Source organism: Topomyia yanbarensis, chromosome 1 (assembly GCF_030247195.1).
Source record: "Topomyia yanbarensis strain Yona2022 chromosome 1, ASM3024719v1, whole genome shotgun sequence".
Classification (NCBI taxonomy): Eukaryota; Metazoa; Arthropoda; class Insecta; order Diptera; family Culicidae; genus Topomyia; species Topomyia yanbarensis.
Genome location: NC_080670.1, coordinates 205,009,071 through 205,536,877, shown reverse-complemented (window position 1 = coordinate 205,536,877; position 527,807 = coordinate 205,009,071). Strand labels below are relative to the sequence as shown.

The 527,807-nt window shown below is 40.2% G+C and overlaps 10 protein-coding genes across 33 annotated transcripts; 4 read left to right on the top strand and 6 right to left on the bottom strand.

The window, feature by feature from the left end:
• Window positions 1–15,877: 15,877 nt before the first annotated feature.
• Window positions 15,878–73,469, bottom strand: LOC131689174 (cholecystokinin receptor type A-like). The gene is made up of 5 exons (XM_058974083.1): window positions 72,653–73,469; window positions 26,895–27,092; window positions 26,517–26,816; window positions 25,501–25,846; window positions 15,878–16,796 (listed from the first exon to the last, which is right to left on the bottom strand). The coding sequence occupies exons 1-5, from the start codon at window positions 73,119–73,121 to the stop codon at window positions 16,271–16,273; spliced, it is 1,839 nt and encodes a 612-aa protein (XP_058830066.1). The 5' UTR covers window positions 73,122–73,469; the 3' UTR covers window positions 15,878–16,270.
• Window positions 73,470–86,387: 12,918 nt separating this feature from the next.
• LOC131676480 (uncharacterized) lies at window positions 86,388–88,047 on the top strand. The gene is made up of 3 exons (XM_058955545.1): window positions 86,388–86,554; window positions 86,608–86,803; window positions 86,862–88,047. The coding sequence occupies exons 1-3, from the start codon at window positions 86,400–86,402 to the stop codon at window positions 87,942–87,944; spliced, it is 1,434 nt and encodes a 477-aa protein (XP_058811528.1). The 5' UTR covers window positions 86,388–86,399; the 3' UTR covers window positions 87,945–88,047.
• Window positions 88,048–114,774: 26,727 nt separating this feature from the next.
• Window positions 114,775–115,866, bottom strand: LOC131676479 (uncharacterized). Its single transcript, XM_058955544.1, has 2 exons — window positions 115,435–115,866; window positions 114,775–115,148 (listed from the first exon to the last, which is right to left on the bottom strand). Exons 1-2 carry the CDS (start codon window positions 115,770–115,772, stop codon window positions 114,827–114,829), a joined length of 660 nt encoding a protein of 219 aa, XP_058811527.1. The 5' UTR covers window positions 115,773–115,866; the 3' UTR covers window positions 114,775–114,826.
• Window positions 115,867–121,958: 6,092 nt separating this feature from the next.
• Window positions 121,959–316,125, bottom strand: LOC131689131 (uncharacterized). 10 transcript variants are annotated; one of them, XM_058974002.1, is made up of 12 exons: window positions 315,491–316,125; window positions 292,164–292,532; window positions 291,421–292,044; window positions 144,413–144,871; window positions 143,775–144,274; window positions 143,391–143,565; window positions 134,372–134,526; window positions 134,133–134,230; window positions 133,768–133,913; window positions 125,880–125,989; window positions 125,263–125,810; window positions 121,959–125,201 (listed from the first exon to the last, which is right to left on the bottom strand). In XM_058974002.1, exons 4-12 carry the CDS (start codon window positions 144,465–144,467, stop codon window positions 124,706–124,708), a joined length of 2,283 nt encoding a protein of 760 aa, XP_058829985.1. In that variant the 5' UTR covers window positions 144,468–144,871; window positions 291,421–292,044; window positions 292,164–292,532; window positions 315,491–316,125; the 3' UTR covers window positions 121,959–124,705. The 10 variants fall into 10 exon arrangements, with proteins under 10 accessions (XP_058829985.1, XP_058829995.1, XP_058830019.1 ...); XM_058974012.1 differs by having other exon boundaries at window positions 291,421–291,960; XM_058974036.1 differs by lacking the exon at window positions 315,491–316,125 and adding an exon at window positions 315,310–315,440.
• Window positions 316,126–332,168: 16,043 nt separating this feature from the next.
• Window positions 332,169–394,874, bottom strand: LOC131689095 (uncharacterized). Of its 9 annotated transcripts, none has more exons than XM_058973916.1 (6): window positions 394,558–394,874; window positions 382,334–382,954; window positions 343,780–344,350; window positions 334,570–334,703; window positions 333,160–334,513; window positions 332,169–333,102 (listed from the first exon to the last, which is right to left on the bottom strand). In XM_058973916.1, the coding sequence occupies exons 3-6, from the start codon at window positions 344,284–344,286 to the stop codon at window positions 332,455–332,457; spliced, it is 2,643 nt and encodes an 880-aa protein (XP_058829899.1). In that variant the 5' UTR covers window positions 344,287–344,350; window positions 382,334–382,954; window positions 394,558–394,874; the 3' UTR covers window positions 332,169–332,454. The 9 variants fall into 9 exon arrangements, with proteins under 9 accessions (XP_058829899.1, XP_058829890.1, XP_058829909.1 ...); XM_058973907.1 differs by having other exon boundaries at window positions 382,334–382,898; XM_058973926.1 differs by having other exon boundaries at window positions 382,334–382,866.
• A 20,898-nt stretch (window positions 394,875–415,772) lies between these two features.
• On the bottom strand, window positions 415,773–418,352 carry LOC131689087 (ER degradation-enhancing alpha-mannosidase-like protein 2). The gene is made up of 2 exons (XM_058973895.1): window positions 418,129–418,352; window positions 415,773–418,064 (listed from the first exon to the last, which is right to left on the bottom strand). The coding sequence occupies exons 1-2, from the start codon at window positions 418,245–418,247 to the stop codon at window positions 415,805–415,807; spliced, it is 2,379 nt and encodes a 792-aa protein (XP_058829878.1). The 5' UTR covers window positions 418,248–418,352; the 3' UTR covers window positions 415,773–415,804.
• Window positions 418,353–426,852: 8,500 nt separating this feature from the next.
• Window positions 426,853–428,030, top strand: LOC131689078 (small ribosomal subunit protein uS11). 2 transcript variants are annotated; one of them, XM_058973881.1, is made up of 3 exons: window positions 426,853–426,981; window positions 427,221–427,465; window positions 427,684–428,030. In XM_058973881.1, the coding sequence occupies exons 2-3, from the start codon at window positions 427,229–427,231 to the stop codon at window positions 427,900–427,902; spliced, it is 456 nt and encodes a 151-aa protein (XP_058829864.1). In that variant the 5' UTR covers window positions 426,853–426,981; window positions 427,221–427,228; the 3' UTR covers window positions 427,903–428,030. The 2 variants fall into 2 exon arrangements, with proteins under 2 accessions (XP_058829864.1, XP_058829858.1); XM_058973875.1 differs by having other exon boundaries at window positions 426,876–426,981; window positions 427,218–427,465.
• LOC131689070 (dynactin subunit 4) lies at window positions 428,022–429,838 on the bottom strand. Its single transcript, XM_058973863.1, has 3 exons — window positions 429,650–429,838; window positions 428,397–429,592; window positions 428,022–428,340 (listed from the first exon to the last, which is right to left on the bottom strand). The coding sequence occupies exons 1-3, from the start codon at window positions 429,776–429,778 to the stop codon at window positions 428,106–428,108; spliced, it is 1,560 nt and encodes a 519-aa protein (XP_058829846.1). The 5' UTR covers window positions 429,779–429,838; the 3' UTR covers window positions 428,022–428,105.
• Window positions 429,839–449,866: 20,028 nt separating this feature from the next.
• LOC131689065 (glucose-induced degradation protein 4 homolog) lies at window positions 449,867–453,081 on the top strand. Its single transcript, XM_058973849.1, has 5 exons — window positions 449,867–450,733; window positions 450,885–451,052; window positions 451,128–451,241; window positions 451,307–451,425; window positions 451,492–453,081. The coding sequence occupies exons 1-5, from the start codon at window positions 450,587–450,589 to the stop codon at window positions 451,553–451,555; spliced, it is 612 nt and encodes a 203-aa protein (XP_058829832.1). The 5' UTR covers window positions 449,867–450,586; the 3' UTR covers window positions 451,556–453,081.
• A 26,607-nt stretch (window positions 453,082–479,688) lies between these two features.
• On the top strand, window positions 479,689–527,385 carry LOC131689040 (uncharacterized). Of its 6 annotated transcripts, none has more exons than XM_058973838.1 (3): window positions 479,689–479,707; window positions 480,521–480,635; window positions 524,902–527,385. In XM_058973838.1, the coding sequence occupies exons 2-3, from the start codon at window positions 480,618–480,620 to the stop codon at window positions 526,585–526,587; spliced, it is 1,704 nt and encodes a 567-aa protein (XP_058829821.1). In that variant the 5' UTR covers window positions 479,689–479,707; window positions 480,521–480,617; the 3' UTR covers window positions 526,588–527,385. The 6 variants fall into 6 exon arrangements, with proteins under 6 accessions (XP_058829821.1, XP_058829793.1, XP_058829783.1 ...); XM_058973810.1 differs by lacking the exon at window positions 479,689–479,707 and adding an exon at window positions 479,718–479,853; XM_058973800.1 differs by lacking the exon at window positions 479,689–479,707 and adding an exon at window positions 479,733–479,884.
• The last annotated feature ends 422 nt before the right edge of the window (window positions 527,386–527,807 follow it).

The following is a 527,807-nucleotide window of genomic DNA, read 5'->3' as shown; positions in this document are numbered from 1 at the left end:
AACTCCAAGATCCCGGATCTATGTGCAGCTTTATTACGAAAAAGCTTGCAAATTCCCTGAATCTTCGTCACACTAAGGTTGATAACGACTGCTACGATCAAGTCGACCAAACTTGAGTTTCGGACCCTCAAGACACCAATAAATACTGGACCACTGTCAATCGAAGCCTGAGGCAAGCGCTGTAGAAGTTCTGGCGTCTAAAGGCTGTTGGGCCGTCTTCTGTGTATTCCGTTGAAAAAAACAGTGTGAAGAACTTGGTTTGCCACTCTTCTGCGATCTGCTAGTCATTCTTGGAGAATCCAGAACTATCGCCGAATGTCGTTTCATGTGCTTTGAGAAGCGAGTAGAGTCAGCAAGGTAGCATACAGTAAATTCGTGGATGAATACGTTCAAATGACGTACATAAAAATAGGTTGTGGATCCTATACTACTACCTCCCGTATCGGCCTGCGTGGAATCTCGAACAACAACGAAGGTCCGGTCGATTGCGGGGGCGTCGTGTTGAGGTCGTCTGAGCTCTCCGTCAACGATAAACAGCTCAGTGGAGCTGTCGTTCAGGAGGACCGACCTACTGTTGATTGTTATGAGATTCCGCACTCCGGTCCCATCGCAGCCGACATCGAGAAGATGTACCGGTAGATCCAGCTGTACTCCGAGGATCGTCCGAATAAACGTAGACTCTGGTATTTCAACCATGACCTACCATTTCGTACGGCTTGGCATCCGCCGCACCATTCCTGGTAACTCGCACTCTTCAACTGGTTGCGTAGGACGAAGACGAAAGGTACCCCACCAGCTGCTGAATTTTTACGTTGATGATTTGTGGCCGGGAGCTGACGATGTTCAATCCGTCTTCGCCAAGAAAACGACCATGCTTACAAAAGCTCTTTCCGCATTAAGAAGTGTACCTCAAATTCTTCCGAAGTTCCCCAAGAAGATCTTCAGGACGAAACAACTTCATGTCTACCCTAGAACTCGTGTTGGAGCCGAAGTCCAAGGCACTGCAAGGTCTAGTCGCCCTTACAGGTACCCGTTTTCGTTCATGTCATTCATAGTACAGACCCTCTAGGACTAGTTGGCTCGACAATCACATAGGACGCAGGAGATTCTCATAAGTGGGATCTTACTCTATCTTCGCATCTCCAAGGCGAATGAAAGGAGTTCCACGGTACGCTAGATGCAATATCCACAATCCGTATCCCAAAATTCTTGTCGCGAGTCAGGACAGAATCCCTTCTGCTCCACTTTTTCCTCCGATCCATCAGAGAAGGCATACGGAACACGCTACTACGTCCGGTCTGAATTCACCTCAGAGATATCCAAGGTAACTCCGTTAGCCACCAGCAAATCGCTTGCTCGCCTAGTTTTTGTACCGTTGTGTTTGTCGACAAGCCTGTACGAGAAGGTGATGAAGTCCCTTAAGACATCGTGCAAAGTTTTTTTCTGGGTTCGACGAGAGTTCTCTACCATCGCATCCGTCCCGTTAGAAAACGTTCGAGGCAAATCGGCTGTTCGCTATCCAAGTCACTACCAGATCTTGGACTTGGTAGCGCATCTTATATCCCGAGGTCTCAGTGCGGCCAATATCGTGAACCTCGAGTTTTGGTGGAATAGTCCGCAATGGTCAGATCAATGTCAGAAATCAAAGACAAGGTCGTCGTGATGTCAGTAGCTGTAGCTGAACCAGCTATCTCTGACTGACTGTTTAATCGATACTCCAGCTTTACAAAGCTTCGCCGTTCTATCGTGTACTATGTGCGATATATCGGACTATCGCCAAGAAGACCAAAACCGAGCCGTTTGAGTCTCTTTCCACATCCGATCTACGCGAGGCGGATCTAGCGTTTTACTACTATAGCCTAACGGGAGGTGTTCTCCAAGAAGCTCTCCAAAGTATTCCGACGTGATCCCCTTCCAGCGTTGTTAAAGTGGCTGAAAGCGGTTAGTGACGAAGACGGCGTCATTCGAGTCGGGGGGAGACTCAAAACCGCCGTAGTTTCGGAAGAAGTGAAGCACCCGTTATCCGTGTTGTCGTCTGTATCCGCAACGGACGCTAACAACGACGCTTTAGAAGTACTGGATCATTGGAAGACAATATCCACCAAGGTGCTGAAATCCGACCAGGGTAGATCCTCGACTAGTGTACCGAGACAGAAATCGCTTGGCGATGCATTCCACCTCGCGAAATGCACTGCAGCAGTCTTTAGGAGGCAGCCGTCAAGTCAACCTGATCGAGATGTTTCTGAATTCCAGGTCTAACCGCTATACCATCCGATCCGTCAGACGAGGAAGCTTTGAACCCAGATCATAGACTACAAACCTTTGCAGAGCCTTCGTTATGCGATGTACTAGACAACTGACAGTCCCTTTGGCGAAAGCGTATCCAAAGAATTCGGTCAAGATGGTATTCCGGCACGAATTTGGTCAAGATGGCAGTCACGGGTCACGGTGCAGCATCCTAGTGTGACCATTAAACCCGCACGAGTTGTGGTGATCAAGGATGACTGTCTGCCGTTGAAACAATGGCCACTCGGAAGAGTTACCCGGGTGCACTCGAACAAGGATGGGGTTAAGCGTGTTGACGCGCTGAAGACAACCACTTCAGTTTCCGGCCATTCGTGAAGCTAGCCTTGCATCCGGTAAACGCAGCATGCACCGTTAAATCTCAGTTCAGGGTACAAGAAGATTATGATGAATACAAATGAATGTGAAGTATCTGCTTAAAGGGGGCCGGAATGTTGAGGAGTTGCCATAATTTAGTGAACTTCCAGTTGAATTTTATACCCAGTAGCAAACAACCCTAGCGAAAAGTTCGCGAATACCCCGTTTGATAGCGTCAGAGTGTGTATCCGTAGCCACGAGTGTTATTTTTTTGATTTCTTAAAATTTAATGGAATCTAAATCCCCCAGTATCCATTGTTGACAGTTAAAAACAAATCCAAAATGGTGTGTCCGCAGTTTTCTTTTTCATCTAGTTTTGCTTGTCCCAACGGAAAATCGAACACGAAGAACTGTTGAAGGTTATGTATTTAAATGTAAATAAATAGTATGGTGAACTGAAAATTTAACAAACAATTTTGGGTATTTTTTTACAATCCTCATCTCCTTAAATTCGTTTTAATACTTTTGTTGTACACATTAATTCAATATTAATATATCAGCGTTCGGAGAAAATAGTAGGTTCTTATTAATAGAAGAAAACATGACTAACTTACACTTCAAACAAAATTTGTAATCAGCACCATACTTAAAATGATTATTGTCTATCTTTCCAGATAAATCCGAGCCTACGTGCTGCCAACACTGGATAAAAAAAAAACTCACCACGCTACCTACGCGAGCGTCCGAGCGATCAACTGTCATCGAGCTCGGAGCTCAAACAAGTAAGCTCTTCATCCCGGCGACCATCGTTTTTTGCCTGCTGTCATTTCACGATGACCGGGCATTCAGTTTAGATCCGGTTGCTGCGATGCGTGCTGATGCGTTGTTCACGTTCATTCTCGTCGCGTGTTCGTGTGTTGTGCGCTTTTTTGGCAACGAAGTAAATTGGTCTATCGTTTTGAAAGAAATACTGCGTTTATTTATCCCGATTGTTCTATTATTTAATTAAATCGTGTTGCTACCCTAATAAACTTCTTATGATCCAAGAGCCTAACGACCTGTTCAGGGTATAATCCAAACAATATGTGAAATCGTTGGATTATATGGGTTAAAGTTCGTGTATATTTTTTTTTATTAGGGTAGAGTGGCCTTTCCATGAAGAAATTACGAGTGCGGTTCCTGCTTGCTATTTTGTGTCAAAAGTGATCGTTTTGAAATTGGAAGAGAAGCCATGTAATCGATCGCTTTTCTAAAGGTCAATCAGTGCTGGCTTCGTTTGAAGGCGATGATAGTTTTCATTTCTAGTGCAAAAGTGATTGCGGAAGAGAAAGCTTGCTAGTAGAAAAGCAATTAGTGTTTTAGTGGCATCATTCATTAGTGTAGGTAGCTGTAGGAGCGAAGTTATCTTGATAATTATTCGCTCAGAAGAAAGGCGACTGCTGATTGTGGTACCAACGACTGGCAGTAGTTGGCGCTGCAATGGCGTGCTGTAAACAGCCAGCGACGACCCGGAAATAATTTACGGAAGGATTGTATTCGTTCGCTTCAAGGAACAAAAGGTTAGTACCGCAACAGAAGTGTAATTTTTTGGGAAGATTTAAGACAGAACCAGTTGAATGTTTTCGCCTTCACCATGACCACACCGCACGTCGACCGATTGTCGTAAAAGTCGGCACAATAAATCTTTGCTGGGGTTGTACGAACCAGTAGCAAACAATTTCGGTGAATTGCGGCCAAGATTGCTCTCCCGCCATCCCTCCGCGGACCATATGTAAACGTCAACCAAGTTTTTTTTCTTCTCCTTGACATATACACAATTTATCGTTGACCGGGAAGTAACAAGTTACAACCTTTTTTCCACGGATGAACTGTTCCTGGCGTTCAGTTCAGTACCGGGAAACATCAAAAGAGCAAAGGAGCGAACAAATTTTCTTTTACTTTCTTCATAAAACAAACTTCGCTGTGACTGGTTTTTGGGATGATGAAGGAAAAAACTCGGATTTTTATGGCACAAAAAACAAACAGACCTACAATTGATAGCTTAACGTAGAAGCGCGCAAGGGGGAGTAATCTACAAGTTGGGCATATGTCATCCGGGGTACATTAGACCTATTCAGGAAAAGATAACAAAAACTTGCCCGTTCGACTCCGAGGCTAATTTTTGTTAAAGTTCAACTAAAGTTCCTTAATTGATTTTTTCATTGCCGCAAGAGTTTTTTTTAACTTTTTCCCATGATTATTTCCAATTTTTTAATTATTTTTTAGTTCAAAGCTACAGCACTTGAGAAAATTCTATATGAATTTAAAGAGCCTTAAACAACAAGAAGTTACCAAAAAGGACGATTCATGAACCGGCTTTAAGCCGGCTTTAGCGTAGGGCGATTTTGGCACTGAAACACCCCCCGAAGTGAGAACTCATAGTTGCTCATCCGTACACCGACCGACCAACCGACCCATGTTCTGGTTGGACGCGGCAGTTCATTGGTCGTTGGTTATTCTTTTTTTTGTTTGTTGCTTTGTTGGCTGGAATCTGGATTGCGTTTTATTGTAGGGGAACTGGGAAAGGTAAATCGCAATCATAAATCCTGTCTCGGGCGTGATAGAAATCATATTAGGGAGAAAACTTTTTTTTCGGGGGGCTTGAATGGACAGGTGTGTATAAGGAGAAAATTACGTGATGAATTATAAGATGCCCAGCTTTACCGCCTCCATTTTTGTTTTCATTTTTTTTAGCATGAGTTTTTCGAACTTCATTGGGGTTTATAACCTTAACAATAGAGTTCTTTTGTGATGTTTTAGTCAGTCCTGCAAATTTTTGCATCTTCAAGCATCTTCAATATTTACTGCTCACAGATTACAAACATCCAAATGAAACATTTCAACGCTTATTCTACAATTAACACTAACGTCGTCAATGTGTCTACTTTCTGTAGGAAATTCCCTATTTTGTTTTGAAGCGTAGGGAAGTAGGGAACTTCAGTGAAGCGATTCCGACTTCAAGAACTTGAAACGAATCTCAGGCAAATCTCATCACATTCAACAAGTTTCAGAAAAATTGATAGATCTCTGCCAACTTCACTAAGGACTTGCGCACTTTCCTCCTTCAGGGCAGTCTAGTTCCGGGACAAAAGTTTTATTTGGTCTTTGCTGTCGCTAGCAAATTTAAGTTTTTTCACCGATAAATTCGCCCGGAAACTGATAATCTCGCAAGGAATGTGCAACTACGGACCTATAACTAAGTTTTTCGTCTCCAACAAAACGATAGCCTCGAAGCTGTATAAGCAAAACTGTCGAAGGAAATGTATACTATCTTTAATATAGCTTCACAATGATCCAGCAAAGGGTCACTATAGTCGAGAGATGCTACAATCAGGTGGATTGCATCAACATGGTTACCAATCCCCCAATCTCTCATGATTCCGTCCAATCGAACAATATTGGGCAACTGTCCACCACAAGTTAATGAAAACTGGAAAGCCTACACAGAACAATGCACAGATGGCTCGTTGTTATGAGAAAAATGCCCGATAAACTTGATCAGTTTAGTGTGCTGCAGATGACGGGAATTCCAAACAAAGTCCGCAAGCTAATTCGAACGTCGTTCGGAGGAGGTGGATGGCAGAAATTGATGATTGACGCCATTCCAAAATTCAAGATCGCGATTTGGGGCTACTAGAGAACACTTCACCAATGTGGGTATTATTTGAAAAATAGGAACAGTAGATGACAGAAATTGATGATTGACACCCTCTTGAAATCTAAGATGGTGACTTGCGGGAAAGTGCAACAAAACCCCTTAATGTGAACTAGATTACCAAATCAATCGCCCGAAATATTTGGATTTATGTGTCCGAATTCTAGAGCAAACTTTAAATTGGCAGTGAAAATTGTTTTCTAGGAAACCTGTTTTCCCCGATAAGTTAAAGCGACCTTAATAGCTCGGTTAACGGATTTATAGTGGGATACGATAAAGTGCTAATTATACAAATTTTTGTTGGATAGCTCCGATGCGTTGGTAGTAAACAACAATGCATCTTCGAGCGTAAATCGGATCGGGGCTACAAAAAGTGCCTTTAAGCAATGTAGAGTAACCTAAAACCTTAATATCCATTAATATAATTTTAATATCCATTAAAAAAAAATACTTAGTCTTTAGAACTCGGTGTAAAATCTAATGTCTAAGTCCTAGAAGCATTACTGGATATTTCTACGATTTCTAGACAAGTTTAAAGAGAACTATTTCAAGTTTTTGCAAAACTTTTGAACAAGAATGGGGAAGTCTCACGAGTTTTAAGAATGGCACAACTTACAAAAATCAAAAAATTATTATAAAATGGTAGACAGTGCATATTTTCCGAATTTTCAACCGTCTTCTCGTTCTTCATGGAAGTCTATATTAAGATACATTTTAGGCCTGTTCCCGGATGAAAGTTTTATCAGGCCACTGGACAGGATGATGCCTCTAGCAAATTCAACGTAGTTTTCATCGATAAAATCGCCCGGAAGCTTGGGATCCAGCAAGGAATTTGCAACTGCGGACTCAAAATGAAGCATTTCGTCACCAAAAATTCATTGGACTGGAAGCCGTTTAAGCAAAAATGCATTGAGAAATGTGTAGTACCTTGAATTACGACTCACTAAGGTCCAGATTTGGCAAGCTAGTATCGCGACAATAAAGTGGATTTCGTCGACATGGCTACCAATCCACCCAACCGTCCGTAGCTACGTTTCTATTGAGAATAATTATCAATCGAAAGTTGTAGAAAACTGTAAACGATTCAGGTTAATCCAGGGGACAAAACAAACGAATATTGTACTAGTGGAAACTCACTTAATGAAAGCGAATTCTTTTCTAATGATGGCTGCTTCATGATACATTGCCTCTCTCAGCAAAACTTTTTTTATACCACTGTCCTAGTGGTAGTGATGCAGAGTTTTTGAGACTTCGTGAGGAGTCATAGCTAACAGAAGGGAATTAAAACGTATGAAGGCGTCGGATATTCTAGAGCAGCAGTTCTCAACCTTTCCGCATCACGGACCCGCTCGTGGACCCTTGATGCTACGTGTTGAGAACCTTTTTCTAGGCAGTGTTGTTCACCACAACTTGAGAGTTAGCCCATTTACCTTCTCTCGCGTTATCGTTCACGTCTTGATCGGTACAGCTTTCATTATGTTCCGAGTCGGGAGTTCTTATTTGGTTCCCGCTCTTACAGGTCGCTGAAGTAAATCTGCCTTTATCGGCATTTATTGTGCTGGTTGTTGGTTTGGAGATACTATACCAATCGTTGGTATTTCGTCGTTGATACATGAAGTTAGTTTCGATTTAAAAAGCGCATCAGTTCTTGGTTGGTTAATTGATTGTTTTGTTGCAAACTGTTTCGTGATATTGGTTATAGTAGATCGATTTTTGGTAACAATGGTGGAGTTAGATAAAATTATAAGGAATCTAAAGTAAACGACAGCAATCGAAAATGTATCGGCACAAGTCTTCAAAAACGCTTAGTTATGGATGACGCTCTCCTGGATATAGAGTCTGATGTGTGGGGAAATTCAGCTGTCGTTCCACTTCCAAAAGTTTATAATAGAAGAAACGCGCTACTCCACTGACCAATCTATACGTTGTACCTTCCAGAAATGGGTTTTGCAGGTCGCTGCAAAGAAACAGCTGATGGAGTTGAATGAAACGATATTTTATTACTCGAGCAATCAGGTTTTGGAAAGCTTCAAACCTGCAATTCTCATGGTCAAATAGGGAAATGTGGAAAATACACCGTTGCAAAATTCCTCTTGTCCAAAGAAGCTTTCGAGGCGATACACCGAGCACAGTTGCTTGAAATATTGTATAAAATTGGGATCCGTGGCACAACACTGCAGTGGTTTAACAGATATTCGAATAATAGAAGGCAAAGGACCAAATTTGGTATTCCCCTCTCAAATCTTCGATAGAAAGATTTGGGTGTGCCGCAGGGTAGTGTGTTGGGTTTATTGTTGTTAATACTCTACATCAATGCAAGCAAGAGCTGTTTAAGCACTGGAGAGCTGAAATTATTGGCAGATGACTCCACATTGCATTGTCGATAAAATGGATTTGATTGCCACCAGTAGAAGTAAATGAAGCTTTACAGATCAAGTGATGGAACGGAATACAATATGCTGCAACTTGCTGTTGATAATAAAAAAGTCCGATAATGTTGATCAGTGCACGGCAGATGGCAACGGGAATTCCAAAGTTCGTGAGCTCATCCAAAAAACGTCGAGGAATGTAAATGACGAAAATTGATGATTGACGCCATTTTGAAATCGAAGGCGGCTTCTGGTTACAAAAAAAGTAAAATTTAGGCGTCATTTTAAAGGGGGTGATAAGTAGATGACGAAAATTGACGATTAACGTCATTTTAAAATCCTAAGTGGTGGTTTTGCGTTCATCATCAACCACTGGAATGCACCATTGTTGACGCCAACGGAACGATGGAAGTTTCCATGCTTTTATAGTCTCACAAAGACAGTTTGGATCTTTTACGAATTCACTTCAAGCTAATAACGTTGGTGCAGCTTTCTCCAAAAATCCTTGCATTACAGGGAAAAGCGTCGAAATTGCTGCCGGGACTGTTGAAGCCACAAAAAGCAAGAATGTAATCATATATTTATTGCTCTGGGCAGCCGGCTGCCGAGAATTTATGATAGCTGAAATTATGAAACAACTAATTTCGTAAGTCGAATATACGACCAATGACAAGCGCGCGGGATTTTATGCTAATTACTAGATCAATATTAGAGACAATAAGAACGAAAATAAACCAACTCAATTCATTACAACAATGTGCCCATAAAATGTAGCAAATACAACAAATAATGAAGGGATTCCTGGTTTAGTCCACTTTCACATTAATAATCAAGGTATAATATTTTAATACTCATGAAGAAATATGTTTAACATGACAAACTATAATATAATGCATGTACTACTCCAAAGTATACAAAAGTACTTAATACAATGAGAACAATTATTATAATTAATTGATGATTTAATAAACAAAAATAAAATGATAATAATACATTTGTTCTTCGTGCTGATAAGCTGCCGCAAATTGGTAACTGGTCTTCGATTCTCGCGAATAGGGATCTTTAGGGATATACGGGATATGGAAATTTTCTGATGCAGATTATTACTGTCATTTAATATCCTTTTCTTTTTCCTAAGCCCGAAACTATTGAAAAAACATTTTTTAGTTTGATTCCTTTTAGGACAATAACATATCCAAACCTATGAGACTAGTACGATTTTACAGGTTGCCTCATCAGATCAACTATAGTTGGCAGAACAAACTTGGGATTACAAGCTGCTAGCGGATTGTAAAAGTACCAGATCATACTGTATGGGGTACTCTCCCTGTTAACAATACGGCAAACAAACATGTTTGCAGATACGTCATTTAGTAGGACAACTGTCAATTTGTTAGTTGAATTTAATTTAGTTCATTTAAATTTAAAAATCAAAAAATAATAATTGAGGCTTAAAAACAATATTAATGTACTTTTTAGGACACCCGCATATTAAAAACGGCGACAATTTTTCCAAATTAAAGATCCCTATTGTCAATTCTTAATCCTACATGATTAAACAGTCATCATACCACTCAGACAAGACCATGCGTATTCCCTACGCACATTGAATACCATGCGGATTAGTTACCTAATTGGTCAAATGAACACTAAACAAACAAAGCAATTAGTTTGCTCAGTCCTTAGAAATGTCAGCTCAATTGGCATCAACCAATGAGTGACCTGATAATGTGTCTACTTTCTGTAAGAACCGTAAATCCTCATTTTGTTTTGATGCACATACATGCTACGATGAGAAAATTGTACTATTCTGTGAACTACAGGACAATTCTGTGAAACCGATTTGCGCATTAAGGGCACAAGACCTAACTTAAATTAGGTTTGATTTTTGTTGTTTAGAATTCATCTTGTCAGTATCTAGTATCAACTGCGTGTCTAAACTACTAGTACCCCAAATTAGCACTACATTATTAGACAAAAAAATTTAAACAGTTCACATGACACATGTGAACGCCTAAAGCAATTGGCTTGTCCCTAATGACACCTAGTTGGTGATAGTTACTGACGAGATGAATTCGAATTACAAAAATCAACGAGCTTTTCTGATAGGTCAAGGGGATAACCAATTTTCAGAAAGGGATACGTGATGATGAATATTCGGAAAGGGGTACATGTAATGAAAAAGTTTGAAACCCACTGTTCTAAGGGATTCCACGAACTTCATCAAATGCATACACGCTTCAAAGAAACCTTACGAACTTCAGAGATATCTTGAAAACCTCGACGAAACTCAGACTAGTAGTACCGTATTCAGGGAAGTACTTCAATTGTCAAATAAATCTCTATAAACTTCAGAAGTCCTATGCGAAGTTGATTCTACAAACTCAAGAGTGATTTAGATTGAAGAAAAATACCACAAACTTCAGAGAATATCTCCGCAGCGTAAGGAAGTCCGAAGTACTTTAGGCAATTTTTAGCCATTGGGGAGTTTATACGAACTCCAAATGTATTATACAGTGATGTTTTGTGAACTACAATATGAAAATATTACCTTAAGTGGATCTGCCATTTTGATAAAGCATTTGTTGGTAGTGCCTCTGGAATCATCTTTGCCAAAACAATAAACGAAGGCAATTATCAATACGCTCAGAAGCTCCTAGAGGAGTGGTATGAAAGAATTGCAGCAAGTTGAGAACTCTAGTAGAGGAGTGCCTCGAGCACGTTGAAAATTTGAGTCCATGGTTCTCTTGCTTGCTGATGCACTCGACAAGAAAACGCGACGGCATTAGGATTCCACCGGTAAACAATACTTTGTGCGTATGAAACTACCTTCAAATTTTTGAAGGAACATTCCTCATGGAGCGATGTGGGGCCCTAGTCTCACAGTCACGACATCCAATGACTAGAAGAAAATCCCTTCCAGTTACTAGGTGACGTGACTGTGAGAAAAGGGTCCGATGACTTCGAAGCCGTATAAGCAAAATCGTCGAGAGATGCATAATCTACCTTTCATCAGGGATCTCAATGGTCCAGTAAAGTGCCTCTACAACCGGGAGGTGCCACAGTACTACCACAACAATAGAGTGGAATTTTTCGACATGGCTATCAATCTTTTCAACTGTCCGTAATTTCATCTAATCTAAAAATATTGAGTTGAAAGTTGAAGAAAGCTGAAAAGACAGAGGCGGAATAAGTAGATGACGGAAATTGATGATTGACACCATTTCAAAAATTAAGATGGCGGTTTACGTTTACCACAAAACACTGGAAACCATTGTCAATATGAGTATCGCTTTAAGGGAAGAGTCAGTAGATGACGGAAATCGATAATTAACGTAATTTTGAAATTCCCGTAAAGTGCAATAAAACCCCCTTATGTAGACTACATTACTAAATTAATTCCCCTGAAATATTTGGTTTTATGTGTCCAGATTCGAGAATTATACTTTTTCCGAATAACAGGCAGAAGACATAGATGCTTACAGCGACCTTAGCGACCTCGGTTAACGGGTCACTTCGTGGGACAAGATACGGTGCAAATCGCACAAATCTTCGTTGGATAGCTTCGATGCGTTGTATATAATTTTGGCAGTAAACAACAGTTCATATTGGAGCATAGAGTGGATCAGGGCAACGCCAAATGCTTTTGAGCAATGTATGGTAACGAAGAGCTCAATAACTAGCAAAATAAGTCCTATGTCGTCAATTTAGATTCAGTCTGCGTCGGTTTTCGGTCGTAACCGGTTGCATTTTAACTATCGACTCGTGATTCATTGACTCGGGCCGAGACAATTCAGAAATTACAGAACATTTATCGGCTCTAGCTTGAACAAACTCATCCGAATTACAGATCGGATACTGGATCGCTTATAAGCACATACTTGTCTGCTGGGCATATACTCCTCAACCCAGAAAATACGCTTGTAGTCGGTAACTGTCTATTCCGATACCATGGCTTACTCCGAAGCAGGTGGTCATCAATGGAAGGTTCCCTACTTTTAAGGATCTACAAGAACAATTGGGATCTCTTACAAAACTGGATTCTAATTGGTAAATATTCCCCAAAAAAAATTAATTCTTGGTAAAAGCGTCGAATCTGCTATCGGGACTGTTGAAACAGCAAAATGCGAGAAGAACGGATCCCGCTCATATTAAAAACGAGGAAACAAAGTCAGGTCGAAAAGCTGCTAAACATTACCACTCCAATCGATAGATGGGAGTTTGCAATATAATTGCATCACGCGCCAAATATCAGGTATGACCAGTAGTAACGATGACACCAATTTTCAAGGATTTTCCAGAAAACGTTATGCTCTTTCTGTATGCGGACGATATAGCACTGCCAACTATGATACTGGTATCCGATTGGGCTACTAGTACACCCAAAACAAATCCTCTGGAGCGCAAATGCAGCTGTTTTTCCGCTTTCGAACTGTGAGCGAAAAGCACCTGAAATGATTCGTTAGTGTTCAACCGAACTCATGCACAATATCGAACCTCATAGTTACACAGTTCGGACATAGCTTGAATAACACATACAACCATCTCCCTGCTATATCCAATTCGGTCAGCCTGCGATCGCGGCTGTTATGTGTGAGAGAGCACGCACTTAGTATTTACAGCCGCAGCGGGAATAGCACCATAAATGTTTTATGAACGCGAGCGTTCCGAAATAGCCCCATGAAATCAGTTTTCGCAGATTCGGGAGAATTTCCATGGGAATATGTTGTGACATAAAATATGACTTGTAAACCGAGGCGTTATCTGATCTCCGTGTGTGTGAAGGATTATACAATCGACGTTTGACTCCACGATCTGGCTCCATATACGCCCGATAGGGTGGGATGTGGATTCATGTCACATTACGGAGGAGTGGTCGATATTAATTGATGATGGAAGAAGAATTTCTACCCCTGTATCCGGAAGGGAAAGGCGGATAGCTCACTACATTCCCTCCTTCAAAACATTGGAACATGATACTCACTTTACGCAGACTACATTATGCACCTATCGCAATCAGACTGTCACGTGCCAGTTTTGTCATAAATCTGCAGTCTGCACACTATGGAAAAACCTGTGCAGAAATACTCGAGAAAAAAGCATCAGCCACTACTAATGCAAACACCCGTTATCCAACACCTGTGGTTAAATCACAGGCTACTATCCAACTAGCGACGATTGTTAAACCACCAACAAATATCGAATCATCGACGACTACACGCAGCACTGTTGTAACAACAGAACCACTAAAGTGTATTCATACTACAAGAAGGATGGTTCCACGACCGTAGTCCGTAAGTCGAAGAAGCAAAACAAAACAATCATCTGTGTTCTTCAAGTTTAATACTCAAATATTGTCAGGCGAGCGCGAAAAAATAATCTCCACTTCCAGAGCTAAATTTCCTGTGGAGGATTCAATGGTCATAAATTAAACAGCCACACATCTGAAATCGGAAACGTTTATTGGTTATATCGACAAGACCGATGATGAACGAATTTATTCTATGTGATTTTAACGAAATGACAAATGCTTTGAAACAATTAATTTCTCGATAATTTTTATTGTATTGTCTTAGATTAGTTTTCATCAAAACAGATGAAGATGAAAAAGTGTTAACAGTCAACAATATGCTAAACGATAGAGATCCCAAGTTACTTCCTTGTGTTGCTTTACATTTTTTATGAATGTTTTGCAAAATTTAAATGCAGTGACTAACTATAGTTTATGTTCCTATGCTGTGAAACATGCTACAAAATTGTTTAAAAGAATGAATCTCTTCTTTTGCATTTTTCTCACATAGATCTTTTAATTTTAATAGAAGATTTTAGTAACCAATTCATCGTACCGGAAAGCGGCGCGTCGAAACTGGCAAGTGGCAGTCGATTAAAATACTAATCGCAAAAGTTCAGCCCCTTCGCTGACGCAGAAACTGCTTCAAACATTTTGATTGGCATTTCCAATCGATTACCTCTGCTTCGAAAGTAACATTTTCCTAACAGTAATAGCCGAGTTCAGCACCGGTAGTCGATAAACGAAGAAACTTTCCTTCCAGGAGAAACTGACACTTTCATCAATAAGAAATTGATAGTACAGTCTTGAGTCGCTGGTTGGATACTTTTTAACTAGATTGCTTTTTAGTTGGACCTGTGCTAGTTGGATCATTTTCCTCCATTTTTTAGTATCTGAATGCCAAAATGTTCATAATAATTATAGATGTGATCAGATACATTTACACTACTAGCGTCTCCTTTGGTAAATTTTTAACATTTATCGAACACAGATAGTGGTGTACCTAGCGAATAACTACTGTACAAACTCTTAATTTACAGCAAATTGACTTTGGTCAGAGCCGTTAAATTGTACAGTATACTCTCCACGCGCCTTGAAAATTCGAAACAGCTTTTCTTCTCCCAGTCCTCTGAAACCGTACCCAACTTTTCTTCCAAAGCAAAAAAACGGGAAAAAATACCGCACTGAATTCTAATGGATAAAACTTTCCTAACCACCAGCTCGCAGCAGGCTACTTTTCGCCAAAAAGAAAGCAAACAATCAGATTGCGGTGATATTTTACGCCAATATTGGCAAGTGCCACTTCTCCTGCCATCTTCACCTTGATGGCATGCTATCTGACCAGCACAAGAACGAACGAAAACAAGAAAAGTAGGCCGTAAAATCTGATTTGCAGCGTAAAGTCGACAAGCATCAAGATCAGCGAATCGGAAAAACAGGAAAAATTGATCATATATGTGTTTGTTATTATTGTTCGGTTTTCGAGCTGGAAGGACAACTCCTTGGAGCTCTCGTTTTTGGTACCAGTACCTACCGCCCTCCCATCCTTCTCGGTAGGGTGGGGTAATCGATTTCCGAGCAAAGTTTGAGGATTGTTTCGATTGGTTGAAGCTAGAGGAAATCTTCTTTCTCTACCGTAATCACGGGACTTTGTTTTTGCCGATTTTGATCCGGGATTTGCTGATTGATGTGATGAGATTCATATTTTTAGCCGAAGGGGTGAAGAAAATCGGTTTACCGAAGAAATGTTTTGCTCGATTGACGCGAGTGCGTACCGAGAATGTTTGGTATTTTGTCGTAGATTGAATTGTGTTTTCAACTTCTTTCGAAGGGTGGTTCCAAATTCCTACTTACCTTATTGACTCATGCTGGTTTCAAAAGAAATTGACGAAAATCAACGCAAAGATTAACATCTTCAGACACTGTTTTTGTAGTTATAATATATTTACATCTTAACAGCTTACATTTTTCAGAGAACAAAGAGTTCTTGTCATTCGATAGCCTACTGTTTTTGGCATCAGTAATTTCTTTTCTATCTTTAAACTTTCTTTTCTTACACTAAAGTAACTATTTATTGTTATTACATTCATACTTGATTCATCGAATCAATGAGAACATCCAACAACTGCTTGTTTTGACAGCTTCTAACAACCCCAACTTCCCCTTGTGCACCTGATCAACAAAAGAAAGCCAATGGCGATTGAATATTCCGACGGAACACGAAAGTTTCACTCTTTAATTGATTCACACTTGCTAATTGAGTAATTCTGTTACCAACGCAACCACCATTTCCCATGGCATCCTTTGACCCTCCAACTAGTGCTGCTGCTGCAGTCGGTTCTGCAAGACACCCATCGAAAGTGTCCTACCGTCACGTTGTTTTTGTTTACTACTTCTCAGCTCATCGTTGCTTAAAGCTCCAGCCCCGCCCGTCATTCCCCTCTCCAGCAGTGGTTTTTTATTCCGTTTACTGCTGCTGCTCCCACGGGTAACGTACATCGTACAGGTGGCACTATTCCGACGGTTCCTCACGCTGGCATTTCCTGTCATTTCACCACCGCCACCACCACGAAAGCATCGGAACAGATTCAGAAAAGCTTTCCGGAAGCCACCACTCATGAAGCAGTAGGTAATGGGATTACAGCACGAGGACGAGTAGGCTAGCAGCTGGAAGAAACTGATGGCCGTGTAGCCCAGATTGTGGTAAACCGTGCTGGGCCAGAACAGGGCCATCGTGTTGATCACGTACAGCGGTGTCCAGCAGAGGAAGAACTCCAGCACCACCACGAACAGCATTTTGATGATGCGCTTCTTGTTCATCAGGCTTTTCTCCATGTTGGACCTGCGGGGGTAGGAAATGCTGACACTTAACTAAGCGGACAATTCCGTTATAGAGATTAGAACCGTAATTAAAGCGTGGGGGTTAAGGAGAGGGATCTTTTCAGCGCCCATGGGGCGCCACGAAACCGAACATCAATTGGGTGTTTATCGGGAAAAGGACGGGGTTTCAATTTCAGTAATTATTTCTAAGAAATTGATGTGCTTCAGAAATGGAGGTGTAATGTGTTCAAATCCTTTTTGATCCTGTATAAAGTCCTTCCTCACATTCAGCAGTCGGAGCGTGGAACTACTAACCCCTGAAGCTTCGTTCTTTTTCCGTTTCGATATGCTTTCACCACCACAAGTAAGTGGAATTGAAAACGGGTTAATTAAACTGGAAAGTAGCGTGTAGAACTTTTGCTCACGTTGTTGACTTCAAAGTAAACTACTTTTCAGTGGAAGTGTTTGAAACATGTGACAAGTTAAAAGGATTAGATGTTTAGATACAATTTGTAGCTTATTACTGTTGCCATCAGAGTTAAAAATATTCGTACTCAGTTACCCTACTGAAAACGTCCGACATTCAATTCCATGCAAGTTTTCATTCGTTTTCGATTGTTGCACGAGACGAACAGACAACAACCAACCAAATACATCAAAGTAGGCTCTGGCACCGAGCATTCCAGCTAAAAAGTACTTAACCAACGAATCTTTATTTGATCGAAGCATTCTTGTATTAAATTTCAATTTGTGTACTTTCAGAAACTACTAAGCGGGCAATGGAAAGATTCACCCAAACGTAAAATCCAAACAAGAATGTAGACCACTGTTGCGTAGACGGGCGTAGAACTGAAGATGACTGCTGTTGAGGTTTGTAAAAATTAGGATAAATTATAGAATTTCTTCGAAAAATTGATGATATCATAGTGAGTGATCTACTTGGTGCCGCCGTTGGATACCAACCGTGAACGAGCTGATGTTGAATATCGAGGTATGTAAGAATTGTAATTAATTTTGGAATTTCTTCGATAATTTATGAATGTTATTTGATTTGTGAACTGGCGTAAGGTTCATTAAAACTTAGGTAAATTTTGGTGATGATTAGCTGAATCATTTGCAGGTTGTCAGTGTTCTACGGATAATGCCGCAGCTGGACCTGCCAGGCCGAATGTGTCTTGGTATAATGAAAAATGCTGATCAAAATTAAACCCTTGCTGAAATACTGATTAATTTGGTCTTTTCAGATCAAATTTCTTAGAAAACAACCATTCTTCACTCACTCTGCTTATTAACCTGTCCAATTTTTCTCCTTTTCCAAATATTCTTTCCTAAAAAAAAACACATTTCTGGAACGTTTTTTCGCATTTCGTATTCTATTCGTCTGTAACTTATTCAAATTGGCTATCAGTTGGGCGAAAAATCCAAACTGACGCCAAATTGCCGCCAAAAAGTTCACAATTTTCGGATCATGTCTCGGGTAGCCAAGCACAAGCTCTGGTTTGCTGAAGAGATACTGAATACGCCTGGAACTAAGCAATAAATAATAAAATAGATAATACTCCTGGCCAACCTCTGCGAGACGAACGCGCTTCTGCCATAAACAAAACACGGGAACCACGCAAGATGAGTCATTCAGAAGGCAACGTCTGAGCTGTAGAGACGGGTATACCATCACCGCTCTTCTCTAACCTACTAAAATTATTATTTGTTAGCACTTTAACCACCAGGGTCATTCGCCTATTTTTTGAAAATACATTTTATATTTCGAAGATACGAAAAATTACAATACACTAAAGATAAAAAAATACTGTACTGAGCGTGCTGCTTTGCGCTCCTCGTGCTAATTTTCTTTCTCGGTGGTGAATGGTCAGGTTTACCCTCTGCTGTTTTGCTGATCGTTCTGTCTACCTTTTAACTGGCTCATGTTTGCGTCCATGTCGTCGTCACTAGAGCTTTGATTTTCGCTGCAAGAAGTTTGTTAGTGTTCATGGTAGTGGATTAATTTTCTCTAGTTATTGGCCTGCCCAGGGTATGTGCATAGCGTTTTTTGTATGTTGTTAATTCCTAGAGATGCCTTCAAAAGTCAAGAATGAGGGTATAGGTTGGTTCAGCCGCATTCGCACCAATCGAACACCGTTGAGAATGCCGGGGAAAAGGTTTCTCCAAGAGTCACTGGTGATAGATTCCCCTTATACATACATGGGCATCAATCTTTCAATATAATCCGTACTCGTGCGCGGAGCCAGATCGTGTAGGTGAATTTCCCTAGGATCAGCGTCCATATACACGGGGATTTTGACGTTTTCGTATTCGATATCGTGTTGCATGTTTTTCTTCGCAACGAAGCATTCTGCTTCGGCTAAGGAGTTGAACGTTATTAGTACTACATGCCTCGTATGATGTAGCCGTATACGTGAGACTTCCGTGAGCGCAAGTTACATTTTAGCCTTGAGCAACTGTTCCACCTCGAGCACTGTAGGCCTAAGACAGGTCTGCGAAAACTCAATCGAGATTGTGTTTCCCGTAGTGGGTGAAATTTACTTAGTGATTCACTCGCAGTTTAGGGCAACCGTACTTGGAAGTTTACTTTACACGTACATGCTATAGCGTAGCGCGCGAGTTGTATTTTTTTGTTTACCGTCCACATGCTGTTTTTGGCTTCTGATCCACACCATAGGAGAAAGACTAGACCCCCTAGAAATCGCCAATCAGATCAGCGCACAATTCAAGCCTCCCTTGACCAACCAGGGGCTCTACTAGTACCTTACTACGAAGCGATGAGTCACTCTGTAAAAGCGTCAAAAAGCGTTGCCGGCCGACCTCACGGCTTCCCCCTAACATCTCGACTGGTATTTCATCTGAATTAAATCGACTCGGTTTCCCTATGTTAAGACATGTGCCACCCGACTGCAAAAATTGCATTAATGTAGGGGCCCTTCTCCGACGAGTGGAGAACCTCCAGGCGCTAACATCGTTTCCATCCCGAAAGCAAATCACAACAACCGCACGCCAAGCGACTCCTCTCGTGCCCAGCCAAAACAATGGAGAGGCTGGTAAACAGGAAACCATCTGGCGCAAGGGTATGCTTCGGGAACCACACAGATGGGTCATCAGGGGCACCATCGGACACTTCATCAGCGAATTCTTGAACCATCGTAGATTCAAGGTATACATCGGGCATTAGATGTATTCCGTGAGGTCAACGGAGTACTCCAAGCGTTTGTTCTAATCAGAATGAACTTCCTCTTTTCAGTCCTACCAAAATGGGTCTTTACAGTAGTGTACACAGACCACATTGTAATAATTACAACGGGGTAAATCGATAGCAATCGCAAGAACCATTGAAACCAATTCCATTCTGTCGGGTCATCGAAGTGCCATAAGTCACTTCTATAGCACAGATACAACGCTGGCTACCCTGGTTTCCGCTAATATTCCTTTCATGAAACTACTGAACTGGTTAGCATTCTAGCCCTTCTCTTCCACGGGAACGTACCTGTGATGCAAGACTCCTACCCAGCACCCCGGCAGAAGCAGCATGCGTGGAAGCCGGGAGCCTCCCCTACCACTGGGCGACAGGGTTATCCTGAAAAGTGAACTTGTATTCCAGGAGAGAACCTTCCTTCCGAATGCCGCTTGCTCTTCCAGCCTGAGTCGCTTTTCTTGACTTTCGGCCACTCCAGACCATCACACGTCTTCACCGCCTGGACCCCTCGTTCCTGCACGCTGTCCTCTCTGTTGCGGTTTCCTTCAGAACAACTTTTCTCAACTGGCTGTCTCTTGGGTTCCCTGTACTAGGTTTTAGTTCGGTTGGGGAAGGGTTTTGCAGAAGCTTGTTTTTTAAATGGGCATCACCTAGTTGGGGTTTTTGCTGACCGCCTGCTAGGTTGGCTAAAGCCTGTCGCGTTTAATTTAGTAATACCGCAGTTAAGATTCGGCTGTTCCGATTTAAGGTCGCTAACAACAATTAGCTACTTCACTGGCATACATTTATCTGAAAGAAGTGGTATAGATATTCGCAGGCTCCGTTAAAATTGCATCGTGGTATCTGAATACGATTCACGTCCGATGTAATACCCTTTTGAATTTCGTCACTGAATCAGTACCTAAGTTTCCGGAACCCTGGGCATACCGAGCAATCTTCCCAAATGAACATTGTACACAATGTTCGCTCTGGTTCTGTGCTCATATTAAACCCACACTTTGTGTAGACACTCAAACACGCTATTTCGTAACAAAAAACACGCCTGCACATCCGAACCCCATGTACGTACACGGTATGCGACAACATAGGTTCGTGGCATCAGTTTTCACTTTCTCACTTTCACCATCACTAGCGTTGACTCTTTTTTCCTTGTGCAAATCGGTTTCGTGTACGCACCCGGTGTACGTACACGGATGTTTGAACTAGAGTTTGCACCTCGTTCGCTTGGGTTCAACGTTCGAGGCGAACTTGTACACCGAGACGAAGCATGTTTGAGGTTGAATGCGTGCACGAAATTTTGTACACAGGTACAAACTTGTCGATGTTCATGGGAAGTCTGATTGGCGTTCTAAAACGAAGAGGTTGCTTAGAAGCTAAATCCTGCTTTGGGGTATCTTAGCATCTCCTCTATTGTAACGTTTGAAATTTTCATTTTTAACGATCTTTGCAGATGACATGCAAGGTGAATACTTGTAGATTATTCACAATGCATGTACAAAGTAGAGACAGTCAGGTTCGGGTATTTGGACCCGACCCGAATTCGACGGGTTTCGGATCGGCTTCGAGTTCTTTAAATTTAAGTTTCTCGGGATCAGGTCGGGTTTCGGGTTTTCAAATTTAAATTTTTCGGGTTCAGGTCAGGTTCGGGTTTTTCAAATTTAAAACTTTCGGATCCCGGTCAGGTTCGAATTTTAAATGAACCACACCCAATCATTTCTTGACGCTGTTTACGTCTACACACAACACCTAGTCTCGTTTTGTAGTAATTAACTTCACTTCGCGATACGAATGGATGATTCATCGTCGCTGTTGTGCTATCTTATGTCGAAGCATCTCTACTGACGCGCATACCGTACTAGCTAATGATGTGACTTCAAGAATGCGTCAGATAATCTTGATTGACACCCTTCAAGTTTGACCGTACCAACCAGTAACGCGGGTGACGTCGTGAGAACTGTCGAATACGATTTGCTAAGTGACATAGCTTAATTTAATACATGTAATAAATTAAACAAAACTATTCTTGCAGGAAAGCTTTTCGAAAAAAATTGGAAATTTTGGTTAAGTACGACGGACAAGGTTGTTTGAATCTGTCATCATTATGCCTTTTGTTTTGTCATGCGTTAGCCGCCGATTTGTCCTACTTTCTGGTTAAGATATCGACAATTTATAAGTTTCTAAGAACATAACATATTCGACGTTCAATAACAGTAAATATAAATGCGAATTCATCTCGCCAGCATTTCGTTTTGTCAGATTTAACTGGACACGTATGGTGCTACTTTAGGTTCGAGTGATTCTATAATTCTTAGATGAGCCTTGGATCCAGCTCGGGTGCCTAAAATTCAAAACCTGGTTGATACTGAACATTAACAAGTCTGGTTTAGATCGGGTTTCTCAATTTATAAATTTTCTGGTTCGGGTCGAGTTGAGGTTTTTTTTTAAATTTGAAAATAATCGGGTTCGAGTCGGGCTCGGGTTTTACAAAATTTTCATTCTGGGGTTCGGTTCTTCAATTTTAAATTGTTCAGGCTCGGGCCGGGTTCGGGTTTCTCAAATTTTAAAATTTCGGGCTCGGGTCGGGTTCGGGTTTTTTTAATTTTCTAGCTCTCCGGTACGGGTCGGGTTCGAGATCGGGTTCGAAAAAATTGAAAACCTGATCTCTAGTACAAAGGACGTGCTGGGAATTTCGATCTAAGTGTATAATGACAATCTGGTGGGATATTTTGCCTGTGTCGCTAGAAACGGGCGGGATTGAAGTAGAATGAACGTTAAATGAGTCAAAAGATCAAGTCCCGGAATAAGAAGAGAGTCCAATGATGTGCCATAAATTTTTCACTGTGGCATCCCAGACAAATCAGACCTCGTCGGTTTTTTTTTTATTTCTTTACGCGTCAATTCGTCTTGGATTGGCATCTAAAAATCAGTTTCCATAACTTGATAAGCGCTGCCTATTTCTATTTCGGTACCTGTCAAATCATTGAAGAGCTCTTTCACCATTCGACCCTTTTCTATCAATTTTCCCAAACATTCAAATTGTCGAAGAGCCAAAGAAGCTGTCCGGTAGCTTCAAGTTGCCATAACGCCGAAGGACTCCTGTTTTTAAGACCGATTATCAACTCTGTCGTAGCAAGGCTACCTTAAATACACCATCCCAAATGCGTTTCTAATGGCACATGCACCCACCATCAATCGTGAAATAATTTCAGCGCTTGAAAACATCGTAGTGCTGCGGTCCAGAACTTGAGACGCTGGTCCATAAGCCCGTCATCAGATGACCGACCCCTGTCCAGGAAGGATTCTCAGTATCAGCAGAATCCTAGCGCTAGCTACACAATGGTCCTGTACGCTATATATCGGCAGCGAAGCCTGTTGAAACAGGACACGACAATTACAAAACGAGCAATCGCCTTGGAAATAACACTGGCTATGAAAACAGATCAGGGATTCCCTCAAAGCGGAGTTCTGTCACCCTTACTTTGGTCATTAGATATAGACGAGCAATTCAAATCATTAACTGCAATGGGATACGAAGCGATTTACAGTGCGATGCTGGAAATCCAGCTATGATCTCAAATAGAAGGCAATTTGCATTTTCGAAGTGGTATAAACAGCAGAACTTGAACATAGATCCTTTTAAAGCTATTGCAATTCCAATTACTCGAAAAAAGCTATACAAGGGGCTTTAACGGCCACGTAGTTTGTGCGATTTTCGCTGAGTTTTCCAATAGGAACCATTTGATTTTCCAATTATCAAAATTTTGATTTGAGGCTAGCCGATTTTTTCAATCGAAATATTGACAAGCCTTTTCATTCTGGTAGACGATAAACTGAATTGAAATTTGCTTAGAAAATGAAAGACACCAAATATTAAAGTCAAATGTGATTATGGAAGCTGAAAATGTACTTTTTACATCGGAAACGGAACACCGCACAGATTCCAACTCATCCATGTTCTGGTTCGCTGTTTGCTTTCGAAAAAGAACGCATAAAAAGATTAACTGATTTGCATTTCCGATTTGAACCGGTGTTAGCTTTCTGGCAAGCTCAGACACGCATATTCCTTTTTCGTTCAGCTTCAGGAAGATAAACACAAACACAATCGCGCGCAGCAGACGGGCAACATGAATAAGTAACCCACCCGGATTGAAAGTTCCGCTCTCAAATTTTACGTTCTGAATTATGCACGCACGAAACGAGTGGATTTCCATGTTTCACGCGTGAATGTTAATTGATTTCGGATTTTGGTTCGAACCTCTAAACCCATCGAAGGTGGCTTTGCTGTCGTGGGTGTGTGTGTTTGCGTATGCCAAACGAACGTGTTTCGAAAACTGAACAGAGCCTGCTTGGATTTTCACTCCAGGATAGGGACCTGTGTACATCAGTCAGTCTCGGATGCGTACATTAAATTTCATTTTAGAATTGTCATTATCGTCACTGTGCGGTTTTTGAGGGATGATTTAAGACTGCTGCTAACACTAGAATTGAACCCAACCAAAACCGATAACGATAACGTCGATTTTCACCTAAATATACAAACCATAAAAGAGTTAAACTCAATCGTTCCCTGTAGGATTTTTAAATTACCTGCTTGAAAATGCAAATTACCAACGCTGAACTGAGCTGTAAAGCGATTAACGTGCCATAAATAAAGCAAAAAATTTGCAATCGCGAGAACTAACACCCGCGAGAAATTAATGTTCTATCTATAACCTGCACTTCCAACATTGATTGTACAAAGCTAAATAGCTTGCCATTTAATTAACTACTTAATGTAATGAACGTTTAATTGCAAATAATGTTTTATTGCATTTCCCAGAAAAGTCACTTTTCATAATTCATATTTTCCCTGCGGAGGTTAGATGGACGTTGTTTAATTTTATTAATTTTAATCATTCTGAATAACAAATATTAGTACTGCTGTGACGATATAAACGAGTCACTCCAATTGCATTTAACGTTGCACTATCAGAGTGGGTTCTGAGAGCGCAGTAGGTTGTGCTTTTAATTGAAGCAGTCCCCGAACATTTCTCCGTATTCCTTCATTCCGTGACCAGTCCGAATGAAAGGAAAACTACTGAAGCAAGCAATTCAGAGTGCAGGTTTTTGCATAGCATGAAAGCATTTCTTGGAATAATATTTTTCGTTTCGGCATACAGATGAGAGATGAACAGTCTGTTTGGTCGGTCGGAAAATTGGAAGGGATTAGCTGATGGGGAGTAGCTTCTTATTTATGCTAATTCGACGGCAGAGATTCTGAGATTCGAATAATTTAGTTATAAGCTCCTTATCACAAGCAAAATACAGAAAACAGTCAATCTGCTCGAGCTATCACGCTTCTCATCTTGACTTCTAACTTAAATCACGCTCCAAACTGTCAGCCCCTCGTCCAAACACAGGACGCAGGTACCACTCAGCAGCCTTAATTAAACTAATTAATGATGAAAAGGGACAAAAAAATTGAACGAACACTGCAAATCGCAAAACAGAAACAAATAGGTACTCAACATTAACAGCTTACTTTCTTAGGGCGGGATTTTTAGCCCGCATCGATTCTTTCCCATTAGAATCCACGCTGGTAGCAGAGCGGGCCCCAGGACTACTACCAGCACCGGTTGACGACGGGTAGCTTCGAAATGGTTCCGATAGCTGCTTCGTTGGCCACTGAATCGTTGTGCTCGATTGTTGTTGGCTCCAGCCGGAGCTGAACGACGATGTATTGATTTGCTTTCCTCCTGGCATATTATCTGGTACTGTCATCTGCTGCTTCGTTGCCGACAGTGTCTCCCGATGGCACTTGAGCGATGGACAGCGGACCCTTGTGCTGCCATTGGGCCGGATGTACACCTCCATGTACTGATCCGTTGCTGGGAGTGAGTGCGATGCGAAAGAAAAACAAAAAGAAGCAGTAAGTTCTCTGAACGTAATTCAATTTGCTTTACGGAGATAGACTGAGGTAATAGGCGAAGCAGGCTGTGAAACCGATCTAGGAGGGGTTGTTTGTTATTTGTTTCTCGTGACGATAGTAATTCGTTTTACTGGGTTCTCCGTCATAATCAAGGGTTTACTTTACACCGGGTTGGTGTTGTTTTCTGATTACGACGTGAGATAATGTTTCGATTCCGTATCTTTCGTTAATGCAGGGTGGCAAAATGACGTTAATCAGTGAAGAGAGAGATACCGTTCCTTGTTCTTGAGTTTTATTTTCAATCAGTACAATAATTGGATTTATTTTTTTACAGGTGTAGCAGATTGAAACGAGTATACCACGAGGTGATGCTGAATATTGAGGTATATAAAAGCTGGTAAATTATAGAATTTCTTCGAAAATTGATACACTGAATCGTAATGAGTGAACTGATTAGTGTAGCAGTTGGAAACAAGCCTGGAGCAAGCTGTTCAGGTATGTAAAAATAATGATAAATTATAGAATTTCTTCGAAACTTAATACATATTGTATGCTGTCCATAATAACTAAGGTAAGTTTTTGAAATTCGTTCCTCAGCACTTCACTGGCGAATCTATAATCGTACTTACCACGATTGTTGTTATTATTCTTCCGCTGGGACCACCGTTTACCCCGACCGCTGCCATCCAACACCTCGCTATCTCCTTCACCACCAGCCACAGTAGTACCGACCCTCTCCCGGCAAGATCCCGTCGTCTTCGAGTAGCGCCTGAAACTTTGCTGCATCCCACGGCACAGATTCCGTGTTATCAGCGAATACGTAACGCCCAGTATGACCAGCGGTAGCACCAACAGTATCACATCCAGAAACAAATTGTAGGCCCGTTCGTAGCTGCGCTCGAACCACAGTTCGCGGCACTTGTGATGGCCTGTATTGGAGAGATGAATTCAAAGTTTCAATAGAACTGCTATCAATTAACACTGTTACTAGCAGATGCCTGACTCACCCTGATTGGTCGGAATTAGCTTGCTGAGGGCGGCAATCGGCAGCATGAAGAACAAACTTCCGCACCAGATTAGCGCAATCAGACGGTAGGCGTGGCTTAGCGTTTGCCAGCGGCGCGATCTCAGCGGATGACAGATGGCGTAGTAGCGCTCCACTGAAATTATCACCAGTGTCCAGGCTGATACTGCCACCGAGGAAGCTGTCGAAAAAAAAGTGGGAAATTGTTGGTATAAATTTTGCATTATAATGAACGACAGTGGAATTAGTTATCGTTGTTTAGTATCTCTTATTTAATGTGTTTCGGTCTCCCTCGAACAATCATTTTGTATAAGCCTATATAAATATTCGGCGAAGAAAATTTTTCATCTGCTGAATCAGCTAAAAAGGTTGTTAGCTGAAGAACGGCGACATTAGTACTTATCATTACTCATTTATTCGACCCACTGCTGCTCTCGAAAAGGTTTCTTTTTCCCCCGGTTGGAAAAGGTCAGAACCAGTTCATTCTATCGTCTAATAGAGATGAGGGGATTTATTTAGTTTTGAAACGATTGTCGGGGCGGTAGACCGGTTCGTTAGTTATTTAAGCCTGGCAGCCGTCTATGTCAACTTTTCGTGAAAATCCAGCTCCCAAACCTGATCATTTGTATTGACTATCACGGGGATGCTGGGATGGATTTTGTTTTCTGCGAGCGTATCCGTTAAATGAACGTTAAGATGCTTGATTTGGGCCCGAATCGAACCTAATTCGAACGTTTATCCAATCAGTGCGTGCCAATCGAGTAGGTATATTGATTTACTGATGCTATTTGTTGGCGGTGGCAGCCATTAAATAAGTGTGTTTTCGTTTCAAAGCTGGAGGAATTCACAGATGCATAAACAATAAACTTGATTGCCTCATTCTTCTATTATTGAGTGATCATGGAAGTGGCCTGTTTCAAAATGTATGTGGATAACATGAGGTTATCTAAAGTCACGCTCACCTTGAATTCGAATTCTAGGACTTTTGAAATAACGATGGACATAATTCTGTTGAATACACCTTCGATTGTTTGCGAATTCATTCGACAGTATTGCAATCGGTCGATACGAGTTGTGGTCGGGGCCTGTTTTTTTATTTTTGGATAGCGATGGCACTGAATTGTATCCAATCATGTGCGACACTGTTACCTCCAAGAAACTTATTAAATATATTACCCAAGCGTCTCTTGGCAGAGTGTTTGCGAAATCGAATATCCAACAATTTGAATATTCCATGATTTCGTTAGTATTGTTTTGGTTTCGTAAGCGCCGAGCCGTGCCCCAAGGAGTGCTCATCGATGTTTCTCTCGTTAGCCCGTCAGCGAACCGGTGCCAGTAGCTGCCTTTCTTGGCTTTCATCCAACTCTTCATTCGCATTTCTAACATCGCGTACTGTTGGTAGCTTGTGGGTAGCTCTTTGTCCCGGAAGGTATTATAGGCAGCGGCCTTTTCCGCGTACACGTCTGAGCACTCTGTCCCTCCATGGGTTGGAAGACCGTCAACGTGAGTTTCTCGTACGATGAGTCTTCGAAGGAAACAATCGCTGATAGGAGAGGCCACTGTGCAGTCAACAGCATCAAAAATGTTTTTACTGCGGAAAGAAGGCTTATCAAGATGCTTTGAGGGTCAGCAATATTCAACGCTTTCAAAAAACAATATCAGAATTTGTTTAAGCCAGCGCGGGTTTCCTTTCCCTGGCTGAGACTTAGGAATGTTTGGGGTTTTGATGTCCCAGGAAGCGATGGAACTCCTTTTTTGAGCTCAGCTTTCCGAGACCAGGAGCTATTTGCGTCGGTTTTGCATCGGTACTTCCTTGAGCTGTTGTTTTGGAGGACATCAAAGAGACATCTGACCTGTACAACGAAGCTGGGTAGAGGAAATGTTCTTTTTCTATTCTTGGCGCAGCATAGGATGCTCTTTCCTGGTGGTCATGAGAGTCGCCTTCGCCAGTAGACAACCGATAAGAGTTTGAGTTGACATATGTCCTCTTCCAGTCAGCTGCGACTGATGCTAAAAGGTAACATTTGCAATCCAGTACACTCAGGTTTTGTTACGCGGGGGAAACAGGCCGCGTAAATTTATAAATCGCATAAAAAACCGCGTAAAAATACCACGCGCAAAAAAATCGCGTAAAAAACTAGAGTATATTCACTAGCTGAAGCACGTGGTCATCAGATCAGCGTAATTCGGACTTGAATCGGAGACAACTCCGTCAATTTCAACCCTAATGGCTGGTATATACACTCTGCACTCCTTCGTAAAGTCCCACAATATCATTTGCCTGCCGATTTTATTTCGACATCCATCACACCTTGTGGCGAGCCATTGGTAGGGGAAGTCATTTTCTGCATAGGCCTATTTCCCAGTGCATGTTGGTAAGAAAGACAACAATTGGGAACGTAATATAATAGCGGAACTTATCTTGGATAACGATATCCAAGCAGTTCACAAGAAACGAAACGCTGCTACTGCTGTGCTGGTTGAATAACGGCTAACGGAAAAAAAATGCCAATGCCTCGGACAGGCGGAGAACGCACAAGATAACCTTCATAACATTGCACTGCATGGACTGTCTCCAAGCCATCGACCTGTACCACCATTGCAAAGAAGCGAACGCCGAAGAGAATGGATACATAATAGCGATCAATAATAATAAACTAACAAGAACATTCGACCGTGAACAGTCTAGGATATCGCAGCGGATGAAGACGATAACACGATGCGTCAATAAGACCAGACAACGGTATTAAAATTCACTTGTTTCACTCTGTAACAACAATCTCCCCGGCTCAGTTATGCCAACGTGCTGTGCCATGTCAAATAAACACAAAAGAAAGAAACCGTGTTCCATGGTTTCAGCGTCAAGTCCGGTTTTATCGTTCCAAAGAATCTTCCAGAAAAGCAAATGTCGAAATTTTCCAGCTGATTTCCGATTTGACAAGCGATTTGTAGATGTGGAAAAACGGTTCAGTTCTTATTTCCTCGATCTGACGCCTTGTCACTATTTTCAGGTCTGTGGTAACTCGCGAATCTGACGTAAAAATAACTTGAAAATATAAGTATAGATGAGTTTAATAATTTCCGCTTCACTTGCTCCCGAAACATGGAAGATATTATCTTATTATCTTCTCACTTCACTTCTTTATCAAAGAGATTTTCTTTTAATCTCTGTTTTCAAATTATGGCAAATTATCCGATTTCTGTGAAACATCTGAAAAAAATCCAGCGACGGTGTGTATCACTTTCTAGCAGTTGGACTTTTGTGAGTAAAGGTAGAAGAGCCGCCCTTTGAGTCGATTTCAAATGATTGATTCTTTTTTGCCTCTCGTTTCTTCGAGATTTCAGATCATATCTCGCTTTATTTCATAACAAACAAAAAATGACAAATTACAGTAAAATATTGTAATCGTACAATCGAAACGTTAATGCAAACTTATATACTTATAGCTTCAACCAGTTGCCCCATTTTAGTTGCTCTCCGTGGTCGCCTATTAATGCCTGCTGCTGGTTGCAATATTCATTTGAATGTATTTACATGATGTGAATCTATCAAAGCAATAAAGCGAATTTTACCGGTTGTCCGACAGAAGCCTCGTGCGAGCAACTACCCATTGCGCGTGGAGACCTGTTTACGAGGCTGGGAAATATTTTTTTCCCTCACCAACTGCGTTTTGGGGGTCGTTCATTTCTATCTCGCTGTTGTACACCACCATGTCATCATCGTGATTAACTTCCATTAATTATCACAGGAATCTTCAAAAGAATCGTTTTGAGTTGAATTTCTATCAGCGATGTGTATGACTGAAGCTATGTCCAAAATTTTCACTTATCGTACCTAGAAAATCATCAAAATTTACGCTTATAGTTAAAGTATCGAACAAAGACCTGTGGTATCCGGCGAGCTGGAATCTCTCGAAGTATTTGGGCAAAGAATAGGACCACTGGGTACCTGCTATCATGTCGTAACAGGCAACTCAACAGGAGGCGTCCCTCAGTTGAGGTATCTCTTCGTGCCGAAGGCCTAGGTTGACTAAACGGATTTAAAAAAAATTGGCCGCGGTCGGTGTTTTATGGGCTTTGCCCTTTTTCTGGTTAACGAATTTCTATCGAAATGGATATTTAAAAAAAATGTACAAAAACGGTGTAAAACAAAATTTCGGGTTATCTGAACAATCAACTAACTTCGAGTATGAACGTACAGCACATCATTACAGTTCGGTTGTGGAAATACACAATAAATACTTCTGTTCTAACAATCTACCGTGATTTGTTTTGTTTCACGGAATCTTACGCGTTATTGGAATACACATGTAGATGATCGTTGCTTAAACATTTGGTCCATCCTCGATCGTTCTGGTCGGAAGCGAACGAGCGCAGTTTGCTGAAGACGCCACACTTCTACAATCAGTTTGACCATTTGACTTAGTCTTCATTTTATTACTTTCAAAGTTGCACAATTTTAAATGTTAGGGAAGACGTATCCGCCGGGGGATGCCAATCGCCCTAACATTGCCTTAGACTGACTAGTTTTTATGTTTATTTGGTGTTTGTTCGATCAACTAGGGAATTAATCCACGGGGCATTAGGTGTGCGTGGGAAGGACGTATGGTCTTGTCTAAGTGAAGTGATGGCTTCAGTCATGAATGAGGGTTGCGAATTAACCATTCGCGAAAAATTATTAAAATATAAGCAATACTCCTTATAGTCGGCTGTTCGGATTTGAAGTTGCTTATTAGGCCTATCGTATTTACACTACAAATGATAAATTTTCCAAATTCCTGGCAGCCGGCTGCCCAGAGCAATTATTACATGATAACGCTATACTTTCTAACAAATATCTCTTCGTTTTGGAACGTGTTCAATGGAAAATAAACAGAGAAAGAATGACCGGGAATGGTGACAATTTACCTCAAGCAGGAACCTGCGATCTCCCAATCTAACCACCCCAGTCCACACTTCAATATGCTTCTCCAAGTTGTATTCACCACAAAAGTTTGGCGGTGTCTGAGCTAGCTAATGGGAAGCAAACCGTGATAAGAATCTGAATAAAAATAGAATGCGAGTCGCTTCTGCCTGAGAAGGGACGGTGACGATTTGCTTATAAGAGGCATTGGGGTTAGATGGGTTCATTCAATTGTTCAATGGCGGGCTTTTTCTGACCGTTCTGTTTCAGAACATTTTAATTACTCGGCATGATAGCGACCGCAAAACGGTGAACGATGCTCTGCAACAAAGATCGACATGCGAAATAACAAAAAAAGCATGCTCTCAATTATTTCCCGTTCATTTATTCGACAAACATCACCGAAAGGTACATTCAGCAATTAAGCCCACCGAAAAGGTCTACCAGCGTACCGTTCGTTCCAACCCGACCAAATCATTCACGGATGCGGTTTTTTAAAACTTTGAAGTCTTTCGGAAAATGTTAATCCTATTTTTTTGCTGCACAAACATCAAACATGTAAATAAATTCGAAAAATTACAGATGGCTGGAAAAGGTAGGGTCTTTGCCGCCAACCACAACCCCATCCATCCGTCGACCCTGTCGGGGAGGGGGCTATAGAATGGGGCCCACCTACGCGACGAATGTGTGCATTGAATGTTTCGCTATTTGTCATGGCTAACCGCGATGACGATGAGGTGAGGAAAATGAAAGCGCTCCTGCACGCGAGCTTCTTTCACTGATGCTTTTTAGGTTTTGTTTTCTTTTATGATAAATGTGAACTGACAGCTGCTAGTCTACAGAAATTAAATTGAATATATGCGGTATTTCATTTGCGGTTTGTGAAGTAACTGAACGCTGCACGGGGCAATGCTCGGAACAAAGACGAAAGCTTTGTTCGTTTGGTTGAAAGGAATGGTGAATCGACGTCCGACGTTCCGAAGAAGCGGTTTATTAAAATGTACACCAACTCAAGGAATTGTATTCAATATGTCCAGTCCCAACCTAAAAGATATTAAATACTCCTGTGGAGATGCACGGTATTTTGTCGAATAATCAACCACTGGGTGAATGCATCAAATGAATCATGAAGTTTCTATACGAAAAGAGAAAGATGTATACGTTACAACCCTATAGTGAATTAGGTTTAAAAAGCTTAGTGAAAATTTATTGAATTATAACTTGCGCGTGTACATGCAAACCGCAGTAGGCTTTGTTTACTTCCTGTTGGCAACCACGCGTCGAAAACTTGGCATATGTCAATCAGATTTAGTATCATCTAGGCAAGCTTATATCTATTCAATCTGACAGCTGTCAACATGCCCTCAATTTTCTTCATCGCAGTCGCATGAAACTTTCAACTAGTGATTTCTTTGATATAGCCGCAATTCGAAGAACATCCTTAAAGAAACATATCCATGCTCATCGTATGTGCGCCAAACGCAAGACTCAAATCAAATTATCGTCATGATCCCAGCCAGTGCCACCCCGACCGACACGAGCAACAGTTATCCGACAGGGGGACTTACTGTCATCTTGTTGACAGCGTAACTTATCAAAAATTCAACAAACAACACATCATCAAACAGACATCATCACCTTCAATTTATTCCCTTTCGCGCGCGAGAGAGAGAGAGAGAGAGAGAACGCGCCCTGTCAAAATTCGTTGATTGAGCCGAAGCCTACTGTGGGGGAACGCTTTTCGGTTTCGCGTCCCGTCGTGTGTTGTCATTGGTGGTCGTCGCGATAAGACACAGTCGTGTGAACGTCGTATATCTTCATTATTTCCTTCGTTGTTTTTTATTGTTCCTTGGTCAATCATTCTAGATTAGTTGCGTGTGAGTGCCAGCAGGCATTACAGACCGCAACCGAACGCATTTCCAGTGTCTAGGTCTTCATCCTTTTTCCTGGGTCGTGATTGAAATGATGATGCCGTGGCCTACTGTCACTCGGAACGAAATTGAAAAATTATCTGTCTGTCCTCTGTCGGATAGTTGCTGCTTTTGACGTCTCTCCGGAGCATTCAACCTGAGCTTCATTTCGTAGAGGTTTTCCTACTGGGGTCGAATCTGTTACTTTAAGCGGATGATGTATGCTACTGCCACACACACTGAAGCAACGTTAGACGTCATTGCGGCTCCCGGTGGGCGGTCTGTCTGACCGGGTTGGAAACGGGGTCGGTTCATTATTCCGAGCCGGAGAAGAAATCTTGTCGACTTAATGATGTTGTATGTATTTATGTTATTCCTGAACTGATTGGTCGGTTTAATTACTCGAATTTACGATTTAGATTTGGCCCTGAGTTTTATGAGCCCAATCTTCAATGTTGATAAAACTTCAGCCATAAATGAATTTTGTATTGGTTGTATAATCGTTCTCTAAAAAAAAGGTCGACGAATGTCCTTTCGTTGGCAGATTTGTTGAATGTTATTATCAATGTCACAAAGAAAAGGAATAGTTTAACATGGGTCCAACTCAATTTTCTTTTCACATTAAACTAATCTAGTACACCTGAAAAGCGAATTTTGTCGCTGCTACCACATAAAAAAACTTAGTCAGCAGAGTTTTACCTTCCACAGAAAAAAAACCTGGGTGCTACATTCCGTCACGGAACTTAACCTTCTGTTCCTTTAGTGTAAGTGATTCAAGATAACTGCTAGACAAGTGCGGGAATAATCCTTCCTCATTAAGATTCGAACATACGATGAGCAGCTTATGAGACCAACGCACCTTACCCTCTGAACCGTCGGAACAGATTTTCTGAAAATTCCATCAAAGCGTAAAGTAAGTAAGCTTTACCTCGCTTCAAATCACATTTTACGCTGCAGCACCGAGTGCAAATTGAAAGTGAAAATTTTGTCTCCATAAACGTCAGTGGCATAAGCTGCTGGCCACCATTAGCATTGTTTCGTAAATTTGAAGGGTTGATACGTCCAATGAATGTTGAATCGAAGGACAAAAAATAGCTACGGCAAAAGCTTGCCACATCACATCGAGATGCTAAATAAAGGAAGTCAGTCAATTTTGCGACAGTTTAGTTTGCGCTGTGGTAGATAATGGAACTTCAGTTAAAATACAATTTCATAGAAAATTCAGAACAAGAGTTTTCCACCAATTTATTTTTGGCCAAGTTAAAAACAAAAGAAATACATATTTTATTTAAAAACTTCATATTTGGCAAGCAATTTGTAGAGCGACATAGACTAATTTTGCTACCTTTTCTGAAAGTAACTGTTTTTTATACCCTAATTCGGCGAGTTGGCCCTACACCGGAATTCGATTGGTAAGCAGTTCAATGAAAAGCAAGTCTCAAGAAGAGGATGTCCGGAAATACTTCGAAGCTAATGATGCCCCATCTTAAAGGATTATGAAAAGTATCCTGCAGGGCAAATGAGAGATTTTAGAAGTCGTCTTGGATAACTTCTTAATCTTTTAAGCTTCTCAAAAACACAAAATTTTGCACAAATATTATAACGATTATACAGTTATAGAAAGTCTGTTAAAAATGAGATGAATTTTAAGATCTGTTCTTTTATTTGGATACGACATTTAATTAGCGTGTGTCGAGCATAGTTAAGCATGTGTTCCTAACGACAAACTCATTGATGCAAAAGGTCAATTCTCTGAGCCGAATTCGAGACAAGACCTATGGAGAAAACCCAAAAAATGATGTCAAATTCATGCTCGAGGACACAGAAGCACGGTTTGAGAGGGAAGAATTTTTTCGTCCAGCTATTGGCTTGAAGACTTTTCACTCAACCACCAAGGACAACAGCATAAGTCGCGTCAGTGTTCGTTTTTCACAGGACTTCACGTAACATGATAATAATTCATAACGCACTGCTGAAACAAGTAGACAAATCTTATCCAGAAAACCATAGTTTAGAAGCGAACATCTTGCAAAAATCTATGGCTTATGAATTACTTTGTTCCACGAGCGAAGCAATTACGTGCAGTTTTATATTCTAGCTGTCTAAAGTATGGAGACGCTAAACATTCAACCACATTCTTTGGCGGGTCCTCTAGAGTGTCACTTTTCTCAATGACCACACCATCGATCTCAACTGCGCGTGCCGGTACATATACACAATCGTGTTGCCTGAGAAGGTTACTGCGATCAATCTCATTTGTCTGTGCAATGTCACTAACAATTTAAAATTTAATTTTTTTTTGGTTCAGTCTAAGAGATGGCGACAAGTCTCTCTGTCAGTTCTTGGAGCAGGGCATATCCCTATAGTTTAGTTTGGTTTAGAATCGTCCATTGAGCAGTTTTCCGCCTTCTGTGCGGGGCATCTCCCACATCGTATTTACCAGTGGCTAAACAATGATTTTTTATCTTTTCGGAAAATGCTTTCAGCGACGCTATATTTTTTCCCTGTTAGAGGGAGCGACGCTATAACTCCCAATAAGTTGAAATGAAACTTATGACACCACCATACCGTTTGCATAGCCTTTCCCTAGAGGTTTCATTGCAGTCTAAATCTGGCTGATTTCTTGTAGCTTGCTAGAGAAAGCGGTCATTCTTCTAGTTCAGCGTCAAATGTGGGCTGTTCCTTGTTGACAGCTCTACGCGCCGAAATATGGCTTTGAGCGAAAAAATAATAATGAAAAATCCAATGGTTAGGGGTACTATTGCCCAAGCATTCAATTCGATACATCGGGCAGCACCTCCGTCGAACAGGTTGTAAAAGTTTGAATTGCTTCGGTACGGAACCAAAAGATTGCTCATCGATGTTTCCTTCTTTACCCCAGGTACAGGTACTTTATCCAGAAAGGCATGACTGGGAGCCCAATGGGATATAAGTTTTCTTATTTTCCGCGAGTGAGTAGAATTGTTTGCAATTTTCACCGTTAAACAACCTCAGACTTCATCAAACTTTTCTCGGTGACCACACCGTCGATCTCAACTTCGTGAGCCGGTACGTAGACACGATAGTGCTCTTTTTTAGTTTATTCTTGTAAACCCTTGTAATCTGAGTTACGGGTGAATATTTTGCTAGATTCTTTGAGGTTTTCATAATAAGAAATGCTTTATTTATGGACCGGAAGCGAACCACGTGTGGCTCAGCAAAGTTCTGTGGGTATGGCTTTCATCATTTATCAAAATAAATTGGTTCACAGCGCCAAATCAATTCCTCGCACATGGAACGATGATGTTTTTTCCAAATTAAATTCTGGATATCTCACAAAGGAGGAAACTTAATTTGAATTGTATAATAAATATAAAACGTTTTGAACTACAATTATACAAGAGCGACAGAGCTCTTCTGTAGTGTGATAGATGGTGTGACTTATGTCTAGACCGAAAACAAACTAATACTGGGATCTAAATTGATTGTTTATGAGAGTGTACGGAAGACCAAGCAGTATTCGAAAAAAAATCCTCATCTGGCAAGCAATCAGCGGATATGGCAAAATAAGCCAGCCCTCCTCTATCCCATCTAGGATCGTCAACTAACAAACCTAAAACGACGAATGTCTCCAAAAGCGATTTCAGATCTCGCATTATTCCAAATCGTCTTAGACTGGCTCAAAAATTGTTTTTGTATGTTGTAATTCGGTCCTATATAAGGGCAATTCTTTCTGGTTTTAAAAAGTTGGATCTACCATTGCTTAAAACTATGACTTAAAAGATGACAGCGATATGATCATTTAGATCAGGAAAATAGCTTCAGTGAAGATAATAAACGGAAGCATAATTTTATTCACGAATTTGGTTATTGCTGTGGAGACAACAATTTTGATTCAAACCAAAGCACTTCGAACTAAGAAATATTTATTCCTACATCGGTGTAACACCGACAGTAACAGGGGTAGGAAAAGAGTGAGGAAAATAATGATTTGGAATGAAGATGCATTAAGGTTTAACTGAAAACGCCTCAATAAGCAGCCATCTTGCAAAACGAAAAGAACAGTTTTTTCTCACACCGTTGGGAATATCTTCATAAAAATGATTCAATGTATTCGGGACATTGGTACAGTATTAGTGATTGATTTTCATGAAAGTTTTTCCAACGGTTTGAGAAAAAACTCCTTTGTTACGTTTTCCAAGATGGCTATTTTTCCAAGCTTTCTTAGTTGAACCTTAATACTTTTTAAAAACCGGTAGATTAGCTTCAAGAGGATTCAGCATGCCCATATATCTCAAAAGCGAGCTGGCACCACAATATTCAGCGCTTAACCAAACAACATGCTTAATGTCGTGTCTACCTTTTTCACAAATACATAGATTGCTCTCAGAGAAACCATTACGTTAGAGATGTTCTTAGAACCTTCACTAGCTGGATCCAACCGGTATGATTTTCTCTGTGGTCTACTCGATGCTCAGTTTTACAATGGCCCTTGCAAATATAAAGCTTTAAAGCCACGCATTGAGATGCACTGCCACCCGTTAAGAACATAACCGCATGGAATCAAGTATTTTTACCTGTTGAACAAAGGGATATTGAAAAAGCAGGCATCCGCTTCCCATAGCAGATCCTCGCACGTTAAACTGTCATCGTTGACTACGCCATCAATCTCAACGTCCCCATCGGGTATGTAGATATGATCGTCCCGCCTAAGAAGCAAACAGCCAGCAGTATTATTTGCCTGTTTTGAACTTGGCTTTACGAATCTGATCTTTTTTTTGCGCGCCTTTGCGACGTCGGTCGGTTTAAAGGTTGAGTTTTGCTTGACCATGATGTCCAAGTATTTTTATTTCTAGATTTCTCTTCGATGTTTCGTCGATGTTGCTCCAGCGGATATTTTTAGACGATGGCCACTTTGAATAATGCGATTTTTCCTTTTTACTTCTACGATTTTAGTGTCAGCTTTTTTATTCTGCCTGTCTGCCAGATATTATATTAGAATTATAAGATTATAATTCATTAGGGTTACGTTTAGTTTCTTCTATGGTCCAAAAAATTCTCCAGTCATCCCAACAAATTTGTGTTTTATGTTCTGCTAGTTTGAAATTTATTCACCACTCAGTTTTCCGGTACACTGACCTCTGCCGTATCGGAAAAAAAACCTCAGGTCGATCACTATTCATTTTTGTTTTTAGTGATCGAGTGTCAAGTGTCAGTTCGGTAAGTGGTACAGTGCTGCCAGAAAAAATACCTTCATTTTATTTAATTTTTTATTTACTTACATGTGAATCCATTAATCTATTTTATGTTCAATGAAACAATATTTTCTTTCCATATTTACAGCATGAGTTGTTCCTCGTAGGTCATTCAACTGATTATTAAAGGATGATTTTTGAAATTTTTGTTTAGTTCACTGTACAGTAACATAGATCGCGTTAGCGTCAGCTACTAGAACCAAAACGTTTGACTTTTGTCGACTTTACTGATTCTATTAATCGATTAAGAGCTATGGTAATCGAATAATTTTTAATCGATTAATAACTGTTAGATAATCGAAGTATTCGATTAATTTGTCTCGATTATTGTGACGCTTCGTGCCACAAAAACAAATGGTTGTTTTTTAATAACACAATGGTAAATTTGACAGTTGCGAAACTTTCTAGTCGACCGACAACTTCTGCGCTGGTTTCGTTCGTACCTCGATGGAAGGCTACTTCAAATCAGCATTAAGGACTGTCTATCTGCATCATTCTTCGCTACATCCTGCATCCCGCAAGGAAGCCACCTCCGTCCAGTAATATTCCCCCTATACTGTAATGACATCAATATCAAATTACAAGGACACCGCCTTTCTTTCGTAGACGACATGATAATTTTTCGTCAAATACGGGATAAAACCGAGTTTCTTCAGAGTGAACTGGAGAGCTTTAGTAGGATTGGTGTGATCTAAACAGAATGGTTTTAAACCCGAGTAAATGTTCAATCGTTACGTTCACTGGTCAATTTGATTAACGGTATTAATACTGTATGCCTGACATGATGGAACCGGATAAAGGCGACATCCGTAAACCTACAAGGTAAAAAATTGTTCCCAAAATCGTAAATAAAGTGCGTTCTTATGTTACGAGAACAGGACCATGATCAAAAATCATAGGTTTTTTAATTAGGATCAATTTCCCTTCAGTAACACCTGCATAACGCTGCTATTCATGGAAATATTTTTTTGTTTTATGAACTTCAGTCACGGTTTTCGCCATGTCATTACCAAATCGATTTTCTGTACATGAACTAGTTAACAACTTTACGAACATTATTCATAAAATCAAAGGTTGATTCATGATGTTATTCATAGAATTAGAAACATTAGTTCGCAAAGTCAAAAAATTCTGGATATTTTCTCGTGAACTATTTCATGGAATTTTGAATTTTGTTCATGAATCCATTCAATCCTCGTAAACTGATTCATGATTCCTGATATATTAGTCACGATCCAATATTCGTGCTCGTGAAATAGTTCACAAAACCATCAAATACTACTAATGTATTCGTGAACTGGTTCATGATTCTTAATATATTATTCACGATCCATGCATGCTCGTGAAATAGTTCACAAGATCATGAAATATTTTTCATGTATTTGTGAACTGGTTCATGATAGTACAATAGTAATTCGTGCTTGTCCAACAGTTCACAAAATCATGAAATATTATACATATATTCGTGAACTAGTTCATGACTCCTAGTACATGATTTACGCTCTATTTTATGTGTTTGTAATATTTAGAACATATTTCTAATTATTTTCAATTTCATGCAACATGGTAATGGAATTTTCACGTGAACTGTTTCACAAAATTTGGGCTATTATTCGTGGAATCATTTTTGTTGCAGTTTTAGGTACGAGCATTTGATATATGAGAACTATTAGGACCTCGAACATATTTATTCATTTGATAAGGTTCAGTGTGATGTCTTGACAGAAAACGAAAAATACGTTAATCAGCACAAATCGTTTTCGTGATATAGATCACAGAATAAAACTGCTGATATCATGAACATGAGTCACAGTACTCCACATGTCAAACTCGGAGTTAAGCTCTAGAATAAAATATCACGATAACGTAAACAGAAATTACGAAAGTTGTGACCATGATCTTGAAATCATGAACATAAATCACCCAACTCGTGACAAAAATGTCAAAAATCGTAGCTAAGATCCTGACATCATGAACATAAGGCTTTACTCGTGACTCGATTATCACGACAACGTGAATATAAATTACGAAACTCATGATAAAATTCTTAAAATCATGAACATAAAGCACATTACTCATGATTAAAACATCAAAAATCTCGACTAAGATCCTGAGATCATGAATATGAATCACTCTACTCAAGACTAAAATATGACGAAATTTGGGACATATGACGAAATCATGAACATCGTTCGACTGTCGGTTGTGTATTCCCAAATTATGTACAAGCATGATAACAAAAGTTATTCATGTCCAGAGAACAACAACCAAACATTCGAATGTAATGCCGTGTCGAACTAGTTTTTTGAAAACACAAATAGTTTCCTGAATACGAGGCTTATTATTCATAATTTCCTGAAGTTGGTCACGATTTTCATAGACCGTTCAGTTCACGAAATCATAATCTTTTGTTCATGAATTTATGAATGGATTTTCCCCCTCCCCAAGGTTGAGGGGTTTGACGGTATTGCAAACATAATCAGGCATATTGCGTGCATCAGCACTAAAGAACAACTGCTTTAAGAGGGTTATTGCATTACGCCTCGATAGTGGTGCATCGAGGAGACCGAGAGAGCTTATACGTCTTTTTTATGTTCTATGCTTCTTCATACTCTGCATCTGCGCATACAAACGCCACCGGAAAGACATGATTTGATAGAGTAGGTCCGGCCAAGGTTACTCGCCTAATGATTTATAATTTTCCTTTCTCATGTTTTCACCGTGAAACAACCTCATACTTTAGCAGATCCTTGCCTATAATACTTTCCTCGGTAATCGAACAACATTGATGTCAACTTTATGAGCCGGTACGTAAACACGATAGTGTATTTTATCAATGTATTACTTTATTGTAATCTTGGTTACGGTTGGATAATGTGAAAATTATAAGAAATACATCATTTTTGGTCCGGAAATAGACACCATATGGCCCAACCGAGTTCTGTGGGTATAGGTTTCATCATTCATTTTGTCATCGGTTCACATTTTAATTCGAAATCAATTCCCCGCACAAAGAATGGAGGTTTTTCAGGATATCTTAAATAAATAATAGAAAAATAGTTTATAATTATATCTTCCCTTCTTTACAGCATGAGCTGTTGTTCGAAGATCATAAGAATAATTATTATATACCTTGTTCAAATATGGAACTTTGATTGTTTTGTTTGCCTTGCCGACTATATCGTGCAATAATCTTATCGTTGAAAAAAGTGATGAGCGAGCTAGGACCGGTGTGTGTCATTAGCAAGCAAACAAACAGCATTTTAATGAAAAGATTTTAATCAGTAAACAAATCATAAATCAACCTCCCCTGCTTCGTTGGATGGTGTTTACCGATTTAAATCAATTGCTACTCAAACAGGAGCCGTGCTGTAACTGGTGTAAATCGCATTCAGCCGTTCAGGTAACGAGCGTGCGATTGAATCGTACCTGGCATTAATGTAAGCAACAGGAGATGACTGTGGCAAAGTTACTGTTGACTTTTCTGAGTGGTGCAACTGGGTCTGAGAGGGTGGTGATTGTGTATTGCAAACAGACACAACGAGAGATGCTGATGTTTGCCGTGATGTCGTCACATGTGAATTGCTTTCAACGATTGATATTTACATTGCGTGGACGCGGAGCTTGGATGTAGATTATTTCACGTAACGTTTTCCTGAGGTGATGGGTAAATACGAAGCTATTTGCGTTCTTGTTAATCCGGTAAAGTGTCTGTAGACGTTGGCAAACGAACGTCGTTTAGGGAGAAGTGCTTTTCTCCGATAATAGATATAAATTCTCTTCTAAATGGATGGAGGAAAATCTATCTGGCGGCGTGAGAAATTTTTGATGTTCCACTTCACAATGATAATCAGGTACAGTTCAATGACACCCTGTTAGTGCAGCGACGCGTCCAAATCACAGACACAAATTTTCATCGCCAACTGAGATTTCGAACAAAAGCCGACTTGCATTAATCTAGGATAATTTGCGTTTTAAAAGTGTGCTTCATTTCAGACTAAAATAATGAACCAATTAGTTTCTGGCTCCATTGTAAGAGGATTTGAGTTGATTTAAAAAAATGTTGGTCACTTTTAAAGCAGTGTTTCGAGAACCAACAGCAAACCCGAATCAGATTCCGCTATTATTATTTCAGCATCTCACCGAATTTCTTACGAATGTTTTTGAAGTAAAACGAAAGCAAATCCAGCGAACCATTTTATACGTTTGCTTCGTTAAATTTCTCCCTGACTGCTCTCCGTTTTAAAGAACCGGTGCAATTCAGGGAATCTCAAAACAACAAGGCTAACAATGGATACCGAAGCTACAACCAACCTTCGGTACAGGTACAGATACGGATACCGACTATCAACGAACGAATCCTTTTCTTCTGTTTCTTTCGGAACAAGTGGGACTGCTTTTCAATCCAACTGAAAAAAAAAAAACACCAAACAATACGCTTTCCCGGTACAACTGACTGTACACCTTAGAATCATCAATCACTCCGGAACCGGTTCCTACCTAAACGCGAACGTCATTTCGAACAAATAAACTTAACCGGTTGAACTTTCGTACGTAGGACAAAAAAAAAATGACAAAGAATTTATTCATCTTTCAAATAAAAGCCGACTGATGGGTGGCGGCATTGTTTTGCGAAAGCACGGGGGCCGGTATGTTCGTTGGACGTTATAATCCAGCGATAAGAGTAAGTGTCAAGCAAACAGCTTCGGAGACGAAGCTCTACATGACTGATTATTATCCTGGCCTATTTGTGCGTCGTCAGTCAGTCACCCGTGTTTTTTTTTGAAAAGAAAATATTTTTCGTTTCGTTGCACACGCTGATGGGTTTGGATCGAAGTAGGCGCGAAATTAATGACTGCTTTATGTGCGTGTGTCGGGGGGATGCTTGCGTGTGTCGCGTGGCTGGATCAGCCGTAAATTGATGAGACTATTGTGATGCTGAATGTGTCCAAATTGAGTTCATCCTACGGCATAAAAGGGGATTAATCGTCAACTCGCAGCGAAGCTGGTTGGTGGAATGAGGGCAGACACAGAGAGTCAGAGAGAGAGCGAGAAAAAATTATGAGGGCTTTTGAGCACCCAGATGTCATTGGGTGCTGTAATCTCATTTATTACTCGGCGTCATCTGCGTAATTTTTTTTGATTATGCCGCTTCATGCCTTTTACAAACTTTGAAGTTGTATAGTTGTGCTCTTGAGATTAAATACGATATAAAAGCTTATCGGCATAAAGCAGAAACATCGGATTTTTTTAAACAAAAGGTTCCAGCGAAATTTTGAACAGTAGCTCTGATTACTCATTAACATCCTATAGTGATCCACTAGGCGTCTCCATTATTTACGTTGAGCAAAGTAGGCGCTTGGATCCTTTTTATATTCACAATAAACAGTCATTGAAATTGACAAAACACAAGACTTACTGAAGTTTCAACGCACCGGTATTACGCAACGTCAATTCCATTGATTACAATAACGTTACGACCAATTGAACCTAGAAAACAGAAACTTTTCTTTTCGAACCAGTTCACGTAACACGCCTTAATTCAACTGCCGGTCGAATTAGAGGGAACAATTTAGATGGGCCATCACACCCGATAACTGCTTAATGGATCCGACATACTCTGTAGCTGCCACAGCAGTGACGTCGTCGGCCGTTGCGGTGGTTTATTGTGTTTCTACGCATCCGAACTGGTGGATACGGCAGCGACGGCCTCCTTCGATTGTTATTCTGTGCCAAGCCAACAGCGTTGCCCGTCGTGATGGGTTCATCCCATATTCAATGACATAATGATCCCTTATATGACGGCAGACGGTGCAATGGCTGTCAAAAACAGCTATAAACCATAAATAACATCCGCTTTGATTTAACGACTAGCTTCTGGCTCCAACATGCTTCAAATAATATTAATTTTGATAATCGATAATCGACCGCCTGAATCGCAAATTTTCAAATAACTCAAAGTATTTTCAATATTCGATTGTTTCTTTGTTCCTGAAACGGATGCCAGGTCACTTTCTTATCCCATTCACAGTAGCAGCCCCCTCAATTAATATTTACCAAGCTAAAGAACAACTTGAACAAAGTTGGCCAGATTTTCGCGGTTGAATTTGAATCGTTCTGGAACTAAACGCTCGAATGAAGAACAAGCAACGAGACTGGTTGCGTAAGTTTATCAATCCCAGCAACCGGCGACCGGTTGTGGTTGGTTGCTGTGGTAAACTCTCCTCGTTCGGATTTCCTTTAGGAAAGTGAACCTCTTTTACCAAGCGTTTGGCATCATTAGGGGAAGATGGGGTAAATCAGGAAAAATATTTCTGACAATACAGAAAGATGTAAAATCCACGTGTAGTACGTTTCTTGAAAAATGTGTGGTGTCCTGATCTTACCCCACGTTCCTCCCCCACTGGTTGGTATTATAACGGGCAAGTTTCAATCGACTCATCGTCACCCGTTCTGAATACTAAACTAAATCGTCGACTAAGCATCGAGCTAGCAGCCAACCGGTGCCGTTAGCTAGAGCCGTGTGATGGGAAGTGGATTAATTTTGTTACATGACGAAGTCAATGCTGGAACCGGAAAGTGAAATAATACGCAACGAAATGATACGATGATGGAGGGAGGTGGGGATGGTGGGGGAAATTTGTTCAGCTCCTAGTTAAATTTTAAAGACAACAAGAGTAGTTGATTTGTTACTCGGAAAACATTACGTTGTTTTTATGTGACAGTTGTCAGATGAAAAAAAATGTTGTGAACAATAAAACAGGGAAGCAGTAAGAACAGGAAAAAGAAATCTTTAGAGAAGTGAAATAGTAAAGTAGTAAAAGTGTTAAACAATAAAAGGGAAAGAATAAAGCCTCAACAACGACAACATAAAAAAGTAAAAATCTAAGGGAGCGAAATAGTAGAAGAATAAATAAAAACAAGAATAAAGTAAAAGAGTAAACGAGTGAAGAGTAAAATAGTTGAAGAGTGACGAGTAAAGAGTAAATGAGTAACAAGTAAAAAGTAACGGAGTAAAGAGAAAATGAGTAAAGAACAAAAAGTAAAGAGTAAATGAGTAAAGCCTAATGGAGTAACGAATAAATGAGTACAAGGTAAATGAGTAAAGATTAAATCAGTAAAGAGTAAATGAGTAACGAGTACATGAAAAAAGAGTAAACGAGTGAAGAGTAAAATAGTAACAGAGTGATATAGTAAAAGAGTAAAGGAGTAAAAGAGTAAAAGAGTAAAGAAATAAAAGAGTAAAAGAGTAAAAAATAAGAGTAAAAGATTAAAAGAGTAAAAGAGTAAAAGAGTAAAAGAGTAAAAGAGTAAAAGAGTAAAAGAGTAAAGAAATAAAAGAGTAAAAGAGTAAAAAATAAGAGTAAAAGATTAAAAGAGTAAAAGAGTAAAAGAGTAAAAGAGTAAAAGAGTAAAAGAGTAAAAGAGTAAAAGAGTAAAAGAGTAAAAGAGTAAAAGAGTAAAAGAGTAAAAGAGTAAAAGAGTAAAAGAGTAAAAGAGTAAAAGAGTAAAAGAGTAAAAGAGTAAAAGAGTAAAAGAGTAAAAGAGTAAAAGAGTAAAAGAGTAAAAGAGTAAAAGAGTAAAAGAGTAAAAGAGTAAAAGAGTAAAAGAGTAAAAGAGTAAAAGAGTAAAAGAGTAAAAGAGTAAAAGAGTAAAAGAGTAAAAGAGTAAAAGAGTAAAAGAGTAAAAGAGTAAAAGAGTAAAAGAGTAAAAGAGTAAAAGAGTAAAAGAGTAAAAGAGTAAAAGAGTAAAAGAGTAAAAGAGTAAAAGAGTAAAAGAGTAAAAGAGTAAAAGAGTAAAAGAGTAAAAGAGTAAAAGAGTAAAAGAGTAAAAGAGTAAAAGAGTAAAAGAGTAAAAGAGTAAAAGAGTAAAAGAGTAAAAGAGTAAAAGAGTAAAAGAGTAAAAGAGTAAAAGAGTAAAAGAGTAAAAGTGTAAAAGAGTAAAAGAGTAAAAGAGTGAAAGAGTAAAAGAGTAAAAGAGTTAAAGAGTAAAAAAATAAAAGAGTAAAAGAGAAAAAGAGTAAAAGAGTAAAGGAGTAAAAGAGTAAAAGAGTAGAAGAATAAAAGAGTAAAAGGATAAAAGAGTAAAAGAGCAAAAGAGTAAAAGAGTAAAAGAGTAAAAGAGTAAAAGAGTAAAAGAGTAAAAGAGTAAAAGAGTAAAAGATTAAAAGAATAAAAAAGTAAAAACGTAAAATAGTAATTAAATAAAAGACTAAGAGTGAGAGTAAAAAAGTTTAAAATTCTAATAGTAAATCGGTAAAAGAGTGAAACAGAACAACAGTTGTACTTTAATTTGCTATTTATTATTAACAAACAGTGTAGTATACTAAAATAGAAAAATAATAAGTCAGTAAAGCAGTAAAACAGAAAAAATAGTAAATCGCAAAAAAGAAAACAGCAAATAATTTAAAGTAAAAGTTAAAATGTGAAAAGTAAAACATAAAAGGCAAAATGCTAGAAGTAAAAGCTATTATTAAAACGTAAAAATTGAAGTAAGTAGTTTAAACTAAAAATGCAAAAGGTAAAAAATTAAAATAAAATGAAATGAAAACGTGAAAAGGAAATAGTAAATCAATGGAGTCAAAATGAAAAGGTAGAAAACCGAAAGCATAAAGTATGAAAAAGTACGTAGAAAGTTTAAAGCAGATACAGTAACATCTCGATATAAAAAAAATGTCCCAGAATTATTTTAGTCATTCAGTAGGTGTATTTAACCTTTCTTTTTCAATTTTGCTGAATTTCTTCAGACTGGTATCCGGAGCAATAACTAAACTAAACTAGTTTCTAGTCAGCTTTTTTCAATAATTCTGAACTTTAATGTCTTAGCACCGCGTGCACTAAAAATAAACAGCTGACATCACTTTTTTCAATAAAAACGATTTGCGACGGTAATTAGCTAACTTTTTCCAGACTATTTGATAAAACACTGTACCTTGAAATTCGAAGGTGCCAATTTTTGCATTTTACATTAAAAATTCCTTAAATTTAAAGCGGTTTCAATATTTAGTTATTCGAAAACCACATTTAAAACTAGGAAACGATTTTTGGACTATCGAGAATCCAATACCTTAAACTTTACTCCACAACTTTGTGTGCACGACCAGATAACATGCTCCATGTCGTGATAACTATCCCCATAAGTGCAGAGACCCCATTCATCATCTTGAACCAAGGTTTCCTTGAATCCTTCGGGATAGTCGAGTGTTGCCAGCGCTCAAGCTTTCCATTGTTCCACAAGTTCTCCCACCATTCGAATGTTCTCTGGTGGGAAATACAGAAAAAAAAATCGTTGAATCTTCAGTAGGTCCTAAGTAGACGTCTTCTTGCGAGGCGCTGCCCACCTTAGCTAAGGAAGCTTCCTTCTCATTGCTGAGAATGAAGGCATGCGAGGGGACCCTAACTAAGGTAATCTCACGTCTCGGGAAGTGCGTTTAATTTTGATGATCTGGCAAGGAAATTGCAGCTGCGGGCTCAAAACCATGCTTTTACTCATTTGAAAACATGCCCCTCGAAATTAGGAAAATCCCCTTCCAAATTCCTCTCGATGATCGAAGAATTTCCCCTCGAATTTGAAAGAAGTGCCCTCGGAGTTCGGGGAAGGTCCCCGAAGAAACTGCTCCTGAGATGTACAGAAAAGCCTTTTTGAGACTTCGAGAATTTTTCCCTTGAAGATCGATGAAGTTCCCCTTAAAATTCTGAAAACTTCCACTCGAAGCTCGAAAAATTTCCCCTCAAAGTTCGAAGAAATTGCCCTCGATTTTCGGAGAACTTCCGCTCAAAACTCGAAGAATTTCTCCTCGACGTTCGAAAAAATTTCCCTTGAAGTTCGGAAAATTTCCCCCTGAGGTTCGAAGAATTTTCCCTCGACATTCGGAGAACTTCCGCTTAAAGTTCGAAGAAATTCCCTTCGAGATTCGAAAAAGTCCCCTCAAAGCTCGAAAAAATTTCCTTCGAAGCTCAAAGAATTTCTGCTTGATGTACACAGAATTTCCCCTCGAAGTTCGAAGAATTCCCGCTCAACGTCCGAAAAACTCCCCCTCGAAGTTCGAATAATTTCCTCTCAAACTTTTCGCGAAGAACTTCGTCTCAAAATTCGTAGAATATATCCTCGAAGTTCAAAAAATATCCCCCCAAGTTCGAAAAATTTCCCTCCTATGAAAGAAAAAAAATTCCCTTCGTAGTTCGAAGAATTTTCCCTCGAGGTTTGAAAAATTTCTCTTTGATGTTCAAAGAATTTCTCTTCGAAATTCGAAAAAGTCATCTCAAAGTTCGAAGAAATTTCATTCGAAGCTCAAAGAATTTCTGCTTGATGTACACAGAATTTCCCCTCGAAGTTCGAAAAATTCCCGCTCAGCATCCGAAAAAGTTCGAATAATTTCCACTCAAATTTTGCTCGAAAAACTTCGTCTCAAAATTCGTAGAATTTATCCTCGAAGTTCAAAGAAAATCCCCCCCCCCCCCAAGTTCGAAAAATTTCCCTCCGATGAAAGAAAAAAATTCCATTCGTAGTTCGTAGTTCGAAGAATTTTCCCTCGAAAAATTTCTCTTTGATGTTCAAAGAATTTCTCTTCGAAGTTCGAAAATTTTCTCTCGAAGTTCGAAGAAATTTCCTTCGAAGCGCAAAGAATTTCTGCTTGATGTACACAGAATTTCCCCTCGAAGTTCGAAAAATTCCCGCTCAACGTCCGAAAAACTCCCGCTCGAAGTTCGAATAATTTCCTCTCAAACTTTGCTCGAAAAACTTCGTCTCAAAATTCGTTGAATTTATCCTCGAAGTTCGAAAAATTTCCCTCCGATGAAAGAAAAAAAATCCTTTCGTACTTCGAAGAATTTTCCCTCGAGGTTTGAAAAATTTCTCTTTGATGTTCAAAGAATGTCTCTTCGAAGTTCGAAAATTTTCTCTCGAGTTTCGAAGCGATTCTCCTCGAAGTTCGACGAGTTCTCCTTTTATGCTCGAAAAATTTCCTCTAGAATTTCGAAAAGTTTCTCCTTCGAAATTCGAAGAATTCCTCGCCGAAGTTCGAAAAATTTCTTCTCAAGTTCGAAGCATTTCCTTTCAAAATTTAAAGGATTTGATTTTGAAATCCGAAAAAAAATTGCCCTCGAAAAGCTTCCTCCCAAATTTCCCCTCGGAGGTGCCAGAACCTCCTCACGAAGTTAGAAAATTCACGCGTCGAAGTTAGAAGAATTTCTACCTCAAATTCGAAAAAAAAATCCCCTCGGAGTTCAAAGAATTGGCCTTCAAAGTTCTCTTGGATGATCAAAAAATTTCCCTTTCGTAGTGCACCTCTAAGTTCAAAGAATTTCACCTCGAAATTCAAAATTATTTTATTGAAGTCCAAAAAAATTCCCTCAAAGCTATTTCAAAATTTGGGGATTCTTCTTCGAAATTCGAATAATTTCCCCTCGATGTTCAAAAAAATTCCCCTCGCAGCTCGAAGAATTTCCCCTCAGGGTTCAAATTTTTTTTCCTCGAAGCACGAATTGCTTCCTATGTAGTTTAAAGGACTTTCACTCAAACAATTTCCATTCGAGGTTCGAAAATTTCCCCTCAAAGTTCGGATGAACTGCTTTCAAAATTCGCAATATGTCCCCTCTAACGTTGAAAATTTTATCCTCAAATAACGACTAATTTCCCCTAGAAATCTGAAAAAGTTCCGCTCGAAGCGCAAAGGATTTCACCTTTAACTTCGAAAAACTTTCCCTTTCAACCTTCAATGTTCCAATAGTGTTCGTAAATGTTTTTTCGTAGTTCGGAGAACTTCCTCTCGAAATCCGATAAGGTCTCTTCGAAGTGTGGAGAATTTCCCCTCGAAGTTCGAAGAAATCTCCCTCAAGGATCGATAAATTTCCCCTTGCACTTCGAAGCTCCTTCCCTCTAAAGTTTGTAGAGCTTACGCTCAACATTCATTCATTTCTCTTCGAAGTTCGAAAATTTCTTCTCAAAGTTCGGAAGAAGTTCCCCTCAAAATTCGAACAATTTCCCTCCGAAGTTCGAAAACTTCCCCCCAAGTTCGAACATTTTCCCGTCGAAGTAACTGTCAACTTGAGTGAACACAGTAGTCATTTGGTGAAACTTATTTGATCAGAATTTGTGTAGTACTGATTTATCTTAAGGGGATGCGATAAAACCCAAATAAAATAGGATCATTTTTAAATGAACCATATACGGGGGTTTATAATTTATGGTTTATGTAAGATATGAAAGAAGAGAGCTAAGTTACTTAAAACACACCTGTGAAATAAAATTTCGTCAACCACTCTGTTGACTAGTAAACATATTAAACATTTTACTAAGATGCTCAAAAGTTTTGTTTTAAAAATTTGAGAAAATGTAGTTTTCATATCAAGCAACCCATGAATTCAACGTTCCAAAATTATTCGAATGCATCTTATTTGAACGATAAAAACTAGAAAATCATTTCTGAAGCACCATAATGAGATGTAAATCAATTCGTTTCAACGTTGAAAATAAATTTAGCTTGCCATAATTACTATTGAAACATTAATATACTGGTAAAGACAAAATACTTACTTTTGAGCCACCCTAATAAGTAGTAGTTTGTTTCTAAAAAATTTTTTAACCAAAACATGGAGTTCAGTCTACAAAAGTTTCTTGAACGAAAATTATCAATTTTCACAATAAAATAATTATTTTTGAGCCACCCTAATTTATAATGAAGGTTTTTTTAGCAAGTGTTAATATCAAAAACGAAAAAAACGCACGAAAATTAATAAACCAAATTTTTTTGAACATTTTCGATAAAATTGATATTTTTGAGACACCCTAAGGAATAGTAAATGTTTATTTTTGATATGTTTTAACATCAAAAACGAATTCAGCACACCATAAATATATAAACCGTCCTATTTGAACCGATATGGTAAAGTTTTGACTTTAGTCAACCATTTGTTCTAAGTCGTCCCACTGTGCTTCGAGGAGATGCTCCGTTCGCTTCAAACAGCTCCATATGAATGATAATGTAGAAACAAATCTGCAGCCAAACCTAAGTTTAAAACTTTTCACCATTTTAGTGTTCGGTTGGTGCACCATATTGACGACTCTGACCAATGTTTTTTTTAAAGCACAGCCTTTTCGTTAGTAATGCACGAAAAAGTTGTTTGAACCGTCACAAACCAGCCTGCTGAGTTTTGATCGGTTTCATTATTTTTAAACATCCTCGCAAACCGCAAACAACCAATCAAGCACAAGTCACAACAGCCAACTTGGCTATTGCTTGGTTCGCATCATTGCGTCAGTTTCACAGTTTGTGACGTTCTTCAACGGAGGAAGCAAAATGACGCAGGCAAGGAAATAAAAATGCAATAAAAAAGCTTTCAACGATGATTTGAGTAGTGTGCAGTTCGTTTCGATTCTGTCGTATGAGTAAAAGGATCTTTTTTTGAACGGAATTCAACTGCTTCGAAAAGGACGACTCGGTTCTGAGGTGAGTTCTGCCAGCGGTTTCTGGGAAGCAACAAGCTGCCTACTTATGTATATGAACGTCAGATTTTTATTTGTGAAGAAAAACATTCTTATGAACAACTTGAGTTAATCTGGGTGGCTTACCATGTTCCTTTCGTGACGGGACCCCATCTGGAGGAGTTTTTCTGCCGCGTTTCAAGATTTATGTCTCAAATCTCGGCAGGGGTTAGGTTGCTCAAAAAAAACGTAAATCTGTGCGTGTGTATGTCTACCGTTGTACATTGCTGGGAAACCGCACTCCTTCGCAAACACATATTTTACCCTCGTTAAATTTCCACCCGGGCTACTGCGATCGCTGGACGGTGAAAATTTTGCAACTGATTAAACAACTGGTTTTTAAAACTCACTCAGGTTAAATTCGCTAGCTTAAAGCACGTGTTTCATGGATTTTTTATTCCCTTTTTAAATGCAATCTGAAATATGTTAATTAAGATGTTTCACGAAATCGAAATAATTCAAAAACGAAAATGTCAAATGGGAAGCCATAATCTGTGTGAACAGTTGCACATGTGGCCAATAAGCTTCATTAAATTGCGGAATTCATTTTGCAACACTGCATCTGTATTTTGATATTAAAAATCCGCTCTTGTGCGACTACAACGCGCACATTATTTCGTGGCTTTGCCACACGTGGATGTTGTTCAGCTAGTTTTGTTGATTCAATATGCAAACGAGCATCAACACAGAAATTGAAAATTTGCCTCTTATTTCTGGCGCCGCGACAAAAAAAAACAAAAACATTAGCAGTGTCACGTTCAAAAGTAGATTTTCAAAACTTCGCTCATAATATTCAGCCTGCTGGGATTGAATGGTGGTTGGCGGTTCCACTCTTTTTTTTTTCGATGATCACAATTTACATTTTCAACAGTCTGTTGTTTCCTATTATTTTTGTTTCGTGTACCCACGATGCGCACTTGAATTTTAAATGAAAAAAGTTTCCGCTAAGAAGCGGGCCTGTCTTTGTGGGCCAAAATCTCAGCCTCTCGAAACGTACAATATTTACCTAATATTGAATCAGTACAGGAGTTTTGCTTCGCGCCAATCCACAGTTGCTGGGGTGACAGTTGATTTTTCTTTACCGGAAGACCGAAGAGAGTTTTCGGAATCAGAATTCAAGATTTTAATTAGCATGAAAATGGCGCACCCCCAGAACGCCACGGTTGAATTAAGCACACAAACAATCGAATTAATTGGTGCGGAAATTGTGCTGGTATAGGAGGCTGTGAGTTTTGTGTTTTCGCGGAATCACCCAGTAAGAATCGATCGCATTGAGGTGGAAGAAAGGAACCAATTATTTTTCATATTTGAAGCAACAATCACAAATACAAATTGAAAAATCTGATTTCTAGAACTGGCTCTGAGTTTATTCTAATTCTCCTTAAAGAGAAAATCCGTGTAAAGCATTTTGTGCATGAAGAGTACAATATCAAACTTCAGTATGAATTTTATCCGCAGCCAGTTGTTTGTTCGTGTTTGTTCAAGTAGTATTTTATTTTTAAAGATTTGGCGTCTATCTGGCGACCAAGGAATATTACATAATATCCCCGCTAGCTTTTTTCCAATTATTTCGATCTGTTCTGGAGGGAGGTTATTACATGCGACTTACTCTATGAAATTTTGAAGAGAAAATCGCAAATAATTTACGAGTTTTTCATAATTAAACAAATTCGTGCACTGCTTAAAGCTGTCACGGTCGCCATGTACCCTTTTAAATTTTTAAACTGTATTTATACACCATCTATACTTTTTGGCTGTCTCTTTTCCTTTCTTACGTAAAAAAAGGTGACTCGACTCACTGAACAACAAGATTAGTTAGGGACACGCTCCTGATACGCATCCGATTCCCAATAAGAAAGTTCTCTTCCTCTATAATCAAAACAGAACAAAAAACTACGCCTGGAGCAATTGCTCTTCAAAGTAACTCCAGTGCTGCCAAACGAACCACCGTCGATTAGTTACGCGAACAACTGATCAAGCAGTATCTAGTTAATTGGCGAAACGAAACGAAACGAAAAAAAATGAACATTACTCAAAGAGCGACGACTCCTTTTGATAAGGGTCAAATTGGCGAGCTTTTCTATTATACCACATTTCCAGTATACGGGATTTAAGCCACCTCCCGAGAAAAAGGTTGGACATGCTTCATCGTTTCTTCGTTTCTTTTTCTATCTTCCCGGTGTTCTGTGTAATCCCAGCTGTGGGAGATGTTTCGTTGCGGAAAATTGAATCTTTCTTTGGTGGGGCGGAAAAACGCTGGGTTCTGTTCCTCCGCGTTGTGGCTTTAGTGAAAAATGACACTTGTCATATCGCACCCCGCCAGCATCATAGTAGGCGAACGAAATCGAAAAGGTTTCCCGTTCTACTAGCTTGTAAGGAAGGTTGCGTTATGTGTGTATAAAAGTGTGTGAAACCGAGTCTGATCTGGTTCTTGACTCATTCCGTTTGTCCCAGCACAGGAAGTAATTATTTTAATGCTAAGATGAAATTCCCCAGCAAGAGGAGAATAAAATCTGTGGTGGGTTGAAAAAAGAGTGATATTAATTGAAATGGGATTTCCAAAAAGGGTTTTCTGGTTGACGGGCTACCGCAATCATCCGACGGATAATGAAAAACGATCGCTCGTTTCGCTGGTTTGTTGTTTCAATTTTGCCACGGGCCTGTTGCGAAATTTCGAATTTAACTATCAAGTATCCAAAATAGTGGGTGCATTTCCATCACAAATGGGTGGTAGAATCGACAAAGGAAATATTACACAGAACACCCATTGGCAGTTTTCTAATTACTTCGTACGGTTCTGCAGGGAGATTCTTTATGATTAACCGAAAACAGACCGAACAAAATCGATTTACGAAGCACCCTACCCTAGGTAGCCTTAAAATATATTTTATTGAAGAACTGTCATGTCACGGTCGCCATGTACTGTGTTGATTTGTAAGCTTTATTTATAAATTTTTTTATTGATTGTTGAATGTAGTACACCCAGGTTTTTTTTACGCGGTGGATACGTACCGCGTAAAAAATCCGCGTGATAAGCCGCGTTAATTGGATAATCCGCGCAAAAAACCGTGTTAATTCGGGGTAGGCGTAGCGTAGTTGGTAAATCGATTGCCTTGTACGCAGCGCACCTGGGAGTCCCGACCCCGCACATAGGGTTAGAAATTCTTCATAAGAGACTTTTCTAACTCGAAGAGGCGAATGACCTTAAGGTTAAAACTGCTATAATCGAAATGAAAAAAAAAAACGTGTTGATTCGAAAATCCGCTTGGAAAAACCCTCAGCAAAAGACAAAGATTTTTGGAAGTTTTTTTTTGCGCGGATTACTCCAAAATATTCCTTTTGAATGCATCAAACTTTTTTCTGAAAAAAATCCAAGTCCTTTTAAATACAATTCCGCGAATTTCACAATTAACACGGTTTTCGCAAAAAATATGAATGCAAAAGACTTCGAAGATTTACGGAAAGATGGAGGAGACGGGTCTGAAAGACTCCTTATGGCCCGCACCTCAACAATATGGCTATTTTCGGAATGGTCTTGACGTCGCCACTATGGATCTCGAAATGGCGTCAAAAGTCAATTTCTGGCACCTACTTGTCAAGACCATTCCAAAAATACTCATATTGATTGAGTTGACGAATTTCGCGCTAAATCGTATTCAGAGTTAGCAGCACCCTCTCAGATTTTATTGAAAATTTTTGTACATGAAGAATTTGTCACAAAAAGCTACTTTGTATACTTTGTACAAATATGACCTAGACTGTCTTTTGAAAAGGGCCAAGCTTTTTTACCAATTTTTTCAAATGGCTATAGTCTAAAAATGACAAATCATACAAAAATAAATTGTAGAAGTCGTTTTCACAAAATTAATAAAATTTTTGAATAAAAATATTGAAAAAATTCTTCATCGACTCCCACACTGAAAAAAATCGATTTTAAAAACTTAAAGTCGATTTACATAAAAAACCCATCTTTGATTCGGAAACATTTTTTTTTAAAGATATGTAATTATGTTCCCTGCCTACCGTCACAAATTCAAGTTGGGCACTTTCAAGGAAAAATAATTATTTTAAAAAAACTTCCTTGTCCAAACTGATTTTTTTTCTGTGTATTTTTATTCAGGGTCCATAGCCCAGAGACCAGAACCCAGAATCCCGAGGAGAGAACCCAGACTCCAGATTCCATAGCCCAGAGTTCAGAGTCCCGAGGAGAGAGACCAGAATACGGAGTCGCGAATCCTTAACCCAAAATACTGCTGAGCCGAGTCTCCAGAATCCAGAGTTCAGCGTCGAGAATCCAGAGTTCAGCGTCGAGAATGCAGAGTCCAGGGTCCATAGCACATCGATCAGAACCCAGAGTTCCGAAGACAGAGCTCAGAGTTCAGAGCCCAGAGTTCAGATGCCAGAGCTCAAAACCTAGAGTTCAGAGACCAGAAACCAGAATCTAGAGTCCTTATCCCAAAACACTGAGCCCAGAGTTCTCAGCACATAATCCAGAGCCCAAAGTCCAGTGCCCCTAACCCAAAATAGTGTGACCATAGTTTAGAGTCCAGATTCCAGAGCTCAGAGTCCAGAATTCAGAAATCAGATTCGATAATCCAGAGTTTAGATTCCATAGCCCAGCGACCAGAACCCAGAGTTTCGAGGAGAAGCCAGAGTCCACAGTTCATCCAAAGTCCAGAATCAAGACCCAGAGACCACAGTCTATCGTCCAGGAGTCCATAGCACAGAATCTCGAGACGAGAGCTCAGAATCCAGAGTTAGGAATGCAGAGTTCAGAGTACAGAGAACAGTGTCGAGAATCCTGGGTCCAGAGTCCAGAGTCCTCAACCCATGTTACTGTGGCCAGAGTCCTAAGCTCTGAGACCAGAACCTAGAGCCCGAAGTATTTAACCAAAAATAGTGAGGCAAGAGTTCAGACTCCAGTGCACAAAGCCCAGAACCCAGAGGCCAGAATCCAGAGTCCATAACACAGAATCTCGAGGTGAGAGTCCACAGTCCAGAACTCAGAGTGAAGAGTGCAGCATCCAGAGTTCAAAGTACAAAATACTGAGCCCAGTGTCCCGAGTTCAGAGCCCAGAGCACAGAGTCCCCAGTCCAGAGCACAGAGTCCAGAGACCAAGCTCCTCAACCCAAAATACTGAGCCCAGTGTCCCGAGTTCAGAGCTCAGAGTCCAGAGTACAGAGATCAGGCTCCTCAACCCAAAGCACAGAGCCCAGAATCCATAGTCCAGAGTCATCATCCCAAAATACTGAGCCCAGTGTCCCGAGTTCAGAGCTTAGAGTACAGAGCTCGGAGTCCAGAGACCAGAGTCCTCAACCCAAAATACTGAGCCCAGTATCCCGAGTTCAGAGCCCACAGTACAGAGCTCGGAGTCCAGAGACCAGAGTCCACAACCCAAAATACTGAGCCCTGTGTCCCGAGTTCAGAGCTCAGAGTCCAGAGTACAGAGATCAGGGTCCTCAACCCAAAGCACAGTGTCCAGAATCCATAGACCAGAATCTTCAACCCAAAATACTGAGTCCAGTGTCCCGAGTTCAGAGCCTAGAGTTCAGAGCACAGAACCCAGAATCCATAGTCCAGAGTCCTCATCCCAAAATACTGAGCCCAGTGTCCCGAGTTCAGAGCCCAGAGTTCAGAGCCCGAAGTCCAGAGTCCAGAGCACAGAGCCCAGCATCCATAAACCAGAGTCCTCAACCCAAAATACTGAGCCCAGTGTCCCGAGTTCAGAGCCTAGAGTACAGAGCTCGGAGTCCAGAGACCAGAGTCCTCAACCCAAAATACTGAGTCCAGTGTCCCGAGTTCAGAGCTCAGAGTCCAGAGTACAGAGATCAGGGTCCTCAATCCAAAGCACATAGTCCAGAATCCATAGACCAGAATCCTCAACCCAAAATACTGAGTCCAGTGGCCCGAGTTCAGAGCCCAGAGTACAGAGCTCGAAGTCCAGAGACCAGAGTCCTCAACCCAAAATACTGAGCCCTGTGTCCCGAGTTCAGAGCTCAGAGTCCAGAGTACAGAGATCAGGGTCCTCAACCCAAAGCAGAGTCCAGAATCCATAGACCAGAATCCTCAACCCAAAATACTGAATCCAGTGTCCCGAGTTCAGAGCCCAGTGTACAGAGCTCGGAGTCCAGAGACCAGAGTCCTCATCTCAAAATACTGAGCCCAGTGTCCCGAGTTCAGAGCCCAGAGTTCAGAGCCCGAAGTCCAGAGCACAGAGCCCAGAATCCAGAGACCAGAGTCCTCAACCCAAAATACTGAGCCCAGTGTCCTGATTTCAGAGCCCAGAGTTCAGAGCCCGGAGTCGAGTCCAGAGCACAGAGCCCTGAATCCAGAGGCTAGAATACAGAGTCCATAGCACAGAATCTCGAGGCGAGAGTCCAGAGTCCAGAACCCAGCTTGAAGAATACAGTATCCAGAGTTCAAAATACTGAGCCCAGTGTCCCGAGTTCAGAGCCCAGAGTACATAGCTCGAAGTCCAGAGACCAGAGTCCTCAACCCAAAATACTGAGCCCAGTGTCCCGAGTTCAGAGCCCAGAGTTCAGAGCACAGATCCCAGAATCCATAGTCCAGAGTCCTCATCCCAAAATACTGAGCCCAGTGTCCCGAGTTCAGAGCCCAGAGTTCAGAGCCCGAAGTCCAGAGCACAGAGCCCAGAATCCAGAGACCAGAGTACTGAACCCAAAATACTGAGCCCAGTGTCCCGAGTTCAGAGCCCAGAGTACATAGCTCGGAGTCCAGAGACCAGAGTCCTCAACCCAAATACTGAGTCCAGTGTCCCGAGTTCAGAGCCCAGAGTTCAGAGCACAGAACGCAGAATCCATAGTCCAGAGTCCTCATCCCAAAATACTGAGCCCAATGTCCCTAGTTCAAAGCCTAGAGTTCAGAGCCCGAAGTCCAGAGTCCAGAGCACAGAGCCCAGAATCCAGAGATCAGAGTCCTCAACCCAAAATACTGAGCCCAGTGTCCTGATTTCAGAGCCCAGAGTCCAGAGCACAGAGCCCAGAATCCAGAGACCAGAGTCCTCAACTCAAAAAAGATGGGTGGGTAATGTCTGCGACATAACCGGAGAGATGTAGAATACATAAGGAACACGTTCTTCAAATATGTTGATACTCATTGGAATTTTCGGACAAAAGGTGATTTGGGCGAGGAATATTTCAAATTATTCTTTACAAAAATGATGGTGGTCCTGAAAAGGTACCAGTTTTGTTGGCGTTGTTGGCCTTGGTGAGGGAGATGGCTAACGATGAAATTAATTGTTAGCATGAGGAAGTCGCGTAGTACTGGCCAATGGAAGAACAGATAATAATTGATTCCTGAAAATCAATTTTTCTTTATTCATGTAAATTATACATACTTACAAATCTAACAGAAGATTCCTGATCATATTTCTGAATCATTAGTGCGAACATTGTGTAATTTGGTTAAGTACAATGAAAGTTACAAACTTTCCAAACTCGACCTTCTGTTCCTTCAGAAATATTGAAATGGGGTGTCTATATTAAACCGTTAGTCGTGGTCACAATAAAAAAAGATGGGTGGGTAATGTCTGTCACATAACCAGAGCGTCGTGATTTCAATTCGAGACGTTAATTTAAATCTAATAATATTCAACAGAATCACGTTTGAATGGGAAATTTTCAAATAATTCTCTATGGTAATAATGGTGGTTCTGAAAAGAACCTTTGGTATCGGCGTTGGTGTTGATGGTGATGCGCTGGATCGTTGGATATTTTTGGCATGATAGTTACGTGCCTAGCGAACTGTTTTGTAGCCTCGAACAAAACGACAAGACTGGCTTCTTCGGGTACCATTACGGCTGAACTTTATAAACTTAGCTCGACTTTGAAATCCTGCACAATCTCACGAATCAGACACTAGTAGAGCCATTTTGTTTGCTACTAGCACGGAGCTGCACAAAAAAATCATATGCAGTTAGTTCACGGGGGCTGCCAAAAAGCTTGAATAGAAGCATGCGACTTCAACGTTTCTCTTAAACACATGCAACAACACATTCGTTTTGGTAATACTGATAATAACAGTAGAAAGGAATGGAAAAGCAGTGCACGAAACGAGCGAGAGGATAATTTAATTTTTTTTTCCATGTGCAAGCTACTTCTTTCCACACAACGTATTATGTTGCTTGTTGAAAATTTGCTACACACCTTAAAATGAAAGTTTCAGTTTAACTCTCGCTAGAACACAATTGATTGGTCCTGAAAAGAACCGTTGCTTTTATTGTAATTTACGCCCACTCCCACAAACCGACCAAGTAGGCATCACTGGCTTCATTACGGCTGAGTTTTGTAAGCGTAGCTCGACTTTGAAGTAATACACAACCTTACGAACCAGACGCTGGAATGTTAGCCAGCGGATTAGTTGCTCCGTTGCCCTTTAGTTGGGGCGAAATACTAGCATGGCGATAGTTCCTGATCGGTAGTTGGTTGCGATGGGCCACCAGTAGCTGGGGCACTTTTGCGGACCGTAATCATCGCCAACTGCTTTCCTCCGGTGGACTGGCTGCTTGCTAGTGCTTGAACGAATACGAATGATGAGAAAAACCAACCGACCAATATTCATATATGAAAACACGAGAAAGCACTACTATCGCTCTCCCGCTCGTTTTCGTGCCATTCCTGTGCCTTTCCTTTCCGTTCGGCTACCAATACTAGCATAACCAAAACGAATATTCTGTCTTTCCATCGCCTTCAATCTAGTGGCCAGTGCTAGCAAACTTGCATGTTCAGTTTTTCAATAACAACATTCCAACAATATTTTCAAAGAATGTTGCAGATTTGAAAAGAAGGAAGGAGAAGATTTTCGCAAATTTAAATTCTTTTGTCTTATTTGTTAGCGCTGATAAAGGCTATTTAGTTTTCTACTAGCATGGAGCTGCACAAACAAATCGATTTATGCAGTTAATCAACGGAGGCTGCCAAAAAGTTCGAATAAAAGCATGCGACTAGTGTACTTTGCACGTTCTATATTTTATCAATACTAGAGAGGAACAATAAAATAATTCAAATTGTTATAGCGACATGCAATTGTGGCAACACTGGCCATGAGATGGTGGGGGAACACGCACATTCGTTTTAGTTATGATGGTAGTAGCAGCAGAAAGGAATGGAAAAGCAGTGCACGAAAACGAGCGAGAGAGGATAATTTAAATTCTCTTTCTTTCTTTCCACACATCGTATTTCTTATATAGCTTTCTGAAAATTATTTGTTATACACCATAAAATGTAAATTTCAGTTTAACACTTATTAGAACACAATTAATTGGTCCTGTAAAGAACCGTTTATTGTTTTATTGCGGGAGCATAATTCAGACGCACTCCCCGCGGACACGGTGAGCCCGTTTAACTCTTATTAGAACACAGATTAGTTTCTCTGTTGCCCTTTAGTTGGGGCGAAATTCTTGCAGGGCGACAGTTCCTGATCGGGTTGCGATGAGTCACCAGTAGCTGGGGCACTTTTTCCGCCGTCGTCATCGCCAACTGCTTTCCTTCGGTGGACTGGCTGCTTGCTAGTGCTTGAACGAATACGAATGATGAGAAAAACCGACCGACAGATATTTATATAATCGCGCTAATATGCACTACTATCGCTTTCTCGCTCGTTCTCGTGCCGTGCATGAGCCTTTCCTTTCCGTCCGGCTTCTAATGGCCTAACCAAAGGAATATGCCGTCTTTCCCCCACCAACTGCTCTCGTCAAGCAACCCAATGCGAATAATCATAAAACAAACATGTAGTGGACCTATATATAAACTTTTCATTATTTTATTGCTCGGTTGGTCCACGATTTTGACGGCTCTGTGCGGAATGGGCTGAAAAATTTCACTTTTCCGAGTCGTTTTCGAAAGATTTTTCAAAACACATTTTTTTGTTATTAGTGCATGTTATACATACTTCAAATTTTAATACAGCATAGAGGAACATATTTGCAACAAATTGGCCTAAAAATCAAATCATTCTGTTTAGTATGATAAAAGTTATTAACGTTCAAAATCTGACGCGGCGCCGCAGCCGATATTTTGAAACGGGACCCCTATATTGAAACCTTAAATGTATTCTACATTAAAAATGAGCCCAGTGTCTCGAGTTCGGAGACCAGAATCCAGAGACCCGAGTGCAGAGCCTAAAGCTCAGATTTCAGATACCCCAGAGCCCATGCTTCAGAGTCGAGTGTGCATAATACAGAAATTCGAGGCCAACGCTAAGAGTCCATCATCCAGCGATGAGAGTAAAGAGTCCAGAATATAATGTTTAGTGTCCATAGTCCAGAGATCAGAACTCAGAGCCCTGGAGAGGAGAGCCAAGAGTCCAGAATCCTGAGTCCCGAGTGCAGATTCCAGAGTTCTGAGTCCGTACTTCAGAGTCTAGAGTTCGGATTCCAGAGTCAAGAATCAAGACCCCATTGACTATGGTACAAAGTGCAGAGTCGAGTGTTCACAGTCCAGAATCTTGCACAGTCACAATCGTTGCATATTTTGTAAAAAATAATACATTTTGATCATCTGGTACACGGGCGCTTGACGTGACTGCTTAGGTTTGGATCATTTAATGAAATAGTCGGATCTAAAAACTGTGTTCAACAGAGAATGACTTCAAAATAATGGGACTAAATGAATTCCGAAGGATTCACCAAAAGTTATAGTAGGGAAAAGTAAATCTTTTCTAAAACACGCTCGGTCTAAATTGGGGGGGGGGGGGAGGTTGAGTATTCCCTTTCCTTAAGAGAGTTCGTACTCGTTGTAGCAAAGGAATCTGTTTGAATCTACCGTCCCTTAGCAGAGCCCCTCAGGTAGGATCCGTCTCGGCAAACTACACCATCTCTTTCCACGTCATGGGCTGGGATATAGACACGGAACTTTGTGGTAAAGCGACTAACGCAAGCAATCAAGTTGGCTTGCTTCAGGCAAGCAATTGCAACATGCAATTGAGTCGAGGAGGGCCATATCCCTCGGAAGGTTCTGCTACTCCCGTCATTCAAGATTCATCATCTTGAGGATTATCATTGTGAGTTGTGAAAAAACAGTTGAAATGACCTATTTATACCTATCAGACAAAAAGCAATAGACAGTGCACTATTTCCACTAATGTGATCAGACGGCACATGATGCCAAACCATACTCAGAAAGAGCTACGTCCCAGTATCTCCAAATAAACAGCCAGCCCCATCAGTGAGGAAACGAGAGAAAGGGTAATGACCCCCAAGCCGTAGTTGGAGAAAGAAAAAAATGTTTCCCCTCTGCAATAGTTAGATTCCCACACGCGCAATGGTAAGCTGCGCTCACGAGATGCGACGGACAGCCACTAATATTGGATTTTTCAATTTTATTTGTTTCATGCTGAGTTCGAGATTATTTTAAAATTGTTACTAAATAATCTGTGAATCGTTTTTAGAACATTTTCAAATATTAGAAAAAAGGCCAGAATTTGGGAAAAAATGATTTGACAGGAGATTTGTACTTGCAGCTTAAATCGCAAAATGTTTACGACAATTGCAACCATGAATTAGAAAATTGATTGAAAATTGAACAAGTTTGAAACAATTTTAACACATTAGAAATTTAAAAATATATGTAGATCGCCGAATTTTGAAAATTGTATATAGATTGACCTCTCATTACTCTAAAAAAAAATAATCGGTTGACTAAAATGTTGGTAGTTCGCCAATCTTTTCTCTCGACCAATGCAGCAGTGGCTAACGTCTTAAGGTGGCTATTAATCTATTATGTAACTCAGAAAGAAAGTGCGTAACGTCACTTGTAGTTTCCAAAGGCAAACTTAAGGCGGGGTAATGCGTCGTTGACGTCTGTTTTTGGTTTGGTTTGGTTGCAACAATTGTTTTTTTCTGGATAAATTTCGTAAAAGATGGTAACATTTTGGGTAAAGAAAATATATTTATGAATGTTAATATTGTTGAATTGATAAATGTGGTCAAAGGATCATTGTATTGTCACGCGAAATTTAGAAACGACAGTCCAAATATGATACCCACACCACGGCCTTTTTGACGGTCATCATACTGAAAAACTCGTTGAAGCTAAGCGATCTTTAAAAAAATCACCTTCAAACGCCTAAGTGTCCGCCTTCTTATCACCCGGAATGGGGTAATGCGAAAGAACTCAGACTAAGCTAATCTGATATGATTTTTCAGATAAGGGTACTCAAGTACTCCCAGGAAACACGAGGAGTTCTTTCCATGTTACATCGAACGGATCGAACCTCCTTGGATAACGACGCTTGGTTCTGTGTATTCCAATCAAAGGTTAAATCAAATACACAAAAGAATACAAGACGAAACATTGTTTCTCTCGTGAATCCGTCGACGATCCGGTGCCAATAACCGTGTTTTTCAGCTTTCATCGAGTTTTTCCTTTGCATTTATAACGTCGTGTGTATTCGGAAAAAATAGGCGATCCGACGTTCAAACTGTCCTTATAGAATCTATTCGAGTGTAATTCTGAGTACTCTGTCCATCAAGGAGTGACAGACTGGCGCCCGGTACTCGGTGTCGAGAATCGAACCAGCTAAAACGTTGTACGCTTCTTGTTTTGATTCGATTGTTTCGGGTATAGTGCACGTGTAGCACTACCAATTAATGGGCCTACTAATTGCAGTAAGATAGATCGGTTATAATTGTGATGACAATCCCGTGGCATACCGTGGGAATTGAAATCTTCTAGAACCAGCTGAGATGCGATGTATATGGAAACAATGTCAATTAGTCTTAGCCTTTGATTCGGTACTGGTACTGAGCAGCAATTGAAAGAATATCATATTTCGATCCCCAATAACGCTCCCCAATAGTGTTTTCTCGGCCCTGGCGAATAAGGTTTAAATTGTGGATGATCTACGTCGGAAGTTAACCAGAATTTACACAAGTTTCTAAGGTATCCGAGATCAGGAGCCACTTGCTTCGGTTTTGTAACAGAAACCATCGAGGGACACTCAGGGAAGTTTAGGAGAGGAAATGATTTTCCTCTTTCGCAGATTAGAATATGCTTCCTTAATGGGATTGACAGAAAGTCTACACATATCATAGGACAATGCTCATCCTTGAAGAACAGCGTTTACAATCAAGTTCTCATTTTGCTTCCTTGTGTGATTTATTAACTGAGAATAACTGCGAAGGCAAAGCTACTATTCTATCACACAGTCTTTCCTTCAAAATTATTCTCGTTCTGTACAGTGAATAACAGTTAAGATGACCCATTAAGGGGGTGGGGTGTAAGGTATTTTTGGAAGGAAGAATATCGCACCCAAAAATTTTTTTTTTGACGATACAGAAAGTGAATTTTCAGGGTGCACCTCGAAAAGTCGTGGTGTGCACCATAACTTAAAATCTGCTGGATCAATCGTTTTGCAATTTTGCACAGTGCTTCACATCATTGCCGCGGTTAAAATTAACTTACTGAAAGAAAGCCTTTAGATATGGTACCTCATGCTCAATCATAGTTGAAATAAACCATATGCATTACTCAAGGAAATCACATGGGACCTCTGATCTTTAGTATATTTATCAACGAGCTCTGTAAATGTGTTATGTCTATCGCAAATTAAACGAATTTGTGCACCGCTGAAAGCTGTCCTGTCTCGGTCGCCATGTACTACATTTATAGTTCCCCCGGAAAACGCAACCGTAACATTCGGGAAGCAGTAGACTTTGATAATTCGTATATCAGGGACTTTGGAGGTAGAGAGCCTGCTTCGAGCTTTATCGTCTGTTCACTTCCGCCTTTTAAAGGACAAAATCATTTGCACGCGATTTTCTAATATTGTATGGTAGCTGGAATTTAAAAATCCACTCTCCCTCCCTCCTACGACTTTTCCTGTCAAATGCCACAATTTTATATTAAAATTCAAATTAAAATATTATCTGGTAATCGGACGGTGATATTTTGGATCAATTCTCGTTTTTCTCTCTATCAAACGATACCCATATTGATTATGGTTAGCTTAGTCCTGTCATAATTTTATAGAACATTTCATTTTAAAGTACCGGTATTCAGTAAAAATATTTTCGAAAGCAATCTCCACAGCCTTTTTAATTCAACTCATTTATTTGACAAAACTCATGGCTTAAGATGTAAAAAATAAAAATAGTGAGAGTCTGTCCGGTCCGGTAGGCGCGATTTATCATTGTGCGTGGAGATCTCTTTTCGCGGCAGTGAAATATTTGCTTCCTCACCAACTGTATCTAGGGGGTGATGCATACCCCGCTCGTTGTCGTAGACTTTTACTAGCTTGATATCCGCGATCAGGTGTTCTTCCAAACTTCTTCCTTCTACGGGCCGCGAGCGTCAACTCTCCGTTATTGGCAGTAGTTGGCGTGGCTTTTGCAGTTGTCACGATTGCATCAACAGCACCCACTATTTTGGCAACCGTATTGGAATATTGGAGACTAGTATGTCTTTCTGCAAATGGGCTTTCCTGAGCGGTTTCGGGGCAGGGTTGTCCGTAATCTGCCTTCTATTCACAGAACTGTTTATGTTTATGTTTATTACCTTCACCAACAAGCCCCTTGGTCCCAATGGTGGTTGCTTAAACTAATTACATTTTAAAATTGACAACATTTTCGCTTTTATAGCATTCCGCGTCCGGTTGAAGTCGAAGGCCGTCGCCACACTGTTAAAAATTCGTTGGAGTCCGGTTACAGCGCTCTGGCAACCATAGTTGGTTCTCCTGAACGGAACTCGCAGAAGGGAGTTATTACGTAGAGCTCGAACGCGGGCTTGAAGATCCAGGATTGTAGGGCAATCCACTCTGGCAGAGAGTAAGTCCGAGACGAACAGGGCTCGAGAGCAGTCCCTCCGAATGCTGAGTGTATCGAGGTGTATAAGCTGGCAACGGTTTTCATAGCTCGGCAGCTGAAATCTGTTTCGCCATGGGAGATGACGAAGGGCGAAGCGTATGAACCTGCGTTGGACAGCCTCGATTCTGTCAATCCCGTTCTGGTAGTACGGATTCCAAACAGCTGAACAATATTCTAACGTTGAGCGGACCAACGCGCAGTAAAGCGATTTAAGACAATATACGTCCCTGAAGTTTTTCGCTATTCGGAAGATGAACCCAAGCTGTCGTGATGCCTTATCCACGATGTATGACGTATGTGGTTTGAATGTTAATGCCGAATCCATGATGACTCCGAGATCTTTGATGTGAGAGTGTCTTGGAATGCTCGAGCCGAAGAAATGGTAGTTAAACTGAGTCGGTTGGCGTTTCCGCGTGAATGTAACGATTGAGCATTTGCTCGGGTTTAAAACCATTCTGTTTTGATCACACCACGTGCTAAAGCTGTCCAGATCCCTCTGAAGAAGCTCGGCATCGGTTTTATCCCGTATTTGTTGAAAAATTTTCATGTCGTCGGCGAAAGAAAGGCGGGGTCCTTGTAATGTGAAATTGACGTCATTAAAGTAGAGGAGGAATATTACTGGACCGAGATGGCTTCCTTGTGGTATGCCGGATTTAGCGAAGAATGGTGCAGATAGACAGTCCTTAATGCTGATTTGGAGTTGCCTTCCATCGAGGTAGGAACGAAACCAGCGCAGAAGTTGTCCATGAATGCCGAGTTTGTCCAGCTTCGCTATTGCGATATCATGGTTGATTTTGTCGAAGGCCGCAGATAGATCCATATAAATAGCATCGGTTTGCAATCCGTCAGCGAATCCATCCATTACATATGTTGTGAACGAGAGCAGGTTTGTCGTTGTCGATCGTTTAGGCATGAAACCGTGTTGGTCATCTGCAATGTAGTGTTTGCAGTGAAAGAAAAAAGGATCTAACACAACCAGCTCGAACAGTTTTGATACAGCACTTAAACACGAGATTCCCCGATAATTGTCAATGTTCGATTTGTTTCCTTTTTTATGAACTGGAAACATGTGCGCTGCTTTCCAGCAGGAAGGGAATGTACCAGTAGTGAGTGATAGCTCGAAGACTCGCCGAAGTGGTTCAAGAAGCCCGCTGATGCACTTTTTGACAAAAATCGAGGGAACACCATCTGGACCCGGGGAACAAGATGCTTTCAGTTTGGCATTTGCTGCAAGAATGGCAGCATTATCGACACAAATTCGGTTGATGGTTCGTCCTAGAGAAGGAGTTAAATTAGCGGCGGCAGCGACTTGTTGTGGTGGCAAGCGCTCGTTGGAAAAAACGCTTGAAAATTTGTCGGAGAACAGTTGGCAAATTTCCTTAGTGTCGGTGCCTAAAACTCCATTAAACGACATACAAGATGGCAAACCGGATTCCTTTCGCTGCTCGTTAACATACTTCCAGAACGACTTGGGCTTGGATTTCAGTTGACGCTCGACGTTTCGCTGGTGTCTAAAAAAGGCGCGTCTGCTTTGTTGTTTGTATTCGTGGTTGAGTTGAAAGTAGTGATTTCGTAATGCTTCGAGAATTTTTTAAATGCAGCTCGTTTGGCAGATTTTAAACGTCTTAGGACGGTTGATTGCCAGGGAGGGTGTTCATCGGTACTAATTGTTCGTTTTGGTACATGGCGGTCGATAAGGTAGTTAAGAATACTAGAAAACGTCATCGCTGCTTCGTTCGCGTCGTCATTGTTAATATTTTCGTCCCAGTTTATATCCAACAGCGTGCTAACGATGCTGTCGTAGTCAGCGTTTTTAAAATCGTAGACGATAGAGCTTGAGACGTCTTCAAAATTCACTCCTAAGTTACCAGCGAATACAAGATGTAGTGGGGGATGATGACGCACCTGCTTGACTAAAGGAGTCGGTGCAGTGCAGCAGTACGGAGCGCAGTCCCGGGCACTTACAAAGCAGAGGTCCAATGTACGTCCATTCTCGTTGGTGACATTATTAATTTGCCGAAGAGTTGCGCTGCTGTAGTTGTCCAAAATACAACTGGCATTGTTAATAAGCGCAGATTTTTCGATATCCAATCGTAGAAAACCATTACTTGCTTGGCACCACGTCAAGCCAGGTAAGTTGAAGTCGCCCAGTATAACGATATCATCAGACGGGGCGGCGATCGAGGCGATAAAAGAAACGGAGGAAAGATGTACATCGATCAGGCTGGAATCACGAATTCTGTCAGGTGGAAAATACACAACACACAGGAACAGATTGCGATCGGCAAGTTTCACTGATATCCAGACTTGCTCGGAGGTCGCCCACCGGTCATCGTTGATCACTCGGGCTTTTATACCACGCCGAACGGCGATAAGCACACCACCGCCTGATGTCTTGTGGCTGTTGAGGGCATTACGGTCACAGCGGTAGACATCGAATGTTGAACCAAAGACCTGGCGAGACAGAGTACGGTTGTCGAGCCACGTCTCGGTCAAGGCGATAACGTCGTAACAGCAACCCGTGGTCGCGAGCAAATAGCTGTCCGTTGATGAATTTAGGCCACCAACATTCTGGTAGTAAACCTCGACGTTGTTGGAGGACGGATCAGGTACAACAGAGAGCGAAGCCATGTTGCCGTGTAGGAAGATCGTTTCGTCAATCTCACGAACAATATCGGAACGGTTCACGGTCGCCTGGTCGACTGTGGTGAGGGATTCGAGGCATCCCGAATCAACTGCGTCGCGCCCCAAAATACGACTATCGTCGTCGTCGAGAGAAATGGTTGGCATCTGATAACAAGATGTCGGAGCAAAAGGCAAAAAACTGGAAGCGAAGAATATATCAGCGCTTGAAGTGTTCGGAACAGATGTATACTTGCCATTTGCGGCAGGTTGGAAGACCCTTTCACCCATCCCACACACAGGACCGGGACGACTGATGATCGCTGGCTGCAAGTGCTCGACTGTGCTTCCATAGTGCCAACTGCGGTGCGTCCCAGTATGCGTTGGAACCCGATGGCGGAATGCGGAGAGCAGGAACGGGGTGGTAGCAGCTTGCGGCGAGATTCGTACGATGAGCTAGAAGCGTGAATCGGTTCAACCGTTGTATCGTTACAATTTTTATTATACTTGCCGAGAAAGGCGGCTTGGAAGACCCTTTCCCCACCCACACATACAGGACCGGGACGACTGATGAACGCTGGCGGCAAGGGCTCGACTGTAGCGGGGGGATCGAGGGCTTCCATAGTACCAACTGCGTTGCATCCCAGTATGCGATCGGCATCGATACTCCTTCACAAGGGCGGTGTGGCTTGGTATAGTGGCATGGCCAATCGTTGCGGAGTCCTCTGCAGGACCATTGATGGGCCTGTATTTTCCAGGGTTGATGCTGGCCGAAAACTATGGGCGCTGCACTTCTTTAGACATTTTTTCGACAGTCTCTTTGCTAACGCTAGGATGAAAGCGCGAAAGATACATCCAGAGCAACGGCGCGGGAGGTGGAACCGTAAAAATGTTGCTATTATCGACTAGCTTTCGACTACCAACAAGAATATTGCTCGGATCAGGGCCATCCTCGCGACGGCGTTTCTGAGGTGGTCGAGAGGTACCGGAGTTTGGCCGGACTGGAGTAGCTGTTGAAACCTTTCTAGCCAGGCGCGAAATTTGCTGGTTATTTTTGGATAACTCGGCCTTTAGCTCAGCACAGACGTCATCCGTTTTCCCAGCGATAGCAGCGATAACACATCCAAGTGAAGAAACGGTGTCGCGAAAGCGAGCAAACTTCATCAGCTTGACACATTCATTGCACATCCAAAATAAGTTTGGGTTTTCCGCAAGTTTTTTCAAAAACGGCTTGTTAAGTTGTTTCCCACATTGCATATGTACCACATTTTTGCAAAAACCCATGCATTCAATAAAGTCGTCATCCGATTTGACGGTTTTCGCGCAGTGATCACATGCACTTGCCATAATGCGTGCCGATCTGAGAATGCGAACAATGAAATATAGATGGCGCTGCGGTCGGTGGAAAGTTTGGTGGTTAAGTCACAGAAGTTCACTCAATTACGTTCTTCGCTGATTTTTTCGCAACACAAAAGCAAACAGGAGACACTTTCACACTGCACAATAACAATGTTAAAAACAAAATACTGAGTCGATTAACACGACAAACAACGATAAAAACTTCACAAATCTCGTCAAAAAGTAAAAATAGTTGGAGCGATTTATGTAAACAACTAATCGGTAGGAATACACTGAACCAAAAAAAACTGTTACGCATAATTTTGTGTTTTCCCATTTTTTATTCTTATTTTATAATTGATCCATTAAATTTGTGTTTGTATCTTTATGTATACTTGTCTGATTTTTTTTATTAACGACTAAGAGTTAATTAATTTGCCTCTGAAATATGATTGGTTTTTCATGTATACTTAAGAGCTGCAGTATAACCTCACAAGTTCTTACAAATTTCCTATCTCCGACGCGAGTCTAAGGCCGCTTACAGGGTAGCGGCGAGAAGCTGAGCTGGAACTGCTATTGACATATGGATGCGAGATGCAAGAAACCTGCCTGCAGCAAATCAATTGGACATGTCACAGTAAAAGCAGGCGGTAGGTGCGGATCCGCTCGGTTTTCACTCTGATATCACACTACTTTTGTTCTGAAGACAGGCTATCCTCGGCAGCCGGCTGCCCAGAGTTAAAAGAAATAAAGAACTCAACAAGATCTTCACTTTTTAGAGTGACCGTGTACCTAAACAACCAGAAAAAAAATCTGTGCTTGTGTGGAGCGAATCCTACACATTTTACCCTTCTAAACCTCCCGCTCTAGCACACCTATGGAACATGCTGATGAGTCGTCGTCTTTCCGTTAAGTAGGTGAAGCATCGATCCCCTTCCACCGTATCCTTTACCCTACCACATGTATGCACGCCATGACACGGGGAATCATGATCAAATATAGTCACCATTCCCGATGGAGAAATTCTCTAAAGTAGTTCTCTGAACGTGCATAAAACTAGAACGCCACGAGCGAGATAGAATAAAATTTAACTTTTTCACACTTTCATTACATTGTATACTAATGCCACAATTTGCAACTTCCTAGTCTTTTTAACATAAAAAATTGATTCGACCTTTTTAAGCGAACAGACACTGAGCAGTAGACAGCGAAAAACAAATATCTTCTCCACGAATAAATTTTCTGGCGAAAAGATTGAATGCCTGTCTTGATTAATCTCACTGCGTGACGATCTCTGTGGCCGCTGTTGCATGGCCAGAATATTTCATTACGGCGCCACACGTCCCAGAATCGTTAATCAAATCACCCCGACGCCCAAGCATTCCAGCAGCAATCAGACCATCCATTCTTTTTCCCCGGGCAAACCTCACCTTGCAGATACGGCAGCAGCTTGCACATGACCTCCCCGAAGATGAAATCCCGCAGCAACATTCCCACCAGGGTGAACGGCATACAGAACACACCGAGAAACAGATCCGACACGGCCAGATTCAACAGGAACAGGTTGGTGATCGTTCGCATCCGTTTGTTCTGCACCAGCGTTAGGATGACGAGCGAGTTGCCTATCACAGCCAGCAGAAAGATAATGCTGTACAGTGGGATCTGGAAGCGACCCGTTTCCAACAGATAAGCCAGCATGGTGGTGGAGGAACTAACGGTGCCGCCGGGTGGAAGTTTCGCGGAGGTTTCATTTCCGAGCAGAGTTGCATTTTCGGCGAAAGCCATAACAAAGCTATTGTTTACTTCGCCGAACGGAGTCTGTTCCAGCATGGTTTCATTTGTGGTTTCGGTGGAGGGTGGCAGCATCCCTGCCGCTAAAAAAACTGATTCATCACTCATTTATCACAATTTGTTGCACCTTCACGGGAAATGGATTTCTTTTTGTCACACACTTCACTTCCGTTGGCACGGATGGCTTCTGTTAAGGGCCAAACGACGGGAACAGTAATCCAGGAATTCCTTCCCGGAAGGACGTGATTTCACAACCCATTTCACATATCCGGCACGGGCGGAAGGAATAATTTATACCATTTAGCACTACTGGGGGCTTTTCGCTCAGACGTCAACCACACAGGGAATCCAGCGCCTACTCCTGTATCCGTGGAATAAGTGCGGGTAGAACAGCGAAACACACGCGCGAACCGTCTACCGTTTTTGCGTCATCATTGCACGGCAGTCACTGGCAGACTGACTACCTACTTGGTTGATGGGTTTGTTTTGACGGCTAACGAGCGGGTTTTTTTTTGGTCTGTTCTGGTGGTTCGTTCGATTGCATGTGATTGCTAGTGTCGTAACTGGCCACCGTGAGGCGCTTGTGGGCAAGGTTTTGCTCTTATCATCAGCTGGTTTTGCCGTTGGAGCGCATGCTCGCTGTGAATGAGTGTGGAGTTGTGAGAAAAGGGGGGAGGAGGAAACTGTTGTGCTTTTCTCACGATTGCTCTTTTTTGGGAAGTAAGTCTTTAAGACTATAAGACCATAAGACTTCAACTCTGTATTTTTTGATTGGTTCGTGTGAATTAGGATTTGAGCTATTTAAATAAAATAAAATAAAAATATATCAAATTTGTCTCACACCTAATAATAATTTAACGTTTGGTTTTACCAAATAATTTCAGCAAGTTCGTCGAAATTTATATCAATTTTTTTCCCCCAACATTTGTATTATTGTGTTGTTTGTACCGCCTCACTGGATTATTATGAGTGAGGGAACGGTCGGATTAGGTTGTATACCTACTCGAAATAACTTCTGATGTCTATCGTACCGCTAACATATTGGCCCTTTTCTGGACAACCAATGTAGTCCAGTGAAAATCCAAGGAACCGCTGATTGGATATGAAATGGCAAAGTTACACACTAAGAACCGAATGTTTGCAGCGGCTTCACGCCGCAAACGTGGCAACGTGAAGGCAGAAGGTGAAGTTTTGGTAAGAACGAAGCTCGAAAATTCTACAAATCGACAGTATGAGGAAGAAAGCACCTCGACGATTTTAATTTATAACGTAAACATGATTGCCCGGAAAAGAATTACTTTGCTTTTCGAAAAATACACTTTTTTGAGTTCTATTCAAAATATCATTAATTTTCCTCGAAATCTTTCTATTTTGAAATCAATAAGCCGTATGATTTCAATGCTTGTAGTGATATTATTTGTTATTCTAATATGAATAACAAGGAAGTCTCTAGCACTCGTTGCTAAGAAGTTAGATTGGAGCACCATCTATGCGGAGAAGTTGAATACTAAATCTTGTGTTTAAAAGAAGTTTTGTGTATTTTCAATAGAAGATCTTGGATGTAAGCTTAAGGAGCTAATCATTTTGACTAGCTAGATTACATCTGTGGCCATCCGGCCAACGGGTACGAGAAAAACCCATACCAAAAAAACGCCCGAATTAACCAGGTTTGCGCCGGTACACATCAGATTTTTGGGATGAAAATTCAGCTAATAAAAGTTTCTAAATCTCAGCAATATAATTTCAACCATTTGACAGATTCTTTTGCTGAAAATTCAGCAATTGCTTTGTAAAAATGACAGCATAGTGATCAAATTTTCAGTAGGGTTGCATTACTGAAAAGTCGGCGATTGTGCTGTTAACTTGACAACTAAATTGCAGCATTTTCAGCGAAAAGAATCTGTCAAATAGTTGAATTTAAATTGCCGAGTTTTCAGCACTTTCATTTGCTGAATTTTCATCCCAGAATTTTGGTGTGTATTCTCGTGAAGGGGACATTCTGGGTATAGCTGACGTATTACCGTATTTCCTCCTCTTTCGCCTGTTCCGGTACATACGCTGTTTCAAGCCGCTCCTAAGGTGCTCTTCGGCTCATATTTTCGGTGAAGCTACATCTTTGTCGATGAAATAGATGTTGCAATTGTGGACGAAGCCGTGTGGTGTCCGGCGGGCTGAAATCTTTTTGCACTATTTCAACCAAGAATAGAACCTCTGGGAACTGCTCCCATGTCGTAAGAGGCGACTAACAACATGCTAGGAGTTCCTAGGCCGACGTTTTGCTCCGTACCGAAGACTTAATCTGGACGGACCTTAAGGTTTTCCATATTACCCTCTTTCCAGTCTGTATTTAGTGAATCACTGACATATACTCACCTTTTCTGATTCGCCTTTCTTGATTGTGTACCAACGTTTTAAGTTTCTTCTGGCGGTTGTATATTAGCCGTAAATGACGAAATCTAATTCTACACTAAGTAACAGAATATATTAATATACCGGCACTTCCACGCCAAGGTTTAACTTCCAAAGCTTTGGTTTAAAAACCGTTTTTAAAAAATGGAAACTTTCATGTAGGAAATTTATTGAATTGGCCTAAGATGGAGCTGTCGAATTTCACAAAAAGCTTTTTATGTTGCAAGTGATCTGTAGTTGTGTTAAATTAGGTATTTTTCTATTATATTTGGAACCGTCTACTGACAAATCTACATTTACGAATACCTCCAAAAGTGACTCCTTGAGGTCTCATGAAGGCCTGACACTAGCTTTATGATACTTTTGCTTTTCTAAACAGTAATAAAAATCTCAACATTCAAGAACTTCACTTTGTCAGAAAATGTAGGGCCATCGGAAGCTAAAACTTCGTAAAATCGCACTCCTGGTCCTTTTTTCAGTGCAGTACTCTACGTCACTCGTTCAAATTTGCACCGCTCTTATGGTAGTCGGTATTTGCTAGTATTACTGTTCTCCCATCCATTCTGGTAGTCAAACGGTGGGATAGCAAAATTCTTACAAGTTTCCTATCTCATGCCTCCACGCGAGTCTAAGTCTATTGATGATATTTGGTCCTTAGACCGCAGAATGAGAGGGTGCGAACAGAATGAGAGGGTGCGAACAGATCTAGTCGAGAAAACATTGCCGTAAAAATGAATAGTTGATCGGAAATTAGCCCCAATACGACTAATCTGACTAGTATCTATGAACACGGGTCAATACGTATTGAAAATTCGCCACGTCTGTTTTTATGAACCTAATTTAAAGCTCCGTTATTGCTAACAAGCCCGTGCATCAGGTTAACAATCCTTTATATTTCCCTTCAGTGTTCGGTATTATCGCTCGTATACTTGTATTCCACAAACAATCCGATATGGAAAATAAGAAATACTTTCCTTGATTTATAACATCTCTCGCTATTTTTGCCTGTATAATGTGTTATCACTCGGTAGTTTTCAAGCCAATAAATATATCGTAGAGAAGAAGTAGCGAATTCTGTCCAAATACTGTTGCAATAAATAGTGATCCGGCCCATTACGCGGATAAGATTAGCTTTTCTAGGCAATACTCCCACGGTCGGCCGTGTGGAGTTCAAATTGCTTTTGTTTAGGGAACATAGTATACTCTCGGTAGCCGGCTGCCCAGAGTTTAAAAATAACCAAAAACTAAACAAGATCATCTCTTTTTCGAGTGATCGTGCACTCGAAGACTAAACAACCAACTAATAAAACATGCTTTACAGGTCGCATCGTTTGCTTGGAGCGAATCCTAGACCTGATACCCTTCCAAACCACCAACTCCGCGACACCTATGGAAGAGTCTGATGAATCGTCGTCCTTCCGTTAAGTAGGTGGAGCATCAACACTTCCCGTCTACCTTATCCTTTATCCTTCCCCGTGAACGATGGAGATGGGGGCGGCCGGCAATGATGGCTATCATGCTGTTGAGGTTTTAATATGGGTCGGATTGGTATGAATTCCTACTTACCACTTCCTAAGCAACTCTTATTAGATAATCAGCAGTCAAACATGATGAAGTCAGTGTGCAATCCGCCAAAATCATCGTCACAACGCAACGCAACGCAACGCAACGCAAATAGATGTTGCAATTGTGGACGTAATAGATCCGACGATAGCTAGATCGAGTAAGCATCATACTCTGCGTGCTGTGCTTAGAAAAACGATGACCTTGATCTTACAAATCCGGCGAAGCAGATGACTTTGGAGTTTGCTGTCAGGCGGTGAAAATAGCCGTAAAAAGAGCGAGTAAAGGCGCTTTAACCTAGGCTTAGTTAGCCCGGGCAAGGTGTAAATACCTCTGTCCCATCCCAAAGGAGTGACATCAACCTTTTTAGCAAAGTCACTCCCAACGTTTTATTATAACCCCCTACAAACTGAAACGGTCGGTACGGTTGTCCTCGTTTCTTCCTCATTCAAGTTTCAAAACGATACGTTGATTGCATTGTTCATTAAATGATTAATTCAATTGCCGTATAATATTGGAACATCTTCAAACCCAACTCTGCACAGTAGGCCTGGCCGTTTTAATATTTGCGACATATTATAATATGCTTCAAATATTAATATTGACAAGAAAGACACTAAAGAATAACTGCAGTGTTTTCCAGGATGCTGTTCAATACTGGCTGTGTAAGGGTTAGAATAGAATAGAATAGAACAGAATAGAATAGAATAGAATAGAATAGAATAGAATAGAATAGAATAGAATAGAATAGAATAGAATAGAATAGAATAGAATAGAATAGAATAGAATAGAATAGAATAGAATAGAATAGAATAGAACAGAATAGAATAGAATAGAATAGAATAGAATAGAATAGAATAGAATAGAATAGTATAGAATAGAATGGAATGGAATGGAATGGAATGGAATGGAATGGAATGGAATGGAATGGAATGGAATGGAATGGAATGGAATGGAATGGAATGGAATGGAATGGAATGGAATGGAATGGAATGGAATGGAATGGAATGGAATGGAATGGAATGGAATGGAATGGAATGGAATGGAATGGAATGGAATGGAATGGAATGGAATGGAATGGAATGGAATGGAATGGAATGGAATGGAATGGAATGGAATGGAATGGAATGGAATGGAATGGAATGGAATGGAATGGAATGGAATGGAATGGAATGGAATGGAATGGAATGGAATGGAATGGAATGGAATGGAATGGAATGGAATGGAATGGAATGGAATGGAATGGAATGGAATGGAATGGAATGGAATGGAATGGAATGGAATGGAATGGAATGGAATGGAATGGAATGGAATGGAATGGAATGGAATGGAATGGAATGGAATGGAATGGAATGGAATGGAATGGAATGGAATGGAATGGAATGGAATGGAATGGAATGGAATGGAATGGAATGGAATGGAATGGAATGGAATGGAATGGAATGGAATGGAATGGAATGGAATGGAATGGAATGGAATGGAATGGAATGGAATGGAATGGAATGGAATGGAATGGAATGGAATGGAATGGAATGGAATGGAATGGAATGGAATGGAATGGAATGGAATGGAATGGAATGGAATGGAATGGAATGGAATGGAATGGAATGGAATGGAATGGAATGGAATGGAATGGAATGGAATGGAATGGAATGGAATGGAATGGAATGGAATGGAATGGAATGGAATGGAATGGAATGGAATGGAATGGAATGGAATGGAATGGAATGGAATGGAATGGAATGGAATGGAATGGAATGGAATGGAATGGAATGGAATGGAATGGAATGGAATGGAATGGAATGGAATGGAATGGAATGGAATGGAATGGAATGGAATGGAATGGAATGGAATGGAATGGAATGGAATGGAATGGAATGGAATGGAATGGAATGGAATGGAATGGAATGGAATGGAATGGAATGGAATGGAATGGAATGGAATGGAATGGAATGGAATGGAATGGAATGGAATGGAATGGAATGGAATGGAATGGAATGGAATGGAATGGAATGGAATGGAATGGAATGGAATGGAATGGAATGGAATGGAATGGAATGGAATGGAATGGAATGGAATGGAATGGAATGGAATGGAATGGAATGGAATGGAATGGAATGGAATGGAATGGAATGGAATGGAATGGAATGGAATGGAATGGAATGGAATGGAATGGAATGGAATGGAATGGAATGGAATGGAATGGAATGGAATGGAATGGAATGGAATGGAATGGAATGGAATGGAATGGAATGGAATGGAATGGAATGGAATGGAATGGAATGGAATGGAATGGAATGGAATGGAATGGAATGGAATGGAATGGAATGGAATGGAATGGAATGGAATGGAATGGAATGGAATGGAATGGAATGGAATGGAATGGAATGGAATGGAATGGAATGGAATGGAATGGAATGGAATGGAATGGAATGGAATGGAATGGAATGGAATGGAATGGAATGGAATGGAATGGAATGGAATGGAATGGAATGGAATGGAATGGAATGGAATGGAATGGAATGGAATGGAATGGAATGGAATGGAATGGAATGGAATGGAATGGAATGGAATGGAATGGAATGGAATGGAATGGAATGGAATGGAATGGAATGGAATGGAATGGAATGGAATGGAATGGAATGGAATGGAATGGAATGGAATGGAATGGAATGGAATGGAATGGAATGGAATGGAATGGAATGGAATGGAATGGAATGGAATGGAATGGAATGGAATGGAATGGAATGGAATGGAATGGAATGGAATGGAATGGAATGGAATGGAATGGAATGGAATGGAATGGAATGGAATGGAATGGAATGGAATGGAATGGAATGGAATGGAATGGAATGGAATGGAATGGAATGGAATGGAATGGAATGGAATGGAATGGAATGGAATGGAATGGAATGGAATGGAATGGAATGGAATGGAATGGAATGGAATGGAATGGAATGGAATGGAATGGAATGGAATGGAATGGAATGGAATGGAATGGAATGGAATGGAATGGAATGGAATGGAATGGAATGGAATGGAATGGAATGGAATGGAATGGAATGGAATGGAATGGAATGGAATGGAATGGAATGGAATGGAATGGAATGGAATGGAATGGAATGGAATGGAATGGAATGGAATGGAATGGAATGGAATGGAATGGAATGGAATGGAATGGAATGGAATGGAATGGAATGGAATGGAATGGAATGGAATGGAATGGAATGGAATGGAATGGAATGGAATGGAATGGAATGGAATGGAATGGAATGGAATGGAATGGAATGGAATGGAATGGAATGGAATGGAATGGAATGGAATGGAATGGAATGGAATGGAATGGAATGGAATGGAATGGAATGGAATGGAATGGAATGGAATGGAATGGAATGGAATGGAATGGAATGGAATGGAATGGAATGGAATGGAATGGAATGGAATGGAATGGAATGGAATGGAATGGAATGGAATGGAATGGAATGGAATGGAATGGAATGGAATGGAATGGAATGGAATGGAATGGAATGGAATGGAATGGAATGGAATGGAATGGAATGGAATGGAATGGAATGGAATGGAATGGAATGGAATGGAATGGAATGGAATGGAATGGAATGGAATGGAATGGAATGGAATGGAATGGAATGGAATGGAATGGAATGGAATGGAATGGAATGGAATGGAATGGAATGGAATGGAATGGAATGGAATGGAATGGAATGGAATGGAATGGAATGGAATGGAATGGAATGGAATGGAATGGAATGGAATGGAATGGAATGGAATGGAATGGAATGGAATGGAATGGAATGGAATGGAATGGAATGGAATGGAATGGAATGGAATGGAATGGAATGGAATGGAATGGAATGGAATGGAATGGAATGGAATGGAATGGAATGGAATGGAATGGAATGGAATGGAATGGAATGGAATGGAATGGAATGGAATGGAATGGAATGGAATGGAATGGAATGGAATGGAATGGAATGGAATGGAATGGAATGGAATGGAATGGAATGGAATGGAATGGAATGGAATGGAATGGAATGGAATGGAATGGAATGGAATGGAATGGAATGGAATGGAATGGAATGGAATGGAATGGAATGGAATGGAATGGAATGGAATGGAATGGAATGGAATGGAATGGAATGGAATGGAATGGAATGGAATGGAATGGAATGGAATGGAATGGAATGGAATGGAATGGAATGGAATGGAATGGAATGGAATGGAATGGAATGGAATGGAATGGAATGGAATGGAATGGAATGGAATGGAATGGAATGGAATGGAATGGAATGGAATGGAATGGAATGGAATGGAATGGAATGGAATGGAATGGAATGGAATGGAATGGAATGGAATGGAATGGAATGGAATGGAATGGAATGGAATGGAATGGAATGGAATGGAATGGAATGGAATGGAATGGAATGGAATGGAATGGAATGGAATGGAATGGAATGGAATGGAATGGAATGGAATGGAATGGAATGGAATGGAATGGAATGGAATGGAATGGAATGGAATGGAATGGAATGGAATGGAATGGAATGGAATGGAATGGAATGGAATGGAATGGAATGGAATGGAATGGAATGGAATGGAATGGAATGGAATGGAATGGAATGGAATGGAATGGAATGGAATGGAATGGAATGGAATGGAATGGAATGGAATGGAATGGAATGGAATGGAATGGAATGGAATGGAATGGAATGGAATGGAATGGAATGGAATGGAATGGAATGGAATGGAATGGAATGGAATGGAATGGAATGGAATGGAATGGAATGGAATGGAATGGAATGGAATGGAATGGAATGGAATGGAATGGAATGGAATGGAATGGAATGGAATGGAATGGAATGGAATGGAATGGAATGGAATGGAATGGAATGGAATGGAATGGAATGGAATGGAATGGAATGGAATGGAATGGAATGGAATGGAATGGAATGGAATGGAATGGAATGGAATGGAATGGAATGGAATGGAATGGAATGGAATGGAATGGAATGGAATGGAATGGAATGGAATGGAATGGAATGGAATGGAATGGAATGGAATGGAATGGAATGGAATGGAATGGAATGGAATGGAATGGAATGGAATGGAATGGAATGGAATGGAATGGAATGGAATAGGATAGAATATAATATAATATAATATAATATAATATAATATAATATAATATAATAGAATAAAATAGGCGGTGAAAACAGCCGTAAAAGATCAACGTACATTTCAACTCCATTTTCGTTCCATCTCAGGTCCGGCTTCGTTTAAGTTCGGGTCCATTTCCATTCCGATCCTTTTCCTGATTGTTTTTGATCCGTCTCGATCAGTTCTGGGTTATTTCCGTTCTATTTTAGATAACAATTTGGGACCTATCAGCTATACAAAAACAACAACTTCGCCTTTCGCGGATAGCAAGCCATATCACTGATGAACGATTGACGCACATTCGAAATTCACCAAGTATATCAGTACGAAATAACCTCTGCTGTCTGTCGAACCTTCAGCATATCGGTCTTTTGTCATTGCACGTAATCTATCTCCGCACGCGCGCAAAAATATTCCAATGAATGTTACCGGAGTTTTCAAGCAGGAAAATATACGATACCAAGATCGACCGTCGACTCTGAGCATTATCTGCTGATTGATGTTGTCAAAGAGTTTGCCAACAGGCGCGACTAATGAATCGAAGAACGACCATCTGGTGAAAGCAGCGTGACAGTGGTTAGTGCAATTGTCACATCAGTAAATCAACGAAAACGGCGTATTGGACGTGAAATGGCAAAGAGCAACCGACGTGTAGCTCCATGATAGGAGCCGAATGTTTGCAGCGGCTACACGTCACACACACATTGGTATTCGTGAAGGTCAGAAATCAAAATAAATTTAGTATGTTCTCTATGTTATTCGGAGGTTTGTAGCTGGTAGGAGGAAGCTGTGGTAAGAGCTTATTTATAAATCGTAGACCCGTTTATTCACATATTCACTTTTAATCCATAAAAACGCATTCAGTAACTTTTTGCATCTTCGGTGGAAAATTTAACTGATTTTAGCGATTTTGTATGCGATTATTCTGCCAGTTGGTGGATCAAATGGACAATTAACTGGCTCAAGTCCCAATCCTGTATTTAGTACCAAGAAGCTCAACTGCCAACCCAAGCCGTAACTTTTGGCACTGGATATCAACAGTCGCAACGATGCTCAATGACTCGAACACAAGTGTGAACTGTTTCGTATTAGTCCACTCCGACGAATCGGTCAGGAATTTGAAGTACAGCAGTACGGACACGCATAATAGTCAGCAGGACATGATTACACTCCTTCGAGTGAGAAAGATTGTGGAACATGTGATCCGAGAGACACTGAGGAATTGTTTACAATCTTGAGTGAACGTACATCTTTGATCGGTTCACGTTCCCTTTCAGTTCCATTTTTGTTTCAGATTATTTACGTTCCATGTCAAGCTCATTTCTGATACATTTCGGGATCTCGCAACGGGTCGTTTGGAAGTTTCAGAACGTTCGACCACAACCAGACATTCCTCAGCCTGCGAAAGTCTAAAGATCTAATCGGATCCCGATAGAAAACAAAAAACGAGTTGGCCAGCAATTCGAGACGGGGATACTCTGGAAGTACGATTGTTTCTAGTTCCCGGACAGCAACCAGATGGAAGTTTGTCGATTGTAGTGTTTGGAGAGGTTTATGCAAAACGACTTGCTCATCAGCTAGAGTGTGAGGAGACAGCTATCATACGAATACACAAAGTGGCCCGGAAGGAGTTCGACGGGTCGGTTCCCCAGCGTTCCTAATACTCGTTTAAGACTTTTTGGTGGTATCCAACGGAGAAAACAGATCTAAATAATGGGCAATTGTGTGTAAAAAATTCCCCTCAGAGGCAGAATTCGAACCTGCAACCCTTGGGACTCCGGACCAATACATATGGCCTTATGCTATCCCTGCTCTATGATGACGTCCCAGGAAGAACATAAGAATATCCCGTTGGCGAGAGTGATCATACCAATGCCTCTAGAAAAAGATCACACTCCACCGTAAGGGTTTGTGTATTGGGCCGGAGTCCCAAGGGTTGCAGGTTCGAATTTTGCTTCTGGGGCTGTTTTTTTCACATAATTGCTTTCGTTTAACTCACCATTTCGATCTGTTTGCTCCCGTTGGATACCACCAAAAAGTTAAATAAGGTATTGGCCCTTACATCCAAATCCAAAAAATGAATTAATTATACATGATACTTACATTTACGAGTGGTCATCAACATCAAGAAGCCATTCAAAATACGCATCTTCTGCGATGTTGCGGCCAAGGTAAATAGAGTCACGCTCAACATGATGGTGTTGAAAGGCCCGCTTAATACTTGGCTCGATGTATGTTCCTATGGATTCCAGGAGAAGCGGGTTGCTCTCTGCGCGAATCTGAAGGTGATATTTCACCAGATTCGGATTCGGCGAGAAGATCGACATGCGCACATGAGGATCCAACACAAGCACTCGGTGTGTATTTGAAGGACATTGCAACATTTGATGCCACTGATTTGAATGCTGAAGATCATTCGAAAGAGTATCCAGCAACGGTCGATGCTATTATCCGGAAGTTTTACTTGGATGATTACTTGGACAACGCTGACGCAACGTTGAAATTAGTCAAACGAGGTCAAATTGATCTACTCTGTCAGTGGTTTCCATTTGATGAACTGAAGTTCTCGCACGGGTCATATAGAGCGACGGTGTCACGAGAAAGTGTCTTCAGCTAGATAAGAACAGCTCTGCTAAACGCGTGTCTGGATGTACTGGAAGCCGGTCGAAGAAGAAGCGTACGGTTGATGAAGACTGAAAGTGGCTCGTATTTTTGTTTACGACAGCAAAATCCTATGGGCTCTGTATTTGTTCGAACCACTTTCGAACGAGTCTCGCATTCGTCGTAAACAAGAATAAGCGTGATTCAGTTCAATAAGCGAGCTAGTTCATTGCCTGTCAAGTGGGTGGGATCTTGTCCAAGGCGAGTACCACCATAGATTTGCTTATCGTCGGTACCTTTCTTCACTCTCCCGCTATTGTGCTACCACAAATAGTCTCTGCTGCTATCCTCCACCGGATTCTAGGCAGGTCAAATATGGCTCTCTTTGAAAAATACCCCCAACGTGAAAGAGGCATTGAAATTAAATCGCCTCCGAGACCATGTACCTCAATCCGACCATCTTCTTTTGGGCCAATGACAAACAATTTATAAATATTATGAAGATGTCAAGCACCCAAACGGAATGATATTCGGACGTTGGCAGGCAAATAGTACCGTTTGCTACAGTCGTTTCACGGAGGATACCCGCGTATACGTACCCGTACGTGAAGTTAAGATCGATGGTGTTGTCACTGATTTGACTTAATTTACTAAAATTCATCTAATACTTAATCTAAAAGTATCTAGAGTTTGTCTATTACTCGGGACCAGTTTTGTCACTGTTTTGATTTTGCTTTCACTATCTCCAAAATTTGTAAAAAAGCGTCGGAATTTTGTTTAAAAATTGCCTGTTATTTATCCAGAAAATTATTATTGCATCTAGTTTTTTTTCTAAATTCTAAATTGGTCTTTAGGATCGCTAAAAATTTATCACAATTTTTTAGAAAATTTGGGTTAACTTTCTGTCCTCGGCTCGATAGTACGGTGCATACATCCTATAGTCGTACAAAGTCAAGTATGAAGTGCATTACTTGTGTTAACATGTAATCGATTGATCTTAAATGATGTCCAGTTAGTACATCAATTTTAAAAAAATCGTAGCATGATAGCAATTTATATACAATTTGTCTAAAATGTGGATGCAATTTTTTTAATTCAGCTCATTTTATAATTTTTTTAAAACTTGAAAACCTATTCAAAGTTTGTCTGAAAACTATCTATTTTTTCTGAAATTTAAATGAAGCCTAAAATTATCTGTCAAAAGTTATATTAAATGGGTAGTTAAGTTTGTCCTTAATGCATCCATAATTTAAATATAATCTTTCAATAAATTGTACCTAACTTTTGAAAAAAAAAATGTATAAAATCATTTTAAAATGAGTGTATAATCGATCCATTTTCTTTAATTAACAAAATCCAAATTTTCATAAATGAGTTTAAAAATTTGTTCAACACTTATCTATAATTTTGTAAAAAAAAACGTGTCTAATATGTATTTGAAATTTGTTAGAAATTTGTTCAAAAAATATGTTTAAAATTTATCAAAAAATGTCTAAAATTCCTTAAATTATTAAGCTTTATAAATAAGTTGTCTGTGAGAGCACTACTTGGAGCACTATAAAAATCATCAACATCCAGTAGGCCATGCCATCTCCCACCTGTTCACGAACTGTCAAACATCAGGAAAAACCGCACGAAATGAACCACGAAGCTACCGTCAACCCGTTCGCACTGGAAGGAGACATTCTGCAAGCCAAGCACGATTCGGACCAATTCCATTTAAGTTTGGAGAATGCCCTTATCAATAGTCGCAATCTGCTACAATCGCAAATCGGAGAAAATGGTGACAATATGTAAACTTGTGTCTGAAATTCCTCATCAGATTCTAATATGAGATCATCATCAGGTTTGCGCTATTGATGCGTCTCGTTTCCCGGATCCTGTCGGAAAAATCCGAACACGCAGTAAATCTGTTCGAGGAATACTGCCGACTGGTTAAACAGGGTCACTACATCCACCCGGACTACAAACTAAGGGATGTGACAGGAGCGGAACGTGACCGGCAGGTCACGTTTTCCAAGAATCTCATTCGACAGGTTCGGGTAAGATTTCCGGTACAAACTTGTTAAACCAAGTAGTTAATACAAAACCGTATCACAGTCACTGGAAGAATGTCCCGACCTATCGGCAGCACCCACCGGTGAAGCAACCATCGCCCAGCTCTCCCTTCTATGGTCCCAAATCGGATTCGCACTTCCCCCTACGATGGATTATTTCATCGATCGTCAGCTGGAACGGATGCGTTGCCGTGAGCAAGTCAAACGCGTTCGTTTCTGGGGAGTCATTCATAACCTCAGCTCGGACTACTACATAATCGAACTGGAGCGGGACGATCTGGAAGCGCTCCGGCTGGAGCGGGAGATGAGCCGGGAAAAGGTGGTGCTGGCCGGGGACATTATTACTGGGCTGCTGCGATTCTGCATCTCCGATGATTCGATTGTATCCGATTGGTGTGGAGCGGAATCGATGGTGGCGGACATGTTGGATTTTATACTGGAAGATTCGATACCACCCAATACGGATGAGGATCTGGCTAGGGCCGTGGCTGTTCCGACGATGGATGTTCTCATTCGGGAGGCTGTTGACGTGGCACAGGAACCGGAGGTAGAACTTAGTGTTATGGGAAGTTTGGATGTGGTTTCCTGTAGTGCGACGATGGCTGATAGATCCGAGTTGAGTTTGGATGGGGTGAAATTTGCGGCGGCCAAGATGGTGCTGGAAGTTAAATTGAATGCGTTGAGATATTTTGTTTGTCGGGATCCGATCGGAGAGGATTGGGTGGAGCTACCTGGGGTGAATCTGGACAAAATTAAGGCTTCTTGTAACGTGAGGTCATATTTTAAGGGAGATCTGGCAACACCGATCAGGGGCAGCGTGGGACGAAAATTTCTTGAACGGGAACAGGACTATTTACGAGCGGTTCTAGCTCGAATTACTATGGATCAGGTTTCGAGAAGATCCGAGTCACTGCTGTTTTCAAAGCGTGACGTTTCGGTGTACTACAAGGAGACGGGTTTTCCAAGTGACTGGAGTGTGCGGGAGCTCAACGGGCGGCAACCGTTGCCGAGGATCGACTGGTATCGCTCCAACATTTGGCCAGGATCGTTTGCTTTCGATCTTGATCAGATTTACCATGGATGGGGGTTGGAGGAGAATGCAGTGTTTTGTCGGAAGGGGTACTAGTGTGGATTGGCTTTTCCGGGTACTGGTGCATCAAACGGAAAGATATTGTCTGATTTGGCGAACGACGGATAGCTTATTTATAATTAATTCATATGGAAGCAATCTAGAATGACATTTGGCATGTTGCCAAGATCATTGTTGTGTAGCTTAAAAACTAAATCCGGCTGAATATAAAAATAAATTGGACGATGTTAAGAAATAGTTGTATATCTGTTCTGATACAATGTGTGGAAGGGGGCGCTGCACAGTGGTCTACAACGGTTTTTGGCCAAAAGTATTAACCGCAAGAAATCGCCTTCTGGTCTTCTAGTGATTGAGCAAATCCCTTCTTTTGCAATTGACATATCAACTATTATTTCATCTATGTATTAGTGAAATCAGAAATTCACTTATAAATAAAAGATAATTGAAACCGAATTCTTTGGTGAAGTTTTAGAAAAAGGCATACCACGAAACTTTGCTGAAGACACTAGGATTCTCAATCTTATTGCGGTTCATTTAAATCCCCTACCGCATTACAATAGAACTGGATAAGTATGTTTTATACAAAAGAAAAGATTCTACCTCTGTTGCAGCAAGTTGCAGACAAGAGAGTTCGGCTGGCAGAGTAACGGCGAGTAGTAGAACTGGAACTGTCAATAGGATGCTAGTTGCCAAAAAACAGCTCACAGCACCTTTAATTTGCTGCGAGCTAGTTTCTCGCATATCAGTTCCAATTTCAGTTCAGCTTCTAGCTGGTAATTCGTTGGCAATCTTAGGTATGTGATATTACATGAGACTGGAAACACGGTTGCTGATCTGCACTTGTAAATCGATCTCATTTGATTTTCATTTGATTATTGAAATGAGCCTGGAGAAATCGTTTTTTTGGCCAATGATTCGAAAGCAAGGTTAGGATGACGAATACTAGGACTCGAAGGAGTCATCAACAAAAAAAATCAAAATTTCAAAACTGGATTACAATAATCATGAGAACAGCTCATGTTCAAAAGAAGACAATTTTCCGATAAAATTTATCCACTTTAATCACAGAGGATCCAAACTTAACGCTCGTCTGCCTCACGTCAGTTCCTTGCACTCAAACGGTAATCAATATCAGAAGCAATCATAAAATTTATCCTCTTTCAAGCATGAGCTGTTCTACATTGCAAAAAACCTTAATTCTGACTATCGTTCAAATTTTACGTCACGCGAAAAATAAAATTTGCTTCCGACTAAAATGTTATTTTAATATTTTCGACATTGTGAACATTTTCGTTCATTCTAAGGGACATTTAACCTTCCGGAAGTTCCGTTAATGGCTCCCCAAATAAGATGATTCTCAAGGATTTCGCTAGAGCAAGGTTAAGAATAAATTATGTCAAGGGATACTTATAACGATTCTCCTGAAAATGCAAATACTTGTGCTAAGCTTCGTTTAAAACAGGAACTTTAGATTGAACGAAATTGTGCATGAAGGGCCTAACATTAATGAAGACGCGAGACGAAGTACGAAAGGATATTCGAGAGTTGATATATGGCCAGGCCGTCAGAAAGGACAGAATCCCGGCCGTACTTCTAGAAGCCGGGTATAACTAACTGTTCTAAGCAATCAAGATGATCTGGGTGGAAGCAAAAATGCCTTCGTATTCGTTGAATGGCACATTATACCATATCGACCAAAAGTGCCACAAACTCATAGTAACTTTCGAGACGTAACGATCTTCTGTACTGCCTGCAACGTACCCTCTCTTGTTCTGTTTAGCAGACTGCACCCGTTGACTGACCCGCGCAACTTCGATATCGTGGCGCTGCAGGAACTTTGCTGGACGGGACAGAAGGTGTGGAAAAGCGGGCATCGAGCGGCTACCTTCTACCAGAGCTGTGGTACAACCAACGAGCTGGGAACCGGCTTCATAGTGCTGGGCAAGATGCGCCAACGTGTGATCGGGTGGCAGCCGATCAACGCAAGGATGTGCAAGTTGAGGATCAAAGGCCGTTTCTTCAACTACAGCATCATCAACGTGCACTGCCCACACGAAGGGAGACCCGACGACGAGAAAGAAGCGTTCTACATGCAGCTGGAGCAGACATACGACGGTTGCCCTCTGCGAGACGTGAAAATTGTCATCGGCGACATGAACGCACAGGTAGGAAGGGAGGCAATGTACAGACCGGTGATCGGGCCTAACAGCCTGCATTCCGTATCAAATGACAACGGCCAACGATGTGTGAACTTCGCAGCCTTCCGTGGAATGGTAGTCCGAAGCACCTTCTTCCCTCGCAAAGATATCCACAAAGTCACCTGGAGATCACCGGACCAAGTAACAAAAAATCAAATCGACCACGTTCTAATCGACGGTAGATTCTTCTCGGACATCACAAACGTCCGCACTTATCGCAGTGCGAATATAGATTCGGACCACCACCTGGTTGCAGTATGCTTGCGCTCAAAACTTTCGACAGTGCATAGCTCTCGTCGAAGCCGAACGCCGCGGCTAAACATCGAGCGGCTACAAGATGGCAGAGTGGCTCAAGAATACGCGCAGCAGTTGGAAGTGGCACTACCAACGGAAGAGCAGCTAGGCGCAGTTGCCCTTGAAGATGGCTGGAGAGATATCCGATCCGCCATAGGTAGCACCGCAGCCACTGCACTAGGTACGGTGGGCCCGGACCGAAGAAGCGACTGGTACGACGGCGAATGCGAGCAGTTAGTCGAAGAGAAGAATGCAGCATGGGCGAGAATGCTGCAATACCGCACGAGGGCGAACGAGGCGCTATATAAACAGGCACGGAACAGGCAGAACTCGGTTTTCCGGACCAAAAAGCGCCAGCAGGAAGACCGAGATCGCGAAGCGATGGAGCAGCTGTACCGCGCTAAAGACACACGGAAATTCTACGAGAAGTTGAATCGCTCGCGCAGGGGCCACGTACCACAGGCCGACATGTGCAGTGATACAAACGGGAATCTTCTCACGGACCAGTGTGAGATGATCCAGAGGTGGCGGCAGCACTACGAAGAACACCTGAACGGCGATGCAGCAGACGACGAGGATGGCACGGTAACGCACCTGGGAGCACGCGCGGAAGACATCACACTACCGGCTCCGGATCTCCAAGAAACCCAGGAGGAGATTAGCCGGCTCAAAAATAATAAAGCCGCTGGGGTTGACCAAATACCAAGCGAGCTACTAAAACACGGTGGCGAGCCACTGGCTAAAGCGCTGCACTGGGTGATTACCAAGATTTGGGAGGAGGAGATTTTACCGGAGGAGTGGATGGAAGGTGTCGTGTGTCCTATCTACAAAAAGGGCGACAAGCTGGATTGCTGTAATTACCGAGCAATCACCCTGCTGAACGCCGCCTACAAGGTACTCTCCCAAATACTATGCCGTCGGCTATCACCAATTGCAAGAGAGTTCGTGGGGCAGTACCAGGCGGGTTTCATGAGCGAACGATCTACCATGGACCAGGTGTTCGCTCTTCGTCAAGTACTGCAAAAACGCCGCGAGTACAATGTGCCCACACATCATTTGTTCATCGACTTCAAAGCCGCATACGACACTATCGATCGAGATCAGCTATGGCAGATTATGCACGAGTACGGATTCCCGGACAAACTGACGCGATTAGTGAAGGCGACGATGGATCGGGTGATGTGCGTAGTACGTGTCTCAGGGACGCTCTCGAGTCCCTTCGAATCACGCAGAGGGTTACGGCAAGGTGATGGTCTCTCGTGTCTGTTATTCAACATCGCGCTGGAAGGTGTAATAAGAAGAGCAGGGATCGACACGAGTGGTACGATTTTCACAAAGTCCGTTCAGCTACTTGGCTTCGCCGATGACGTTTATATTATTGCACGAAACCTTGAGAAGATGGAGGAAGCCTACATCAGACTGAAAAGAGAAGCCAAGCGCGTCGGACTTGCCATCAACACGTCGAAGTCAAAGTACATGATAGGAAGAGGTTCACGAGAAGAGAATGAGAACCGCCCGCTTCGAGTTTGCATCGGTGGCGACGAAATCGAGGTGGTTGAAGAGTTCGTGTACTTGGGCTCACTGGTGACTGCCGACAATGATACCAGCAGAGAGATTCGTAGACGCATCGTGGCAGGAAATCGTGCTTACTTTGGCCTCCGCAAGACACTTCGGTCGAACAGAATTCGCCGTCGTACGAAGTTGACCATCTACAAGACGCTGATTAGACCGGTAGTTCTCTACGGGCACGAGACCTGGACCATGCTCGTGGAGGACCAACGCGCACTTGGTATCTTCGAACGGAAAGTGCTGCGTACCATCTACGGTGGAGTGCAGATGGAAGACGGCACATGGAGACGGCGAATGAACCATGAGCTGCATCAGCTGTTGGGGGAGCCGCCCATCTGTCATACCGCGAAAATCGGACGACTACGGTGGGCCGGGCACGTAGCCAGAATGTCGGACAATAGCCCGATGAAAACGGTTCTCAATTGCAATCCGACCGGTACAAGAAGACGTGGCGCGCAGCGAGCACGATGGATCGACCAGGTGGAAGACGATTTGCGGACCCTTCGCAGACTGCGTGGCTGGCGACACGCGGCCATGGACCGAGTGGAATGGAGGAATCTTTTGTATACGGCACAGGCCACTTCGGCCTTAATCTGTTAATAAATAAATAAACCCGTTGACTGAAGCCTCTATAGGCGGGTTTAAAGAAGATCGATCAACGACAGATCAGGATCTTATTCTGCGACAAATTCTGGATAAATTCCCAGACTACAACTTGTGGACTCACCATCTGTTTATGTGGATTTCAAGGCGGCGTACGATTCAGTGCAATGGAATGAACTGTGGCAGATAAATCTTTCCAACAAAACTGATGAAGCTGATTCGTGCGACGTTGGATGGGTTTAAATCAAACGTCAAAATGCCGGAAAGACATCCGGCGTGTTGTTTCAAGCTCGCTAGCTATGGACTCTGGAAACCATATCTATAGCACAGTATTCCTGCGTGATTGGAACGTGTTCCACACTAGAAAACACGTTCCATGGCGACATGACCAGAAGCTATAGTGATGTGAACGAACTCACTCTATTCTAGCATTGAAAATTAAGCGTCAGATTCACGATCCGCGCGATCATTCAAAAACACACCAATATGCGAATAGACACACGGTTAGAAAATCGAATTTATACACGCGAAGCACACGAGACATACAAACGCCACACGTTAACATACAAACACTCGAGCCCTTCGCGATGATTCTTAAAAGCGAACAGGCATTCGGGATCATCCACGCACAACTACGGCCACATCTGCACCATATAATATCACAATCAGAATCAAGACCAGCTGCAATTGAACTTAAGCAGTGTTTTAGTGTGTGTGACATTTCCCGTCTCGTCTGCAATTGTAGTGAGTGAATTTGACAGGGAACCCTTCCGAGAACTAAGCTCCAATTGCCCAACCTTAAAAAAATATCAATAATTAATTTAAATTTAATTATTTTAACAATGTAGTTTTCTTCATCGGCTAATCTTCTGCACATTATCAACACCACATTACGGACATGATGGAGCTGTATATACTGAGATAATTTATTTTCGGTTGGATGGGAATAACCGAAAAGTAGTTATGTCCAAACATACTCTCCCGCCTTGGGGTAGTGTGGTTCAATCCATTGGCAACTGACATATCTTCTAAACTGGGTGCTCTCATTCAGTTTGACAGCGTCACAAGATAACTGCTTCAACAATTTCTGCTAATTATAGATGAACTTTTACTATACGAGCCATCCTTTTCACACATCACTTCATTGCCATCGTTTCCAAATTCCAGCTCTGAATTTCTGTACAAGCTGCCGTTTATCTAGTCGGTTTGTCAAGATCTCGGTCTGGATTTGACGTACTTCAGTTTCGGGAATAACGTTCATAGGATGACCGACCAGAAAAAGTCCGAGAGTCGGCGGTTCGTAGGTGTCGGGACTACCTGAAAAAGGATCGAGAGACCGGGTCGTCGTCAATTCTTCAAATGCAGTCGACGATGTTCCAAGTACAGCGATCAAGTGTTTCTTCACGCTGTTTACAGCAATCTCTCAAATTCCAGCACAATGTGGAGTTTATAGTTCTTTACGAATATCCACTTGATATCTAAATTTGACAGAAACCAGAAAGTAGCGCAGTATGCAGCCATCGATCAGCCTAACAAAATTTATACCATTATTAGACAAGCTCTCATTTGGATACCCACCTCGTGAAATGAAATGCCTTAGTGCAGCGTTGAACACGCTAGTAGACAAATCGCTAGCTACTTTGCGTTTATATTGTTTAACACAGCAATACAGCCAAACAACCCTACGTAGGTTTAACTTCACAAATGCTGGAAGCTTGGACTCTTAGAAGACCTGTGTGATTCATGTCGACGGGAGTGAAAGCTCAAGTTGTAATCACACGTGGCACAACGAAACTCTCCATCAGTAAAGTAGCTGATTTCCCGTTGAGTCTATAAGTAGGGGTTTGCCCGTTACTGGGGTTTCTATATGTACCTGCCCGGCCGACCCCAAATGACAGGGCGGTCTAGATGCATCTACCAAGAATTTTTCTATGCTATATTTAAGGGAGTTTTAGGGGATTTGCGTCAAACCGGCGCTAATCTATTTCGACAATAAATTAGTGTCGGTTTCTGATGAGGCGAAGCCGAAACGCAACTGAGTATGAAGAATTTCTCATTTCCGTATATAAACAATGTAAAGTAAACAAAAACAAAATGTATTTTATTCTCTGGCGGCCTTTCCAACCGGCCGGGACTACAACCACTATGTTCCCCGAAAAAGTTCCGTCGGCTGCGACAGTAGTGAGGGTGCCTCAATTCACCCTGCCTTGCTCTCCTTGACTGTTAGCTAGAGAGCTCGTTCGGCTTATCCTCCCCAGCGAGAACGGGATTGGTACCACTTGATCCTTTCCAGCTCCACACAAAAGCAGTCATTAAATCACAGTAGACACTACAGCGGGACACTTTTCTTCCGCGCACTTGTAGCGGTGCTGTTTATCAAAAAACGTCACGTCAAAATCTGACTTGCCTTTCTTATGGTCTCTAACGCACTGTCTAAACTAAGATGGCCGTCTCCTGTACAATTTTAACATTACCATTGAAGTCACCCATTGTTCCGCGTATTCAGCGCACTTCTCGATAGCAAAGGGAGAATTGTGGTCTATCTAACTCTATGTTATTTGTTCACAAACATGTAATAAATATTTCTAAATTCATGTGGACTTTTTTGTAGGAGACGAACCACTGCGACCAGTATTTAGATCTATTGTGGTATAACCTGGACCTGCAAAATCATTCACAAACAAAAACATAAATAAATTTTTACGCAAAGTGTGAACAATCCCAAGGAACAGTGGTGAGGATTATTTTGCAAAACAATACACTCTACGAAGTGAACAACACAGATTTGGGCATATTTCCACGTAAATATGAAAATTGCTACCCTTACAAGCCTTACGCAGCGGGCACAATAGTTAATAGTTCGCTGGACGGCTGTGCCATGTCCGACCATTTGGTATTGTTGGTTAACGGCAGCCGGTTCGGTCCTGCATGTAAATTTCTATGGCGTGTGATCTATGATCGGATGCTTAATTTCATACGAATAAAGTCCATGTTGGAGACGGCCTCCTACTCGTATTGTTCCAGCACAATCCAAAAAAGGGTGCAAGCAAGTGGTCTAAAGAGCAATTCCTCACCCTTCCGAATAAGTCCTAGTTTCTATTCGGATACGACATGCTGAGCCGGTTGTTCCAACTCAGCCTCGACTCAGTATAGATAGTGTAGTTCACTGCTACTTCATTAGGAGCGCCATACGCTCATCTTCCTCGATACAACACTGCCACCGACTTCCAGGCCTGTCCCGAACTCGACAACTATTTTATTAAACTCATTTTTAGCTGGTTTATCTTCCGTTATTCACTTAAATTCACTTTGACAATCAAACTGACAATAGTTGGAGATGTGTACAAATGCATTTACACTGCTAGCATCTCCTTTGGAGAATTTTTGACGTCTATAAGTCGTTCCAACTAGCGAATCAAATTCGTTAGTTGGACACCACTTGCACCCCTGGATCATTCTGCCTACGGAAACTAAAATAAAAAAATGGTATCATTCCCAAAGAGCTGCTGCTTCACAACAACGCCCAACAAAGTGTACTAGCTCCCATCACATACTTGAACACATACGCCGTTCCAAGAAGCTTATTCCAAGAAGCTTCTTTTCACAACATTTTGATAGATATACGAGCATACGGTCCTACATAATTCATTCGGCACGGCTCCGTGTGAACGTGACGTCAAAACCATTCCCGTCATGTCCCGTGACGCGGTTCTATCTATCACCTCCTCCTTGCCAACCGTGCCAGGAAGCTAGCTGTGGAATTCCCTCCTTTTTAACATATCACATTTGATAATAAATTTAGAATATTTATGGATCACGTTTTCCCGCTTCTGCCGGTCCGTTTGCCGGCTGCCACCATAAGAATGTTTGTTCGTGTGAGATCATTTTCCCATTTCCTAAGAAAGGGCACAGCCCTTCTGATTCCACATGATAATGGGAACAGAAACAGTGGCACTCCCGGGGTTCTAAAAATAAACATTCCCACCCCGTAGAAAAGGCATCCATCCCGTGACCTTTAAACCTGCGTAGTTTTCTCACATTGGCACGTAGATTCTTCCGCGTTACTTCTGGGAATGGACTCCAGCGCTAACATCTGGTGGGTAACATATTTACGCGAGATACGTGACTTTTGCTTAAGCGGAATCGAATTTTTGGAAGCCATACAAATGGACCTGGTGTTTTGAATGAAAATAAAACGAGAGTGGAATTTGTTTTTAACGTCAAAACAATACCTAAAATGACAAGGTTGACGTCATTACCCCGGTATGATTAGTCGCAAATAGGTAATAATTCATCCGTGAAGCGACGAAACGGCAAAAAAACGAAGCGACAGAAATAACGATGTCACGCGAAAGGTATAAAAACATTCAGTGAATGTTAAAAATTCCTGCTTCCGGGGTCGTCATTCAGGATAATTATTCATCACGGTTATATGAATCGGTTTACTGTCCCTTGGAAGCGGGAAATAAATTAACCGATGGAGACAATGTCATGACAAATTTGTTTAAATTTTAATCCAAGTAGCCATCGCTTTTCATCAAGCTAAATAACAGGAGCGAATAGCAGAAAGTGACAGTTCTTCGGTGCCTTCGTAATGCAGATAGATTGCAGGTAATCTAAAGGGATACCCGAAAAGATATGCAAATTGGCTCATTCGTAATAACATCTTATACCAACAGTAAAAGAATAAAAAAAGATGCACAACAGAACCCACACGTGATGGATTCCATTTCAAAGTAGTAGCAACCGGACTGGTGGATAAATCGTACTACTTTCCAAATGAGAAACTGGATTTGCATAATATTTCCCGTGAGTGATACATGTTCGGTGCTAGACACCGCAGAAAATCCAATCAAAGAAGGACCCTCTTAGATTTAATACTTTGATTGTACAATGTCAAATATATTTCCTGGCTTGGTTGTCTTTCTAGTCTAATACAGTCGTGATTCGCTGGTTGGAAACTTTTAAACTGGAACGCTCTTTAGTTGGACCTCCTCCGCTAGTTGGATCATTGTCCAACTAAAAAGCATCTGAATGTCAAAATCTTATGTCAAATTTACTTTGACAATCAATCTGACAATTATTAGAGATGTGAATGGATACAATTACACTACTAACAGCTCTTTTTGAGAGTTTTTGACATCTGTCAGTCGGTCCAACTCTAACGAATCAAATTCGTTAGTTGGACAGAGGTGTGGCCCAACCAGCGATTCACGATTGTAGAACAAAAGGGGGAAGACTAAATTTGAGCCCAATTCGCCATTAGAGAATAGCTCACCGCTCACCAGAATGACGCAGCATAAGATCCGTAGATTTAGCCTGCACCTAGAAAAAACAAATGTACCCCAAATATGGTTTTTCAAATCATTTTAAAATTGTGTACCGAAATTGCATTCATGAATGATATTGAGGTTACCCAACTCCGATGGAGTCTGACAGAGAATCGGGGAAAATCGCTCGTTCTCCATGCCAGGAGAAAGGTACTAACGACTCTTCCACAGCTCTGCGATCAACGTCAATGATCGTTCACGAAGCTCAGCAGCATTTCGGTTTCTTAACACACAAAAATCATATCACATTATTTTAAAGTGCAATGGGTGAATCCCATTGGATTAATGTCGAAGTTATTCTGACGGTTGAAGCTGACAATTTTGGTGCTATATCACATACAGCATTATCGGCCTAGTATGTTTCATTTCCACGAATCGTACACGCGCCATGAAATCCACAAACAGATGGCAAGTCCTCAAGGTGTATTCTGGAAAGTTTAAATTTATTCTGAGTTGATGGCAGAGTAAACATCTGCTCCGCCGTTGATCGCAGTCGAACAACGGGCGGAATGTGCTAAACAGAACACGGGAGAGTACCTTGTAGGCGAGATAAAGGGGATCCGTATGCCTCGTTAGTTATTACACTCGCGTTTATGGTCCTTTTATGGATAGAACAGAAGGCCATCCAACCAATCTTCCGCCCGAAATCATTCCGATCATGCAACTCCATCCATCCGATTTTTGGAAATTTCGACCAGAATTTCGTTTTTTTACAGCAGATTTACTATTTTTTGGCTATTAAATTCACACTTCGTCCAACGAGGATGCATCCACAGCTTGTCCATCATTCGGAATCCTTATTATATTTGTGCTTTCTCTACTCTCTCTTCATTCAATAACAACTCGGCGTGTTACTTCAATCTATCAGATATTGTTGTACGATCTGTCCACGCTTATTCGTTCCTAGCAACGTTTTTTCTTTGTGACCCACGAGTATCTTTTCGTCGTGCCAAGGTTTCTTACGCTGATGATTTTTTTCTCTGGGTTTTCCTATCGTTGCCTGTTCTGATGTGTAGCCGCTGCAAGCAGTCGGCTCCTAGCCCAGTCTTGCAGGTAACAAGAAAATGGTCAAAGTTGGTTTATTTTGACAGTAAATCTGACAATCATAAGAGATGTGAACAGATGCTGCTAACGTTCAGGGATACCAGTTATCTTTTTCAAATGTCTTCACATTTTATAAAAATGTCTTCATTTGTCTTCAACGGCCAGGATTCTGAATCGGTTATTGATTTTGAGCCAGAATTCTGCCAGAAATCAGTCAGATATCCGAATAAATTTGTCTTCAAAATGAAAAACACGTCTTCACAACATTTTATATGTCTTCAAAATGAAGACAAATCTACAAATCTGGCATCTCTGCTAACGTCTCCTTTAGAGAGTTTCTGACAACTGTCAGTCAGTGCAACTAGCGAATCGAATTGGTTAGGCTGTGCCCCAACCAGCGAATCACGACTGTATATGTAACACCTTGGATTGCATTTGGATGGTCAAGTAGGAGCTGATAGGTTTTATCGGACACATTCTAATCACATGCACTCCACCGGAGACCTTCGAAGAAGCTCCTCGAAGTATCTTTCTTAACGGTATTCACTGATAACGCTAGCAGCAGTACGCGGTGTAAGGTCATGTAGGCTTACTTCAATAGTGTCATCGTGTATATATGCTGGAATGCTGTATAAAATGTTATTAAACAATTTTCTAACGAATCGAGTATTGAAGAACTTACAACAAATCAATCCACTCTCAATTCAATTTTCTCCGACTAATTTGATGTAACTGGCAACTTTGCATACTCCATGTTCGAATCTTTTAATAATTCTAACAACAAAATTAATGTGTTCGGTGGCAGCTGCGGTTGTGTGTGATCTCACTTTGTCATCATATTCCAGGGATAGCATAGGAGGTAGCGCATTTGGCCGGAGTCTCAAAGGTTGTGGGTTCGAATACTGGCTCTAGGGGATTTTTTTTTTCGCACAATTGCTTTCGCTTCACTGTTTTCCCCGTCGGATACCACCAAAGAGTCTTAACAAAGTTTATGTTTTTGTTTTGATTGGTTCCTGCAGTTATGCTGCTGAAAATGTTTTGATTTAATCTCTTCGAGCACTGAATCTGTCAACGTGAATTTCGAGCAATTCAATTTTTTTCATGACACAGTTAAAATTATTCTCGGCCATTCCAAGCCATTCACAAGCAATATTGGCAATGACAATTTTCATCAATGCGTTCAGAATTATGAATTAAAAAAACGGGCTGAACCTTGCACGGAGTTTGAGTTGTCCACGGCAAGCTGCTGCGCGAGATTATTTATAAATCCACCATTTTTATTTAGTTTAACTTCCAACAAACTAAGAACGCGAACACTCTAGAGCTCACGCAAATATGTAAACAAAAAGCGATCCAGTGTTTAACCAAGTTTGAGCCCTTTCGAATTTATACACGCGGTCTCAAGCACGAACATATAAACGCTCGTTCCCACGCGGTCATGAAGTCTCCACGCCCATAACATCTGCACCGTACACCCAATATCACAATCAGAATCAAATGAGATTGGCCTTAAGCAGTGTTGCAGTGGGATGTGGGTGATCAAGTATCAAGCCTTTAAATCTAAAAAAATAATGGGAATTGATGATTGGATCAAGTGTTTTTGGGAGTAAAATTGTGTATGCCAGCCTCTTATACGTTTAAACAATTAATTTTCAAACTCGGAGGCTAAAAAAACGTAGATAAACTGACTGGGCTGTTAGGCAACCTGGGCAATGGTCATACCGGAGAGCAATTTGTTTAGCTTTTCGTCACTTCGAATGACCAGCTACAGATGACTGGGAATAATCCTGGTCTTCTTGTTATCACGGGCAGCGCTTCCTACCAGCTCAAGATATTCCATCGCAGCGGTCAGGTAGACGGGCGATCCGGTACCGAAACGCTCGGCGTGGTAACCCTTTTTCAGCAAACGGTGGATTCGACCGACAAGAAACTGGAGACCAACAACTGGAACTGAGTGGAATTTTGTGCTTTCCCTTCACCTGTTTCTCCTCTACCGCAACCTGGCTTAGCATTAGCCAATGTGTGCTGTAGCCAAGGATGCAAAATGTCTACCTTTTCTACGGCTGTAATATTTTTGCCTGCATTCTTTTTTCTCATACGACGCTGCTGACAACACAGGTCTGCCACCGTTCCAAATATTCGGGCAATAATGTCCATGTCGTCCGCGAAGCATACAAATTGGCCGGATTTCGTGTGGATCGTGCCCCGGCTGTTGAGCCCGGCTCGTCGCATCACACCTTCCAGAGCGATGTTGAATAGTAGACAGGAGAGTCCATCGCCTTGTCTCAGTCCCCGTCGAGATTCGAATGGTCTGGAAAGTTCACTCGAAATCCCTACGCTGTTTTGTACACCGTCCGTCGTTGCTTTGATCAGTCGAGTCAGCTTCCCGGGAAAGCTGTTTTCGTCCATGATTTTCCATAGCTCTACGCGGTTGATACTGTCGTATGCCGCCTTGAAGTCGATGAACAGGTGGTGCGTTGGGACATGGTATTCATGGCATTTCTGGAGGATTTGCCGTACGGTGAAGATCTGGTCCGTTGTCGATCGGCCATCGATGAAGCCGGCTTGATAACTTCCCATGAACTCATTTACTGTAGGTGATAGACGACGGAAGATGATCTGGTATAGCACGTCGTAGGCGGCATTCAAAATGGTGATCGGTCGGAAGTTCTCACACTCCAAATGGTCGCCTTTCTTGTGAATGGGGCAGATCACCCCTTGTTTCCACTCCTCCGGTAGCTGTTCGGTTTCCCAGATCCTGACTACTAACCGGTGCAGACAAGTGGCCAACTTTTCTGATGAGTTCTGTTCTTCTTGAGCTATTGGATGGCATCCTTAACTTCCCTCAACGTGGCAGTTGGTTCATTCCCGTCCTCAACTGCACTGACGTAGTTAAACCCCCCGTTGCGTTGGTCATCTGTACCTACATTCTCCTCGCCGCTCATATGCTGGTCGAAGTGCTGCTTCCACCGTTCGATCACCTCACGGTTGTCCGTCAGCAGGCTCCCGTCCTTATCCCTACATATTTCGGCTTGCGCCACGAAGCCTTTGCGGAATGCGTCACAAAGCCTTTGTGGAATGCGTTGATCTTCTAGTAGAACTTCCATTTCCTCGCACTCCGCTTCTTCCAGGCGGCGTTTATTATCCCGGAAGAGGCGTGTCTGCTGCCTCTGGTTCTGTTTGTATCGTTCCACATTCTGTCGGGTTCCATGTTGCAGCATGACCGCTCGCGCTGCATTCTTCTCCTCCAAAACCGCTCTGCACTCCTAGTTTAACAAATCTTTCCGTCGTCTGCGTTCCTCGTACCCGACAATGTCCTCAGCTACGTTGCTCATGGCTGCTTTTACTGTTCTCCAGCAGTCCTCTAGAGTGGCCACGTCGAGCTCTCCCTCTTCCGGCAACGCTGCCTCGAGGTACTGCGCGTATGCAGTGGCGACATCTGGCTGCTTCAGTCGCTCCAGATCGTACCGAGGCGGCCGTCTGTGCCGTACATGATTAATGACGGATAGTTTTGGGCGCAATTTAACCATCACCAGGTAGTGGTCAGAGTCGATGTTTGCGCCACGATAGGTCCTGACGTCGATAATGTCGGAGAAGTGCCGTCCATCGATCAGGACGTGGTCGATTTGCGATTCCGTCTAGCGGTGATCTCCAGGTGTAACGATAAGGGAGGCTGTGCTGGAAGAAGGTGCTACGAATGACCATGTTCTTGGAGGCGGGAAAGTTCCGCTGAACTTTCCAATCGTCGGTCTGAATTCCTCCTCCTGGCCTACCGGAGCGTTTAAGTCCCCAATGATGATCTTGACGTCGTGGCTTGGGCAGCGGTCGTATTCTTGTTCGAGCTGCGCGCAGAAACCGTTTTTGTCATCATCGGTGATTCCGGAGTGAGGGCTGTGCACGTTTATTATGCTGATGTTGAAGAAACGGCCCTTGATCCTCAACCTGCACATTCTTTCGCCGATCGGCCACCAACCGATCACGTGCCTTTGCATATCGCCCATCACAATAAAAGCTGTCCCTAGCTCATGTGTGTTGCAGCAGCTTTGATTTATGATATGATTACCTCTAAACGTACGCACCATGGATCCTGTCCAACACACCTCCTGCAGTGCTACGATTCTGAACCCGCGGTCCTTGAGAACATCGGCGAGTACGCGGGATCTATATTTAAAACTTTTCATCATTTATGTGTCCGGTTGATGCACCATATTGACGACGCATTCGAATGTCGAAATCTCATGTCAAACTGGCTTTGACAATCAATCTGACAATAATTAGAGATGTGAACAGATACATTTACACTACTGACATCTCCTTTGGACAGTTTCTGATATCTGTTAGTCAGCCCAACTAGTGAATCAAATTCATTAGTTGTACAGAGGTTATGGCCCAACCAGCGAATCACGACTGTATTCTAAACACGGAGTTCCTGATCCCAGCACGGCTCATCCATGCATAAGGACGAACACGAGTCCAAAATCAATTATCAACAATACATTATTTCCATCTGCTGGAAGCAGCGTCAATTTAGACAGAGGCAAAGTTTTTGTTTTAATTGTTTTCAATTCCGCTAAATTTATTCCATTCTAAGTTAACAAAAAACATTACCGAATTAAAAACTTCAACGAAGCGTGACTCCGTATATTTCCACCATTTCTATACCGAGAGTTTGCAGAGACGAGGAAAAAAAAACTTTTATCCATTCTTGAAACCACACGGAACGACAGAATGGCACCAAATCGATTGAAACAATCATCTCGTAAGGGAACCATCTTGAAGCAGAACATAATATTCCAAATTCCAATCACACAGCCAACTGTGGTGTGTGGCTTTCCGATTCGAATTCGAAACACATCGCATCGACAGTGACAGTCCGTTCAAGATGACTATTTTGAAGAGGTATTCCCATGACGCAAAACAAACTGCGCTGGAAATGGAACGTGGCAGTAAATAAAGTCACAAAAGTCGTTCAACATCCGTACCTTTGACCGGGTCGGGAAAAGTTTTTCGACCCTCTTGCTCTTTAATATAGCGGTGACATTTCTTCATTCTCGCTCACTTTGTTCGTCCGCGCTCCATGGCTCGTTGATTTTTACACTCTTCCTAATGATTGTGTACTTCAAAGAATGCCGGATATGGCATACCATAAATTATTAACAGTCATAAATTTGGTTAATAATTGTACCACGGGCAAAGCAGTTCTGATTCAGAATTGAAACAAAAAAATTAATCGTTCAAGATTTTGAGAACAACATCGCTGGGACCTGTGGTTTTCCCATCGACAGCTGCGTGTTTTCCGACGACAGAGAAACGAAATCTAATTAGCATCCAACCTCACATCGAAAATAATTGATACTACGTGACTCCAATCGTTGATTGTTTTTCCACTCATCCTACTGCCAGCCAGCCGGTCGAAAAACCAAAGTAGGCGGTTGGCCTGAAAAATAATCCAATTACATTTCCACAGCAACTTGGTCGGTTTTAATTTATTGGATGCGGAAACAAAATGTTTTCCTCTACGCTATCGGCAATTGTTGCCGTTGAGAGGTAAGTGTGTGAACGAGTAGAAAAGGATCCAGTTGGCATTTATGACATTTGCAAATCCTTTTCGATGTTAGCTCATTATGCAAATTGGTATCGAAACCAGCAGCTGCCTTTCAAACACTTCCAACTTTTCAACAAGCTCAAGAGGAATCATTTTGGTTTGAAGAAATACCGAACAACACCCGCACCTCTTTCCGAGCGTATTAATAATGTTATTTTTATCGTCTATTGTAGGAAAGCGTGTGTTGGCGAAAGTGGATGTGTAGCTTTTCGGATGACAACGTTGCCTGTACTCGGAATGGTCTGATGGAGATTCGTTAAAGGTTTGTATGCTCCGAATAAAACATACGATAGGAAATAGAAAATGTTGAGAAATTAATTAAACCTGAAACTTGTATCCGATGTCAGAAGAAATTCTGTTTGCGGTTGGACTAGTGCTCAGTGAAAAAAAACGAAATACAGAAACTCTGCATCGGTAAGAATGAAACACGTATGAAATGCCGAATGAAAGGTAGGTACCTTTTCCAACTTGAAGCGTTCTTCTAGTGAAATGAAAATTCTTCAATTCTAGCAACACAATTGCACATGAAGCTGCAAGGATGGCTCTTCGAACCGTAACGGCACATCACTAAGCCGAGATATCGAACGGAAAGGGAACGCACAAAATAGTTCATCATGTTATTTACATCTAAAATTTCCTTCATCATCACTCTCAGCATCAAGCCAGTACGGAGTCAACATCCGTTCGTAAGAAAAATATGGTAAGTAGATCATTCTCGAAAACGGTTTAATATTCGATTTACGGTGTTATCAGGTAACGATGATATGATCAGCAATTTATGCGAGATATACTATTATTCTTGCGTTTGAATTTCTGCTTTCCCAACACGTTTCGAAGTATGGCTTCTCCACCCGAACTAAGCGAAAGCAAATAAATTCTTTTTATTACGAAAAAGGTATTTGGGCTCATATTCACACAGACCCATAAATTTTGTGTTATTCCTTGTGTACCTACTTGCTTAGGCAAAGTACGTCACTATCCCCAGATTGCTGACTGACGATTATCTCGTGTCTTGGCTGAAGGTTGTCCAACTTGATTGCTTGAGAGAAATATGTTTATCTGTGTCCAATCTGTTGAGTTGAGTAAATCATTGGAATGAGGATGATAATTGTCGGCCTCGATCTGCTTAGAAAAGAATTAAAAATATTGGGCCCTATTCTCACAGTCACGGGGCTATTAATAATTCGCTGGTTGGATATTTAACCGCACTACTTTTTAGTTGGTCCTCCATTAGTTAGAGCATTGCCCAACAAAAGCAGACTCTGTCCAATTTATGAATTTGATTCACTAGTTGGACTAACTGACACATGTCAAAAATTCTCCAAAGGAGAGGTTGGTGATGTAAAGGCATCTGTTCACATCTCTCATTATTGTCAGACAGATTGTCAAAGTCAATTTGACGTGATATTTTTTGAGTTTAGTTGAACAATAATTGAACTAACGGAGGGCCAACTAAAAGCGGCTCAATTAAAAAGTAACCAATCAACGAATCACGAGACAATCAATCTACCAACTGTTAGAGATGTGAACAGGTGTATTTTTACTACTATTATCCCTGTTGGTCAGGATTGTACTTACTTAACGGAAGGCCACCATCTCAGGTTTCCTTTATGAGTACCACACACAAAATGAAATCATTGAAATGTTATTGATCTAGTATTTGCCACAGTGCAATTTTGTCCCTTTTGGGAGTAAATTTCCCACTCCACTACTCGCCGGAAAGTAAACCAAAATAAAGTCGCGGTCCACATTCCGTCGTAGAGCTTATCTTTCTGTTTCTGCGCTATTGACTCTTAGCGTAAATGATACTACCAAGCTAGTGTTACGATTCTACTGACCCTAAGAATATTTTATGAAACCAGTCCCCTACCCTCTAAACTGCCAGATCAGGAATGTTGCGACCTCATGAAGGAAATATATACTGACAACCAGGTTCGAAAAAGTCAACAAGTGAAAAACTGTTCAAACTTTTTCATCGTTCGCCTGAACAGAAAAACTTAAATGTTTTCCCATCCCCATAAAATATATCAGATTTGCTAGCACCAGTCTCTGCTTGGCATGAAACCAACTTTGCTCCAACACGTTTGTTTGAAGGGACTAACCTCACTTTTCAAGCAAACTCGATATTGAAATTCTCCTACATCGTACCGAGAAACGAGTTAAACTGGCACCTGAATAAATATCAGGTTCGCCATCCAACCACCCACACAAACAGGTTAAACAGAAGCGTTTTTTAAAAGAAATTGTCCACCATTTGAAACTGGATTCTCGAAAAAAACTACTACAGTCGCTGGTTGGTTACTTTTTAACTGGACCGCTTTTTAGTTCGGAGCTTCGCTGGTTGGTCTATTGTCTAACTAAAAAAAGCATCTGAATGTCAAAATCTCATGCCAAATTCACTTTCAAGTCAAACTGACAATAATTAGAGATGTGAGCAGATACATTTTCGGTCCAACCAGCGAATCACGACTGTATTTGTAAAAAAGGCTGTTCTCGACTGACGAGAACAAAATGATAGAATAATTTCAACGAGGCGAACAAAATCAGCGGCGAAGTTTTTCCACCGAGACTCCGGTACATACAAATGTGTGAACTAGCTCGACTGACTGTCAGTCTGCTACTACTGCTATAGCGAATGAAGCCTGGTGTCTGCCGCCTCCCTTGATGCGTCGGCCAAAGAGTCGCAGTGCTGATGTTTATCAGTGGTTTCGTATCCGGCCACCAGGATGTGCTCTGGTGGATGCGCGAGAGAAAGAGAAATTCAAACCGGTTGGATTTGTTAATGTATTAATGATTTTGTTTTGGAAATTGTGCTTAGAAGGCTGACTGACATAACTTTAACTAATGAGGAATTAAGGATCATTGATATTTTTTGGTTTTTTCTCGAAATTGTTATTAATTTTTATTAAATTTCACATCGAGTAACCAGTGAGCATGCGCAGCTTTTCCCGCCAAACAATATTCTCGTTTAAGAAAACTCTTCAGCATAGAGAGTATTTTTAAGGAGAAAAATGTGAGCAAGCTTCGCAGAGGGCATATTTGAACAAAATTGTACACCCAAATTAGCGTGAAATTTTGATTCAATCAAAATTGCCATCAGAGGTCATATTTATTTAATTTTTAAAGCCATGTTAAGAGCGGAAATTTTAAAATCATCAAAATGATTTTTACAATAAGAAAAAAGTAACGCCAGGTTCTTATTTTCCGCCACATTCTGCTACTGGGCCAGGGATTACAATTTAACCCACTGAACTAACAATCAACAAAAGTGAACTGCGTAATAGCATACGAATCGACAGATAGGAGACATCTTTTTATTTTGTATATCGAATGAAGTAGAATTTCAGTTAGTTTTTTATCGTGTACGTTCGGTGAGTGATTGTACGTTTTGCTCGTTTCTGCTGAACTCTATAACAGATAGAAGACTAAAGAAATGCGAAAACGGTTTTTTAAAGTGCAGAAAAAATGTTCAAAAACAATCTGAGCAGGAAAAAATATACAAAAACCAACAACTCATGGAAAGGGTTTGGGTAGTCGCCCAAATACAAGTACTCTTGCACGGAACCTGATTCCTCCCCGGCATTACCTTACGGCAAGAGGTTTTTTTATGTGTACAGTACACACTGCTATCCCACTAGTTCTTTCAGTAGAGTTACAGCATCCATCCTCGACACACTACCAGTTTTCGACCATCCAGACAACGTTGCAATTTCTGTATGCTAGTAGGAAAGCTAGCTGTGGGTCGAGAATTAGTGCTCTTCCCCAACGAAGACAATCTGCGCGGAAAACTACAAACTGTTTAAATTACTGAGCCCTTCGGTTCCCTTGAGCCATTTAGTACCCTTCCTCGTTGAGCTTCAGACTTGTTCGCGAACTACTCGGTCTAGTCCCGATGATGGATCTAGCCTACTCTGACGAAGAGTTCTCCCCGGCGAGAAAAGTACGAAAGAGAGCCAACCAGCCATGCGCCGAAGTCAGTTCGGCGATTCCGGTGGAGTAGAGCGTCTAGTTCGCTGGAGTCCCGGCGCGACTGGTTGTGTCTCGTCGCAGTCTACACAGTCTAGTTCCCAGCGGTGAATCTTACTGTACGCTGACGGAGAGTTCCCCGGCGAAAGAAGTTCTTCCGATACCGATTATTCTTTAGTTTCAGTACCACAACTTCTTGAGCCCTTTGGCTCCGTGTTCGGTGCCATTTAGCCCTTTAGTTCTCTTCTTGTGCTATTCAGCACTACTTCCCTGATGAGCCATTCAGATCCCCGACTTGTTCGCGAATTACTCGCTCTAGTCCCCGATGATGGACCAGACCTACTCCGACAAAGAGTTCCCCGGCGAGAGAAGCTCTACCGAAACCGAGCCATTCAGCTAGGTGCTGAGGTCAGTTCGGCGGTTCCGGCGAAGCAGTGCGTCCGGTTCACTGGTGCCCCGATGACCCGCGACTGGTGGTGTCTCGTCGTGGTCTACTCAGTTTAGTTCCCTGTGGTGAATCTAGCATACGCTGACAGGGAGTTCCCCGGCGAAAGAAGTTCGCCCTCTTTGGTTTTCGCTATATTTCTATCGGAATAACCGGTGGGGTACCGTGGTTGGTCTGGCGATTCCGGATGGAGCGTGGCGTCCGGCGTTTCGACGACTCATACTCGGTGCTCTGTTGCAGTCTACTCGACTAGTCCTAGGCGGTGAATCTATCTTATTCCTGCGGAGATTTCCCTGGCGGTGATTGCTCTCCCGAAACCGTTGCTCGATGTTCATCACGCCGCTTCCGCTGTAAGACGGTCATGATCTACAACTCTGTTAACTGCGTTCCACGTCTTTACGTCGCTTGTTGATGTCTGGTCCTTCCGTTTTAGGTAGCTCTCTGCACTTTGCTTCAAGCGGGCACATCTTTCTAGATTCGTGCGGATCCGGCACAATGGTGAAGTTGCGTACCCGAACCAATGAAGATACTTTCTGAAGCAGCCCTGGCCACGTCGACAGGTTTGGATGAGCCGGTAGGTCCAATTTCCTTTCTCCGCTTTTCTCCGTATCGTCCTATTCCTGCTGCCACGTCTCCATCGAATCGATTCTCATAATCTTCCTCACGCTTCTGACGTTTCATTGATTGTAGCTATCCTCCGGTAGGGTCTTGCAGATGGCGATCATCTGCGATAACGCATACTGCCTCCGGAGATATTATTCTGTACGCAATCGCAACTCGTACGACCACCAACCGGAACGTTCTGTTCAACTTTTCGCGGCGGTTCCGCTTGGTTTTGATGACGAAACACTAGATAATAGACTGACTTTTCGCAGGTGTAATCAACCTGGTTGTTGAAGCTCAACCGGTCGTCGAGTATCACTCCCAATTGCTTCAGTACACGCTGCTATCACGTACCCTTCGACGGTGATCTATATCCGCTGAACCCCCTTGCAGTTGCTGACCAACAACACATCCGACTTGTGGTAAGCTGTTGACAGCTTGACTCCATTCATCCAGCTCTCGATCGCATCTATGACACCTTCACTTCTTCAAGTGTCTCACTCATCACCATTAGTGACTCATCGTCCGCGAAGCGCACGATGTGCACTTTCCCGGACAGGCGCAGTGTTAAGACCCCATCGTACATCCCGCTCCAAAGAGTTGGACCAAGCGTGGAACCCTCAGAAACACCCGAATCGCATTGCCTTATGCCCTTCATTCGTCTCGTACAGCAGTTCGCTATTCTGAAAGTAGCTCTTCATAATCTGGCTCATTCTTCTGTGCAGCGCTGTAGCCTATACGAGGCTGGATGGCCCGGTGACTTCCCTGACTTTGGCAGCAACATCAGCTTCTGTACCTTCATCTAAATACTTCTGCAGTAGCATCCTGAACATGTCCGGATATGCCAGGATCGCAGCTTTCAGCGCGATCAGGTTGGTATTTCATCCGGACCCGGGGTTTTCTTTGATTTTGGTCGCATCGACGCTTCTTTGAGCTCTCCACTCGACTGTGTTAGCTCCTTCTTCTTCGCCGTACGGTAACGGTGACCAGGTAGTTGAATCGTGCTGCGGGAAAAGACCCTCAACGATTATCTTTAGCTTACCCGGACATATTTTAGCTGGTATCGACGGGCCCTCATTTTCGTCATGACGACTCAGTACACGTTCCAAAGGAATTGGCGTCTACTTCTCAGCACAGCAACTTATAGCAAACTGGCTTGCTAAGCCTGATCTTCCGTTTTAAAGCGTCCCTACCTTTTCGAAGCGTCGCTTGCGCTCTCTCACTCTCCGATCTTGTTCTCTGGGCCCGACCCAAACCCCCCCCTTTACTGCGCCGCTGTTCGCTAAGTTTCGAATTCTGTTTGCTGATCGTGAGGAAGCAATGTTGAGCTACGCAATACGAAATGGGATGGATTACAATGAGAAACCTCTCAACGTAACAGATTGCTTAAGAATATCCCTACAAGAAATCTTCTCCGAGCGGATAGTATCTGCTTGAAAAACTTCATCAGGATAAACTACAACCTTACCAAAATGCTGAGGTGTAATCCACCACCAGCGAGCAAGAATAAAGCATTTCGATTTCGTAACAGTTATATTTGATACTACCTTTAACGTCACTCGAAAGCAAGATACAAATCGTTTCCTTACTAGCCCTACTCTATACTGTACGCTATATTCCTCTAGCGATGCATAAATTCTACTCTATGTTAGTTTCCTCTTTCATCATAGGCAATGCTGAAACCCGAATGAATGACATAGAATGAAAATATTGAATTCTAACAAGCAATACGATTTTTAGTCCTCTATACCATGTATATGTGCCAAATAATCACGTTGAGATAGATGTCGTTATTTACCACAATGAATTTCGATTACGTAGTGAATTTTGGATGCAGTATTTGTATCTGTGTACTAAATGCAAACGATAGGGTCTTGCTGGACTATTATTCGCCAATAAACCACGATATAGTAAATGCGGTCAGAATCACGATACCTTAGTTGTATGAGATACCATTCAATGAACCATGGCTCCATTTTACACGCATTGTTTTCGTGGAACCAAAACTGGAATCTCTACTACAGCCAAGTTCTCTTGGTTTTACCGTTGGTTGCTGCAGCAGAATGAGTTCTTCGCGTCTAGCTAGGAGACGAGACGATGGCGAATTATCTACTAGATTCCAGAAGCTACTGCAGTGTATTTCTCACGGGCTCCCTGCTTCGCTGTCCTCAGCTCCTTTAAAATTAGCCGGGGAAGCGAGTGACTCCTTGGCGCTTAACTTTCCTTACCGGCGACTCGACTCAAATCGAAGCTCTCGAACCATGGACTGACGCTTTCGCGGAAATAAATTTCCGCACACTGAAACACGGGTTGGATTAACCCGATGTTACGCACAAAATTGTTTAAAGAAACAAGATAGATTTTGTGTTGTGCTTTGACCCAATTTGATATTTGCCAATCAACCCAGCTAACGAAATAAATTTATTGAACGGAGGTAGCCATCATGACTGCGTACAAATAAATATGTGAGATGAACCTTTTGTGCACGTAAGAAGAAATTCTAAATTGTGCAGAACTGCTCATGCTCATAAGAAGGACATACTTCCAACGGGACATCAATAACTATCGTAGAATAACTTCATTTAGCGCTGACACAAAATAAGTTGTTCGATCTGATCATTTTGGAGCCTCGTCAGGCCCACTGCCATTGGAACTCAAGTGATGAGATAGACGTGGCTTCCCATCTGGACGTTTGACAGCGACTAACCTTATGTGTCCAACATCCTACACCAACCCATTTGCTGATTGTGATAAAGTGCACCAAGAAATTTGAAATCAACAATAACTGTTTGTAGTTAGTTCGATCCTACCTCACCGGTCGAAAGATGAAGACTCACATTTACTTCAACGTCAAGAATACCCCAAGGTAGGCTCCAGGGACCGTTGATGTTTATACTGTACGTGAATGATGTTCCATCTCCTACTGAAAGCTCCTTCGCGAATGATCTCAACATATTTCGTTTGATTCGCTGAATTAAAGATGAAGACGTCACTCGTTTGATACGGTCAGCCTAGTCAACACCCTCGAGTGATTCTAGGGATCTTAAAAGTTCAACTGCGATTAGTTGGCTGGGAGAATTTTGACGAACCTTTTCTTGTGCTGCAATTTGATTCCGGGCACCCTTTATATCCCGCCAGATTACCATCGATACTTCGGTTGACAACAAATTTGCAGATCATGTATATGATCATTTTAGATGCCTTTTCCTTAAACTGGCGAAAAGCACATATTCACACTGCAGCCGAACACCTTCAGGGTCCTGATGCCGAACAGAAACTTTCTGGCATAGGACTCAATTGCATATACCGCCACTTGTAAGACTGACGGTGTAGAATCTGTGGACATGTTCTAGGTTTAACATTGCTGCCAAGGCAATCGTTGAGGTCGATTTTATTGCCCCTGGAATTGCTAGACAAGCCACTCTTTGTACTTTTGATAGTTTCAGGTAAGTCTTTTTGCGTTCCGTTTATGAGCCACCAATACCATTGAAGCATATACAACCATGTGTCTGATCAGTGATGTAGTGTGTCATCTTTGGTTCCAAGCATCACTTTCTCCCAAAAGAGACTGCGGTTAACCATTTTAAGAAATTTTAGTTCTGCAGAAAATTCGATAGCGTGATGATCGATAGAATATGTGGTTTTGTGGATATTGGCGCTAAGATTTTTTTAACCACTGTCATGTGACGTTCAGAGCAGCTTAAGTACTGTTCGAAACCGTGGATTTATCCCCATGCCCCTAACAGGGATACTAATGTCTTCTGCGTAACCCATAAACTTCGAATTCCAGACCTTCCAGTTCATTCAGGAGTTTGTCTACTACCAGGGACCACAAACGGGGTGACAGCACTCCACCTAGAAGATTGCTTCTAGTGGTTCTGATGATTTTAGTCTCACCATACAGCGACAGTCCGATAACACAATATTTCAGTAATCCGGAGTTCTAGCCACTTTGATTCAACAGTATGCAGAATCTATTCAAAGGCAGTAATGTCGAAGGGGTCCTCAAAAAAAAGTACAACGCATCCAATTGCACATGTAAGAAACAAGCGGAGTTTATCGTCATTAGAGGAAAAAAATAAAGTTGGGGCTCACTGCTGCAGCCTCCCCACGGATTGATGTTTACCAATTTTGTAGCTGGCAATTCGGTTAACAATAGGGATCTTTAATTTGGAAAAATGGTATCAGTTTTACATAGGTATTGATAGCGGGTGTCCTTACGAGTACACTCATATCATTCTTAAACTTTAATTATTCTTTTCTGATTTTTAAATTTATAAAATCCAAATTAAATTCATCCAACAAATTGACAGTTGTCCTACTAAATTAACCGGGACAGCACCCCACTCAGCATGATCTGGTACTTTTGCTATCCGCTAGCAGCCTGCCATCCCAAGTTTCATCTGCAAACTATGGTAGATCTGATAGGGCAACCTACAAAGTCGTGCAAGTCGCATGGGTTTGGATGTGTTATTGTCCTAAAAGGAAACCAACTAAAAAAATTTTTTTCAATAGTTTCGGGCCTAAAAATTGAAATAGGACTGAGATATTAACTCACAGTGCTAATCTGCATCAGAAAATGCCTTAGCTCGCACACCCCTGAAGATCCCTATTCCTCGTTTACAGCAGAACTAGCCACTCTCGTATCATCTTCCTACGTACCGTGCAAAAAAGCCTTAATCGGCTATGATCCTAATAAAAAATATGGGCTTTAGAAGTATCAACATCGCCAACTGGAACACTTCTTCAACGACGAACTAGCTAATGGAGCCTCACGATTTCCTTAATACCAAAGAAAAGGACAGCTTTCCTCACCGAGATACATATGAAACCGGATGTGAACATCTTCATATCATATTTATTAGCGTCTTGTAGTGGCTCGATCGAATCAGTACGGGAGGAGTAAGAGTGGCGGTTGCTGTGAGGCACAACATCGTATGCCGTCTGTTGCCGAACATCGAACTCCACTGCATCGAAGCAATCGGGGTCGAAGTTACTACGTCAGCTAAATTCCGGCATCATTCCGCAAATTTGGAGCGAGGTCCCTCACCTCAGAAATAGCAATAATTCGAAATTTGAACGTTTTAGGTTACAGGTCAGTTCATAAGTTAGTAGGAGGGAAATTTCAATAATTTTAACTCGACAATGTGTCTCACACCTTAAAAACCAAATTTTATAAATTTATAACTAGTCTAAAATATTTTAATTCTTAAAATTTCTTCAAAGTCTTACAAATGCATAGTTCCCCATGCCTAATCCTACTAGTCCCTCACTTCTCCCTCCTCCAACTCGCCATCGTCGGGAACCGTGACGGGTTCCGACTCGGTTTCCGATTTCCCCCAATGCCGGTGCCGCTGGTATCGCAGCTCATCCTGCTGATCCAGCTCGATGAGCTTCCGCGTGGAGGAATGAAAATTACGCACCACTTGCCGCTTGTTGTGCTGAATGATCGACGACATCGTGCGGCTCAGGAAACGTTTGTTGGTTTTCTTCAGTGGACACTGACGCCAACCGAGGGCGCCGACCTGGGATGCGCGTACCCGGTTGATGCGTACATCCCGGTGGATTTCGTCGATCGCGCGTCTAAGAAAATGGGAAATGAACGGTGGAATTGATGAGTTTATTCTCTCATAACCAAAATTCTATTTCATTTAATTTTTTTCTAGCCAATCCTAGGCATTTAAAATAACGGATTGCAAGTCTATCTGTAAAAGAAAATCGTCGTCTGCCAGACTAATTTTAAACGAAATCAGCATAATTTCGAACATTTCACAAGTACTAAAAAACCCTATTCTAGCAGAAATGTCTGAACAACCAAAGATTTACTACCGGCAAACATTCTCTTAACGTGTCATGTGTCAATACTCACTTGGTCAACTCTTCCGAACTCACGCCCGGTTGATCACTACCGGCTATTTTGACTGTACCCACGATCCGACCCGCCCCTACAGGCTGCGAACTATTAACGGTTCCTTGTAGTAATTTTCCAACGCTGATACTTCCCTGCTGTTGGCCACCGTTAACTGAAACCGTCTCGCTGGTGGATGGCTGTTGTACCACCGGCAACGCCGATGAGATCTGTGCCACCATTTGTGTTGGTAGGATGGTTGGAGTGGGAACCGGTGTAAATGCCACCACTGGAATCGCTGCTACTGTTGCCCCGGCTGGTTTAACCGTGCCCACGATTTTGCCCGGGGTCCAGTTCATTTCAAACGAAACGATTATTCAACTTTTTCGCGAAGACTACCGTTAATGTTGTTTTATTTTTGTTTACAAACATTCTTACAATAGTGTCAGTCATTTAATGAAGAGGGATGCGTTGAGAACTGTGAGCAGGGATGGCAGATGTGAAGATATGCGTGTTTAGAGTCTTCAGCAAGAAGAATTTTTCAAGAAAATATTCTTTTTCGATCTATGATGAAACAGTTTTGATGTAAAGCTGGTCAACATTCACCACACTTTTTTCGTAATGTTTGTTCTCTTTCTAATAATATCCCCTGTACTTATGTTAGATGTTTGAAGACAAATGATAACTCATTTCATGATACATATTTCGAAACACATCTGAAATTTCTATCTGGCCACTCTGGTGAGGCGGGTAAAATGCAAAAAAGCGTGTTTGTGTGCAAGCTTGTATGCGAGATATATGGCGCCTGAGAAGCCAAGTCGATGGACAAGAAATGGTGCTGGTGTATAAAGTATTCAATAGTTTTGCCTTTCTCAATAAATTTTTCCAAAGTGAAAGGAAACGAACTGCTTTTTATACTCTTATTTGTGTTGGTATGCTTACGGTCGAAATTTAGTACTGCAATCTCAAGGAGCTCGAGCCCTTGGTCGAGTGCGACACGGAATACCGTAATTGCGACAAGTTTAAACGTAAATAAATATTTCTAAGGCTACCCGAATAGAAATTCACAATATTTACCCTACAAACTTACTATCAACAAAATTTGCTTTGACTTGTTTTATTAATGATTGGCATGATCAAAATCGCAAATGTCTTTTAGATGTGAAAAGCTCATTGCGAATCTGAAGAGGATGAATTTTGTCCATGAACCCAAGAATATAATATTTTGGCGGCGGTTGGGCATAGCTGGTAAATCAATTGCCTTTTACGCAGCTCACCTGGGTTCGATTCCCAACCCCGCACATAGGGTTAGAAATTTTTCTGAAGAGATTTTTCTAATCCGAAAAGAGGCGAATGACCACAAGGTTAAAACCTCTAGAATCGAAACAAAAAAAAATATTTTGGCGCTAGAAAATAAAACGACTCAAAGGTGGAAAATTGTTGTACGGTTATATATGTCATTCATTCGTATCATGGCGTAAAGTTTATTAACCTTAACCATAAACCAATAAAAAGCGACTAGGTTTGGTGTATGGACGAAAAACAGCGACAATAAATCGTTGGCTTTGATTTGTTCGAATTTGAAAAACCCGACCGTTTTCAGTTACTATAAGGCATTGTTGAAAATCCTTACCAGTATCATATCATACCTTCAGAATGATGGCATTGCAGTCGTGTTGATTCGTTTCTTTTACGAATTCACATACATCGAATCATACTGATTAACTTCGACGTGCTACTCGAGATACAAGACATTTGTTTGCTGAAATAGAAAAACATTACTTAATTGAACTAACTCTAGCATTTTTTTCGAATTTACTCACATCACTCCACCACAAATATATATCCCATCTTTCACCATAGAAACTTGGCCTAAATTTGTTCACCTGCGTTGATGATTATCCCTTTTTCAGTACACTCTCAGTACACAGAAACATCAAACTGTTGTGCCATCAAACGAAGGGCGCGGTCTAATCTAAAGGGATCGAATTCACTCATTCTAAAATTGTAAAATGAGCCATCATTTTTTTTTAAACTCATCGTACGATTCCCTGCTTTATTATTTGTCTTTGGTTATACTTCTCGTTAGGATAAGATGGCGCTAATATTTCAATTTATTTTTTTTTTAATTTTTTTTTGGGGTTTGGAGTGAATTTATTCAACGTTCATGTACCGTGTGAAGCAACCATGCAAAATCGAGCTTTTTTCCAAGGACACCAAACAATCAGTTAGAAACAACAATGTAATATATTTTAATTGCAATGATTGCAAACACAGCTCACGTAGGTCATTCTAGGTCGACTTGCGTGCGTTGAGACATAGCAAAAAAATTGTTTTTGATTCTTAAAGTTCCCCTTCATATAGTGACAAATGTCAAAGTAAGCTCCAGTGTATAATTTCACATCGTTTGGACTACTTTAAACCACCGCTCACTTCACTTAAAGGTTTTGATATTGGCACTATGGGAAAATATGAGGACAAATATATTTAATGCTATGACTGTTGTAGTAGCACTAAGAAAATTATAGTTCATCTTTTTTTGAAAAAAAAAGATGGGTGGGTAATGTCAGAGACATAACCGGAGTGAAGTAGAATACACTTTAGACCGGTAAATTCTGCTCTGGAATAAGCAATTTCTATGCGATTTTGTCGTCTTTTGCACATTCATAGTTTATTTAAAGTATTTTTGGAATTATCAAGTTGACAATTTGCAACATTCTTTGAAAATATTGTTGAACTTTTATGAATGAAGGCACGCAAACGAGCGTTTAACCGTCGTCCTACTACCAGCATCAGAGAAGTAGCAGATCAGCATTTTTCGCTACATGGCCTGTACCAAACAGACCGCTCGTAAGTCCACCGGAGGAAAGGCTCCCCGCAAGCAGTTAGCAACAGCCCCCTGGCAACCCTATACTATCATATGGAGTTTGACAGCGACCGACATATATGGGGCGTTATAGCTATAAAGCCCCAAACAAAGAATTATGTTCGGCACTATGCTCGATATTCAAGCATTCCACACGACGTTTTGCATCTTGTGGGATGATTTAATATCATATCATTCAGAAAATCGACATTTTGTAACTTAATACAGCGTCTAATCATTCGGTTCAAAATCAATGTTTTGCCTTTCATGGCAGTGATGCTGGCTGTACAGAGACGTCGTCCTTGACAGGGGGCTGGTTGGCAACGAAGGCCGTGTAAAAGTGCCCCAGTCACGGTTGGCGTTAAGAAGCCTCATCGCTACCGAACAGAAACAGTCGCCCTGCGAAAAATTCACAGCTATCAGAAATCGAGCGGGCCTAAATTGTGACCCAAAATAAACCACAAACCAACAAGTTCTTTTCAGGACCAGCCAATTATAAAGTATTATTATTATAAATGAAATTTTCCATTGTCTTACAACCTCCCTCCCCCTTTCCACCCGGCTTGAATAACTATCAATCTTGATGATGCTGTGCGGCGGGGGCACTAGTTTTTATTATAGTGGAAAATTTGGGTTTGCGCGTTTTTCCCAACAGTTTTTTAGCTGTGCGTTTTCAAGGAAGTTGTAGTTGAATTCAAAATAAAATAGTTTATTTCTATTGTCAGAGATGGACCTTCCAACGAAAACTAGTCTGGCTCGCTCTGAATCGAATTGTATGGACCAACCACTGCTTTCACAAAATCTGTTATTTTCAGTAATTGAACATTCTACACAACTAGTCACAACTATTTCCAATCAGCGCAAAAATCGAAGATTTTCATTCAGTACAATAGCAGATTTTCACTTTTAGAAAAACAGGCAGCATTCTGGCCGAAAATTTTGAAACGGAGCACCTATATCGAAACGTTAGAAAACGTTCGATTTGTGTAAATTGAATCATTACACTAAACTGTCTATAAATCACAAATAACTTTTGATTTTGTGCCATTCTCGTGAAGGCGACGGTATTGTTCACAAGTGGCTCACTTACCATCCAACGCACTTGACAAGCTGATGCTTGTATTAACAAAACTTCAATTTCATTCTTTGTCGATAAATTGATGGCCTTGAAAAGGGCCTTTTGTTTGGGCAGTGTTCGAAATTTACTTGGTGCTGGTGTATATGGTAACAGTTTTGGTTTCATCGAAGACGGCGTGCTTGGCCAACTCTTCTGACAGCAGCAAACGGACGGCGGTTTGAATTTTGCGGGCGATGCTGCAAACGAACTGCTGTATGCTGATGCTGGAAACGAACTGAGCGTGAGCAACAGCATGCTGAGTTTTTATACCTGACTACAGCACAATGTAAGCTCGTCCTTTTTTGTGTTTTCCTCAATATGTGTTCTTCGTAGCTCCACACCTTTGTTGGACGACCACATATTTTTGATAAAGAACAAAATTGAAATTGTGCTTCCACTACGGAGATTATCGAACACTCAGGGTAAAGAGAGTATTGTAATACGGCACCTTGGTAAAATGTTTGAGAATTGAAACCTTTTTTGAATGCGCCTAGTAAAAATGTTTTCCACTTCACTCCAGTTTGTTTCTGACCATATTTGCAATTTGCGTACTGAAATAAATCATAATTTAGGGTTTAACATAAATTGCTCTCCAGGGAGAAACAGTCCATGAAACAGAAAATGCAAACTTATTCTTTGAAATGATTTTGGTGGCCCTGAAAAGGGCCTTTTTTATAATGATACAAGTGAGTTCTACCTTTTCAACTTTCAAATCCATACAAAGTGCGTCCCTGCCGCTTCAGAGTATAGACGACATTCATTGCCGTTTTGCGCTTGGCGTGTTCAGTGTAGGTCACGGCATCTCGGGTGACATTTTCCTGCACACCCTCAGCATTCGTAGATTAAATCGGAGATGCATTTTACACCACCACGACGAGCCAGACGCCGAATGGCGGATTTGGTGATTCCCTGCATTTTATCACGAAGAACCTTGCGATGACGCTTGGTACGGGAACGCAAACATGATACCGCTCATTGTACCGTCCGGATGAGCATGTTACTCGTGTGGTAAGCGAGCACCCACTGATACAAAACAAGCTCGCGTGACCTGTATATATAAAATTCCCGTATGTAATGAAACGCTTATATGCTCCTTTTTGACGGCTCTGCGTGGGATATGCTGGCAAATTGCGCATTTTCCTTGCTGTTTTCTGAAAATCCTTGTTTTGGTTTATTTATAGTAGTCGCAGTAATTCCGAAATTTAATACGAAATACGTGCACAAATTTCCGATCAGATAGTGCAAAAATATTGCGATTTCGTCCAGTAGAACGGAAGATATTCGCATTTCAAATCTGGGAAAATTTCTCAACTGAAATTTTAGAAACGGGACCCCATATTGAAACGTTAGAAGTATTCTACTTCAAAATTGTAAAAAAAATCTGAAATTACAGCAAAAGTTCTGAATATGGTAACCCTATCCGCGTAGCCTCGTAACGCAGAATAGGGCTGTATATCTGGCAACATTGAATTGGGCGGGCAAAGAATGAAATCGCTCATTTGTATGCAAGCTTGCACGAAATATTGCGCCAGAGGAAGCAACACGATATAATAGGTTTGTTCCAGTACATGGAAGTTACTCCCTGTTGCTCCGGAGCAAAAAATTCTTGCTCCTTTTCACTCCGGTTTTCCACCAGAAGAAGAAACAAGAGAAGAAGACAGTACAGGAACGAGTTTCTCCCTGTTTACTCCGGAGTACTTCCAGTTTCTCCTGGTACTGGAACAAACCTAATATATGAGGGGTTTACCACGTGGTTCTCGTGTATATGGCTTTACTTTTTAAATTCTAACGACATTCTGTCGGATAGAGATTTCTAATTTGAGAAAATAAAGAAAAGTGTCATAAAAAAATAAAACTATCATACTGTGTGAGTGTTCAGGCATTGCATTTATTTCTCGCGTGTTTTTTGAGAAGGGCCAATAAGTATGCAATCGTGATTCACTGGTTGGGCAGTTTTAACTGGACCGCTTTTTAGTTGGACCTTCACTAGTTGGACCATTGCTGAGCTAAAAACCAGCTGAATGTCAAATTCCGGTGTCAAATTCACTTTGACAATCAAACTGACAATAGTTAGAGATGTGAGCAGATACATTTTCGGTCCAACTAGCGAATGAATTTCGTTAGTTGGACAGAATCACGACTGTGCGGTCAAAATTTACTTTGAGAGGAAATTCTGAACAAACCATTAATCGGCGATTATTAATCAAATCAAATGAAGAAAGGGAAAACTTTTCTCTTTCATAAAATGATTACATTCATTCCAGACGAATTACGGTTTGTCCGGAATTTTCTCTCAAAGTAAATTTTGACAGCATGCTTATTGGCCGTTCTCAAAAAACACGCTAGATATCTCTTATTATTTTATTGAAATCTAATGGCGATTTCGCTTGAACCTGAAACTGAGTCAGGTTCTAACCCCAACTGCTGTCAGTTCATACATTTTGACAGCAGTTGGGGTTAGGAACTGACTCAGTTTCGCTTCAAACGAAAACCACATAACGTTCTACAAACATTAGATCCACAGTGTTTAGTTCTTTCCATAAAAGCCACCACCTTTTGCTTCGCAATCATTTTTTTTATTATTAAATATTTAGCAGTAAAAATTTACATGATTTTTTTCCATTGTGTCTTATTTACCTTAACCGTCGCTTACCGTTCCTAAACTTCAACGATTCCGTTACGGATGCATCCGGGCCATTTCGATCGTGTTTTTTGATTTATGTTACGTTTAAAATCTGTACAAATGTCATGGGGTTACAGGGTTTAAATCTTCGTTCACGAAATTTCAAACGTCTCGCTCGCATGTCCTTCGAAATAACATGTCTTTTTACTATGTTTGTGATTGTGACTGTGTGTTAATGTGAGAGTGTTTGTTTGTGATTTGGCAACGAACTTCGTATGATTTCGTATCATCACTTCCTTCTAACCGTTTTGATTGAATGCGTTTGCTTTTGCATCTTAGTGTCCTGTGATTGCCAGTGGGCGCGGAAGGGACTTGTTTTGTTTGATTTTGTTCTTTGTTGCTGGGCTTTGGTCCCCGATTTACAATTTTTTACTCGGATGGAGATACAGTCGTGATTCGCTGGTTGGACTAGTTAAAGATGTTAACTGATTTACTATACACTATTACCATCCCTTTTAGACACAGTTTTTGACATCTGTTAGTTGTTCCAACCGGCGAATTACGACTGCGGTTAATTTCATTTACGGCAACAACATAAACAATCAATTGAATTTTGTTAATCACAAATTGTATCTTATCATGCACGCTCGATAACAAGAACATTTTCCCAGCGAACAGAAAAAACTAGCTAAAACTGGTCGGTTTGGTATGTACCTTCTACCAAACAAACACGACCTCAGATACGAACGATTTTGCTTCTCGGGCATTTACTATTCCAGGTTATGTTTCGAAATTGGAACTACTATACATATACGACAACAAAACAAATGCAAATTTTCTTCCCAAATTTTTTTTTCTTCATCGATAACATGAACAAATTCAACTACAGTTTCACTATCAGAGCGTAAGAGGGCTTCTCTTCGTGTTCGGCTAAACGTTTGCTAATTTCACGCTCGCAAAAAGATAGGAAGGAAAGAGCGTGGGTAACAATTATATACAAATTAATTCCTATTCGCGTAAGTGGGTGGGTGGGTAAGAATGAAACAGAAAGATTAACTTTTCCATTCGAGGGATTTAAAACAAACAACAGAGTGCTCTCATCGCACAGACCACAGTTCCACGGGATTGGAGTCCTGTGGTATCTGTTAGCGCAGGAGGCAGTGTGCTAATTTAGTTGTGTATTTTCGACCGTCGAACTAAATTGTTTTGGTTCAGTGCACGGATTGAGTTCGGCCAAAGTATGTCATGACGTTGATGGAGGGGAAAAAATGACAGCGGTCCGGTCGGTTACGATCGTGATTTGTTGGTTGGATATTTTTTTGATTGTGTTTTCATCTGGACCATTGTTTCATTTCGATCCCGAAACTGAGTCGGCTTCCGACCCCAACTGCTGTAAGTTCATATATTTTGACAGTAATTGAGGTTAGAATCTAACTCAGTTTTGTTTGAAGAAAAAACCGCATAACAAACACGCGATAGTTTAAGATGTGAACAGATGCATTCTACACAATTAGCATCTCCTTTGGCAGCTTTTGACATCTATTACTCGTCCCAATCAGAGAACTTAATTCGTTATTTGGACAAAGGTAATGGTCCAACTAGCGAATCACGACTGTAGTGATTTTCAACTCAGTAGGCTGGTGTCAGGCTGACCGGACCCGTCAAAATTTTCCTGTTGAAAACAGACTTTTTGTGCAAAGCAAAAAGAAAAACAATTCAGTAGTAAACGATTCGTTTAGGTCTGTGCTTTGTTGATTACTATCAACAATCATCACAAAGAGATCGGCAATTAAATTTAAACGGCGGCTTTTCGTTATCGCGTTCAATTTATCTACCATATTGTGCAGTTCAATCAAATTGTTTGTCGCTTACCTCGTGTTTTTTTTTTTCCTGTGTATGTGTGTTGGTCATATCAAAGATAATTTCTGTGAAAGTTTACCAAATCAATTGATGCAGCTGATGTTCGCCATCAGGGGAGAACAAACTCGAAACAAAAAAAAATGAATTTTTACAACATATTCGAAAAGTTCAGATTATTTGTCAAACTCAACACCGATTATTTCCCCCCAGGAATCAAGCTACCGTAAATAAACTACCCAACTAAGAGCCAATGAAAATTCATGTCTATTAATCCAAACTTTTCCTACTTGTTTGAAAAGTCCTTCTCCCCCTTATTTATGGCCAGTCACTGACCATTTCCCAGCTGCAAATCTTCCGAAACAAGGATGACCAAACATGCAACAAATCAAGCTTAAAGTTACTAATTTTCCTATTTACAAGTCGGTTAGTTTCCCAACCCTTCTCAGCTGTCACTACAAGCTTCGTCCGGCATCTCACACCCCATTCCCCCTCCCCCGGGGTAGCTCGTAACCGCCCGACGTAAATGTGCTAAATTGGTCAACTACACTCTCTACCCTACCAGCCGGATACGGTTGCGCTCCTCTGTTTCCCGTCCTAAAACAACACTACCGTAAACAAAAACTTTCGAACCGAAACCATTTCTCATTCGGCGGCACCCCTGTCCGGTTTCGCTTGAACCCGAAAACCGTAAAAGCTATCACTTCCCAAACCACAATCCCCATCGTTTCCTCCCCCTTCCCATCGCTTCCGTTCCAGGAGCCGCCGCCGAGGAGGAGGAGCACGATGACAACGACGACGACACGGCAGACCAGGACGGCGCGGGGGGTCAATGCGATGAAGTCATGATTATAACATCCGGTGCGGACTTTCGGATGCAGCTGTTCGCCGGAATCGACTGCTCCAGATCCCGTTCCAGTACAATCTTCTGCTGCTGGGATTGACCACCGTGACCATGATGATGATGGTGATGATGCGAATGATGACCGGTACCTCCACCGGTGAGATCTCGTTCCGGCTCATCATCACCACCGGTGGTGCCGACACCGGTCGAAACTGCGAGTCCGGTTCCGCTGAGATCCTGCATTTCGAACTTGTTGCCGCGTTCGAGCGTGCGACCTCGCTCTCCACCGTCGTGATGGTGGTGATGATGATGATGATGATGTTTCACCTTCGGCGGCGGAGGCGTCACCGATGGCAGCTGTGCCGGGGGCAGCTGTCCCTGCGGGACCCCCGTTTCGTACCCGAACGTCGAAAATCGTATACTGTTCGGGTTCGGCGATTGAGTCACCTTGTTTTTAAATACCGGCTGGAAGAGCGATTCCCTAAAAAAAAATTGAAACGATTTAGGTTAGGTTTCTCCGTTAAAAACGGATAGTATCAAACCTCGTCTGGCAGGCCATATCGCACATCCCCGCATCCTTCAGACCCATCGCAACCCTCAGCGGATCGTCGTGATAGCTGCTCCGCAGAATGTCCTGTATCTCCTGACTGCGGCTGGGATCATTTTTCATATCTATCCTACTACTACTGCTAAACATATGACTACCAATTCCAGCGGAACCTGCCATGTGGCCACTTCCTCCTCCGCCGCTACCACCACTACCACCCCCACTGCCGCCCACCAGCGAGGGAGACAGCACCTCCCGATAGTAGCTATTAGCCGCATTCTCCAGTACGTTGATCGGTTCCTTATCGAACGCCGGCGGTGGAAACTTTGTAATATCCAAATCGACCGGCTTTTTGGTCGAATGCCGACCCAGTTCGTTCAGTTTGCTTTCCCGCGACTGCCGGATGTGCTCCCGGATAATCTTATGATCGCGGATGACCTTCCGTACGATCTTGATCACGAAGGCGATCACCATACCGCCGAAGATGAGACCAAAGACCACCATAATGATTGTCACGTGTTCCGATTGAGAGTGACCATGTTTCTGGAAGGGAGAATTTAGATTAGATTAGGATTGCTGACCGGAGTGAGTACTTGTGTTTTCATCGCTTACCTGACACTCGTCTTCGTCCCACCGGAATCGACAGTTGATTCGTCCGTTGCAGCGTAGATCGCCCGAAATGCAGGTGGCGTCCTCGCAGTCGTACTCGTCTTCGTCGCAGTCTTTGGAATGAGGGAAGGGAGATTTAAATTATTTAAAAATCATTGAAAATTCTTTGTGGAATTTGATAATTAATAGTTTTTCTTTTTCTCATTACAGGTTAGTCAAGTTCAGTCAAATTAGTTTTTCAGGTAAGTTTGTTGCCATCTTTGATTTATAAATAAAAACGAAATTCTAAAATACATCCGAATGAATTATATATTCAACTTGATTGCAGCTGAGTTAAACGAAATTTTAAATTGTGAATCATTACATCAGAGATGTGTTGGTTGAACACTAACTGGACCGCTGTTTAGATTGTCCAATTTAACAACAGGGTCGACGGAACACTTTCCAAGCGGGTAGCAAGATTCGGAGTGATTGGTGACGAACATTCAGAAATGGCGTGTGTAAGTGGAAATGAAAACTCCCGGATATCGGTGACTATTTGGAAATACACTTTGTTAACGGGCTGTGTGACCGACGGCTCAGCGAAAATGTGTTTGTTGATTGCTGATACTACAAATATTTCACAGCTAAGTACCAATTAATCCATTCTTTTAAATTTCGTTGCATTAATTTTTAGATCTCTCCGCTAAAACCTTCTTTTCGCGAGTATTGAAACCCGCATGATGGGATAGTTTCTCCGACGACCGACATCAACTCAGGCTCAATGGAGGTCGATTTGGATATTTCTCCGATGGCACAAATGATGCTGACCCCTGGATGGTCAACTTCCGGACCAAAGATAAGCCATTAAACATCATCGATATATGCGTGATCAAACTAAACAACACTCGGACGTGTACGAAGAAGTATCTTATCTACGTACCCACCCGGGTGGTAGAGATTGATGGTGTAGTCTTCGATAGGAATCTTACATGCGAAGTATGTGATTGGCTCTTTCAAGAACCCTTTGCTTCATTCAGGGAAAAATCTGGTTTGCAAGCAATTGCGTTCAGCAAAAATTGAGCATTATAAGAAAACTACTTTTTTCCATCAGCCTCATTTCGAGCCATTCACCGGATCTGCTCTTCCAACGTTTGTTTCTTAGGACGAGGCTCGTCTGTCTGTTCACTCTTTTGTGTCCCGGGACATGAACTGCTATATGTTGTAGAAATAAGGCACGGTGTGAAAAATTCGGAGAATCATGAAGTCTTCCTAAATATCAGACCCGCGCGCAGAAAATTCTCAAGGGAGGGGTTTCGATTTTAGTTTCTTATATAAGGAGGGTATACAAACTCGCAAAAGTTGACGATTTTTTCCGAGGTTCAGGAGGCTGAGTCTTGTGTCGATTCTGCTCAACAAATTGAGACAATGTCTGCTATCGAGAAGGAATCTTGATCAGACACCACAGCCCGTCTGCTGAATCATGGTAGTGTCGGATTCTTACTGTGCTGGTTTGTAGTAAGCCTATCGACTAAACCTAAACATCTTGTTCCTCCCAATCCTTATCCTTTCGGAGCCACTGTTAAGTATTACTTCCGGAGATACCGTGCTCTGGTTCTTTGTGTTAGCTGTTCGTGTTTTTTCCATTAATGCTGTTTCTTGCTTACTGTCCAGCCTTCGTGGTATAACTCAGATCGTCACCTGCCGAGACGCGATCCTATCCAGAGATGCCGAACATAACTACTTACATCTCTTTAGAACCATATTTCTTTTTGGCGGTACTCGTTCCTATTTATCTACTAGCTGGTGCTGAGAGTTTCAAGGCGGCGGAATTTCTCCGGATACCGATGCCCGTTTTCGTGAGCTGTTTAGTTCTCAGTCGTTCTGTGGAATGTCTCGAGACAATGATATCCCGATTTTCTCCACGTTTGTGTCGTTAAATCGTTCTTAGCTGTTGCTAGCTCGCTGATCGACCTTCGCTGTGTAACTGACCTTCTCACACCTGTTGTTAATATCGAAACAGGCCGAGACGTGAAACGATCCAGCGATGCTGACCAACTTGACTTACATTGTTTTACAGGCCCCCTCGCAGGGTTTCTTCAGAAACTTGTTTCAAGAATAACCGAACTCAAATTTGTGTATCAAAACGGCTCACAGTATTATTGTTTTTCAAGATCAGGAAGTTAAGAAATTTTCACAAGTAATTCAAAACTCTCATAGGAGGGATTTGAAGCCCCAAAACCCTCCCTTGCGCACGGGCCTGCTTTCTACTATTAAGAGACTCCTCATGATCTCTCTACATATCCCTGAAGTGCTAAATAGGGCTACACCACCCGCTACGGCCAATTTATTCCCTCTTCACTAAAGAGCGAGAGTCTGAGTCTGATCTCATTGCGGGTACATCTTCTAATGTGCGTATATTATTTTTTTCATTTTCTCTCCTAAGCTGCCTCGTAAAAGTCTCTTGAAGGATGCTATTACAAACCGAAGTAATTAGCAGGAATTTCCACATGAGACATCAACAACCCCAAGTGTCCTTACCTTTTAGTCCTGCATTTTATTGCTTAAAGCTTTAAAATTAAATTTAAAATCATTCACTAGGCCCGAGAAAACACTATGGAGGAGCGTTTTTGGAAATCCAAATTTGCTGTGCTTTCAATCGGATTAGCTTTTGCTCAGGTACCAGGTTGTCGCTTGTCAAGTCCGAGTCAAACACTAATTGGCGTTATTTCCATACACATTGCACCTCAGCTTGTTCTAGAAGACATCATCTTCCACGGTATGCCATGAAGTTCGCTTAACAAGAAATTCCTCTGGTGGAAGCGTTGATTCTCGAAACTGCAATTAAAGGTCAGATGAAACGTGTGCCCGGCGCGAACAACCGTGAACAGTCGTCTCCTACTTCGTGGTGAGAATTGTACGCGGAAAGATCCTATAAAAACTAATGTCGAGTCACCCGCCCGATTTTTTCTGAATGTCCACGACATTAGGAACGCAAATGAAAAACTTAATGAAAAACGTGGTTATTGGCACCGGTTCGTCGACGGATTAACGAGAGAAACATCGGCGACAACACAACACACTCCACCAAAAGACGTTTCTCGATGAAATGATAGTACTGTTTATAAACGCACAAATTTATCTGACAGCAAAGTTGCTCGCGCTAAGCATTGCAGTGTGCAGATGACGACAGCTATGCACCTATGACAGCAGTGTCGACGAGTTCCTGAGTGCTTTATCTGAAAGATCATGCCAGATTTCCTTAGTTTGAGTTCTTTCGCATTGCTCCATTCTGGGTAATGAGAAGGCGTACACTTAGGCACTGTAAGGTAAATTTTTACGAAAGAGCTTCAACGGGTTTTTCAGTATTTATTGACAGAGGACGCTCGAAATTGAGAAAATTCGATGGTTGGATGGCGGTCGTGACTTCATTCCGGCGATATCTCGGGTCATGCCCAATACGTTGAATGTACATCTCCGGCGTGCTGGGGTTGTGGTGAGCGGTCTCTGCGCTTGTGGTGACGGTTATCACGACATTAAACATGTTGTCTGGTCGTGCATTTAGAGTTCTAGCGCCAGATCTCCGTTGAATAGATTCTTTCGGCCCCGTGCCAGATCTCTCCCACATGCCACTTATACATATTGTGAAAAATCAAAATTTGGCTATCTCTTCTCATTTCGTTAATATGCTAACAGATACCTTGAAATCTGGTTCCTAAAGAGTAGTCAGCGGATCCAAGTTTGCCAGTCGGCCATTCGGTTCATGATGTCCTGACAGTGTTCTGCCGTTTGCCAAAAAGCTGCAAGTTTAATTTCTTCCTTTCCCTGCCATTGTTGTCCGTCCTCTCTTCAATTGTCCGTGATACGGTCTCTGCTACACTGATGTTGGAATCAGTCCCTCTTGTGTAGGTCTTTTGCCTTCCTTATAAAAACCTAATAGTGTTTTTCCTTGTTCCAATTGTTGATCTAATAATAGTTCTTGTAAAAGAAATTACAAATCGTATATTTAGTCTCGACTCAAATCTTCACCCCAAGCCGAAATCTTTTGAGGAACTACGTCAAGTTAATAAAATACTTCGCTTTCGTGACTATGGCAAGTGTCAAAGGGAAGACTGAAGACGTCGATGCAGAAATTATAAGGCTGCTCGGTAGGGAACTGACACAAGCAAGCTTCCCTTTGTGTCTTAAAATCGCATTCGACCCAGAGATAAATACAGCACTTAATCCGTCTGCATGGCCTTAAAGGATTCTTTTCCGAGAGTTTCAGTAACACCATCAGTGAAAATTTCGAGGAACATACTTGTGCACTCTAATAAAAGCGATGATTTAACCCCCAAACCTAATCGAGCTACATGCCGCCTCCTGCCTTCGCCCTGGTTATGTGGTCGGGGTTGGTGTAGAGTATTTCCAGGGTACTACAACCAAACTGCGTAGTTCTGTGGATTGTGCGCAAAAGGTTGCTGTGATCTTCCCATCGCAACTGTTTGGCTCCATGTACCATGTGTTTCGAGCCGATAGCTCCAGTACCAACAGTACAAAAGCTGCGGTGGAGTTTTAATTGCAGTATTGAACAAATTTAATAGTTTCGTCGACCCTGCTCCTACTACTGATTTTCTCTCGAAAAGCGGCGAAGAAACCATAAATGGTCATTGCTCTTGACGAGAGTGGCTCGTTTTTGCAGGACGGTTTCAGTCCAGTGTCGTCTGTAGGCTACCACTGTGTGAAACTCTGGGGATGTAATCGACCAACATACCCTGCAGATTTCTCCAGTATGGCGATCGAGACATGTACTCCGTACTACCTCTAGAAAGGTGTACAACGCCTTAATGCCCATAAAGTGACCCCGACACAATAAACAGGAGTGAAAGTGCAAGACCAAGGTGTAGTGCGGATCCTCAGCATCACCAAAATGGTCGGCAGTAGCCCGACGGACACCAGTCGTAGTCCTTTCACTGGTTCCAATCTCTCGAAGAGCATTTACCTCAGGCTTCTATCCACCAACATACGCCCTTCGTGTTGGGAGGCAACAGATCCGATCAACGGGATAACCAAATACAGATGTATGACCGCACAGACTGGGACGAATTTCGAAGACGAAATTTCCGAAGCCATTGAGTCAGACTTAGCATACTCCTCCGATCAGGTAATGGAAGTCTTCGAGCAGCTGAAAATAACATACCTTGAACTTAGTTGAAGGTATGAGATCGAAGGTTATCAGAGATCGCCGCGTGGCCCTAAGATCTCTGAGAGAACACCAGAGCACCACTAACGTTTTGCCAGAAACGCGGCTAGAAATGTCATCAAAGAAGTAAAAAAGAAGAGCTAGATCGCCTTTCTAGAGGGTTCGAGGGTAAACTGTAGAGGAAAATTAATGCCCTCCCTGGACATCGAGAGACAAGCCGGTTTCTCACTCGATGTCAACGGGAAACTGGCTAACCCGCGGTAAGTTGCTGAAGAACTCGGTAGACATTTCAGCCAACCTTCCTGTGATGTCTCCAGAAACGAGCTAGAACCATTTCCATCCGACACTGAACACAACCTGAACAGAGCATTTTAGGGTCATGAATTGACAGCAGCCTTCATAATTGCGCATGGACAATCTGCTGGACTTGGTGAGGTCTGGTAACCCTTACTGCGACACGCTCCACCACCTGGGAAACGCCAACGTCTTGGGGCCGATTCATCTCCGTCTTAGATTCAACAATATGTTCTAGCTCCATCACCGTAACCTGCGGATGGTCAGTGCTAGCCGAAGCTGAAAACAGTGGTCACTTTCCTATTGTAGTCTCTACAAACAATGTTTCGAATACGATTGCTCCAGACTGCAAAACCGCACCTCCCCAAAACCAGCCGAACACTGGTGGAATCCAGAAGTAGTGAACCTTTAAAAATTCTTCTATTGATGATCATGGATTGGAAAAGACCTTGGTGGACTGTGAAGACCACCGAGAAAGCCAAACGAAGCAGTTGGACTACTTTTCTAGACGGGATCGGTTCTGACTCGTCGATTGTGGATCTAAGGAGAAGAGTGAATGCCATACGTGGCAAAAGAAGACAAAACAGCCCTCCGTAATTGCAAGTGAAATCAGCAACGAATTTTGGCCTTCTTGCTGTCCTTAAAATGGCGAGGACCATAATATCCAATATCACATTCACGCCAAATGGAAACTAGGATTACAATAAGCTTTTCCTTTGACCGGGAACTAGCCACTGTGCTGAGTACATCACGCAGTAATTTAGCCGGCCTCGACAACGCTGGCAGACTTCTGTTACGGGATCTATCCCCGGTGTGTATACAAGCACAATTAGACGGTTTCAACAGGATCTGGAAAGGTGAACTTACCATCTGGAGAACCTCCAGAAACAAGATCGCATTCCGGAAGGGACTCGGTATACTCATTCGCTTTTTTTCTCTACGGGTTCCGAGGCCATGCAAAGACGGATCTCGCTAAATTCCTGCGATGGAATGAAGATTGGAAACGATTCCCCTCCAAAACATTCGACCAATCTTGCTATTGACGAGACTACAACACCTCGGATGAAAATTTATCCAGCCACCTCAGTCGGTCCTTTTGCAGTCTTTCTTCGGACCGATGGCAAACAATTGCATTTTTTATCAATCTCGCCATGACTGAAATTTCTAAGGTTCAGCCTGACAGTATAAGAGTTGCACTGTATAGTCTGATGCAGATAAATGAGATTGTTGTCAACGAGGAATTTACTAGGGATTACCGCGTCTACGTGCCGTCTCGCGATGTAGAGATAGCAGGCGTGATCTCCGATTCGAGTTTGAATGTATTTTTGGATAATGGTTTACCAGTCAGGTTGGTAGAAAGGATGATTTCAGACGCGTTAGGAAGAAAAGAAAAGATAGAATCTTTTTGCATCTAGTGGACGGCTGGAGTCCACGACACAAATTTTGATACTCAGCGTATGAAATTGTATATTGTGGATAGTCTGGATGTCGATGATCAGCTTCATATCTTCAGTATTGGGACAACTTATTGGTTTAAGCAATGCACATTCTATAGCCTCGCTAAAGCTGCGAGAAGGTCGATTAGCAGAACCGTTCGCTTCTAAAATCCGCTTTGAGTTGGGCTGTGTACGGCTACAACGACCTCCATGAACTGGTGTCTGAATTCTTCTCTGTGGATAGTATTGGTGTGGTGATTGCTCAAACGAACAAAAATCTCAAAAAATAAACGACACTTCATACTGATACTGACGAATCAAATCAAATTTTTCGATAGTTGTCTCATGCCTGGAAAAACAACAAAAGAGATATGCAAGCAAGTGGAAAAGAAGGGGAGTCAACCAAACTTCGATTTCATCAGCTTAATCAGAAATTCTTCTCTTTCGGGACGTCATACTTGACTAGATGTTTGCTCAGGAATACAAATCGTGTTCCCGTTTTCAGCAGCTAGCGTCAATCCGGCTATAAGTTATTATCGGATTCTGATCAGACGTATTCAAAACGTAAATTTCATAACTATTTAAAAAAAATGTTAGTTGGATAGAGCTGGTGGCTCAATCAATGTATCACAACTTTAAGTGAAGCCAAAAAATGTACTAAAGCAGATTTTTCTCTTTTTTTCATTACAGGTTAGTCAACTTTGGTAAAATTTGTCTTTTAAGGTAAGCAACGCTATTTGATATTTTTGGACAAAAACGAAAACCTAAAATATATCCGAATCATTAGTACATTTACAAAGAGGTCAGTTTGATTATCAAAGTGAATTTGACATGAGAATCTGACATTTTAGTTGGTGAAATTAACTATTTTTTCAATCTAACCAAAACTTCAATATTATCCAAATCAATATTTTCTCACAATTAAATCACATAGCTCTTACAAAGAAATATACCTTATTCAGTTATCACACCTTAAAACCCGCCAAACATCTATACTCACTTTCGGTGACGGGCTTCTCCCTAAATGCGGTGAACAGTATCGAGAAGGTGGAATTGATGGCAGCGGCCTCGGCGAAGAAGCGGATATGCAGCACGTTCGACTTGGACACCACCGAATCGGCAATCGAGCCGCAGAAATTTTTCAGTCTGCGGAAAAAAGAACGGCGAAAGGAAAAAAAAACTGTTGAGTAGAGGTCCGGTAACGTAGCAAATCCCTCGGCCTCGGGCCGAGTGTTAATTAGCACCGTTATCCTAGCCGCGGTAACAGACTAAATTATAGCCACGTATCCTGTCGACGGACGAAGAGATAACGAGCGATAGGATTTCCTGTGGGCGGCAGCGGAAGAGAGCTACCTCAACACTCACCTTGACGGCAGGTCGGTCCGTTCGGTAAACACGTCGACGAAATTACTCTCGCAATCGTTTGGCCTTTCCAGCTTGAATAAGATAAAGGATAGCTGAATCTGAAAGCGGAGAGAAAAAAAAGATTATTTTTGTCTATCAAGCAACGGAGAAACGAACGAGAAAAGTATAAAAAAAGGTGTTCCTCCCGGTTCTGCACTGTTCATTAGTCATCAACCGGTGTGACGGTCCAACGCACTGACCTTCCACCCGTCGGAGACGGTTATCACCCACATGCAGTCCAGGGACAGGCTGTGCTCGACGACGGTCTGCTGCTTTTCCCGGGGTACGTCCGTCCGGTTTACGAAGCCCTCCATGCCGGACACCTCGATGCGGCAACCCTCGTCATCGTAGATGGCTGTGAAAATATGTATGTAGAGCGAGGGAGAAAAAAGAGAGAGTGAGTGAGGTGAGGACAATGCACATTACGTACACACACACATAGAGAATAGAGCGGATGGACCCGGTCAACGAGCATGTGAAGAATTCATTTTTTTGCCGATTATTATTACCATTGCCAACATAATCTGCTTTTTATGTGCGCTTTGCTTGTCATTTGATAAAGAACTGATGGCGAGTTGGGGGAGGTCGGTATGACAACGGTCGTATGCTTCATATCAATTCTATTCTGTGACCGTAATGCGATCTAGTAGGTGATGCATTATATTGATATGCGCTGCTGCATTGGCATTTTGAATCAAATAGTTCTGCTGTGTTTACGTTTTTCAGCAACCATTCGCAGTAATTGATTTCTGGATTTTGATGTTTTTTTAATGGCATTTTCGTTTTTGACAGTGCACTTCACCGGTGTAGTCGGTGCTACACCCATTCAAACTTGGGTGTAATCAATCTATCTCTTTTTTGCACTACATGGTAAAAATGAAAATTTAATCAGTGGTTGTTTTTAATCTGTACACATCGTAGAAACCACCAGCCAAAACAGGCAGCGGTGCCAACTGAGTAACAAGCAATCTTAATGAAGATCGAATCGGTAGCAGTTTTGTCTGTTTGATGGTAGGGAATAAGAAACTCAAAGAGCATCTGCTCTCCATGTTACGAGCGGCTTCAAAACAGCGTCTGTCCCTGAACGGATGGCTGGACGGAAAAGCGACTTCATCACGAGACTAGTTATTCCAACCCTGATAAGGCGAAATGCCGAATCTTTATCCAGCAATTGTCTGTACCTGCGATTGTATGTTCGCATGGGTATTTCTCTGGTCGCGTATATTTCACGTCAAACATATGATTACGGCGTAAAAGCCAACTGTCAAATTTCACAGTTCATAGCACTCAATGAAAGAGAAAATTTTTCTCTTTTGTTGACTACCGACATCTGTGATTGGCGAGAAACTGTTTGTCCGGAATTTTCACTCAAAGTGAATTTTGACAGTTGGCTTTTTTGCCGTAATCATATGTTTGTCAAGACATATACGCGACCAGAGAAATACCCATGCGAACATACATACATCCAACATATTATTATCTATGTACACGGGGATCTTTGTTCCGGCCTTGCTACGCGTTGTTCTTTGCAATTTTACTGCGCACCCGAGAATAACTATGTAATATTCTTCGTGTAATGGATATCGAATAAAAGCGCTTGTTTCCTGTACTGGTGGCTTCAGTGTAACGATTTTTCGCTTCTGCTTTGGGATTAGAAGCAAGACTAGGCAAATGACGTTCCTGCGAAGAAGTCTTGTGCGATGGAGTATCGCGTATACGTACCTGCTCACAACGTTTAAATCGACGGTGTGGTCACCAATTCGATATGCGTGGATCTGCAGGAGCACGTGAAGATTTTGAATTGCAAGAAATTGCTCTGGACGGGGCAACATCATATGTAGTTTTACACTCTTACTGAGTGATCTTTGTCTAGTTTGCTTTGCTAAATTGTGTTCGTCTGTCTGTACGTCATTTTTTACCGCGGACTATAAGTTGTAATACATAAATTATTTCCGAACATTTTCTATAGCAAATTTCGCGAAATGAATTGCGGCTGAATGTTTACCACTGGCTCGATCAAATTTCAACGGTTTCACTGGCTTCGGTATCTTCAATCGGGACTTCTTGGCGACCTTCAAACTCTGGCGATTTTGTCTCAGTTTTCGTCGCAGGATTATTTGCCATGTGGTATAAGCATTGGATCATGGACATTTTTCCAGTACTAAATCTTAACGGGCAGCCTTCCGTTTAAGGCTGAATCGTTCACGACTTTCATTCTATTTCCTTCTTACATTTTCTGATTTGCTTCATTTCTTTCCTTTTCCTGTTTTACCTTTATCCCTTTTTTCTTGTTTTCCTTTGGTTCCTTTTTGACTTTTTTCCTCTTCCATTTTTCCCTCTTTCTTTTTTCTTCTTTTCTTGTTCCTTTTTGCTTTTTTTTTTTGGTTTTTGCCTTTCTAGCTTTTCCCCTTTGTTCTTTCCTGTTTTTCGCTTTTTGTTTTTTTAATTTCTTTCTTTTTTTTGTGTTTTTCTTTTTTCATGTTGTTTTTCCATGTTTTTTCTTTATCCCTTTATCTTTAATTTTTTAATTTTTCCTATTTTTCTTTCCTACCTTTTTCCTTCTGAGCTTTCCTTTTCTTTTTTTCTGTTTTCCTTTCTCTCTTTTTAATTTTTATCTTTTTTCGATTTTTCTTTCTTCCTTTTTCATTTCTATCTTTTTATTTCTTTCCTTTTTTGCTTTTTCTCTTTTTCCAATATTGCTTGTTTTCCTTATTTCCCTTTTTGACTTTTTCCCTCTTTCTTTTTTCTTCTTTCCTTTTTCTGTTTTTTCCTTTGTAGTTATTTCCCATACCTTTTCTGTTTTTTCTTTTTTATCCTTTTTTATTTTTCCCTTATCAATTTTTTTACATTTTTTCTTTTTTTTCTGTTTTTCCTTGCGAGCCTTTTTTTCTGTTTTTCTTTCTCTCTTTTTCAGTTTTATCTTTTTTTTTCTTCCTTTTTCATCTCTATCTTTTTTCTTTCTTTCCTTTTTTCATTTTTGCTTGTTTTTGCTTTTTCTTTTTTTTTTCTTTTGTCGCCTTTTTCCTTGTTTTTCGGTTTTCGCTTCTTTTCATTTGGGCTTTTTCAGATTTCCTTATTTTACTTTTTCCATTTTCGAATTGTTTTCTTTTACCATTTTTTAAAATTTTTTTTTCTCTTTTTCCAATATTGCTTGTTTTCCTTATTTCCCTTTTTGACTTTTTCCCTCTTTCGTTTTTCTTCTTTACTTTTTCTGTTTTACCTTTCTTCTACTTTTTCCTTTGTAGCTATTTCCCATATCTTGCCTATGTTTTTTTCTCCTTTTTAATTTTGCCCTTTTTATATTTTCCATTTTTTCTTTTTTTTACTTGTTTTCTTTTTTTTCTATTTTTTATTACACAAGGAAAAACCTTGTGAGCTTTTTTTTCTGTGCTTCTTTCTCTCTTTTTCATTTTTATCTTTTTTTTCTTCCTTTTTCATCTCCTACCTTTTTTCTTTCTTTCCTTTTTTTCATTTTGCCTGTTTTTGTTCCTTTCCTTTTCTTTTTTTCTTTCTTTTGTCGCCTTTTTCTTTGTTTTTCGGTTTTCACTTCTTTTCATTTGGGCTTTTTCAGATTTTCCTTATTTTACTTTCTCCATTTTCGAACTCTTCTACGATTCTTTTTAATTTTCCTTTTTTTCTTTTTGTCCTTTTTTCACTTTTTATCTTATTTCCAATATTCCTTTCTTTTTATCATTGGTTTCTTGTTTCCTTCCTTCTTTAGTTCTTTTTTCTTTATTTCTTTTGCTTTCCCGCTTCATTTTAAAACTTTTTTCTTCTTCTTTACCTATTTCCATTTTCCTCTTCTCTTTTTTTCCTGTTTCTCTTTCTTCCTCTTCTCCTGTTTCCTTTTTTCCTCTTCGTTTTTTCCTTTTTACCTTCCTTTATTTCTTTTTTACTGCTTAATTTTTTTCCCTTTTTGCATGTTAACCTTTTAGTTTTAACTTTCTGTGTCCTTTTCTCAATATTACCTTTTTCATTTTTTCTTGCTTTTTTTCTTTTTTGAATTTTTTTCATCTTCCTTTTACCACCATTTCTTTTTTTTCTTTGGTTTTTCCTTTCTAGCTTTTTTTCTTTCCTGTTTTTTCTTCTTTTTTCTGCTCTGTTTGTTTTTCACTTTTTATTTTTTTTCCATTTTTCCTTTTTCAGGTTTTTATTTTTCCCTTTATCTTTTTTTTTCTTCTTTTTTTCACATTTTTTATCTTTTTTCCTTGCCTACCTTTTCTCTTCTCAACTTTTTTTTGTTCTGTTTTCCTTTCTCTCTTTTTCATTTTTAACTTTTTATTTGGTTTTTCTTCCTTCCTTTTTCATTTCAATCTTGTTCCTTTCTTTTCTTTTTTGCTTTTTTCTTTTTTCCAACATTGCTTGTTTTCCTTCTTTTCCTTTTTGACTTTTTCCCCTCTTTCTGTTTTTTTCTTTCCTTTTTCTTTATTTCTTCTTTCCTTTCTCTTTTTTACCTTTTTCTGGTTTTTCCTTTCTAGCTGTTTCTCTTTTCTTTGTTTTTTTTTCTTTTTTCTCCTTTTTTGTTTTTTTTTCTTTTTTATATTTTTCCATTTTTTTAATGTTTTTCTTTTTTTACTAGTTTCCCTTTTTCTATTCTTTTTCGTTTGTTAGCAACTTACTTGTGGGCTCTTTTTTCTTCTTTTTTCTGTTTTTCTTTCTCTCTTTTTCATTTTTTTCTGTTTTTATTTCTTCCTTTTTCATCTCTATCTTTTTTCTTACCTTCTTTTTTTTTAATTTTTGCCTGTTTTTGTTCCTTTCCTTTTCTTTTTTTCTTTCTTCTTCTGACGCTTTTTTCCTTGGTTTGCGTTTTTTGCTTTTCATTTTGCCTTTTTCATATTTCCTTTTTTTTGCTTCCTCCTTTTTCTTGTTGAATTTTTTCCTTTTTTTCACTCTCTTTTTTCTTCTTTTCTTTTTCTATGGTTTTTTCTTTCAGCTTTTTGTTTTTTTTCTTCTTTTTTCTCCTTTGTTTGTTTTCCCTTTTTTAATTTTTTTCCATTTTTCTTTTTCTCATATTCTTTTTTCCCTTTATCATTTTTTATTTCTTTTCATTTTTTTTCTTGCCTACCTTTTTGTCTGAACTTTCTTTTTCTGTTTTCCTTTCTCTTTTTCTCATTTTCATCTTTTTAAAGGTTTTTCTTTCTTCCTTTTGCATTTCCATCTTTTTTATTTCTTTACTTTTGTTGCTTTTTCCTTTTTACCAACATTGCTTGTTTTCATTATGTTACTTTTTGACTTTTTTCCCTCATTCTGTTTTTTTCCTTTCTTTTTCTTTTTTGTTTTTTCCTTTTTTTACCTTTCTTCTGTTTTTTTTTCTTTCTAACTGTTTCCCTTTTTCTTTCCTGTTTTTTTTCTCTTTTTTCTCCTGTTTTTGTTTTCCTTTTTGATTTTTGTCCATTTTTTATTGTTTTTCTTTTTTTTCTTTTTTTACTTGTTTTCCTTTTTTCTATTGTTTGTCTTTTTTTGGCTTTTTACTTTTGAGCTCTCTTTTTCTTCTTTTTTCCGTTTTTCTTTCTCTTTTTCATTTTTATTTTTTGTTCTGTTTTTCTTTCTTCCTTTTTCATCTCTACCTTTTGTCTTTCCTTCTTTTTTTAATTTTTGCCTGTTTTTGTTCCTTTCTTTTTCTTTTTTTTTCTTCTGTCGCTTTTTTCCATGTTTTTCGTTTTTTGCTTTTTATTTTGCCTTTTTCAGATTTCCTTTTTTTGCTTCTTTCATTTTCGTTTTTTGTCTCTACCTATTTTTTTCGATTTTTTTGAATTTTTCCTTCCTTTATTCACTTTACACCTTATTTTCAATATTCGTTTTCCATTTTGCCTTGTTTTCTTGTTTCTTTTTTTTCCTTTCTGCCTTAGTTCTTTTTTTATTTCTTTTGCTTTCCCTCTTCATTTTTAAACTTTTTTCCTCCTTTTCACCTATTTCCATTTTCCCCTTTTCTCTTATTTCCCTTTCTTCCTCTTTTACTCTTCTCCTGTTTCCTTATTTCCTCTTCGTTTTTCCTTTTTCCTCCTTTCTTTTTGCCTTTCTACCTTTTTTACTGTTTAAGTTTTCCCATTTTTTTCCTTTTTCCTTTTTTCACCTTTTTCTTGCCTTTTTCTTTTTGCCTTTTCTCTTTTGTCCTTTTCCCCTTTTCTTTGCTTCCTTACTTTCATTTTATTTACCTTTACGGTTTTCTGCTTTTCCATTTTGCTTTTCTCTTTTTTTTCCTCTGTTCTCTATATCCTTTTTTCCATTCTTCCCTCTTTCTTTTTCCCTTTTTTCCATTTTCTTTTTTTCCTTTTTGCAATTTTCCGTTATTCCCGGTTTTCTTGTTTCTTTTTTTCTCTTTTAAATGCTCTTTTTTTCTTTTTTATGCTTTTCCATTTTTCTCCTTTTTCTTTTTTTTGTTTTTTTTCCTTTTATGCTTCTTATATTCATTCTATTTTCCTTTCTTTCTTTCTTTTTTTATTTTATTAACAAATTAAGGCCGAAGTGGCCTGTGCCGTATACAAAAGATTCCTCCATTCCACTCGGTCCATGGCCGCGCGTCGCCAGCCACGCAGTCTGCGAAGGGTCCGCAAATCGTCTTCCACCTGGTCGATCCATCGTGCTCGCTGCGCGCCACGTCTTCTTGTACCGGTCGGATTGCAATTGAGAACCGTTTTCACCGGGCTATTGTCCGACATTCTGGCTACGTGCCCGGCCCACCGTAGTCGTCCGATTTTCGCGGTATGACAGATGGGCGGCTCCCCCAACAGCTGATGCAACTCATGGTTCATTCGCCGTCTCCATGTGCCGTCTTCCATCTGCACTCCACCGTAGATGGTACGCAGCACTTTCCGTTCGAAGACACCAAGTGCGCGTTGGTCCTCCACAAGCATGGTCCAGGTCTCGTGCCCGTAGAGAACTACCGGTCTAATCAGCATCTTGTAGATGGTCAACTTCGCACGACGGCGAACTCTGTTCGACCGAAGTGTCTTGCGGAGGCCAAAGTAAGCACGATTTCCTGCCACGATGCGTCTACGAATCTCTCTGCTGGTATCATTGTCGGCGGTCACCAGTGAGCCCAAGTACACGAACTCTTCAACCACCTCGATTTCGTCGCCACCGATGCAAACTCGAAGCGGGCGGTTCTCATTCTCTTCTCGTGAACCTCTTCCTATCATGTACTTTGTCTTCGACGTGTTGATGGCAAGTCCGACGCGCTTGACTTCTCTTTTCAGTCTGATGTAGGCTTCCTCCATCTTCTCAAAGTTTCGTGCAATAATATCAACGTAATCGGCGAAGCCAAGTAGCTGAACGGACTTTGTGAAAATCGTACCACTCGTGTCGATCCCTGCTCTTCTTATTACACCTTCCAGCGCGATGTTGAATAACAGACACGAGAGACCATCACCTTGCCGTAACCCTCTGCGTGATTCGAAGGGACTCGAGAGCGTCCCTGAGACACGTACTACGCACATCACCCGATCCATCGTCGCCTTCACTAATCGCGTCAGTTTGTCCGGGAATCCGTACTCGTGCATAATCTGCCATAGCTGATCTCGATCGATAGTGTCGTATGTGGCTTTGAAGTCGATGAACAAATGATGTGTGGGCACATTGTACTCGCGGCATTTCTGCAGTACTTGGCGAAGAGCGAACACCTGGTCCGTGGTAGATCGTTCGCTCATGAAACCCGCCTGGTACTGCCCCACGAACTCTCTTGCAATTGGTGATAGTCGACGGCATAGTATTTGGGAGAGTACCTTGTAGGCGGCGTTCAGCAGGGTCATTGCTCGGTAATTACAGCAATCCAACTTGTCGCCCTTTTTGTAGACAGGACACACGACACCTTCCATCCACTCCTCCGGTAAAATCTCCTCCTCCCAAATCTTGGTAATCACCCAGTGCAGCGCTTTAGCCAGTGGCTCGCCACCGTGTTTTAGTAGCTCGCTTGGTATTTGGTCAACCCCAGCGGCTTTATTATTTTTGAGCCGGCTGATCTCCTCCTGGATTTCTTGGAGATCCGGAGCCGGTAGTGTAATGTCTTCCGCGCGTGCTCCCAGGTGCGTTACCGCGCCATCCTCGTCGTCTGCTGCATCGCCGTTCAGAGCCTTTCTTTCTGCTTTCCTTTTTACCTTCCTTCTTTTTTTCCTTTATGATTTTTTTTCTTGTTTAGGTACAAGGTTGTTTTTCGTCAGAATTGGTCAGCTTATGCAGGGCACCGATAGATGCGCATCTTCGGACTCAAGGAAAGCGGTCTCTTCACATGTGGCAATAGTTGTCACGACATCGAGCATGTTGTCTGAGCATGTGCCAAATCTTGTCTTAGTTAATAGATCCTCTTAGGGCCCTTTAAAGATCACCAAACGTTCCGGTTCGGAATATACTGACAATCCGCGCTCTTTCCCATATTTACTTCCAAAATGCTACCAATTTCCAATAGCTCTTCTTTCTTTTTCACAATCTTACAAGTCTTCTGTATCGCTGTGGCACTGTATCGAGACTAATCGATGGTTTGTAGCGAACTAAAGACGGGACGATACAGTTACGTCGCACATGCCGCCCAGCTCTGTTCCTAAATCGTCGACACTGTCGTCCTGCTACGCAATCTTCTTCTTGGGTCTATATACTGTCCATGATTGCACATTTGTCCCTTTTTATATAAGATTTCCTATAATTATGGGACTGATTTGCGATAATGGGCAGTATAGGCCTTTCGTTTCCCGGTCATGGCAGTCTGTCCTCTCGCTTCTATTATTGATAATGTCTTCTCCCAAGACTTTGGAAAAAAAAGAATTTGTTTTCCTTGCTTCAATTCGGTGGCGTGAGCATGGGAGTGGCGGTTGAACTTTAAAATCTGTGTATTGACAAGTCAAAGAAAAATTTTTAACCTTTAGTTTGAGTGTTTGATTGGTCAAATCGATCGATCTATCAGAACTTGAAATATACATACTTTCAGTTTCAAAAATCTAAACAAAAAGATTTGAACATCAAAAAAACCCTAAACTCAGAATCGAACCTCCCCCGCAATAAAATCACATCTAGAACACAACACCAGAAAACACGAGATTCTGTTCGGACGACCCGCTTCTATATTCACTACGCTCCGACACACCCGAATCATCACGTGCAAAGCAAACAACAAGCAAAGGTGCGCTTTCCATCCCACCCCCGAAAATGACACCCAAAACTAGACATGGTAAGTAGTAGGGGCCGAAAGACGCAACCGGCGAAGGGATCCCGCACTCAAATTCAACTCACATGACGTTGGCCTTGGCACGAAGTCGTAGATGACGACGAAACCGCTGTACTCGATGTTCTCGTCCGAGTGGAAGTGCAACCAGAGGAACCGATCCTTGGAGGTGATCATCGGCGGGTACGTCGTACCGCAGTACTTGCCGAGTAGCGTCGAAAAACCGTGGGCGCCGTCGCGAACCTGACGGACATGGGACAAAATAGTTTTAATTATACACACTTACAGCGAGAAACAGAAAAGAGACGATGCACATTTTGATGACACCGCGTCGCACGCGTCCCCGTCACCGTTTGAATGGCAAGCGGTCACGGTGACACGGTGCAAAATGTTGCATACAATCGCAGCTAGCTGCGAAATGACAGTGAAATCGTCGCCAAGGTTGCACTTACCTCAAGGTAGTCATATTTACAATCGTCCGACGGTTCGATGTGGAAATGATCCCGAAAGTCTAGCCGCACCAGCGATCCGACTTGAGCTTCCAGAACTACAACGCAGTCGCTATTATTTGGATAATTACCCGGATGTCCCGGGCTGTACAGCAGCTTCAAATCCGGATTGCCCATTATGAACGGTTCACAGTGGGGTAAAGCCGACGGTCCAGCGTACTCCGGAGGGACGGCCCGCTGAGGGCGAATGTCTTTTCGTGGGATAAAACTGACCTGACCATCCCGTTCGATGTTGATAATATCGGCGGCCGCATTCGGTGTGGGTTCCGTTGCTGTAGTAGGTGGCGCAGCCACCACCGCTGATTGCAGCAGTCCGAGCTGCGGTGGTTCCAGCGTTGAATGTTCGTTTTGATTTGCACCCGCAAGGCCAACTGTTGTCGCCTCACCACCAACCACAGGCCGGGGGATTGTGACCAGCAGTCCAAACAGAAGCGACGCTCCAGCTGTGGAATGAGCCGAAATTTAATTCGAAAGCGTTAAATCAACCGGCCTAATTGAGTTTATGGCTTAATGGGAAATTATGTAAAACTAAAACGGGCCGGACGGGAGACGAGACGGAGAAAAAGTTAGATTGAACCTACCTACGAGTACGTTGATTCCGACTAGAAGCACTGCTATAAATCCTCGGAGACTCATGTCTCTTAGCCTCCCTCGGATTGTCCCCACCGCCGCCGCTTTGGGCCACCTCTTTTCTCAGAAGCTACGCTAATCTGTCGTGTTTGTGTACGTTGTTGTCTTGTTGCTACCAAGTTCTTCTTCAAACCTGATCCAGTCGGGCGGTGGCAGCGTTTTTTTATTTTTACTCACTATCACGCTCGTTTGTGTGTTCACATCCGAAAGTGTTTCTTTCTGGTTCGCTTCTTTTCACCTGAACTCGGCGACGGCATTCGGTTCGACCCTGCGGCACGATTAGATTGAAATTTGTCCTGATTTTAACACCTTGTCCTGGCCTGGGGAGGGGTGCTATTTGCTGGACGTTTGTCCCGTTGGCCAAGTAAAGCAATCAAAGCAGGCAATGACGAGTACGACGACGAAGATTTCTGGGAAATAGAAAATAGAGATGGAAAATGAGATTAGATGGGCGGACAGCACTGGGCGAGATAGAGAAACCCAAGCAACATTTTTCCCAAAGGCTACTGCGTTCTCCCGCAGTGTTCGGTACGAGAAATGTAACGCGACAGGCGAAATTAGTGTGATAAATCAATTTCACTTCATCTTCAATCCTTCTCTTTCGCTCTTTCTATTACGTAAAGGCATCACATTTTCACACATACACAGTTGGGGCTGGTTTTGACTTCAACTAGAAAAGGGGGGTTTTGATTTCAATGAAGATTTATCATTCTGGTTGGGCGCTGGCGAAAATGTTTATTTGTTGACAAGCTAATAAATTTAAATCTGTGTCGAACGCGAAGAGAAATTAGCTGGTTTTTGCTACGAGGGGTGAAAATATAGCTATGAGTCAGCTGTTTTGATCGGGTTTCAATTCTGTAAATTAATTAGCTTTTACACGCAAACAAAATTGTTCGCATTCATATGATTTTCTACCAACGATAGAGGATGGTAGAGGATGATTCTGAAAATCTGAAATTGTGAACGAATTTAAACTTACGTGTACACCTTTACGGTGGTTAGGGTTTTTTGCACATATTTTTTTAGGCTTTACTTACGGGACATCATTGAGTGGCCATTATTCAACATATTCCGAGTTATTACTTGATGAATTAATTTCATTTCAAGTAACGTACGTTAAATGCGGTACAGGACTGTACTCTGAGCTAATGAATAACGATACACTTTTCTCATAATAATATTATTGAAGTTGTGCGATGTAAATGATCCATGCATATATGCAAAGTTAAATGATGCGTGATCCAGTACATGGAACAAAATGATGAATAAGACTTTTGTGGCCGTTTATGCCAGATTAAATATTTTTTTGATTTATTTTTCCACTTATATCGTTATTTTTTTAACTTTTTCATTTCTTCTATTTCATTATTTCTCTTCCTTTTCCTGTGGTTTCTTTACTTTTTCGTTTTAAATCTTTCATCTATTTTATCAACGACTGTGACTGAAGTTCACAAAACAAAAAGAAATTTTTTTCCGCCACTAAAAAAAGCGTGTTGCGGGCGTTACTAAAGAGAAATTCAACATAATTATAAAACATGATCTTTGGTCATGGTCCCGTTTTCGTGACGGAAAAAACGTGATTGTTCCAGATTTCATGGCACTTTATTCATGATTTTTGTAACAGTTTTTTTCGTGTACGGAAGGCGCGTGTTGTTTTGTTCCATTTTTCTATTTCTATTAATATTTTCTTTTTTGTTTGGCCTATTTTTATCGCATTGTATTTATTTTTTAAAATGATTTTTTTATTTTTTCAATTTTTTATTGCATTCATTTAAATTATTTGATTTTTACTATTTGTTTACTAGCATTTCTTTTCAAATTTCTTCTTTTTTCGTTTAAATTTCTATTCGTCTCCCCTGGGCTTGGGTGATGAGCCTAATGGGCGCGTACTCTTGCTTGGTCGATATGAGTGGGAGATTCGAGCGAGTGCTGGTTCATTGACCTCTGAATCTCACGACTAATAATCATTCGATCGAGTGTTTTGGCGGGCGGCTGATATGGATGTTTCTTCTTTCAAATGGGGGAACATGCTGGTTCGGTTGTTCGGGGACTCATTTGATCTTGAGCATAGTGATCGAGTCATTCGATTCGGATCGATGGACTGTCATCTATAAGAGATGATCAGACTGAAGGTGGGTGTTTTTATCTCTTAAATCGCTCTGTCGCTCTGACTCGTGAAGATGGCGAGTAACACTCGTTTATAACGAATCGGATTCGCTGGTTTCAGAAACAGAGATGACAATCTCTTATGGATGGAACCTTCTCTTAAACATACTGTTTGGCCACTAGTTAATGCTCGATCAACTAATAAACTGAAACACGTAGTTTTTGAAGAAATCCAATCCACGTGAACCACATCACCAAACACCTAAAAGTAGTTTAGATGCATGTAATATCTGTTTCTTTGTCGCTTTCGCAGGTTGATGGGATTGACGGTATTGTAAACATCATCAAGCCACAATAGATTCAATAGAGTTATCTAAATATAAGGACCTTCGCTTTTTTTTAGTTTCTATTTGCACCAAGTTCTACTACTAGAGGTTAATTAGTTCTCATGTTAATAATCCACCAATCATTATGACTACTCAGAATTTTTATTTATATCAGAAGTCCGCTTCAAGATGTTTATTACAATACGCCTCGATAGTGGTGTATCGAGGAGGCCGGGAGCGCTGATATGAACCTTTTTTCTGTTCTTTACCTTTCCTCTATTTACCCGCTCATAATCAACAATAAACCAGTAACAAATAGATAATTGAGAAAGGATGTGCTATGTGTGGTGGTTGGCTATTCAAGTATTAGTAGTGTTTGAAGTACTAATGTATATCTTTCATGTGATGATCATAACTTCAGCTGTATCTATCTAATCTATTACGTCTCTCATGTATTTGTAAATGCGGAAAAATCTGTTGAATCAGTAAAATTAGCCAAATTGGTAATAGTAAAATCTATGAAATTTTTAAAATCGGTAACTTGGAATATTGGTAAAATTTGTAAAATCGGATTAATTTGTAAAAACGGTCAAATTTGAAAAATCAGTTAAATTTGTAAAATCGGTAAAAATATTAAAACGGGTAAATTTAAAATATCGGTAAAACTTGCAAATCAGTAATGTTTGTAAAATCGGTTGAATTTGTGAAATCAGTTGAATTTGTAAAATCGGTAAAATTTGTAAAATCGGTAAAATTGGTAAAATCGGTAAAATTGGTTAAATTTGTAAAATCCGGTCAATTTGTAAAATCGGTTAAATTTGTAAAATCGGTAAAATTTGATTGAATTTTATAAATCGGTGAAATTTGTAAAATAGGTTAAATTTGTAAAATCGGTTAAAATGTTAAAACGAGTAAATTTAAAATATCGGTAAAATTTGCAAATCGGTAATATTTGTAAAATCGGTTAAAATCAGTAAAATTTTTAAAATCAGTAAAATTTTTAAAATCAGTAAAATTTTTAAAATCAGTAAAATTTTTAAAATCAGTAAAATTAGCAAAATCGGTAAAATTTGCAAAATCGGTAAAATTTGCAAAATCGGTAAAATTTGTAAAATCAGTAAAATATGTAAAATCGGTAAAATTTGTAAAATCGGTAACATTTGTAAAATCGGTAAAATTTGTAAAATCGGTAAAATTTGTAAATCGGTAAAATTTGTAAAATCTGTAAAATCGGTGAAATTTGCAAAATTGATTAAATTTTTTAAATCGGTAAAATTTGTAAAATAGGTTAAATTTGTAAAATCGGTTAAAATGTTAAAACGAGTAAATTTAAAATATCGGTAAAATTTGCAAATCGGTAAAATTTGTAAAATCGGTAAAAATCGGTAAAATTTTTAAAATCGGTCAAAATTTGGTTCGGTTGAATTTCTAAAATCGGTTAAATTTGTAAAATCGGTTAAATTTGTAAAATCGGTTAAATTTGTAAAATCGGTTAAATTTGTTAAATCGGTAAGATTTGCAAAATTGATTAAATTTTTTAAATCGGTATAATTTGTAAAATAGGTTAAATTTGTAAAATCGGTTAAAATGTTAAAACGAGTACATTTAAAATATCGGTAAAATTTGCAAATCGGTAATATTTGTAAAATCGGTAAAAAATTTAAAATCGGTCAAAATTTGGTTCGGTTGAATTTGTAAAATCGGTAAAATTTGTAAAATCAGTAAAATTTGTAAAATAAGTAAAATTTGTAAAATCAGTAAAATTTTTAAAATCAGTAAAATTTTTAAAATCAGAAAAAATTTAAAATCGGGAAATTTGTAAAATCGGTTAAATTTGAAAAATCGGTGAAAATGTTGAAGCGGGTAAATTTAAAATATCGGTAAATTAATAAGTAATATTAATAAGTAAAAGTTGTAAAATTTGTAAAATCGGTAAAATTTGTAAAATCGGTAAAATTTGTAAAAACGATAAAATTTACAAAATCGGTAAAATTTTTAAAATCGGTAGAATTGGTAAAATCGGTAAAATTTGTAAAATCGGTAAAAATTGTAAAATCGGTAAAATTTGTATAATTGGTAAAATTTGTAAAATCGGTAAAATTTGTAAAATCGGTTAAATTTGCAAAATCGGTAAAATTTGTAAAATTGGTTAAATTTTTTAAATGGGTAAAATTTGTAAAATCGGTTAAATTTGTAAAATCGGTTAAATTTGTAAACTGGTAAAATGTTTAAAATCGGTTAAATTTGTGAAATCGGTAAAAATGATAAAAGGGGTAAATTTAAAATATCGGTAATATTTGTAAAATCGGTTAAAATCGGTAAAATTTCTAAAATCGGTAAAAATTTGTAAAATCGGTAAAATTTGTAAAATCGGTTAAATTTGTGAAATCGATCAAATTTGTGAAATCGGTTATATTTGTAAAGTCGGTTAAATTTGTGAAATGGTTTAAATTTGTAAAATCGGTTAAATTTGTGAAATCGGTTAAATTTGTAAAGTCGGTTAAATTTGTAAAATCAGTTAAATTTGCAAAATCAGTTAAAATTGGCAAAAATGTTAAAACGGGTAAATTTAAAATATCGGTAAAATTTGTAAATCGGTAAAATTTGTAAAATCGGTTAAATTTGTGAAATCGGTCAAATTTGTGAAATCGGTTAAATTTGTAAAATCGGTAAAATTTGAAAAATCTGTTAAATTTGAAAAATCGGTTAAATTTGTAAAATCGGTTCAATTTGTTGTAATCTGTAAAGTTTATAAATTCGGTTTTATTTGTGAAATCGGTTAAATTTGTAAAATCGGTGAAATTCTTTAAATTTGTAAAATCGATGAAATCTGTAAAGTCAGCAAAATTTGGAATTCGGTTAAATTTATAAAATCGGTATAATTTGTAAAATCGTAATTTATAATATCGCTACCGGCTTCCCTGAATCTAATGAAACTTTGTTTTTTCTTCTCTAAAATAATCTAGACTGTCAACTATTCTTCAAAATCCATGAAAAGTTTGTGAGACATTGAAATAGATAAAACTTAAAAGCGGAAAAAAGGAAATTCAACACTAAAAAGTGAAGTTTGGAAAAAATAATAATTTTTTAAAGCAGCAGATTTAGAAGTTTTGGACAAATTAAAATCATATTGGACTTTGTACTGTTGATTTCTGACTTTTAGCTTTGGATTTTGCACTGTGGACTTTTGATATTTGGTCTACTCATTTTCTTATTTACTGCTCTGCTCATTCTCCTATACCCTTATTTACTCATGTACTTGATTGTTTATTTGCTCATTTGCTTCATTAGTTTTGCTCATTAGCTCATTCGTTCATTTACTCAACTGCACATCTACTCTGTTCATTTGCTCTGCTCATTCTCTCATTTGCTTCTTTTACTCATTTGCTCAGTTTTCCCGATGATTATTTGTTAATTTGCTTTACTCATTTGTTCAATTGCTTCTTCGCTCATTTGCTCATTTGTTCCCGCTGATTTGCTCTTTTGCTTCATTTGCCCGGCTCATTAATACGAATATTTCTTATAATTCAGTTGAATAGTAGATGATACAAATCATTGGAAGATGTAATTTCAAAATTCGATATGTTGTTGACATCCGGTAGAAAATAATTGACTCTTCAATATGGATACTTAAAATTTAAAAAAAACGGCGACGGTGATTCAGTTGCAAGTGAGGACTATTTCGCACCCTTGCGGGTCTGGATTCAATCCAATATTTGCACTATTTTTAATTCCAAGATGGTGACTTCCAGTGATACAATATTCCCTCTAAGCAGTAGATGACGAAAATCGATGTCTGACACCATATTAAAACCCGGTGGTTTCTAGTTGGGCATAGACATCTTAGCTTGACCGGCAGTCGCCATTTTCGTTTCTAAAATGGAAATTAGGCATACATTTTTGTCATCTATTCGTTAAACCTTTTTCCAGATTGTTCGATTTATAGATAATTTCGCTAAACCAGAATTCGCCATCGTGACTTAAAACTTACATTTTCTATAAATTTGTTCTTTCTCTCATTTGCCTTTTTATTACTCATTTGTTTCTTTGTTCATTTACTTATTTACTCAATTGCTCATCTGCTCAATTGCACTGGTTCATTTACCAATTACCTCACTTCCCATTATTTATTTTCATTTCTCATTTTTCAATTTCATTTTTCAAATCATGATTTTAGCACAGTCTTATAATCATAAGCCAACACCGCGGTTTGACGGAAGAAGGGGTCACGTTCCAGGGTTACGAAGTACCAAAAAAGGGGGCATTTTCGATAAAGTGTTTCATGTTCTCACTGGAAATAAAAATTTTAACATCGTAAATTGAACTCCGCACACGCTGTAAAATAAAAATTGAAATCATCCGTTTTTACGGTGGGTATCATAAAAACGAATGATTTCCATTATTTTCGTTCAACAAGTTCGCCACCTAACACCCCCACTAAGCAGATTTTTTCAACAAACTTTTACACAATTACGATTAAATCACATTGACTGGAGTCCGAAACTGCCAGGTGCACCCAGTACCGGGAAAAAGTGCGAAACAATAAGACACTCTGACGTAATCTCCTCGCCACCTTCGATCCGATTCTTTAGTCCGACCATTAGGCAAATTTCTCCAAACTTGCCGAGGTCGCCTGTTTAAGATAAAGACGACTCAGGAAACTTTGCATCGTGGCGGCATCGAAGGAGGCGGCGACGACGGGTGACGTACAATCAGGGTCACCACAGCTCATCTTTCGTCTCTGGAGGGGGTGACCCGATCGTCTATTCGTACTCACCATCTAAAACGGGAATGCCAGCAGCCATTGCTGATGCTTGAAAGAACTTTTCTCTGACTTTTCCTGTCACGCTCTGCCGGTTGATGATGACGCTTGACAATCGCCCCTTTTGGTGGTAGGTAGGGTGATGCTGAACATAAAGTTTTTCCACCTTTTTCTTCGTCTGCTTCTTTCGTTTGTGTGTTGTGTCTTGTTTACTGCGCCCAGGGTCTCTCCATAACAAGATATGAACTTCATCGAGTAAATGGATATCATTCGGGTTTCTCGGTCTCCATCTCTCTGTGTTGTTGGCCCCGGAAAGTTAACTTTCTCCATTAAACTTGTAAATGAGGAAAATGTTTTGCTGCTCAGCAGAGTCCCCCCCCAACTCCTCATGTAGATTGACTGTGGACAGTAATTTTTTTTCTCTTCTCAGATTATAGTGCCGATGTTGTTGTTGTTGTTTTTCTATGTTGGTCCAAGTAGGCCACCCAAACCGCAAAAACAACAGCCTCGAAAGAGGTACGGGAGGGTGGGATGCGGCGGACACGGCTATCCCAGGTTCATTCCTAATAGATAAAGTGACTCTTGGTGACAACAATGAGAAAAGCCCTTTTGGGGCCAAGTTTTTAAGTACTCTCATCACGGTGAATGTTCTAATCTTTTTGTTCGGTTTCAGTGACTCGGTAATATCTTTTTGGGGTTAAATTGATAGGGTGGGAGAGCAGACAAGGGCTCACTATGGTTATCTATAGCCTTAAAGCTTTTTGTTGTGCTTGGGGAGGAATTTTAGGCGTTATTTTCTGGGACATTAATTCAATTAGTTTTGATGTCGGCGAGCAGTGTCCCATTGTAAAACATCCTTAGTTCGGTGAGTTGGTAATATGTAATTTGGGACGCTTTATTTCTTTTAACTTTCAAATGCCCGGGGAAACGAACAGCCCATGAGCGTGAGCTTGTGCGACCACTCTTGGCTGCTACTCCGTTATCGATCTGAACTAGCTAAGGTTGCACAGGGAATCAGTAGATAGTTATGCTTGGGAATAGCGAACCATCTTTCAATGTGTCCAACTCCTTGTAATGTGTTTTATTGATCAATACCGGCGCCGGCCAGGCCCGAAGGTAGACCGCGGAAGGAAAGGGAAGGAATGTTAGTCCGATACTTGCTTTTGCTAGAGGCCGTATATACTACTGCGCACTCCACAAGTTCACGGGAGGAGGATATTTTTGTTAGTAAGAGTATAGAAGTTGGATCTACTTCTTCTTTACCGACGCCAGAGAAGTGACTTCACTATCTGGACTAGATATCGATCCACCAAACTCATGGACCGGGGACTAACGGCTTTACTTCCCTTCCGAAGGAAGACGAGGCCACAGATTTTTTCACCTCCGAAAAATCTCAACGAGCTCGGCTGGAATTTAACCCAGACCAACTGGAATGAGTGGCGGTCACGCTTACCACTCAACCACCGGCACCGTTTGAGCAAAGGAGCAAATAAGTAGATGAGAAATTTAGCAAAAGAGCAAAACAGTGGGAACAAATGACATGAAAGGAATAAATGAGCAGATGAGAAATTGCGCAAATGAGAAAACGAATAAATAAACAAAAATTTACAAAAGAACAAATCAGAGAGAACAAAGGACTAGATAAGAAAAGAGGAAAAAAGCAAATGAGAAAATGAACAGATGAGAGCAAAATCACAAATTAGCAAATGGGCATAGAAGCAATTAAGCAAATGAGTAAATAAGCAAATGAGCGGATGGGAAATTAAGCAAATGAGCGAATGCGAATTTTACCAAAAGTACAAAACAGTGGGAACAATAGGAAGAAAAGGAACAAACGAGCAAGTAAATAGAGCCAATGAGCAGACGAGCAATTGCGCAAATGGGGAAAAAGAGCCAAAGAACAAATGAGCAGATAAGCAAAGAAGGAATGTAGCAAATGAGCGGAGTAAATGCGTAGATGAGCAATTACACAAGAGAAAATCAACAAATGAGCGAATTAGTAAATACGCAAATTAGCAAAGGAACAAATGAGCAATTGAGTAAATAAGGATATGAGCAAAGAAACAAATGAGAAGATGAGCAAAGAAGCAATTGATCAAAAGAGTAAATCGACGGGAACAAATGATCAGATGAGCAAAGAATCAAATGAGTAAAAAGGTAAATGAGAGAATGAACTAATGAGCATATGAGTAAGTGAACAAATGAGCAAATAATCAACGGAACAGAGAATATGAGCAGATTGAAATGAGTAAATGAGCAATTAAGCAAATGATAAAATGTGCAAAGCAAATGAGCAACGGAACAAATGAGGAGCAGAGAAAATTAGCAAAAGAGCAAATCAACAGGAACAAACGAATAAGTGAACGGATGAGCAATGGAGCAGTTGGCGAATGAGAATCAGCGGAGCAAGTCAACAAATATGAGAAAATGAACGGAAATGAACAAATGGGCAATTAAACGAACGAGCAGAGCTAATGTAGAGGGAGAAAATGAGCAAAGGAACAAATGAGCAGATGAGTATTCTAGCAAAAGACCAAAACAGTGGGAACAAATGACTAAAGAAATAGAGCATATGAGCAATTGGGCAAACGAGAACAGGAACAAAAGAATAAGTAAGAAAACGAGCAAAGAAATAAATGAGCAAATGAGCAAAGAAGCAAATGAGCAGATGAGCGCAGCAATGGCACAGATTTGCGATTGTCCAAATGAGAAAATGAGCAAATGAGAAAATAAACAATAAAATAATCAAATTGGAAAAAGAGTAAATCAGCGGGAACAAATCAGAGGAAATGAACAAACGAGTAAATATGCACACAAACAGAGCAGATGGACAATTAAGCAAATGAGTAAATGAGCAGAGCTAAATAAGTGGGTACAAATGACATGAAAGGAATAAATAAGCAAATGAGCAATTGCGCAAACAAGAAAATGAGTAAATAAAAAAAATAACAGAAGAGCAAATCAAAGAGAACAAATCTAGAGAAAATTTTCAATAGGACGTAACTAACATTAAGAGCCTCTTTTTGTTTACTTTCTCTTTCGTTTATTACGACGTCATTACAACACTTTGCACTAATTTTCCAGTACATATCGAAAGCCGACGGGTTTTACTAGAATATTATGCAAAGAGTAGAGTAGTAAATGTTGAAATGGCCGAGTAATGAACAGAAGAGAAAGTCCCCAAAGAGAATCTCTCATTGTTACTTACGTCCTATTGAAAATTTTCTCTAGAAATGATCAGATAAGAAAAGAGCAAAAAGGCAAATGAACAAATGAGTAAATGAGAGGCAAATAACAAATGAGCAAATAAGCAAATGAGCAGATGAGAAATTAAGTGAATGGGTGAATGAGGAATTAAGCAAAGTAAATGAGTAAAACAAGCATATGAGCAAATAATCAGAACCAATAAAACGAATGAGCAAATAAGCAGAAGGGCAAAACAGTGGAGACAAATGGGTAAATGAGAGAATCAGCAAAGCAAACAAGCAAATGATTTAATAAACAAATCAGAGAATGAGCAAAGCAGATGAGCAACGGAACAATTGAGCAAATAAGAAATTGGCAAATGAGCGGAAATGAACAAATGAGTAGATGAGCAACTGAGCAGAGTAATTGAGCAAATGAGTAAGTGACGGTACAAATGAGCATAGATGCAATTAAGCAAATGAGAGAATGAGCCGAGTAAATGAGCAACTGGGTCAATGGGCAGAGAAGCAAATGAGTGGATAAGTAAATGAGACAATTGAAAAAATGACTAAATAGGCAAATGAAAGAATGAGCTGATCGTATGAGCAAATGAGCAGAGCAAATACTCAGATGAGCGATTGCGCACATGAGAAAATGAGCAAATGAATAAAAAAGAAAATTAGCAAAGAAAGAAATGAGTAGATGTGGAGATGAACAAATAAGCAATTGAAAGAATGAGTAATTAATCAAATGAGAGTAAGCAGAGCAAATCAACAAATGAACAGAGCAAATGGGGTACATAAGCAAATGAGGAAAAGTGGAAATCAGAGGAAACAACTGAGCCAATGTGTAAAGGAACAAGTGAGCAAAGAAGCAACTGAGTAAATAAGCAAATAAGAGAATGAGCAGAGCAGATGAGCAATTGGATAAATGAGCAGAGCAAATGAAGCAAATGAGCGGGAATGAGCAGATAAGTAATTGGGCAAAAGTGTAAATCAGCAGAGTGAATGAGTGGAAATGACCAAATAAGATATTGAAAGAAATTTGAATTCAAAATTGAAAATTTAAAAAAATAAGATGTCCTCAGTCCAAAGTAGAATATTTAAATTCCAACGTTCAAAGTTAAAAGTCCAAAAAACTAACATCAAATTCCCAATATTAAAAGTTCACAGTGCAAAATCCAAAGCTAAAAGCCAGAAATCAACAGTACAAAGTCCAATATGATTTTAAGTTGTCCAAAACCTACTAAATGTACTGCTTTAAAAAAATATATTTTTTTCCAAACTTCACTTTTTAGTGTTGAATTTCTTTTCTGGTGTTTTTTAAGTTTTATCTATTTTCTCATGTCCCACAAATTTTTCATAGATTTTGAAGAATCATTGACAGTCTAGATTATTTTAGAGAAGAAAAAACAAAGTTTCATTAGATTCAGAGAAGCCGGTAGCGATATTACAAATTATAGCGATTTTACCGATTTAAAAATTTAACCGAATTCCAAATTTTGCCGACTTTTCAGATTTTATCGATTTTACAAATTTAAAGAATTTTACAAATCTTACCGATTTTACAAATCTTACGGATTTTATAAACCTTACCGATTTTACAAATCTTGCCGATTTTATAAATCTTACCGATTCTACAATTCTCACGGATTTTACAAATTTAGCTGATTCCTAAATTAAGCCTATTTTACAAATTTAAACGATTTCACAAATTAAACCTGGAGGTGGGCGTAGCGTAGTTGGTAAATCGATTGCCCTGTACGCAGCGCACCTGGGTTCGAGTCCCGACCCCGCACATAGGGTTAGAAATTTTTCATAAGAGATTTTTCTAACCCGAAGAGGCGAATGACCTTAAGCTTAAAACCTCTGTAATCGAAAAAAAATAAACCGAATTTATAAACTTGACAGATTTCAACAAATTGTACCGATTTTACAAATTTAATCGATTTCACAAATATTAATCGATTTTAAAATTTTTACCGATTTACAAATTTTACCGATATTTTAAATTTACCCGCTTTAACATTTTCACCTATTTTACAAATTTAACCAATTTTACAAATTTTACTGATTTTACAAATTTTACCGATTTTACAAATTTAACTGATTTTACAAATTTTACCGATTTAAATTCAACCGATTTTACAAATTTTACCGATTTAACAAATTTTACCGATTTTACAAATTTTACCGATTTTACAAATTGTGCCGATTTTACAAATTTTACCGATTTTACAAATTTTACCAATTTTACAAATTTAACCGATTTTACAAATTTTACTGATTTAACAAATTTTACCGATTTAACAAATTTTACCGATTTTACAAATTTTACCGATTTTACAAATTTAACCAATTTTACAAATTTAGCCGATTTCACAAATTTGACCGATTTTACAAATTTTAGCGATTTCACTAATTTAACCGAGTTTACAAATTTTTCCGATTTACAAATTTTACCGATATTTTAAATTTACCCGTTTTAACATTTTTACCGATTTTACAAATTTAACTGATTTTTCAAATTTAACAGATTTTTGAAATTTAACCGGTTTTACAAATTTAACAAATTTTACAATTTTTACCGATACTTAATTTAATCCGTTTAACATTTTTTACCGATTTTACAAATTAAACTGATTTTACAAATTTTACCAATATTCCAAGTTACCGATTTTACAAATTTCATAGATTTTACCATTACCAAATTGGCCAATTTTACTCATTCAACAGATTTTTCCGCATTTACAAATTTTAACGATTTTTCTTTTGTTTCAAAATGTTACCGATTTTACAAATTTTACCGATATAAAAAATTTAATCGAATTCCAAATTTTGCGGATTTTACAGATTTCGTTGATTTTACAAATTTAAATAATTTTGGTAATTGGGAGCGATTTTTCAAATTTCATCGTATTTACCGATTTTTCAAATTTTAGCAAATTTAGCGAAATTTTATATCTCTTATAAAAATTTTAAATTAGATGCAAATAAATAAAATTTTTATCTATACAGTGAAGACCCAATTTTATCAGCTCGCCGTTTTATGACTTTGGAAAAATTATAATAAATAATCAGAAAGGTTTTGTGGGGCTACATCTATGCACTGTTGAAGAATATTTTAACTGCTTCGGTTAATTGAAAAGAAAGAGGGGAGTGGGCGTAGCGTATTGGTAAATCGATTGCCTTGTACGCAGCGCACCTGGGTTCGAGTCCCGACCCCGTACATAGGGTTAGAAATTTTTCCTAAGAGATTTTTCTAACCAGAGGTGGGTAAGAAAACCAACCGGTACGTACAGTCACTGGTATGGTGCTCAAATTCTCAACACGTCTAAACGAGCGATCCACATCGTGTGCGGTTTTGATTTCGTTCACACGGTAAACGAAATGACAACCTCGACCGAGTGTCGGTTTTGAAAACCAAACCGAGTCACTCAGCACCGTTTACATGTGTGCACGATTTTCAACTGGTGTTAATGTATTCTAAACAGCGGTATCGGTTCGGCTTTAGAAAACCGAACCTGGTTTTTTTTCTGTACGCGGTGCTTCGGTTGAAAGAAGAGGCAGTAAATTCATGTGCAGTGCTGCCGAATAAACAACTGAACAACTGAATTGAATAAGGTTAGTTGTTGAGAGTCGATGGGGCAATATCGAAATGTTAGGTTCTGGGCGATTGTTAACGTTTCACAATTGATGTTCTTTACCATATTAAAAACCAAGAAACGGACACGAAATTCAAAATGGCTACCTTTCTTGGCGAATAATCGTATGAAACCGATAAATGTAGATATGTTTGATTCGGGAAAGTCGTTGATGCTAGTGTAACAATGTTGAAATTGAAATTAATGACTTCAAAGAAATCAATAAAAACAATGAAATCAATGCGATCAATGCAATCAATGCGATCAATCATATCAATCAAATCATTGAAATTAATGCAATCAATACAATCAATTAAATCAATGAAAACAATGAAAGCTATGAAATCAATCAAATTGAAAACAATCAATCAAATCAATCAAATCAATCAAATCAATCAAATCAATCAAATCAATCAAATCAATCAAATCAATCAAATCAATCAAATCAATCAAATCAATCAAATCAATCAAATCAATCAAATCAATCAAATCAATCAAATCAATCAAATCAATCAAATCAATCAAATCAATCAAATCAATCAAATCAATCAAATCAATCAAATCAATCAAATCAATCAAATCAATCAAATCAATCAAATCAATCAAATCAATCAAATCAATCAAATCAATCAAATCAATCAAATCAATCAAATCAATCAAATCAATCAAATCAATCAAATCAATCAAATCAATCAAATCAATCAAATCAATCAAATCAATCAAATCAATCAAATCAATCAAATCAATCAAATCAATCAAATCAATCAAATCAATCAAATCAATCAAATCAATCAAATCAATCAAATCAATCAAATCAATCAAATCAATCAAATCAATCAAATCAATCAAATCAATCAAATCAATCAAATCAATCAAATCAATCAAATCAATCAAATCAATCAAATCAATCAAATCAATCAAATCAATCAAATCAATCAAATCAATCAAATCAATCAAATCAATCAAATCAATCAAATCAATCAAATCAATCAAATCAATCAAATCAATCAAATCAATCAAATCAATCAAATCAATCAAATCAATCAAATCAATCAAATCAATCAAATCAATCAAATCAATCAAATCAATCAAATCAATCAAATCAATCAAATCAATCAAATCAATCAAATCAATCAAATCAATCAAATCAATCAAATCAATCAAATCAATCAAATCAATCAAATCAATCAAATCAATCAAATCAATCAAATCAATCAAATCAATCAAATCAATCAAATCAATCAAATCAATCAAATCAATCAAATCAATCAAATCAATCAAATCAATCAAATCAATCAAATCAATCAAATCAATCAAATCAATCAAATCAATCAAATCAATCAAATCAATCAAATCAATCAAATCAATCAAATCAATCAAATCAATCAAATCAATCAAATCAATCAAATCAATCAAATCAATCAAATCAATCAAATCAATCAAATCAATCAAATCAATCAAATCAATCAAATCAATCAAATCAATCAAATCAATCAAATCAATCAATTTTCGATGTCTGCTGACCATATTATTTCAAATGACACCCATATTGATGGTGGTTCTCACTATTTTGTGGTAACCGGAAGTCGCCATCTTGGATTCCACATGACGCCAATGGTCAATTTTCGGTGATTGCTGACCATATCCTTTCAAAGTTCTCACTATTTTGTGGTAAACGGAAGTCGCCATCTTGGATTTTAAAATGGAGGTAATGGTCAATTTTCGGTGTCTGCTGACCTATACGGATCCAAAATCTGACGATTTCTGTTCACAAGTCCGAATAAGAAATATTCTGAACACCTGTTATGAACCTATGTATTATTTTCGTATCGCAAAAATGGGTTAATATTCTATACCATTCTTGCTCTGAAAATTTTGTCGAACAATTTTTGCGCTAAATGATATTTGACCCGCTTTACCTGAAGTTTTGATAAATATACCATTTCGGATCTAAGGGAATATTTTAACCCACTTTTGCTCTGAACAAAATTTTAATCCACTCTTGCTCTCAGTCTATCATATAAAATAGCGAAGGCTAATAAACTTCCTTTTACTTTCGATTTTTGGGCAGTTCCCCATACCAAACATACCCATATTGCAAAGTTCCTGATGATAAATCATCATGAAAATGCCGTAATATTGAGTTAAGGTAAGTCATTTATTTTCTTCCAAAACGACGAGGAACATTTTTGTTGTACATGGAAGATGTCTCAGAACAATTTTTCAATTACCGAAAAAATACCTGACATTATATCTAAAATAAATATGCACTGAATTTCTAATAAAAATGCTGGCAGCACTAGCATAGCCGATAAACATCAACCCGAATACACAACCGCAACACAGCCGAAGTTTGGTTTCGGTATTTTCGTGTTTCGTTCCATACTCGTGCACCGGTAAACGAAAATCAAAACCAAACCACGGTGCTGTGTAAACGAAACTCGGTTTGGTTTTCGTGTCTCGTTGAAACACAACCAGCGGTAAGACCGCACACGATGTAAAGGAAACACAAAATCGTGTGAAAATTTGGTTTACCGCACCGGTACTAAACCGGTTTTTTCCCACCTCTGTTTCTAACCCGAAGAGGCGTATGACCTTAAGATTAAAACCTCTATAATTGAAATAAAAAAAAATAAAAAGAAAGAAAAAACGTGTCCCTATTTTGTCAAATGGGCTGATGGAAACGGATCTTCGCTGTCTTGATAAAACACACAATAGTTGTAAAATTTCATATAATATCAAAAATACTTCTTTTTGAGCTTCTCAAAATAGCTTTCCTTTTGGGACAATCTATCGATTTGATCATTTCTAGTAGTTCAATGAAGACCTGTTTTTATCAGCTCCTTGGTGAATTTTAGGCTGATAAAATCGGGATGTAATCCATCTTCTGATCTCGCACAAAGCAGAAGCAAAAGATCGGCTGTAGACACCAGTGAAGCAAGCCAGCGTTTTGTTCTATATCAGTGCACAAACAATATTGTATCGTTGCCCCCGGCTGCGGAGTGAAATGAGTCTACCAAATGAAACAAAATTGCTCGTGCTACAGGATAACACGATTTCGATCGACTTTAATAAATCTCGTGTTAGACCCACAGTTCAGGAAGTGGAAAAATTAGTTAAAGTTAAAATAGAGTTGAATGTCCCTGAAGTTACGTACATTCAGCTACACCACGTCAAAAACTGTGTTTTGATCGCGTTTAGATTTTTAGCACTGGCAGAAAACTTCCGCGTGCATATGGAAAACGAGATGGTGGACGTGTGCGTATTCATGATTTGGCTCCGCGCACTAAGGAAGATTACATCAAAGAATCATGTCGCAATATGGAGAAATAGAATCTATTACGAATGGCACCTGAAGAAATTTTTTCACCGGAATTCCCAACGGCGTTCGTATTGTGAGGATGCGTGTGACTAAACCAATACCTTCTTACATGACTCTCGAATGCAAATCGCCGAGGGCAGCTGTAACCTATAAACAAACAACGCTAATTACATATCCCGAGAAGACCCAAACATGGGATAAGTTGGCACTGAGGCATTGCAAAAAACTTCGATTTGGCAATCAAACTGCAGCCGAGGCAAGCATACAAATGTTTTAATCCCTTTAAGAACATTGAGCTTGAAAATTTCCTCACCAGAATAGCGTGCTAAATCACACAATCTTCTTCTGATCGCAAAATATCTAATTTCGTTACACAGAAAATCATTTCCCCGGAATTGAGCTATTCTTACAATCCAATCCTACGCTGGGCCTTTTTCTCCATCACAAGCCAAGCAACTGACCGGTCGTAATTAGCGAGATCCGGACACACGGCATACCGAGAGGGAGGATGAGGACAAACCTCTTCCGCCACTTCTTTCACCAGCCCCCGAATCACCCGGAACAAAAGCCACCTTCAGATCAGTAAATATTTACCATCGCCTCCGAGCGCGCCACGCGCCTGTCGATTATTCTCTCGTGTACAAAATGAAACGCAATTATCCTCATCCTCATCATAGATAGCGCCAGCTTGGAAGTTGAAAAAACGGGGCCCTTTCAAAGAGCAGAACATCGAAACGAAGCAAGGGAACACTCCATCAGAGGGGAAGGTTCTTTCAACAAAGACGTTTCAATCACGGCTTGCTTCGACCGGGCGGGTCGGTCAAAGTTGCCAACTTTTTTCGTTCGTTCCTTCGTTCGCCTTCTATTTTAAGCTAAAGCAGCCAAATTGTTCCAAGTGGCGCAACCCAGGAGGGTGAAATAGCATTAAATTAGCTCTCAACAAAAAGAGCCAGTGCTGCTCAACAAGCCGGCGGCTGTGCAGAAGAACAACCAAATAAGACGAAGAAACCTATATTGTACATAAAGAAGAAGAACACCACTTGAGAATTGATATTCTATTCAAAGTGTGTCCGAGCAATTTTGCTGGAAAATTGTGCACATCGATGGGACAATGTTTTCGGCCATCCTCGTTCCTAAAGGTAGACTCAAGTCGTGTCGGTTTATGAAAATTTCACCTTTGAAAGAAGACCGGGAAGAGAGAGACATCGGTTGTTTTTTGGGGATTGCCGCCTTAAAGACGTGTACGAGTGAAGTGCCGATAGAAGGGGCTGGGGATAATTGGAAGGGAAGCTCTCTGGGGGTTGGGTGCCATCTGCAGAGTTTCTAGCGTACAGGTTGCCATTAACCACGGGTTGGCATACCGAGACCAGTACCGAAGCCTGCTTCGATTATGTCATTCTTATATTGGTCGGAGAACATCTGTGTGCTTGGGTTCATTGCCTCGTTCTATCGGGTCTGGTTGGTGGAGTGAGGAGGCGAAAAGTTTGTGGGGGCTTCGGAAAGGTGCTTTGCATCCGAAATGGCTGTGGTCGATTTGAACATTATAAATCGATTGAAATTACTGGAATTGCTTCGACCGGTTTTTGCGGCTACTAGGAGGATGGGGGAGGGGGAGTACTTAAACATTGAACCGTTCGAATTGAATTAATTATACAAATTATGCGCTGATAGTTATCGGAATCGCTTGGATAAAGATCCGTGCTCATCAATAATTTGATTCAATTCGAAATATACGCAATTTATCGCTTTTAATCGGTTTTGCAAATGCAATCATTTGTTCTCACTCTGATGCCTAAATACGGGGGCTTCCATTAAAATAGCGAAACTAATGGAGGCGCGTGGCAATTTACTTCGACTGTCGAATAAGTTCGGTTCGATCGCAGTTATCTATGAATTATTGAACTAGAAACCTGCCGTGCACAATTTTCTTTTTTTTTGTGACGCGAAGCCTACTATGATCGCTCTCACCGTTCGGTTAAAGCTGAATCATGAAAGCGATAATATTCGTTTTGTCACATTGCCGAACCCTTCGTCACCATAGTTTTTCGATACGTGGACGAAACACGCGACGATTTTTTTTATCACCTGGTTGGATGGAACTCTCATTATATGAAGCGTAAAAAATTGTACCGACATTCACCAGACCAGGTCGGCTAAGCCGACGGGTTGAAACTGATTTCGCTGGATGAGCTATAAATCACAAACACACGCACACTTCGCACGGGACAGGAAGGGTACCGACGGATCATAGAATTTAATAACAGCATTTTGCGTTCGGAATTCTCGCAGGAAACGGAAGAGTCAAAGTGATTTACCGAGCGAACTCGCAATCGAACAATAATCCAAACCGAGTAGGCTCTGAAAAGGTCCTTTTCGAGATTTAAAAAAATGGTTATGGCCGGATTTGAATAGCTTAACGTTTGAGCTGTCTTGTAAATTCGTGCATTTGGTTGATCCTAACGTTGGATTATTTAAAACATAAGCTAGATTCCAGTCTGAGAAGTGTTTAAAATTCAGTTGGCGCCCTGCCTCCTTTAAACGTCAGATTAATGTCAAATATTCGTCAGATCTAAATAACATGATTCCAGCTTTTGAAACAATTCTAAATCCCCCCAATGAAACAATACCTCTTTTCCTGGTAGTCAGACAGTCGTTTCTGCTTTGCCACTTGCCGATCACGTAATCGACCCTTCAAGCCACCCCCCGGCTACTGTTCATCACCCGTCATATTCATGTCAGACTGTGTTCATCTTAACGACCATCATTCCATGCATCATTTTTATCCGGGCTCGTGGTGGGGAAGGAGGCGGCGAAGAACGTGAACCGTCAGATGATGAATGCTTCAACACTTTACTTTTTAGTGCTTGAAAAAACGCTTTCACACACACACACACGCGCGCATGCAAGCACATCGTGACATAAATATCATTGTGTCATTTCCGCAATCTTCACGCATTTATGCTACGTGCGGTGAAAGGGAGGTGGAGAGGAGAATGGCATTCAACAGCTCATTGTCGTCTTATCGGTGCCGGTGGCGTTCCCAGTGTGGAGGGGAAACACCGCGTTGATGCACGATCAAAGTAGCCATTTCACCATGGCGACATTATTTGTGTATCCACGCGGTGGAATTTTCCGAGAAAAAAGTGAAGGAATTTCATTGTTTGCAATATCAATTTTCATTTTTCTTTGAACATACTTTTTAAATAATCATGACTTTGAAAAATGGAAAGATTTTGGAAAGATTATTTAAAATTTTTAAATTGTTCACTAGTCGACTGAACGTGTTTCAACTTCGTCTCATTAGTAACTGACAGGTCGATTTGGGTTCCAGCTAGACACATTCGATTTAGTGTCTTTCTGGCGGCCAAATTGGCATGTCAGCTACTGATGCTCAGGCCTTTCGTTTGACTATCTTTACAATATTATTAGAGAAAAGGGCCATTTGGCCGAATGGGCCATTTGCCCAAAAGGACATATATCCGAAGAAACCATTTGACCGAAAGGGCAATTTTGCGAAAACGACCAAAAGTGTCATTTGGTTGAAATGACTATTCGACCGAAACGGTTATTTAGCCGTAATGGTGATTTGGCCGAAAGAGCCAATTAGTCGAAACAGCCATTTGCTCGAAGTGGCCAATGACCCGAAAGAGCGATTTGGGCGAAGGAGCAATTCGACCGAAACAGTTATTTGGTCAAGCTGCCATTTGCCCGAAAAGACCATTTGTAGGAATTTGGTCGAAGAGGCTATTTGACCTAAAGGGTAATTAAATTTATGATGAAAACAGAAAATGTGGAAACAAGAAAACGTATAGACGTTTTTAAAAGCTGCGAAAAAAGAATTATCAGAAGACGTAGATTTGGTGGACTATAGATCATTGGATCATTTGATAAGTACCGCTCAGTTCATACAACGTAAACTAGGTTTGGATAATTCTTGGATACATAACCTAAATTGTGGTAGTAAGAATTATGTTTGTGGCGATATGCCGAACACAGCTGCTTGAGTTCGGATAGTTCGGGAATTACGCAGCTGATTTCCTGTTCATATTCGGCCGAGTATTCGGATTATGTGGTCTCAAGGACATTTAAAAGCACTACGCTTTGGAAAGCTACAGTTAAAGAGTTTGGAAGCGCAGGATATCAGACAAGACCGTTTCATACATCCAATAATGTACTAATCACTGCCTACATAATTGATGATAAAATTTATATTACAATTCCGGTATTCTACACTTTGACCGAAATATACATCCGATAAACCGACCAAATATTAAAATTTCTGCACACCTTCTACCAATAGTCGTTGTCGACTAATGGTAATTGTTTATGAAGATAAACATAGAAAAAATTGTCGTTGGACGTTCGTTAGAGCTAACACCTTCCATCTCCAGGGTTAATAATGTTCACGTGTATGGACAAAGATAAACAGCAGAAATTTTATTGATGCTGCGAATCGTCGACAGGCTTTCAGTGGTGATCTTACGTGACATCTCTTCGGTCAGTTTTCATGATAAAGAAGGACAAGTCTGTCTTTGCTGTGAGACATGTTGGTAGACTTGAGCGATTCGTAGTATGTTCGGCTCCTGCCAGCAGAAGACAAAAGATTAGTCCGTAAGATTTTAAGCCTGCTTCGAATAGCCCTGCTACTTCTAGTTTTTCGATCTGTTTATTTCACATCCTTGCTCTCATTTGAGTAATATGACTTTAAATTGTCATAACTTTCCCTAATTAGTAGATCTCTAGCTTATTATTCGATTTAGCAATTAAAATACTTAATCAGGGACATGGAAAGCAAAGGCGGGCAACGATGGCGGGGAAACTTGAAACTTTATGGCAAACATCAGCAATTGCAGCATCTGACCGCCAAGACCTTATCAATCTTTGAATCCTCGGGCGATCCTTCATCCTTCATCATATTTCTCATTTAAAATTTCTAAGAACGAACGAGAAAGTGTCGATAAATAAAAATAGGGGGATCAGAACGCTTGGGTATTGGATGGTCTACCTCGGGCCCGAAGGGAATCCTTTAACTGAGACCTAGCGTCACAATAAATGGTGCATACCCAGACAACGTGCTCGATGTCGTGATAGCCCTCGTCACGAGCGCACAGACTACTCTCTGCAAGCCCTATACGTCGCAAATGCACATCCAACATGTAGTGGTTGGACATAAGCCGGGACACTACACAAACAAAATCCCGACACTCATTCATCCCCCTAAACCAAGACCTTGCTCGGTAGCTTTGGAATAAGAGAATGTTACCACCATCCAAGTTGCCCGTTGCCCCACGAGGTTTGCCGACTGTTGCGTGTCCTCTGACGCCGAATACTGAAAAACTCATTGAAGGAAATTAGTCTACCGTAGGTGTCACTTTCTAATGCGCCCACCTTAACGAAAAAATCCGCTTCTTCGTTCGTTTCTTTAGGGACCATTCATAAATTACGTAACGCAAAAATTGCCCAAAATTGACACCCCCTCCCCCCCATGTAACAAATTGTCACAAATTTCTTCATCCCCCCTCCCCTGTTACGTAACAAATTCCCAGAAAATTTTTTTTTTCTTCGGTGAAAACATGTTACGTAACTCCCCCTCCCCCCTATGCCACAACATGTCACAACTTGTTGTACCCCCCCCCCCTAAAAGCGTTACGTAATTTATGAATGGACCCTTACCTTTGCGGAAGCCAAATTGTGTATCTGACAGCAAGATACTGGCTTCGGCCCAATTGTCGAACCGGAATAGGATCATTTTCTCGAACAATTTCCGGACGCGGAACAGAATATCAATCGGACGATACCAGTTATGATCGGAGGGTGGTTTTCCTTGTTGTGAGATAGTGATGACCTTCACTTGCCTCCAGTCATAAAGACCAATGGTAACGTCAAGGAACATGTTGAATAAATTTAACAAGCACCCCTTCTCAGAGTCAGCCAGATTATTGAGGCTTTGTTGTTGCTTGATAAGAGAGTAAGTGAGAACTCCGCCATTGAAAAAGGAGTTTCATTCATGGCGCACAGACCGGACAGATCTTCGCGAAAGCGAATATCCAGCGATTTGAAAATTACACATTCTCCTTGGTACTATTTCGGTTATGCATTCGTCGAGCCGTCCTCTAAAGAGTGCTCGTCGATGTTTCTCTCGTTATCCCGTCAACGAACCGGCGCCAATAGCTGAGTTTTTTTGGCGTTCATCAAGCTCTTCATTGTTTTCATTGTTTATTTTAACGTTGTGTTCCATCGTTCAGGAATATTTCATACTTGAAGAACTTCTCCGCAAACACGTCGTAGCACTCTTTGTTCCACCACGGGGTGATAGACGGTTCGCGGGTTTTCAAGCAACGGAATAAATCTAATGCGCTTACGCGATTCCGTTGTATCGGGATTTTTCCCGTGTTAAAAGCGGTCATGTTAAAATTGTCGCAAAGATCTTGGATTAAAGTTGATATGTTATCATAATGAAGACAACCCCATGCCGTACATTGGAAGTTAAAATCCACTAGGATTAGCTGCGGTATGGGTAGGCATTCAGAGAGGTTTCGGAAGCGTTCGGTGCCCTACCGAGACTCTAGGGGGGAGTGTAGATGGAAGCAATGCTAAGGCCTTTCCCTTTGGTTTGTATTTGTCAAGCGACAACTTCAATGCCTAGTATCGAAGGGGGAGCTTAATTCGATAGAAACAATAGAACTTTTAAATCTGCAAGTGTACTCCACCGCAGGGGTTTTCTGAGGCAGGCGAATGGTATTAAAATCGTGGAAGGTGAGATCATCATCGTAAGTTAGCCAAGTTTCACATTATGAAAATGCGTCGCATCTCACACTATTTACTCAAATCTTGAAAAAAACAATTTTCTAAGGGTATCATATATACTAGTAGGGGAATGACCCCGATTGTGGGCCAGTCCCGGTCATTGAACTACATTTTTGAAGGTGAACTTATTTTTGAAGGTGCACCTTTTGCTAGCGCTATGAAACTTTGCTAGACATACAAACGCCCACGCGATAAAAAGAACGCACACAGTGACATACAAACACTCGAGTCCTTCACGATAATTCACGCATACGTACGTCCATTATCTCCCAATGATTAAAACGGCTCAACGATTAAGTCAACGTGTTATTCCTTATAAATTTAAATTGGCGGCCTGATTGCGACGGACGAGTTTTGAAGAAACATCTCACACATTGACACCCATATTGATGATGTTTTCTACTGTTTTGTGGTGTTAACCACGATAATGGTTTCAAAAATGGCGTCAAACACCAATTTCCGTCTTCTGCTGACCACCCGGTTTACAATGACACAATTATTGATTATGGTTTTCACTGTTTTGTGGTAACCGGAAAAAATGGCGTCAAAAACCCTTATTTGATTCTATCCGGAACCGGTTCTGGAATGGTCATACTGAAGTTCAGGGAACTGTTGGAGTGTATGATTTGAAGATGTTCACATTTCGTATAAATCTATGAATCCAAAAAGCTGGTATGATAGAAAAGTATGTACATTTTCTAAGTTTATCCCGGAACAGTCTTCCGGTGGCCAAGATTGATCCAATTATGAAAATAGTCATATGCAGGTCAATTCTAAATAAATTACTTACATTTATGAGATGTTTCTTCAAAACTGGTCCGTTACAGCAACTTGGACGCCGGATATACCCTACGGGGATTTCGAATAATTCCGGAACCGGTCAACGGATTCCAACACTAATAGGGACACAGAAACTGGACCAAATTCCTAATCTTTTAAAGCCATTCAAATCGGTCAAAAATTGACGAAATGACAGCAAAACTAATATAAAATTTTCAGAAAAATTATAACCTGGTACCTGGTAAAGGTTAAAAGACCCACACGAATATGCAAATGACCACACGGCGATCAAACACGTCAACATACAAACGCTCATGCCTTTTGCGACCATCCACGCACACGGATAGTTTGGACCTGTGTATCCAGTGTATCGCCGTATACCCGTGTGAAACAATAGAGACGCTGCTGTGATTTTGCCTCTTAAAGACTTTTTGAACTTTCGTTAAATGAGTGAAACAAAAACGATTTTGTAATTTTGCTGCGCAAGGTTCTTCGCACCTTCTTTGGGTGCGCGAAATAAAAACACTTTTGCGCTAACTGATTAGTAACTGTAGAACGAGGAAAGAAAAATGCTCACATTTCTGTTTTATTATTCCCAGATTCATTTTTTAATTTTTATATTTTTTTTACATTTTAACGACACTCAATTAGCTAGAGATTACTGGGTAGGGAAAGTTATGAAAATTAAAGCCATAGTACTCAAGTGAGAGCAAGGATGTGAGGTATACAGATCGGAAAACTAGAAGTGGCAGGGTTATTAGAACAGGTTTAATATCTTACGGGCTTAACTTTTGTCTTCTGCTGATGAGGGTCGAGCTTAGGCAGCATAACTACGAATCACTCGAGTTCACTAGCATGCCACTTGGCATAGACAGACTTGTCCAGCTTTACCGTGGGAACCGACAAAAAGACTTTAATTTTATATATTTCTCATAATACCTGTCTCCCAATTTGTATTTTTTATGTTTCTACTTTGTGCCGGGCTCCAGACCCGTACATAAATGGAGATACACCTAATGGCGAAAAGGATGCCGAACAAAATTCGTTATCAAAGAATTCGATTCCCCGTTTGAACTCGGTCTACGCATAAGAGCCCAATCCCATCCCAGGAAAGCCCATAGGATTCCATGCGAGATATTCTAAGTATTCTTAAGATATCGAAGGACCTGACGGAGCTTAGGGTTCTGGATTTCAGTTTAAAGCAAACGAATGACATTACTGGAGACAATATTCCGTTTGTCGCGTCCACGTATCCGCACACTAAGTAGAGATAAATGGTGTATGGTTCGAGTTTAACATGCGTGATTTTTCCGTAGCATAGAGTTGGCAGTTTCAAAGACCCGTTGCTCTAGTCAGTAAATAAAACTACAAGGGGCAGCCCTATGGGGTTGCACGAACTGTAGACGTAGGATTATACTACTTAATGAAAAATATTTATTTTCTTAGTACTTAGTGTGTGGGAAAAAAACACCCGGACCGGTGAAGAAAAATCAAATTTTAGACAATATAATCATATCTCATGTGTAGAACAAGCTTTGTAGTTGCTCTCAAACAGATCCTAAATGTTCAAACACCCATGGATAACCCCAAGTTTGTGGATGTGTTTCGATGTCACAGGATTGTAAAATGGTTAATATTACGTCATGAAAATTCAATTCTTCCGTGACAATTTTTTTGCCTGCAAAATGACCTGTGTGTATGCAAAGCTCATGATTTGTTGGGATATTAGCATTGATCGAAAAATGCTTTCCAACGCTGCGCATTGCATACATACAGGACATTTTGCAGGTCACCAGAAGCTGTTCATTTTAACACCGCCAGATGTTCATTTTACCCACTCGCTATAAACATGTCTCATTTTTGGACATGTTTAGAAATCAAGAATCATGTTTGAAAAAATGTGTTTATGACGAAGTATTTTTACCAGATATGTACAAAACATGTCTAACAAGAAACATAAGGTGATTGTAATATCTCATTCACTTATTAGTTAGAAATTAATGACTTTGCTTAACGTGTTCATTTTACCGCCAGTTCCCCTACCTACCAACACATTGACGCCAAACATTGAACCCAAGCGTACAATGCAAAATGAGTCAACGCTGATGATGATGGGTAGAACGAAAGAGACAACTAGTACCACCACTATTAGCGCATTTCACCAAAATTCTACGCGGCCTTTCCCGATTGAAAGGAACGGCCGCGCTTAGCCCATCTGTCATAATATCGTGATTTTGCATAGCGAAGGGCTGAATGATAACACATAATTTTGTTCCAAAAAACAGCCCTGCGTTATGCAACACTTTGTGCAGGTTGATTATATCAGTTGCAAGTGGGGCCAAATTCACCAAGTTCCGTAAAATTCCTTTTAAATTACAGAATTGATAAAATTGCTTAGATGAGCTAAACTAATTAATCAAATCCTGTTTTAAAAACAGTCCTTGCGTTTAAACCAAAATGGGAAGCTTATTACTACCACTACATTACTTAATTTCAAGCGCAAATAGCAAATACATGTGCTAGTTAAACCAAAAATTTACTGGCAACATTACAGCGGCATTTAGGAAGCAGTTGGAGCGGTCGCCTGTTGGACGACACAGGGCAGCGTCCCTCCACAGCCAGTGTAACGGACTTCCAGCTCAGCTACACTGGTTGTAAAAAACAGAGCGCAGTGATCTGCTTCGCCAGCCGTTCAACAGGGAACTGAGCGTGTCTGGCCAAGTCCGTTCTTTAAATAGTCGATGATGACGTCATTCATAGAAGCGTTGCGCGCTAGGTATACCAATCCGTCGTACAGGGCTTGGGAAGCGCTATCTTCTGTGTGTTAATGCGCGATATTTTGACAAGGTTGTATATTATTTAATTTTTTAATGCTATGATATCAAAAATCTTTGGGTTTATCTATTGGAATCTATTCTTAGAAGTATTTCGGGGCGATTTGTGCAAAAAAATTGAAAATTTATCGTGAGATCGCTGAATTATATGCGTTTAAAATTGGACCACTTTTCGTTACATACCATTTTTGTAGAATTTGCAGAGTGCACCCCCATATCGAAAACAAAGACGTAGTCCTACGTCAAAAAATCCTCTGTCCATTCGGACTGGTATCGGCTAATTTTCACCTGGTCTGCTTTGCCAAATTACACCGTTTTAAACAAGGTGCCTTTTTTGTACCTCTGGATAGGAATAGCACTAAAATGCAGGCAATTGGAGCCACACAGCCGTCCATTGTTGCAATAAGGTGTCCGGTGTGGTATGTGCGAAGGGAATCATGGGATTAATTCTTGTAGTTGGAATGTTGAAAATTGTTAATACTGCGAGGAGAGTTCACATGAGCTCTCGACATGCCCTGCTTATAAACATCGAGAGAAGAAACTGAAGCGTTCTCTTAAGGGAGACTCTAGGCAATCTGTTGCAACAATGCTAAATAGAGCTACACCATCGACCATGACAGACTCTCATGTTTTTTTTTTGGGTCAGATTCAGGAAGAGTAAGTTTCGCGATTCTCGATCTTTTACTGTGTCTGAGCGCTATAGCAAGAGGAAGAACATTTCCACTCCTGAGATTGTCTGTGAAGACCAATATAAGGGTTCCATTAAGGGGTCACCAAATATATCAGATCTAAAAAGCGCTGTCTCCAATTTTGAGATTGAGCAAGCAGTTCCTATTGCCTCCAGGGATAACAAAATTCATCCTAGTGTTGGACTGATGAAATTCTTTCTGACATCGGGCACTTGAAATTTACATCAACATACCTGGTTGCCTCCCTCCCCTACCCCTACCTCTTCAATGGCAAAATTTAAACTGTCTGTCATCCTTTAGTTCTTTCTCTTCTAGGCGGTTGGCTAATTTCGCGAGAATTGTACGGATGCAACTTAGGTGCCTTATGAAATGGAAAACCTGAACCATTCGCCGTTCGCAGTGCAAGCTTTGTAGAATGTTGATCATAAGATATCATATCGTGGCATGCTGACATACTACTACGCGTCTACATGTCCGCTCACAAAGTTAAGATCGACGGTGTGGTCACCGATTCGAGTTTGTCGTTCAGGGTTTGTTTGTTTCGAGAGCCCCCCACTCCTCCCTACACAAAAGTGTGACTCTGACGATATTCATGTGGGGATATTTTTTACTGCTGCTAAAATCTTTAGGCAATTGATTTTGGAAAGGTTTAACCAATCCGCTCCTGGTCTTGTACATTTGAGATCGAACAAAGCGTTTTCAGCGCTTTTAGGAACACAAAAAATCCGAAGTGACCTTTCAACTAGATATTCAACTTAATGCAACAATGGCTGGGGTTGAGTTCGGTACTGGTAACTTTATTATACTGCATCGAGAAGACTTTAATTAACACGTTACGGCATGGGGTTGTAATCTGGATGATAATTGATTTAGCATATTCCATGATTTTCGCTACAACTTTAAGGAGGTGACCTGCTTGATTGTCCACATATTTGTCTACTTATGTTTCTATGAAACTAAGAAAACGTGCCAAAAAGTTTGCAATAATTTTCACTTTTTTCAAATTTGAAGTCTCTGCAGTAGAAATTTTTATGTTTTGCAACTAAACATGCGCATTATTTATTCTTTCTTCCACTTTACATTTGAGAAGAACGCCATTTGAATTAATCTGAATGGGACTGACAGGGCGACAAATGACATGACATACAAACGCACACGCGATCAAACACTGTAACATACGAACGCTCGAGCCCTTCGCGATAATACACAAAACATGCAATCGCGTGCATCACAACAACGCTTAAGAGTACGTAAACTTCTAATTTAGTTAATGCTGTAGCACTTATAATCTGATGAATGCGGTATCAAGCGCGATCAAACAAACGCACATTCCCACGCGATCGTGAGGTCCCTTCATCCTACTGAACCGTACACTCAATATTACAATCAGAATTCCGGTCCGCTGCAATTAGCCTGAAGCAGTGTTTTAGTGGCTGACATTTCCCGTCTCGTCTGCAATTGTAGTGAATAATTCTGACCCTTCCGAGAATCAAGCTCTACAGTCTCGAAGAAAGGAATAAATGTGTTTTGTTTAAAAATAAGTAATGATGACTTCAAAAAGTGATCAAAGTCGCCCCGGTTTATAATGCAAAGCCTGACAACATATCAAAGAACCGTTATTTCAATTCCTACAGCAAGGAATGCGAACATCTATAATGAGCGAGTTTTTAGACATAAGCCGAGGCTTGAACCAAGGTTTCTGTTGATACTTTCGGAATAATGAAATGTAGGCCTTGTCCAAGTTTTCCATTGGTCCATGATATTTGCCAGCTTTCTAAAGTTTCCTGGTTAGAAATATTGATAAAATCATTGAAAAAAATTCTTTCATAAATGAGATAAAGTACTCTACAGAAAATGCTTTCCAAGCTTTATCGAACGGAGAATTTCAATGGAGCTGATGCTGTCAATTATAATTTGTGGGCAAAGTGTCAAAGATCCTAAGAAAGCTCTTGAGTTACTCCCGCGCAATTAGTGTACAGGACATGGCAAAATATCTTGGGGACTCTCCTCACAGTAAATGACCTTTTCAGTATTCTTCATAATATTTATCCCCACATTTGCAAGATCGTGGTTTTTTTACACTGGTTTAACGTATGGTTCAGTTGTTTGTAGTTGAGGCGCGGTTCAAATAAGCAAACAGGTAGATGAAACCATCCAGTTAAGTCTCAGCAAAGATTTCACGACGCAGCGAAGGTTTCACAATACGAGTCTGAGCCAGTACTGTATTTTTGCTGTCCTTTATCATAGCTAATGCAATTGCTTGTATTTGAATATTTTCACTGACTAAAGTAAGCTATTTTCCAATCGACCAATTTCGTCCTTCAGCTGACTATCGTAATTGAGACCCAGTTGTTTGATCACGCCATCTATCTCCACGACACGAGTGGGGACGTAGATAAAGGTACTTTGTTGTCTATCCCAAGCAATTGTGTTCGCTTGCTTCATGCCATCAATTACAACGCGCAAGCAGCTAGATCTGACCTGGCTGATGTCGGACATGATCGAATAATAGACCGCATTGACACTAAACCACTTTTGGCTGGGCAACTTATCCGGTTCCTACTGGCCCGTTTAATAGTCGTTCTACTCGGAAGCAGCTGAAAGTTGGTGCGCGATTCATCACCGACAGGTTGTGGTACAGCTGGCTGAATGACACCCGTCCAGTAATTATGGTCAGATGTTGGTGGTTCCTGGAAGTCAACAACCTAGAGGTCGACGATCTGATCACAAAAGTGATACATCTTCAGAATCTTCCAGCGCCCACTGTGGCTCAAATGCTTGAAAAGGACAGGGAAACTCTCCCAACTGCAAACCTAGCGTCGGAGTGGAATCGTTTATCGTCAAATGCGGTTAAGGCTAATTTAGAGAATCTAGCTTGATCTCAGTGGCTAGAAAACCAGCATGATAGAATGGTGCAATTCATGTCAAAAAAGCTAAATACGTTAAATTGTTACAAGTTCCGTACAGTAGAGCAATATTGGGCGACAGTGAAGAGGAAACTGAAGATGAAGGGAGCAGTCACCAGCGACACTGGTCGGATGAAGAAATAGTGGAATCACCTAGCCAAAACCATGACCGAATAAGGCGTGTGGCAACAGATGCGAGACACAAGAATTTCTTCGAAATAACGATGAATGATTGGTTTCCGTGGTTGACAAAGCTGTCCATGTGCAACCTGAGAACCCATTATGCGATCATTCACCTCTAATACAGAACCCCTATCCCTACCTCCAGGTGGCGCTAGCTGGGGTACGAGCATCCTTAGTGAAAAAATCAAATAACTAACCCCGGTGAAATCTTTGGTTGTATACTGACAGGGAAGGGGGAAATGGAATAGAGTCTGTTTCATATTAGGAGCGGCTCTAAACAGCGTCTGTGCTGAAACGGGCGGCCGAAGAAAAAATGCTGTACCTTGTGTCAGCTATATCCAAGACGGCAACCTCATCCCGAGGCTAGGTGTAGCAGATTTGGTAAGACGATATTCCAAATAAAAGACCAAACAATCGCGGAAAATGTGATAGAAGACCAGCTAAAGTTATGCTCAGTAGAGAAACTGGAAGAGATCGTCGACTTTGGTGAAGACCCTACACTTGCTGGCTGTGTACTAGACTGTCTAGAAAAATTAAGATTTTTTGAAAACTATCGGGCCACCTCTAAGTCGATTCCTAGACCCATCAAGACTACTTGCTCCAAATTTGAAGCAAATTGAACAAGTCTAGTTACCTGACCAACGTGCCTGAAGGTTGTACGGTATTTTTCGACAATTTGCATGGAGAAAACCCACTATCTCGCATTTTCACCGCTAGGTGGCACGGTATGCATCTGATTATCACTGCAAGTGAAAATAAGAAAGATAATTTAGTTGTCTACAACTTTGTTGAAGTCCGGCAAGCCAATTCGACTTTGTTGGAATAAGTTTTTAAGCTTTTAACGAAGTCTCGCGTGTTTTTTGAGAAGGGCCAATAAGCATGCTGTCAAAATTCACGTTGAGAGAAAATTCCGGACAAACCGTAACTGGTCGGGAATGGATGTTAACATTTCCTGAAAGAGAAAAGTTTTTTCTTTCGTCTGTTGCTGTGATTTATGATCGAAGATTACTGGTTTGTCCATAATTTCCTCTCAAAGTGAATTTTGACAGCATGCTTATTGACCCTTCTCAAAAAACACACACACGAGAAGTCATGTCTGAATCAGTTTTGCATCGGGTCTAACAGTGCACGGTTGCATATCAGTACTCGATTCCAATTTTTTGTGGAATAGTAAGATTTAGCTCAATAGTATGTTGATAATAATAATACGAGTCATGTTTGGGTTAGAAAATTTTAGTTCCACCTGAGACCTCATAGAGGGCGTCAACACTAACTTTTCAGAGAAGAGAGATAGAATATCGATATGTTCAGCAGAATTACTGCAAAATGCCTGTTCTAAAACTTCGTCGAAGACATCTAACTTCTATCTCACTCGGTTGAAAAGTTTTGATTGGCGCCATCTATTTGGTCTCAAGTAAAACTAAAATTTTCTAACCAAAACAACACTTAGTTAAAAGTGTAGGATTGACTTGCAGTCTTCGTGAAAGTTGTAGACAATAAAATTCTTTCTTATTTGCACTTGAAGTGATAATCTGATGCGTACAGTGCCACCTGGCGGTGAAAATGTGAGTTAGTGGGTGTTCTACATGTAAGTTGACGAAAAATAACATACAAACTTCAGGTACGTTGGTCCGATAGCTAGACTTGTTCGAATTGGTTCAAATTTGGAGTAAGTACACCTGGTGGGACTAGGAATCGACTCAGAGGTGGGCCGAAGGGGGTTATTTTTTCTTGTCACTCTACTGTGTACAACGCAGGTATCCGACGCATCAGAAGAAAACCTTTATTTTTACAAGAAGACAAAATGCACAATACGTAAAAGAAACAAGATCGATCCAGCGCACGCGATTTTCCACTACACATGATGATCGTTTTTAAAGCAGCGTACGATTCAGTGAAACGAAACGAACAGTGGCAGATAATGCTTGAACAAGGCTCGCCAACAAAACTGATTATAAGCTGATTCATATGACACTGGATGGGTCAAAATCAAGCATCAAAATAGCCGGAGAGACATCCGACTCGTTTGTGATCCCTTGTTCAACAGAGCCCTCGAAGGTGCGATACGAAGATCTGATGCGCAAAGGAACGGAACTATCATCACATGATCATCTGACATGCTTCTTGGCTACGCGGACGCCAATGACATCATTGGCGTTGATCGCAGAGCAGTGGAAGAGGCATTGTGTGTTTTCAAAAGGGAAGCCCCATGAATCGGACCAGCTATAAACTATAACAAGACAAAGTACGTGATAGAGAGCATGTCAGTCCGAACGGTATTGATTCTGAGATCAAAATCGATGGGGTGCGGTACAAAACTGTTGACATATTCATGTATCTAGGAACACTAGTGATGTATGATAACGACGTTAGCCGCGAATTAAAAAGGCCGCTTGCGGCTGCGAAAAGGACGTTCTATGGTTTGCATAGTTAGATAAAGTCCCACAGTTTACAGACGCTCACAACATTTGGTCTATACAAATAACTGATACTCCCTGTTGCTTAGTATAAGACATGAGCGTTGAAAAAAATCAGACTATCTAGTGATTGGTGTTTAAAGAATTTAAATGATCAAAACGGAGAAAAGTCAAATGCTCATTTATTCTGTTTTGAATTTATTGTCTTTTCCAAAAAAATATACCCCTGGAAACGCCACCGCCACCATCAAGTCATGCGAAATCTGTCCCCGACGGTGACAGTGATTTCAGCGGAACTGTTGTAACTGAAAACGACACCCGCAGTTACAGAGACAGAGAGAAAGAGAACACAATCGCAGAAACAACAAGTACCGTACCCCCCCCCCCCCTCTCCTTGTACATATATCGAATACGTAACCGTGCATACTAGTAGTCAAGGACGACCCATGACAATCATGACAAAAGCGCCTTCTGTGCCTAGTAACAAACAAACCCAGGCGAGTGAACGAGCAAGCAAACGAATGGGAATGAGTGAGTGACAATGACTAAGAGAATAGTCGTGTGAAAAAAAAATCCACACTCACGCGGCGGGAAGGGATTGTCTTAAAGCGCCATGGTAGGATCAGCATCCCAGGAGGAACGGGGGCCGTGCGCGGCCACGAAAGGGACACGATGTGAGTAACGACTGTAATAAAAAGGCTCCTTTAATAAAACGTTTATTTATTGATGGGCATAAAACTGCCACCGGGAAGCGGTGGTGATGGGGAACCATGGGGAGGGCATGTTTCCGCTTCGGAATTCAGTCACGCATTTTTCCGGCTGACAGCAGCTGGTTGGTTGGTTGGTTGGCTGCCTAGCGCGGTCGGATGGCGATGATGGGATGCGATGAAGATATGATGAGTGGTGCGAAAGTGGCATACATACGGGCGTGAAGAAATAAGGAACTTTTGTCCTGCCGTTGGCGGCCGGCCGGTCGCGTGGGACAACAGCGGGATGATCCGAGAAGAAGCTGTGCAAGTACAACCCGTCGGTTCATCGGTTCGCATTCTTCCTTGAGCTGTCGGTTTTCGCATCGCATCGGGACTGGAATTACGTGATAGTTTCGGCAGTTTGGAACGTGCTTTCCGCTCGACCAGCTGAGGAAGTTTCGCATCTGTTCTGGGTTCTCTGCTGGTGCGGCCTGTTTCCGGGGGATTTTTTTCTCCTTTGTTTCTTTCACTCGTCGAAGGCCGCATTCCAAGTGTTTCCATAGAAGTTTGAAATGAATACGCTCATTCGAGCTGTCGGTGGAAGCCGGGGAACTGGACGGTTGAACTTCTACTGCTGCTTGTTGAACGCCTTGAGCAAGGTACACAGATATTATTCTACTGGAAAACATCGGTACGGGGATGAATAGAAACATTGAGCCCAGCTGGCCATGATTCCAATGATTTCCTGCTGCTTCTCTCTCTCTCTCTTCATTATTGTTCACAACTAAATAAACCATCACCAGCTCAAGGATGTTTCAATTTGTATATCACTTTCCGGATTGTGTATACGTACGTACAACGGCTAGCTTATTGTGGACTAAGCTGACAGCATTTGACTGCCCGGAAAACATTTCTTCGCTGGAAACAGAAACAGTCTGACAGAACGACGAATGCTCTGCTGACATACGGAATCCGCACGCTTCCCCGTTCCCGTGACCTGCTACGTTCATTCTGGTTTCGTTTGGCAAGCCACTACCGCCGCATCAACTCCCAGCCTACTTGTGTATTGTGTTCTGCCTGTCTATGTGTATGTGTGTGTAAATAGTTTCCGTTAATACCGAGATGAGCTTGTTACATGTGCTTGTGTCGTTTCCTTCTTTCCAGAGATCATCAGTTAGTTGGAGTGTGGATAAAAAAAAAGGAAGGAAAGAAAAATACCCTCAACAGAAAAGCTTTTCCCTCCTTGATGGCAGAACAGACCTACTTTACTCGCTTTAGTCTTAATCATATTCAACGCAGTGTTTACCGAATCATCAAACCCGCACTCTGAGGTTTACATAGAGAGAGAGAGACAGTTATATGGTAGTTTGACTCCGGCCCTTTCTCGGTCGTTCGGATGGTAAACAGTTAGGAACTGTAAACAGATCGTATACCTATAGTGCGAAAAATCATCTTTTAGTCCTTACCGTTGTGAAGGATATTGAATAAATTAGGCTCTTTCATTTGGAGCTGCTTCGTACCTTTTTTCTTCCTTCAACTCATATGCCAAACTCATTTTACTGATTAAGCCAACATAAACTAGAAGGCGTAAATGTATGAGTAAATTGTTTCGAAAGCAGTGAGAAAATAAATGCCCTCGAGCTGGATTTGAACTTACGTGCACCCTGTCCCCAATAGGGTTCGTTAGGTACTCGAACAACGTCACAGACTTCAAACCGTATTGCAACACCCACTGCCTCTAGTCCTTGTATTTCATATGTGTCACCCACATAAATTATTTCCTTTCATCTGAACGTTGAGAAGAGAACTCTAAAACGCGCAGACACGTGTAGAATCGAGTGGCACCCCGGAGTCAATTTCCAATCCAACCAGGAGTATCGGAGCTTCAATTTTTAAGCAAATCGGACGAATCCAGCTATCGGACCAATGTGCTTGATGTTTGTATGGGATTTTTCCTCCTATTTACTTGAAGAAAACAAGATAACTTGGTTTTTCACCGCTAGGTGGCACTGTATGCATCAGATTATTACCAAATGTAAGTTTCGAAAAATTAATTTTATTGTCTACAACTTTGTCGAAGACTGAAAATCTATCCCACTTAATGACGTAAAGTTTCGAGGGAAAATTTTTCGACCTTCGAGAAGAAATTCTACGAATTTCTTCAAACTTTCAGAAAGAGCTATTCGAAGTACGAGAGGATTTTTTTGGAAAATCGAAGGGAAATGATTTGAATTTGGTTGTAAATTCTTCGAACTTCAAGGAAGAGTTGTTCGAACTTTGAACGGAATTTCGTCGAACTTCGAGGAGAGGGATTCCTCGAACTTCGAGGGGAAATTCTACGAATTTTGACGGGAAATTTTTCGAACTTTGCAGGGAAATTCTTCGAATTTCGTGGCCAAATTTTTGAATTTTGGGGGGAAATTCTTCGACCTTTGATGCGTTTTTTCGATCTTAGAGGGGAAATTTTTCAATTTTTTTTGAGGGGAAATTCTTCGTAACTGAAGAGAAATTCTTCAAACATTGAAGGAAATTATTCGAACATTGAAGGAAATTATTCGAACTTTGGGAGAACCTCTGCAGGCATCGAAGGGAAATTCTTCGAGCTTCGAGGTTAAATTCTTCGAATGTCGAGCGGAATTTATTCAAATTTCGAAGGAAATTTCTTTGAATGTTGAACGGAGGTTCTTCGAACTTTGATGACTAATTCTTTGAACTTTGATGATAAGTTCTTCGAACTTCGATGGGATTTTTTTCGAACTTCGAGCGAAAACTCTTCGAAGAAAATCTCCAAACTTCGAAGGGAACTTTTTGAACGTCGACAGGAAATTAATCGAACGTCGAAGGAATATTCTTAAAATTTCGATAGGAAATTATTCGAACTTCGAAGGCAAATTCTTTGAATTTCTTCAAATTTCGAGAAGAAGCTCTCGGGAAGCACGAGCGAAAAATTTTTCGAACTTCAAAGCCAGATTATTTGAAGTTCTGGTGCAAATCCTTCGAATTTCGATAGAAATTTTTCGAATTTCGAGGGCGAACTCTTCGAACTACGAGCATCGAACAATCTCGAATGGAATTTCTTCGAACTTCAACGGGAAATTTGCAAATATTAAAGGGAATTTTTTGGAATTTCGAGGGGAAATTTTAGAACTTTGAGAGGATATTTTCGAATTTCTAAGACAAATTCTTTTAACTTCGACGGAAAATTCATTGAACCTACAGGGGAAATACTTTGTGGGAATTTTTTTCGAACTTTGAGGAGAAATTCTTTGTACTTCGAAGGGAAATTCTACGATCCTTGAGATTAATTTCTTCGAACTTGGAAAGGAGATTGTTCAAAAATCAAGGGGAAATTTGCGAATTTCGAAGGGAAATTGTTGGGACTTTGACAGGAAATTTTTCGAACTCTCAGATGAAATTTTTCGGACTTGGAAGCAAAAATTTTCGAACTTCAATGGGAAAATTAAAAATTGAAATTTGAATAGAAATTTGTGAACTTCGAAAGGATATTTTTGGAATTTCGAGGGAAAATTCTTCAAACATCAAGGGAACATTTGCGTATTTCGAAGGAAAACTTGTGGAAAATAGAAGGAAAAGTCTCAGAACTACGAGTGGAAATTTTTCGAACTCAGAGGGGAAGTTTTTCGAACTTCTACGGGAATTTTTTCGAACTTCGAAGGGAAATTCTTCGAATTTCGAGGGGAACTTCTTCCGAACTTTGAGGGGAAATTTTCGAACTTGGAAGGGAAATGAATGAATGTTGAGTGGAAGTTCTTCAAACTTTAAGGGACGACGCTTCGAAGTGCGAGGGATAATTTTTCGATCTTTGAGGGAGATTTCTTCGAACTTCGAGGAAAAATTCTCCGCATTTCGAAGAGACCTTATCGGATTTCGAGAGGTAGTTTCCCGAACTATGACAGGAAATTTGCGAATTTCAAAAGGAATCTGTTGGAACATTGAAGGTTGAAAGGGAAAATTTTTCGAATTTCCAAGGGAAATTCTTTGAACTTCAAGCGGAACTTTTTCATTTTTCTAAGGGAAATTAGTCGAAAAACTTTCAACGTTACAGGGGACATTTTGCGAACTTTGAAAGGAGTTCATCCGAACTTTGAGGGGAAATTTGCGAACCTCGAATGGAAATTTCTTTGGACTTCGAGGGTAAATTCTTTGAACTTCTATTTTTTAATTTTTCGAAGTTATGCAGACTCAAAGTGAAAGTCCTTCGAACTGCATAGGAAGCAATTCGTGCTTCGAGAGAAAAATTTTTGAACTCTGAGGGGAAATTCTTTGAGCTTCGAGGGAATTTTTTTTGAACATCGAGGGGAAATTCTTCGAATTTCGAAGAACAATCCCCAAATTTTGAAAAAGCTTTGAGGGAAAATTATTTAGACTTCGAGAAAATAATTTTGAATTTCAAGGTGAACTTACAGGCGCACTACGAAAGGGAAATTTTTCGAGCTTCACGAGATCTTGCGATCTTTGGGAGGAAGATGTTCGAGCTTCGAGGAATTTTTTTTTCGGATTTCGAAATGAGATTCTTTAAATTTTGAAAGGAAATGCTTCGAACTTGTTAAATTTCAAAAATTAAATCCATTGAACTTCAATAGAAATTTCTTCGAACTTCCAGAGGAAGTTCTACTTTCGAGGGAAATTGTTCGAAATTCGAGAGCAAATTCATTGTACTTCGACGGGAAATTCTTCGATATTTGAGAGGAAGTTCTACTTCGAAGGGAAATTTTTGAATTCAAGGGGAAATTCTTCGAACTTTGAAGTGAAATTTAACGAACATCGACGGGAAATCCTTCGAATTTCGAAAGGAAATTTTTCGAATTTACAGCAGAAACTCTGAACTTTCAAGTAAAATTTTTCGAACATCAAGAAGAGATTCTCCGAACTTCAAGGGGATATTTTTCGCGCTTCAAGAGGTAGTTCTTAGAACTTGGAGGGAAAATCTTTCAAATTTCAATGCGAAATTATTCGAACTTTGAGGGGAAATATTTCGAAAGGAAATTCTTCGAACTGCTAGTAGAAGCTTTTCTAACTTCCAGAGGAAATTTTTCGAATATCGCAAGGAGGTTATCCGAACCTCGACGGGACATTTTTTCTTCAACCTTCGTGGAGTAACTCTTCAAACTATGAGGAAAATTTTGCTAACATAGAAGAGAAATTATTTTTATTTCGAGAGAAAATTCTTCGAACTTCGAGGTGAAAATTTTCAAACTTCGAAGGGAAATTCTTACAATTTCTTCCTACTTCGAAAAGAAGCTTTTCAAAGTACGAGTGTAAATTTTAGGAAAATCGAAGGAAAATTATCGAACTTTGGTGGAAAATTCTTTGAACTTCGAGACCTCTTCGAACTTTTAACGTAATTTTTTCGAACTACGAGGAGGGATGCCTCCAATTTAGAGACGAAATTCTTGGAACTTCGACGGCAAATTTTTTGAACTTCGTGCAGAAATTGTTTGAATTTGGAGTGAAATTTCCGAACTTTAAGGGGAAATTCTTCGACACTTGACGGGAATTTTTCCAAATTTCTGGGGGAAATTTTTCTATCTTTAAAGAATTCCTAAAATTTCGATGGGGTTTGAGAAAATGCTACGAACTTCAAGAGTAAATTCTTCAAACTTCGAGGGGACTTTCTTCGAATTTTAAGGGGAGATTCTTCGAACTATCATGAGAAGTTTCTAGAACTTCGAGGGAAAATTCTTCGAACTTCGAGGAAAAATTCTTCGAATTTAAGAGGACAAAAATTTTTAAACTTCGAGGGTATATTTTTCGAATATCGCATCGAAAGGAGGTTCTTCGAAACTCGAAAGGAGATTTTTATGAATTTCGAAGGGAAATTTTTCGAACTTCGAGAGAAGATGTCTCAACTTTTGACGGGAAATTATTCGAACTTTAAGGAAAATTTTCCAACTTAGAGGGGAAATTCTTCGAACGTCATATGCGCTATCCGGAGCCGTAGCAGCCGTTTCAGCTTTGTCCACCTCAGACTGGTACTGTTCCATGAAGTCCAACGTTATCCAAAATCCTGATGATTATGCCGACTTTAAAGTACAAAATGACCAACATTTCAAGTATGTAAACTCGAAAGTTGTTCCATGCCACTCGCGGTTCAATTGGAAGCTCGTCCCAACACCCGAGTTTCGACACCGACAGATAGACTAAATCCGGGAGATTGCGATCAAAAATTTAGCAAGGCACACCAATACAACTTGCGATACCGAAGATTCGCCAAACCTTTTGCAAACGGTCAAATGGTGTATCGACGGAACCGGAAATTGTCGAATGCACTCGAGTCTTACAATGCTTAACTTGGACCACAACACTTACCGGCAAAAAATCCTCCTGCGAGCTGGAGGATTTAGCAGGTAAAAACTTCGGAGTTTGGCCAGCAAATCTCCTTAAACCAACATAAATACTTTTCCGTGCCGTCTGTGGACTGACAGTATGCTTTTATATGGATTATTTATATTTACATTTTTCCAGCCTCGAGAAGAAATTCTTCGAATTTCTTCAAACTTTGAGAAAGAGCTATTCGAAGTACGCGAGAGGATTTTTTTTGGAAAATCGAATGGAAATTATTTGAATTCGGTTGTAATTTCTTCGACCTTCAAGGAAGAGTTGTTCGAACTTTGAACGGAATTTCGTCGAACTACGAGTGGAGGGATTCATCGAACTTCGAGGGGAGATTCTACGAATTTTGGCGGGAAATTTTCCGAACTTTGCAGGGTAATTCTTCGAATTTCGTGGCGGAGGGGAAATTCTTCGACCTTTGATGCGTTTTTTCGATCTTAGAGGGAAATTTTTTCGAACTTCGAATAAGGATTCTTCGCATTTAGATAAGATTTGCTTCGCGTTTTGAGGGGAAATTCTTCGAACTGCAAGGGGAAATTCTTCGAACATTGAAGGAAATTATTCGAACTTTAGGGGAAACTATGCAGATATCGAAGGGAAATTCTTCGAGCTTCGAGGTCAAATTCTTCGAGCGTCGAGCGGAATTTGTTCGAATTTCGAAGGAAATTTCCTTGAATGTTGAGAGCAGGTTCTTCGAACTTTGATGACTAATTTTTCGAACTATGACGACAAGTTCTTCGAACTTCGATGGGAAATTTTTCGAACTTCGTTCGAAAACTCTTCGGACTTGAGGGGAAATTTTTCGAACATCGAAGGAAAATTCTTCGAACTTCAAAAGGAAATTGTTCGTACATCGAGAAGAAGTTCTCCGAACTTCGAAGGGAAACTTTTGAACGTTGACAGGAAATTAATCGAACGTCGAGAGAAAATTCTTCAAATTTCGATAGTAAATTATTCGAACTTCGAAGGCAAATTCTTTGAATTTCTTCAAATTTCGAGGAGGAGCTCTCCGAAGTACGATGGAAATTTTTTCGAACTTCAAAGCCAAATTAAGTTCTGGGGAAAATCCCTCGACTTTCGATAGAAATTTTTCGACTTTCGAGGACGAACTCTTCGAAATACGAGCATCGAACATCGAGGGGTATTTTTCCAATCTCGAATGAAATTTCTTCGAACTTAGACGGGAAATTTGGAAATATAAAAGGTAAATTTTGGTAATTTCGAAGGGAAATTTTAGATCTTCGGAAGGAAATTATTTGAACTTCGAGAGGATATTTTCGAATTTCTAAGACAAATTCTTCTAACTTCGAAGGAACATTCATTGAATCTAGAGGGGAAATACTTCGATTTTCAAGGGAAATTTATTCAAATTTCGACGGGAGTTTTCGAACTTTGCGAAAAATTCTTAAAACTTTGTGGGAAATTTTTTCGAACCTTGAGGAGAAATTTTTTGTACTTCGAAGTGAAATTCTACGATCTTCGAGATTAATTACTTCGAACTTGGAGGGGAGGTTATTCGAACTTCAAGGTGAAATTTGAAAATTTCGAAGGGAAATTGTTGGGACTTTGACAGGAAATTCTTCGAACTCTCAGATGAAGTTTTTCGGACTTGGAAGGAAAAATTTTCGAACTTCAATGGGAAAATTGAAAATTGAATTTCGAAGAGAAATTTGTGAACTTCGAGAGGATAATTTTGGAACTTCGAGGGAAAATTCTTCGAACACCGAGGGAACATTGAAGGGAATGTCTCAGAACTACGAGTGGAAACTTTTCGAACTCAGAGGGGAAATTTTTCGAACTTCAAAGTGGAGAACTCATTCGAGCTTCGACGGGAAAGTGTTCGAACTTTCTTTGTACTTCGAACTTGGAGAGGAGGTTGTTCGAACTTAAGGGGAAATTTTCGAATTTCGACGGGAAACTGTCGGGACTTTGACGGGAAATTCTTCGAACTCTTAGATGAAATTTTTCGGACTTGGAAGGTAAAATTTTCGAACTTCAACGGGTAAATTATCAGAATTTCGAAGAGAAATTTATGAACTTCGAAAGGATATTTTTGGAACTTCGAGGGAAAATTCTTCGAACATCGAGGGAACATTTGCGAATTTCGAAGGCAAGCTTTTGGAACATTGAAGGGAAAGTCTCGGAACTACGAGTGGAAATTTTTCGCACTCGGTGGGGAAAATTTTTCGAACTTCCAAAAGAAACTTATTCGAACTTCGAGGAGAACTCATTCGAACTTTGACGGAAAAGTGTTCGAACTTTGATGGGAAGTTTTCGAAATTCGAAGAATTTTTCTTCGAATTTCGAAAACTTCTTCGAACTTTGAGGGGAAATTTTCTAACTTGGAAGGGAAATAAATGGATGTTGGGCGGAAGTTCTTCAAACTTTACAGGGAAGGCGCGAAGTGCGAAGGGGAAATTTTTCGATCTTTGAGGGAGATTTCTTCGAACTTTGAGGGGAAATTCTCCGCACTTCGAAGAGACCTTATCGAATTTCGAGAGGAAGTACTCTGAACTACGAAAGGAAATTTGCGAACTTGCGAAAGGAAACTGTTGGAACATTGAAGGTTGAAAGGGAAAATTTTTCGAATTTCGAGGGGAAATTCTCTGTACTTCGAAGCGGAACTTTTTCGGATTTCTTGGGGAAATTAGTCGTTATTCGAGGAGAAAATTTTCAACGTTAGAGGGGACATTTTGCGAACTTTGAAAGGAGTTCATCCGAACTTTGAGGGGAAATTTTCGAAAATGAATGAAAAGCTTGGTTTTGCGTCCGCAGCTTCAAATTCCTTGCCAGATCATCAGTGTTTCTTGATGCATATATTTGCGAAAACAAACAATAAGTTAGCAGCATCATGCGTTGCAACCATGGGTACATTATGCAATCAATTCGAGTCGACTTTTTCATAAAAGCTTGTATACAATAAATCTTTCGCTTTGAGATGCGCAATGTCACCCCAGATAAAACTTTTGTCCGGCATCCGGCCTGGAATCCAGCTTGACACAGGCTTCGTTTTCCATGAGAATCCTTTGTACTTCTTCAGAGCACCAAGTCGTACAACTTCCCGGCCTATATTCTGGCGATTCACCGTTGTATTCGGTTGCTTTGAAGCACGGAACTCCGAACGCAGACGGAACCCCCAGACGGTATCACTACTGGAACCGTATACCATCCCGAATGACAATTATTTTCTATCAACACAGTTGGTCCCGATTTCCCAGCAAAGCAACCCAGGTGCTACGCCTTGTCTTGGTCCTCGCCCATAGCAACCATTGCTAACTGGAACAAATTAATTCAAACTGATAATAGAAATTCATGGCTAACCACGATTGTCGTTTAAAAAAGCAACTTCCCTTCTGTGCCTCGGTCCGTCGTTTTGTGCCGTTTGAATCCATGATATCAGCACGTAATTTTTATTTTTAAACCTCACACGTTTTCAGTCCCCAGTACGGACGCGCCTTTACGTGTGTTGGTGGAGGAGGGGGGGGGATAGGTGTACGAGATGACAATCGCTGGAGATTGGCTTATGTAGGAAAATGCCGTTGAATCCTTCCTCCCGTGAGAGAGCCTGAAAGCCCACTGGCATTTCCGCAACCGACAGCGGGGATGATAAAGATTATCGCGGATGTACACCGGGCCGCTAAAGTACATACAAATGTACACACACATGCACGATGGAAGTTACAAAAGGAATCGTAAATGGAAATTATTAATCCGCGCGTTCACCGTCACAGCGGAACTCGGATGCGGTGAACGATAATGAGTTTCGAGTGAGACCGGAAGGGAGGGGGGGGTAGAAAGGCGAGGCTCGATCCGCGGAAGCCAACCAACGTTGTTGGCGCGGAAATGATGGGCCCGGCAGCCATCACGGGGCTAATGAAGCAGAAATGTTGAAACAAACGGAAAACATCAGAGCGAAAGGATTCACCATCGGATCAGTGGAAGGGGGGGGGGGGGGGGGTGAATAATCATCACAGATAGAGCAGGCCAGCGGAACGGGCCTGTTGATTTTTTTTTGTAAGTAGAAATGTAAATAAGCATAAAATTGGTTTAAGAGTAACAAAAGTAGCAACATAGTGATCAAATAAGACTGCCAGATACTGATGAGACGAAGTCGAATCGCAAATCCATGGCTTACTAATCTTTATGATGATTTTAGGACTATATATTCGCGAATCGGCAATAAACTTCCGCTGTCCGCAACGGTCATTGCCATCAACGATCTTATGTCTCTCTCTCCCTCACACCACCATCGTTGATGGGCTTTCACTGGAAATCGCCCATTTTCGCCGGTGGCATTTTTTTGGAACATTTCTCTTCATTTAGATCCCCGCCCAATTCGACCCAACATCTCTGGCCAAAGTGGCGAATTCCAAAAATTATTAACGCTTCCCAGAATGCTTTATGATGGGTGAAAAATGAATTTCTTCGAAGTTGGAATGGGAAGTAGGATGGGGATTCGTCGGTGTGTGAAAGCAATTAATCAATATTTCATTACCGGGGAAAGGTGCGAGGACGGAAACCGGCGGACCTGATACCTGATCGGAAGTGCGAATATTGGTTGAGCGATGGGATGGCTTAACTCGGTCCAAATTCCCAACACGAACGACGACAGGAAACGGCCGAAGGGAGGGTGTGCTGCGGTGAACCACCTTGTTTAGGGACCGATACGGTTGACAGGTCCGGGCGCACTGTTTTGCGTTAGGGGCCCTCATCTCACCCCAAAAACCGAAGCCACTCTCGTTACATCATTTCCATCGCGCGTTTCGGATCCGGCCAGAGGTACTGATGAGGTGATGATGGCACACCGGGCTTCGATTACTACGGTGACGATGGCGATGGTGTCAATTGGTCTCTTAGTTACCGGGGAACGATGCTAGCAGCAACCGTGTCAAGGCTTGCTTCGACCTAGATGAAGTGGCTGTAAACTAACGTTTAATTATACTGTTTACCACAAAGGGACCTGATGGCGAATGGAGTGGCACGTTGGTCGGAACAGTTTTTACAACGTTTCGCACGAATTTCAAACTTCGCGAGACACACCAGATAAAAACAAATAACTACTATTGTTCCGATCCGCATGAAACTTTTACGTTTCCCACAAGCCAATTGGGATGCTCTTCTTCCGCACCTCACGCCACAACCAGAACAGGAAGGGAAATTCTAATTAAAATTCATGTGGCTTCACATTTATTTACATAAAACGCATTTACACTGAAAGCAAGCAGAAGTAAAAGCGACACGGTGACAGAAGAAGCAAAGTGGTTTTAGACTCTTCTCGTCCCTTCAACACCGCACGTCCCACTGTACGTTCTGTCGGATCCACGGTGGAATTATCACGCACATTATTATCCCTGCCTGTGCTCCTTAATGGTTCCGACAACGCTGCAGACGACAGCACTCGCTACAATCTGTCATCCGAAACGTAATGTCTGCCTGTTGGCGATGGATCGCTCACTGAGCCTCGGTCCCAACCCAGATGTCCCACCGCGGTACTGCTTCCGCTTGGGGATAACATTTTCATAAATGCAAAATTTGGTTTTCGCTACTGTCCTTTATGTGACCGAGGAGAAGGACGAGACGAGACGAGACGCATGATGACACGTTAGTGCGCCCGTTAGTTGACGGTTGACGCGCCGTGTGACGTTTCCACCATTTCGATCGCCGGGCGCTGATTGAATCGGAAAGCATGGCCTGCTGCTTCGCCGAACTGGATGCGCTGTTCCGCACGGATGTGATTCTGATTGTGTGCGGGCGCGCGGCTGTGCGATTCCAGGAATCGCACCGCATCGTTGAAATTGTGCTCCGTCGGAAAGTTCATCACCGGAATAAATTGGCTCAATAACTGGTCGATGCTTTTTCGCCTGGCTGCTGACTGATACGAGCGGGTTGTCACATAATGAAGGATATGAGAATAATTTTCAGCGAATTTCCTACATCACCGCTTTGCGTTTTCATCATTCTCGAAACCGTTAACAGGTTATTATAAATAACGTTCGGAATAATATTAGGGGATCTCCTCCTCTGCGTGGGCGAGGAAATATTCAACGGTAGAAGTAATCCTTTTCCGTGGAAAATTTCGAAATCAAAGTATGGTATAGTTTCCAAAAGCGGTTTTGCGGAAATAATGCTATGTAAAGAGTGCAGTTTAACGCAATCATCGCAACAGAACTTTGAATCGTGAGTATTGAATCTGGAACCGCAATTGAATTTACAATCAAAATACGAATCTCAAATCTAAAACGACAAAATCTCACGTATCAAATCTCGAATACCGACTCCCATCTATTGAATCATAAATCTCAAATTATGAACCTAACATTTAGAGTCTTCAATCCAATCCGAAATTGGATTCTCTAATTCTATTATCCATTTTTAATTTCCGGTTCTTTTCTGATCTATCTATTATCGAATAAGTTTCAAACAGCTAATTTGCATCATTACGTCCATGGAAGTGCGATAAATTCACCCCAAACTCTGATGATGTGGCAAGGAAATTGCAGTTACGGGCTCAAAACCATGCTCTTCAACACAGTTCGAAAAATTGCCCCTCGAAGTTCGGAAAATTCCCACTTCGAAATTCCTTTCGATGATCGAAAAATTTCCATCCCGATTTTCAAAAAACTGCCCTCGGAGTTCGAAGAAATATCCCCGAAAAAGTTTCTCCTGAGAATGACAGTAAAATTCCTTTTGAACTTCGAAAACTTTTCCCTCGAAAATTGAAGAAATGTCCCTTGAAATTCGAAAGACCTCCCCTCAAATCTCGAAAAATTGTCCCTCAAAGTTTGAAAAAAAAATCCCATCGACGTTCGGAGAACTTCCACTCGAAGTTCGATGAACTTCAGCTCGAATTTCGAATATATGTCCCTTTTGAAATTCGGAAAACTTCCTTTCTAAAGTCGAAGTTCGAAGAAATTCCTTTCGAAGATCGTAGTTCTCGAAATTTGAAAAAGTCCCATCGAAGTGCGGACAATTTTCCCTCTAAATTCGAAGAATTTAGGCGAATAAAGAATTTACCCTCGAAGTTCGAAGAACCTCTCATCAAAGTCCGAAGAAATGTCCCACGAAGTTTGACAAATGTTCCATCGAAGTTCACCCCGAAGTTCGAAGAATTTCTCTTCGAAATTCGAAGAACTGCCTTCGAAACTCCCCTCGACGAATGAAAGATTTCCTTCGAATTTCGTTCGGAGCTCGAAAAGGAATTTCCCTCTAAAGTTCGGCGAACTTTCCCTCAAAATTCTAAGAATTTCGTTTCGAAGAACTATCTCTCGAAGTTCAACGAATCGTCTCTTGAATCTCGAGGAAATTTCCCTTGAAGAACATCCTCTTGTAGTTGGATGGATTTCACCTTCAAATTCTGGGTAGTGCCCCTCGAAATTCGACGAACTTCCCTCCGGAACCCTCACGAGTTCGAAAAACTTTAATTTTATCTCTCTGAGCGTTGTTATTATTGTTTGGGCTCCAAACTTCAGGGCAATACCAATTAGCGAAGACTTGAAGCGGATGGTGGTGAGCCTGGCGTAGAAGTGACTGTGGGCAAGCTCCTATGACAGCCGCTATTTCTCGGTCTGTACCTACGTCACATCCAGTAGATTTCGGCTATTTCTAGAGCTCTGGTCACAGCAAAAAACCGCGTATTTAGTATCGAATACCTGACTAGTAAGCGACTAGCAGTACAGCTTGTTCCTTCGTTGAGCATGGCTGGTACTCGAATTGGATACCGCAGAGCGGCGTTGGTAGGAAAAGCGGGATCTGATACTGATACGAAGTCCGAACAATGTACACTTCGATGTTGAAATGTTTCGAAACAGATGGATATCTCCCGCAGTGGAAAGTTTAGAAGATCCCTTTTCTTCGACGCAGAATCGAAACGACTGGACTAGGGTGTGGGAATCGAGGACTTTCATAATACAAGCGGCAGTGCATCTCGAAAAAAAAGATTTGTGAGATTAGCAGGCACATGTTCTTATTAAAACAAGCCAGCAAGGCTAGTGTGAATCGATTCATACCAGTAATGCATTTTTTTTCGATCTGATAAACGGAAGAGTTATATGTCTTACAAGTAAAACTCTTGGCTGCTTTCAATCCGTCTTATTGAAATGTGGGAAACACTTTCCGCTACTCGCCTGTGTATGGTGGGCTGAGTGCGATGTGTGTAAATTTTGTGGGTGAATTTGCGGTGATTAACGACGCTGCATCCCCGAAGAAAGACTTGCCATCTCAATTGTTTGTTTACAATTTATCTATCAGTATCATTCCACAGGCATAAAAACTTTAACTTCAATGTATTGACAAATAAAAAAAGTGAAAAATTGGCATTTGAATTCAAGAAATTATCCATTGAAAGGCCTATTATCGTCGATCATCTCTCGACACCCGATTCTCGCACTCTCGACTCTGTATTTTTCTCTTTACTCAATCGACTACCGTCTCTTGTCTCTCAACTTTCGACTCTCAATCCTCGACTCCCAACGCTGGACTCTTGTATTTTGGATTTCAATCAAATGAATCTTAACTGTATACTGGAAAAAGTGTGACGAAAAATGAATTCAATGTTTCATCATCCGATGAACATAATTCTTTTCTATTCCAAACAAAAACGAAACGTACCTTGCTGCTCGGATGTTGGAAAATTGACACATGGAAACTTACGAACCTGCAAAGGGAAAGAAAAAGAAAAATTTTAGTTCATACCATAAACAATATTCCTGTGACAATTGAATTGTGCATTGAGTACCCTTATTTTGACCAGTGTGTGACGCGTTGGACAACAAATGTCATCTCACTCTACGTGACTTTTCTTTCTCCCTTTTCTGAAAATCGATAAGGGTCAGGTAAGACTTTTTATTTGTTATGAAACAATCGTCTCACATCACCCGAAGTAACTATTCAGCTTCGAGTGTACAACTAGATGACATTAGTCGTGTCACGTGACATGCGGCACGGAATAAAGTTGGTGATAGTGGTTTCTCTCTCAACTGTATCAATAGCAATGTTTTCTAGAGCTTGTTTAATTAAACATTCGAGAACTTCTGTAAGAAATAATGCCTGTAAGTATACTCCAATGTAAAAATTCTGTGTCGATCTACGACTTAGGTCATCGGAGCTATTCAGGTGTTCTGGTATATCTCGATGAAGTGATCCAATCGGAATTTTGTCATTCAATAATATACTTCAAGGTTGAACATGTTCCGCTTGATGCATACGATTCTCTGAGGTAACATGCGATGTAAAGTAAATCTTCCAACACGTTCGGAAGCCAAAATCTAGAATCTCTAGCGGTGTACGATGGTACGACGCAGTTTTCGGAACGGAATGGATTCGTATAAATCGTCAGGACATCGTTCAAGCCTTTCTTGAAGCTGTAGAAGCTCAAAATCTAAGGTTCAGAGTAATTTGGAGAGGTTAGCATTGTTATCCTGATGGCCATGCACTTTTCATGTTGTTACGAAACTCCAAGAATCTCGATGGGTTCGTATAATTAGTTGGGAAATCCTGCAGGTCTCTTGGTTGGTACTGTAGAACTTGAGGACCTACACTTTGGAGTAATTTGGAGAATCCGATATTATTTATTCATTCGGTCATTGGAGCGCAGTAATTAGCCGCGACATTGTTCAAACTTGTGTAGAAACGGAAGAGTATTAACATTCGAACTCCAGAACAGTCCGGAGGCCCCAGAATACCTCGTTTGACGCGATGATGTGTAATCTGTATGAACTCAATGGAACACCTATAATTTTCATAGGTTTCTGCGCTGCGATTGTTAATATTAACTTGAAAACTGAATTCTGGACTCTCGATTATGGACTCTATATTCTAGATTTTAACCTGGGCACTTCATACTCTGAACAGTTTAGTCTAGACTGTGGACTTTGATTTGCGAATTTTTTTACTCTGAATGCTAGGTTATAGACTGTGATCGGTAGATGTTGCACTACGAACTCTTAGCTATGAATTCTTCAATTTGAACTCTGTCCTTTGGACTCCATATTCAAGACTTTGGATTCTGAACTCAGGTAGACTCTGAACTCTGCAATCTGAGCTCGCGACTCGGGAATCCTGATTATGTACTCTACACTCTAAATTATGGGAGCTGACTCTGGTTGCTAGATTCTAGACTCCAAAATCATCACTCAGATTTTCGCGCTCTGAACTCTTCAAAAAGAACCCTGACTATTAGACTTTAATCTCCGAACTCTTCAGTCAGAATTCTGTTCGTAGAACTTGCATCAGAGTCAATTCTGGACTGCGAATTCTGGACTCCGAACTCTTGCCTCTGGACTCCTGATTTTGGGTTCTGAGCTCTGGATTCTGTACTCTTGACTATGGACCTGTACTCTGCATTTAGTACCTCTCGCTACTGGACTTTTGACCTGGATTGTAAATTCTATATTCTTGACTCAAGACACTGGAGACTGTGTTCTGGATTCTAATTTTCTTATCTGAACTATTTTGACTCTGATCTCTTGGTTGTGAATTTTGTGCTCTAGTTATTGATTGCACACTCTGAACTCTTCAATCTATTGTGCTCTGAATTCTTCACTCCGAGGTTTAGACTCTTGATTCAGGATTCGGAGTTCCGAACTATTTAATCAGCTCTTGCCCGCAACTCTTGGCTCTGTTTCTGAACTATAAATTGTGCTCTGGGATTTTGGACTACGTTCTACGCCTTCGGACTTTATCTCTGTAATAAGGATACTCTATAATCAGAACTATGGAGACTAGATTCGAACTAGATTCTAGACTCCCAAATCTTCATGAAGATTTCTGTACTTCGAACTCTTCAAACAAAATTCTGTATTCCGAACTTGCATTCAGAACTCCACTCTTTGAACTCTTTACTATGATCTCTGGACTATGGATTTTTGACTTCGAACTTCAGACTCTTCAATCTCTGCTGCGTCCTCTGAAATCTAGCTTATCGAATTTGGATTCTGAACGCTGTAATTTGGACTCTTTACCCTGGGTTCCTGGCTTTAGTTTTCTAAACGTCGAACTCCGAAAACTTTGCTTTGCTTAAAACAAAAATTCTACACTCCGAACTAGCAGTTCTTGACTCTGGACTCTACTCTTTGGACTCTGTACTATCGATCTTGCACCGTTAAGTTTGGGCTCAAAACCCTGTAGTTTGGATTTTTTCAATTCTGAACTTTGAATTTCAAACACTGACTTTTTGATTTAGAATTCAGGGAGGCTCCGAGTTCCGAGCTATTGGCTGTGGACTATGGACTCCGAACTCTACAAACAGAACTCGGTAGTCTGGACTTTGATCTCTTAACGCTAGATGCTAGATTCAAAATTCTAAAATCTGAATTCTTTGAACTCCGAACTCTTCAACCTTCCGGAGATAATGCTATTATCTACATTTAGACGACTGACTGAAGCTCTTCGATGATTTCGCCTGAAGTTGCGCGATATCCGAAGGTATAATCAAAATGCTGTACTCCGGACTCGGAAGACTTGACTCTGAACGCTAGATTTTGGACTCTGTACTTTGGACTCTTCAAATTGAAGAACTCCGGATTTTTGACTCCGAAGCATGTAATTTGGACTGTGATCTCTTGACGCTGGACGCTTGGACCTGGATGATAGCTCCTGGATTCTAAACTTCTAAAGAACTCAGTGAACTGAGGGTACTTTGGACTCGGAGCTCTTGACTACAGCAGACGTGGTCTATGGCTATTTTTGTTCTTTCGATAACCTTGGTAACCTAGTCGAGTGCGAGCAAAGATCAATACGATTCGAGTGCTAGAACGTCTCGAGGAATGGTTTATGGACTAGCTTCACGAAGACCAGTTAGTGCAGGGGTAAGCATTGTTGAAGAAGGGCAGACTGGAAAAACTTGAACGGATGAAGTTGTACGTCGCCAGCAAATACCAGCAGCAATGAGCTCGATTAGAATGGAAGTTTGGCTCGAGATTTGGAGACTAGCAGTCGAGAGGAACCGGTAAAGGGCATTGTAGACGGCATCTCCGAGCTTGCTACTGCTAATCTTGCTATACCGACGGTGGTACTCCGTCGGTATAGCAGATAAGCGCAACAATAATCTCAGCGAGAACATGTACGGCTCCTCCATGATGGATCATCGATGTCTTTGCTGGAACAGTCGTTTGAAGATGCGTTGTTTGGGAGCAGAAACGAAGACGGGCGTAATCAACCAAAATGACGGGAACCCGACGAAAAAGTTTGGAGATCCCCGTTATTGAAAATCAGCTCAACGCTACAGTGGACAACGTTGGGCTTCCTGATCAAACTTTGAAGAGCAGCGAGATGGAGAGGCAGTATAGCCACCTGGGAGGTTTTCCAGTGAGTAGCTTCAAGTCAGCTAATCTATCGATGCTCATCGGATTGAACAATATGCTGTTGGCTACACTAAACCTGCGATAAGACCGTCCCCACCAGTGGGAGGAACGCGTGAGCTCCCCTACAGTCGCGTCCATCGAAGAACCCTCAGTTTTCGAAAATATCAACAAATAGTGTATTTTTAACAGAAGGGATATGCGTGTTGTAATCTGGTACTCTTAACTCTGCTTTTCCGTCTCTCGACTCTTGACTCTCGACTGTTGACTCTGGGTTCTCGCCTGTCGACTCTCGACTTTAAAGTCTTGGCTCTCATTACTAGACTCTTCACACTCGTCCGTAGTCTCTCGGCTCTCTGTCCATCACTCTTAAATCTAGACTTTTGACCCTCGTGTTTCTTCTGTCAATTCTCTACCTTCGACTGTCGACACTCTGAATTCTAAACTCTTAACCTTGAATTAGAGACACGAGAGGCCTGGTTGTGGATATGAGTCCCTGGACTTAGCACGTTGGACGCTGAATTTGGATTCGAGCCAAAGGAGTCTGGATTAGAGACTCTGAGCTCGCGCCTCGAAATGCTGGACACGGGACACGGTAACCTAAACTACAGATTTTACACAATTTAGAAAACTTCACTTTCCAGTTCGCAACTACAAATCGCTTGCCGAATAAGATCTTTCTTTTGAAATTCGATATCTTTTTAGTTTTGTAGCTTTCTGCGATACTCTTCCAGTTATCTTCGGGGTAAAAGGATTTTTCGTAAAGATGGCGTTGTCATAGTTTCTTGGCGATATTTTTGCTTCTATGATTTTATCTCGCGCTGCGTCTTGATATAACCTGTACCTTGAAACTATCCAATTCAGCTATTTTCTTTTGATAGTTCTTCATCGATAGTCGTCAAATTTAAATAAAAGTCGTAGAACTTATCTAAACACTGATAAGTTTAGATACCTTCAATCTAAAAGTTATTCAGTGCATTGAAAACAAGAATATAAATGATTTCTCCTTGAAAATTGATTCCAATCGTGTAGGTCTATTCAAAAATACCGCATTGAACCCGTACTTTATTCTGGCAAATATCAGACCTTTTCGAATGGAAACAGATAAATATAAAGAAAATAATCCCTTAGGAAAACAAATCATCCGTTTCCTTATTTCAAGCGATCATTTCCCATCAAATTATACGTTCGACGTTGTGCGGCAAGCAGCTACCCGGCAAGCTTGAATACACAACCGAATTCCATTACCTCAGTGTTTGTTTCGTACAAGGTGTTTTTTTCCATTACAAAGAGATAAGAGCTGCGGCGGTGAACCGAGACACCAAATTTTACCGACTTGGCAAAAAAAAACGAGTCTTTACCCGAGCGGCACTGAACTGTTTATAACTGGAAGAAATAAACTCCTCACATTAGACAGCTGCAATTGTTATTACCGGCGAACATCTGGACCGGCTTCAATGGGATACTTGAAAGGGAAAAAATGCCATCTACCGGGAACATGCGGCGTACTCTTTGAGCGACTTTTGAAGTAACCAGTGCAGCCAGTACTATGTTTACCATTACACAAATAACGGGGGCCCGGGTGAAAAAATCCAAAAGCAACAAAGTCAAAGCTTTCGCCACTTGCCCCGACACTACCCTCTCTGTGTGTATGTGTGCGAACTGCGAAAAGTTAAAACACCAGCGTTAAAATATTTACCCTTCAAACTGTTACCCCACGCCTACTACTGCTACTGCCGCCGCTATTTGGAATTACCACCTTAAGCGGTCGACAGGGTTGCAAATCTCCCGTGCTGGCTGGCTGGCTGGCTGGTTTGCGTTGTTTGACCAAGCGAACAAACAGCAGAACGAAAATGCGGCATGATGCTGAGCCCGGCCGCAGGAAAGAAACAAAAAAATGGCGGCGTACATAAAACTCGTACCATGATGGCCCCCTCCGGTTTGCTTTGCTTTGGTGCCTCGCGTTTTGGTTGGTTGGTTGATTGTCGAAGGACCAAGCTAGCGGCTAGGGGTATGTAGACTCAGTTCAGCGCTCGACGAATGCTTTCTGAAAATTTAATTACACAATTAACGGCCGAATGCTGCTACTGCTACTGCTGCTGCTGCTGACGTGTGAACTTTTTCGCAGCTCCCTAGGGCATGGTTTTTTTTTTGATAACCATTCGTTGATTCGAATGCTGGAAGGCTACCCGGAAGCCCGTGCCCGAATCGGTAGGAGAGGGTGTGAAAGATTGACGGAGATTGCTGTGCGCCACGCACCCCTCGCTTTATTCGGTGGAGGGTTCCCGTTTCCACCAAATAGTGCGGGGCGTTTAGTTATGACGTTAATTTGAACTTTTAAGTTGAACGTGGCAACCACGGAAAACAAAGTAGGCGCTAGTTCTAGAGTGACGTGTGGCTCGAGAGGCCCATTCACTGTTTCGTTCCAAACTTCTACTTAATAGAGAGTTCCTTCTTCGCAGTTTGATATTGTGATGACTACTGATCACTTACTCAAAGGTTCCAAATTGATGTTGTTTCTCTTCTTCCTGCAGCCGACGAAGATTTGTTGTTGTTCCTGTTGTTTCGCCAAGATTTCAATCCTCACCGGGGAAAGCTGCGATGAATAATTCAAGCCTGCTGCGATTAATTTACACCGACAAATTAACATCTGCTGCTGTTTCGCTCAGGTTTTCGCCGTTCGCCGGGAGTTTGTTGGATGATACCGGCGTTAAAATTTGGCAAAATTCATGAATGCTAATGTCTACCAGTTCGTGAATAATTGGTATGCTAACGAAAGTCACAGCACTCTCTGTACAAGGCAGTAAATATTCTCGGTTCATCGAGATGGTGAAAAACTTTGTTCGTTCAACAATGCCATTCCGTGAAACACGAAACACTGAATTCCGGTTATTGTCTATAGCTCCTTTCGGAATAGAGTGACTGATGATGAGACGCTTCGAGATGACAAGTGAATGAACTATTGTACAGTTGTTGAGGTGGTCGTTTCACGAAAGTAACGTGGAATTGAGCAATCTGTTGAACTTGTTTTGACGCCGAGGTAATAAAGGCTATGGCTGTCATTCTCTAAAGGTAACGAGCTGAGCCGATCGTAAAACGATTGAGCCTCGAAAGCATTCTTGCAATTTGGCGACTAAACAAAAGTACAATCAAGTACTTGTACTAAATTTATACAAAATATTGTCACCTTTTATCCAACAAAACCAACACCCCGTCAAAGAACACCAACGAACTAGGGGCACTCCGGTGGAAACTTTTATACTTCAAACATTTCATATCTCGAACACAAAGAGGAAAGTGTATTCGCTCGAATGTCTTCGCGTTGCCCGAAGGAAACAAGGAAGGCGATCTGTGACATACACGCAAGCTTTCATCTGGCAGTCGTAGCTTGCTTGGATGCGTTGATTTTATCTACCGAGAATGAAAGGAGGGTGAGTGAGTGAAAACAACCGCTGAAAAGTATAGAAAAGAGCTAGAGCAGTGGTTGAATTTCGGATGTCAGCCGTGTCCGTGTGTCTCGCAGAGTGGAACATGGGTGTGGGATAAGTGAAACGTACGAAAATGTGTTCTTTTAATCTACTGCTACACGCTCATTTTGGTGGAGCTTTGCCGAAAGGGGAAAACGTTTCGTCGCACAGAGGAGTGAGTGAGTATATATGGTGGTCAAAATGAAAATTTTTCCTGATTTTTTACGACTATTGATTCCACTTTATAAAAATTCCCAATTGGTATACAAGAATTTTTTTTTGTTTAGTTGGAGAGGATTCAACCCAAGTTCCTGTCTTTTTGGCCAGAACAATGTGTAACCCTGTATACGGGAGTTGGCAATCGAATCCCCTTGTTTTATTCTTTAAATATAGCGACTTTAAAGTATTTTTATATTAAAACGCATTTTCTTTTCTCGTTACAGGTTAGCCCATCCCAATCAGATTTGTCTTCTGAGGTAAGCTGCTCATTTCCGTATTTGTTTTAGAGCGAAAAACGAATTCCTAAAATACATCCGAATCAATAGTACATTCAACTGAATTGCAGCTGGAAAGAACTCAACTCAATCTGTACCACCGAGTTGAAACATGCATCTAGTTAATTCTAGGTTCCGCATTCTAAGTGTTGACTGTCTCGAAAGGACTGATCATATAAAAGAGCCAAACGATGGGTAAGTTTTAAGCTTGTTAACTATCATTATTTAGAGCTCCAATATTTTCTGCCACTCTGAAAATTGATTCTGAATAAAAAGTTGTAACCAGTTTCTAAAAATAATCTCGACAATTTTCTTGAAAAAGATAGTAAATGACACATCTCAATTTGCTGATGAAATAATTATAGGGTTGGTTTCAAACTTTATTCCAACTCTCGAAATCAATACAAATTTACTATGCACGTTTGTGGTGACAATCGTTTCAATTTTTTCGTGAGATTTAACTGAGAATGCTGCTAAATTCGATAACAAAAAGAGCAGGGTTTTCCATACCATGGTTATCATAAAAATGCTGTAATTCCTCTGAAGTCAATTGTAGTTCCCTAAATTTCATACCATTTACTTGCACTTTTAAATCTCAAACCAAGAAAATATTACCGGTAGATGTTCGTACTATCGAGGCAAAACGTACGTCCAATCGACGTTCCCCTGAATTCGTAAATACGTGGTAAGGCTTGAAACAGTACCAACTGGTTTTGGTCAATGGATTTGAAATTTACTCCACCGTGCGCCAGGCATACTACATGTGAACGGGCTTTCGGGTTTTTTTTTTCAAATGAAGCAAGCCGCGAGATGGTTGTAGGCGGAAATTGGTATTTGTTTAGGAAACTTTTGCTCTACGAGAGGCTGTAAGATTTTCCGTCCAGGAAGGCTTAGATTATTTTGATCTGGAAAGAAAAAGGAAAGTAACGAATGAAGGCCGCGTGTGTGAAAAAACAGAAATGTTTATTTTTAGAATTGAGAATGTCGTTTCTTTATCAAAAAGCTCTTGTCAGATTGCTGATTTTTTCAGAAGATATATGAAATATTTTCACATCTTTTTTTTGAATTTCAAAATATTGGTGTTTCTCATATTTTTAAGACAAATACAATTTTCGAAATCCTCTCGAAAATCTTAAAAAATTCTCAAGCCATTTTTAATCTACTGATTTTTTCAGGAGTCCTCTATAATCTTCTAAAGTTTTTTTGAAATCTCCAGAAGTCATCTGAAATCTCCTAAATATATCTTAACAGATAGGCCCCATCCAAAACTGACTGGAGTATTGCTTCGTCTAAAGTTTAATAACATATATCAAATCTGGATGGATTTTCAGTCTTCGACAAAGTTGTAGAGAATAAAACCATCGGCCGATCGCAGTCTCAATCAACAACGGCTCAAGGCCATCAATCAATAGCCGGGATATCCGACAACATCGAATCTACTCAAGAGCTTCCGGAGGAAGAGTACATGTTTTTAGCTGGCTTGATTTTCGACCCTAAGCCGCGATTTGAGCTCAGACTAAGCCAGTACTTAGCGCGAACATTCAAAAATATTCTTCCAATGCCTGGTGAAACAAAGAGTGCTCGGACGTGTACGCGGTGGAGGCTGCCGCGTATAAGACCTTCCGGGACGATGAGTTACCCGCTAGCTATCGACATTAGAAATGCGAAAAAAGAGTAATGAAAACGTAGTTGCTGGCACCGGTTCATTGGCGGACTAACGAGAGAAAAATCGATGAGCACTCTGGGGAACGGCCCGACGTATACGAAACCAAAACAGTACTAACGAGAGCGTGGGATATTCAAACCAGGAGACCGGCACAGAAGACCTATCGCTTCACATCTTCCTCCGATACCGTGAACGAAACACCTCTTTCGATGGTGGAGTTCTTACTTAGAATCAAATTCAACTTATTGAAGAATCTGCCAGACTTTGCCAAGATACGCTTGTTGACTTTAATTAATAAATTTCTTGAGTGTTATGTTCCCTCTCTTGACTGGAGGCAAGTGAAGGTCATCGCCATCCACAAACCAGCAAAACCAACCTCCGACCACAACTCGTATCGACCGATGGCAATGTTGTCCTGCATCCTGCAGTTGGCTTCCGCAAAGGCAAAGGGAAGAACGAGTGCCTTGCGTTGTTGACAACATATCCAAATGGTCAATGCTCGTAAAAAGCGAATGGTGTCAGTTTTCTTAGATATGAAGGGGGCTTTTGATTCAGTTTCTATCAATACTCTTTCTGAGAAGTTAAACCTGCATGGTCTTTGAACAACTTTAAATTTTTTAACTGAATTTGCAGTCTAATGAACACATGCAATTCTCGCACGGCGATTCGCCAACGTTAAGATTCATCTACATGGGTCTACCCCAGGGCTCACGCCTGTGCCCTTTTCTATACAATTTACGTCAATGGCATCGATGAATGTCTTAACAATTCCTCCACGTTGAGGTGTGATTTCTGTTACGAGACCCAAAGCTGTCGACCTACAAGGATCATTGCAGAATTTGTCTACTTGGGCTATAAAGCTGGGTATCGAATTCTCCACGAAGAAAACCGAGCTAGTTGTATTTTCTAGGAAGCGTTAACCAGCACAATTACAGCTTCTATTACCAAACTATCGTTCAGGTCTTCACCGCAAAAAATCTGGGGATCTGGTTCGACTCGAAAGGTACCTGGGAATGCCACATTAGGTATCTGAAACAGAAGTTCCAACAAAGAATCGATTTTCTCCGTACAATAACCGGAACCCACGCTGGAGACCTAATTAGGTTCTCTTAAACAACGATACTGACGGTAATGGAATACCGATGCTTCTGCTGTCTTTTTCATCAAACTCGTACGAATTCAGTATTGTTGTTTGCGTATCGCCTTAGGGTGCATGCAGTCGACTCGTACGAAGTCCTCGCCCGACAAGGGCGTTCTCCCACTGAAAAATCAATTTTTGAAACTCCCATATTCATTGCTCATTTGATGCAATATCTTGAAACCATTGGTGATTGAAAATTTGGAGAGGCTTGTCAAGCTAAATTTTCCATCTCGTTTCATGTCCTCGTACTGTGACTACATGGTGCAGTACATTAACCCTTCTTCTCATAATCCCAGCCGTGCTTATTTCTTGGATACTTCTGAATCTGTTGTTTTCTTCAACACATCCATGAAGAATGAGATTCGTGGTATACCGGACCACATACGCCCGCAAGTGGTCCCTAATATTCTTTACAATAAATTCGAAAAAGTTTAACTGCTGTTAGATGTTTTACACTGACGGATGGAGTCTCAAAGAGTCCATTGGCCTCGGTATTTTCAATCAAATGTTCTCCGCATTCTACAAACTCAGTGACCCTGCTTCAGTTTACGCCTCAGAACTAGTTGCTATTAAGAATACCTTTGGAGTCATCGACCCGCAGGTCACTACTTCATTGTTTCAGATAGCGTCAGTTTTACGCACGCTACTTCTTTCAACGAAACGTGGAAAGCAATCCTTGTATTTTTTTCGGAAAAATACGGAAGCTTTTGAGTGCTTTAACTGACAAATCTTTCCAGATTTCCTTAGTTTGGGTCCCTTCTCATTGCTCCATTCCAGGCAATGAGAAGGCGGTCTCCTTAGCTAGGGTGGTTGCTCTAGAAGGTGACATTCAAGAAATACCAATTTGCTTTAACGAATTTTTCTGTAATACTTATCAGAGAGCCCTCGAAAGTTGGCAACTTCGGGGAGTAATAGTGAACTAAAACAGGTGGCTACATTTGATAATCCCACAGGTAACGGCGAAACCTTCGTTCAAGGAAATGGATGATGGTGATGTCCGGAGTCATGACAAACCATTACACGCTGGATGCAGATCTTCGGTGTATTGGTCTCGTGGATAGTGGTGTCGGTGCTTATGGCTACGGTTATCACGACATCAAACACATTGCCTGGGCATGCACCAAGTATAGTTTCGCCAAGTCTCTCAGCTAATGGACACTTTTTGGGCCCGGCGAAGCATGCCGCGATCTCCAATCAACATAAAGATTTAGCCCCTTTCTCTTTTTCTCAGTCTCAAAATTCCACTCTACTGTTTTGGTGGCGCCAACTCGCACCAGAGCGCTACTACGTGATCGTCTTCGTTTATCAATCTGCTTGCATAAGCAAAAAATTAAGGCCGAAAACGACCCGAAGTTCGGGCCCATTTGGAGGATTCCCTCCCAGCTAGTTTACGTGCATCTTCAGCGCGTTTGATTTTTCGTTCCTCCAATTGAATGCCCCGCAGATTCGGCAAGATATCGTCCCGGAGCTGATCACAGCGCATAAGTTTGAACTATTGGGATACAGTTGTAACTGCAAATCCGATTTCTATACGCGGATCATAATTGATGTTTTTCGTCGACTTCAGATATTTTAGAGTTGTCATTTCCAAGTTAGAAATGGATCCTTTCAAAATGGACTTGAATCATCAATTTTCGTCATCTTCGGAATAGGGTGATTGGGTAATGATGTAGCTCCCTTTTCACTTTTCATAAGTGTTCCATATTGTATTGTTTGGCGGACTGCAGTCGAATCAGAAGCTCGTTGGGTAAGCGTCTCCTAAAGGATGACTGTAGAGATTCGTCGGATGATAGTTCCTGAGTATATCTGGTTTGCTACTTCGCTACTTAGAGTCCAAAATAGTTATTGAGAGAAACTCCACACCGTCGGCGCTTGCCACTAAGTGCGTTGGCAAGGAACTTCCCTCAACCTTTGGTAGTGGATTACGCGTTCATCCCATAGTTGATGAAGGCTTTGTCTAGGGATACAGTTTACGATGGGATGTCCGCCCTGATCACCAGACCGACCATCTGGAAGATTTTATTTCCTTGGTACATGTCTCAAGTATGCTTGTGTCAAAATCATGGAGACGGTGTGTTTCTTGTATGCCACTACAATTTGGAGCTTTGTATGCGATGTGGATTTGGATATCTTCTAGATTTCCGCTCAGAGCGCTATTATTCCACTGTATTACCAGGAAGCCTGGTAACTGCCTGTGAATCCGGGGGCGGCTCCTGAAGGGGTTCGTATCCCTCCGAAGTTGGAAGAGGTACCAGCTTTTAACCGGGAAATGTTGTGGTGTGTGCTTTCTGCTCTCTTTGGTTACCGAGTCTAACGCCCTGGTTTTCCTGGTCTATCTCAGGGAGTAGCAAGGCTGTAGAATTCGACAGGTGGACACGATTGAGCGGTGGGATTGATGGAACTACCCGGGAAGACCCCAGGTTCCCCATACCTGCAACCAGTACTTCCCATGCTTTTTGTTGGACAAACGAGTCCTGCGAAACACTCAAACCGGCAATCGCCAATCGGTCAAATCCGGAATGAGTTGTTGGGCTGGCGTACTCAGCAATCGGGGTCTGGGTCTACATGGGAGGGTTGTTTGATTGGTTTCGGTTTCGGTTATTAGGCTGCTGCGTTGAGCATTTGTGCGTTGTTAAGCTTGCTCTGAGATATCATCCGAGTGACTAACGGTCAATTGAGGTGTTTAACTTGACGTGAGTGATGCTGTTAAACTAGGTCAGGTAGGGGGTATAACCGGGGTCATATCGGGGGTAGTTTAGAAGTTGGGGTGTCTGGAGTTGTCGGTGCCACTTTTCCTGAAGTCCTTTTTTTGGCGGTTGGATCTTGTGGGCTCTGGTTGGTTGGATGGGCCGGCAGGAATGCCAGCTGCGGGTGTTAGCTCGATGAACTTGTCCTTATAAACTTATATTCTCGTGGGGGTGTTTCGGTTGCTGGGAGTGTTCTCCGAGGAGTGGATAAACGGCGTTTGGTGGAGTTCGGAGGTGCCGCAGCTTCGTTATCTCTGTCATAGCCACTAGCAGCACTAGTGTCCTTGGCTGTAGTTCAAGCAGGCGACTGGGTTTGAGGTAGAAACGACCACCGTGCCCAAAGCGGCCACAGTTGAAGCACAACCCGAGCCAATTCTCTTGGGTTCAGACACCAACAACCCTTTGAAAAGACCGTGAACCGTGACAAATTTCACAACCATCAAAATGCCATAAAATAGACTCAATAAGCCATAGATATACCAAAATATGGTTTGTATATGGGATCTACTGGACCATGGTGATCCCGAGCAAACGATCAAGCCATAATACCCTCATGGTCCATATTCACCCCCACTATGTAATATTTTGATAGAGTTTGTAATGGGATTCACCTATGGAAACACCATCGCCATGGACCGGTCGGTACCATGTAAAAACTATATTTTTGTCTATCTAAGGATTATTGAGACCATTTTATGGTTGTAAAATTTGTAACGGACCATACTCAACGTCTTTTTTAGAGGTTGTATGGTGTTTGAGCCCATGAGAATTTGCTCGGGATGGTGTTTTTAAGGGTGGATCCTATTTGAAACACTATCAAAACACCATACAGTGGGGACGAAATTGGACCATGACCATGGGGGTATTATGGACTTCTCGTTTGCTTGGGTAGTGATTGGCCAACAACTGGTTATACTATCCGATTCCCTATAGTCTCTGGAAACGAGTATATCTCAACACCCGTATACAAAATACGTATACAAGATATCGAAAATCACTGCAACTCGCTATCTACAATTTTCTAGCTTTCTGGGCATAGTAGGGTCAGCAAAAACGAACAGGCGAAGCAGTGGCAGCGCGCGGGAAACTTATTTGTAATCAGACGAAAGCATCTTTAAACACCAGCGTCTACTCATTCAGCGAGCCAATCACGCGACCTCAGGACACAGTGGTAGGAAACGGCAAAAAAGTTAACTTAATTCACTAGAGGCCAAACCATCGAATATATTCACAGGGTGTGTTTGGAGGAATTGTTCGTATGAATGTTCCCCACAATCTGATAACAATTGAAATTAGGCATGGCTTACTATGATCAAACTAAAAAAAATAACTTTTTATACTGACGAGGTAGAAAGTTGGCGTCTTCGACAAAGTTTTAGAAATGCTCATAGTGAAATTTTTTTTTGAAGAATTTGAGCTTGTAAGATTAAAGGTTATCGATTTATAAGGTGTTTTCTATGGCAACCCCCTAAAATCTAGTTTATTTAATATAACATTTTTCATTGTGACTTTTCGTGCAAACTATGTTCAAAACAAATGTGTAGGTATCAATGTTACATAATTTTGTCGAAGACTGTATATAAAAATACTCTATGCACAATAAAGCTAAGAAAGTTTGGTGCGTGATACTTTAGAACCCTATGAATAGGGTAAGCTTACTTTATCATGTTTTTTGAGTTTTTCCATACAAAAATCAGCAAAAAAATTTTTTTTCATTTTTTCCGTAAAATTTAGTAATTAATGGTATGACATCCTTTTGTAAGCATTAAATTCATTATGACATGTCTATTTGAGTATATAGTAGTTTGGGAACTCCAATAATATTAATAACTTCACATTTTTGCTCCCACGTTTATAAAATCTGAAATATTCAGGTATCAGTGAAAATAATACTTGTAATTAAATATCAAACCAAGAATTTCAAAAATTGGGCCGAAAAAACTTTAAATTTGCTGATTTTTGTATGGAAAAAGTAAAAAAACATAATAAGTAAGCTTACCCTATTCATAGGGTTCTAGAGTACCACGCACCAAACCTTCTTAGCTTTATTGTGCATAGTTTAGACAGTTAAAAAAGTGCCTACTCGTGCATTTTGGTGTGCACCTATCTTTCTTATATGTAGTTGTAGTTGGTGTAAAAAGATGTAAAAATCCTCAATAACTTTGAAACGAATGAGTATTTTTACACACAGTCTTCGACAAAATTATGTAACTACCTACACATTTGTCTTGAACATAGTTTGCACGAAAAGTCACAACGAAAAAAGTTATAATAAAAAAACTAGATTTAAGGGGGTTGCCATAGAAAACTCCTTATAAATCGATAACCTTTAATCCTACAAGCTCAAGTTCTTCAAAAAAATTCTTTACTATGAGCATTTCTAAAACTTTGTCGAAGACACCAACTTTCTACCTCGTCAGTATAAAAAGTTATTTTTTTTAGTTCGATCATAGTAAGCCATGCCTAATTTCAATTATTATCAGATTGTGGGGAATATTCATACGAACAATTCTTCCAAAGACACCCTGTGAATATATTCGATGGTTTGGCCTCTAGTGAATTAAGTTCACGTTTTTGGCGTTTCCGACCACTGTGCAGGAGGGCCAGACACAAAGATTTCAACAGTGTCTAACTTCTGAACGGGTGCTTGCGGACAAATATATTTATCACTGTTTTGAAGAAAAATCCAGCACTTTCAGAATGATGTATGATATAAATATATTTTTTGGCCATAGTAATCGTATACAGCCTAAAAAATAAGGAAAAATAAACACAAAATCTGTCACAACTCTTTTCAAACAAGTTACAGCGATTTGGACTCTTCAACAAATTTGTGTGTTTTGTACCTTTTTAAAAATATTTTTGAGCATTTTTGAGCAAATTAAAAACAAAAATGTGAGGCTTGAAAAAATTTGAATTTAAGGAGCTGGTCATAAAAAACGTCCTATAAATCAACTCATGCGCTAACTCTTTTCGTTTAAAAGCTTGATTGTGTATAACCTACTGTGACTAATTTCTTAAAAAAGAAATATCGTCAAAAGATGGTGCTTTTTATACACATAAACATTGTAGAACATGTATATTCGCAAAAATGGATACTTTTGGCTCCCCCTCTCGCAGGTTGATGGGATTGACGGTATTGTAAACATCATCAAGCCACAATAGATTCAATAGAGTTATCTAAATATAAGGACCTTCGCTCTTTTTAGTTTTTATTTGCACCAAGTTCTACTCCTAGAGGTTAATTACTTCTCATGTTAATAATCCACCAAACATTATGACTACTGAGGATTTGATTTATATAAGAAGCCCGCTTCAAGATGTTGATTACAATACGCCTCGATAGTGGTGTGTCGAGGAGGCCGGAAGGGCTGATATGAGCCTTTTATCTGTTCTATACCTTTCCTCTATTTACCAGCTCATAACCAACAATCAACCAGTAACAAATAGATAATTGAGAAAGGATGTGCTATGTGTGGTGATTGGCTATTCAAGTATTAGTAGTGTTTGAAGTACTAATGTATGTCTCATGTGATGATCATAACTTCAGCTGTATCTTGTACCTATCTAATCTATTACGTCTCTCATATATTGTCCTTTATTTCTTCTTTTCGAGTCCTATACTGCCATTCTACACCCGTCTTCAGCTGGGTCAACAAAGATGGTGATAGTGAACGTCTTAACACTCACACATTCTCAAACGCGGTCTCAGCGGGAACCTACAAAATGCCCTCGCGCACGCGATTGCGAATCGATCTCGTCCGGAAGTCTGTTCTTGATCCTAGAAGCCTAGGTCCATGCCTTCAGCTGGACCAATTAAGAAAATACGCCCATACCTATTAGACAACACGTCTCATGGCGACATGACCGGGAACCCTATCGATATAAACGATCCCACTCTCTGCCAGAATTCTAACCGCGCACCGAAAATTTAATATCAGACTCACGGTTCGCGCGACCATTCAAGAACACACTTTACATAATCACGTCAGCGCACAAACGTTAGAGCCCCTCGCGATTTTCCAAGCAACCTACGCCCACGAACTCGCAAACGTGATTACACCCCGGTGATAAGGTGAAAATCTCAGCACTCATAAACTCATAAACACGATCTCAAGCGTCACCCTACAAACTCCCGCGCTCACGCCATCATGAATCGGGATCGTCCGGAAGTATCTATCCTCGGTACCAACAATCTAGGTCCTTGTTAATTAATAAAAAAATAATAAAATTGAAAAATAACTCCCATATCCACTAGACAAAACGTTCCATGGCGACATGACCGGAAACTCTAGTGATATGGGGTAACTCTCGCTCTCTGTCAGATGTGATCGTACACCGAAAGCTAAAGATCAGAATGACGGTCCGCGAATATATGAAGCGCCGCAGGGTTTCAAAATCGAATTTATACACGCGAAGTCACATACACGCGAGCACACGCGACAAACACGTCAACATACGAACGCTTAAGCCCTTCGCGATCATCTACGCACACCTATGCCCGAGATCGCGTAAACTTAATAGCACTCCGGCAATTGTGTGAACGTTTTAGTACTTACGACGTTACAAAGGCGGTCTCAAACGCGAACCCGCAAACGCGCGCGATCATGAATCGGTCACGTCCGGAAATCTTTAGCCTTCATTCTAGCAATTTAGGTTCATACATTCAGTTGGACCAATCAAAAAAAAAAAAAATAAGGCTCATATCCACTAGACCACGCGTTCTACGGCGACCTGAATGGGAATTCTAATGATATGTAAGAACCCACTTTCTTCTGGAATCTGAACCGTACACCAAAAATCAAAAATTAAGTATCAGATTCACGGTCCGCGCGCGATCATTCTAGAACACACGCGAATATGCGAAAGGCACACGGTTATAAAATAGAATTTATACACGCGAAGTTCATACACGTTAGCATACGCGACATACAAACGCGCACGCGACATACAAACGCACACGCGATCGAGCACGTTAACGTACAAATGTTCGAGCCTTTCGCGATGATACACGCGATCGCGAGTCCCTACGCCCGCACATACCTGAACCGTACAATGAATATCACATTCAGAATCACGGCCCGCTACAATTGGCCTAATGCAGTGTTTTTTTTTGGGCGACATTGCCTGTCTCGTCTGCAAATTGTAGTATGTGATTCTGACGGGAAGCCCTTCCGAGAACCTAGCTCTACAGCTCCAGTAGCACAACTCTCGACAAAAAAAAAAGAAATATGGATACTTTTGGCTCCATCCAGTTAAGTTCCTCAAAAGCATGTTTAGAACCATTGTGAAAAGTAAACACCAAACGGGTCTACAAAAGAATAAACTTTTACAAAGAATCTCAACCGCCAATAGTACAATGCGATTAAAAAAAAATTAAAATCTTTATCCACTGGAGAAAGTGGTCCTTGACACAGTTAACCCCGTACTTCAGTAGATTCACGCACAACAAACTCAAACCAGCGACAACGCACCGTCGATCTCAACTTTGTGAGCGGGCATGTAGACGCGGTAGTCCTTCATAAAGGGCTTATCACCAGTAACGTCATTTGTTTGCTTTAGACAGGATATCACGGTTCTGAGCTTATTTGGGCGAACTTTCGAGATATCTGTCACGGATGAATATTGCTGCGAAATTATTAAAATACTTTGCAGATTATCTTTGATCTGAAAGGTGATCATATATGGTTCAACAGATTTGAAATGTGTATGATTTTAAACGGGAAGTCGAAGTCTTCATCGACAAATGTTGTTCGACAACTATTTTACCATTAGAAGGGCCTTTTCAGGAGAGTTCGTTTATGTACTGGTTTAGAGACTGGCATAAGGTGAAACTTAAAAAAATATGGAGAAGAAACATTTTTTTAATTTTGATTATAGAGCTTTTAAGCTTATGGTCATTCGCCTCTTTTCGGGTTAGAGAAATCTCTTTTGGAAAAATCTCAAACCCTATGTGCGGAGTTGGAAATCGAACCCAAGTGAGCGCGTACAAGGCATTCGATTTACCAACTACGCTATGCCCGTCCCTTAGAAGAAGAAACAGAAATCACGGAACATAAAAGAAATTGAAATGCGTCTCCGAAATTCTATAAGCAAAACTTTAATATCTTTGCTCAATGTCTGGTTTGACGTTAGCGATTTTCTTAGCAATTGGAACAAAGAATTATTAGACATCATTGTTTCACTTGCACGTGCAAAAAGTGAGTGGGTTAATGTCTAGGACCGTAATGTTCTGGAGCAGTCGTTTTCGAATATACAAATTAATTCTTCGAACAGTTGTATGATAGAGGCGGGTTTAATTGCCTACTAATTCGTTCACCCAGTAAACCGGTCTGCACGGACAGTCTCCCGAAAAAAAAGTCTACGTCCGTCGCCTTCAAACACCTTTCGTTAACTAATGTCACTAATTCTGTTAGTCACCTTGAAACACCCGGTAGCGAACGATTTTACAGACAAATCTGTAGAGAGTTTACTTTTAAAATTTGACAAATTATTGCGCCTATCATGCATGACGAGTTCTTGAAATAAATTGTACCGGGTATATTTATAGAATCGAGTCATTTTGATGTCAAGGGTTGAAAGCTATTTCAAACAAACTTTGTCCTGCAAAGAAGGCATTGAATATTTTCTAGGGGTATCTCTTTCAATAATTGAGCAATGAGACCGTAATTGTTTTCAAAATGTGAATAGCTCAGTTTACTCTATACATTTTTTTTTGAGTTGCTCGCATTAAATGAGCGCACAAAACATCTCTCGAAACCTGTAACAAAAACATACAGTGCCCAATTCTTTCTTTTGTATTATGAATTTATTAAAATTAGGGGGCTACAATTTGAAACTACCTGTTATATTGAAGCAAAGTTGAACAATTCCACAGCTATCTCAAAACTGGGAGAAGAGTAAGATATTAATATTGAATAACTGAATTTTATTATGATTAATCCCGATGGTCACTGAAGAGTAGAAGCGAAGAAGGGTAGAAACAATAATTTGTGGCAAATTTTAAAGGCAAAAAATTTACGAGACTTTAAACAAGGAAATCTGATCTTTAAACAAGGAATAGATATAACTTGTAAATTAATTAATAATAGTAGTAGAAAGTAGTAAAAACATTGTCATGTATAGCAAGCAGTTTGTAGTTACGGACTGAAAAGTTTTTTGTTTTACTTATAGTAAACACCAAATTCACTAAACAATGGTAAATGTTTGGAACTTTGAGAGATTAGACTTAGTTCTTGCTGTTCGATTTCCATTCCTAAGAACAAATATTTGGGTAAAAATCAATTTTTCTCCATTAAGGAAAATTCTACGTTCGCGAGGTACAAAAACTATGCCTAAATTTGATGTTTTTTTTATTAAGATTAGAATTAAGTATTAGAATCTGAATTCAATCAAATTTGACAGTGGTACTTAACCTCTAAATATCGCTTTACTTAAACTTTCCTCCAGTAGTCACGAACTTGTTGAACTTAATCATTGGAATTCATCCCTGCGGAGTCTTACAGAAATAATTCCACTCCATTGTTTATAATTCATGACTTCACTGATCTGAAGCCGAAATGCAAACTCCACTCCTCCAGCACGGAAACGACGATTTCTTCTGTTTTCCAGTCCAATCTTACTAAATCTTTCAAATTTATTGGTATTTTCAACTGCTTGCGGAAAATCATTATTCTTTCAACCTCTCGGCCTACCTTTCTTCTTACAGGGTACCATACAATCGGGCCCTTCGCCGAGCCAGCAAATTGCGGCGAAAGGTCGTAAATCGATAGCATCTTCCATCTCTGGCGTAGAACACACGCACTTTTCCCCCATCTTTCCTTCTCTCTCTTTCCTCCAACAAACACACCACATAAACTAGAACCCCCACGTGGAGAAGTCAGCTATTCGAGCGCAGGGAAGAAGATGGATCGTCCCGATTCGAACAAGCACCTCCGCTCCGCACGTACGCAGTAGGCCTCGACACAGTCAAATATACACCAAACAAACAGGGCTGTCAGTAAATTTCTTGTCTTCTCGTGTGTTCTGTGTTGTGTGCGTCGTCGGTTGGCGATTAAATTCGAAATCATCGTCGATGGCCCGGAGTTGATTCGTAGACCGGTTCACGGTGTATCCGAACATTTCCAACAATCTACGAAGACTGAACGGGTCTACTAGCAGCAGCCAAGGAAGCAGCAACCCAGCCCCAGGAAACCGTTACAACATCCGAAGAAAACCGCACACACCGACTTGGCACAATGGAAACCAATAAAACCGCACAATAAGATAGATAACTCGTCGGTGGTTCATGGCGCTGCTCAACGCAACGGCGGCCTTGCTCGGTGGACCAAAGCCAGCCCGGAAATGAACCTTTCAAAAGGATGAAAATCAAACAACGGAGGATTGTCCCGCCCGGAGTGGAGGCGAAATCTTCTCCGTCTGTGTCTTATGTGTGGAAGATTCCGTTGCCTGTTCAGAGTTTCGATACGTCGAATACGATACGTCTCTGCTAGGTAGGTATTGTTGTTTCGTCAATAGAGGTTGCTAATAAGCGAGCAAAGCTGACACGGACCAAACAATGGTCTATCAAACAATTCTGATTAGCTTGTCGAAACGAACATGTTCGAGACGGATTCTGGAGAATATAAACAAACCTGGTAGCACCATAAACAGCTAAGGGATTATTCCATGAATCGAAAGCTTGAAAATAAAGTCTCCTTCCGATGAAAGCAGGGGGCTCTCGATGCAGATAAACCAATCTACGCTGCCAATCCCAGCAGATAACTTTCCTCCAGAAAAAAGCCATTAGCATTTAATTTGCACTGACTGGCGGGAGCTACTGGAGCGCAACACGAATACGATACTGATGGTAATGGCTTCCGAGAGATTTCGGAGTGAAACCGCACACGAAATGGCTGACGGGAACATTACTGAATGGAGATATAGATAGATAAATATAGAGAAAGAGATAGAGAGGGAAGATGCTTTTCGCCAAGAAAAGATGCTGGAATTTTCCGCCTTTTAAGGCGACGTCAACCACATTCTTACCACATATCTCAAGTGATGTGGTTTAAAGCTGTCAAAACCGACTCCGGAATAAGCCAGCGGGACCGGAGGAATGAGCGAAAGGTGGGAAATTATTCAAACGCCATTTCCAAACGTAGACGAAACATAGTCCCTTTCCGGATCCGGTTGCTGGGCTGAATTTTGCGATTGTGAATATTGAAAACAGTCAAAAGTTCTCGGAATAAATTTCGCCAATATGGGAAACTTAACCTTGGTGACCAGCGACGACCCTTACCTATAAGCCTTAAACGACAGATGTAATTAAATCATTTTGAACCTCTAACTTTAGAACCGAAAACCATTTTCTAAAAGCCCATCGTTTGCCAACCGCAATAAAACCAAACCGCACTCGGAGACCCTATCTGGTTTGGGGAGAATCTTAATTATCGCACGCTTGCCAAATGAGCCATCCCCTTCCTTCGCCTGCTAGGTATACTACTTGCACTGCTTATAATCACATTTCGAAGGCACATTCACACACCGGCCACAAAATATTTCCGGGTGAGTAGATAATGAAGGGAGAACAAACCGCCCCCGTCTGCCATCCGAGTCGGTTGACCCTAATTTTTCTGATGTTTGCCTCGTAACAGTTAATAGGAACAGGTTGGAAATTTTCCCACCAGTAGTCGTGATGGGCGCGGGTGGTAAACCAGGAAATGGGTTCATTTAGGTCAACCGCCGAAATTCGACACTAACCGGTTAATTTGCGTGCATTCCAAACAGTCGATGAAACAGTCATGCGAGATATCGGATAGCATTGTTACGTCGGATTTTGGAGGGTAGACTTATTTGTAATTGGTTGTTGGAAAATTGAAAATCAAATTCTAAAATTAGAAAAAAACTTACTTGAAATTGACCGGTTTGCTGATATTTTTAGCGAGATTTGGTACATTTTACTATAAAATTACGTTACATCTTTATTCCCGAAAAACGTAAATATCAAATGTTTAACTTTGCACCAGAAATATTTCGTTTGGCAAGCAATTTGTAACTGCTGATGAGACGAAATCTGAAAAATATTGTTCTCATGATTATTAGCAATTGAAGTTCAAAATTTCTCAAAAAATCCATGTGAAAATGTCATTTGAAATGGAGAAGTAAGTAGATGACGGAAATCCACGATGGTGACTTGCGATAAAGAGTACCTTCGTCAAAAAAAAAAAATGATGAAGTAGGCGGGTTAAATATCCATTATTAGAGCACTGTTCAGGTTGCAAAAATTACTTGTATTTATTCCAAAATAAGCAATCTCAAACGAAGCGCTCTGCAGTTTATAAGTTCTGGAATATTTCAAAAAGGTTTCACATGCTAAATCTGTTTTTTTTAACATCGAAAACATTCTTTGTTTGTGGCAACCAAACTTCGTTCATAACATTGGCAAACATAGCATTTTAGAAGATTATCACTAAAATACCACAATTTTTAACTGACACGTAGCGGACAAAATATTTTTTTTCTAGAGTTGTCCTACTGGAGTTGTAGAGCTAGGGTCTCGAAATGGCTCCCCATCAGAATCACTCACTACAACTGCAGACAAGAGGGCGAAATGACACCCAGGTCGTGATTCTGAGTGTGATATTCAGTGGGCGGTTCAGATATGCGCGGGTGCAGGGACTTCACGATCGCGTGTACCATTGCGAAGGGCTGGACCGTTTGTACGTAAAGGTGTTCGATTGCGTGGGTGTTTGTATGTCGCGTGTGTGGCCTTCGCATATTCGCGCGTTTTTTTTTTTTTTGAATGATGGCGCAGACCGTGACTCTGATGCTTAATTTTCAGCGTACGGCTAGATACTAGAAGAGAGTTCCTCCATATCACTAGAGTTTTCGCTCATGTCGCCATGGAACGTGCTGGCATGTGGCTGAGAGCGTCATTTTTCTTTGATTGGTCCAACTGAAGCCATGTGACTAGGCTGCTAGGACCGAGACTAGAGACTTTCGGGCGTCACCTGTTCATGATCGCCCGAACGGTGGGTTAACACTTGAGACTGCGCTTGTAAACTTATAAGTGCTTAACGTTCAATTAACCTTCCGGTAGTCGCGCTAGTGCACTGAGTGCACGTTGCTCTGAAAATCTGGCAAAATCGTCTTAGAGCACCAGCGACTGCTCGTTCAGCGGGCCATAAGCGCGACTTGCGGAGGGTTAATCACCAAGGTATTTTAAGGCGAGATCGCGGACTTAAGTATATGTGGATGATTGCAATTGCATGGTCGCGTTTGTCGCCAGGTTTGTGCTATCGCGAAGGCCACGAGCGCTTGTACGTTTTGGATGAGAGAGATTGTGAGTATATATGTATAATTTATTGTATTAGTGAGTGTTAGTATGGATCTAACTTAAGATATAGTAATAAAAAAAATAACATTCTGAGAGAAGAAAAGAAAGATGACAAAGTAAAGGCGTAAATTGGCCGATATTATTTTTGGTATTTTTTACATGACTAATGGAAAAGCAAACTATTGGAGGTACAGCAAAATCAGTAGAAGCAAAGCGCACATGTAACGTCGAATCAAACTATTTGAATTCGTTTTAATGCCAGCAAATAATATTGATTGACCATTAACGACAATTACATTCTGTTAAAATGTATCATGCTATGTTGACCGGGAATAGATGATTCACGTGCGCCGGTAAATTAATCGTACCTTAATTTATCCAATCCGATCTTGTGGAATTAATCGAATCGAATGCACGTATTGAGCACCGGTAAAATGTGACCAACGAATCCTAGGAAGGATTACCCACTATTCTATCATGTACACCAGTTCTTCATCCGTTCCCTGACCCAGCTGTCACAAATAATTCGACTAGCACATAACAATTGTGCACTAGTACTAAAAACTATAAGCATCACAAAGCAACCACCAATAGGCTTCTACTTTTACATTTCTTTAATTAGCCTGTGCTCGATGACGAAGTCGGCCGATAAATCGACACACAATGAATTCCACTGCGAGTCGTGCCCACCTACACCAACACCATTAAGCTGTGGAACAGTGTTTGCAAACACGGCCCACAGCAAAAGTCAACCAATGTCGACCCGCCATTCGGCCACGCCAGCAGCGCGCCCCGGGCTAATGGTTGATCGTTAGTTTGGGCTGGTGCAAAGTATGAAAAAACAAACCTTCAAACTTGGAAAAAGCCACATTTTTTCTTTCAATCTGTCACTTTGCTTACAGATGCCCTTTGAAATCAATCGCTTTTGTGTTGAAGATAAGCGAGCGAATCGCCTTGAGATTCGTTCCATTTCGATGTTCGTATTTCTTGTTGCTCGAATTATTTGTTAGGTCGATTTTTGTTATGCATTTCGACACATGCTTTTTTTTCTTGCGTTTTTTATGACCGTTTCGAAGAGACGCAGAAAACCAACTGCTACATTTTAGGTAAAAACAACAGGAGCCTTTGCAACAAATTGACATTTCGAAGATAACGTTGCTGGTTGAGTGACAAGCATGACTGTTTCGAAGTTCAGTTGGTTTGTGTTTATTTCTAGTAGTGGTCGCTGGGATTATCCGAGATGAAAAATCTCTGGTTGCGTATTCCTTCGTGAGAAAAATAAAGACGATATATATATGATATCTAGGGTTACTTCTCTGATATTGGCGATTGGCACCCAGCGAAGAAAGAGAACGAAGCTAAATAAATTTTAACAATTGCAATTAATAGCATTATCATCATCCAAAATAAGGAATGTTCAATTATGGTGGCACGTAAAGTTTATTCGAAATTGCTTTCAAAATAAAACATAATAATTACTCGAACCTATTAATATGAGCGGTACCACCCATTTCCATACTAGTAATGTAAACCAGCCGAAATAGAAAACACGTTCAGTGCACGTAGCCGTAACACAATGAAATAGAAAAAAAAGATGGATGCGTAATATCTGTGACATAACCGGAATGTCGTGACTACACTTCGGCCTTTCAATTCAAATCTAGTGATAATGAACGGAGTCATATTTGAGTGGGAAATTTTCGAATATTTCTCTATGCTAATTATGGTGGACACGAAAAGAGTCACCGATGCTGGCGTTGGTTTTGATGAGTAGTTCGCTGGGTTAGAAGATCGATGGATGCTACAGATTTCTGTTCTCTATGTTTAGGTTCATCCGAAGTTCATGAGTGCACTTCTGACATGAATGGCGTAGGACGTTAACCGGTTATAATTTTACCATGATTGCCAATTAAACCACTTGGTTCAATCAAACAAAGTGTCATTCGTGAGTGCAAAGTTCAACTTTTCACCGCAGCAGAGTGAAAGTGCCCAACCAATCCATATGTTGCTCGTTCAAAATCCAACCAACGAATGGTAGGAATTGAACACGCGGGACCTATATTTATAGGCTTGCTGTCTTTGATTGGGTCTCTTAGGTGTTCTATACTGACCGCTCTGTCTGAAATAGGCAGAAAAATCATGCATACTTCAAAATGTAATACAAAATTGACGCACATTTGGTGGTGGTGCCCTCTGTTCGATGATCCGTAGAACTGAAATTTTCTATTTAAAAAAGATGACTAATATTATTGCAAACATGCAGTTCAGCTAAGCCCAACTATTTTTCCACTAAAAAAATTCGACTGACTCAAACATAATTTCATTAAAAGTTTAATAACTTATGCAAGTTGGAAGTTTGATTCGCAGTCTTCGACAAAGTTGTAGGCTTTCTTATTTTTCACCTTCAGTAGTAAACTGATGCATACAGTGGCATCTAGTGGTGAAAAAGCGGGCCCATGGGTCCGGTAGCTATATTTGTCTTTGTATTTGGTTCAAATTTGTAGCAGACACTTCCGGTGGGACCAGGGGTGGCCCAATTTGACGAATGCTACTCACTGCTGCAGTCATAACTGACTAATGTTTAGGTGTCCATTATGGTAGCGTTCCAAAGATGTTTTCGTAGGTGACAACGAATTTCCGTGAAATAGCAACGGTTTGGTGGATTAAGCATGTAGTAAATAAACCAGCTTTATCGTGTAAGCCATACCCGTGTTATATTCGTTTCTAATAAGACGTCTGCAGTGAGATTTTCTTAGTGCGTTCGGTTTGGTTGCGTATGGAGAATTCAATTAATTTGCCCTGTTCCGTGCCGAAGCGTTAGTAACTGATCGGAATTACACAAGTTTTATTCTTATCAGTTCGAAACTTGTGTACCAATATTGTACACTTCATTTACGAACTCTCTTTTTTCACGGAATAATTGATTTAAGTAACTTTGTTCACCAAGCAGATTCCAAATAATGACCCATTTTTTACGAATCAAGTTGCTAGAAAAATATGCGATGCAACCATTCTAAATTCCAAGATGGCGTCCTCCGGTTTCGCTAAATTCTCCACAACCTCAACCATATGGGAATTTCTGGAATGGGGATGACGAATAGTTAACAAAAACCGATGCCAGTAACCATTCACAAATCCAACCTGGCGTCACCGATGCAGCAAGAATTTTTGCTCAACCCGAAGTCGTCAGTTTGGATTTTAAAATGGTGTCAAATAGCGATTTTCATCATCTGTGTCTGTTCCAAAAATAGCCATATTGCCGTCGCGCTTGACTAGATCTTTACTCACATAACACACAAATTGTGTCTCCGTTTCTGGAGTTAGCGTCATTCCATCACAACCCTAGTCCGACTCTAAGTTAGTGTCGAATTCTGACGAGACTACATTGATACGGAAATTTCATAACTAATAAAATTTTCTTCACCGAAAAGTTATCTAGTTCCGACAATCGGACTTCGGAATATTCGGCCTAATATGACAAATCTTTCGTCACTGCACCCGACTGATTCTGAATGGTCAAGACTTTTAACGGCGAAGAAATTTCAAGAAGTAGAATGTAATGGCAAAACTGGAACAGTTTGAGCAAAGCGAAAGCTCGAACAAGACGCCCCAAATTTCATCCTATCATTTGAGTCAATAGGTTGAACAAAGTTAGCATAACTGATGGAATCAAATATGTAGAATTAATTCCGAAAAAAACAGATGAATCCATCCCTATTTACAGAAACAATTACCAATAAAGCTCCCCATTCTCTCCGACAATCGCTTATTTACTTTAGAACAGAATCGTCTACCATCCATCCGCATACATTCATACATACATACATGTTATACATTCCGACAGACGCTTAGGTATAAGAAGCTGGTTGAATGACAAACCTGACTGTTTCGAAGCTGTGGGTTTGGTATCATCTAAGGTGAACCATCTTTGGTTAGGTCTTCCTTCGTGAGGGAAATGAAGCCGATCCATACCTGTGATAGCTAGGGTTGAGATGGTGGAGGAGACTCCTCTTTGGTTTCATCGATAGGCGCCCAGTGTGGAAAGAGATCGACGGAAATTTTTTTTTTAACAATAACAATTATTAACAGCATTTTGACCATCCGAAATTAGAAGTGCTCAATACCATAATTAACATTGCTTTCAAAACGAAACATCAAAATCACTCGAGCCTATTAATATGAGCGGTGAAATTCATTTCCATGGTAGTAATGTAAGAAAGCCGGAATAGAACACACGTTGCCATGAAGCAATGCGAGATAAATAGGAATGAGCGGTGTCGAAGCGATTTTTTCACACATCGCTTTTTTATTCGATCTAACTGGTTCAATGTTTGACAACATCAATTTTGTTAATTTGAAAAGAAATCGATGTGCCAAATCCATTTTTTCATTCAGAATACCAATCACTCGATACGTGATATGCCTTTTTTGCGTTCGTCATTTGTAAAGTAAGGCTTTAAATTTACGAGGGAAAACTGATTTTTAAATCAAAATTATTTTATTTCGGCTGTACAAGAATGTTTTGCTTGTATTAAAAATACTATCTTACATTACTAGGTTGTTCATAAAAAAATCCGAAGTTCTTCACACTCTCACAAAAGCAATTAATTTTTTTGGGGTTTTACGAACGATTGCTGTCATGACGGCTTATCACAAAAAACCGATAGTGTTGGTTCTGTACCGGTTATGCCAAATCCGGCCAAAATACTGTCGAGTCTTCATGAGACCTCAAGCAGGACAAAAGTTACTTTTGAGTTTAAAAATATTAAGTATTCTGTGTAGATTTGTCCATTAATACTCCCAGATGTGATGATGAGCTAAATATTTTGCCACATCCGCGAATCACTTGCCAAACAAGAATTTTATGGTAAATTTCAACATCCTCATCTTCCACTTCCTGTACGGCTTCCTTCTGCGAGTTTTACAACGATCTCTGATTGCCGCTCCAGCTCGATGCTTTTGTGTGCGATTGTTTTTATATTCATCCCAAAACTCCGGGACCTCTGGCCCTATTATTTTTTTAATATGATAATAGAGGTTTTAGTCTTAGGGTCATACGACTCTTGTCGAGTTAAAATAACCTCTGACCCCTCTGTGCGGGGTTGGAAATTGAACCCAGGTGAGCTACGTACAAGGAAATCGATTTACAAACTACGCTGTGCACACCCCGAGGTTCATGATATTAGAATATATGAAAACGAAATATTTATCGTTCATTAGGGTGACTCAACAATGTTTTTTGACGAAACGGTTCATAGAATTGTTGTATAGTATTTTTGTGCTCTGGGTCGTTGTTGATGTTAACTCTTTTCAAAAAAAAAAAGTTTTCTACCAATTAGGGTGGCTCAAAAATAAGTATTTTGCCTTTACGGGCCAAATGATTTTTTGTGTAATTTAGCACGCTGAATTTATTTTTTGATATGTACACGAATTAATTTACATCTCATTATGGTGCTTCCAAAGTGATAATTTGGTTCGAACAGGTCAAATAAGATGCTTTTGAATAATTGTCCAGAGCAGATGAAAGACGGTGAACTTTAACACATCTTAGACATGCCACCAAATGCGCAATACTTTCGTATTTAACCGCAGAAGGTTCCGAGCAATGGAATTTTTATGTCAAAGAAAGTTAGTGGTTGTAAGACCATCGGGACCTAAGACCAGTATAAATATACAAAGAAACCTCCAGCAGCACCGCAATTGAAATAATACCAGTTGAAGGAAAGCTGGATGAGGAATCACTGACAACACTGCTAATAGGTGCAGAGCATATGGTGAACTCGCACCCCTTGACGTTCGCACCATTGGAAAAAATCAACAGTTGAATCCTGAAGTCTCAACCATTTTCTCACCAATAACACAAGTAACGTTGGACTACCAGTGAAGGATCCAATGGACGACCGCGTTGCGCTTAAGGGAAGCTAGAAGAGGATACGGTATATACTGCGGCTAGTCTGGCGACGATGGCTGGTAGAGTACTTTCCAAACATTACACGAAGGACTGAATGGTTCAGAGATGTTCGACCAATTAAACAAGGAGAATTAGTTGTGATTACCGATGAAAAGGTTAATTAGGATGTCTGACTCCATCAAAAACAAAAGTTTTTACACGGAAACTCCGAAATATCCCAACTAACATTATAAATGATAAAAGTAATAATATTTGGGGTAGGATTGACGAGTAGATGACGCAAATCGATGTCTGACGCCAGTTGAAAATCCAAAATGACGTTTTCTGAACCAGCAAAAGTAATAGAGAAATAGAGAATGTTGTTCAAGTTTAATTCACCATTTTAATTTTTCAAATGGTGTCAAGCATCAATTTTCATCATCTACTTACCACACTTGTTCGAAAAATATTCACAGATTTAGGTTTTTTTTTATTTGTTTACCCTAACAGACCGCTTGGCCCAATGATATTTACCTGGAGTAGTCACATTTACGGATAAATAAAAAATTCATTTAAATCGTATGTTTAGTCAAGTGGAAGTCAAATGCGGTAGCAACTCTGTTGAAAACTCGCTGAAGTCCGGCAACATCGCTACTGCTTACGTAGCTTGGCAGTTGGAATCTGTTTCACCATGGGAGATGTTGAAGAGCAAAGCGATAGAATCCCTAAACTGAGCCCTAGCTGTTCTTCAAAGACGTCTGTTGACATTTTTTTTCAACGAAATCCGATTTCTTACTCAACGCCACAACGAAGCATAAACATATTTTTCAAAGCTACTACGAATTCCGGCTGGAAGCAGTAAAATCTGGTCTGGTTTGTAGTCAAAAGTGGCTTCAGGCTAGTGTATAGTCGATGAATTTCGCTTCCTTTCTCAAGATGTAGTATTTATTAACAAAACTAGCTTGCAGTTTGAACAAAGCGAAAACTCGAACAGGATGCCCCAAATTCCATCCTATCATTTGAGTCAATAGGTTGAACAAAGTTAGCATAACTAATGGAATCAAATATGTAAAATTGATACCGAAAAAACAGATGAATCCACGTTGAATTACCCTATTTGCAGAAACAATTACCAATAAAGCTCCCCATTCTCTCCGACAATCGCTTATTTGCTCCAGAACAGAATCGTCTACCATCCATCCATCCATTCATCATACGATGGTATGGTACGATACGGTTTGAACGGTTAAACCCAGATCAATTGCGAATTAGACAAGATCACAATTCTCACGGAGCAGTAGCTGCAACGCAAACAATTTGCTCACCGACAACCGAGAGGGGACCCAAGCCCGACTGAATAGTAGTGAGCGATTGTTTGTGTGAGGGTTGGTTGGGGATTGTATTGTTTCAAAGTAAACATTCTAATCCTGTGCTCAGCCATGGTTGTGTTATACTACTCTTGCCCCACAGTATTCCATTCAGCAGCAGCAGCAGTCAGTGTGAGCTCGGGGAACACAATGAACGACTTGCGACGGGGATGGATGGAAAGGAAACGAATCCCCCAAACAGCCCACACAAAGTTGGCTAGCGATGTAAATTCACTGACGCAGCAATAGCAGCAGTAGCAGAAGCCATGGCCTGCTGAGAGGAAATCAAACAGGCATTCATTCATTTTGTATCATCCGCATGTTTACTGGCAGAGGGTGGTCACCATAGAAAAAAAAAAAGTGTACGAATCCTGCTAGTGGGATTCTGATGAAAGAGGCGAACTCCTTGCGCCGCGTTTTCGCGGCTCAATGACAGATCCACCGCCAATGATTAATGATGTACAATTTTCCTTTCAGTCTGTGTAGAAGGGTGATGTATTCTTGTATAACAAATGGAAATTCTTACACACGTCGTCTCATTCGGATATGTCACCAGAAACAATGACATTGATGGACAGATTTCTAACCATCAAAAATTTGTTTTATTTGCACAAAACTTATCTGGCAACCCTGACAAACCGGACGTTTTACTGCCTGACGGAAGTGATAGGAAACAGCTTTTTTATCAGCTAAATTCTAACATTCGCAGCACCCCTCTCCTTCCAGCAAATTGATGCGTGGGTAAAAAAAACGCACAGCACGCAAATGAATTTTACGATTTCAAAGCCTACTCGTTCCTCCGTTTTTTTAGTGCTACGTATTGTGTGTGCGTGTGCGGTGATTGCTATCTCGACCGCCAAACAACCAGTTTGCGTGCGAAAGTAAACATGGCGAAATGGTTTTTTTGGGCCACTTTATTACCGAAAGATGGTGCGCAGGGGAGGGATTGCTTGTTAAAATGGAAAATCGAATCGCGTGTTGCTTTCTTTTTATGGCAAATCGCTAGGGATAAAGTTTAGTGTAGAGTCAACTGAAAATGTTGCTTGCGAGGATAAAAATTCAATATAGTCTTCTTGCGTGAAAAAAAAACATCTTTCACCGTCGACAATCTAGCTATTTTAGGTTCTGGCAGCATTGGACGGAAAACGTTGCCAATATACTTCTTCAGGACGCACCATAATCTCAGCATTCTTTACAACTGCTTCGAAACATTGTCAGAGGTGGTAATTTAACCTGGTCGTAAGGCAAATTTTGACTACTTTTTCGGGAAGAAGAACCCCATGGCCACGTCCTTACAGTAATCGGGGAAGGAATGAAATGTTAGTGTAACAAATGTCGTTATTGAGGCTGTGTATACTTCTGAACGTTTGTTACATAAATAATTTTTTGCTGGTGTGAGGTGGTAACAAGTTATACAAATCTAGATTAACCTTGATGAGTGGTACGAAGAAACTCTCAGGATTATTATCATGAGTTTATTGTTCTGGTCAGCCGGCTGCCGAGAATTCTTGGTAGATTTATCGTTTGTTAAATTTATCTGGAAATGCTCAGTTTGTAAAAATTTTACTTTCCACAGCCGATAGTCGGGAGAATTATTTATGTTTAGTTAGAGTTTAGACTCAGGCATCACATCATTCAATTTTTAAAAACTTCTCCCAAGGAAATTGGATTGATTTGCAGTCTTCGACAAAGTTGGCGATAATAAAATTTACTTTTTTATTTTCCCTTCACTTTTCACTGCAAAACTCTTTACTAAAGTTACTAAACGCACCGTTGAAGTATAGTTGTTGTTTCCATCATCCCGTAATATTATAGTATTTCTAGCGCTTGGCTGGCTCCTTCGAGTGTGTACTGTGAATTTTTGTCATCAGAATATAACTGCACCACGAAGGACTGTGGAGTACAGACAATTTGTGCAGTTAATTTCTTCATTCGACTGATGTGCTTTCTGCTGCCAGTTAGTGTAACAACGAGTGATTATTGACATACGCTATTTGCACTTTACGAGCGACCGTACAAATTATATTTTCCGCTTTGTTGCTGTTAGCGCTATTCCGTCTGTGATATATCATTTGTTTACTATCCCGCTGTGCTATGCACGTAGCCAGAGGGGGGGCTAGGGGGCTAAAGCCCCTCCCGAAACTTTTCTGAAAAAATATTTTTTTGCGAAATTTCCTAAACAATTTGTAATACACTTCCGTTTAGTGAATACTCAAGAACTGGTTCAAACATCTTAACGTAAAAATGTGGTAGAAGATATTATGTAGAAGACTTTGCGATAAAATTGATTGCTACAATCATAACAGATTATGCAGGTATTCAATAAAACTTAAGCGGTTTGCGAATCTAGTCATGAGAGCCTATGGTGTTTTAGCAAGAATTGTGTACGTATATAGTAGTATAAGACAAAATGTTTAAGGGGAGGTTCTTAATTAAAATTTGCAAAAATTTGACTTTTTTCCATTTTTGGAAAGGTATTAGTGTCTAATATAGTATGTTAAACGGCGCATCAAAACATTTCCTACAGGCCATTGTTCGAAGCGGCGTACTGGCCGCCATGGAACGCTTTCGGCTCGATACGCGCTCATCAGGTAGAAGAGTAGTTCAGGTCTCGAGAACGTATTTCACGGCTTGATCTGTAGAGGCATCGCAGACTAAACGTGAGTTTTCAAACAACCACAGAAACGGTGAAAAACGAAAATTGTGGTCAAAATTGTTAAAATAACATTTTAGTCGGCCATATTGGAATCGCCATTTTCATTTTTTTTTAAATTTTAATACATATTAAGGTTAGGTTCAAATTCTTGTTTTTAAACCACAAATTCTTCTTTTGACGATTTTGGATTAAATGCCACTTATTTTTAGGAGGGGCCCACCATATTAGACCAGCCATTTTGAACTATGAAAAACTGACTTCAAATTCGTGACCAGCGATGTCCAAAATACATAATTCTATGCAGTATTGACATTCTACCACGAATAATCGAAAGTGTGCTCAAAACTTTAAACGTGTTTATCTCAAAACATCATTTTTCGAAACTGCGTACAATTTCATTTGAAAACGGTTCAATTTCAAGTCTTCATCTTTTGACCTCTCGAAAGAAACCCTTTTTAATTGGAGCAATGACCCATAAAATCTACAAATTCTTCATATTCACCGTTTCTAGTAAATCTTTAAAGTGGAAAAAGGGCTAAAAATCAATCTCAAAGTTTGCGTTCGCACCATTACACAGTGGTTCCATTCATTTGATTCGTATTAGACAAAGGGCAAAAATAACGTGGTAATATGACAGAGAGTTAGTTAGTATGGGGTAATCTTTGCGTGACATAATTTATGAATGTTCCACAATACCACTTTTAAACTCATTGTTTACGGTCCATTTTACATTGTCGACAACACTCCCGACAGCCAGCTGTCCGGAGTTCAAATTGTTTTCGATGAAACAATCTCGATAAACGATTACCCAGAGTTTAAACGCCTAGAACATTTACGTATCCTAGAGTCAATAAACTATTCAAATATCTTATGCACGAAAATATATTCTCAGTCGCATCGCTTGCTTGAAGCGAATCCTGACTAACAACCCACCCACTACCCAATCCGTGGTACTTATGGGAGTGTCACTGAGTCGGGGCCTTCTGTTAAGTAAGTACCACATCAACACTTCCTTTCTCATCCCAAGTTACGGTAAAGATGGTCGTGGCCCGCAATGGTGGCTCTCAGGCGAAATTCTCGCTTGGACTGGATTAATTGTTATTCCCAAACAATGCTCCTCAAGTAGTCTGGCTGGAAATGAGAGTCATCAGTCTGCAATCTACGAAGTATACCGTGCTTACGCAACGCAACGCAACGCAACGCGCACCATTACACAGTGGTTCCATTCCTTAAGAGAGACGGTCATAAATATATTTAATGCAAATATCGATACAAAACTACATATGTTTAGTAAATTTTGGGTCACTGAATCCGATTTTCACATTAAAAAAGAGATTATATCTACCTAACACTATGGTCTTTCTTATTACACCAATCATTCGAATCTAATTATCACTATTTTTTATTCTAACATTTTTTGAGCACGTTTGATGTGCTTGTAAAAAAATCATGATTTTTCATTGACAATTATCGAAAATGCAGCTTTTGTCCTTGAATGCCAATATTTTTATATCGTTTCCAGTGAGCATGATATCTCGTGAGCCAACTCACAGACCAATCTTCAATTTTGGAATGTTGTTCGTGATTTTAATAGCAAGTTAACGACAAAATTTGAAATTACAATTAATTTTTCCCTAAAAGTAGTTTTTATGAATACAAACAGTTTGTCCACGGTAAAAATATTTTTTTTTTCGCGTAAATAAAAATATCCTCGTGAGGGTACCATTTATTTTAAAAAGGAGCAACAGTTCATGAATTCAAATTTATTTGTAAATTGAAACTTGGAAACGAAGTGGATTGAGCCGTTTGCCCCGTTTAAAACATACATCCATAACCATCTAATCGAGAGATAAAAACATGCTTTGCCGAAATATGTTTTTTGTATTATTGGACCACTGTGCATTACGGCAAATTTGAAGTTTTTTACCCATTCTTAGGTCATTCCTCCAATAAATTTAGTTTACTTTAGAGCGTTTTAATAAGTTTGGTCACAGAGAACAGACATCCGTGATCGAACAAAAATATTTAAAAAACGCGTGCAAACATTTGAATTAATATACGATAAACACTAGCACCGCCACACCAACCTATTCCGACTATCCATCAAATCCATTCCGGAACCGGTTCGAAATCCTGAATGGATAGGAATCTTGCTCAAAGAAAACAACCGATTCCGACTCTATCGGTTATTGCATTTGAGCTGGAATTCATGCTGGAAGTCCGAACCGGTTCCGGACTAGTTTGACTGGGTGGAGGAATAAGCGCTGTCAATCCTGTCGAACTCAGCCACAAAAAAACATGACGACAGTAGCGCACCTGGTTTGGCATCCCAACTACCTTCGAAACCGTTAGAGATTTTACATAAGTTGAATGCTGAAGATGGACGTCTGTTCTCTGAGGTTTGGAGTGCTAGATCGATCCTTAAGCAGCAGGCTCTATGCAGTTTTGGTATTCCACGCGCACCTAACCTTAGACAGAACGTCGCCACGGGCGCCATTTTGTTTATTCGTCTTGAAAAAATTTGTAAATGAAGACGAAAATATAAGTGAATCCTAATACTATTTCGTTCTATAATTTTGAATCCTAAAACTATTTCCTTCTATAATTTTTCATTGGCCCACAAAAAAATTCAAATTTTGCTGACTTTTTGGTCAGTTGAATGAAAACCTCCCCTTAAAGTAAGCTACGTGATTCAGTCGTCTCTATTGGTAGGATGCCGATCACATATAGATTTATTAATCACGTCAATATGTATCAATTTTTGATTCCATCATTCGCTCTTAGATAATTTTATCATGAGGAACCTAATGTGGCTATCAGTAGCAACATTTTAGTCGCTTTACATGATTGTATATATATACATACATGCGCAATGTATTATGAAACAGCAGAGACGCCAAAACGTAATCAGTCTAAAATCAGCGGTGCTTATATCCAAAACATACATAGTAGTCAAAAGCTGCGTCCGGTACCCTCGAATAAACTGCCAACAGGATGCTAATATCACAGACGGCTTGTGATCCAGGAGTTGAAACAAGGAAGAAGATCTGAACAAAAACACCATCACATCATTAAAGATGCTAATAACAGCATCGAGAATGATTTAAAGCCCATGTTTATCCCAGATGAAAGATATCCACGCAAAATAGCGGGTTGCATGTGCGTGATCTGTCGGACACCCACTTAACATTTTTTGTTTTAAGTTTTATACATTATAAAATTATATGATAGATCCAGGGCTTCGTTAAGCTAGCGCTTTGAGCCGTGTTATGAGTGGATAAGTCAACGATACTCTTCAAAGATTTCACTTTGTGAAACATCGCACTTGGCTTTAAAAATGTCCAAAATTACTATGAGACATTAAAATTTGCAGGTTGTCGGTAGATTGTGTTTTTTTATGCACTAACCGAATCAGAATCACCTGATTAAAATACTTTCAATAATTTGGTGTTTATACTATTTAGAAATAAACCGTTTATTTTTAATTGCGGTTGTGCACTGTTAGTATTGTAGTCTAGGGGCAGATCACTTGTGAAGCATTTTTAAAATCAGCGAAATGAAATGCAGTTCTTTCCATTATAATAGAAATTCATCATGTATTTTGCGTTGCGTGCAATGTATTTTGCGTTGCTTGTAAAGCGTCAAAACCCTATAAAAAATTAATCCTATACTCAACAAAACGTTGAACAAAGTGGATCAGCGTAGAACGTTTGTTAAACAAATTTTTCTGCGAGGGAGTGTAAAGTTGATTCAAAAACGGGAATTAAATGCATTTTTGCTGATTTTATCCAAATTGGTTATACATCCCTAGAGTGATCTGCCCCTAGATTGGAATAATAAAAAAATTCATGAACGCGATCAAGATTTATCGAATATGTGAGTTTACTGAGCAGATTAGTTTCATTTATGATTTGGTATTTCCCACCCCCATTTTTTTAAAATTGGCGAATGAATTGAGTTGGATAGTCTATCGGCCCAGGCGATAATTCAAACATTTACTTTTAATTCAAGCAAAATAAAAAATGCAAGATTTATTCTCGTAATGGGAATGTAAATAGTTCTGTTGCATCAGATGTGAAAAGTAGAATTCAATGCCAGTTTAACCACACCTGTAAATCGGTCCCAAGAAAAAAAAATCATTTTATTCTTTTGAAATTACTCTGAAATACCTTTAGATTGGCCCGCTGAAATATTCTCGTTTACGGAACTGAAGCTATTTTTTACGCGAATTGTGTCATCGATCGCGATGTACATCGAATTGGAGAGTAACTGCATTTACGAACACGAACTTTTGTGATGACAATTCGGTATGTTATCTCCTGCACCTCATTTTGGTTTGCAACTTGTTCGGTCGTCTCAAATCGTAAACACTTTTAAAATTGCATACTTTTAGCCCCTCCCGAAACAAAACCCTGGCTACGGGCCTGGCTATGGCTTGTAAGAAGTGCCTTAAAATGGTTTCGGATTCGGATCGCATTTTCTGCCGGGGCTACTGCGGTCCTTTTTTTCATACGGTTTGTGTGGGAGTCGATTCTCCTCTATTGGAACAGCTTTACCAAAACAGGAAAAACGTCTTCTGGATGTGCGATGAGCGTGCGGAACTCTTTTCGAACAAGCTTTTTCGCAACATTACCAGATGCTCAGACCAGGAAGCAGTGGTTGTTCCCGATGCAATATACGCTATAAAAGAGGACATCTCAAAATTGAGCTCCGCTATCGCCAAACTTACAACCAAGGTAAATGCGCAACCGATTTCAACATCCATCGCAACTCCTCGCAACACTTGGCCACCAATTAATCAAGATCGAGCTAAATCAAGCACTCCAAAACGGCGCCGTGGTGAAGACGGAAATTCGATAGGCACGCCAGGTAGGGCATTGCAAAAAAATTTTTTTTTTGAATTCTCAAAGGCCCCCCCTCTCATATTGTGACAAATGTCAAAGTAAGCTCAGATGCCAAATTTCACATCATTTGGACAATTTTAGACCCCCGCCCACCTCGCTTGAAATTTTTTGAAATTGATACTATGGGAAAATATGGAGGAAAAATACATTAAATGCAATAACTTTTGAAGTAGCAATCAGAAAATAAAAATTTATGCCTCTTTTGGAAGTAAATAATCTTAGTATTTGAATGGAGATATATTTGTTTCTAGAAAAATACGGGAAAGTGGGGTACTGGGTCATTTTGGCCCCAAAATCCCCTATTTTTAATGATTTTTCTGCTCCGTGATGCAATTCATACATATTTTGTAATTTTTCTAATGTGAAAAAATCTCAGAAATCGAACGGAACCCTTTTGACCTTAGTCCGAATACGAGAAGTTGGGGTTATAGGGCTTTTTGTCAGTCATATTATATTTTATCATTTTCTCATGCATATATCTCTATTATTCTTCAATCAATTTTCATAAAATGTATCTTATTGAACGTGTAAAATTCTGAGGAATAAAACAAAAATAAAAACGTTAAAGGTAAAATTCAGAAACATTAAACTTTTTGATATTTACTCTACAAATCTCATTTTTTTCATTATTTGTCCTAATACCTCAACTTCCCCTATTTTTACAGGAGTGAAACTTTTCTCATGTGATCCCTAAGCATATTTTACACTAAAAGTAGTAAATTAAATAAGAATTTTGTTGTTAAATGGAGTTAATATGTGCGATTTTATGATAAAAATGTGAAATTGACACTATATGTCAGATAATTTGATGTTCCTGAACTTTACCGGTAACGAATCTATTTTTGTTATAATCTCAAGGATTTTCCACGTTCAACAAGGTATAGTTTATGAAAATTGAGCGAAGAATAATAGAGATATATTCACGAGAAAATGATGAAGTTTAATATGAATGACAAAAGGCCATTTAACCCCAACTTCTCGTATTCGGACTAAGGTCAAAAGGGTTCCGTTCGATTTCTGAGATTTTTTCACATTAGAAAAACTACAAAATATGTATGAATTGCATCACGGAGCAGAAAAATCATTAAAAATAGGGGATTTTGGGGCCAAAATGACCCAGTACCCCGCTTTCCCGTATTTTTCTAGAAACGAGTATATCTCCATTCAAATACTAAGATTATTTCCTTCCAAAAGAGGTATAAATTTTAATTTTCTGATTGCTACTTCAAAAGTTATTGCATTTAATGTATTTTTCCTCCATATTTTCCCATAGTACCAATTTCAAAAAATTTCAAGCGAGGTGGGCGGGGGTCTAAAATTGTCCAAATGATGTGAAATTTGGCATCTGAGCTTACTTTGACATTTGTCACAATATGAGACGGGGGGCCTTTGAGAATTCAAAAAAAATTTTTTTTTGCAATGCCCTAACGCCAGGCAACCAGGGTACCAAACTTATAACCGGTTCCGCACCGTCTATTGCGGCTCGTAACAATGATAATCTGTTTTGGCTGTATATGTCTGCCTTCGATCCAAAAACTTCTATCGAACAAGTCGAGGCTTTGGCTCGTGAGTGTCTGGGAGCAGATACTTCGACTAAGATAGTGAAACTCATCCCGAAAAATGTCGATGTTTCTTCGCTCAATTTTGTATCCTTTAAAGTGGGAGTAAGTATGGATCTGAAAAGCACAGCTCTTTACTGTGAAACATGGCCCGAAGGAATTTTCTTTCGCGAATTCCAAGATACTCGTGCAAAAAACGCGAAGCGTTTCGCACCAGTAACCCTACCGACGAGCATACCTCATCCGCAAGTCAATTCCACCAATTCTACAATGATCCGGGTATCCAGATCACAAAGCATTACGGAAGACCCCTTTCCACCCAGTACAGAAGTCCCAATCCTGTACCTGGGGCTGGAAACGGGGTCTTCCAAGCAACACCCGCAGGCAAGTACGCAATGTTTCATAACTATTCTCTGTCTGAAAATCATCGTGCTTTCAGAGAGATCGCTCACGCCATACACAGCAGCAATTTTAATTACACTGCTTTGGACGGGCACACAACTGGAAAGGGCTATCATCTGAAAAGCTCTGCACAACGCTACTCGGATGCCTATTGCATCGCCACAGTCGAACCAACCATTCCGTCTCCGCTAAGTCGTCCCGTTACCGAGGTTTCTACTGGCGATCTGGTAGCTGAGCTGTCTAACTCCCAAGTGAGCTCCTCGGAAGCATGCGCTTCGTTGGCTTTTGCACGTTCCAGCCTGCCGCCTGAAAGATTGGACAGAACTCATTCGGCCGTCGGTCCTACAACCAACAGTAGTGCCTGCACTTCGTCACAGCTCCCATCGACATCGTCTTTGCAAAAAAAAAGTATTTTCAGTATACTATCAAAACGTAAGAGGGATGCGGACGAAGACGAATAAATTTAACCTGGCAACATCCTCAAGCGATTACGATATCATTGCTCTCACCGAGACCTGGTTGAGAGGCGATGTGTGCAATGCAGAGCTCTCATCGGACTACACAATATATCGCTGCGACCGAAACCAGAACACCAGCCAGCTTCAACGTGGTGGAGGTGTACTAATCGGAATTAAAACTAATCTTCTGTCAACAATGGTACCACTCCCCGGCTATGAGCACCTCGAACAAATCGTTGTTCAAGTAATTCTAGCATCTCAATCGATATATATTTGCTGCGTCTATCTGAGACCGAATAGTGATCCTGCATTGTACGCTGCTCATTCTGATGCCGTTCAGAAAATATTGGACATAGCCAATGATATTGACACCGTCATTGTGTTGGGCGACTATAACCTGCCTCATCTTCGTTGGACATTGGACGACGATCTTAACAGTCTTATCCCAATGAACGCCTCGTCAGAACAGGAACTCACTATGTGCGAGTCCATGCTGGCTGGTGGTATGCACCAAATCTGCAACCTTAAAAACATAAATGGACGCATTCTTGACCTTGCTTTTGTCAATAATAACAGCAATGTCGAGTTTCTAGAGACACCAACTGAGCTACTCAAAATAGATACTCATCATAAGCCCTTCGTCCTATGTGTTGATGCCCATGTCGATCCCGGAAACGATACCTTTTCACCCACTAACGATCGCAGCTTTGATTTCAATCGCTGCAACCTTGATGAGATTTCTGAATCGATTGAAGCTATCAACTGGAATACACTATTAGCTGACTGTGAACTCGACCACGCTGTGAGTCTTTTTTATCACAATATCTTTGATATTCTACGTCGATCGGTCCCGCTAAAACGAACACCTAGAAAGCTGCACAAAAAACACTCATGGTGGACTGGTGAGATTCGCCATCTTCGAAACATTCTCCGTAAGAAACGAAAGCGGTATTTTCGTAACAAATCGCACTACAACAAAGCGCTACTTCATCAAGCGGAACATCGGTACGAGACAGCCTTGGCGAATACCTTCCAGGAATATATAAACCGCATCCAGCATAACCTTCAGAGCGATCCTTCGTCTTTTTGGACCTTTACTAAAGAACGGAGACAGCCTGACAGAGCGCCCGTGAATGTCACGTACAAAGGTGTCACAGCTCGACAGCCGCTTGATTCAGCAAATCTTTTTGCTGATTTCTTCCGTGAGGTCTTCTGCAACTCTGAGACAACTGCCCCGGATTCATATATGAACACTTTACCCACTTATAATATTGAAATATCGAACTCACCTCTACTTGAGCACGATATACGTACAGCACTGAGTAATGTTGATCCCGCTAAGGGCGCCGGCCCCGATCGTTTGTCTCCGAAACTAATCAAAGGATGTGCAGATTCTCTTGTGGCTCCCCTCTCCATTATTTTCAATCTTACTCTCTTACCGAAGGCCGGTTTCCTCGTGCATGGAAAACTGCAGCGATAACCCCCATTCACAAAACGGGAAGCGCACAGCGTGTGGAAAACTACAGACCTATTTCTATTCTCTGCTGCGTAGCGAAAGTTTTGGAGAAACTTGTATATGAAAAAATGTATGCTGCCGCTAAACCTGTCATCTCTGATTTCCAGCATGGCTTTGTCAAGAAACGCTCGACTCTTTCAAACCTATTGGTTTACACCAGTGTCTTGTTCCCTGCTGTGGAAGAACGACACCAAGTAGACGCGGTGTATTTTGACTTTTCAAAAGCTTTCGATAAAGTTCCACATCATATTGCCATCGATAAGCTGGAAAGGCTTGGCTTTCCCTTCTGGCTAACTAATTGGCTGAAGTCCTACCTAGACAATAGATCAGCTTATGTGAAATTTGCAAACCTTACCTCGACTGTTTTCGAATTACCGTCTGGGGTCCCGCAAGGCAGTCATCTCGGGCCTCTTATTTTCATCTTATTCATAAACGACCTCTGCGAGCGAATCCAGTCTGAAAAGCTGTTATATGCCGACGACCTGAAGATTTTCCGAAAAATAAAATCTCCTCTAGACTACGTAGTTCTTCAAGCTGACATCGACTTAGTTCAAGATTGGTGTAAACTGAACGGAATGGATTTGAACATAAACTAAGTGCAAAGTGATTAGCTTTAGTCGATGCCGCTTAATTTCTCGTTTCGACTATAAAGTAGATGGCTGTAGCCTAGAAAGGGTGTTGTCAATTAAAGACCTAGGCGTTTTATTTGACTGCAAACTGAAATTCAGCGACCATATTTCCACAGTAGCTGCCAAAGCTTTTGCGAGTCTTGGTTTCTTGCGAAGAAACGCTTCAGATTTCAGTGACCCGTACGTACTCAAAACTGCTGTGCTCTCTGATACGCAGTACCCTGGAATATGCTGTCCAAGTTTGGGCGCCACACAACGCAACTCAACGTGATCGAATCGAGCGAGTGCAAAAACGTTTCGTACGATTTGCTCTTAGAAATCTGCAATGGCGCGACCCAGTACGTTTGCCTCCATACTCCGACCGATGCAAGCTGTTGAACATGCAGACTCTTGAACAGCGACGGGTTTTACTACAGAGGCTTTTAGTATTTGACGTTATCACTGGAAACATCGATTGCCCTGATCTACTCCAGAAAGTAAACTTTTATGCTCCGCAGCGCCGATTCCGGAACCCGCCTCTTCTTTGGATCCCCCGGCATAGAACTGCATATGGACAGAGTAACCCAATCGACATGTGTTGTGTAAAGTTTAACGAAACAATTGGTGTTTTTGATTTTAATGTGTCTAAAAAGAGCTTTAAGTTAGGTATAATCAATGTATAGCATTAAGGTTTTATTTTTTAACGTCTGAACGGCAGTCAGCCGAAGATATGTATAATAAATTAAATTAAATTAAAATTACTGCTCTCTACTACGCACTGTATTAGAGTACTCATCGATTGTCTGGGCGCCATACTACCAACACAGTATCCAGTCGAGTCACTGTTTTCTGCGTCATCTTCCTCGATATGATCCGTTGAATCTGCCCAGCTTCGAGCACAGATGTAGATTGATCGGTTCAGATCTTCTCAGCTGTAGTCATTGTTTTTCCGATATTATCTAAGCTGTTTCGTAAGGTTTCAATCATTGTTTCATCTATCATTCCTATGGTGACTTATGGAAGCCTTTTGCTTTGTGGAAACCAATCTAAAGCAGGTGAATGATATTGCAAGTTATGGGCCTTTTACGAAGAAGTACCGCGTCTACATATCTGCAAACCAAGTCGAAATCGACGGCGTATTTTCCGATTCGAGTTTGATTTGCACTGATCTGCTGACGTACGGTGGTGGCTTTTTTTAAGGACTCCGTGCTTCAGCGAGTTAAGATACTGTATTCCAAACGATTTGATTCAGCACCAGTCGTAGCTGATGCGAATAGGAGCCAAATCGACTCAGACTCATATCGGGTCTGCTCTGCCTAGTTGTGCCCTCTTAGAAAGTGTTTATTTGTTCGTTTTTTGTGACGCTTTCATTGTAGCAGAGCTACTTATTGTGTATCATGTGATGATCCCTGTGGAAGGGATGTTGAAAAATGGTCTCACGATATGCCGAACACGTAAGGCATGTCGAGAGACAATTTTTCAACAGTCCCGAGACGAAATTGAAGCGTCCCGGAAATACTAAAGAGAGTTACTCCACCGGCCACTACGAATATCTTTACTCGCTTGGCTACTAAGGTAAGCTGCTCTGATGATCACCAAAAGGAAACATCTTTTACTATGCTTAGAAACAATAGGAAGAGGAGGAACATTTCGTATCCTAAGTTTCCAAAAGAAAAAAAAATATCAGCTCGAGAAAGTGCTGGTGCAAAACCGAAGCATTAACTTCTGGTCTCGGAAATTTTTTGTTCCGATTAGAAGTTCCTAGCACTCACTGGGACGTTAAAAACTCCATATTGTCCTACGTTACACCCGGGTAAACAACCCAGTTCTGGACTAATAAAATTCTCTGACATCGTGAACCGAATTTTCACAGCGAAATTACCAAAATATAGTCTATAGATTCAACAGCAAGTGTCGAACTAACATTCTTTCTCTGTCCTGCTGTGATCTACGTTCGGGCCTGACTGGCATCGGTATTGACAATGAACAACTCGGGATTACTTAGAGTTATACATTGAAGGATGATTTGACACTCTCAGGCATTAGCATCTATTGAAAAGTGGCCGCACATGAACAGGTTATTAGTATGAAAATTACACTTGAGTTTGAACTGAGACTGAGCCTTGGATTTGGACTTGGACTGGAACTGGGGCTGGTATTGGAACAATAATAGCAAATTATGAAGCAGGGCGACAAACTTTCTATCACACGACGGAGACTGAAATGAATTTTACTATTCATATTTATAGGTTCGAGTAATTTTGATATATCTAGTTGAATCAGAATTTGTCGAGAAAAACAACTAATTAGATTCGACTGGATAGTCCATATTTCATCTCTAACTATTTTCCAACTATTATGGAATAGACCTTCGGTTCCACCGGAGGAAGAGTACCATAAACCCCCTTACAGCAAGAGTCGTTAATGAACAAACTGGCTGGCTGTCATAAAAATCCCATTAAAGGACCGCTTTTCGTCACATTGAAATTTATATTAAGTCATCTGGTTGCCACCTTGATTACACTCTCGGACAGCTTTTCAGTAAGGTCTTGCCACCCTCCCCGCTATTTTTATTGCAGTTATGGAGGATTGAAATTACTCTTTTTACGGTTCTATTTTACAAGCGAAAATGGTAGCAAATTTTGTAGGATTCTACATCGTTAAACAGCACTAGTTTCAACGTAAGTTACTCACGCTCGTTGTACGCTTTGGAAAACGTAGCTTGCCATGATGAGTTGAAAAAAAATCAAAACAAATCGAAACGTCAAAAAAACGTGGTGAGCTCAGCACAGTGAAATCCACCCAGCGAGACTGTCAACCGCAGCCAATCCAACCACCGTCATCATCATCATCCCCATCATCAGTTTCTATTCCCCGGCGAGAGTTCGCGACCATCTGCGGTTGAACTTTTTCCGCCGTGCATGTAGAGTTTGACCGGCTTGAGGGTTGGGTAGCGGGGAGGACGTAAAAGTAGCAAAAATAGCTGACCGTGAGCGCGTGCGCTATTTTTGAACTTGATTCACTAGAGTGCACTGCATGCCCTGCTGCCTGCACACACATCGCTCACTGACTCAGTAGGCGAAGCCAACACACGCTAAAGATTAAAACGGTGTAAACTCGGTGACTCGTGCCGGATGTTACCACGCCGCTCCTACCTCCAGATGTTGTTTCCTGTGAAGTTTTTTTTCTCTGTATACTTGTCATCGAAACATCATTCAGCCAGCACAATACATGTCGGGATCGAAGAAGTGTCCCAATGGCACAAGTTCGGTTCAACAGACCAACTGTCAGAAACTGTTTGTCAATCGCGAACAGGTGGATCGTTGAACTAAAAATTGGTTAACTCGAGAGAATTGTAAAGTTTGTTGTTTGAAAGGGAACTCGAAAAAATATATTTAGATGTCGAGAAAAGGAATTTCTTCCAGCAGTTCCACCGACGAACCCAAAGAACACCGCAAGTACTTACAGATGGTCAAAACACTCTAAAGTTGGAAAGGGACCATTCATAAATTACGTAACGCTTTTAGGGGGGGAGGGGGTTCGACAAGTTGTTACATATTGTGACATAGGGGGGAAGGAGGGAGTAAGCTAGATCGTTACGTAACATGTTTTCACCGAAGAAAAAAAATTTTTTCAAGGAATTTGTTACGTAATAGGGGAGGGGGGGGATAAAGAAATTTGTGACAATTTGTTACATGGGGGGAGGGGGGAGTCAATTTTGGGCAATTTTTGCGTTACGTAATTTATGAATGGTCCCAAAGTACTATAATGCTTCAAAACTTGTGACAGCTGACCAGCAGCGGGGGTAACTTTCATCTCTAGTAGCACTGCCAGTAGCAGCACTATCACGAAGCGACAAAGGAAACGCATGGTAAAAGAAAAGTATATAAATAAATAAAACCGATTATCTGTCTCACTTGGTTTGCTTCGGTTTCATCCCCTCCACCCCCCCCCCCCCCCCCCCCCCCCCGTTCCACCGACATCTATCAGAATGACGCTGTATGTACATGTCTTGTTGTGTTATATTGTTCTGGCTGTGCGTCCCTTCTCATCCCAGTCCAACCCAAACCCAGCAAACTTGCAATCAAAGCAGTCGTCGTCGTCATCGTAACGTTGATGGTTCCTGTGTTGTGAAGCAGGGGAGGGGGTTGAATAGGAAACTTTCAGTAACTACCCCTCCTCATTTTCCAGTTATGTACAGCCAGCTGGGTTAATCGAAAAGCGTCATTCAGTTGGAAAAATGCAAATACTGCTGCTGCTGCTGGAATCTTCAAAGACTTTTTGCACTGAAGTCATCGGAAAGGGTTTTAAGGGTGGGGGGGTCTCTGTTATCACGGGGCTCTGAACGGGGAGAGGTACTCGAAATAGAAGAGAAACTGTTGCTTGCAGATTTGCAATAAAGCGTTACTGAGAATGTAGACGTGGCAACAAACGTTGAAGGTTCGTTGGTTGCTTAGTGAGAACAACTTTGCCTCGTCGTTGCGTAAAGAGCTACACAAAATGTTTTCTCAATCTCATTACTCGACCGACGAAGTGGAAATCCAATCAGGGGATGTTTTATCTTTAAGAACAATAGATTTATATCATTCGGAAAAATCTAATTTGCGGAAGGATTCATTACGTCTGTTACTGCGTTGCCACAGAAAATTTTGCTCCAGTAACCTAAAGATGGCAAGAAGTAATCCCAATAGAGATGGTTGTCTCCTTAAGGGGGTCTTTATTTCAATCAATTTGTTTTGTTCGTTTCACAGGACTAGGAACTCCTAAATAATATGAAAAAATCTGGAACTTAGTCATTGCCGGATCCTGATGGGACGGTGTCGAAACGCGATTCATGACATACTATGTTATAGAAATTAACTGGTAAAATAGTTTTTTACCAATTTTTCACCAGGGGAGAATGTACCATAAGCGCTATGGTATAGGCCTTTTTTAAAATTTTCAGAAACTTACGTCTCCTTTGTTCAGTTTTATCAGCGTTTTAGTATTTTACTTTTTTCTCGGGGACTATGCTTATGTTATGGTATCGACGAGTGCACACTTGTAATGACAGTCATTATCAACTGCTGGAGGTGATCTGCCTGAATCGTTTTAGAGTACAAAGAGTTATTCCAATTAAACTGATTCTATTTGTTCTCGAAAATAAACTGCATACAAAAGTATGTCGACGGAGCCAATTAAGCGTTTCATTTGCGTCAAATACATTTTGGCAATTAAACCATTTACCAAAAAAATCACTTTCATTGCATACAGAAGGCTTTAAGATCGGAATTTGTGCGACATCATTTATTTTTTAAATATCATTTAAGTCCGGTCATCATATTCCTTAAACATAGTTATTAGATAATCTTAATTCTGTGTGTATTCCCATAGACATTATACAAAAACACAAAATTACAACTTAAGTATGCAAATAGTTTTCCTAAAGGAAAAATGGTTATCAACCTCAACCCTAATACTGGGTGAGGGTACATTACCAAGCCTTAATTAAGCGTTTCGGATTGAGTCTTCTCATCAGTAAGTGGCGTCGTCTTGGTACCAATTAAATGATAAATTCAAAAAATAAGAGCAGCAAAAGTCAGACGGCAAAAAGTAAACAGCAGTAGCTATAAAGGGAAAACGGCTGAAATATCAAAGAATGCAGGAAAAGGTAGAAATGGATACAAAAGGAGGGAAAATAGGATAAATAATAAGGGGGAAAAGCAAAGTAAAAACTGAAAACGTAGTGACAACAAAGGAAAAAAGGGAAAAAGGAAATAAAAAAAAAAGAAAATAGGCAAAAAATGCACAAACTTACTAAATGCAAAAAAGTTTTAAGAAAAGAACGAACAGAAATTAGAAAGGAATATTTAAATATATTTTAGGAAGAATGAAGATATTGAGAAGGAATAAGAGAAGCAGGATGCGGCCAACGAAAAAAGCACAATGCGCAAAACAAAAGAAAAATGAAGAAGTAAAATGAGGAAACAAAATGTGGAAGAAAACCGACAAAAAATAAAAGAAGTAGAATAAAGCAAGAAGAAAAGTAAACAAAATTAGAAGAAAGAAGAAGAGAATAAAAAAGGACAAGAAAACAAGGAACAGGACAGCAGAATAATAAAATGGATGAGGAAAATTTGGAAAAGAACGAAGACAAAACGAAAACAGATAAACGGAAAAACGAAAAAGTAAATAGGAAACTGTTGAAGGCAAAAAACTAAATGCAAAGACGTAAACGATCACTTTGTTTGTAGATTTAAAAATGGCTTTTTAGTCTCGGGTTGCAATCACAAAACATTAATTTGCGTAAACAGTCATCGTTTCAAAGGGAGTATCCCTTCACGTTCAGGATAAAACGACTAGGTAATATTTGTAGTTGTAGATGAAGGGATACTCCCTTTGAATCGTTCACTGTTACATCAGAATAAATATTTTGTGAATTTTACCCGAGATCAAAAAGCCATCCATAAAATAAAAGATCAGAAGAAAAATAAAAAACGCTTTTAATCCACCTAACAGTGTGATGAGACATTTCTTATAACTCTTATCACTCTCTTCGGATATTATATCGTTTGAGAACATTTAGAACTTGATGCTTCGCGATGTTTTTGATAACACATACTACATGGGATAGTGGCAGGACTCAGAGAATCACTCAAATCAGCATAGGACAACATCAGTGCTAGAAATCTCAAACCAAATCAATGGGAAGGCGAAAAAATGGCCCATAAAATAGACATTCAAACGAATTATTGCTAATGCTCTGTTAATAAAATATCTAAATTCCTCAATCAATGCATTGTAGTGGGAAAACTGATTTTTCTAAAGGGGTTATGTATATTGTACTGAGCCAAAAAAAATCGATTTTTTTAATCGATTTGAAGTTTATACTTTACTCAAATTTCCAACGCGACTGAGAATTAAGAAATCAACGTTCTAAGTTTCTTTAAAAAACCCACCATTCCACTATGGGTCACAAGGGCGGTTTTTCGGTACAAAAATCAATAACTTCCAAACCGTTCATTTTAGAGAAATTATGTCTGAGAGAATATTTTTGGAAATTAAATTTTCTTACTTTTAAAGCAAAATGTAGCTAGGGTGGTCCTCTCAAACATTATTTTCGAAAAATTATGTTTAGAACTAAATGGTGTAGCAAGGTACTTACTTCAGCAAAGTTGTAGAAAAATGTTTTTCAAGTAACATTTTCAAATGCATCAAAGTTATAGCATTATAGCATTATCGGTTTTCATGTTATAATTATTTTTCTTCTTTATTTTAGGGTGTCGTTTTAGTGTTTCTGAACAAGTCAGTTTTTTAACTATAACTTTTTAAATAGTTAGTTCATACTCTCTATGAAGCAATTTTAGTACTTTTCATTGCGCATATTTCTGCTGAAGAATGTGAATCGATATCATTTTTCGTTATCGAATTACGATCATTTTTTTTTAAATAAAAATGATAGTTTTCAATGACCTCTAACTCAGAAGGTTGCAAAAACTAGCAGCTAAATTTGTACTCTTTCGAAAGTGCATCAAAAATACTGTAAAATATCTCAAAATCAACTTTTGCTTTTTTGTCATTCAGCGAAAAATGTTGACATCAACATTATGATTAAATGACATCAGCATACGGCTGTTTTTAAGGGTCTGGTCATTGCCATTTAGAACCTGCTTTACTAGATCAAAAAGTCGAGTTGTTAAATGATTTTTTGAGCTTGTCAAATATATGTACACAAATATTGAAAACGTTAGGCTCAGACAGATATTTATTTTACTATTCTACGTAACTACTTTATTATCATCGTCATCCTCATAATTATTATAATCACAATCATCAACATCATCAGCATCGTCGTCGTTATAGTTATCTGAATCGTGTCTCTTTTCTCAAAGTGCTAACTCATTTAATATTGAACTTATTTCAGTGCGTTTACTGTATCGGGATCTTCTAACTGCAAGAACCGGATTAGACGAGTCCATTGCTCTAAAGAAAACATCTTCCATGTTCGCGACTCTTGAACAATTTCTACCGTGACTCAGTCGATCGTTCCGAGCCTCAGCTCCTTGTTCGCTCATGAAACTTGTTGGTAATGGAAGTGTTGACATAATATAAAATGTAGCGCATTTTGCCTTAAAAAGCAAATGAATTAAGGATTACCCTTCATTCTGTTCTAAGTAAGCGACGAATTTCTGTGAATGCTGGTTTGGGAGGAAGTGCAGTTTGAATCTTTTGTAGGAACTGTTAACGGCTTCTCAAAATATTTCGAATTTTTATCGAGCACTTTCGTCTCAATTCGATTACTGTCTTTCCAAAATTGATCAAACCTTTTACTTGTTTTAATTGTTACAGCTTTTGCATTCTGAGTGAACTTATTTTTTTCATTTTGTCCCACACCAAATTATCTCATTATTTCCTCAAACACAACTTTTATTTTATTTTTATTTTCACCTTTGGCCACTTTCCAGAGATCGAACAACTTTATTTTATCCATTTTAACAGCACTAATAATACAAAGCACTACACGCGTTGATCAAAGCAGTCGTCGGCTACTGCGATTCGATTCATGAATGAGATTGATACCAATTAAACTGTCACGACTCGTGGTGTTGTTGTTTATATTTGACATCGAAGGGCAAAAATGCTGACTTTGATTTTGAAATATTTTATAGTATTTTTGATGCACTTTCAAAAGAGTACAAATTTAGCTGCTAGTTTTTGCAACCTTCTGAGTTAGAGGACATTGAAAACTATCATTTTTATTTAAAAAAAAAATGATCGTAACTCGATAACGAAAAATGATATCGATTCACATTCTTCAGCAGAAATATGCGCAATGAAAAGTACTAAAATTGCTTCATAGAGAGTATGAAGATAGACTAACTATTTAAAAAGTTATAGTTAAAAAACTGACTTTTTCAGAAACACCCTAAGTTAAAGAATAAAAATAATTATAACATAAAAACCGATAGTGCTATAACTTTAATTCATTTGAAAATGTTAACTGAAAAACATTTTTCTACAACTTTGCTGAAGTAAGTACCTTGCTATACCATTTTGTTCGAAAAATAATTTTTCGAAAAGAATGTTTGAGAGGACCACCCTAGCTACATTTTACTTTAAAAGAAAGCGAATTTAATCCCCAAAAATATTCTCTCAGCATAATTTCTCTAAAATGAACGGTTTGGGAGTTATTGATTTTTGTACCGAAAAATCGCCCTTGTGACTCATAGTGCATTCAAAGAAAATCAACAGTGCATATTTCCAGACTTGGTTTTATTTCCAATTTAGAACTATTGTGTTTTTTACATCCTAGATTGCATGATTCAGTGATCGAAACCCAAAACTTCATGAAGTATTTGAAATTATTAAATTAAAATTTGTGTTTGCTATTGAAATTGACAAAATGATAGCATCGCCCCTTTAACGATTGTTTACTTTTTCGGTCCCACCTATCAGCATTGAAGTATCGCCCTTACGTTTTTTTACAATACCAATTTTACAATTGGTGGGGGTTTGGTGAAAATCGATCTTAATGTCTAAACGGCATAATTCCGAAACCGTAATTTTTGAAGTTTTAAAATTATGCAGAATTAATTTTTCAGAAAATAGTAACAGAGCAAATAAGTACCAAAGTCCAAAAAAATCAATTTTTGTCAAACGTTATTTTTTCGAGTTTACATCAAATCTCAATGTTTCATGCATTATAATGTCATTTGGCATCAAAAATACAAATTTGATTTTGAAAATTTTTCATTTCAGTTTATATGGGAATTTGTTGTGTGATTGCACTCTTCAACTCGTAACTCCGGAACCGGAAGTCCAATCAATAAAAAATTCAATAGCAGCCAATGGGAAGATTGTACCTTTCATTTGAGACTAACTTTGTGCAAATCGATCCAGCCATCTCTGATTAACAGAGGTCACATTTTTTTCCACATACACACATACACACACATACATACAGACATACATACATACAGACATTTTCCGATCTCGACGAACTGAGTCGATTAGCATATGACACTCGGTCCTCCGGTGAATGAGAAAGGCAAAAACATTTTAAGCAATTGTTGAAATTTATGCATTTTTTGTTGAGCAGTTCTATGTTTCATAGAATTAAATCAATTTTAACTTCGCTTCCTATTAAATAAAGACCCTTATTACAGTACATCTCTACAAAAACGAGATCAATTTGAAAAGAAATCTGAGGATTATGATTGATTACAGAACTCTGGAATTTTCTATTGGAATGTTTTCAGGCATGAATTTGATATTGATGCTATTAGACAACTGTGAAATCAAGACCAATAGATCAGTTACATATCAGGACCCCATTCCGACAATTTATCAAAAGTCCTCATGATGTTTACAACAACAGATTATCAATCTACGGATCAGATAATGTTATTGTAATATTGAATTAAATCAGTTTGCATCAATAAATTTTCAACTCCAATCCAATATTTTTTTTTGTGTGGGCTGTATGGTGTTAAAACCTTCTCTTGGCTACGCCGTTGCTTGAAGTTATTTATTTCGCTTTTCATTTTCCGAAAGGTTTCAGATCGATCCGATGGTCATTAGTTAGAAAAATTGCAGTCAGAAGGTTCGCACAAATGAACATTTTTGCACTGATAAGTTATCAAGTTCCTTCCAGACAACTTGGAAGTGTTCGGTGATTATTTCTAGCGGTTGTAGATAGAAAAATGAAATACATAATTCGTTTTATCGAAATAATGTTTAACTTATTTCAATGGATTATTACTATATTGAACAATAAATAGGCGACAAAGAGTAATCAACAAACAACAAGCCATAACTTGTAAAATAATTCAAAATAGATATTTAAAGTCTTTAGTAAAGTTATTGGCAAAAGTAAGAGCTACAAATTTGCTGAAGGCATCATTTCGTTTTAATCACTTCCAAGAAAATTTGTGAAAATATCTCACTCATAGGGGGATTAATCAGCAAAAACACAATACCAAAAGAAAGAGCATATTACCTCCATTAAATTCTCCGAAGATACTATTGACCTAAAATAAGCCGTTTTGGCGTTAATAATAGATTACATGTTTTTGGTGATATTTCTGGCAATGGGAAATGATAGAAATCTTTCGTCCGCATTTAATGTTAAATATCTCTTTTGATAATAGTCCGATTTCTACAATCTATAGCTTGTTCGAAAGGTATTTGTTAAAGCTGTCTAAAAACATATAAATTGTTAATCTATATTGTCAGTTCCGGCAGATAATTCAAAAAACTGCAAAAAACGCCATTTTTACGCATTCAAACATTCATATCTTAAAAACTAAACATCAGAATCAAAAACAAATTAATAGCGTTCATACTGTTTTTTAGTTCTTTAATTTAAAATTGGTTTGGATAAGATCGGTTCAGCCATTGCTGAGAAACACGAATGAGAATTTGTCCGTTACATACACACACACACAGACATTGTCCCAAATCGTCGAGCTGAGTCGATTGGTGTATAAGACTCAGCTCTCCGGGCCTCGGAAAAAATCTTGAACGTTTGAGCGAATTCTATACATTTCTTTTATAAGAAATGTAAAACACAAAATTACAATTCAAGTATGCAAAGAGTTTTCCTAAAGGAAAAATGTGGATCAACCCTAATCCTGGGTGAGGGTACGTTGCCTAGCTTAAATTCAATGATTCGGATATCGTCTTCTCATCAGTAACTGGCGTCGTCTTGGTACCAATTAAATGTTAGATTCAAAAAATAAGAGTAGCAAAGGTCAAACGGCAAAAAGTAAACAGCAATAGCTATAAAGGGAGAATGGCTGAAATATCAAAGAATACAGAAAAAGGTAGAAATGGATAGAAAAGGAGGGAAAACAGGATAAATAATAAGGGGGAAAAGCAAAGAAAAAACGGAAAACGTAGTAACAACAAAAGAAAAAAAACCTGTTTTAATCCACCTAGCGGTGCAATAGTGCCTTTCTCAAACATGAACACGAGAATTTTTGCGTTGTTTATATTCATTATAAGTTTCCAAATGTATATATTACATTTTTTTTATACACGACATGACAACTATATACAAGAATAGAAATCATTATTCGAGTTCTAAAACTTTGTAAAAGAAAAAACAGCCACATTAATATTTAATTAAAAAAAAAGGTGCAAAATCGGCAAAGTCCCAAAAAGTCGATTTTTCTAAAAAAAAAAATTTTTCGTGGTAGCATAAAATCTCGACGTTTCATGCATTTTAAAGATGTTTGGCATCAAAAATACGAATTCGATTTCTGAAATTTCATGGGGTCCCCACTTTGAAAGAATTTTTTAGCTTATATGGGAATTTCATGTCACCGGACGATTTAGTCTATATTTCCGGACCCATATAAGCGATCCGTACGAAATTTTATAGACATCTGTGGGGATATTATAGCTATCATTTGGGACTTAGTTTGTGAAAAGCGGCCCAACCATTTCCGGGAAACTGATGTGAGTTCGTCAATTTTGAAAGATGGCCGCTTTTCCCGGGCACTTCCGGAACCGTCTATGGTGGTCAATGTAGTCAATGAAAGTTTGGTTGGCCGTCGGTGACCTAGAACAGCAAATTTAAGTTGTTTGAGACATTTTAGCGAAATTTTTACCTTTTTTGCTTTCATCGGAGTATCGGTTTGAATCACAATTTGCTATGTGATCGCACGCCACAACCTGTAACTCCGGAACCGGAAGTCGGATCAGGATGAAATTAAATAGCCATTTACGGGGACGCAATACCTTTCATTTGAGGGCAAGTTTAGTCCAATCGGTCTGGTCATATCCGAGAAACCGATGTGACTGTTATTCTGAATTTAGATACTTCCACCAGGGCTTCCGGAACCGATGATGGTGGCCAAATAGACTTTGAATGGATGTTAGTTACCTAATACTACAAATCGAAGCAGTTATGGTCATATTTTGGAAAAATTTTCATCTTTATACATTCATTGCAGAATTTATTAAAATCGACATTTTCTGCGTGTTCGAACTCACCTGTAATTCCGGAACCGGAAGTCGGATCCATTAGAAATTCAATAGCAGCCTATGGGAACGTTGCACCTTTCATTTGAGACTAAGTTTGTCAAAATCGGTTCAGCCATCTCTGAGAAAAATGAATGACATTTTTGGTCACACACACATACGCACATACACACACATACATACATACACACATACATATACACACAGACATTTGCCGAACTCGACGAACTGAATCGAATGGTATGTCACTCGGCCCTCCGTTAAAAAATCGGTTTTCAGAGCAATTGCAATACCTTTCTATTGAGAAAGGCAAAAAGGGAAAATTGGAAAAAAGGAAATAAAAAAAAAGAAAATAATCAAAAAATCCGAAAAGTATAACAAAGAAAAGGTATACAGCAAACGCAAATTACCAAATGCAAAAAAGTTTTAGAAAAAAAAACCAACAGAAATTAGGAAGGAATATTTAAATATATTTTAGGAAGAATGAAGATATTGAGAAGGAATAAGAGAAGCGTGATGCGGCCAACGAAAAAAGCACAATGTCTAAAACAAAAGAAAAATGAAGTAAGTAAAATGAGGAAACAAAATGTGGAAGAAAACCGACAAAAAATAAAAAAAATAAAAGAAGTAGAATAAAGCAAGAAGAAAGGTAAACAAAATTCGAAGAAAGAAGAAAATGGATAGGAGAATTAAAAAAGGGCAAGAAAATAAGAAACAGGACAGCAGAATAATAAAAAATCGTTACCGACAAAGGAAAAAAAGTTGGAAGAGAATACAAAAAAGAAAATGGCCTTGTTCCTTGAAAATAATAAATAAGGAAAACTGTAGGAGTAAAATCAAGCACATGGATGAGGAATATTTGGAAAAGAACGAAGGCAACACGTAAAAGGATAGTCACGGAAAAACGGCAAAGTAAACAGGAAATTGTTGAAGGCAAAGAACTAAATGCAAGGACGGGAACGATCACTTTGTTAGTAGATTTAAAAATGGCTTTTTGATCTCGGGTTGCAATCACAAAACATTAATTTGCGTAAACAGTCATCGTTTCAAAGGGAGTATTCCTTCACGTTCAGGATAAAACGACTAGGTAATCTTTATAGTGATAGATGAAGGGATACTCCCTTTGAATCTTTCGCTGTTACAGCAAAATAAATGTTTTCTGACTGTTACCCGAGATCAAAAAGCCATCCATAAAATAAAAGATCAGAAGAAAAATAAAAAAGAAGAAAGGAACAAAGAAAATGATGAAATAATCGGGAAATGGAAATAGGCAAATGAAACTAAAATATAAAGATCGAAAAGAAAAAAATAAGTAATAAGTACTTAATAAGAAATCAGAGTAAAGAAAGAACAAGGAAGAAGAAACAAGCAACAAGAAACATGAAACGCGGAATAAGGAACGAGGAGCAAGGGACAAAAAACAAGGATAATAAGGAAATTGGAAAATGAAAGAGCATAGAATGCAGAAGAGCAAACAGAGAGAGAAAATATAAAACATGGAAAGCTTTCCATGAGCGAAAAGCATAAAAAGCACGAAAAACATGGATATCATGAAAAGCATGGAAAGCATGAAAATCATGGAAAGCATAAATAGCATGAAAAGCATGGAAAGCATAAAAAGCATGAAAAGCATGGAAACCATAAAAAGCATGAAAAACATGGAAAGCGTGAAAAGTATAAAAAGCATGGAAAGCATGAAAAGAATGGAAACTAGGGAAAACATGAAACGCATAAAAAGCATAAAAATCATGGAAAACATGGAAAGCATGAAAAGCATAAAAAGCACGAAAAACAAGGAAATCATGAAAAGCATGGAAAGCATAAAAAACGTGGAAATGTCTATTACATTCTTAGTACACTTTGCACTTATATACAATGGCATGCCAGCCACGAACTTGATGAGCTACGTTACGACGGTGAAACACTTGAAACAAAAAAATATCATACTCCATTAGCCTAATCAGCATTAGATCAATGTTATCTGCTTGCTAACTCATTTTGTCATGCGGGGGGGTGGGTATGTGAGGAGGGCGAAAGTCCCATGAACGAACGACTCCCCAGCTTAAATTGGTATGCTTTGTGATACAGTGATGGTTTAAAGATGATGGGGTTGAAAGGGAGGGGTATGAGGTGGTGGTCTGAGGGGTAATTTAAGGAGATTTTTAAAGGAGGGGAGTGAACAGTAGAGGGGGGTGTAACCCCTCTCTGTAAACCATCAACTACGCCCCTGTTAAAATCCAGAAACCTTATGCGAGTCGAAAAAAAAATTTGGCCCTCCGCCGGGATTAGGTTGACGTTTTTCAGAGTGATTGCATAACCTTTCTATATAAGAAAGGCAAAAATGTGCCAAAATCCAAAAAAATGAACCTTCGTCAATTTTTTCTTCCAGTTTGCATCAAATCTCGACGTTTCATGCACCTTGAACACATTTAGCATCAAAAATAAAAATTCTATTTTTAATTTTTCCTATAGTTTATATGAGAAATTTCTGTGTGGCCGCACTAGAGTGACAGGAAAAAAATGACCCCTATCGGCCCACCCCTGATTCGATTTCTAGTCCCACCAAGAGTACTTGCACGAATTTTGAAGCAAATCGGACAAGTCTAGCTACCGGACCAACGTGCCTGAAGTTTGTATGGGATTTTTCGACAATTTACATGGAGAAAACCCACTAACTAGCATTTTTGCCGCTAGATGGCGCTGTATGTATCACATTATCACTGTAAGTGAAAAAAAGAAAGATAATTTAATTGTCTACAACCTTTCCGAAGACTGCTATTGAATTCGGCTTTGTTAAAAGAAGTTATTAAGCTTTTAGTGAAGTGATGTCTGAGTCAGTTTTGTATGGGGCCTAGCAGTGCATGGTTGTGTATCAGTACTCGATTTGCGCGAACTAAACATTTTTGTGAAATAACCGTAAGATTTAGCTCTATGATATATTCAGAAGAATGGTAGTAAATAATACGAGCCATGTTTTGGTTACAACGTTTTAGTTCCACATTTCACCACGTAGAGGGCGCCAACACTAACTTTTCTAGGGAAATAGATAGAAATTAGGTGTCTTCCACAAAGTTGTAGAACAGGCATTTTACAATAATTCTTTCGAACATCTTGATAGTCTATCTCTCTTCTATGAAAAGTTAGTGTTGGCGCCCTCTATGCGGTCATAGTTGGAACTAAAATTTTCCAACCAAAACATAACTCGTATTATGTCTTATAATTCTTCTGAACATACTATTGGGCTAAACCTATCGATTATTTCACAAAAATGCATAGTTTGTGGGAATCGATTACAGATACACAACCATGCACTGCTAGGCCCCATACAAAACTGACTCAGACATCACTTCGTTAAAAGTTTAATAACTTCTTTTAACAAAGCCTGATTCACTAGTAGTCTTTGGCAAAGTTGTAGACAATTAAATTATCTTTCTTATTTTCACTTACAGTGATAATACGATACATGCACTGCCACCTAGCGGCAAAAATGCGAGTTAGTGGGTTTTCTCCATGTAAATTGTCGAAAAATCCCATACAAACTTCAGGCACGTTGGTCCGATAGCTAGACTTGTCCGATTTGCTTAAAATTTGGTGCAAGTACTCCTGGTGGGACTAGGAATCAAATCAGGGGTGGGCCGATTGCGCTTTAAAAAATTCATTATTTTCCTGGGCAGTCTAGGCCGCACTCTGAAACCCGTAATTCCGGAACCAGAATTCCGATCGATCCAAAATTCAATAGCAGCCGATGGGAAGGTTGCACCTTTCATTTGAGACTAAGTTTGGGCAAATCGGTCTAGCCATCTCTGAGAAAAATGAGTGACATTATTTGACACATACGCACATACATACACACAAAGATACAGACTTTTTCCGATCTCAACGAACTGAGTCGAGTAGAATATGACACTCGGCCCTCCGGGCCGGGATTACGTTGACGTTTTTCAGAGTGATTGCATAACCTTTCTATATGAGAAAGGCAAAACATAAAAAGCATAAAAAGCACGAAAAACATGGAAATCATGAAAAGCATAAAAAGCATGAAAAACATGCAAAGCATGAAAAGCATAAAAAGCATGAAAAGCACGAAAAACATGGAAATCATGAAAAGCATGGAAAGCATAAAAAGCATGAAAAGCGTGAAAAGCATGGAAACCATGAAAAGCATAAAAAACATGGAAACCATAAAAAACATAAAAAGCATAAAAAGCACGAAACACATGGAAATCATGAAAAGCATAAAAATCATGGAAAGTATGGAAAGCATGAAAAGCAAAAAGCATGAAAAGCATAAAAATCATGAAAAGCACAAAAAGCACGAAAAACATGGAAATCATGAAAAGCATAAAAATCATGAAAAACATGCAAACCATGAAAAGCATAAAAAGCATGAAAAGCACGAAAAACATGGAAATCATAAATAGCATGGAAAGCATAAAAAACGTGGAAAGCATGAAAAGCATAAAAAGCATGAAAAGCATAAGAATCATGAAAATTATAAAAAGCATGAAAAGCATAAAAATCATGAAAAGCACAAAAAGCATGAAAAGCACGAAAAACATGGAAATCATGAAAAGCATGGAAAGCATAAAAAGCATGAAAAGCGTGAAAAGCATGGAAACCATGAAAAGCATAAAAAGCATGGAAACCATAAAAAGCACGAAAAACATGGAAATCATAAAAAGCATGAAAAGCATAAAAATCATGAAAAGCACAAAAAGCACGAAAAACATGGAAATCATGAAAAGCATAAAAAGCATGGAAACCATAAAAAACAAAAAGCATAAAAAGCACGAAAAACACGGAAATCATGAAAAGCATAAAAAGCATAAAAATTATGAAAAACATGGAAAGCATGAAAAGCGTGGAAACCATGAAAAGCATGGAAAACATGAAAATCACAAAAAGCATGAAAAGCACAAAAAGCATAAAAAGCATGAAAAGCGTGGAAAGCATGAAAAGCATGGAAACCATAAAAAGAATGAAAAACATAAAAAACACGAAAAACATTGAAATTATGAAAAGCATGGAAACCATGAAAAGCATAAAAAGCATGGAAAGTATGGAAACCATGAAAAGCATAAAAAGCATGGAAAGCATGAAAAGCATAAAAATCACGAAAAACAAGAAAAGCACAAAAGCACGAAAAACATGGAAATCATGAAAAGCATAAAACATAAAACGAGAAAAATATAAAGAACATGAAAACCACGAAAAATTGTGTAGGTGTAAGGATAAAGATAAGAACATGGATTAAGGTAAATATTATGGTAACATAAAATAAACAGTTAACTCGCATATATCAAGGACAAATTAGCACATATCAGTTCTGTATACAGCCGGCACATTACGGACGACTCCGTTCAGAACCCGCCGAGGAAAGCTCATCTACGGAAATCAATTACAACACACAGTATAACTAGTGCCAATTTGCTGCTGGTCTGGACTTATCAAACTAGCATTAAGTTGGTGTTCGTTACCGATGAGGAGAATCGGTTTCATCAACCACGAACGGTTTTTAAATTGTTAGCAGATGTTCAGGCAATAATGATAACTACAAAAGCTGCATCAAGTACCTCAATATCAACAGCCAGTACTGCATTAGGGGGGGAAGCCACTACCGATGACGGAAGCTTCACATTCATGACCCCTCAGGGGCAAAAAGTAAGCAAGATCAACTAACTACAAGAGCGTAGGAGTCGAATTTATTCGCAACAAGCTGGTGAATTGATAAAGTGGTAAAGCGACTTTTAAAAAAAAACATTTCGGGACACTATGTTATTTATCAAGTCTCAAAGAAACAGGATTAGAACCACAAACAACAGCTGTGCACATCTGCAAGTCAACCACGATGCCAGAAGTTCGCTCTGCTGACCGTAGCAGGCCAATCGGTCAATTTCTCACCCAACACAGCTGCCTTCGATTTGAGTAAGTTCCAACTTTTCCCCTTTTCTACGCCCACACTGTCTTGTCGTGGTCAGCGGCAGCAGCAGCAGCACTGTATTTATTCATATTCCAAGAAGCGGGAAAATTAGGTCCCTACTGAATAAACTTTTCGAACAGAGAGAGAGAGAGAGAAGAAAAAATAAACCTTAAAAGTTTAGTCCGCAAATCTTTCTCCCTATCTCCTTTCCGCCACAGTCACATAATAGAATTAATAGTTTGGGATGGAAGTTTGAGTCCCGTTCCCCGACTGTCTTCCCGGAATTCAACCGACAGGCAATTTCCTACATCCCACTTTGATTTTGACTTTAACCGCACAAACAACGGACCGATAATCCGTTTGACAATGATTGAGGACTCTATCGGATAAAAAAAACTTTTCCGGATGCGTAAGTTTCAAATTGATTCCTCAACCCTCTCTCTCTCTCGGTCAGCTGGCCGGCGGGCTCGCTTGACCGATCGCGCTTTCCCGAGGACGACGGAGAGGGATGAACCACCTTTTTTAACCTAACAGAATAATCTTCCGTTAAAATTGACTCCGACCTGGGCCGGTCCGGTGATCCTTTGGGGAACTGTTCAGGGGGGCCGGACTGTGTGAGGCACCAGCGACGACAACGGTTGTGACGGGAAAACGTTTTTGGGATCAAGTTCGGTGCTTGGAAGCTGGAACACACTTTGCCGATTCCGATGGTAACAAGTAGGACTTCTTTGTGTCAACCGGAACCGAAGTTTGTTGAAGATTTACGACTTCTCTGCATAGTTTCTAAAAGTTTGCAAGCATGAGCATGAGTGAGTTGCTTTTCCAATTTGTCTCATCAGTATCTGGTATCGACTTAGCAACTGAATATACGTTAAGCGCTAGACGCTAGCTGCTTTGTTCGCGAACACAAATTATGTTTCGTTCTAGCTTTAGGGTCTATCTGGTTACCAAATACGTCTGCCAGACAACGAAAATTTACGACCTAATTTAATTTTAATAGATTCGCCATCTTTACACAAACGTCTGTTTTCTGTGCTACCACCATCGAAACTATTTGATTAATTGACCTCCGAGGCGAAGCGGAGCTTCAAAAATTATGAAATCTGCTCGTTACTGACAATGCTTCCAACCAAATCAGAGTAGGCTATTTGTTACACCCAAACCCCACTAGAAGTATTGCGTTTCTCTTTCAAAATGCAATTACGTGATTGCTTTCCAACAAATCGACTTTCAGAAACAGGACATATTTCACCGAGGCTCGTCGGAAAAGCACGAAAAAGAATGCCAACAATTACCGGCACAGTTGAGGAACGCGTCATCATCCTATGCCTCCTGGTTGCGGAAAAAGGGGTAACCCGCTCCCCATTCATCCGCCGAGCTCCAGCAACCGGAACCATTGGCCTATTTTATCTCTGTCAACTTTACCCATCAACTTCAGAACGGAATGGAATAGCTTCTCTCATCAGTCATTCCGACCTTGTACCGGGCCAAATTGCAGAGAAAGAAAGAAAAAAATAAAACCGGAATGGATTCTGTGTTTTGTTCGCATGTTCTATCGGCATGAAATTTTATGAATCTCATAACGCCGCGAATCAATTGATATCAGAAAATCCCATCTCGCCTCTACAGCAGAGTCAAAGCGGAAACAATTTCGAGTTGCTATGGCGGCAGTAGCGGCGGCGGCGCATCTTTCGAATCGGAGTAAACTTTTCCCATCTGCGTCCAACGACGACTACGACGAGGACGCCGTCGGCCTCTTCTTCACCAATTCAGCGCGGCCTTCTTCGATTCCACCTCCACCAGTTTTGAATTATATCTCCGTCTCAAACAACACGGGGGGCCTATATGGCGCAGAGCAGCCGGGAAAAACTAAAATGATTACTTGGATTTTCCTGTGTACAGAAAATATGCTTCTCCGCGTCGTTTCGTATCCCAGTCACATACATATACATACATTCATAGAGAGACAGACTCTAGCATTCCAAGACACGACGTGCCGATCCATTTCGAATATTAATATTCAGAGCGGCGCGTTTTACGGTGTAATCTCACACAGAACTTTGGCGGGACAGAAAACCTCCCTTTGCCGCTGAGCACAGCTGTTCAGCCTACATACCCGAATAGAATTGAGACATAGGCATATATGTATGTGAGCGGGGATAGAGCAAAGTAGGCGAAGGCTGACTGCAGTCACTGCGATCGCATGGTGAAAAACGATAGCCTACTACTACTACGACTACCAGCACTGACCAGTAAAGCATGGAGGATGATGAGGAGGACGACAACGACGACCGGTTCGGTAAGGGATTTCGGACGGTCATTTGATTAATGAATTGAGATTATTATGTGCAAAAGGAAGATATTTCGGTAGTTGTAGTCCGTACCCGGTTCCGAGTGAAGTGAAAAACGGACGCCACTGCCGTTGGTAATCGCAGGGGGGGTACAGGGCTGGCCAGACGGTGGTGCGGTGGACACGCCCGGGGGAGATCGAACAAAATTCTGTCAGATGTGCTTTCAGGCAGAAACCGATGCGTTCGGACGGGGCCGTTTCAGCAGTTTTCAAGACAGTGTTCGCCTGTCTGGCGTTGGCGGTTTGGTTTTTGCGGACAGTGGGTTGATTTCGTTTAAGAAAAGGCTTTTTTTGGCGCAGACTTAATGTTTTTCAAGCTTTAATGATTTGAAAACTAGGGTAATTTTTAAAATCAAGATCCTAGCCTCAACGATTACAGTTCCAAAAAAATTACTTTTGGTCGAGTCAGACCTACAAATGAACGAAGTGAACTAGTATGCATTGCCTCGATAACAAAGCAAGCTTTGTATTTATTCTTCCCCTCATGAGTAAAATCGACAAACATGAGCTGGTCCGACACAATGCCGCGGCCCTTTAGTTTACATTTTGCTTCACACGACCGAGTTCGCGTGAAGTGGAATAACTTCTGAAGGGTGAAAATGGAGTTCAGGCTTACGAAAGTCGCCTATCTTCAGTGATACCATTTCAGTAATGCAGTATTGTTATCATTCAAGATGTTAGCCTTAGCCGAACGTTTCGTTTTGCAGAAAAACTTTAAACACGTGGTTGATAGTGACGCCGTTGGAATTAAGATTTCTGTGTATATGGAAAGTGACAGTCTAGAGGTAAGGCTACGTCTAGAGGTAAGGCTACATGACTTATCCCCTTCTGAAGTATTTGAAAAAAATACTTGTCGTAATACGGTAAAGTAGAATACGTACACCTAATACTTGAAGAAACTTATTCCTGGCTATTTCTAACGGTGTTCTTGTTGCGAGGTTTCGGTTCGAAAGATCTATTCCCTCCTATTTGACTATACAACTCAAATCTCACTATCAAACAAATTACGTGATGTCCCCACGAGGGGCAAACTTCTACGTGCAAGCACTGTTAGCAGACAGCACACAATGTGCAGACATCTCAACTCAACCGACTGCCAACTCATCTACGGTTATCCAATCAAAAATAGAGTTTTCAATACCAAAACCTGAATTATATACGGTTACCAGATTTGTGGTGGCCGTTTACTGCCGTTATAAGCTTAATTGTCCCATGTTCTATGGGATTCCCTATATACATAAAACAATTATGCGTAGAAAAGGCAGTTTAGGCCATAGTGATAACTGCAAAAGTTATCACTATGGCGAGGAAGTTAATAACAAGGACAACGGTTTTACGCTGGTCCCTGCAAGTGGAAAAAGTGGGAGTGACATTCTGCATTTCGAAACGAAAGGCGAAATAGTCATTTCGAGTTAGTTGGAGTGGGCCACCAAGATGCAGTAGGCGAGCAACCAAATGTTTCCCCGTCGGGAAAGAAGGTCTCTACGCGCAATAGGATGTTGCGTACACACAAGATAATAATCACTATTTGTTTTTATGAGACCTGAACGAATTGTGAAGTGCGCGTGTTCGACGGAAATAGATTCCGCCAAAAAGTGCTGTGGTTTCGGGTACTAGTGATTGAGGTGTGGAATCGCTGTTTGGGGGAAGCTAACCATCAAGGAGTTTTCGCTTCCCCGGCTAACCGCTGAGGATCCAAAAGGCCCGCCCCTCTCGCTGTAGCCGGGATTCGTTGCGGGGAGCAAGCAAATCCGACGATATTTCTTCACCGTCCTAGTCCCAGTTCCAGGCCCAGTCCCATTTCTAGTGTCGTCCTCTTTCCTCTTCTCATGCTTCTTCTCCTTTGAATTTTGAATTTGGAATTTTGAATTTTTTTCCATTTGAATTTGAATTTTCATTTTTTTTCCATTTTACATTTTCCATTTTCGGAATTAAATTAAAATCTTACATTTGAGTTCGGCCATCTTCAAGTAACCGATGTACAATTAGTTGTCGCATACATTCACTCACACACAGACATTTTCCGAACTCGCCGAACTTAGTCGAATGGTATAAAGAACTCAGCCCTTCAGGCCTCGGTTAAAACGTCGATTTTCAGAGTGATTGCATAGCCTTTCTATAGGAGTTCCATCTCCTTTTTACATTTCTTACAAAAGAAATGTATAGGTTTCGCTCAGATTTTGAAAACTTTTTCCGAGGCCCGGAGGGCCGAGTTTCATATACCAATCGACTCAGCTCGACAAATTGAGACAATGTCTGTATGTGTGTGTGTGTGTGTGTATGTACAAAATGTCATGTAATTATCTCAGCAATGGCTGAACCGATCTTAATGGAATTAGTTTCTAATGAAAGGCCTGACGTTGCCATTTGACACTATTATTTTTGATTTTCGATATGTTGTTTACTTTTTGAGATATGGGCGATTTTGTCAAAACACAGCCGGTTTTTTGCAAATAACTTTCGAACAAAACAATATTGTCCCACAAACTGCACATAAATAGAAAGCTTGTAGAAATACCTTTCTAACAAGTTATAGATTGTCAAAATCCGTGCACGAGCGGCGGAGATATTAAACATTTTGTATTTTTAGTCCTCGCTTACCAATTTCCATTAATGAAAAATGAGATTGTTTCATACAGAGTATTGCTTGACTGGTGTTTTAGGGGCAAAACTAAACCGATTTTGAATATCGGGGTATGAAAACACATCTACGTGATTCAAGGAATTCGATGTTGAGAACATTTTGTGAATTACCTTTATAATAAATGAACTATTCCTTAAAAATCAATATGCAAGTTCACTTCAAAGACAAAATAATGTGTTGATAAAGAAACAGTGAGTTCTAGTATTTATTCCTTGGATTAGGCATTGCGTTCAATCATGAGGTAAATGTTGGATGGTATATCAATACCAATACAGATCAACAAGTAATTCACCTAGTAGTGAGATAAAAGATTTCTAATATAATTATACTTGTGGCGTCACCGAAGCAACTGTATGTTTGAAGCCCAAAAATCTAGCGAAAATTTAGCTCTTTTGCAAGATTTAGGTTATACTGGCTATGGCGCAAAAATTACTGCTTACATTATTTATGATAAGAATGTAAGACTCAATATATCATAATAATATACCTATAAAAATAATGTCACTGCATTAACCATCATTTGTCATTCCTCACACGCACCCCCCCCCCCCCCCCCTATCTCTCTCTCTCTCTCTCTCTCTCTCTCTCTCTCTCTCTATTTCTCTCTCTGTCTCTCTTCTATCGCATCTATCTAGCTATTTATGTATCCATTTCTAAGTTGTGTGATAAGATCTTCTGCCAATCTGAAATATTTATTAATTGTAATTGCGAAGGTTTGAGAAAACAAAACTATTTTTTGTCTGCTGCTACATCAACTCAACTTTAATTCAATTGTATTCAAAGCCTGTATCTACACTATAATTAAGGAAATTCATGGCTATATCAGAAAAATATTTGGCTTAACTGGGTAATATGAAAGTATGACGATGGAAATTTTCAAAAGAGACATTCCACGTGCGATATTTAAACTATTCGTATCTCTATTGAATTTTGAATGAAATATATGCTCAAAGACTTAAAGCTGAAGCCAGGATTTCGAAGACAAAATACATGAGAGGAAGCGGTTCTAGAGACGACAATGTGAACCTCCCACCCGAGTTCGGATTGACGGTGACGAAATCGAGATGGTCGACGAATTCATGTATGGGCTCACTGGTAACCGACGACAATGATAACAGCAGAGAAATTCAGAGACGGATCTTAGCGGGAAATCGTGCCAACTTTAGACTCCAGAGGACGCTCCGGTCGAACAAAATTCGCCGCCGCTCGAAGTTGATTATCTTCAAGACGCTGATTAGATCGGTGGTCCTCTACGGCCACGAGATCTGGACTATGCTCGTGGAGGACCAACGCGCCCTTGGAGTTTTCGAACGAAAGGTGTTGCGTACCATCTATGGTGGCGTGCAGATGGAAGACGGAACGTTGCGCAGGCGAATGAACCATGAGTTGTATCAGCTGCACATTCGTTGTATTGGTACGAACTTTCATGAGAAAAAACGGATCAAAGACCAAAAATATCCACAAATTAGATCCAGGAAAAAAAAAGTCTCCCAAAGTACCCACTCTCGATGGGGGATGCAACTACAATGTGTCTTCTAACTTATCGTCGTCCATATTTGGATATACTGAGTAGTTTGAACCATTTCTTTTTCACAGTATTGGTCTGTATAGGACTTATTTATCCATATTTCCTGCACGAGAATTCCAAACAAAACAATATGAAAGCTATAAGGATGAATGGAAAGAGACTGCATTGCAATCAACTGAATGCACGGCTTTTATGCTATCAACATAGCCTAGACATTTCACACTATTTACTTCAATGCAAATAAAAACTTTGAAATATCTACCTGTCTCATTCACGAATCGCATTCTCCCTGTCGTTCTCTGTTTAAGGGGCTTGAAAGCACATGTGACCTTGTCTCATTTTACTATATTCAATTGCACATTAAAATACTGGACCAGTAAATTCAATGTGGCCAAAAAGTAAACTTCGAATTCGTCAAGTAAAGAAGCATGAAAACAAAAAGATTAAAACCAAAAAAAGATGGAAGCCGTAGAAAGTCCATTGCATATTTATTAGCCTTTTCTCAGAAGATGGGATTTTCAAAAATATTTCAAAACTTTCTGATGCAATGGTTCTCAAATTCGTACAATCCGGTTTATTCATTTTCTTTATTCAAAAATGTTTTTGGCTTCAAATATATGACCTTTTCATTTTAATAAATTATTTCATTCCGCATCTTTTTATTCGTTTTGTTCATCTGCGTTCATTTTACTTATTATATTCGTTTCATTCTTTGGATTCACTCTGATCAGTTTATTCATTTTGTGCATTTTACTCATATCATTCAATGTTTTTATTGTATGCATTTTATTCATTTTTCCAGTTTATTCATTTTGTTCAGTTTTTTCATTCTAATAATCTGACTACTTTTTCAGTTTTAATCATTTCATCCAAATAATTTATTTGATTCAATTTATTTCTTTATATTAATTTATAACCTTTTACCATTGTTCAATTTTTCATTTTAATCAATGCATTTAATTCTGCTCATTTTCTTCTTTTTATTCATTTTATCACTTCAGCTCATTTTGTTTATTTGATTCGTTTGTTTTATTTATGCTTTTCATTTATTTTTTACTTTATTCATTTTGTTCATCCATTATCTTTATTTATTTGATCCATTTCATTAATTTGATTCATTGTATTCACTGGATGAATTAAATCAATTTGATTCATTGTATTCACTGGATGAATTAAATCAATTTGATTCATTTAATTCATTTGATTAATTTGATTCATGTGATTGATTTGTTTGATTTGATTGATTTGATTGATTTGATTGATTTGATTGATTTGATTGATTTGATTGATTTGATTGATTTGATTGATTTGATTGATTTGATTGATTTGATTGATTTGATTGATTTGATTGATTTGATTGATTTGATTGATTTGATTGATTTGATTGATTTGATTGATTTGATTGATTTGATTGATTTGATTGATTTGTTTGATTTGATTGATTTGATTGATTTGATTGATTTGATTGATTTGATTGATTTGATTGATTTGATTGATTTGATTGATTTGATTGATTTGATTGATTTGATTGATTTGATTGATTTGATTGATTTGATTGATTTGATTGATTTGATTGATTTGATTGATTTGATTGATTTGATTGATTTGATTGATTTGATTGATTTGATTGATTTGATTGATTTGATTGATTTGATTGATTTGATTGATTTGATTGATTTGATTGATTTGATTGATTTGATTGATTTGATTGATTTGATTGATTTGATTGATTTGATTGATTTGATTGATTTGATTGATTTGATTGATTTGATTGATTTGATTGATTTGATTGATTTGATTGATTTGATTGATTTGATTGATTTGATTGATTTGATTGATTTGATTGATTTGATTGATTTGATTGATTTGATTGATTTGATTGATTTGATTGATTTGATTGATTTGATTGATTTGATTGATTTGATTGATTTGATTGATTTGATTGATTTGATTGATTTGATTGATTTGATTGATTTGATTGATTTGATTGATTTGATTGATTTGATTGATTTGATTGATTTGATTGATTTGATTGATTTGATTGATTTGATTGATTTGATTGATTTGATTGATTTGATTGATTTGATTGATTTGATTGATTTGATTGATTTGATTGATTTGATTGATTTGATTGATTTGATTGATTTGATTGATTTGATTGATTTGATTGATTTGATTGATTTGATTGATTTGATTGATTTGATTGATTTGATTGATTTGATTGATTTGATTCATTTGATTCATTTGATTCATTTGATTCATTTGATTCATTTTAATCATTTGATTCATTTGATTCATTTTAATCATTTGATTCATTTGATTCGTGTGATTCATTTGATTCATATGATTCATATGATTCATTTGATTCATTTGATTCATTTAATTCATTTGATTCATTTGATTCATTTGATTCATTTGATTCATTTGATTCATTTGATTCATTTGATTCATTTGATTCATTTAATTCATTTGATTGATTTGATTGATTTGATTCATTTGATTCATTTGATTCATTTGATTGATTTGATTCATTTGATTCATTTGATTCATTTGATTCATTTGATTCATTTGATTCATTTGATTCATTTGATTCATTTTATTCATATCTTTAATTTTATGCATTTCATGTTCAGTCATTCGTTTTATTTCATTCAATTTGTGAGTATGAGTTAATTTATTCTATTAATCTTATAACTATTTTTAAATTTAATCTTAATTTTTATGTAATAACCTAATCTAATTTGATTCGTGTATATTATAATTTTGATGTTCATTAATTTTTCTACTCATTTTATGAATTTAAAAACCTATTGTTTCATTTTTTGCTTTACTTTTTTATTTCGGTCGTTTTGTTGATTTCTATAATTTATTCAGTTTATTCGAGATTTTATTCGTGCAAGACTAGAAACTGTTTACATCCCACCTCTAGTTGGGTGCCTACTTCTCGTGAGTTCTGCAAACTAATCCAATAGTGAAATGTGTAAGAAATGTCTCATCTCACTGCTAGGTGGATTAAATCGGTTTTTTGTTTTTTTTCCGTTTTTTGTTTCGTTAAAAGCGCTAATGATGAGTTTGAGAAACGAAGAACATAACACCGTTTTCGATGGTGAAGGTCTCACTTGCTCTCACTGAACAAAACAGCCCCGGGGTCAGACAGTATTGAATTCAACTTGCTGAAGAGTCTGTCAAAATACGTTTGTTGAATTTATTCCATATGATTCTTGCGGGTACCATTGTCTCACTCGACATGAGACAAGTGAGTGTCATCGTCATCCAAAAACCAAAATAATCTACCTCCGATCAGAACTCATATCGGCCGATTGAAACGCTCTTCGGTATCCGGAAATTGTTCGAGAAAGCGATTTTATTCCCTCTAGACAATTGGATCGCAGCAAATGGTGTCCGATTAGATACACTATTTGGTACCCGCAAGGGCAATGTGTCAAACGGTTGCCTTGTAACAAAGAAGCAAACAGAACCTTGGTCCAAGGGAATGGATATAGGTTTGCGATTTCATTTCTGTGAGATTCCGACTCACGTCAAATGATTACAAGTTGGATGCGCATTAGATTGAACTGTGTAAATTTTGGGGACGATTGGCTGCCCGTCGGATTTGAGCATTACTTTTAAGTTTTTGTATAGAAATTAGTATGGGAATTCTTTGTATTTCTTCACCTTTAGATCGCTATTTCACTCAAATTTCAAAACCAATCCTATAAAAAGTTTGTCCAGATAATGATTAATAGTTGTATAGAAACAGTATCTTCCTAAGCAGATTTTCTGATGCGGTTCTGGCACTTCCCGAAAGTCTCTATCCCCCTGTTGTCCCATAACCTTTTCCAAACTGATCAAAACATTTTGAAGCTTAGTGGAGTTCGAGTACATGATGAAAGATATAGAGACGAATTCATAAGTTAATCTTAAATTTAAAGATTCAACTATCTTTGAAATAGACAAATTTTACCCAGTAACCAGTAAACAGTAACAGTAATAAAATGAATTTTATTAATATGAAATATGAATATAACAAATATAATGTTTAACCCTTATGCATCCGACAGGATGCGCGGATAGCTTTTCAAATCTCACTCTATGATATTCCAGTGGATATTGATTCTTAGAGACATCTTAGAGCACCACTAAGCATTGCTTTTAAGAGAATATAATTGATGGTACAGAAAGCGGGGGCCTGAGGAAATGCTACTGGATTTTTTCACCACGTAAGAGGCATCGGATTCCCTATCCGATTAGTGAACTGGAAACTGATCAGACCATCAATATATTGATTCGTAGTAGTAACATCACAGACTTATTCCTAAGATGGTTCTTGAGTGGCTCAGATGTTCTTCCCAGAACATGCACTGCAACGTATTGTGCCAAGTTTAATATTCTCTTTTCAAGGTTAAAGTTTTGGTCCTCTTAAAGGTTTTGTTTATTGTTTGTTGTGAAACTAGTCGTAGTAGAAAATATTGCTTATTTATTTGTGAGCCGCCCAAAATACCATAGAACAAATATAAGTTCCACCATTATATTGTCTTCATCATTTCGGGGCTCTACGCGCGTCCCAAAATGATTTTCCCTGACAAAAATTCTCCTGGAAACTGAAATGGATGTCGTAATCAAATTGGCTCCTCGGTTAAAATTATACCCATGCTCATCAATCCAGTTCTTTGTGATTTTCGGATGGTCCAAAAACATAAAAAAAACTTTAAATCTGCTAGAGATTTTAAGTAGCCACGGCCGTGGTTGAAATACCAGGAATTCGCCCTGATAAGCTTAGGGTGATGGTAACCAGTCGAAAACCAGCGAATGCTATTGCTAGCTACGGGCCTTTTTACGAAAAAGTGCCGCGTCTTCGTTCCTGCACACGAAGTCGAGATCGATGGTGTGGTTTCCGATTCATGTTTGAGTTGTGCGGATCTACAGAAAAACGCTCACATTCAGCATCAGTCATAGCTGACGGCAATGGGACCGGTCAACTTAGATTCCTATCGGGTAACCTTCGACGGGTCTTCTGTACATATTCTCTCGTTGACGTGAGCAGATACGGAAGCGTACTCACCAGAGACGCGATGTGAGTGAACTTTTGCAGAAATGTTAAAAAGAGCTACCTCACCAGCTACAATGAATATTTATAGTAACTGGAAAGACGATTCTGGATGCTGCATAGATGGGTCGATGTTGAAAAAAAGTAGAAGAAAATACCTACACTTTGACTAAATTACATATTTCTTACGTCAAATTAACTCCGACAAACACCTGGTTATTTGTGTCTGGATTTTGAGTGGAACAGACTCTATTCACAATTTTCAACCATATCCTAATACAAAACTCTGGAAATGTCAACCGAGCGAGCTGGCGAACGTAGTCAAATTGCATAGTTCATTACTCAACATCCCTTCGGGAGGCAACCAGTCGCAGCCAAAATATTTGTTCCTCAACACTGGCCACGTCGCATACTAAACTAGTACATTTATTTGTTTGTTTGTTTGCATCTCGGCGCATTTCGCCACGCAACCACACGTTGGCTTGGCTTGGCATGCTTCGGTTTCGGTGTGGTCTTGAACGAAATAAACTGTGTGTATGTCTAAAACGAATCGAACAACTGTCGTCGTCGTCGTCGTCTCCGTCATTTCGCACCGACTGCCACCACAAGCATCCAAGTTGGCGACGCGCAAACATCGCACCTCATCGACCGCCGTGAGGCGCGCTTTTCCTCTCAGAAGGTGGTGTGCTCAAACTATCACACAGTAGTAGTAGTGGCCGTGTTCAGTGGTTGCTTCGAGTTTTTCCAATTTTCGCTGTTAAACGCTTGCTCGCATGCTAATGTAAACAACATTTACCAACTAGCGGACGGTAACTGTATGTAGTAGCGCGAAAAACTGACGTGACAGACAGCACGGTAATGACCTATATGTCATTGATCATGTCATTTTTCGAACACGAGAGGGGTCCATCAATTCGGTTTCGTCAAGCTTCCGTTGGAGAAAAAAGAACACATAAATTATGCCATTACGATGGACGACAGTGAACCGGGTGTAGAATGAAAAATTCATAATGAGAGAGAAAGAGCGAAAAACTACATCACCGTAAACGGTTTATTTTTTCTTTTCTTCAAAATGATCCATTTTCGTGTGGCTGACGCGAGGTGGTGCTGTGTGATGGCGATTTATGGCACGACATCAAAGCCGGAAACGGTTGTCGTCTCTGTACGGCGCACGATAGGACTAATAAATAATAAAAGTTGAAAAAAAATGTAATGTCTCGGCGAGAAAAAGTTTGAACTCGTTTCGGTGGAAAAAAAAAACTGCATCAAGCAAGTAATTTAAAAGTTTGCTCCATTTGCCGGAACGGTAGCACATCAAAATTTATGTTGGCTTGAACATGGTTTTTAACGACCGTGTGTATTTTGTATGTGATGGAGGAGCAACGGAGAAAAAAAAACTGGCAACACATAAAAGGCCCCCATAATGGGATGCTATTAAACAAATTGAGTGTGACAAAATTGACATTCAGAAATGGATCAGTATGACTTTGGTTGAAGTTTAATACGTCCAAGCATTCCAGAGTTGTGACTTGTGATAATACGATGGTACCTTAATTTTGAATGAGAAACTTACAATCAATTCTACATAGTAGCTCTTGAAACACCAAACGATAGTAATGTTTCATTTAGTTGACACGAAAGTTAAATTTTCTGTTAACTTTTTGGTCAGGTTTGCAGCATGTTAAAAAAAAATAATCAAATTTCGAAAGGTGACCAAAAAGTTCTAATCTGGCAGGCAGCTTGCAGATGTAGTTGAATTAGCACTTCCTACATCCTTTCTAGACAAAATGCGAAAGTCTACTCGAGAGCAGAAAAACGGTAAAGCTATTGGGGAAGGACGGGATTTCGGTTGAAATTCTAAATATCCAGAGAGACCTAATCTATTCCGACAAAAAGTTAGTGTCGGTTTCTGATGAGGCGAAGCCGAAACGCAACCTTGTAATAAATAAGGATTTGTGCCATTCAAGTGTAAAGACTGGTTTTACCAAAAAAAATCGCCCTAGTGAAAAATTTTGGTGTTTACCCAATTTTCCTCCTTGAAATATAGCATAGTGCAGAGAGACCTGCTGTAGAAAGCAATTCAGTGCGTGATCGAGATTATCTGAATGGAAGAAGAAATGCCTTCGGACTGATTGGATAGCCTCATATGCACATCTCCACAAAAAAGGTAATAGTTTCGGGTGTAGAATCTACCGAGGCACAGAAATCCTCAACAACTCCTTTTCTTGCGGGACATCATGCTTGACTAGGGGTTTGCTCATGAACAAAAATAGTTTCTCCGTTTTGGAGCTAGCGTCAATTCTGTGCTAGCTTAGTCCTATCACTAAATTAGTATCGGATTCTGCTGAGACGAAGTCGAAACGCAAATTCCATAACTAATTTAGCCTACAAGATATTAGACTGTGTCCGCGAGCTTAACTCCTTTTTCGGTTTTTAAAAGGGCGAAATTCTAGAAGGACGACCAACGATGGACTATGTTGGTGTATTTCAAGATAGCGTACGATTCAGTACAACAAAACGAAGTGTGACAGATGAAATGCCGATACAGTTTCGGCTGCTAGTTTGTATGGAATTTGGTTCAAATTGATACTGATCCTTGCATTGCTAAGAGTTCGCGATCATTGCCACCAATTATCCATTAGCTTGGCAGGCATTCGTCGAAAGGTATGCGAACTAGTATTTCTTGAAGAAATGAAATCTACACGCAAAAATCCAATGAATAAAGATGACTTTGTTGCATGGGACCGTTTCAAGCGGCATTATCAGGCAAAAGAAAGTGGTGAACAATTTTTTTATTGAAGCTCCAAATACAGCTAGAATCACTGAAGCGCGAGAACAGATCGTCGGCCGTTTAAGCGTTACATCTAGCGCTTCCTGGAACAGACAACGAGTACGCGTCCGGAAGGGGCCAAGAGGAAAAATGCAAATCAAATTTCATTTCATTGAATTTTATGCTGTGCAACTGTATTGCTATACAGCGCCATCTACACATCTTTTAGGATACAAGTCGCTTCGAAACATATAGTTACACGCCAGACCATCCCACTTATGCCAACGTCATCAAGTATGCCGAATACAAAGTATACCGAGCCATGATGCCGTTGACCGACTCAGCAACCAAGCCACCGTTGTTACCATGCCAGCGTCAGCGGGATTGCAGGAAGCGCGACCGCGACGCCGGTCAGTTGTGCAATGTCAGCAAATCAGACTGTTAAATAGCGATCGATCGTGAATCGACCAGTTAGTTGATAGATAGCAGTAGTGCTAGAACTGATCTAGATAACTTTGAACTCATTTAGATCAAAACCAAAAAAGTTGGCCAAATTTTACCCGCGATATCTAAAATCGGCAAAAAAAAGGAATTTGGCACCGCCAAGCTAGCGCATTTGTGCCGAAAAGAACCGAATAAAAAATATAAATCGTCAAAATGTAAGTCCAGTGCTCTAGCGGTTTTGCTCGTCGAAAGTACCTCCCTGCCTCGCTGTGAAAAATGGCAACTGGAAAAAAAGAAAAATGGAAAGGAATAAAACGAAAAAAGAAAAGAAAATGGGGAAAAAAGTAAGAGAGCAAAAAAGGAAAAGAAAAGAAGGATGAAACAAAAAATAAAATAAGGAAAAATGGACAAGAGGAGGAAGGTAAAAAGGAAAATAAGAAGAAAAGGAAAAGAGGAAAAAATTAAAAAAGGAACAATGAAAAAAAGTAAAAAGCAGAAAAGGAAAAAAAATATATGAAAGAAAAACGGAAAAAATAGGTAAACAGGAAAAACACGTATAAACGAAAAAATGGAATGAATGGACAAAAGGAAAAAAAGAAAAGGAAAAAAGAAATAGAATATAGAAAGAATTGAAGAAAAAGAAAAGTGGGGAAAAAGGAAACAATGGATAAGAAAAGGAAAATAGGAGAAAAAAAAAACGGTGAAAGGAAAAAGTGAAAAGAAAAAAAGGGAAAATAGAAAAAAGAGAAGAAAAATGAGGAAAGGGAAAACAGTAAGCAGAAAAAGGGAATAAATAAAAAGAGAAAAAATAAAAATAGGAAAATAGTAAAAAGAAAAAATGGATTATGGTGAAAAAAAAATGAAAAGAGAAAAAAAGAGAAAAGGAGGAACAGAAGAAAAACGGAAAAAAGAAAAAAGGGGAAAACGTAAGAAATTGTAAAAGGAAAAAGAAATAAAAAAGGAAGATCAAGGATAGAAAAGGGAAAAGGAAAATTACAAAAGAGAAAAATGAAAAAGCATGAAAAAAGGAAAAAATGAAAGAAAACAGAAAAAAAGAAAAAAATACGTGAAAAGGACAAACATGTATAAACGAAAAAATGGAAAAGAAAAAAGAAACGGAAGTAAAGAAAGGAGAAAAGAAGGAAGAAAACAAAACAAAAGGAATAAAAGAAAAGGAAATGTGGGAAAAAGAAAACAATGGATAAGAAAAGGAAAATAGAAAAACCTGTTTTAATCCACCTAGCGGTGCGATTGTGCCTTTCTCAAACAAGAACACGAGAATTTTTGTGTTGTTTATATTCATTATAAGCTTCCAAATGTATATATTACATTTTTATTACACACGACATGACAACTATATACAAGAATAGAAATCATTATTCGAGTTCTAAAACTTTGTAAAAGAAAAAACAGCCACATTAATATTAAATTGAAAAAAAAGGTGCGAAATCGGCAAAGTCCCAAATTTTAATAAAAAAAAATTTTTTCGTGATAACATAAAATCTCGACGTTTCATGCATTTTAAATATGTTTGGCATCAAAAATACGAATTCGATTTCTGAAATTTCATGGGGTCCCCCCTTTGAAAAAATTTTTGAGCCTATATGGGAATTTCATATGTGACCGGACGGTTTAGTCTATATTTCCAGAACCATATAAGCGATCCGTACGAAATTTTATAGACATCTATGGGGATATTATAGCTATCATTTGGGACTAAGTTTGTGAAAATCGGCCCAACCATTTCCGGGAAACTGATGTGAGTTCGTAAATTTTGAAAGATGGCCGCTTTTCCCGGGCACTTCCAGAACCGTCTATGGTGGTCAATGTAGTCAACGAAAGTTTGGTTGGCCGTCGGTGACCTAGAACAGCAAATTTAAGTTGTTTAAGAGACATTTTAGCGATATTTTCAACCTTTTTTGCTTTCATCGGAGTATCGGTTTGAATCACAATTTGCTATGTGATCGCACGCCACAACCTGTAACTCCGGAACCGGAAGTCGGATCGGGATGAAATTAAATAGCCATTTACGGGGACGCAATACCTTTCATTTGAGGTCAAGTTTAGTCGAATCGGTCTAGCCATCTCCGAGAAACCGATGTGACTGTTATTCTTTAATTTAGATACTTCCGCCGGGGCTTCCGGAACCGAGGATGGTGGCCAATGTGGCCAAATAGACTTTGAATAGATGTTAGTGACCTAATACTACAAATCGAAGCAGTTGTGGTCACATTTTGGAAAAATTTTCACCTTTATACATTCATTGCAGAATTTAATAAAATCGACATTTTCTGCGTGTTCGTACTCATCACCCTGTAATTCCGGAACCGGAAGTCGGATCCATTAGAAATTCAAAAGCAGCCTATGGGAACGTTGCACCTTTCATTTGAGACTAAGTTTGTCAAAATCGGCTCAGCCATCTCTGAGAAAAGTGAGTGAGATTGTGTTCGCGTACACACACACAGACATACACACACACATACACACAGACATTTGCCGAACTCGACGAACTGAATCGAATGGTATATGTCACTCGGCCCTCCGGGCCTCCGTTAAACAGTCGGTTTTCAGAGAAATTGCAATACCTTTCTATTGAGAATGGCAAAAACGGTAAAAGGTAAAAGAAAGAAAAGGGAAAAGAAAAAAGAGTGAAAACGAAAAATAGAAAAAAAAAGGTAGAAGAAAAAGCAGGAAAGGGAAAACGATAAACAAAAAAAGGAAATAAGTGAAAATGGGAAAAAAAGAAAAATGGTAAAAAGAAAAAAAAGGATTAAGGGAAAAAAGAAAAACTGAAAAATAAAAAAATAAAAAGGGAAAAGGAGGAACAAAAAGAATAGAGGAAAACCGCCAACAAAGAACCGAAAAAAGAAGAACAAGGATAGGAAATAGAAAAGAAAAAATGAATAAATCATGAAAAGAAAAATGTAAATAAGGGTAAAAAAGGAAAGAAGAAAAAACGAAAAAAAGGAAACACGACAAAAGAAAAAGGAAAAAAGGAGCAAAAATGAAAAAGTAAAAATAGGAGAAAGGAAAAAGAAAAAAGAAAAAGGTAGAAAGAAAAACGATAATCAGAAAATAGAAAATGAGAAAAAAAAAAAAAGGGAAGGGAAAGAAAACGCAAAAATGGTGTAATAAAAACAAGAAAAAAAGAAACAAAAGGCAAAGGGGGAAAAAGACAAAAGATATAGAAAGAAATAAAAAGATGAACTAGAAAGAAACAAAAAGGAAAAAACAATAAAAGGATGTAAGAAAAAAAGGTAAAAAGAAAAGGAAAATCCGGAAAGAATTTAAAAAAGAAAAAAGGATAAATGAAAAATAAGATATATCAGGAAAAAAATAAATTAAAAACAATTAAAAGGAAAAAGAGAAGAATGTGTAAAATAAAACAAGGAAAAATGGAATTAAAAAAGATGAAAGAAAAAGGAAAAAGGCAAACAAGAAAAAAAAAATGAAAAAATACAGAAAAAATAAAAACAAGTATAAACGAAAAAATAGATAAGGTAAATAAGAAAGAAAGGAAAAAATGAAAAGGAAATAAAAAAAGAAAGAAAATAAAAAGGAAATAGAAAGAGGAAAAGAAAAGTAAAATGGAAAAAAGAAAAAATGAAAAAAACGGTGAAAGGAAAAGGAAAATAGGAGAAATAGAAAAAAAAAAGGCGGAAGAAAAAAGGAAGAAAGGGAAAACTATACAGAACAAAAAAATAAATGAAAAAAGGAAAAAAGAAAAAATGGGAAAATCATAAGAAGAAAAAAAGTGTAATGGAAAAAAACACTATGAAGAAGAAAAAGTAAAAATGGGAAAAGGAGAAACAGAAGAAATAGAGGAAAAACGGAAAAAGGAGAAAAGGAAAAAAATATAATAGGAAAAGAAAGGAAAAAGAAAAAACAAGGTTAAAAATGGGTAAAGGCAAAATACAAAAAAGGGAAGAATGGAAAAGCATGAAAAGAAAAAGGTAAAAAATAACAAAGAAAAAAAGGAGAACGAAGGAAAAAAGAAAAAAGGGAAAATGGAAATGGAAAAAGGAGATAAGGAATAAAAGAAAAAGCAGGAGGAAAAAAAATAAAAAAGAAGACAAAAAGGGAAAATAAAAGACGATAAAAGGAAAAACGGAATAAGAAAGAGAAAAATGGGAGAAAAGCAAAAAAACGGTAAACAGATGATGGTTTAATAATTAAATGAAATATTGGTTGGAATATTTAAAAAATGGGAGATTCTGAAAAACTCTAGCATTTCGCGAATTTCAAGACACCTCAAAAAGTCATTACCAAAAGCCTATAGCCCTAGTTTACTCTAAAATTTATCCATACAAATCTACTCTCATATAGGTTGTTGCGAAGAACTGCCATTTTTTTAAGGTATAATAATAATGCTTTTTAATGTATCGATTGTAAGAATGTAAAAAGTATAAAAATACATAGCGCTCACTGTTGGGCACCCTAGGACCAGTTCCGAGGGACCTTGTAAAGTACATACATACGATCTCTCTGTCACTTGTTTTTAATAAAAACAACCGAACAGAATTTCTACTCCTAAAGGTACGCTATCTGACAAACCATGAACACAAATTACCGCATTATTTTCCACTAATCTCGGTAAATGTTAAATCATTCGCACGATTGGCCACTCAAGTCGATTCATGTCGTCTTAGTTCAGGAAAAAAGCTTCGTTCACCGTACTTCTAGACTAGACTACATCTACCATCTACGAAGGTAGGAAGAGACGGCCAATCACCACTGGCGAATGTATCATCTTCCACACACACACACAAGCACCCAGGCAGGTATCACGCCAACTTTGATGATGATTGCACTCGACTCGTGTCTTAGGAAAAAATCCCATTCCTCGTTTCACCGCCATTCACGATTGAAGCAATTTCTCTTCGGGCAACACTCTGGATGAATGGCACCCGCGTCGCGTCGCGGTCGGTCGCCATGTCACCGTGACTGGTGAAATCTTGACGGAAATGATTTTCCTTTTTTTTTCTTTCTTGCTCAATTTCTTTCGTTTTATGTTCCGTCTGGATTACCACCGGTGTTTTGGCGAAGATTGTCCCGTGTTTTATCGTACGTGAAAACAAGACGAACTGCGCTTGGGAAATCAACCCCTTGAAACGTGCCTCCTTTGCACCAAGAAACCTTTTCAACGCGAATTAAAAATAAGAAATTTCAAATGATAAATTGCTTATGCTATTTAAATGTCATGCTTTTCCGCACTCGATTGGGACTGACAGTTAATCATCAGCTTGTTCGAAACAGAAATAAAAACATTTTTGTTTGGAACCGGCGCCGTTCAACTCTTTCCGCGGGGCGTAGAATCAATTAAAAATATGATAAACATGCTGTCAACGTTCGCGAAGATTTACCATTAATTATCACTTCGCTCCGGGGGAATGGAATGGAATGGAAATCCCATCACCGACAAGGTCGTTCTGCACACCCCAAACCGAAGCTTGATTTTCATTCGAAACATCACTCCCAAAGTTATTTGTTTTAAACAAACCGACCGGGCTCGAACCCTACACCACCCCAGCAAAGAGACCCACCACACTCTAACGCAATTTCCTTTGAAAAATGAATTCCAACGCGACGCGAAGCGAAAGAGCAAAGTGACAGATCTTGGACACAGATGAGGCGCACACGGATAACGAGGCTATTTTTCTTTTCGCAACGAAGGCGACGTTGAAGATGACGACGACGACGACGACGGCTAGGACTGCCGACCGAATCGCAGTAGGCACGTAGCTTTTCCCGGACGGTTGCTGACTGCCTGATATACCTTATGCTGAATGGTGACAGGCAAACAAGCAGGCAGGCAGCCAGCAAAATGGTAATCAAATTTTCATTTTATGTCAAGTGAATCTGAATCTCCGAGTGTCGGTGGAAAAGGTGCCCGGCAAGCAATGTGGGGGGGTTAGAAACTCACCGATGGAAGGTATGTTGAAACGACCGACGATCGGTCAGTCAGTCGATTTGATGTGATTAAGTTCATTTGGTGAGAATAGAAAGAAAATCCGAAACGGATTTCAATAAATCAATTGACGTGCGGTGGAGAGCAGATTCTTGCTTGGTTCTTGTCGTTAAAATTCGAGTCAACTAGCAATAGCAAATTGCGTGTACGTGAGCTGCCGGATGCAACAGAAGGCTGTTCGAGAAAATACACACCATTTAATTATTATTTTGAAATATAGAAAACAGTCAACGAAAACTTTTAGCTTCGGAATAACGATAAATTCAATGGAGGACAGAGAGAGAGAGGAAAGGCTTAACAAAATATTGCATATTGGGTTATACTTAACCCAACAGGCTGAAGCAACCATTTCTTAAAGCAATATCAAGCGCGATAAGTTAGGGGGCATGCAGCAACCACAATTTTATCCACGAAATAAGCCTGCATCCCATCAAAATAGGTATGCAAATAGGGATTGAATTCGAAAAGCTTGTGATAATATGTTTAATAGTTAAGCGTTACCGTTTCTCTACTTCTATCAAAAGTAATGTGATTTGCCAATGTTCTTTTAAATTTGATAAGCTAGGGGGCATGCAGCGACCTTAGAAGGATCCGTAATAAACCTGCAGTGCATCAAAACGGGAATGAAAATTGGCATGGAAATAGGTACTGAATTTGAACTGTCAATAATAATATGTATGATAGTTGAGAATTTCTTTTCCTGTTTTATTGTTTTTCTGGAAAACTCGGAAATTTTTAAGCTTTTCGCATAAAATCATGCCAACCTTTTTAAATCTAAATAATTGAGAATAGAGTAAGACAGTAATGTAATTGAGAAAATATAATTTCCGCGTTTTTTTTTTAATTATTTCGTTTATTTGAGACGGTTCAATACGCTAGCTACACTGAGCCGTGGGTATTATAATATTTACAATGTGTAAAAGTAAAAGTAAATAAATCGAATTTAATATTATGGACACATGGGGTCTTGTGTAAGCCACTTGTCACTTCACTTAGAGACCATTAACTGCGTCGCCTATTGTTGCCTGGGGAGGTCAATTAGTCCGCATTCTCTCCGGGTTATTGTGTTCGTCAATACTGTACTCGCTGTAGATGTTGTACATAGGATTTTACGATTGACTGATTTGGAATGTTTGTTTGACTTACGGGTCACGATCGGATATCCGTATTTTCTGTCATTCGCTTCTTCGATGGCAGTACTGGCTGTTCATTTGGAGGTAGTAGGCGCAGCACAGTATTTTTGCCGGCCTTCATTGCTTTCTGCGGTATGGTTTCCATAGTGGATGTTGATGAAGGCTCCATGTTGGGTTTGGCCGAACAAATTCTTATAAATTTGAACACCACACAACATCTTAAAAATAACATAAACATGGTTCGTGTCAAATTCCAAAATCATCAAAATACCATAAAATTATCTCATTAACTCATGAGTATAATATGGTTCTTATATGGGATCTACCAAACCATGATTATGATGTTTTCATGGGTTGAATTCGTTTTGAATACCTATGTGAAAAACCATGGTATTACGGGCTTTTCGTTTGTTCGAGTGGTCACCCGAATTCGCATAAAATGAACTCTGTGCGTTATACCGAGGAAAAGGATTCTCTAGTTTCAAGCTTAAGAGATTCGTCCTTCCCGACTTTGAAAATGAAGTTTGAAATATACTTATCGGAAGTACGCAGGGATAGATCGTGTAGACGCACATCAATTTTATCATCGTCCATGTGAATGGGGAGCTTGATGCTAATATTGTCCCGCTCAAGTGGCTGTTTTGCAGGAAGTAAACGAATACATAAATAATAAAAAAAAAATAAAAATAAATTATTGCAAATAAACGACTATGAAAAAGAATTCTGAAGAGATGAAAAATATTGAAATAAAAACAAATGTACGAGAAAAAGCACTCTCCGTGTTTTCTGGGAAAAAAATACGAGAACTTAGTGGTGCTTTATCTGAAAAATCTTTCCAGTTTACCTTGGTTTGGATCCCTTCTCATTGCTCCATCCCGGGCAGTGAGAAGGCTGACTCTTTAGCTAAGGTAGGTGCTTTAGAAGGTCATATTTTTGAAAGGTCAATTCGCTTCAACGAGTTTTTTAATATTGCTCACTGGAAAGGTGGCAAACTACATGGAGCAATGGAGAGCTTGGATAATCCCGAAGGTGTTGACGAAATCTGGGTTCAATGGGAATGTGAGCCATCCGTGTAATTTCCCGACTAATGGCAAATCACTAAAGCGCTGGACGCGCATCTCCAATGTATTGTGCTCGTCGACAGTAATATCAGCGCTTGTGGCGACAGCTACCACAATATCGAGTACATTGTCTGGGCGTGCACCGAGTATAGCTCTGCCAGGTCTCAACTAATTGATTCCCTCCGAGCCCGAGGAAGACCATTCTAGCATGTTCTGGCACGTCGTGATGTCGCCTATATGCTCCTTATCCACTTGCTCTTGAAGTCTTTTGATGTCCAGGTTTAGATATATTTTCTCTTTCCGTCCGTCTGCGGCAGATGCCGTTGCCAAACCTTCACTAACAGCGAAACCTTTCGCCCTCCTACGTGAATGTTCGGAAACCTAACACTGTATAACTGGAAGTGTGAATCGGGCCGCTGACTGGAAACCTGGCCAAAAATGATTCCAAGAAGGACAAGCCGGCGTTCCGGCTCGATGTATCCTGGCAGTGTTCTCCCGTTTGCCATCGGACAGCAAGCTTGAGTTCGTCTTTTCTTCCCTGTCGTCGTTGTCTGCTCTAACTCTCTCTTTCATTTGCCTTTGCTAGTCTTAATTTCTGAACCTATTGTTTTTTTTGCTAAAAGTGCCGATCTATATGTCTAATCGTAAAACATCTCTTCAATCTTCAACCATGCTATTCTGGAATGACTTGTATATCGACATGTATTGCTAGTTTTTCCTAGTAAATATTCTCCTAGTTTTAAGAAATTCAAAATGCAAAAACGAAAAAAAAAAACAAATTGGCACCGGAACGCATTCGTGCCTATCAACTAGATTAACTGATCAAAAAAAAATGTATGGGAATAATAAAAAATGAAATGCGAAAAAAGGGAAGACGATTTCATTTCATATAAGAGTAAGAAAAAATGAACAGAATATAAACCATGAAGAAAAAAATGAAGGAATTAAAAAAAAGCAAATAGTTAAAAATAAAAAAAAGTACAATAATTGAATTGGAAAATGAAAACAACTAAAAATTTAACCAAGGAATGAACATGAAAAGGAGAAATGCATCAAGCAGAAGAGATTTAATTACGAATAGAAAAGAATGACAGAAACATATTCAATAATCCAAAAGCCAAGAAAAAAAAATTAGGCAGGCTGAAATAATAAAAAGGGATAAAAGAGAATGATGGAGAAAACAAAATAATAAACTGTCAAAAAGAAAAAATAAGCTTGAAAAACGAAAAGAGAACAATTAGGGTTGAATGTATATCAATAAACAAGAAAAAACGTTAAGAATGAAATTGGAAAGATAAAGAACGATAAAAGAAAATACGAGGATCGAAGAAATGTCTAAAATCAAATGGAAAACAAAGAAAAATAAATAAAAAGGACAAAAAACGTAAGAATTCCATGGAACAATTTTCGATTGTCGAATTGAATCAGCGCCACATTTCTCATATGTTGAAACTGAATAAGTAATTTTCAATGGACATTTTACCTGTCGAAAAGCGCTCCCCTCCCGCGCAGCGGGCAAATTCTAGATGTTTAGAAATGAACGAGCAGTTGTTAATTGTTCTTTTTTTTTTGCTTTAAACGTGACCAGTGTCGTTCCAGCCACCAAACAGACGTATTCCGAGCTCGTGGGTTTCTTGCATATAAATTATCAAAAAGAAAACACATTCTAATGTCAATTATCATAGATTTTCGTAGATAGATTTTTCCAACTTGGCCTAGCAAACAGACCCTTTAGGACTCGGACACAGGAATTTTCTTAATTTAAAAAAAATCATTTTTGTTCTTAACATTTATTATTGAACAAATTATTTTAAAAACATCATAATGGTATTAGTCAAATTCAAACATTTTTGATTTGAATATTTAAGGTCTCAAAAAATAATTCAACTTTATTTGAGCTTTTAAGTTTCCTGAAAATCCCCTGAGATTTGCTTACTATTATTAAAAATTTAAAAATCAAATCCATAACACTTTTTTTCGAAGCTAATTGAAAAATTTTCAATAAACGAGAAACAGAATTATCAAAAATAATTTACAACATTTCTAGAGAATGAAACGTACTGCAGGGCTGGTTTCGAGCACACTCCTGAACAAGAATTTTATACTCAGTTCGATGAGTGAAATGTTCCGGAGCACTGCAAAAAGGAAAAAGAGGTCGAATTTCCCGAAAAAAAAGTCCTCGTTTGGCAAGCAATCTCTAGCTGCGGATTAAAAAAAGATACTTTTCGTTTTTCGTAATTTCTGATACCATGAGCCAGGTTGCTGGGGGACCTTTTTCGAAACAGCGTAAGACTATTCTGGCCCGACTTAGCAAGCCATCACCGTTCAAAATCGACCAAACAGTTGTGCAGGGACGGACAATAGCGTCACTGGGGTTCGCGAGGAGTGGTATTCGGCCAATGGACCGAAGCTTATGTTCATTGAGGAATACTGGTCGATTGCGAAGGGTAAACTTCCTGGGATGTCATCATGGTCCAGGGATAGCATAAGAGTTTGTACATTGGGTCGGAGTCCCAAGGGTTGCAGGTTCGAATCCTGCTTCTGGGGGGATTTTTATCACACAATTAATTGCTTTCGTTTAACTCATCATTTCGATCTGTTTTCCCTGATGAATACCACCAAAAAAGGCTAGATTGTGTATTCTGATTACTATGCAGGATTGATGTACACTACCAATCAGGTCTAGCTACCGGACTAACGTCTCGATAATGTGTATGGAGAAAATCCATGTATCCACATTTTCGTCACTAGGTGGCACTTCAGGTATAATAATGTGCATTATAATGTAGAAATACTATTTTTATATTGTTTGGGATAACTCAGAAAACTTTATAAATTTCTCTGATTGGTAACATTCCGTTCGTAAAGAAGAGGGATAATATTTAAGCCTTTTCGAAATTGGAATCTAGTTCAACTTTGAGAAAACTTAATTAATTGTTTAATTAGATAAAGCCTTCAATCCCACAACATATTACATTCTGATAAGGTGCTTTCAACCCGAAATTAAGTTGACGCATAAATCGTCATATTGTAATCTGAACTTCGTACGTTACAAGCGTGCTTTGACCACAAGTCCAGTTCCTTATTTTAGAAAGAAAATAAACACGCGAACGCAGTTGTTTGTACTAGAACAGAGGTCATATATTTTATGCGCATGCATTAGATACAAGGTAAAATAATATTTCGATGATGTCAACCATAAAGTGCTGTTCAGCGACTAAGCGATTATTATTGAACGATTCATCCGAAGGCATAAAAATTTCCCCTGAAACATCACTCTTAGTCTTCAAAGAGTATAAGCTAAATTTTTAATCACGTCAGTAATCCAAAATGTAACTCGACTGAGATGAGTGCGCGGTTCGTCTCACTCCATCCGTGCAAAGATTAATTCAAGGCTTTTCACAGTTTACTTCTCCTGAGAGACCGCAAAACCCACAATGTCATTAAATTAAGATTCGTGAAAAAGCAATTACATTTCTTTGACAAAATCTACCCCCTCCCTTTTCTTCCATCAGGATCCCCCCCCCCCCTAACTGCCTCCGGACGCGGCACAAGTTGCACAGGTTTACCACGGGCACTCTCTTCTGGCGGCGACGATGCGTGCGCGAAAATGGCATTTATTAAAATGCAAATCCCAAAGCGAAAATAATCTCCCAGGATAAACAAGATATTTATTCCAAGCGAGTACAGGGTAGCGGAAAAATATCTAGACGCGCTCGAGCACGCTGTTTAACCGCCATTAAAATACGTCCTAATTTGCTTTGAGTTCTTTTTTTTCTTGCTGGCCTCACCCTGCCTTCGTTTGCAATGTGTTTTATGTACACGGTAAAATTTTTCCCCCTCTTCACAGATCCAGCAGACGTTGGACGGCATAAGCTCTAGCGTCTCGGACAGCACCGCGACGAGAAAAAAGTCCCACTAATCTATGCTGTGGGTAGCGAGTTTAAAAAGCAAGCGCCGAAGCAATGAAAGCGCAAACAAATCTGTCCGTCTTTTGCTTTTTATTGTACACCGTCGTAGTACACGACACGGCGACGCGATGTTATTAACATTTACCTCGGACGTTGCTTCTAGTACTGCACGACCGACGACCAGCCTGCTGCGATTTGGCTTGGGTAAACTGTGCTTTTTTCTGTTCGAGAAAACCATCTCGCTTGTTCCTGCTCCTGCTAGGGTTGCTGCGGTTTTGTTGTCCACGGGGACTGGATAAGGCCGAGGAATGAATGAAAAAGAATTGCATAGAATAAAGGTTGGACGCTGCTGCTGCTGCAGGGCGATCAAAATGAGAATGTACACCTTTTGCTTCCTGTTTTGCTTAGCGCGACAGAACAGGTAAATTTACGGATAATGGTTCCGTTGCAATGGTTACCATATTCCCTGCCAGTTTGCTGAGCTACAAACTACCTTTTGTTGGCAATGGAAGCTGGGGGGAAGGTGTCGTGGTAATTCCACCGAAGCAGATGTGAAATGATCATGAAACAGAGCGGTTTTTGAGGTTAAGGGAAAATTGAGAAGTAATTTCTCGTTCGTCTTTCTTGGAACTGGTTCCTGGTTCCTGTTCAGGCGAGGCGGCGGCGGCGGTGGCAAATTGCTCCACCTACCGATACCTCGACCGCAATGTTCTAGCGACGGACGGACATGGCTTGCGGTAAACATTGCCCGCCTCGACGCGCACCTGGTGACAGATTACTTTTCGCTTGATTGCTAGCAGTTCCAATGTTCGTTCAATTTTTCCTCTCATCAACCAGAGTAAACGAGGTGGTTTGCGGTTGGATTAGTATTTTTTTCTCTCGCGGTAACATGGGAATGGACGGGGACAGGGACTGTTTTTCTTTCCGCTGTTATATTCCGCCTGGAACCAAATAGAACAATTTAAGTAACATTTGGTTGAAGTCCTAGTTTACCGTTTGCTCAAATTTGCTGGAGATGGCTGTAGGTTTCACTCAAGGAGACCACATAGGCCAACTGATATTTGGTTTATTCAATAACAATCTGTAAAAGCACCATGTCTGGGAAAAATCATTATGGTGGTGATCAGTAAACTTCGAAATTGTTCATTGGAGTTTTTGCCTTTCTCAATAGAAAGGTATTGCAATTGCTCTGAAAACCGACTTTTTAACGGAGGCCCGGAGGGCCGAGTGACATATACCATTCGATTCAGTTCGTCGAGTTCGGTAAATGTCTGTGTGTGTATGTATGTGTGTGTATGTATGTGTGTGTATGTGCGTCTGTGTGTGTGTACGCGAACACAATCTCACTCACTTTTCTCAGAGATGGATGAACCGATTTTTACAAACTTAGTCCCAAATGAAAGGTGCAACGTTCCCATAGGCTGCTATTGAATTTCTAATGGATCCGACTTCCGGTTCCGGAATTACAGGGTGATGAGTACGATCACGCAGAAAATGTCGATTTTAAGAAATTCTGCAATGAATGTATAATGGTGAAAATTTTTCCAAAATGTGACCACGACTGCTTCGATTTGTAGTACTAGGTCATTAACAGCCATTCAAAGTCTCTTTGGTCACATTGGCCACCATCATCGGTTCCGGAAGCCCCGGCGGAAGTATCCAAATTCAGACTAACAGTCACATCGGTTTCTCGGAGGTGGCTAGACCGAATCAACCAAACTTAGTCTCAAATGAAAGATGTTGCGTCCTCGTAAATGGTTATTAAATTTTATCCCCAACCGACTTCCGGTTCCGGAGTTACGGGTTGTGGCGTGCGATCACATAGCAAATTGTGATTCAAACCGATACTCCGATGGAAGCAAAAAAGGTAAAAATTTCGCTAAAATGTCTCTCAAATTACTTAACTTTGCAGTTCTAGGTCACCGATGGCCAAACAAACTTTCGTTGACTACATTGACCACCATAGACGGTTCCGGAAGTGCCCGGGAAAAGCGGCCATCTTTCAAAATTTACGAACTCACATCAGTTTCCCGAAATGGTTGGGCCGATTTTCACAAACTTAGTCCCAAATGATAGCTATAACATCCCCATAGATGTATATAAAATTTCGCACGGATCGCTTATATGGGTCCGGAAATATAGACTAAATCGTTCGGTCACATATGAAATTCCCATATAAGTCGGAACTCTAATTTTTTTCAAAAAATTTCAGAAATCGAATTCGTATTTTTGATGCCAAACATCTTTAAAATGCATGAAACGTCGAGAGTTTATGTTATCTCGAAAAAAATTTATTTATGAAAATCGACTTTTTGGGACTTTGCCGATTTCGCACCTTTTTTCAGTTCAATATTACCGTGGCTGTTTTTTCTTTTACAAAATTTTAGAACTCGAATAATGATTTATTTTCCTGTATATGGTTGTCATGTGATGTATAATAATAAAATGTAATATATGCATTTAAAAGTTTTTAATGAATATAAACAACGCACACATTCTCGTGATTCATGATTGAGAAAGGCACAATTGCACCGCTAGGTGGATTAAAATAGGTTTTTTTCATGTTACGCTGGTCTAATTTAAAAATGTAAGGAAATTCGTATGTTTTCAGATATGTACCAATTTGATTTATTTATCATTTATCAAGTTATCAACTGTAGTCCTAAACATGACTACAAAACAATCGTCAGGATCTAATACTAATTTTCTCTTTTTCCCATCTGTTTTTGACCTAATTTAACACAATTGAACCCTAGTTCACTTTACTAGTTACTGGATACAGATAAAGATACGGTATACGGATACGGACCGACCGATGATCGCACAAACTAAAATTCTAACTCAGACTACGAAATGTACATATCACGACCAAATCATTACCGATCAATGAGTTAAAGCAAACAAGAACATCCACTGAGCGGATAATTTAAGCAAACGCAGCAAATTATTAGTCATCGACTAAAAAAATCATCACCTACTCATCAAGGTACCGGAGTTACGAGTTGTAGAGTACGGCCACAGAAACTTGGAATATGATTTGGTATCACCGTGATATAAAATGATACACAACTTATTAAAATAGGTGCAAAATGACTTGAATTCGCAGTTCTAATGATCAACCGAAGTCACTTTGAAGGAAATAAAATTACAGAAATCCAATTTGAATATTTTATGCCAAATAGTTTTAAAATGCGTGAAACGACGAGATTAGCTGTTTCTTCAAAAGAGAGGTTTTTTTTTGACTTCTCTGATATTATGATAAATTTTAAATCGAAGTGCTTTTAACCAAAATTTCTTTAAATGTAATAGTTTTCTAAGATATTTTGAATTTTGTTTCACCAAAAACAATGAATCCTTAAGGAGGTCCTCCACTTCCCAGACCCAAATTACAAACCCTGTTAAAAACGTGAAAACATACTTATAAAAGCAAACAGGGCAAAAAGTGAAAAAATCATCAGTTTTACTTAGATTCGGATTCATTAATTCGTACCGCACCGTTGTGGAGACTTTGCTATTAGGTTACATATACAGTAGCAATACAACAAAGCGTCCAATATCCTAAACCGCTTTCAATTTTTTGTTCATACGCTACGCCCACACGAGGAACTTAAAGCTACAAACAATTGTAACATGTTGGCCGTTCCCTATGGTTTTCAATTGATGCCCTCGTAAGTTATGTGATGAAACAGTTGTGGAGCGACTAAAATGTTGCGACTAGTAGGCTCTCTAATTTAGTAATTTGGAATTACCGTTCGATATTTTTTTCTCTTCGGTGTGTGGAATACAAGAGAAGAAAAATATTAGACCCAGGAGCGTCTCTTTCATTCTTTTCATACAATCAACACAACTGCTTTCAGAATTTAGCTCCGATGATCATTTCAGATTTCAATAGAAAAAAGTTGCTATCACTACTCGATGGCATGTAGATCATATTATTAGTCCACAAACACACACCGTAGCTGACCAAACATCGACAGGAATTGGATTATTTTCAGCAAATCAAAACAGGGAAACCTATTAGTAAGTCATTAACGAAAAGCAAGAGCCACTGTGATATAATGTGTTCTGAAGGAAAAGAAATTTAAAAAAAAAGGAGCTCACATTTTAAAATCAAAGTTTGTAACCCATGGACTAAAAAAATGTTCAACAGATAAGATTCCAATGAAATTGGCTGTCTTTCATTATGCTACCAAACCACGTAGAAAATGCTTATTGCTTCGAAACAGAAACCGAAGTGATTTTTTAGCATAATTGGACATAATTAAGGCCAGGCTAGGTGTTGGTTTTTTGGTTTGGGTGTATTATTCGGTATGTGGCTTGCTATCATCACAAAGTCGTGGTGCATGGTGTCGCGTATAGGTGCTCGTTGGTTGCCTCTTGCAGTAGAGGCGTACCGAATGCGGTGTGAACCTAACTGAACCGGCGTACGAATGTGGGGCGTAATTTGATGTTTGTCTTTATTACATAACTTGGAAAATTGAAATTCCAAATTTTGACATTTAGTGCTTTGCGTCAAACACTGTCGTAAGCTTTCTCAATGAACAGAAGAGCAACTCCAGTAGAATGGTCCTCTAAGTTATTTGCCTTTGCCATGCTAGTTACTTTAACAATCCCAAACTGCCCAAGAAAAAAGAATTCTCATTGATATAAAACATCATACCAGCTCTCATTGATTCATGTTCTATTCAATAGAATAAAGGCAATCAGTTATTCAGAGTTTAAGTTACATATTTTATGAATCGTGGTAACACAACAAATGGTAAATTTCATAATTATACATTATCATTATCTGGGCAGCCGGCTGCCCAGAGCAATTGTTACATGATGAAACTTATAGCACACTTACTTACAAATCCCCCCTTCCCGTGACACATTTTGATATGCAGAGGATTCCTCGGTTTTGGTGAACCCCTTAGTGACCCGATTATCGTCTTAGTGTAATATGGCTGACTGAATAGAATTTTCATCAAGAAATACATTATATATAATTCGGGAGAACAGCTCATGATATATAGCAAGATAATAAAAAGTTAGTTTTAGTTGCTAAAAGTTAGTAATAAATTCGTCTAATCGAGCTACTCAAATTTACCTCAAACCGAGAAGCCGAATACTGAAAAATCCGAAGGATAAGCCTGAGGTTTTCTTTCCTTTTCTCTATTAAACATTCGGGCTAATATCTCTTCAACCTAACGTTCATTCGGCCGAATGAGCATCAGCCTAATGGCCGGATATGAGGGCCCTTTTGACGCCGCTACCACTTCTTTGGACTCTAGCTACGAATAAGCCGGGCAAACGCAGCAAACACACTGCTGTAAAAATTGAAAATAACAGCTCATGTTTTAAAGAAGGAAAAAATACCATTGATTTTTTGCAGACGCTTACTAAACTCTGAGTACTACAATATGGTACAAAATCTGCTACTGCTACCAGGGGACGGGCATAGCGTAGTTGGTAAATCCATTGCCTTGTACGCAGCTCACCTGGGTTCGATTCCCAAAAGAGATTTCTCTAACCGGAAAAGAGTCGAATGGCCCTAAGGTTAAAACCTGTATAATCAAAATAAAAATATCTGCCATCTGGTCGCTAAAAATGGTCTTACTCTGGGTTACAATGAAGGCAAGATACAAGGGGCGAGTAGCTTAGAACACATGACATCAGCTTCGGTAACACGACTGTGAGTAGTCAATCCTCAGTAATGCATACTAATTTCACTTTTGATCATAATGTGTGGCACATTGAGGCACAATTCTGTTAAATCTTCTTTTTTTTGAAAAGTGTATGAGTGTACTTTGGCACATCGTGACACTTATTGCGACACAGGCTATTACGCCGTTTGTTTGCAAGCAAAACTCAGCAAAACTTGTTCTAAGCGATTTGACTCGTTCGGTCTAAAAACATACGCTCAAATGGCCAGATGCGTGTTATAGTGAATGACCTCAACCAGGCAAAACAGATTGCTTTCTGCGAGTAACGAAGAAATTTAGAGTATACGTTTCCGTTAACGTGGTGGAGATCAATGGGGTCATCGCCGAGTAGAGTCTGAAGTACGTAGACCTGGTAAAGTGCGGGGTTGGCTACTTCAAGGTCTCCTCACTTCAACCTGTGCAGATTCTGAAATGCAAGAAATTATGCTCGGAAAAAACGGCGGAGAATAATACTACAACTTATTCTCTTTCAGAACTACTTTGAAATTTTGTATGCAGATTTGGATTTTATTTTTGAGTCGAGAAATCCAGATGACCAAATAAATTTCACCGCAATGCCAATTTTCGTACTTAAAAAGGCAAATTTAAAGAAGCTCATCATCTCATTAACAAAGAAATATTTGCCGATAAAGAAATTTGATTAATATCGTGATTAAATTTCAATCAGCGCTTAAATACTCAAAATTTACATGAACATTTCTTTCTCTCTCAAAACTAAATGTTTACCTTATTAAGCTCTATGCAAGATAATGCGAATATAGTACAATTTTCCTTTATATTGCATAAATGTATAGAAAGAACAGCCCATGTCAAAAAGAAGGAAAATTTTCACAGAGTATTTAGCCAATCTCCTGTGCAACGATTTTCAATGTTTTGAAGGATTGTCGTGATGGCAAAAATCCGAAAAATAACAATAAACGTCACCCGCCAAAGCTAAGTGCCAGAACGAAGAAAAATATGCTATCAAGATCCAAAAACAATGGTCAATCAACACACAAATTGGCACGAAGACTTGGTGTTTCAAGCTGAATTGTACATTGTATTTCTAAGAAAAACAGCGTATTTTATCATTCACGTAAGCGTGCATCAAAATATTCAGCAAAAAAATCTCGAAAAAATACCAATTTGTTACCGTACACTTCACCGTAAACACTCTGCGAAAGGAAAATTCATAATTTTGAATGATGAATCTTACTTTACATTTTCACACCATGCATTATGCGTACGACAAGGGCTGTGTACCGCTCCAAACGAGCAGCAGTTGATTTCTCGAATCAAGCACAGGTTAAAAGACTTAACTTTTCCAAATTCACTGCGAAACTTTCGCACCCTCGCTCCAAGCGTCAACCTTCTACCGGAACGCACTCCACCATTGCCATCCCTATAGCTGCTCGCGATAATCGCATTAGTGGCGGCCAATCGTTCTCCACTTGCTTTAATGACCTCCCCCACGAATCGATTTACATGAAACGATTGAGATGAAGTGCAGTCACCGTATCCGGCATTGTATGTCGCACGCATCAAACTCAAATAATGAGCCGGTAAATCGATGAGATAATACAGTCATATAATTTACGAGGCTATCATTATCGCAAGCAACCAACCCACTCCTAGTTGGTTGGTTGGTTGGATACCTTCCGAACCGGAGGCGGATTATTTGACACAACCCGTCTCCTCCTCACCAAAATGAAATCCGTTTCCAGGTAGAGGAAAAAGTTCACAGAATTTCCACCGGGTTCGGGGTCGAATTTCGTGTGATTTCCCGTTAACAATCAGCTTCGAGTGGGATTGAATTAACCTGAAAAAATGGAAATTTTTTTCGCCCTTTAAGGATTAAATTTTCGATCAAAGTAACCATTTTTTCCGGTCATGAATTACCGCGCGTCTCCATTGAATCACTTCCAACGAGCGACCGTGCCTCTCCACTATTTTTAATTTTTTCAAAAAATGTGACAATTTGATTCCTATGATTTCATTTTCAAGTTTGCAAATTCAAACGACAAATACAGTAGTCACTCACCTTCGGAATGCCGCAAAAGCTGGGCGCGGGGAACGATGAAAATGTGAAAAAATACAGCTTAATCTTCGCACATTCTCAGTGACCGTGTTGCCGGCTGAGCCGAGCACGTTCTCTGGCTGACGAATTCCACTGTAGTAACCAAGCAACCGCTTGCTTCCTTGACACTTTAACAAACACACACGCACGAACGGTGAAAAAAAAACGAAAAACCAGCCGCCGCTGCGAGACAGTCCAAGCGCAACTGACAGCGCTGATGGATTTTCTATTTTAGTTATATAATCCAAACATTATTTTTTTCACTTTTCATTCCACTTTTCCCGCCGGCCAGCAGCAGCAGCAGTAGCTCGGCTGCCTAGAGGCTGGTCGTCAGGTCTTGACACATTTTCGGTTTTTTTTTCTCACTCTCTCTCGCTGTATGCTAAATAAAAACTTACACACGCTGGCTGTTTTTCACGTTTTCTCGGCTGACTTTTTCTTTTTACTTTCCTCTCCTCTCTCTCTGTTTTTTCGGCTTACCTCTTGGACTCCGACAGGGCTAAACTTTAATAGATATTTTTATTTGCAGTAATACTTTTCCACCACTTAGCGACGCGAACGCATTTTCCCGCGACATGTTCACACCACCTATCGGAAGGAAACCAACGAAAAAAAAAAGAAATCTCACTTAAAATCATAATCTTTTAACTTCTCGGCATCCCACTAATTCATTATCACCACCACTCGAGTCATCGCTAGACCCTTACTTGCGCCAGGAGATGCTCCTTTCGTTGCCACGGTTCTTTTCCACTTCTTCTATTGTGTTCCCAGGCCACTCGACACGCTAAAATCCGGTCGTTATCATCATCGTTTTTTTTTTCTTCTGTCGTTTATTCTACCACACCACGTAATCTTTGCACCACCCCCGTCCCCCTTTTCGACACCTCTATTCGAGCAATACCTTCATAGACGACACTCTTCCACAAAGAGTGCACCCTTGATGTTGCTCGCCGTTTTAGTTTGAAGCTGCCTGCCTGCCTGCCTGCCTGCTGGTTTCTATCTCTCTGTTTGGAGAGGGCCCTCCTTTTGACACACAGTCAACAATGCTTACGTTTGGATCAAAGGAGGCGTTGGCGCTGCATGCGAAAGGAAAGCCGCAAAAACAATTATATAACTTTTGTACGACATGTAAATCACTTCGCATATTCTCCTCTCATCCGGTTCGGTGTTGACGAAGGATCCTACCTACCTACCTACCTACCAACGGACCTACACTACCGACGTTGATTCAAGCGACAAGTTGGTGGGTGGTGGTGATGACGATGGAAATCGTCCATATGCTGATTCCACTCGAACCGTACAGTGTTAGTTCAGCAGAAGCGCTGGAACCGGGTAGAGCACACATGTACCCTATAGAAGAACCAGGAAAAGTCAGTGACTGACTAACTGCACTACCAGCGCTTTCTATACGCAAAAAAAGAACGCAATCCAACAAACGGCTGAGTTGGCCATGACTGCATGCACACCCAGCATGGTTGGATGATGCTTGGGTAGCTTCAGTTGTTTCAAACTGTCAAAAACTGGACCATACAAAGTTAGTCGAATTTCATCAAAGGAAAGTATGGAAATAGAACGAAACAGACGGTCGATCGAACGACCAACCGACCAACCGACCGATTGAGGCTGAGTAAGTGGTCGGGTGGAAAATATGATCTACCTCAATTCATTCGAACGTATGTACATATTGGAATCTGGGAAACACGCAGAGCACAGCTGCATATCTGTCGTTCGCTGTGGTGCGCCATTAAATGCCTACGGTTTGGGTTTGTTGTTGTTGTTGTTGTTTTTATTCGGTGTTTGGCATTTTCGCATTTTATGGCAACCATCATCGTGCAGCGCTTGCAGATTATAATGGCCATTTCGGTTGGCTAAGTGAAATTGAGGGGAGGTTGGATGGTCAATTATTTGGATGCGAAGGACGAAACGAATTCATTTAATTGGTTTATTCAATTATTCAAGGTTGTCTTTTGCAATGTTGAGAATCGCAGGAATAAGATGTGTTGATGGTCAACAAACATGTGGCCATTAAAATTAATGCTTCATCGTAGTCTCATCAGTATATGGCAGTCGACTTGACCACTACGTAGATATTGATTCCAATCGCAATGCTAACCCAATTAACGAAGACGGAACAAGTCGTCGATGAAGCGTACTAAACGGTGCAACTCCACAGCATAAGCGTGAACTTGTTTACAAGCAATAACAACTAGTGGCCTTGATAAATAATGTGAACAAAACAGATCCCATATTGCTTCCTTGTGGGACCCCTAGTTTTTTGCGTAAAAGTTATGAAACGTGAGATTTATGGCTCCAAAACCATGCAGTGCAGAAAGATGCAAACCAAAATGCACGAACAGGCCTTTTTTAACTGTCTAAACTATGCGCAATAAAGCTAAGAAGGTTTGGTGCGTGGCACTCTAGAACTCTATGAATAGGGTAAGCTTACTTTATCATGTTTTTTACCTGTTGCATACACCTTTAGTCTTACAAGCTCAAGTTCTTCAACAAAATTCTTCACTATGAGCATTCCTAAAACTTTGTCGAAGACATCAACTTTCTGTCTCGTCGGTATAAAAAGTTAATTTTTTTAGTTCGATCATAGTAAGCCATGCCTAATTTCAATTGTTATCAGATTATGGGGAATATTCATACGAACAATTTCTTTCAAAGACACCCTGTGAATATATTCGATGGTTTGGCCTCCGGTGAATTACGTTCACGTTTTTGACGTTTCCGACCACTGTGCAGAGGTGACTCCACCATCTGGACCCTAGATATCGGCCCATCAACACATGGATCGGGGCCAACAGCTTTGGTTTCCTTCCGAAGGAAGACGTGATTACAAGTTTTACACCTCAGAAAATTTCAACGCTCTCGGCTAGGATTGAACCTAGACCAACTGGGGTGAGTGGCGAACATGTTTACCACCGACGCCGTCGATTTGTTTTCGTTAAATTGTGCTTTCGGAAGAATTCTCACGGTAAAGATGGACAAGTTTGTCTATGCTAGGAGACATGCTGTGAGCTCGAGTGATTCGTAGTTATGCTGCCTAAGCTCGACCCTCATTAGCAGAAGACAAAAGATAAGCCCGTAGGATATTAAGCTTGTTCTAATGACCCTACCACTTCTAGTTTTCCGATCTGTATACTTCACATCCTTGCTCTTACTTCAGTACTATGGCTCTAATTTTCATAACTTTCCCTTCCCAGTAATCTCTAGCTAATTGAATGCCGTTAAAGTGTAAAAAAAGAAAATGTGACTAACATAGTCGAAATAAAAAAAAAGAAGGAAAAAAGAAAGAATTGTAGTACACGAGATGCATTATCTTTTAGCAAGAACATTTTTGTTTCACATTGTATCGTAAAGAGGGCGCCAACACTAACTTCCCAACCGTCAGAGATAGAGCATTGATAGAATTATTGCACAATTTCTGCTCTATAACTTTATAGAAAATACCTGATTGATATCTCTTTTTTTCATAAATTAGTAGTAGACGACTTATAGCATGTTCTAAACACATCATTCAATTAAATCGAACCCAAGTTTGTTGGAATCGACTACTGATACACCACCATCTACTGTTAGGCCCCGTGCAAAACATTCAGACATTAATTCGTTAAACGTTCAATCGTTTTTTTTTTCTAAAAACGTAGGATCAATTTCCAATAAAATATTGAATAATTACGCTCTTTTCAAGGGGCTATATGGCATTCGAGTCCATGAGGATTTGCTCGACTTCCCCAGCTAATCCTCATGGACTCTCTTTCCGTCAGAGAATAGTCTACTGTCCGCTCATCAACGATATTCCGTTGCGAATGTCACATCACATCGATGATAGCGCAGTGGGTACAAGGCCAAGCTCCAACTATGTTTTCGCTTGGTTGCAGGAACTAGGGACTGATACTGGGGAAGTTAACTATGCACGAGAAATACGCATTGCTTTACCTGTGTGGAAGGATGATAAATTGTATTGGAAAAAAAGTATATGAAACGCGAATGATTCATGATTTGAAGTGGCTGTTCGGCCATCTATGGGAGCTGTCCATCAATGTCAGCTTCTTTCTCCGAACAGCCTAGATAAGCCGTGTAGTGTCGGTAGTGGTTGTTTCAACCAGCTAAGAATTACACTACGGACTACCGGTTCCGGTGGTAACACCAAACAGGGAACCCCAATTCCATAGTGTCATGCGACCCGTGCTATGGGTAAAATTGTTGAGGGGGTTTAAAATATTCTCAATGGCGAACGGAGCCTGGGAAGAGCCGGGCGAACTCCCCAGTAACTGGCTGTGGTCCACTAGGAGGTTGATAACTCTATTATCTTTCTCCGGACAAAACTAGCCTAGAGGCCGCGTGGCATCCGGCGGGTTGAAGTATGTCAGTTATGGAAATAACTGTCAAATTCATTCCCAAAGGTGGCCGCGTCACTTATGAGGAGGCAGAGAGCTTTAGACCGATCAGTCTGACCTCCTTCCTTCTCAAATCAGTGGAACGTTTAATCGACCACTACATTCGGGATGGTAGCTTGGGCGAGCACCCGCTGCATGCAATGCAACATGCATATCAGCGGGGGAAGTCTACTACCACCCTGTTACACAATGTTGTCTACAACATTGAAAAAGCTTTTTCACAAAAGCAATCAAGTTTAGGAGTTTTTCTCGATATTGAAGGGGCTTTTGACAACGTGTCTTTCGAATCCATTTTGGAAGCAGCACGAGATCATGGAGTACCTTCATATATCACGAACTGGATACACGCAATGCTTAGCAACCGACATCTGTGCTCATCGTTAAGACAAGTAGAGATGAGGAAACTGAGTGTCTGCGGATGTCCTCAAGGTGGTGTGCTGTCACCACTTCTATGGAACCTTGTCGCCGATAGCTTGTTGAGAAAACTAAATGAGCTTGGGTTTCCGACGTATGGTTTCGCCGATGATTATCATATAATGATCACCGGTATTTGCATTAACACACTTTTTGATTTGATGCAACAAGCCTTATGTGTTGTTGAGCGGTGGTGTCTTCATGTTAGACTATCAGTTAATCCAAATAAAACCTCAATGGTGCTTTTCACGCAACGAAGGATTACAACCGGAGCTCGTCCATTGCAGTTTTTTGACTCTGAAATTATTGTCTAAGATCAAGTTAAGTACGTTGGGGTAATTCTCGACTCAAAACTTAATTGGACAGCTCACATCGATTTCAGGATCAAGAAAGCTTGCATGGCCTTTGGCCAATGTAGACGGGCTTTCGGCAAATCTTGGGGACTCAAACCCAAGTACATTCAGTGGATCTACACAACAATTGTTAGACCAATACTGGCATACGGGTGCCTTCTTTGGTGGCAGAAGGGAGAAGTCATGACAATCCAATCAAAGTTAAACCATCTTCAGAGGATGGTCTTGATGGCGATGACTGGTGCGTTCTCGACAACATCTACTGCTGCTCTCGAGGCACTCTTGAACATAAAACCACTACATGTGTTTCTGAAACAAGAAGCACTTTCTTGTGCATACCGTCTTAAGGTTACTGGGCTCTGGAACAGTAACCCAATAGATCGTGTAACTAGCCACACAAGACTGTGGCCCCAAATGGTTACTTGGGATGAATATACACCTGCTCCCAGTGACCTTACACTCACATGTAGTTTTCCTTCTAAAACTTTCAATGTGAGAATTTCTCTTCGTGAGGAATGGCTGTCTGGCTGGATGGAGCGACAACTTGAAGAATACGTAGTTTGTTATACGGACGGTTCTTTGTTGGAGGGCCGAGCCGGTGCTGGTGTCTATTGTCATGAGATGAGATTAAACCAATCTCATTCGCTTGGTAGATACTGTACCGTATTCCAAGCAGAAATCTTTGCGATTCTGTGTGGCGTACAATCCGCACTTCAACAGGGAATTTGCGGTAAAAGAATCTATTTTTGCTCTGACAGTCAGGCTACCCTGAAAGCTCTTAGTTCGGCAGATTCGAGATCGAAATTAGTAATCGCATGTCGAACTCAAATCGAAGAACTTAGCATTTCAAATGCTATCTATCTTCTATGGGTACCCGGTCATTCCGGTATTACTGGAAATAAATGGGCGGACGAATTGGCTAGAGCTGGCGCTGCGACTGATTTCGTTGGTCCAGAACCAGTTCTACCACTGTCAATAAGTTGGATAAAGCACAAGATTCGCTCTTGGGCTGCATTTGAACATGCCAACCATTGGCGTAGCTTGCAAACTTGCGTTCAAACAAAGGCTTTTCTGCCGGATGTGAGTCCGAAAATGTCAAGAAATTTGTTGCATTTTTCCAAGCACAACTGCAGTATTCTGGTCAGGGCACTGACTGGACATTGCAAACTCAATTATCACATGACTACTATTCAGCGCGCTGAGTATTATTCATGTGATCTTTGTGAATCCGATTACGGAACATCATATCATTTGATATACAATTGCCCTGTATTAATGCAATTGCGCATCCGGATTTTTGGTTCTCCATACATAGATGAACCTATGTACAGAGAGCTGAAATTTAAGGATATGCTTTTGTTCCTAACCCAGTGTGGTAAAGAGCTATAGTTTTTTAGCCGTATTTGAATGACAATATCTCTTCGGGGGTGTTGTCGTTCTGTTATCTCAATATCCCCTCGAGGGTGTTGATATATCCGCTCACTGTTTGAGTAGAGGTTCTAAATCCCTCCGGGGGTTGGAAGTTTTATTCCTGCTGTTGTAGCACCTGCAGATCGTTCAGCATCACTCCGGTGGTGCAGAATGCTCTGTTTTAATTGTTATGTGTCGTTGTTTTCCTTATCCCTAACCTTACCCCTTCCCCAATCCTTCCCATCAGGAAATGATGAAAAGACGATTCTTGGCAAGGCACAAATCTCCGATCAACATGGGGAACGTGCCATTTGAGCCAGACGCTACTGATTCCTGATTCCTGATGCACGAGAAATACGCATTGCTTTACCTGTGTGGAAGGATGATAAATTGTATTGGAAAAAAAAGTATATGTAACGCGAATGATTCAATATCTCCGCTCGAAGTAGAACAATATTCGTGGAAAAGTAACTTTTCTACAGTAATTACAGAATTACAGGAATAAGATTCGTTGTCGGACAATGGCCTACAAACATAAAGCTATTATTATTCTGTAAATTAATATTAATGCATCATCGTAGTATCATCAGTATATGGTAGTCGACTTGACCACTTGGACGTTAAATCTAATCGCAATGCTAACCCAATTAACGAATTTATCCAGATGATCATGCGGACAGAGTAAGTCGACGATAATGCGAACTACAAACTACAACTTCAAAGCTTACTTCCAATAAGTAGCGTCCTTGATGAATAACGAAAATAAAAATGACCCCATATTACTTCCTGGTGAGAACTTTAGTTTGTTTCAAACAAGAGCTATGAAATGTGAAATTAACTACTCTGCAGCACAAGTTTGAACTCAGTGAGGTAATTCCCCGCTGGAATGCGCCAAACCGCGTTTTCATTTGATAGAATAATAAGTAATAGTGGCGCATATTTTTAAAAAGCAATGTACGAGACCGCGGAAAAAATTCTCACGCTTCGGAACTCGATCAGCCCACCTCTAAGTCGAGTCCTAGTCCCACAAGAAGTGTCCGCTCCAAATTTAAACAAAATTGAACAAGTCGAGCTACCGGTTGTTGGCATGGAATTTTTCGACAATTTAAAATAGAAGTTTGATTTGAATTTTTCGTGTTCCACTCATCAGTAACTGACACCAATTTGCTGCCAGTTAGACTATATATTCAAACTAACACTAAATTGGCGAAAGTTAGGCATTAAATCCAAACAATTCCCACAAAATGCGTGAAAGCCTAAAACAACTGAGTGATGTCTCGGTTAGCCAAGCACTAGAAGCTCTCTATCACTGACAAGTATAGGGAGCCGACTATTATCTTTTGACATTAGAGCCAAACGCTTGTGAGTATGCAACCTTTATTTTTTCGAAAGAAAAAAATGAATGTCCCAATTAGCGCTTAAGGGCACAGAACATAACTTAAATTTAAATGTTCCGTGTTCCACTCGTCAGTAACTGACACCAACTTACTGCCAGGACGAAACTCACTTGCTTGCCTTTTCGTCGCCAGGTGGCACTATTTACAATAGATTTTCACCGTTGGCGAGAATCAGGAGAATTTCATTGATTATAATTTTTCAAATAATGCAAATCAATCCTAGTTTATTTTTTTTTTTTATTTCGTTTCTGTCACAAGGATCGATGTGTGAGCTTATAGAAGCCGAGTGTCATTAATCTAGTTTCAACAAAAAATAATAACCACATTTAATGTGTTTTATCGCCTTCTTCGTACGCGATTTTCCAGTGCACTCTGAGATTTTTTTCCGAGGTGAAGGAGCATTTCCAGCATCAGCTGATAACATGTGAAGATCATTAGTTATAGAATTTGCGTTTCAGCTTCGTCTCATCAGAATCCGACACTAACTTCGGGACGGGACTATGTCTTCTCTTTGGTGGTGCTGGTTGTTTTGCTAATGTGCTGGATGATGGGGTCACGAAATTAGCAGGCGTTACTGGTTGGACAGTAGTTTGTGCTGTAGTTTCTGTATTTATTTTTGTTGTAATTATTGGTTTTGGTTTGGTAGTCCCGTGCAGGGGTTTTCGTAGGTTGCTGATTGTTTACAGTACTGACACGCGGGGGGCTGATTTTCATAAGTACACATTGTGGTCTGTGATTATACTGATGCGGGTTCCACGGTAACAAAGGAAGGGATGGCGCATTTAAGCAGCATTCCCACCACTCCAACACCATTGATCTAGGAAAAAAATTCCATCAATTATCTTCCTTGACGAAGATAACATTACCATAAACTTTTCAATAGCGCCATCAATTGTTCCCGGGATAGATCGTGTAGTGTTACCTCGACTGCATTATCTTCGAATTACACGGGAATGTTCACCATAACACTCAACGAAGTGATATATGCGATCGCTTACAACAAAGGTTTCTGCTGTGTCGGAACAATCGAATCCTATCAGTACAGCATTTCGTATATGTTGCAACTGAATCGTATGGACCTTATATTAGCCAAGATACATTTTATCTCCCAGCAAACGCTCCACTTCTCGAATAGGGGGTCTAATTTTCGAGCCTCTGAAGTTCATCTCGATCGATAAAATCTCCAAAAAAAATCCGCTTCCGTCGCGTATGCCTACCGCGATCCTACTTTATTAGCAGAAGTTTTTATACATTCACCCGAGCAATAACTAAGCCAGCGCGGAGTGGGACCTATCTACGCAAAGTGGCGATTAAGTGCTGTGCTGTGAGCCGTTTTTTGTGGCAGGAGCATTTTAATTGCACATTTCACCGCATAGAGGGCGCCAACACTAACTTTCCACCCGTGAGAGGTAGGATATGGACATATTATTCCAAATATTTTGTATTACAAATTTGTAGATACCTAATTGATATATCTTTTCGTTAAAAAATTAATGGTTGGGCCATCTATGCGGTTAAGTATGAAACTAAAATTTTCTAGTCAAAAAACAACTCACAGCATGTGCTAATTTTTTCCAAACACATTATTGAACTAGAGCAAACAGTTGTTTGCCAAAAACAGTTTGTGAGAATCGGCTATTGAATTTCTTAAAGTGTTCCTCAAAGAAGGTACTAAGCCCAACTGATATTTGCTTTATTCATCAATAATATTGGTTCAACTGGTGAAAGAATGTACAAATGAAATATCTTAACAATTCCGAAAAATTTACATAAACTAATGGTCACAAAAGGATTATACTCAAACGCTTCTGTATTGTAACACTTTCTGTTTGAATAATAGGGACAATAAATAATAGATGCGAAAAGAAAAGGCGCAAACCTGGAAATCGTCTTTCATAAAACGGTCTGTTCCATGGAGTTCAGCAACAATATGCCATAAAGAACATAACATCGCATCGATGAACGAGCAGTGGGTATAAGGCAAAGATCCCCCTAGCGTTGCTAAAATGATTCGCTACTGAACGAACCATATTTCTGCTTTGTTTGTTCAGTATTAAGTGGAGCCACCTTAATTACCACCCAAGGAACCTTTTGTCGTTTTTTATTTGGTAGGATTAAGATGAGTAATCGTGTCAGCAACGATGTGTTTTTGAAATCGGCAGAATGCCATCAAAAGGTTCAAATAAAACATCGAGTGCAACGGATCTACTGTCCACGGCGGATGTAGGTCTTGAATTGAGCAATTTAATTTCAAGACGCTTTACATTTAATGTAATACATCATAGCAAATTTTGCTTCTAGACTTGGAAGTGTACAAAAAAAATGTTGCGTCACAACGATGAGACATATCAAGACAAACATAAAAAATTAATTAAAAAAATCAAAATGCCGGACATATGAGGCACCTTAGAAATGTCTGGTATCCAAAGTTTTCGTCTGAGCAAAAAAAAAATTGATTATTAATTGGTAAGCTTATGGTTTGAGCATGATGCTAGAATACCTAAAAACTTGCGAATTTTGCGTATTTTTTGTCTAATAATTTCAAATAAATCACTTAGTGAGTCCGAAACCCATTTGCTCTCATTTTCGTCGTCAGGCGGCACTGTACACATACGATTTTAACTGCTCGAGAGAATCAGATTATGTCTAAGTCAGTGCCTAACAGTACGCGGTGGCGAATAAGTAGTTGATTCCGACAATAAGATTTTTTTTCGGCGAAGAGGTTGGTATTAGTTTAATTACACTTTTGGAAGAATTCTTTTGGAAAGAACAGTTTAGTTACACATTTCACCGCATGGACGGCACCAACACTAACTATTCAACCATGAAAGGTAGAATATGGACATATCCAAAAGAATTATTGGTAGTTTTCTGCTCTACAACTTCATAGAAGACACCTAATTGATATCTCATTCCGTTGAAAAGTTAGCGTTTGCGCCCTCTATGGGGTGAAAGATGGAACGAATTTTTTAATCCAAAAGACGAACTTACGGGCTTACATTATTCAACTAAACAAAAAACTCTAAGGCATCATTTCGTTAAAAGCTTAATCGTTTTGCAGTCTTTAACAAAGATGTGGACGCTAAAATTATCTTTTCGAATCACAATTTGATAATAATTCCATCCATCAGAAAAAAATGCGAGCTAGTAAGTTTTCTCTATGCAAATTTTTGAAAAACTCCAGTTCAAAACTCAAACAAGTTGGTCAGGAGAAAAAGTTGGAACTAATAACTAATAGTTTCTTAAGATGTTCCGCAAGGAAGGCACCAAAGCCCGTTGATATGTGTTATGCAGTGCTACTGTAGCATTATAATTATGTACATTATTATAATAATGTACCAAATAAATATCTGAACAATTTCGAAAATTTTCAAAAGTAAGTAATCTTAAAAGGATTGTATTTGAACGTTTTTCTTTGTGGCAACTGCTGGTTGAATGCGGGCGAGAGCGAGTCAGGTAATTACCTGGCGTTTCGAGCGAAACTAAAAGCCCAGAAAACTCCTATATTCGTGGTTCATGTTCATCCCTACTGCATAGTCCGATAGATCGTATAAAAAATCTATATCTTGGGTTATTTATGACCATTTTTATGATCTTTGACGGTTGTAAAGTTTAAGGGACTGTATGGTGCTTCAGCCAATGAGAAATTGTTTTATCTACTTTATGGAATTCATCGACGGTATTCCGCAACTAATGTCATATCACATCGATGATAGCGCAGTGGGTACAAGGCCAAGCTCTCACCAGTGCCCCTAATGAACTATATTTTCGCTTTGTTTGTCCAGTCTTAATATAATCACATAGGGGCTGATACTGGGGAACTTGAGAATAACATAAAACATTGATTACTAGTTCAATCGCAATAGGAGGCGGCTTGACACTGGTAGGTTGGTGTCAATAGCATTCGCACACGGCTCGATGCTAGCAGAAGGGGAGAAAAGTGATCGCGTTGTCGATTCTGGACTAGACTCATTTGCAACTTTTGACTCCTAGGGGCAGAAGGCAAAAAAAATCTTCATTTCCCTTTGATCATGTTTATATGAGCCTGTCTAGCGGTCTTGTTTCCTGTTCTAAGTTTATAACTGATTCGCTCTAGAATACCTATTAGGGCGTTCCAAAATGGCATCATGTTAAAAAAGTCATCTGGCTCTCTCAATGTCAATGAAAGGTTGTTGTAGGAGAACCACTTTCTTCTTCGGAATGCGTTTGTTAAAACGCTCCCTACTGGTAGCGATTTCTGATTTTTTTTAAAAGTGGGTCGATTTCGGGTAAAATTTATATTACATGGTTACTGAAGTACTCCTGAGCTGCCTCAGATTTTTTCAGATTTTTTTTAGATATCCAAATGGAGAAGTTGCATGAGTTAGTTTATACAATTTTTGGATTATAAGAGCGAGGGAGCAATTACAACTTAGTAAAAAGCGCAATTTTTGGTATTTTTCGTTAGTTCAAAACTAGGTATCTACAAAACTTAAAAAGTATAATAAACACATTAAATAGTTGAGCCGAATATAGGGGCGCAATTTTGTTGAAGAAAGTGTATAGCTAAGACTAATGGGATATGAGGTAATTAAGTTTTTGTCATAAAACCTTTTAACATTTTTAGCTTATCATCAAAAATTACGCTCTTCCATAAAATAAAACAATTTAAGTATGCTTAGATCATATATTGGTTTTCGGGAAATAGAAGAAAAATGATGAAAAACGGCGTTTTCTGTTTGTCTTTAGTACATCCGGGTCAGGTTTAACGGGGTTCAGGATCGAGCTTACGAAGTTTTAATAATAATCTTATTATCCAAAAATTGTACAAACCAGCCCACTATTTTGATCTCTAGAAAAATAAAAAAACCGAAGAAAATCTAAGACAGTTCAGGAGCACTTCAACTGGTTTTAAATTGGACTTTTACCAAAAATCGGCTCATTTCTCATAAAATCAAGAGTTACAACCAGTAGGGAGCGCTTCAGCAAACTCACTCTGAAGAAGAAATTAGTTCCAGCACCCTAGTCTTCCATTTAAAAAGTAAGTCCGATGAATTTTTTGGCATGATGTCATTTTGAGACACCCCAATATCTATCCATCTTTTAAATCTCGAAAACGACCAATGAAAAGCGATGCAGTAGATTTTTAAGAGAAAATCAAAACATTGCCACACTTTAAGAATATGCACTAGAAATACGCATTGTTTGGTCTGTGTGGGTTGATTGAAATGCTAAGAAAGTGGGTAAAGCCCGAAATAATTCAATATATCTACACGGCTCTAGGTCATTTGGCATAAAGTCATTTCACGTAAGGTCATTTGGCAGAAGTTCGTTTAGCACAACGGACATCTGGCATCATTTTTTTTTTGTCTCCAGAATACAGGTCATTTGGCATAATTTATAATTTTGGGTAAAGTGAGGGTCATTTGGCATAGTTTTGAGAAGTCATTTTTATCTACGGGGAAACGGTCACAATTTTAGACTATGCGAGAAACAAGATCATTCGGCATAATTTTGAGTCGTGCTATTGCAGGAGGTCCAAAATTAATTGATTTATTCTTCTTTACATATTATTAAATAACATTTACGCCTAATCTGGCTACGCCACATCGCTTCAGGTCGCGTGCTGTCCGACATCGCTGTTGCTCCGTCGGACTTGAACCAATTCTATGCTTGAGTAATCCGGGCCAACGACCGGATCACAGGTTTGCTTGCGAGGGGCCGCCGCTTCCGACGGTGGGATGCGACAAATTCGCATTACTTCCCAAGTGCTAGAGCAGTGCAACGACCGATGAATCAATATATGTAAATTCACAATATAAATCATCGTTTGAAAAACTTGGCGATATCCAGAAATGATCAAGTTAACTATCGCTTGGATCGAACGGTTTATAATTCGAAAGAACACCTCATGATTTAAAGAAGGTTAATAAGGATAATTTTAATTGATCAAACGCTGTTGGGAGAAATTAAACCCGCTGGCTATCATAATAATGTTAATCAACGCAAAACATACGACTTGTAGATCGCAGTTCTAGCACAGACTAACGAACATAACACTATGAGGAAATTTCATCAAAAAATAACGATCCGTCAATTTTACCAGAACACTAGCTCCACCTTTTATAAACGGTCCCAACTGCTCATTTGCAAGTGGGTTATCCCTCACGCGCGGTAGCAATTTTTCTATAGTGGCCACCGTGTACATGCGCATATATCAGTGGCGCCATAATCGCATATGTGGTCGCAGTTCTAACTAAAAATATATTTGAAATGACCGTTAAAGTGTTTACGAAACGATCCATAATTGCGAAAATGAACGAACACAAGAATTTGAAAAATGAAACTCAAAGGAACTGCTCATATTCAAAAGAAGGCAAAATCAGTTATAAAATGTATTCACCCGAAATATAATCAGTATTGGGTATTGGAAAGCAATACATCATTATTATTGCTTAATGCAGCTTAAACCTTATGGGTCATTTGCTGATAAACTACAAATTCGTCTGTTATGCCAAATGACCTTCAATGAGATCATTTAGAAAAATAATATCAGATGTCAATTATGCCAAAGGTCCGTTATACCAAATGACAGTTTTCCAGAAGTCAAAAATAATTATACCTAATTTCCGTTATGCCAAATGATCTGCAGGATGATCACTTTTCAAAATTTTGCCAAATGTCAGTTATGCTAAGCGTCCATTATGTCAAATGACTTTATGCCAAATGGTCCGCATCCTCTCCACACACAGTGGATCCAAATTCAAAAGTATTTTTCTCAATCAGTCATTTGAGGGTCCCTAAAATGTTTTTACATGTCGAGTTATGAATTGAAATGGGTATTTTCTAATTTTGAACTTATTTACTCATAATATATTCATCAAAAGTGAAATCGAAAAATGCTACAAAAATTATGTTCATATAAAGAAATTACGTGAAAATCTTGAAAATTTAGGCATATTATGATATAGAAATACGCCATCATACATGATCGTATATATCCCCCCCCCACACATCAACCCCTCCTCTTTTTATCCGCCTCCCAACTCTCCTCATCAAGTAAGAATTTTTATTACTGGCTATATAACTTGGAAGACAACTAAATGCGGGCTACCATAGTTAATGTTTCTTATGCTAAAGAGCTCAAATATTCTATAGAAGATAGAAGGACAATCCGCATGAAACGGTTCAATCCGTTTTACCCCAATTCTCCCCAAATGTTGGGCTTTTAGTTCAACTTCTCTCAAAATTTCGGAAGCAGGCCTAATGTCACTGATCAAAAGTAGTGTCTCTTATGCAAAAAAATCCAACGAAACGAGTGAAGATAAGCAGAATGCCCGCACGGAACGTATGAGCCCGTTTTACCTCATTGTTCCCAAAACTCCAGAGGGAAATTAAACATGGCAATATCTTTCGGAAAGAGTCTACATGCAGTTGAACAATAGTTGTATTGCTTATGTAAAAAGGTCCTGGGAATCGATTGCAATAATAGTCAGGACGGCTGCATGATATGTGTGAACCCGTTTTACCCCGTATTCTTCCTATAATTCAATATTAAAGTTTTTACATTTAAGGAAGAAGATCGAATACGGCTCATCCAAAGTAGTTATTATTATGTAAAAAAGTCCGGAGAATCAATTGAAGATATTTAGAAGGGCCCCACGAAACTTGTGTATTCGTTTTACCCTTATTCTTCTCATAGCTCATTTTACCCCAGTACCCAGAACTTAAGTTTGAAGTTAATCCTTACTCCACATTTAAGAAAAAGACTGAGTGCGACATTTCAAAAAGTAATATTTCTTATTTATGGTAACCCGAGGAATTGATTACAGATAGTTAGAATGACTGTATAAAACGTGTGAGCTCGTTTTACCCCTCTTCTTCTTATATCTCGTGTTTTGAGTTCAAAAGGACTACATTTTGGAAACAGGCTGAAGGCGAATTTTTTGTACATTAGAATTACTACTTTTCATCAGGTGCATACTCTTTCCGAGAAGTGCAGTCAGGTTTAACTGCACACTTGAATTATGAGAGGAACTTAGGGTAAAACGGGTACACATGTGTCGTATGGACATTCTAGCTGCCTTCAAATGATACCCTGGACTCATCAACATAAAAAATTATTTTTTATCAGCTGAGTTCAGCCTCGTTCCGAGAAGTACAGTCACGTTTAACTACATACTTGAGTTATGGGAGGAATTCGGGTGAAACGAGTACACACATTTCGGGTGATCAGTCTAACTTTATTCAAACAATAACTTGGACTTTTATACATAAGAATTACCACGTTTGACCAGCCGCACATAGCCTTTTTCCGAAATATTAAGCCAGGATTAACTTCAAACTAAAATATTGTAAGATACTAAAAAATTCATTTCCCTCAAATTGTTACTAAAATGTGTTCTAAAACTTGTACTAAAATTTTCCTACAATGGGTAAATTTTGTACAAAAATTAGTAAAATTTGAGCAAAAAAGATCTGTACCAAAATTGACAAATGAAGTTTGTACATTGGGTTTGTACTAAAATTTTTGAATGTTTTTGTATTTGGTCTAAAATACAAAAAGATTGTGCCGAAAATTGGGAAATTTTGAATTAAAGCCAGTAAAACCTATGCGTGAAATTATACTAAATTTAGTTTATTATCAAAGTTACCAAAATTTTGACCGCGGGTGGGGTCAGGTTTGTAATATTGTGAAAAGCTCGAGCGTTTGTATGTCGACGTGTTTTTTCGAAGAGCGAAATTTTTGTGGTGGCGTGTACTAAAACTTGAAAAATTCATTCCAAAAATTGGTCATAATTTTAATATGTGCATAAATAGAATAAATATGTGCACAAATATTCATAGAATGTTTGGATATTAGTAACAAATAATTACAAGAATAAACAACAGAATTCAGTGTAGCACAAATAAATCACGTTCGATACACAACAGCATATTGGTCATTCCGCGGGAAGTGATTAAGTTACGTGCAATCGACGTTCACAGATTTGAACAAATTTTGTAGGAATGCTTCATCTAGGGCCAATATATCAAAATCCAACTTTTTGTGCCCATTGAACCACCCCTCGAGTTATGGGAACATCCTCCGTTTGGACAAATTTGTAAAACCTTTGATCTTCTTTGGATTATATCTTCGTTTCTATTTACTCTAAAATCAAACCACAAGTTGCTTTTTGAAGGAAATTATTCAAGAGCCTAGAGCAAATATTAGTTTTAGCGGCAGTGCTGCCAACATTCAATTGAAAATTGGTTTTCTCTTTAAGGAGAAATATAGTGTATTGTTGAAAAAGATATTCTCACGTCGAGTTCAGTCTTTGCAAGCTCAATGTAAGGAATAGGTATATAACAAGATAATCATAGGTGCTAGGTGGCTTCCCTGTGGAACTCTAGAATCCGTAGCTAAAAGATACGATGTTCGTTAGTGTCGTTAATGAATCTCTATATGAGTGACATCCACTATAGCGCGAATAAAATAGGAATTGCATCAAACTATGTTTGGTCTGGTGGAGTGATTAGAAACGAATCCGTGTTCTTCTTCTGGCGTTTATTTGTGGCAATTTAAAGAAACCGAGATCTACTCAAGTTTACAAAAATAGATACGAGATACGAAGTAGGATTTCGTTGCTGGGAATTTTTATCCGAATTGCTCTCTTTGCAACACGAATGGGTTGTTCGAAATTATTGAGCCTCTGACTATATGTGAAACTAGGAAATAATGTGTCATACAGTTCCTCGGGTGTTCGTCAAGGAAGCATTCTAGGTCCATTGTTTTTTTCGCTGTTCTTAAATTCTTTTGTGACCTAGTTGCATATTTATATATGCTGACGGCTTCAAACTGTTTCTCAGTGTTCGGTCCAAAGCAAATTGTATTTCAATGAAAATTTTGTCGTAAAATTTGTACCAAAACGGAATAATTTCGTAAATTGTGTGCGCAGAAATGTACTACATTTTTTCAAATCTGTTTGTAAATTAGTACTAAATTCAGTAAATCTGATCATTTTTACTAAAATGTAGACAATGCCTGTCAAAAAATCGTAGGTTTTGTGTTATAATTTGATGTAATAAATTTTGTCGATCTAATTGGTTAAATTTGTACTAAAATTTTGAATTGGTATTGAAACTAGTACTTAACTTTGTGAAATGTTTAAACATTAGTACTTACATTTAATTTCCTAAATATGCGGACAATTCAAAGTGATAGATTTTGTGCCAAAAAATGTAAATTTTAAACCTAAAATTGTACTAAATTTAGAAAACAAACTAAAACTTGTTAGATTTTAAAAATTTGTGCTTTTTTTAACTCAAATTTGCATTAATTTTTTTTTTTATTGTTGTGCTACATCTTTACGTATTTAAAAAAGCTATTAAACTTTACTTTGTTGTGAAATGTAAACTAAATTATGAAAAGTTTGCGCTACAGTTCATGAAAATTGTTTTAAAAACTGTGAAATTAGTACTAATGTTTTCAATTTTTAAAGTGAGCACAACTGTTTCTTAAATTAGTACCAACATTAAGAACATTGAGTCTTTAACTGCCCAACTGAGCTACGTGCAAGAAAATCTAGTTACCAATTATTGCCGCCCCTGAATTTGGTACTAAAATTGAAAAAAAGTGTACAAAAATTTATTGTGCCAAAATTTGTAGAAATTATGTTGAGGTTAGTCAAATTGACATCAAAATTTGCACTAAAAAAAATTAATATTCAATCAGAACTCGAACAGTTTCTGATAAAAATTCGTAGTTTTTGTACTAAAAATAATTATTTTTCATCGAAAGATTTAAAAAAAAATCTCAAATATACTTTAAAGCTAGTATTAGGCTCCGTTCAAAAATTGTTACTAAGACGCGTTCTAAAATTTGTACTAAAATTCAAAAGTGCGTGAATTTTGTACTAAATTAGAAAAATTAGGGGAACAATTGTTCCAAAATTGACCAAAATTCGAACCAATTTTTTTAGGTGTTCTTATATTGGTACTAAAATTTGTTCTAATATGCAAAAAATGTGCCAAAAATTGGGATGTTTTGTACTAAAGTCAGTTAAACATATGCGTATAATTGTACTAAATTGAGTTTATTATCAAAGTTACCAAAATTTGGACCGCGGTTGTGGCCAAGTTTGTAATATTGTAAAAAGCGCTCGAGCGTTTGTATGTGGACGTGCTTTTTCGAAGAGCGTGCCCGAAATTTTTGTGCTGATGTGTACTAAAAATTGAAAAATTCGTGCCAAAAATTGGTAGATATTTTAATAATGCATAAATAGAAGGATATGTGCACAAATATTCTCAGAATGTTTGGATATTAGTAACAAATAATTACAAGAATAACAAACAGAATTCAGTGCAACATAAATAAATCCTATTCTATGCTAAACAGCATAGTCATATATTTTTCTATATGGTGGATGTAAAAATAAGGAAAATGTTTGGATATTAATAATTGTCGAATTGTTACGAACATTTAAAGTTTTGTACTAAATTTGAATAATTGTCGCAAGATATTGTTGTGAAATGTAAACTAAATTATGAAAATTTAGCGCTACAGTTCTTGAAAATGGTGTTGAAAATTGTGAAATTAGTACCAATGTTTTCAATTTTTCAAATTAACACACCTGTATCTTAAATCAGTACCAACATTAAGAACATTGAGTCTTTAACTGCCCAACTGAGCTACGTACACGAAAATCTAGTTACTAATTGTTGCCGCCCCTGAATTACTGTAGCACAAAAATTTATTGTACAATTTGTGCCAAAATTTGTAGAAATTATGTTGAAGTTAGTCAAATTGACATCAAAATTTGTACTAAAAAAATCAATATTCAATCAGAACTCGAACAGTTTCTGATGAAAATTCGTAGGTTTTGTACTAAAAATTATTATTTTTCATTGCAAGATTCTAAAAAAATACTCAAATATACTTTAAAGCTAGTATTAGGCTCCGTTCAAAAATTGTTACTAAGATGCGTTCTAAAATTTGTACTAAAATTTAAATGTGCGTGAATTTTGTACTAAATTAGAAAAATTGGGGAAACAATTGTTCCAAAATTAACAAAAAATTTAACCATTTTTTAGGTGTTCTTATATTGGTACTAAAATTTGTACTAATATGCAAAAAATGTTCCAAAAATTGGGATGTTTTGGACTAAAGTCAGCAAAACCTATACGTACAATTGTACTAAATTGAATTTACTATCATAGTTACCAGTTGTGGTCAGGTTTGTAATATTGTGGAAAGCTTGAGCGTTTGTATGTGGACATGCTTTTTCGAAGAGCGTGCACGAAATTTTTGTGCTGGTGTAGACTAAAAATTGAAAAATTCATTCCAAAAATTGGTCATAATTTTAATATGTGCATAAATAGAATGGTATGTGCACAAATATTCTCAGAATGTTTTGATATTAGAAACAAATAATTACAAGAATAAAAAACAGAATTCAGTGTAACACAAATAAATCCTATTAGATACAAAACAACCTATTCATATATTTCTATATAGTGGATTCTCGGTCAAGTAAAACACGGGAAAAATATTCAAATATTTCGTATTCAGAATTTCGTAAAATGAACCGTTTACGAAAACCGTGATCAAGCTCACGAAACCATGAATTTCCACAAAGTTAGTTCATGCCAAAAAATACGTGGCGTTACACTTAAATGTTATGATAGGTTTATTTTCTTTTTCATTGTTATTCTTCACAATTTGGGGATACTAATTTGCAATAACTACATCGATTAAAACAATCGAGAATGTAACAATGTTCAAGATGTTAGTAGCCTAGTCACGGGTTTCGTAATTTCTGTGCACGCTATCGGGATATTCGTGAGTTTATTATCGGATTTTTTTACGCGGATTAACGTGACAGAATGAACTGGATCGTGGAAGCGAACTCGATCGGCAGTATCTTATGGGTGTGTGAACTATTTCACGAACACGATTTGTGACTATAATTTTGGCACTCAGCGCAGTTTTCGTGTTCTTTCCGGACATCACACCGAACCTAATCAATTGAATAGCGATGTTCGAGGTCCTAACAGCTGTCTTTTATCTGCTACTCGTACTTACGATCAGTCGTTAATAGCTGAACACAGCTATGATATACCTCATGAAACAGTTCTCTGGGAACTAAATTGAACCCATGAATAATATTTTAAATATTGTGAAATAGTTCACGTGGCAATTTTCAGACCATGTGCAGAATTACTTGAAAGTGAAAATGATTAGGAAAATCTTCTAACTTTCACAAGCACACAGGATAAATCATGACTAAAATATTTTAATCAAGAATTCTTTTTATGATTTCGTGAACTACTTCACGGATACGAATTGATAAATCACGGCTAATATATTAGAAATCATGAATCAGTTCTCGAGGTACGAATGTATCTGTGAATAAATTTTGTGAAATAGTTCTTGACCAATATTTAATAAATCATGAATCAATTGGCGTTTATGGATAAAATCACCCGTCAACATTAGCTTCATGAATAGTTTACTGGATCTTCGGCTTTTGCGGCATACTTTATTTGAACGGATGATTTATACTGCCCGACGTTTCGGCCATTGGTTATGGTCTTTTTCAGGGGAAACTGTAATTTATTCACGCCAATAATATTGATAAAGTTGTTAACTAGTTCGCGTACGGAAAAAAACGACTTAGCAATGATGTAACGAACACCGTGAATGAAGTCTATTCTATTCTATTCTATTCTATTCTAACCCTTACACAGCCAGTATTGAAAAGCATCCTGCAAAACACTGCAGGTATCCTTTAGTGTTTTTCTTGCCAACATTAATATTTGAAGCATATTACAATATGTCGCAAATATTAAAACGGCCAGGCCTACTGTGCAGAGTTGGGTTTGAAGATGTTTTAATAGTATACGGCAATTGAATTGTTCATTTAATGAACAATTCAACCAACGAATCGTTTTGAAACTTGAATGAGGAAGAAACGAGGACAACCGTACCGACCGTTTCAGTTTATAGGGAGTTATGATAAAACGTTAAGAGTGACTTTGCTAAGAAGGTTAATGTCACTTTTTTGGTCCTTTTGGATGGGACAGAGGTATTTACACCTTGCCCTGGCTCATTAACGAACACCGTGAATGAAGTTCACAAAAACATCTCCACAAATAAAAGCATTATGCAGGACTTTGAAAATTGAACATAATTACAAAGCGCTTGATTTTTGTTCACGGTTCTGATTCATAGCACTTTATTCACGGATTTAGAGACATTTTTTCCATGTATAGAGAGAATGGCATTTGTCCAAGCTGTCCACTAAATAGTATTTTACCTAACAGCACTTGGCGAAATGACTCATCCGGCCAAACGACCATTTTGTCCAAATGGCATTCAGTTAATGTACTCGAATCGAATTCCGACTCTCTAAATCCGAGTCCATTGAACCGACCGATCAGCATCTGACAGGTTAGATGTAAAATTGAATTACGGCTGACAGCGAACGGACACGCTAACGACATCCAATTGCTTGCCTGAATTCATGGGACACTAAATCAACAACCTGTTCAGACCTGCCTGCGATTAAATCTATCTCCTTCGATGAATGTACCTAAATTGAGTGAGGTAAGATTGAATTTCCACACATTCCTTACATCTCACCGTGTGTTCTCGTTGAAATTCATATGTATATACACAACAGATTAAAGACATTCCCTCACGGCGGGAGGATGAGCAGCGCATTCCGCATCCGAGCAAATAGCAGCAGCAAACCCTCCCGTCAAAATTAACAGTAACTACGCGACCAAGCCGGGCCGGATTATTGCCCGATCCGATTAAATCGCCCCGTGATGCCCATTCCTTTTGCTCGGGTGGTGGAGGGGGAGGGCGGGTCACTCGCCGACCACGGTTTACCTCAATCGTTTAAATAACCGACCATTACGCGGAATTATTCTCGTTCGCAGTAAAATATCGCACCCGCCGCCAATCTTTGATGATTAATGTCCGCTTTAAGGGGCATTCGGTTCGTTCGCATTGTGCCCGCTAAGACCTAAATTTTCAAAACATTTAACATTACTAAATCATTCCAAGTGTTGAAAATCCTTCGACTGATAATTCCGTCTGAAAATTGTGTAGAAAGTTGATTTATCTGAAGGAGACGCATGGTTGTTTACTATTTCCATTCCAGAAACGACACAAATCCGGAACTCAAACAAAACAAACCCCAATTACTTTGAACTACGATCCATCCATTTCCCGCTGTAGAATTTCAAGCTAATCGAAGGAACGCCTTACCCCCAACTCCAACTCCAACGTACATATATCCAACTTCTACTAAAACTAAAAATGTGCTTGCTCCCGAATTCGTTTTTTTTTCTTTCTCCTATCTTCTGTGTGCCGTTGTTGTGTTGCTATTGCTACACTGCTTCTGTGTTTGGCAGCTGCCTGCTGGGATCTCGTTCACTCTCACGCCAGCCATGCTCCATGCTGGTTTGCTCTACACACTCTACGGCGGTGGTACGTACCATCATGGCATACTGTGTGCGAGCTGCGATACATTCGCAGTGCCCCCGTATGAGATTATTGATTGCAGTTTTTGCCCGTGGCCATGCTTTAGTGTAAGAATTTTTTTTTTTTTTGGCTCCCTTTCGATTCTTCCCCATCGCCGTCGTCGTCGTCACCGCCGTTGTCATCCACCCACGTGTTTGCGAGCGATGGCGTTGGCGCTACACAACAAATGTCACACAGCAGCCAGTACGTTTGGTTTCGACCATGGTTCGAGAAAACGACGATGGACCCCATCACCCATCACCCACCAACCTCGTCGATCACTCGTCCAACATTCTTGGCTACGTAAACGCCCCTGCAAGTAGACTGTGAAGGACTCTAACGTCAGGCTGCAAAACAACAAAAAAACCGAACTGCACTCTTACTCTAGCGCTCTCCCTGTCTAGCTCTCCGTACGCTCAACGAATGCACTTTCCGCGCTCACTTTGTACACCGTTTTTTTCTTTCTTCTCGTATGTACAGGCAACTGCATCCTTCACAAGCTCTCCAACATTCGAAACTGACCACTTTTTCCTTGCTCGGCTAAAACGCTCACGAACCACTTACACTCAAGAGCTGGGAAATTTTCCTTTTTGGAACATTTTGCTCCGGCAACTATCCGCCAACCACTTGATCATCTCATGGCGCGGCCCACTTGAATTGATTCTTTGCTTCGTTGCTTTTTTTCTTTCTTTACTTTTTCTTTTCTCCGCCGCCACCGACGATCCCAAAAACGCTCGCTTACTGCGATCACACACAAAAAAAATCGGGAACTCAGCGTGGTGAAAATTCCACCTGACACACAAAGTATGTTCTTTTCTTAGACAGACAGCCTGTGTTGTGTTGTCCCCGCAGTCCGGTATCCACCAGTACAAAATAGTAGGTTACAAGCGCTGCTCGCACCAACACTAACACTAACACACACATACACGACGGACACTGACGTTCGAAGTCTCGAATCGAAAACCGACGAGGCGGATTGCAGCAGCAGCCGTAATTATCTGTTAATCAAACTATGGTCCTTCAACTGGAACTGGATACACTACTAATTAGGCCTACTTCGATTGCAAGCGGAAAAAGAAAATAGATAGCAACGCGACGACGACGACCGACCGATTGAGCGACAAACGGTAGACAAAACGACAGTGACCACGGGACGGGATGACTGCTCATCACCAGTGCTCGAACACTTCTAGAGACGACAGACGGACGGAATCCCATTTCTCGCAGCATCCCAGAGCCGAAGTCGAAGCCGAACAGGATGATTGTTTTTTTTTTTTGTTTTTCGTTCCCCAAAGAGAGTCAAGTGCGTGGTCTGTCTCGCTCTGTTTCGATCCACTCACGGGTGTTTGGGAGAAAAGTGGGAAAATGTGAGAACATGAGCGTATGGGAGGAAAATCATGGATCAGAAACATGAATAATATTTGGTTATGTTTCACAATCGGAATCTGGTTGACCTTTAGAAATGATTGGGAATCTTTGTTATGCACTGGCGTTTTGTGGAATTTTAATTCAATGCTTTAATTTAAATTGTGAAAAAGACAATTTATGGATGGAATTTACTCTCAATAATAGGTTATCCAGAGTCTAAATATTTTACGTAGAACTGTATACATTTATTGTAATCAATCAGTAAACTGTTCAGACATAAGTAAATACTTCTTCAACTTGCTTGAAATGAATCTTGACTAAATAGCTACCCACAAGCCAATCCGTGGTACTTATAGGAGTGTCACTGAGTCGGGGCCTTCCGCTAAGTAAGTACTCCATCAATACTTCTTTTCTAATATCCCAAATTACGGTAAAGATAGTCGTGGTCCTAAATGGTGGCTTTCAGGTCAAGTTCTCGCTTGGACTGGGACAAGTGTTATTCCAAAACATTGTTCCTCATGTAGTCTGTGTCGGAATGAGAGTCAACAGTAGACTAGTTCAATTTTTGATTTTTAGCTCCACCAGGCTTTTCTGATACCTTTCATGGTCCTTAGTAATTGTGCAAATTTTGGTACCCATTGGTTGTGTCTACGGACCCTCCAAAAATTTCAGAGTTTATATGGAAGTTTGTATGGAAAATCGGTTAACATTGAAAAAAAATTCCTAAAAAATCACCTTATCAATCAATTAATCAGAACACTATATATTTCAAAAGGTAATCTTCTACTGAACACATTCGTGGAACATTAAAAGTTAATGAAAATTCGCTGAGAAAAGTTATTAACTAAAGAAGCAGCATGACTTCAAAACAAGTGGATTTTATTAATAATCATAGCAACCCTGTTTGAATCTAGTCAACAGTCTACAACAATGTACGAAGTATACTGTGCTTGCGTATTGCGCAAAATAGTACATCAGTAACCGGAATCTAAAAACTTTACAATTTGAAAAACTGGGAAATTCTAGGAGTTGGAATTTGGGAACCGCGGAATCGGAAAATAAGAGAATCGAAATTCGAAAATCTGGGATTTTTTTAATCCAAATAGCTTGGAATCCAGGGAATTTGATACCTGGAAATCTGGGTTTCTGGTAATCTGAAAATTTGGTAACCTGAGAATTAGGGAGCCTCAATAATAATTGTTATAAACAAGGAGGATACGAATCTGAAAAACTGGAGCTTTGGGACTCTAGGATACTGAGGATCGATATTTTTTGCAATAAATTAAACCTGAAAATTTTTCAATAGGTAGATCTGAAAATTTGAAAATTAGGAAACTTAGGAATCATGGAATCTGAACATTAAAAAATCTGGGTTCTCTCAGCTGAGAATGCTAGAATCTGGGAACCTAGGAATCTAAGGAACGGAATTTCTAGGAGTATTTGAATGGGTCAGAAAATTTTTAAATCAAAGAATATTGCAATTCGGGCACACGTAAAAAATTGTTCCCAAAATCTTGAACAAAATGCCGCGAATTTTGGAACAATCGCGCTTTTACGTTACGTAAACAGGACCATGAACAAAAATCATGAGTTTTATAATAATTTTCATCTTCCCTTCAGTAATGCCTACATAATTCTTTTATTAGTGAAGATATTTGTTTTTCTGTTGTGAACTGTGTCATGGTTTTCGAAATGCCATCACCGAATCAATTTTCTGCTCGTGGACTAGTTCACAACTTTAGGAACATTATTCATAAAACCGAAGGTTGACTCGAGATTTTATTCATAGATTTAGGAATACACTCAAGTTTTTCTTACGCGGTTTTTTTTTGCGCGGTATTTTTTTACGTGGTTTTTTTACGCGGATTTTGAAATTTACGCGGTTTTCATTTACGCGGTTTTTGAAATTTACGCGGTTTTAATTTAAGCGGATTTTGGAATTTACGCGGTATCCATCAACGAGGTTCCCTTTATCGCGGATTCTTAAATTTAAGTGGTCTTCAATTACGCGGATTTTGAAATTTACGCGGTTTTTATTTAAACGAATTTTGAAATTTTAGCGGTTTTCATTTACGCGGTTTTCATTTACGCGGCCTGTATCCCCTGCGTAAAAAAACCTGAGTGTATTATTTATAGTCCAACTATACGAGGTTAATTGATTCGTGGTTTATTGCATCTTTATCTGCTTTTCGTGGTTGTAAGTTAGTTCACAAAATCAAAACATATTTTCTCGTGGACTATTTCACGACACTCGGAATATTATTCATGATGTCTTTCATTCATCGTGAACCAATTTATTAGTAACAATTCGATATCTGTGCTCGTGAAATAGTTCACAAAATCACGAAATAACTCAGCCATTCGTGGACCAGCTCATGATTCCTACTATAATATCCACGACTGACCATTCGTGATCGTGAAGTGTGCGAGCAGAAGACAAAAGAAAACTATTAAGACCTCGAACATCATTATTCTTTTGATAAGGTCAATGTTTAAATTAAAGGTGCAATGATTAAATTAAAAAAATTGCCTATTTTGTATGGAAAAGGTAAAAAACCTGTTTTAATCCACCTAGAGGTGCAATTGTGCCTTTCTCATTTCTCCAAACTATGATTTAATAGCTGGTTCGTACAATATAACATTACGGAAATATCTTTCATTCTTATTACACTTGGTAAGTATATATAAGAGCACCTTTTTGCATTCATCGCGGTATCGGTTTGAATCGGAGTTTTCTATGTGATCGCACTTCACAACCCGTAACTCCGGAGCCGGAAGTCGGATGCAGATGGAATTTAATATCAGTTTCCGGGGACGCAACACCTTTAATTTGAGACTAAGTTGATCAAATCGGTCTAGCTATTTTCGAGAAACCAATATAACCGTTATTCTGAATTTGGATGCTTCCGGATCCGTCGATGGTGGACAGGGTGGCCAAAGAGACTTTGAATGACTGTTGGTGACCTAGATCTACAAATTCAACAGTTCTGTTTACATTTTGGAAAAAACTTCACCTTTTTACATTCATCGCAGAATTCGTTAGAATCGGGATTTGCTGCGTGATCGTACGTATCACTCTGTAATTCAGGAACCAGAACTCGGATCCACATAAAATTCAACAGCAGCTGATCGACCTTTCATTTAAAATCAAGTTTGTCAAAATCGGATCAGAAAATTCCGAGAAACCGATGTGGACAAATCAACAAATTTTGTTTTGTAACCATACTCTTCAACTCGTAATCCGGAACAAGATGTCGGTTGAAAATGAAATTCAATAGCAACCTATGGGAATATTATATCTTTTATTTTAATCTTAGTTTGTAAAAATCGGTTCAGCCATCTCCGAGAAACCGATGTGGACATTTTGTTAATAAATCCGCACATACACACACATACATACATACATACATACACACATACATACACACAGATATTTTGCGATCTCGGCAAACTCGACTAATGTTATATGAGACTCCGTCGGTTAGAAAATCGGTTTTTGAAGCAATTGCATAACCTTTCTATATGAGAAAGGCAAAAGAATAATATTTAATTAGCTTAATAAGCATGAGTTCAATGTTATCTTCATGTGATTATAATTTGGAAAGGTTGGTGGAATGGGTTTGAACGTGTAGGGAATGGGGGGTTAGTAGAGTGGGAGTGGAGGATGCGTCAGAAATCCTTCATCTTATTTCGGTATACGGGATGGATGAAGGAAATGCGGGCGTGAGGGTGGTCAAAGAGGAGGGGAGTGATGAAGGATGGAGGTGTAAGGGCAAGACGGGGGGGGGGGGGGGGGGGGGGCAGCGACGCAATACTCAACTGCATATTTTGCCTTCCATTTGAGACTTGGTTTGAGAAAATCGGTTCAGTCATCACCGAAGAACCGATTTGACTTTAATTGTGGAATATGCCCGGAATTCCGGACTTCCGGAATCGTCGATAGTGGACAATATATTCAAAGAATGTTTGATTGGCAATCAGTGATCTAGATCTGCGATTAGAAGTTATTTGGTGACCATTTCAATAGTTTTTAGCCTCTGAGGTATTACGATTGTACCGATTTATATGGGAAATTCCAGTGTATCCTTACTAACACCCCTGTAACTCCGGAAGCAAGAGTCAGAACCGAATGAAATTCAGCAGCAGTCAATGGCATTACTGTATCTTTCATTTGAAATCAAGTTTGTAAAAATCGGTAGAGAATTCGTTGGGGAATGGGTGTGATATTAGCTTAGGAACTTGGCGGGTTCCCCGGGGGCGTCATGAACCGTCATAGGTGGCCAATGTGGTCAAAGCTACTTTGATTGATCATTAGTGATCCAGACCCGCAAACTAGAGTAATGTTACATCAATTTTAATATGTTTTACATCATTTGAACATCATGGTGGTACCAGTTTATTATGGGAATTTGCTGTGTGACCGCACTCTTCAACCCGTAACTCCGGAACCAGAAGTCGGATCAACTAAAAATTCAATAGCAGCTTATGGGAGCGTTATACCTTTCAGATGAAACTAAAAATCGGTTCAGCCATCTCTGAGAAAATTGTGTGAGTTTAAATGACACACACACATACACACACACACATACACACACACACATACACACACAGACATTTGCCGATCTCGACGAACTGAATCGAATGGTGTATGACACTCGGCCCTCCGGGCCTCGGTTAAAAAGTCGATTTTTACAGTGATTGCATAGCCTTTCTTTATATGAGAAAGGCAAAAACATGCTGAAGTAAGCATACCTTATTCATAGGGTTCTAGAGTGCCACAGGCCAAACCTTCTGTGTCGTGTTTTGGTTCGCACCTTTCTTTCTTATACGTTGTTGAAGCTTTTGTAAAAAATGTAAAAATCTTCAATAATTTTGAAACGAATGAATATTTTTACATACAGTCTTCAGCAATATTATGTTGCTTTAATATCTCCACATTTGTCTGGAACTTAGTTTGTACGAAAAGTCACAATGGAAAAAGTTATATTTAAAAAACTAGATTTAAGGGGGTTGCCGTAGAAAACGCCTTATAAATCGATAACCTTTAGCCGTACAAGCTCAAGTTCTTCAACAGAATTCTTCACTACGAGCATTTCCAAAACTTTGTCGAAGACGCCAACTTTCTACCTCGTCAGCATAAGTTTTTTTTAGTTCGATCATAGTAAGCCATGCCTAATTTCAATTTTTATCAGATTGTGGGGAATATTCAGATGAACAATTCCTCCAAAGACACCCTGTGAATATATTCAGTGGTTTGGGAATTAAGTTTACTTTTTTGTCGTTTCCGACCACTGTGCATGCGTATATTTGGCGTGAATTAGTTTTTTGAAAACACAAATCGTCGCTGTTGTGCTATCTTATGACAAGCGCCATTTAGCACATTTTGAGAAAAACGATTTTTAAAGTTTGAGATTAAATGGTAAAAACAATTCAAAGAAGACAATTAATGCTTCAATCTATTCTGTATTAAACGCTCAAATATCACGAAGTTCGGTTGACTATGTTGCGAGTTTTCACTATAAATTTAAACAAAAGTCGCACTCACACGTGTCGTAGGCGTGTATTGATGGCAAAATTTGTATGGCGTGTCATAATTGTGCATGGAAAATTTTCCATAGAAAAAAAGCATCAATTATTAACTTTTATTAAAATCTTCGGCTTTTTTCGGCCTAGAAACAATCGATGAGATGCATTTTGAAGGAAATTGAGCAAGCAATCTAGAAAAAATAGTAATTTTAAATTACAGTGTTGCCAAACATGAAACATGCCAATTTAAAAGTAAAACTGCATATTTCTTGCAATACATGTATTTTTATTTTAAAAATTATTATGCCATTGTGTTCCTCAGATATTTCTACATATAAAAACATCTAAAACTTCTACATTACTTAAGCGAATCCGCGAAAGATACAGTGATTTAAAGCAAAAAACTGACAATTTCTCATCACTTTTTTCGCTATACCTCAGTAACCAAGCAAAATTTCAAAATTCTGAAAACGCCATTTTGTAGAGCATTTTCAGATTAGTAATGTTGTATATCTAACTCAGTTTACCACAAAATGGCGTTTGTCATAAGATAGCACAACAGCGACGAAATAGTGCCATGAGTACGAGGTTGGTTATCCCTAATTTTTGGAAATAATTAACGATTTTCGTGAATGTTTTGCTCATGAATTTATGAACTGATTTTTTTCCGCGTATCTGGTAATTTTTGAGTTTTGGATTCAGAAAAAAATTGTTATTTGGATATCTGAGACTCTGTAAATTCGAAAATCTTGAGATCTAAGAATATAAGAATCTTGGAATAAAAAAAAAATCAGACTCCCGAAGTATAAGATCTGGGGATTTTCAAATCTCGGTGTTTGGGAATCTTAGAATATGTGAATCTGAAAATCTAGGTTTCTAGAAAATTTGAACTCTAGCATTTCGAGAATCAGAAAACCTGAACACCTTTGGGAGTTAAATTAAGGAAATCTGGGAATTTGGAAAACTGATTATCTGGGAAACTGGCATTCTGGAAATTAGAGAATCTTGGAATCCGCAAATCTCGGAATCCGGGATCTCGGATCTTTCAACATCTAAAAATTTTGGAATGTGAGAATCCAAAAACACAGCAAACTTGGTTAACAGAAATCGGACATTAAAATCTAGCGGAGTTGGAAAACTGAATAGTTAATAATCTGAGATTCTGAGAATGGAAAAAACCGAATGTCTTCAAATCGAAGAATATGGAAATCTGCAAATATGGGAATGCCGGAATCCGAAAATGTGGAAGTTTTGCAATTTGGAAATGTGACAATTTTTCGAACTAAAATTTCGAAAATTGTGACACCTGAAACTATTAAAATTCGGGACCTTGGGAATGTTGGAATCAACGAAGCTACAAAATTTCTATATAAACTTGGTAGCCTGAATCTTGTAAGTTGGAAATTTCAGAATTTGTATATCTGCAAATCAGAGAATTTCAAAATCCGGGATGCCTATAACGTATTTAAAACATTTTTCTTGGCATCCAACGGGGAAAAGAGATCGGTATGGTGAGCTAAACGAAATTATGTGCAAAAAACTGCAACTGGGGTTGCACGAACTGTAGACGTAGGACCATACTACTTTGTGTAAAATATTTAGTATCTTAGTACATTTAGAGTAATAATAAATCAAATATACAGGGTGTTTGGGTCATGGTTAAGAACCTCTCGGGGGGTGATAGACTGTCATATTTGGAGAAAAAAATGTTCTACGCATACCATACCATACTCAACGAGTTATTGAACTTTTTGTGTAAAAAACTTATTTGTCTTAAAATACCTCTAACTTTAAAAGTATACTTTGTATTTTAAATATTTCAGTTCCATTCAAAAGGTGAGAAAATTTCCTATTCAATGGTGTTTTCATATCTTTTAGTTAATTAGTTTTAATTACTTTTTAGCTGTAAAGTAGTTAAAAGTTAGCGTTTTTGAGGAGGTTTTTGCTAATTTTCTCGAAATAATGAAGTATGATTATAGCAATATCCATTATCCAAAAGTTGGGTTTTAGGACGATTCATAATTTGTTCTTGGACGACATATTCCTATCTCTTCTCATTTCTTTGTAATTTCATTACTATAGTTTTCCTGTAACCGACTTGCAAGTGCTTAAAAGGCTCTAATTTGAAAAATATGCTTTATATCGTTATTTACAAGATTTTATTGGAAAGCTGAGAAAATTTCCTATCAGTGTATGTACAAATATCTTTTAGTTAAGTGTACTAAATGATTTTTTTCTAACGAAATAACTCAAAATTTGTGTTTTTTGGAGTTTTTTAATTACTCTAATTATTAATCAACAAAATTTATCGTAACTATTGTTCATTTGATGCCCCTTAATGTTCTCTATAACTTTCTATTTGACACTTTGTCTATATCTCTTTTCATTTTGCTGCTATTTAATAGTTAACACAGCATGAGCTCGCCACAAATGTAGTGGGTTCGAAATCGTTATTTTTGCATATGAAACGATGTGATAAAAACGATTTTGCGTCGAAATCAAAAGAGATAATTGAATGGAGTCAAAGAAAGAACTGTAGGACTTGCTGAGATGTATTATTTCCATGATAATAATGGTGATGTTTATTATTTACTATTTTAAGAAAATTGACGAAAATGCTAATAATAGCACTAACTTTAAACTAATTTACTTTTAAAAGAATACTAAATTCACTTAACTGAAAGGTATTAATACATTTTTCACTGTAAAATTTTCCTGGCTTTCGAATAAAAAGAAAAAAGTACAATAAGTGCCATAATTTTTCAATTAGAGCTGGTACTAGTGAAAATGAGATAAAAATATCCAAGTTGAATAACCCAAACCCGTGAAAATAAGAAAAGGTAAGTGTATCATGTCAAAGAACGAATTAAGCAGCTCATCAAGACTAACAATCTGAATTATTAAAATGATGAGGTTAACTATTAGGATTTTCAAGAAATGAACGAAAAATCGTTTAAAATTGTTTAATTTTCAATAAATTACTTTGAAAAGGCTACTTAAACTCATTAGCTGAAACTTGTGAGGGCATCACTCAATACGAAATTTTCTCACCTTTTGAATGGAACTAAAACATTTAAAATACAAATTATACTTTTAAAGTTAGAGGTATTTTAAGACAAATAAGTTTTTACATAAAAAGTTCAATAACTCTGTAACGGTTAAGATTTGATGTTATGTGTAGAACAATTTTTTTCTCCAAATATGGCAGTCTATCACCCCCCGAGAGATTTTTAACCATGAACCAAACACCCTGTATAACGAAACTATAAATATTGTACAAGAATCGAAAACAATTTTATAAAGGGCGAACACGAAATTATTGCGACACCGAAAATGTCATGCCAATTTTCTTATAATGTTTAAAATCAAACCAAAATTTTAGGGTAGTTTTATACATATATTTACTTCAAAAATCAAAAGAAAAGTTAATCGATGGAGCCTTGAGCGTAAAATTAAACGCATTTTCGCTTGATGCCCTCCATCAAAGTCTTTACAGTGTCATCCGGTACCAGTTTCTCAGTTTTTTTTTTCCATTTTCTTAACATGTCCTTCTCGTCTTTGACTGTATTCTTGCTCTTCCGAAGTTCCCGCTTCATCATTGCCCAGTACTGCTCCACCGGGCGCAGTTCCGGACAGTTTGGCGGATTCATGTCCTTTGGAACAAAATGGACAGAATTAGCCTTATACCACTCCAAGACACTTTTAAAATAGTGGCATGATGCCAAATCTGGCCAAAATAGCGGAGCTTCGTCGTGCTGCTGCAAGAACGGCAAAAGGCGCTTCTCGAGGCACTCAGATTTGTAGATCTCGCCATTTACTGTGCCCTTTGTCACGGAAGGCTCACTCCTCAGTCCGCAAGAGCAGATGGCCTGCCAAATGAAATATTTGGAGGCGAACTTCGACATTTTCTTCTTCTTAAATTTATCGTCCACATAGAACTTGCTCTTGCCGGTGAAAAACTCCAAACCCGGAATTTGCTTAAAATCGGCTTTTATATACGTTTCGTCGTTCTGTACCTTGTATGTATGTGGTCCAGCTCTCCTCTTTGCATTCTGGACGTAGCTCTGCGACATGCCGATCTTTTTAGCCAAATCATTAATCATCCGCTTCACCTTTCCCTCCGTCTTTTTGTTCTCCGATCCCGGTTTTCTTCCAGCTCCTTTGCCGTGGTCCAACGTCAACCGCTCCTGGAACCGCTTCAACACTCTGGAGACGGTTGAATGGTGAATGTTCAACATTTTTCCCAACGGCCGGTGCGACAGGTCAGGAAATTCCAGGTGTTTGGAAAGAATTTGTTCTCTCGACTCGTGTTGGTTCACCTCCATTTTCGTTGAATCGGAAAACACGACTTCGAGTTTGACAGCATGTAAACAATACACATCAATGAGAAAGTGTGCAAAATTTGGTTGATTTTTACCCAATGGTAAAAAAGTTATGCCCTGTTGAATGTGTCGCAATAATTTCGTTTTCGCCCTTTATATTGACTTAGATGCATTTTTGGAACGGTTTTTCGAGTGTCAGTGTATTTATTCATAAATAAGCTTTATAGCATGTACCTATTAGCAGAATCAAAATAGGATAGGCTGAATGGAAATGAATCTCGTGAAGTGGAAATGAATCAATGAATTCCATATTAAATTTGCAAAAGGGCGAATAAGATTTGTAAAAAAACTTTTATTTTGATGGTTTCTCTTAATTTACTATAATTTCAAAGCACAAAACAATTGAAATTACTTCTAAGAAGGGTAAATATTTCCATTAACGCATATTTTTCATGAAATTCCACCCTGCAGCAGACTAATGAGCGAAACAAGTTTGTTTACAAAAAACACTTTCGCCCTTTTGACGAATTAATATTGAATTGATCGAACGTAAATAATAAACATTCGTTGTGCTTTCCATCGATCCGCGTAAACTTTTTGCTAAGAAAGTTCTCGTCTTTGCGCAACGAATGCACATATTGCTATCATGCAGTTTACGCATGCAACCGCTAACAAACAGGGATGCCATATTGAAATCTGGCAATCTATAAAATATGCCGATAAAATTTTTTGCGAAATTTACAACATGGAAATCTAGAAATTAGGGAATATTGAGGTCTGGACTTTAAAAAACTGGATTTTTAAAAGTGGAGTTTTATCTACCTGGAAGCTAAATATTTATGATTGTTGGAATCTGGAAATTCAGGAATCTGTGCAACTGAATATCTTGGAGTATTGGAATCAGAGAGATAACTTTGAAATCTGGGAATTTTTCAATTTGAGAATCTGATAATCCAGAAATTCAAGAATCAGGGAACCTGAACATATCGGAGAGTTGAAAATGTGGTAACCTGAAAATTTGGAACATTAGTAAATCTAAGGAATCTAAGATTCTGTGATTCTACGAATCTTGGATTTTGGGAATCGAAGATTCAGGGAGCATGAGCGTCTGAGAATCTTGAAGCATGAAAATACTGGAATCTTGGAATCCTGGAGCCAGATAATTTTGAAATCTAGGAAATTTGGAATACATGACAGAATTAAAATTATACAAGAGGTGACCGTAGTATGGCTGGTAAATCGATTGTCTTGTTCGATTCCCTACCTCACACATTGGATTATAAATTTGCATAACCCAAAAAAAAAAGAGGAAAATGAGTCTAATCTCGGAATCTGTTAATCTGAGAATCTGGGAAGCTGTGATTTTTGAAGTTCGATAATGTTGGAATCTGGGATTCTAAAAAAGTAGCAGTGAGATTCAAAAACTTTGGAAATAAATGATTTGAAAATTTTGGATATCTTAGAATATGCAATGGAAAAATCTGGAAATTTTGCCACCTGGAATTCTGTGTATGTTCATGTCAGAAGATCTGAAAATCTAAACGTCTTTGAAATCGAGGGATCCGAGAATGTGGAATTTTTTAATACCTAGACCTGGGAACCTTGCACTCTGCATCTTTGAATTTTGGAACTTGCGGAAGTTGAATTCTGGGAATCGGAGAAATTTTGAAACCCTAAATCTAAAAATCTGAGAATCTCGGAACCCGGGAAAACTTTATAATGCGTGAATGCAAGAAACCCGGTCTTGAGTAACTTAGAATTTAAGCATCTGAGAATCCTTGGAGTCTGGCGATCTAAAGACCTGTGAATGAGAATTTTGCGATTTAGAAATCAGGGAGCCTGGATATCTTGTAATCTATAAACAGTAGAAAAAATCAGAGAATTCAAAAATGTGGAAATCTCTTTTCCGAATCCGGAGATCTTGGAATCCAGAAATTTTGAGGATCTGAGAATCGTTTCTCAATATTTTGTGCTTCGAATCGAGTTCAGGAAACCTGACTTTCATTGAGGAAATATTAGAATCTGAATTATGTCATGTTTTATTAGTTTGGAATGTAGGAAGCAGGATATTTTGTAACCTTAGAATCTGCGAATCTGTGAATCCAAAATCAGATTCTGTGGATACGAAAATCTTGGAGTCCTGGAAATCAGGAGTCCAGAAATCTGAAAGTCGAAATTTCCAGATTTCTTGGTGCTTTAAATTAAAGATTTCCAAGAACCTGGAATTTAAAATATCTGAGAAATCTTGAATTCGGCAATTTGGGTACCTGAGAACCTAAAAGTCTGTGTGATTTGCGAATCTTAAAATACAGGTATCTGGAAAGCTGCAAATTGGATTTTTTTTAAATTTTGAAATATGAGAATCTCGCTCGCATTCTGAGCATATGCTAATTTTGTAATTTGAAAATCTTAAAATCGGAAAATTAGTGAATCTGATAATCTAAGAATATGGAATCACATAGTCGAAAATCATTGAATCTGAATGTCTGGGAATTATGGAATCTGGAAACTTAGGATTCTTGAACACAGTTAAGCTGCGCATCCGGGATTTTTGGAATGAGAGAATCAAGAAAATAAAAATCTGGGAGCTATGAATAAGGGAATCTAACTTCACCTTCCACCTACCCATCTGTCTAAACCGTGATATCCTTTGCTGTATCAAGTCAGTCGTTTTCAGTTCAGTCGGTGGTCCACGGCTTTTCGTCGCCAGCCTCGCAGGACACGAAGACTCAGGTCCTCAGGTTCCCTTCAACTCCCTGGTCGATCCAGGTTGCCCTCCGTCCTACTGACGACATACCCAGACAACGGTAGCCGCCCTGCTTTCGAATGATAGGTTGCAAATCATGGTTCATACGCCGTATCCACATTCCGTCTTCCACATACCTCCCACACATATATCGTTCGCAGCACCTTCCGTTCTGAAACACTAAAGGCGCGTTAGTCCTCCGCCAGCATAGTCCAGGCTTCGCGGCTGTAGGGGACAACCGGTCTCAGTAGCGTTTTGTATACGAATAAGTTCGTGCGGCAGCGCAATTTGATCAGGGAATTCTGGAAGATCTATTAATAAAAATCTAAAAAATTTGGAATTTTTATAGTCTGTGTACATATTTGTAAATCTGAGATACTGTGTCCGAGAGTGAAATTTATTTATTATGGAATCTGAAAAGCAGGAAACTTCTAGTTCACAAATTTTTCATTTTTCCTGTTTTTTAAATTTTTCAGCTCTCCGATTTTCCAGACTTGAAATAATCCAGTTTGCAATTTCCAATTTTTTAAGTTTTCCAATTTTTTCATTCAGTAATTTACTAATTCTTCAATTTTCCTTGTTCGAGTTTTCAGGTTTCCTGGGTCATGAGTTTGTTAATTCAATTTCCCCATTTTGGAATTTTATATCTATATTCTTCTAATTTTTCATTTTCTCAATTATTTCATTTTTTTAATTGATTATTTTAATTTTCAGTTTATTTTCTAGTTTTCAGTTTTCCAATTTTTCACTATACCATTTGTCCAATTTTGTTTTCGGATGGTTCCATTCCTCCAATTTTCTTTTTGCTCTGATTTCCCAATATTCCATTTTACATTTTTTTTAGATTTCCATGTTTACCTTATTTCTGATTTTCCTACGGCTTATTTTAAATAATATTCTCATTTCAAATTTTTCCTTCCACATTTTTTTAAAAATTTTCTATATCTTATTGAACAAAGTAATTTTTCAATGATCAAATGTTTCTATTTTCCAATTCTGATTTTTATCAATTCCTAAATTTTTTAATTTTCCAATATTTTGCTTTATTCCAATGTTCCAATGTTCCAGTTTTTTTTTCAATTTATCAATTTTGTAATAACCTTACGAATTCTTGTTCTAATTTTCAATTTCTTTAATTTTCTAATTCTGCAATTTACAAATTCCAATTTCCTATTTTTCTAATCTATCGTCTTCCCTCATTTACAATTTTTCAATTCATTCCTTTTTATAATTTCCTATTCCTCAAATTATTAAATTCTTCGTCTTTCCGATTCTCCAAATGTTCTTATTCTTCGAGTTTCCTGTTTTATTATATTTCAATTTATCTTTTTCCCAATTTAATAATTTTACAATAATCCTTTTTCTGAATTTTCTCAATTACCTATTTGTCAATTGGGTTTCTTTTTCAGTTTTCCCTTTTCTCATTTTTATATTTCCCTGTTTCTTTTTTACTTTGTGTCTTCCATTATTCTATTTTTCTAATTTATAAGATTTCCGTGTTTCCGTTTTTGATTTCAATTATTTCCCAATTTTTTACTTCTTTCTATTTTCCTATTTCATATAACTAAAATTTCATATTGTGCACTGTTCCATGTAAATATTCTTTCCATATTCCAATTTTCTAATTTTCCAATTCTTTTTGGAATTTTCAGTGTTCAAATGTTTCAATGTTAAATCTCAGCTCTCCATTCCCAGTATTCAATCGATTTCTGGACTGAATTCTTATCTTTATACATATAAGAAGAATATTCCTAACGCAAACAACGCTAGAAAAAAAAGACGAAAAAATCGAAAATTTCTTATATTTCCGATTTATATCTTTCCGTGCCTCACTCACTTGTACGAGTGAGAGAGCGAGAGAGTCTCACACAGTGCAGCAGAGAGCCGAAGAGAATTGCAATCGAAGGAAATTTTTCACGAAAAACCGAAACAAGCTCAGCATGGCAAAATCCATGTCCTAGTAGTAGAAATAAAAAAAAAAACGAGAAACCGTTTGGCGAGGAAAATTATTAAATTTCCGTTCCGCCTCAACGGGTTCCGAAGCAGGCAACTAGCATTCCAGTAAGAATCCCGGTCGCGCATAACAAGCAAAGTTACTGAAGCAAACAAACAAACATCCATACATACATAGTAGGCCACATATAGCTAAAAGGAAACAAGCAGCAGCATCGAAGTAGGCAGCTGATGCTGTTCAGGAATGAAAACAAAAAAAAATGTGAAGCTTTTTCCCTGAAGGTACAGATGTCCTTCCTTCCTCTCTCTCGACAGCAGCAGTAGCAGTCGTAGCAGCAACAGCGGAGGACATTTCGCCTGACTGCCTAGCGTAGCCTTAGGACCAAGATGATGATGAGTCGGCAGGAATAGATCCGAATGAATGACGGACATCAGATTCGAGTAATGGGGAGGGGGCGGGTGGTAAAAGTGACGCCGTCCACCCACCCCTTAAGCTCTTCAGCTTGTGTTGTTTTTTACAGACTATGCTTGTGGTATGTCGCGAACTGACAGGCGGACAAATTTGTTCCGTTCTTTTTTGGTAAATTGAACAGGGAACGCAATCACATATTCCGTCGTGTTAGGAAGCTTTTTGAAACCGGACGGGGCGTGGGGGATAGGAAATTTGACAATGGATCTAATTTATTACACACACACGTAAAATGTGAAATCACGCAGAAGTGGGAGATGAACTACCGGATGGCTCCATCGAATGGTTGGTGCTCAATGGAAACACGTAGCTCCCGCAGGATCGCTTTTAACAGAGGAGGGGTATTTGTGATTTTACGGTTAATTAGAACCGGTGAGTGATGGTTCCTTACGGGTTATTAGTTTGCGGACGAATAGTACCATAAACATTTACTTTGAAATCTTGAAATAACAATTTAAACAATATTTTATCATGATTCAAAGAGTTTCGTCAAAATAGAAATAAATCAAATTTGAATTTTCTCACCGAGTTAACCCATGTTGCGACATTTCCACTCAGATTTTCATTACACTGGACACTTCTCTTTTGGGGCTCATCACTGAATCACACTAAATCTGTCCGGAGACCGTTTATCAGTTTCCACGTTTCTGAAATTATCACACTTTTTTCAATTGTCAGTTTTAGCAAAAGCCTACTTGGTTTGAACTTTCAACCGAATGATACGAGAAACGGAGAACAATTCGATATCTAGTCTAGTTGCATGCAGAAGAACACCGGACAAGTTATTCGACGACTTGCAAGCAACAACTTGCACTCAAGTTGATCGGACACGATTTTCTTTTTTGAATGAAGCACATGTTTTGAGCATACAATTATAAACATAAATACATCTTTAATAGTAGCTTTTGAGCATATCTTCGATTACACAAAAAACAATAATTTCATTTGACAAAAAATGTTCCAAACTTATAGTTTCCTAGTCTAAATTGCGAAATGTTTCCTTTGACAAGCTCATACGATTTGATAATCTCTCGCGAAACAAAAAAAAACTGATCGTTAGTCTTAAATATTCTACAAATCGGAAGCGAAAAAAAATCTCATCCACAATACGCACAAACTAAATCAACAAACACACCGCCGCCGCTCACTTTTTATCGCTGGAAATAGCAATCGTAATCCGATTGCCACTGGACATCGTCTTGGACAGTGTCGGGCCACCCACGCCGATCCTGCCGACTCCGTTGGCCACCGACGAGCTACGGCTTAGTTTGGTCTGTTCCTGCTGCTGCTGCTGCTGCTGGTGTCCACAGGGTCCAATTTGAATCCGTTCGACCAGATTCTCCCGGGATTCACAGCGCAGCCTTAGATTCGACATCGACAGTGTCTTTTCCAGCTCACTTCGCAGATTGCCGATCGAGGTGCTGATCGCGTCGTCTTCCCCTTTCGGATCGTCTGTCGTTGTCGTTCGTTGATGGTCCTGCCCTCCGACGATGCTGCTACTGTACTCGCTGATTGTGACCGCGATCGGTTTCAGGGATTTTTTCATTGTCGACGGTCCGGTGGCCTGCGGGGAGAAATAGTAGGACGGTGGTCGAACCGGTGTCGGTGTCGGATTGGTCAGCTTGAAGGATTCGATCGATTCCAGCTCGGCCACGTCACCGTTCGCTTTGGCCAGTTCGGTGGCGGCTACCCGTCCCATTGTTCCTTTACCGGACTTGCCGGTGGATGGTACTGTCGGCGTTGAATCGACGCCGCCGTCGTCCGTTGGTAACTTTTCTTTGGAAGGTGTTTTCTAAAATGAAAACTGATTAATAAAGAGTGACATTGTGTCAAAAAAAAATCAACTCACCTTCAGCTCGGCATTGTCGAATCCGTTCTTAAACATACGTTTGTGCACCGCCTTGAACTCGTCCATCAGAGCCGAATGCCGTGCCGCGTCACCTCCCCCACTGTTGGGTGGTTTGAAACGCTTTTCTTTTAGCCTATTTTCCAGTTCAGTTAGCGCAGCGGCCGGTTCCAGAGCCGACGACGATGTTCCCTTCTTCTGCGCTCTTCGCTTCAGCTCCTCGGAAATTGCACTGCCAAGGCCATTTCCACCGCAATCGATGCCACTGCTGGCACTGGAGTCGGCCAGGCTGACCGCGGAAGGGCTTCGCTGTTGCTGCTGGTGGTGGTTGTGGTGACCCGCAGCACTAGATTTGGCGCTGTTGGTGGTCGAATAGCCACTGCTTAAGCCGCTGCTGCTGGTGCTGGGCGGTGGTGGCGGGGGTATTTTGTCCGCAAACAATGGCGGCGGAGGTGGAATGTTGGAGGCCAGCCCGGAAGACGTTGCCGGTCCAGAACTGGGTGGTGATCCGGTGTGAATCGAATTGGTTGACGCGCTTCGATGAACCTCGACAATGATCGTTTTCGTTTCACTTTGCTTCGAAACGAAGCAAATGTCAGCTAGTTTTTTCCCGCTGCCGTTGTCCCCGACCACCGATTTGTTTCTGGTCAAACTATTCGAACTGTTCACGACAGTTCCATTCTCAGAAAATTCAATAATTGTCGTATTGTTTCGTCTGCTAGCCGCAGCCCCTTTCTGTCCATTCTTTTCCCGATGATCCTTCCCTCTCCGCTCGCTAGGACTGGATTCCTCCCTCACTATACTCAATCGTTTGGCCGCTGATTCGCCCCAGCAGGGGCTAGCGTCCCCGTTAACACTACTCGCGCTACTATTGTACCCGCTAGATTCCCCAGGGAACATGTCAATTCCGGCCCCAGGCCGGATCACCAATTCCAGCACATGCGAAGCCTTCATTATACTAACCGCCTCGGCAAAGGTGATCTCGGAAAACTCTCTCCCGTTGCAGGACATAATTTGATCGCCCGGTCGCAGACCAGCCTCCCGTGCAACGCCACCCTGTTTGGTGAACTGCACGAATATACCCGGTTTCCAGTCCGGTCCCTTGCAGATTCCACATCCCAGTTTGGTCTGCGGAGGAACCGAAAGCATAACCTTCAAATCCCGTCCCGGTGGGGGTGGTGGCAGTTCATCGGCGGTACCGGAACCGGTACTGCTAGAACTGCTACTGCTGCAGCTGGTTCGTTCGACACGCGGCAGGGAGCTCTGGTTGCCGTTGGGTGCTCCGGTGCGGGACGTCGCAACTACCGAGCTTCCGTTGTAGGAAACCACGTGCCAGGTGAGTGGATCCGCTGAGCGTCTGGAAGGGAATGATTGAGATTTATTTTTGGAGGTTAAATTTCAAGTTACACTTACTCTTTTATCGGGATGATTCCGACGCTGCGTACTTTCAGCACGAGTCGTTCCTGGTTGGCCACGAACTGGGTCAGCTCCCGGTGGACGGCGTCTTCCACGTGGTACCCGTTGACACGAACAATTTGGTCGCCAACCTGAATGATAAGAAAGACATATTAGTACTATAATCGCCATCAATTTTTTCTAAAGTTTTTTTAACTTTCGTCTAGGTTAGCCGATGTCCTATATGTACATTTCAGTAGTCAGTGTCTGATCCATTAGATCGATTCTAGTCTTGTGCTAATTTATTGTCCTTAGTTTTTTTTTAATTAGAAAAAAACTGCTTTCAGAGAGACTCTTGCTTATAGTTTTATCCATTGCTAGCGATAGCTATCTATACGCAAGGGAATACTTTTTCTACAAATCGCTTGCCAGACCATATATATTTGCTTTGCAACGGCGGAACTGGTGAAGTACTCTACGATATTTTGATCGGAAAAAGACCACCCATGAACTAGTCAATTCTGCGGGATATGCCTTAACTCCAAACTGAGCGAATGTTTGAGAAAGAGGAAAAAATAATTATGCATCTACTTGTAGGTAGCACTACTTCATATCGCAGCAGTGCTACTCATCTGTGTACTATTACTACTCAACAAGGGAGATCCGTGGAACCTAAAAATACATTAATATATCGCTGGAAACTGGCCTTCAAGTAAACTTGCTTTGAAATGACATCGGCAAGTAACAACTTATCACTAGCTGGCGCTACGATAAACCATCAATCGCTTTACGGCTCTTGTGTACAAACTTGTGTACAAGTACAATAGTGATTCCCGCGTGAAGACTTATTTGCATTGATGGCTTTTTAACGTAATCACTATTATCGTCATTGTGACCGAACAATCCGAGTGCTCGGAACCATGACGGCATATGTTTTAGATTTTCAGGTTATTCAATATTGAGCCGCCATTCTCCAGTCTTTTGGAACACCCGCATGTGAACTTTGACGACGTCTTCCAGGTTCTCTGCAGCACCTAATTTTAACTGGTCTCTTTTACGGCATTCGTGCTACATGTTCAGGTCACCGTAGTCTGCTGCGCTTTATTCGTCTTTCGCTGCCAGTCTCTGCACTATTCTCCATTTTCTGCTGTACCACCGAGTATTGGACGCAAAATTCTTCTCTCAAAAACACTGAGCGATCGATAGTCTGCTTCCTTCAACGCCCATGTCCCACGATCGTGCAGAGCATCAGCGACTTTGTGGGCGTCCGTAGGCTACGATACTTACAAAGCAAACCATAGGAAATCCAATTCGCAACCGCTACACGCCTTCACACCTCGCGGATAACACTTATCATTAGAATATGAACTCGTTGGTAACCTCGTAGCGTACCGCATTCACCTCTCTACCTCGGAACCATCTAATTTGTCTTGTTAAAGTTTATAGTCAATTCGATTATCGCAGCTTGTTTAAAAAAACGGCACAAATCCCTCTTCCACTGCTCTGCGATCAACACTTATGATATCGATGTTTCTCCGGCAATTCTCCTGTTTGATTTTGATCCATGCATCTTCATACGAATTGGTAGAATCCGTCTATTCGGAAAGTCATATTTAGTCATTTTTTTGTTTCAGTGTATTCATTACGATTATTTGTTTGTTTCGATCGCTACGATTATTTTTAATATTCGACGTATTTCGTGAAGTTTTAATCGTTGTGTTTCGCACTAATCGACCCGAATTTTTATTCTTATCGTAGATGTATTGGAACTTTAATGTGTATTCGCTTATTTTTGTGTTGTGAAAAAGGCGCAATTCATCGAACTTCTGCCACTGAACCATTCTCCTGGCTGAAACACCGCCCCAAAAATGTTCAACTCGTTGAGATCTATCAATTTATTTCCAATTTCAAATCATTATTTCAATTATTTCAAGTCAATTTTTAGCAAATTTTCATTAAACGAGGTTATTATGTACTATATATTGTTCATTTCAAAATGGTAATCCAGGATTTTTTGCTGCTCCAACCCACTACAAACGGCACCAATACTACCCTTTCTATTACTATTCTACACCAATACTACCCTTTCTATTCTATTACTACAGCCCACTCAGCATTTGATGTGTACCGCTGTGACCTCAACAGCCCTAAGACATCCGGTGGTGGTGTGCTAATCGCTGTTCATCGTGGTATAAAAACTCGAGTTATCAATGATGACCGATGCACGAATTCCAAGCGAGTGTGGTTACATAATAGTAAAGGTTGCCGTGTATTACCCAGCTGATGGATACTAGCCTGATCGGTGTACAGCTTTCCCTCGTTTATTTTGCCACCTCAGTCGTCGCCCTGACTGATGATTTAGTTAACCTTGGCGACTTCAATATGCAATTGAGTTCGACGTGGTTCTGGATTCTGAACAACCTGCGCTCAATATCCACGGAAATTCTTGATAGTTACAGTAGCGCCACTCTTCGGCAATCAATAATTTCTTCAACGAGATTGTATTGGACGTAAGCAGTCAGGATACGACTACGACAGCATTATTACCAAGCAGTCGGATATAAACCGGCACTAAAATCTTAACAACGACGACGATGCAGTAGCGATAACGTTTCCTGGTGTGACGATGCCTGCAGGGTCATAGCTTTGCTTGCCATACGACACCACAACAAGTCACTGCTACTCCTTCTGTACAACGATCCACTAATCAAATTTCCGTAGAAACTGCTGCAATTCTTTATTTTTTGTATTCCTTTCTCAGTAGAAATCAACTCTAAATTAGTATTAAGGACTGTCTATCTGCACCACTTCTCGCTACCTCCGGTATCTCACAAGGAAGCCATCTCGGTCCATTAATATTTCTTCTCTATTTTAATGTTGCCAGTTATAAATTATTCCTTCGCCAGCTACGCGAAGATTTTATTTTTTTATTTTGGAGCAGGGAAAAGTTCCCTGGAGCTAGGTTTCATTCAAACGCTTTCTCCAGCAGGCATAAAACCTCCTCATCTTTTATACCAACAGATTACGACATTCAGTGGGTCTCTCGATGGAAGTCGCCGAAGTGCGATTCGGAAAAAAATACGTTGGACAGCTTCGATGCGTTGAATATCGTTTTGGTAATAAGGTGCTGCAAACAAAAGCTGCATATTCAAGCGTAGAATGAACCAAAGCACAATATAACACCTTTAGGCAGTGTACATCAACGAATTCTCTTATAACACGAAGAATGAATCCTAACAGTTTGGAAGCTTTGAAAATGGTTTATTCTATGCATTCTTTAAAATTCAGTTTTGGATCTAGTACGGACGGACGATTCACGATGAAGAACACTCTGAGAAATATTGTAGTCGAATATGATCATGGAATGTTTGCGGGTGAAAGAGATGACCGTGCATTTAGAAGCATGCAGTTGCATCCTGTTGACAGGACACCAATTTCAGAATATATCCAACTGAGACTATAGAAATGCAGCATCGGTAGATGTTTTAATGAGGTGGAATAGGTTAATGTCGCTGGCAAATGATTGTTTCATTCATTTTATCGAGATTCATGTCGTTGAGGTAGAGTAAGAATATGAAAGGTCCCAGTTGACTACCCTGAGGAATGCCAGAGCTGGCAGTAACGACGGATACGCAATTCCATTGATGCCGAACTTCTGCAGCGTAAACTGTACAGTTTTAGTACGTGGTTTAACCTAAATACAACGGTTCAGAACTGAAGCAAACGCTCAATTATTAATTGCACACGCCTAGATGTCATCTGATCCAGTTCAACTACTTTATATATTTTGTTTAAGGCATCAAGATAGCTAGAGTTCATCTTCTGGATACTCAAAAACTTTAGAGAAACTCGACATCTTCCGTGATTAAACAAATTCCAACTGCCGCCGACGTGCTGAAAACGTCAGTTAATACACCTCAACACTTTCATCATCTGAAGGGATTGCTATCGGGCTCTATTTAGCTTTGACTTACCGTCTGCTAGAATAGATTACTCTACAATTATCGAGCGCCTGAATCCAAGCCCACATTCGTCCGCTCTGCGTGATAAATCTCTCCAGTCTCCGGTCGCCACAGCCCTTTCACCAGACCTCAGCGTGTTGCTACTGCTTTCGACTTTTACTTGACGAGAAATACGATTGAAGCTAAATTTTCATCTATCCTTAAACGTACCTAGTCTAAGGAACCACCATGTTGGTGTATGGTTTCCTTTCACTGAATCGTACCCTGCTTTGAAATCCACAAACCGACAATGAGTCCGCAGGTAGTATTCCTGAAATTTAACCAACATTCGAGTAGTTGGTACCGTTCTTGGTCATATGAGTATCCAACCAATTCGAAGGCATATTTTGTTCCAATGTGATCAAAAAGCGGTACAGTATATCAGTAATCAAATCTAAAAATTCAGCGTGAAGAGTTAAAAAACCTGACGAGTAAGGGTGCTGCATCTAGATTTGAAATTCAAATTTAAATATTTAGACATCTACGAATCGTAGAACTAAAAAATCCCGATCCAGGCAATTATTAATCAAGAAATTCAAGGCATTGCACGTTAACGTACAAACGCTCGATCTTTCGCGGTAATTCAAACCCAGTCGCAAGCTCGATCATTCGTGCATACCTACTCCCACGATCTCGTAACCATAGAAAAGTCCAGGCGATTAAGTCAACTTCCGAATTTATAAACGTAATCTCAAGCGCCAATATATAAACGCTCGCTCTCGCGAGATTATGAATTGTACTCCCTTAGGAGCTCTTACTCTAGCTCACTTTCGTCCTTCGTCTGAACCGCACACAGAAAACTAAACATCACTTCATTAAATAATACACGAAGTTATACACACGCTAGCATACACGACATATAAACGCCCACACGATAAAACACATTAACATAGTCGCGCTTGTGCCCTTCACGATAACACAAATCTGGTCACGCATTCGATCATGCAATCGCTATGATCCGTGCACATCTACACCCGCGATCTCGCATTCATAGAAATGCTCCGGTGATAATGTAAATGTGTTATCACTTACGATTTTATAAACTCGGTCTCAAATACGATTATACCAATAGCCGTTCCCACCATGTGTCGGTCACATCCGGAAGCATCCATGCCTTCAGTCTTTGTGTAAAAAAAATTCTCAGGCATACTCTATTGATATGGGGGGAACTCAATCCCTTCTAAAGCTGAGCCATTCACTCAAAATCACGGGTTGCGTGAACATCCAAAACCCCCTCGTGAATATGCAAACGAAGTTAGTTGTGATGATACACAATGGCGACCATCCTTTTGCGAACATACAAACGCTCTTTCTCACGCGATCATGATGTTTGAACCGTACACTCAGTATAACAATCAGAGTCACGGTCCGCTGCAATTAGGCTTAAAGAGTGTCCCACGTCAAATTGCATCACGGGAAACAACGAACTACTAGAAAATTATCTAGTAGACCGATCTTTTTAAAACTTACAGACAACAAAATATAACCCATCAGTAAGTTTTTTGCATATTTATTTCATTCAACTTCAATACCATAACCGTACGCTCGAACCTCACGCTTAACTCCACTTATTGGGTTCTGTACAACATCCGGCTGCAGCTTCTTCTGTACGGAAACCAACTGTTTCTTCATGTCTTCCTCAGATTTGACCTGCTTAGGATGCCCAGCATTTTTCGATGGACCTTAGTTCATGTGGTGCGTTGGGGAGGTTCATGTCCTTGGGTACAAAAGTAACCCCGTTGGATTCGTACCCCCCCCTTCCGGACAATTCAGTGAATAGTGGCACGAAGCTAGACCCGGCCGGAAGGTCGGAGGGCCCTCGTGTTGCTTCAATAGAGGAAGTAGAAGCTTCTGTGGACACACTTCCTGTGGTAGATCTTCCCGTTTTACCGTCCCGGTAGTCACGAACGGCGCACTCCGTTTGACACATGGGCAGATCGCTTGCCAAATCATGTATTTATTGGCAAATTTTGTAAGCTTCTGCTTCCTTACTTCCTCCGGAACATCAAACTTGTGTTGGGCGGTGAAGAACAGCAGTCCCGGAAGTCCACCTTGACGTAAGTCTCATCGTTCATGATGAGACAATGGAGCTTCGTCTGCATCTGGGTGTACAGTTTTCGTGCCCTAACTTTTCCACCGTATTTTGCCGTTCGTCTGATCACTAATAGAACATCCATTCCGATTGCATTTCTTCTTCCGTTCGATGCTCAGAGTTTGGTAGTAACGTTTAATCACATGACTTACCGTTGACTGCACGATTCCGAGTTGTTTTCCTATGTGCCAATGAGAGAATTGAGGATTTTTCAGGTGCTTGTGCATAATAAATTCGCGACGCTGCTTTTCGGGTGACGCAATTTTTTCCCATGCTTGAAAATCTGACAACGATGAAAATACAGTGTAAACAATACACTCTAAACTACTTGTACTCAAATTTTCAAGAGAAAATACCCAATGGGTTATTTTTACAGCGTTTTTTTTCATGATGAAATTTGATGTGGGATACCCTTTATTCCACGATCTTTGCTACAGTTTTAAGCAGGTAGCCAGCATTACTGCCTATGACCCAATATCTGTCTTATAAGGTTTGCAATGATTTTCCCTATTTTTTTAATTAGAAGTCTTTGCAGTTCAAGGCTTTGTGTTTGTAAGTAGGGGTTTACCCACTACTCGGGTTCTTGTTTGCCCGGCGTACCCTTCTTTTCAGGGCGGCCTAGGTGCCTCTACCAGAATTTCGGATTTTCGTAACAACAAATAACAAAAGTAAACAAACAAGTAATTTACTAAATTTTACGGGCTTTTTATTTCGCCGCTTCTCCACTTCACTGCTGCTGCTTTTGACGATGGCGGAAGGCGGGGGTTTATCCGACCGGCCGGGATTCCGACGGCCGAGTTCTCCTGCTGGTATCGTTGGCTGCTATCGCAGCGGTCCTTTTCAATTAGCCAGGGAGGTGAGCAAGGCTCTTTTGTTGGAACCTCCCAAGCGACGGGGCGAATAATCGCCGGGTCCACTCACTCCACGTAAATGACCCAGGTAGGTTCCGCTGTAACCTACCTCAGGGGGAACCTTTGTCCACCCTGCTTTGTTCTCTTCTACGATTAACTGTGGAGGAGAGCTAGGCTCGTTCGGCTGATCCTCCACAGTGAGAAAGGCACTGGGGTTACATGGGTCCTTCTTGTTTAGCCGAGGAAGCGAGTGGCTCCTTGGTGGTTAGCTTCCTGTTTCGGCGACCGTACACCAGAACTTTTGCGAATGCCCGGACCACAAGCCGATACACTGACGGATTTAATTTGCCGTCGCACGTGCGCACTGCACTTCTATTACGGTGGCGGGAGACAGTCCCGAAAAAGAAATGTTTTTCGAACGTCTTTTCGTGGCTGTGGTCCGTCACTATCTGGCCAAAACTCGATGGCCGCCTTCTGCACTCGACTATCACAAACACAATCCGCTTCATCGCATAGCTGTCACCTATGAGCAACATAACCAGCGCACTCGTATTTTCGCAAGAGGAGAGCGGTAGCCTAGCTAAACCCTATACTATTAATTCACAAACATAAAACAAAGTTTTCTACACCTATCTGTACGCACAAAACCGTTCACAAACGCGAAACTATACAAAAATTTACAAACTAAATGTGAACGGTATCGAACAGCAGTGAGCATAACATTAAGTAAACAAATACACTCTACGGAGTGTATACGCAAAAAAGGGTATATTTCCACCCAGTGCTAAATTGTTACTCTGACGGGTTACATGTTGTACAACTCAGACAGGTTCGTTATTTAACCTTTTCTCCACTTTATATTGCACAACAACACTATTTATTGTCAATAAATCTGAATGGAGTGGACAGGGCCGTAATGTGGTCTTCTGGCGCTTTTGGTGGAGTCTCAATTTTTGCGCCGCTCTACATTGGCTTTCTTTTTCAATTCGACATTTGACGAATAATTAATTTCATAAAGCAGATCAGGTTGGCTCCCGTGGCGATTACCAACCCGGCCAATCGCGCGCTGGATCTGATCACAGTGACAGCTAATCGAGATGACAAGCAACACACCGCGGCTAAACTAAGAGCGCGTAAGTTGTTCACAATATTTTTCGCCAAGCTCGATTGCGTCGTAGTGGACTATAAAATATATGTCAAGGCGGGTTTCAAATAACTTCCAGGTCAAGAGTTTTGCGCGACTCCTGAAAAGGGAAAGGTTCAACATAAGTCCAAACAAAAAAAAATTGTGAGTTTCAAAAAAAAATACTTGGTTTGGCAAGGGATTTGCACATGTGTGCTGAAAAGCGAAATTTTCGTGACAACCTTACACTGTTTACCAAGATGTCTATATTAAGGAAAGTTGGCAGAAGCGATTGTTGCTGTTTGAAGAGACAGAGATGTAACACGAAATGGCAACTTTGAATGGTTACTCGATCCTTCCTGACCTGGTTAGCGCATTTCTTGTCGCCCAGCTTTAAGATTTTGTGCTGACGAAACTAATTCCTATGAAGCACTGTCACCATAGGACCCTTTTCCTTGGGCTGCTGATCTATTCCAATTGGATTTAGGCAACATCCCAGTATTGCCGATTCGAAGCTTATCTCTTGTTGGCAATAAACAGACTCGCATCATAAGACAGTGCTTGGTTTCTAATAAGCAGCTTAAACGAATTTGTTCCCCTCATCCCGAGAAACGAAGTGGTGCGAATGAGCTCTGATGTTCAATCCCATTGCTTATTAGCGACTTCAGTGGCAAGCTTTACGCTCAGACAACAGTATGCAACTATGAAGATGAGATTCCTCATGTTTATTCTGTCAGATTATGCACACAACGGTAAATCTTGCGAATTTCACTGTTTTGATTCGTCAAAATTCGTGATTGCGATAAATTGTTCACATCACAATAACAAACACGTCTAGAGCACAAAACGGAACAATATTTCAATAACCTATTGTTCAAAGTGAAATGTTGGCATCACTGCTTCCAATTAGATTTTACACCAACCGACCTAACCCCACAAAATGAACCGGATGAACTTCGTTTGTTTGTTTACATGGGAGTTACGTGAGCTCGAATGTGACAGATGAGCACCCGTTGCACTCGTACTCACGCAACTAACAAAGTAAATAAACCACCGAGAATTGTCAAACATGAACCTCATCCATCATGAGTTCATTCGTATCGTCATCTTGTAGAACTCAATAATCTTCGGTATTATCCCGATTCCACTAATCATTCTTACCTTCAAACCCTGCCGATCTGCTTCACTATCCTTCTCAACCGCAGAAACAAAAAATCCCGTCCCATACTCAAGGCCTCCTCGGATCGAAAATCCAAAATTTCCACTTGCACCGCCGCCACCACCACCACCAACTCCATTACCCACGCCTGATCGATGATGATGCCGGTCAAAGCTCTGCGGCCTAGTCAACCGTACCAGCCGAACGCGATGGTCAATTACCACCGTTCCCAGCATTGCCGCCGAAGCTGCCGTCACCGTGGTCGGCCGATGTCTACCATCATCGTCGTCATCATCATCAGCGTCACCGTCATCGCCGTGCTTTCCTCCTGTCACCCGCAGGTGGTGGCGATGATGATGATGGTGTAACCTGTGGTGCGGATAGCCTCCAACAATTGCCACCGAAGTGCCCGAGGTGGGCCGAAAGGTTGCCAGACAGCTTCCGCCATTGCTGTTGCTGTTGCTGCCGTTGCTGAGCGAAGTGCTGTTGCTGTTGCAGTAGTCCGCCATTTAGGGAGTTTGCTCAGATATATTAAAAACACAAATTTAAGATTTGGATTTTCGATGTTAGTGTCTGGAATTAAAAGATAAAAAAAACCTATTTTAATCCACCTAGCGGTGCAATTGTGCCTTTCTCAATCATGAATCACGAGAATGTGTGCGTTGTTTATATTCATTAAAAACTTTTAAATGCATATATTACATTTTATTATTATACATCACATGACAACTATATACAGGAAAATATCATTATTCGAGTTCTAAAATTTTGAAAAAGAAAAAACAGCCACGGTAATATTGAACTGAAAAAAGGTGCGAAATCGGCAAAGTCCCAAAAAGTCGATTTTTATAAAAAAAAAAAATTTTCGAGATAACATAAAATCTCGACGTTTCATGCATTTTAAAGATGTTTGGCATCAAAAATACGAATTCGATTTCTGAAATTTCATGAGGTCCCCCCTTTGAAAAAAAATTTGAGTTCCGGCTTATATGGGAATTTCATATGTGACCGGACGATTTAGTCTATATTTCCGGACCCATATAAGCGATCAGTACGAAATTTTATAGACATCTATGGGGATATTATAGCTATCATTTGGGACTAAGTTTGTAAAAATCGGCCCAACCATTTCCGGGAAACTGATGTGAGTTCGTAAATTTTGAAAGATGGCCGCTTTTCCCGGGCACCTCCGGAACCGTCTATGGTGGTCAATGTAGTCAACGAAAGTTTGGTTGGCCGTTGGTGACCTAGAACAGCAAATTTAAGTTGTTTGAGAGACATTTTAGCGAAATTTTTACCTTTTTTGCTTTCATCGGAGTATCGGTTTGAATCACAATTTGCTATGTGATCGCACGCCACAACCTGTAACTCCGGAACCGGAAGTCGGATCGGGATGAAATTAAATAGCCATTTACGGGGACGCAATACCTTTCATTTGAGGCCAAGTTTAGTCGAATCGGTCTAGCTATCTCCGAGAAACCGATGTGACTGTTATTCTGAATTTAGATACTTCCGCCGGGGCTTCCGGAACCGAGGATGGTGGCCAATGTGGCCAAATAGACTTTGAATGGATGTTAGTGACCTAATACTACAAATCGAAGCAGTTGTGGTCATATTTTGGAAAAATTTTCACCATTATACATTCATTGCAGAATTTATTAAAATCGACATTTTCTGCGTGTTCGTACTTATCACCCTGTAATTCCGGAACCGGAAGTCGGATCCATTAGAAATTCAATAGCAGCCTATGAGAACGTTGCACCTTTCATTTGAGACTAAGTTTGTCAAAATCGGTTCAGCCATCTCCGAGAAAAATGAGTGACATTTTTGGTCACATACACACACACATACACACACACATACATACATACACACATACATACACACACACAGACATTTGCCGAACTCGACGAACTGAATCGAATGGTATATGTCACTCGGCCCTCCGGGCCTCCGTTAAAAAGTCGGTTTTCAGAGCAATTGCAATACCTTTCTATTGAGAAAGGCAAAAATTGATTTCAGTACTAGAAATTTTTCGGTCAGAAATTACATGAATCGATTGAGTTAAATTTCGTTTAACGAAAATATAAACACGTCCTTGTTTGACACTACCGGTCTTACTTAACAATGAATTTAGCCACATGGGTTAACCTTTTTGACAGTTAACCCAGCAAAAAGATAGGTGACAAGGTGGTTAAATGGAAGGTGTAGACTTAAAATAATTACTATTTATCATTGTACGTACAGAAAAGTAAAGACATTTCGACTCCAACGTCTTTAACGTCAGCTACATCGTAAAACACTAAAACAACGCATGACTTAGTAACTCAGTTGTTGGTGAGAGAAAAAAAAAAAAACAAGGGGGGTTTTATTAAAGCGTAGAATAGTTTCGATAAAAGCTAACAAATCAATCCGATGACGTACATGCAGCTCGCCACCTGGAACATCTCAATCCATTGTGTTAAATTTTTCCGTATTTTAAGATTCCAGGAAACAGTCATTTTTCTGATAATAAGCAAACATTTAACGCCTATCATCGCTGATAAGTTCCCAGCAATGATTGCCTCTAGAATCACGCCTGCTGTAACGCAATATCCGCCATCCATCACCGTTCGATGAACTAACAACATCACCGTCACTGCTGCCGCTGCCATCACACAACACAACAAAAACAATAGCCCAGCTAATTCCGTCATCGTGTTGTTGTTGAGGCTGACGAGACTGCGAATGATTACGATCAAATCAGCTCGATTTCGCGTGAGAAAAAGTCATGTGCCAACTGCAGCAATCTCAGGCGGCAGCTGCCGCCAGCGCCTGCTAGAGATGCCAATCGGTCATGAAGGTAGGTTAGGTTAGGTACACCTAATAATCATCATCACTATTGGCGTGCAATCCGCTATCTACCTATCTATCCTCGTGCCTATCTTTTTCCTCTTTTTTTTGTTTCTAAATTACTATATACCTAAGCCGAAGAGATTCGAGTCAAATATGACAACAACCTGCTGTGTCGGTCGTGCGGCAACCACCAATCACCGCATCGCGATGCATCGTCGTCATAGCCTACTGCTGTGATGATGACCTACTGCGAAAGGAATTTTCTGTCTCTCCCTCTCACATGCATGTTGTGGCGGGTCGGTTCGGTGTAATTCGCGTAACTTCCTACCCGAAGGGGCATTTAAAGGCCCAAATGGATTAATGGTGGTGGTGGCAAACAATCTTGATTGATTAGCTGGAGGCGGCGACGTCGAGTTTTGGTTTGAAGTTGAACGAATGTCATTTTCGGTGCATCGTTGATCGCCATTCACTACTGTCATTAGGTAAATGAATTACCAGCGATGAATAACCGTTGCTATTGTTATCTAATCGATTGTGGTTGAGTGTGTGAAGAGTGTTGGATTTGAGTGCCCTGCGGGTGATGCTTATGTCTTATGTCTTACTGATGATTATCTAATTTAGAAGGCCGTTTTTTCACAAACAGACACGATCGACAATCACTTTTGGGAATCTTAACTCAGATCTACTTTGAAACGGAAAAATAAAGTTTCCATATAAGTTCCGGCATCATCCGATGTATTAGAGATGGGCGAAACAGTTCACTTCGAAGAACCATTCCCGACTGAACAGTTCTGTAAAAAGAACTAGTTCAGATGAACCGTTCTTCCGTTCAGCTGATAATTTACTTGTATCTAGCGAATGTCTCTCAAAACATTCGATTCTTGGAGAGGAACCAAACAGATGCTGCCAAACTATTATACCCCTGTATGCTTAACAAGTTCATCAAGGGTAGCGATTTCTTCATGCTGTATAACTAGAGAAATAGAGAATGTGATGAGTCGTTCTTCGCCGGTTCCATTCTGGGAGAGCACAGAGAGCGGTTTGTGGGACGGCAAGTCGGTTCATTTTCATTCGTTCGCCTAAAAATCGGTCCGAGAAATTCGCCAAACGGCTTTAGGTCAGGTTCAGTTCATTCGCTTTGAAGAGAATTGAGAACTACCGTTCTTTTAAAAAGAACTTCCGTTCGCTCATTCTCTTCGAAGAACCAGTTCACTTGAACCGTTCGCGAACGAATGGCCCATCTCTACGATGTATGGCCTGCTGTACAAGCATGTTCCAAGATTGCTTGAGCCTCTACTTTTTAATTGACTGGAAAAATGCCGATTTACAGCTGAATCCATCGGCTAATACATAAGGGAAGAGCTCATGAGCTGATTTCATCCAGCCCTAACCTCAATATTGAACCAGCTCCTGATTGGTCGCTTTGTCGACCGAAAGCGTACGTCAAAATTACATGAGGGTTCCAGCGCGAATGTAGACGTTGAATCGTCGAGAACTATACTAAAACCCACATCGGTGACATTCCAGATCGAAAACAGTCTACAGTCTTGAGTTCAGAGTTCAGAATCCCGGGTCTCCGGAGTCCCCAGTCCGCAGTCTACATTCCAGAGTCTCAAGTCCACAAACTCTTGTCCAGATTCCAGATTGCAGTCCAGACTCCAGAGTTCAGGGTTCCGAGTCAACAGTCTATAGTGCAGAGTCTACAGTTCAGAGTCCAGCGTTCCGAGTCAATATTCCCGACTCCAAAATACAAAGTCTTAAGTCACGATTTCAAAGTCCAGAATGGTTAGCCCCAGGTCCGACGTCCAGAGTCCGGAGTCCACAGTCTACAGTCTGAAATCCACAAACTCTAGTCAAGAATCTAGAGTTCCAAATCCAGCATCTCGATACCCGAGTCGATAGTCTACAGCCTAAAATCTACAGTCCAAATTCGAGAAATAACGGAGTCAACAGTCTACAGTCAAGTGTCAGGAGTCTCAATCCCACAAACTTCAATCCAGATCACAGAGTTTTGAGTCCAAAATCTATTGGCCCAAGTCCAGAATCCCGAATACCGAGTCGAGTGTTCCCAACTCCAGAGTCACGAGTCCACAGTCTACAGTCTTGAGATCAGAGTCCTTAGTCTCGAGTCCACAATCCCGAGTCCAAAGTCTATAGTCCAGAGTTCCGAGTCCACTGTTCCGAGTCCAGAATTCCGATTCCAGCGTCTCGAGTTCCGAGTTCACAGTACAGAGCTGCAGTCAGAGTCGAAAGCTCAGAGCTTTGAGTTCAGAGTCCGAACGCGAACGAATATATTAAACCATCGTTTTCAATCTGAAATATCCATTTCGGCGATATTTCAGGTTGAAAACAGTCCACAGTCCAATGCTTTGAGTTTAGAGTCCAGAGTTTCGAAACCAGAATCCCGAGTTTCCAGAGTCCTGAGTCCACAGTCAACAGTTCAGAGTCAGTAGTCTCAAGTCCACAAATTTTTGCCGAGATTCCAGTTTTCAGTCCGGAATCCAAAGACTCAATTCCAGAATCCCGACTTAAGAGTCCTGTGTTCAGGGTTCCGAGTCAACAGTCTGTAGTTCATAATCTACAGATCAGAGACCAGTGTTCCGAGTCCATATTCCCAACTCCAAAGTCCTGAGTCTTAAGTCACGATTTCAAAGTCCAGAATTCTAAGTCCCATAGTCCGAAGTCCGGAGTCCACAGTCTACAGTCCAGAGTCTGAAGTCCACAAACTATAGTCCAGAATCTAGAGTTCCAAGTCCAGAATCTCGATATCCGACTTAAGATTCCCGAGTACACAGTCTACAGTCTAGAATCTACAGTCCAGAGTCGAGAATCTTGAGTTCGGAGTCAAGAGTTCCGAGACCAGAATCAACAGAGTCAACAGTCTACAGTCAAGTGTCAGGAGTCTCAAGTGCACACACTCCAATCCAGATTCCAGAGGCTTAAGTCCAGAATCCATTGACCCAAGCCTAGAATCCCAAATACCGAGTCCATGATCCCAACTCCAGAGTCCCTAGTCCACAGTATAGAGTCCAGAGTCTTGAGATCAGAGTCTTTAGTCTCGAGTTTACAGTCCTGAGTCCACAGTCTACAATCCAGCGAATTCCGAGTCCAGCGTCTCGAGTCCATTGTTTTGATTCCAGCCTCTCTAATCCACAGTCCAGAGTCGCGAATCTACAGTCCAGAATATTGAAATCCGAGTCCAGAGTCCTGAGCCCACAATCCTGAGCTCCAGAGTCCCGAATCTCGAGTCTAGAGACCCAAGTCCACAGTCCAGAAATTCTAGTTCAGAGTCCCGAGTCCACAATCCAGAGTCTTGAGTTCACAGTCCACCGTTCCGAGTGCAGAATCCCAAATCCAGAATCTCCGTGTCTCCGGTCTATTGTCTCGATTACAAAATCTCGTGTCCAGAGTCCCTATTCCACAGTCTACAGTCCAGAGACTTGAGTTCAGAACTTCCGAGACCAGAATCCAGCGTCACGAGTCCACAGTCTTGAGTTCCGACTGTTCCGACTACAGAATTCCGAGTCCACAGTCTCGAGTTCCGGATCCATTTGATTGACTCCAGAGTCTTTAGTTCAGAGTCCCGAGCTCACATCCTACAATCCAGAATCCTGAGTTCAGAGTCCTGAGTATCGAGCCCAGAGTCTCTACTCCACAGTCTACAGTCCAGAGTCTTGAATTCCGGCCGAGTCCAGAGTTCTGAGACGACAATCCCGAGTTCATAGTCTACAGTTCAGAGCCCCGAGTCTCGAATCCAGAGTCCCGAGTCCACAGGCTGCAGTCCTCGCATAATGGCTGTTCGTATCGCGAATGCGTACAGAACGATATCGTCGGAGGCGGTATGCGTAATTGCCAGGATGATCCGTATCTGCATCACGCTGGCTGGGGACGTGGAATGCTACCAGCGGAGAAATGCACGTAATGCAAGGAGACTGGTCCGAGCGGACTCGTTGGCTAAGTAGCAACAAGAGCAGAAAAACGCGGAGAACGGAAACGGTGGACCCACCGACTCATCCCAAATGTGTCTTCTTGGGTGCATAGGAAGTATGGAGAGGTGAACTTCCATTTGACGCAGTTTTAGTCCGGGTATGAATGCTTCCGGAAGTATCTGCATCGGCTTGGACACGCTTCGTCACCCCTTAGACCGGAGTGTGTCAACGTGCAAGAGACACCAGAACACGTGGTCTTCAAAAGACCTAGGTTCGATGAAGTTCGAAGGGGTATGTCTAGTGTGACAGTGGACAATAGTGTGACAGTGGAACGCTGTCAACAGAGAGTTTACGAGTATACTGAGCTACAGAGATAGGGGTGAAGGGACTAACAAAGTAGCGCCATCGGCCTAGTAAGCCGCCGTGAAACCACAAATCAGATTTCAGGAGAAATTCCGCCGCCAGGGAACTCTCAAACGGTGTCGACTATGTCCACCAGGTCGGTGACCAGTCGAGTAGTACGCGACGTAGCACCGGGTTCCGGTCGTCGGGGCGTCAGTTAGCCGGATGTCACCGGAATCGCCGGACTGACCTCCACACCCTACCGGGAAGCTCATGAGAAGGCTAGATCCACTGCCAGGGATTAGAGCGAGTAGACCGCTTCGAATAGCTCCCAGTAAACCAGGAGCTACACTCCAACCGGTATCGCTGGATGGACCTCAGCGCCTACTGGCTGGCCCGTTAAGTAGGCTAGGTCCACTGCCGGGGACTGGTTCGAGTAAATCGCAGATCGAAGCGGGGTGCTAAATGGGCCACGGAAATGAACATCGGTATCGGGAAAAATCTACAAGCGGGGAGTTCACTGTAGGGTAGATTCACCGCAGTGGAATATCCTAGTATATCGTGACAAAAATGGCAGCTAATTGGCTTACGAAACAGACATCGGTATCGGGAGAAATTCCGCTACCAGGGAACTCTCATCCGGAGTAGGGTAGTTCACCGCTGGATAATATTCGAATAAAGCTGGGAGCTAAACGGCTCTAGAAAGCAGGTATCAGTGTCGGGAGAAATTTCTCCACCGGGGAACTCTCAGCCGAAAAAGGATTAGTTCACCGGCGGGGACTCTTAGAGTAGATCGCGATAAGGCCGGGAGCTGAATGACTCACGGCAACAGGAGCCAAATGGCTCATGGAATAAGCATCTAAACGACTCACGGAGACGAGAGATAAATGGCAACCTAATAGATGGAGACAAGAAGCAAGAGGAAAGTGGAGAGTTAAATAAAAGCTCAAAGGACGAGCCATTTCATGGACCAAGAGGCTCCGGGATAGAGCAGAAGCAAGATGTGCGACGAAAGCACAACGAACCCTCCCCCCACGAAGTAACACCTTCACGTAGTTCCGTGTAGAAGAAGGCCGTAAAGAGTAAGGAGTGTTTTTAGTGGTGAGTCGTGTGTCCCACACAGTGCCAATACACTACAGGTCAGGTTTTTGAAGCATTTTAAACCTCATTAGTAACCTCCAGAGTCCTGAGTTCAGAGTCTCGAGTGTACCTTTCCTGAATCCAGAATCCCAAGTCCTGAGTTTCAAGTCCAGAGTCCTCAGTCCAGGATCTTGCGTTCAAAGTTCAGAGTCCCAAGTCCAATGTCTCGAGTTCAGAGTCCCGAGTCCAGTGTCTAGAGTTCACATTCCCTAGTCCAGAGTCGCAAGTCCAGAGTTTTGAGTACAGAGTTCAGAGTTCCGAGACCAGAATCCCGTGTCCAGAGTTCTTAGTCCACAGTTCCGACTACAGAGTGCCGAGTCCAGAGTTTACAGTTCAGAGTCTTGCGTGCAAAGTTCCGAAACCAGAATCCCGTGTCCAGAGTCTCCTGTGTACTGTCCCGACTCCAAAGTTCCGAGTCCAGAGTCTCAAGCCTAGTGTCCCATATCCAGAGTCTTAAGTTCAGAATCCCGAGTTCTGAGTTAAGAGTCCAGAGTCCCGAATCTGGAGTCCAAAATCCCGATGTTAATCTTGAACTCAAAGTTCGAAGTCAAGTGTTCCGAGATCAGAATACTGAATCCAGATTTCACAGTTTTCAGTCCAGAATCTACATTTAGAGGTCCAGGGGTCTTGAGTTCAGAATCAAGAGTTCCGAGTTCAGAATCCCAAGTTCATTGCCTCGGCTCCACAGTCTCGAGTCTAGACTCCCTAGTCCAGCATATCGAGTCCAGAGTTCCGTTCAGAGTCTACAGTCCTATATCTATGGCCAATAACCCAGATTTACGGATGCCTAGCTCAGAATCCATAGACCAGAGCTGAGAGTCCAAAATTAAGAGGAAATGTTCACAGTTCTCATGAGTTTCGGATGCAGAAACTTGCTTCCAGAATGCAGAGTTCTGAGCACCGAATACTGTGACCTAGAGTGATAGTCCTGCATTTCTAATCCAGAGATCACATCGCCGAGATGTTAGTCTATTGACATTGATCCACTTTCCATAGCTAAAAGTTCAGAATATATCTCTTTTGGCATGTTTGGCGCGATTTAATTTATGAAAGGTCCTTTAGAGCCAAGAACACGTTCTTTTTAAATTGGTATATACTCTAAAGTTAATGGTACGGATTGATACTGAACCTATGGCCTTCGACTGGCAAGGTCCATTCCCATTGATTCGTGGTTCTATTAGTTATCGACTCGCTCGATCTTGAGTGTGAGGCTGGTTCGGAAAAAGAATGTAGGACAGGCACCTGATATAGGTAATTATTACATGTTTTTTATTGTTTCACTCGACTAATCACTTTGAATCTTTTTAAAGAGGGCTGGTGTGATTTGTTCAAGTTGATTGCTAGGCTTGTTCAGACGGGCATTCATAACTTCGAGCGAATTCGTAGTTTTTGGGAGCGACTTATTCTTCAACCGTCCAATCTCTTCGTGAACATCAGCTAGATGCGGCGTAGAGAACTTGTCGTCGGTTTCATGTTATCCCCAAGCTGACTCTGGCGCTAGTTGTATCATTTAGATTTTCGTACACCGTCGACACTGTTTCGCCTCCGGGGAAGAATTTTCCGTTGATTAGAACGTAGTCAATTTTAATTCAAATCTATTGATTGGATGATCTCCAGATAGCGTAGTGTTTAGCTTTGCGGGGAAGAAGGTGTCTCGGACTGTCATTTTTCAGAAGACTCGCATCGTTGACCGTTGTCATTCGTTACGGTGAGCGGAATGTTCGATCTGGACACCGATTTGTACATTTTCTCTCTGATTATCGGATCGTTCATGGCACCGATAACGAACCTAACGTCCTGCCGCGATCAGCTCTCAACTGCGGCGTAAAATTACTCACTTCATGTGGACAGTGCACGTTGATGATGCTATAGTTTAAGAAGCGGCCTTTGATCCTCGCTGCACGCTTCCAGCTACTTGGTGACGCGTTAGTGTATCTTTCTCAGCTCGTTCGTTGTGCCGTACCTGGGAGTCTCCTTTTCCACATTCTATGTCTCGTCAAGCAAACTCCGTACAATGCTTCGACCTCAAAGATGTATGTTTTTAGCCAGTCGTGCAGAATTTGGTCGAACCTCGGGCAACTGGAAAAGTGTTCCATGCTTGAAGCACTCTTATCCACATTACTTTCTTCAATATCCGTAAGAAGCAGATTTTGTAAGTGGCTTGTTAGAGCTGCATCAATAGTTTGACTCGTCGTCTCTTTGTTGTCCGCCAATGCAAATTTGTTGATACCCGTGAACGGTTATTAATTTGGTGGACGTTAGCGTTAAAAAAGCGCACCGGATCGCTCGCATTTCACCATTACTACTGCGAAAGACGGTAGCATCCAGTCAACGCCGGTATGTGGATTAAATGTCATCGTAAGACGCGTTGGGAGGCATGAGATAGGAGCTCGTGAACACTGGGTATAATACGTCATTATGAATGACACAAATTAATGTTTGATTTGGCTCTGAAATTTGATCAAATTTATTCCAGAGTTGTTTACAAATTTTCCTGTTTAGAATTTGTTTCAAATTGTATTGAAGTTATTTTTTGGACTGTTTCATTTTCTTATATTTTGATACTATTTTAGAATTTATCTGTATTTGTCTCTGATTAGACAAAAATTATTTTTAATTTGTCTCGATTACGAATCTATTTCAAAATTGTTTCAAGTTTTGTAAAATTATTCATTTCAATTTTATACAAACATTTGGTTTAGAAAAGTCGTATTATTTGTGTTTCACATTCCATTCGTCAGTAACTGACACCAACTTGGGGCCAGTTAGATGATAAATCTTAACTAAAACCTAAATTAACACCAAATTACAACGTTTTTCTGCTGCATTTTGTTGAGCTCTTAAAGGTGTATCAAATTCGCAGCAATATGAGCTTTTTCAGGCATTCGTTCAAGTTCATATTGTGGATTGTGATGCAAACTGGAGTACTCCGGACAGTGTCTCTAACATCACCCATCCTTCATCTATTTTCACAATTAGATTTTCCTATTCATATCCAAAACTACTTACAAATCCCCAAATCTAGCATGATTGTTACCCAGTAAAAGCTTTCTCGATCACATTTCCCCCCTCTCAACCAAATCAACACGCGTATTGTGTTCCAGAAAAAAAACGCGTAAATCAAATTTGCTACACCGATACCGATCGAAAAGCAGGCTATGTGGCTGATGCTCTCTATAGAGCAGCTGCATGCAGGTGTTTGGTTGCCATGCCGCCGCTATGGAATGGGGTCTCTTTGTATGGTGGAATTATATCAGTCAAAGCGCGCTCTCTATCGGTTCGCTGCCGTATGCTCTTGTTTTCGCCGTTTTGTTTTCCACCATTCGTTACCCATTAGGTCCGCTTTATCTGCACACCACAGGACTTTTTGGGGGTATTGATTTAATTGATTCTTGTTCGTTCGTTCCGTTCCGTTCATGTGTGCGACCCGTTTTTTTTTTGTTCGGGGCGTTCGTCGGGCTTTCCTGGTTGTTTTATTTCAAAATGTGAAACCGACGGTTTTGGGTCCAATTTCCCGTAAATTGGTAGGTTTAATTCGGGGCTTTATTGAATGAGGAAAAACGAGCAAAATACAGACGAAAAAAAAGTGGAAACTTATTTTCGGCCTGCTGCGATCAACAATGTTGGGGTGGTTTGTGAAGGGGGACTGCGGCCACTAGCACATTGGAGAGATTCGGTTTTCCAGTATTTAAGCAGATTGTTGTGTTCCACTGACACGGCTGACGGCGATGATGATAGTGATGTGGTTGGTGAAACAATGCAAGCAACAGGAAGATAGAGATAGCGCAGAAAAAAAAGTAGTTGCTGTTAATTTTCGGTTATGATAGTATGTGTCTATGCACGTGGAAAAAAAATGATAATGACTATCAATTACTGATTACCCCCTAATTTTGGGGCATGAAAGTGCTAGGGTATTAGCCAATCTAGTGATTTGGAAAGTGTCGATACTTAATTAAGCGAAACTGTTCCCCTTAACCGCAGATTACACGCGGATTGCGGTTTTTTGAGTAATTTGCAATCATCGAAAATACTCGCCCCTTTGTTTGACCGGTTTGAGTACTGAAGACCTTTGGGGTAATTTATTACACGAAACACTAGCATATCAAGTAGGCGTTTGTATTTCTGCAGTTGTCACAGGCAAAGGTTCTGTTGACTCACAGTACTGCCACTGCAAGGAGCTTGTCGTTGGAGACCCGACTGTCACCAACATTTCCACCGGCTGTAACGACGACGTACCATCGCGTGGACCAACGTTATCTTGTCGGTCTCCACCAGCTTGTTGGCAACGACCACCGGTAGTCGAGTCGCCGCCCTTTGAGTGCCTCCATACGAGTTCCAAATCGGGACGGTTGCCTGTACATCTAGTTTGCACTACTCGATCAGTGCACCCTTCAGTTCTTCTACGGTCGTTATCTCGTCTAGACTTTTTGCACTCGACTACGGTTTCCTGCGACAGGGCTCTCACGTTCGCTTCGCTGCCCAAGCATTTAGCAAAGAGCAGCCAACTTAACGGAACGATCCTTCTTCAGCTCGAGGATCATCTACCCTTTCTGAGTACGCCTCTTTTTAACAACGTTCTCTCCCAGCTCCTTCAACTCAGGGTCCTCTCTCACTTTCTTGAGAAGAGCGGCGTAGGACGCCCTTGTATCTCTCCCGAGATTCCCTCCGCTTCACCTGCTGGCTTCCCATGATTCACCAGTGACGGTCTATTCCAACCTTCCTTTGATCGCTGGTGCCCTCCAGCTCGCTCTTCTGCTTTTTCGGGTCCTCTTGCTCCCACTGCGTGTCCCTCACTTTTTTCTCCGAGCTAGTATTGTGGTGATTCTTCGATGTCACCTCAGTTACTGCCGTCGCGTGTTCTGCGGCTTCCATCAGAGCTTCTTCGGCTGATTCAGCTCTCATCAAGAGCACCTTCTGCCCCCATTCAGCAACAGTTACGGCCGATTTAATATTCGTCATTACCTGCTTCAGCTTGTTGTGTACACTGTGCTTGTCCTTCGCGAAGTCATAGAGCTCGTCGACTTCCCAAGATGTGAATCATTGTGGGTAGTGTCGCTACCTGATTTCGGGGCTAACATGCGATTCAGTAACCCCATCTAACGTTGATTACCTTGTGGCTCACTCTGTACCAGGCCGCTGCTGGTACTTGCTGGTTATCTCTGCAGCTCACCGCTCCTTGCAAACGCAATCGCGTCCTCCTTATTTGTTTTATTGGATGTCTCCATTTTGTTGGGTCCCAACTCCGTGCCGCTATCTCCACTCGTTGCACCTAGTCGCCTTATGCGATCCCATGGTTATCTATGCGAGCAGGGACGACTATCCTTCAGTGTCCAGAGCCGGATCGGCGTAAAATCGGGAATGCTTCAACCGAAAGCTAGTACCACCAACTAAATGGTGACGAGTTTTGAACGTATCCGGAGACCTGCCAGGGTTTCTCGGGACGGAGCCAGCCGTGCTGTTAGTCCACTCGCCATTTCAAGTCGATGTCATCCTTTCTTACTTAGTGAGTAGAACAGCACGCCTGTCAGCCATGGGTCGTAATCAGGATGTTACTGGAATCTTAGGATCTTAGCAGAAGCGGCACAGATTCGTCTCATCGGAGCTGCTTTCGGAGTTATGGCCTTTTTAGAGGTTTAGCAGAGTTTAATCCAAACCCCGTCATATCCTAGCAAGACTCCCCAACTCGCAATAGGACCGGGGGAGGGGGGGGGGGTTCCTTAAGCTCCTAGACTCCTATCTCTACTGCACCCCAGAACTCAAGACTCTGGAAGTGTAGACTGTGGAACCGGGACTCTGCACTCGAGACTCTAGAATCGAGGCTCTGGACTGCGAATTCTGGACTCTGAACTCACTACTCTGGAAGTGTAGACTGTGAACCCTGGACTCAGGGCTGCGATTTATTGTTTCGGAATTCTGGACTAGGAAGTCAGGACTTGAAACTCGGGACTTGAAACTCGTGACTCTGAGCTAGTAGTCTCGGGATTCAGGACTTTGAAGTTGGGATTCTGGTCTCAAAACTCAGGACTTTGAACTCAAGACTTTAGACTCTGGACGGTAAACGGTGGACTCTGTACTCTGGACTCAAAAAACTTAACAGGAGACTCTTGTGGACTTGACCCTCTTGAATCTGGACTGTAGACTGCGGACTCGGGATTCTGCTTTAGTAATTCTGGACTCTGAATTGAAGGCTCTGGAGCTGGTAGATTTTTCTCGATACCGATGTTCGTTTCAGTGAGCCATTTATCTCCCCGCTTCGATCTGCGATTTACTCGAACTAGTCCCCGCAGTGGACCTAGCCTACTCAACGAGTCAGCCAGTAGGTGCTGAGGTCTGGCCAGCAATTCCGGATGTAGCTTTGCTTTCGATGTATTGGAACCCCAACGACCTATTGCCAGCAATTCGAAGCGGTCTACTCGCTCTAATCCCTGGCAGTGGATCTAGCCTACTCATGAGCTTCCCGGTAGGGTATGAAGGTCAGTTCGGCGATTCCGGTGACATCAGGTTAACTGGCGCCCTGGACCCGGTGCTACGTCGCGTACTACTCGACTGGTCCCCGGCGGTGGATTTATTCTACATTGACGGGGATCTATTCCCGAAACCCGATTTGGGGTTTCACGGCGGCTTTCTAACCAATGGCGCTACTTTGTTGAGCCCTTCGCCACTTTCTCTGCAATTCGGAGAGTATACTCGTAACTACTCTGTTGACAGTGTCCCAGATTTGCTCGTCGCGGCACATCTCCTCGACGATATTGTCCACTGTCACACCAGGCATACCCCTTCGAACTTTTTCGAACCTAGGGCATTCGAAGAACACGTGCTCCGGTGTTTCTTGCACGTTCACAAACTCCGATCAAAGGGGTGACGAAGCGTGTTCAAACCGATACAGGTACTTCCGGAAGAAACCGTGCACGGACAAAAATTGCGTCAAACGGAAGTTCACCTCCCCATGCTTCCTATGCATCCAAGCCGACATATTTGGGATGAGTCGGTGGATCCACCTTCCTTTCTCTGCGTTTTTCTATTCTTGTTGCAACTTAGCTGACGAGTCCGCTCGAACCAGTCTCCTTGCATTACGTGCATTTCTCCGCTGGTAGCATTCCACGTCCCCAGCCAGCGTGATGCAGATACGGATCATCCCGGCATTTACGCATACCGCCTCCGACGATATCGTTCTGTACGCACTCGCGATACGAACAGCCATTAGGCGAGGACTTCAGCCTGTGGACTCTGGATTCGAGACTCGAGGCTCTGAACTGTAGACTCTGAACTCGGGATTGTCGTCTCAGAACTCTGGACTCGGACGAAATTCAAGACTCTGGACTGTAGACTGTGGAGTAGAGACTCTGGACTCGATACTTAGGTCTCTGAACTCAGGATTCTGGATTGTAGACTGTGAACTCGGGACTCTGGACTCTGAACAAAAGACTCTGGAGTCAATAAAATGAATCCGGAACTCGAGACTCTGGACTAGGAATTCTGTAGTCGGAACAGTGAACTCAAGACTGTGGACTCGTGACGCTGGATTCTGGTCTCGGAAGTCTGAACTCAAGTCTCTGGATTGTAGACTGTGGAATAGGGACTCTGGATACGAGATTTCGTAATCAAGACAATAGACCGGAGGTGGTGGACACAAAATAAAATTGGCAACGCTAGCAAAATGTAAACACAAATGAACACTCCGGATGAACCTATCGTCAATTGACATTTCGACGAGTTTTGATTCGAGCCAATAATATGGGCCCTCAAACTATTATCGTCATTCCGTAGCTGGTTGCTCGATTGAAAAAAAAAAACTTTCCGCTGTCAATCAAAACAATCCGCCAGTTCGCCACGTGCTACTGAGAACAATAAGGGAGTGTTCCAATGTTACAACTACCTGTGTCAGTACCATCAAAGGTACGGTAAGTACATTTTTTTCCAACAGCAACCAACCGACCAAAGTTACAACAAGCTCTCAGAAGGCTGTGGCGTGTGGCGTTGACTTTACCCAGCAACTGCGTTGTTCCATCACGGCCCAACGCCCTTTTGTCGATCGGCAGCCGACCTACGGTTCCATCAGTTAGTTCACGGATAGAGAGGCTGGGGAGTCGATGAACAAATTAACGCCCTTTATTATGATGCACGAGCTGTAGTTTGTATTGTTGTTGTTGTTAATCTTCCATCGTATCGCATCAGTTCAATTCTGTTAGCTTAAGATGAGATTGGCAGTAGGCTGGGAATTTTTTACACACTCATTGCATATTGGTTTGAACGGCTTTGATGTTTCGAATTATGCCTGTTTTGTTCGATATTATTTCCAAATGTGTCCGACGAGCTGTTTGTGGGTGTGAGTGGGTAGGTGAGAAAAACATCACATTGCTCGGGGATTAATTTATGTAGCAACACTATAAACATGATTGGTTAATTCATCTCATTGAAAAAAAAACTACAACTTAAATCGCTCATTGTTGTATTAAGGTTGAATGGGCATGGGATTTATTGCATGCAAATCGTCTGTAAAATTATAATTATTATATCCGTATTCTGTCGAAGCTGTCAGGCTGGCATTGTATTGAATGCTAAGCTGATTTGAAATGATAATCAAAATGGTTTAACAAGTTCCTTCTTTGGTGAACTAATCTGCTTTATTTTCAATCAATTCTTATTTTGACAATACATGGTTTGGGTCTTTGATAAAAACAAACATGCATCATAAGTAGATTGGATTGTAGCCGGCGTTACAACGGAAGACCATCGGTTGCCAGCTGTTTTAATGTGTACTCAAGTACTTTACGTCAGTGGCCAAATTGACTGCCACATACTGATGAGACGAAAATGAAACCATAATCCCAGCTTACTAGACACGGAGTAAATTTCCATCGCTTACCAAAGCCACCGAACTAAAGAAAATTTCGAAACAAACCCTCTCAAAAGCTAACGACAAGTAGAACCGCACTATTATAACACACGGCAAGATAATTGTAAACAAGCAGCATAGAGCATAGCAGATAGTCATCACGCAGCCAGTCGCCAAACATTGCATCATTATATAGGCACCTGTTTAAGTGATGTCCTCCCCTTCTCCCAAACCTCTAACCATCCACCCAAAAAAAAAATCAAAACACCGAAACCTGTCCGTTCGTCTTCTTGCGCCATAATAATCGGCCCAGTGAACAGTAGGCTGCGCGCTGTGATTCTGCACAACAAACATAGCCATAAACCTCCTGACAGCTTCGATGATCGTTCAAACTGAAGAGAGTCATTCAACTGCGCGTGTGCAATGTGGGAACACCCGAAGGTTACACGGTGGCGCTTCATTGTTTCGACAGATGCTGCTGCCTTCGGTGATGATCGGACTACGATCGAAGTGTTTTGCTAGGGGTAGACGATTTTTTTTGTGTAGTGAAGTATATTCTGGTGAGTTTAATCTATTTTTTAGCATTTATCCAACTCTTGTGGTAAGCGCTTGGCGGAGAACGAATTCTCACTCACTTTTTCACAATTTAGAATGAGTTAAGGACCACAGTATTCTTTAGACGATCCACAATTCTTTTTCGTTAGGTGTATAGGAGAGTAAGATTCACTGGGATTCTCCACCACAGCGAGAGAAGCTGGTGCTCCGAGATTTTTAACCGTTGGCTGGGGAAGCGAAAGATTCTTGGAACCCAGCTTCCTTTGGCTGGGGACCACAGTCCACAAACATAACCAACATTTACTACGTTCCGAGACTATCTGTCTTTCTCATATGATGTTGATAACCCGTTCGGCTTCTTCTTCTGCTATTGCTCATATTAAATATATTCCTTGGAATAATTTTGCGCACATTTCAGGATGTCTACGACTCTAATCTACAATATCCAATGCTAGAAACCAAGAGAAAATTTTCCCGCTATCAGCTCAGCTTCCTGGAAGGAATTAGTCGACCTCACTCACCTCCCTAGGCTCGACCAAAGTTGATAATTTCCATGTCACAACCACTGATACGGAAAAACACCGGAGTGTAATCATCTCACCACGAAGTGGTACTGGAAAGATCCGAACGGCGGCAGCGAACTCGAAAAACCACAACTCAACTGTGTAACTGTATTAGCCAGGCAGGCCTGCTAGATTACTCTATATACATAGAGCACAGGGTGCAACCAGTTCAATGCAGCGCGACTTGATCTGTGTGTGCTTTGTTTTTCCCTATATCCGCGCGCGAGGGAAGGCTGGGAAAAAATAGTCAAGCCTTACCCACCACAACATTGTTGTTGCTCCGCACCGTCGTCAGCACCAACCCAGCATGGCCTACCTGCACCTGCCCTACACCCCGATGCAGTCAACCACCAGTCGTCAATGGCTGAATGGCTGCATGCGGCTGCACCGCGCCGTCGTCACTCACCGCACCACACTTCTCTGTCAGGGTTGAGAAAAAAAAACCGAACCAGTTGTGAGAAAATTTTGATTACGTAGTTTTGTTGTGCAGTTTTTTTTCGGGCTTCTCTTGCTCTCGCCCTGACGACGAGCTTTGGCTAAACGAAGGTATTTGCCCCGTTAGCTTCAGGGTCGGGAGGGAGGGGAGAGTTGGAGGTCTAACCAGCTGAGAAAAGCATAACACAAAAGTGGTTAACCCATTAGCATCCGTGGCTGTGTCCGGTGTCGTGGGTTCGGCAGTTATTCGGTATTAGTATTTTTAATTCAATTGGTTCAATATATTACTGAACTGTTTGTTAGTTGAACTTTTTTTAGGGGACGGTAGATTTCAGCTGATCAAGCTGCAAAAAAATCCGATCATTTGCTCGTGGGTCTTAAAGGGATTCTTGTATGATCATGGCATGGTCGAATACTCTGCTGCTTGTTGGTTGGCCTTTGGGTTGGTCTATTTTGGCGAGTTGATGGTTACGCAAATATTTTTTTTTGAATAGGCTTCTCCCTCTGTCTATATAGGCACAAGTGCCGTTGACAATAAAACTAACGGATGGTGATGTAGGTAGAAGAGGGTTAATTGGTTGATGACATTGCTGGGAAAAACCAGTGCAAGATGCTGATGTGGGGGTCAGAGGTGAGATTGCAGTTGGAATAGTATTGTACAATGTGCACAAGGTTATGAATTAGATCAATGAAAATTAAGGAAATTTGGCAAACATCCAATAAATTGTCAGTACAATGGGGTCACAGAATGACGAATAAAATTCTTGTTTAATTTCACGCATCAATAGGAATTTACTTTCTGAATTTACCAATGTATATTACCAACTCGCTCAATTATTTTGATGCCAGCTTCACATTTGTTTACTAAAGGTGAAAAATCATTCAACAAATGAGCGACCGAAAATAAAAATTATGAACTTACTTCTTAAAACCCACTTTAAATATATTAGAGTGTAAAAATGAAGTAAAATCGGACTGAAAGGATAAAGGATCAACAATTAAATATAAAACAATTCGTTCACAGGAAAATCCGTACATTCAAGATAATTAGTATGTTTACAAAATATTTAAATAGCAAAGGCACAATAAGAAAAGATCAAACGAAAAATTAATAAACAAAAAAGACATGTGGGTACGGCTTTCTAAGTTCCAATAAAAGAAAAGAACAGAAAAAACCGTACAACCGAGTGTAAAAGTTCAAAAGCGGAGAAAAGAATCAAATGGAACAGGAACAAATGCATCAACAAATTAAGAAAACACAGTACAACAAAACAAACATTAAACTATAAAAAGTTAAAAGTAAAGAGAAAAAGTGAAGTGTAAAGTGTAGGCTAAAAACAAAAGTTAAAAAATTAAAAAAAGAAAAAAGTAAACAGTACAAATGGTGACAAGTAATTGGTAGGAATTAAGAAGTAAAACTATAAATTAATCATCTGACACGGAAAGAAGAAAGGTAAAGTTTAAACTAAAAAAATAAGAAAACAGGAAGAAGCAGGAAGTAAAATGTACATAAGCGACAACAAAAAATATTTGAAATGTAACGAAGCACAATGCCGCAAGTGAAAATGAGAAAGGAAAAACGAAACGCGATAACAGAGTCAAAAGAGAAAATGTCAAATAAAAAATTGAAATTAAGCAACGGGAAAAAGCAAAGCAAAATGAGAAAACATAGCTAAATAAAAAAGTGGAAAAAATCAACATAAATTTGAAAAGAAAAAAACGAAAAAAGAACAAAATAAAATAAAAAAGCAAATAGAAAAGAAAAAAGAAAGTAAACGGAAATCGAGTAAACGGCGAAGAAAAATAATAACGCAAGCAACATACAGAAAAGGGTAAATATAAAAAAACACTGTAGAAGAAATAAAACATTTAAAATGTTAATGAATTGAAAAAGAAAAAAAAGTTGGAAGAATATAATGAAAAGTAAAAAAGCAAACGCATAAATAAAAATAATAAAAAGGGAAAGAGATGAAGAATAATAAAAAAACAACTTTAGAGCAAAAATAAGAGAAAAGAAAAAATGACAAAAACGATAAATACCACACCAAATCTGAAAATGAAGGAAAAGGGAACAAATAATAGGTAAATACAAAATAACAATATAAATAAAAGAAAAAGGCATGAATAATAATAATTTAGGAAAAGTAAAAGCTGAAACATAAAAAGCCAGAGAAAAAATAAGTGAATAAAGAAAAAGTCGGAATTGAAAAACTGAAATCAGTACAAAAAGAGAAAAAGGAAAAGAAAAATGGCCAGAAGCAAGAAAACAGAGATAAAACAAAAAAAAAAATAACGTGGGATAAGTACAAAAGTAAAATGAAGAATAGATAAAAGAAACATGAGAAAAGGAAAAGATAAAAAACAAGTAAAGCACCTATACTACAAGGAGACAGCAAAAGGGAAACAAAGAAAATGGTACAAGTGACAAAAGATTAAAAATAAAAAATTGAAACGAAAATAAGAGAGATTCGGACGACAGTGGTTGAGTCGTAACCGCTTCACAACCCAGCGGTTCTGGGTTCAATATCAGCCGAGGTCATTGGGATTTTCTGAGGTGAAAAATCTGTAGTCACGGTCTATGTGTTGGTGGGCCGATATCTAGGGTCCAGATGGTGAAGTCACCTTTCTGGTGTCGGCTGTGAGATTGACAGAAAATAATCATGAAAATAAAATAAAGAATTTAGAAAATCGGACGGAAACACCTACAGTAAATAAAAACAAGAATAAAAAGGAAAAGAATGAAGAAAGAAATAATTATACTAAGCAGAAAAAGGAACCAGAAATTAAAAGACAACTGCAGAAAGACAAAAAGTAAAATCAAAGAAGGAAAGAAATAAATGGTATACTTGTGTTAAAGAAAAAAAACGTTAAAGCACTTAAGAGCCGTATGTACAGCCGTCAAAAGGGAAAAGAATAAAAATAAAGAAAAAAATCAAAGCTTTAAAATACGAATCAAAAAAGAAGAAAAGAAAAATACAGTCATGGGCCGAGTGAACCGGAGACAACCTCTTAATACTACAAAAGACATCACGGCCTTAGACTGATCGCAAAGCCAAACAAAAAAGGAAAATGAAAATAAATAGAGAGTAAAGTGAATAATCAAAACGAGTATGAAGATGAACAGGGGTTGTAAATAATAAATGGCACCCGTAAAAAGATGGGAATAAAGGAATAACGGAATTGAAAAATGAACAGAAAGTAACCAATAGAACGAAAAAAAGAGATAAAACAAAAGAAAACACCTGAAGAAGAAAAAATAGAAAAAGGAAAAACAACAAAAATTATGATGAGAAAGGGCCCTTGCGTTATGAGAAGTGAAGAAAACGAAAATGGGATTCATACGAAAAGAAATAATGAAAAAAGTGCAAATCCCAAAATAAAAAAATTGTAATAGATAGAATTAAGAGGCAGGAGGAGAACAAAAGCAGAAATATAAAAGTGGAAATAATGTGGAAAAATTGAATGGAGAGGATGAATAAAGAAGAGCAAATATGAAAAGAGAAAAGACAAAGTGTTAATCTGGAAAATAAAGAATGGAAGAAAGAATAAATAAATAAAAAAAGGATTAGCAAAAAAGGAGTGAAGTGCAACACAAAAAAGAAAATAATAGCATGAACATTGTAAAAAAAATTCGAGAAATAAGAAATAACTCCAGATCAAGAACTATAACAATAAGAAACGATACAATGCGAAATGAAATTTCAAAGCAAAAGCTTATATAGAATTTCGGAACAGAGAAAACAGAAAGGCTCGTAGAATGAGAAAATAACAAAATGAAAAAAGCCTCTGACAAATAAATAAACAGATTAAAACACCAAAAATACAAAAGGAAACAAGAAAATATAAGAAAAGGTGGACAAAATAGGGTAAGAGGAAAACTAAAATGAAGAAGTGAAACCGGAAATCCAAAACGAAAAAGAAGGCTAGACAAAACCGGAAAAATAGGAAGAAGAAAAGGAAATTAAGAGAAAAGAGAACGGGTAAAGAAAAAAATTACAAAATGAACAAAAAGTATAAGATAAAAGAAATAATAGATGCCAAAAAAAATCATCACGAGAAGAAAAGAAAAGAAAACGTAACAGGAAGTGCAGGAAAAAAACGACGAAAAACGAAGAAGTAAATAGCACATGATTACAACTGCATTATTAATCGGAACCAGAGCTGTTAATTTGCGACAGGATTGTTTGAACTTGAAGGAGGAACGAATCTCCAATTATGCCACACAATATTTAAACCACAGTTGTTAGTTTCGTCATTCATTCAAACAGCCCATCCGCTCAATAATTTTAAATTTTATTGGTCCCCTCCTGCTAGAGTACTAGGGTTTTCAAGTAAAAACTACCAAGAACATACTTCACGCTGTGTATGTTTGCTTGACAATGTTTTAAACCTGTCAACAGATAACCTAACCTGGCCACTACCGAACAGATGATGGATTTGGTTGGTGAATGGAAAAGCATTGATTTTAAGTTTCGATTCAGTCATGAAAATCCCGCCAGCTTGAACGTGAATAATTGAGAAAGGCTTTGCGGGAAAATTTGGAGAATAAAAATTCGCATCACTGATCGGAACTAGCAAAAATGTTTACAGAGAATCAATCCCAAGTTGTTTATCGATCAATACCGAAGTCGGCTAGGTTAGTCCGACACTTGTTATTACTAGAGACAGTGAAATTTGATTAAAAATTGTTCTGCGCTCGATTCAAGATTTTGGGTATCTCTAGGTACCCAACCGCCAGGAAACTCATTAGGTGCTTAACAATACATTTTAGGAATGTCAAAACGACAGATATATCGAGAATATTATTTCTCTGAGAATAATACAGACAAACCAGTAAAAAGATAAAGCACTAAAAAAATCGAAAAATTAACTAGAAATAGTAAGTAAACTGAGACTGCAACTGAAAAACGATGGTCGTGACGGGAATATGAAATAATTTTGAGCGGCCTAAAATAAGCATTGACTGTAAGTAAAAAACTACTAATTTTAGGCACGTCAGTCGTTTATTATTATTGTTATTATTTTACTGGGGCTTTAACCTAAAAGATCATTCGGCCTCGTTTCGTTTGTCATTAATCTAACTACTACAAACAGAAGCAACCAGGTTTATTGCGACTGCAGAATAAAAAGAAATAAACTTTTTTGAGCGGCCCTACTAGAGCTGCAGAGCTTGGTTCTCGAAAAAGCTTCCTGTCAGAACTACAATCGTAGACGAGACGGGAAATGTCACCCATTAAAACACTGCTTAAGGCCAATTGCAGCGGACCGTGATTCTGATTGTGATATTTAGTGTACGGTTCAGATGTTTTGGATGGAAATTTTATGATCGCGTAGGAACGAGCGGTTATATGTTTGCGCTTGAGACTGCGTTTATAAATTTATGAGTGCTAAAATGTTCGTTTTGAGATCTCGGGTGCAGGTATGTATGGACAATCACGAAGGACTCAAGCGATTGTATGTATAACACTGTGGCGCGGGTATAACATTTATATTCGCGCGGGTTTTATGAATGATTGCAAGGACCGTAAATCTGATGCTTAATTTTGAGTGTACTGTTCAGATACTAGAAGAGGTCCTATCGCCCTGAAACTTGTTGTCCAGTGTATATGACCAAATTTTTTTTATAGAATGCTCCTCTTGAAGGCTGCTAGAATCGACGCTAGGGGCTTCCAGACGTGATGGATTTATGATCACGTGGGGACGCGTGATTGTATAATTGGACAGGAGATCGCATTTAAAAAGTCATAAGCGCGTGACACGTTGACTTCACCATCTTTGGAGGAATTCATGATTGCAAGGTCATAGGCATGATTGAACTTACAACGCTGAATCCCTCTAGATAAAGACTCGAAACGTCTATCGTTTGTTTACCATTTATCTGTCCGTGTCATTCCAATCGAGCACGAGATCTGTCAATGGCCCTCGTTCCAGAAGGATTCGATCCTATTTTCTTCGAATTGAGGGCTTTTGACAGGTCTCGTGCTCGATTGGAATGACACTGACCGATAAATGGTAAACAAACGATAGACGTTTCGAGTCTTTATCCAGAGGGATTCAACGTCTTTAGATTGAACGACCGGATTTGTATTATCGCGAAGAGCTCGAGCGTTTGTATGTTACTGTGTGAGTTTTTTTTTTGTCGCATAGGCGTTTGTATGTCCCGTAAGCTAGCACGTTTGTAATTTCGCGTGTACTAAAGCGACTCTACAACGGTGTGGTCGCGTGCATATCCCCGTGAGTGCCGAGAACAAAAAACAGCAACGATGATGATAATTAGATATGCATTCAGTAAAGGTTAGATAGACGTACGACTCGTATACTACAATATATTAGAGAAAAAGTTACAATCAAAAGCCGAATGGCAAAAAATAATTGTATTGCAAGGGGAAAGGCAAAAGCTTGCAGAACATGACAAAAGAATATTAGGACAGTGAAGACCCGATTTTGTCAGTATATGAAAATATGTTGGGTTCTAGCAGGCGAGCCTAGCCGAGTAAACCCAAACAACTGCTCCAACGACGAGTCGTTTTAACGGTAGAGTTGTGTCATTTTTTGGATCTAGTATCTTAGCTAATGGCCCAGTCGGCCTGCTAGCTAGTGATGAGAAGAATTCGAAACACAAAAATCCAACTTCTTCATAAGTGACTATTCTGTCAATTGTTACTTGTCCGAGTCACTTCACGAGTCAACTAATTACTGAATTCTTCCGGCAATTAACAGCTGTGTAGAACCGTTGAACTTTTGTGTCGGACGAAATCACCGCACCTTGCAATCACCGCAACTGGTTCGTAAAATGAATTGCATTATACTCCGGTTCGGTGTGACCTTGCTGCTTGCTAGCTTCGTCGTTACGTAAAAGAATAGAAAAAAAACACCTCATAAACAAGCCATAACGTCAGGGCTGGGAAAAAAATCCCCCCTCGCCTACCTAGACAGGCGAATAGAAAAACGAAAAAAAAGTATGCGAAGAGAAAAAAACGCACTGCCAGTTGAATTAATTAATCCTATTATCGCACGCGAGTGGTTTGACGATGCGGGGTTCACCATCATCGCAGGTGTCATGTCATAATCGGTTTACTTCGATCGAGTTGATATGAATGTGGATAGTGTATGCAGAAGTTAGATAGGGTTTTTTGAACCGGTACAGTTTTTGTATTTGTATTCGAATCAGATGGGACCAATGTTTACAGAGCCATACAAAATGACAGTTCCTAATCCAAAAACGAAATCAGCGCAAAAGTAAAATTCACACCTTTCCGATCCGATTTAGTACTGACTGGTTCAGTACCATGCACGTACACTCAATATTCGTCCCATTGTTGACAGTGTTATAGTAACAAAATAGGCTATGGTATCTTTGATTGGTTCACTTGACAGCTTCCAACGATCGAATTGAATGAAATTCAGTAAAAAAGTGCAACATAATGGAAGGCTTTTTGCGTATTGTTGAGCATAATAACGAGTGCGATGGTGACATATTGTAACAGTAAATTTATTCATTGGATTTCGCATGAAAAAATAATATGCTATAAACCAATTATGAAAACATTACCGCTGAAAGCCAATTGAATGGATTCACCTCGCGCAGAAAATTCAACCTTGAGAATGCATCCCCGTTAATCCGACCAGCAGGCACTCCACACTTAATTCGATCATGCCATTTTTTTCCTGGAAATCGAATAAAGTGTAAACAATTCCGTCGCTCACTTCCCCTTGTGGTTTATTTGTATTTTCATTTCAATTTTATTCATAACAAAACAAAAACGCATTAAATTACTGGACACCGCAAACACCAGCTACAGCTATAGGTCGGCCCCGCTCCGCTCTGCTCTGCTATGCGAACAAACGGAGCATCCAGGGTCTTGCACAGTCGTCAGCCTATACGTACGTACAGCCGACATATGGCCTCACTTCCTGCCTCGAAAAAAACGAAAATGCAAATGTCGAGAACCCCTCCAGTAAGCAAAACAAAACACACCTAACACTTTACACCGTCCGTAGGTAGGTGCCTATGCAGAAGCCGCACCGGATGGAATGACATTGAATGTGAGTTCGTTTGCTTTCCGTCGTTGCCGCCACTAGCCACTAACCGCAGCTAAACTAAACTGCTAATTTTTTTTCCGTGGCTTTGTGTGGATTTGTCACAAAAAACTATCTCATTTTTGTCCTTCAAACAGATTTTAAAATTTGCGAATCTTTTTAGTGGTTTGGCATTTAGCCTGTAAACAACGCATCAATCGGCTTGCTGCGATCGTTTTGGTTCTGTTTATCTGTGATTGTGCGTCAGATGCGTGATGAACAGGTGGTCACATTTTTCGCATGAGTACCAGTCATCAGACTGATCGAAAGGTTAAAATGCGAAATTAAATATTGTATGAATTTAACTGGCACGAATAAAAATCGTACGTTCTAATATTGTGCGATTAAAAAAAGATGGGTAGGTAATATCATAGACATAATCGAAGTGCAGTAAAAACACTTAAGGCTGTTAACACGAATGTGTTTCAATTTTTACTATCTTCGGAAAGGTTTTAATAAAATTAGTTATTTCGGCGCAGAACCAGTGAACTCCACCGCCATCGAACACGGCATCTGATAGACTTTGATCTTTACTTTAACTTTTAGTGTGGACATGGAAATGACACACTTATCCTGAACTATTTTCTGACTTATCCCCATTTAGTTGTATTGTCAACGCTAGTAGCATTGCTGAACAAGAATCGTCACCACTCCGATTTCCCGTTTAAAATCATACACATTGATCCTGGCCGGATCGAATCTTATCTTCTTTCGAATCAAAGATAATTCGCTAATATTCTAAAGATTTCGCAACAACCGAAATATTCAGCCGTGTCAGATATCTCATAAGTTTGCCCAGATGGAGTGCATAATTGTGATATCCTAAAACAAAACAAATGATGCTACTGGCGACAAGTGTCTTGTAAAGGACTACCGCGTGTACATGCCCGCTCACACAGTTTAGATCGAAGGTGAGCTCACCGATTCGAGTTTATCATGGGGATCGATCTACTGCAGCACAGGGTTGGCTGTTGCAAGGACTCATTGCTCCAGTAAGCGAAGACACTGAATGGCGATCGCACGACACGGAACAAAATTGTGTGTCCCCTTAGACTCGGGTATCGGTGACATTTGGTGGGAATGCTGTTCCTGATTACGTCTTCTTCAACAAGGTTCGTCAACCTGATGATCTGGTTGTTTGCCTATTGTGGGGAGAGACAACAAAATATATTACCATACCCCGCATACAAACGCCGCCAGAAATCTTCTTATCATGAGAGTCCGCCTAATATTATATCAGCTCTAGGAAGCCCTGGCACAACGCTGAAGCAAACAGCTTCTGGTCTGAGAAAATTGAGCCTATGAGTTTCTAGCGCTTTCAGAAATGCCAAAAAATTCAGCGATATTTCAACCAGAGATTCAACTTAGGACTGGTTATTCCTAAATTGGACACCGTAAACATTGTGATAGTTTGGTACTCCCGATACCGAGGACACCTCCCTCTTATGATCGCTGCATGGTTTAACTTCGTAGAAAAGGCGGGGCTAACAATGAAATGAAATACTAGCATGCACGGGTAGAGTAGTACTGGCCAATCATGGCACTTTAAAAATTTTAAAAATTAAATTCCATAAAAAATCTAAAAATTTAGAAATAAAAAAAAATTGAAAATTAAAATTAAGATAGATAAAAAAAATTCAAGACTTAGAAATTTTAACAACGAGAAATTATAAAATTAAAAATTTTAAATCAAAAATTAAAAATCAAAATTATTAAAATTGAAAATTAAAAATTAAAAATCAAAATTGAAAATTGAAAATTGAGATTTAAGATTTAAGATTTAAGAATTAAGAATTAAGAATTAAGAATTAAGAATTAAGAATTAAGAATTAAGAATTAAGAATTAAGAATTAAGAATTAAGAATTAAGAATTAAGAATTAAGAATTAAGAATTAAGAATTAAGAATTAAGAATTAAGAATTAAGAATTAAGAATTAAGAATTAAGAATTAAGAATTAAGAATTAAGAATTAAGAATTAAGAATTAAGAATTAAGAATTAAGAATTAAGAATTAAGAATTAAGAATTAAGAATTAAGAATTAAGAATTAAGAATTAAGAATTAAGAATTAAGAATTAAGAATTAAGAATTAAGAATTAAGAATTAAGAATTAAGAATTAAGAATTAAGAATTAAGAATTAAGAATTAAGAATTAAGAATTAAGAATTAAGAATTAAGAATTAAGAATTAAGAATTAAGAATTAAGAATTAAGAATTAAGAATTAAGAATTAAGAATTAAGAATTAAGAATTAAGAATTAAGAATTAAGAATTAAGAATTAAGAATTAAGAATTAAGAATTAAGAATTAAGAATTAAGAATTAAGAATTAAGAATTAAGAATTAAGAATTAAGAATTAAGAATTAAGAATTAAGAATTAAGAATTAAGAATTAAGAATTAAGAATTAAGAATTAAGAATTAAGAATTAAGAATTAAGAATTAAGAATTAAGAATTAAGAATTAAGAATTAAGAATTAAGAATTAAGAATTAAGAATTAAGAATTAAGAATTAAGAATTAAGAATTAAGAATTAAGAATTAAGAATTAAGAATTAAGAATTAAGAATTAAGAATTAAGAATTAAGAATTAAGAATTAAGAATTAAGAATTAAGAATTAAGAATTAAGAATTAAGAATTAAGAATTAAGAATTAAGAATTAAGAATTAAGAATTAAGAATTAAGAATTAAGAATTAAGAATTAAGAATTAAGAATTAAGAATTAAGAATTAAGAATTAAGAATTAAGAATTAAGAATTAAGAATTAAGAATTAAGAATTAAGAATTAAGAATTAAGAATTAAGAATTAAGAATTAAGAATTAAGAATTAAGAATTAAGAATTAAAAATTAAAAATTAAGAATTTTCAAAATTCAAAATTCAAAATTCAAAATTCAAAATTCAAAATTCAAAATTCAAAATTCAAAATTCAAAATTCAAAATTCAAAATTCAAAATTCAAAATTCAAAATTCAAAATTCAAAATTCAAAATTCAAAATTCAAAATTCAAAATTCAAAATTCAAAATTCAAAATTCAAAATTCAAAATTCAAAATTCAAAATTCAAAATTCAAAATTCAAAATTCAAAATTCAAAATTCAAAATTCAAAATTCAAAATTCAAAATTCAAAATTCAAAATTCAAAATTCAAAATTCAAAATTCAAAATTCAAAATTCAAAATTCAAAATTCAAAATTCAAAATTCAAAATTCAAAATTCAAAATTCAAAATTCAAAATTCAAAATTCAAAATTCAAAATTCAAAATTCAAAATTCAAAATTCAAAATTCAAAATTCAAAATTCAAAATTCAAAATTCAAAATTCAAAATTCAAAATTCAAAATTCAAAATTCAAAATTCAAAATTCAAAATTCAAAATTCAAAATTCAAAATTCAAAATTCAAAATTCAAAATTCAAAATTCAAAATTCAAAATTCAAAATTCAAAATTCAAAATTCAAAATTCAAAATTCAAAATTCAAAATTCAAAATTCAAAATTCAAAATTCAAAATTCAAAATTCAAAATTCAAAATTCAAAATTCAAAATTCAAAATTCAAAATTCAAAATTCAAAATTCAAAATTCAAAATTCAAAATTCAAAATTCAAAATTCAAAATTCAAAATTCAAAATTCAAAATTCAAAATTCAAAATTCAAAATTCAAAATTCAAAATTCAAAATTCAAAATTCAAAATTCAAAATTCAAAATTCAAAATTCAAAATTCAAAATTCAAAATTCAAAATTCAAAATTCAAAATTCAAAATTCAAAATTCAAAATTCAAAATTCAAAATTCAAAATTCAAAATTCAAAATTCAAAATTCAAAATTCAAAATTCAAAATTCAAAATTCAAAATTCAAAATTCAAAATTCAAAATTCAAAATTCAAAATTCAAAATTCAAAATTCAAAATTCAAAATTCAAAATTCAAAATTCAAAATTCAAAATTCAAAATTCAAAATTCAAAATTCAAAATTCAAAATTCAAAATTCAAAATTCAAAATTCAAAATTCAAAATTCAAAATTCAAAATTCAAAATTCAAAATTCAAAATTCAAAATTCAAAATTCAAAATTCAAAATTCAAAATTCAAAATTCAAAATTCAAAATTCAAAATTCAAAATTCAAAATTCAAAATTCAAAATTCAAAATTCAAAATTCAAAATTCAAAATTCAAAATTCAAAATTCAAAATTCAAAATTCAAAATTCAAAATTCAAAATTCAAAATTCAAAATTAAAAATTAAAAATTCAAAATTCAAAATTCAAAATTCAAAATTCAAAATTCAAAATTCAAAATTCAAAATTCAAAATTCAAAATTCAAAATTCAAAATTCAAAATTCAAAATTCAAAATTCAAAATTCAAAATTCAAAATTCAAAATTCAAAATTCAAAATTCAAAATTCAAAATTCAAAATTCAAAATTCAAAATTCAAAATTCAAAATTCAAAATTCAAAATTCAAAATTCAAAATTCAAAATTCAAAATTCAAAATTCAAAATTCAAAATTCAAAATTCAAAATTCAAAATTCAAAATTCAAAATTCAAAATTCAAAATTCAAAATTCAAAATTCAAAATTCAAAATTCAAAATTCAAAATTCAAAATTCAAAATTCAAAATTCAAAATTCAAAATTCAAAATTCAAAATTCAAAATTCAAAATTCAAAATTCAAAATTCAAAATTCAAAATTCAAAATTCAAAATTCAAAATTCAAAATTCAAAATTCAAAATTCAAAATTCAAAATTCAAAATTCAAAATTCAAAATTCAAAATTCAAAATTCAAAATTCAAAATTCAAAATTCAAAATTCAAAATTCAAAATTCAAAATTCAAAATTCAAAATTCAAAATTCAAAATTCAAAATTCAAAATTCAAAATTCAAAATTCAAAATTCAAAATTCAAAATTCAAAATTCAAAATTCAAAATTCAAAATTCAAAATTCAAAATTCAAAATTCAAAATTCAAAATTCAAAATTCAAAATTCAAAATTCAAAATTCAAAATTCAAAATTCAAAATTCAAAATTCAAAATTCAAAATTCAAAATTCAAAATTCAAAATTCAAAATTCAAAATTCAAAATTCAAAATTCAAAATTCAAAATTCAAATTCAAAATTCAAAATTCAAAATTCAAAATTCAAAATTCAAAATTCAAAATTCAAAATTCAAAATTCAAAATTCAAAATTCAAAATTCAAAATTCAAAATTCAAAATTCAAAATTCAAAATTCAAATTCAAAATTCAAAATTCAAAATTCAAAATTCAAAATTCAAAATTCAAAATTCAAAATTCAAAATTCAAAATTCAAAATTCAAAATTCAAAATTCAAAATTCAAAATTCAAAATTCAAAATTCAAAATTCAAAATTCAAAATTCAAAATTCAAAATTCAAAATTCAAAATTCAAAATTCAAAATTCAAAATTCAAAATTCAAAATTCAAAATTCAAAATTCAAAATTCAAAATTCAAAATTCAAAATTCAAAATTCAGAATTCAAAATTCAAAATTCAAAATTCAAAATTCAAAATTCAAAATTCAAAATTCAAAATTCAAAATTCAAAATTCAAAATTCAAAATTCAAAATTCAAAATTCAGAATTCAGAATTCAAAATTCAAAATTCAAAATTCAAAATTCAAAATTCAAAATTCAAAATTCAAAATTCAAAATTCAAAATTCAAAATTCAAAATGCAAAATGTTAAAATCAAAATCAGAGATTTAAAAATTCAAAGATTCAATGATTCAAATATTTAAGAATTTAAATATATAAAAATTTTAATAATTTTAAAACTTTAAAAAATTAAAAAAAAATTGAAACTTAAAAATCTAAAAATTCAGGTTTAAGAATTTTAAAATAGGGGAGTCAACCTTCCGGAAGTCGCGTGGTGAACTGAGGGCACGCGGCTCTGAAAATCTTGCGAAATCGTTTTAGCACAACTTAAAGGTTTAAATATTTGAAAATTTAAAAACCACGGAATCTAAAAAATTTTGAATTTAAAGGTTTAAAAGTTTAAAAAACCAAAATTTAAAAAATTTTGTAATTTAAAAATTTTAAGATTCAAAAATCAGGAAATTTAAAACAAAAATTAAATTTTAAAATTTAAAAAAAAACATTATTCAAAATTTTGAAATCTAAAAATTTAAAAATTTAGGAAAATTAAATTTAAAAATTTTATAATTGAAATTCTTAATATATAAAAATTTCGAAGTTTAAAAATTCGAAATTTGAATATTTTGAAACTTTTAGAATTTAAAATACATCTAAAAATCCAGTGGTCTAAAAATTCAAGATTTTAGAATTTAAAGGTTTAAAAAAATCAGCCCGGGGACAACTTCACAGATAGTGCTTGTTTCATATATGTACCACTAATTTGATGGTGGCGCTAGTATGCCTTCTCCGTACGAGTACCACGAACAACGAAACGAAAAAGTTTCAAGAGAAAAGCGTTTTTCGTTACGTGTGTTATGAACGCCGTCGATGCAGCAAGAACAACATTTAGAAAAAGCGTATTCCAAAATGTGGATAAAGAAAACAATTATTAGAGAATAAATTTATCCCTAATTGGAAACTGTCAGCAAGGTACATAAATCTTGTTATAAATTTAACTGGAAGTCGTTTTTTTGGTTTTATTGTTGTGTGAAGTGTGTAATCGGTAAATTATTTGTGCTTTTTGCCGAGAAATATAAATAAAAATCATTTTGGCCAATGAAAGTAAATCACCAAGCCTAACAATTCGTGAACATATGACATCTTGTTTCAAATGAATTAAGAACGTCAAGAATTCTAGAATTTTGTTTGGGAATATGTAGGATTTTCTACACAGTTAGCAAAATTGGTTTTGGATAGAATTTGTGCGCTTTTACCAGAATTCTGGCAGCAAACCGGTAGTGCCCGGTTTTAGCAAGTATGCTGCCAGGAATATACAATTATGTTCGACTCTTGCCAGAGTTTTGTTCGACTTTTGCAATAATTCTGTCCAAAAGATTTTGCGATGGTTTTAGTACGGATCCCTTCAGAATACATTTCGCTATTACTCAGCTCCAGCTCGTCAGAAAATTAATTGAACGGCGTCTACTGGAGGATTTCATGTTGGTTCGATCCCGAAGATTTTCGGAAATTTCAATATAAGTGGAAGCGGCTCGATTTTGAAAGCCATCTTCTTGTATTTCTGAAAATCGATTTATTTTTCTTGGATTTTTAGATCCAAAATGGAATCTATGTTTCTGTTAAGGTATGGACAGTTTCTAATTTGAACAGCGAAATAAATTTGGTGACTCGAAGATTAACCATCCTACCGCATAAAACATATTCATTTTGTGGTCGCATTGCCTGCTTGTGGCGAATCCTAGACCTGTACCTGCCCTTCAATCCAACTCCGTAATACCTATGGAAGCGTCGCTGAGTCGGGGGCCTTCCTTAAGTAGGTATTACATCAACATTTCCTACCCTATCCTAAGTATCGGTGAAAATGGTCGTGGCCGGCAATAACGATTCTCATGCTATTGGTTTACTGAACTCATAAGAGATAAAGTTCATTCCCGATCATTTATCTCACAAGCAAGATGAGTTGAGCTACCTATAGGCAACATGATAATCGTTAGTATGCAATCTACGAATAGCACCGTGCTTCGCAACGCAACGCACGCAACAGCGAAATAAATTTGGTGAAAAAATGCTTAAATTGTTCACTTTTTACAGATATAGAAAATAATAGATGGGATGCGCCTTTTTTAAATTTTGTTCCATTCGAGCCGCCATGACATCACCAAATCACCACAAAATTTGCTTATGAGTTCAATATATGGGAGCTGTCAAGTTGTCCCCGGGCTGAAAAATTTGAGCATTTTATAATCTAAAAACTTAAAATTTTAAAATACCTTAAACTTTAAAAATTTTTAAACTTTAAAATGAAAAAATTAAAAAATGAAGGTATCAAAAAATTTAAAAATTTGTATTTAAAAATTTAAGCGTCCAATAGTTAAAAACAGCAAAAATTCAAGAATTTCAAGATTTTTAAAATTTTGACCTTTGAAGCTTGAAGAAAAAAAAATTAAAAAAAATTTAAATTGAATATTTTGAAATCAAAAAATTTAGGAAAATTACGAATTTAAAAATTTCAAATATTATTATATAAAAATTTTAAAATGGAGATTTAAAAATTCCAAAGTTGAAAAGCATCACCCGAGTCTACCGCAAGTTCGGACAAGCGTAAAGTGACTTTGTGACTTATGCTGTCGCAACTGACAAAAACTTTCTTCCCTCAACTCCTTGCTCTTCCTTAAGTACTATGGCTCTAAATATTGAAAAATATTTGGCATCTTCCAGTCTCTTGCTAAAAAACTGTTATTGGAATAGCACGGACCAATCATAGCGCAAATAATCACTACTTTCGCCATGATACATGATTTTCGTTATTTATAGTACACTGAAACCTCCTTTTATGAACTCTTTTTTTATGTAATCGACTTACGTGAATTTTTTCACGAACTAAATTCAAAATATTGAGCTCTTTTTTAAGAACTAAGTTCGTAAAAAGAAGATTCAGTACGAACAGCACCGTGTGAAGTTGTACACAATTTAAAGTATTCTTATCTATTACTAATATAAGTTGGACATTTTCGAAATCGGGTTGAAGAGTAGATGACGGAAATTAATATTTCAGGCCAATTTATATCCAAGATGGCGACTTCCGGTTCAGAAAACTCTATAAACTCAAAATACCCAAATTTCGGAATTGAATTGACGAGTAAATAACGATGTTTTAGGCCATTTTAAAATCCAAAATGGCGACTTCCGGTTTAGAATCACTCTATAATTTCAATGGGTATTTTCGGAATGCGATTGGATGCCGAAAATCGATGTTTTAGGTTATTTTGAAATGCAAGATGATAACTTTCGGTTTGGTAAACATTCTATGACTTTAACCATATAGATATTATTGGAATGGATTTGACAAGTAGATGACGGAATGACGACATCCAAGATGGCGACTTCTGGTTTAGACAGATTCACTATAACCTCAACCTGTTTTTGCCTTTCTCAATAGAAAGGTATTGCAATTGCTCTGAAAACCGACTTTTTAACGGAGGCCCGGAGGGCCGAGTGACATATACCATTCGATTCAGTTCGTCGAGTTCGGAAAATGTCTGTGTGTGTATGTATGTGTGTGTGTATGTATGTGTGTGTATGTGCGTCTGTGTGTGTGTACGCGAACACAATCTCACTCACTTTTCTCAGAGATGGATGAACCGATTTTTACAAACTTAGTCCCAAATGAAAGGTGCAACGTTCCCATAGGCTGCTATTGAATTTCTAATGGATCCGACTTCCGGTTCCGGAATTACAGGGTGATGAGTACGATCACGCAGAAAATGTCGATTTTAAGAAATTCTGCAATGAATGTATAATGGTGAAAATTTTTCCAAAATGTGACCACAACTGCTTCGATTTGTAGTACTAGGTCATTAACAGCCATTCAAAGTCTCTTTGGTCACATTGGCCACCATCATCGGTTCCGGAAGCCCCGGCGGAAGTATCCAAATTCAGACTAACAGTCACATCGGTTTCTCGGAGGTGGCTAGACCGAATCAACCAAACTTAGTCTCAAATGAAAGATGTTGCGTCCCCGTAAATGGCTATTAAATTTTATCCCCAACCGACTTCCGGTTCCGGAGTTACGGGTTGTGGCGTGTGATCACATAGCAAATTGTGATTCAAACCGATACCCCGATGGAAGCAAAAAAGGTAAAAATTTCGCTAAAATGTCTCTCAAATAACTTAACTTTGCAGTTCTAGGTCACCGACGGCCAAACAAACTTTCGTTGACTACATTGACCACCATAGACGGTTCCGGAAGTGCCCGGGAAAAGCGGCCATCTTTCATAACTAGCAAACTCATATCAGTTTCTCGGAAATGGTTGGGCCGATTTTCACAAACTTAGTCCCAAATGATAGCTATATTATCCCCACAGATGTCTGTAAAATTTCGCACGGATCGCTTGTATGGTTCCGGAAATATAGACTGAACGGTCCGGTCACACATGAAATTCCCATATAAGCCGGAACTCAACATTTTTTTCAAAGGGGGGACCCCATGAAATTTCAGAAATCGAATTTGTATTTTTGATGCCAAACATCTTTAAAATGCATGAAACGTCGAGATTTTATGTTATCTCGAAAAATTTTTTTTATAAAAATCGACTTTTTGGGACTTTGCCGATTTCGCACCTTTTTTCAGTTCAATATTACCGTGGCTTTTTTTTTCTTTTTAAAATTTTAGAACTCGAATAATGATTTATTTTCCTGTATATAGTTGTCATGTGATGTATAATAATGAAATGTAATATATGCATTTAAAAGTTTTTAATGAATATAAACAACGCACACATTCTCGTGATTCATGATTGAGAAAGGCACAATTGCACCGCTAGGTGGATTAAAATAGGTTTTTTCGGAATAAGATTGAATGGTTAAAAAGTTTACAATGACAACTTTCAATCGCTATCTACTCGGTAAACCCGTTCCAAAAATACCCGTGGGAGCTTTGGAAAATTTCGCTCGACTGGAAGTTGCCATCTTGTATTAGAAAATGACGTCAATCATCGATTTTCGTCATCTACTTATCACGCCCCTTCCAAAATACCCATATTGCTAAGATTTTAAACGGGAAACGAAAGAAAATTCTAATTAATTTAAGAACCCCCGGTTTGGTTCGTAAATGGAGGTCCCAGTATAGTCGTACCATTTACAGAATTAAATACGATACACTATAGTGCTTTCGTTCAGCACAATAGAAGTAGTTCGCATTGAAATGTTATAAGTATTCTACTTCAAAAGCACCTTTAAAAATCGGAAGCCCTCTCGCCATGCTTAATTTTGCAAACAAGAAACTAACACACTCTTGAACTCGCTCAAAAAGGGTAAATGTTTCCACCTTTCTTTTTCCATCTTCGGGGCAATCGTGCCTACAATGGTACTGATGAGCGCCTCGCAGTACGAGGCCTTGCGCCTTGATGGGTTTCGTTCTAGTGTACGAATGTGTTCACTTCTAGAATCGCAGGTAGCTCAAGTCACGCGTGAATGGCGTTTTGAATCACTGGAGCTGAACCATACCAAGCGGCCGTGGCTGTTCGATGGTTGCCGTCAGGTGGAAAAAAATGCTACTAGAACCGGAAAAATATAATTCTACCAGAATTGAAAGTAGTAATAGCGATTCGTTCCTTTCTAATCAGATGTACGAGTCCATTTAGGCAGCCTATTTTCCGCTAGGAAAATACTTAAATTTGAAACGGTAGCCCACAGCTGAACAAGTGTCATTTCTTTCCATTTTCATTCAATTTCCACCATTTAAAACTCACAGAAGCTATCAGTTCGATACATCAGCTGTTGGAATTTCCATTAGTCGGCTCCAAACTTCATAATCACAAAACCGTTTACAATCCGATCGATCGTTCGAAGGACCGTTTGGCCGTGTCCAACTCCTTCAAAAAAAAATAATGCACAGCTGTGAGTCACACCTGGTCTAAGTCCAGTGAAACCCGAAAAGATAACAGAACCAGAACCAGAAGGTTAATCGTTGCAACTGCAATCACCGCAGCACTGTTTGTGTGGGGAACAACAACAGTTCGGCTCCAACGAACAACGGCATCATTTCGGGAACATGCTCAAGTACAGTGGGAAATTCGGCAAACCAACTGCACGGATGTATAAATAATAATAACAAAAAAGAACTGATCGCGAAGCAGCCCATTATAACTCCACGTAACAAAGCGGATCTACGAAAGGAAAAAAAAATAAGAACCACAGCCCACGGATAAAGATAAGTCTAGAATGTAAAGGAAAATGAACTTACACTTTTCAGTGGCCGCTCTACGACTGGAACCGGTTTCCGCGAAGCTACGACACGACGAGTCGATGATAGAGATAGATGTGGGATGGAAGAGGCGGCACTCTTCTTGGCTTGGCAGCAAGCACAAGCGAAAACGAAAAAAAAAACAAAATAGAAGATTTTTGCTGTAATCCAGGGCCCGCGATGCCGGATGGTGGTGAGTGCGATGTTCTTCCTCACCGCCTGCTGCGATCCATTAACAATTCCGTGAACCGTGTTCAACCCCGCGCTCTCGTCGTCGTCGTTGTCGGCGTTATTTTCCACTTCACACACTAATCGGTTCCACACACTTTTAAGCTTTTTTCTTCTGTTCAATGATATTTTTTTCTTCTCGTCTTCGTCTAAAGACAACATAACACTTCACTTGGTCGATTGTTGGTCATTTCTCCCACACCCGTGTTCTAAGAAGAAGCATCGCGCGGCCTAGCCCATATTCGTGGGGCACAGTTGCGTCAAGTTTTGCGAGCGAATAGCGCGCCTTTTGTTCCGAGTTCGAGCTGAAATTATTTCCCGCGTTGTTAGGCGAGCACTTTTCCAGCGAAAAAAATAAGCATAGTTTTCAGATTAAAACTGATTCGATTCGGGCTGTGTGTAATGTGAGAGGGGCAAAACAAAAAAAAACATTTCGGAAAGAGTAACAATAAAGAAATAAAAAATAACGATTCAGCGTTTGGTAATTCGCATCCGGTCGGAATTGAGAAATGGCCGAACAGTTGAATGGGATGGGGCTGACTCCGATACTGACCAATGAAGGATGATGGTTTTATTGTGGATAGACGAGTTTGAGACTTGCTAAAGAATGCATCGAAAATTTTGAACTCAATCCCTTAATAAGATTACGTACGTAAATGTAAAATTTTTAATATATTCTGTTCTCTATTTAAATTTTAAGCTAAGCACAAGGTCACTCCTTTAGAACATCATCAAATTATACCTGACCCATATGTATAAAAAAAAACTCCAAGCATAGCAAACATTTTGAAAATACTGAAAACTCGAATCCTCGAAAAGGGTCCCAAATGGACGGAAACGTAGAATGGACAAGATCGCTTGAACTACAATGAACACGACGTAGTCAAGCAGAAGCGACATGTGCTTAGCTACTCTCAGTAAATATTGATTCGAAACATTCTGTATCAATTCAACGTTTCGATGCGTTTTGGAACCTTCCTCAGGATCTTAAATTTGTTTGTTACCATGTACACAGCCACAAAGTTCCACTGTATGGACTGTATGAATTTTGTTCGCTATTTTCAGCACATTTTAAGCCAAAGAAAATGAAAAATATAGAACTTGAAAGGCGGATAGGTATTCCAAAGTAATCAGTTATGTAGTTGGAAGGGAATATCATATGAGAATGCCTAGCTCTACTTTTCAGTTGTTTTTTTTTCAAATGTATTTCCTATGAGCGCAGAATTCTCTTTTGAACATATTTGGGATTACATGAAGCTTGGAATGAAGGGATTCAAACTAATTCCGTGATTGCATAAAATTTTAAATCTGTAAGTGATCATTCTTGAAGTTGCGTGAAAAAAATAAAGAATTATTGTATCATCAGAATCAAGTAATAGTTTCATCTACAGATTGAACATAACGATAGCTTATGGAAAGCTACAATCTTGTAAAAATCTAGTCAGAAAAATACAATCAATTTTTTTTTTCAAACGAGAACTATCGCAAATCCTCCTACGAAGCGTAAAATGACAAACAATGTTCCTGTACTAGACTCTGAACATCCTGGTTGACGAAGCTGTATTATTGTGCAACATGAGCCCAAACCATGTCGCCATTCACCTCTGTTACATAACTCCCATCGCTCATGTTCCGGCGGTTTCAACCGGGGCACGCACCACCTTATGCCGTTTTTGCTTGGACCCGGCGGCTGGGTCGAGTGCTGGCCCCCACCGCGCTGTCAGTTCATACATTTTGACAGTTCATTCAAATAAAATAGAGTTTTCTGTTGTAGCTTCGGTTTGTTTACTATCCTCAAATAATTTCTTCGGCACTATTTCATTGTGTTCTTTCTGTAAAAAATATTTGAAAAGATATCGATTGTGTATGTTTCAAGATATCTTCTCGCTGTTTAACGAGAAGTTCTAAGCTCAAGCTTGACGGAAAGTCTGGAAATGATCATTGAAGTGCAAATAAGAAGCAACACTACCGATTGCCGGCTGTCCGGAGTTCAAGCCACTCGTTTCAAAAATCTCAGAAATTTATCGCGAGCGACTTCCGTACATCTTGCTACCATAGCATCTCGCGTGTTTTTTTTATAAACGGCCAATAAGCATAATGTAAAAATTCACTTTGAGAGAAAATTCAGGACAAACCGTAACTTGCCGAGAATGGATGTTAACATTTTATGGAAGAGAAAAGTTTTCTCTTTCGTCTACTGCCATGAATGGTTTACCCGGAATTTCCCGTCAAAGTGAATTTTGACAGTATTCTAATTGGCCCTTTTCAAAAAACACGAGAGATATTATCTACAAAGACATACCTCCTGATCTTTTTTTCCTTTCCTACTAACACAATTTCTTTCCCGTGATGCTCGTGGAGATGCAATGGTAGACTCGGTATCTATCAACAGCGGAGTCGTTATTGACCACTAATTCGGTCGATCACGAAGTGCAACTACAGGTAGTCTATCTAAGCTAAGCTAAACTAACTAGAGAAAACTCTGGACATCCTTGTCTTCGGAAATACCATGTGTTACGAGAAAATGTGATAACTACGTAGTTGTTGAACCTTTTCGATAGAGTACTCATCAACGTCTCCCTCGTTATAGTGTTAACGAATCGAAACCAATAACCGCATTTTATGCTTGTGAGTATATGGATGTAAATTTCACTCTATTTTCTTATTCAATCACAAACGATAAATTTAGAATTAATTATTTTAAGAAATTGTATCGGAAAGCAGTTCTCCACATAATTTTATTTCATATCGCATTAAATAATAAAGTTTTATTCAATCCTTTATTCTACGAGATGGAACTTTAACATTGTGAAGAGCAGATGAAATCAATATTATTTCACGAATTTTAAAATTTTCGCTCGAGCACTTTTAATCAGACTTCCAACCGCAGGAACATATTGCTTGCCAGACCAGAACTTTTCGACCAAATTTTTCCACTTGATTCTACCTGTCCCAATCGCTTACATCATCCGCTACGACGGCAGTATAATATTGTGGATTTGGAAGAGTTTTTGGCTCCTCTTTCAAATAGGTCTCGGGTGCTGCAGAACACACGAATATAATTTCCGAGCGCTGATTGCAGAAAAAAGCTCTTCGGTTAACAGATAGCCCACTAGCAGACGGCCTCATCCGCCAGACCACGAAAAGAATGACTCTCCCATGCACAAGCCTCCCCAGAGTCTGAGAGACGGTGGTCGGGTCACTCACAGAGCAACACAAATACATTAATGAGTCTCCGATGGCAGCTAGCGCTTGCTTCCCTTCCAGCCTATCACCGATCTACATCCGGAAGGCTCTCCAGCAAGTGTATAATACTTAAACCATGGACCAGAGAACTCCTTGTCAACCTTCCAACTGACCTGTTCATGAGAACACCCTATCCAGCACCACTAGTCCAACCGACCAAATCTCCAATACAGAACTCATAACTGTCTTGGGAAGATCACATACTGATGTTATAACGGTATATATCGGGGTGGTACTTTGTGTGCTACTACGCCAAGATGAACCTACCAGACCCTTAGTGACAGGGCGGCCAACACCGTACACTTCACTGGTGTCCGAACTTTTCCGATATTAACAACATAATGACCGTAGAACGCACGAGATTGCAAGGATCAGAGCTTTATTGGTCAAGCGAGTCGAAATATCAGAACCTGTGCATATCCTGGCGTATATCGACAACAGAACAGATGTTTGACTCAGTACCACATTTTACCTTTTATAGGTTTGTATGCGGTTGTACAAGGTTGGAAATTCACTGGATAAGCTGTGTTGTAGCTAGCAACTGCATCCGGATAAGGATCCGGATCCGTATCGACCAATACCGGTCAGGAAAACCTCGCCGGAGACGCATCAACGAACAAAAAAAGATTCGAAATATGGTTGAAGACGAGTCGCACAATTTTTTCCGATTCCGGTAATCGAAAAAGATTCACAACAGCACGATCAGAAGCGCAGGATAAGTTCTTGTATCGAATGAACTGTATTCTTTTCTGACTACCAGGAATAAAATCCAGTAAATGATAAATCGAGTTAATGCTATCAGCATGTCTGGCACCCGCTGTCAAACCAGTAATTTCTTCAATTCAAAGCTCTCGAACTCCGAGCGGCGTCGGCAGTGTTACCTATGGCAGTTCGTATGTTGCTTCAGCCATCCTCAGGAAGCTGCGAAGTTCACGCAGCGTAGGCCGTTGTCTTTCGTAACGGTGTGCAGCTACTTTGGCCTGTTCACTAATTTGTCCGTTACCTTCCGGTCTTTCTGGGCGTTTGGCGTCGTCGATAATGAGCTTAACATCACGCCATGGGCTGCTATCATAGACACGCTCCGGCTGACCGTCAAATGTCTTTCCTATCCCCGAATCACGCTTCTTGCGAGCGACGTTGGTGCGTATTATCCAGTACTATAAAGCTGGTTCCCAACTTTTTTTATGTGCCACAGTCCTGGACGGAAGTATTGTTAGTACTTGTGGAAGACTCGTTCCATTGTCTTCACTGAATCGTGCACGTTGATCCGTTTGCTGCTTTCCCATGACTTAAACTTAGACCCTCGAAGCTCGACACCCACTTGCGCAGCTGTGGTTCTCGATGGTATTAATGTATTGAGGAGAGCAAGGCAAGATGCTATTCGTTTCCACCCTCTACGTCCTTCATGTAGTCGTCTGATATCGCTACGTAAGTATTCTGGAACAGGAATCTGCAGATCACTGCTGGCTGTTCGAACCCTTCAATAGCTACGAGATATTCCTCCAACTTATGTTCTTGCTTCTCACGCTATTCCGACTACGTCGTATAATGCACGTATTCTTTGACTAGATACTCGGCAATCATCCAACAAACCACACCGAATTACTCTAAAACTGTAGACGTTTCGTCGGAACAGCTCTGGTCAACCTTCTTCCGCAGCAGACCCGTTTCGATATGATTGTCTACACTTACCGTTGTTTCTTTCCTGTTCCCATTCGGTTTAAAGTTTTACTCCGATTCATGAAGCTCGTTTTTGAACCAGCTATTGATCCATCGTACACTGGATATTCAAGGGGTTGTGAAGCTGTAGTAATGATGTACGACTGATCATCCCACGGTTTCGCCGTAGACCGTAGTCGCCAAATTTCGAAATATCCGCTATCGACAGATTTGAGGGATTCGGCAACTGATTGACCAAAGAGTCCAGCGTCCTGCTTTACGCAATTCCAAAAAGATTTAGCGTGCATTTGGGAAACTTTAAACTTCCCACCGTGTATGAATCTTTCAGTGGAGCGCTTAAGGGAAGGCGAGGTATATCTCTACCCTCCTTACTTCTACCCTCCAACTCGGTCATCCAGCTTGGATGCAACAGTGAAGATTCGGGAACTTGGCTCGAGATATCTGTGAGGTCCTACGCCAAGCAATCTACATTAGAAGGTCTTGATGTGCGGTCGCCTTACGTATCAGGGATGTTGCCATGTCCCGCAGAGACGTGACAGTTAAGGGAGCTCCGTACCTGTGTACTCCAGGAACGTTTTTAGTACGGTATATAGCCGTTACTCACTATTCTCTTCGGAAACCTTGAGGCACATCTGAGCTTGAGTCGAAGGGAACTAGACTGATCTTGATTCAGGCTCTTCCGCCGAAGTGCTTGAAAGTAGATTGAATGTTAGTCGGATTCGTATCGTCGTACAACGAAGCCAACACTCTCACGAAACCGTCCCGGTTGTGGGTTGTGATCGCGATTTCGTAGTAGATCTTGCTGTGAAGAAATACCCCTCCGACGTTCCTCTTCTTTACCAAGTCGGGTGCCGGTAGTTGTTGTTCAGCACTAGCCGTTTTCTGATTTCGTAGTTCCGTTTAAGTTATTGAAAGGTTGGCATCAAGGTGAGTCGGCAACCCAGTGTAATGTTGAGAACCTTCGGTTATTGGCGAAAAAACGTGTTTCCCTAGTTTAACTGGTCGACTAGTGACTACGTGATGCGAATTACAGAATTGTTCAACGGATCTTTTGGCGATAGCTAAACCCCGACATTTCTGTTTTGGTAAAGTGTAGTAATATCTGAGTGGTAGTTCTCCTCTAAGAATAATCTTCTTTGGGTTCCGTACTCTTCCTTAGTAGGTAGTACGCTTATGAACGTCCTCCCCTTGAAGATTATCAAGGTCATTTTACAAGATGGTGGAATAGGCTGGTCGTTCAAGGTACGGTTCAGTGATTCCAGTGATGTTCTTTTCCAATTGATGGGGCGTCCATAGCAAGATATGCCAGATCTCATCGAGTCTAACGAATTGTCTGTTCGAGGCGGTGGAGGCTAACTCTGTGTGTGGAAACTCTGATCAGCGTCCGGTGGAAACGATACCTGAGTTCTACTTGGTTCCAAGGATGCGAAAGAATGTCGACGTACAAAAGTGCAGACGTATCTGTCTAATTCAGTAACAATTTTTCTCGGGGCAGTCCTAGTGTTTCCATTGACTACGAGTGCCTGCTTGCGGGCCTAGGTCATTCGCCCTGCATCGTTCGGATGTTGTCGATTACGGTGAGATGTCTTTCTTTGATGACATTGCTGAAGAAGTTTCTAGCTTGGCGGAAGCTGCTCTGCACTATTAGTAGGAGTCATATTCATACAATTCAACAGCGATCTCCAATAGCTGGTTTGACATCTGGGTTTCACGGTTAGCTACTTTCGGCGGGTGGGGCGAAGATTTACATTAGCTGGTCGGGAGTCCACATGTGAAGTTCGACTCTATGGCGTCGGACATTGTGTCTTCGTAGACGGTCCACCCTCAGTCCGAATCGAGATTATCGGAGCAGCTTCGTATTAAGCTGGATCGATGCAACGTCGATCCGAATTTCAAGACCAGTAACGGTCTGAGTTGGTTGTGCCCAGCTTGTGTATCTCAGAGGTAATGGTCTCCTAACAAAATTCCTGGCTTGATTTTGGTACGTATGTGTGTTTCTTGCCGAATCAGACAGATCGCTCATGTTTTGCTGGAGGGCGAGTGTGAGTACAACTTCTCGGATACCTTTGATCAGGGTCGAGATTATTCACCGAAGCAATTAGTCAAAAATCCAGACAGTCGTATCATGCATTTCTCGGATCAGTGACACCGGTTTCCCCAGAAGAATCCAGTAGCGGGTCACATAATCAAAGAGTTCAACAGAATGCTCAGTAGTTGACCATGGGTTGCTTTCCGTAGCGAGCGAAGCGTTGATACCCAACTTTTTCAAATTGATCCTGACCCTGCTTCAGTGACAGAGAACCCTTAAGGATCGCTCATACTAATATCGCTACCTCGAAAACCAGTCGAGGAAGGCTATTAAGAACTGAATTAATTCAGATTTAACGACAGCGGCCTTAGAGCCCACGCCGACAACCTTTCCTGTCGGACTAAAGTCAGGACTACAGTAGAGCATTGTCTAGGTCAATATTTGTGGCATTCATCGATGCCAGGTACTAAGACGTCTACCAACGGAGGGCGCGAATAGGACTGCTGGACAGTTTCAAAGGGCTCTAGGCAGGAAGATCGCTGAAGGCCTCCAGGAAACATAGACTATTTCCTCAAGCAAGAATTGAGCGACCAAAAATTGCCAGTTACCATGGGTAGAAGCCAGTTCAGCAGGGTCTTCCAGGGCTCTGTACCGGGTGTAACCCTATTTCTTGTGGAAAATGTATTCCTACAAGTAGAGTTGTTCGTATACGCCGATGACACAGGACTGCTAGTGATCGGAAAAACAAACGTCCAAATAAGTCAGTTGGACTCTACGCTCTATAGGGTTCCCTGACACTACGGGATCAGTGACCACGAGGATGTCGACTTTCTTTCGAAAGAATGACCCGCGGCAGGCATCGCTAAAGTCTTCAAAGGAGAAATCATCATGATAGTATGTTCCTATGACCTATTTCTGCACCCCGGGGGTGAAGAAACCTGACATAGTGGAGCACTTCCTACCGGTGGGAAACTACAGTTCCGGGCTCTACAAGAGCGCCTTGCTGGATGAAGTAAAGAGCACTGATAGAAATCCAGGTTCTGACCATCAAACATCGAAAGATACAGCAGAAGCTGAGGTGCAACGTCGAGGGAAATAAGGCGAAATCCTTCCGCACCCTAGGCCAAGAGGTCTGTGCAACCGGACAAATCGTCAATAAATACCTCCTGTTCGTAGACATCATTATGCGGAAACGAAATGGTCAAGCCAGCAGCCAGCCACTATCCAGAAGTAGCGGTGGAGATGGACGATGAAACATATCTGACCCTTAGCGACAACGACTGGCAGAGAACCGAATGCTTCACGAAGAAGATAAACAGTGAGGTCAAGTACATCTCCCACGCCACGTTCCCGTGAGTGAGAACAGGATGTGAAAGTCACTGTTTTGCTTCAGATTTTTTTTGTGGGATACTACACCAGAAGGTCGTTGGAAGAGGCGAACCGTCCGCGAAATTTTGAACCAACCTCAAATGCAGGTTCTATCCCAACAATTTGGTGGCCAAATCGAACCCAGTACTGGACCAAGCCAGTTTTCATCTTTTTGATGGGCCGCAGCCATGGTAAAATGTAGCAGCTCCAGGCGAGCTCTTCCACACCTTCTGCCCCATGTCATGTCCCAATTTCCTACAATGCTACGACCCCGAAGTTGCGAATTTCCACAGCTTGTCGTGCAGAATTCCTTCGAGTCCCGGGAAACAAAACTCCAAGTTTTCGGGCGTCAATAGTTCCGATCCGTATTTCTTTCTGGATTAATCGTAACAAGGTGCTTTCCGGGGGCCTTGTTGGATCTTCATCAACCCGTTGTCTCGGTAGTGTACCACCGTATGGTGTTTCTTTGCTGTCGACTGCTCCACTTAACTGACACCTGCCACAGGTGTGTAGTTATCCCATCGGAACGGTTAAAGCGGCCATGCTCCATGCTTGTACTCTCTCGCCACTACTACAGGCAGTGGTAACACCAATTCGACGCCAACTTATGCTTTTGTTGAAATAATGTACAAAATGGATTTGGGACCATGTTCTCTCTCGAGATGCTCTATGGGCTTGACGATGAGCCCTGGTTTAGAACTCTTTTAAACTTGGAGCGTCCCATGCCAGGACTCCCGAAGATCATTCAAAAACACACTCAAATATGCGAATGGCCACACGGTTACAAAATCAAACTTTTACACGCGATGTCACATATGCGCTAGGACACGCGACAAACTCGTTAACATACAAACGCTTGAGCCCTTCGCGATCATGCAATGAAAGTATCCAAAGATTTAAAGATTCCAAACACCAAGGAAATCGTCCAAACAGCCTAAATAGCAAGATGATCCATAGATTCAGAGATTCAAGGATCGTAATATTCAAATATCTGAAGATGAAAAGATCTAGGAATACTACGCTCCAAAGACGAACAGATTAAAAGATCGCAAGAGTCGACGATATTACAAACCAATGATTCCAACCCAATATCAAGCAACCAATCGAATGATTCAACTATCTCAATGATCTGAAAGATACTATAATTCACCAGTCGAGTGATCAAAAGAATCTAAGGTGGAAGAATTCAAAGATCTAAAGATTTTAATAAATTCCTAGCTTTAAACTAAATATTTAATAATGCGAAGATTTTAAGATTCAAAACTCGAAACAATCAATACAAGAGTTTAATATGACTAAAAGATCCAATAATTCAATAATCCTGAGATTAAAAAATCCCAAGACTCTAACATCAGAACTATCTCAAAATCCCAAGCTTCAAAGAAGAAAGTAACCGAAGATACAAAGATGGAAGAATCAAGAAATAATTTATATATAAAAGTTCGTCAATTCGTTTGTTTCTAATGGAGCGGACAAGATCATCTAAAACCTAAACTAACCGCCAGTCTAGCAAGAAGATCCTATAACTTTGAATTAGAAATGTCCCTCTATTCTTTCAATTACATCTAACTTATTTTTTGTATTTGGAGCGATCTATTTAGTCTATATTTGTGTTTTTGAATTGCTCATAATGTAAATGTTTTGAATCATATTAAATCTTCAATAGACCAAACAAAATCGCTTCAAGCACCGTGGAGCTTAAGCCACTCTAACACCCTCAAGCCAACAGCACGACAGGTTGTTTCCACCGAAAAAGTTCCCCCTACCCGTTAACCGCCAAAACCCCTCCAAACATGTCCAACGACGACGTCGACGGTTTACCCCAGTAACAACGGCACTGTCGAATGTTGTTTTACTTAGTTATGGGCACTATTTCATAACATCCTTTTATTTATTCCGCCATTCCCCGCCCCCCCCCCCCGTCAAAAGCAAACTCCACGCGGGCTTCTGCCGGCTGACGAAGCCCGACCTGTGCGCGTCTGCACAAACCAACAACCTTTTCACTAGCAGTTAGTAGCTATAGCTGGTGTCGCGGTGAAGCGGCACTAAAAAAAAAATAAGTATCATATGTGTTTGGGGCAGATGATCGCACACTAGACCCGGCCCTGGGAGATGGATCGAGTTCCCATGCCGAGAGGAATGACTGCAGCAAAGATGCATCTCTCATTGCGGCTTCGGCGGCGGAGGGCTTCCCACAATTAATAAAATTATGTATTAATAACATACACATGTACATTCGGGTCCAGCAGCGCGCTAAGGTAGGCTAAGGTGATGATGGTAACAAACAAGTAGGCGATGCCATCGTCGACGTACTTTGAAATGTCAAGACAAGACAAGATTCGCCGAGCGCGCTCCGCTGCCTACTGCGACGATCGATCGAGATAGAGCGAGAGAAGTGAAGAGCACAATCGAATGCAAGGCAGGTATGATACTGGGTGTGTTCGGGCCCCCGAGGGGGAAAAACACAAACACGACATAATCGTGGCTCACTTTCATTCCATTTTTAGACCATTTTTTACTAGTTTTTATTGGATGCTTGAATTCGTGAAAAAAGTTCAGGATTATGCGGAGAACTTGGTTGCTTGTTTTATCACGGGAGTTTGGTACGAAAATTCGCCTTCACAGGAATTCTTACTTGATGTGTTCGTACCTTCAGAAATTTCATTCAGTTATTCCAACCAAGCTGGCTCGCTGATCTACAAAAATACAAACCCAACAATCCGTGAAAAATCTCGTTTAGCCGCCAAATTACGCACCTAACCGACTTTGGACCTTCAACCAGTTTTATATCACGTCGGTGAAGATGTTGGATATAGCCTAGAAAAGGTTCCACGCCTGCATCGTCAAGCCCCGTATCACCGGTGGTGACGACACTCGACAAACCCATTTCAGCCATAGCCTAAAAAACTCGTCATCAACCGTATCATCATCATCACCATCATCAACGGTCAACCTCGTCGTCATCCACAGTTCGTCATTGTATCAATCTCCGATGTCTGGGTTCTTTTTATCACATCCGTCCATAGCTGGAGGAGACCGCGAGCACTTCACTAACGTGTTCCTTTTCGGGCATCGTTGTACATCAAAAACAAGAAAAGAGGAAAAAACAATTCCAGCAAACCGACTTGAAAAGATCAACGTTTTCACTTGATTTTTTTTCGCAACTCTTTTTAAACTCGATGATATTCCAAAAGAGTGACGACTAGCACACATACAAACCAATCGCCCTCGGGGAGGGCTTGTTTTTACTACATTTCACTTCTGGTATTCGGGTTTATCGAAACAAAAAAAAAACAAAACTACCACCGCACTAAAAACCGACCTATCGGTCGGTCAGTTTCCTCAAACCTTTCCTACAGTCAAATATCTGTTCCGGAACGGCCCACGATGTCATCGGACTCGACTGCTACGGTCCGAGAACCGGGTCTCCCTGCTCGAATAATCAGCGCTTGCTGCTGGCGGTGGACACACTCACACACACACACACAGTCACACACGCTTCCAGCAATTGGACCGTAACGCGACGTGATTGAGATAGTGTCGGCACACTAAAAACAAAGAATTTGCACTCTATTCGCACACTTTCAATGTAACGAGAAAGAAAAAAAAAGATCTATGCCCTGCATACACGAAAAGCAATTGGCAAAAGCGATTAAAACTATCATTGACGTACTACAACTCTTTTCACCGTTGTTGATGTTGTTACTGTTGTTGTTGTTGCTGTCCCCATACGTCGTTCGTTGACGTCCGACGTTCAGGCAGGCCAGACCGTTGCCAGCTAACCTTTCCTCCGACCTTGCCTACCAGTAGTCACAAGCGCGGAACACCTGAACACTACCAACAGGACCAGCAGCAGCAGAACCACACTCGAATCTAGTGGGCATGCTTTGCTTTGATGTGTGTAGCAACGAAACGCGCCGCGTTAGCAAACCACTCGACAAACAAAAGCTGAACCGATCCGATCGAGGTAGGCGATCGTACTGAGGTGAGTGACGGTGTCGTGTGAAGCTATCACTGCTGCTGTTGGGTTGGGGGAGCCGTGTATAGTCGAATAGAGGAGACTTGAATGGTCGGACGGGCAGCGAACCTTAATTGCTTCGCGTTCGGTGATGGTGAGTGCTGAGTTGCGCGAGTGGCGCTGTGTTGGTCGCCTACCGTGTGTAGGTTGCGGTGCGGGAGGCTTTCGCTTGTTCGGGTGCGCTCATTTCACTCTTCGCGGTGGCTGCCTGTGATGAGTTACTGCGCGAAATAGTAAAGCACTGCGTGAGAATGGAAGTCGTTACTGTTAATTGTTCTTCGTGCAGTTGAAAATTGAAATGTTGTAGGTCATTGTACCTTTCGTTTTTTATTCTGTTTTATTTTTATTTTTATGTATTTTCAGTGTGCGAAATTAGTGTTCCTTACTCGCATGACGATGCGCTACTATGTACACAAGAACCTCATTAGTTGCACAAGCTGAAAACAGGAGAAAAGACACAAGGCGCACCCAGAGTGTTAAGATAACTGACATACCGTGATTTTCGTTGGAATGCGGTGATTTTTTTAATGAAAATATGATCACTAGAGAGTGCTTGTCGAATTTTTGCAATCAGTTTCAAATAGCAGTTTCTCATGCATACAGAACGTGGCTACGATGATTGGCAGCACTGTATAGCTCAAATGTAAACAAACAGTATTGTAGAAACAAGAGAGCAATTCATCAGTCATCGTTTTATTGCGCACCGTACTTGTAAAGGAGATAGTTCGGTCGGTAAATAAGAAGGGGCTTGGAAAGTGATAAAGTTTTGCACACACCAACCCGGAAGCAATAGAAAAAGCTATTCTAATTCGGCTGAACGGAGCCAGGTGAAAAAGGAGCGCGATGATTAGAAAGAATCCAGCAAAATCAATGAGGTCAATGGCGCGGGAAATTGGTTGTTTGTTTTCTCAATCGGACGAATAATGTCTAAAAACCCCTTTATATAAGTTGTATACATATTTATATAACATGAATCATGTTCGAACATGAAAACATGAATCATGTTCGAACATAAAAACATGAATCATGTTCGAACATGAAAACATGAATCATGTTCGAACATGAAAACATGAATCATGTTCGAACATAAAAACATGAATCATGTTCGAACATGAAAACATGAATCATGTTCGAACATGAAAACATGAATCATGTTCGAACATGAAAACATGAATCATGTTCGAACATGAAAACATGAATCATGTTCGAACATGAAAACATGAATCATGTTCGAACATGAAAACATGAATCATGTTCGAACATGAAAACATGAATCATGTTCGAACATGAAAACATGAATCATGTTCGAACATGACAACATGAATCATGTTCGAACATGACAACATGAATCATGTTCGAACATGAATCATATTCGAACATGAAAACATGAATCATGTTCGAACATGAAAACATGAATCATGTTCGAACATGAAAACATGAATCATGTTCGAACATGACAACATGAATCATGTTCGAACATGAATCATGTTCGAACATGAAAACATGAATCATGTTCCAACATGAAAACATGAATCATGTTCGAACATGAAAACATGAATCATGTTCGAACATGAAAACATGAATCATGTTCGAACATGAAAACATGAATCATGTTCGAACATGAAAACATGAATCATGTTCGAACATGAAAACATGAATCATGTTCGAACATGACAACATGAATCATGTTCGAACATGACAACATGAATCATGTTCGAACATGAAAACATGAATCATGTTCGAACATGAATCATGTTCGAACATGAAAACATGAATCATGTTCGAACATGAAAACATGAATCATGTTCGAACATGAAAACATGAATCATGTTCGAACATGAATCATGTTCGAACATGAATCATGTTCGAACATGAAAACATGAATCATGTTCGAACATGAAAACATGAATCATGTTCGAACATGAAAACATGAATCATGTTCGAACATGAAAACATGAATCATGTTCGAACATGAAAACATGAATCATGTTCGAACATGAAAACATTAATCATGTTCGAACATGAAAACATGAATCATGTTCGAACATGAAAACATGAATCATGTTCGAACATGAAAACATGAATCATGTTCGAACATGAAAACATGAATCATGTTCGAACATGAAAACATGAATCATGTTCGAACATGAAAACATGAATCATGTTCGAACATGAAAACATGAATCATGTTCGAACATGAAAACATGAATCATGTTCGAACATGAAAACATGAATCATGTTCGAACATGAAAACATGAATCATGTTCGAACATGAATCATGTTCGAACATGAAAACATGACATGTTCGAACATGAGAACATGAATCATGTTCGAACATGAATCATGTTCGAACATGAATCATGTTCGAAGATGAATCATGTTCGAACATGAATCATGTTCGAACATGAAAACATGAATCATGTTCGAACATGAAAACATGAATCATGTTCGAACATGAATCATGTTCGAACATGAAAACATGACATGTTCGAACATGAGAACATGAATCATGTTCGAACATGAATCATGTTCGAACATGAATCATGTTCGAAGATGAATCATGTTCGAACATGAATCATGTTCGAACATGAAAACATGAATCATGTTCGAACATGAAAACATGAATCATGTTCGAACATGAAAACATGAATCATGTTCGAACATGAAAACATGAATCATGTTCGAACATGAAAACATGAATCATGTTCGAACATGAAAACATGAATCATGTTCGAACTTGAAAACATGAATCATGTTCGAACATGAAAACATTAATCATGTTCGAACATGAAAACATGAATCATGTTCGAACATGAAAACATGAATCATGTTCGAACATGAAAACATGAATCATGTTCGAACATGAAAACATGAATCATGTTCGAACATGAAAACATGAATCATGTTCGAACATTAAAACATGAATCATGTTCGAACATGAAAACATGAATCATGTTCGAACATGAATCATGTTCGAACATGAATCATGTTCGAACATGAAAACATGAATCATGTTCGAACATGAAAACATGAATCATGTTCGAACATGAAAACATGATTCATGTTCGAACATGAAAACATGAATCATGTTCGAACATGAAAACATGAATCATGTTCGAACATAAAAACCTGAATCATGTTCGAACATGAAAACATGAATCATGTTCGAACATGAAAACATGAATCATGTTCGAACATGAAAACATGAATCATGTTCGAACATGAAAACATGAATCATGTTCGAACATGAAAACATGAATCATGTTCGAACATGAAAACATGAATCATGTTCGAACATGAATCATGTTCGAACATGAAAACATGAATCATGTTCGAACATGAAAACATGAATCATGTTCGAACATGAAAACATGAATCACTGGTGCTGAACAGTACTGCCATTCGACTGAAACGTCATCCGTGGACGACGACGTGGCGCGAGGATATGTGTCATTTTCTCAAAATTGAATCCTAAAATTATAACTAAGGAAATCACAGTTCACAGTCTTCACAGTAAGGTACGGTTGAGCTTAAAACTTAATTTCTAAAATACTAAGCCTAACCTAAAACTATATCACACATAAAACGAACAGAATCGCATAATTGCATAGAAAATTTCAGCTTTAAGCTGTCTCACACCAACCACCAAGTTTGTAAACGGCTAAAATGAATCGGCTAAGAGCTTTCTTTGTTCCCGGAACACTATATAGTGATCGTTGTCATTTGCTTGACATGGACGCCCATGCTACAAAACGAAACCTATCCAGAACCGTTTTCGTTGAAAAAGTTCCAACTGGCTAAGCAGGTGAAGAATATTTACGCGAATTGTGTCTAAAACGGACACATTTTTCTATGTTTTTAAAGCTATTTCAGCTGAAAGTTTCAGCAATACAAGATGCCGAAAAAATCGGCAATTTTAATTGAATCTGATTGACAGATTCGCTTTGCTGAAAATTCAGTAATTAAAACTGTCTAAATCCGATTTTAAGCAAATTCCGGGTTTGGAGTTTTTCACCGGCAAAAGCAAGTTCTATGTGGACGACAAATTTAAGAAGAAGAAAATGTCGAAGTTCGCCTCCAAATATCTCATTTGGCAGGCCATCTGCTCTTGCGGACTGAGGAGTGAGCCTTTCGTGGCAAAGGGCACAGTAATTGGCGAGATCTACAAATCTGAGTGCCTCGAGAAGCGCCTTTTGCCGTTCTTGCAGCAGCACGACGAAGCTCCTCTATTTTGGCCAGATTTGGCATCATGCCACTATTCTAAAAGTGTCCTAGAGTGGTATGAGGCCAATTCTGTCCATTTTGTTCCAAAGGACATGAATCCGCCAAACTGTCTGGAGCTGCGCCCGGTGAAGCAGTACTTGGCAATGATGAAGCGGGAACTTCGGAAGAGCAAGAAGACAGTCAAAGACGAAAAGGACATGTTAAGAAAATGGGAAAAAACTGAGAAACTGGTACCGGATGACACTGTAAAGACTTTAATGGAGGGCATCAAGCGAAAATGCGTTCAATTTTACACTCAAGGCTCAAGGCGACATTTTCGGTGTCGCAATAATTTCGTGTTCGCCCTTTAAAACTAATACACCGAAAAGTGTCAAAGGTTCCCACCTTTCTTTCTCTTTATCTTGGTAAGTCATGTTACTAGTTATCCTCCAAGACGAGAGAAGCGGACAAAATGGCAACCTTTAATTCCATTGCTAAATCTAGCAGTGCTCCCAAAAAAAAAGATGGATTGGTTCGGCTGGCTCAGGAATTTGACAGCTTGGCTGGCTCAAGATGGCGTCTCCGTATATCTCTCGCAGGAGAATAACTACACGGAGAATGGGCATTACCTAGCAGTAGGTAATATCAAAACTGTGTATCATACTTCCTCCAACGAAAAACAAATGAGAAAGAAGCCGATTTTACCCAAAAATAATGAAATCTACCAGAAAACCGACTAAACTTAATCTCATTAATTTAGAGTAAAAAATCATTCCCTTTCCCTTGTTTTCCGGCAACGAAATAAGGACAACAGATTAAAATTATCTTCTAATGAAATTTAAGTGTGTACATGTTACATAATCAAATACACTGGTGTATAATCAAACGTAGGTATTTTTCACCCAGTGCTAAATTGTTACCCTGTCGGGTGACAATTTCTACAGCCTGCGAGGGTGGCCATGAAAGAATGCGAGACGAGGTGGTCGGCAAATCTGGACCTGATGACAAAACTGACTCAGGCATCAGTTCGTTAAAAGTTTAATGACTTTTTTTTACAAAGTTGGATTGACTAGTAGTCTTCGGAAAAGTTGTAGCAATTAAAATATCTATCTTATTTTCATTTACAGTGAAAATACGATGCATACAGAGCCACCTAGCGGCGAAAATGCGAGATAGTGGGTTTTCTCCACGTAAATTGTCGAAAAATCCCATACAAACTTCAGGAACGTTGGTCCGGAAGCTTGACTTGTCCGATTTGCTTCAAATTTGGAGCAAGTACTCCTGGTGGGATTATGAATCGACTCTGGGGTGGGCCGATGGGAGTCATTTTTTCGTGTCACTCTACTGAAGATTCATGCGACTATTTCACTAGCAATATGCCAGTAAAATTTGAATTTTAAGCGTATATTTTGGTTGAGATTTCAACACGACGGTGTCCTTAAACGAATGCATTTCACAAGACTTGTGCTTTAATTTAAAAACCGCAACCGAACTTACAACAGTGTTATTCTTTACATTTTTAACGTGAACAGTACAACGATTCTAATGTGATGAAACTGAACACGGTTGGTTTCCATCTCCGGAAAAAAAACACGTTTTGGTTTTCAGTAACCATTCCACTTCGCTAACAGACGGCCGAATCTTGCATTCCTTGTAATCAATCGATAGTGTTTTGGTAAATCCCCTTCATATTATATTAAATACAATCCACGCGTTTTTTTTGCAGCAGGAACAGACGGTTCTTTGGTTTACACTCTATTTTGACAGTAATATTCAATATCGAGTGACTCATAATTTTTTCTTTGCGTTTGTCATTAATTCGTGTACTGAGGTTTTGGAATATACTTGAAATCAGCAGCACAAAATATTCTACTTGTGATCGGTATACTAATCAAAGAATGGCCATAAAACGGTTTTTGTAGTTTTCTTGGCGCTTGGTATGATTTTATTTTTATTGAAAGCACGGTCCAAATTAATTAAAAACTTCCGTTGAATTACTCTAAATTTGATCAAATTTTTTTATGCGCGATCTTTAAAAAAATAATAATTAACATTAATTCTAACAGACAATTCAAAATCATGTCGTCCGTGGAAAACATTCACATTTTCAGTTACGATCAGTTCGATGCTGAACAGGGAAACCACCGAAAGTCACTCATGTTTAGCCTAGCGGAAAAACAGCGCAATGTACCGCGTGCGCGTTAATGCAGGCGCAATTTTTTTGTTCCTTATACCTAGACTCACTTAGCGAAGAGTTTAGTCCGTCTTTTAATGGCCCAGTGGCCTTGTGGGGCTGCATTGCATCGCAATGAGCTGATGTCGGATCGAAACGTCACCGCGAGCGGGCTCGCGCGCACATAGCCTGCTTAGGGTTGTTTTATGTTGTTGGCTAAGCTCGCGCGCGCACTTGGTTTTTTCCACGACAACGACAATCTCCGCGGCTGTGGCACGGCAGCAGGCACAGTAGGCGGAGAAATTAAATCGGTTTGTTCTGCAGCTTGTTTCGATATGCACGGCGAAACGCACAAAAATGCAAAGAGAGTGAGAAAAAGAAGTGAGAGTTTTTTTTCTGCTGTCACCGTGTGCAGAGGTAGGTAATAAGAAATCTTTGGGGACCGGTTTTTTTCTGATGGAATTTGTTCGCCTTTTTCGGTGCCGCGATAACAGTTTGGTAAATTTGGTCCAGTCATGAATCCGATACGCGATGCCGGGACGTTGAGTTCGTAACGCGGTTTCACCTAGATTGAACACATAAGAAGTTAATTGGTCAATCTTCTTTTTCCATTTCAGCAAACAATACGCATAATTGGAAAAATTCAATGTTTCTTAAATGTTTCGATTTTTCGAAGTTAAACGTATATTGACAGCAATTTCATGCGAAAATTTGTTATTTGTTGAATTTCTACATGCTGACATGATCTGTGTTAATCTTCATGCTATTTCGCACAGTTGGAATGTTCCACTTTTTGATGATATTTTGTAGTTATTAAAAAAAGGAATAAAATTCTTTAATTACATATATCGATAGAGCACAGATTTCTAAATGTAGAAATGAGTTCATTCAACTTTTAAAACTTCAAAACGATTTTTAACACGTCCTTGATTGACGGTATCAGTCTTCCTTGACAATGGATTTAGCCACATGGGATAGTATTTTTGACAGTTAACCCAGGAAAGGGATAGGGGTCATGGTGGTTCAATGGAAGACAGCCCTATTAATTCAAGTTTCATCTATCATTTCACGTACAAAACACGTCAGACTACCATTTATTTTTTCTAAAACCGAATGAAAAGTGTTTCTCCTGCAAAAATATTCTTAGACGTTAGAGGAAACGCGAAACTGTTGACCAACTCTGCAAAATCTTCACCCCACTTATCAATCACCCCATTTCAACCGACAACCAGTAACGGTACAGGTTTGCGACCCGGAAAAAAAACTCCAAAATACGGTATTCTAATCCAGTGCAAGATCATGGCGCCATCGGAATTGGGGGTGATCGCCATCGCGCTATCACCTCCACCAACCTGCCAACCCACCAGAGGAGGCATAGTAAAATTCTTCTCCTGATTTCACCGAAACACCGGCGAGGTGGTCGGACCCCGGTCATTGCCGTGCACAGATCGCCACCCCGTTCGTCGTACAGTAGTCGGTTGGTCGGGGCCCCCGAAGCGCACATTACCGTTTTAATTACTGAAATTGTTTTTTTCCGGGAGTTGTGAATGGCGACCAACTGGCCGCGCGAGCCGTGGCCACCCGTGTACAGCAGCATAAAACGAGCTGAAAGAAGAAAAAAAACGAGAACTGATCAATTCAAATGCAAAAGGCAATTCATTTAATTTCACCTCTTAATCCACATACGGGTGGTGCACACGCGGCTAGAACCGTATCGGACCGACGCGCCGCGTGGTTCAAAATTGAAACCGGCACATTCTCCTGCTGTTCAATGGAGGAAGCAGGGAAAAAAAACAACAACTGATGATGGCTTTTTCACCCAGATATTAATGCTTTTTCTATATTCGAAATGCTTTTTCATGGCTTTCATGTTAATGGCTGCATTTTGTTCGTCGGCTTACAAACGCTTGCTTGGATTCACCGGGATTCAAATTGCTTTTCAACTATCGGACGAGTTGCTGCCTCTAGTTTCTGCCGATATGCCAATTCAAGTAAAGCACGGTTTTGTCGGGTGCATTTTAAAACATTTAAATTATGTTTAACACTTGGAAATTAACAGTTTGCATCGGAAGAATCTTCCGAACGGAAAGATTGGCTCCGCGTCGGGAAAAAATATTTAGGAAAATGATAAATATTGCTTTCAACCTAACAGTACGTGGCGGTTGCTTTTTACTAAGAGCGAAAAGCTCTTACTTTTAGCGAAATTGCTCATGTGTATACGAATCCGTTGAATCGTACAGTACAACAACAGAGAACAGACATATAAGCTAGAACACACTTTACCGTAAAACCTGTGTAAACATTTAAATGAATATACTTTGAAAATTCCCATCGCATACAGGTTTGCATGCGTGAGTCACCATTGTATCCAAGTTTACACACAAGTTCCGTATAGCGATTGCTGGCCGATCGAAGCGCCAGCCAGCGGTAAGTTGCTACTTGCTGTTTTCATTTCAAAGCGACAGTTTTATTTCTTACACAAGTTGAAAACTTTACTTGTATGTCAGTTCTCAGTGGTACAACTAATTATGTTACAGTTAATAGACTCGTGTCTCATTTGCTCTAGTACCGTTTGTTGAAATTAGTACAAAACTTGTATATTGAAAGTAACAATTTCGGCCCATTGTTTCCTAAATACCACATGTATTTCCACGAAGGAAACTTCTACATACTTAAATTGTTCTGCCAAATCTCGGCTTTTTTCGCATCTTTTACCGAAATCTCAACAGCTGAGATCTCTGTAAACAATTTTTTTTGTTGAGATCTCAGTTAAAGTGACGTTTGATAGCTGAGACTCGGAAAATAAGCAAACAAATTTCGCATTACTAAGATTTGAGTTTCTAAATTTGCTGACTACACGGCTGTTAGGAAAATAACCGAATTGGGTGTGTATGTTGGAAAGGTTCGTTTCCGTTTTCGTAGCTAACAACAGAAAAATGGCTTGACAAATCCATGTGAAATGCCTCGTGCATACATACTTGCGGATAGTGCTATCGATGCATTTCTGGTATCCAACTATACAACTCCTGATATTTGCACTGTCACTTTCAATGTGACTGTTAATAACATAGACAGGTAATACGTCTATTGTTCACCTTCTAATGAATTCTAAAGTATTGTATCATGGTGTGATCAAAACAGGCTTCCACTCATAGTCGGCAGTGATTTAAATGCCCACCAAAGAATTTGGGGCAGCTCAGACAGCAATTTAAGAGTAGCTAAATTGATGAAATACTTAAACAGCACAAATCTGCATATACTCAACAACACTCGCACGATCTGCTAGGGAAGAGGTGTTAGATGTAATTCTGTGCGCTGACAATATTTTGCGTGAGTTGGTAAACTTACTCGTACGGAATACGCTCGAACTGCTGTTATCTGATCATAAATTCATCATCTTTAATCATTTTAAATATCGTCACATATCATAATCCTAAAACTATGAACTAGGACCTCGGTGCAGAGAGCTTGGCTGCTCGGTGTTAAAGGTATTTTCCAGATCGATCAGGTCGTGGATAACACTAGCTGACTCACAGTTACAGCATACCAAGAGGCTTGTCTGCTTCAAGTTATGCGTGCTTTTAGAATGCTGAACTTGCTAGACTCAAAAAGTTACGTAGAAGAGCTTGCAAATTAGCCCTTCGATCCTCTGAGCGAAGTTGTTGGGAAAGCTCCTGCGCAAATGTCTCATGTTTCAACAAGACTAGTAGATTAAATATGTTAGTTTCAAAATCGAAAGACTTTCATGTTCTTTCGATTAGAACATCTAATGGTGAATACTCATCTGACGGAGATGTAGTGTTCAACTATCGTTGTAACACACTTTCCTGCCTATACGGAACCATTACCGACGACTGACCGTCGTCCCAATGATGCCCGTCAGTTTTTAGGTTGTTCCTGGGCATTTGCTTGTAAAATTGTGACAACCGCATCAAACAAAGACGGGCGGGGGGGGGGGGGGGGGTGAGAGGAGAAGGAAACCATTCCGGTTTTACTTCAAAGAGGATATGAAGTTCTTACTTATAGTCTTGCAACATTCCCAAAGACCGATCAGTCTGACCTCTTTCCTTCTCAAAACACGTTCAATCGACCACTACATTACAACATTGAACAAGTTTTTTCGCAAGAGCAATCAAACTTAGGAGTTTTTTGCCACTGAAGGTAATTTGACAACATACATGGCTTCCGAACTCATTGTGGAACGAGCACGAACTGGATACACGCAATGCATAGCAACCGACATCTGTGCTCAACGTCAAGACAAATAGAGATAAGGAAACTGAGTGTCCGGCGCGGATGTCATCAAGGTGGTGTGCTGTCACCACTTCTATGAAACCTTGTCGCCTATGACTTGTTGAGGAAACTTAATGAGCTATGGATTCCGAAAAATGGTTTCGTCGATGATTATCATATAATGATCACCGGTATTTTCATTAACACACTTTTTGATTTAATACAGCAAACCTTATGTGTTGTTGAGTAATGATGTCTTCATATTGGACTATCACTTAATCCAAATAAAACGTCAATGGTGCTTTTCACGTAACAAAGAATTACAACCGAAGCTCGCTAGTGCAGTTCTTTGATTCTGAAATTATTGTCACTGATCAAGTTAAGTATATTGGGGGTAGTTCTTGACTCAAAACTTAATTGGCCAGCTCGCATCGTTATTTATAACTACTACGGAAGTAATCATTTAACGTGAGAGACGCATCACTGTTCTGAGCAATACATACCTCTGCATAATCCGGATGTCAGCAAGTATATTAGACATCCCCTGTACGGCGGTAATGGTACTAACACAAGTAATATGACATGTGCATCAATAGTGGGAGGTAAGAGACTATAGTTGATGAAGTGTCCACCTCACACGTACGCTTCCATTTTGTTTGGAATCTCCTTTCCTTTTAATGTCCGCCACCTTGTGTTCCAGCAGCTCTTGTTTGGAGAAAAAACTTGGGATGCCTATTATCATACCCACTGTCTGTCTGAGAAACACTGATATGTAGCATTTCAGGTTACATGAAGAGATTGGTTAAACTCAGTGGCCTAAGCGCTACGCTCGCGGTCGAGAGGCTCGAGGTCGTTTGCTTGCCCAGAACTGCAGGTAACCTTAAGTTGTTTATTGATTAACCCCGACGCTGGCCAGGCCCGAACGAAGATCGCAACGGGAAATGAAAGGAAGGTTTGTCCGACATTTTTGTATTGCTACAGGCCGTCTACACTACTGCGCACTCCACAAGTTGTACCCTCCCGGCAGACCCTTATTGACAGGGCGCTCTAGGTGCGACTATCAGAATTTCCGACTTCCGCACACAAAAGCAAACAAATAGACATTGCAATTTACTGTTTTAGTCTTCACTCCAAACTCCTCTCACCATACACCGATACACTGATCATCGATCTGATGCATCTGCTGGACGAAAAGGAGGCGGTTTCTTCTGACCGGCCGGGACTACAACGACCGCGTTCCCCCGATATATCATGAACTGCTCCTTTACAATTAGCTAGGGAGGTGAGCTTGACTGCTTTGCTGGAACCTTCCTAGGGACGGGGTGAAATTCCCTGGGAAAACCTTTGTCTGCTCTGCTTCGTTATCCTTGGCAATAGGGATCTTTAGGGGTGTGTTAATGTCTCAGTTCTTTTTCAATTTTTAGGCCCGAAACTATTGAAAAAAAACATTTTTTGTTTCCTTTTATGACAATAACACATCCAAACCCATGCGACTTGCACGACTTTATAGGTTGCCCTATCAGATCTACCATAGTTTGCAGATGAAACTTGGGATGGCAGACTGCTAGCGGATTGACAAAGTACCAGATCATGCTGTCCCGGTTAACAATGAGGCGAACGAGATATTTGCTGAGACGTCATTTAGTGGGACAACTGTCAGTTTGTTGGTTGAATTTAATTTGGTTTTTTTTTTAATTTAATAATCAGAAAAGAATAATTAAGGTTTAAGAACTATATGAGTGCACTCGTAAGGACACCCGCTATCAATACATATGAAAGATCCCTATTAACTATGAAGCAGAGCTCAACTCGTTTGACTGATCGTCCACAGAGAGAACAGACGATGCTTCAGAACTTTGACTTTTAGCCGAGAATGCAAGTGTCTCGTTTGCGATAAGCGTTCCATTACGGCGATCCTGCACCACACTTGTAAGCGGACCATAGGTCGGCACTTTCAACGGAATTTTACCATCACACACCAGTACTAGAACAAGTTATTCGCGACGGGAAACTTGGGAAATTACGTGTGTTTATTACCGAGATCCATCACTTTCTGGTTGTTTTTCCATCTCATTTCCTCGTCGCGATCAAAACAAACTCACATGAACCAGCTGTCATCACTATAAGGCAGCATATGCTGATTTCGTTTTTTAGAACCGAGTCGCTCTAGGTTTGCTCTGAGCTGTCACGGCAATAGTCAGCACACTTTTGCAGCGAGAGGCGAGCGGTGAACTTCCTAAGCCTACTATTATTTATATACAATTAAATACTAATAAATATTTCTACACCTGTCTAGATCGACAAAACCGTTCATAAATGCGAAAATGAACAAAAATTTACAACTAATTGTGAACGGTACAGATCAACCGTGAGCATTATTCCTGCATAAACAAATACACTCTACGGAACGAGTAATCAACTATAGGTATTTTTCCACACAGATTCAGATGGTTAAATTAAAAGAATTTGACCTTTACGAACCTGAACTATCAAATGCGAATGGCTGCGACCAAGGATACCATGTTTCATAAAACAACAGACCGACTGAATTCAAGACGTTTTGAAAACAATACAGAATGAAAAGGGTTGGGGAATTCTAAAACTATATTAAATTAGGTAAGTTATAGATTGCACGTCACTGATAAGACTCGGAATGTAGTTCTTTTCCCGGTAATATTCGGATGGTATCGTCGAACGGGAAACAATGCTCGACAAAGGGTGGATCCCTTTTCCGTATATCCCTGTGTATGTGGCTAGCAAACCAAACAAAGAAACAAGCTGGGCACCATATGGCATTTGTTTATCGAAAGAAAAAGGGTCTCGGTCGGCTATTATTTTACTCGCTCGCTCGGCTGTCTTGTTGATAAGTGTTGTTTTGGGCTTCGTAGAAGCTTTCGCATTAATGTAGTTATTGCCAACTGCGGAAAGACTTTCTTGTAATATTACAAAACCACTCGACGAGTATGAGTGTAAAAACTCACCAGTTTTTACAACATAAACAACATTCCGTTTTCTGCTAGAATTAAGGGTCGACCGACAAGCAATAAGCGTAATATTTTAACAGGTTAATGAGGGCTAACCCATAGGATAATGCTTAAAAATGGGCTCGAGTTCATTATTTCGCATCAGATGTGGTGTGTGAAACCAGAAGGGTCATAATGGTAGCGTACAATCCTTCTTTAAATTGTTTGTTACATCCGTATTGGGTGAAATTATTTACGAATTTTGGTTGGATCCTTTTAACTTCTTTTCATAGTTGAAATTTGCATGAATTGGTTAATTAGGCCATATGCTGTTTTTTGATACTTTGTGATGCAGCTGACATCAAAAATACGTAATCGGACCTTATTTTTATTTTTGTATACCTAATTAAAAGTATATTATGAATTTGATTTTACAGGGCCGCACCTTCCGTTCAACACCTGGACTTTTATTCTTCCCACACTACTTTTGCAAAAAAAAACGGCAAGTTACGGCGGAAAGCCTAGAACAAAGTTTTAATAGCCTACCAATCGCCAGCATCTAGTTTAATCCGCCTATTCGCCTTTTTGTTTACTGGGTTTCGCTAGATTAACTGTCAAAGGCGTTAACCCATGTGGCTGAAACTACTGACAACATAGACCGATTTCTTTTGTTTACATTTTCGTGCCAAATCACTTCAAAAGCCATCTGAAGTTTTTAAGGTTTGAATTTTATATTGTTTTAATTATTAAATTGAGTTCTATCGGTGCATGCAATAAAATTTTTTTATTCTTCATTTAATGACCCAATAGTTAGTAATTTACCAATTTGTCGTTTATAGACGAAAATTACTCCAGTGTAACATTTTTAATCGATTTCAGTCCCGTTTCGGTGAAACGTAAAACCCGTTCCATTGCTTACGAATTAATGCAACTATTTCGATACCGCCCCCGACAGCGGCGATCACATTTCTTTCCGGGCCAATAAAAAAACGGGTCCACGCCGCTGATTAGTAGAAACCCAACCGGCACACCGATGGCGAATGATTACTCTTTCGGTGAACTGGCCACTAATGGATAATGGCAGGCAAAATAAACCATGACTCTGTTACGAAAATCGCAATTTAGCCGATTTGCTTTTCCTCCTATACCTACTACTCCACCAACAAAACAAGTTTGCCAATCGACTCTGAATCGTTAAATGCGCTGGCTGGTACACCCTCGAATGCTAATTCGATCAACCATCCAAGTTGCCTGTCGAACAAGTCCAACAACCGAATCCGACGGTTTTGCTTGAAAAAATTAAATAACCAGAAATACCAAAATTTCCCTCCTTCACTTGAAACCGAAATGATCACTTTCGACGACCGCGACAACAACGCGGTTCGTCAATCGACACTTTCGACAATAGCCGCGCGTGATGGCCAAAGCGGAGGAAGAAAAACAACATTCAGAAAGAAAAAAACGTATTCAAAGTGTGATTGAACTTTCCATAATCGCGAGACGTGATTTCGATCGCAGCAACCATCAGAGACGATCATCGAAAACATCCCTGCTGCTGCTGCTGCTGAAAGTGAGAGCGCAAGACACGCACTCTTTGCGTGCGATGATCGTACACCGTATACAAGCGCGGAATGCAATGCGCCGCATCAAACAAAGTAAGCACAGAGATCAAGTCACCATCGTATCGTCAGTCAGTCGATTCGGTTGACGGCATTTTTGTTGATGTGTGTGGCTGACTGGCTGACAGGAGAGTCATTTGCGTTGCGCTGTAGATAGGTATGCTGCAATACTTTCTTTCGATGTTTTTGCTTGCTTTTGTATCCAAGGCTGATCAGAAGATTGTTTTGGTCATATACGATCGATTAGGGTAACTATTCCGCCCCTTTCCTTCCATCACAACGTCGGCCGTCGCTTCGCGTCACGGGCCTTTAAGCGGTAATTTGCGTTATGGAATAATTTCGAGTTGGCGTGTAATGTGCGTGAAATTTTCAGCAGTTTGGCCGTCGCTTTCTTACCCTTTCTTGTCGACAAATACGTTGATCGGTATGTATTGAACTGTTGATGTTGATGCCATAAAAAGATGAGCTTTAAACTGATCACGTGCCTGTGCACTGGAATTTTTACAGCATCTAGTATATCTTTTTGATTGAGCAATTGAAAACATGAGATCTTTAATTTGGAAAAAAAAACTCTTTGATGCGAATGGATAGCTAGTGTCCTTAAGACACTCATATACAGTCGTGATTCGCTGGTTGGACGCTCTTTAACTGGACCGCTTTTTAGTTGGACCTCCGCTAGTTGAACCATTGTCCAATTAAAAAGCATCTGAATGCCAAAATCTCATGTCAAATTTAAAGGGCGAACACGAAATTATTGCGACACATTCAACAGGGCATAACTTTTTTACCATTGGGTAAAAATCAACCAAATTTTGCACACTTTCTCATTGATGTGTATTGTTTACATGCTGTCAAACTCGAAGTCGTGTTTGTCGATTCAACGAAAATGGAGGTGAACCAACGCGAGTCGAGAGAACAAATTCTTTCCAAACACCAGGAATTTCCTGACCTGTCGCACCGGCAGTTGGGAAAAATTTTGAACATTCACCATTCAACCGTCTCCAGAGTGTTGAAGCGGTTCCAGGAGCGGTTGACTTTGAACCACGGCAAAGGAGCTGGAAGAAAACCGGGACCGGAGAACAAAAAGATGGAGGGAAAGGTGAAGCGGATGATTAAAGTAAATCCCAACGTCTCAAGCCGTGATTTGGCTAAAAAGATCGGCATGTCGCAGAGCTACGTTCAGAATGCAAAGAAGAGAGCTGGACTACAGACATACAAGGTACAGACCTTCCCAAACCGCGATGAGCGGCAACAATCGACGGCTAAAACTCGGGCACGGAAGCTCTACGAGAAGATGCTGACAAAATATGGCTGCTGTGTGATGGACGACGAAACGTATATAAAAGCCGATTTTAAGCAAATTCCGGGGTTGGAGTTTTTCACCGGCAAGAGCAAGTTCTATGTGGACGACAAATTTAAGAAGAAGAAAATGTCGAAGTTCGCCTCCAAATATCTCATTTGGCAGGCCATCTGCTCTTGCGGACTGAGGAATGAGCCTTTCGTGACAAAGGGCACAGTAAATGGCGAGATCTATAAATCTGAGTGCCTCGAGAAGCGCCTTTTGCCGTTCTTGCAGCAGCACGACGAAGCTCCGCTATTTTGGCAAGATTTGGCATCATGCCACTATTCTAAAAGTGTCCTGGAGTGGTATGAGGCCAATTCTGTCCATTTTGTTCCAAAGGACATGAATCCGCCAAACTGTCCGGAGCTGTGCCCGGTGGAGCAGTACTGGGCAATGATGAAGCGGGAACTTCGGAAGAGCAAGAAGACAGTCAAAGACGAGAAGGATATGTTAAGAAAATGGAAAAAACTGAGAAACTGGTACCGAATGACACTGTAAAGACTTTGATGGAGGGCATCAAGCGAAAATGCGTCCAATTTTACACTCAAGGCTCCATCGATTAACTTTTCTTTTGATTTTTGAAGTAAATATATGTATAAAACTACCCTAAAATTTTGGTTTGATTTTAAACATTATAAGAAAATTGGCATGACATTTTCGGTGTCGCAATAATTTCGTGTTCGAAATTTTCAAATGATTGCAAAATATCGTTCCGCTCATTTTTCACTTACTTATTTACTTACTAATCAATCTAAGGCCTTGCTGCCCTTTGCTGTATCAATAAGCCGTCTCCAGTTCACTCTGTTCGTGGGCGTTTGTCACCAGCCTCACAGGTCACGAAGTTTTCTCAGGATCCCTTTAACTAGGTGGATTCATTCGTACGGAGACACTCGGACCGCTTGGACGTTCTTCCTATTCCGTGCAATGTAACGCTTTATCGAATAGTGCCAAGTTTTCTAAACTGCTTTCAATGCTATCTTTGGTGAACTTCGCCTCTTAGAAGCTCTGGCTTTTTTCTGTTGTGTGTGTGTGTAGATAACCGTTATTGGAGCAGTAGTGCTTTTCTCTGCGAGCCGCCTGAATACTGTCAAACAAAGGTAAGTACCGCTATTATATTATTTTCTCTATTTTTGTCTCTCGTACCATCATGCACTGGGCTCTAAGCCCGTGCAAAAATGACTTTACATAACAATGATTCGCATCAAGGTAAGATGGATTTCGAAATAAAATCCACTGCGCGACCGAAACAATAGCCATGCTCGTCAACAGACTCCTTTGCGATATTTTTCGGACCAAATCCAAACCAAAAAATCTATTGGAGATTTCTAGATAAGCTTAAGATGGTGATAAATAGTTTTAAGCAGGTAAATGATATTGCTGGTTTCGAACCCGTTTACGAAGGAGTACAGAGTATGTGTACCAGCAAACCCGGTCGGAATCGATAGCGTCGTTTGCGATTTGAATTACACGGATCTGGTTGAAATAGGACGTTGACCTTTCCAAAAATCCCACCAGTCGCAGGTAAAGGGTAAAGGACCTATGTCAACTTATACTCTGATCGGCGATGACCTTCGCCGGGTCCGCTTAACCTAACTCTTTTCAGGGACGCTCTACGCCATCTTTTGCAGCAATGCTAAAGAGAGCTAGATCACCCGTCTCTACGCATATCTACTAACTTGTCCAATGACGAATGCGACTCTGATGACCCACAGTAGAAAACATCTACTGTGCCTAGAAGAAATAGAGCAACAGAAAAAGGAGGAACGTAGGCAGGATTTTCACAGCTCTCAATATTTCTGACAAATGTGATCTCTGTTCAACAGTGCAATTGCAGAAGCATTATCCCGTGAATCGATTCTTTTGAAATGTCAACAAATAATTTGAAACGCGATAGATTTACATTATGCGAAACCTGGATCGAGAATCCTCTTCCGGAGAAATACTTTTGGGGATCAAAAAGTGCTATTCTTTCAATCGAATCGACCTTCCCACGACACTAGGTACTCCAGATGTCGCTTGTCAAATTAGAATTAAAGACGAATAGCTTTATTGCTTTCACCTACATTCCTGCTAGAGCCTCAATTGGCCAACGACGGCTTGACGATATTGCGGAACTCAAAGTGCTCAGACGTGTACGCGGCGTTAGAAAGGACAATGGAGAGCTTGATGAAAGGTGAATCGCGATTATTGGCGCCGGTTCGTTCGCGAGCTATCGAGAGAAACATCGGTGAACACTACGGCTTTTCCTTCCCCCACTAAAAATGAAATGTACTTTAAAACAGAAAAAAATCATCGACCTCGTTAAGCTTGAAAATATTTAGTAAAAAGATATGCCAAGTTGCAAGACCACAAAGGAAGCAATGAGATGTTGCAATCCCATTCTTACCAATTGAACAGCATTGAGCATACCTCAATAGAAATTCCTACGCTTTTTTAACTGAACCACTTATTAGTTAGACATCCGCTAGATGGACCATTGCCCAACTAAAAAGCAGCTGAACGCAAAAATCTCCTGTTGATTTTACTTTGACAATCATGTTTTTGACATTTGTCAGTCGGCCCATTTAGCGAAAATCAAATTCGTTAGTTGGACAGAGGCTGTGATCCAACCAGCGAATCTTCGCTATTCTCCATTTTCTACTGAACTCAGAATGCTTCACTCACATACATCGAGCACTAGATTGTCTGCTTCCTTTAGTACCCCGGCATCATAGCCGTACAGAGCAACAGGGAGTATCAATGATTTGTGTGGAGTAAGCTTGTGTGAGTTTTTACGTTATCGAACTTTAGCTGACTAGGCTAACTATAAAAATCCCATTCGTAGCTGCAACACGTTGTAAGTTTCCCCACTAGCTGGGTTTATATATTTACCTGCCCGTCAGACCCTTAATGACAGGGCGGTCTAGCTGCTTCTCCCAAGACATTCTACACAAACAACAAAAAGGGAAACAAACGAACTTAAATTTACCGTGCTTTTATTTCTTCCAGCTCCCTTGCTACACTGTGCACTGCTGGATTTCGCAGATCGGGTACCGCTCCTGATGATGGGAGAGCGAACGGTTTCTTCCGACTGACTGGGACTGAAATGACCGCGTCCGCTGTGGTCATTGACTGTTAGCTGCACCGGCAGCGATCTTTGACGATTAACTAGGAAAGGTTAGCTTTGCTCTTTTGTTGGAGCCTCCCTAGCGACGTTGGTGACGAATCACCGGATTCCCTTGCACCCCGCAAGAAATCCTGGAAGACACCCCAGTGTGCTTCCCAGGTGGAGCCGTTGTCCTACCTACTTCCCCCCTCCTTGACTGTTAATAACTGTAGAGGAAAGCAAGGTTCGTTCCATATCATATGCGAAAGAGCCAAAAAAAAACAAAAGAGCTAACTAGAGTTGCAACCTCTCCTGTTTTGACCTGGAAACTCCGGTTTTGGGGCGATCGTCGGGCCTCCGTCGTTTGACAAAATTAACTCTCTTTTATTTCACCAAATCATGCTCCCTGCCTAGAATCCCGGAAGAAACCGCAGTTTTCAAACGGTGCCGCTGTCCTTGATTGTTAGCTGTGGTGAAGACCAATGCTCGCTTGGCTCATATCCTCCACAGCGAGAGTGGTTGGTGCACGTAAATGACACCTTAATACAGCCCCTTATTTAAGAATATACAAAAACTTAGCTCTAATCGTATTTCTCGTCAAGTCGAATGCAGTAGCAGCACTGTTGAAACTACGCTTAAGTCCGGTGACAGCGCCGTGGCGACCGTAGATGGTACTCCTTAAAAGGTAGGAGGGCAGGAGATCTACTCCGTACAGCTCTAATTGTCGACACTCTGGCAAACACGAAGCCAAAGATCTGTTAAAGTTTTGTCGTTTTCCTAGCCAGGATGGGCAAACATTCACCACAAAGTGTCGGAATCACTGAATTGTACACTGCCTTGAAATACACAAGTAGTAAATTTACTCAGAATTGTCGTGGGTTAAACATCTAGTCCATCGCAGATCATCCTTCGCTAAACCTGCTTTTCTGTTTGCAAATATTGGATGCAGATAATGGACGCAGGCTGCTACATAGAACACGGGAGAGTATCATATGCGCGGTGTTGAACTTCGTTATGCCTGGATAGTTATTACAATCGAGATTATAGCCTTACAACCAGAACATCCTAGTCACGCAGTGGATTGCTTCGTACAGCCGGTCACTCCGGAATTCCGTTCAACCCGTTTTACGAGTAACGACTATCCCTGTTCATCCAAAATAGTGTCAAGCAAACTACGAAACATTCTAAAACTAGATACAAGTATGGGGAAAAATCTATAGCCGTCATCATCGCAAAGTAAAAAACGGGACAATTTATGAATTTTCAATATTTAATTCGCACTACTCAGAAAAACTCCCCCAGCAACGTTATCCTCTGCAGAAACGGTTGCGCCTTACACGTCAACAATCCGTAATTCGCAGCCCAGCTACTATTCCGATAGTGACCGCTTTCCTTGATCCGGCTCAGCAGCACTTCCGGTTCAAACTTGGTCTTGTGATAAACCTTTGATTTGAACATGTTTTGCACAAAGTCTGCAATCGTGCTGTTCAAACCTTTCTGCTTCTCAGACTGTTGATACTCTTCAGCAACCGTGGGAGGAACCACCTGTGCACCATCAGCCGCAGCTGAACTATTCTCAGAGAAAAACTTCTTCGCTGGATTCGTTTCCTCCTCATCATCTTCCGGTTGCGTTGAAACGTCCTCAATCGGAACAGCCGTCCCCGTACCCATGATCGCATCCGCTTGTTCCTGCTCCTCCTGACTCTCGTTCAGCATAACCTGTGCAGTTGCACTCTTCTCATCCGGATCCCGAGCGGACGCAGTCAAACTAACCGTGGTCATCCGTTCAGGATCGTCCGCTATTGGGGTTGGTGAAATCAAATCTTCTCCAGTCGTCGGTTGTTTATCAACCGGAACAATCAAACTATCATCCTTCTGAGTTCCATTCGGATCCTGCTTGACAGCCGATTCCGTTAGTTGCTTCTTTAGCGATTCCTGCGCTCGATTAAAAGCCTCTTCCAGGCGTTTCTTAGCCAGCGCTTGCCTTGCTTCGGCTAGTTTAGCACCAAGTTCTTCCAGCACCGCCGTCGGAATTGCCTCTTCCAATTGAGCTTCAACGACGGTAATGTTTTCAATCACCGGTTTCTCCTCCACCGGGGCTGTATCACGTGTGCGACTGAGATCCAACCGGTCTCCAGCAAACTTTTCCCGACTGTAACCGGCAAACAGATTCTGGTGGGGCAGTTCGTAGCAACAGCGAAGCATTGACGGATCGATGGGATGAGCTTCCGTGTTGAAAATGTATCCTCCGGCCTCGATTATACATTCGCCATGGGGGGTGTCGATAACGGTTCCCATGCGACCATCATTGTGAATGAAATTGTCCGAGTCAAAAAGAAGATAAAGGTATTTGGTAGTTTCCGCCAGGAAAAATGACTCCATCCGATCTTCTTTGTGATGATCGCGAACATTTTTGATCGTAGCGTAGCCACAAGGTGTCTTGGCACTGTGCTCAATACTGCGGAGAATATCTTCTCCCACTTCCAGCAGATACGGATCCCCGGTGGCACGGTAAAGATACATCACCGATTCAATTAGTTCCGGTCGCAGCGGGTAGTTTTCCCGATTCGCTCCGGCTTCCGCATTTGGGATGTTATAAAATTCCGGTAAAAACCCGTACTGCTTCCAAACGGTGTGATAGTTGTGAAGTGTTTTCATCGCCACGCTCGTGTCCCCGAACAAGCTCAGAACTCCCGGCCAGTAGGCTTCCAGCGATTGAAACACAGGTAACGTGACCTGTCCCTTATTCATGCTGACCCAGACGTGCCAATCGTCTCGCTTCAGATACTTATCGATGGCCTTTCGTCCCTCGTTGAACATGTGCATTAAATCCGGTTTGTTCAACATGATAGCGCCTTTGACTAAGTATTCGTAGTAGGAGTCAACCCCGGCACCGATACCGGCGTCCTGCGCCGTCCACCGCCCCGTCTGAACGTCAATGTGATTTCCAAATAGACCGATCGATGACCGATGTTTATACAAAGCGTACAACGCATTCAAAGCCACCTCCTCGTAAATTGGCTTCCCGGTCAAACGGCTCAACGCACCAAACTCTACAATAAATGTTCCAATCCCAGCCGTACAAGTCACGCTCGTCTCCCCGTATGGAACTCCATACTTAAGATTAACCGTCCCGTAGGGCATTCCCGTCCTCGTATCAAACGCGGGCAACAATCTACTCGCCACATCTTCCGCCAAACGCAGCAACGGTCCACTACACGGCCAACCCGGTTCCAATTCAACACCTGCCTTGTGACTTAACAGATGCGCACTGATCAGTCCACCGACGATGCGGATGTTTGTCTCAAAAACCGACACGTTAATGTCACTGTCGAAAGACTTTCGCTCCAACAGTCCAACAACCCGGCGAAACTCGGAATAATTTCCCATCACGGCCAGCGTATCCAGCGCGTCGACCAGCGTCAGCGAGTAGCTACCCCAGGTATCAACTCCGTCGCAGGACAACGGTCTCAGCTCGTCGTATTTGCTCGCGTAACGCAAATACCCGTCGTAGGCGTGTTGGAACATGGCTCGGACCTCTTCGCTGTTGAAGCAAAAACACTATTTAGTCCACCCATTTTCAAAACAACTAGTCAATGGAATCTTACCGAAGTCGAACCATATCCGCCTTGGTGTATTTACGCAAGCCGGAAACGTTGTGAAGCAGAAGCAAACACAGGATAGCGAATAGAGTCGAGCATTCCACAGCAGCGTAAAGACATTTCATACTTTTCCCACTGGTTTCCACAATAACTCTGTAATAAAATCTGCACGACGGTTGAAACTCCGAAACACCTATAGGTATGTTGTGGACACGACACCACCATCGAAGAAAAATCGAAGCTGTCAATAATCCGGAGCAAAACAGAAACGAATAATCAAAATCAGGAGTGCGTTCTCAGCTGCTTGGCTTTGTTACCAAGATATAGAAATGAAACGGTGGAAACATTTGACATTTGGAGTGTTTTATAACAATCTAAGCTTGATTTAGTTTGGAGTTGTTTGGTTTTTTTTGACTACTTTTTGCCAAGAAAATGATCCGGTCTAAAAGAAAAACTTTACATATTGCGCACTTCCCATCAACCTGGACTCCTCGCTTTCAAAGTGCGAGTGATAAAAGTGCTACCTTGAACTGCGAGCTGTCAAATCGCATGTATTTCAAGTGATAGAGATGGTACTTTCATAGACAGACCATAGAACTAACCAGTCTATGAGAAGAATTTAATAGAAGAAAAGTAAGTGCGCATTGCGGTCCATAATAAAAAAAATATACACGAACTTTAACTCATATAGTCCAACGATTCCACATATTGTTTGGATTATACCAACGACACGACCAGCCACTTCTTGATTTTTTCCGTGAAAAAAGGTCTCCGTGCAATTTATCACCAGTTACCGGTAAATTGTGTCGCCCCTCGGTACTGTCAAAAATAAATTTTCCAAGCAACACTGCTTTGAAAATCAACAACCTCTGGTTGTTATTGAGTTGTCTGGGGCAACGGACTATTATTATATTCTTTTCTCAGGACAGCAGAAAGTTTAAGAGCAGTTCAAATATAATACGAAAGTTGTGTTCTTATTCAATAGATTTTTTTTTATTTCAGTCGCTGTCTGTATAATCCACTGCAATGATATGTAAACTTCAAAAAAACGATAGGCGACAGGAAGATTTACTTCGGTCGAACAAACCATTACTGGCCAAGAATGGCGACATTCACCGAAAAGAAATTTTCCTGTAGCATTTGATAGTTGGATATTGAATAACGCGACGCATTGTCGTCCAGCAGTCAAAAATATAAAAATTTGGAGTATGGCTGCTTTACGTTCAAGTTATAGTCACGGTTGTATTGATCACGGTGCTGAATAATTAGTACAGTAATATTCCGCAATTTTCACCACTGATCATTACAGCGTCAGCGGTAATGTTCTGAAAATAATGTCCAATAAAATGAACACATTCGACCGGAGCGTTAGATGTTCCACAACGGCTAGTTTGACAAATTTCGAGGATATAAATGGTAGAGGCAGGCAATATGGTATGCAATACATTTTAAGAAGTCTTAATCGCTAGAAATATGGAAGCCCATTAAGAGATAATTTTCTCACTATGATATCTTATTGAAACAATGTTCAATTGGGCTACGGGAATGGCATAATTATCTAGAGCTACGTTACTGATTTTGTTTTCCTTGACACATCGTCAACTATATGTTCTTGGGCTATTGGTGATAACACCGCCGATTCACTATCGTTGCCGGCTAATAATTCTTTCGCAAAAAAACCAATTCATCTGCACTAACAAACTTCCCACCCAACCAAAACACCTGAAACCAGAGCGAATCCGTATTCAATTATGGATAGTAATGACCAATTGTAAATTGTATGAGAAACGTGATGCAATATTGAAATATACCAAGTGTAGATCTTTTAATATTCTGATATAACCTATGTTATTAAGAATACTTTTGATCAAATTTTCAGTATTAAAACTTATTTATGTTTTTTAAGATATTTAAAATATTAACAAATATTTTTGCAATTACAAAAGCAATAAAAGGTTGTTAATTCATGGCATTATAAGGGGTTAGAAACGATCATGTGGCTGTTGTCATCATATATCGTAAAGGCTAGTAGTGTTTTGAGTAAGACTCCTACTGTTGACTACTCGAGAGTCTATCTCAATGTCTTTCGAGACTGGTAGAACGGCTCAGGAATCATCGGGAATCGAACGTACGCGTGAGAAAAAAAGTTTCTTTGCTAAAATTCGTGCCAATTCCAAGTCCGTATCCAAGGAACGTCACTCAGGGTTTGATAATGTTGGTGACTTTCATTAACATTGCAAAGTATGGAACACTAGCTGAACCTTATGCAGCACTATCAGCACAATGTTTCGCCGGTAGGCATTCCGTCGGTCAATGGAACCGATCTTGCCCATGTGAGGCTTGACTAGTTTCTTTGCGCTACGGACTACGTCCTCATCTTCACCAACACCATCAACTAACCCATATAACAAATAAATAAAAGTTCTACGGTTGAAAGTAACAGCTGCAAAACATCCGGTATACAAAGCTGTTGCTCTCCCTGGACAATTCACTGCAATTCCAATAATGTCTACGGACACCACAAGTTTTAGGCACATATGAACAACAGCAAAACTAGTATTATAATAAATTACAAAAATTACTTCATATTTCTCTTCAAATCCGTTGAGAGGCGAAAACCGATGTTATTGTGTCTGGAAGATGTATTGTCTCGACCGTGTGACGCCATAAAACTAATCTTTTAAAATACATTCATTACTTTGCCTGAAACGAACATCACAGCGAATTTCTTGGCAGAAAAAAATATCTGCCAAGAAATTAATTTATAAAAAACTGCGAAATGTTTTGTTGTTTACGAAACCCTGCGTAACCAGGAGTTGCAACGGTAACAAAACGGTTGTTAGAGAAAAATACACGGTTAAATAAAACAACCTGCAGAAAAGTTCTTTTAACTTACTTTTGAGTTGTGCGTCGCTTTCGCACTTATTAGTGTTGTCAAAAACAAAACGAGAGGTTCGACTCAGTCGAGATCTTCCGTGGGGGAAGTTACTTTTGAGTTGTTTGGGGTGAACTCAAAATTAGGTAAATTCAACTTAAATTTGAGTATAAAAAACCTATCAATGAGTTGTAATTTTTGCCGTGGTTAAATGGAAACTACCTTCAACACGGTTTACCTAATTTTAAGTTCCCCCACGATACCACGAGATTGAGTCAAAGGAACTCAATTTTAGGTAGTTTTTTGTTTCCGTGTAACAAAAATGCTATAAGTGCTGCTAGTCTCACATATTTTGCAATCAAATTTGACAGTACCAGTTACCTGAGTCACTGAGGGGTAGTCAGATTTGCGATACAGTTTCAGAATGCAAGTGTCTAGTCGTGTCGTTGATTATACCCTGAACAGGTCGTTAGGCTCTTGGATCATAAGATGTTTATTAGGGGCTAGAATCCAGTTTTTAGTGCCATAAGCAATACAGTCGTGATTCGCTGGTTGGACATTTGTTAACTGGACCGCTTTTTAGTTGGACCTCCGCTAGTTGGACCATTGTCCAACTAAAAAGCATCTGAACGTCAAAATCTCATGTCAAATTTACTTTGACAATCAATCTGACAATATTTAGAGATGTGAACAGATGCATTACACTACCAACCTCTCCTTTGGATAGTTTTTGACATTTGTCAGTCGGTCCAACTAGCGAATCAAATTCGTTAGTTGGACAAGGCTGTGGCCCAACCAGCGAATCACGACTGTATATGGAGTAGGGAACATCAATACGTAGTGGCATTACATTTATAGTCGAAAACATCGTTTGTACAGTCGTGATTCTCTGGTTGGCTCACACGCTCTGTCCCACTAACAAATTTGGTTCGCTAGTTGAACCGACTGACAGATGTCACAAAATTTAGTTATAGGTTTTGTGCTTTTACGCGCAAATGTGGTTTTACTTAATAGTCTCCCTAGCGGAGAAAAATTGACTTCGCTTCAAAATTTTCTCTTTCGAGGGAAATATATCATAATGCATCTTGCATTGACTTGCTAAGCCTAGCGTCAATCCGGCGTAGCTATTCAGAGACCGAGTAGTGTAGTAGAACCTAACCTCACTTAAGGAGGAAGCATTTTTTTGAGAAAGCGGACCTAGCTTTTTGAAATTTTAGGTATATGTGTACACACATTTGCCAAGTTCGAATAATTTTTCTTCTTTAAAAAGTATCACCAAATAGCGGGGCTATGGGTTACTCAGTGAAGTAAGTACTCGTTATTGTAGCACTTGATTATCGTAAAAAAAATTGTTCAAAACAATGAAGCCGAGATTTCCAATTAACATAGGTATATTTTCAACATGAGCCTGAAAACAAAGAAATACGGGAAATTTGTAACGTTTTATTGAATTTATCTGTTTTTGGGATTAAATTGTGATTTTAACGTGCTATAAAAATATTTTAAACCGGTTTTTAGTAATATTATAGATTTATGCAGACAAGAAATTGATTCTGAAAATTAATTCCAATCTCGAAATAAATAAATTCCAATCGAAAAGTGAAAAAGCGCAAACAAAAATCAAGTTGACGAGTGAATGGCATTCCCTATTCCTGCAGAACCTCGTTCGTTTGTGTACTTGCGTACTTGTGTGGAACTTCTATGAATTCGAAAGAGAATTTTTTTTGAATTGGGTTCTGAAATTAGTTTGATACAGTTTTGGTTTATCTATTGTTGTGAGCAATAAAAAATTGCTCACAACAATAGATAAACTGGTGGGTCATATGAGCAAGCTTATAGTTTCCCGACGACGACGTCTTCTACCGCTGGAGTCAGGATGTTTTGGCATTTTCAAATGCGAATCACCTGAGCCTGCGAAATGTCCGGACAAGCGTAAAGTTACGTACTTTATGCTTTCGGAACCGACTGACACTGAATCGAATCATCGACCAACATAGTCTACTGACCTCAACGCTCACCACATCTCACTAGATTGAGGATATCGTCTCTCGAGCAGCAACAGAGAGCATGTTTCAATCCAATAATAATCCGTGGAACCCCGAAGTGACCACTGCCAGTAGAGCCAGAAGAAAGACCCTTCGCTTTTTCGCATCCAGAGAAATCAAATCAAACGAATTCTGGCGAGACAGAAACATTGCGTGAATAGAGATCGATAAAACAAAAAGTACCAGCTGGCAAAATTTCCTCGGTTAACAATACATCGAAGCTGTGCATTAAATGGAAAGAGGAGACAAAAAGGTTTCACACTCGTAGTAAACGGAGCACCCACATTGGACCCTCCGGAGCTAATACTTCGAATCCCTATTGGCAGATAAGATAAGATAAGATCAGCGATGGAAACCTCTCGAACTTCGTTTCCCCCAGACGATGGGTAACTACATAACAAGCACATTACAGGACATAAGCTCTTGGGAAACTGGAAGGACTGGATCTAGATAAAACAATTCCACCTGTTGCAGCTACTTCGTATCGCAGTGACTTTGAGGGACTAACAGCACTAAATGTTGGGAAAGCTAGAAAAATTTGGAGTAATCGTTGAAGATAAACATCACGTTGATTACGTGTATGCATCGGCTCCGTTATGCTCAAAAAAAACTTTGGACCAGAGAGACCACACCTTCAGATGTCAAATCTAGGCGATATTTGAGTTAGCAAGCGCCCAAATCTTTACCACTGCCGATGCGAAGTCAGGCTTTTGGCAGATTGAACTCTATGAAGAAAGTTCAAAATTTCCTTTTTTATTTCGACTAATATGTAGTCACATTTTCTTTTTCATATTTAAACGAAATTCAATTAGCTAGAGATTACTGGATAGGGAAATTTATGAAAATTTAGACCCATAGTACTCAAGAGAGAGAGAGCAAGGATGTGAAGTATACAGATCAGAAAACCAGAAGTGGCTGTGAGTGATTCGTAGTTATTCTGCCTAAGCTCGACCCCCACCAACAGAAGACAAAAGTTAAGCCTGTATGATATTAAGCCTGTTTCTAATGACCCTGACACTTCTAGTTTTCCAATCTATATACTTCACATCCTTGCTCTCTCTCTTGAGTACTATGGCTCTGAATTTTCATAACTTTCCCTACCCAGTAATCTCTAGCTAATTGAATGTCGTTAAAATGTAAAAAAAAGTTCTACATTAAGCACATTTTAGACGCTTTGTTGACATTATCACTAGTTACGCATGCCGATGGGTGTAGCTCCAGTCAGTCCTTGAGATATTCCAGCTTTGGGATAACAGAATAATTCACAGCCTCCGAAACGTTAAAGCACTAATGCATGTTTGCATATTTAACTTCGAAGCTTTTCTCGAAAAAATAAATCTATGGAATACGAAATAGGACACATTCTCACGTCAAGCGGGGTGAAAGCTGATCCGGATAACACAAACCGCATTCTGAATATACCTCAGCCCGAAGATGTCGCAGCGATCCAACGATTTCCAGAGAAGGCACACTATCTTTCAAGTCTTTCCACCGTCGCAGAGCCCCTACATCGGCCAACAATCCAAGATCAGCTCTGTATTCGGTCCCCTGAGAAAAACTTTGAACGCCTTACGTAAATTGTGGCAACGAGGAGATGGGCATAGCGTAGCTGGTAGATCGATTGCGTTGTACGCAGGTCACCGGGGTTCGATTCCCAACCCCGCACAGAGGCAAATGACCCAAAGGTTAAAACCTCTATAATCAAAATTTAAAAAGATGGTGACAACGGCACCAGTATTATGGTATTTCGATGTTACAAAAATACAATTATCCAATGTGACAATGGTAACATAGGATTAGGAGCTGTTCTTGTTCAAGAAGAGCATCCAAACGTTTATGCATCTAAAACGCTAACAACTACTGAACGTCGTTTTGCACAAAGTGAGAAGGAAACCTTAGCTATCCTTTTCGTATGGCCAAATTTGAGAAGCCACCGGTCAAAAGTGAGCGCTCCAATTAGTGAAGGCTCAAAACGGTGTCTCTAATTTTTGGCCAAAGCTGGGTGTGAAACGAAGAGGACAAATCATGGCAACGACAACACGATTTTAACACGACAGGGACAACGCTGCCACAACGATGAAACGATCTCGAAACAGATCTGCTGTGCTGTGGACTTATTAATGGGAGTTGTACCTTGATCCTAGATTCACCGTTGACTTTCCTTGGCTTGGTTTTCTGTCGTTGATTAGGTAAGCTCTCTGGAGTTGGCATCACGTTGAAACGCAATTTATTCGATAAATATTTACATAGGTTATCTTAAAGCTACATGTTGTCCGCGCGATTCATATATCGCCACGGGAAAATTTGTCCCTTTTAGTCTTTAAGTTTTTCCCTATTCTCCTGGCGTAGATTTCCTATCTAGTTTCCTATGGCCTTAGAAGGGCACAATTCCTATTTATTGACTTATATATTTGCTTGCTATACAATCCTAGTCCAGTCCCGTAAGAGCTCCCAAAGTATGCGGTTACATTTTATCGCTTTCTAAGATTTTACAGTCGTGATTCGCTGGTTGGACACTTTTTAACTGGACCGCTTTTTAGTTGGACCTCCGCTAGTTGGACCATTGTCCAACCAAAAAGCATCTGAGCGTCAAAATCTCTTGTCAAATTTACTTTGACAATCAATCTGACAATATTTAGAGATATGAACAGATGCATTTACACTGCCAACATCTCCTTTGGAGAGTTTTTTAACATTTGTCAGTCGGTCCAACTAGCGAATCAAATTCGTTAACGTCGGACAAGGCTGTGGCCCAACCAGCGAATCACGACTGGATTACCATCCTAACCGCAGAGAAAGTGAGAAGGAAAAACGAAAGCTAGCTAGAAAATTTTATTTTCAAACTAAGAGTATACGTTGGTGGTTTTTTGCTAAGAGTGTAAAACTCTTATTTTACCAACATTTTTTTCTGTGTGCAGTGTTATGCAACAATACAAAAACAATAAAATTTATCGTTTCTACAGTAAATTTCATTACATTGAACTTTTTCAGTAAATAAGGGGGGCGGTTATTAGAAAAACTCTAGTAAGAGAACTGCGGAGAGAAGAACAGAATTTTTGGCAACGTATGCCCCCGCATTGTATGGCATCACGTCCAACGTTATAAGGATAGGAAATGTTCGATTGGATTCGTTTTTTGACAGCTAAATGCGAATCCAATCGATCCAAAATAGTCTCCGCAGTTCTCTTTCTAGAGTTTTTCTAGTGGTTATGTATCTTAACATTAAAACATGCATTTTTTACTCCAAAACAGTCAAATTTGTGAAATTCTATTGCGAGACCTCTGCGTCGAACTATGTTGAAACAGTAATAACTATAATATCTATTGTTGTATGATTGTTTGTACGGTAAATACCATTGTAAAATTCTATCCGGGGGAGTAGCGAAACTTCAGTCATGTTCTTATTTTGATCACCCTAGTAAAAAGAAACTATACACGTACTCTAACCCAAACGGTAATTTGATTAGGGCAATATTCCTTTTAAACAAAATGCATATTGCGAATCTTTTCTATAATCCACATCGTGACATATCAGCCATGCGCCGCCAAGCCGTGCGCCGAATCACACGCATATTCACTTTGCATTAGTGCAAGCGAAAAAACGATTCGACGTCTATTTTTGTTTCGTTCGCACTCATGTGTGAAACATATAGCAACAAAGCGACGAAATGCTAGTTTATCTCGGGATAGACAATATATTTTCGGGTGTAAAATAACGAGAGTAAACTGTTATTCGCACTAAAACTACGGTTAAAACAGTTAAGCGTGCATTGCAACCGGAAGAGCCTTATCGATCGATTTCATTTTCCTTTTGTCCCGTTGCAGCGTTTGCAGTTTTTGACAGTTCTGACAGCACGAAAGCCTCACCTCAAAACGTCAGTCAGCAGCGAGCCTTTTCTATACTTCCGTCTCTCGCAAGCAAAACAGAGAAATTTTTAGGTAAAGTAAAAATTCGTATTTTTCGTTGAAATATCAATATTAAACGAATAAACTAGTGACAATTTTGTAGTAACAAGTGAGATTAGTGAAATACAATAAAATTCTTTTTTGCAATCGAAGCTTTTTCGGTGAAAATTGCGAAATAAAGTGAACTAGTTTCCACGCACGACCTGCCGACTGTTGTCACTTTCCTGCATAACCTCGATTCGAAATTTAATTTTTATTTTCGCTTTCAGCAGGAAGCAAAATGCCACCACGTAAGAACAAAACCGTCAAGGAAGAGGTTCAGGTCTCACTGGGCCCGCAGGTTCGTGAAGGTGAAGTGGTGTTCGGTGTAGCTCACATCTATGCCAGCTTCAACGATACTTTCGTTCACGTTACCGATCTGTCCGGAAAGGAAACCATCTCCCGTGTTACCGGTGGTATGAAGGTGAAAGCTGATCGTGACGAGGCTTCACCGTACGCCGCTATGTTGGCTGCTCAGGTAGGTTCTATTTGATTTGGATCACAAAGATGCACCTGAAATGATCTTTCCATTTCGGTTGATGTTTTGGAAAGCTTTCAGCGGGTGCAAGAGTACAGCCCTTCAACAACAGGTCTGAAGCCAGTCGATTTCATTAGGCTTAAGATTTTCCGTGAAGGGAACATTATTATCAAAATTAACTAGTACAGATGGTAACTAAATTTCCTCTATATTTTTAGGATGTTGCCGAAAAGTGCAAATCTCTGGGCATCACCGCTCTGCACATCAAGCTGCGTGCCACCGGTGGCAACCGTACCAAAACTCCCGGACCCGGTGCTCAGTCGGCTCTGCGTGCGCTTGCCCGTTCATCCATGAAGATTGGCCGCATCGAGGACGTTACGCCGATCCCGTCGGATTCCACCCGCCGGAAGGGAGGTCGCCGTGGTCGTCGTTTGTAAGCCGTTTTTTTTTCGTTTGTTTTGTTCGCTAGTAATTGACGCAGCGGAAATTCCATTTGTGAAGTGTTTTCACAATAAATGCTACTAAATCATTTGAGAATAAAAACATTACAGTGGAACAGCGTTAATTTTTTGTTGTATACTTTATTAGGTCCATAAATAAGCGGTGATTAAGCAATATGCAAATAATTTATTTTGTAATCTTAAGCTGAAGCAGTTCCGGTATCGGCCAACTTTCCAAGTTTAACGTAGACCCTAGTTGTCAGTGCTTGTTTCTGCGGTCCCTTCATCGGAGTGCTGCTTTTATCGACCACCGTATTAACGTACGTGTACTGCAACGAAAATCCGATGCAGATATCCTCACGCGGGGTACAAGCATCATCCGGTTGAACTGATAACTTGATTGCTATCTGATTTGCCTTCCGCCAGATAATGAATCTACGAAAAAAATATCATTATCGATTTGATCGAATTTTTTACGCTATTTCCCCTACCTCGGATCTTCCTGCTGCGACTGAACCACCTCATCAAACTCAGCCGAATCGTCCCGGTGGTGAATAACAAACGACGAATCCGGCAGCCGAAAGCTTCCATTAACTTTCTGCTCCACCATCCGGGGATCCTCCAACAGATTAGCCTGTTTAGCCAAACTGGTACTCAACCCGCTGAGAACCAGCGACGTGGAAGCACTATTCTCCGCTGCCAGCTTCAATTCTTCAATCATCAGCTGCTCCTCCGTTTCGGTTGGCAGTTCCATAATCGTAATCGTCATGTCGTTGATCGTCGGATTGACCATCTTTAGCAGTAGAACAGACTCCTGACCGACCATAAGCGGGTCACATTTAACGAAACGTACCTCCGGAACGTGATAAGCAGCAAACATCGCAATTCGATACTTGATCGAACTGGGATTGTACTCCGATTTGATAACGTTTCGATCGCACTGGCGGCAGCGCAAGGAGCGCTTTATTGACAGCAGCTTGTGCTGTGGAAACAGTTTATTCACGGTAAACGGTTGTTTAGCCGGTTGGGCCAAGCGCTGCTGCAGATTCGTAATATTTTTTAAATTGATTCCTTTCGTTAGAAGTTCCGGTGGTAGATCGTCTACGTCCTCGCTCGCAACGGATCGATTAATTGGCGACGGAGTCGCCTTAATTTGAGTCTTACTGTCGGACCAACCCATCTGTCGTCGTATCATCGAAACCGTTAACCCGGTCCGATCGGTCAAGCTGGGAAACTTGCTCTGTTTAGGCGTCTTTCGACGCCACAATTCTTGCTTTTCCTGTTTCTCATGTAGGACCACTGATTGATAGTGTTCCAACAGCAAAGAAAATCTCGTTGCATTCGAGTATTCCGGTTCGGGCCACTGCCCGGTAGCAACGGTCTGATCCGGTATGCCGACATCCCGCGAACTCCAGCGACAGTTCAAGCAAGCCAAATAGTACATTTTACGAGTGACCTGCTTACCAGGGGCACTGGATTCAGATTCCTTCTTAGGCTCAGTACCTGCAGCTGGGGAATCTCCAACAGCAGTTGCGGCTGGAGGAGCAACCGAAGCGCTGGAGGCACGCACCGAAAGTGTGTGCTGACAGCTGGGACAGTTGAAACATGTGTTGCATCGATTTTTCCTAATTTTCGCTTCCGATGAGGGGATATTTTCCAGACAGTTGGAGCAAAAGTGGGAATCGACCTGCCGGTGACGTCATTTTAGTGTATGAAATTAACGGGATGCACAGAAAGATCTTACCTCATGACAGACGCAGTATCCGCAGCGGAGTTTCATGCAGTGTCGACAAAAGTAGAGCTTGGTCAACGGGTTCAGTAGACCGCATACGCAGGCATACTCCACGGTGCTGGGTAGCATAAAAAAGGACATCCTTTCTTCCGATTGCGTTTGCGTATGCAAAAGGTGAAAACTCGTAGCAGCGATTTCTTTTTTTTTCATCCGCGACAAAACATTAATATTTTTTGTTTGTTTTGTAATGACAGATCATTGCAGGGTTGCCATTTTCCCAAGCAGGGCCGATGCTGAGACCTGCAATAATTTGGTCGATGAGGCCCCCATACTGAAGCAAACATATTAATAGGGTTACCGAAGATTAGCACGCGATGAAATCGATTCAAAATAGTGAAAGAATTGAAAATGCACACCGTTAGCTCCAACCACAAATTTTAGAAAAAAAAATTCGGGCAAAATAGAGGCCCTGTTGGTCAGGAATCCGACTGTCATAAATTGACATACCTGCTGGGCAAAAATTGGAAACTATTTGTTACTATTTTTTGGTATCCAGATAATTTATTGGTGAGCTTTTTAATTCCCCACTCGATTTCTTATTTACATCCTCCAACAGACTCTTTAAACACTGACTAGCGAAGTGTCAAAAATTGCAGCCAAACGAGCATGAGGGTTTTGTGAGGGGTAGCCAATGCAAAGCTTATGTGAGCTAGCGCGATGCCAGTTTACATTCATGGTTGCTACCGTGGAAGCACCATACTTGACGCGGTTAACACAATTTCGAATTCAAATACGATTAAAAAATTAAAAGTTCATTCAATTCCATAAATATTACACACAGTAATAGTTGAACTAATAAACAATACGAGTAAAATACTTGAAATAAAAGTTTATAAGAATTTCACATTGTTATGTAAAGTTTTTGCGCAACATTTAGGGTCCCTAACTTGACGCATGGTTTTTCTGATGTGCCTTATTTGACGCACTTGGAAGGATGACTAATATTCAACGAAATATCACTATTCATTTAATATTTTATGTACACATGATACAAATGCAGGTTTTATTCAATCAGATAATCAATTTAATTTTTTTTCGAAGCAGCAGGTTGATTTTTAACGTGTTTTGCTGCTGCAGCACTCTTGGCATCTCTGGCTGCTTTTTTCTCTGCACGAATTTGTTCTTCCTTCTGCTCTTCCATTTCTAACCTTTCAAACCACGCTCTATACTCGTCGCTTGTAGCAACAGCTGGGGGACGAGGTCGTTTGCGTGAGCCTTTCGTCATCTTGAGCGAAGTTTTAGGTAAAATAAATGCATTTTTGAATACATTTTCTTTTCGCTCTGACAATACTGAGCCAGATGAATCTTGTAAAAAAAAATTTGATGCGTTGTCCGGTCTTAATGCACATTCTTCTTGCTCCGGGTGCTCTTCCAGGATTTTAATATCTATAGGCTTTTCCGGACATTCTGGTGAAACAGCTGCGAAGTGTGCTGTAGGCGGACAATCATCATTTGACGTTGTTGTAATAGTTGTATTCATTAAACTTTCACACATATCCCATGTTTCCAACATGGATTGGTTTCGTTTATCTGTGAATAAATTGCCATTTGAGCCTGTGGTAGCTGAATGGTGACGCGTGTTACCTGATCGCTTGCCCAAGTGATACTGTTCATTCGACCACCGCGAGTGTGCCTGACCTACTGATACGCTTATATGTATGTGTGTGTTCATAAACCGTGATGAGATTAATAGAGTCTTCGACCAGATATTATTTATAATTGGTGCATCTACCACATCCCCTTTTCTTTCGGCATTTTGTTTTAAGGATTTAATTATATTTTGGAAAATACTGTATGTATAAACTTTATATAAGCAAGAACAGGATATACTTATCTTGATGGGCTAAACCTATTCAGCGGCTTAATACGGCGACCGGATCGACGAATCGGGGGCGATGTTTCTTGAGTCTCTGCATCGGATTCATTTCCTCGCGGGGATGATGAGTTGTCTATCTCAGCTTGATCCGCTGGTTGGTCAATTATTTCAGCTGGAAGACTACTGGCATCTTCTTCGTTTGCGTCACTAAGTACCGGTGGTAGCTTTTTTAAATGCGAAGTATTTCGATCATACGTCCGTCCTGTGGCATTCGATTTCACTGTTACATTCGTGCCATTCCTATGCAACACAGTGAACTTCTCGTTTAGGAAGTTGGTTGCGAGTTTGTTTGTAGGCGTTAGATTCCTCATCAGCACTGTATCACCAACTGTTATGCTACTTGGCCTAGCTCTTCTTCTAGTATCTTCCCGCTCCTTTTGCAGCATCTTTTTCTCCAAATCCTGATCTCTGAAATCTGTGCTGGGAGGAATAGTTTTGATGTCATCGATCTGAGGTATTTTAGAGCGCAATCTTCTACTTTGTAACAGCTCATTGGGGGCTTTACCGGTCACGGTATGGGGTGTATTATTATACAACTCTAGATAGTCATCGAGCTCTCTTTTCCAATCGTTGTACAGGGCGTGAGCAATTTTCATCCCCTTTAGAAGCGATCGATTTTGTCGTTCTACTTCCCCATTAGCTTGGGGCCAATAGGGTGAGGTGTGATTAAGATGTACTCCTTGATTTTTACAAAACTCCTCAAATTCCGTGGATATGAACTGTTTTGCGTTGTCAAGTGTGATTGTTCTGGGCGGACCCCACAATCGAAAAATTCTCTTTAGCCGCTTAATGGTTTCTTGCGCGGTGATACGTTGCATGATTTCCAGTGCCATGTACCGACTATAGTAATCTATGACGACTAATACGTACTCGCCCGTGGGCATGGGACCAAGAAAATCCATTGCAATATCAATCCACGGTTTCTCTGGAAGCAAACGGCGTATCATTGGTTCCGGTGGATCTGAAGTTTGAACCAATTGACACCCTTCACAAGCTTCACATGTTCTTACCGCATCCAAATCAATGCCAGGCCACCAACATCTTTCACGCAGTCGTCTTTTCATTATAGATTGGCCGGGATGGCCTTCATGAGCGAGTTGACACATTCTGGTACGCAGCGAACTTGGTATGACAAGTTTCGTTCCGCGCATAACAAGGTTATTTGCATACGAAAGCTCGAGACGAAAGGCGGAATACTGTTTCAGATCGTCACGATTCCATTTATCATGTGTAATACAGGCGATAAGTTTTTGTAGTTCCAGGTCCGATGCTGTAGCTGTTATGACTTCCGAGATGTCAATAGCAGCACATTCTTGGACAGCCCTTATGATGTTTTCAGTATCTGAGTCAAATTCTAACTGAGTAGAATTGTTAATCAGAACTGATAGTGATTCCACAACAGTACGTCTTATAAATACTTCTGACTCGTCAAGCCACTCATGATCTTCAACATGAGCTGCGAGTCTTGATAAGCAATCAGCTAAGTTAGCCGATCCCTTGCGATAAACTACCTGTAAATTCAATCATGTACACCTACAATGTATTTTGTTTCGTAACATATTTACCTTGAATTTGAAGGCTTGGATTCGCAGCATCCATCGCTCGATCCTAGCAGTAGGTCTAGAAGTAGCGGTAAATAACGTTTCTAACGGCCGGTGATCCGTTTCAAGCTCGAAAATTATTCCCAACAAATAAATTTTGAATCTCTCCACCGCCCAAACTATACCGAGGGCTTCCTTTTCAATAGGTGGGTAAGTCTGCTCGATATTGGAAAGACTTTTCGAAGCGTAACTGATGATTCGTGGCTGGTTGGCTTTAAATTGTATCAGTACAGCTCCTAATCCTACACCAGAAGCATCCGTCACCACCAAGGTACGGTCCTTCGGGTCGTAATAGCCCAAGTTATCAACGGATCCCATAAGTGTCTTAATTCGATCAAAAGATACTTGGTGTTCGGACTTCCATTCGAATGAAGTATCTTGTTTTATTAAGAGTCTTAGTGGATAGTTCAATGTGGCCAAATTCGGAATGAATCTGGAGACATAAGTGACTAGTCCCAAAAAACTTCTTAGCTCCTCTTTGGTACGTGGAGGTCTTTAATTGATCTAACCTTTTCGTCACTAGGTGATACCCCTTGTGCGGAGAGTTTGTGGCCCACGAATACAATTTCTTGCTGTTTGAACTTACATTTATGGTCGTTCAAAAGAATGCCATATTGATTCAATACGTTCAAAGTATGTTTAACTGCAGTGTCATGGTCGCTTTCATTCTCACCAAAGATCAATATATCGTCAATGAACACAACGGTATTCTCGCATCCTGTCAAGATACTTTCCATTAGGTTCTGAAAAAGTTCAGGAGCGCAGTTCACTCCGAATAGCAATCGCTTATAGCGAAAGAGTCCCCAATTTGTTATGAAAGTTGTTACGTCACGACAGTCTTCCGTAAGCTCCACTTGATGGAATGCTTGTTTGATGTCTAGTGTTGTAAACAGTGAGGCATTTCGAAACCTTGAGACGAGATCATCGAATATTGGTAAGGGGTGGTTAAGTCTTTGGATCGCTTGATTTGCCCTCCGCATATCTATGCATAACCTCAATTCGCCATTTTCTTTTAGAATTGGCACCAAAGGAGAAACCCAAGAGGTTGGTTTGATTACTTTTTCAATAATACCCAACTCGAGAAGCTCATCTATCTTCTGCTTAACCTTTTCTAATAAGGGAATTGGGCAACGTCGCAAGGGTTGTATAATGGGCGGTACACTTCTATCAACGGGCAGACTCAATTGGATTCCCTTCATCTTTGGAAAGGTTTTGTTTGTATTATCGATTCGTCTAACCGAATTTGGATGACTGCTAGGTAGTCCAATTCTTAGTACTCCTAATTTTTGTGCGGTTATTTTCCCGAGGAGAGGTTGTTGTCCTTTTTCAATGACAAAAAACGACGTTTTTGTTTTCAAAAGCTTTCCATTATCGTCCACTTCTAAGTCGGCGTCAAAAACAGTTATCAGTTTCAAGGGGACTCGTCCGTATGCTAAGAATCTTTTATCTTGATCGAATCGTTCGTTGGATATCTTTACATCCCTTAACTTCATCAATTCCCACGTAGTATCATCGATTAAATTATGCTTCGACCCAGAGTCGATTAACATCACAATGGGCACTCCCCCTATGCAACATGATAATAGTTCGTCATCTTCTCCACCCACATTATAAACAGAAAAATCTTCCAAACAGTCCGAGTCATTACTATCATTAATTTTAAAAACTGGTCTGGTTCGTTTTGTTGGTCGATAAGAGCGGACATCCTGGGTAAAATTGGATTTACGTTTTCGGATAGCTCCGTCCTAGACGAATTTTATATATATATATATATATATATATATATATATATATATATATATATATATATATATATATATATATATATATATATATATATATATATATATATATATATATATATATATATATATATATATATATATATATATATATATATATATATATATATATATATATATATATATATATATGAAAATATTTTTTTTTCAAATAGGATGATTTTACTTACCGAGCTATCAGATGGTTTTGTGTGACATACTGACCGGAAATGACCTACTTTTCCGCAACGTAAACAGCTTTTATTCACAGCAGGACAGTGCTCTCCGCCTCGATGCAGATTAAACCCACACCGCAAGCATCGCACACCTTTCCCAATGGGTTGGCTGGAATCACCGTACACCTTGTTGACTGAACTGCTTGAACCTTTATGTGTCATCTTTGATGATTGGTATCGCACAGACTGATATGCATTGACTATTTTTGTGGTTCCATCCAGAGTCAATGTTTCTTTTTCCAACAATTTTTGTCTCAGATCCTCTGGGGTGTACTGAATGATCTTGTCTATTATTGCAAGATGCCGACTTTCAGTTTCCGTTTTTCCAAACGAGCATTTCTCTGCCTTCAATTGAACTCTAAGAGCAAATTTTTCAATTGGCTCGTCTTCCTCTGGAGCCATTGACCAAAAAAGAAATCGCTCAAAACTGTCATGATGTTTGGGTGCAAATAGCTGTGTCAGACGATCCTTTGACAATAAATAAGGATCCAACCCGGCTTCATCTTCGATTTCAGGGAGTCCATAGAATGCACTTTGCAATTCTAACCCTCCCATTGCTAGGAGCTGCATTTTTCTACCGTTGCCGTCCACCACATTTGCAGCAGCCATGACACTCTCGAACCATCTGATCCATGAGTTCCACGCATTACGTACTTCAGAGGGAGGAAGATGCTTGTATTTAAAGTGCGGCAAATAATATGATGCCGGGCTAAAGAAAGCCACATTTTGGATCACTGTCGAATTTGGCGGATTCTCACTTCCCGCCGCATCGTTATGCTCCGCGTTCATCATTATCACAACTTTGTAAATATTTACGCGAACTGACACTTAATATGAAACGCAATATTAAAAAAACAGTCCCAACGATATCGGTTAACACTTATCCTGAAACAAAATACAAAAAATAGCGCTTTTCCTAAAACGTTTTCTTTTATTACTGCTGGCCAGAATTAAATCGACAACTTTGTTGATAGTACCATTTCACACTTTATAATGGGAATATTGGGACACCACCGTAATCAAATCGGCATTTGTTTTATAAATTTATTTTCACCGGCCGGAATTAAATCGGCAAACTTGCTGGCAGTGCACTATCAGTGGCAACCTTCAGTTTCTTTCCGTAATTAGATCGGTATAGGTTTCACAAACTAATTTTCAGCCGCCTTAGCCGCATTTTACGCTTTTCATCCATTCACTAACAAATCTGAACTTGCTTTTTCCGTAATTGAATCGGACTACATTATTGAACTGCAATCGCCATAATTTAATTAGCTTCAATAATTTAACTTTACGTCATAAATGCTATACTCCGTTTTATTCGTGCCGGAATCAAATCGGCAACACTTTTGTTTACATAGCCTTACAAATAGATTCTTCAACCGTTATGAAAAACGGTACCTGCCCCACAATTCACGAGAGTCACTCACACTACGATGGGGAACTGTAATCTGTTGCACCATCAGCAACTCAAAATGTGCTTTTCAATTTCGAGCTTTTAGTATTTCACACACAAAAATTTGCACTGACCTAGGCGTGACTTCGTTCTTTTTTCCAAGATGGACTCTATGACCTTCGCTTAGAATCTTTCACTGAGCGTCGCATACACAAATTCTTCGTAAATTTAATCTCACTTCTAAATTTATTTCACTTTATCTTCCATTATTAGTTTTTTTCTCTTTTTCCTATTAAATATTGAACACGTGATTCTATCGGGCCAGTAAAATAAATTTGCACTTGCCGCGTCCAAAATGGCTGTGCGTAGCAATAGTACAGTCTATACAGAACACTCAGGTCGGTTTCAATTATGCCGGTGAAAATAACTCGATGCGTCCAAAATGCCTTCCTATGATGGCCAGCTATTTTTTCTATTTAAAACCACTTGTTTTCACTCAGGAGCCAAACTAAATGCACACAAAATAATTTTTCTCCTCGTCGCCACGGTTTGTGGTAGCTGAATGGTGACGCGTGTTACCTGATCGCTTGCCCAAGTGATACTGTTCATTCGACCATCGCGAGTGTGCCTGACCTACTGATACGCTTATATGTATGTGTGTGTTCATAAACCGTGATGAGATTAATAGAGTCTTCGACCAGATATTATTTATAATTGGTGCATCTACCACAGAGCCAATATATTCTGATTCAGTATCATCTTTTTCGTACCCGCAGAATACATCTTCTACTTCGGTTAATAGATTCGTAGTCAGCTTTGCCTTTTCTTTAATTTCCTTCCAGAAATAGAACAGGTTGGTGTCACCTACTGGACCCGGTCAAATCGAATCCGATTCATGTTTCTCAAACATTTTCAACTGTTCAACTTTGAGAGTAGATTCAAGATATCTAAAACAAATGTTTGCCTCTGTATTCACGACGGTCGTTTCCTTATCTGGTTTAAAACACGCATTGGTTCCATCGCCAGACTTATATTGCTCTTGTAGAAGCATTCCATAATTGACCGCACTAGGATTCCATGGTACGATTCCACCTTTACGGAAACCATTTGCTATAACGATTTTTGGTTCTCCAGCGTGAAAAGTTCGATATTCAATTAAACGTTTATTCCATTGGACTTTCAAGGGTCTAAAAAATGATACGTCCAACGGCTGGAGTATATGAGTTGCGCAGGGGAGCAAGGAAATTAGAGTGATCTGACTTGAACGACAAAATTCAACTGTCTCGTACGAAACATGTGAAGTATGGCCATCAACAAAAATAATTATCGGCAGATGTATCCCGGTTTTGGACACCCAAGGAACAAAAACGTTCCTCAAATAATCCAAAAATGTTTCTTGTGTCATCCATCCTGATTGATTCCGCCCGACCGCCCAGCCGGTGGGTGCACTCCGCACGATTTCTGCCGGCAGCCGCTGTTTGTACGGGAAGAGAATTAACGGTGGAGCCAGAGTACCAGCAGCGTTGTCTGCAAACAGTACGGTATAGCTTTCTTTTTCCGAGTTTCCATTCCTTGTGTGGACATATTTTTCCCCTGTTTTTGCGAACACCTGCTCTTTCGTCGGAGTCATTCTAACTGCTGATTCGTCCATATTGTACACGCACTCAGGTTTCTCGAAAATCTGCCATAGAAACAAAAATTGTTAATAAAATAATCCAATTCGTTGAACCAGTTCCTGATTTGCTTTTCCGTAACTGCAGTGCGTTGTTTCGAAAGAACACTTGGTATGCGACGAGAAATTTCAGGATGACGCCGGAGAAATAACTTAAGCCACTTACGGCCGGGAATTCCTGCTGCGAATGGGTTAGGTTTACCGGATAATCGTAGAAAGTACACAACTGAAGTTTTTAATCGTTGAGCATCAACTGGAAAGCCCGATTGTGCCGCCCTGCAAATCCATTCGATAATTGATGTCTCCTCCTCCAAGGTCAAAACAGTAGGTTTCCCCGGTGAACGCCGCTTTTGTAGTTTCAGCTTCCTACGAACGGTGGCTTCTGGAACACCAAACGAAACAGCAGATTTTCGTATAGATTCACCTCTTAGTACCATGTCAACAGCTTCTCCGAGTTCAGCCTCGCTGTAGGCCATATACTTTCCCATGTTTGGTTGACAAATAACTAGGAACTCTGTGAGCCTAAATTGACGCAGAAGATTTTCGTTCAAAATGCGCTCTGAACATCCAATAGATGGTAAAACTGTGGAAAAACACAAATAATACTTACTGTTGGATCGAAATCAATGATATTGTCACAAACAAATCGATTTTGCACGTGAAAACTACTGAATATTAATTAACTTATTCCTTAGCACTGGTGCTACGGTGGAGATAAAATGACGCATTTGACAGATGACATTTTCGATTTGTTTTTTTATTACGCTTATTAGCAATCCGCAAAGTTCTTTTGTTATGATAACGTTGCGTAAGTATGAACGAAAGAATGAGAGTTAATTTTAAGTGGTACAATTCAAAGCAAAAAGGAGTTAAGATCGAATGGATTGAAAAGTGCGTCGAGTTTGGACCTGCGTCAAGTATGGTGCTCCCACGGTAGTTTAACTATTTTTTAACAGCTTGAATAGCTCCCGAAAATGGGCAATTTGAATACATAAAGTCTCGACAAACATATGATTACGGCTTAAACGTCAACTGTCAAAATTCTCTTTGAAAGGAAATTCTGGAAAAACCGCTACTGTTCGAACACAGTTCACAGCAGTTAATGAAAGAGAAAACTTTTCTCCTTTGTTTACTACCAACATCTGTGATTGGCGAGTAACGGTTTGTCCGGAATTTCCATTCAAAGAGAATTTTGACAGTTGACTTTTAAGCCGTAATCATATGTTTGTCGAGAAGTTTTTTTAGAAGTGTAGGACATATTCGGTCTATCCACTCATTGAATGCTTACTAGAAGTGGCGGGTTGAAATCGACAATGAGTCATAGTTGCAAGTCATGTGACTCGCCCGTTAACGGGATTGAGAAAATTGCGGATCGGTTTACCATCGCACCTGTATTCCCGGTATGCAGCGATCCGCACTGAACCTATTGTCAAATTTCAACAACAACCTGTACTGGCTGTGTGATTATTGTGCTCGTTGTTTCAACTAGTTGGTGCAGAAATCCGATTCCGCTGCTCCCATCGTGGACACAAAAAAAATGTGAGGCTGTAGATAATTTGAACGCTGTCGTTTCAAATCTCTCGAGCCGCATTGAAACTCACTTTCCAGCCAATTCTGGTACTGGACCTCAAAGGAGACTGTTTGTCAAGCGACTTCCGGGGGTCCGGCCCACTCCGAAACGAAGTTGCGAGAATGATGCAAAAATTCGCACCACTGCAGCCGCTGCCCGCGGTACTAGAGCCATTCAGCGGGAAATCAAGCAGTTTTGGGTTTGTTTGAACCGTCTCGACCCGAGCCATACAGTGGAGGAAATTGTTACTACGACCCATAAATGCCTCGGAATAAGCGACACATCCAAAGCAGTTTTGTTGGTCAAGAAGGATACACGAAACTCAACTTCATCCGAGTTGAGTTCCCGAGCAAACTAAAGGACACTGCACTCAAAGTGTCTTGGCCGACTGGAGTACTCGCTCGGGAATTCAATTTCGACCAGCCAAAACAGGATAGATTTCGCTAATGCAATACCGGGACGTACTGCCGCTTGTATTATGGAAGCGCTCGATCCCCCACCACAGTCCAGCCATTGCAGTCAACGTTCACCAGTCGTTCCGGTCCTGTATGTGGGAGTGGAGAAAGGGTCTTCCAAACTTCCTACTGCGACAAGTATCCATTTATTTTTAATAATTCAAGCGCTGAAGTGTTCCCCGGTTCCAGCTCATCCTTGGTGACCAGCACAGCACATTACTATTTCCTGTCAGCGACCCGCAGTTGTTTACGAGAGGCACATAGCCGCGCTGCATTTCACGAAATATCGTCTCTTCGGTCACCTGGACGCAGACTTGCTTCCTGCCAGCGACCAGCAGCCGTCCCGGTCCTGCGGTGAAGTTGGGACATAGGGGTCTTCTGCAAACCTACCACAGGCAAGTACAATGCAGTTGCGAGCTCTTGCTTACCTCAAAGCTATTCGATTTCCAGCCTTGGTCAACGACAGGACAAGCTGCTGTTATACTACCAAAATGTTGATGGAATCAACTGAACCGTTGAACTATATCGCCTTGCTGTCTCTGATAAGAGTTTCGACATCATTGTCCTCGTCGAAACGTGTTTGAACATTGACACGCTTTCCAGTCAGGTGTTCGGTACCGGCTACGAGGTGTTTCGTTGTGACCGGGCCCGAACAATAGCCGAAAATCCACCGGAGGTGGCATATTAATAGCATTTAATTCCAGTTTGAAGGTAAGAGCTGTTGAGAACATTTCTTGGGTTTGCCTTGAGTAGGTTTTGACGATTATCGAGCTCGGCGACCGTAAGTTGTAGCTGTGTGCGTAGTATGTTCCACTGGACCACGCTCGTGACATCGAATATGTAAAGCAGATACAAACGTTCCGTGCGGTCATTCCAACTATCTTCAACTGATTCTCCGGATTTTTCTACATAAGAATTACTACTTTTTATCAGCCGCATTCAGCCTCTTTCCGAGTAGTACAGCCAGGTTTAACCTCACACTTGAGCTATGGGAAGAAGTTGGGGTAAAACGGATACACGTGTTTTGTCCGGTCATTCGAACTACCTTCAATCGTTTTCCTGGATTATTTGGCATAAAAAAATTAGTTTTGATCAACCGCTTTCTGCTTCTTTCTGAAATATTGACTAAGGTGTATCACCACGCTTGTATTATGTAAATAATTGGGGTAAAACGGATACAAACGTTTCGTGCGGCCGTTCCCACTATCTTCAACCGATTCCCCGGATTTTTCTATATATGAATTACTTCTTTTCATCAGTCACCTTCAGCCTCTTTTCGAGAAGCACAGTCAGGTTTAACTTTCCACTTGAGATATGGGAAGATTTGGGGTACACGTGTTTCGTGCGGCCATTCTAACTATCTTCAATCGATTTCCCACAATTTTTTACATTAGAAATACTACTTTTGATCAACCGCATTCAGCCTCTTTCTGAAATATAGAGCCTGGTTTGACTTTCTACTTGAGTTATGGGAAGAATTGGGGTAAAACGGGTACATAGGTTTCGGGCGACCAGTCTAACTATATTCAAACGATAACCTGGATTTTTATACATAAGAATCATCACTTTTGATCAGCCACATATAACCGAAATATAAAGCCAGGATTAACTTCAAACTTTAGTTTTGCGGATAATTGGGGTAAAATGGGTGTATACGTTTCGTAAGATGATTCTAAATGTCTTCAATCGATTTTCTGGACTTTTTTAAATAGGAAATATCAATTTGTGTCAGCCGTTTCCAACTTTCTTTCGAGTTATATATTCAGTTTTGACAATAAACTCAAACGAAAAGGAGAATTGGGGCAAAACGGGCATGATATCGTACCGTGCGGTCGTTGAAAATACTAGCAATCAATTTTTCAGCCCTTTTTACATAAGAAAAACCTTGCCTGGTAAACGACATCCAGCCTTTTCAAAAAAAGTCGCGTTTTGGGTCTACTTTTTCCCACTGTGCAATGTCTTGATTTGGAATTTCGCGATAAATTAAACTGTAAAGCATATCGTCGGACCAAGATATTCATGTTAGAAACTTCAGTTTTGTGACAGCTCCAGACTAATTTGGCGAAAATTACCAATGTTCAATCGTGGCCACTGTTCGTTGATCGGATCTCGATCAGGTGTAGTATCTTCCAATGTAATACATTTAAATCGTAAAAAGAAGATATTGCTCCAGTTGCGCATTACGTCCTCACCTCGCGCAACATTAGTATTGTGCATTTTGCACCTAACAAGACTCCTGCGTTGAAAATATTTGCACAGTGCATTTCCCTCACTACACATATACATATGCGTTCTGTATTCTCGTACCCTATCTGACAATTCGTTTTGTTTTGTGGTTGCGATTTGCTGCTGCTAGATTAGGTAGATACTTTTCAAAATTTTATAACAATAGTCTAAACTATGTGATACTATGTTATTGCAGAATCGTTTCCAGCCTCGGTAAACATGGATTGAAACAACAAATGATTATGGACGATTTACAACCCCCGGATTCGTATCCGGAAGTTGAAGTGTTTAAAAAGAATCAACTATTCTCGGGACGATCTTTTGCGTGACGATGACTCTCTTGATGCTGCGTTGTCAACTGAAATGATTTAATACAGCTTAAGCTTGTCCAACACCGAGATGGACAGCAGCAAAGCAGAAAATGTTGATCACCAACAAAGTGAAAGCCGGAAGGATTACTTGGTTGTTGGCTGCTGATTGCGGTACGGGATTTTAAGATCCATAGTTCCGACATATATTGTTGTCAAAATTCTGCATGAGTATTAGTGAGCGAGGAAAACTAGCTGTCAAAAATTTCACGCGCAAGAGTCTTAAAATTCATAGGATGGGCAATACGAAGCCAGATTTTTTCTGTATCCTAGCAAAAAATGTCTGTTCTGCACGTAATACAATTTCTGCAACGTAATGCGGAGAGAATATATAATGAATTTGATCGTGAAAGAATAGTGGAACTTAACGGTAAATCTTTCGTATATGAAGCAGAGCATGCTGTGTTACTTAGTGTCACTTTCCCAACTCCAGCTCGACCGGAATGACATTTGCTGCGCCCTTTGTTTGCCGCTGCATATCGGTTATTTTTTAGTCAATTTGCAAACAACTTTTCAGCCACAGTAAAGAGTGCTAAGTAACACAGTGTACTTTGATTCATTATTTCCGAAAATGCTTTCTACAAGGGTCACGTTCTCATAAACATTGTATTTAGTTACTTCATCACTAGCATGTTTATAACAGCTAACAGCATTTTCTGTTCGTGACTATTACGTTGTGAAGAGAACAATCAAGCGATGTTTAAAATTCGCACTGAGATCTCGCATTTTCATTTCTATAGGGCTTTATTCTCTTAAACCTAGAAGTAGTTTGTTTGCCTTTGAATTCGTTGCCTAAAGGTGTTGTTTTCGTCCGAATTCAAACGTCAAAATGGTTCAGTACCAGTACCACAGCATAAGTCTATTATTAATTTCTATTCAGGCAAAATTTTCTAATTGGCGATTTGGCGCAAAACTCAATTTGGACATGCAACACCTATGATTCAGCTTATGAACTGCTAAAGGAGGCAGTTTGTTTTTTTACACCCGCAAGTGAGTCGTAGATTCCCATGAAAACTTAACTAATTTCACGGAAAAACATCTCCCGTGCCCAAAATATGAATGAAATAAGTTAGAAATTTAGCTTTATTTGCGATTATTTGGAGTTTCAATCATTCAAAACCATTTGGCTTATACATTTCTTCGAAATGTAATCGTGATGTTATGGTGAATAAAATTTCAACTGGAAGCCGAGACCCAATCAATACCAATGCTAAGCTCCCTGATATTTTGGACTACGTAGGAGATTCTGGCAAAAAAAACTTACTGAGCTTTGCTGTTCTAAAACACCAACTTGTCTTCTTCCCACCGGACACCGGAAATTCCCAATGAACCCGACTTATTCTTTCCCCTCGTGATCCGGAGTGTTTCTTGAATTAACACCATCTCATAAAGGCTTTGCTCGACTTAGTAGGAACGGGAAATGATGCTATGGTCGTCCACGAATTACAGTTTGGGACCGCCCTTGGGGCACATCACTGTAAGAATGTATAACAAATTTACATCAAATTAGAAAAAAATGCATTTCATTTCCATTTTTGCATCAGTTTTGCACTCCCTCGCAGAAAAGTTTGTTTAACAAACGTCCTACGCTGATCCACTTTGTTCGACGTTTTGTTAAATGTAGGGATAGTTTTTCTGTAGGGTTTTGACGTCTTACACGCAACGCAAACAACATTGCACGCAACACAAAAACATTGCACGCAACGCAAAATACATTATGAATTTCTATTTCGATGGAAATAAATGCATTTAATTTCGCTGATTTTTAAAAATGCATCACAAGTGATCTGCCCGTAGATTGAAACTTTGTTCTAGGCTACCAGTCTAAACGTGCCGTTTACTGTAAAAATAGTGTAGTCCCATTTGCATCCTTGTAGTGCAGGTGAGGTTGATTACATACATTTTGCCGCGTTCTCGATAGGACGTAGGAAGGACAAGAGACAAATTGCTGTCTTCGCGTGAATAGCGATTAGGGCTGTACAGTAGAGGAAGACCACCGCTTGACCATGCCAACTTGCTTGATGGCAATCAGAAGATTCATATACAAACGAGGTAATCCGAACTAAATTTTTTCGAATCTGTTTTTGCGGGGCGAATGCAGTAATGATAAAAACGCAGGAAAAAAAATCACTTCAACTAAATGGCACTTCAAACCTCCCGAAAGACAGCATATGGGCGGCATTTGAGAGTGAACGGTGCGATCCGATGGAAAGACTCTGTGTATGATAAAGGATGGACGGAAGCTAATGGACGAAATCGTCTCAAGAACGTTGGCCGAAGTTGAGGATGCCATTAACACTCGATCATCAGCTGGAGAAAAAACCACTTACTGCGGGGAACGATGAGAGTGTGGATATGTCGAAGTCTTCGACATACTGTCACAATATCCGGTCAAGTAATTGTGGGAACGCTGGTTGAAGATATACTCATCAGCTTTGAATTATCGTTCAAAGTAGATAAATGACCGAAAGCCGTTGCAAGCAGTAGACCTGGTGTTCGTTCTTTTTGAATAGAACAGAAACTACTGGAGGCGAGGAAGAATACAGGAGCTAGTCAATGGAGCCTGTGGTAGGATTTATCAGGTGGAAGAAAGAGCTGTTGTATGTATAGGTATGCTATGGCAAATTTGGTGGCAATTAAATGGAAGTCGCCAATCCTTGTGCTCGGATTAAAATAAACTTTTCAGCAGGCATGTAACGATGTCTCTGGATGATCGTCATCTTTACAGGGATTTTTTTCTCGTTTTCGCCACTCGTTTATTAACTTTCCTTTGACGAGATTCAAGCTCAGGTTTTCATCTGGACGTACTTCCAGTTCTGTCACCAGCGTCTGGTACTCCTCAGACAATCGGCTGAACGAAAATGCAACAATCCAGAGATCATCTGTTGTAGCTGTAGTGTATTGTCTTTCTGCAAATCGTTGTTTCTGGGAGAGTTCCGTGAGATAATCAATACGCGCTTCCATATCACGGCCTTTTTCGAGTCTGTGGCGGAAAACAATTTCCACATAATCTACACCTTTTGTCGATAACGTTTCCGATGATTCCGCTGTCGATTTGGCTTTCCGGATGTGGATTTACTGGATGTCCTCCAATGCCAATTTTCGGGTAAACTTGGTCGAATTTTGTCATCGTCGAAGCCAAAAACTCCAAACTAGTGAATGAATGTACTTGTTGCTTACTATCTGAAGTTCGACCTTGATGTCAGCGGACTCAGCTAGCAAAACACGGTTTTGTAACACGTCTTTTCTCGACAAAACCTAGAGTCGAACCCAAGCAACCAAAAGTTCGTATGAAGGAAGCTTTATGAGCTTCTCGATTTAAGTATGTTTTATGTTCTAATAGCGGCTTGCAGCTTTCAAGTTCCATTAAGATTCAACTGAGTACCTTAATGCTTGAGCAGCTTGAAAGTACGCTAAAAACTTTATATGAACTTTAAAGCGTGCTTTTGAAGTATTTTTCCGAACTTCTGGTTGCTTGGGTAGGCCTTGCTCTGCTCGTTGAAACCAACGAGGATGCACCCCTTCGATGTTTGTTTGTTTGTTTATTTATTTATTTAAGATCATTCGCCCGCACTTCTTCAATTTCATGTCCCACTTATTCTGTTTTTGCTTGGGAACGTGTGGCAATTATGGCCTTCTTATCAAAAAAATAGTTCAAGAGACAAGTTAGGCTTATGATCGGTCCACGTTTCTTGTGATGCTGGGGAACAGGTTTTTTTTTATTAAGCTTTATTTGACACGGCTCAATGCATAAGCACAACTGAGCCGAGGATCTTTTAAATTTTTTACATTATAAGTAAAAATGAAAAAGAATTAAGAATGTCTATCTGCCAGATCTTGTTGACGCAGTTTACTGCTGCGTGTTGAGATCCTTTTCCTTGGCGGTGAAGCCGCTTGGTGGTCATTCAGTCTGCCTTCTCTCGCGTTATTGTTCCCGTCCATGTCGTCATCGGTACTGCTTTCTTGCTGTTCACGATCCGAGGTTCTTATTTGTTTCTTGTTCTTACGGGTCGCTGTTGTATATCCGTCTTCATCGGTATTTGCTTTTTTTTGGCGATGCTCTAGTTGTTAGTTTAGGAGCGGTTGTCGTGGTCGTTGTACCTGCATTATTGGTTAATTGGATCGTCATTTTTGCTTTGTCTAAAGGTGTCGGTGGCTGCTTGTTGGAGTTGGCTGTAGTAGATGAGCTTTGACTAGTTGCTTCGGCGTATGTTTTTCCGTAGTGGGCTATATGGTTACAGAATTGGCATGTTGGGGTCTGCCCGGGATATGTGATTAGCGTTGTTTGCTTATAGGTCACGCATTCCTTCGGTGATTTGCATTCGATAGTCATGTGAGAAGGTATTGGTTTAGTGTCTCGCATCTTCACAATACAAACGCCGTTGGGAATGCCGGTGAAAAAATTTCTCCATGTGTCATTCGTAATAGATTCTACTTCTCCATATTGGGACATGATTCGTTACCATCCCTAGTGCGCGGGGCCAAATCATGGACACGCACGTCCACCATGTCGTTTTTTCGTATGCACGGGGATCTTTATTCTGGTGTTATTAAATTCGGCCTCGTATTGCATGTTGTTCTTTGCAATGAAGTTTTCGGCCTGTGCTAAGCTTCTAAACGTGATCAAAACACAGTTTGTTACGTGATGTAGCTGAATATACGCAACTTCAGCGAGCTTAAGCTCCATTTTATCTTTAACTAATTTTTCGACTGTGGGTCTAACACGAGTTTTATTAAAGTTTATTGAAATCATGTTATCCCGTAGCACGGGCACTTTTGTTTCATTTGGCAAACTCATTTCACTCCGCAGCCGGGGCAACGATTCAATATTGTTTATGCACTGATATAGAACAAAAGGCTTCACTGATGCCTATAGTCTGCTACAGCGTAGCAATTTTTTGCTTCTGCTTTGTGAGAGGTCAGAAGATAAATCGTTGGGGAACGGTTGGTTGGCCACGGATGTCGCAGTTGCTGCCAACTCAACCCAAATGGCTTCAGTAGATTCGCCTCAAATAACATGTTCCCTGCCCTACCAACGCTGGCGCTGGTACTCAGTTGATGTTTGATGTACGATTTCTGAATCGATTGGGCACCTTCGGAAAGATTCGTTAATGTATTCCTTGCCGCAATCTCTTCAAAGAACATTCAATTTGGATCCGGTCAGCTACGAACGAGATGCCAATAAGCAGCATTCTGAATGCACAACAGCAGTAAAAAAGCATTTTCATGGCACAGCAGTAATGTAGTCGCATATTTTGCCAAAATCGACTTTTAAATAGCATTTAAACGACTTAAGTGCTTATCGAGTAGCCTTAAAGACGCATTCAGCATGTTTATTGGTTACCTGGGAATTCAGCTTTTTGCTGGTGGCTGCGTTTTCAAATGCGCACTCTATTTTGACAAGTTGTCTGTACAGTGTCAACTTTCACAACTCGTCAGCAGTGTCAATTTTGACAAACGGTCTCATCAGCCTTGAGTTTCACGGCTATCATGTATCCTGCTTATTTATTTTCTTAATAAACTTTAAACGTCAAATTTAAAATTTGACGCCTTTTTCGATGATTTTAATTGCTTCGTGAATTTATTTATAAGCATATTCTCAGCTGTTTGAAAGTGTCGAGAGAATTATGCGATTTGAACCTCTGTTCTTACCTAAATTCGTCACATGAAATGACTAATAATAGCACATGAAACTTGCTTTTAAACTACCCGGAAAGGCATCTTCTAACGATACAGTACCTAAACTTAGACCTAAACGATGTTTGTTCGCACCTGATTTTGGATACAAATTTGTAGCAAAATTTAGCACCAAGAATTGACAACTGGTAGCTACAGCTGCAGCTGCGTTTACCGAAGAAATCAGTTGCAATCCACCTATCTTATTAGTTACGACTAGATTGAGTATCGCTGATTGGTTTTCCTCCGCATGATAATCGCCCAATTACATTATAGGACTAATTAATTGCCATATTGGTTGACCGATTTTTGTTTGCCGATTGCGAGTAGCGAATAGTTTTGAATAGCAAATGTTCTGTATCCACATTTCGAGTTGAGTGCCGCTGTTGAATGGGACTACAGTTGACTGTGCGAATCCGTACCGAAATCAGTTTAGTTTTTCAACTGAAAAATAATATTTTTATTTGACGTTCAATTTTAGTTGAGAGCAGAAGTGAACGCCTACCACGATCAAAAAATTGAATCTGAAGGACGGTTTGTCAAATTTGGCAAGACTGATGATTTGTCAAAATTGACATTGGACGGACGACTTGTCAAAGTGGGGTGCGCATTTGGGGACGCAGCCACCAACAAAAAGCTGAATAAACCATCTGTAAAAATTGATGTGAAATTTGAATTTTTATCATCATGTTTTATAATTTTATCAAAATGCAAAAAATCTACTAAATAAATCTACAATAAATAATCTGTGAATGTAGCAGCCCTTCAGTTCACATAGAATAGAAATGTACAATAACAAAACCATGATTTTCACTGTTACAGTACATAATAATTTACAATAAATTCTTGTGTTATGCTACAATACAAAAACAATAAACTTTAACGTTTCTACAGTAAATTTAAATGTAAAATCGACTTTTACAGTAAAAAAGTGGGGTAGTATCTTAACATTAAAAAATCGATTTTTTCCATGCATTTTTTTCTCTTAGACTGTAAAATTTTATGTATTTACTGTATCAGTTTTTTGCTGTACAGTAAAATTGATTGATATATGAAATTTTATTGTAAATCTACTGCGAGAACTCTGCGTCGAACAATGCTTAAACAATAATAACTATAATATTTATTGTTTTATGATTGTTTGAAGGGTAAATGCTATTGTAAAATTCTATTCGGGCTTCCCAAACACCATTTTTCCAGTTTTCGGGCAAGAGCTTTTAATCTCGGTCTCCCCTATACTTATTGCGTGTGAGTGCCGACATTTGGCCGATGAGGCACACTTTCTGACTCATCAAATTTGACAGCAGAGCTGCAAATCAAATCCTATCAAAATCCCGATTTCTCGACCCGTCACACAATCACAAAAAAAAAATATTGCCCTTATCGAGAGGCGCAGCAGTTTGTTCTTTTCGTGCGTGTGTTTTCTTTCGTGATAAATTCGTCGTAATAGCGTTGCGACTTCGAACCTTCGGCTTGTTTCGCGTACCGTTCGTTTTTGCCGGACAACGGTCAGATTGTGTGTGTTGCTAATCTACGTTCGGGACACCCAGTGGAGTGCCCCGAGAAAACCATCAAGATAAAGCCCCAGACAGAGCAGGACCAGCTGCAGCAGGCGGAAGAGCGGACGGAAAGAGAAAGTGTGTCGTCCTCGTCGGACACCTCATCGTCATCGCCGTCGTCCGCTTCCGCCGTAGTAGTGCTGCACCAGCTACCACCCGGAGCGGAACCAACCCAGCAACTTGAACTACACCTGCAGCAGGGTTGTTCTTCCGCTTCCTCTATTCAGCAACAGGAGCAGCAGCTGGTTGCAAGTGATCTGTTACTAGCGATCGCACAAAACGACGACGTAGTTGCTTGTGACGAGTCACCGTCTAACGTAGAGGAAGAAACTGCTCCTCCGTCGGTGAACGGAGATCCGAACGGAAGGGACGAATCGGTCGGTGGCGGTGGTGGTAATAATAATAACAGCGGCGGCAGCAGCAGCAGCTGCTGTAGTAACATCCGGTCCGGGTTTCGATCGCCACCCAGGGACAGCATGCCGGTCAAGGTGGACATTGTACCGCCACCGCCAAACAACTCCAAACAGCTGGGCGTTACCAAATCGCTGCTGTACAATGGGTCAAAGTTCCGGGGCTACCAGAAGTCGAAGGGGAATTCGTACGACGTGGAGGTGGTGCTGCAGGTGGGTTGGTGCCTGTCAAACAAACAAAAAAAAATCGGAAAACATCTTACTGTCATCGTGTTTGTTTCGTTGCCAAGACAGCCACTGGCAAAAGCTTTCAGCGATCAGCGGTTACTTTGTTTAGAGCTTGAAAATTTTCATTTCTTTCCAGCATGTGGACGAGGCAAATTCGTACCTTTGCGGTTACCTGAAGATTACCGGGCTGACGTTCGAGTTCCCCACACTGACGACCTTTTTCGATGGGGAGATAATATCCAAGAAGTATCCCTTCCTGACGCGCAAATGGGACGCAGATGAGGACGTCGATAGGAAGCATTTCGTAAGTTTTTCTTTCACTCATCTCATCGCGAGCGAATTTTTAATAAACTTTTTCGCTTTTTTGGCAAATGTCCAGGGAAAATTCGACGCCTTCTTAGACTATCAGAAAAACTTCAACTCGGACGATTTCGACTACGATGAGCTGCACAAGAGCGACTACGTTTTCATGAGATGGAAAGAGCACTTTTTGGTAGTATCTTTATTAATAGCCGGGAAACACCTGCGGAATAGTTGTGTATCTTGTTTCCTTTTTAGGTGCCGGACCATAAGATTAAAGACATAAACGGGGCTTCATTTGCCGGCTTCTACTACATCTGCTTTCAAAAATCACGAGCAGTTATGGAAGGGTACTACTATCACCGGTCTTCTGAATGGTTCGTAGAATGCTGGTTCGGTTTAAGAATGAGCGACAAAAAATAATCATTTTCCCCCCATGAAAGGTACCAATCGCTAAAGCTGGAACATGTTCCAGAATCCTGCATCCAGATTTACGAGTTTAGATAAATCCTGGATGGACGCAAACAAGTAAGTACAGCACAGCACAGCAGAAACTCGAAATCGAAAACAACCAAACAACATCAGCAACAACCCGCGCTTTGATAGATATTAGTATCGAACTTGATCCCCCAATTTATTTTAACACCTGTACGATGTTATTTATCTAAGCTAGTAGTTTAGTTATGGCAAAAAGGGAGAACAAATCAGTAGCAATGCAGAGCAAATGCAACATCAAAAAAAGAATATGAAGCAAAATCATTAGGAAATGATCGTGCCATCTCGCTTGGTGACACCGCTTAGATTTACAATAAATTAACACGTGATCTACTGATTATTTTACAACGTTAGATTGTTCACTGTTTGCTCGAGTAGGGTTACTGCTGTTAAGCTCCGTTGGCGTACCTGCGACAAATTTCGATGGGGTGGACGTTGCTTTGGGTGTACATAATTTGGTGAGATCGTTCCATTTTTTTCTGTAAAACCGTAATGACTCCCAAATGTTGTGAGAAGTAGTAAGGTTTGTCAAAACTGATGGCGTTCCCATTTAACACGAGAATAGTGAATGATTAACCTTCAAATTTCTTTATAATCTGTCCAGGAAATTGTCCCAAGGTTCAGAAAATCCCACATTGATTAAAGTTCATGAATAACACACCCGGTGCACATTTAACTGTCAGAAGACGAACAAATATGGCAAACTCAAACAAAAATAATATAATAGTAAGAACAAATGGGTCTTTAATCTTGCTTAATCTAAAAAACAACAGACAATTGTAGACATAGCTTTAGATTTTTCAACGTGTTTGTTTATGTTTAAAAAACAAAACCGGATGCAACGTACTCAAATTCGAAGATCGCGCAAGCGTCTCTATAAAATTAGTTTAGAAATTGTTTCTTAACACGATAAGCTATCTAAATATCTTACCTGAAATGCCATTTTGTTAACCGTACGGTTTATTTAATAGCTTTCATAATCTTAGAGAACAAAAAAAAAGGAGTAACAATTTTTTATTGTTACAATCTTGTGCGTAATAATCTCGCACAGTGAACGACATAGAAGGAGAGCAGATGAGAAGCGGGACAGAATCAAAACCGGTAAAGTGTAGGAATAGCATTTTCAGTTACTATATTTTTTCTGTTACTTTTTTTGGGGGGGGGGGGGGGGTTTCGATTCTGGTTAGTCCGAATCGATTCGCCGACCAACAACATCATCAGTTTTCTTCGGGTAATTTTCAAAATGTGGTCAACGGGAACCACCAACCAATCAGCAAGATGTGATGGTGTGGCGATGGTGTGAGTGCTGATACACACAAACGGAATGTTTCGTGGCAAGCCATGAATGAGTGGTCTTGGCAAGTTTTTGTGCCCGGCATTATTATGATATTACTAGACATACTTACATATTATAGTTGTATTTCTCCCTCGTAACAAATTTGGGTCAGAGAAACGTGAATACACAAATATTACATAATATATTAATATATATATTTTCAATAAAAGGAAACCGCGCGTTCACAAGCGCGGTGAAGCAATTTTTGTTTTTGAATTTTTCTTCGAAATTCTATCCGAGCTACTGGAATTCGCCGGTAAAATGTATACCTTTTCTCTGTGACTTCCTGCGTTTCGTCTTCGTCTCATCAGTATATGGCAAAGTGGCTTGGTCACCATATACTAGTAGCTTATATGAATTAGATAACGATAGCTATTGTAAACTGAAATCCCTGCGAATGCCTGACGGACAAAGGTGCCGGAGCCGATGCCAATCACTGTCAAGGATCAACCAAAGACTATGAAATGGAAACATATTGAGTTGCCAATACATATCTAACTATCTATTCATTTTACTAATATATACCTCTATATTTCAGATTTTTTTACCCTTGGAGAAGCGGAAATATTGAGTAAAAGTAAAGAAATATATATAAATACACAGCGGCTCAGATTATTGAAAATGTGCACTAAGCGTACTGAACCAAGCAGAAAAAATACAAGGAAGAGTACAAAGTATCAGAAAAAATGATTCGTGAAATCGGTGGACCTGAAAGGAGCTTACCATCAGTCGAAAGGTGAAAAGAGAATTGCTGACTCCTCTGGTGAAAAAAGCGCCAATTGTGGAGAGTGTCGGAAACCGGACCACAGTCCAATGTGATGACTGCGGCGGGTGGTTCCACTACGAATGCGTCAATGTTACTAACGATATGGAGAACGAGGATTGGACTAGAAAATTTGTGACAGACTAACCGAAATTCGCGCTCGTTTGACGTCAGGCCTTACGTCTACTCCAATATCCAAAATGCGTGTAATGGAATAAAACTTTGCTGGCCTAGCTGTAGCTACTGACGACTAACGACTGGCTAAAGAAATTGATAAATCCAATCAAGAAATGCGGGAACGGCTGCAGCGGATTACTCAAGCTCTCATGAGCGAGCGTACAAAACGCAAATAACAGATTCTCATGCAGTAGTATGAGAATCGTACAAAACTGCCGCCGATTTCATCGTCACTCGAAGCCGGCATGTCACAGCAAAATCATACTGGTGCAATCAAGTCATTGGAGTGACCCAAACTCAAGTTCATCAGGAAGGAAATCTTGAAACGAAGAGTAAAGCGTCGTCCATGGCTGCAAGAAACTGTGCTAGGTTGTATCAGCTTCAACGTAAGATGCTGGAGGAAAAACAGGCTCCGGAGCGAAGACAGCTTAAGGAAAGACTAGCTTTCCAGAAGGAGAAAAGTGACGGAGATTCGGTTGAGGACGTTGGAGGTGTATCGTAGATAACTGATAGGCTTGAAAATGTCAATCCCGGTGAGCATTCAATCGCGATTGACGAGTCATCGCTAGCTAAAAATCATTGAAACTCGTCCGTCGCAGGCATAGCTATTTAGTCTACATCCTCGAGATGGGATTGGAGCCACTGAATACCCAACACCAAGCCGCTGTCCAGAATCCAGATTTGGAGGCGACTCAGAGGACTGACTGGCCTTGTTTCATTGCAGCATATGAAAGAACAACAAGAATCTGTGGATTTTGAAACGATGAGCTGCCTTCAGCGCCGTTAAGAATCTGCTATTGCACCCAGAAAATGTACCCGTGACTGTCCACCGACTGAGGACGCAGTCTGAAAATCCTGAGCCAATAGTTGAAACACTAGTTAAGCTCTAGATACCGGCGCCTAAAGCGGACCTGATGGAAACAATCACTGATTTTGGGGTTGCAGTACGAAACGTTTGTGCTACTGTGCAAGCATGGGAAATGGACGAAGATTCCAGCAATCAGTGAATCTCCATCAACATGAAACAGTATTGGTAACCTTTTCGGATTTTTCCAATTCACCACCACCCCCAAAAATAACCACAAAATCGCTCTGAACGTCGGACGATCACTTATTCACAGCAAAATTTTCCACGGAATTGAACTGACCTGTCGAAACCACGATGGGCTCTCGGGCCAGTATACCACGGAGCGGTGCGGTTAGCTTCCGGGCTATTAGCAAGCACCCCTACCGAATCAGCCTGCGTCGAGGTCGGAAGACTACACTACCGCTGGGAAGCAGCCAGGATAGCCCTCAAACGGGCACTGAATTTCCTCGAGAGAACTTCCGGCGAGAAATGTTCCCTTTCCACCACCACGACCAATATTCACCAGGAGTTCACAAACAAGCCCTTCCCAACCATCGTTATACTGCACCGCGTGAGATCACGGGCCTGGCATAACCCCGAACCAGACATTGACGACAGCGTTATTTAGAAAATAAAAGTAAAAGTTCCGAGCAGGATGGTGACAAAATGCAACGAACTCGTCAGCCGTAGATACCCACGACACAACAAGATCTACACCGATGGCTCGAAGGCGGACAATGGCATCGGAACGGGAATCATCTTTACCGACGTCTTATCCGTCTTGGGAGACCTTGCATCCGGCACTTCCTCACACCCCCTTCATACAGGCCATCGAAGCACCCAGAGACCCACTGGTCAGTCTATGCTGGGTCCTCGGCCACAGTGGCATCAGAGGCAACACTGAAAGCGTCCGTCACGGCAGACGGGCCCGAAGCCGACTCCCAGACGAGACACCGACCTTCGACATCTAAAGGAGGTTCAACAAAAAATTTGTACTGATTTACCAATCACTTGCGGAGATCCTAGGAGGCCACACACAAAAGGTCAAGATATCAACCGAGGGAGCAGAAGATACACTCTCGACTCCGAGTGGGACAGACCAGAGTGACCCACGTACACCATCTTCAGCGTTTCCCCACCAGAATGCGAATCGTGCAATACCCGACTCTCCACCGAGCACCTGCTTTGCCGAGAGCTCGAGGACTCCGGTCCTTTCAGTTTTAACCTCATCTCACACGCTTGATGGCAAGCGATTGGTAAGACAAAGTTTTTTTTTATGGTGAAAGATGGGAAAAATATGAACAGTGAACAACCCTACAGGGACATTGTTTTCCACGCTCCACGTAGGAAAACGAAAGAACAACAGCTTCTGCAGCAACCACCGGTAGAGCAGTAGCATCAGACCAGAAAAGTTGTAACAGACCAAGAACTAAAAGCACTAACCGAAGTTGGACACTAGGGAAATTTGCCAACTGTTCTCCGACAAATTTTCAAGCGTTTTTTTTTTTTCAACGAATGCCTTCCACCACAAAAAAGTCGCTGCCGCCGGCAGTTTACTCCTTCTCTAGGACGAACCATTAACCGAATTTGTGTCGATAATGCTGCCATTCTTGTAGCAAATTCCAACCTGAAAGCATCTAGTTCCCCGTGACCAGATGGCGTTCCCACGATTTTTGTCAAAAAGTGTATCAGCGGGTTTCTTGAATCATTTCCGTGAGACTTCAAGCTATCACTCACTACTGGAACATTCCCTTCCTGCTGAAAAGCAGCACACATGTTTCCAGTTCATAAAAAAAACGGAAACAAATCTAACATTGATAACTATCGGGGACCAACACCCGACCGACCAACACGGTTTTATGCCTAAACTATCGACAACGACCAACCTGCTCTCGTTCACAACATATGTACTCGATGGATTTGCTGACGGATTGCAAACCGATGCTATTTACATGGATCTATCTGCGGCCTTCGACAAAATCAACCACTATATCGCATTAGGGAAGCTGGACAAACTCATGGACAACTTCTGCGCTGGTTTCGTTCCTACCTCGATGGAAGACAATTCCAAATCAGCATTAAGGACTGTATCTGCACCAGAGAGCTAGTACGTGGTGTGATCTAAACAGAATGGTTTTAAACCCGAGTAAATGCTCAATCGTTACGTTCACGCGAAAAAGACATCCGACTCAGTTTAACTACCATTTCTTCGACTCGAGCATTCCAAGACACTCTCACATCAAGGATCTTGGAGTCATTCTGGATTCGGCACTAACATACTTCATCCATCGTAGATAACGCATCAAGGCAGCTTGGGTTCATCTTTCGAATAGCGAAAAACTTCAGGGATTGTATATTGTCTTAAATCGCTTTACTGCGTGTTGGTCCGCTCAGCGTTAGAATATTGTTCTGCTGTTTGGAATCCGTACTACCAGAACGGGATTGGCGGAATCGAGGCTGCCCCAATGCCGGTTCATACGCTTCGCCCTTCGACATCTCCCATGGCGAAACAGATTCGAACCGCCGAGCTATGAAAACCGTTGCCAGTTAATACATCTCGATACACTCAGCATTCGGAGGGACTGCTCTCGAGCCCTGTTCGTTTCGGACTTACTCTCCGTTAGAATTGGATTGCCCCACAATCCTCGGACGTCGAGCTCTACGCAATAACTCTCTACAACGAGTTCCGTTCAGGAGAACCAACTATGGTTGCCAGAGCGCTGTTACCGGACTCCAGCGAATTTTTAACAGTGTGGCGACGGCCTTTGACTTCAACCGGACGCGGCATTCGATAAAAGCTATTTTGAAATGTAATTAGTTTAAGCAACCACAATTGGGGCCAAGGGGCCTGTTGCTGAAGGTAATAAACATAAACACAAGGGTGGGACAACGTGGAGAAAGGAAGGTGGACCCAGCGACTCATCCAAAATGCGTTGGTGGAGGTGCATAGGAGAGGTCAACTTCCATTTGATGTTGTTTGTGTCCGGGAACGGACACCTGCTTCGGTTTAGACACGCTTCGTCACCCCTTTGCCTGGAGTGTGTGAACATGCAAGAGACACCGGAAGACGTGGTCTTCAAATGCTCTAGGTTCGAAAGGGTATACCCTTTGATCAGGCAGTGGTCAAGGATCAGCCCGGTGAAGCAACCGGTGACTCGGAGGGTTCCCAGAATAAAACGAGAGGAACACGGTGAACACATCGCTTAAACGGAGCGGCGAAGAAATGCTATGGGTGGCTGCTAAGAAACCCGCTGAAGCGCTAGAGTTGGTCAAAATCCCAATAGGAAAGGCGCCAGTCAAGCGACAGTGTTCGCTGGAATAGTGGGTGCAGGAAGGAGCCTCAACCGAAAAAAGACCAGGGGTCAGGATCCTAGACTGCTACAAAAAATTGAGCAACGCCCAACCTTCAACTAAATGGCCAAGTCGAGCTCGAAGATCATCCTTCCGGTTGGGTACCCTACGAATACCCTTAGCTCTGAACAGCTGAATGCTACTTGATGCGCACTGATTGCTAGTGTCATGGAGCAGAGTTGCACCTACAAACAAGGATATCTCGAAGTCGCCTGTGCAGACAAAGATGCAGTTAAGTGGCTGCCAGGATGTCACAGCTGTGATCAAATCTTCATTAGAAGCCGTTGAAGCACCACGGATTCTGGGTACGTATGGACTGCAAAAGTTCCTGTGGGTGGTCCAACACGGAATACTTCACGACGGGCTTCTAATCATAGCTAAGTAACGGTAACAGGTGCATCGGTGGCAGCCCGTCTCTCGAGCTATACACAAAAGCGCCCTACCGAATGCGGCATGCGAACTGATACACAAGGAGAAGTGATCGGAAAGCCTCTGTAGGCGAAGGTGCGCAAAGGGCAAGAGCTGAAGTATACAGTTGACCGAAGAAGGCCATTGGAACGTCGAGCAGCACGCAGTCTGCGACAAGCCGTCGTTGATATAAAGGGATTTTCGCCCCAAAAACACCAAAACAATGAGTAGCATTCGCTGCGTCCAAATAAAACTTCATTACACAAAAGGTGCCACAAGCGTACTTACCCGAAGGTTTACCAAACAGCTCCTAGACATCGCACTTATGCAGGAGCCGTGGGCAAATAAACAAAATCTTTTCTTCAAAACCCTCAGCTCCCAAGTTAGTATGTTCTAAAGACCAGCCAAATCCAACGGAGGTGTAAAGTTCTTTCCAATTACAGGATTCATTTAACGAGACGTCGTTGCAATAACAGTAGATGTCCCGACGGCTAGGGGCAAGCAGAAGATTGTGATCGCATCTGTCTACTTCCCTGGCGATACTGATACAGCACCAGTTTCTGAAATCGATGCCCTCATAACGTACTGCAGAACCATAAACAAGTCCCATCGTCATTGGATGTGATGCCAATGCACATCACACAATATGGGTTAGCACGGATATAAACGCCACTGGTGAGTACCTACTAGAACACCTCTCGTCAAGTGATGTCAATGTATGTAACAAGGGAGTTGTACCTACATTTTTGAACACAATTAGAAGCGAAGTACTGGACCTCAGGTTTTGTAGCGCTCAAATAACGGAAAAGTTGAAGAGTTGGCACGTTTCTGACGAACCTAGGCTGTTGGATCACAGACACATATTGTTCGCCATAGAAGCCAAAAACACTGAAACGGAAATAGAAATTGGTGTGTATTTCGCTCACACTTGGAACAGTCGAAAAGAACGGAGAGTTGTAGATCACACCTTGGGTGACGTTGAAAGCGGGGTGAGAAACTTCATCAACCTTTTCATCATCAATCAGTTCGACGAGTTGTATCCTTTTTCGAGGTCCTCCTTAAGACCTAACGTCATAACGGGTTCCCTGCTACCCTGCTTCGTGGTCGAAGCCATCTTTGTCGGATCGCATCCTAATGCGCACAGTACCGATTTTAGAATGGTGGACGGGCTGTGGTCAGTCGATCACCGCACTCGCCGTCCATCGATGAAGACCGAATCAAGGAGTCGCTGTTGTCCATGTCTGGGAGTGGGAGACGATTGAAAACGACCCTCGGTTCCGATTGATTGAACCTACCTGATAAGGTCGAAAACTAAAAAAGTACTTTAAAAGTACCATAGAATACAATACTGAACTAGTCACCCTAAGCTAGACTGGTGGTGGACCGGACGACGTGTAAGCTCTGCATCCTTCCAAAATTGTTTTCTTCCTATTATATACAGATTTTCCTGGGAAACAAACACCACATCCCACAGTTCCATTAGGAAAATCTTATCTCTAATCTTGATACACTTGGAGAAGTCTGCATAGAAAAGTGTAAACTCGACTGAATTAATTAACCACAGTACAAAACCAAAACCCACGCGTACATTTTTGCTAGCACCATGCTAAACGATTTATTATACAGAGTGCCAAAATGTTTAAAACGCCAGCCCCCCGGCCATGAAATAGGCGACGTTTTCGGTTCAAAAAAATTAATAAGTACATAAATAAAACCGACCCAATTCAATGCTAATCGCGATGGTTGGTGAGCCCCGATCGCATCGCACCATATAAACGGCGACGGATCTAACCTTGAATTTAGAACGAAGCAAGCGGCGAGACGAGGTGACACATAGCGAATCGGTAATGACGATGGGTTGGGCGTGATGCAGTTCGCAGTTTTACGAATTAGTAATTTTTCCATCATAGACGCCGGTTGTCACTTTTTAGGTACACTTTTGAGTTAAAGCAACGCCTACTGTCCCTGCCACATGCAAGTGTCAAAAAAATCAGGCTATTTCAGAACACGAGCAATGGTTGAAGGTTGACCAAACTTCAAACAGTGCGAAATTTTATTGCATGAATTTGACTGTTCAGAGCACGCAATTAGCAATAATTTCTCACGAATTTACTTGTACCGTACCGTAACCATAAAACACGTTGCTAAAGTGTAAACAAATGTTAGATAATGATGCTTTATTGGCTACTGCGAGGGTACTTAACAAACATTTGTTTTTTTTCTTTTAGTAACGTAAGTAACTTTGGGGTCGAGTTGAACACGAAAGTGGCCCTAATTTAGTTTGTTTTCTACATTAACATATGCTCGCCGGTTGCAGCAAATGTAGCAATTAATTAGGTACTGATATCGATCCTTATGCGGGCATGGCGTATGCCGATTACTTGCTTTTGACACATATTACAATGTAGGTATACCTACAAATTGATGGATACTAGTTGCGTGAACGCGTTTAAGCAAATAACCTGTTGGAGCGTTGTAATAATGCGCAATAGCAAAACGGGGGGCTACTCATGTTTGGTTTATTAGTCGGTCTTAAAATCAGTTTACATGGGGCGATACTGCAACAGGTACGACCATCGTGGGCTTGCAGCACCGTTTTTCGCTGCTACCATCGCTCCATTTGGTTATCTGATGCTCTGTGGACGTCACATGGGATACAGTACAATGTGCGATTCCGAGCTTCATTTTCAAACAAACGCTGAAGAGTTACGAACAATGCAGTATTTAGAATGATTTTTAAAAAGACGGTTTTTGGGCATTGAATCGTTTTTCGAATTCGGCTCATCAGTATCTGACAGACTGACTTGGGTCACCCAGGTTGACAGTTAAACCAGCTTTCCAAGATAACACTTTATCGGAAAGATGTTTTTCATCGCCACCTTCGACCGCATTTCCAGATAAGGTCGGTCACGACTGAGGCTTCCGCATATTTACATCCGTTTTGTCCAGGTACTTTTTCGCCTTTAGGCCGGTTACTCCTTCCGACCCAAGGCGCGGAACAATAATGCCAGGACCAAAACGGTTTTATTAAACGGACACGAAGTGCCTCATTATGTCCAATTTCTTAGCTCCAAGTTGGAGTTGGTAGTACGGATAAACATTCGAGAGTAGTGTTTTCGGCAGGGTTGTTGCAAACCAAATTTTATTCTGGATCCATGCGCCTTTGGTATGAAACCTCCAGTGCTGCCATCATCCCGCGACTGACAACCCATCGCGGGTGGGGTGCGTTCACGCCCTCCTTTTTTGTTACAATGGAGAATGCATTTACGCACTGTACACGTGTTAGTAGTAGGGCTCGACCAAGACTAAACTATCTAACGGGTAATATCGACTAAACTCCATTGGGCTCCACCATCTTTCCCCCCAGGAACTATACCCCGGCATTACTTCGGGGGGGATGGCAGTACTTAATGTGCTCACTCACTCTCGCTCACGCGCGCGCATCCAGTATGAGGCTTATTTGAGTGCTCGCTGTCACACCCTGACGCTCGCTCTGACACGCCATGTGAGGCTTACTTGGGTGCTCACTTCTAACATGCCATGTGAGACTGACTTGAACGCTCACCCTACACTCCTCTGCCACGCCACGAAGTATCAATAGCGATAGGTATCAACATTCTACGCTACGACCCTCCCATCTCGGCATGGGTATTCCATACATACGTCTATTTACTCACTCTTCTGCCATGCTACGGTGTGACTACCGCGGCTGCCACCCGCTGCGCCACACTTGCCTCAGTATGAGCAGACCATTCACTCACTTCTCCGCGCTCAGCCCTTTCCGCTCTAACTAACCAATCACAAGTTAGTCATGATTGTCGTCTGCTGCTCGGCGCGCCAGATTCTCTGCAACCTGCAGGCTCTGATTGTTTGCGGTCGAGACTGCGTTCCACTTCTCCACCGCTTGACACATCCTCTGGATAAGGATATCAGGGGTTGTGTCCCGGCCACAGACGTCTAGCATTGCTCTCCATTCGACGTCGAAACGAGGACATACGAACAGTATGTGCTCCGCAGTTTCGTCAACACCTGGGCAGTCAGGGCAGACGGGGGCCTCCGCGTGCCCGAACCTGTGGAGGTACTGTCGGAAGCAGCCATGGCCTGACAGGAATTGTGTCAGATGGAAGTGAGCTTCCCTGTAGGGTCTACCCACCCAGCTCGATATGTTAGGTATCAACCGGTGGGTCCACTTACCTTTCGAGGAGTTATCCCACTCGCGCAGTCATCTGGCGACCGAAGCTACCCTGGTACGCTCGCGGACTCCTCTAGTGCCACGCAGCTCAAAACAACTCCTCGTCTTCCCGGATGACCAGCCCGATTGGCATCATGCTCGCTATCACGCAGGATGCATCGTGTGATACCGTGCGATAGGCAGATATCACTCTCACACTCTGAGGCACATCACGTGGTAGGCGCTCTCCAGTTTCTGTAGGTAACTGGTTACCCTCAGTGCTCTTGACCATGACGGGCGGCCTGCCAGTAACCTACGTCCTTTTGAGCTGTTGGACATCATCCTCGATAGAGCCGCAACAGCAGTCGACGCTCTCTTGCATGTATAGTCGACATGGCTGCCGAAGGTCAGCTTGTCGTCTATACTCCGAGAGACTTCAGATTCCGCTGTGAAGTGATCGCGACTTCTCCCACATGGATAACTGCATGTTGTGCCGACTTGCGGTTGTTGACGATAACTACCTCCGTCTTATGCTGAGCGAGCTCCAGGCCTCTCGCGCTTATCCATTCCGCTACAGTGCTGAACGCGTGTGCTGCAGTCAGTTCTACCTCGGGGACCTCCAAGGTTACATCATCGGCGAAGCCAAAGATCTTGACACAAGGAGGGAACTTTAGTCTCAGAACCATAAGGTTCCATAATACCGGGCCCAGAATCGAGCCTTGCGGGACTCCTGCGGTAATAGGAACGCTTCTCTGCCCGGCATCGGTCTCGTATAGTAGTACACGATTCGGGAGAGTGCGATGGCATCCCAGCTTGTGCTGTTGAATGCGTTCTTCACATCAAGCGTCACTAACGCACAGTATCGAATACCTCGCCTTTTCCGTTGGATAGCTATCTCGGCGGTCTTTTCCACTCTGAGTTGATAGCGTCCACCGTGGACTTACCCTTTCGAAAACCAAACTGATTGCTTGACAGACCGTCCGTACCTTCTGACTCCGGTGTTAGCCTGTTGAGGATTATCCTCTCAAGCAGTTTACCCGTCGTGTCGATCAGGCATATTGGTCTGTACGCCGATGGGTCGCCTGGCGGCTTCCCGGCCTTCGGCAACAGAACCAACTTCTGCCTTTTCCATCTATCGGGAAAACGGCACTCGTCAAGGCATCCCTGCATAGCTAGCCTGAACATGTTCGGGTTGGCTATGATTGCTGCCTTGAGAGCGCTGCTTGGAACTCCATCAGGCTCTGGAGCTTTGTTCGTTGCTAGGGAATTAGCCACTGCGAGTAACTCTTCATTCGTTACCGGAGCCACCATTTCGGCCGCACCCACAATGCCTTGCGGCACAGGAGGCCGGGGACTTGTGGCTCGAAACGGGAAGAGTACTTCGATAATCCTCGCCAACCGGTCCGGTGATCGTTCGGGGGGTGAAGAGCCCCCTTTGGTCTTAGCCATCACGGTCCTGTAGGCTTCACCCCACGGATTCGTCTGCGTTCGTAACCTCATCCAGTTGCTTGCACTGGAGGGTCACTTCCGTACCCAACAACCACACCTAAGCGCCGTAACCAAAGACCTGTTGGGCCAACTTCTTGTACGCCGCCCCGCTAGTTTGCGCACCTCGTTTCAGCACCAAGATCATTTCGCCGGCTTGGTACGTCTAACGCTTCGCACATCCTGTCCTAGAGCCGAGAGGCTTTCGGCCGCCCGCATCGATTTGAGGACATCGGCATACTTGTCCTTGTCGGTTTTCACCAACAGAGCCTCTCCTCTGTCCTTGACTCTCTTTGCGGGTCGAGGTGTATTCGACTTCCGCTTAGCCCTGCTGACCAGCTGCCAGGGATTTTCGCCCCCTTGTGCCGATGGCACCGGTTGGCTGGTACCCACTTGTGGCCCGGCACTTTGCGCCCGGTTGGTGCCTTTCGCCTTCTTGGGCCTAGAAGTCACCTTCTCGGGTCGACGTTTCGCCTAGTGACTGCCTGGGTCGCTTCGGGTTAAGCGCAGTCTTGCCCTCTTTGGCCGTCAAGTTGAAATCAATCGCCTCTTGGCCCATAGTAGCTCCTCCAAGGAAGCTGATGGCCTCAGTTTGGGCGCCTTTATCGGCCTTCTCTCTTCCCGCCATCCGCCTGACATAAGCGTCCTGTTCTTGTCATGTGACTCGAACAGCCTGGCGAAGCACCAACAGGTTCTGTTTCAGTTCCTTGCTGATGTTCTGCTTTCCGCTTGTAAACTCGATGATATTAACGAGTTGCTTGCAGCCACCGTCGCTCCGCTGTTCTGGGAGGAGACATCGCCAAACCCCCTTCAAAAAAGGGGTTTCGTCGTAGATTTTGTTGGATGCGGTTCACATATCCTTTTTACAGTAATTTATTGTAACTGCGGTACTCATTACTGGCTATTGCGAAAAAAGGCTTGGGATTAGGGCATCGTCGATTCGTGTACGCACGTAAAACTTCGGCACAGATGCGTTTCAGATTCCGAAGCATGCCGTTAGACCAGGGAGGCTTCTTGGGCACGGATTTTTCAACCCAGCCAGGGAGTAATCGGTTATAGAGATCGACCGCAACATCTACATGCACTTGATCTGTACTACTCGATAAGCAATAGGGAGCGGCGTAGTGCAACTAAATCAGTTTTGTGAAAATTACGACGATTCACAGCTAAAGCTTCTTCATATTGTAGTGAACTAATGATAGAAACGGATATTTCTAAAGCGGAATGATAGTTATCCAAAGAAACGATCACACTGGAAGCTTCACTCACAGAAGAACACCCAGACAAAACATTCTCACTGACGAAGACAAGGTCAAGGATGGCTGGAAATCGTGCTTACTTCATTTAGTCCGTGAAAAGCCATCCCGTCTAGAAGTAAGCGACTGGCAGGGTTTGTTGTCGAGGATAACGGGTTAGAGTAAGCGTATTCACGTACAGAAGAAAACCACATCAGTTCTGGTTGGTTGAAATCACCAAGAACTATCATCACATCGTTTGCATCTGCCTGAGAAAAAGCGCGCTCTATAGAGTCTAGATGGAGCTGCGCAATAGTGCAATCAAGTCGTTTTTCTGGAGGAATGTAAACAGCTTCAATAAAGTAGTTCTTCGTCTGGGTAGTAATCACAAGATCAAGAGTTCCCCGCCGCGACCATGGATGCTGTTACGAGCGCTTCGATCCGCACGATAAACCACGTAAGAATCCCCGAAGAGTTGCATCGATCTAATACGATCATCAAGCCAAGGTTGTGTCAGAACGTGAATATCGGCAACAGCAGGCAAGTACAAGTCCTCGATTTTCGTCCTTAGTCCTCTGACATTTTGGTAGTACAACCGCAAACCGTCAGTACTGGAACGGAAGTCCCCGATCAGGGTCGGCGTAAAGAAATGCCAAGAGTGCTCAGCCGCATTCGCTAACGCTTTGCTTTCCCTGTCAGAATGTGTCATCGAGCTTAGTTTGAATAACCAATTTGTTTCAGTAAGACTATAGGATTGGTCTCTTCGATATTTATCTTTTCCATTAAATTAAAAATTTATTTCTTTTCAGATGAAACTAACAGAAACATAACTGCAAAAATTTATGAGCTTGATATCGCCAGGTCACCCTTAATGGTTACACCAGATCCACACAGCTAGGCCTAAATATGGAACAGCCTTCTGCGCGAACATCGAGCGATCAAAGGAAGGCGAAAGGCAAAGGACGTAAATGTTTAGGAAGTTGAAAAAATTGAGAAAAATATATCGGAAACGACCTATACGACTGTGATGGAGGGCGTCAATCGCAACATTTACTCAGACTTCAGCCGACGTATGTAAGTTGAAATAAATACATAATCTGAACTAATAAAAAAATTGGTTACATTCCGATGGATATAGCTGATTAACGTGAAGTGCCACACAATTATCGATTCATTCTTTTACAGTGACTATAAATAAGACGTGTGGCTCAGTAAAGCAAAAACATAAATAGATGATCTGACAAAAAATCGCTCTATAACAATTCAAAACCGATTAAATCGCGCTCAAAACAATTTCGATGCGCCCAATTGATTCGGACAGGTGAGATGCAATCGAAAAAAATAATCCAGTTAATAGTAAAAAGTGTTGGAAGCGATTGTTGAACTCTTGATGGATCTGCTGCCCCGAAGCCGAAATAACTCATTACATCCAGTGGGCAAATTCGGCTTGCAAAATGTGTGTTATCGCATACGAACGCAAAAACCTTTCCAAACACTTCACAGAACAAAACAAAAATCGAATCGAAAGCAACAAAACTCGCAAGTCGTAACATGATTAATCGATGATTGGTGGAGCCACATTTCACCACACAGCCGATCCCAAATGAGTTAATTCAATTACAGAAATTAAAATTAAGCTTCATCGCTGTTCGCACTGCTGTGCGTGCGGCCTGTGCGCTGATGATGGTCTCGCCATCACAGCAGCAGCGAGATTGGTTCCCGAGATCATCCGCCAGAGGGCGTGCCGTGGTAAATGCCATCCGAAGAAGATGAAACAAAAAAAACAGATCCAATTCGACAGGTACACAGTAGGCATAGCGATTCAGCTCGAAATTAATCTGTTTTGCGTTGCTACGAGGCAAAAAAAAACAAACAGTGAGCGAACAGGTATTAATCTGATTCAATACGTTGGTAAATAAGGATATTGCCGAAATTGGTGTAGTTCGTGCCAAACATAAACAGGGTTCCATTCGAATGGATTTGTTCATTTCCCTGGAAAAAATCAGTGCAAGAAAACTACCAATGGGTACAAAACCAATCCAGCCGTCAAATCCGGATTTAACCGAACCCTCAAGTCAGGTTAGTTTATGCAAATTAATGTTGTTAGAAATGGAAATATTCATGCTGATCATATTTGACACTTGACACCTCGCGACGGCCAGGGTTGCTTCGTTTTATTTTCTCACTCGCATTGAAACAAACTTCAAAAAAAAACCCCTATCGTGTGTGTGTGCCGGTTATGATTTTGCATTCACTCCGTCGCATCCAATCCTTCTATTATATTTAAAACGAACAAAATGTGGAAATGTTTATCTACGTGGCTCTGTCCCAGCGGTCGATTCGAATCACGCACTCTCTTTCTGCCCCGGCGGCGGCGGTGAGGTCTCACGTGCCATCGGTATAGGCACGTGACGGAATTAGTAGAAATCGCAAATTACAAATTGTTCACTAACTATAAAGAATTGAAGGTTGCTGCAGGTTGGCCAGGGCGTATGCCCCGAAGGGTTATTGCTACACCGCACGTACTTCGCTGGGCGCGTGATGCGACTCCAGAAAATTGATTAAGGACATTTGAATCACCCTTGCTGAGAGATAGATTACGAAATGTATCTTTTTATTGCTTTGTTGTGCCCTGACCGACAATCAAAGTTGCGGAACTCTTCGCACCATCTTCCGTAGGTAGCGGATCTGCCACCTACCCGCAATTGAGTCAGTCTGCATTTCCCCAAAACAATTCGTGCCGTCAAACTCAATCTCTGCGTTTCAATTTCGGTAATTGGTATGATGGCATAACGCAACGGTCAATTCCTCTAAACGTCAAGCGTCAAGCTGGGGGGAAACTATAAGTGCCATAATCGATTTCGCACCCAATCAACCGGAACCGTTCGTTAGACGTGGTCCTTCTCTTCACACAATTCAATTGACCGAGCATTCGATTCTCGGTGGCATCGGTATCGGTTCGGCTAATCTAACCTCCAATTCCGGCGAATGTACTTCATTCCAATCCAACCCCGCTCGGCATTGCATAATTGCAGAACACCTGTCACAATGGTTGGACCCCCTTATACACATACACTCTGTGAATGGTTTTGGTCACATGCTGCGCGTTGACGCTCGACGTGTGACGACGACATCAAAGGAGTCTATTGCTTGTGTGCTATATCACGCGTGCAGGTGCATACCTACTGTGCAGCCAGTGTTGTAAGGCTCAGCAGGTTCGGGGTAGCGCCTTCGTTGCGCTTCTGCTCTAATTAGTTTCGCTTGGTTCGGCTGTGGGCCATCATCACCGTCAGCCTAATTTAGGCTATACGACGCGTTACGAGGAATTTGGTCCGTCACTCGCTGACAACTGGAGTGCAGTAGGCGATTGTGGACTTCATGGTGGAAAAAATAAGGTCCTTCGTCTTTCAAGCTGAGATAGAAAAGCAACATACCATGATTGAGTCGATTGCCCTACTACCGCTCACGATGCGATACTTGAGTGATTCCTTTTTGTCTCTCATTGCTCCTTGCTGGTTGGGTACACCGCAGTTATGTCACGATATATTCGGTACCTATTAGGTTCCGAAAATAGAGCTGCCGCTCTCGTGTGGGACAGTCATATTCCGTAAGCCACGGAGAGACAGGTAAATGACCTGATGAATCGATTGTTTGTCTGATGTTTGATTTAATTGCTTCGGAACAAAATGTTTCGGCGAGCGAAAGCGTTTCTTGGCTTTGGCCCCAGAAGAAAAGAGAAGAATCAATGAAAAAGATACGGCCAGATGTGGAAATTAAAAAGATTGTTCTAAATCGGATAGGTATAACATTTCCCCCAATATCCGATTTGATTTATGTTTCAAAATACGAAGGCAGCACTATAAAGTGACGTATGTCACAAGCGGCGGACGATCGTTTCAACAGCCCGATCTCATTTGCCTACTACACAGACACCTGAAGAGTGTGCATGATCCCAAAAATAATAGCCCCAGTTACACATTAGGTAATAACTAGATTGCTCGTATGTTATTTTTCCCCGCTTCGCAAAGCCACTTTACTATTCACACCAAGTAGGCAACCATGGGGCGGGGGTAGGGGAGTAGATCTCATTTCGCTTTGACAATAATGTCGATTGAAAGCAGATACCTAACCTAACCTAGCTTACCCAGCTTAGAGAAGGAGGAGGCTCTTCTCACGGCGCCGCTGCATGCGGGTATAGCGAAATTACCGCTCAATGTGATCCATTTGCGCCAGGCAGCGTCGTCGACGGGGAGGTGTTTTAAAGGTCTTTCGATTCCCTCAATCAGAGCATGTAACTTTTTTTGCATCTTCTTCTGAGTCTCATATGAGGTTTGTAACCAGCGATCAACCTGTCGTCATTAGGCCTGGGCTAACATCTCCGGCGTCGTTCCGGTGCCGTTTCACATGGCACATGTCAACGGGGATCGAGTGCGGTGTTGCGGTATCACTTACAACTGCTTCGGGTGTCAATGAATTATGTTTCGGGTCGGAAGGAAATACCTACTATATTGGCAAACATAAAGTAGGCGATGCGTAATCGATTAGGAAACGTCAAACTTCTTGGTGTGATTCGAAATCGGCAAAGTTTTGAATTTCATTCAAAGGTAGGTGATATATTGTAACATATCGAAGTTTCGTGACTTGGAATCAATTTACAGAATTGTAATAATACAGTTTAATGTTGTCCCATTTCCAATTGCATCACGGAAATGAACGCTGTAGGGAATCATGTCAAAATTGTTTTGGATGCGACTTAATCGGTTTTAAATTTCGAGCGGTTTTTAAATCAATTCATCTGTTTATTTCTTTACGTTTGGCTCCACTGTGACACATGCCTTATTTTATTGAATTAATGTCATTGAATCCTTTTCATTACATATTACCCAATGGTACCTGGGGATGACTCTTTACGCCAACGAACGTTGTTGCTTTTATTTCTCCTTACGAACTAGGACACCAGGCTCCGCACCCGCTACAGCACAAACAACATCATCATACCAACTCGGTGTGGTGCCGATCCGCACCAGAACCTCGTTTCGCAATACCTAAGATTCCATTAACAGGCAGTGAAAATCTGTAACTACAAATGGAGAGCGTTGTGTCTCTCCATTTCTTTGATTTTACACTTCGAGGATTTAAAACAAAAGGAAAACACAATTGTGTATTATTAATTTTTACAAAAACATTAAATTTGTCCCCTTAAATTCAAATTAAAATTAAAATTCAAATAGTTCCGAACTGTATCCTTATCTGAAGTGTTTTTTTTATTCAAAATTGTTCCTCTTAGTCTTAAAAAAGAAGATTTGAAACAAAGCTACCGCAACGTGCCGCATCAAATAAAGGAACTAAAGAAAGAAAACACGTTTTCGGTTGGTTGTTAAATTTGTATCTAAAAAAACAATGAATACATACAAAAATGATTTTGGATTTGGTAGACAAATGAATCACTTTGAATGGCGTGATTGTTATTTGCATGGTGCAAAGAAGAGGATCAAAGACCCTACAGGGTACTGTGGATTGCATATTGTTCTAGAAAGTTGATGGAAGTTTACCGAGAATACTGTTTCTATATTAAATCCGAAGAAAGTCGTGGCGCTAAGATCTAATTGATTCCAAAAACGTCCCAGATAACAAACAAGAAATACTTCTGCCGATATTTTGAGATGTGTGCCACAGGGTAGTGTACAAGAACCTCTTTCATTTATGCTCTGTACAAACGATATAGAACGAGCTTTGCCGAGAGCCGAAGAAAACCTGTTCGCTGACGATCAGAAATCCGAATATATTAGCTCAAATGACACCGATCAAAGATCACCGTATGTAGTCGAGGATTTGTGTCTTGCTGGATCCTCTCATAATTTTCTGAGCTAAATGAAAGGAGAAGGAGCAGGGTGGAAGTAGAAAACAAACAGGTAGTCTGAACTCACAAGCAGCTCAAATCGTCTGCGAGTAAGCAATTGGATAAGGGACTTTAATATATCTCTGAGTTCCAGTCGTCCAAAAACGATGTCGTCTAATTAAGGATTCATATCCAGTAATTCCAGAATGCCAGCGCACCCTGAAAGGTAGATAGTATTGACAATGCTTAGTTCTTCGATTTGGGTTCGGCACACCAGCAGAAGCTTATAATTTTGCCGGACAAGCTCTGTTGAAGGGTTGATTTTACCCCACACGTAATCGCAATATTTGTCATTATTGGTCTAAATACTTTGTGGAAATTTTCCTTCTTTTTAACATGAGCTGTTCATTCGTTTTTCGGGAGTTGTCCTGCTGGAGCTGTATAGCTAAGGTCTTAGAAGGGCTCCCCGTCTGGATCACTCACTGCAAGCACAGTCGCCATATTCGATCCGCCATTTTGAATTTTACATTTTCGACATCAGAATCAGAATCAGCAACCCCGAAACCCCCCTTGGTTGGAAGACGTTTCAGGCCAATATAGAAAAAACATAAAATTTGGGCAAGCACAGTTGCCATATTGGATTTTAAATTTTCGACGTCAGGATCAGAATCAGTGACCTCGAAAACCTGTATAAAGCTAAAAATAACAGTAATAACGATGAAAAAACGTCGCAAAGTGTTAAGGCCAATTGAATGTGATATTCATTGCACGGTTCAGATATATGCGAGCGCAGGGCCTTCACGTGTATCACCGTGAAGGGCTCAAGCGTTTGTACGTTAACGTGCTCGATCGCGTGGGCGTTTGTACGTTCACTCGTGAGACCGCATTTGTTAATTCATAAGTGCTAAAATGCTTACTTAGTAATCGGGGCGTTATCGTGTTTGTGAGATCGCGGACGCAGGTGTGCGTGGATTATCGCGAAGGGATCAAGCGTTTGTATGTTAACGTATTCGTCGCATCTGCTAGCGTTTATGTAACTTCGCATGGATGAATTCGATTTTACAACCGTGTAGCCATTCGCATATTCACGTATGTTCCTGAATGATCGCGCAGATCGTGGACTCTGACGCTTTATTTTCAGGGTACAGTTTGGATAGTAGAAGTGAGTTCTTCCATATCACTAGAGCTCCCGTGCATTTTTGTTATTGGTCCAACTGAAGGCATGAGGCTAGACTGCTAGGACTGAGAGTAGAAACTTTCGAACGGTTTTGCATGAGAGATTTTGTGAGTGTATATAAGAGATTACGCAATTGATTGTGAGTGTAAGCACGAATCGAATCAAACGCACAAATTGAACACCGCAAGAATTACCCACTATTCTATCATATGCGTCAGTTCTCCATAAATTTCCTGACCAAGCTGTCATAAATACTCAGACGAACACATACACAAATAAACATACGACTAGCACATAACAATTGAACACCAGTACTAAAAACTACAATTATTACAAAACGACCACTAAGCTGTTGAATAATGTTTGCAAACACAGCCCACAGAAAATGGCAATCCACGGTGACTCGCCAGTCGGCCACGCCAGTGTGCACATGCTGTTGGTTGACCGTTAATTCGGGCAGGTGCAGAGTGTGAAAAAACACAAAACATAAAAAAGGCCAATGAGCCCTCTCGGTCTCCTCGATGCACCACTATCGATGCGTAATCCAATAACCATCTTAAAGTAATTGTCTGTCAGCGGTTCTTAAGCACTGATGCACGAAATAGGCTTGATAATGTTTGAAATACGCTCAAACGCGTCAACCTGAGGGACGACTTTTTAACGTGAGCTGTTTTTTTTCTATACATTTATGCAATATAAAACAAAATTATGTAATATTCGCTTTATCTTATGTGGAGCTCAATAAGCTATTTGAGTTTCAGTTTTGAGAAAGAAGCGCAATGTTATAAAGTTTATTTCATGTAAATAATTAATAATAGTCAGATTTCTTCAATGGTAAAAATTGTTGTTAATGAGATGACGGGCTTCTTTTAATTTGCCCTTTAGGGTATGAAAATTGACATAGCGTTGATTTGATCACCTGGATATGTCGACTCAAAAATACAAATCTACCTACAACGTTTCAAATAAATTCTAATAGAGAATAAATTGTAATCTTATTCTCCGAAGTTTTTTTTTGAGTATAATTGTATTCCAGAATCTTCACATGTTGAAGTGAGGAGTCCTTGAAGCAATCAAACTCGCTCTTCAACAGGTCTTCGCACTGCAGAACCGCTTCGACGATGACTCCATCGATCTCCACTGCCTTAGCAGGAACGTATATCCTAAAGTGCATTGCAAAAACACTCGCCGGAAGTAATCTGGTTTGCCGGGCCCAGGTCTACACACTATAACACGTACCATATTAACTCAAACACGTGTTATCTGTGTTACGGTTGGCTAGTGAGCAGTCAACTTCCGTGGGATTTTTAAAATATTCAGTGATTTCGAGTTGTGCCGGAGGTAGATTACCCATGGTCCATTTGAACTAGAGGTGGGCAAAGCGATTCAGTGTGGTGAGTGAACCGTATCCGATTCACTTACTAAAATCAATCGACTCTTTTGATCGCTTCAGGCGAATGAGACTGTTCCAATCTCATTTCACGACAGTAGACACCAGCCCCAGCAGGTCCCTCCAACAACCACTCTTCTCGAGAGGGAATCTTCAGATGGAATGTCCTGTAAGGTGAGTGTATTATCGCTGAGAGTAAGAATATCTTCACCCCATGTAATTATTTGTGACCACAATTGTGTATCACTGGAAGCAAGATCAACATAGTTACTGTTCATGATAGTGCTTCTTGATTGACTTTTTGTATTATAATGGTATGATATTTAGAAGGGTTTCAAGGGCAGCAGTCGGAGTTGTGCTGAAAGCACCAGTCAACGCTTTGAGCGCCATTATTTGCAGATGATGTAGCTTTGACTGCATCGTCATCACCTCTCCCCTTTGCCACCACACAAGGTATCTGTGTGACAGTATTGGGCGTACAATTGTCGTGTAAATCCAATAGATGTATTGAGGTTTGAGACCCCAAGTCGTTCAAAAAATTCGTCTGATTCCACTTCGATGGTGACTGATAGCGACTCTCAAATTGGGTCATCATGAGACCTCAATCGGGCCCTTTGTGATCTTCTTCTGGGCCAATGAAAAATAAAAAAGTTTTAAAACTGTTGAGTACGACAGATCAATATCCAGCCATAACAAAACATCAAACATTCGTCCTGACAAAATAAACTGAAGATGGTGGTAACCAGGCAAATGTTTGTAATTGGTATTGCTTGCTATGAACCTTTTACGATGGAGTACCGGGTGTACGTTACTGCACACGAAGTTGAAATCGACGGTGTGGTTACCGATCCGGGTTTGCTTCCGTCAGTGAAGATACTGAAGCGTAAACAGATGGGACTTAGTCCTATGTCAACTCAGTGTCAACTGTATTAGTTGCAAACAGTAAGCTTTAAGGTTCGTCGTGGAAAATGTGACGGGAATCTTCATGACAGGGAGACTGAGAATGAGATCATGAGTTCGTGACAGTTTATTGCCACTGTAACAATTTTGTGGAGTGAGCGTGCTAGACGAAAGCATTTCCGTCAAAAGTGTGTGAAAATTGTGGTGCCGGATCGCCGCCAAGGGAAGTTAAGCTCAAAGGAGTTTTCGCTTCCCCGGGTAAGCGTTAGGGTTCCGAAGCACCAGCCTTTCTCGCTGTAGAAGATGCCGGTTGTCACGGTAAAGATAGATACGTCTACCTTTATCAGGACACATGATAGTGAACTCGGGTGATTCGTAGTTATTCTGCCTAAGCTCGACCCTGATTATCAGAAGGCAAAAATTAAGCCCGCATGATATTAAGCCTGTTCTAATGACCCTGCCACTTCTAGCTTTCCGATCTGTTTACTTCACATCCTTGCTCTCACTTGAGTACTATGGCTCTAAGTTTCATAACTTTCCCTACCCAGTAATCTCTAGCTAATTAAATGTCGTTAAAATGTAAAAAAAAATGTAGAAGATAAACCGAACGAGCCTTGCTCTCCTCTACAGCTAAAATCCAAGGATAGGGAAGCAGGTAGGACAACGGCTCTACCTGAGAAGAGCACAGCGGTGTCCTCTATGGTTCTTTGCGGGGAGCAAAGAATCCAACGATTCGTCACTACCGTCGCTAGGGTGATTCCAATAAAGCAATAAAGCTCACCTTCCAAGCTACCAAAGGAGAACGCGACCGTTGTATCCCCGGTCAGTTGAAAGAAACGGTACGCCCTCCCGCCAACAGTAGCAGTATCAGATCGGCGAAATCCAGTGTACAGTGCAGCAGAGGAGTTGGAGGAAACAAAAGCGGGGTAAATATTAGTTTATTTGCTTTTCCTTTTATGTATGAAGATCCGAAATTCTGGTAAAAGCATCTAGGCCGCCCTATCAATAAGGGTCTGTCGGGCAGGTAGAAACTGGAGCCCAAGTAGTAGGCAAACCCCTACTTACAAATTTATGTCCGCGCAGATGCTGGTAAAATTTACGAATACCGAACACCTCTTTATCAACCTGAGAATACATACAGCTGCTGAGTTCTGTTCAATTTAAATTTCAGGGAACGGGTTTGTGCTTGTCATCAACCGACGCGCTAAAAACACTGCTCTTGGCCAAAACCAGATTCTTCCCCGGCACTACCTCGCGACATTACTTTGGGGAAGGGTCTAGTTCCCGACGATGAACCTAGCTGAAGAAGAGAAGTTCTCCCGAAACTGAGCCAACTAGCCAGGTGTAGAGGTCAGTTCGGCGATTCTGGTGGAGCAGGGCGACCGATTTGCTGGTGCCCCGATGACACGCGACTGGTAATGTCTCGGCGCGGTCTGCTCAGTCTAGTCCCCGGCGGTGAATCTAGCTTACGCCGACGGAGAGTTTCCTGACGTAGGAAGTTCTCCCGATACCAATTCTTCTTTGGTTTAAGTACCGCAACTCCTTCGAGCCCTTTGGTTTCCCTCTCGTTCCATTACACTCCACTTCCTCGATGAGCCATTCAGCTCCCGCTTGTTCGCGAACTACTTGGTCTACTCCCCGACAATGGATTTAGCCTACTCCGTCGGAGAGTTCCCCGGCGAGAGAGGTTCTCGCGAAACCAAGCGGTAGATTTCTCCCGACACCGATGTTCGTTTCCGTGAGTTATTTAGCTCCCCGCTTCGTATCTCGATCTACTCGGTCTAGTCCCCGGCGGTAGATGCTGAGGTCCATCCAGCGATTCCGGGTGGAGCGTAGCTTCCGGTTTACTGGCGCTCCAACGACGCACTGCTAGCTACTCGACGCGGTCTACTCGGTCTAATCCCCGGCGGTGGATCTAGACTACTCACGAGCTACCCGGTAGGGTGTCGAGGTCGGTCCGGCGATTCCGGTGAAGGCTGACGTCCGGATCATTGGCGAACCGACGACCCAAGCCCGGTGCTACGTTGCATACTACTCAACTGGTTCCCGGCGGTGGAACTAGTCTACAGTGTCGGAGAGTTCCCCGGTGGCGGAATTTCTCTCTAAACCCGATTTGGTGCTTCACAGCGAAATTCTAGCCAATGGCGCACTTTGTCGGTCCCTTCGCTACTTCCTCTGCAGCTCGGAAAGTATACTCGTACCCATTCTGTTGACAGCGTCCCAGGTATGCTCGTCGTGGCACATCCTCTCGACGATATTGTCAACTTTCACACCAGGTATACCCCTACGAACTTCTTCGAACGTAGGGCACTCGGAGACCACGTATTCCGGTGTCTTTTGCACGAAGCGTGTCCAAACTGATGCGAGTACTTCCGGCAGCATCCGTGCCGGGACAAAAATAGCGTCAAATGGAAGTTCACCTCTCCATGCTTCCTATGCACCCAAGCCGACACATTTGGGATGAGTCGGTGGGTCCACCTCCCGTTCTCCGTTCATTACGTGCATTTCTTCGCTGGTTACAGTCCACATCCTCAGCCAGTGATGCAGATGGGGATCATCCCGGCGATAACTACTGCGCAGTGTGTATGTGTGTTACCCTTCTAAATCCCACTGACCGGTAGTGGTGTAACGAAAAAAATTTTTTTTCTGCATATGGTCAAATCACCCCATGCAAATAACAATCTTGGAACGTAGTAGGTGTCAGCTCTACTGATTTTCCCCTGACCTATTTCAGGAAGACAGCGGTACATTCCGAGGCAATTTTCCTATCAGCAATCCCCTTTCAGTTATTATATGTGTACCGCAATTGTATCAGTAGTATAATAAAATCTTTGATTCCTTGCCACGAATGCGTGTTTAGTGTTTAAGTAAAATGTGTTTAGTGTTTAAATTAAATGAAATAAGGTCAAATAGAATGAGCTCACCGGTAAATAGTTGAATACTTTACGGTGACGTCACAAATGAACTGAGTGTTCATTTTTGACAGTTCTCTTGTAGTGTTTACATGGATTTAGAAAAATTCTTTACGATTTGCTTCGAGGGAATCTAGTAGTCCATGTAAACAGTACAAGCGAACTGTCAAGAAAAGTGAGGTTGACTGTGCCAGTAAAGAACCTAATAGCTGGAAACACATTTCTGCGACCCGATTGCTATGATTGACGGCAATGGCTCTCACAACCTCCATCCAGAAATTTGACAAGCACCAGATAAAAATGAGAGCGAAACAGCTCGGCTGCACTGACGAAACCAGGCCGAAAGTATCTCACCGGGTCAACCAAACGGTGAAAGGTAGCTTCCTTTAAAAGGTCTCTATTCCAACAAAGCTCAAAAAACGAAACCCCAAACAATATCACAGCGCCTGGGGTATGATGACCAATTTATTGTTTTAGTTTCCTCCCTTTTCGCTGTATAATCACACACACACACGCCCATCATTTCGAAACTGGTCGCAGTTCATTAATGCCCAGTGCCGCTGTGATATTATGAGGCTCTTCCGCGCTTGCGGAAGGAAGTCCACAGCTCATTTGCCATATTGGAGGTCAATACACGGCGAAGGCTCGTCTCATTATGGGGGTTTTGTCAAAAATGACGTTCCTTTTAATTAATCGGTTGTTTGGTATCTTCTCTGATGGATCGTCAGTTCCAGAGAAAAAAAAATCCGATTTGATTCTTTCAAATTTTTACTAATATTTCTGCAAGAGGAAGACTCTTTTTTTTCCTTTGATTCCCTTGAAATGCTGTCGATGACATCTAAGATATTATCTCTTTCTTGGCAACCTTGAGGTCTATCGTAGCACTTTTAAAATTTCAGCAACTCTCTTTCTTCCTTAATGTATGAACTCGAACAGCAACTGAATGTCAACAATCGAAAGCTGATGTCAATTTTGAAAATAATTTGGATAACAGGCTACTACGATCCCCAGCGGCGCCAACCGACGAAATAGCTTCGTTAGTTGTATTATATATGGGACTACCCATCCAATTTAGACTGTTCAAAACAGGGGAAGCCATTTTTTCGACAACCCCCCGCGCCTGATATCTCATTATCACCGACCGAAGCGAGGTCCACAATATCAAACGGGTGTCGGCCTAATCAAAACCCCGACATTTGCATGATGATGGGCAACGACGACGACGGAACGACAACCGACCACGAAGCCCGTGACCATGGACCATGAAAAATAGTTATACGAGCTGATCAAAATAGCCTGCCGCGTTGCTTAGTTACTGCCACGGGCTGCTGTGAGGTGATAAGCTTTCCCTACCGCGGTATGCTATTGTCCTCTAGCTAGAGTGGTACGGGAAGACCGACCGACGAATTGGCGGGGGCGGCTCATTATCTCGAACTTTCGAGTGGGTGGAAATGTTGATACTATTCACTTCTTTTATTTTGTTTGTTTGGAAAGGTGATTGAATTCGATGACGAGGTGATTCTGGGAACTTGCAATCAACTCTTAACGAGGTGAAAGTGCATCAACGGTTGCCGGATAGTTCAAGGATGATGTGGTGCAGGAAGAAATCGAAAAAAAACTTTGTTTAACCTTGATTGCGGGGCGGAATTCGAAAACTAATGAACTGCGCGGAAGCGGAACTTTTTCGATTCAATTTATTCGACCTGGTTGAAAATCGAAAGCACTAGTAGGATACTTACCGACATTGGATTAATAGCAATCGTTCGTCATGTCCTGAAAATGAAGTAATCAAAGTTCAGAAAATGAAACAAATGATCGAAGTTGCTCAAAATCTCTTCAGTATTATTTCTTCAAACTCTCTTGTCAAAAAAAACTCTCCTTCAGAGTAACCGCTCTCACGTTCTCCGCCCCAGCATGATCCAACCTTAGTAGATCTTTCACAAGCCGCCGCTTGCAGAACGGCAAAGACCCCTAAGACACACGGCTGTGAGTCGTTGTTCTCACGTGAGGTCTTGAGAGCCGGCGCTCAAATCTCACGCTCACTCACTTGTTTTTTTTTTCAGTACCCATAGCAACCACCACACCACACCGTAAGACGTGGTGCAGAGTATAGTAGTAGGCTGACGGCGAGGCGATCGATTGAATGGGCTCGTGCTGAGGCAGAAAAAAAAAGGTTATAAAACACTGTGCAGGATAGGTCATTAAAGTCATTTTGCAAACGATCGTCCCCGAGTACGGATTACTGTTGCTCGATCGCGAGTGAGTCTGTGTGAAGAAGAATAAGAAGAAGAAGGATTATCATTGCCCCCTGGATTTGTGGTGCGTCGTCCGATGTGTGTATTTTTTTCGAGTGAGTGACTTTTCGCATCCTTCGACGCAGGATTAAAGAAGTGCGAAATTATAGCGAGAAAAGTAAGGATATGACCTGAATTACGGACAAACGCGGGTCGTGCATAACTGATTCGCAAAAAAAAAGCGCAACAATGAATTAAAAAGTGGGCAGCCTCCGTCGCCACCACCATCACCGCCACCGAGAAAAAGCAAATGGCAAATAAATACATGTGCTAGAAAACTGAATGTGTGTTGAAATCGGTGCGCGCGCGATCGATCAAAGGCTCCCACACGGAGCGCAGCGCCAGCAGGGAAGGGTAGGGACGACGGGATTGGAATTGTAATATACTCGAGGCTCGTGAAGGAATTGAATGAAACCGAACCGATCGAGGGGGAGAAGCTATACACGGAAAGCAAAAGTGGTTTCGGGACGCGACTGGCATTGATTATATTAGTTGTTTCGAATAGTGTGGTTGCACTTTTTGTTTTGTTCGATTAGTCGTTAATAATTTTCGATCGTTTGGTTTTCCGGGTTTGGTTGAAAGTGAAATTTGCCACTTGTGTGGTGCATGTTGTGTGGAACAGTGACAGATGTGAGCTAGTAGGCTGGTGGATTGTTTTTCACAGCGGTTTCTTTTTTTGTTGTTTTTCATAGGAAAGTTTATTGGTTCGAGTAGTGCCTGAGTGTTTGAAGAGAACGATTTTCACGAAGAGGAGTAGAAGCAGTTTACAAGCGGGTAGAGGATATCGATATGCGATTCCAGAGAACGGTAAGTTTTTAAATTTTAGATCATTCTTAGGAAACCCATTGTCAGTGTTGTTTTGTCTGTGTTTATTTGCCTGCTTAAAATGACAGCATCTCACAGCTTGCTGTGATGGATGAAACAAACTTTTTCATTGAAAGATTTCTGCTGAAAGTTTATGAAAGTTCCTTCAAATTATCTACTTTTTCAAATTACATTTTATTCGTGGTTAAGGAAATGTCGAGAAATCGGCTTCTGGTTGATATATGAGAAATGTAAAAACGAAGAAATAACATCAGGAAATGTATATACTATTTAGGTTTCTAGTCCGAAATACAGATGAATTCGAATTCAAACCCAGGTCATATATTCGAGGAAATTTGTGTCTTTTGAACCAATTTCTTTTGGGTTCCAGTAAAAACTACTTATTTTATTTTGTCTTAAATGTCATTGAATGTTTTGCCTGAATCTTGTTTCTAATTTTTGTCCTAGATTTGACATCAATTCGACAAAAGTTTGTTTGGCCTTCAATTCAAGACTAACGTTTTAGCTTTGTCTCATCAGTGTGGAACGGTCAACTAGATTAGCAATCGCTACTATGTTTTGATTGCCGCAAGGCTCTACTGTATCCATTTTGTTAGCTATTTTCGGCAAATTTAAGACTAAGGGAAACGAAAGCAATGAAATTGAAAGACGGATAGGTCTTCCTGGTATTAAATTTCGAACAGAAAACTAGGCAGGCTCTAATGGACATGATCGAAAGGAAATGTGAAGAATCCTTTGCCTTCTGCTGGTAGCAGTTGGGTTCCACCCAAGTCTACAGCAACAGAATAAAAAACAATACGCAAATATTATAAATAATGTACTAGTCAATCGATGGAATACACATGTAAACGCTTAATAGAACCTGCTCGAACAATTTAAAGGCCTTTTTCTTCAACTATAACCTCATCAACGCGTAAGAGTCGAATATGTGAAATATCCGTTTTATGAACATCTTGATGGGACATACGTGTTAAAACAAAATTCCTTCGATCAAATCTGAACTTTTTGTCCTTGAATCGGCCAATAAGTGAACAATTACGCTAATAGACGTGGGAAACAAATATTCGACTTGTCATCATTCAGGGCATTTCTTCCAGTTATTGGAATGTTGGGTAAGCACTGAGAAATAATATTAAAAGTAAGTCCTAAGGAATGTTGAGAAATAAGATTGAAACGGTTGTCCACTACTGCTGGAAGTAGAAACGTTTACCCAAGAGGATCATAGAGCAAAACCGAAATCTGCGTAGGTAGCAGTGGGGTTGCGGTGCTGCTAGCGGTACAACAAAAGCTCGCTGATAATCGAAAAAGGCTTTTCTTCCATTAGAAGGGGCAGTTGTGTTCTCGTGGACTGAAAATCCTGCCGGTTGATATCCAGACTGAAGTTGGAGTCCTGGCTACCACTGGTGAAGCCCGTCCTTCTCGAAGGTAGGATTCGACTAGTTATCGTAGATTTTGCGCTGCTTGTATTCCTAAACTCATTTGCAACCAAATGACGATTATCCGGAATGCTCAGATGCTCGAGATCACTTTCCTTCGGGTAGGGGTTGTTCTAGAAGAACTCCTGCATTACCTTGAACCTTACAATTCTCGATGGGATTGGGCTCATCGAAAGGGTGCTTGACGACCTCCGGTAGAAGGTTAGTCTTCATGGACATCTCCTGGAAGCTCTCTTCTCTTCCACGAATTGTTGATATGGAAGTTGGAGCGAAGGATACGCTGCTGTTCGTTGGTGATACGAACTCGGACGCGTTTCTGAGTACAAGGTTTCTATGAAGCGGAGGATTTCTGATTAGAGTGGACTCCAGCGTCCGGGACCGGTTTATTGATGGACTCGATAGCGAACTGTAGTTGTGGAATCAATATGCTTCCTAATTGATTAGCGTTTTCAGTAAGGTGTCTCAGGTATAATTGGGCTATATTTAGATAACTTTGATTCTAATCTAAATAAGTCGAAACTTATCTAGATTAATACAATTTTGTTATAAAAGCACCCTAACAAAAAAATTCTGAAGAATGGTTATGTTTGTATTTGCGACTTAAGTTCTGAAGACGGTCATGCTCTAAAATATATGCTCCGTTAAGCTAACTCGTTGTGCTGTGCCAAAAATGAATTGAAATACTTCAAAACTGTTCAAATAGCATTTCGAATTTTTAGCTGTTGAACATTGACGGTAGCATATTCGACAAAAATTAAGCGAGTTTCTAACTACCGAAAACAACGCGCGATACTCGTTCTACTTTGTGCTTCGGCCTAAGCCAGCGTGAAGCAGACACGATAAAAAACAGTTGCCTTTATGTTGAATTCATTGTTTGAAGAATAAAGCAAACCGATCCATCGAGATGAGTTTCAGCAACAAAACGAGGTGCTCCGGCAAGATAGGTTTACGGAAATCACCTACAATTCAAGTCCATCATATCGAAAATACAATACTGATAATGTTCAATAAATTGGTTCAGACAAAAAGACTCATTTTACAGATCAAAATAGAACACATATCAATCGTGTGTGAAAGCGCTCGAACGAAAATCCCCTTATATATTGACGATGAAACAATCGAGGTACGGGTACATGATCTTGCACCACTCACTTGCAGTGTTGTCATTAAAAAACTCGGATCACTATTCGGTATCATAAAACAACCTACGTGTGATGTACACATTAATACGTACCAGTTCTGTGATCGGTACATTGCGGAAAATTTTGCTCAGATATCGCTACGGAAACTAAATCAAACTCGCAGTCTTCAATACCATTAACTGAAAAACCAGTTGCAAAATATGTGGCTGTTGCTCACGTTATAGTAACTGCAAGAGCTGCATCTAGTACCTCAAAACCAACAGCCAGCACTAGCAACATGGAAGCAATTGCGAAAGAACGCCACACTCGTAATCCGTAAGTACAAGAAGCAATAGAGAACCTTGGATTACGAGAATGGGCAGTAAAAACGATGGCACCATGGACGTGGACGACAACAAGAGAGACATGAATGACCTCTGGGTCCAGGCAGTTGATGAGGTAACAAGTATTACGCGCGCAATGGCAAGTCACACGCGAAAACTGTATTTTATCGAAACTTCCGGATTTACCGTCATTGATCGCCAGCACTGCCAGATTCGTCACGGATCACCCTTACAGTAGTTCTAATATTCGCTTCTCGTATCCGTATGCTGTCATCGAGAATATTAATCACGATACTCACAAAGATGAATTTTGACTGTTTTTACAGTTATATCCCTGAGAAAAAATGTGTCGTCGTTCTCTGATACAATGTTTGTATCGATTTTATATTTTTGATTTATACTCCGATGACGCATATACTCCACAAGTTATGTATAAGGCGCACATTGGGATAAAACGAGATTTTCAATGAAGAAAGTCACTAGTGCTCTGGGTTTGTATTCTGGAAAATTGATTTCGTCAGTTTGATCTAGATATATTGAAATTTATCTGGAGCAGTCCTATAATTCGACGGTTTTAATTTTGACGTTTCAATTATATTATTCAAAGATCTCCATAGTTCAGAATGTATGTAGATGGCGCTGCGTGACTCTTCATCAAAAATATTCGCAATTAAAATCAAACTTGTCAAAATACTGTATAAGGGCAAAGCAAACGACAAAGGCAAAGTCTTGTGTGCATTGTGTCACGATACAAAATAAACCCTCGAGATTAGTTTAACCCATAGCGAAAGAGTGGAGCTCCGACCAAACACGATGACCATTGACGTTAGGTCTCTTCGTATTGAACCAAATGTTACGTGGAATATTTATTAGAGGTGAAAATGTAGCTAAGGCTTACGGAAGTCGCCAGTTCAGTACTGATAAACAGTAACAATTTAGATCAGACAACAATAATCAGTCTGCATAACAGCCTGAAATACGTGGTTGAGTATGGTAGAATAAAGACCCCCATGAATACATAAACGATAATAAAATCGAGGCACGATTACACGATCTTGCACCGCCTGCTTGGGTATGCCCAAATGAACAGCGAACACCATGTTCGCTCTGGTTCTGTGCTGATCTTAAACCCACCTTTCGTGTTTTAATTCGAACATACTAACCGGTACAAAAACACGTACACATGTTCGACTGCACAACCGAACCCCGTGTACGTACGCGGTGTTCGTACATATGTGCTTTCGCTCACTCATCATCGCTAGCGTTGACTCGTTCTGTTTTGTGTGTATACCAAACTTGTCGAAGATTATAGCCATAAAAAATCATGTCGCAATACGGAATGGTTAAATCCGCTACGTAAGGTACACCGAGAAATGATTTTTTAGACATGCCTATGTTTTTGTGCGAAGGTAAGAGGTGAATTGACTTATTCATTCCTAGCTGATTCTACAATAAAAAGCACAAGGAACAACCATTACACAAAATACGTTTTCCACATATCAAGTACAAACTAGTACGTGCCGCGTCAAAGTTGTGGCTGTCGTGCAGGCAGTAATGATAACTGTGAAAGCTGCACCCGGTACCTCCAAAGCAACAGCCAACACCAACGACCACAAAAACTAATAACATTTGTGCCCAGTATGTTGACGAAAAGCATCTGATCGGGAACATAAAAGCCAGCATTAAAACATAGCAATCGAGAAAGCGTATGTTTTTTTTCTGAGGCGCATGAGCTGATCTGCCGGACACCCACTGCTATGGCCTTCCATTAGATGGGACAGTCGTTTTCTCTCGCGGTCTAAAATCCCACCAGCTAACGTGTAGGGTGAACTCAAAGTCCTTGTTAGCGCTGGTAAAAGGATGCGCAATCTGAATTGCCGCGAGTTAAGTCTGGTTCTAGCATTATCTGCCACGGTACGCTTCGTGCGACTGAATCGTACGATTCCTTGAAATTCACAAACAGATGATAAATTTTTTTCAGGTGTGTGCAGGATAAGGACTGTATTGCATAATTGCTTTGCACATATATTATAGAAGGTATAGAAAGGGCAGCTCATGTTAAAAAGAAGGAAAATATCCACAATGTTTGTATTGTTAATTTTTATTGAATTTCTTGTATGTAATTGAGGGAAGCTTGGCTACAATTTAAATAATTTTGCTCGACTTGCATTTGTTTCCCATATTTTTTAAAATTTTGTTTTTAAATTTGCTTTTAAAATTTGTAACAATTGTCACAATTGATCTTGAATATGGTCAAATTGGTCATACTCGAACGAACCAACTGTGACGAAAAAGTTCGTATACCAATCAGCTTTGAAGAGTAATCTTCCACCGAGCGCTCAGGCACACGGTTCACATAGTGTACGGATTTTTCCTTTGGAGTTGGTCAGCTTAGTCATATACTTATCTCCGATTTATCAGAAGATATTATAATTTGCTCTCAAATTTTCACTAAATTTTAAATTTTCAATGCTGATTCCAAGATTCCTGGAATGCAAAAGTCCCAAGAATTCAAGAGCTCGGAAGCGCAAAAATTTAAAAGCAGAGGGCTTCCAGAGTTCAAGTGTCTCGGAGATTGATAATTTTAGCTTCCAAAAATAAACCAAGTGTCGAAGAGTTCAAGATTACGAGATTCACAGATTACGAGAAGAGTTAAGCGATTCATTCGCTCCCGGTTCGAATGAGCTGTTCCTTTCAGCAGAATGAGTAAAAGTTCTATTTTATATACTGTCAATTCTTAATTATTTTCAAAACGATTGAACAGAACTAAAGCTAGTTAGTTTATGAGAAGTCTCCCCACAGTAATACACTTTTCAGTATTACTAAGGATTCTTCTATTTCTCCTAAAATTTGCTACACCATAGTTTAGATATAGCGGTCGAACGTATACCCCAGACGCTTGTAGTTGAAAGAGTTCATGACGCGTGGCGGCCTTCTCATTGTGACGTGGCTAGATACAGCTGACAGCGAAGCTCGAATTGACGTCCTTTATTACGGTAGAGCGTAAATTTAAAAAAAAAAATGCTTGGAATCCAGTACCTTCATCCGCAGGAATCTTGCGGTTTTTAAAATAACCTACACCAAACCTCAGCAGCTCCTCGCCGGTTGGATTCGTCTCGGAAACCACGCCGTTTATCTCCACTTACGAGCTGGTACGTAAACATGACAATCCGTTCGACTACGACCATTGCTAACAGTCGCGTTTGCTTGCTTCAGGCTAAAAACAACAAAATTCCGCCTAACTGTCGTAAGATCGCCCGACAAGGAATGGATACATTGTTGTGAAAATATACCACTCTTGATCTGTTTGAGGATTAACTGATAGTCCACCATGGAGACCAACGCATAAGGCTCGTTGCATCTAATCAAAAAGTGTGCTAGTGCAAATACCGGTGATCATTATATGATAATAATATGGTGACAGCACCCCGCATTGAGAACATCAGCAGACAATCAGTTTCTTAAGCTCTGTTTGTCTTAACGATGATCACTGATGTCGGTTGCTGAGCATTGCGTATACCCAGTTGTTGTCGTTAAATTGACCCAAAAGGATCATAGATCGGAACCGAAATCTGCGTAGGTAGCAGTGCCGGTTGACGTCCCCGCTGAAGTCGAAGTGCTGGAAACCGCTGGTGAAGCAATACGCGATCTGCACTGCCACGAGTTTAGTCTTGGCCGAACACTTGTTGCTTTCCTTCTTGACGCAGTGGTTCTTCTAATGGCGCTTCTAATAGTAGCGCTGGAAAACCAGGTGACATTTCTTACTGTTATAGCTGATGTTGATGGTCACCTTCTTGTCCGTCTCGAAGGTCATTCAGATGCACTAGAATGAATGTTCAGATGCCCTAGATCGCTTTCCTTTGGGTATGGGCTGTTCTATAAGAACTCCTGCAGCAACTTGACGCGGTAGTCGGTGAACCGAGTTCAGTTAGCACACTTTCCATTTGAGCCAATGATCCCGTGATTCTGAGTCATCTGCTGGTGATCGACGCGGAGACGATAGAGGAGATTCTCGGTTGGACTGGGATTTCTTCTGTTGGAACCGGTTCGCCAAGGAGGGCAACTTTCATATGCTTGGAAGGGCGCATCGAAAGGTGGCTTGCGTTGTTGGAATACATTTGGAAATCAGATAGAATGGGGGACACCTTCGAAGAGGTTTCGGAATTAATTAATCTAGTTGCTCGACATGAGCTCTTTGCCAAAGATTTAGATGCGGGGCTTGGAAGAAAAATTGGCTGCGTTTGCTGGAAGTTAAGATGCCCTCCCATGTGGGGCCTGGAAGTAATTAGCGTAGTTATCCGGTAAATTCTTATTTGGCTGCTTCTGATTGGCTTGGTGCTTAGATTGGCTTGGTGCTTAGACAAGAACTCCACCAGGAAATTGAAAAAGCTCTGCTTCAATTATCCTGGGAGTCGACCTTCTTTTCACCGGTTCGTTCGTATTCTTCCACTATGAGCTTCGTAGAAGTTGTCCTTGGATCGTTGGTGTTCCTTGAAGCGAGTATTGCGGAATCAGCTATATTTTCATAACTTTATATAGGTCAACACTAGTTTTTTTTTGATAAAAGCACCCTACAAAAAATATTCTAAAAAATTGGTTATTTTTACATTTGTGACATATGCCCTAGTAACAACGAAGATTTTATAAAAGTTTTTTAGCGACTAATAAAACTTTGATTGCACTTGTAGCGCGTTATAACACTTTAATTGCTACTTGGGATGCTCTGAAGACGCTCATACTACAAAATATATGTAAATGAACAATTTATATTTTGAAAATTTAAACATCACGGCTCCGTTAAGCTAACTTCTTCTGCTGTGCCAAAAAATTGACACTTGAAAACTCGTCAAATAGTTTTCTTTTTTTTCTCAAAGAGTTGTTGAACATTAACGACGACAACATATTTGGCAAACATGTTGGTCAGTTCAGTGATGATAAACCATAACCTCAATGTTTGAGCTTACAGCCATTCTAATATCCAAAATCATTCTCGCAAATGTGCCATTTTTCAGTTCATTCGGTGGCATCCATTCGCCTACTATTTGCCGCGTCAAATTTGGCATAATTCAGGATTCTTTGGAACTTTGCATGTAACTTTTAGTACTTTTTTCCAAACCCAAAAATTTTTCAGGCAAAATAAAATTTTAAGCTGTTCGTTTAGAATAGTGCTAGGAAGGTAATTTTCTGACCAAAAAAGGCTAAAATAAAAAAAACTTTCGCCATCAGAAAGACAATATTTCAGTTCAAGATAATTTGACAATATTTCAGAAAATCTTCAGAATTCTAGGAACCCCTAGATACCTCAAGAACATCTAGCCGTATACTAAGAAAACCTACTAACTCAGATTTGTTGTACTACTAGGGTAACCACTAGGGTAACTTATGACAGGAAGCGTTGCAGATGATCACCTAAGGTATCTCATCACTGCGTTGTGTGCTACCGCGTATACATGCCCGCCCACAGAGTTGAAATTGACGGTGTGATCACCGATTTGAGTTTGTCGTGCGTAGATCTACTGAAACATGGGGTTGACTGCTGCAAGGTTCATTTACTCTATTGGGTGAAGATTTTTGAATGGAATCGTACTGGACGGGACAAATATCCCTTCAAGCTCTTATCTGGCAGCCTTTAGTGTTAAATTACGTTGGCCTCAACAAGGGCCAGCTGCCTGTTCGGCTGTTGGCACCGTTCATCGTGTGATATTTTTTTTTAAATTCGTGTTATTCAACTTTTTTTCATTGCGAGTGTCACTAAAACTGTCGAACGCTTAGTTTTTATCAGATTATAGGGAATATTCATTTGAATAGATTCCACCAAGGACACCCTGCGAATATATCCGATGGCTTGGCCTCTAGTGAATTAGGTTCACAATTTTGGCCTTCCTATCACCGCGCATTAGTGTCGTCGACAAAGGATAGTATCTTAATAATATTGGCATACTTCTAGAACATACTGTGTTGTTTTTACGATTGGAGCCAGTCCGCTACCAACTACCGAAGACAACGGCTGCGATTCCTGTTGTGAGGATTGTGCGTCAATCGAGCTGAATTGATATGAAAGAAGAACATTCATCATTTCGAATAACCCGCTGCAGATGATAGGGTGGTGCTCCGGCACCGACACGTTCGGCGTAGTAACCCTTTCTCAGCAAACGATGGATTCGACCGACAGGAAACTGGAGACTAGCACGAACCGATCATGGATTTTGGTTTTTTCGTTCATCTTTCCTTCTTTACCTCATCCATGCATAGCGAGCGTATGTGTGCTGTAGCAGACACGAGTGTAACACACTTATAATGCCAGCATATGACCCTCGGTTTTGTACTCGGTTCAGTTCACGTTCGAAGCCAAAGGGGCTGGCCATCGATAGAAAATAATTAAAAATTTATAAATTCTGAATTTTACTTTTGTACAGGATTTGGGTAATTCCGTGGTCTGCAGAAACCACACGAATCGATTTTAGGAACACCGGTAATTGCTTGTAGATTTGTTCTGAAGTTGTGCCATGATATGATGAAGATCCATGATCTTCGCCACATCCACAAATCGCTCGCTAGTTCAAGTATTTTTGCCTTTCTAAGATTCGAACGACTTTCAATTTTTACACCTATTATTTTTGTCATCTAAAACAATTAAAATGCTCAGCTCAAACTGTCACACAATATTTCAATCTTCGTAAATAAAGCTACAGCAATACACTCACCGCGAATTACCCTCTTCCGGCGTGCATCCGTTTCATCAGTGCATTGTGAATAAATCGATGTTGATTGAATGGTATCAAATTGATTTACGGTCGCGATTATTCATATTTTCCGCAGCCCGAAGCCCGAAGACGGTCGATCCAAAACCGTGGACGGAATAATGAAATAAAACTCCAGATAACCGTATAAAAGACATGACGATTACATCATTTACCTCATCCGCTCTGCCCCGATTCCAAGGATGATGAACCATAATAACGATGAAAAATGGTTCAATTGCTGTCCGTTTTCCACCATTCGAATATTCAATGCGATAGAAATCGCGTGAAACAGTAGTTACAGAACATAAGAATGTTCCGAACAGCGACAATCCTAGTCTATTGTTTTGAGGACTCCCTCGATAAACTTTAAATCTCAAAATCACCTTCCAACGCAAAGAACTAGAAGGAAAGCAAAAACAATTAAACTTGACCTTAATCTCATCTCGCTCCGCATACTTCGAATCGAACGTTACAGTAGAGAAAGGGACCAACTTTTACTACGGCCCCTTGAGGCATTCGGCGAACCGGTTCGGAGGATCTCTTCCCCATCAGACAGTTTATATAATCGCAACGCAATAACCGCAAGTAACGACGCAAATGATGATAAAATTACCTGTTGTTTCACTTTCATCTGGTTCCTCTTCTTGCGTCTTCCCACTGTTTTGTGCCAGCCAGCCGGCTGGGTTTTCAAAGCATCACGGGCCGGATGATGGTTTTATCGCTAATCAAAATCAAATCAATCACTTTCGTTCGGTCGACCAGCGGAGTAGGCTGTGGTGAGAGGCTTTTTAGGAAATTGATGAGAAGAAGTGAAGAAAAAACGCGAAAAGAGTATAGAAATGGCTTATTAGAGTTTTATGGACGACGAAGACGGGTAACTTGATGCAATTGAATGCTGGGAATTGCATGACGTAGGGTACTGTCAACTATATTACGTGTTGAATAGCAATACACCATACCTATCGGCATGAAGACGGGTTTAAAGTTGTCTTCGGGCACTAGCTGTTTAGCAATTTTTTTAATCTTGGATTTTTTTGAAAAAATATGGTTGGTTTCGTTAGAAACTCGCCTCTAAAGAAATTGTGATGAAATAAATCGGAAATAACGCCAAACCATAAAAAGCTTATATTACCCAGATGAAAGGTGTGCTAATCGTCAATAGTCACTGCACTTGTAAACTAGATCAACAAAAATGGCGTTTATAAACATTTTCATGATCGATTGGAATCAAGTTTTACACTAAAAGATACTACAATTTTTGAACGTGTAATTGATTCCATATAAGACAACCATTGCGACGAATTGTGAATCTTCTATATTTTTTTTGGCATTCAATCAAACGTTTGATTTCCGACGGAGATGGTATTTTCCAATATCACAGCTCCGACTTCTCTCCCCTTACCAAGTTGCCTTGTCAAACTGCTCTACTCGTCTACTAATAGTGCTCATCGTATCCATTAGACACACGATGCTAAAACTCGACACTGATCTTAAACTGAAACCGTCTCCGAGAGTGTACCCTTCAGGCCAATCATCATTTATCATCAAACTTTTAACTTAATTTATTGTATCGCGCCATTATTCTCAAATTCCCCCCGGGGGTAGGTTACCGGAAAGACGGCCTTTTTTCTGCCTATCACCAATTTCCGTCGGTCGGAGACGGCAGTTGAACTTGACCGAATAAAACCAAACGCAGTGCGCACGTACACCTCAGAGGCGTGGTTGACATTGAGGAGAACGACATTTGACAGCTGCAGGCAGTCTGTCGGACAGTAAAATAATCGAAGATTGTGTGCCACTGTAAATTTGAGCCCTCGAGCAATCCACTATTTTTTGCTGCGCGCACGATGGATGCATTGACGGTCAACTCAAATATTAATGACCCATCCGGACAGGTTCTGATCAGCATCCAACGATTCGCTTTTGGACTTGAGAGAACTATTAAAAATTATAGTTTCAATTTCGTCATAGTTGATGATCATTTGCTTCAAAGTAGGCTGTGAACGATTATCGAAAAAAAAAAAATTGGAAAGCTTGAAATTTGGCCTTTCAAGTGGCTAAATTTCAAGATGGCAAAGGTGGCCACATTTTTCATTTGTTGTTTTTTTTTCGAACGAACATTCGCGATCAACAAATTTGATGCTAAATAGGATTGATCGGCGGCCCCAGCTTGGTGCAGTATTACTAAAGAGATGAATTCGAATAAAAAAAGGCCGCTTTTTAAAACTTTGTAGAATAATTCCGTTTATCTCTTCAAAACTGGGTTTTATAATATTTTCAGAACTAACAACGGTTCAAATTGTTGTTCTATCGTCATCCTAAACGAAACCCGATGAGTGTAGATTCATTACAATTCGTTTTATCCTACTGATGTCACATCAGTATCATTCGTCAGAATTCAACCGAAAACCCGTACTTCCCTGCTATCAACTGTAGTATTGTTTTAATGATCTCTATATCATCTGCATTACCAGAACAGTTGGCTTCGTAATCTCGTGTTGTAGTGATACAGGAAAAGGTTGAGCGAGTTCTATTGTGAATAAGTGAAGGAAATATACACCAAACCTGTACATAAATTGTTTTCATAAATGTATAGAAAAGAATCATGTGGCAGGACGCCTCGGACTGGTACGTAGGGTGATTTACTTCAAGCCCAAAGGCAATCGATTAGTTGGGACCTGGCTGCACAGTACTCTGCACACAGCCAAACAGCATGCTCGATGTCGTGATGGCCATTCTCGCAAACTAAGCGAACCTTAACATCGTACAAATAAAGTCCCGATTAAGGAAACAGCATCACTTTCTCGAGGAACTTTCGGAATAAAGAGTAGCACTCAATCGACCGATACGAGTTGTGATCGGAGGTCGGTTACCCATAAGGAACTGGTTGAATAAATTCAAAAAGTGTCTTTTCACAAATTTTTTAATAAGTTGAATAATATTCCATCTGGCCTCGAAGCTTATTTTTTCCATGACAAGACAGCAAGTGAGTACTCCATCATTGAAGACGGTATCGTGAGGTGACGCAGCGCAATATGTTTTGGTTTTTTGTGTCGAGGCGGAATCTGGACAAACCTTGGCGGAATCGAATACACAATATCCAGTGTCCAGGAGGACTGCTCATCGATGTTTCTCTTATTGATCCGTCGACGAACCGGCGTCAGTAATCATGTTTTTTGGATTTCAACAGACTCTTCACTGACGTTTCTAATGTCGTGTACTCTCGATAGCCAGCGGCAAATCCGTCGTCCCCAGTAGGCTTTATACGCAGCGGCTTTGTCGCATTTACATCTGAACATTCTTTGTCCTACCACGGATTGGCCCCATCCTGTACCGTGGGAGTTGAAGTCTCCAAGAAACAACCGTGGCGAGGGAAGCAACTCAATCACTCTGGAGAGACTTCGGTATCCCATCATGGCCCTAGCAAGAATGTGAATAGAAACAATGCAAAGATCCCCGATTTGGATTATGGTTTGGCAAGCGATAACTTCAGTTTCTGGCGTCAAAGGAACATTGATTCGACTGAAGGAATAGCGCTTTTGATTCCCTAAAGTGCTCCTTCACACAAGTGTCTCGATCCAGGCGAATAATGTTAAAATCGTGGAAGAATATTAGAAGTAAGTCATGTATCACATTCACAAAAGAAGTGCTGCTACAAATCTTCGGATTTGTAGCAGTCCTTCTGGTTGGTATATGGCTTTTTGTAGCCCTATTTAGAACAACTTAGGGCATTTACAAGTAGGCTCGGGTGAGGACAGATTTGGTGTGTCTAAGCCGATTCGTTGAAGGTCCCCACAAAGATCGTTAAAGGCGTTATTATCAGTTGAGAGAGATCATATGGATTTTCGGAGATTACTGGAACAGTTTCTTTAAGCATTTCTGCCTAAGAGCGTCTGGAGTGATCTTTGATGGATCGCTTCGGTTTATTCGCGGCCACTTCTCAGTGGATTTCCTGTAAGAATTGTCCACATAACGTTCCCCACCTTTGCTGCACCGCTACAGTAGGATTGTAACTTAGCTGCTTACAATTGGAACAATTCACAGTACAAATAGACGAACACTTAGATAAGTTCTTTCTTCATCCTACGTAGCTTTGAAGTGCTGAAGTTATGCGAAACAAATCTGAAGGATAGTATTTGCCATAATCGATTGGCATTGAGTGCAATTGCTTGCCCTCAAAAATCTTAACTGATCGAAGATCAGAGTTTTTAAAGCCGTCAACTCCGTCCTTCATCAGATCATCGACATTTTCGCCTGCATCACTAACAACGCCATCGATCTCCGCATTTCGAGAATGGATGTAGACACGACATTATTCGGTGAAGAAACTACTGCTAGCGATATCGTTGTTCTGTTTCCAATCAGGCACAAGTATATCTGACTGGACTGTTTTTAATATCTGTCACGGACGAGTAATGTCACCTTCCGCTGGGATCCGTTTTGGTAGACCACGACACGGTAGAGACCAGCGAGACAGTGGTAGGAAGGGTTATTTCAATATTCCTTTTTTTGTGCATCATACCGAAAAGAAAACATGGGAGCGTTGCAAAGACATTGTGAAAAATAATAACCAATTCAAACTTTTTAATAGCAGGAGTAGTAACAGGTTTTCAAATTTGACAGTTATAATATGGAGCTGTAAAATAGCATTAGTAATGCTGAAATAGGCTACCAATGCACTGTAATAGCACAATATTTCGTCGTTTCCTGGCATATCAGTATTAAATCAGTATATAGGGGTCATTGGTTCTTAAAGACCACCCTATATACAGATACAAAGCACATACAGGACTATGTCTAATGCTTATTTGGGCAGTGAACCAAAATCCATTGAAAAATAATGGTTGCGAATAAAAAAAACGATTTTTTATGTTTACACGTGCAATTTGCTCGGACGTTACGATTATAATTAACTATCAATTCTGGTTGGTGGATTTGTTAAGGATGATATTGTTCGATTTCGGTTGCAAGAGTTTCGCTGCTCTTGTCTGAAGCAGTGCAGTGAGCTATCTTCTGACGAAATCAAAACGTAGCAATCTGGTTGTCATCGGTCAATATTGTTTCCTGAGCGTAAAGAATGTCTTTGCATAGAGTAATGAACGATGGGATTGGACGAGTTAATAAAAAGAATACTTTGTATCAATCGATTCTAATTCTAAAGGGTGCTACCCGCTTGTGAATTTCTATCCTACAAGTGAACACTTCAATAGAATCAGTAAAAAACAGGGCTTTTCACCACCGTGAGACAATATTCTCACGACCTTACGCAACGAGGGAACTAAATCAGCAAAAACAAGTTCCGCTCATTGAAACCACTCTCGATAGTTAAATAATCGAAGTGCACCTCCAGATTCCGCCTTACGTCACAAACAAAGCAAACAAGCATAAATTTCCTCCCATTTGGCAGGTTCAAAACAATAAACATACCCACTTCAGCTGGTGCGCTGGTTTCTGCTGGTGAAAATCCCATGCTCGAGAGAATAGAAGAACGAAACGAAAAATAAGTCCACGTCTTTGTCTGAGCGCATATGCGAGTATATGGATGTGGGAAAGATTGCCATTCATTGATCCAGAGGTAGGTGCAGACAGACAGACAAACAGACAGAGACAGAGAGCCACCGAACTCCGGCATGGAGCTGCTGTGTTGGCCCGAAAGCCAGCGTAAAATTCTCCACTTATTATGATGAATATAGCTTTGCCCTCAATCCCTCTCCAGAGCACCCAGCACAGTACAGCATCAAGCAGCGACCCCGCCGTTCACTTGATTCACGGGGGAGACTGACATAACCGTATGCAATTTTTGCTCCGTACCTATAAGCCAAGAGGTTTGCTCTACTCGCGGCACCGACTGGTTTGCCTCAGCAAATATTTCTTCCTCCCGCTGCAAGTCTGCTTGCTGTGTGGGGAAGGCGGAGGGGGGACGAAACACGTCATGATCTGGACTCGTCCCTCACCCGTTCCACCGGCGCCGCCCCGCCACGGATTTTTCTGTAGGTCGTGTAAGCTATTACACTTAAAGATACATTTTTCTCCGTTCCATTATTATTATCCACCAGGTACGGGTAGCTAGCTAGCTAGGGCAGCGTGTAATCGACCGATTATAACATCGCACATACCGCCGGTCCGTTTCATGGCGTTCGATGCGCAGACACTTTCGTTTTCCTTCGGTTCGGTACTACCCTGTCAGCTGGTCATCCACGCGAGACTGATATTCTCCAAATTGTGTAAATCTTCTAGGTCTCAAAGTCAGCAGCAGCAGTCTTTGTTCTGAACCGTTTCGATTTGACGCCCCCGACAGGCAACGCTGTAGAACAGTTCGAGTCGAAATTAAACTTACGTGTGTCTTCTCTCTCTCGGCAGCACCCTCCGGAGGTGGTAGATTGCAACTTGCAGTCACCATCTGGGAAACAACTTCAACACTCGTCTCTTGTCTCGTGTTCGCGGTCGCCTCTCGGCTGGATAGCGCACTAGCTGGCTGCTATTTGTACACCATTTGCCAGCGGGGCGAGATCGGTTGCTGCTAAATTATAGACTAGAGCTTTCCTGTGTACAACAAACGAGATGACATTGACGGGAGCAATAGCGGCAGCAGCAGCAGCAACATAAGCAGTACGCTCTGTCTGTCGTCCCAGGATGTTGGCTTCGCACAAAATTGGAACAAATTGCTAACAGTGCTCGTTTCGTTTTCTGTTCAGTTCGGAACATTCATACTTACCGGACTAACAGCTGTGCCAGAAGATTGTGACAACAGTTCGTTGTCGATCGGATGTTGCAAGGCTTGCCTGGATGGCGAAATGTGTTTTTTCTTTCAAATTATATTTCTTTTTTTTCGTGATACTAAACTGACACTCACTTATTCACTGTCAAATATTGATTTGATCGAATTTGTATGTAACTTCACTATAACACTCACTCACTAGTTTACATGTTCATTAATAGTTCACATTAAGCGAAGATTTTGATGTCCGTGATAGTAAAAAAACGTGCAGAGAGATGCTTGAGTCTTCTTCTGTGTACCTGTCGAAACATCGTTGTATTACTCGACTTGTACTGCAATCACCTCTTTCAATGGCACTAAAATGAAGGCAAACTGAATAATTTATGAAAATAAAAAATAATCGTCCCGGTGATAATGAGTTTTTTGCTTACCGTCATCCTCTCGCCCTGCGGCAAGTAATACGATCGAGACATCCGGATGGTGGACCCTAGCATATTTAGTGGGCCATACTAGCGCATTGGGAGATTTGCTTGTTCATGCTGATCGATTAGTTTCACTAACTATTCCAGTTCTCCGGAAATCGCAATATATTCTCATCCGCTTAGTCGTCTTGCTGGAAATCTAGGAAATGGAAAAAAAAATGATTAATACTAGAAAATGCAAATTTGAATGTCAAAAGATTCTCGTTAACCATTATAATCAAAACCAAAGAATCTATATTTCTCTTTAGAGGAGACAATTTAGGTAAAAACTATTTTTTCCACTAAGGAGAAATTTGTTTTAAACCAATCTGTGCGTAAATGGCACATAACCTACAACTAAATTAGTTATTGAAGAGACGTTTCGAGTTCCTCTCATCAGAATGTGACACTAACTTAGTGATAGGACTAAGCTAGCGCCGGATTGATGCTAGCTCCAAAAAATGCGTTTTCATTTTTTGGATCTAGCGTCAATCCGGCGCTAGCTTAGTTCTGTCACTAAGTTAGTGTCGGATTCTGATGAGAGGAACTCGAAACGCCTCTTCAATAATTTATTTAAAAAAACACTCCTTGTCAGGTAAATCCTCTGTCCACAGGAATCTCAATCAAGCCCAGTTAAACAACTATTTCGAAACAACTCGATTCTGAAGTATCACTCGAAGACTCGAAACACGCATCTTAAATCAACAATCACCCCCATCTTTCTCTCGAACCTTGACCGTTAACCAAATCCCCTCCCTCCCCGATTCTCCCATCAGCTATTGATGAGACCTCTTGAACACTGATTAATCTAAAACAATCACACACAGCCACCAAAGTTGATGAGAATCATCCAAACTTGAAATCGAACCGCGTAGAAATACCTTCCCTTAACCTGTTCGTCACCCCCTCCTGGTCACCTGCTTAGCCGCCACTCTCTAACCTAGTACACGGCTAATTATCGTAACCTATAGCATGCGGTGCGGCGAAGTCAGGTCCCATGCTGCGCGTTGGGAATCTTCTTCGATTGAAACCATCGGTAAAGTCACACAGCCACAAAATGTAAACAAATTCTCACGGTTCTTCCACACGACGACGCTGACGATGATGATGATGACGCGACGGTGGTGCACAACCAAACTCACAGTTCGACATGTCTTCCCCCCTAAGTGGTTCCCCCGGTACCTTCATCAACATGACTTTATATATAGGTACATGTGAGTATGTGCTGTGTAGTGCATTTTCATTTTCATCTAGTAATCCATGAGGGTGGTAAAGACGGAGCGACAGACAGACAGAGAGAGAGAGCGGATAATTTATAATATGATGAATCTTGCCTACTTGGATGGGAGCTTCTGGCTGTCGGTGAAGTGCCTGTGAAGCGCACTGTGCTCTCGGATTCTTCTGCGCACAGTAAAACTTGAGAAGATGCAATTCGAGTAGGATCCTCCTCAACGGCGTAATTTAAATGCAAAGTGGCATTACTTTGTAGCAAGCAAGCGTATGGCAGTCATTCTCGGTGACCCGAGACGAGGACCTCTTTCGACTCGCCAATCGATGGAAAATTGCTTGTTGACATGCGGAAGTACTGACGCAGCATTTTCGACTGTCTGCAAACTGTAGCTAACTGCGTTGATCCGTGCAGTTTGCTTTCCGGGTACGTCATACAAAGGGATCAATTCGACCGAAGCTGGTTAAAATCTCTTTGAGATCATGAATGACGTTTTCGTAAGTTCTTTTAGTAGGACATGCTTTTAAAAATGAATATGAATTAAAATATTAAAAACACAACTTATGTTTACTCTAAACGAATTCTAACCTACGGATAATCGTAGGTTAGAAATTGTTTAGTGTGTTCACAAGTAGATGTGTCTAATTTCAGTTTATTGCAAGGAATTCCTCCATTAACCTAAATGGTTCATATCGGTTTGGCTTTTGAAATAGAAATCTGAAAAATGTCTCACGCCCATGCTGTCGTCGCTGCTGCTGTTTTCGACCTCACGGACAGATGTTTTTGAATTGCATTTCCGGCTGACGAGTTACGATCGCGTATCAGTCTGCTTTGTCTTTTCATTGATATGTAGTATTGGCTGTTAGTTTGGAGATACTTGGTGCAGTCCTTTTTGATGCATGCACAACCGATTATCGGCAGGGTGGATAATGAATTTCTCTTAGCAGTGTTAGCACAGAGTTTTCCATGGATTACCGTTTGAACCGGAAAACCAACTTTAAAATGAACCATTTTTTACTATTCAACGACATTTAATTAGCTAGAGATTACGGGGTAGGAAAAATTATGAAAATTTAGAGCCATAGCACTCAAGTGAAAGCAAGGATGTGAAGTATACAGATCGGAAAACTAGAAGTGGCAGGGTCATTAGAAACAGGCTTAAAATCCTACAAGCTAGTCTTTTGTCTTCTGTTGGTAGGAGTCGAGATTCCCTGATTCTTAGCTGGTTTACATTGCCATTTTTTTTGAGTATTCGAATTGAGTTCGATCTAATTGTCGAGACGTCTTGGAATATTTTTTCCAACAATTTTCTGATGCGAGATAGCATTGCAATCGGTCGATATGAGTTATGATCGGAGGCATGTGATAACTCCCACATGTCTCCAGTCATGCGGAACAATATTCTGCTCAAAAAAGTTATTGAATAAATTCAATAGAAGTGAAACGAACATTCCGTGTCGTTCTCAGCCAATTCTGTCTGCCTCTGCACACCAAAACTCACTTATCGGGTAGCACCTCCACTTGTTGAATGTTCTCGCAGCCAAAACTTCTTGCTTATGTGTACAAATACATACGCCAAGCGCCGATCCGACGCACAACATATTCTTCCGGCCTGTTTATGGCCTACACAGCCTTGGTTGTTATAACTTACTAGCAAACACAACTTTTCAAGGTGAGACAAAAAATTGAATGAGATTTAAGGCGTTTATTCTAATGCACTTGTCACACTTAACAGCACTCCTACTGTCCTAAATCTGTCGTTAACCTATTTGAATGACTCAGTACTGAAGAAATATTCCAAGTACTGTAAGACAAGACTATTACGCGTGCAACTAGTTTCAATGTTTTGAGGAATTTTCATGATGACGAAAATTACAAGAAACCACCCAACTAAGCGCCAGAACGTACTAAAATGTCCTATTAAGTGCCAAAACCCATGTAATACGTAAATTGACACAAAAATTTGGTATTTAAAGCTCAACTGTCCACTGTATGTTGAAGAAACGTATCCGAATACCAAAACATACAGCGAAACTGCTCGAAAAAGTACCAATTTGTTACCGTACATTTCACCGTAAACACGTTGCGAATGCAAAATTCATCATTTTGGATGAAGAATCGTACCTTACATGTTCGCACCGTAAATTAAAAGGAATAAGGTGAACGATTACGCTTCGTTGCACTTGATTGGTATACGGATGGTTTAGTGTCAGTGTGAAACAAATGAAAATCAAACTTGGAACAATATTTTGGAAACATGGGGAGCAAATGTGAGTCCAATTAAAACTAGGATTATGGAAAATGGAACCAATTTAGAATGTCTCTCAATTATATATAAAACATTCAATAAAACTAACTAATCTAAAAATTCTGCGAATGTTTTCCTTCTTTTCAACATGAGCTGTTCTTTCTAAGCCTTTCTGTAAGTGTACAATATTATTGTGCAATATTTTTCTTATCCTGCATAATAGAGCTGCAGATGGTGTGATTTATGTGTTCTGCACTTCAAAATCATCCTCGAGAACTACTGAATCGTTTTATTATTGAAAATATGGGCTTATTTAAGGTAACTTATTTACGTATCCTAAACAAGAATGGGGCAGCGATGTTGATTCCGAATTAATTCTTCTAAATTCTGGTTATACTGGTGCAACATTCGGCTGACCTGGCCGTTTTTAGAATAATTTGTTTTATAAAGTGAATTTGAAAATAATAAAAAAAATCTTGAATGACGGCTCGGAGCATGAAATATTATATTCGAAAGTAATGATGCAGATTGTAGACATGGGGAAATAATGCCATTGACAAGATAAATCATTTCAAATTCACTTGCGGCGTTCTTTAAGTGTTTGTATGTAAACGAGCATGCAGCGTGCCTCATATGATGGAAGAGGGAAGGCCTGTACAATTGAGTTTACGCAGAGCATCTGAAAGAAATTATGTTTGGACTGATTCAGTGCGTTCTTCATGCAGGATGGTGTGTGGACTCCATACTACGCTTCAACATTCCAGAATTGGGCTGACGAATGAATTTTATAGTGATTTAATTGTGTAAGAGTCTTCAAAATTATAGATGAAGCGGCGAATAAAGCCTAGCGTGCTATTAGATCTATTATTGTATTGTAATGTTCTACAAATGTGAGTTCGGAGTCTAAGATTACACCAAAACTTTGAATAATTTTAGATATTTCAATAAGTTGGTATTGATTGGGAATCAGATTTTCTGCTAAACGCTATTGAATTAAATTTTTTTAATGTTAAGTTGTAGTTACTTTTTAAGAGTGTCCGGTTATAAAACCAAATTTTCCCCTTTTTTGCTCCAGCTTATAGATTTTTACTTTCAGCGATCAGAAGGACGGATGCGACAATATTTGAAATCAACACCTACGGTGTTGAACTGAAGGTGTACGCTATTTTCGGCGTAGCTTCGTTCATCTTGTCCGCAAGCTGACCAATTATCGCTAGAATGAAAGGAACGATGTTTTTCCTCTTAGGCTAGATTGTGACGAATGATGTTTGTCGATTGTTTTACATGCTTAATGTATGCGTCAAAAAAGGGTTTTTTTTTTAAAAAAACGAGCTCAAAAGTGAAATGAAATTAATCGAATCCGCAAACTGAAGGAGGAATATTGGAAGCTTCTGGGAACTTGGATGTCACGAGTTCGAAAGACGCTCCATCAGGATTCCAATTTATTTAGATAATGAGAAAATCGGAATACGATTCCTCGATTTAGCACCAATGAATTTCAACATCATTGCCGGAACCAAAATCGCTATTGCTAAGGCAATAATGACAAGCTGCATCAAGTACCTCCAAACCAACAGTACCATGAGTAAGGAAGCTACAGCCACAAGGACGAATGGTATATACGAGTGACCTATGAGAGGGGGGTGAACATTTCATCGCGAACCACAAGGTGCTGGAACAAGGTTTGAGACTGCATTTAGGATTATTTTGGTCCTAAATTTACGACAAAATATAAGCTTAATCTGGGTTTCAAATTTGGAACTAAATTTGAGCCCAAATTTGGGCTAAATTCGGTCCTAAATTTGAGACTCAATTTTGGGCTTAATTTGGTCCTAAATTTGGGATGAAATTTGAACTCGCCTTTTGGCCTATTTTGGTACTAAATCTGAGATAAGAGGCCAAATTTTGGCTTAAATTGGTTCCAAATTTGGAACTCAATTTGGGACTAAATTTAGGCTGCATTTGATCCTAAATTTGACACTAAATTTTGGGCTTCATTTGGTCAAAAATCTGCGACGAAATTTAAGACTAAATTTGGTTTCATTTTTGTCTGGTATGCTAGACTAAATTAGAGACTAATTTTAGGGCTAATTTAGCCCTAAATTTGAGACTAAATTTCAGCTTGTTTCTGTCCTAAATTTGAGACATATTTTAAGCTTAATTTAGTTCAAAACTTGGAATAAAATTTGACACTAAATTTAGCTTCACAAAAGTCCTCAATTTGTGAATGAATTTTGGCTTTTTTGTACTAAATTTAAGAACTAAATTTAGGCTTTTTGGTTGTAAATTCGGGACTAAATTTGGGGTCCCAAATCAGGGACTAAATTTAAGCTCATTTTTGTTCTAAATTTGAGACTAAATTAGAGTTTATATTTAGGCTTAATTTGGCTCCAAATCCATGCAGTTTGAGTTATGAAGGATATGTCATTTACGCACAAAATGAAAAGAAGGTGACCCAAGTGGGAACCCTGAGGGACGTCAGAGGTGACTTGAATTGGTTCCGAAAGTACATCTTCGAGGCGAGCAATTTGCTCACGACTCGTTAAATATGATTTCAACCATTCCAGAAGCCTTGGTTTCCACGCCGATTTTCTGTAGTTTGAATAAAAGTAGTGGCATGTCAGTATGGTCAAATGCTTTACTGATGTCTGTTTTTTTTAAGTTTCCACGTGGTTGCCATTGTCCATTGCATTCAAAGTAAATGTTATAAATTCGAGTAAATTAGATGTAGTTGAGCGGTCGGCAAAAAAGCCATGCTGCTCATTAATTATTCGTTTTACTTATAGAAAAAAAAAATCATTCTCTACTTTTTTCGAATAGTTTGGGTATGGAAGAGATAATTCCACAGTAACATCGTATGTCCGATTTGAAGTCAGATCGTACTAAATAGGTTGCGAGTGTGAATCGGTCGTCGTTTTTTAATGGCTTCCCCGCTGATAGTTGGGTTTGGCTGTTGGGTTTGAGGTACTGGGCGCAGCACTTTTGGTCGGAGCAGCAGCCACAAATTGTACTATCGTTTGTTTCAGATAACGGTACAGTAAATTGCTGATTTGATTTGATTTGGTAGCACTATTTGAGCATGGTTCTCGGCAATGTGCTGACATGTATTAATGTGTCCTTCGTATGTACAAAGAGTAGTCTGTTTAATGATACCCTACCGTGTTTTGAACTCTAGGGTCAGGTAGGAAGAAATGAATCGGTCCAAGGACACCATTAGAAATACCGAGGAAGAAGAATATATCGAATCTAGCCGAGTAACAATTCAAGTTTTATAGCACACTAATAATTGATGCCAGATCATGTAATCGAACCTCGATTGTTCCATCGTCCACATACATGGTGTTTTGGGTCGAGCACTGTCACACACGGTTTTGGTACGTGTTCTAGATTGAGGGGCTTATTGTCGAGCATTATCAGTACTGTATTGTCGATATGATGAACTTGAATATAAGTGGTTTTCGTAAATCTATCTAGCCCGAGCTCCACATTTGGCTGCTGAAACTCACTCATCTGGATGGATTACTTTGTTCTTCGAAGTTTTAAAGATGCTGATGTTTTTAGAGTAAAGTTTTTGAAAAAAGACATGGCCGTTTGTTATAAATACATTCACCATGGAGTTGCAAGCTTTGTGTTTAAAGATTAGAAAATACGATGACTTTAGAAAAATATTGGGAGGAAGTATGAGAGTATGTATATGTCCAAACGGAACTTATTAGAATTTCTTCTCCTGGTTTAATCATTCTAGTTTCTTTTAATTCTGAGTAGTGGTTCAAATATTGTTCCCTGCTTGAATTTGAGACGCATCTAAGAGCTAAGATAATAGCGAATCTTATACCCTAGATTGGCAGTAAATTCGTTGTCACAAGTCCATCCAATTAAAAATGCTTAAATGGAAGGTTTATGGTTTTGAGAACTTGAACTCAAACGGCTGAGCTTTAAAAATATAATCGTAGCCATTCAACAAGCCTCAAATCTCACGAGAAAAAAAAAACATTCCCATCAAAAACGTATCTCATTACTGACTAAACACCGAATTAAATCGCGTGAAGACCGACAAAAAAACCGAACTCCCAAACTAATTCATGGTCAAGTGCGAAATAGTTTAAACCGAAGCACACCGCCCGGTCCGGTGTGCCCAGTTCGTTGAGCTCTCGCACACATTCCCCCTTTCCAACAATAGAAGATCAACCCCCCGGCCCTCCCTCCTCACGAGAGACGCGTGTGTATTTTCTCACGAAGTTTCGTTTGTTTTTGTTTATTTTTGAGATCGAGATCGCAATTCGCGGCTAGCGAAACTTCAAAACGGCGACGGAACTCGTGCTCTCAAGCGCGGGCAACAATCTAGTAGGCTGTTGCCGGTGTTGCTGCTGCTGCTGCTGGCTGATGCAGAATCACACGGGCTGTTTCGCAACGTTCGCTCTCCTCGTCATGCACGGGGGGGGGGGGATTAGGGGTCTCCTATAGTTACCGCGCGCACACGGTGCAATATAATAGTAGTTAGCCCGGGTCTGAGAGTGTTATTCAAATTGAAACAGCTGATGATGGGAAGATGACGACGGTGACGCCGACGACGGACGGTAATGTGCTGTTATAAACGAAACAATTCCAACAAATTGAGCAAGTTTCAAATTGAAACGGAATAAATTGGTTGGCTTGAAAAAAAAAAATGCGGGAGGTAAAGGTCGACCGTGTGAGAAATTATTCGTGTGTTCGGTACACCGCCACCGAACCGAGTCGAGTGTAGTCGAACTGCGTCTGAGGTGTCGTGGTTACGCCAATTGACACGACATACAAGCAGGGTAAGAACTCAGTAAGCTATGACTACGCTTCGCTAGTTGACAGCTCGGCTAATATGTGGAAGCTGAAGACGAATAATTATTAAAAATCGTTTGACCAGCTCCTTTGGGAATGTACCTGTACTACGCGCCGATCACTAATTGACCTTTCCATCTCCGGTTATCTCACCCCGAGACTGTCGAGCTGCTGACTGTCAGTTCTGTGACATGCAACAAAGCACGAACATGTTTCTCAAAAACCAATGCATGCATGCATCTCGCAGCGTACCGCACAGACGAAACTGGTTCAGCACCGTTTTCAGTGCTGGTCGTGGTTTCGATCAATTTTTCCCACATCCTCCTAGGTAGCAGGCAGGCAGGTACAAATCGATACGAAAATTGAATCTTCTTCGTGCCGTTCGATCGAACCATCAGAAACGGGTCGCATCTTATAAAGCAAACGCACGACACGAAGGTGAACTGACTGCAGTTGGGGAGTTTAGTTTCGAAGTATGTCAGGGATGCCAGATGTTTTTTTGTTTAGTTTGTTGTACATGCTTGATTTTAAATGGCTTAAAACTAGGCATTTGTACGTAAAGACACAACACATAACTTAGATAAACTAGATAAGATACCTAAACTCAATTTTTTGTGTTACGAATTCATCTCATCAGTAACTAGCACCAACTTGGGGCCAGTTCGACAATAAATGCACATTAGTGTGAAATTCTAAAGCAACTGTCTGGTCCGAGTTGTGCCAATTTGGCGCTAATAGGACTTTATCGTATAACTGGCCCCAAGTTGGTGGTAGTTACTGATGAGATGAATATCTTAATCTTTAACAATCCACAACCATAGAAATAAAAATCTAGCATCCATGCAACCAGCGCACACACACGTTCGGTTCTGACATTTTCGAACCGAAGTGTTATTAATTACCGAACCTTTTTTTCGCCAACCCCCCCGCAGCGTGGTTGAATAGTCTTTTGTCCGCTAGCGGCCAGGACGTGGGAGCGGGTGGAAATAGCTCACCCACCATTCCGTGCAGCGCGCGGATGATGATTGCCTTCGGTAATAAAACACACACGAAATGAAATTGGAAAATTAATAAACTTTGTTAGGTAGTAAAACAAACCCGGGGTTGGCGAAATCCTGTGTGTGTATGTGTGGGTCGGTCGTAAAAGCAATTTCCGACAGTCGTAAAACAGCACGATTGAAACAGTGGAAAACCTTCGACATCTGTGATCCAGCGTGGAGGGATTCTTTCAATGCAGGCGCAGAAGTTTAATGAGCCCTGTCCACTATGTTTGAATTTGCAGTAATTCTAATATCCAAAATTATTCACGCTAATGTGCCGATTTTCACTTAATTTTAGTATTTTTCGAAGCTAGTCCCAGAGATCAGGAATTAGATTATGATGACTTAAATAGCACACGCTCCACATTGTTCATAAATTTGTACCGTGTCGTACAATGTCTTCTCATCAATACCCTCGTGTGAAATCACTAGGTTAGGACGGAAGTTTAGGAATGAGAATAGGTATTCCATCAATTCAGAGACTATCAAGATCATCACTACTAAAATACTCAATTCTGCCACCTTGCGGTACAACCCTTTTGAAATTATCAGCAGGTGATGATTTAATATGCGTCAAATATGGCGGACAATAAACGTATTTTCTATTCTGTGCTGTAAAACAGTCAGATTGACTTTGACAGCACAAATATCGTGTGCTCTGAGCTCGGACGTAAGACATGCGTTACAAGTATGAATGCACGAGGCATTTCACGTAGAAGAAGCCGGCTTAGTAACTGTTCGGGAAATACAGTTCTTCAACGAAATCTATGGAAGACTTTTCTTCCTGCAGAATGTGGGATGTTGTACGATTATGCTCAAGATCGTCGATCAAAGCACTGTATAATTCATCTCAAGCACTCACTGTATAACAACTAGAAGATACGAAATACGATTTCCAAATATCATAAAAAAGTCTTATAACTTCAAACAAATTCTATGAATTCTGACAAATCTTTCAATATTTAGAAAAATCCAACCAAATTTCGAATATTTTTTGTCGAATCTCAAAGTGTTTCTATGAACTTTGGGGAAGGCTTTTGAGCTTCTCAGAAGTTCTTTACATTCCAGAAAAAGTAGACCAAAGAGCTTAAGAAGGCCCTACGGAGTTTCTTCACTCTTTAGAGAATTTATATGAACCAGCAGACCGTTCTCGAATTTTAGGCATATTCTCACAACCTCAAAGTGATTCAGCTAACTTGACAAATGTTTTGTGTACTTTAATAAAATACCACGAAATTAAGAAAAATCTGGAAGATTCAAAAATTAATATTCTCCCGCAAGGAAGCACATACGAGTTTAACGAAATTCCATCGGACTTCTATGAAGCTCAGAGTTGCTCTGCAAACTCTAGCGAAGTACTTCACGAAAGTCTTACAAACTTATGAACGACTAACGAAAGTCAGGAATGTTGTTCATTTTTCAAATATCAAGAAAGTCTTAGAACTTTAAGGAAGTTATCCAGTAGTAGTTCTACGTCAACAGTTGTGGTATTGTTTGTAGCTGAAGATTTGGTAAGTCTGTACAAAAAAAGCTACAAAAATACTACAACATCCCAGTGGGGTTGTACGAACTGTTGACGTAGAACTACATTGCTAAGTATAGAATATTTTGATTACAATATTATTTCATTTGACAGTAAACATTTTGTTTGAAGCGACTCCGGGGATTCACTCGACTCTCGCTCAATTTTCGGTAAATTCTAATGAAAATTTGAGAAAATATCGTTTCATTTTATTACGGTGTAAAAATTGAATAAATATTCTAACACTCTTTATATCGCAAAATGAACTTCGTTAAAAATGTATTTTTAACCGAATTAACCCTTGTTAAATTTCACGAAACTTTGCTGAAGACACCTACGCACGAATACGTCGCCGAAAGTCAGTAAATATTTCTGACCGTCTTTTTTGATTTGGGACCACTGTGCGTAGGATCTCATGCGTGCGACTGCCTCTTGGTGTGTGTCGTTCACTTCTCCTCTATTGTACACGTTCATGCCACCATCGTGGTTACTGCCTGAATGTTCGCGATCAGATGTCCTTTCTTGCTTTTCTTGCCCTTACACGGACAATACTGCGAACCGTTCGTTCTTCGTAGTAGCCTGCTTAGCTCAATAATGGTGCTGGCTGTTGATTTTGAGGTACTTGACGCAGTTGTGGTAGGTGTTATTTATTGCATGCAGCCACAAAGATGGCATCCTTCAGTGATTGAGATAGTGATATTGGAGATTGTGTCTAGGAATTCATTTCCGTAAATGAGTTTTCCTGTGCATGGTTGTTCGCAATACTGTTTTTACGCATGGTTATACTGAGCTGGGGTTAGGGTTTTGGAGGTCCCGCAATTAGTATGAATATATAAAATTAAGAGAATTACGAAAAAGTTGTTATTTTTTAACGCGAAAAAAAGACGGAGGCGTAATATCAGATAATCAGAGTAAATTAAAATACGCTTAAGGCTGTTAATTCGAATGCAGTATTTTTTACGTGTTAAGACACTTCAAATACCTTCTACTATCGGCACGGAACGGAGCAAATTAGTTGGATTATCTGAAAGTACCACTCCGTCGTGCTGTAAATGGTGTTATGATACAAATAAATAATATCATGATACAAAACTAGTCTGACGATTAAAATTTTGATAAAAAAATTATTGCCTCGTGAGTCATCCCTGCATATAATTTGTTTCTAATAAGACTTATATAATTTTTCTTGGCACCTTTGGTGGAACTAAAAAATGACCATTCCAAACGCGCCAAGAAAATTAAATGGCAGACGTCTTGTTAGCAACGAATAGAATATGGGTGTGGCTTACATCTATAGGATGCTACCGCAATAGAAGAAAATGTATTCTTCTAACACTACAAATAAGAGTCTGCTCTAGGCACGGAACGAAACACATTAATCGCCACAACAATATTTTCTTTTCAGTGGTCCGGTTTTGATTTACTGTCCTAAAAAAAATGCAGCTTGGTCACACTCGCACAGCTAGCTACGAAAAGTGGTTTGCGGCAAAGATTCAGCGGAGCTGTATTTAAAATTTACAAGCTTTAGATTTTTGATTCTAGTGCTTGTTGTTGACAGTTCTACCGTTTCAATATAGAGGCCCCGTTTCAAAATTTTCCGACGGATTTTTATCCAGTTTTTGTTTTTCCGTTGTACAGAATAAAAAAATGATTTTGGTGCTATCTGATAAAAAATGTGCACAATAATTTTGTAACTAATTCTGTAGAATATAAAATTACAAAAAATAACGATAGTAATGGATTTTGTAAAAGCGGTAATTATCTGCGCAATGATTGGTCCGTACAATTCGACCAAGCAGCGAGCGTTTGTCATTCAATGAACTCCACTGAACTGCGATGTTTTCGCAAAGGTACAACGGGTTATTCAAAAGCATTTGCACACCCAAAGTTACAAAACATATAACGTTCGCGCAATTAAAGGCGTACATTAGCATACAAACGCTCGAGCTTTTCACGATAATACAAACTCGGTCGCAAACCCAATCATTCGCGCATACCTGCGCGCGTGGCCGCAAGGCTTAGAGTACTCGGAAAAAAATGTGTTACAAAGTCGTGAATTACATCGGGCGAGCTCTGAAACAGCCACCTTATGAAAACAAGACCGTAAAGAGAAATCATGTATATCTCAACTATGTTTAGCTTTCTCTATTTTCTAAGGCACTCAACCTAAAATAACGATTACTGTTTCTGATTTTATTAAATTTTAAATGGGGAACTCGCTTGCAACATAGATCACGGTCCCATTTTTGTATCTTGAACGAGAACGAATATGTTTAAGCGAGTAAAGGCGCTATAACCTAGCCTCATTTCCCAGGGCAGTGCTAAATACCTCTGTCCCATTCCAGGAACCAAAGGAGTGACATTAACCCTCTTAGCCAAATCACTCCCAACGATTTATTAAATCCCCAGTAAATTGAAACGGTCGGTACGGTTGTCCACGATTCTTCCTTATTCAAGGTTCAAAATTATTCGTTGATTAAATTCTTCATCAAATGAATAATTTAATTGCCGTACAATTTTGAATCATCTTCATTTTGTACGCTGCACAGTTGGCCTGGCCGGTTTTAATGATTGTGTCACATACCACATGTACCACAAACATTAATATTGACCAGAAAAATTGTAGGCGAACGTCTGCAATGTTCCAGGATCCCTACATGTATTGGCTGTGTATGTGTACACTAGACTAGACTAGACTTGAACGAGAACGAATCAGGTTCATTGTTTTTCGATATAGATAGTTTGTATTGTGAACTGAACTCATGATTATCAACGAATGTTTCAAGCTCAATATTATGTTCACGGGAACCAATTCACGATTTTATATTTCTGTATTTCTGACCAGTCTACCTTCTCATCTCACTCAGACCAGAGGCTAGAAATTCGCTCCGCTGTACTACCGGTAAAGCGTGCGATAAATTCTACCTACTGCTTTGTTGCATATCCACCATACAAACACTATATTATCATCGCCCCCGCTGTGTAGTACTCATGAGTGAACGACAGAGGAAAAAAGAGGCCTTGCTACAGAGGACCACAATAATTGACTTTGGAAAAACTTGCATTATACCTACGAATTGCGACGTTCAGCATATATTAAAAGAAAACCCGGCATTTAATCTTCCGGAAGTTTACCACATTCAACTACATCACGTGCGCAAGGCAGTTCTGAAAACGCACAGTAAGTTAGCAACGTTAAAAAGTTTCATTAGACGACATGCAACATTTTATCGAATATGTCAACGTTAGAATCAAAATAGTCGTATGAAAGAACAATGATACAGCACTGAAGTACGACTGCACGACCTGGCACCGTGTGCTATCAAACTGTTAAGCTATCGGTCAGGATCATTGCAAAATTTAATGTCAACATATACAGAGAGACCTTTTTCCAAATATTTAATAGTTGATCGGAGGGAGATAACCGAAAAAGCAGAAAGAAAACAGAAAACAAAATGAAAATATGAACGAAAGAAGTGAAAATGATAGAAGCTATTGGAAAAGCAAATAAGGCGGAAAATGGAGATAAAAATGACCATGGAAACGAGAAAAACCAAAATGAAAAATGATACGGCATATGAAGAACGATATAGAGCAAACTAAACGAAACACAAAAATCGGAAAAAGAGGAAAAATGGGCATAAAAGAATGGAAAATGAGAGCGAGGAAGAAAGGAGAATGCGAAAGGAAAAAATGTAAGGGCAAATGAAAAAAGGGAAAGACAAAAATCGAAAGAGAATCAGGAAACGTTAAAAGGAAAAGTTAAAATATATCTAGATAAAAGATATCGAAAACAGAAATATAAAGAAGACACGAGAAAGGGAAACGGAGAAATGAAAAAAGACGTAAAAAAGTAGAAAACATGAGGAGTAAAGAATATGAGAAAATAGAAAATGTAGACATAAAATTGGTTGAAGGAATAAGAAAAAAGGCAGGAACAAGCCTGAAAAAAGAACCAAAAGGGAGGAGCTTTACAAAATACAAAAAATAATAACAGCTAAACAAACAAGGACAAAATACTGATAACAAAGGAGCGAAAGAAATGAAGAAAATAGAGGAAGAAAGACCAAAAAAAGATACAAGCGAAAGGAGAGAAGGACATAGGTTTAGGAAAAAATGGATAAGGGAAATAGAAAAGGAATAATGAGACAAGGAAAAAGTAAAAATAATTTAGAAGAATTGATAAGGGAAGAAAGTAAAGCAAAAAACAGAAGAGAACAAAAAGTAAGAAAAGGAAAATTGACAAAAGCCGCAAAAAGGAAAAAGAAGAAAAATACGAAAAAGAAAAAGAAGGCTAAAATGAAAAAGAAAAATAAAACAATCAAAAAGAAGAAAGAAAGAACGAAAAATTAATAAGGAAATAGGGAAGAAGAAAAACGCTTGTCTCGGCATTCCGCAGACACCGCAGCTGATTCGCATTCGATAAAAATGCCAAAACATCCTGACTCCTGCGATAGAAGGCAAAGGATTAAGCCGTCGGGAAACTCTAGGCTTGCTCATAAGACCCTATTTCACGCTTTTCTAAACTTTCTTCCATCACAACCTTGCTCTTCATTGAGTACTTTAACTCTTAATATTGAAAATACCTTCCAGTTCTAATTGAATGTCGTTACAACATAAAAAAACAAAGTTGAAAAGAAATGGCAAAATTGGGAAAATAATAAAAAAATTAAGGACAAATGGCGATATAAAAAAGGAATGAAAAAAGGGAAACAAATAATAAGAGACAATCAGAAGAAAGGTAAACATCAAAAATAAAATAAAATTTAAATAAAAAAAACAAAGAGTAAAAGAGAATGGACAGAACCGAAGAGAGAAGGTACGAAGAAATATTAAGTAACGAAAAGAAGAGTAGAAAGACGAAGTAAGACATAATCCCAATTAAAGTTGAAGAAAAAAATGAAAAACGGACAGGATGTAGCAAAATTGATCTAAAATTTTAATTTAAGCCTATTTCGTTTCATTTTCTTCTTTCTTGAATTCATTTTAAAGAAAATTAATGAAAAGTAAAACGGGAGACAAATACAAGAGATGAAGCACGGAAAAGTGTTAATGAAAGAATATTAGAAAGAAGAGGAAAAAGTCAAAAGAGCAAGAGAGAAAAAATTGTAAACAATAAGGAGAAGAAAAATACAGAAAAAGGAAAACAAAATAGTGAAAGGAAACTAGAAGAGAGAAAGAGGGAAAAGCATAAAAAATAACAAAAATGGAAATGGACAGAAGAAAAGATTGAAAATAAAAAGTGATATAAAGTGAAAGAACGTTGTAAACAGAGACAAGGTGGAAGGAAGGAAGAAAAACCATTTATGAGAATAAAACAAGAAATAAGGGTCGTGAAAAAAGGAAGGAGTAATAATTAAGAGAAAAGGAAGAAGAAAGAAGAAGAATGAGCAAAGTAGAGAAAGCAAAAACTGAAAAAAGTAAATGAGCAAGAAGAAAAGAAATGAAACAAAATCCATCCAAAAAATTCCATTGAAATTTTGACAATATTTCATCGACGGAATCGAAGATAAGGGTAACTTGATATTTTGACATGAAACAATAACTTCTATTGCTCTCAAGTCATTTCTTAACAATCTAGTTCGTTGTTACTGCAGAAACAAAAAACTTTGATTTGTAGCCATTGGCTTCAAATTGCTTGCCAGGCAAGAGATTTTCGGGAGCCTTAACATTTTTTTATTATGATGACAAAATTTATAAATCATAAAATAAATAAATTAAAGAGTACAACCGGAAACTTGAGCCACGTAAAATCTGATTTGGAAATCTGCGTTATTAGGTAGTTTTTTTTTAAAAATTGCATTCCCCGATGGTAAACATTGCAACGCGACAAGATACCTTGTACAGTAAGATACATCTGGTGTATCTATCGAAAGGTCAAAGTTTAGCAATTCTGCATTATACTGCCAAATGCAAAAAAAAAACTCTGTCATAGTGTCGTTAGTAAAGCTCAATCCCCATCTACGACCTTCAATCTGCATTAAATAGCTCTACAAAACAGCTCATCATCGTCAACCGTCACCGAACGGAGTGTCCCATCCAAGTTGCCTAGACTCATTTCGAGGATAATAAGAAAAAAAAAAGTAAACCGCTCTCATTTCATAGCCTACTGCACCCCGAAACCAGGTGGATCATCTCCGCTGGTGGCAAAATTTTGTCGTCGATTCCTTTTATGGCCCGACGACTGGCGCTCTGCCAGTCTGCGATCGATCCGCGTCTATAATTGAAACCTTCAAACCATACAACTTGGGTCTCTTAGGTGAGTGATTCGACCCGAACCCGGACCGATCGAATGGCAGCAGCAAGTTGCTAATGGATTGACCCGTCCCCATTTTTCTCATCCCATCGTCCCATCTCGGACGATCTGTCGGGGTAAATTTTTGCCGGGGTCGATGCTATTGATGATGATGGTGGTGGTTGTTTATAGGCGTTCCGAATTAACCTAGTTTTCAGATCCTACTAAATGTGAAACTAAGGTTGATTAGTAGTTGCGAGGAATTTGAAGGACCACTAAATGTGCCATTGCTTTTAGTTTTCTAGTATTCTCGCACATGGTCACAGTAAAGGCAACGATTTCTTTTTCCAACGAGACATCAAATCGCTCTAGCGAACAACATCAATCAATTCAATTTATAGTTGCGAAAAGTGAGAAATCGAACATAGGATTTAGTAATTATTGAGAAACTTAAAAAGTCAATCTGTGTAATGCAATCAATTAACTCGAATGACTCGTTCCAGGCGCAATCTTCCGTCGTAGGCTGAACCAGTTTCAGTACATCAAAGGCTTTTCGTTTCCACGTTCCGATTGGGATGTAAATCAAATTACGTTCTTGCTTCGAAAGGGAAGTGATAATTGTTGTCATCACATCTTAATGTATTCCTCCGGCATAAACTTATCCTCCTTTCCGATGGCAGTAGCAGTAGCAGCATCCAATTTTAGTGCAAATAAAGTGGAAGCGGAAGATTCAAACAGACGGGCAGGCAGGTAAGCGTACTTCAGTTCAGTCAGTGAGTGAGTGAGTAGCTGCATAATTTGACCGTGTAGAAAGAGGGCCATTGACAGACGGGATTGCGGGGAGAAGTAATTAATAACAGTCACTGCGCTTTGGAGTGAGTGAGTGAGTAAGTGAGTGCATCGGGATTAGGTGGAACAGGTAAACTGCGATAAGCGAGGACTGCAGCAAGACGTCAAGTTATCGGAGGAAATTGCTGGCGCTGAAACTATTCCAGCAATTGGAGAAGGATTGCGAATTTGACTAATGAGTCGACGAGGTAGATTTTCTCTAGAATACGGAATCGGTTGTAATTGCATGGCAGCAATTTGCTTTGATTGCTGTTTCTGAAGAGTGTGTTCTGAAGTACATGTGGATATACCGAGATAATCGAGTCATTCGTTCAATCAGCCCACGATAATTACGGGATGTGAAAGTGAGAATGACGTTTATTGATAATTGAGACACGTTCACAATTGAATACTAATTCTGTAGAAGCTTCTTGTTGATGAGTGGCCATTCGAGCACCTATAGTAAGCCATGCCATTATCCGAACATAGCAGGCTTGTGGTGAAGTAAACATGAAATGAATGAACAAAAAAACGGAGCTTCCTTTCTATTATCCATATTATCGGGGTGGAGCGATCTTAGCTTACCTACCATTGAATAGTGTAGTCATACTGCGGTGCGCACCTTTTAATGCTTTCAACGCTGCGGCCGCCGGCATTTGCACTGAAAACGGCTGAAAGGTTGATTGAATAGCTGAGATAGCTTACCACTGCCGTATTGTTTATGGCATCCGTACCCCATGCGTAAGGTTGTGCAGGTTGTTTCGTGTGAGCTAAGCAGGCGGTGGAAAATTTAGAGGACTGTTCCTTTGAAAGAACATTCTCCTAGTTGTAGTTCGTTTTCAAATATGGTGGCGTAATGAAAAAAAGGGGCGGGAACGATATTTTTTTAGCAACTTTTTAAAATACCAGTTAAAAGATTATTGTGTAAACATTCTTGTAAAATTATGAATCGTAAATTTAAAAATGTTATTTTTAAAAATTGCAACATTCATTTAAGTTTTCCAAATCTTGAAAGTTCAAAAAATAAATCCATGGTATACAAAAGTTATCAAAAGCTTGAATCATATAAAAAGAACACTTTTTTGGAAGGTCCTGAAAATGTTAAAATTAGCTGAACCATCACTTTGACTGTAAAAGTTGAGGGCTATTTTGCAACTTGTAAGTTTCGAAAAATGTTAAAATATTTAAAAATTACCGTATATTTAAAATCGCTTTAGATCTTTTTAACAAATTCGTATCCATTAAAAATGCAAAAGTTCATAAATTTTAATAGATGGAACAATGGCATTCAAAATGTTGCATTATGACCATGCACATCCCAAGCCCGGGACAACAGATTTAGGCATCCAGCACAATGAGCTTCTATAAATGAATGACGCTATCCTCGACTATTTCATGATTCCGATGGAGCAGTGCTGCCAGGGACAGTTTACGTTGACAACAGAAAATAAATTTTTCATATATCTTCGTTATGTTGCAATATTTTTCTAAACCTGATAAAATTTATCAATTTAGACTTTAATTGGGACATCTAAATGGACTATTGTAAATATTCTAGCAGAATTGTATTGAGCATTGGAAGGGTAAAATTGAGCAGCTTCTAGCACTACTAGGGAAGCACCTATCTTTATGAAAAAAGCTTGCTGTTTCTTGACCCCACCGTTTTCAAGGAAAATAGTTTTGAAACCCTATATGCACTAGAAAAAAAAAACTTGGCCATGAATGGGTTAATAAGCGACTTTAAGGACCTGCTGGTATCACTCGAACGAAGACGAAGACAACTTTTCTCTACCCGATTACACCATCATCAGGTTAGATAGGACAAACTTCAGCTAGGGGAGAAGATGCCATTGTCAACAGAAGAGGAATGCAATTTACAGTGCTGCTAGATTTTCGAATTTTTTTTATCGAATTAGTTTGAGTCCTCCCCAGTGTGTACTAACCAAGGATCAAGACAAGTCATTGCAGCATATTGTCCCAAACAATCGAGGGCATCGCATGAATTTGTCGTCCGGTTCAGAAATGATATCCAGGCTCGGCAGGAAGGTTATCATAGCTGGCTGACGGTCGAAATGTGCGTCATCCTGCCTGGGAAGATGGAAGACGGATGCTTCCCCGAGCTGGACGTGCTGGGTCGTCACTTCAATGTACCTGTGAAGACAGGAGGGATTTGATTCTGTAAAAGGAGGAATCCCAAAATGGTCGTCCCTATCTAGTCGAATAATACTAAAGTCACGATGACTCAAAATACAACCGGGCCGAAGCCATATTTCCGAAATTACTAAAATTTTTCAATTTGGGTAGTGTAGAATTTTTTTTTTGACGCGGCTCAGTGCGTTTGCTTTAAGGAGCCGAAGATCTTTTACATTTATATTTTATATTTAATATTTAATATTTAATATTTAATATTTAATATTTAATATTTAATATTTAATATTTAATATTTAATATTTAATATTTAATATTTAATATTTAATATTTAATATTTAATATTTAATATTTAATATTTAATATTTAATATTTAATATTTAATATTTAATATTTAATATTTAATATTTAATATTTAATATTTAATATTTAATATTTAATATTTAATATTTAATATTTAATATTTAATATTTAATATTTAATATTTAATATTTAATATTTAATATTTAATATTTAATATTTAATATTTAATATTTAATATTTAATATTTAATATTTAATATTTAATATTTAATATTTAATATTTAATATTTAATATTTTATATTTTATATTTTATATTTTATATTTTATATTTTATATTTTATATTTTATATTTTATATTTTATATTTTATATTTTATATTTTATATTTTATATTTTATATTTTATATTTTATATTTTATATTTTATATTTTATATTTTATATTTTATATTTTATATTTTATATTTTATATTTTATATTTTATATTGTATGCAATACGAGATCTTTTTAAACGGCGGGGATATATTCGTTCCCTCGCCAATTACTTCTTGGGGTGGTCCTTTCTGTCTCTCTGGTCGTTGTTCACGGCCATATCACAGTTACTGGCTTGATATTCGAGATCAGGATGCAATGAATGTGAGATTTTGCTGATAAAATCACAGTCCAATGGAAAAATAGTTTTTACTCCATTTTCTTCTTAGGGAGATACACTTCGCCTTGTTTCGATTTCACTGGTCTCAGCAGTAAATCAGAACTTTTTTTTTCTTGCGGCAGCTCGTCAGTTATTTAGTTTGGAATTGCCATTCCAAAAATGGCGTTTCCAGTGAGCAGTGACGACAAAAAGAGTGACCAGCGGTTTCAAGTGGAATCCCAATCCTCACCATCCAGAATGTCACAAACAAGCTGGGAGTGCCGTGTACAACTGTGCTTTGTGCTCAAAATCTAGCCGGCCTGTTGACTTATAACCGGAAAAGAGAAAGTTAGCAGATATTTTAAAGCATATGAAACTATGCAAATTTGTTTAGAAATATCTGGTTCGGCAAGCAATCTGTATCTGCGACTTGAACAGCGACATTTTTACTGTAACCAATAACGCCAATCAGGAAAATTCCCGACATAACGGAAAAATTCCATCTGAAGAAGACCCAAAAATTATTGGAAGCGAGAAACAGTTTAAGGCAAACTGGTGTTCTACGGCGTACAAAATGGACGAGTAGGCTGTACAGAAGCTGACGGCAGGAATTAGACGAAAGGCCCAGTAATTAGAATTCGATCAACCGTTAGCTTAGCTGTGTAGCCGCGGCCGTTGACTTTAAATTTTGTTCAACAAGACCGAGTTTTCCTGAAGTGGATTGCCTTCTGAAGGTGAAAATGCAGCTTAGGCTTGAGGAAGTCGCCTATATTCAGTATCATCATCTCCGCCATGCAGTATTGATATCGTTCCGCATGTTAGCCCAAGCAGAATGATTTGTTTTGCAGTACAATGTAAAATACGTGGTTGAGTACTTCAAACGGTGCTCCTGTGGTGAGGATGCGGGTCGAAAGACCTATTCCCTTCTACTTGACTATAAAACACAAAATTAACGAAACTACTGTTAAACAAATTACGTTATATTATACTAGCATTATATTGGGTTTGGATTAGCTCTCTAATAGCACTGAATGCACATATAAAGCATACCTACTTTAAAGAGCCTTTAAGTATATAGGTGCTACAATTTGGCTGTGCCTGTATGCATTTCTGAGGCTAATATAGATTTTAATTGCATTGTTTATACCAAAATAGGATTTTTATGCAATATTAGTGCAAATTTATAGCCAATATTGTGCAGTCGCCTAATTGAGAAGTTCGCCTGTGGCGAATATTAAGCAGCAATATCCAACCATGAACATTAAAAACTATTTAACGGTTGGATGGATTGCGTTGCAGTCTTCAACAAAGTTGTTTGTCATATTTTGACTCCTGCCCTCCTTCCTAGGGCCATGTTCGTAAGTTTACAGTGACTCCGAGCGGAGATTTCGTTATTTGCATGTGTTTCCGTATACATTTTAGCCGAACTCCCGTACAAACTTTAAGCTCTTTGGGGGATGGATTAGGGTTAACCGATTTCGCCCAAATTTGGGTAGTTTTCTTGATTGAGAACGATGCTGGGGGGTGTTGCTTTTTTCATGTGCATGATTGTCACCCTACTATATAGACTATGACTAAATCTGAATGTCTTCTTTTATTTTATTTTTTCGTATTTTTATTGGTAATTACCGGACTTCCCATGAACATCGACAAGTTTGTATCTGTGTACAAAATTTCGTGCACGCGTTAAACCTTGAACATGCTTCTTCTTGATGTACAGGTTCACCTCGAATATCGAACCCTAGCGAAAGATGTACAAACTCGAGTTCGAACATCCATGTACGTACACCGGGTACGTACACGAGAACGATTCGCACAAGGCAAAACGGGTCAACGCTGGTGATGATGAGAGTGAGAAAGAAACTGGTGCCACGAACCTATGTGTACGCACACCGTGTACGTACATGGGGTTCGGTTGTGCAGGCGAACATGTGCACGTGTTTTGGTACGGAATAGCGTGTTCGAACATTATGTACCATGTTCAGTTGAGAATACTGGTAATAAGCGACCCCGAAACCCCTCAGATCTACACTAACTTATTGCAGGAATAATTTAGCTCCGGCGTGTCGCTAAATCGCTAAAACAGAAACACAATTTGTGTTTCGAGTCAAAGGACTAGTTAAACGTGAGCAGAAATTCTATTATGTCCATGAGACATAGCGAGGTCAAGATTTGTTTTGGCTTAGCAGGCTAAATTATCCCGGTAATAGGTTGGTGTTGGTTTCTGAAGAGACGAAGTCGAAACACACCCATGACCTTATTAAGTTAGGATTGGTGCCCTCTATGTACAAAGAGTGATTTCACCAACAATTTTGGCTCTAGGGAGAAATTTTGGTGATTATCCATTTTTTTTTCTCCTTAGGGAGAAATATAGCATAGTAAAGTACATGTACAGCTTAAAAGTAAATGAAAGTACTCAATACAATGATGAAAATTTATGTAATGAAAGCGCTTTAACCTTCCCGCAAATTGGTAACCGGATTTTGATCCTTCTCGCGAATTTTAAATTACATGATGCAGCAATCATCATTTCACTCAGACATAACCATGCGTATTCCCTAGGCACATTAAATACCCTGTGGATTAGCTCTCTACTTTGTAAAATAAATACTAAACAAACAAAGGAATTAGTTTGTTCAGTCCAAAGAAATGTCAGCTCCAGTCGCTTCACTCGGCGGATACGTGCCCCCTTACAAAATGTGAAATCGTCAGATAATCTGATGATCCTTTACATATTCTTGTTTGTTACAGCTTGCGTGAGACGCTCTGTGCACTCGTTCAATGCGGTTAGCTTAGAATTTTGTATAAATCAGATTTTCACCAATCGTAAGAAAAAATGAATTCAATTCCTATGGGCTATAATTTGCCTTCGACTTTGTCGGTTTAGCTGAATATTTGCTGATTCAGCTGCGCATCAAAATCAGTATACTGAAAAGAGATTGTTTTCCTGACATCAAGCTAGCTTACGAATATTTTTGCTCACAATAGCAAGAAAAATATTTATTTTAGATGTTTGGGAAACTGATCCAGGGGTCTATTACGGTACGTACACACCTGTTAAAGGTGTTTTTTTTGTTGGACACATAACTGTTAATAATTACTTGTTTTAAATCCAACTTTTAAACAGTGCTGTACAGTTCATGTGAACATTTGAACCGTAGCTAGCGCTACTGGCATTTGGTGACAGCTTCAGGCAACAAACAGTTTTCACGGGGATAATTTCACCACAAGCTACTGTTAGCAATGGGATAAGCGCTTTCGGAATGAACAGTGTTGCCAGATAAATTGAACCGGAACTGGATCACTGAAAGTATTTTATATTTATATTTCTACCATCACTGATTTATTTAATTATTTAATTTTGACCAGCTTCGTAGTCTCTGCAATAATAGCTATTTTGGGGATTGACTATTTTAACATTCAAGATGGCGGCTTCCAGATGAACAAAATGTTCTATAACTGACTCTTTAGGACGGATTAATGCGCAAAATTGCGGATATCGGTATCTGACGCCATTTTAAATTTCACGGTAGTGACTTCCGATTGAGTGCATTGCTCAATAATGCCAACAATATGACTAAGGCTTGACGAGTAAATGCAAGAAATTGATGTTTGACGCCATTTTAGAAACTAAAATGACGATTTTCGGTAAAAAAAATTTCTATTAACTACACTAGATACCGTCGGCTGAAGTGGACAGGAGAGCCCCACAATTTTATATTAAAATTATAGCTTGACACTTTAAGAGATGCGCCGTCCGTTGGCGATGCACTTTTGCCTCACGCCGACGTCCTTGCTCCTGGTATTCCGGCTTGCTCGCGACGGTACCTACCCAATATAGAGCTCAACGAAAGCCAAGATTGCCACCCCTTCGTCGGTTCCAGGGCAGCGGACGGCAAAGGCCGTAAACGCGTAAAGTTTGTGAAAGTGAGAAGAATAAATTAGATTTTGCGTCGGCTAATCAGGCATTTCCTTGCTACCCGCGAATATCCAGCATAAGTGTGCCGACCCTTAACTCTTTGTTTCAGGGAGTCACAGCAGTGCTCACGGCTTGATCTGATCAACACTTACACCACATATCACTAGTGTTCCCGGTCATATCGAGTTGTATTGTTTATACCAGCGTCATCTTTTTTTTTGTTAAATCAGCCAACTGAAGGCCTGTAGCTAGACTGCTACAACCAAGGTTGGAAACTTCCGGGCGTGGCCAATTCATGATCGTGCGAACACGTGCGCTTGTAGCTTCGCGTTTGAGAACACGTTTCTAATGTTTGAGGTACTAAAACGCTCACATGATCACCGGGGCGTTCTCATGTTAGCGAAATCATGAGCTTAGGTGTGCGAGGATGATCGCAAAGGATTCGAGCGATTATATGTTAACATGTTTGATCGCGTTGGCGTTTGACGTGTGGTAGTGTGTATACATTCGATCACCGTGTTGTCATTTAAATATTCGCGTGGGTTTAATGTTTAAATTTAAATGAACAGTTAAACGAGTAAATTCATTTTAAATGCGAACTTAGATCGTTAAGCTATGGTAACGTTCCAGTTTGAACAATTTTTACTCGAAAAAATCTGCTTATTTTCACGCTATTACTACTATCACCACAAGCTGACTAACTCTGACGTAAAAAATCCGTACACTTTGCGTATTGGGTACTGGAGCGTTGCGAACCCTTGCAGTTCCTTACTGGATGATGAACAATTTTTTTTTTATAATGGTACCACACTCTCTCTAGTAGATCCAAGTTCATTACCATATAAAAACAAGCTTCAGAGCTTTTGATATTTTTTTCTACTTCCAATATAAAACTTATAAAAGAATATACCATACGTTGAAAATAGTTGTCTAAAACAGATTAGTAGGACAAATGAAGGCAACTTTTCTGAGATACTCTTAGCTCTAAAATAACAACGCCTGCAAAAGATTCTTACATGATCATAATTTTAAATGAACGTATACTACATATCAATTTCAGGAACAGTTCGCGGTTCATTCTATATGCGTTCAACCTATCCTACTCCATCATTCCTCCTACTTGGCCTCAATATTCTCCACCTTTAAACAACGTCATGCAACTATGAACTTCAGATTACCACGTGTTAATTCTGTCAGCATACTGCTAGCCACGAATTGCCTGAAGCAAATGCAGCTAGAAGCAAGGAAATGTCATTTTTATAGTCATTTTAAAAGTTTTAGATGCGCTGAAAATAATCATTTTTATCATCATTTTCATTGGACATGTAACAATAGTACCCAGAGACGCCGGATGGTGGTCAGGCGGTCTTGATGTATGCTACAGTATTTTCCATTAATATGACGACATTCTCAAAGCACACTACGACGTTTCGGTTAAAGTGGTTATATTGAATGCCAAAAATAACCTATTTTTTGAATACAAAAAGCAATAATGAGCTGACGTCTCTCTCAGTTTAAATTGTGATGCAAATTACAAAAAAAAATGCTAGATTTAAATCAACGCAGCAAGTGAAATGTTCAATGTTTCTTCTGTTTTATAGGATTGTTGATTATTTAATTTGATGGCTCGATGTACAGTTTTAGATATAAGCTGTTCATTATGATGTTTCCATTTTTACGCTGCCATTCACCGCAGACAATTAACTTAATCACTACAAGCTTACACAGCAAATGTATAGATAGCATCATGGTATCACTTTCATGCCATCTTTAATGGGTTTGAATAATTCATAAGTCGGATATTCGATCGGCCGGCGGCGTCCTACGCCAAACGCCTTGACAGTTCCAAACACACGGGATAGTGAAGTTTAGACTTCCTCATTGTTTACCTTCTCCACATAACCGAAACCGTTCGCCATATATTATCGGATCAATCTCACTCGCCTACTACTGTTTGACTTAATTCAAATAGAAGTCGCCACGCTCTGCCTCCTATGTTCCATTCATTGCGGCACCATCCAAACCAGCTTGCTGCGATGCGGTACGCCCCGGCTTGATAAAACAAAAACAAAAGTGTGTGAATCGCGATGGAAGAAGTAAACATGCAAACAGCTTCCTCTTCGAGCATTGTTATATGTTTACTGGCGCTTTGATGAGTGGTTTTGAGCATTCAGCGGTTTCACTTTCGTTCAAAACCAACGGCGGACATTTAATGTCGGTCAGAGAATTTTGCTTGTTGTCACTTATCCTATAATTATGATTTTTTTAACAAAGAAAGTTTGAACCATCATCCGTTGCACGAGGAATCTCCCCATCCCCTCGCTCATAAATATTCATTACGTCAACTCGTATCTCCTGCCGTGACATCTCGAGCAAAGCCACGCTAAACATAATTTATCTCTCATTTAGCCAAGACAATGGGTTTAATTTATAACCTCACAACCGTCACCGTCATCATCAGCATTTAAACTAATTAGGTACCTTTTCTTTCTCTCTCTTCCCCTCCGCTTTCAGTGGTTGCTGGTGGCCGGCCTAGCCGTCCTACTGGCATGTTCAGCCGAGGCCCAACAGCAGCAGCGCCGACTGCGGGTACGCCCACGAGTGCTACAACCCCAGCAGAGCAGTGCCGAGTATGACAGTGCGGAAGAGGAGCAGGATAACCGGGCCCAGCAAGCTATCCAGTACTACCGAGCGCAGGCCCGCGAGGATGACGAAGATCCGCGCCAGTTGGTTCTGGTGGCCAGCGAAGACGAGTACAACGGTCAGTACGGTACACCGACCCCGAGGGCACGTGCCGACACGTACCGGCCGGCAGTGAAAGTGACCACGGCTGCTCCTCTGTCACCGCGCAGTAAGGTTCAGGAAGCACGGCCACCACCGGTGCAGACGATCCGGAATTATAATAAGGTTAATGATGATGGTTCGTTCACTTTTGGGTATGAAGCCGCTGATGGTTCGTTTAAGGAGGAAACTCGCGGTACCGATTGTGTGGTGCGTGGAAAGTACGGTTATATTGACCCGGACGGTAACAAACGGGAGTTCACGTACGTATCTGGAAACCCGTGCGATCCGAACAACCCTGAAGGTAGTGAAGAAGAGGAGAAATCCGAGGAAGAGTCCAATGAAAATGTTCCACAGAACTATCCACGGAGACCGGCAGTTCCTCGACCGATTCCAACGCGTCCTGCGCAAACCACTCCTCGTCCAACGACGACTGTTTTCCAGAACAACTACAACTCGGGTTACAATGAGGAAGAGTCGGAGGAAGAGGTCCAAATCGGACAGCGAGTTCGTCCAGCTGCTCGTCCATTCGCCAACCAGCAGCCCCAAACAGTAACACAGCGACCTCGTGTCCAAGTTATCAGCACGACCCCCAACAATGCCTACCACACACCAACACAAACCGTCCCGGTGAACATCACCCCCAAACCGGTCTACCGGCTAGCTCCCCAGAACACGCTACAAACTCAGCTACCACCAACAACTTACCGTCCGGACACGACCACCCCAGTCAGTGGCTTCTTCTCAACCACCAAGAGCAGCGGAAACCTGGGCGGAACCCGACAACCGCTAGACTTTGACGCCGAGTTCAAACGATTCCAGCAAGACACCAAAATCCCCTCCACAACTCCAGCCAGACCGGTACAATCATCCACCCCGAAACAGGTCACCAACAACCCCATCTACCAGACCCAGTTGGTGTACGATCCGCAGACGGGTCAGTACGACACTGCCCTCTACCAGCAGCTCCCGCAAGGCGACGGTGAGTTCCAGCTGAACCATCGCATCCAACCGTACGTCCAGCATCAGGTTCAACACCACCAGCAGCAACCCCAGCTAGTCAGCCTACAGCAGCTGCAGCAGCAGAGTCCTCTGTATCGCAGCCAACCACCTCAACCCGCTCCGGCTCAGGTTCAGATCCCTCAGCAGATCTATCAGAAACAGCAGAACGAGCTGCAGTTCCTGAACAGCCAGCAACTGTTCGCCCAACAGTTGGAACTCCAGCAGAACCAACTCCGTGCCGATCGGTTGGAAGCTGCCAAGAAAGCTCAAGGTCCACCCCAGCATCGCTTCCAGGCGTCCAGCCCCCAGGTTCATCGCGTTCCGCAACCTCAGCAGCAGTACTACTTCGTCCAACCGCAGGGTCATTCCGGTGGACAGATTGAGGCGTTCCTGCGGGGTCACAACATTGAGTACTAAGTCCCTTTCCTATACCTAACCGTCCCCCTCTTGTCCCCCCAAAAAAGAAAAACTCTCAGCACTCTGACCCGTCCCGGGGGCCTAGAGAGTGTTTTGTCTAGTTTTGTAGTCTGCGAAGCGAAGCCATCTACTTTTTTTTATTTGTTTATCTCGAGTTAAGGATTAATTTAAAGCTGAGTTTCTGATCCCGGTCCCAATCCTAATTTAAGTTCTAACCCCCTCATCAATCTGCTCAGCTGGTCAGCTCTGTTCGCGCTCGTTCGAATCGTTACGTAAGACTTTGGAATAGTTGAACGAATGTCAGTCGTTTGTCGCCGCAACAAAAAAAAAAAGAACGAACGAAAGCGAAATGTTTTAGTTTTCTACTAGGTAAGTTTGTAAGAAAAAAAAAATAATTACTTTGTAAATAAGAGTTGGATTTTGGGCCCGTCGCCGTTCGAAGCAAAATCAGGAGGAAAGGTCTAAATATATCAGGTCCCAGTGGTGTGACAGTTTAGCCACGCTGTCAGTTGCTTAGCTTGGGAGTGAACCGACAAAAAAAGAGGAAAACTTTGGCGGCGGGTTTTCTTTTGTTGTTTTTTTTTTCGCGCAAAAAAATGTAATAATATTTAATGACAATAAAATATACACGAAGAAAGAAAAAATGGTACGGGCGTGGTACCGTTCGCGCTTGGGTGTCCATCAGTTACGCACCATTCCTCTGCCCCGTTTACTCTTGTTTATAGGTTAAAACCATTATGGAGGAACAAATGCCAATATGAAATTGAGTAAATAAATGAAAAAGATGTTGAAAATTAAGTGTCGCGAGTCTGTTTGTAAATGAGGTATCACAGAACCTAATCTAAAAAAAAAATTCGAAAATTGTGGTAATATTTTTGTCAACATATTCTCCACCTATGAAATGGCAACACGGTCTCAACGTTCAGGGCATATTCCCCTGCGCATTTCCCTCAAACAACAGCTAGGAAGTCCCACGGCTCTCGTAACCCATGAAACCCACGGTCAACAAGTGTAGTGCGCGATGGGTCAGCAAACCGGACTACAATATATGTTACGGGACTGACTTGTTGGGGTCTCACCGGATCATCAACCGGGACGCAGGAGGCGACGCTTTTACACGCACTTATGCAAGCAAGTTAGTTTCGCACAACAATTCGGTCAGAGCAAGCACCGACCGACCGATTACCGCACTGCATGGCCAACTGTGACTTTTCCGGACT

Bases quoted from the DNA above. Each gene is read 5' to 3' on its own strand.
- LOC131689070 (XM_058973863.1), bottom strand. From the start codon at position 429,778: ATGTCCTTTTTTATGCTACCCAGCACCGTGGAGTATGCCTGCGTATGC. The intron at 429,593-429,649 runs GTAAGATCTTTC...CGTCACCGGCAG, and splicing joins GATACTGCGTCTGTCATGAG to GTCGATTCCCACTTTTGCTC. The intron at 428,341-428,396 runs GTAGGGGAAATA...TTTTTTTCGTAG, and splicing joins TCGCAGCAGGAAGATCCGAG to ATTCATTATCTGGCGGAAGG.
- LOC131676480 (XM_058955545.1), top strand. From the start codon at position 86,400: ATGAACCACGAAGCTACCGTCAACCCGTTCGCACTGGAAGGAGACATT. The intron at 86,555-86,607 runs GTAAACTTGTGT...GATCATCATCAG, and splicing joins GGAGAAAATGGTGACAATAT to GTTTGCGCTATTGATGCGTC. The intron at 86,804-86,861 runs GTAAGATTTCCG...ACCGTATCACAG, and splicing joins ATCTCATTCGACAGGTTCGG to TCACTGGAAGAATGTCCCGA.
- LOC131676479 (XM_058955544.1), bottom strand. From the start codon at position 115,772: ATGAACTGGACCCCGGGCAAAATCGTGGGCACGGTTAAACCAGCCGGG. The intron at 115,149-115,434 runs GTGAGTATTGAC...CCATTTTCTTAG, and splicing joins AGTTCGGAAGAGTTGACCAA to ACGCGCGATCGACGAAATCC.
- LOC131689131 (XM_058974002.1), bottom strand. From the start codon at position 144,467: ATGAGTCTCCGAGGATTTATAGCAGTGCTTCTAGTCGGAATCAACGTA. The intron at 144,275-144,412 runs GTAGGTTCAATC...CTCATTCCACAG, and splicing joins CGGAATCAACGTACTCGTAG to CTGGAGCGTCGCTTCTGTTT. The intron at 125,811-125,879 runs GTAAGCGATGAA...TCTCCCTTCCAG, and splicing joins GGGACGAAGACGAGTGTCAG to AAACATGGTCACTCTCAATC.
- LOC131689087 (XM_058973895.1), bottom strand. From the start codon at position 418,247: ATGAAATGTCTTTACGCTGCTGTGGAATGCTCGACTCTATTCGCTATC. The intron at 418,065-418,128 runs GTAAGATTCCAT...TTGCTTCAACAG, and splicing joins GCGGATATGGTTCGACTTCG to CGAAGAGGTCCGAGCCATGT.
- LOC131689174 (XM_058974083.1), bottom strand. From the start codon at position 73,121: ATGAGTGATGAATCAGTTTTTTTAGCGGCAGGGATGCTGCCACCCTCC. The intron at 26,817-26,894 runs GTGAGTCAGGCA...TCTCCAATACAG, and splicing joins GCTAATTCCGACCAATCAGG to GCCATCACAAGTGCCGCGAA. The intron at 16,797-25,500 runs GTAAGCTGTTAA...CTACCCCCGCAG, and splicing joins AAAAATCCCGCCCTAAGAAA to GTCCAACATGGAGAAAAGCC.
- LOC131689065 (XM_058973849.1), top strand. From the start codon at position 450,587: ATGCCGGTCAAGGTGGACATTGTACCGCCACCGCCAAACAACTCCAAA. The intron at 451,053-451,127 runs GTAAGTTTTTCT...GCAAATGTCCAG, and splicing joins ACGTCGATAGGAAGCATTTC to GGAAAATTCGACGCCTTCTT. The intron at 451,242-451,306 runs GTAGTATCTTTA...TTTCCTTTTTAG, and splicing joins GATGGAAAGAGCACTTTTTG to GTGCCGGACCATAAGATTAA.
- LOC131689078 (XM_058973881.1), top strand. From the start codon at position 427,229: ATGCCACCACGTAAGAACAAAACCGTCAAGGAAGAGGTTCAGGTCTCA. The intron at 427,466-427,683 runs GTAGGTTCTATT...CTATATTTTTAG, and splicing joins CCGCTATGTTGGCTGCTCAG to GATGTTGCCGAAAAGTGCAA.
- LOC131689095 (XM_058973916.1), bottom strand. From the start codon at position 344,286: ATGGCGGACTACTGCAACAGCAACAGCACTTCGCTCAGCAACGGCAGC. The intron at 334,704-343,779 runs GTAAGAATGATT...CTTATCATTCAG, and splicing joins CAGATCGGCAGGGTTTGAAG to GTTGGCGACCAAATTGTTCG. The intron at 334,514-334,569 runs GTAAGTGTAACT...ATTCCCTTCCAG, and splicing joins GGAATCATCCCGATAAAAGA to ACGCTCAGCGGATCCACTCA.